This window comes from Anser cygnoides, chromosome 1 (genome assembly GCF_040182565.1).
Source record: "Anser cygnoides isolate HZ-2024a breed goose chromosome 1, Taihu_goose_T2T_genome, whole genome shotgun sequence".
NCBI classification, from domain to species: Eukaryota; Metazoa; Chordata; class Aves; order Anseriformes; family Anatidae; genus Anser; species Anser cygnoides.
The window spans coordinates 75683997-76131277 of record NC_089873.1 but is presented as its reverse complement, the minus strand read 5'-3'; the positions used below and the strand labels follow the sequence as shown (position 1 = coordinate 76131277).

General features: G+C 38.9%; 7 protein-coding genes and 1 long non-coding RNA gene across 25 annotated transcripts; 2 read left to right on the top strand and 6 right to left on the bottom strand.

Moving 5' to 3' along the window:
- Positions 1-8911: 8911 nt before the first annotated feature.
- On the bottom strand, positions 8912-42326 carry ARFGAP3 (ADP ribosylation factor GTPase activating protein 3). Of its 2 annotated transcripts, none has more exons than XM_048050123.2 (16): positions 42159-42326; positions 38376-38494; positions 35515-35587; positions 32540-32671; positions 31089-31172; positions 28977-29052; positions 28510-28569; positions 26624-26670; positions 25125-25270; positions 21563-21688; positions 20822-20998; positions 16921-17058; positions 15619-15742; positions 14458-14548; positions 10650-10771; positions 8912-10008 (listed from the first exon to the last, which is right to left on the bottom strand). In XM_048050123.2, the coding sequence occupies exons 1-16, from the start codon at positions 42225-42227 to the stop codon at positions 9991-9993; spliced, it is 1602 nt and encodes a 533-aa protein (XP_047906080.1). In that variant the 5' UTR covers positions 42228-42326; the 3' UTR covers positions 8912-9990. The 2 variants fall into 2 exon arrangements, with proteins under 2 accessions (XP_047906080.1, XP_047906081.1); XM_048050124.2 differs by having other exon boundaries at positions 20822-20947; positions 42159-42324.
- Positions 42327-49025: 6699 nt separating this feature from the next.
- Positions 49026-107392, bottom strand: PACSIN2 (protein kinase C and casein kinase substrate in neurons 2). 6 transcript variants are annotated; one of them, XM_066990334.1, is made up of 12 exons: positions 107237-107361; positions 83492-83561; positions 78457-78567; positions 65285-65441; positions 64292-64527; positions 63472-63627; positions 62230-62405; positions 59321-59441; positions 57120-57244; positions 56357-56473; positions 55210-55406; positions 49026-50824 (listed from the first exon to the last, which is right to left on the bottom strand). In XM_066990334.1, exons 3-12 carry the CDS (start codon positions 78514-78516, stop codon positions 50712-50714), a joined length of 1458 nt encoding a protein of 485 aa, XP_066846435.1. In that variant the 5' UTR covers positions 78517-78567; positions 83492-83561; positions 107237-107361; the 3' UTR covers positions 49026-50711. The 6 variants fall into 6 exon arrangements, with proteins under 6 accessions (XP_066846435.1, XP_047906086.1, XP_047906088.1 ...); XM_048050129.2 differs by lacking the exon at positions 83492-83561 and having other exon boundaries at positions 107237-107392; XM_048050131.2 differs by lacking the exon at positions 83492-83561 and having other exon boundaries at positions 56357-56470; positions 107237-107392.
- A 6681-nt stretch (positions 107393-114073) lies between these two features.
- On the bottom strand, positions 114074-131962 carry TTLL1 (TTL family tubulin polyglutamylase complex subunit L1). Of its 3 annotated transcripts, none has more exons than XM_013184596.3 (10): positions 131842-131962; positions 129064-129196; positions 127063-127271; positions 124841-125021; positions 123655-123789; positions 123391-123499; positions 119942-120085; positions 118121-118207; positions 116837-117000; positions 114074-115329 (listed from the first exon to the last, which is right to left on the bottom strand). In XM_013184596.3, exons 2-10 carry the CDS (start codon positions 129174-129176, stop codon positions 115200-115202), a joined length of 1272 nt encoding a protein of 423 aa, XP_013040050.1. In that variant the 5' UTR covers positions 129177-129196; positions 131842-131962; the 3' UTR covers positions 114074-115199. The 3 variants fall into 3 exon arrangements, with proteins under 3 accessions (XP_013040050.1, XP_013040051.1, XP_066846439.1); XM_013184597.3 differs by lacking the exon at positions 131842-131962 and adding an exon at positions 131690-131820; XM_066990338.1 differs by lacking the exon at positions 123655-123789.
- A 17189-nt stretch (positions 131963-149151) lies between these two features.
- MCAT (malonyl-CoA-acyl carrier protein transacylase) lies at positions 149152-151984 on the bottom strand. Its single transcript, XM_048050148.2, has 4 exons — positions 151348-151984; positions 151162-151249; positions 150140-150357; positions 149152-149849 (listed from the first exon to the last, which is right to left on the bottom strand). The coding sequence occupies exons 1-4, from the start codon at positions 151786-151788 to the stop codon at positions 149427-149429; spliced, it is 1170 nt and encodes a 389-aa protein (XP_047906105.1). The 5' UTR covers positions 151789-151984; the 3' UTR covers positions 149152-149426.
- Positions 151858-164344, top strand: TSPO (translocator protein). Its single transcript, XM_013184722.3, has 4 exons — positions 151858-151991; positions 159305-159505; positions 162584-162722; positions 163600-164344. The coding sequence occupies exons 2-4, from the start codon at positions 159318-159320 to the stop codon at positions 163771-163773; spliced, it is 501 nt and encodes a 166-aa protein (XP_013040176.1). The 5' UTR covers positions 151858-151991; positions 159305-159317; the 3' UTR covers positions 163774-164344.
- A 2075-nt stretch (positions 164345-166419) lies between these two features.
- Positions 166420-192200, bottom strand: TTLL12 (tubulin tyrosine ligase like 12). Of its 2 annotated transcripts, XM_048050146.2 has the most exons (15): positions 191957-192128; positions 189073-189178; positions 186056-186231; positions 184041-184239; positions 182977-183136; positions 182188-182321; positions 178751-178827; positions 174075-174191; positions 173772-173966; positions 172061-172172; positions 171084-171235; positions 170915-170996; positions 170411-170479; positions 168445-168583; positions 166420-166941 (listed from the first exon to the last, which is right to left on the bottom strand). In XM_048050146.2, the coding sequence occupies exons 2-15, from the start codon at positions 189076-189078 to the stop codon at positions 166790-166792; spliced, it is 1770 nt and encodes a 589-aa protein (XP_047906103.1). In that variant the 5' UTR covers positions 189079-189178; positions 191957-192128; the 3' UTR covers positions 166420-166789. The 2 variants fall into 2 exon arrangements, with proteins under 2 accessions (XP_047906103.1, XP_047906102.2); XM_048050145.2 differs by lacking the exon at positions 189073-189178 and having other exon boundaries at positions 191957-192200.
- A 6408-nt stretch (positions 192201-198608) lies between these two features.
- On the bottom strand, positions 198609-443793 carry SCUBE1 (signal peptide, CUB domain and EGF like domain containing 1). 9 transcript variants are annotated; one of them, XM_048050144.2, is made up of 25 exons: positions 443721-443793; positions 442499-442575; positions 439221-439357; positions 410834-410956; positions 380120-380248; positions 357956-358090; positions 304323-304448; positions 294874-294990; positions 291875-291964; positions 273656-273772; positions 253014-253136; positions 229824-229940; positions 228118-228240; positions 224752-224871; positions 223115-223207; positions 221474-221590; positions 219345-219503; positions 217990-218193; positions 216435-216596; positions 213070-213237; positions 212021-212182; positions 210362-210559; positions 207142-207294; positions 205982-206061; positions 198609-204827 (listed from the first exon to the last, which is right to left on the bottom strand). In XM_048050144.2, exons 5-25 carry the CDS (start codon positions 380148-380150, stop codon positions 204675-204677), a joined length of 2748 nt encoding a protein of 915 aa, XP_047906101.1. In that variant the 5' UTR covers positions 380151-380248; positions 410834-410956; positions 439221-439357; positions 442499-442575; positions 443721-443793; the 3' UTR covers positions 198609-204674. The 9 variants fall into 9 exon arrangements, with proteins under 9 accessions (XP_047906101.1, XP_066846430.1, XP_013040123.1 ...); XM_066990329.1 differs by lacking the exons at positions 439221-439357; positions 442499-442575; positions 443721-443793 and adding an exon at positions 427252-427299; XM_013184669.3 differs by lacking the exons at positions 439221-439357; positions 442499-442575; positions 443721-443793 and adding an exon at positions 413089-413236.
- LOC125180375 (uncharacterized) lies at positions 216967-219505 on the top strand. The gene is made up of 4 exons (XR_007158865.2): positions 216967-217062; positions 217697-217776; positions 218635-218733; positions 219326-219505. It is a non-coding gene; the product is annotated as an uncharacterized lncRNA (long non-coding RNA).
- Positions 443794-447281: the final 3488 nt, after the last annotated feature.

Genomic DNA, 447281 nt, shown 5'->3' with positions numbered 1-447281 from the left:
TTTTGGCCAACTCATGAGAAATGTGTGCAGGGCGCAGGGCTGCATCTGCAGAGGGCTCAGGGCTGTTTGCTCTGCTATGCTGTGGTTAAGTCCTGGCTCAAGGGAGGGGAGCCGGCAGGGAGGAAAGCTAGAAGCAGTCTGGGAGACAGGCTATAACACACCCTGTGCATGCAGCAAGCAAGAGGCTGGGAGGAAAAAATAATCCAAAAATAAAATTAAACAACAACAACAACACAGAGTATGCTTTTTCCATCACAAAGTGCAAATTTGATGCCAACAAAACATTTTGTGGATTTCAGGCTCTTCATGCCAAAAACAGTGGAAAATAAAAGAAAAGAATCTGAGAAAATGAAACTTCTTCCAGGCATTTTTTTTATCAGTTTTTTTTGTTTTAATTTATGTGCATTTAAGATGTCCTTCAGCTGAAAAGTCTTAGACAAGAACAGGAAGAAAAGAGAGAAAAGAAGGAGAGAAAAAAGAGAAGACAAGCATTGTTTTTCAGGCTGAGCAAAGTATTTAATTAGATCTAAAATATTTTTCTTTACTTTTTGTTTTCCCACCTGGTATTTTTTAATTGCTTTGAATCAGAGCAGAACTTTTCTCCATTTTTTCAAAGCTGACTAAAAGAGGGTATCATTTGCATGGCTCTGTATGCACTGTTCTACAACCCCCAGTGATGGCCCCATGTCTCCACGTGAGCCTGCATTCACTCATTATCATCAGCACTTACATTGCAATTCTGATGTTTCCCCAAAATAATGTTCTATTTTCCTTGAAATTTTACAGGGTTTCAGAAACCTCCTTCCTTACCTTAGTATTTCTGGTATTAAATATCTGCAAGAAAGGCTGCAGCTGGAGGTAGATGACCCGTACATGTCCTCTCACTGCCCTGGGACCTAATGCTGGGCATCTCCTGCTCCACCAGTGAAGGGAGCTGCAGCTCTTCTCGTACTCAGGGCATCTCATTGGCACTCTGAAATAAGCAGAGCTCTTTTTCTCTCCCATCAATGAGGACAGGCCGGTGTGCCCAGGGTTTGAACCAGAGCAGCCACAGTTTTTCCTGCTTTCCAAGGCTGGCTTCATATTGACTTTGTCCTTCGGGAAGTTAGAATAACAGTGCGTTAATCAAGAGCGGCACAGGAGAAGGAAAGAGGACCAAGGAAAAGCCAGGAGAATGCACAAGGACCCATCCCGCTGCTGGACTCTGGAAAAGAAGGATTAAACTATGTTTCCAGGGATGCCTGAATACATAAAGAAAAAAGCCAGCATGAGAGGAGAATGGCTGAGATGAGGCAAAAAAATATTGTAAAAAATGGCTATTGATTTCCATCAGCTCTCCACTCTCAGCTACCTTTGGCAGAACAGCCAATACCAGTTTGGCTATACAGTTTGCACATGCATTACTTAATATTTCTGCCCACTCTGTATTTTTCTCAAGCCTCTTCCATGCCCCGGGCGTGCACACCTGCTTCTGTAGAGCATTCCACAGCATGCACATCCTGTGTGTATTTGAGCTCTGCAGGCTGGGTTTGCAATCACTTCCAGAAAGCACTACTGTTGCCTACCAAAGCTGGGGGAACGTGATGCTCGGGCTGAGTCAGTCACTCGTCCTCGACCTCAGTCACTCATCCAAAAAAGCTCTCAAGCTTAATGCTGCAGCTCCATTCCTGCATAGCATTGCAGTGGTAAAGCAAAGTTTGGAAGGCACATGCCATAAAAGCAATTACCAGCAGTGTACAAAAAATATGGGCAAGGGATGTTGGGAGATTTTGTGAGATAGGGTGCAGTGAGCCGCAGGTTTGGAAGCTGTGGGATGCCCCGGCTGTACACAGGCCCATGCTCAGTCTCACCATGGCTAAAAATGGGTAAGCACCAGGCACCCCATATGATTTTATGCCTGCTACCTTGTGGAAACATCTGCTGTTCAAAGCCACACAAGCTAATGGCTGTGCAGGAAGACACTCAGCTCTCTACAATGAGAGCTTCCTGAGGTTTTATAGTGAGGCCTCTCTGAAGATGCAGCTAATTGAGCACAACAAAGAGCTGAAAACGACACTCTTGTGGGTAACTATTGGGTTCAGCCCAGAAAAGCACTTAAAAAAACAACCCAAGTCCTCCCAGTAAAGCCTTTCTTCCCCCACAACGAGGCTGCAAAAGCCCTGCTGGAGACACAGCAGTGGGGACCTCCTGCCAGGCAGAGCCGTGGCACCGGGCAACAAACACAAAGCACGGCTGTTTGTGCAGAGGCTCACACCACCAGGACACAGGGAGGGAGCTTCACTTCCAGGAGAAGACATTCCTGCTTGTGTGCCAGCACAGGCACCAGCGTCCAAGCTCCTTTCCTGACCAGAGGAGGCCCCAGCAGCACAGACATGAACAGCCCAGATGTCTACTCTTCATGCCAGCAGAGGATGTACCAGCCTCCACGAATCAGCTTAAGGACGGGAATCAGAGAGTCTCCGTGTGATATTGACACCGGTGCACTGTTGTGGTAGTCATCAGCACCTGCTCTTCTTCGAACTTCAGCAACCCCCCCAACAGAAGGGCCCTCTGAGAGACCAGGCAAGGCAGACAGCTGTTTGATCTCTGTCTCCAAGGCATTATGCCAAAAGCCCACCGGTACCTTCGGGTCCTTGAAGTACCCTCTCCTAAGGTAGTCTATGCCAAGGATGCATGGGGCCTCCAGGCCAGTCACGATGGGGTGCTTTTGCCACTCATTCCCAGTTAGGCTCACTTCGGCCTCCAATACTGTTAAACAAGATGGGTTCTGCCCCTCAGTGGCCTGATGGTGTCAGGGTACACTGTGCACCAGTGTCCACTAGAGCCTTGTACTCCTGTGGGTCTGATGTGACAGGTTAACGAACACACATGTTCCAGTAAATCCGGTCGTCTGCCTGGCTGGAGGCAGGGCCCCTCTAGTCCTGCTCACAGCATTCGTTTCTCAGTTCTTGTAAATGCAAATCAGAGGTCCTTTTATCAAGATCAGAAGTAGTAATAGTGGTGACTATTGTTTGATAGGCGCAGGCCAGATCTCAGCACAATGCAGAGCTGTGAATCCCTGTCATTACCGGGGTTGGGGCACACCTTTTTTAAACATTCTACCAGGTTTTTATAATTCCACAATTGTTCAGGGGTAAATTCCCAAGCCATCAGAGGTGACAACTGTGATATGTACCTGCCTATACTCTCACACATACCTTGGCATAACCATCCAGCCTTGGGGCCGATCTCTAGGTGGTATTCTTAAACAGTTATTTAATCTTAGACAAAACACATTCTGGAGACATAGAAATATGATCATGCAGCTTTGAAGGATATTCAAAATTCTCAACTAGCCTGGAGTAGAGGAAGATGGAAGAGTAAGGGAAGGTGAAAGAGCAGAGCAAAGTGTCCTCCCTTGTCTCCCTCCATAGATTGGCGCTCCAAAGAGAGAAGGTGAAGAGTGTAATTGTTAATAGTTTCCAAGAGATCGTTCTCAAAGTATGAAGATGACGGAAATGCTGAATACAAATGCCAGATTAGGCTCATGACTGGAAATTTTATCATATCATGAGCCAGTGTTACATTGTACAGCAAAGTGACAAAATTAAAAGCAACCTTAAACCAGGCCCCAGAGATGATAAACAGCACAGCTGGGAGCATATAGCATATATAGCAAGTAAGGGGTTACAATACGTAACTTTGAGAGCCAATAAATCAACATCACAGCCAGCAGCTATTAAACAAATATAATAAGCAAATGTGTTCTCTCTGACACTCTCTGGTCAGATCTATTCTTATCCCAAGCCTTTGTGCCCTACATTGGACACCAGAAAGGACTGTTGTGGTTTAATCCAGCAGGCAGCTAAGCACCACACAGCTGCTCACTCACTCTCCTCCAGTAGGACTGGAGAGAGAATCAGAAAAATGAAATAATAATAATAATAATAAAGCAAAACCCATGGGTTGAAATAAAGACAGTGGAACAGGGCAGAAAAGGAAAGAAGAATAAAAATAAAAACACACAAATAAGCCATGCACAACACAATTGCTCCCCACCCACTGAACAATGCACAGCCACTCCCTAAGAAAGAGCAGCCTCCCTGGCCAACTCCCCCCAGTTTTATTGCTGAGCACGATGCCTGCTGGGATGTGATGTCCCTCTGGCCAGTTGGGTCACCTATACAGGCTGTGCCCCCTGACAGCTCCTGGTGCACCCCCAGCCTCCCCGCTGGCAGGGCAGTGCGAGGAGCTGAAAAGGCCTTGGCTCTGTGTGAGCCCTGCTCTGCAGCAGTTGAAACATCCCTGTTATCATTCTCCTTCTAAATCCAAACCATGGCACCATACCAACTTTCAGTTTGATATCAGTTTTTCCCTGTTGCTATCAGGTATTAAAATCTCACTCCTCCTCAGTGGATGTTTGGTCTGAATTAAGACTCCATCTAGAAAATTCACCTACAGCTTTGCATTTCCTGTGTTTTCTGATGTTAGCATGCATCAGAGAGAGAAAAGGGTGGCATTTATTTTTACACAGCAGCCACCTTCAGGTATTGAAAACAAGTAGCTGCAAATGTGGACTGGAAAATATATGCAATACAGACAGTTATCAATAAAATACAGCCCAATTCACTTCCACACTGTCAAACCTACCACGAATTGGGCATCTCAAAACCACCCTATTAATGATTCTGGATCTCCCAGCATTACTCACATTTGTAATTGTATCAATGACGAATTATTACAGCACCAATTCGTTTTGAGATAAACAGGAAACAGGAGTCATGATGAGCACATTTTGTATTACCAGAAAGCAACACAGAAATTCATACCTATATAACAAGAAAATGGAAAAGGAGAGCAGGTGTCTTTTCAATGGCTGGCCACTCTACATTAAAAATCCAGCTCTAAATCAGTTTCTCAAAGGGATTACTATGCAGAATTGAAAGTGCTATCTCGAGCCCAAGAACTGTGAGCTTCATGGGCTGCCTATTGACAGAACCCACTGCTCAGTCACAGACTGTGTAGATTTCAGGAACAAGTACATCTGGATAACAAATTAAATCTTTCTTTAAGAAAACGCTAGCAACCTCAATTTCCTTCCCCTTTCTTAATATTCAGTAATAGGTCCTATGTCTTTTCCTGCCGTGGTCATGTTTTATCATGCAGCTGGTCTTTACAGATAGTGAAAAAGGAGCTTCTAGCAACGTTACTGTGTCAGCATCTTCCCTTTCTATGTGCACACCTTTGAGTGGAGGTAAAGTAACAGAACAACTACACGTTCACCAATATAATTTCATTCTTGTATATATAGCATTTCTGATCAAGCTGTTCCATGAGCAGGCCTCAAAGCACTGTACACCATGTTATTCTCCCTAAGGAGATAATCATTTCAGCTACAGAAACCAAGAGAATACCCCATCAACATAAATACAGATATAAATGCTGTTGTATTGACTGACTCATAAGTTGATGAACCAATTAAGAACGTGATTTACAAACTTCAGACAGCAGAATCCTCTATTCTCATACAATAGGATCCTGCAGTGTAGGATATCCACATTCCCATCACCAAACCTCCCTCCTGCTTACCCACCCCACATTGTCTGCACTTTATGGACACTCCTGTTGTATGCCTTCTTGAACCAGCCTGTCAACAACAATTATTTTCTCCACCCTTCATCAAGGAACACCATACCAATCTCCCAGCTAAGAGAAAACATCCTTGCTGTAAAAATATGGAGTTTCAGTACAAATGCTGGGGAGTAGATACCTATACTGCTAAAGATAGAGTAGCCCAGTCCAGGTGCCCACTTGTAGATACATACACAAGGACATCTGAAGTGATTAATGATACAGCACTACAAAGACCTGCACCTTTTGGTGTTGCAGATTGCAAACAGGCAAGGTAAGACTTCTCAAATAGCAACAGATATAAGTAGGTAACTGTTTTGAACTTGTTAGCTAAGGTACAGAAATAGCTACTTTCAAGATCTCATAAGAGCTCTTAGAGCCAACCAAAGAGAACTGGAAGGTAAGACTAACCACACAAAATCCAAAGCTACAAATCTAAAGAAGTGCTGTAGAGCTTGAGTATGGAGCAGCAAGCAAAGCTGAAGGTGGAGAGAATTTCCAAGTACTGATCCTTTCCTTCTTTTCTCTCTAAAAAAGGTGGGGCTACTGAAGACTCTTAAGAGTCTCACAGAGTAGATGCAGAACTATTCTTGCACGGTTTGCAAAGAGGACACAAACAACACAAGGCTTTCTCAGGACTATACTTCTCTATTTTCACATCTTGGTACAACAACAATGCTTACTGTGTAAATGGAATATCTCTCAGAAATCAAAGTCTAAAATGAACCATGAGATCATATTGCTTCATGTGGGAATTGCTTACATTGCTAGATTCCTTTTGAAGGTTTTTAAAAAAGAGACTTTGAGCGAATTAAAAATGAAAGCGTCAAAATTGGAAGTAATGTACTCTGACCATTGTAGCTGACCTTGTAAGAAGGCAAAGGCAGTGCTGCTGTTTGTCTTTGAAGCTGTGAGCAGGTCTGTAAGACACTGGTTTGGCCATAACTGATCAAAGAGAATCCAGTCTCACATACATGAGTTACATATGCAAAACAAGCTATTTTGTGTAGAAGTCCTCAAAAATGGAATCAGGCACATAACCTTTTTTATATGGTCTACAGCTTCAGCCTTGATTTACAATGACAAGTAGACTTTGACTCAAGAGCAGGACAGGAGCAACATTAAAATGTATGCAGCTAAAGTAATATTTACAAACTCCTATGCTATGGAGTCACTCAGGCGACTCTTACACTACAAAATCTTTCTAAAATAAAAAGCTGAAATCAGCATGCAAGTGGCTCTGGTATTGCCACTCCCAAAGGAGCAAATTGATGCTAAGCAGACCTGAATGACAAAATTGAGTATTTCTCATTTTGCAAAGAGAAGCGAGAGAAACAGATGGTAACAAGATTCCCCTTCACTGTTTACTCATGGAAGGACAGTACATATCTGCATCAAACAGTACAGGTCTTTGCACTGAGTTGTTGCTGGCTCTGGTGTTCTAACAACTACCTTTAAACATTTTTCTAACCCTTGCAGTTTAATATACAGAAATAAACTCTCTGAAATGTCAAGTATTAAATAATCACCTTTCCCCTCCCCTTATATGCAGAGAGATATTCTTGCAGGAGAAGAGGGAAGTTTAATGATTCAGACTCGCTGCTGCTGTCATTCAGTTCCAGCTTTGAAAAGCAAGATGTGCAATGGTGTTAAGAGAGGATTAAGGGAAGAGCAACTGAAACAAAATGCAGCTGATTAGCAATGCCAACTTCCACTTGTGGGAAAACCAGACCCAATATATAGTTTTATCATCTGTTCTAAAATCTGCGACACTTGTAGCAGCATCACCCCCTACCCCCAATCTCAGGCTGACAAGAGGTTGGAGTCTGGGCTGCAGTCCCGCAGAAATGAGTCTGGGGGTTCTGGTCAACAGCGCTGGCAGCCAGGAGGGCCAGCTATGTCCTGGGGTGCATCAGGCATGGCATTGCTAGTCAGTCAAGGGAAGTGACTGTCCTGCTCTGTTCTGCGCTGGTGAGGCCTTACCTCGAATACTGTGCGCCGTTTGGGACATCAGAGTTTAAGGAGGACACGAACTGTTAGAGAGCATCCAAAGGAGGGCTACAAAGATAGAGAAGGGTCTAGAGGGGAAGACATGTGAGAAGCAGCTGAGGACACCTGGTTTGTTCAACGCAGAGAAGACTGAGGGGGAAACCTCATGGTGGCCTGTAGCTTCCTCACGACAGGGGACGGTCAGGCTGGGTGTTAGGAAAAGGTTCTGCACCCAGAGGTGCCCAGGCACTGGGACAGGCTCTCCGGGGCAGTGGTCACAGCACTGAGCCTCCTGGGGTTCAAGAAGCATTTGGACAACACTCTCAGACATAGGGTCTGTTTTTGGGTGGTCCCGTGTGGAGCCAGGAGATTGACTCCATGACCCTTGTTGGTCTCTTCCAACTCAGGATATATTACGATTCTATGAAAAGCCACAAGAGAAAGTTACCAGAAGTGAGAGTTAGATATAAGAAGCAGAAAAAAAGAAATACAGCTATACTATGTGAACTGTATTTCCACATAGTATTTCAATACAGTAGCTTGCTTTTCTATCCCAGTCTTAGTGCTTTGATTTCTAAACCGCGATAGCAATTTAATAAGAAAGTGTCCTGGTTCCAGTTAGGACAGAGTTAAGTAGCTCATAGTAGCTGGTAGGGTGCTATGTTTTGGATTAGGATGAGAAGAGCGCTGATAACATGCTGATGTTTTAATTGTTGCAGAGCAGTGTTTACACCAGGCCAAGGACTTTTCGGCTTCTTGCTCTGTCCTGCCAGCGAGCAGGCTGGGGGTGCAGCAGGAGCTGGGAGGGGACAGACCCAGGACAGCTGACCCAAACTGGCCAAAGGGGTATTCCATACCATCTGACGTCATGCTAAACAATATATAGGGGTGGCTGGCCAGGGTGGGGGGGCCGGCTGCTCGGGGATAGGCTGGGCATCGGTCAGCGGGTGGTGAGCAATTGCATTGTGCATCACTTGTTTTCTTACACATTATTATTGTTAATACTATTACCATTATCACTATTATTATTATTATTGTTATTATTATTTTCCTGTCTTAATAAACTGTCTTTATCTCAACTCACAGGCTTCACTTTCCCGTTTCTCTCCCCCATCCCAGAGAGGGAGGGGGGAGGGTGAGCGAACGGCTGTGTGGTGTTTAGCTGCCAGCCGGGTTAAACCACAACAGAAAGATACTTTCACTAATTGAAATTAAAGGCTAATTTTACCAGATCATTGTATAGACAGAATACAGACGGCAGTATTTAGAAAGCTGGAGACTGGCATCTGCACATATAAATTTAATTAAAAAATCGGTTTATATCAATTGTTTTTATTAGATATCAGCAGTTTACAAATTTGAATTAAGAAATAAAGTTACAGAACAGAATTAGCTTGAGCTCATTCTTGGTTGTGAGGATTTTTCTTTAAGGTCTAACTATTTTTATACAAGATGTCATCAACAAAAATTCTAGACTGTCTAAAACACAGCCCCACTAGATTTTCTCATTCAATACTTCATAATTTATCAAAAAAACTAAGATTGTTCTAAACATTTTAACAAGTATTTTACTAACTACTCTATATTAGGCCCTTTATATATTTTCTTTTTTTTTTTCAATTTGTACACAATACAGATTATTTTTTAAAGCACTTAAGGATTCTATATTGCATTTTTTTTTATAACTTTCAAAAATAGGAATAAATAGATTGTTCCCAAGACAAGATGAAATCTATTATTCAATATACCAGGTATCTTCTCTCCTTTATACTTCACATTAAGCATAACATTTTCTAGTAGGAATATTGTTTTGAAACACTAAGTCCCCATCATTTTAATGCACATCAATTTACGACTGCAAGAGCTTCTTCCTCCTGAAAAGCACAGGTTTAATTTAATTCTGTTTTGCTACAGTCCACTAAATACCATCTCAGCATACGCCTAATCTAAATTTTCTCCGCATTTCATAAGACAGTCAGAAGACAAGTTATGTTTGGCAACTAAGGATGCAACTGCACAGAGGTTTCTATTACAAAGTCTCATTTTCAAAGCACACGTTCATCCTTCTTTCTCTTCCCTGCCTCACAGCCAAAAACAGTAATAAAAGACAGATCCCAACATCTAACGTTAAGGTCACTAAGAGAAATACAAAACTGTAACAGGGAGAAAAAAAAAAGCATATTCAATGTAACAAGTTTCTACAAGATTTCTGCTCTGTAAAGATCAAATAGCAGTAAAAAGAGGCTGAGACAGAAAGCTCCACAACAAATATGCTGGAACAATTGAAAACATCAACAGTCTTAAGGCAACCTTCATTCAAATCAGCAGTGTGATTACTTGTGTATCCAAAACGAAATTCTTCTTTAGTGTACTTAATTGATATACAAGATGTTATGAGCCATATCGATCCTAGAAAAGCAAAATCAAACAAAAACAGGCATGAGTATTTTTTCCATTGAAATAAATTAGTTTACATTTGTACAATAAATAGTAGCTTAATTATTATAAATAGTAGCTTAATTATTAAAGTCTTTACAAAAATTGACCATAGTTTCAAAGAACTGGAACTTACAGCTCAACTGTGGGATAATTAGCCTCACTTTCAAACATACAAGAACTCCCACTTCCCTCATATGGGAAATGCAAACTGGAGGCAAGCTTTACACTATTTAGAACAGGATGTATTAATTGTGTGCACAAACATGGATCTAAGGTATTACTGTCAAATCAGTTCAAGAACCAATACAAGAGCTAGGAACTATAACAATAAGATGAGAGCAAGTAACTTCCCATGATAGAATTTCTGTTTGGATTCTAAGAAAAAAACTTTGTAAGGAAAAAACAAAAAGTCATTCTAAGAAAGGTGAGCTATCAGCTGCAGATTTACTTTTAAAAAGATAAAGATCTACTGTCTATCAAAAAAGGTCTATAAAACTCAAAACCAAATTCATTCTTTTCCTGCCAGTGAATCATTAGGAAGATCTATGACACTAAATCCCTATAAAAATAATTTAACTGATGTGTAATAAATCATATTATTTTTTACCAACCTGTATAGATGTCATGACTCCATTAGCAAGTACAGAAAGCTTTCCAGCCACTGATTTTACTCCTTGTTTAAACTGGGCTATATCAGGAGCTGAAGGCAAGACATTTGTAATATTGTAGCTTCCTAAAGGAAGAATACACATGAAGACAAAAAGAAAACTTTCTGTAAAAATCAGTCTCTTTTTTTCTCCCATGAAGATAATCACTATAAAAACAGTAGGCCTAAATCTCACATTTCTTAAATCCATTTTGCTTTTAATTTTTTTTATTTGCTCATATTTCTACCCACCCTGTCATTTTCTACACTTTGTATTCCCAGCTGAGCAAATTATGTTCGGATAATAGATGATTTACCCTGCATTTTCAACCTGCTGCAATGACATTTGTCTTGTATCTTCAACAGCTGTTCTTATGTTGCAATTTAAAGATGAATGCGTTTCACTGGTAGCTGAAGTAATGAACCCTATTTGTGTGCATATGGTCATTTGCTTGCTGTACATACACACATATTTTGCATTACTACATCAAAGGCTTGGAAAATTCCATAGAATTATAGTCAAGGTCATTTACATAGCAAGATTAAGACTCCAAAACAAAGCTGGCAATTCACCCTTCCTTAAAACAATGTAGGTTTTTGGCCAGTGAGTTATTACCTCTACTGCTATTATAAGAAGTACAGGCCCAAAAATAACAGATAGCAAAGGTGTTTCAAAACTAACTGCATTGTAAGTATTAACATGCTAACAATTACGATCAACCACTCATTAGCGAAAAGAATTACTGGCATGCCTGAATACTGCAAACTATTTGGAAATAAGCTAAATGCCTGATATTGTAAAGGACACGAATGGCAGTGAAAGAGTACTGCAGAACTATTATCTTGGAAATAAATGAAGTTCCTGATAGGAAGCATACCAAAGCAGAACATTTTCAAAACAGAGACTGCAATCTGTAGCCCTAATTTAGGCATGCAGTCAACTGGTAGTCATGATCAGTCAGAACACTTGTTGTAAAGTCAAACAGAACAGTCAGAATCAGTCACTTCTTCTTGTAAATGACACAGTTATCAAACTGCACACAAGCTCATCCAACCACAGACACTGCACTCTTTTGAACTGTAACTCCTTTTGACTGCATTACTATATACTGGCTGCCTTTTTTCTTTTTTCCCTTTTCTTTTTCCCTCCAAGGGAGACCTGCAGCTCCACTTTTCATTGCAATTTAAGATACTTAAGTTAATAGCAGGCTGAAACAGACATTACTGTGGCTAGAGTGATTTGAGTAAACTAAATGGCTGCTTCATAGTGAAAGACGCACTGTTGTCAGTAAGCTTCCCACCCCATTCTCTAAAGCAGCTAGTAGGATGGGCACACTTGCCCGTAGATTTTTTTCAAAATTATTATTCAAAGCCTCATTATTAAGGAGATATCCCTATTTCTGAATTGTAATTTTGACTTTTTTATGATCTGTTCCATTTAACAAATGCTTCAGCATTTTTGTAATTAAAGTACAAATAATAGAAATAATAATAATAATAAAACAGATATAAGTAAGCTGAGTAAAGCTCTACTCTTTTCTCAACCAAATGAATGTTCTCCTGTTTCTGGTTTTGTACAGTTATCTGGAAAACTTCTTGTAAATTATACAGGAAAACAACTTTTCTTGCGATTTCCTTCAAAATCAGCATCTAGAAGTTAGCTATCTGACATGCCATCTTTCATAAGTAATAAATCCAAAAGAAATCCAAAGTAAAGGCTTTTTCTTGCAGTTTTCTCATTTTGGTAAATAGATCCTACAGCGTTCTGTATAAGGGCAGATACCCTGAAACTGTTCCAATGTAAAATCTCATGAAAACAACTTTAGTTTCAAAGGACATTTTATACTGGCAAGGACTCCAGAATTGCAGCAGCATATTTGTTGCCAACCACTGGTCTCCTGATTATGTTCATTTTATGGAACTGATGATGGCCTTGGCATTAATTCGACACCAGACAAGCTATCAGTGCAGTAAAATTTCTCAAAGAATGGTCATCATAAAAAAATAGAGGGGTTGTAACAGGAAAAACATGTAGGAAAGGCAAATCCTATAGCCTGAATAGAATGTGAACTTAAAACACAAGAACTTGTAATTCCTGGTGTATTATTTCCTGGCTATCATTTCAGACAAGTAACAGCCCAGGAAATTTACTCAGTTTGGTCTTTGTAATATTCCTTCAAATTTACTGTTGGACTATGTAACATGGTTGCCAGTCACAGTAACTTACCTTGAAACGTAGGAAAATATTTTTAATTCCTTTATATATCTCTGTATTCCACAGGCCCTAAGAGACTTTCCAGGTGGTCAGTAATGAAGAATTGTGTGCACAAATTAAGCTTTATATAAGTACTCTTATTCAGAATACGGTCAGAAGTTTATCATGTGCACATAGAAAGGCACAGTCACATATATACATATATACACACGTATGTACAACATATATATACATATATGCTACAGAAGCCTCAAATTCCACATTCTGAGTAAGAATATTTACAGCCTATTTTGAAATGACACAATATAGTTGAAATTCTAGTTGAGTTTAACCTGCTAAAAAAAATATATCTAAAACACTAACACAATTTGCCCCACATTTAAGTTGTATTTATATTATATTATATTTATATCCCAGTCCATTATTAACTACCATGTAAAAACCCCACATAGACTACACAATTTGTAAGGAAAATATAATTAATTCCATATAAAATAATGTATATGTAAAAAATAAAAAGGAAGTACTGCTGTCTAATATTTAGACATATAGTATTGAAAATATTATAGTTTACAAATTCAGAAAGAAACAACATTTTTTTCCCCTACACCTTTTTTTAAGCGCAGGTATGACACCATGCTGCAAACATTCTTTCAACTAGATTAAAAAAATTGCTGCAATTTCTGCTTTGTTTCCTCCTCTCCCTTTTTTTTTTTTTTTTGGAATGGTGGTGGTTTTTTTTAAATTTTAAATTGACAAAAACCCAGCTTAAATAACTGGTAACAGGAGTTACTTCTCTACTAGCAAATGTTTTTTAATCAATACTTGCTTTCAGGGGATTGAAACTGAACAGTCACATTTTTTTTTCCTCTACTTTTTTCCACAGATGCTACATATTGATTGCTTTTCCAGCCTATTTATGTAATTACGCACAGAGTTTTTGAGTTCTTCTATAATTCTTTTTCTACATTTCTTCACCAGTTACAGAACAAAACCCAACTGATCAGCTCAATAAAACGTTCTAGTACTTCTTACCCTTTTTATTTAATGTTATTGCACTATCCAGAAAAGGTGTTAGAAAGCAAACACGAGATTTTTTTAACAGCCTAAGGCACCACTACCTTTCGGTCAGTCTAATTAGTACTACTTCCTAACTTGATGATCTGTACTCTCCAGTATAAGGTATTCCAACAAATCTCTTGAACTGACAAACAAGTCACAAATTTTCCTTAATAATTTGGCAAAACCAGTGTTTGAAGCAGATATCCTGATGAACGGGTATGCCATGCAACAGATTATATGGGAAGTTCAAGCCCACTAACATTTCAATAAAGATCCTCTTAGATTCAATACAATTATTGCAGCTACTTTTACACAAATGTACATACACGTATGTTCCTTATGGTAACTTATTAAGACTACCTGATAGTGAATTTAGGTGTTATCTTACAGAAATGTTATGTTACAGAAACAGATAGCTTTTTGATACTGTGACTAGAAGCAGAGTACTGGAGTGTATCCCACAGCACGCTAGAGAGTTTCTCTGTTAAATATGTACCTGCTGGTTGTTTTTTCTGATCTTCAAACAAGTCAGCTGAACTTATAGAGGAACTTCCAGAAAGTTTTTCCAGGCGGACCCTAGCTTCATACTAGAAAAGAATTGAGAAGAAAAAAGTATTGTAATGATATGTTTCGATCTTTTGAGTTTATGTCAGATAATTAACAATGAGATTATAGATTCAGTTTTAAAATACACAAATCCATCTGAAGTTGACCATTCTGAAAGCTGTTCCCATTAGTTTTCATGTAACTTATGCAGCATGAGCTTGTCCTCTCAACTCATTTTTGAATGCATCAAAGGGTGTGGCATTTACCATTGCAACACTGAGAGGCCCATTCACTATTAGCTCTCCTAAAACCGGTCGTTGATGACTATGCAGAGGATAATACACAATTCAACCATTAAAAACAACAACAAAAAATGTGAAATAGTGGCTAGGTAGGGTTAGGGAAAACCACACCAGTTTAGCATCATGTTAACTTTTCTAATCACATGATGCTTTTATGTAAACTCTTTGCAAGTTCTTAGTTCTTGGGAATGATGATAAAATTATTATTATTATTATTATTTACATCACTGCTTATACTGTGAATTTTTCATTGAAAATAGAATTTTAAGTGATCCCTTGCATTCAAAATTCTAAATAATATTTATGTCTTTTTTATTTCTAGGCTGATCCAACTACATGCCATTTGCTGAACAATTTGTGCTTAATTTGTCTTACAGTAGTAATGATGTTTCCACTTACATACACAGGGGACAGCTACTTCTATCAATAGTTTGTTTGCATCAGTTTAGTTATTTAGAATGGAAAAAGTAAGCCTTCGTCCAACATCAGACTGTTTCTTTCAAAAAACAAAGACTACTCAATCATAACCTACCACCTCTATCAGAGAAGAATGATGTTGGAGGTAAGGTTCTACTAGCAGCCTTAACTAGCAACCCCTTGAAAGGACATAGTGAACTATCAGTTATTGCAGACTGGTACATTTCCATCAAACAAACATGCAGATGGACAAAATTCTACAAACTTAAAATTTTTACAGATTTTAAGTATTTATTGGCTACTACTTTATACAATACCATGCTCTAGAGCCAAAGAATAGAGCCAAAGAATATTTTCCCATTCACAAATATTTATCATTGCTTTCTACTTACATCAGCACGATCTTGCCTTCCGAAATACATGTCTGATGAAATTGCTTTTACATTGCCGAATTTTTTTTGTGCCTCATCTGTGCTTAAAGATGGCTCATATTCAGGCTTACGACGAGATGCAGGCCTAAGAAAAAAATAACCCACATTAGCAATGTAACATTTATATCACAACAATGCAAAAAATCAAGAAAGAAGTACTATCATCTTCGTTTTGTGAAGCCTTTGTGATTTTTTTGGAAGTTGAAATTAAATCAGTATGAACACAGGACAAAGAAATTCAGATAATTAATCTGATATGGAGCGAATAAAATTTCAGTGACAGTTTTACAAGACGATGAACATACCGTATTTGAAATTCGTTAATCCTGTATCTTTATTTTTAGAGTTCATTTAAAAAGCAAGCCAAAATTATATCAACAAGAATAGAATATTCCTACAAAACCTCAAAAAAACACCCAAAGCACAATTCATATTTAAACCTAACAGTACAAAATGTTCAGCATCCTTTGAAGTATCATTTCCTTCTACCTCAACAAACATGCATATTCAACTATTTATTTATTTATTTTTTAACAAATATGCTCAAATAAAGAAGTAATAGCACTACGGACTTCAACACCAATTTTCTGCTGTATGTATTACTGGTCAAATCTTTAGAAAACAATAGATGATGCTTGTAGTAAAAATTTGTACTGAAGTGTACAGGTAAATGAAGAATACCCTTTTAAATAAGAAGCAAATAAGCCAGGGAAGTACACAAAACCCCATATTCTTACACCCTTCCAGCTCATTACGAAAATAAAAACACAGTTGTCACTAGAAGAAATACATTCATCTTTTATCATCACAAGTAGACCTGCTGTTTGCATGCATACTCAATATCCTAATCTTGAGAGCTGAGTACCCTACAGTTTCATTCATTTGGTAACTGGGTTCTACTTAGTTCATCAGACAACAAACAAAGCAAGTAAAGCAAGCAAATTCTCAAAGCAGTACAAGTATTTGAGGCTCTCTCCATATCTTTTATCTACTATCTCTTTTGCTGAAAAAACTTTGGAAATTGCCTCTAGTAGATTCGCTGCACAGCAATAAGCAAAACAGACAGTGATTAAATGTAAGAAACTAAACAGGAAAGTCAGCTTACAAAAAAAAATCAGCTAGGAAGTAAGTTTCTTGCCTGCTGATCAAAGCTATGACCAAATTCTAACTCTAGTCTGAAAAAAAATCCCACTACTCTGACCAGGACTCAAATTCTATTAACATCCTTTCTGTACAAAAATCAGTTAGCTTTTCTTGGCATACCTGTCTGAAAATCCTGTACTTTTTGAAGTTAACATTGCATCAACGTCTCTACTATTATCTTCTTTCTTCCAAAAAGAATCTGAATTGTCATCCCATTTAGAGAAAGTGCTGCTTTTCAAATCTGAAGAATCATAGTACCTAAAATAAAAGAAGAAAAAAAAATTGAAGGAACTCTAATCTATATTTAACCAACTGGAAAGTTCAACCTTTCTTCAGGCTGGATATGGTCATGAATATGCAGTGGACTGCCCAAAAGGTCTTGTCCCATCAAAGACAGCACGGCAAAGTTCTCATTACTTTGAAGTATTACATCTTCTTCAGTGTCAGGCAAAGCACTGGGAAAAACATTGTCAAGATAGTTGCTTGATTTAAGAGCAACCCTGAAAAAAACTTCATGATAGTCCCTGTGAGCAAGGTTTTCACATTATGACAACTCTAGAAGCCAGTCTGCTCATATAGGCTTAGTGCTCTTGACATTTCACACTAAGGTATCAGCTATGAAAAAAGCCACCACAATTTTCATTTGCTATCTCCTGCCACTGTACATGTAAAGACAGAGATGTGGAAAGAACTTCTGCAAAAAGAGTCTCTCCCCTTCTTTCCCAACAGACAAAGTGGAGTACATTTAGTGCTTTGAACAAAGGAGACTCACTGCAATGCAATCTTCATTTCACAATCTCACCACTCCACAGAGTGGACGTTACCTGCAATAGGTTCTTGAAGGGATTTTTTTCCGCTAAGAGAGGCTCTTTATGCTCTCCACCTTTTGGATACAGGTGGAAAATCTGAAGGAACAGTCACAGATATAAGTTGATACTAAGTCACTACACCAATTAAACCTTCTCCTGCTCCTGTGAGCTTAGGTTGTTTTCATTGCAACATGACGTGTAAAATAAACAAAAGGAAGGCAGAAACTCCCAGACTAAAGTGGTACAGCATCAGAAAGTAGTTCTGTCTTCCAAAGCGCTTCACTCAGCTGACAATCTCACTTATAACAGCTTAGAAATATGGCAAGGTGCTATATGCTTTCTTACAACCAGGGTCATTTTCTTCTGCCCGACTGCTCAGCTTGTCCTATGTTCCTTTGGTAGCATAGTGTAGAAGCATAGTATAAAGACCTGCGAGGAAGCCATTATGTAGCAAGGCTGTTATTCTTGCCTACCAACAAGCAACAGCAATCTTCAGGAGTTCCATATGGATGCATGATTACAAACAAGGGGTGAGATGGGGTAGGACGTGAAGCAATCTAATCTCACAATGACCATCAAAACCACAGGATGGAGAAGGGGCTACAAGACCTGATTTGAATAAAATGGCTTATGTTCTCCATCTCTCCTTTTCAGATTTTCCTAAATTTACAAAAGACTTCTTCAGTATTCAAGGAGGGGAAAAAAAAAAGCAGCATGTAATAAAAAATAAAATGTTACATTGTTATATTAATAAACTTTTTTTTTTTTTTTAAATGTAGCACACAAAAAAAAAAGGAAACAGCCTCAAGTTACATCAAGGGAGGTTTAGATTGGACAACAGGAAGGATTTCTTCACAGGAAGGGTGATCAAGCATTGGAATGGGCTACCCAGGGAAGTGGCAGAATCGCCATCCCTGTGGACATGGCAGTAAGAGACATTCAGTGATGGGACTTGTCAGGTGAATCTGATGGTTGCACTTGATGATCTTGAAAGTCTTTTCCAACCTAAATGATTCTGATTCTATATATTTAAACATTTAGACGTTTACAGATATGTATCAGCACTCTAACATCCTGCATGATTATTTGCTTTTTGGTATATACTAAGATGATACTAAAGTGACTTTGCCTCTATTTCAAAGTTACAGCTTGGAAGAAAAGACAATAACCACCTTATAAACCTTACCAAGTCCAACAATATGACTTTATACTTTCTTTAAAGATAATGGAAGTGTGCATGAAGTCCAATTAGATACTAACGCTGCTACAACTAGAAGAGCAAGAGTCAGGAACAGCTAGGTCAATTTATCTTCTAATTATTGATCTGAAATGCATTAAAAAAAACTTTCATAGTTCATAATTTGTCTGCTAGTAGACTTATAAATAATTTGAGAGCAGTAGCAGTTCTCTTCAAGGTACAAATAGGGAAACACTGAGATGATACATGTTCTATTTTAGAAGTCTGCTGCTAGTTTACTTGGTATATTTGCAATTCTGTCACTAGTGACTACACAACAAAGTAATGACATAAAAGCCTCCATGTTTCTATTTGCCTATCTACAAGTAATTAGGTACAATTTTCCATGTTTCCTTGGCAGCAATCCAATAAAATGCAATTTACAAAAGCACCACCTGTTTCTATCAGTCCAGAAACAGCTGTTTCATCCCAATTAATGCCTGCAGGCACTCTTCTGTCTCCTTCCCATCATCAGTATTTCATAATTTGCATTGCATTTGTGCTCTGACAGAAAAAATTTGCCTAAGTTTTTGCTTAAATTTTATATTTACAGACAAAGTCTACAAAATAAGACTGCAGACATCTACACAATTCATCTAACATATTAAGATTTATGCTTTTGTATTTGGCATCTGTCTAGGTAATAGAATGATGCAGACAGCAGTAAATCTAGCATCAGACTGATATTTGTTTAATTTTAAACTCAACATTGAAGACACATCAAAGTCCCACAAAAGAAACAAAAAAGAACAGAAGTCATTCTGTCAAAAAATTCAGTAGATTCCTTGATATGGCCAATGAAAGCTTATATACCAACACAAACATAGTACAGTACTGAACAGTGAATAAGACAAAACACATAAATAGCAAATAATTCAGACTATTTTCTCAGAAAAAGCGTCTCCTTTTCCTCACATTGAATGGGAGAGATGCCATCCAGAGGGATCTTGATGGGTTTGAGAGGTATGCCCATACAAACCTCATGAAGTTCAATGAGGACAAGTGCAAGGACCTGCACCTGGGTCAGGGCAATCCCAAACATGAATACAGACTGGATGATGAGTGGATAGAGAGCAGCCCTACAGAGAAGGACTTAGGGATATTGGTAGATGAAAAACTGAATGAGCCAGCAATGTGAGCTTGCAGCTCTGAAAGCTGACCCTACCCTGGGCTGCATCAAAAGAAATGTAGCTATCACGTCGAGGGAGGTGATTCTCTCACTTTCCTCTGCTCTCTCAGACCCCATCTAGAAGTACTGTAATCAGCTCTGGGGGCCCCAACATAAGAAAGACATAGACCTGTTAGAGAGGGTCCAGAGGAAGGCCACAACTATCATCAGAGGGACTGCTGCACCTCTCCTACGAAGACAGGCTAAGAAAGTTGGGGTTATTTAGCCCAGAGACCTTATAGCAGCCTTCCAGTATTTAAAGTGGGCCAACAGGAAAGATGTGGAGGGACTCTTTATCAGGCAGTGTTCTGACAGGACAAGAGGTAATAGTTTTAAACTAAAGGAGAGTAGATTTAGATTAGATATTGAGAAGAAATTCTTCACTCAGAAGGTGGTGAAGCACTGGAGCAGGTTGCCCAGAGAAGCTGTGGATGCCCCATCCTTGGAGGTGTTCAAGGCCAGGCTGGATGGGGCTTTGAGCAACCTGGTGTGCTGGGTGGTGCCCCTGCCCATGGCAGCGAGGTTGGAACCAGATGGTCTTTAAGGTCTACTCCAACCCAAGCCATTTTATGATTCTGTGATTCTAAATACATTCATGTCATTGACATAACTATAGAATAACGTCATCTTTCCTGATTTCACAACTTCACAACTTTTCTGATTCAGATGTAACCTGAAAATATAATATGTATGTAGACCTGTGGAATTGCCTTCTGTTTTTATCCTGCTTCAAATATATTGCATAGATTTGAATACATAACTTGCATATACTTCTGTCCCACACAAAACAAAAAGCCAATACATTACCTTGAACTAGGCGAAGAGAAATAAGAGTCTTCTACCTCATCAGTGTACTTTTTCTTCGGTTTTGCAATTGTTGGTGTTTCCTGTTCTATTGTCTGCATATCTGAGATGACTGAGTGAGAAATACCACTGGGGACAGGAAGAAAATTAAGTATGTAAAGAGATGACAAAGTCCACACCCTAAAAAAATAAACAAAATGAAAGGCCTAACCTAGTTTCTGAACCCTGCTGACAATGCCAAAGCTCTTACAGTGTTTTAAAAGCTTTTTTTTTTCTTTTTTTTTTTTAAATACAAACACCTAAGAAAGAGCGGAATTTTAAACAAAAGAAAAAGCCCTCGAAAGCTCAGCTATAGCTCTCTGAAGTAGTGACAAGATTTCTGAATACACAGACTATTTCCAACAACAGTTAAACAGTCATGTGATTTTTCAGCTTGTAGTAGATAAGCTACACTTAGTCTGTACTGTTCATTAAAAACATTCCAGCTACCTTTTTCATAGTCAGCTAACAGAAGAAAAAAATCTACATGTATCTGCAATCTAAGTTAGCACCCGTCTGGCAGGTTAAAACTTAAATCCATCAGAAGCAGTCCTGTCCTTTTCCCTAACAAATACTAGATTCTTTGATGATTAAATTTCCATAACCCTTCACACTTCAGTATATTTTTTCAATTCCCAATCAAAATCAAGAATATCTGCATAAAACCAAAGAGCATCCTTAAATAGTTTATAGAACTTCACATACCTTCTGTTGCTGCCAAATCCCATGCCAAGCCTCTCTAATTCATTTTTCTTTCTACCAGATAGATTTAACTTTTCTTCTTTTGTTTTAATATCAAGATCGCTGTAGGCCAATCGTAAAGATGACACACTAGAACAAAACATATCGGTAGAAAATAAGTAGTATGCAACGTAACAATGTATTTTGTTTTCTATGTTTACTGAAAATATTCATTATTAATAGGATCACATTGTTTGTTTTTACTTGTTTTGTTTTCATTTTTCAAAATAAAACATTGCACTATTACAGTTCAAGACACGGTTTTGCATCGCCATTAAGTCAACCTAAAAGTTTTGTATTTTTTCCCCCCACTGTCATAGTTGTATGTGCTACAAAATGATTACCAAAATTACCCAGTTCTGATATATTATAATACTGTGTCATCCATAACACAATACTAGTGATGTGTTCCCCTAATGCATTCCTTGGCCCTGCTACATCTCCACCCCTACTCTTAACGGTTTTATCATGTGTTACATATACTTGAGTGACCTTCACTAGGAGTAGACTATGCTTTCTTTTAATCGATGCTGCTCCCCTCTGTCCCAGAAAAAGCGTCTCAGAAGAGGGGAAGAGAATCTTTGCACATACAAAATCAAATATTTGATTTGACAATCTGTATTACAAAACCTTTGAAGCATTCACAACTTACTATTCTCTGCACAGCTAGCAACACATTCTGTCACCTGAAACATCCTCCTAATTCAACTATAGTAAATGCTCAGAGATACCATACGCCTTCCTATACCTCAATCTTAATTATTATTTTCCAGCAGTACCAATGTAGGAGACACAGAGATTTTTAATCCTGATTACAGAACTGTAGAAACACTGCTTAAAATTTAATTTGGTAGGTTAAAAGGGATACAAATAGTAATTTTAATGAGGAATATGGCAATATTTAATTCACAGACTATGGCTGGCATAAAGTGCAAATTAACATTATTAGAATCAAGGTAAATAAGATTTAGATGCTGCTTGTACACCTCATGCTCTTCAGTAGATGGGAAGTACCTAAGACTGAAAACAAGACATTTCCCTTGTAACTTTCCATCCATTTTGTACAGAAGCAGGAACGAAAATTAAAAGTTTTGGACCAAAGAGTATTTTCTTCTAGTGTGTGTCCTAACCATTTGATTGCTGAGACAGGCTTCTCCTGGCTTGCTCTTCTTCTGGCCCCATCCATACTTAACTTTAAACAAGAGTACAAGATGCCCCTACCAAAGTTCACACCCTGCTGGTTAGTGCACTCTCCTGCAAGGCAGGGGTGTGTTGCTGAGCCAGTTAGGACAAGAAGGGCACAGCATTTGGTCATCTTCCTTAACAGATAGGGAGGTAGGTACCATCCTCCTGTAAGGAGTGGGACATTGCTCCTCCACTGAAGAGGCGTTTCAAATAGGAGAGTGATCTCAATCATGTGATGATTGGATATCCTCTAATTGGTGTGTTTAGAGGGACCTAGAACTTGGGTCCAGAACCAAAAATTCATTGTCTTACGTTCAGATGCTTAAAATAAAAGTCAGTCATCCACTGAATGGTTTTTGAAATAAATTTTAAAAAATCAGAAAAATATATCTTCAAACCACAGAATATGTCCAGAGAAGTTTTTAATCAATTATTACAGTTTAAGACCAACTCTTACAGAGAAAGTTGAAAATGTTTTCTAAAGTTCAGCTTAAAGCTGCAACTGCAGGAAATCTACCCAGCACTTTAAGTAAAATGATTAGCAGCCTGTTTTATGAAATCTATTTTATGAATATCAAAAATCTCTTACCTCTTCAGATTAAAAAAAATCATCAGTATCTCTATTTGTTTTAAAGTAACCCCAGTAATCTATTCTTTTGTCAGTGCACAGCAAAAAATCAAGAAACTGTGTACCAATTATAAAATTACATTTCAAGTCTCAGGACTCTCTCTCCTTCTAAAAAGCAAGCACAAAAACGCATAATTTCCATTTCATCCATGTAACAAAGTCGCACTGAATTAATTTATTTTTTCTCATTACTCTAGCTTTTAAAATTAAAACCGCCACAAAAATTAGTTGGAGGCAAAAGCAATTTTTAAAGTATTCATCCTTTTTTAAATTTTGATATATGCTGCCATCTCCAGTTAAAAATCCAATAAATTAATCTCCAGAGAAGTAGAGTAAGCTTGCCTTCAGTGGGATCAGATCCATAAACTGAAGTGCATGTGCATTCCTCATGTTTGCAGACATTTTTGGAGGGTCCTGGCCACTGCAGAAAGGTTGCAGTGGACCTATACTAAAAATTGCCTTGAACCTATACAGATTATGTACTGACAAATGTTTCTGAAAAAAAAAAAAACAAAATTACTAATGTGAATTTCTTCTAAACTGAGTATCTTTGAAGATAATATCATTAATGAAAAATCATAACTCATGAACGATACTTTTTTTTTTTTTTTTTTAATTTAGCAGCATGTTCAGGTTTGGCAATCAGTGAGAAATGCAACTTCCATGGTAAAAGTACTTCGAAAAATTACCAATCTCTGCAATTAATACTTCTGATGCACACAAAACATCCGCAAAACATCTGCAGAGGACACGTAACGTGAGCAAAAGTAGCATGGAGGAGATTACAGGCATAAAGCTTGGTACCATGAGTTCCAAGTGATCCTGTAATTCTATAATTACATTTAAATTCAGAAATTTCTTTAATAGGTTATAAAAAATATGCATGTTAGCACTTAAGAGAGGATGTTAAAATTTACAACAGTAAAAGCGTACATAACCAACTCTTTAACGATCTAATTTTGATGACAACTATGATAATGTTAGAAACCAAAAACACGTAGCAGAGAAGTGTAATGGTGAGAACAAAGAACCATACCCTGACTATTTATTGAGAATGGACTAACAGATTTGAGGACACCAACAAAAACACTCAGAGGGTGAAAGCGGCTCCAGTATAAAAGAGTTGAAACTTAAGCAGGCATTTCTAGTCATACTTAAACTACCACCTGCTTTCAGCAGTGAAACTCGTACCCAACGTATATGAATAAAACTGAGTACCTGCATGTTTCCTAAGCTCTTAGAGAGACTGGTTAAGTTGTATTCAGGTCACGTCACCAAAACAAAATGAACTAGGTAACTAGCACTGGGTAAAGAAAAGTTCAAGAAGAAAAACCTTCTGTGGTATTAATCTTAGCATATTTTATCATTTATGTTACATTATTCATATGTATCAGTGGAATGCCTCCTTATTTTCTGCTTTAAACAAAAATAACATTAAGGTTATTTTTAAAGACAGGATTGGGTTATTTCTACAGTAAAAGAGCAACTGTCAAAACATATACCTAATGTGTGTGGGGGAGGGGGAAATAGAGCGATTACTTTTGGCCCACCTCATCCACATTTGGGGATTTTTAATAAGCAAGATTATTAAGCAAGAACTGAAGTTTTATTTGCATGAACTAGTCTAAGGTAACATTTAAAATGTTGACAATTACTTCATTAACATGAAATTAGGCATCATGGTTTACTGTTGTACATACAATTTATACTTACAGTGGCTCTTCCTTCTCAGTTTTCTTACTGCTATGAAGATCCTGTTGTTCCTTCATTTTATCTACAGCTTGTGCTTGTTTTTCAATCTCATTAAAGCTTTGACTGCTGACTTTTTGTGCCCCCAAACCGCCTTTTTTGGCACCAAGCTTGATTTATTAAAAAACAAAAAATAGAAGTCCCAACATTATAACTGAGACGATCACCTCAAATGATTTAAGAGTCAACTTTGAAAGCAATAGCAAACGCTATATACTGTTAGGGAGTATACAGCACAACTTTAATAATTATTATGTTGTATAGTAATATAATCAAATTTGTTGCAATTGAACCATTTGTTTCTCATTCACTTAAATCACAATTTATACTTAGAAGTGGCAACAAATTTTATATATTAGTTCTTATTTTTTATATTAGTTCTCACCGGCCAGTGCTAGTGTCTTATCTTACTATTAAGGATTGATTTATTCATATTTTTAATAAATGTGTACATAAGTATTTAATGATTTAAGGTAGTACAGCAATATACAAGTTTTGTACATCCGTGTATGCAAAACTCAAACACACAATGATTAGCTTTTGCATGTGACAAAGCACAGTGAACATTTTTAGATAAATATGTCATCTGAGAGGTTACAGTTTTGCGCTGGTTCTTTTAAAACAGTTCTACTTCTAGCTCATTACTTCAATACAGGAAAACAAATTCTTTCATTCTGATTATTGATTACTTAAAAAACCCTACTGAATTCTACAAATATGAATTGACACAATGATGGAGATTCAGATGTGGCAAAGCCCTCAAACTGCTGTTCTCAGTCTCCCATGCATTTAATTTGTCATCTGCAACACTGCAGCAATATGAATTTTCACAATATTTTTATCTTAACCTGTTAGCACTTTAATGGCTTCATGTAAGAGCTCTGGCCTACGCACACAGAGTTGTACAGTTTTAGTCTCTGACACTAGTTCACAAACTGTACATGCACCTGTGAACCCAGTTATGTTCTTACTGTAAAGGAACATATCTGCGTAAGCCGTTTAGAATAAATATGAAATTCCTCTTGCATATTAGGGCCCTCTAGTGGGATCAAGGAATAATACTGTTCAATCTAAACAAATCTGCTATTCATGTCAGGACAGCACCCAAAAAAATGAAGCTCAGATATACATGTGGAAGTCTAGACAGTTCAGTGAGCTGCATACATGTAAACACACTTAGAATTTATCTGAGGTCAGAAAACAACCAATTAATCTTAAGTACTCTACTACAGAGTAATAGCAATTTATTAGACAAAAATTCATCTTAACAATAACCCATTTTGAAACAGATCATTGGCTGTTTGATATAGAACAGATTTTCTATTGCATTTTATTTTCATCGATTGTTACTGATACATGTACTGTTTAGTATTAACATACACAATACATTTCCAAATTGCAATCTACATATTTCCAGAGATCTGTAATACAGAGAAAAATATGCATTAACTATATAGACTTACCCCCTTCTTAACTTGATTTGACTTCTTTTTTATGAAGGTGGTGTTCTCTGCAATGATTAAACGTACGTTACTTGACATACAATTTCATTAATTTCAGAATTGCAAAAGTTAATTTCCATAATTTCAGCCTCAAAACAGTTTTTCTATTTTTTTTTCTAATGCCTTAAGTATTACATTTTCTACATGAAGAGATTTAAAAACTAAACTGAGTTACATAGAACAGAGCGGTGAATATCACTAAGAAAAGGTAGGAAAAAGACTCTGAGGGTAAGGTACCTCTTGCCAGTTCTTAATAGGAATAAAATTATGGCTCAGTTTCTAGTTGTGGATACCAACTAGTACACAGACTTGACATTATAAATCAGACTAGAGGTCCACTTGATCCCATACCGCTTCCAGGATAAATTGTTTTCTGGATAGAAAGGTACTGGCTATGTTTAAAACAAGCAATGATACAGATAAAACATACCTGTATCATCATAAACATACAAAGTGTGAAAGTTCCAGCCTTAATGCTTTGTATTAAATATTGAAACACAGTAAATGAACCTACGTTCTGCTCATCACGAAATCTGACGGAACTCCGAAACTTGGTATTCTTAATGAGACCTTAGTAGACCTAACGACAGGAAAAATATAGTGTGCCTTATTGACAGCTACGTTGAGCCAAGGTATAAAACTCCCAGAATCAAAAGTTTTCAATTACTGACTCCTCCAAAATGCTTGTACATAAATGAAAACTGATTTGAGCTGAAATTTAGTTGGAAACAGGCTGAACAAGCATATACAGAACAGAGATTCCTCATGTAAGATAGAACTTTTGATGTCCAAAACAAACAAAAAAAGCACTAGTTTTATGAGAACATGTGTCATAGATACAATTGAGAAAACCAGGAAAGCACATGTGGGTAACTCTTTTCAATCCACTTGCCTCCATCTCATAAAAAAAACAAACAAAACAGCGAATAAAAAGAAAAAACAGTGATGAAGCAATATGACACTCTCCTCACTGTTAAATAAATTAAGATTCCGGACACTTAAGATTTTGTATTACAAATACAAGATTTGTAAACTAAATTTTTATGTTTAGTTTTCTGAAAAGGAAGCAAAATCTGCCTAAATAGAAATAGGGACCTAACGTGTTTGCTTAGCATAAATAGCAGGCCATTCATCACAGAATGGTTTAGGTTGGAAGGGACCTTAAAGATCACCTAGTTCCAACCCCTCTGCCATGGGCAGGGACACCTCCCACCAGACCAGGTTGACAAAAGGCTCCATCCAGCCTGGCCTCGAACAGCTCCAGAGATGGGGCATCCACAGCTTCTCTGAGCAACCTGTTCCAGTGCCTCACCACCCTCATGGTAAAGAATTTCTTCCAATATCTAATGTAAATCTCCCCCCTTTTAGTTTAAAACCATTCCATGTTGCCCTACCATTATCCGACCAAGTAAAAAGTTGCTCTCCGTCTTTTTTATAAGCCCTCTTTAAGTATTGAAAAGCTGCAATGAATAATCACAGCAGAATCACCCAGAATAATCACAGCACAACGCTCTATTCCACCCTGTGTGTAGATGCACAACTTCAAGCAGCATAACGGAAGGTGTAAAGCATTACTGGTCACCTATATTAAGTCTGATATCTATAGCATTTAAATTCATCAAGTCAGCTAGGACAAGATTGATAAAACCAGAAAGCAATTAACTAAAACTGATGGATACTGTTTATGAAAAGAAGTTGTAACACAAATTAAGATGTTTGAAAGTAACTCATGCACACTGCTATTAAACTAAGAATTTCACATCTCTTCCCAGTCACACATTCTTAGTAAGTATGAATATAAAAGTACACTATACTGGCTGCTATCATCTTCTGCTTATGCTCATTACCTAATGCAGCTTTTGGTGATGTACTAAGGCAATCAACACTTGGTCCATGTTCTGGTCCACCTGAAAGCATGATGAGTAACAAGGTTAAGAATATCAGAAGACTCATTTGAATGTTTAACATATCAAAACACAACTCACTGTCCTCAGGATACTGTTTGATATAGATACCATAACGTGCTATTTCTGTCACAGCTTTTCCAGTTACTAACAGAGCAGCATGCACCCAAAGATTCATCTGAAATCTTCTGAATCAGATTTTAATTTGGATTCCTATTAAACATTATTAAAGGAATATGTTGTCCCACACAGTCTAGCATAAATCTTCTAGAAACTCCTTCTTCCCCCAAATACTTAAGTTATTAGCATGATAAGGTTATTTAATTATTAAAGTAAAGTAAAGTAAAGAGAGTCTAAACGAAGAGACTATCAAAAAATGCAGCTTATTGTTAACAAAGAATCAGTCATACCTTCATAGCATTCTGGAACATTTTCTGAAGCTTTCTGCCGTAGAGAAACTGGCTCTGATAGTACCCATTCAGTATTCTTTGCATTGAAAAAAAAAACCACAAAAACACAAAGATCAAAAGTGCACACAAGATAGAATACATCAAATAAATATGAGCACTGTAATCAAAGATAACTAATTAGCTAAAATTGGATTCCTATGACTAGAGCTTCTATGTTTAAAACCTGTTACAGGAAATGTCTACCTTTATTAAAACGTATTGCTTAGCACCTGTATTCGTCTCTCAGAAATAACCCTCAAACACATCCTCCTCACCAGGCAAGTCTATGACCTGCTCACAATAACACCCACTTAGTATTAGCTTTTCCACCTATGCTGTGCCACTGCCAGTCCACACTTCTCTTCCTTAGAATCTCAATATCATAAATTCCCAATACTTCTCTCTCAAAACCATACCCAAAGAATCTCTTGCCCTGAAGCACACAGGCTGCTTGTCTCTGATCCCCTACTTTTGCAGCTATCAAAAAATTCTGCTTTGAAGATTTACATTATCTTATTGATAAATTTTCTCAAGGGGTTTTGTAACAAGTTCCTACTTCTCGTACTTCAGCCTAAATTTACAACACTTCTCTGCTTAACTCTTTCTCTCTAGCTTACTGCAGTTTATGCTTTTCCTACTCACTTTCAAGTATTCTTCCATATTGCCTTTTGCAAACAGAAATACTCTATAATGAAATTATATAATAATAATGAATTATATATAATATATATATATTTATATACAATTCATAGATGTAAACAATCTTCTGATGAAAATACTAGACTACAACTCACAAAAACTAATTTATTTTTGTCTTTGCAACAAGCATTTCTGAGTAATATAGCATTCTTCCCAAACTGTAAAACATAAATATTCTTTCCCTGGTTCAAAGATGTCAAAATTTATTTTTATAAGACATTCAAATATTGACCATAGTAGAAGTTCCTAAAATAAAACAAACAGATAAAAGACTGAAATTTCCTTTAAAATACGTTTTTGAAACATTACAAAAACAACAAAAAAGTTATATTTTAAAATGTCACAATTGAATAACTACAGGAGGGGGGAGTTTTTTCCTTTAAATTACAGCTTTTCCCATTCTTAAGCACCCTAGATATATTAGAAAGTCAATTAAAAACCTGCTCTTTTTACTGTGTTCCTTACCAGGGTGCAGATATGAACTCACATACGTTTTTATTACTGATTATGATATACATGGATCACCACAACATTATGGCTGGGGAATGAATGCAATGAATGTTTACAAAGTGCTGAAGAATATTCACAAGGCCTAATATGATATGCCAAGTTCTTTGCATTCTTCTCTATCCCAAAATATGCCTCATGATGATACTTAGTTATAGGTATTCACTGATTGCAACCATACTAGAAAACAATCATGTCAGAACACTTAATATTGTTGAAATATTTAGGAATACTAGGCATAGCAGTAGCTTAATTATTCCAAGTTTAAGATCACAACTACTGAAGTTGTTTTTAATGGTATTTTTTAATCTAAGACATAAGAGTCTCTGAAACACTGTTCTCTGAAATAAACACAGCATCTATCACTATAAGGCACTGAGAATGCAGAGCAGAGGTGAGATCAAATAAATGAAAACCAGTGGTAGCAACAGCTTTCAGAAAGTTATTTTAACTTTTTCAAAGAGGATGGAGGAATTCTGGAGGAAGAAAAAAAGCAACTGCTTAGCAAATATTATTTTTTACCATTAAACTTTATTCATCAAAAAAACAGTTATTACATATGAAGTTTAGATCAGGGCACTCCCAAGACAGGAATCATGAGCCGAAGTGGAATTGTACACCTAAGAAAAACACAGCTTCATTTCACATTTAGCTACAATTTGGGTCATTCTAAATTATCATCTTAGAAAGTGGTTCACATCCAGGAAGAATTTTGAGACCCACAGAAGGAAAAGCAGATAAACATTAACTCACTGACCTATCCTTTCTCTGTTAGATTTTCTTAGAGAGTTTAAAATTAATCACAGAGCACACAGCTCTCCTAAGAAGCTAGAAATCAAACAAGAATTAAATACAGGCAATCTATACCTTAGGAGAAACATGGGATGCAAAAAAGTCTTCCTCTTTGTGCTGCGGTGACACAGGTGGCATTCCACATCCATCTGTCCACAGCTAAAAGTATTTTGAGAGAGGTAGAAAGAAAAGAAGGAAGAGAGGGAGATTATTAATATTACAGGACAATTGCATGAATGCATCCTAAAAAAATGCACTTATCTTAAAACTGTTTTTTTTTTTTCCCAAGTTAAAAATATATTGATTTTCTTTTTCTAAGTATTTTTTCCTTACAAATTTATTTGAGCTTTAATACATGACATTCCTTTTTAGATTCAATGTCTGGTTATGTCTTCCCTCACATTACCCATTTTCTTCCTAACAAAATACTCAGTATAAGCTCTGCTGCAGTAATATTGTCAACATTTAATATCACTAGAGCTTTACTTGAACTTGTTTTACATCTAAAGCTGTCTAGTAAGTCAAAAGAAATATTCTCTCAAGTTAGTGATGAGAACCATATTAACTATAATATCTGCCATACAAAATTACAATTAATTACATTTCATAATATTTGATGAACAGATTAGAAGAAAGAAATGCAAGACATTTTAATTAATTTATTTAAAATTCTCACTATTTGATCAACTTCAAATGAATTAGTCATGGACTTAAACACACTGAATTAAACTATCAAAACATTCATTCTGCATATACAGAAGAGAGCCATTGTCAAACTTACTTAACACCTCAGCAGACCTAAATAACGTGTACTTTGCTAACAACTTCTTCCTGTCAGCAACCTAACTTCAAAGCTTTGACAGCACGCCTGCACTGCATCAGCGTTTTTAACAGAACAGGACATATATATGTTCAGGACATATATATATATATATATATAAGTTGCTAATTTTTCAAATATATTTTTGGTAGAAAAAAAGGAAAAAAAACATTTATCTGTTCAAATCAAAACCCACTTAAATCTCAACTATTTTGCAGTTAACTCTATTGGCACTTTTACATTTTCACATGCTGCACTTCTCAGTAATAATTCAGTTATAGAAAAGCAAAAATAAATACAATATATAATTCACGGAGAAGTGCTGGTGTTTTTGTTATACAGTAGCACAAACACAATTTTTCAGCACGCTTGAGAAACAAAGTAGTTTCCTTTTTGAAGAATACCTGAAGTTTCTGCCTAGGATTCCTGTAAGTTATTGAAAATGCTGCAAATGGTGTTTTGAGTAACCCAAAAGTGATCCCAAAATATGACGTTCAGCTCTACCCTCAATATTTTTTTTCAAAAAACAACAAAAAAGTTGCAAATAGTTTACTCCACAGCTTGTAACCTCACTGCAACATGTACCAGTACCTCCAACAGGCAGATAATCTTTCACATTATTAATTAGAAACTTAAAATGGCTCTGGATTGTAAAGAATAGAAAGTTTTTGAGAAATCTAAATTACGTAAGACACACATTACTCACATCAGTACCATGCTTTCTTGTTGCTTGTGTTGCAAGAGATTTAATCTTCTCTTTGTAAAGCTGAGCAGCACGACTGTTATACTTTGCATTGGTATCACTTGTTGTGCATCCATGTTGATGGAAAAAAGCAGACTATGAAGAACACAAGATGCAATGAGAAACACATTTAAAAACTAATGCAACTTAACATAAAAATATATCGCAATGCAGCAAAATACTCTCCTCCTGTATCTAAATATTTTAAATTATGAAGTCTGTGTAAATTTCCAAAATAAGAAGAAAACTCCCTTATGGCAACATATGTACACATAAAACAACATCAATAAATTAAAAAAATAGATTAGTGGTATGTTTTAAAAGCACATAGAGATACAAGCTTCCAACCATATACAAAGATTCCTAGTTTTGAATCTAACAAGGCAAGGAAGAGTTAGCTAACTGCCAACACCTGTGCTTCAAAGGACATTTCTGATATTCTAAAAGGTATCACTTGCTTTCATCTCAAGCTTGCTAGAAGGAACAATGTATGCTCAATAGCATCAAAATGGCTATATAAAAATGGTCTTCTTTAAAGTGTGTATCCACATATATATGTACTTATATATAAATATATATATTCACACACACACACTTTATATGTCTATTCACATACAAATAAAAACTTTGTTTGAAAGATTAAGAAATGGAAAAGCTGGGCATTTTTTTAGTACCTAGAATTAACTAGCAAATGATGTCATATGTTCTTGCACAGAAGAACTTAATATATTACAGTAAAACATAGTAAACAAGTTTCTGATAGGGTCAGCAAATCCTGACAACTGAAACTATAATCTCAAATGTAAATCTAATATACAAGTACCGGACTTCATATAAAAGTTAAGCCACAATACATTTCTGTGATTGCAACAAAAACGGTTATAAACATCACAAGTGTCAAAAGGACTGTGTATATTTGCATTTAGGTGTGTATATACATACATATATATATATATATCTATACATACACCTATGGAGTTGACATTCAGAGCTTTTCTTTGTAAACCCTAATTCCAATAATTGTAGGAGTTTATTCTGAAAACAAAAGAAACTCAGATCACCAAATTTTCTAGCAATCTCATACACAGCTATAAAGCTCATAACTGATTCAAGATTCAGTATCACCAGGAAATTACAGAATAGAAATACTAAATGTTAGTCTGAGAGTATTTCTAAGCAGTAGTTGGTAAAAATAGAATTCAGCATGTTATTGGAACAAAAAGGAAATTGTTTTTTCATGCAATTAGAGGGAAGATTTTTTACTTTCACTTTTTAAATGTTGAGGCAGTTTACTAAAATGGTCTTTAAAGTTTCAGCCATTTATCCTGCTAGGTAATCCAAAAGAGGTCATTATGAATTTCAGGTGTATGAGATGTGGGTATATTAGACCTATTGGTACAATGCATGATAGGAAACAGTGACATCCAAGCAGAAAGACAAAAATCCATTAAATTAAATAATAAATGTTTTCTGTTAATCTTCTGTGAATATGCTTTCTGAAATTATCTGAAGTACTTTTCAAAACTTGCGATCCCTTCCTTCCAATTGCCTTAAAATCTCTAGCTAAAAAAGGAAAGTATTTTTCATGCAGAATCTCCCCCTTCTGATTAGTTAAAACTATGATCTTTATCTGTTAGGAGGCGTAAGAGAAACGTGATGAGTAAATTCATATAACTGCAGTATACAGAAAGATACAACTTAGAAAGGATAGGCAGAAAAAATAGGGTAAAAACACCACTTTATTTCTGAAGTTACACAACTGCTCAGATCTGCAAACCAGAGACAGTGACACGCTGAATGCCTAATTCAAAGAAGATGGTTTGACTGGAAAATGCAGAATGGGAAGATTAATAATAATGATCCTCACTCAATTCATTCTTTGTATGGAAATATTTAAAATATTCTAATACTGAAATATTTATAAATATTTAAAATATTAAATTCAGAGATAGTAAGATTTAGGAGAATATTACAATGACAAGACTCAAGCAAAGCAGATTAAGAAAGCTCATAATTGTAAATGGAATGAAAGTTTGGTTGAGAGGGAACACAAATAAGCTCAAGACTTAAAGTTTCTTAAACAATGTTTACGGACTAAACACAAATGAAGAAAGATAAGGGGTAAGTTTCCAGGGAACTGGAAGAAAAGTAGAAGTGTCTTATGAAAGTTACATGTTTCGACACTGAGTAGTTCAGCTTAGGGAAGCAATCTCAACTACCAGTGGTTGATCTTTGAAAAAAATATGAGAAAAGAGGCAAGATTCCAGAGGAGTTGACTGAAGAAAGTATCATCTTTTTAAAAAGAAATTGAGGACAATACAGCAGTCAACATAAAACCTTAGTTTAAAAAATATATATTATGAAACAAGCTTATCTGTAAGTATATAAAAGAATTAAATCAAAAGTAACAGATTATATCAACTGGCCAAAACAAAAACACTGCTATTTCCTCTCTCTGACAGTGTAGCATGTCTTATCTTGACTTCAACTGTACCTAAGGCCTAAGTCATATCTTGACTTCAGCAGTGACATGACCTTTGGCAAGACATTTTCATAAACCACATACAGAAATATGGTCACAGGAAAACACTTGTTAACTAGGTTTAGAAGCAGATGGAAAGCCATCTTTCATCAGTTATCAATGTTTTGCTGTTAAATTAGATGCATTTTCAAGGAATCTGGTCTAGTCTTTTCAGTGATTTTTAATGACTTCTAAGGGAAAAAAAAAAATACTTTTGCAGATTATACCAGCATGGAAAAGTTGCAAGAAGCATGGAAAGTGAAATCAGCACTCAAAAGAATTCTTAAAAACAAGAAAAAGGAGAGAAACAGACTGGAAAAACAAAAATATTCTAAAAGATGAGAGCCGCTAAGGAAAGACAATAGCTTCCAAACCTAACAAGCTTCAATGTGCAAGGCAAACACTCAAGAGTACATACAGCATTTGCATTTCCTCCAACTTGCATGCATCTCAGTTGAAACCAAGACCAATTGGAATCCAGTTCTGTAGATCTGAAGAGAAAGAAACATTTTTAATGTTACTTTCACAGACATTTAAAATCTACCTCGTTTGTGTAAAGAGTTTCTTTCCCAAATTATCTGGGGGTGGTGGAGGGAGCATTGAGTATGAGGAGAATTCTAACAGTCATAATACTGTGATCATCAGGAATGCATTCCTGAAAGACCCCTCGTAACATTCTTTTATACGGTGACAAAGCAACAGAGGAAAAATACAGATTTTAGTTGATGGAAAACAGCTGCTTTTATGTGCAGTCCGTTCTTAGATGCATTGCTTTCACACACTTCAAATAGTTATATATTTGAAATGGAAGGTTCTATTTAATAGGCCAAAAACACCTATAGGATATAAATTGGGTTACTCATCTGAAATATGAGAAGCTCACTAAAACTGCACCAACTGACTGAGCCTATCCAAGTGCTGCCACCAAAGGGGAGTATAGTCCTTTACACAAAACCTCTCACTTCCTACCCCAGTACTGACACCGTGGTGGCAACATAATGAACTACTTCAGGAAGCAAAGTTGGCAAAAAAAAAAAAAATTTAGGTCTCCAAACTGGCTTGCTAGGCTGTCAGATTATCATTATGATCAACATACTGTAGCACTGCTGAAGATAATAAAGCGGTACTTGCCTCAGTCTTGACTGGAAAAATGATAAAATGCTTCAACATGCTTACTCACTTCTTTGTTTTCATCACAGACTCACAGAATGGTTTGGGTTGGAAGGGACTTTACACATCACCCAGTTCCAACCCCCCTGCCATGGGCAGGGACACCTCCCACCAGACGAGGTTGCCCAAAGCCCCATCCAGCCTGGCCCTGAATACCTCCTGGGATGGGGCATCCACAGCTTCTCTGGGCAGCCTGTGCCAGTGCCTCACCACCCTCTGAGTGAAGAATTTCTTCCTAATAACTAAGCTAAATCTACCCTCTTTCAGTTTAAAGCCATTACTCCTTGTCCTATCACTACACTCCCTAACAACTTGCTCTCCAGCTTTCCCATAGGTCCCCTTTAGGCACTGGAAGGCTGCTATAAGGTCTCCCCAGAGCCTTCTCTTCTCGAGGCTGAACATCCCCAACTCCCTTGACCCATCTTCACAGGAGAGGTGCTCCAGCCCTTGAATCATCCTTGTTGCCCTTCTCTGGGCTCGCTCCAACAGGTCCATGTCCTTCTTGTGCTGGGGCCCCAGAGCTGAATGCAGTGCTCCAGGTGGGGTCTCATGAGAGCAGGGAGCGACAATCACCTCCCTCACCCTCCTGGCCATGCTCCTTTTGATGCAGCCCAGGATATGGGTGGCTTTTTGGGCTGCAAGAGCACATTGCTGGCTCACGTTAAGCTTCTCATCAACCAACACCCCCAGGTCCTTCTCCTCAGGGCTGCTCTCAATCCATTCTCCGCCCAGCCTGTATCTGTGCTGGGGATTGCCCCAACAGAGGTGCAGGACCTCATGCTTGGCCTTGTTGAACTTCACGAGGTGCGCACAGGCCTACCTCTCAGGCCTGCCCAGGTCCCCCTGGATGGCATCCCTTCCCTCCAAGCCTGTTGACCGCACCATGCAGCTTGGTGTCATCAGCAGACCCGCCAAGGGTACCCTCAATCCCACTCTCCATGTCACCAACAAAAATGTTAAACGGCACTGGTCCCAATACTTACCCCCTGAGGAACGCCACTCATCACCGACCTCTGCTTGGACAGTGAGCTGTTGACTACAACTCTCTGAGTGCAACCATCCAATGCCTTACCCACCGTGTGGGCCCATTCATCAAATCCATGTCTTTTCAATTCAGAGACAAGGATATCATGGGGGACAGCGTCAAATGCTTTGCACAAGCCCAGGCAGATGATGTCAGTTATTCTTCCCCTATCCAATGCTGTAACTCCACCAGAGAAGGCCACCACATTTGTCAGGCGCAATTGGCCCTTAGTGAAGCTGTGTTGGCTGTCACCAATCACCTCCTTGTTTTCCATGTGCCTTTGCATAGTTTCCAGGAGGATCTGCTCCATGATCTTGCCAGGCACAGAGATGAGACTGACTGGCCTGCAGTTCCCTGGGTCTTCCTTTTTTCCCCTTTTTAAAAACATGGGTTGTATTTCCCTTCTTCCAGTTCACTGGACTGCCACAACTTCTCAAATACGATGGATTGTGGCTTACCAACTACATCCGTCAATTCCCTCAGGACCCATGGACGTATCTCAGCAAGTCCCATGGACTTGTGCACCTTCAGCTTCCTCAGCTGGTCTTGAACCTGATCTTCTTCTACAACGGGTGGCTCTTCATTATCCCAGTCCCTGCCTTTGCCTTCTGGGGCCTGGGCTATGTGGTTGGAGCCCTTGCCAGAGAAGACTGAGGCCAAAAAGTCATCGAGAACCTCTGCCTTCTCTATATCCTGGGTGACCAGGTCTCCTGTTTCCTTCTGGAGAGGGCCCACAATTCTGTTAGTCTTCCTTGTATCACTGACCTACCTATAGAAGCTATCTATAGAAGCCATCATCTTCAATGTACAAATAAATCTGCCAACAAATATGCGCTACTAACAAACACTAGAAGCAGGTAATGGGAATGGGCGCAAGGTACAAATTCTACCGAACCCTACGTATTTACCTCATTCCCAAGTAGCTATCAGATAAATCAAAGCTTTTACAAACATTAAAAATTTTTCAATCAGAAATTAAGAAAAGAATGAGTCTTCCTCTCTGAACAGCCATCTGAACAAAATAAAAAACATCAGAAGTTGAAAAAAATACCATTTTTAATGTAAAAAATATACAAACTACTTACCGAATGAAACTCAAGTGAACACCAAGGGATCGATGGGTCCCCGAACAATCAATACAAAGAAAAACTCCATATGTTATGCTTGCCCAGCTAGGATTTTTTGATCCGCAGTCAAAACATACCTTTAAGAAAATAAAAATCATTAATGTGGCTTATGCGTAACCATTTGTTATTACAGGTCATTCGAACATCCTTGTAGTGATCAGAACTTAATGAATTCATCCTTATAGCATGGATTTCATCCTTCCCGCTCGGATTACACGACAACTTCACATAACCCTAATTTTATAAAGAGTAGTTGCACAATCTGCCCAAACTCATACGCCTTCACCCAAACTAGACAGGACAACATAAACTCCTAGTTTCAGTCCATAATCAGTTTACACATGGATCACAGGTTGAGAAACAGTAGGGCAGAGAACCCACATCAATCTAGTTCAAGTACACATTTAACACAGTACTTCCAACACTACTGATATACAAAAGCTTTTAAGAAATGTTTTCACTTCCTTGACAGGCTGGGAAGAAAAAACAAACAAACAAAAACACTAAGAAGTCTCCATGCTAGAAACTACACTGATATAACTAGAGATTTTTGTCTTATTTGCGACTGGTCAAAGGTAACCTTCATCTGAGCAGCCACTGTCTTCCTTTCCAACCGCTGTATGCTGATGCAGGAAAAGAAAGCATATCAGGAGTAATAATCGAGAATTGTCTACACACCTAATCAAACAAGCCCTGAGTTTACATTCAAGTCAGCTAACCTATCACCAACCAAATTAATTTCAAGTAGATGCCCAAGAGCAGTTTGAGGCTAAACTCCTAGCTTTACTGTGGGTCTGTGTATCTTACACAGCGCGCATTTATCAGGCACAAGTTCACCATCAGATTCAACACCGGCTCATCCTCAATATGAATTTTAAGTCTGGGCTTCAGTTAGGCCAATAACCTGCAACACACATGGAAAGCATGGAGGTCACAGTTTCTGCATGTGTAAGTCCACTCTTTCTATGGAGGCTTAACAGAGCACTACTGGAAGGAAAGGAGTCTGGAAAGCATGTATGTATCCCACTACTGTATGTGCAAAACCAGGGTCATTCACTGACATGCAGCAGAAAGAAGAAATAAGAGAAAATCCACACAGAATGAGGGACAGAAGGAAGGACTGGAGAGAGTCCCTGAAGTAAGCACAGGTAGGAGAATTATACGCAGGGAGTTAGGGAAAAAGAATGAGTAACTCTTCATGTATGCCATATCACAAGAAAACATACAGCCTTAAGTAGTCAGAATTCATCCGCTTTTCCTCAATTCCCTCCATTCTTTGAACTAATTCCAATAAATCAATAAATAAATTACCTCATCTTCACTTTAAATTGGCTGTTTTCAAACAGTTTCTTACTAGGCTAAAAGCAGTATGAAGACAACAAAATAAGACAAGATTCTGTTGGAGATCAAAGCCAAGACAACAGCCTTGGTCCTGCTTCTAACACAGGAGAGAAGAGCAGACTTAGAGCTGTAAATTTCATTGAAATTCCTCAGAGCAGAAATGGGAAAAGAGAATCTTAAGCATTACCAGGTGGTTAAAAAATTCCATGGTTAAAAAGGTTCTGTTATTAACATCCCTTTCCTGGAACAAATGTAAGGGCTTCTTAATTTCAGCCTCTTGAAAGTTAATTGCATCACCTTGGAAGCTAGCTGCCACAAAGCAGCATATGTGACGCAAGTCAGAAAGACAACTAATTTTCTTGTGAAAGTAACATAAGAACTGTCATTTCCATCATGTTATGCGACAGAATTAGGAACATTTTATCAAGTTACCTTACTGAAACAAATGAGTATAAGTCAACTTACACTCATGTTGCTTGGCTTCCTCAATTTTAGAGTGCTTTCCACCACATAAATTGTAACAAGAAATGAAAACAAAATTAAAAGGGATTTCAGAGCCTACCTATGAAATTATTTCCATTTTAAATATGGAGACTGTGTTTATTGGATTGAGTAAGGTACAACTAAGATATTAAAGTCGTTATAAAAACTAATTTGAAGGATACACTGAAATAATCTATTGCTTTTTAACTACACTTGTATTATTTTTGCTCATTTAGTGTTCAAGCATTTCAGGACGGTCTAGATTCAGGAACAGTCACTTTGGAGAAAAAAAAGAGTAAAAGTTGCAATCGAGATTTTTTACCAGAATAAACACAAAGACTTGGGTCCACAGCAAGACGCCATTAAAACAAACAGGATTCATCTTGTATGAGAGGCTGAAGTTAACAGATCCTTTATGCCTGTTGGTAAATAAGTTCATAGTACACGTTGTTGGATATAGCAACAGAGTAATATACAGCCTCTGGAAATGCTAGCTTTGACACTTCCAAAGAGCTGGAGGGGCTCAGCAATCACCTGTCACTGAGGTCAGGGTTACAAAGGCACTTTTAACCTGGCACGCAGTGTTGCTGCTGCCACGGGTAGCTCCACATCTCCACGTTCACTATCCCTGTTGTGCAAGACCAGCACACAGCCGCCTGAATGCTGGACCCGCTACTACTCAGGTGGCGGTTTTGCGACTGGTCAAAGGTAACCTTCATCTGAGCAGCCACTGTCTTCCTTTCCAACCGCTGTATGCTGATGCAGGAAAAGAAAGCATATCAGGAGTAATAATCAGGCTTGTTGATCCTACTGGAAACCAACGCTTTGACTCAGAGCAAAGGTAGGTCCAACTCACATCACGGCCACATCATCAGCAATACCAGTGTAAGGGAGGGAACAGAAGCACTTGCCAACAGAAGGAAACTGGACTGGAAGCTGGACTGGAAGCATTGTAAACTTAAAATGACTTGAGCAAGATGTACTATAGTATATTCTGCTGGGGGGGGGAACATGACCACAGCACCTCCCAACAGACACACAAACCCCACAATTCACACTGTAATAACAAAACTGCAGAACTAATAAACCACCACCACAGCAAACACTTGGTTTTCAGACAGTTCAGATCCTTGATTTGGGTCTCCAAGCAGAGACACAAATGCTATCATCAACAAGAGAAGAGAGAGAACCAGAGAGCAGGAACCAAAAACTACCTGTTTCAGAGGAACAGATCTGTGCAAACTAAAAGAGTCTATACACTACAGTCTCAGGGTGCAAGTTATCAGAACTAGTAAGCTTTACAAACGTTTAAACAATACTGGGTAGCTTAAGGACTACGAATGTCTTTCATGTGCACAAAATACATCCAATTTAATAATTGTAACGTGTTCATTAAACGTTGTCAGGCAGTCCTGTCTTACATAATACACAAAGACATGAGAACTCCAAAAAGCTGTTTCTCATGCTAATCAAAGGAAACCAGAGGACGAATTACAGGTACGCTATTTTCAAGACAATTATTCAAACGTCCGTTTAAACACGCTACAATCCACACATTAAACTGCACGTTTATTTAAATGAAATCGTTTTCCCTAGGCTCACATGCACTGGGAGCTACCACCAAGCACCTAGCGCAGCACAGAGGTGCATATATATTATATATATGTAGGTGTGTGTGTCGGGGCTCGGTGAGACGAGGAGCAGGCCTCCGCGGCCACAGAAAGCCCCAGCCGCCCCGCCGGGACCGGCTGGCGGACCGCGGAGCTCCGCCGGGGTCCCGGGGCTCTCCGCCCGCCCCGTCCTGTCCCGCCCGGTCCCTGCCCCGCCCTCGGGCAGTGCGACGTGTCACCGCCACGGCGGAGCCCGGCCGCCACCTCCCCCCGGCTCCCCGGCGCCCCGTCCTCCCGCCGCCCTCACCTTGTTGGTGGGGACGGAGCGGAGCCGCTTGAAGATGGCGACGATGTCCTGCTTGCTGGGCTCGCACATGGCGGCAGGCGAGGCGGGAGGGCCGCCACGGAGGAACCGCCGCCGCTGCCGCCCACTCCGCCGCCGGCCGCCCCGCTCCGCCCCGCAGGGCGGGACCGGGGGGAGCCGCCTGCCTGCGGCCGCCGGCGTGGCGAGAGGAGGCGGCGGTTGCCGTGGGTACAGGAGGAGTGGCCGGGCTCCCTGAGATGGCGGGCACGGGGGCCGCGGGGCGGTGCCTGAGGGGCCTCAGCGTCTCGGGGCAAAAGATAAATTAAACGTGGAAGGACAACAGCTGTGCTGGTGGTTGGTTTGGGAAAAAGTGGCGTAGTGCCACCACAAAAGTGGTGATAACGTGCCTACTTGGATAACATGCTTTATCCAACGAGTAGGTTTCAAGCACTCTGTAAAAATTTCTTGTGAAACCATCGTTCCCTCTCAGCATTAGCACTGAAGTACGTGACCAGGGACAAGGAGGGGGCTTGTGGCAGAGCTTGGCCCCTCAGCACTCCTACTTGTCAGAGAGCACGGGGGTCTCAAGGTGTTACACCCTCATCTCCCCAACTCTTCTGAGGTATGATTGGCCATGTAGGGAACAACCAGAGTTAGGACAAATTTCCTATAATTCTTAGATTTTCTTTCAGCTTGGAGGGTGCTCTGGAGAGTGGCTGCTCTAGCATTCTGCTAACAGCAGCACCATAGATTATCTAGGGCCCAAAATAGCCACGTTCAAGGCCTTCCATGACAATCTAACTTCAGCACCTTGTTTCACTCTCTTCCATAGCAGCCCCCCGTTCTTACCTGTCAATGAGGAAATAATCCAGGGTGATGAAACCTATTACCATCAGGGTTGTGGCCGTGCTGCACAAAACATCCACCCAATGCATGTTGCTGCAAGCCACCAGCAGTCTTGGGGTAGGCATAGGTTTGGGGATCACTGCTGAAACACCTACTGCCTGCTGTCCCCTGCACCAGGCCCTCAGCACTGCGAATCAGAGGCACATGAACCAATAGTGCTTTTGGTAATCAGTACAAGTCAGTCACTTGTTATCCTGACAGGCAGCTGAACACACGAACATTTCACTCATTTTTGAGGTATTGACAATTCCTGCAGCAGGCCAGCAGCCTCCACTCCAGATCAACTTTGTTCAGTCTGACGCTATGTCACAGGTAGTGGGATTGATTATATTATAGGATAGCAGTCCAAAAATCCATCTGTATGCATATAGCCAAATAACACTGGGACTAGACTTAAAATATCTGAGCCTGTATAGGCATAATTCCATACCAGCAAACGTAATCATACCCCTTGGCAGTCACCTGGGATCAGGAGTGCCTAACAAGAGATACGTCTTCGCTCTGCAAGTGAAGTTCACATTTCAGGAAGACATTGCCTGTGAGTCATAGGAGCCCTAAGCACACTCCTGTCCGGAGACGCTTACCAAATCCTATCTGACTGCATGAGGACTGCCATCCTGGCCTACAGCCACAGGCCTCACAGGGAGAAAGAGTTGCCAAGAAATTTCCATACAGGAGAAAGAGTCCATTACTTCAGCTTTATCAGTACTATACTTTAGCTTTGTAAGTACTATTTAAAAAAAAAAAAAAAGCAGGAGAGGTATGATCTTGTCATTATCAAGAACAATTAACATCAGAAAAACAAGGCAATCCTGACAGTTGATCTGTCTGGCACAATCCCAGAAAAGGACTTACTGTCCTGTCCTCTCCTTAGCTGCGCTACTGCCCCCCCAAGCAATGGCACACATAGGCAGCTAGCTCCTGCCACTACAGCAGCCCTGGTAAATCAACATGCAACTTGGGAAGCGCAAATAACACTGTGGGGTGCTGGTTCTTTCACTGGCCTCCTATTTCAGGAAATGGCATGTCTCTGCCCTTGAGTCAGGATGTAAAAACTAACTCTGCTAGTTATTCAGAGCCACTTTGAACAGAGAACACACAAATCTCCATCCATGAAGTAAAAATGTACCTGTCCTTGACAGTGCTCAGAAACGCTCTACTGTTTGTTTCTCACACTGTGCCTCTATCCTAAGGCCACACTTCGCAATTCAGCTACATGGATGTGCAGGCTAGACAGACTCCTGTTGCAAACTGCAAGCTCAGCTGATTGCTAGGATATGAGTTCTAGACCAAATGCATGAAAAACATTTAGCACATACTTAAGAACCTGGGGGAGGTAAGCACATCCTGGAAGCAGCCCTAAGAGCAGCCTCAAGGTTGTGGGAGAAAGGTGATATACAATGAATGTAGGTAACAGTAAAAGGAAGGGCTGAGCCGTTCATCTCTGCCAGAGAAAAGGCAGTGCTCATAATTCACTGGCTGCTCTCGCATGTTGAGTGAATTAAAAACAAACAAACACAAACTACTTTTCAAGGGTGCCTGTAGATTGGGCACTGAGTGTCCTCTACTTTGGTGAGCAGCTGTTAGGTGCAATGCAGGTCCTTAACCAGAACCAGCAGTAGACCAGCACTGTGAGCAAAACTGACTCCCCCCATCAGACACTGCTTACATCCTCAACCCTCAACTAATTTTCATCTTCACTGTTGTGGTTTAACACTGCTAGACAGCTAAGCACCACCCAGCCACTTGATCACTCCCCATCCCCAGCAGGACGGGAGAAGAGAATTGGAAGGGCAAAAGCTAGAAAACTAGTGGGTTGAGATAGACAGTTTACCAAAAAAAAAAAAAAGAAAAGTAATACAAAAAAACACAATTGCTCACCACCAGCCGATGCCCAGCCAGTCCCCATGCAACAGCAGGCCTGGTGAATAGCCCCCAGCTTTTATTGCTGAGCATGATGCCATATGGTAAAGGTTGTGCCTTTGGTCAGTTTGGGTCAGCTGTTCTGCCTGCGCCCCCCTCCCAGCTTCTTGTGCACCCCTAGCCTCCTCACTGGCAGTGCAGTGAGAGAAACAGAAAAGACCTTGGTAAGCACTGTGTAAGCGCTGCTCAGCAACAACTGAAACAGTGTGTTATCAACACTATTTTCATCACAAATCCAAAACATAGAACCATACGAGCTACTATGAAGAAAATTAACGCCATCCCTGCCAAAAAACACATTAACAAAAAATGTCTAAGACCATAAGTCTAAGCACATATTCCTTCTCTGACCCCATTACCCACAGTAAGTTGCACTGTCACTCTTTCTCCTTGAGAAAGAATGCTGATTTGTTCAAAATAATTTGGAAATACCCTCCATACCCTATGCCCCCTTGCCTGTGCTTTGCATCCTTTGAAAAATTTGGTCACACTTAGCAAAATTTGTCACTGCTCACATACACTGTGCATAATGGTAACATGCTGCTTCATGCCAACTACAGCTCTAGAAATTTTAGGCTACCCTCTCCCCTGCAAATATCCTCAAACATACGACATAGTCCCAGACATGTATCTCTCCAGTACAGACAATCCATCCAGAAAATCTCCTCTCTGGAGTAGAGAGAGCAAGCATCCAAATGCCTACTTCCACAATATGGAACTGAAGCTTAGGAATGTTGAACTACATTAAAAACCAGTTGAAACCAGTTCAGCATATCAATAATACACTTTTATTTAGTACTAATGCATTGTTTGTACTGATAACAAGAAACATAATCAGTTCACCACACAGGCAAGGTTTCTTGAGAGTAGTCCTTCAACTGCATTGCCCAGTACAAAACCAAAAAGTTACAATACTGAAACTTACAGACAAGCCTGCTGCATAGTCAATATTCACTTTTGCTTAGGTAAACCTGTTTGTATCAGCAATGCAAGAGACTTGCAAAGTTGCATGTAGAAGCAGCATCCCACTGCAAAACCCACCTACGTTTTCCACGTGATAGTGTTTAATCTATGGCAGTGCAATCAATTTTGTGTGCTCTGCTTAGGATTTCTAGAAATATCTATATCACAATACACAACTACTTCACAATTAATATGGTTGCTGGTTGCTCACCTTGTGGGATTAAAGACTTCATGAGTCATGCAGAAAGATGACCTAGCTAAGGTAACAGATGACTTGGATTTTCAAAAAATTTTTGCTAGTAAAAAAAATTGAATAAACTGCCATGAAATAAGGAAATGATCATTTAATAAAATAGTTACTGACAACCAAAATAAACAGTAGGGGTTTACCAGTGTGTCCTCCAAAGGGATTCAGGCTTGGACAGGTAGATTTGAATATTCATCTGTGAAAAAGGTGAACAGAAAGGTGGTAGTTGTTTGATATTGAGCTACTTACATTTACAAAAGTGAAGAACGGCAAAAAGACCTTGTACATTACTAACTAGATAATAAAGCAGCAAGTTTCAAAGTCAAATGCAAAATAAAAATACAGTCTGCACTTCTCTAATGGGGTCATAATTAGCTGCTACTACTAAAAGCATTACTGATCGTCTTTGTGGAACTAATTACAAGACCTCTTTTCTGTTCTGCATCATTTACATCTGTATGAACAATAGTTTGGTGTTCAGTTGTTGCCAATGCAGTAAATTGAGTGTTCAAAATGAGGAGGAAAGAATTTAGTTTCTTACATCATAGACCAAAGATACAGATTGTTGACAGCTGAAAGAAGCATCACTATCACTATGTATTGTCTTGTTTCTACACGCTTCCCAAGGCACCCACTACATGCCACTGGCACCGACCTCATCTAACCTTCTACAGTCAGTCTTCTCTACAGAGAAGAGGTTACACCTTCTGAAATGTAAACAGGTGCTCAGTAAAACTTCAGGTGTACATAGGTGCTATTTCCTGAATGGAAGGTTCAAGAACCCTCTAAAGTACTTTTGAAACTTTTTGTTAGAGGATTAATGTCATATCACACAGGAATCTGAATTTCTAAAAGGAAAAAGGAGGTAAAGCAGGCTGAAAAAATCACACATACGTATCATCAGCAAATAAACTGCTAGATGTCAAACACAATGAATCTTTCCTAGGCTCTGAAATTGCTCATCTCATTTTAGTTCAAACAAAATTAAGAAGTAAAACTATTCCTGTTAATCTGGGATATTTTGTATCCTCACATTTCAGGAGCAGGATCTGCAGCTTTCTCTAAACTGACCACTAGGTATGATTTCATCCACAATTAGCAAGCTCCCTGATGTTCTGAGGTGAATGAATAACTTTCTGCCAAACCAGAAAGGTTGGAAAAAGTTGGTTTCAAAAATGATTATGTAACCTTAGAGTTATTTAAAAAAAAAATAACAGACAACTCTAGGAGAACAGGAGGTATTGCTGCTGGGCATCCACCCTTCAGTATACCATTCTCCCCCTTTTCTCCTTTGCTTTACAATAGTCTACAGCTATTTTAAGATGACCCAGATCATCAGATTAGGTCAAAGCTATCTCATCTATCTACAGTGGTTTCCAATTAGAAGACTCAGCATTTCTACCTATCTCCAATTGTGAAGCCTGCTTTAATTCTTAGCTTTTCAAATGCTATGAACAAAGACATAATTGGAAGAAATATTAGAACAAAAAATATCAGCTCAGACATGGCAAAAAACAGTTTTAGTACATCAGACCAACTTTACAGACATCTCTACAAGATAATAGCAATGGATTGGTTTGTTCAATTGACAAGGTAAGGGCGACATGATTACGCAGAGTATAGCTCTGCTTTTAGAATCTTGCATATGTATACAGATTTTTATCTTTTATTTTTATATTGTAGCTTACAAGTAAATTAAGAGGCAGCCTGAGGACAAAAGAGCTCATAATTTTGGTGTCAAGCTTTAAAAGCTTCAGAAATAACAAATTAAGAGGAATTTTAACGTTGCTTTGGACTATGCATAAGGAGCTGCTTATCTCTACACCTTCACTAATAAAATACCCTCCTATTTTTTATTCTATGTTTTAAATAAAAGGCTCTCTTGCTATGCCTTCTTAACTAGACAAATTAGGGGGAATGAAGCACATGTTCTGTGAGGAGAGGCTGAGGAAACAGGACTTGTTCAGCCTGGACAAGAGATGACTTCGGGGGTCCTAACAGCAGCTTTCCTCCACCTACTTGGAGGCTATGAAGACAATAGAGACAGGCACCATTCAAGCACAGAAGAACAAGAAACAATGGTCGCACTGCAATAGGACAGGTTCTAACTGCAGAGAAAGGTGTGTGTGTGTGTGCGTGTGTGTGTGTGTAGACAACACAATAAGGATAATTAAGCACTGTAACAGTTCGAACAGTGAACTTAAGGAATCAGTCCTTGGAAGTTTTCCAGACCAGCTCAAAGGCCTGAATGCAACCCGGTCTGAATGCAGAGCTGACTGTGCTTTAAATTAGACTCTGGACTAGGGACCTCCTGTGGTCCCTTCCTCTTCAATTCTATGGTTACTTCACTAAATCTGACAACCACCAGTAGTACTTCATTTAGATTAAAAGATACAGTATTGATGTGGGGGACTAAATAAAAGTTGTGGCTAGCCATTACAAGAACCACTATGTTATTCACTACCAGTCAGCAAAAAATCCACAGAGAATGCAGAAAAGATTCATGTATTATTTTTTTAAAAAGCTCAGCTGCTCACCCAAGCTATACCAGACTTGACTATACCAGGGAAAGCACCATCACAGTAGATTTCACATAACCACAAAAGACATGAATCTCCTCTTCTTCCATAAGCATTTTGCTGCAGTGTCTTCTTGCAAAGAGCCCCTGTGCACTGCACCTCCTCTTGTTAACAGCACAACACTATTGACTGCATACTCTTCTTTATGATTCTTTTAGACAATGCATATTTTGTCATCTTGAACTGCAATGAAATGCATTATTTACTTCATAAGAGTATTTTCACATACTACAAAAGATTAAGAAGAATGCATTCTGTGTATTTAAGAGATTAACAGATTTTATTGTTTTCTAAAATATATTACAATACGGAGACCCAAAGCAATAATTCCTGACAAATTCAGTAACCATCTTGTGGATGAACAATTATGTTGGTAAGTTTTCCTTGACAGACACATACATACATGCACTTTCTAAGCTTGCACATTTTGATTCATTGAAAACGTTGACTAAATATACCTATAAGCTCAAAAAGCAAAGTTCAAAACTACCAACAGTGTTTTATAGTTACCCCAAAATAGATTTGTTAGTTTAATTACAGTGTAGCTTCCTAAAGTAGCATATCTACTCACCTGATAATTGATTTTTTTAAACACAAATCTGCTGTAATTTACAACCCAGTTTTAAATGTCACAAATGCTATACTATTTGACAAGATTACAGATGACCGAGTTGTAACTGCAAACAAATGTTTTTTACAGTGTTCTGCTACAATAATCCATGTAAGGACTAATGCTAGTTTATATTTTGACCCACAAATTTATCCACAAATACAGATTTTGAGTATGTTAGTGTATTTACTGTACTTCCGAAAATATAAATCACAGAATACTTAGTCTATAGTACAGTAATGAACGTGGCAGGAAAGCAGATTTAAATATACCTATAATTTAAACTCTTAAAACAGTCTAAATCTTATCCACATCGAAAGACTTGATAACTAATAGCCATGCTCTTTATATTTTGGAATATCAAATTATATATACATATACACAACAGATAGCCTCTTAATAAAAGCATTATAGTCTATTTTACAATCTTTGTTCAAAAAAATTAGTTTTCACAGATTTAACATTTCAAATTACCCAAAAATCATTAGCAGTTAAAAGGAGTTTTTTTTTCCCCTGCAAACGTGCTGGAAATAGCTAGTATTCTGGGGCTTATGTATGATTTATCTTTTCATTTATAGAGTGCTATTTAAAATCTAGATGGAAAACTCATTTAAGTGTCAAACCACGTAAACAACATTCATAACAGAATCCCAACCCATGACACCTGCTACAAATAACCTTCTGTAACAGATAATTATTAAATACAATATTTGTTTTACAGCTTCAAGCCACACTGACAAAGATTACTACAACATGGAAAGAGTTTTCATTCAGTTAACTGGTGACTAAATCTATGTCATAATTTAAGTATTATTTGATCAAGCATACAAAAAAGGTGCTTAACTACATAGCATTTAAATAAAAAAATACTGCATCTTTCAGACATTGCTAAGAACAAATAGAAAATTAACTATAACAACCTTAAAAATTCAAGTTGCAAATTACTGAAGGTCACTTAAAATAACCGATTAAACAAAAGTCAGCATAAGCCACATACCTCGGGTAGGATGAGGCACAAGCATAGAAAATGCAAAAAAGTTTAAGAGTCACAATAACAGAACATGTGGGAAGAGAAAGCTTAAGTAGTATTTTTCCTATCACTATTTTTCCACCTAACCCCTTTCCACTGCATTGTGCACAAATTCTGAAAACATCATCAAAATAGTTCTAACTCGTCTTTAAATCGCTATGATTTCAATATCAAGCTGTCTCTCCTTTCCATTAAAATATATACACTCTATACATCATTCAGCTTCCTCTCACTTTAAATATATACTGTACAGGCCTTCAGAGCTTTTGTAATACTTCTATATTAACTTTGTCATTTGTCACTGGATTGGTTCTACATAGTTTGCTGGGTATAAACCAACTTGTCCATTATCCAGACGTCCTTTGCACCAACCCTGTTCATCTTCGTTCTCCATTTTAGTTAATTCATCCCCTGCAAAAAGAAGGAGGACTGTTAACAAATCTGTAACCTTCTAAGTAACACCAACAGAAAGATAAGATGACAATTATCTAAAGTGTCCACTTTTCTTCCCCTGCTCACCTAAGGTACCAGCAGAAAACCTCTCTTCTCTGCTCTTCATGCTTTTGATATTAATACCACCCACAGATTTACATATAGGATGAAAGGCCCCCAGTTTCAAGAAAACAGGGGGAAGGGAGATACTTTGAAACTAAAACATTACACTAATACAATTTCAAGAATAGCATTTCAAACACAATAAAAGAATACAACTTTTTTCAACTTATATACGGTGTTATTGCACTACAAGATCCAAGGTTCCCTTATATCTAAAGGTGTGAACAGTCAAAGATAGTTGTGGATAGTAAAATTACCTCTAAGCAAAAAGAATAATCTTACACTGATGACTCAACAAAACGTCAGCACAAGTGAAATGTTTCATTAGGCTTACTGTCAATATATACTAGTGTAAGAGTTGGTGGAACATAAGGAGTAAGAGATGTTACAAAAGAAGTGTACTTACATTAAGAAGTGGCAGTAAAATTCTCTTAAACTATAACTGAAGCTTTTCAGTACACCACTACTATGCTGTGATGCTGGAAGATTTAAAAGAAACTAACACCTTACTCTTTGCAACATCTCTCCTCATCTTTTTAAGAGATAAATATTGGGATAGAACTTCTTTTACTGCTCTAGCTTTATATTGCTGGAAGATGATGTAGAGTTCTAGCTCAAAAAAAGGTAACTCAGTTTGATTCCTAACTTAAACAGCAAGAGCTAACACTGATTATTCATCCAGACATTTATGAACTATAAACGTAACCTCTTTTTGACCACCATGCATGTCCAATCTTCTACATTCTCACTCAGGAAATACTTATATATTAAAATGTCTGTAGACTCCAAGATCCTATCTATAAACAAATGAAGGTCCACCATGAAAAAAAAAAAAGGCCACACCACCTAAGAATTATTTCCCCACAGGCAACTTATTTGTGTCTAATTATTTCTCTGCATACAACATATCTGTGTTTCATCTTAGTAAGCAAAAGGAAATATATGCTGATGATATTAACCAGTCCCTAATGGCTATAAATACATAAAGTACTACGGAAGTCTTAGGCTAGTTTTTGTTCAAAATAATCCTAAGGAATATATATATATATTATTTTTTTTGTTAGAAATGGACGAACTTCATATATCTTCTATAGTTGCCCTGTTAGTTATAAAAGGTTAAAGCTTCATTTCCTCTAGTTTGCAGATCTACCAGATAACAAATAAAAGAATGCTATGAACAAATATTTAGCATTGTAGACTGTACTGTAGTTGGCTTATGGAGACATTTTACATTTTTTTCACTATTTCTAGCCATGCAGAATGAGAGAGTGTACAATTCCAAACTTCCTTGCCACTTCTATTAAGTGTATTTTAAAATGAAAACAATGCCTAATCAAATCCATGCCACATTGGCAGTAAGCATCCATGCAATTGCACTTGTATTGCGATGACAAGTTGCACTTGTACAACTAGGACTTGGAAATTTAGTGAACTTGGAGGTCTGTTGAAACACTGCCACTTTTGACAATTACCTGCACAACAGAGTTACAACAAAGTCTTTACAAATACAATAAAAATAGTGTGTACGCTATCATGTTTTGATAACGTTGCATGGTTTATATTTGCTGTAGCTATTTATTCTCAATCATGGCAGAGAGCTAGACATACACTAGACAGTTATGTCCCATGCAGTTATGCAACTGTAAAGGCTCTCGAAGTATGGATAGTAATTTCAGCTATTTGGAAGCCTACCACAGCTGTTTGCCAAGGAAAAAAATGTATGCAGTAATCCACTAATAAAAAGGTTAGTGTCAAACCTTGAAAAAAATATATTTGAGGGATGCCACACAGTGCATATGCGCTACAGCATGTGCCTAGAAGCGATCATAAAGGCTGTGTAGGCAAATTTCTTGAATACTCAAGGAAATCCGATTGGAAAATATCCACATACATTTAAATAGATCTGCAAAATGAATTAATCCTCTCCTGACAGCTGCTCAGGAGTCTAGGCATAGTCCACACAGGAACAAAGGAATAGATTACATTTTAAAGTGGCTCCTGCCTGACAGCGTGGGTGTTTTTTACTTAGTTTATTGTACGTTCAGTGTCTACATAGTCACACTAATACTTATGTGTAAAAACTATGTAAGTTTGCCTATAGTCATTCTGTAATTCACCTTCTGTAAGGGGACTCACAGCCTAGCATGATCCCTTTCTTCTGATTGATGTAGTCATATACTTTGGTGTTATAAAGTACTTTAATGTTCTTCCTTCAAAGGTATTAAGCTATTTCTAAGTTAAGCCTACAAACACCTCTTACAGTTCACATATGCTGTACTTTATTTGTACAGACATCCCCCCCCCCCCCCATTGAGAACCACATGGTTTAAGTGGTTTAATACAAGTCACGCAGCTGGTATGGAATGTCTAACTTTGTATTTAACCATTACATCTGTGTGTACAAACATTGCCTAGTTCTGCCATGGAAAGGCTCATTACTGTAAGCCTTTGGAATGCCAGATTGACTTTACAGACACAATACATATATTTCAAGATTAGCTTATTTCCATCCCCTACTGAGAAAAAATAAGCAGTTGAAGTCTACAGAATGAAGAATAATTTTAGCTTCTGTGTATTCCAGAGAAAGCTCCAGATGTTTTGTTACTACGGTCCTTCTGTCAGGGTATAACTTAAAGTTGAAGGTCAAACCAACCCATTCCTCCTCTTTGGAAGTCCACATATTACTTATCTATGAAAAAAGAAAAGCCATAAGTAGAGAGTTTCATTATTAAAAGAGGAGGGAAGACTGAAAGGACAGAGTACCACCAGGGCTCTGGGGTTTTATGGGATGATTTGTTTTTATAAACAATCTCCATTTGTATTCAGTTTTGAGCAACACCTTTCTCCATAAGCAAAATGAAAGTTTAACAGTTCATTGATCACATTAATTGACTACATCATTGACTTGTTTACTATACTAACTTTCAGCTGCAACATCTATCTAAGACCCATTGCAGATGGTACAGAGTAGCATAATTCTTATGAATGCTGAAGGGGAAGTGGAACAAAAAGTTTTCTCAGACCTTTCAACACTTGAATCCGGTTTGTCCTCTACAAATACGTCAGTCATTACATGAGAAAAAAAGTAAGCAACAAGCAAAGGAGAAGAGACGTGATTGATTAGATTGCCTCTCTCATTTTCACAAACCAAAGTTCTGTTTTTGTTAATCTACTCATGCAATCTTATTCTGACTTCCTGTTTAGCAAACTTTTAATGTGCAGTTCTAGACAGGACAGTACTGCCTGTTACGAGGTCAGAAGGTATAGATTTCACCTTCCACCACTAGAGGGTACTGCCTTCGGGTTGGACAGACTGAAAAACTTGAAGTTTCCTATTTCTGTGCTCAGAAAGATGCTCAGGCACTCGCTCGGCACACAACTTCTGGAAGAACTAGCCCATACAAACTGGAGGCAGCAGCATCCACGGCATGCAACCACCACAACCTTTTGCCAACTTTGTATTGTGGAAACACACATGTGGAAACTTGTGTGTCTCTCGTTGCACAAGACTTGTCACTTGTATGCCTCTATTCTTTCTCTCAACTGCAGCAAGGAGGTAAAATGCAAAGAAAGGAACAGACTTTAAAGCTCAAGGGAAACAAAACGTCACCCCAAGAAAGGAGATGTCTAAGTCAGTGTCTCTAACGTAATGCAAGATGACAAAACTGGATAAATGCAGTAGAGCTACCATGCTTAGGTACACCAGAGGGAGTGAAAGGAAAAAATTCTGTCCATGACTAAGTTTTCAACTAAGACAAACAAACAAAAAATACATCAGCAATGTTGGAAATTGGAGGCCAAAAAGGGAGTACTTCCAGTTGATTAGATATTATTTATTGTTTTAAGATTTGGTGCTGTAATCTTTTCTTTTAAAAAAAGAATTTTGGGGCCAGCATCTGTGCACAGCTAAAAGCAACAGCTGCTACTATCACCAACTAAGAAAAGAAGGAGGTGAGATTACCAGTTCTGCAGCTCACCATTTTGTTTAACACCAAGACAGTAGGAAGGGAGTATACCAAACAGATATACCAATACCTTCCAAACAGATTAGAATTCAGTACTTCCAAATACGGGGTACCAAGAAGCGCTATCAGGAAGAGTGGGAGTTAGATAGGATCCTGTAAGTGGAGTTGTACATTCAGAGAGACAAGTGACTTCAGAAAATAAATGCTGAAGAGAAAAGCTCCTTATTTGTCCCATTTCTTCTTTTGAAATGCTTTAAGCGAATGATGCACACTTACCAGCTTTAAAGCTGAGTTCATCTTGCTCTTGGCCCTCATAGTCATAGAGGGCACGCACTCTCACTTCCATTGCGGGAGAAGTATCTTCATCAAATGGATTGGTGTCTCCATTTGCATCAGTGGAAGAGAAAGGATTGTTGGACTCTTCATCGGACCAATCTGTGGGGTAGCTTTGGTTTTTTTCATAGCTGCTAACACTAAAAACAATTTTTAAATCACTTTTTCTGCCCTTGATTAGGAGATTAGAAATACCCCAAGATATCAGTTCCCCTAGTTAAGCTTAAACTTCTCTATAAAGCCCTGTTTTGAAACTTTATTTCTATCTTATCTACCTTTAGCTGGCAATGCCTTAATCAGAAAAATAAGAAGTAAAGCCACATTCTTACAATACATTTTAAAAGTTAAAAAAAGGGAAAAAGGAAAAAAGTGAAGGACAACTTTCCCATAAACTCCAAGAACTTCTCTAACAAGAAACTTGTAGAATCCACGGGGTTATTTATTCTAGAAAAGTAAAAGCTGTTCAGATATTAGATGAGAACAATTAGGTATTTAAATTGCTTTGTAGAATCTCCCATACCTCTATGGACCCCTACAGTAGCTTTTAACTTTTTGTATGTTGCAATCACCAATATAAAAGCTTCATTATAGAGCAACAATTTGATTGTTTAAAAAGTGTTTGATGTTGAGCATGCACATGCCATTTAAGACAGTGATACAATATCCCCAGGTAGGCATACTGAAGCAACAGGCAGCTGTTTGAGAAAGTCCTAAACAAAAAGAAAGCAATCATAAAAGCAGACTTGTTCAGCAAGAGAACACAGCAGTAAAGCTCCAGAAAGCAAAGTACTTTCATTAGAAAAACCCATCAACTTCAACATTTTATAGGACTGGTAAAGGAAGGAAAAAAGCAACAGTAGGTCTGTTAGGAACTGCCAATAACCACAGTAGTTTAAAACCAAAGAAGATCAAGGCAACAGATGTGGCATCTGTTAGGAAAAACAAGTTAAGTTACAGTGTTGCGCTTACACAACCTCTTAAAAGGACTTCATGCACCAACTAGCATAGTGTTACAGAAACCAAAAATTGAAAACCCTGGATAGAGAAAGTGCAAGTGTGAAAACAATTAAAAAAACAACATTTCACCAACTTTTTGATCTTATTGTCCTCCTTTTCACTGACAGTACTCGCAGTATCTTCTTCATCTTCAAAGGGATTGTAACTTGATTGTACTGACTGCACTGTGTTACTCTGGACACTAAGACTGCTAATTTGGAAAAGAAAGAGCATTATGGTGACCCTATCTGTTTAAGAGTAAACACACTGTCACTGGTGTCCCACTAAGTAGTTTCTTAGCAGACCCCTTCTCCAGCCAAAAAACAAAGAACAAAAAAACCACCATCCATCAAGTGTAGTGAAAGATCCAAGAAAGTTCTGGAAGTCTCACATATGATACATTCCTCCAGAACTGTTGTGGACCACGATTTCTTTTTCTTACTGCCTGCAATAAAAGGCAGTGCTATTTTTCTATCCAGTTTCATTACTTTCTGAGGAAGCTGATGTTAACAGTTATGTATTAATGACATCCAGAATTGTGAAGCGACTACACATTTTTTAGACTAAGATTTCAAAGTAAAATGTCATTTCTAGAGATGGGAAAATAGCAACAGACTAACTCCCAGATTAACTACAGAGTTCAGTTACTCATGTAATTTGGTTTCTTATAATTCACAGTGGAAAGAGAAATGTAAAATAGAGAATAATTCCCAAAATATTTTGTGAGCTGCAGAAAGCTGTTTTAAAAATGCTCACAGGTGAGTAATGTTTAGTTTTACACTGGCTTTTTGATCCTGTGTAGCTTGTTATCTTAAACAGTCCTTTCTGTTTAGTTTTTTTAGGCATGAAAAAAATACCTGCTATGTTTGTTAGGCTGGGAAACTTGATCTCCTGTTTGATTAATACCAGTCAGAGTCACTCCATCAGAAGCCTTCTTCTTTTCTCTTCTACTGAGAGTGCGATTCAGATCTGCAGACCACTCCTAACAATGTATGCAAAAAGTGATTGAGAAACTTAATTGAACAAGTAATTATCATATTTAATTTTTCAGACTGAGTTATGGAACATACATTAATACATACGGCTGTACAAATAGTTATTGTAAGGATAAGTCACTCTAAATGTTTCTATAATAGTTCTCATCCATCCTAGCAATGCTAGGATACCTGTGCTACTCACAAATACCAGAGTGACCTGTACTTCCCTGCTTAGCATTCTGAACACCTTGAAAAGACTTAAAACACCAGACATCTGACATACAACTGGAGAAGTCTACGGAATTGGTCAGTGCAGCTCTTTCAAAGTGGTACCAAGAGCATTTACTGTTTCAAATAATGCCAAGACATCTGGCTTTAAAAGTTAAACCTCACATTTAATTTTAAAAAGTATTACAATCTACTTTACGTCACAGGTTTACTTCTCAAGAAGCGCTCCAGGACTGACCTATGAAGGAGCTTATTTTTAAAGTCATTGCATATAACTTCTCTTGTCCCTGAAATGTGAACAAATACTTAAGGTACTGCACTCTAGATCTAGTAAATTTATTGTCCTTAAAAGCCATCCAAAAAAAGTCAAGGCTCAAATCAACACAACTGTTGACAAAATTTGTGATGTCATTTGTTAAGCATCCTCTCCTTGATGTTCTGAAACATTCACAAGTTTCAAAAGGCAAATGGACAGGCATGATGAGATCTGAACACAACTTATACCTTTCAAGTCAAACTAGGCTGCATACCAACATAAAACAGGCACCAGAGAACTAACTGGACACAAATAAACATCCTACACTTAGACATGTTTCATATTCAGAAGGCTTAATAAGTTTCAAAAAAGTGTCAGGAGATATTTGCAATGCAAAAAATAACCTGTGAAATATTAAGAAAAAATAAAGATTTTGCGAGATGCTGTTACTGGTTTATACATGTAGCATGGTCAGTCTTAAGTGATTTCTGACCAACTTTTCAAAGGCACCTTATTATTTTAACCTCATACAAATATGTATTGGATTTCTGAGTCACCACAATTTAAAGATTACTGACCTAAGTATATTTGCAGTTTATAACGCAATTTCATATTTGATCATGACTTTGTTTTACTTACTTCATCCTTGTAGCATGTAAATGAAAAAACACTTTATTAGAAAAATAGTAACAACAGAATTTCATGTGCTAATTACAATGTTTGTGAAAAAGCATGGTATTTCCCCACACAGAAGTAACTGTAGTTCAGTGCTTCAGCCAAAGAAATTCTTCAGTACTGGTATGAGTTTTCTTCCCCAAACCTTCAAATCTGAAGTTATTCAATGTTTAAAAGTGATATTTTCCATTACATTAAAAAGGGAATACTTTATACTCCATAATTGAGGTTTCCACTCCATTAACTTAATGCCCAGAAATTATTTCAATTAACCCCGTGATTCTGGTCAGAAATTCATTCCAATTCCAGCCTCTCAATACTCCACTAGTATGATCTGCACTGATACGTTTTGATACTTGTTTCTCCTAAGTTGAGTTAGCAAAACATTCCTCAAAAGCTTTATTTCTTCTGCAAATGGTATTCAGCAATAAAATAACTAACTGGTGCAAGGTGGAACTTTTTTTTTTTTTAATAATGGCATTGGAAAAAATAGTTAAAGGCTTCAAAGTTTTCAGAACTGAAGTATTTAAACTATTTCAATAGTCTTTGCTGCCTACTTGACCATTAAGTGATAACAAGAAAATTCAAAATTGAAGTGTGACAGTATGAAGGGAGAATCACATATACAGATGTCAGAGGTACAGCAACTAAAACATGGATTACTAATGACTTCAGCTTCCAAAAAAAAAAATCTGTTTTTCACCCTTTTCACTTTAAACAGGTATTGTACAATCACCTCCAAAAGTGGAGGCTGTGAGGACTCCAACGGAAATAAAGAAAAGAAAAATTGTTAGGGCTTGTAAAAACAACAAAATTCACTGCTGTAAATCTGAATCTAAGAGTTTCACCAGAAAGGAGTGTGACAAAAAGCAAGGACATGAAAACCAGACATAAGTCTGGGCTTTCATTTCTCTGATCTTACCTCAAACTGAGGCCAATTCATTGACATCCCTGGACCTTGATTAGCTCTAAACCACCGCAAGTCTTCAACAGCATCTGCCGTTTTGATGTTCTGTTCCAGTTCACGGTAGATATTTTTGTAACTGCAACACAAATTTGTCTTCAAATTTAGTACACCATTTAGAAACACAGTGAATCCTCTAACCATATAAAATAAAAAAAAGTTCAAAGTTCACAATAGTATTGAAAAAAATTACAGCAAGACATTTTAAAAGCTCTGTAGGACAAGCTATTAACTGCCTGTAAAAAAGGAACAGTCTAACAAGTAAACTTGCTGAAAGTTCACTGAAAGAAAATCCTTATTTGCAAGATTTAAGTATTACTACTGTTTTGTAAAGCAACTTAATTAGCTGTCAGTAAGATTTAAGTAGGAATGTATCGAAACATCAAATGTCAATCTTGAAGTTTCTTGAATTTAAAGGCTTGTCTACAGAACAGTAGAAACTGTTTTTGTGCTACATTTACATTCTGTGAAACTCAGTTCTTAATTCAATTAGAATTATGATTCATTATGAAAATAAAAGTATCAAACCTGAAGCAGAGTTAAATGCGTTTTAATAATGCATAAGAAAGCGTCTATTTTTTATACCTGCTAACGGCTTTTACTGTTTTAGGTACTCTGATTTTAATTATATTATTTACTTAAAATATCAAACACTATAAAAAAGAACCTTGCTACTTTTACCCATCTTTTAGTCTAATTGTTCTTTGTTAAATTGAATTCTTGTAACTATAAATTATTTATAGAATAGAAGCCACATTACAGATACAATTTTGATACTAAACCATGCATGTGATATATTTGCTCTACAGGCTATGACTACATATACAACTCCCCTCCCCCTTTTTATTTATTTATTTTTTTTGAAACAAAAGGACCAATATGGTGCAATATGGAACCCACACAGTATAAAGAGGTCTTAACACAACATCTACAATGCTTAAATGTGACACAAAATTAGCAGTCTATCCTCAAGCTAGAGGGAATTTATGGAAATCCTTCCAGGTCAAGTCACACAAAATCTAGACTTAGAATTCATTAGTGCTACATTGTCAATAAGTCAAAATTTCTTAATGTATTACCAAACTTGTAAATTTCTATGTTTTGACTGCTTTAACATGTATGCAGTATCTTTGACTACAATGGAGCTTCTCTGAATGTATTTAAGCAATGGAGAGACTTGCATTTTGAGAAAGGGAATTAATTTGTTTGAATGACTCGCTAGCCATCAGTTAACCCAAATCAACAACTAACTGGACATCTACAGTCACAGAAAACAGGACAGGACTACTTTCTGGGCTGTGTTGTTCAGCTTTATTAGTCTGTCCTAAAGTTAGAACACAAACCTCCTTCTAGGAGTTTATTCTACACTGTTTATCTCTTTATATGCAAAGAGAACCAAGATAGCGAAATAAACAGTTATGGTTGCTTTGTCTCTAGTTTTATCCTAATAGTTCCTTTCCTTGTTTTCACCTTACTAACTTACCGTAAGACACCACACCCAAATCTCCCAAGTACCTTAAAAGGAAAACCACTGCCTGTCCACTTGCTCACCTTCTGTAGTTTTCCCCACCCTGCCTTTTTAAGTTAACCACTTCTCATTTATTTCTGATCTGTAGTTTGTTTCAATCCAATTAAACTGAATTCAAATGGATGACAATCCTAACTATCTTCTCTCAGAGGAGAAAAAGAAACTGCCTTCAACAGTAAGAACTTTGAAGCAAACCAAAATGATGATAATGCTAAAATAAGTGATCTTGCCCTTACCTATTGCTAGCTATATATATTCTTGCCCCTATATCACCCCTTTCTTTGTGCCAGCGCTAACATTTGTGGGGCTGCATACCAAGTCAACTTAAAACACTGATCAGAATATCATTCAGAACAAACCAGATTCTTTCTACCCTAGGTTACCTTGACCAGCTCATTAATTCCCATTGGATGGACTACTATATCAGTTCTGTCACCACCAGAAGACAGAGTAGAAATGAGCAGCTAGCCAAGAGTACACTTTTTTCCTTTTAAATTAAGTGCCAACTTAGACTACACATGAAAAATTGCTATTACAAGTGGGATGTAAATTCCACTACTGTTGCAACATTTGCTGCAAGTACTCCAGCAGCTTACCTCTCAAATGCAAGACAACACAAAATCATTATAACTGCTGTCTTGCTGACAGATAAGTATTTTTGTATCAGAGTGGCCTGTAATAGTTGATGACATGCTACATGGTCTGACAAAATAAACTTCATGTGCTCTGGTTTGAGTACCGTAGCAGAAGTTTAGATCTCTTGGAATTCAGGGAGGAAGGTCCAGGCAGAAAATAAAGTACAAGGCATGCTTTACACATACTACGGTATAAAAAGCTGACTTTGAAATTAAGTTCAGTGATGGTCAGCCAATGGATCTTTAACACTTCTACAAGTTAAGGTAATTCCTGTATTACTTTAGACTGAGCTCTAGCATTTTAACAGTAGATGTGTTTACATTAGGAAACTCATGCTGTCTTACACTAATAAAATCTAGTTCGTTCTCCAATACACATTCAAGACATAACACAACAAAACTCTCCTTTCCCAACCTTTGATCCATTTTTTTTAAGCTCTGAATCCTTTCCAATTGGCACACATTTGATTATGAAAATACATCAAGGATGAGGACTTACCAGTTCATCTAATAAAGTTAAATAAGACTAGCAAATGCTAGGGATACATGCAAGTCTGATCGTGGACAAAACAAAGAAGGTCCACTTACACTACAAGCGAATTGAAGCAATAAAAGTAAAAACAATTCAGGTTTTAAACTTATCTACTTGATGTATGGAATATTTTTTGCTCATTAGTGTTAATTTTAAGGTCTTACAGTTTTACCTTGCAATATTAGACAAGTCAAGATGTTTTTGAACTTCCAGTAACACTTCTCGAAAGAAACGTAAGCGTTTTTCCTCAAACTGCTGACACTGTTCAAATACCTGCTCCATGTTTTCCATATACTGAGGTGTCACACTATCTAATTCTTTAAGTGATTTTTCATACTTTTCTTTTGTCTGGGGAGGGAGGGAAAGAGGGAAAAAAGAGATTAATTAGCAATATTTTTTATTACCATCCTACAAGACTCAATACAGTAACGGACAAGGCTTAGACTAGAAGATCCCAAACTGCGTTCTCTTTTTATAACTACAATCTGTGTTGGATCCCAATGAGAGTTATCTAACGAAATTACAAAACAATTACAATAGAGTCCTAGGCCTCCTCTCTGGCTTTTCAAAAGAAACCATGACAAATGTTAATGTAACATGAAAGATAAAAAACAAAGGAGGTACAGAGTAAAACAGAGTAAGCAATTTTTCAAGTTACAGGTATTATTTAAAGATCTCCAAACAAATTCAGAATGTTAGCATTTCCCCTTCAGCAATTTACATAGTATACTGAGAGGTATGAAGAGAATACTGTTGTATACATCCCTGTGAACATAAAATCACATATCCTGTGAGCTCTATTAAACTGAACTTCAAACTTTACACTAATTCACAGCAACAGTCCAGAAACATGAATTAAAAGATCCCACCCAACATAACATCAGCCTTCCAGATCACAGAGCAGCATCTCAAACGGAAAAGTTTTTTTTGAAAAAGTCAAGAGTCACATAGGACAAAGCTCTAGGCAGAAGCCTGCTAGAGAGATAAGCCAAACTGGGCAATGGAAAAGCATTCCCACAAGTGTATTTACTTTTATTTAAATGGATTATATCAGCTTACTTTCTTCAAAAAAAAACTATCCTGCAGTCAAGACCAACAACAATTTCAGGTGTCATCAAGCTATAAGCATCTATCTTCACAGCCTCTCAAATGAAATAACTCAATCCTCACTAGTAAATAAGTAGAATAACACAGTGAAAATCCAGGAGTTATACTTCCTTCCCTACTCAAAGTACTTATGTGAAACAGAGGTAATGTATTATCCATTCTTTACAGAAGAACTTATCAATGGCACATGGGAGAAAACTCTTAAATATTGGTATAGGATCATAACTGAAAGTGTGCTGCACTGTGGTTCACTGCACATTCAGGAGAAAAAAAGCTTAGATATGCACAAGCTATAGATTAAATATACCTTTAGTACATCTTGTTTGCTTCTCTCCACTTTGTCTTGTAATTTCTTAAGTTGTTCAGGATTTAGTGCTGGATCAGCTTTGCTATTTGTCTCTCTGGATATAGCCAGTTTCTCCTCTTTACAGGCCGCATGGTATGCTTTCTTTGCAGCTTCCACCTAAAAAGAAGATTTTAATCTCTGCATCTGGAACACTTTATAAAACAATAATCATGTTGCAATGAAGAAAGTGGGAGGTTTTGTTTCAGGATGTTTTTTCGTTTTCGGGAAACTTTTCATTTAGGCCAAAGAATGAACACTACACAAGAATCAATAGAAGGAAACTGTAGTACTTAGCAATCAACATTCTTTCACCATACAAGAAATGTCACTCATACAACCTTAGAGAAGTGAAGAAATACTCAAGAAAAGGTTTACAAAAAGTCCCAAATAGAACTTTTTTCCTCATGCCCATGTACTCCTGCGCTCCCCTTCTTCTAGAAACCTGTTATTCAAGAATAATGTTGTTGCATGACAAGGAGAAAACCCACATTTTTCCCTTGCTCATTTCTTCGAGCAATTTGCAACTTCTCAATGCACATGATCAGATATTGTTAAAATTATAACTTAAATTCCACTTTTTCCAGATTTTCACTGAAGTCACCAAGATTAGATTAAGAGAGACCAAAAGAAAATATTTATTTTCAGAAGAGGACAGAAAACAAGAGATCTTTTTGAGAAAGGAGGGTCCAGCAGAGAGAACAGGGAGCTTACTCCCTTATTAAGATTTGAGACGTTAATATATTGTAACACAGGATATCTAATACATAATCTACTGCTGTACCTCTTTCAGCTTTTTTGCCCAGGGTTTCTGAGCTTTCCTAAATCCATCTTCTGCTTCTTTGGTTTCCTTAAATCCTCCCATCATTTGCTTATGAAAGGCTTCCTTCTGCCAGTTCTTGATTTTTTCAAAGTCTTCATTCATCAGTGAACCTTTTACTTCTAGATGTAGTTCACTCACTTTTTCAGCTTCTGACATAAAAGCACACCAAGCCCTTTCTACTGTTCCATACTGTGGGCCTAAACACAACAGAAAGTGTCATTCTCAGTAACCATCACCCACATGGAACTTATATTCCCAAGAAACTACCTGGAGCTATTGACTTATATTCACTACAAAACAGTAATTCCTAGATATTGATGTAAATCTAGAAAAGGGAATAGTTCAGACAAAATTATATTAGATTATATTAGAATATTACAAGTTTTTACTTCAGAATAAATAATATTCATTTAGCCTGGCCTGCATCTCCCTATACCATGATTCTCAGTATTACACCTATTAGCTCCTCTTTGAACTGCCTTCAATTTCTCAACATACTTTTTGAAGCATGGATAACCAGAAAAAGACAAACTAATTCAGAATAATTAAAATGGTATCAGATTAGCCTTCCATTAAAACAACACTTATCTCTTCTATTACTTTCTCCCAACAACAACTTATTATGCAGACAACTTTTCAGAGTTCTCTACCATTATTTACCTAGGAACAGCTACTACTTTAAAAACAAATCTATTCGGATATCTCAACACTGGAAGCAAGATTCATCTGCTTCAGTAAGAAATAAGCAAACCAGAAAAGGAGCAGGGTTTGTCTTTTTGTTGTTGTTTTGTTTTTAATCCAGAAAAGCTTAATCTTGGAAAGATTCATTTGTTATGCTACTGAGCCTTTTGAAAAGGCTCCATTAGAGGCTACAAATTTCTACTTTGCACTTACCAAAACATTCAGAAACTTTTTTCATTTAAGATTTCAGAATTCAAAATTAGAATGTATTACCTTTTTCCACAAGCTGTTTCCATCTTTTTGCCCATTCTGTAAGTTGTTGAGCATAGCCCTTCTCTATTCGTGCCCGTTCATGAATACAATTCATGAGATCATTGCAAAGTCTGTGACCATCATCAATTCGTTTTACTGTGCGCTTGTAATTTCCAACCTATAAAGAGACAAACATTTAGCAATTCCTGCTTGAAACATCTGAAAGCAAGATAGATCTCTGATTAACACACATACTGTTACCTACAAGTAAGATAATCTAACAGGAATTCATCAATTACAGCATACAGTACTTTCAATTAATCTTAAAACCTAACTGCTTTGGATAAGATACTGAAGACAACTGAAGTTGAAAAATAATCTGCCCAGAAGATGCTGGAAGCCCCTTGCAAGAACACCACAAAAGCCACAAGTTATCCTGAAAAAAAAAAAAAATTACTAAAAGTGAAAGCTAGCTATTTAGTGGACAGTTTAGTCAGCAATGCAACAATGGCATTACAAAAGAAGCTACACGTTATTAGTTCTGCAATGTGATTATGGGTAGTTGTTACAATAGTCATTAAGCAATTGTTCTGCATTATTATTGCTTGGCAGTGTTTTAGATAATCAAGATACTTAAATACATTATTTCCCTCTTCTATGCTTATTGCTGAATATCTAATAACTTAATTTTATATTCTGCTTAATTAATTTTAAAAGATTAATAAAACTGTAGAGACATGCAATGGAGTATCATAAAATCTTTATCAAACATTCGAGCTTTTGTTTTCCAATAATGTAGTACTGAAAAACACATCCACTGTGTTTTATATGTGCATATATACACTATGCTGCATATACAGGAGAGATCAGATGTGCCCTGCGTTACAGCTGTGCTTCAGTGCCAACGAGCTAGGTAGCAAGTAGTTCTAAATTCTACAGTAGGCTTCTATGTGGTCTCAATGCTGATAGCAGTGACTTGGAGTTCCCAGACCTACCATTAACAAGAAACTTTTAGAGAGAAAGCACATAGGTGTTCAATGTACAAGCAAAGACATATGGATATGGAGGAAAATGTACAATATATAATGAACATTCATTATATAAATGAACACCCATTCATTCGTATGTATACCAACAAGATATCCTCAATCTAGGTTATAGGAAAAAAAGCCCGACACTGAGGACAAGGTAATATTTCCACTGATTTCAAGGTCATTCAGGTTGGCTTTTGTAAACATTAAACAAGACATAAAAACCTCAGGTAACAATTTGCACAGCCTATTAAATATTACAGTCAATTTCTTATCAGCCCTAACCACCAGACTGAAAAAATATAGATTAGCAGTCAGGTAGTAGGTCAACCATTCAAATACTTAAAGTGTATTTGTCGTTTTCACATTCGAATCACATCCTATTCGCATCTTAAATACAGGAACACATCCAACTTTCAGGTTCACATTTATGAATAATTTTGTCAGCAGATGTACATGCAAGCCATCCACTTCAGAAAAGCTCCTTGAAGTACACAGGAGAAAATTCTAATATTCTTAAAAGAAGAAAAACTATATTAAATGCTGGAAAAATGAGTGGGGCTTTATCAGTGACTATGCCAATAAATGCAGACATACTTTAGGACACAAATATATTGTCAAGATTCCTTGTCAGAGCTGCAAAAAAAAAAAAATCCCAAAGCAATCAACCACAGGACAACAATTCCTTTAGACACTGGCCTCAAAGCATTAATTCAGGCATTTTTTGGACTACAACCATTTCAATAGACCAAAAAAACTTTGGTAGCATCTAAGGAAAGTGTTAGTTAGCAGTCATTGATTTGTCTTAATCTTGTCAAAAAGTACCCTCTCCTTTTGGGGATGGGAGAGGGAGAAGGGAGCAGGAGGGGGAAGACTTTAAATTGTAATACAATTGAAGACAACAAGCTACCAGCATCACAAAGAAGCTGGTATCAAAATCATCAGACAGTGTCCAAACACATTTCATCTATTAACAAGAATGTATGAAAAGTAACCTCTTATTTTCAGGGGAAACAGCAACTGAGAAATAAGTAGTTTCAGACTAATACCATACACTAACAAATATCGTATACATGTGTAATCAAAGCATTTGGAAACTTAACTACTCAAATACTACTTTCTATAGTGTTTGTGATAGGAGGGACAAACCATTCATCTGCTTAAAATGACTCCAGATGTAGGTTGACAACCAAGCAGACTTAAAACAGGTTACACTAATTTGGCAGAACTACTGAAAGCCTTATAGTAGCATTAATTTGTGTCTTGTTACATGCCCAGGGATTTATGTCTCTAGCAGGAACATTCCTTGTCATAAATTTTCACTTCTAAATTAGCATTTTAAATGCTGCTGCTGCTGGCTGCTCCATGGTATTTTTAATGTTTTCATTTTGAGTTGTCTGAGCAAATTCTAACCACATGGTAATATACAACAGTTGCCAAATTTCAGGCAGTATGCAGAGAAATGAATTCAGTTTACCTATCACAGTCCACTCACTACTCAGCCTTTTGTCGCATAAGGCCACTTTGAAAAAGCTGCATGCAGACCAGAGATGCTTCACCCACACCACCACTTCACCTGAGGAGGACTGAAGGAACTAGCACCACAGTTTAAAACAAGGCCTACGATAATAGAGAATAATCTTGTACTTCAAAGAAGGCCTTCTATATTAATATTTTCAAACCAAACCCCAAATGTTCAAACTACTACTTCATAAATCACGTTAAGGCATCCTATTCAAATTCCATGCCCCATGAGGATAGCTAGTTTTGGAAACACAACATTTTTCTGTAAATTGTCTCATGACACAGAATGTAAGTTATATACTTGGCATTTCACATTTTTAAAACCTAGTGATTTATTAATATTTAAAACATATGAAGCATCAGCTAATCTCCCTAGTTTATTCCCTCCCTCTTTAGAGAAATATTTACAAGGCAAAACTTGCTTCTCAGACCCTGATTCCTAGTCACTAAATAAGTTTTCATTGACTTTAAACCAACGTCCTCAAGCAGGCATTTAAAAACTGTTATTTAACATATTAAAATTTTGGTTCTCTCTCTTTCATAAATTCAGTTAGCTACCAGTTTCCCCTTTTCCACTACAAATAATACTCCAAGCTTTGCTACTAATAAAATTCAGGTGATTCTATTTTGTGCCCCATGTCATCTCTTACAGACGCTGCAAATGCCTTCAGATCTTCATTCTGCTTAGGTAGAAAATATTCCTTCTCACTGTGATATTTCCTCTCAGATACGATCACAGCACTCAAAGTCATCTCAAATCTTGTCTCAAAGCTAAGATTTTGAGAATCTGCCACAGCCAGAGAAAGAACACGCAGTGATCAGACATTTAGCATCGTACAGCTAGCAGTGCAGTCACCTTTCCTTTGTGACCACCCAGGTACTAATGTAGCCAACCACTGGTACCGATATGATAAATGGGGGAATATTTAAGAGCTTACAGCCTCAGTATTTTACAATTTCACAGCACTCATGACTCTCCCTCTGTGTTAAATTATTAGGCACCTTTACCACAACTAATAGACTTTGTGGTGTTGTATGTGGTGTTGTTTTTATTTTTAAAGCATATTCATAGACCAGGATAAAATTGCACCACGAGTTAAACACACTTAGTAGGTTTTTATGGTACACTGAATGAAAAATAAAGGTATTTTAATTTGTCAGCAACACAGAAAGTGGCAAACATTCAGCTATTGCTAAATTCCAGTCAATTAATTCCAGCATATTATAGTAATTGCTATAACCACTACTATAGGAGTTTCAAATGCCTGAAGTAAGATTTGATGTTAGCTCTTCTTCCAGACTTGCCTAGCTTATCCATAACTAGTCAGCCTTTATAAACTGGAACCATTTGAAAGAAAATAAATTTCCTTATCTCTGAAGTCACCATAGCATATAGTAAGTTGTTTTGTTTTTGTGTTTGTTTTGTGTTTGGTTGGTGTTGATGGTTGGTTGGTTTTACTAGCAAAAATTCAGAGGCAAGAAATGCATGATAACGAGCTTTGAAGGCTTAGTCAAACCCACACCTACCAATGGTCAGTATGGGGACACACTATTTCCAACATTCCTATCAACCATGAGTATAAATCAGGAAGTTTTCAAACATTTCAACCACTATTAACTTTTATAATACTCAATGCCATAACATATATTCTCCCTCAAAATGAGCACACAAAACAGAGATTAAAGGCACATTTTGAAACCCTGTACAAGATTGTCATGTCTGCTTTGAACCTCTGTGTGGATTCAAAATGGTTTTTGCACATAAACAGAATGATCTTGGTGCATAATTAGCACATACATAGCTTGAGTACCTACATAAGCTCTATCTTTGTGTATGTAAGTTTTGAAAGTTTACCAATGTAAATTCATCACTGGATGCAAGAAAAAAAATCTGAGGAAGCTCTTAAGCTCTTTAAGATCTTAAAGGCTACTGACTTTAGACATCTGTGAGCTTAAGAGCTCACAGTATCAGTAAGCAAATAGCTGGCAATATAAATGGAAAACATTGTAACTCCATGCTAGAAGGAAAAAAATTGCATATAGAAGATATGACAGCAATCTACTGTTATAGAGTTCAAGTGTTTTTAAAACAGAAGTGTCTCCTACAGTAGAAGTGTTCAGTAACAAGTAACTGAAATCCCTCAACATCAAAACATCTTTTTAACATTCCAGAGAAGTTAGTTTTTTTTGTTTTTTGTTTTTTTTTTTTTTTTGGGGGGGGGGGGGGGGGGGGGGGCAGGGCTCCTCCCTCTTAAATTCTCCTGTGCATCTAGCATGTGCACCCCCTCCAGAAATAATTCACATAGAGCTGGCTGACAGCAGTAGACACAAAGCAGAAACATCAGGAACACCCAAACCGACTAGACCAAGACCATCTCAGCAGGCTGTTTATAATGCAATTTGTCAGAGGGATCAGCTGTCTGCTACAGTGTTTGGGGTTTTTTTCTTCCTTTTTTTTTTTTTTTTTTTTGGAGGACAGGAGAGGAGGAGACACCAATAAGAATGCACATGGTGGCCAAATTTGACCCACCCATACTATATGGGGGACCAACTTCTCCTTTCTGAAACAATGGAAAGTCTTTCCTTGCTAGTGGCTATCTCGAAACAAACAAACATACACTTCAGACTGCTATGGAAGTGATGTACTTAGCACCTCAAAATGCACACCAGGTCCTGTCCTCCAAGGGAATTCACCATAGGCCTGAGTTTCTAAAGCTCATGCCAGACACTCTTTCAGCAGTTGTTTAGAATGCCCGTTTTTGTCTAGATTAGTACATGTTTTCACAGCACAGATAAACAACCCTGCAATAAATGGAGAGGTCTTCCATACTGTTGATGCTAGCAGAAAATAAGAATAAGGACTCGTACCTTGGGTATAGGTGGCACTGTCAACGAAGAACCTGTGTATCACTAAAAATAATGATTTCTACAGGCTGTAGCTGTACTTTTAGATGCCTTACCTTGCAAGATATGCATACACTTCTACTTTGATCTCTAGAAATGCTTATTCATCACTTTTCTAACCTTCATGGGTATTTAAGTGAATAATAGCATTGGTCTCAACTTGCTGAAAGCATTCTTCTTTTAATATGACCACAACAGTGATAAGAAGGCATAAGGCTGGGGCTTGATTAACAAAACGCATCATAAAATTAGCATTCCATTTATGACAACAAATTCTTTCATGTAGATTGTAATGCTGCTTGAGTAGAACAAGACCAATAGGGTTGTCTGTTTCTTGTGTCTTACTAAAACAACTTAGCATGTTGGAACATGCTAGTTTTTTTCTCACAATATATTGATTGGATGCAAGGAAGTGGTATAAATGATTATGACAAACTGAGATGTACTTATAACAGCCAGGCAAATGCTGAGAGTCCATATGACAGGTGGAAAAAAATCTAAAGGGTTTCAAACTGAACGCTGGGTTCCAAATTCCCCACTTTCCCTTGGAAAAGTTGCTGCCATCAGCAGTAAGCTTTAATTTACTGCCATCAGCAGTAACCTTTAACTATCCAAAGCATGCTACCCTTTAAGCTAAGTAATACAGATGAAGGAATTTCTTCTTGAAGCGTATCAACAAGATTCCTCTGTGTTAAAATTTCTGTACCCAGAGCACCATGAGTTCAGCCAAATACATCAAGGTACGCTGAAACTTGTCAGAAAGAATGAAAATGAGGTTTCCATTTCTTAAGTAATACCAGGCATTACTAGAACTGGAACTTTGATGAAATCATTCTGTGGCAAATACCTCTCAATTATCTCTCAGAGTATCTTTTCCTTATTATTTTGCAATTCCTTGCTCTCTAAGCAAGCTTACGTGCAAGTATGTACAAAATTCTGCCTCCTAAAATACTTTTATTTGTTGAACACTTGGAAGAATTAGGCGGGGGGGTTGGGAGGGTGGGGGGTCCTTTTCAATAGACCAGATCCTTCTCCTGCCAGGAGACAAAAACCCAGGCTGAAAGTTTAGCTAAGCAATAAAAGTTTCCTCAATTTAATTGTGAAAGCTGCTATTTCTAATTCATTATACAGAAAGGTATTTCTGAAAGCCTATTTTTTTCAGTTATACCATCTGTTCTTATAATGCAAAAATTAAAGAAACCAAACACTTAGATCCAGAAAACTGATTAAGAACAAAAAGTGTTTTATTTCCTAAAGACTACATGGCATGAAATTTCTGTCAAAGGCAATGCCAAAAACCATGAAAGCGGTTTACCAACATTTCAATAAGCATAATTCTTATCAGCTCAACAGAATATCAACATTCAATAAATGAAAGTGGTTGAGTTTCCAAGATACACAACAAGCAAAAACATGGCTTTCACAGTAAGTTCTTACGGTATATCCTACACCTTGCCACCTCACTTTTTCCTATGTGTCTTTCAAGAAAAAGATGCGTTTTGCAGCACACTCCAAAGGTAAATAAATTTGAGCTATTTTGGAGTATGAGGGAACAAAGATCCCCATGTCTGTCTCTTCTGTGCCATGGCCAGGTTTAAATACATGCGCTGCTTCCAGCTGTGGCAGTAAAACACAGCAGGGTGACTTAAACTGCAGGCTAAGTCTTCAAAAACAAATGAAAAAAACTGTCATGTCGAACAGCTTAAAAATTTATTTCTGGTAAAATAGGGTGCACATGACAAGTCCGCATTAATGATACAACTTCCAAAAGGATTAAGAACTCGGTAATCCTTGTTATGAAGCATGAAGTACTGAGGCTACCGTTCCAGAGACACTGCATCTTTTCTAATCAAGTCAGAAAAAAAGCATTGACCAGAGCAGTTTATTTAACCAGCTGGAGAAAAACTAAGACTGGAATTCAAAGCTGCAATTTTCAGAAATAAAATAACCGACTTGGAAGGTATCAAAAAACATGTTTATTCTCTCAAACTACACTGACTTTAAATTCATCACACGTAGAACACATGAAGGTCAAGATTTGCTACCATGTCAGTCCTTCCTGTTAATAGCTTAGTATTACTAAGTATTACTAATAGTATTACTAATCATTACTACAAAATGATTTATCACATTATTTATAATTAAAGCACTCTTTTTCACAGTTAGTTCAAAGTCTCTTAAGTGTATCCATAAAAGCACCATCTCTGCAGAATGCCAGGGATGTCATATCACACATTTTCAATCCTTCACATAGTTACATGGACATTTAGGTACAACTACTATGTGCTTTCAGCTACACATATAGCATTTTATGACAACCTGCTGTGCAACAAGAAAAACATTGTTTTCTGCTTTAAGAAAAACTAAAACACCATCAGTGGTGATATTTCAAGCACTAACCAACTATAAAACTTTAATCGCCTCCTTCATGTTTCAAAAAAATCCCTCAGATACCACTTAGTTTCAACACATGGACATTTCAAACCTTTAGTCCCTTTGCAAAAATAATTACAAAGCCTTTACATCCGTAATAAGAACACAACCATCTTTTAAAAATAAATATATCAGCATTTGTAGCCAAAACCAAACTTGTCAGACTTAGACTCTTAGGACAAAGTCTTAAGTTTAACAGCATAAAGCAGAGGAATAGGCAAATAATGCTTTCCTGCATAATTCAATACTCAAAACTCCAGAAACCATGAAAATTATCCACATACACGCTTTTTTCCTAAACTGCCAAAAGCTTACTATGAGGAAGAACTTATCTTTCCTCTTTGAAAAAATTGCCTACTTGTTCTAGTCAATAGAGCTATTCTTCCGGGGGAGAAGGCAATGGCCCAACTGAAGTGCATCTACACTAATGCACGCAGCATGGGTAACAAACAAGAGGAGCTGGAAGCCATTATGCAGCAGGCTAGCTATGACTTGGTTGCCATCACGGAAACATGGTGGGACCACTCTCATGACTGGAGTGCTCCAATGTCTGGCTATAGGCTCTTCAGAAGGGACAAGCAGCACAGAAGGGGTAGTGGTGTGGCTCTCCATATTAGAGTGTTTTGGTGTTGTGGAACTTGAGGCTAGGAATGATAAGGTTGAGTCCCTGTGGGTTAGGATCAGCGGGAAGGCCAACAAGGCAAGCATCCTGGTGGGGGTCTGTTATAGACCGCCAAACCAGGATGAGGAGTTCCACAGGCAGCTGGCAGAAGTTGCGAAATCATCAGCGCTTGTTCTCATGGGGGACTTCAACTTCCCAGACGTATCCTGGAAGCACAACACAGCCCAGAGAAAGCAGTCTAGGAGGTTTCAGGAGAGCGCGGAAGATAGCTTCCTGACACAGCTGGTTAGAGAGCCTACCAGGGGAGGTGCCTCGCTAGATCTTCTGTTCACAAACAGTGACGGACTGGTGGGAGATGTGGTGGTCGGGAGCTGTCTTGGGCAGTGGGACCACGAAATGGTAGAGTTCTCTATTCTTGGCGAAGTCAGGAAGGGGACCAGTAAAACCGCTGTCTTGGACTTCCGGAGGGCTGACTTTGAGCTGTTCAGGACACTGGTTGGCAGAGTCCCTTGGGAGGTGGTTCTGAAGGGCAGAGGAGTCCAGGAAGGCTGGGCACTCTTCAAGAAGGAAATCTTAAGGGCTCAGGAGCTGTCTGTCCCCACGTGCCCAAAGACAAGCCGGCACGAAGAAGACTGGCCTGGCTGAACAGAGAGTTGTGGCTCGAGCTTAGGAGAAAAAAGAGGGTTTATAATCTTTGGAAAAGATGGCGCGCCACTCAGGAGGACTATAAGGATGCTGCGAGGCTGTGCAGGGACAAAATTAGAAAGGCCAAAGCTCATCTGGAGCTCAATCTGGCTACTGCCGTTAAAGATAACAAAAAGTGTTTTTACAAATACATCAACACAAAAAGGAGGACTAAGGAGAATCTCCATCCTTTACTGGATGCAGGGGAAAAATTAGTGATGAGAGATGAGGAAAAGGCTGAGGTACTTAATGCCTTCTTTGCCTCAGTCTTTAGTGGCAAGACCAGTTGTTCTCTGGATACCCAGTACCCTGAGCTGGTGGAAGGGGATGGGGAGCAGAATGTGGCCCTCACTATCCACGAGGAAATGGTTGGCAACCTGCTACAGCACTTAGATGTATGCAAGTCGATGGGGACAGATGGGATCCACGCAAGGGTACTGAGAGAACTGGCAGAGGAGCTGGCCAAGCCGCTTTCCATCATTTATCAGCAGTCCTGGCTCTCAGGGGATGTCCCAGTCGACTGGCAGCTAGCAAACGTGACACCCATCTACAAGAAGGGCCGGAAGGTATACCCGGGGAACTATAGGCCTGTTAGTTTGACCTCAGTACCAGGGAAGCTCATGGAGCAGATTGTCTTGAGTATCACTGCAGAGCACTTGCAGGGCAACCAGGCAATCAGGCCCAGTCAGCATGGGTTTATGAAAGGCAGGTCCTGCTTGACGAACCTGATCTCCTTCTATGACAAAGTGACACGCTTAGTGGATGAGGGAAAGGCTGTGGATGTGGTCTACCTTGATTTCAGTAAGGCTTTTGACACTGTTTCCCGCAACGTTCTCCTCAAGTAACTGCCTGCTCATGGCTTGGACTGGCGTACGCTTCGTTGGGTTAAAAACTGGCTGGATAGCCAAGTTCAAAGAGTTGTGGTGAATGGAGTTAAATCCAGTTGGAGGCCGGTCACTAGTGGAGTCCCCCAGGGCTCAGTACTAGGGCCAGTCCTCTTTAATATCTTTTTCGATGACTGGACGAGGGGATAGAGTGTACCCTCAGTCAGTTTGCAGATGACACCAAGTTAGGTGCGTGTGTCAATCTGCTCGAGGGTAGGAAGGCTCTGCAGGAGGATCTGGATAGGCTGGACCGATGGGCTGTGGTCAACTGCATGAAGTTCAACAAGGCCAAGTGCCAGGTCCAGCACCTGGGGCACAACAACCCCAAGCAGAGCTACAGGCTGGGAGATGAGTGGTTGGAAAGCTGCCTGGCAGAGAAGACCTGGGAGTACTGGTTGATAATCGGCTGAATATGAGCCAGCAGTGTGCTCAGGTGGCCAAGAAGGCCAACAGCATCCTGGCTTGTATAAGAAGCAGTGTGGCCAGCAGGTCTAGGGAGGTGATTGTCCCCCTGTTCTCGGCTCTGGTGAGGCCGCACCTCAAGTACTGTGTTCAGTTTTGGGCACCTCGCTACAAGAAGGACATCGAGGTGCTCAAGCGAGTCCAGAGAAGGGCAACGAAGCTGGTGAGGGGTCTGGAGAACAAGTCTTATGAGGAGTGGCTGAGGGAGCTGGGGTTGTTCAGTCTGGAGAAGAGGAGGCTCAGGGGCAACCTTATCGCTCTCTACAGGTACCTTAAAGGAGGCTGTAGGGAGGTGGGGGTTGGTCTGTTCTCCCACATGCCTGGTGACAGGACAAGGGGGAATGGGCTAAAGTTGCACCAGGGGAGGTTTAGGTTGGATATTAGGAGGAACTTCTTTACTGAAAGGGTTGTTAGGCATCGGAATGGGCTGCCCAGGGAAGTGGTTGAGTCACCATCCCTGGAGGTCTTTAAGAGACATTTAGATGTTGAACTTAATGATATGGTTTAGTGGAGGACTTGTTAGTGTTCGGTCAGAGGTTGGACTAGGGGATCTTGGAGGTCTCTTCCAACCTAGACGATTCTGTGATTCTGTAATATTTGTTAGCTCTCAGAACATACTACTTTTTCAGCCTGATGCACTCAATTTCAGAAAAAAGTTAACTATTCAATCTGACTTTTTTTCCTCTTGACCATTTTAAATAACATAACCTTTGCAGTTATATTAAAAAAGAGGAAGAACAGAGCAATGAATTAATCATAAAGGAAAGAAACCAATTGCAATACTGAAGTTTAACTCTTTCTTATCTAAGGATATGCCAAGAAATACTCATGCATTACACATTAACCTATTGAAATTGCTTACAAAACAGACTGCAGTTGTGACCTTTTAGAAGGAATAAATAGAAGAGACCAAAGTAATATATTTAGTGTTTATGATATAAAATAAGCACTAATAGCATTAACATAAATAATGCTCTTAACCTATCTGTAGTAATTTTCAAATACATTTAAGCTATGCTTTGTAGAGGTCCTAACTTAGGCTAATTGCTATTTCTAAGCATCTATATTCCTTTAATATTAAAGATTCAAGATCACTTCTGACCAAGACATCATATTACTTCACAGAATTCCCATTCATTCATCTTCTGTGCTTTGAGACCTGGTTATTTAACGGAACACAACAGTTTTGTATGAAATAGCAAGTCAGAAGTTACGTTCTCCTGGCAACTACAGGATAGCCAACTCACAACAACCAAAAAAGTCCAGTATTCTTTTTTCCTGAGCACCTCCATATCTTTCTTTGAAATATTTCTACCAAGGAAGCTGGCCCAAAAGGTTTCCTCAGCATGAAATCACAAAGACACAGACTAATTCAGGTTAGATGGAACCTCTGGAGATCACTTAGTCCAACCCTCTGCTCAAAGCACATCTGATAGATCAGGTAGCTCAGGACTACATCCAGTTGAGTTTTGGACACCTCTAAATAGAGATCCCACACCCTCTCTGCAGTCATACTACAGAGTACCCCTACAACAAAAGGATTTATGAGACTTAGAATCCAGTAAGTTTGAAACCACCTTTTTAGAAAGAGAGCAAATAGTCATTTTTAACATAACAGTAAATAAGTCTCCCAATAAATGATGGTTGTCTACTCAAAAAAAGAAACTTCACTGGCATTACATGGGCCTTTTAGATGTTGTATTGAGAAATAATGGGAAATTTGCATCAAAATGCAATACACACCCTCCCCCCTCCCATACCAACACAGGTTGTAGGTGGTTTAGAAAAGCTTTAATTTAAAAGTAAACATGATAATGTTAGGTTGGTTTCCACAACCTGTCTGACTTCGCTATCTCCAGTAACAGAACTGTTCAGACATTTTTCCCCCCAGCCATTTCTATGTTTGCTATAAATAAACTCAGAAGAGCTCCCAGTCACATAATAGAAATTTGCCCCACTAAATATGGGTCACCTAGACTGCATTCTGACCTTCAATTAGGTTGGTATTGGCTGTGTCAAACACTTGTTTGTTGCAATTAACTTTTGATAAATGCTTTATGAAGTTTGTCCTCTTTTTATTAACCTTAATCAAGCTACCATAACATCTGAAAGTCTTCTTCAGACTTGGGCCGCACAAATTAATGTGATCTTGCAATGTGCTTTGTATTATCCTTCTGCATGAACGCTCTTACACTGAGATAAATATAATTTCTCTCAAATAAGTTTATTATTGCACAGACAAATAGCAGATACAGTAAACTCACACAGTAGCTTTAATTTCAAGCTATGTACACTTACAATAGCCTTTTACCAGTTACTTTAGATTTAGCATTGTTCATTCAATTCCACTGGAAATTTTAAAAACTTTCGACCCACCCCTCTTCAGGGATAAAAACATGACAAAGGTTCAATTCCAAATTGCACATCCTACCAAAACAGATGATCAAGTCTGTGCCGGTTAAAAAGCCTTGACAGAACTGGGACAAAATCTAAAACATCACTTTTACCCTGAAGGCTATTTCTGCAGATCACAGTAACTACTGACATCTTATATTTCAGTTCTCTTCACAATTTATAATGTGCACAAAAAATCTGTAATAAGAGTAAAGATATAAAATCAAAATACTGTGAATAAGGTACTCAGATTACCTCCCAAAAGCTATCACTAGAAACCTCTACTCCGACGGAATCATCGTATGAGCCAGACATTTCTATGTACGGTGAGCTTCCAAGTATTCAGAGCTCAAACACCTTCAGAATCTGTAAGATAAAAAATATTTATGAGCATTATTAATGAAAAACAGGTATCAAATAGAAGAGAAATTAAGTACCATCTTTAAATTCTTGGATATCTAGGGGTGCAAAATAAAAACAAGAGGTAAGCACAGAGGGTATGTAAATAAGTGAATTTTGCAACAGAATATTTTTCTACAGCACAAATATCATGATAGAGCCAAGAATTGTGTTGTCCAGAAACTGTTCAATCCAGCTATCAAATATCACCGAACTCTTAAATTTATGATTTTCTACCATTTTTCTTTTTTTTTTTTTAAAAAAGTTTGAACAGCACGATCTTTACTTGTTATGCATTCTACTTCAAAGTATTTTGTAAGAGACAATCAGCTGACCTTTACTATCCGTACAATAACCTTCACTGCTTGCAATTCCTTTTTCACTGGAAATCTACATTATGTGATGAAACTCATTGGAAATATTTAAGACCAAGAACAATTGCAGATTTAAAAATAAACCTTTTCAGAAGAAAGAAATGTAATTTCTATAAGAATCTTAAATTCAAATCATTTACTTGAAAGCTAAAGGCACCCACAAAAGCAGACAGCTTCCTCTCTCAGCAACAATGTAAAGCAAAAAGTTACAGGAATACCTTTGGAGCTGCTCAATTCAAATTGCAGGAGATAAAGCCAGCCTCCTTCCCAAAAGGCTTAGTACATACAATAACCTTACAGACCCAGTTATTTTGCCCAGTCACCTGTGACTAGACCTCTTACTGGGCTAGTTAACTAACTGAGCTGCTTGTATTTTCTAGCCAACACTCCCCTATGGATTTTAAAGCAGAGAATTGATTCTAAATGACGGTACAATGCATATTTCTTCTATTCCAAGTGTACTAAGAAGTTATGGGTCCCATGGCTGAAAGTCTCCTTGAAGGTGACAATTACTTTCCCCATAAGTTGAAACTTCCACACCTAGTTTTATTGCTTTTTATTTATTTGTGACATATCATATGATTTCATTGATTTTATTGTTTGTTTTGCTGAAAGTAAATAAGTCCAAATGCTGACCTTTAATAAAGTAATTTCTTTAACAGTTACAGTGTTCTCACTTACATATACACACCTTTATGGAAGAAAAACATCATCTATCCTCATGGAAGGGGCTGACTGTTTATAGAGCACTGTGTATAAAAACCTATTTTCACCATAAGCTAACATTTAAGATAAGCATCATAAACAGTACTGAGGCAAAAATTCGGACACTTACATCCACAAAAGCAGTTTGCAGAGTGGAGGCCAAGAGGTAGGGGAGGAAGGAAACAGCTCCCTCCCACAACACACACATGCAAAATCCCTGCCTTATCTCTACTGATACTTGAACAAGTTCTGCTTGGAGTTCTCCCGTCAAGCTTGCCTACAACTACAGCTAGAGCTACCTGTGAATAAATGAAATCAATCCCCATCCCCTCCCCCTTTCTGGAATAAATAGACTACAAGGTGAAGCTCCCTCCTTCTTTTGCCCTGTGAATTTTGCAAAAATGCCACCTCAAAAGTGCCTACAAACCTGGCCTAGCTTGCAGTCTTAGTAATTAAGACATGCTGCTGGGAGAAACAGAACTGAAAACCTTCCGGGCTGAGAAGGGAAGGTAACACTGAATTCGCATTTCTTGGATACTCCAAAAATGTCTGTGTCAGAAGGGTATTTGTACCCCACTCACTTCTTACAGAAGCTAGCTACTGAAACACGCAGCTCTTTGGACGGTTGCATCACAAACAGGGCAGAGAACTGCTCCGGCTGAAGAGACGAGCAGCTTCTACTGAACAGTTTTTCATTTAATTCACTTCCATAATCTAATTCCTGAAGGCTTAAATAGCCCTAACACTGAACACAGAACTGAGGAGTAACAATTGACGTCCCTATTCTAGATTTTATTTTGAAAAGCTGGCCAAAAATACAGGAAGGGTTCCACAAGGCAAGGCAACCTGCAAGTGACAGCAGCTGTTCTATTAAAAACACCCCATTTTCTCCATAAGTAGTCATCTGGCCACAAACTGAAAATACTCACTTACAATTCCTTACAATAAACAGTCATTACAGTTAAAATATAGAAGCAATAAGGTTTTCTGTGCCTATGGAAGGAAGATGATATATTGACACAACATAGTTTTACAAGATAGTGTAACAATCTTCACATTACTCTGTTGCTAATTACCAAGGCTTTCCCATATGTGCTTGTATGGAACCAAGAGGGAACAGGTGCATTAAAACACTATTTTTTATTATCAGTTTCTTAGCAGCCTACATGCAATTGGAACATATTCTTTGAGGTAAATGTCATCCCTTGCAATTCTTACAGTAAAGAAAGCAAAGATTATGTGTATGAATTTCTGTTTTCCAATAACCTTTCCCAGGTAGCTGTAAGCAACACGAGAAGGGTACAAGAGTGATATAAATTTGCAAGTAGTTGGATAAACTCAAAAGAATAGTTTGACATTAAACAGCTTTTTCCAAGAGATTGTTTGCTTTAAAGTTTTCACAAAAATAAGACTATGCAGAGGTACCTTTAAGCATAACTCCTGATATTTTTTATCTGATCAAAGGGAGACAGAATTTGAAGACAACTTGCTAGATCAATAATCATTGCTAGCTATTTTCGCAGCCATTTGTCTCCTCTTGCTGTCTTCTCATTAAGGCAGCACAAACGCTCATGTTACTCTGAAAGCAGCAGTGAACGAAGCAGACGTGGCCTAGGAATGCTATGCAGAATGCGAGGGAACAAGGTTCCAAAAGGTTCTCAGGCAGGTTATGGCTGTTTTTCTATAGCTGTCACAGGAAGATCTTTAAACCAAAGTGTTTGCCACCATTTGAGAGAGATCAGGCAGACAGTTGTAGACTTCAGTGTCTCAGAAAAAGAAACCTTCATGCCAGAAGTACAAACACAAAGACAAGTTTCAACGAATAAAGACCCCCCCCCAGAAAAAAAAAAAATTATATATATATATATATATATATATTTCCCCCTCCAGCTACAGAAAAAGACAAGAGTAAAAGTATCCTGAAGTAACAATACAGTGTCAGCTTACCTTTAATAAAACAGCCTAGGCTATACTGGCACTGGAAGTTTAATATGGAAAGCTACACAGAAAAATTCGAAAAGCTGAAACAGAGGAACAGTTTCTTAAATGAAGGAACAGGTTGTGGGGATTTTTTATTTTTTATTTTGAAATTTTATTCCTCCTAAACTGAAGCTACATAACACACAAGCTATTCTTTTTCCATAGAAGCATGAAAATAATCAGCACTCAGGAAATTCCGATATATTTAAGGTTTTCATATGCCAAATACTAGGCTGTGAGAAAGTATGAGCAAGCGTATTTAGGGAAATATTATGAAGTCATAGCAACAACTGGCACAGAAAAACACTATTTATACAGCACTACTTAAAAATAAACTGAATACTGAGATATAACATCAAGCTCTATGAGTCATGCTACTCTTATGCAATAGAATTATTATGGCAGCCAGTTCTTTAGCACATTTTTTGTTAGGGTTTGGTTCTCCCATCCTTCAAACATATCTGCAGGGTTTTCACAATTAAAGGTAGTTACTTTTTATAGTTAAATGGAAGACTCTGGAAATCAAGGTTTAAGCCTTGGAACAACTAAGGCTGACAGTATAAAATCCAGGCAATTCAGATCAGTAAGATCAAAGAGACGGCTTCTGCACAGATCCTCCACACACATCTTACATGAAGTTGGGGGTTCTTTGGTCAGCGAGGTCGTAAGCAGAAGAGCTAGTAACTCCCTGAGATAGCAGGGTGCACACACCCAGTTCCTGTATTCCCACAACCATTTGGCTTCAAGCAGTCCAACCTTTGTCTTCCTCCATGGCTCCAGGCCCTCTCTGGGAGTACCCAGGCTGCCTTTTTCTTGTCCCTCAACTACTCCCTGCGCAAATGGCAGCCCAGTGCTCTGATGGTTCTGCCAACCGCCACACTGACTGGCCAGCCAGCTCAGCAAATGAAAGGGGCCGTTACAGAGCCCATAATAACATTTTCTTGAGCAGGTACATCAGTTTGTGTCACACCCACCCAGCTCCCTGCTGTCCTGAGGCAGGTAAGAAATGTGCATCTTCATCTCTGCTTCTCTTTAACGTGTGCCTGAAGTGATAAATTGATTTAAAAATGATGGAAGGAGTAGCATGGCAGGCTGGCTGCCAGTTAGAGAAGGCAAAGGTGCCAAGTCTCACTTTCCTCAGAAAGCAGATTAAAGGCCTTCACTGAATAGAAACAAGCTCCCAATCGTGCTCTGTGCCTGCTCCTCAACATGCTTTTGGCCAACACAGATCTTTTAGCTTTCATACTTGTCAGGATATTTTCTTTCCTTGTGCCAAAGAATTTAGGAATTTCCATTAATAAACAAGTTCTCAATACATTACTAATCATGAGGTCCAAAGGTCTTAAGCAAGCTTTTACCTGTGTCACCACAGACACAAACAACCAAACATGAAGCAGCATGGAGAAGGTCTTACCAGCTCATAGCCCTTGCTGTCTTTTGTCATAAAAAGGCCCAGCACACATTGGGTAAGAGAATTTATATAGGCTAAAAATAAACCATGAAATGCAATGCAAAAGAGTAACTGGATAATAAATAGTAAATACTACAATAGCTACAGAAATGGTACAGGCAAGCAAGGCTTGTATTTCTCAACTTAGTGATTTTTGAACAATATTTTTAAAATCGGGACACATCAATCTTGCACACAAGGAAACTGACCAATAAACAAATGAGCCTCCTCTTTAGGGAACATTCTAGCAGAACTATACACTAAAGTCCTTGAATTTCTTCTCTACTGCTAGTGCCCTCCAACGTGAAAAGATATGCTATAAATATCCTGAAGGATAAGACTCATGAGAATTTTAGAAAATATTAATAATAGGTGAGCAGACCTTCAGAAACTGCACAGAGCATCTGGATATGCTGCTTCTGCGCTCAAGATGTTGGCTGAGATGTTGTTACCTGGAAAACAAATTACAAAACTCAAAAATGGTTGCTTCACTCACATTAAAAATACTTTTTTTTTACTCCTTTTCTTCAAGGTGTCAGGTGGTAGAGATTAACACATCACACAACTTGCAAAAACCCATGCAACAAACGCAGACTTAAGATGTTACAATAATCCAGTTGATTCCAAAGCTTCTTTTAAGGTGTTTTTCAACAGAAAGATGGAAAAAATACATAAAGGCATTCTTCAGCTCATCTCCGAGACCCCCAAAACAGATGAATTTTTCATGATCTCTTAGTGTGAATCATGTAGGGCTGTTTGTTGAAACGTAAGATTTTAATGTTCAGAACCCCTCAGAAGATGTCTATTTTGATTAGAAACCTCACTGCAATTCAAAAGGATTTAAAAAAAATAAGGTCTCAGTGCTGCTTACTGAAACCTACAGAAAGACAGACAAGATTTTGAGTCCGATACTCCAACACGAAGGATGTTTGCAGATAAAACAGTATTTCAGGTACTTGAAACCTGAAGGCAACACCCCAGCCTTGTCCTGCAAACCTGATCAACATTTCCCAAAATGTATAATCCAGATAACAGGCTGGAGACAACACTTTTCATGCCTCATTTCAAGAGCTTAACCATTTCCAGAATGGAAGGAACTATCACAAGTTCTCAGTGCCCACACAGCAATGATTCTCCCTCCAGTTATTGTCTCACCTGTGATAGGCTGCTTTAAAGCAAGGCAATCGCTGTCTAGTCCAGGTGACAAATTAGTCCACAACCAAGAAAGCTTCAGAGTCAGAGGATGACGGGATCATTTAGCAGGGTCAGCTATGAGATCGGACCAGATTGCTCAGAGCTTTAAACAGTTGCATCTTGAAAACTGGTGAGGACAGAGACTGCATGAGCACTCCACCCACTTTACCTTGGTGTTTAACTGTCTTGGTGAGATGGAAGAAAAATTAATAGTATTTAGGAAACCAAACAGTCTCTTCAACTACTTATATTGTCCCTGTGTTTTCTTTAAGGACTCCTCAGAAGCGAGCTCAAAGACCAGCCTCTAGAAGGGAAAAGCACCTGTTCACATTCCCCTTTAAACTTCTTTTTGGATGCATAGGGTGGCTTGTCACTCTGGATCTGACTCAGCAGCATTCCAAGTCTGATGACTAGGGAGTGAAACACGAATATGGACGTAACTCAACTTGGATTAGCTGCTCATAAGAACTTTCAGCTATGGTACTTTTCCTTATTACTCAGTGAAATCTGAGGGTTGTTCCATACAGAATAGCAAGAAAACAGAACTTCATTGTACAGAAACAAACGTCCCATGCTTGAAGTGCTAAACCATCATGATTTTCTACCACATGTAGCTACCACAGATATGCTTTACAAAAACTCTATCTTGTATTTCATGGTTAAATAAAGCAATTTAGACATTCCTTCCTCTTTTATTCTATCCAAACACAATTTGTTCTATGAGAGCTCCTGATTTCTTTGGGGTTGCAATTTGTGGATGGTTTACACCGACAGAAAAAGATAGTTTTTTAGAAAAACTATAAACTTATATAACAAAACCTGTTCGAATCACAGCTACCAACATTGAGAAGTCCATAAATGAGTAAGACAAGTTAACTACGGAGGGGGTGGGGTTGGTTTATGCATTCAAGTGACATGAAGGAGTTTTAACACCTGGATGCATCAAACCAAGGTTGTTCACTACTACTCTGTGCTGTGAACTCTTCTAATTGCAATCAGTAGATGCAAGTGCATGTTATTAATAGTAGTTAGGCCTCAGACTTTTGAACCTAGAGTCTCAAGTCAACAACTTTGGGTTAATTCTTATTCTCCCATCTATAAAATCAGGAGAATAGCACCCTCTTTCATTTTAAAGAAAATTCCTTAGTTTCCTCCAAAAAGCAACTACAGCACAAATACCAGAGAAGAGTCTGTAAAAGGAAATTGAATTACTACTTCCAGTGGAATTCAGACTGTATGTACGTACATCAGCAGAGCCAGATACTAATTGAGTTTTTGAAAGATGACAGCAACCTGTTTGGTGAATCCCATATCCTAAGCACTGAGGCGAGGAATCTAAGAAACGCCCACCAGCATGATCAGTACTGTGCACACTCCCCTATGACTGTGAGCAGTATTTATTCTTTTCATTTCTAGCTTGAATAACCAAGTATTTTCCACCTAGACATTCATTCTCCAGTTATCAAGAAAGATTAACCAGTACAGAAGCTACTAGCTTGTGGTAGTCATTCACAACTTCAACTAAGAGTAACAAGGGATTCCTTACATGTCTGCACTGCATCTAAGAGGTGGGACCCAGCTGGGGACTGCTGGTGTGACCCCATGCAGGAGAAAGACAGGCACCTCTTGAGCAGCCACAGGCAGTCCCAAAACCATGGCCAGCCATCCCCTGCTGCCACAGAAGAACTGTGAAGGAAAGTGACAGAAAAAGTAGGAGGAGAGGCATCCATCTGCAGCCAAAGCAGAGGGAGGCAGAAGAAAGGTGCTTCAGCAGGTAGGTGGCTACTGCTGGGTTCCCCACTGCCCTGGCCCCAGCCAGGGATCAGACGCTGCTGTTAAATCTAATTAAGTAAGAAATAAAACTGAAAGAAAAAAAATTAAACTGCAAGGAGTCAAGAATTTGCTTCAAGACAACTTCCTCACTGCTGTATGTATTCACCAATATCCACATTCGTTAAATGCTACATTTTTAACATGCAACAAAAACCAGCTGAAAGTAGCATTAGCTCACTGCCTTAATAGCCAAGCAATGTACAAATATTTGGTTCATTTCTAGCACACATCAGAAGATCACTAAAGCAGTCAGAATTGCCTTGATACTTAAAACATCTTGAAACAAAATCCAGCTATGCTCATAGGACTATCTCACTTTAGACTCTCCAGGCACATCCAACCCTGTGTGACTGATATTTTATGATGTATACATTTTACAATGTATAATTTAAGGAAGAACAGCTATTTTGGTCATTATATTTTATTAAGAACAGTTTGAATATTTCCTTAAATAAATTAAGCTTAGACTTACTGTTTAAATGTGATCATCTTTGAATAACACACAGAGTGCAGAAGCATGTCTCTGAAGTGCAAGACAACAGCCCAAACACCGCCACACATCTTCAGCCGCTCCAGTAGGTTTCATACATGTATAATAATACTATCTCACTCAAGCACTCTTGAGAACATAGGCCCAAGTTATGAGCCGCTGTTTCTGTCTGTTTTTCTGTTCAAAGACAATACAATTGAACCCTTCAAGCCTCTCTGGGAATACTCTCTTGTAATCACATGCCTTTACTGCAGACATGAGCAATGGCAGTGTGATGCAGTTGTCTGAGAACTAGCAATCAACCCCTTAATTTGCTATCGGACACGTCAGTTTTGTTTGTTTTCATAATCAACACCTATTCATCATTACCAACTCCTACATGCTGCCAGCATATCCTCCCTCTGCATTTTTACAACTAGCCAGGATGACTTACGCAGCAAAATAAGTGACCAGGAAAAAATGTAATTTTTTCCTCTTGACCTGACAAGCTATCCTGTGCAGGGGGGATTATTTTCATTGTGCGTTTTTTCCTTCAACTGATAAAGTTATTAACCACCTTCAGAGATTTCACAGAGGTTACCAATTTTAATTGAAACAAACTATGAGTGCAGGAAGTCATTAACACTGCAAAACTCCAAGCTTTAACTGGCACAGCTATACTGGCCAAGGACATAAAGTTGATAAACAGCTGTGCAGGGATTTCTAGAAGATTTGGATTTACTTAAAAACTTAACATATTTCTATCATACTTATTTGCTTAGCTGTAAATGTAACAGATGATGAAGTAACCAGAATAAACCATGCTAGGGAAAAAATAAATAAATCTCCAGTTCTGCAGAGACAAACCGCACCTGCATTTACAATGCTCTGGTCAAAGCTGGATACTGCTGTTAAAACGCTCCTACCGTATGCCAACCATTAGGACCTACTGCATGCCAATACTGAAAGTTTTTACTTTGGAACCCAAGCACCAAGCTGCACAGAATTCATCCCTATGTTTTAGTGTTAAAATACCCAGGGCTGATGAAAGATTTGTTTACTATGCTGCCATTGTATTTGATCAAGAATTTTTTTTTTTTTTTTAAATGGACACTACTACAAAACATTAAGTCTGAAAGAGGTGGGATTAAGCAGTTCTCTAATGCAGGAGCACTGTTAAATTTAGTTACAAATTTTAAATGATGGAAAGGTTAACTATACCAAGGATCATACATGCTATTTTATAGCCTTCAGAAATGGAAACTAACATTTTTGAACCTAACAGCATTAAGCTCAAACAACACTAATACGAAAAGAAACGTAAACAAATCCTAATCCCTACTACATCATGAAGAGAAATAAGCATGATAACATGAGAATATTGTATTCCAATCTCCTCAAATATTCTTCTGAATAAAGAAATCTCAGGATCTCCCAAAACAAGAAACATAATTAGAAAAGAAAAAGACTGCCTACAAGATCTGAAGTCTTTCCAAAAATCTTTCCTGTCCTTTAGAATCTACTGCAAAATCTAAATCCCTCTTACATATTCAGACATCCTTTAAAACAAGAACTGTTGAAGAGCGTTTGACCTTTCACAGACTTGAACGTTACTGCATGAACTGCAATACAGTGTTAGAAAATGACATATACAACAAAATTATGACAAGTGTGTAAATGCAGTTGCCACAGATCCTGTCAAAAGCATACGAACAGGTAACACAAAATGAAGGTTATATGAAATACATTGTTCCCAGTGCTTTCAAAAACTTCAGATATTCATCTAAGATAAAGTCAAAAGCAAATTAGTCAAAGTTTAACTTGCCTAATATCTGGGTTTTGGAACTATAACATTGAAGCAAAGCAACTCCAGTTTCTAGTGTTTATTTATTTAGTGTCAATATTTATACCAAGGGGAAAAAAAACACTAAGAGCATCATTACCACTGTTAAGAACTCAGAAGCATGTCTGCTAAAAAGCCTTTGAAGTATACCTTTTAGAAAACATACCCTGAAGTTTGCAAAGGATATAGGTACTATTTTTTAAAGTATTTTTTCAGCTATTTCATTTAATCCCACTGGAGGATGAAAATGCATCATCTTATTATAGTCATTGTATATTAATCAGTAACTGTTGAAGGGAGACAACCATTCCCCAAAATCTCTCCCCAAGTTTTCAGACTGATTTCTATACTGACTGTTCCTAAAAACAGGAAAGGAAGTACTGTTAAATAATAGATTTTTGAATACAAGTACTGTAATTGAGCTAAATGTTTTTAAAAGAGCGTCTCAGGTGATTGTTTCAGAATGACTGAGGTGAACATTTTGTTACACTGGTTTTCACACAAACTGACTAATCCTGGCTTTAATCAGTATTTAATTTTCAAACAAACTTTGGAGGTGTGCTACTCTGACATGTACTGAGTACCATCTGCAGATTCTTTAGCTAATGAGGGGAAAAAAACAGTAAAAAAATACAATAAAAAGCATCCTTGAATAGTGTCCTTCACTGACATTAAATACAGAAGCTAACCATAACACATTAAAAAAAATCATGCTCCCATTTCTGTTGAGATACACAGAAGAGAAGCAACATAAGAGAGCAATTTAACAGCAGATTTTTTGGTCACAAAGCACTTGCATTTTAGGTTTTAAACCCTGCAACACTGACTTTTGATAGAAAAAAATCCCATTCTAAATAGATACTCTAAATAGATATATTAATGCTTTCTTAATGACAGAAAAAAAGCACAATAAAATTGGCTTTCAGTAAATTTTGCCAGGAAACCACCTGAAGAACTCATAACAGTATAACATTTTAAATAATTTGAAAGATTAAATACTGTATCTATTGTAAACTAAATCAGAAGTTATTATTATTTAACCTGAGTGATTAACACATTAAACTGCAGGAAAAAACTCTGTTTGAACAGAAGTCTGCACCTTTTTCTAATGTTCACTTTTGCAGTTTCCGTGACATGACCCACTAACTAACATGCCCTGCCAAGGTCTCCAAAAATGAAATAAACCTTTGTATTTGACACCCTGTTTGTATAACTGAAAATGAGAAAAATATGCCTTTAGGTATGTTTCCAAGAAGCAAGAAGGGGGCAGAAGACCACATCCCTTCACCTTGCAAATTACACTTGGAAAACACTGGTAGTTTGCAAGAAATCTTTAAAGTGGCCATACACTTAAATAATAACCCTTTAGCTAGTGGAACTAGATGGCTAGTACATCCCTTGTAATGAAAACTGATTTCAACAAAGTCTTTGTGGAAGTATTTACAACCCACATACTTAATACTTAGTTGATTCTACCACACAAAAAACAAGTTTAACTAAAATTTGACAGTGGTGCAAAAAGGATAGTGCAGAGAAACTGAAAAAGAGGCTTGCAGTGATGCATTCTCCAATAGAGAAAATGTGAAACAGTGGTTACAGCTGTACTGACAAAGTAGCTGCAGAGAAAAGTGACATATACAACCGCTCTAAAATGGCATACAATTAAGAAGCAAAACAGAGTATTAGGAAGCGCTGCCTCAGATATCAAAGCTTTACATCTTTTATCTAAAGATAAAAAGGTGCCATGGTGCTCATCTGACCACACAAGTACCACAAAACATGTACACTGCTGTACTTAAATAGAAAATCCCACAGGAGTATATAAAAGTAACACAATAATCACTGCTAGAAGGATATTTGTGTTTTAGACACTGAGAACCATCGTTTCAGCCATGATCAAACAAACCCTCTCATATTTGACAAATGTTAGTCTTTACCAAAGAATCACATTCATTTGGCCAAAAATACTTTCGTTTCTTCTATTGAGCAGCACAGTAAATATTTGGTAGGAAAAAAACCAACTGTTAAATTGGCAAGCAAAATACTTACCTTAAAAGCCGTGTCTTAATTCACTTGCATTTTTCCAAATATGGAGCTCAGCAGCACAACTGCACAGGGAGCTGCAATACCTGCACAGCTTTGCCTGACCTCCACTTCCACAAACAATTCTCTCAGAGCACATTTCATCATTTCCTGCTGGCTGCTGAAAACCTTGTCGCTCAAGCTAAGGTCATTTTTTTCACACTGCAGCACTCAAACCAACGCAGGGTTTTCACTCACATGTTTCCGATGTTTACGTACTGCAGTGAAGATGAATATTCATTCCTATAATCTCCAGAATAGACCACTACTAGGCCATATTACAGGAAGGTATTTTTAATCATACAACTGCGTTAAGTGGAAAACAGTTTTTAAATACATCAGTGAAACATGTAGGCATATTTTGCAGATGCATTGCTTAGGAAGCAGCTGTGTTGTTTCTGTGTTCCATAGTCAAAAGCTGTATTTTTCCATCTCCAGAAATATGGGACTGTAATACTAATTAATGAAATACTGACACATATTGAATAGAGGCAAGTCTAAATCCTGGGATTAAGGTCAAATATGCTACTCTTCCTGAATCTGAAGGTTATGTTAAGTAAAGCAGCTACTATTCTTTACATCAAGAGAAATCCAACTCGTAGACCTCGTTTGAACCAAATTCAGCCCTAAGACTAACAGATGTGCCCCTCCAAAGAGAAGAAAACAGAAACTGTAAATAAGTGCATTAACAACATGTCAGCATACTGTACCTTCTGTTAGTCTTACAGAGACATGATTGTGCTTGGCAGAACCTAGTAAGACTGATTGGGGCAGGGGAAGCTAGTTGCACTGGTGGACATAGATGAACGTGCACTTTTCACGTAGTTGTTAACTCTGCTGTCTCTCTTTTTCTTTTTTTTTTTTTTTGAGATGTAAATAAATCAAGTAAAAGCAAGACAACTGGAAAACAAAAAGTAATGCTTTTCTTGCCACGGAGAAAGTAATAGAGAAAGCAAAACCCATAACAGGCCTTTCTACAGTCTCAGAAGGACACTACTGAAGATGGAAGAGGAGAAAAGACTCCAAAACCTAGTCATATATCTCAGTTTCTCAGACATCAATGCACTCATACTTAACACACTGTACAGGCATCACATGTCCACACAAAACTCTTTGTGGCCTTTTGGGATTATGATTCTCTATTAGACAAAATAGCTTATTAGGACAGCTACTTAACACATGTACAGTGATAGAAATATCCTATAACATCAGTAATCTTTTGCTAGTATAGCTCATGGTGGTTCCTTGAACAAAAGGTACAGAACTATACCTTAGGACCCTTTCTGCTAATGCAGAAATAAAATAACCATCCGCATAACTGCTGACTTAGTTCAGAGCTGTAAAACAGCTCTAAATGGTAGCTTCAATTATTAGCAATGTTTCTGCAACCATTATCCTCTCAGTGCTATAGTCCTGCTGACAGAAGGCAGGACAAATTACCATACGATACTCCTCAATTCTCAAGATATGCTCAAGGCTAGTTTAATATTTTCCCCCATTCTAGCAATGTAAAAACTGCTAATGAAGATAGCCCTACAACCTGAAAGCAACATTCTCAGCTGTGATCACTGTGAGAAACTTTATAGATCACATCACCAGTGTCACATCATTTCTGGAACTGAAACAGAAATTACAGACCTCTGCAGAATGCAATTCGTAAGTGTAGGTGTAAAACAAGCACAGGCATACACAGCTCTGACTATCCTTCTTTCCAGCAAATTAAATAACCAATTATTCCTTAAGGAACAACAAAAGACCTGTTCATGTATTTCAGAGTCAATCATTTACTGTAACAGTACAAGTGAACATGTGACCATGTTTCATATTTCATATTAAATAAGATTAATTCTGATTTTAAAGCAAACTGAATCTGGCTTCTCAAGAACAGTCAGGGTCATCTACCTGTTTGTTTGCATTAAGGTGGAAAAGAAGGTTGCTTGCTACTTAGTTTCATTAACATGGCCACTGAAAAGAGAAACACTTGAATTCTGTTTAACCAGATTTTAGGCTCAGTGAATCTGAGGTAAACTTTAGCCAGGACTCCCACGTTCCTAAGCAATTTAATTTTCTGATCCTCAAAGAGTAATTACTGCAACAAGTACAGGAGACCTTTACTTATCCCACTTGGTAATCCACACAACATGGGATTGCTGACCTAGTACAATTAAATAACCTTTACAAACACTTTATTTTATTTTATTTTTTAATAAATATAATACAAACTTGCTCGTTTATGTAAGCAACATTAAAGCGTTACTATGTACTAAACCCACAGGTCTAAGCTACCTGGAAGTATCACTCTGAAGGTCACAGATCTCATTTTATAGCCTTGTGCACATAATTTGACAAGATAAATACACACAGAACTAAATTTGCTTCTAGTTTTTGGGTTTTATTTCTGTTTACGTCACATACAGTATACAAACCAATTTTTAACACTGAGGCAATTGAAAATCTAAAGTTTTTGGCGTACAAAACAAGACGATGCATTAAAACAGGCAGACGAGCTCAAGGTTAGGCAAACAAGAAGCTGGAAGTTTTTCTTCAGTTCTAAGCATTTTACTAATCTCATTAGGAGTTTAGAAAAAAGTAGCCAGCTAGCCCTACAATTTCCAGAGATCTAGATACACTTTAGCTATCCTTTAATAGCTCTCAAACACACAAGTCATTCAAATGTAGAACCTCCAAACACAAAAATGTGCACAAACACACACTTAATTTACTCAACTAATCCCAGACTAGTTTTTTCTATGCTTCTCCCCCTTTTCAGAGGGAGGAAAGCTTTTTATGCCATTTTAAAGTAATGCTCGACTGATGTACAAGTAGGTCAGCCAGCTACCCCATAATCCAAATTGGAATGAGATTCAAGGAAATTAGGACAAGAGGTCCCATTAACTACCGTTCTTGCACTTGCCATTACCATTGTGATTTTTAATTTAAAAAGACTGTGTCATCACTATGTAGCATTTAAACAGCAGCCTTTAACCTGCATCTTGTTAACAACTAAAAGACAGAAAGATGAGATTTAAACAATGGAAAGTTGAATCTAGTGCTGTCACAATGTTAACATCTGAAAAAATAAGCATTGAAAATTAAAATACATAAGGCTACTTACACACATGTGAACTATATATATGGTCAAGATCCAAAGTTTTGTAGCAAATTATCAGTAAAAACATGTGATATACAACTTTATTCGTTCTTCACATACACTGCTAATTAACTTCAGCATTTTTAATGGTTCTACAACATTTCTCAAAACCAGAAACAATTGCTACCAAAGACAGAATTACATTTTTCTATGATGTAGTGTAACATGAACTAATCATGACACAGAAGGCTAGTATCGTAGAGTACAATTATTCTGGAATTAAAATATCAAATTTGTGCACACTCAAACAGAAATGCTTAAGACAGATTTTTAAAATTTACCTTGTACATAAGCCACGTGTATATATGGTCTATACACACACACAGCCAGGAATGGAAAATAATTCTCCTCTGTACTATGGAGTCTTTATGCCATTAGCCTAAGGCTATGTTTAACACCATGGGAATTCCCTGTAATCTTATAGAAGTGCTCCCAGGGCCCACCTCCAATGTAAGGTTTCACCGGCTAGACAGCAATCCTGTACTTATGAGTTCAGCTGGAATATCTGAGCAGTTCACATGCCATACCTCCCTGTGAAGCACCAAGTTTGTCTTCCAAAACCTGGATACACTGCCCTGGAGCAGCACCTCACTCGGTCCCCGCGGGGAGGCAGGGGCAGTGACCCCAGGGAGCTGCTCGCCACATTACAGAGGTGGGGGCTCTCTGGCCCATGTCGGACGGACACCTCACCCCACGTTCTGGAATAGCTTGTGGTTACTGAAATGAGTCACCTGTCTAAATATGATTACCATTGCAGAGTCTTATCTGCTCACGCATCGTCAGTTCAGAGTTTGAGCAGAATCAAAAAAAAAAGACTGAATGGTTCAGCAGCTGAAACAGCTGCAAGTTGAAAGCTTCAGTTATGCAGAAGTGTCTTGAAGTTACCATTGAAAATAAGATTTCTATTTGAACAAGTATTCCTCAAGAAGAAAACCAAACCATGTGCTTAGTCAATGACTAACATATCCCACCTTTAACTGTCTTTACCACATGGTAGAAGGAAGAATAAAAGAAGTTGATATTAATTTAAAACGTTGCAGAAAAAGGCTTTGACAAATAAAAACAGTGAAGAACATGATAAAAAATTGATATGCAAGACACATGACACAGGATTCATGAGTAACATACCATGGTGATCATTTTTGTAATCACACTCTTCAACGTCATGGGTCAAATGAACATTTCAGTCAAAAACATTGGGAAACTTACGTACTGGCATTTTCCAGTTCTGATTCTGAAGGCTTAGAGCCTTAATGCAACTGTCCAATATAAGTAGTGTTTAAAATGTAGTAACCCTGCATCTAAAAAATAGCCTAGAAACTCATTTCCTATATCTGCACACCATTTGTCAATTTTGATTACTTCAAAAGACAATGGTTTTAGTGAAGGGGCAGGCGTTCTTAGTACTTCTCTATGGTTCCTACTGCGCATCAGAGACAAGCCATCATCTGCCCAGACAGCAAAACATACCAAATCCAGAAGGTTTTTGAGTGATGGAAGCCCAGTTAGACCCACAAAGCTCAATGTCAGCACTGGAAATAAACAACACAGATGGTAACTCTCACTCATTCCTCGCGAGCTTTCTTGGGAAAGCCATAAGTTGCTCTAACCCACTAACAGTAAGTGCAGCTATCACCTTGGTAACATTTGCTGAAGAGTCATCATCGCAAATAACCTTCACGCAATTGAGCTAGCCCTCAGTCCACTACTGCTTTAAAGAGTGATCAACTCTCCTAGCTCCTAAACCTTAAGCTCTCAAAACAACAAAGCAATATATTTAATATAGCTTGGGGGATGTATAGTGATTTACTGAAGTTATTTCAGAACATGCAAAGATGTCTTTTAGACATATGTATTGTTCAAAAAAGAACACTAAAAAAATGAAAGAAATCGTCTTTTTTTTTTTCGTGCAACGAAGTCTTATGAACATCTGGTACCACTATCTGAAGGGTCCATAACACACTCCTATAACAACATTTCTTTTATAGCAAGGTGAGTGTCCTCACAGCAGAACCAACAACACTAATAGATTTGTTTAACTTGAAGTTCAGGTTATACCAAAATCATTTGCATAAGTTTCCATATCCGAAAGATAAACTGACAGCTACTTCATGGAAGCAAAACGTCTGTATATTTGATGCATCAAAGACAAAAAAAGAAAAAAAACAGTATTACACTTAAAGATGGAAGTTTTAACACACAAAAATCATCGTCAGTGAAAAACATGCTATACTCAAAAGATTAATCACTTTGCTGTTCCCAGTCAGTTCCATTTTGTTTGCTTTTTTAACTTCCACACACACACTTATAACCCTTTCCCCCCCGCCCTTACGCTACAGAAGAAGACTACACGGTTGAATCTTGTAGCCACAGCCATTGCCTAACCTTTTAACTAGGAATTCTAATACCTGAAGAAAAGTGTCACAATAACAAAACATTTTTCTGGTACAACAGAGAAATTAAAGCTATATCTGATTCATGTAATGATACAGGTCTTCCATTATACATAGACTGCAAATAGACATGTACCTAATAGCTTGAAAGAAAGCTCATTGGGTACATAAACACTCAACAAAATAAACTTTGTCCCAGGCCTGTTACACCCTGGTATAAACATCTATTTCTTATTACATTAATATCCTTTTTTGTAACATCCATTGGCACAAGGTATGTTCTTTTTCCTACCCTCCTCCTCACTATTTGCATTTTCTCTCATTATTCTCACACAGTTATTAAATACTCAATTACCCGATTACATGATTGAAGTTGCTCTGAAAGCATAGAAAGTCCAGCATTACTATTCACAACACAAATCACAAGAACATGAAAAAAGTCAGCAAATAATGCCTGACTACAGTCTTAAAAAAATCTCTAAACCAGAATATTTTAGTCCTGCATTTCTATCACCAGCACCTAAAGCTCCTTTCAAAGGAAGGCAACTATTCTCCCAGAATTGTTTGTGTTTGTTCTTATTTTTACACAAATTAAAGAATTCTAATGGCATCAAGCCAGTCTAATTCAGTTAGACATTTGGTTAGAATAGAGGATCCACACAGAGTTCAGTTTTGAGAACTTTTTGTAAAAGAACCTACAATACTTGACACAAAGCTCTTGGAAAGGACTTTAAGCTCCTAATGAAATCAAAAGTAAATTGAATTTTACTCCTTCCTGTAGCCAGTTATTTAAAAATGACACCATTGAGAAACAACATTAATTCAAGTAGAAACTCTGACAGTCCAGTAGTACAGATACAAAGAAAAAAACGCAAAAAGTTTTTTCCAAAGGACCTTTGAATTTCTGCAGCAAGTTCTTTCTTCTGAGCCACTGAATAACAATGCCTAGTACAGACTAGAGCAACTTCAAACTGCAACAGGTAGTGCTATCTGATACCAAAAGAGTTCCTAAGGGTTTTTCTAAGTTTTCTTCTTTTTTTATTTATTTTTGTATTAGTATATATGAACTGTATGTCCACAGCATTTAAAAAAGAAGTTTCTAAAGCCAGTCTTCTCAATCTGTACAACCTTCTGAATGCATTTATTGTCAAGTCGCAGCTTGGACTAAATACTACTAACAAAATTACCAAAATAGTAACACTAACCCCAGCTAGTAAAAGTAACTCCACTTGGTTCCAGCTGACATATATGAACCAAAATACACTACCACTGTCCATTTTCTAGTGTCTGGGAAAGGTAAAAGTAAATAGATGCTAGCACTAAGTAACACAAGTAGGATAGATAGAAAGGAAAACAAGTCATATTGATAACCCTGATATAAAGAAATCAGAACACACTGTTATAGAAGGGGTTCTTTTGAGCCAGAATTTTTTCATGTAGCTCAAGTCCAATGACATGCAAGTACAAATCCAACACTTTCGTCTATAACACAGGGGCATTAAAAGCTTATCCAAATTCTGAAGACTTCTAAAATCATCCTTTACAGTCCTCTAATTAGGCTATTTCAATGACACAGTATTGCAAGGTATTACTCAATTTCAGGATCTGGATGCAATTTATTACCCAAATTCATTCAGCTTAACACAGATAACCAGTAACTCTAAGTCAGGTTTTTAGATTGTAGGCAAAATTACAATTCCAACAACCAGTTGTGAAGTGGATTTTTAAGTAGGTAAGTTTTTGTTTGCTTCAATATTTAAGTTTCAGTATGGTAGCTCTAGACAAAAAGTTCAGCTATACATAGACATGTATGCCAAATCACTACTTGTATTCATCTTTGTTTCGGCAGGGACAGAGTCAATTTTGTTTGTAGAGGCTCACACAATGCCATGTTTTGGATCTGTGATGAAAACATAACAGGGGGATGTTTCAGCTGCTGCAGAGCAGGGCTCACACAGAGCCAAGGCCTTTCCAGCTCCTCATGCTACCCTGCCAGCGGGGAGGCTGGGGATGCACCAGGAGCTGGCAGGGGGCACAGCCAGCACAGGTGTCCCAGCTGGCCAGAGGGACATCACACTCAGCAATAAAACTGGTATAAAGAAGGAATAAGGAGGGGGGACATTCAGGGTGATGGTGCTTGTCTTCCCCAGGGACCGCTCTGCATGCTGAGCCGTGCTCTCCTGGAGGGGGCTGAACTCCTGCCTGCCCGTGGGAAGCAGTGACCGAATTCCTTGCTTTGCTTTACCCAGTGAGCCTCTCTATCCCAGCCCCTGAGTTCTCGTACTTTCACCTCTCCAATTCTCTCCCCATCCCACATGGGGAGAGCGAGCAAGAGGCTGTCAGGCTGAGCTGCCAGCAGAGGCTAAACCACAGTCTTTCATCCAATTTGATGATTTTTTAGAAAGTTGGCCATCTGGGAAACAAGATTTAAAAATGTCTTTTTAAGCTTGCATAGTTAAATTCTCAGCATCTCTCAGTATACGGAGCTATATAAAGCTGCTTAGTACTTGGAATTCGGTGATGGTGAAAGATGCAGAAGACATGACTTTCATCCCTTCCTCCTAAAGCAAATACTATGCCCAGACTGAGATTTTTCACAGTAAGCCCAATTTAAACATGCATGCCGACTCTGATATAAATGCCTAGGTGCAATATATTATATTTTTCACACTCCAAATATTTTCATGAGCCAGCATAGGTGCGTAACTAAAGAAAATAGCTAAAACTCAATTCGTTCTGGACAGCAGACCCCAGGCATAAAGAACAATGCAGAGATTCCTAGAGGACTGTAGTTAAAATAAATTTAGACACACATTCTTTCATTTAATACATGAAAGAACAGGACAAGCAGCAGCTAACCCTCAATGGGTATGGGGTAGTGCTCCCTTTTCAGAAATTTTACACTACTAGCAAGTGATGGAAACGACTTTGATGCTACTTATATTTGAAAAACGTAATCAATGCCTCATTCACTTTTTTTTTCCAAAAATAGACTGCCAGGAGTCCACATCAACTGCTGCATCTATCAATAAAATAAAGTTAAAATAAACACAGCACATGCACAAACCTGTGACAGCCATCACAACAAAGCAATTTAGCAATAGCTGTTTTATGTTCCTTATTTCTCCCCATTTGAAGGACTAAACACTGCTCAAGTCCAATTGCTACTGCATTATAAACAGTGCTTCAAAAAGGTGTTATACAAAGTCTTTCTGAAAATGTATTACATAACTTTGTTCTCTAACTGTTCACTATAATAAAGATTCAAATGTCCACGTGATCCATTATTTTCTAGAAAAATTCAAAACAGTTTTAGAGAAGCATGTTTGTAAGATTTTCAGCTTTAAAGAGCTAATCTGTACAACAGCTCTTCATGGTATTTTTCCTACCATATAAAATGCATGCCAGTGAGTATTCTAGCCAAAGTAGATACTTTACACATCCTTGAAAGTTAATAATTTCATAGAAACTTTATAAACTTCACAGCTGAACTAGTAACATCATTTCCCTCAGACTTAATGAGATTAATCTTAAAGGATATGACACCAGTACAGCATTAATGAATTAAAAAAAATGTATTTATCCATATGTATGAACTGGAAAATAAACACTGCAAAAGCAAGAAACACAAAATGTGCACAATGAAAATACCTTTAGATGTATTTAAGGGCATCAGACCTGCTTGACTCTTTCCATACTTCCTTGCCATCCAAGCAAGGTATCTTGGAAATGGCATAAGATCGGTTAAAATTACCACAAAACTAGGAATTCTGTTCAATTAGCAGACATTACACGCTAAATTTAGCACAGTTTGTCCATGCTTACACAAAGGAAAGTGTTTCTATAATACCTACTAACATGTAGAAGCAAAGAGACTTCCTATTCTGCCTCTTTTGCAGGAAAGGGGAGAAGGGCAGAAAAGGATAAAAGTATCAAAGATACCCAGTTGCAGTTTTCGTTTCTCTGCAAGGGAAGGTAGAAAAAGCCACTGAACTGGATCTTTAGAGAAACTGAGACTACTTCACGTCTTATTAGACTGATCAAAGTCTAAAGTAAAGAAGCTATAGGTTGCCTTGCAGTGTGAAATAAATCCAGAATTAAGTGTATGTTTGTTTTAAATATTCACATGTATCAATTACTACTGTTTTGCATGGATCAGATGCATCAGAACTGCTAATGACTTGACACCCATTAGAGCTGCACACCACAGATTTTACTCCCAATACCCACATGACACATAGGAGCCATGTGATACCCTGATCTAAACGAAGTGCTAAAACTCCAGTCATTCAATACAGACTAGATCCATGTATTGTTCTCCAATACAGGTATAACACAAGCAAAGCTGAAGCAGCTGCTTATACACTACTTTATCCAAAGGATTTCTTGGCCAAATTCAAAACAATTTTAAGATTCACCTACAGGTCCTTTAAATTTAAGGGACATTGACTGTCCCTTAATTTCCCCAGATGTGTGTTCAGAAACATAAATAACAGACTTGGTCCTACCTCAATGAACTGAGAAGACTTGTGATAGCTGCTGAATAAACTTTCACCTTTCCCAGTGTAGAGCACAACTAAACAAAGGAAAACAAGGTGTCCTACAATACTGCCCACTCTGCTTTCTTGGCAAGGTGTTCTGTGCTAGCCAGTCTGGGCACTTGCTTCAAAAAAAAACATCAGGTGGAACAGCACTTTGCTGAGAATAGCTAAGAAAGCAGATGGGGCAGTGTCACAGAACAAAACAAGAGGATCCAATGAATCTTACTCAATTATTTTTTGAGGGAAAAAAAAAAAAAACAAACAACAGCAGAGTCTACAATAGGGTAGAGAATCAGGTTTTCCAGCCTAGGAGATAAAAGGCCTGGCATGGGTTTTGTGTATAACTAGATTTTCCCTATAAATAAAAGAAAAAAAAATAAATATTGAGTTGGAATTTGGGAATACAATCTAGAAAGCTATTTCTCCAAACCTAGTTTATCAATGAAGTGTTAGCAGATGAGTTTAAATCTTCTGCTTGAATTTCCAAAAACTATTTAGCATTTACTTTTTTGGTAATTACAGCATTTGATTACTTAAGAATGTGTGTCAGTGCTACACACTACAAGCATTTAAGCTGCTTACAACCAAGTATTTTAAAAGTCAAAAAGTAAAAACTTTTAGCTCCTTTATAGTTAGTTTATAGTTAGAACTTGTTTGAGTTTGAAAAGGATTTCAATTCCATCTTCTTGTCCTTACACATGAAAAAAATCACAGAATGGTAAGGGTTGGAAGGAACCTTTGGAGGTTATCTGGTCCAACCCCCTGCTCAAGCAGGGCCACCTAGAGCAGGTATCCTAGAACAATATTCGAAGCAAACTTTCAAGAAAAAGACAAAGCAAGTTAACCTTTAAGTTTATAAATTCAAGACCATTTGAAACTTATTCAACCATGCATCTAAAATTGGTTAAAAAAAAAATCGAGAAACATAAGTGTAAATGAATCTTCAATTCCCTTAACTATAGTTTAAGGGTATAGTCTCTTGGTAACAGTTTTCAATCTCAGTCAGCTGTATTTCAGCAGCTCGCATAGCACAGCTTCAGCTGCTAGGATGAGTAACGCTCACATTTATATAGACTCCTTTTATATTTTATTACATCCTGGCCATCTTTGCCATACATGAAATTATATAAACATTTATGCAGACACTTGTTTATACCCAACATTCACGTTACCACTTAACTTTATAGAAGTTATTCACGGGGATGCTTATCTCAGCCCTAGCCTGACCACTTTGTTATATTATAAAATTTGTTCTGCCAACAAAGACTGATCTGGTCTTCTCACACGTCCACAGCCACACTTCCTGACCCATCCCCATGTCATCAATTCCATTCAGGAAGCCAGGTGTGAGGCTTTACCCAGCTGAAAACTCCTCTGTCCAAAATAAAAAGTTTCTTGCTGGACTAGGGAACCAACTCGGGTCCAACTCGTACCAAAGCAGCAGGCAGCAAGAACAGCTGCCCCCAGGGAAAGAAGATGATTTCCCATTTTCGTAGCAGTACAGGCTGTCCCTGGTTTTAAAGTCAGTTGGGTTGTCAGTGAGTAGAAGTGGCAACAAGTATCCGAGCTAATTTAACAAGTTATAAAACGTTACACTAAGAGGAATAAGCAAACACACATTCAACACAGGAAATAAAAAGTACTCCAGTAAGTCTGAGACCCTGAAAGGCAAAAAGATATTTTCACTGTTCATAGGAGTGGCAGGCAGACAAGCAATTAAGAAAAAAGTTACATTTTTGCATTTGGGAACACAACTCAAGCCTAATTATCACCGAAGCCCAGTCACATAAGTCACAGGCCTGAAAAGTGAATAAACAATTCTAATGTAGCGACAGAGGATGGAGTGGTCACAAATTGAGCAGCAACACTTGTGCAAAAATACTCCCTAAGTATGGGAAGGATTAACATCTCTAACGAACACTGCCACTCCACAACCACCCTGCAATGCCCTCCAGGAGCTCCTATGGTGGACGGCACTAACTGGTACCTATGAAGTGCGTGTGGAAGAGAATGCTGCACTACCCCAGGCTCATTTCGTCCCCCCAGCATATGTCCAGTGCTTCATTTTCTCAACCCTAAAACCTGCATGGAATCCTACACACACACCTGGTGACAGCGCCCCACCTCAGAGCACGCTGCATCCAGCGCAAGGGAACTCCACACAGACTTGGTCTCAGAAGAGAGACAATGATAGGACTCACGGAGACTGCTTGCACACCAGGCCCGAGCTGACTTGGTCTCCAATCTCAACTGAGAAGACTCAGATTTGGCACAGAAGATCACAGGAACACCACGTTCATCCAGTTTTAGTATTAGTAAACAACCCACTACTTTATAATCAGAAACTAAGAGCTCGCAAGTACATCACAACCATATGATATATAAATCACAACAGGCATGAGATGTTTAGGATGTACTTGTGAGCTCCTCTTCAGAGGAGTTCACGGTATCACTTAAAAACTGTGCAGCACCTAATCCCAGGGCATCTCTTATTTTGCATGTATAAGCGTGCCAAAAGATGACATAAAACCCAGCCTTTTAAGTTTCAACAAAACTGATTGAAACAAGTATTTAATAATATAACATGACAGACTACTCTCACCCTCTCCATTTTTGCTGTTTTATTGTAGCCAGCTTTATTAGTCACTTGTCTAGAGCACATGATATAAGGCAAAGAATCTTAAGATTTTTGGTCTGTAGGATGCCTTAGAATTCTTATAGTTCTACACAAGTAGGAAGGGGTTAATAACATGCACAGGCCCCAGAACAAACACTGCAATATACAGGTTTCCAACACTGACAAAATATTTACAGTATGTTGTGTAAGCCAGGACAGTTTTAAAATATTTGCATATTCTAAAAAGTTGAACCAAACCACATCACTAAGGCTTTAAGTCATTTTCTTTTTGCTTTTGAGCTAATTACTGTGCCATGCTACTCACAATATCCCTGCTTAGCTAGATCCCTATTTGCTAACTGGGGCTGGGTACCTTCTCAAATATTGACACATCCTGTCCACCAAACCTCACAGGACTGGCAGCACACACCCGCTCAAGCAGACCCACTCACTCCAAGGAGCACACAACCATGCAGACTTTAGACCAACACCCTCAGAGAAATGTTGACTGTCCTCTTGCCCCAAGCAACATACCATGCCAGAAGAGCAGATAAAGGAATGACATTCAAGTCTAGCGACAAACTGGATTATGACCACAGACTGGCAACCAACCCTGGGAAACAACAGCCTTCTTGATGTTGAATTCAAGTTGTTCTTCCCCAGCTCAGTGAGCCAGCGAGCCAGGTAACATTCACAGGAATACATCACAACAGAACAACAGACTCAGAGCACTTAGCTCTGTTTATCTCAGTACAATTACATCACATATTTCCTGCTTTATTCCTTTTCATGCCCCAAGAAAAATTCATCAATACATTAAATCAAGCCAAAAATCAATAACTAGGTCTAGCTGAAATGGAAAAAAAATACTTTTTGAAGCTCTCTGGATTAAAACAGAATTTGAATTAAATAGTACATTAGAAAAAAAAAAAGTTGTTCAACTCACAAACTAGTCCTCAGTTCAAGCATTAGTCTCTTAATTTCAGGTCTCAGGCAATAAGTAATCATTAATTTATCTTAGAACATCTTTAAAAAGCAGAGATTCCAAGAAACAACAAAAAGACAACTCCAATGTATCAGTTTGTATGCATGTCGAAACATACCTATTAGGGAGAAAGAAGTTCAAATCTGCGTCTACCATTCTCCTGGCTTACTGTCAAAGGAGATGCGCTTTTCAAGACCTGCATCTCCCACAATGAGAAAAGCACGCACTGCCTCAGAAGCATAAATTTACCGTGTTTAAGATAATTTGTATTACTCATACAGATTCACAGAAGCACAGACGATTCTTGACTAGCAGCACCACTAAGCATTTTATCCTTTGCCATTGCTGTCACAAACACTGAACTCTCACCTTCTGCCTCCACAGGCTACCAACATAAGTCACAGTAACCTTTACAATCTTTTTAATCACAAGCAGGGAAGCACAGAATTGACATAAGGACTTCCTTAAGACAGCAGCTCACTCAGCTCCAGAGGAACCCATACACTGGATGACAGCATGAGAACTAAACTCATGTCTAATGCCAAACTGCCCAAATATTGCATCTGATAAAAATAATGGGTTCATAATACCGATTTTTCAGACCAACATTTAATTGCCCCGATGCAACAGAATTAAGAAGACATGTACTGGTTAGAAAAAGATCATATAGGTATTTTCTGAAATTAGTATTTACAAACATTCATAGATCAAAATGTTGTCCAGAATATCACTGCAGTCAGAAAGCCATGTTAGTATAATGGTAGTTTAAATACTACAGGAATAAAACAAATGGAAAAATGCAATTAAATATACACTACAAAGTAAAATAAAGATTTTGCTACGCAGTTGACTTGTGCAATATGGAAACTGTGTCATAAACCAGTAAGAGATAAAAAAAAAAGTTAAAGAATACTTAAGATCATCCACAGAGATGCATACAGCCAACATCAAGCCTAGCAACTATAAATGCCATCTAATTGCTCAGCTCAGCATTAACTACTTTATCCCCTTGCAGCATACCCTTTTCAAAGGGAGGAAAAAAACATTCAGGAAAAAAAAACACACCAGCATTCCTAAACAATTTTGTCTGTCAATCATTAATAAACTACTTCATCACTACCTACAACTGTGCTATGTATCTTTCTTTTAACTCTGATGTTGCGTGGTATGCAGCTTAATCCCCGGGGGCAGTTTTAATGTTTATTCTAGCATGGCACTGCGCAGCATGTAGACCGTGAGGCAAAGAAACTAACTCTAGAACTGTAAACTACGCAACCAGGGGAGTCTGGAGCACTGGAAAACTGAACTGCCATGCTAAGGTTAATGCTGCAGAGGACAATGTAGCACCTGCACTCCTCTCCTGCTTATTGTACCTGAGCTACAATATGGCAGGAGCAGAGATCTCCAAAACGATGCTGTATTGAACTAATTAGACATGTCCCAAGTGCTAATACATGCTAGTGTTTAAGCTGATTCAGTCATAATTGGCAGAATATAACTACTATCTTTGAAGGTAAATTGCAGTTTGACAATAAATAATTTCATACAGGTATGAAACAAGAAGCATTAGTGCTTGGCGCTAATAACCATAATAGTTAAAAAGTACAACTAAGAAGTTTTACCTGCCTGAAAGAGTCAGCAAATTGCTTAAGTTACCTTTTACCTTTAAGCAAAAAGTGTTTTTATGTTTTTTTTCCACCAACAGAAAACAATGAAGCAATGTTTTTACATTGGTCTCATCACGAACGTAAGAGAATGATCTTTTTGTTGCCCTAAGAATGGAAACTCGCTCACTTAATGTGGTCTTCACTGTGACTATTGTAACAATGCACTGCTAATGTTTTTATCTTTTCAAAGTAGTGAAAGTGTTTTGTGTTTAGAGAAGGGCTGAAAAAAATCTAGAAACCAAATAAGCAGAAGGGGAAAAAGTGCCCCCTGTAGTAAGAGGCATAATTACTCTCACTGCATATAAGAAATGTTCAGGTAGCCTGTTGTGAGGATACAGAGTACAACAGAGGAAACGAGAGTCCAGCGCATCCTAAAGCTCATTTTTGTATCCCAGTTTGGCTTGTGGAGAAGTGATCAAATTTACTGAAACAAGTACAGGGGACGTGAGAAATAGCATATTTGTTTTAAACTATAGTAACTAACATTTTTGATAAAGAATGGCTGCCAAGAAAACTGAATAACTAAGACCACATGATTACATTTGACTTTCAAACATTGAGTTTACGAAGGACAGCAAATGTCACTTGCACCTTCCTGCCTCCCTTACTGTGAGGGCAAAAAGACGAAGGCTCAGAAGACTTCAGCTATGAACTTCTGAGTCACTCCAAGCAGAAACAGACAAGCAGCTGGGAAAGATGGACACAGTGTGCCACACAGACACCGTGGGTACCCAGCCTGTCTCTGACCAGGTAGCCTCGGTGTACATAAAGAGGCTTCTCTCTATCGCACAGATGTTTTGCTCTGGGAGAAGATGAGGTTCCTGCCACAAGCCAGAAAAAGGAAAGTCAAGAGGGAAGATGTGAACAGCAAGACCAAGAAGCCCGACCTATCTAGGTCGCTACAGGGACTCAGGAGGCTGCGAGCAGTTTCTAACCTCACTTTACCTCCCCCCCAATAGACATCCTTACCGGCCATCATCTCGGCCACGGGGATTTCAAACCCGAGAGCGGGAAGGAAATAAAAAATGACCCTCCCTCCTCGCCCCACTCCCAGAGCAGCCAGCTCCCCCCCCAGCACAGAGCCTGCCCGGCCCGTGGCGTCATCCCCGGCCCTGCCCTTCCACCCCCAGGCGCCAAGCAAGGAGAGCTTCGCGTTCCCCGCACGGCCTTCACCCCGCCGCCGCCGCCGCCGCCGCCGCCGCCGCCGCCACCCCGACCCCGCAGCGGGAGCCTAGCCCCTCACCCCCACTACCACCCCGGCCGCCATTTCGCAGCCCCTCCCCGCACGGCTCCGCTGGGGGCTGCGTACCCCAACCCCCGTCTGCTGGAGCCCAGGGCGGTGCCGCCCTCACCTGGAACGCCGGGAGCCACCCGTGCCCGGTGCCCAGCGGCGCTGAGGTGAGGACGGAGGAGGGACGGACGGACGGAGGGAGAGGGGCGCAGGCAATGAGCACGGTCCCTGCGCTCCAGCCGCCCCGCCCCGCCATTGGGCGAGACCATGCACGGATCCCGCCCCGCCATCGCCCATTGGCTCGAAGCGGCTGCCAATTAACGCCGTTTCCTCGGTGGCGGCTGGGGCTGAAGAGAGCGGGGGGGGGGGGGGGGAAGCCCCAACGACTGGCGGTGCAGTTAGCGCCCCAACGGCCGGCTGCGCCGTGAAGTATGCGGGGCTGGGGCTGTAGCTCCTTGGAGATACCGTCGGTACTCCAGCCCTTGCCTGTCTTTTAGGGGTGTTATAGATGGAGTGTTTCAGGTTCCAGGCGACAGCTGTCGCGGTAACCTTGGCTCGTCCCTTCAGCTCTGCCCCGGCCGCTTTTAGGATTTCCCTCCCTTCTGCCCTTCTCCCTGCTCCGGCCCCAGTGCTGTCCCGGAGGGCGGCCCGCTCCGGGGATCGTTGGGAAGGGCTGCACAAGGCGGTCCTCAGCGCACTTTCCTCTTGGCCACGTTCCTTATGCAAGCCTGCGTATAATCAGCGCAGACGCCAAGTCTTCCTGTGCTCCTTCACGAAATGCGTGACTCATTAACTCAAGGAGTTTTAAGTTCACAGTGAATTTAGATTAGCCCAGAAGGACAAGGAGACCACAGCACGGGGGTAAATTTTACCTTCTGAAGAAAGGTCCTCAACAACTTCATTTGAATTAATTGCAGTTAACAATACTGGGAAATTTGGTCAGGGGTAAGCTTTCAAAGATTTACCATGATTTCCCCCCTTCCCAAGCTCTTTTTATTCTCTCTCCTATGTTGAAAGTTACGATTTTAGGTTTAAGGTGAGGAATCTCAACATTCAGATTCTTCTCTCATTTCTGGCCAGAGATGAATGCTTTTCCACACAGTCTCTCTCGTTAAACATATCAAGCTTCGAATAAACCAGCTCTCTTCGCACAAGCATACAAGTGATATATACAATCATAAATACCCCTCTTTCTGTATGGAGACGACTCAAGCTCCTGTTTTGCCTAAAGCACTGCCAAAGCTGGAATGCCTCCCTGCCAGAACAGTTAGACTTTCTTCAGCCTCAGCATCAGAGCAGTCATTCATCTATTCGTATTGTCAAATAATGCTCAAACTTGTTCAACGATTTAAGAGAACAGGAATTCAGAGCAAGTCAGTTCTTTCTCTGGCAGAACTAAGTTCACGGTGTGATAAAAGGCAATTCCACTTGTCAGAGGACAGAAGTTCAACCTGGAACTGGTGATAGACAGACAAAAAAAAAAAAGTGGTCTACAAAGAGTTGATTGAATACCACCTTGTACCCCAAAATGGTTTTGCTGTGCAAATCCAGTCCCAATCACATACATGCTGCCACCTGTGAAAATCAGGGCTCATGCTCTTATTTTAGGACAGTGTGGGGCCAATGACTAAATGGTCCAAGAGATGTATATTTGGACACTGATTCTGGCTACAAAAAGCCTTTCAAATATGAGGAAACAGTTCCTTATTCTTAAAATCAACTGATTGTATGCATGGATGTTCCTAGGCCCCTGTACTGCTTAGATGTTTTATTTATACATTAATGTATATATATAGATATAGCAAACTTAGCCTCATGTAACAGCTCAAAGGCAATAGAGTTGTTTTAGGAGTCCTCTTCACATGGGATTTGCACTGGTTCTGCCTCCCTAGGGAATGGAGGATGAACAGAAGTGAATAATTTATACAACATTTTTGTACTAAAAACTGGATTCAGACTTTAGCACAACTAGAGAAATAACAATTTGTTTGAATAATATTCACCACAAGACAATTTACGTGAACATTTTAATTTAATAGTTGTAGGTTCCTTGAGGCACCACTTTAGGGAACATTACTTCCAAGCAGCTGAATATTCTCTTCTGGGTACAAGACATAAAAGTTATAGAAAGGTATAAAGTTTCCTATACTTCTTACACCTTTAGATGAAAAATGGCTTAGACACTTCTGGAAGCAAGTAAGACAGTAACAACAAGCAGAATTTTAAAATGCATTTTTAATTGAAAAATTTTTTACCCCCTTTCCAAGTGTATGATTTGAAACAACTACAAAACAACATTATTACAGTTGTCCTAGCCTACATTTTGCATCAATGCTATTGATCTTCCTGTAAATTACCTATGTGAAAGCAGAATTTGTCTGCACATGCTGCTGCTTAATTTGACTTCATTACTTATGAACTGTTATGTCAACTGTATGAAGTTCAACAAGGCCAAGTGCCGGGTCCTGCACCTGGGGCGCAACAACCCCAAGCAGAGCTACAGGCTGGGAGATGAGTGGCTGGAAAGCTGCCTGGCAGAGAAGGACCTGGGAGTATTGGTTGATAGTCGGCTGAATATGAGCCAGCAGTGTGCCCAGGTGGCCAAGAAGGCCAACAGCATCCTGGCCTGTATAAGAAGCAGTGTGGCCAGCAGGTCTAGGGAAGTGATTGTGCCCCTGTACTCGGCTCTGGTGAGGCCGCACCTTGAGTACTGTGTTCAGTTTTGGGCCCCTTGCTACAGGAAGGACATGGACGTGCTCGAGCGAGTCCAGAGAAGGGCGACCAAGCTGGTGAGGGGTCTGGAGAACAAGTCTTACGAGGAGCGGCTGAGGGAGCTGGGCTTGTTCAGCCTGGAAAAGAGGAGGCTCAGGGGCGACCTTATCGCTCTCTACAGTTACCTTAAAGGAGGCTGTAAAGAGGTGGGGGTTGGTCTGTTCTCCTACGTGCCTGGTGACAGGACGAGGGGGAATGGGCGAAAGTTGCGACAGGGGAGTTTTAGGTTGGATGTTAGGAAGTACTTCTTTACCGAAAGGGTTATTAAGCATTGGAACGGGCTGCCCAGGGAGGTGGTAGAGTCACCATCACTGGAGGTCTTTAAAAGACGTTTAGATGTAGAGCTTAGCGATATGGTTTAGTGGAGTACTTAGTGTTAGGTCGAAGGTTGGACTCGATGATCTTGAGGTCTCTTCCAACCTAGAAATCTGTAATACTGTGATACTTATGGTAATACAGTTTAATGCATGTAGATATACAGGCTTGAGGTCACATGCACCACATACAAACATACATGCACTGAAAAAACTGCTTGGGGAAATATACCTCAGTGGTTGGTAAACTACTATTTTTTCAATTTATAAAATTGAAATTATCTTTATGAATATTCAAGCATTACATTTTTCTTGTACTGAATTAAAAGAGATTAGTGGTCTAATTATATCTACCACCAGTCATGCAACCTGCCAGCATGATGACACTTATGATGCCATAAATAACTTAGAGCTATCATGAATCACACTTTAAAATGACATTGTTCATCTTGATTTTAGCATTTTGAGATTTATTTTTTTTTTTTTGTAAATATTAAAATTCAGTTGTTCTCTGGGCATTTTCAGTTCTACTTAAAATGTGACATCCTGGGAAAGATTATCTCAATCTTTTTTCTTAGAAGAAAGGCTAACAGTTTATATAGGCCCATTGATGGGCATTTCATTTTGACTGTAATGGACAAGTCAAGAAGTTTCTAGAAAAAAAAATCCTCCCTCATTTTAGGCAAATATCCTACGGTTGTTTTTATTTTTAACGCAATCTATTTTTAAACATGCTTCTTGTGTCCTTTGCTGTCCTCAGAAATTTCATGTGTCCTTTTAAGTACCAACATTTTATCTTGGCTTCACTCAGTGCAAATTTTGTTGCTATTTCTTGGCTCTTGCAGTAGCATTTTATCATTCTCTTCTGAATACTTATCTCTAGATAAAAAAATCCTAAGTGTTACATATTTAGTTGTAAACCTAAGTTTAAACCCTAAACAACATTTTGACTACAAATGCACTACGATTAGTGATTACATATGCTAATCAATGACATGGAAATTCAGAATGTTTAATTCCACTCACATCAGTTAATTTTACTATTTAACTGGCCAGCTTTCAAATAATTTTTTTCCAGAATACACTTTCATTTGAAATAGTCTTTATGTCCTTATTTTTCAAATTAATGTTATTAATCAGTGTTTTGTAGTGTCCTTACTTCTCTATTGCACAACAATTGTCTATCTCAGATGTGAATGGTATGCTTTTAAGTAGGTACAAAATTTGAGAATAATTAAAGCATAGAGGACTGTCTGCCAATGGTAAGGATATCTTTATGTCATCAAAACAATTGGAAACGTTCTGGCTATGGACTGCTTCAAGTATGGCAAGTTTCTTGAAGCTTGCCTAAGCTTTGATGGCAAATTAAAAATTAAAAAAAATTTTTTGGAAGTCCAGCTCAAACAACTTCCTACTCCTCCATAAAGACAATGTCTTTGCAAGATACCCATTTATGTTCCTATTTCCTCTAAATAATCAAATGTTTTAGCAAAATTATGACTAGTCAGCTTTTCTTAGCTATACACACTTCTTTTCTGCAAAGAATCCAGGAATAAAGATTTTGTTTGTTGTTGTTAAGGAGCCCTTCAGGTTAAGGTTAGAATGGCTAGCTAAGGACAGGGGTGTTATGTTACATTGCAACACGCACCCACCAGATGCGATGGAGTTCTTCCTACTGAACTGAAGGATTGAGTGAGTAATTTTAATAAAGCAGACACAAAATGTGAGTTACCTCCTGGTTATAGTTCCACATATGTAAAATGAACAATAACTATTTTGGAAACAGCCTTATTTTATAACAACAGAATAAAGCTCCTTCCTTTTCAACAGAAAAACGTGCTCTGCCTGACATGTTCTCCTGCTGAAGTGCAGCACTATGTCTCTTCTGTGAAATGTCTATTGTTTTGCTAAGTTTAGAGCAGGAAGTGAATCAGGGGATGGGGACATTTTAGGCAGAAGTTCTATTGTAAAGCCAACAGCAACAAAGTAGCTTTAGGGATAATACTGTTTCTTCTATTCTAATTAGGTTCCTAAAGCCATATAAAGAAGCTATTCTGTGGGAATCTTATTAATGACTTTCATGTCAAAGAATTAATAGGGAGAAAGGTTAGTGCCCAGGAAGCAAGCCCCTCTATTCAACTCTAGCAATAAGCTTCTTCTACACTGATGTCATTATAACAATTCCTGTAGCTGTTTAGTGCTCGTCTATTTAATTCTTTGTACAATACTGTCGTTATGCCAGTGATCACTTGAGCATATGAAGAGCAAGACTGAGAAGCACATTTATTTTAGCTCTTCCTGGCAAGTTATTACATTAGGCAAAGTCATAACTTTTGAGGACTTCTATTTCTAATTTTTTTTGCTCCCATGAAATCCCAAGCAGTTTCTTTATCTTACAGTCAGATGCACTTAGAGGAAGATTGGCCTAGGGCCAAGGCTAGTTACTCAGATCCATGACCTTGTCTACTAGCAGTCACTCAGATTTAAGCCCATTTAAGCTCTCTCAATCAGAGGTCAAACAGCCTTTAATCTTTTGGAGAATTAGGCTCCAGCAAAAAGAGCCACCTTACCTCTGAATGAGAGCATCCACACAAGGTTGAACATCTTGTCATACACGTTAACATCACACCTTTAATTACCCTCAACTCCTACAGTATAAACACATGCCAGAATGGTTTAAACATCTCACTAATCACCTCAGCTCCAACTGATAGTGGAGCATGCCCCAGGCTGTTATCAGTTTACCCACCACATTGTACCATTATTTGTGTCCTACTACAATAGCAGATTTAGCTAAGGAACGCTGGAGTGAAAGTTTAAAATTTTAACCCTGGACATGAAATAAGTTTTCGTTTCCAGCCCTTCCTCCTCCTCACCAGCTTTTCACCTGTACATGGCCTTGAAAGGTAAAAACAAACATCTCACAGACTGATGTTCACATACTGCCCTCCTCCCCCAGAACTATTAGCTAGGGCTGCTTTTGTTTCCTTCTCCCCTCCGCCCCATTGCAGAGCCTGCAGACAAGTCATTTCATGCACAGAGAAAACTTTTTCAGCTACCACGGGCCACGGCCCTTTCCTTAGTCAAATTCAGGCAAAGCATTGTATTTTTCAACGGGGGTTCCCAGTTTTGATTTTCACAAGAACATTTCATGTATCTATATCAGGCTTCAAGTTCTTCATAGAAAAGGAAAACTTCCTGCTTGCTTACAGTTATTTTTTGCTTGTTACTGATAAAGGCAATCTGAATCACCTAGGATTTCATGTCATTTCACTTTCATTCCATAAAACTCTCTTTGTATAGCTATTTTTTGTATGCATTAGAAGTGATAACATAGCTAAGCTTTCAAACTTCAACCTCTGCAAAAAGCTTATTGGAAAAGGAAACGAGGAGAAAGTCTGATATACCTGATCACTAGTCCATTGTTTTTAAAAAGAAAGTGGAGTGAGATCAGGAAGAGAGGGTCACCATAACTAACTGCAGTCTCTGATTTCTTGCTCTTTAAAGAGCACTGTATTATTGAATCCATGTTTGTGTCAGCAAGATAAGTTATTAATAATACACTTATGGGAGAGGTTAAGTTTAATTTGCATGCACTTAAGTGGCCTGCCACATAGAAAGGTGAAAAGCACTTAGCCTGCTCTGGCAAGCAGAAATGGAGTATCGCTGCACTAGTGGTATCCAGATTAGAGTGTATTATGGTTGCATGGATACTTGCAACTTCAAGACTCCTTTGTCTCTCTCTCCGTAATCCTCCACTATCCAAAAAAAAAAGGGGGGGGGGAGGAGATGATCAGAGCTGCGCATCCATACATATATGAATAACAGCCAAACAGCTGGTAGAAATGCAAGTGGAAAACAAGAGCCACTGACAGACTCAACTAGTTTATTTATATACTACAATGTTAGAAGGCTGAAATACCTATTTTTAACTTTTGCTCTATATATTTTGGTAGCTAATTATCACAGATTTTGATACAAGAGCTACTAGAAATAGCTTATCATATTCAACAATATTTTTGTTATAGTACATACAAAATATACAAAAATATCCAGATATTCTACTTACATGCATAAATACATGAAGAGACTCTGGTGCAAATAGAGATATATAGCCAGTCTCAAGCACTGAGATTTATTACAGTATGTAATTGTTCTGTCTGATTTTCCAAAGATACATTATCTTGCAATAAAAGTGAACAGCTAGTCAAATAATGCATCAATTTACCATATTAAATATTTCCTTTGTACATGAAACTTTTACCGTTAAAGAGATATCAGCTCAAAACATTCTAAGGGAAAACAAAAACAAAATGATCAAAAAACCCTCAGCATATAAAGATTTACTTTTCAAGTTCTTAAGACTGTTTGTAAATCATTGACTCCATGCACTACTATTTTCTCTCATTACTTTTTTTTTCCTTACTAGCAAGAAGCCATCAACCATCATTCTGGCAATACTTATCCTCACCACTACCACCCGTTCACAGAATCCGTATCTCATTTATTACATAGATGTAGAGATAGGCTACTATTGAAAATAAATTATATTCAGAGCAACAAGTATCTTCTTTCAGAACATATTTTGAGTTGTCATCTTTATAAAGAAACCTTTTAATCATTGCTGAGAGTGTATTGGTTTCTTCAAAGTCTGAATATATATGCTTCTAAAAGTTCAGAATTCGTTGTTTTTCAGAGAACTACTATAAGCACATGCACAAATATCCTTGCATGAAATTAGTTTTTTATATATATGCATACATTTTTTATATATATATATATGCACATGCATGTGTATAATTATTATAATTGGCAAGTCAGCACATGTATAGTACAGTTCCTGGTTTTAGAGTATATTTCATTTCTTTTCAAAAGCCGTATTGTCCTCCTTTAATACTTCCCACATACAACATACCAAAATAGAGAAATTGGTTAATGATAATCGCCTTTTTGTTCATGATGTTGTCCTACCACCAGTGTGGTTGGGTTTTTTAATCATTATTTCCAGGTGGTCAATATAGGCTTTCCCGAATCTCTTGCACGACCTCCTTTTGTTCCAGTGGATTGCCCAGAACGACTTCGCAAGTCACGATCAGGACCATCACTTTGCGCCATCTCTTCATCATATCTAAAAATAAGACAATGTGTTCAGTACCTTGTCCCACTATTCACTACACAAACAACAAGTCTTCCATATTCTGTTTTGCTTAATATTTAGCACTGGCATTTAATACAAGCTGTTTTATGCACATGTTTACATGCACATAGTTTGCGATACAGCTATTATTCAAGGAAATTTACCACCACATGATTTTAAAATACAGATCAACCAAAACATCTTCAGCTACTTTTTGTAAGCAACAAATTGTTTGGCAGCTTTAGTTAAACTCCTGAGTTTGTGAAATTTCACAAGCGTGAAATGTTCTTCTGTATTTCTCCTCAATATTGCTACTGCAGACCTGTGGTTGAGCAACAACATCTGATTGCTGGCCATTTAATGAAGTCTTAAGTTATTGCTTCAAACAGAGGGATGCTAACTGCAATTTCAGAAAACTCCAATGTTGCATCAGTGAGCAAGTAGGGAAAGAATGAGCTGAACAAACTGTTTAAATTAAATGCATTTGATGACATGTATTTTGTAACACTTAACCACAGTGACAAGTAGTTCTTTAAATATCTAACCACATTATAGTCTCAGATAACTTCAGTATACACTTACCTTTCAGTTGTTATGGAAATTTTAAGCAGGAATTGGCTATGGACGTATAATTATCAAAAGATAATACTACAATATTTTGTAGATCAGTCGTAGAACAGGCATAATATATGTTTAGTTACATTGTTGTATAGGTATTTGTAGCTACCACATATAAAACATTAACTGAAATTTAAATCGTAATTCAGCTGACACTTACATATATAACTGATTTTACTAACATATCAAAAGAGTGTAAAACTGGTATGAACTATTGGATCAACTGTGTACATACCACATTCCTGACATCCTAAACAATTGTAATATAAATAGACTTGAGAACCTATGTGAACATTCTTTCAATAAACATGAGAAATTGTCATCAACATGGTATTCAAGTGTTCCTCTGCATCCTAGATAAATTCTTCAGACACTCCAACATAAAGATGTCCATCTCCTTGATTTCTCCCTTTGTAATACAGATTGGGGAATTTTAAAAATACCTGGCAATACATTATTATTATTACATCCATGAATGACAAGAATTAAGTGGCATCATTTCTATGAACTGAGAGGTAATAGCTATTTGATACAAATTTTATCTATTTAACTACAATCTGTATGTTACACTCAAGAAAATTAAACTCTACGTATGTAGAAGACAAACGCTCTCTTGCTTCTATCCCTCAAATTCAGCTTCTGGAAGCTCACTACACCCAGCGGTTTATTAGACAATTTAAGTTCCCTCTGGAGATAAAGGATGTACTCCCACCTCCAAAGCTGCTAATGCAGCCCTAAAAAATGAAGTGCTATCTTTCTGTCCATTTTTCCCATATGAATGAATTAAGTTTACTTTTTTTAATGTGCAGTGTAGACCACAGAGATAAAGTGGAGCAACTGAAAAACATTTGCATTTATATAGAACATTGATAAAACTTACAAGACTTCATAATTGCCAAGAACCTCTTTTGGTGGAGATTTATTCCATTTACAGTCTGGAATTTCCCCATTTGGCACAGCAATGTTAAGTGTGTCATTAATAAGATTGTACTTCAAGATGCGATCATTAGCCGTACTGGAAGTAAGAGAAGGGGAAGCATTAACCTACAAAAAAAAAGGCAGCATCAATTTTTTGAGTAGTACAGTTCTCTAAACAGCACTTGTGATGACTACACATACTATTTGGGAAATGAAGAATCAGCGTCTCTAAGCACATCTTTCTGTTCCTCAGATGTTGAATGGAATCCCCCGTTGGGCTTTTTTTTTTTTTAACTTAAAAAAAAAAACAACACTACGTGTCTGCAGTGCCAGAAGGCCTTGAAGATTTTTCCTGAGACTAAGTTCACCAGGTTTCAGAAAAACAGATTTTTGTTTAGTTTTCTAAGCTTCCATGGATACCAAAACCATAAATTTCAGTGCCTGGTTCACTCCAACAGTTGCTACATACAGGAATCTGTAGGCTTATTCTAGTTAAACAGCTTTTATTTATGTTCTTAATCCAAGTTCTCCCCTGTTAAATTGTGAGCTGGAGAAACACATATGCTCCCTCTCTATTCAGAGCACTAAATTGGATTTTTTTTTTTTTTTTAGCTAAGGCTAAAAGTGGGGTTAATTTTAACATATCTCTTGTGTTCCACGTTTATTACAAAGAAGTGGTATCAGAACAACAAACAGCTTTGCTCTTTCAGTAGGATTAAGGAAGAGGGCTAGATAAAATTTTTGTTGAACACACAGATCCAAAGTTAATACACTAAAGAGAAATTTATGTGAAAAAAGAAGCTTTCCAAATATCCCAATTATCCTGTATATGCCTCCCCTTTCTTTCCTCCTAACCTGCAACATTAATGACATGACAGCGCTCAAGACTTGGTAAGCTCAATGTTATGCTGCATCGGGCCAATGTCAATTTTCCAGCTACTGATACATTAACTAAGAGGGCTGCTAATATTCAGACTGCCTCTGAAGTCTAATTGTGTGGATGCTCCGGATTTGGAAGACAAAACAGAAAGCCACAAACACACAAAAAAAACAAACAGAAAAAAAGCACACAGTAGCTTGGTCATCACATGGTCTATTTTACTTTCTGACATTTTGCCTAATCCACTTACCTAAAGAACAGAAAGACAAAGCTTAAAAAGAGAAAACCAAGTAGATTCCTCTGTAGTCTTCTACTCTGTGATATAAAATTAGTAAGAAGTTATTTCCATATTTTGTGTAACTTTACCTCAATTAGCCATGGTTTAAGCTTGTCATCAATGATAATGTCATATCCATAGCATTCAAAGCAGTGTTTATCATTATTCATTACAGGCTAAAAAAAAAAGACAAAAATGTATTAAGAACAACCAATTTGTAAGTAACCTGATTATGCACTTGATTTGCTATAAGTGACAGGACTGGATTACAAATCTTCTACAACATAAGCTAATGTAACTCTAACATAAGCTACTAATAAGTTCAGGATTCTCCCCACACTCAACTCCAAAGTACACATTTCAATATTAATGATTGCATTAATGCCAAGGACTGTTACATTAGTTTTCCATCATGCTTCCAGCTTTAAAATAAGCGTTCTCCCATTTTTCAAAAGCAGTAAGAATATCTAAAACCTAAATATATCTGGAGAAATTGGGAAGTTTTCAAGTTTACGTAACATAGCTTCACATAAACATAAATTCTTTAAACTTCAGAGATGGAAGACTTATTCAAAGACATTTCTTTTACTGCAGAAAAGTAAGGTCAAACAATTACCAGATATTTTTAAAAACTATTATTAGCTCAAGCCATCTACGATCTTGAAAGCTAAGAGAGACAAAGGATCATGTTGTACATAGATACACATCCTCCACTCAATTTTCCAGCATCTGCAAAGGATTTTCAGTATGCACGCCAAGACTTTTATACAAATCTCATCAGATCTTTTAAAGAAACCTTTGTAACAGGTTAGAAACATGATTTCCTCTCCTACATTAATAATGAAAGCTTTTCATTTCTTCAGAGAATGAAAGAGGGGTAAGAGGAAAGAGCATCTCTTATTACATCTGTCATTCTCAGACACAAAGAAGTACTGAAGCTGACCAAAACATTTCATCCTCTATATTCTAAACACTTTTCTTCTCCTAAGGTTCTGCAAACATTTAGATCAAATACCTTTTCTTCTCACATCTGTTTTCAAATATGATTGGATAGCAGACGCTGAGGTGAGCCCCACTTCCCCACCTCCCACTGATTCTAGCTTCATGACCTTGTCCCTCTTTCTTGTGCTGATTCTGGCATTCATCTGATCCTTCAGTGAGGTCATTCAGCTTATAACACTGGCAGAATACCAACCCATCAATAAAATAGTAATTTTTCAGTTGGACAAGTGAGATGATTCAACTCCCAATGGTGCCAGGACCAGCCCAAAAAAGATGATGAGACCATGCACTTGAGAACAGGACAGCCCTTCTTGGCAGCAATAAGCTCTTCAGTTACCCCAGTTGCCCCATGGAGCAGTACCTGCTCTCTAATGTAATCATGGACTATTACCCAAACACTCAAAGGTCACTCAAGCAGAGGACTATCATATTTAAATCAAAAAAAGTAAGTGTATAACAGTTCATGATAACTATGTGACTAGTATATAGAAGAGCTGAAAGTAAGTTACGTAAGTCTGCTAAACTAATATCCTTACATTTTGATTGATAAATTGTCCTCCACAGCTATTTTTTCTTTGACATATTTGTTATTGCTGAAATGACATCATGAGCCTTGGCAGAGCTTAATACTATTCACAAGGGCACTATCAAGTCATATTAAATAGTTCAGAGAGACCTGAAGGAGAGAGATTCATTCAGCTCTTCAATATGCACACACAGCTCGCCCACCCACCCAAGATTCAAATTCACCCAGCTCAAACAAATCAACAGATCACAGAATTGCAGGAATCAGCATCAACACTGTCACTCAAATAGCAGGAAACAGATTTCAAGGATTTTTTGGTGGCAAGCTCACTTGCATGGTTATGAAAAGTCTACACTAGCAGCATTCCCAGAACAGTACTCACCGCAACGGCTTTCAGGGACTGCACAATTATCCAGTGAATTTCATCAAATAATTTGTTCGTCACTTCCTTTCCACGGGTGCTTTCTAGATACAGGCGTAAGTTACTCACTGTCCACTTGCCTCCATGGATATGATTGTAATCATCCTGAAGAGTTGCACGGTTAATTTAGTCTAAGATTTTGAAGTTGTTCAGCAGTTTTGTTTCATCCACACAAAAAGTCCACTTATACTTGCATACAAATGTTGTTTTAAAAACAAACTCAAATTGCTTTTACTCTATTTTACAGCTTTATGCAGACTTCATCTTTAAACTGCCCTCTACATAAACAACCATTTTTATTATAGCCATATGTTTACATCGCACTTCACAAATCAAGTAATAAAGCTGGACTTAAAAGAAAAAAAGTACTTCAACAGTTTAATAGCAAAATCTAAGTTTCGACTGGGAAATCTAAGTTTTGAAGTGTGACAAGAGAAGACTGAACCTTTTTCCTCCTCTGGAGAAATAGTTAATAATAGCTAAATTTCACTAAAGTTAGCAGTTCTAAAATGTAGCACTTATCTGGGTTTACTCATTTAAAATATGACTTGTCTGTTTCCTCAAAAGACAAGCATGGTATATTCTTAATGGTACTACTGACAACAGCTGCATTAATGAAGACAGTGAAATAACACCTGAATTACTCTCAAACAATTTTTCAGGTAATTCAGTACTTTGCTATAGAAAACACATTAAGTGCTGCTGAAATAGAACAAGGGAAAAAAGGAGGTTGCTATATTTTTGTCTTTTCAGAGGCTATCAATGTCCTGCAAGATATTCTCGCTAAACGGAAGGACCAAAGCAAACTGATGGTGTTCTTACTGATGGAAAGATATTTTCAGTCCTCAAATAGCTCTCAGGACAAGGACTTTATCCCTTTTTAAAGATTTTCCTCTGAGCGTTTATAAGAACAATTGTATGCCTGCTAAATTATAAAACACTGAATGCCTAGAGTAGAAAAAAGTTCTTATAGGAATGAAACCTTTCATCTTGTAAAAAAAGGTCAGAGAAACCTCTATCTATTTTTAGTTTTTTGTTTGTTTGGTTGGTGTTTTGTTTTGTTTTCCTCCTCTCCTCTACAGCTTCCCCCATAGTAAATTTGAAAGACTATACAAATAAAGATCTGAAACATGGTTCTCAGGACTTGCATGGAAAAAATGTCTTAAGACCACAGATTCCAGAAAGGGGACAGAGATCAAAGTTTCAACCCACTTTGCATTTCAGAATAAATACTCAAATCAAAATAGAATCATTGAATGGTTTGGATCAGAAAATAGATTGCAACTGTATAGAGCTTTGCACTGTCACAACTATTTAATTAAAAATATCAGAACAAAGCAGAATATTGCAGGCTACATGGACGATTGCTAACAGAAAATTGAATAGAAGAATTACTGTTGGTTTTTTTTGCATTACATATGCAGTGAATAATGATTTAGAATTATATTTTCTGGCACAAATATTACAATGTGTATACTTAATTACCCTCCTTCCCTTTACATTACTTTTTCTCTCTCCCTGATATTGAATTATAAGCTTTTCAATTTAGTGATATTTTCCCATGAGCTTGTAGGATACAAATAAAGTAAAACTCCAGGGTTCACGTAGGGTTTAGAGTAGAGATGAAAAGCTAGAAACTAAGAGCCTTTCCAGACCTCATCATAATTTTGATAAATCACTTGACAGTTCAAATTAGGTGGTTCTTCTAAAATTGTACAGCTTAGTTGCCTCTGAAGTTGCAGACATGTTTAAAACAGAAGGAAAGATGGGACAGACAGTGGCTAAACTTTTCTCACCTCTTTCTGGAAGACTCAACAGGTATTAATGGTTCAACATTTCTAAAAAAAATAAATCTTTCAAATGCTCCAGTAATGACTGTACATTTTTATGCTGATACTTCTATACCCATTTCTGTTGTCCTTTCTTCTTTCAAGATGACCTCACTACTTATTTTCACTTCTACTTTTATTTGGGAGAAATACTGAAGTTCTTGGGAGAAATACTTTAGTTGGTGTAGATGAAAGGGTGCATAATAATGGGATAGGCAACATATCCCATGCCTCATCTCTTCTCTGTTACTGGCAACAGCACCATGATTTATGCTCTTACATTGTACGGGAACTGTTTTACCGCAACTCAGTGTGCCCTGTCAGATCATAAGATCTCTGAAGCACTTCACAAATCAGCATCTGAGCAAGAAAACGTTTGCAGTGCTAAAAGTGTTACATTTTGACACTTACTCTAGCTAATAATTACCACCATAGGTGACATTTACAATTCACACCTTTGTTACAGGAATATCCGGATAAAAACAGTTCTGTTATGCTGCTATAACAGTTACAAGCTATAGCTATATGTAGGTTATAGCTATAACTCCTAACAGTTCTGCTATAACTTACAAAGCAGTAAGACACAAGGCACATTTTTCTTGTGCATGAGCGTGCATATACATATATGTACATATTTTCAATGCTCTTAAAAAAATAAACCCCACAAAATTGGGAAGTAAAACAATGGAGTTTTAATCCCTGCTACAGAGGCACGTTTTACAAATCACAGACATCTGCTAAAAATGCAGAAGGGACAGCCATTATCAAGTGAATTCCCTGAAGGAACAAGTTTTGGGCAGTGATACTGCATGTCCACCCGTTTGTTTCACCCCTAACCCACTAGCCTTTCCTTTCACTGGTGAATTTTAGCCTATTTTGACAGAGGGAAATGCTGTCAAAGCTATCAGGCTTCCACATATTTTATGAGCATCAATGGCAAATTACAGGACGGAACTGTTCTTCAGGCAGAACTCCATCATTGTGCATTCAAGAGGAAGCCACCAGCTGGCCAGGCAGCAAACAGTTATCACTAAACTCACAACTGCATGTTCCCTTTTTCACCAAAGAAAGCTGTGGGGGGGGAGGAGGGGGACGACACCACGACGACGACACATAGGAAGAAGGTGGAAGGCACTGTGGTAAATAAGTGCTGAAAACCGGAAAGCTGAATTAACTGGATAGGTGAGAAAGAGGGAAGGGGAGATCAGGAAGGAGATATTCAAGTGCCATTATAAAATACAAATCCACAGGAACCAGGCTTCATTAATTCCACTGCTCATAGACTGAATTGCTAAGTGAGCATATTAGCATTTAAATGACAGGAGACTTGGAAAGAAATTGCTTTCAACTACTGCAAGTCAACACTGAAGATATCACAGTCTATTACAGAGCTTGCAACTCATTACCTTGCATATATTTTATCTACAGTCTTTTAAAAATTATTTATTTAAAGATCAAGTAAGTAATTTAATTGCAAGCTGATGAAAAAATGACAAAAAGCCTTTTTATTCCAAACTTTTGCGACAATTCAAGAAAACCAGTCTTCCTATGAAAAAGCACCTAAGAACACAGTACACTTACCCCATGTTTCTGAATGGCAACATTTGTAAGATGTACAAACATGTTATCCAATTCACTTGTACTTGGTGTATATTTTACTGTGCAAAACCGGCAAAATCCAAGTTTATACCTTAAATGCAAAAAGTCATTAAAGTTTAAACCCCAGTAGGAAGTAAGTAAAAGATCATCTCAGGACACCATGTACATGTTAAACTTCTTTGTGCAACAATGGCAACGTTATTTTGACTACATTAAACATTAATATACAAACACATACGATCTTACATGTAACATCTCAGAGGGCGATAGGTAGATACTAAAACATACAGACGAAGGTCAAATTTCTTTCCTCCAATTAGTAATGGATTGTTGATATATAGAGAAATCACATAAGCTTCTTTGGAAGACTGAGATACAAACCTGTAAGACATCAGTAAGGTTTCAGAATGTGACAACTGTAAACGTTATAACAGGATAGATCTTTTTCTTCTTTAGAAGCAGCCTGTGATTTTGAATTGACTGAAATCTTGTATCTTATTGGCAATGCAATGTTTTAAGTTATACTGGTTAATAAAACATGCTTGGCATCCATCATTACGTACCAAAGAAAAAAAAGTTAATACAAAACACATGGCTGAGATTTCCAATTAAATTCAGTTTTGAAGTTAACAGAGTAGCTAACTGAGCCACTCAGAATGCAGTTCTACAAACCAGCCTTTTCCTTTGAGAGCATTTACAGCTAATCAGAGTTCAGAAAAGCAAAGAGTACATATTACATTACCTTTGTTAGTCAAAGCCTTGTATTCCTAGAATGTTTGTATTTATGCATAGCTTGCAATTGCAAAGCTAGCTTTCAAACTGTGACATTCTTCAGATTCCAAGGTAAATAGAAAAAAATACTCAAGGGAGGTTTAGCCAGTCAATTTATAACCGAAAAAAATAGCATTAGTTGTGTGATCAAAACTTTTATTAGTCAGAGGAAAACACAGATTGCTAAACTGTTAGATCCATTTGGAAGTAGGTCACCAATGTAAGGTGTATTACTTTGTGCTCCAAACAGATCACGTCTTTATTTCCCAAAAGCACATTCCTCCTTTGTATTAGTTTAAGAAGTGAATTGATACATATTAAATACAAACTGCTCAGGGAAAGATTTTTTTCCTCACTTCCTGTTATTTAACACTATGGAGCAGAGCAATTTGTTTTTGCAAGTTATTCGTCCAACACTAAAAGCATTTTTTATAGAGAATAGTTATTCAAAAATTTTTTTATACCTCCTCGCACCAAAATAAATCTTACTAAGACTTGTTTGAAGGAGGAAGCCAGATAATTGAGATGAAATGCAAAACTATATAATGACAAAGCAATAGTAATGAAATACTTTTCCCTGTGCATCGGACAACTAGCATGTTCATGTGGTTCACCTGATTATACAAAGTACAACAAAGGGTTTAGTCTTTAAAGCACTTACGAAGATGTTTTGCTATCTCGAGACCATTTTTTAATTTGAGAGAGTTTATTGATTAGAAATATTCCTTTTCCTTGAGCTTTACCACAAGGTTTCATAATCCAAGTGCTGGAGGGATTTTTTCTGAATTCTTCAACAAAGAGATTATAATCGGCAGGAAGCATAAAAGTAACAGGAACAAAATCTGAGTTAAGAGAAAAAAAAAAGGTTCACGATTAAGGACGCTGTATCTAAGAAGACTATTCATGAATATAGGGTAAAAAATAATTTCTTGGTTCTCAATTTTTCCAATCTGGCATGATCCACCTTCAATAAAACTCATGTTGCTTTTTAATCTCATTTAGTTCATAGTTTTTACTTAAAGAATTGCTAAATATTGCATGCTGCTAATTTCAGATTAGCAGACTTTAATTCATATGGATTATTTTTCTTCTGTTTAAATGATGTGCAATTAGAGTATTAGACACCATTCCAACTTAACTTATATTAGCAAAATTTCTCGATTTCATATGCTAGCTTTTATCATTCTTCAAATCTCTGTATATGCAAAAATCCTAATGTTGATGTTTCCTCTTTGGATGTGGTATTTTTTGTTTCTGTGTAACTTCCATTAGTCATTCTTTGCTCCCATACCCAGTATTACCATGCTCGCGGAAATCTAAAGAAAAATATTTCTTGCTTTTCGCTATCAGATTATTCTCAGTTTCATCCATAAAGCAATGCTTCTTTCTTACACAGATGAACAGTGCTTTTTTTCCACTTGCCCCAGATGTAAATCAGTTCAATGTCTCCATCTCTATTTCACTCCAATGCTTTCCGACCTCTGTAACAACTTTGCTCTCCTTACTCCCAACTTACTCCTACTCCTACTTTGTTTGTTTGTTTTGAAGGGGTAGTGGCTTTTTTCCTTTGGTTGGTTGTGGTTTTATTTGTTTTTTTGCAGGGGGGTGCGATGGTGGTGGATTTTTTGTTTGTTTTTGCTTGTTCTTACTTGTTTTTAAACTTCATTTTCTAGCAGTCATTACCAGTTCTCCAACTTCCCCTAAATTTCTCCTCTGAAGAGTTTATCCATTCAATTCTGTCTGGAACCTTTCTACAAAAGATTATTTTAGTTTTTGCTCCAGTATAGGATTTCCAGATAATGTTTTTTCACTTTTGATTTAAAGAAACTCCAGCCCTTTCTGATATGAAGTTTTAGGGCCCTTCAGTTCCACCACTGATCTTATAGCAAAATACCTTAATGCCACAATACTTCCCTCTTTAAAATAGGGATAGATACATATGCAAATCTATTTCTGTATATCCTTACATTTAGGAATAATAATTTCATGATTCTTCCTTATGCTTATAAATAATCATTTCATGATCATTTCCATTCAGCCCATGTTGCTTCAGCTAATGCTGCACTGGTAAGTTCAGTCTTCATTAAGAACCTTACTGCTTACCAAACCAAGCTTAAACACAACTTTCACACATAGTAACTGGATTTGTTCTCTTCCCTGAACAGTGCTATGTACTAGTAAGAACACAGTGGAGGAAACACCCAGTGTGACAGAAACAGAAATGTTCAATCTTTTAGTCCTGTCTTGTGTCTAATTTCAGCAAAGTTCTTGAATAGGTTACATGACCTCTACTTCTCTCGATTTGTGAAATATTAGCCCTTATCCTTCAAAACAAGGTTTGTGAAAAGCTTTGAAAATACAGAATTTCATATTAAATGTTTGCAACTACTGTTTTTAATCACTTTCCCTACTCTTGTGTTTCCTTATGCTCTAATGGCAGGTTTGTGGGAAGGGAAAAGGAGGAAAAGACAGGGAAAGAAGGCTGTTATGTTTGCAGAACAGAGTAATTTTAGGATAGAGTACACTTTATTCTATTTAACTGACTGTTAGTGACAGAGCATCTGCAGATAGTCATTTTAGCATTGGAACACTTCAGAAATTCAGAAAATTGAGCTGTGCTGCAACTAGATTACTTTTACGTGATGATCCAAACACATCAATTTTAGGTCTCCAAAAGCAACCTGGTAAAAATAGGCAGCTTTGGTTGCACATACTTCTTGCAAGCAGCAGTTTTTCTTACTGAATTCATTGCACAAAACTAGCAACTTGTAAATTAGAATAATTTGTACATTAACGTGCTGTTCTGTTACTGTTTCAAGTTACAATGCCAACAGGTCACTGACCACACAGAAAACAAGATTAAAGCTGATAAGAACCACATACCCAAATAAATATATTTTCCATTTTCATCCTTTTCTGCAAGAGGACTTCCTTCTTTCTCAAGTTCTCTCCTATATCGCTTGATATTTTTTACCATCAAATCCTTTCTGGTCAGCTCATAGTGGTTGGGGAAATGATTGACAATTTGGTCATCAGAAAGACGGTAACCAGTTTCCACACTGAAAACATTTCTGATCGTTTGTACGCTCATCCTGAAGGCAAAGACAGATACCAAATTACTTTTCTCAAGAAACACAACCCAGGAGGACAAAGTTGTAACAGTGTTACCTTTACTTCATCTTCTCCCTCTCACTGTTTTCTCCCCCTTTCACACTCCTCTTTCATTGCTCTATGTAGTAAAATACTTTGCTGCAGTGACAATACAACATACTGAACCCCTGTTAGCAAGACCAAATGAAATCCTGCCAGAGGTTGTCTCAGTCCGTCTGCTACTCAAATTTGGGCAGATGGTGAGGCAAGTAAAATGACAGCTTGGACCTAGTGGACTCTGGCTTGTTGATGACAGACAGGTCAAATCCCAGCAGGGCCTACAAATGACTGATATGCACCCAAATACTACAGAGGCATCTTTCTAAATCTATTGGTTTGCTCTCTGGAAGCTCAGGTTTCCTCTTAAAAAAAAAAAAAAGCCACAAAAACAACCTCATACTGACCACCTTGCTATCTGAATTCCAAAGTACTTCAAGTACATGAACAGTGAATCACAGATCTTGCTAAAAACATCCATAAATGCCAGAGCAGAGAGCTGCGGTGACCAAGTCATCAAATCAGTTATCTACTTCATTTTTCACAAAAGATAAGAGCAGAGCCACAAATACAAAGTTTTTTTTTTCTTTTGTACTAAAGGTGTCACACTGGAAATTTAAGATTATTTCCTGAATGCATCAATCTGCTGTTATCATTTCAGGAAGAAAACAAAACAAGTAACAACAGTTTGCATGAGTGTCCTGTTCCCCTACTCCTCCCTCCAGCTGCATTCCAAAAGCACAAGCTGATTACTACATTCCTACTCATTTAAATAAGTGGTTAGCAAAAGGTACATTCAGCAGTATAAAGTGCCATTCTGTCATATTTGAAAGGGACGATATAAATGGCTTGGCTTACCTGAAGAGGTACTGTTTCTACCATTTAATAAATTACTGCATCATAGCACAGCACTGCAGTCTTGTATTAGACAAACTCCATTACCTTGATTTAATTTCATATTCACCTTTCAGCATTGAAATGTTGAAAAATTAGTTTGCATATAACTTTTTACTATGAGGAGAAGTCGAGTGCAGTTCTCAAGGCCTTTACTACAAGAGCTTGCACTCTGGTAACAGGGCAAACCTCTGCTACACTGATAAAAGAATGTTGTATCATATATTAGAACCATGTACTCCTTGATCATTTTGCTTACATCAGGTTGTCAAAAAAATTTAGGTAAAGGTCCATTCAAAAATTCCAACTGGGCCACAAAAACCCTCCTACAGTAGAGTATACAGTAAGCAGACTTTTTTCCCAAGAAATTTGAATAAAATCAGATATCACATTTCAAAACGAAACAAAAAGACACCCCACTGGCTACAGCCTTTGCCCTGGTGTTTTTACAAATGGTATCCTCAGAAGCGATTGTCATCTTACTAGGTTAGTGGCTTTCCAATGCCTGACAAAACCTTTATGAAACTGGAAAGACATACAAGGTCATTAGCATGGGAAAGGATCCATGCGGATAGGACCTCCTGTCTCGAGGAAACCTAATGACTTTAGCAGGCCTACACAGCTAGAGGAGAAATCTACTAATACAAATCTCAACAAAGGATCAGCAATAGCATAAGAAATTACAGGAGCAATGAAACAATGTTATGCTCTTAGGAACACTTCAGTAAGTTAATGTGTGCATCTTTTATTTTTAAATATGCATTTTGTTATATTACTAATGGTATTAACAGAAGACATTAAAATACTTCACAAATTTAGAAATTGCTATTTTAACGTACTTACCAATAAAAATTCCAGTCTTCATTTTCTGCCACCTGAATCCAGCCTCTTTTTTCAAAGTTGTTTATTAATACAGATTTTTCTATGTCAGTTACCCACTTTACTTTTCCTGCCATTATCCCACAGCAGGATCAACCTGTTAGCAAAGAACAGTGTAAAGGTGTGAAATGGATAACAAAAGGAGAGAAAAAAAAAACAGGACAGTCAAAGGGGAAGAGAAGTGGCACCTAGAGAGCGCTTTAACTTCAGAAAGATGGGAGAAGTAAATCAATGTTAAAAAACAATGAAAAGAATGTCCTAAGTTCAGACTGAGAGCCCACATTTGTCAACTGGACAACTACAAACCAGAACAAGTCTAGTTACAAGGATTTTCCATGCTCTCCAGCCAATTCACTTTTTATGAATGGGTGCATAGCTCACATCTCTCCTTAAACACACTAACGACAGAAATCACTATCATATGTTTACTGGGTGCTGTTTATGGAAAAAAAAAAAAGCATAGAGCACAGACTGTTTATTACTTCTAACCAAGACTTATATGCAATTACATTTTTAATTTTGTTTTGAAGCGAGACAGTTCACATGGATCACTTCACTCACCAACTGCAAACTAAATAGAAGTCTCCAAAAAAAAAACCCTTACACTCTCAAGGAACAGCATGCTGTAATGTAAGGAGAAGAACCAAAGTAACATTACTAACTTTTTATTGTCTTCGCTGTATTTCATGTAGCTGTGATTTTGCCTTCTGCTCTAGCTGCTGGGGCACAATAAGCTGGTATCAATAAACCCTTGAAAGCAGACTTTCCCAGACCTAAGGTTATTAAAACAGTTCTCACAAGCTGCATTTCAACTCATGACGTCTAGGTGTCACTTTCTATACTAGATCTCTCTCACTTGTCCACATCGGCCTTTCCCCTCCCTTAGGATCTCAAGACCTGTTGGAAGGGACCTCAAGAGGTCCCCAGTGCAGACTCCTGCTCCAAGAAGGGTTAGGCATAAGGTCTGACCAGGCTGCTCTCAGTTTTATCCAAGCACATTTGGAAAACCTCCAAAGACAAAAGCAGCACAGCAGCTCTAGGCATCCTGTCTCACCACTCAACTGCCCTCATGGGGAAAAGATTTTTCCAGATTCAGCCTGAACCTCCCTTGTTTCAGCTTGTGCTTGTTGTTTCCCATCTTCCCGCCCTTCAGCACCCCAAACAGCTTGGCTATGCCTTCTGGAAAACCTCCTTACAGGTACAGGAAGGTTGCAATTACATGACCACAAAAGTCACCTCTTCTCCAGGCCAAAGGAACACAGTTCTCCCATCTCCTCAACAAAGGACAAGCACTTCAGCCCCCGTGGCAATCCTCTACTGAACTTGCTTGTTTATACGCATCTGCCTTATGCTGGGGGCTCAAGTTATTTTTGTCCATCCTCATATATATATATAGTACTACAGCCTTGCCCTTTCTCTTTGAAAAAAATAAAAAAATAAAAAAAGCCAGGTCTAAAAGATGTAAATAAATGTATAACAAATGCACTGAAGGTGTGAGGACAAGCCAAACATCCACAATTTCTACTTCTCCAAAGGACAAGCTGAAGCTTTTCTGACAGCACTATCATGAGAAAATGATAATACTAATGTCAGGGGAAGACAGCTCTCATAAGCAATTTCAATTGTTGTGTACATTCCACAAATGAGTTTTAAAATTGCAGCCTAGTGAATTTTCATAGCTATCTTACCCAGAAATCCACTACAGAAGAGTACTGATTCAGCAGAAAATCTGAGCCCAAGGCACATTCTTTGGCACGTGCCTCTCCCAAGAACAAAAGCTGCCATGCAAGGAAGGGGGATAGAGCAGAGGTATGCATGCACATAACACCATCTACTGCTCCCTCCACTTATAATTTTCCACCGAAAAAATCAAACTCAAAAATGCAGTAATTACACGAGTAGAGATGAGTAATCAAGGTAATCGAGATGATTTTTGCAACTAAAACAACCCAATAGGTCTTCAGCTACCACAACTGGATGCGGAGACGCGTTCCGCTTCAGTCTCCCTCCACCTAAGAGCCTTAGCTCACGATGCAGCGCTCCCACTATTTCTTTCCTAGTCTATTTAAATTGACATATTCCACAAGGCAGATGTTTACTATTAGGCTTTGGTTTTGAAGCATTTTAGGCCCACTTATTTTTCATTCACATTGGTAAAACAAGCTGAAATCAAGCCTAAATAAACAGTTGGAAAGAGCACATGCAGACTTGCAGCCTTCTTTGTGTGCTTATACAACACATAGTTCTACAAGGTGATGACTTTTCGCTGGGCCTTTTAGACACTACCAAAACAAAAATAAATGAAGCAAAAGGGTTCATTTACTTGAGCTGAAGTACATCTGAATCACAGTCAGTGACTCACTAGTACCACACACCATCTTGTTGTGGTTTTAAAAGCTCAGGAATTAGTCAGCATGGGATAGAATCCTCCTTTCAAAAGGAAATGCGTTAAATGCTACAAAAGCCTTAATTAAGCACACTGTAAAAATGTGAACGAGCCTTAAAACCTGCATGCCACGTCTCTAAGCCACCCCATTAGATCTACCCTCCAGGAGCGGGCGCACAAGGAGACCCTGGGCTAGGCACTCGCCTCACGGGAAGGGCCACGACAGCTCGATATATCGCGATAGCGCCGGCGGGAAGGAAGCTGGACGCCTCCCCCAGTGGCAGCAGCCCCCGGGCCGTGCGGGATAGGGCGGGCTGGGGCAGGAGATGGGGCGCACAGCGCTACCCCGCTCTCACCTGCAGCAGAGAGCAGCCCCTCAATCGCCGCGGCCACGTCCGCGCCCACCACCATTGACCCGCCCCACCCCTTCCGGCGTCGTTCCCTAAGAAACAGGACGCGCGGCGGCAGGACTTCCGGGGGGCCATGGCCGCACTGGTGGGGGGTGCAGTTGCTAGGGAGACGCGCCGAGGCCCCGCCCCCGCGAGCGCCCGGCGCCGCGCAGCGTAAAGGAGCGGACGCCATTTTGTCGGCCCAGCGCAGCGCGGCCTTCGTGGGCTTCAAGGAGGGGGAGGGTCTGCCCCCGCATCGCCTCACAGCGGGGTCCCGGAGCCCGCTCAGCGCTTGCCCCATTCATCCGTGGTTTTGGGAGCTACCATAAAGTCCTTGGGGTTGTAGTTGCCCTGTCTTCTGTTCAGGGAAAAGGTCCTTGATAGACATCTGATTACCAAGTAGATGGCGATTTTCAGAGTCGTTGCCTGACAAAACGTGCCTAGGAATTCCCGGAATGCCTAGAGAGCTTTCACCGGTGCAAAAGCTCAAGTCTCTGTGATTTAACGTATCACATGTTGATCACCATACAGCTATAGGATTTTTTTTTCTGTTGTTGCTATTCTGAAGGAGTGTGTGAATGTTTCCCTGAAATGACCAAAAACTGTACTTCACAGTTAAAACTGTGTGAGAGAAATAATACCTAAAAATTTACAGCATTAGTGCCTGTGTGGAGAAGCCTGATTTACGCATACACAACTCCTTCCAAGATGAGAGATGATGTTAAGACACTTGACATACATCAGAGTTACTGTGGTTGATACGATCAATACAGAACAATAGGGTGTTTCATAATGGACTGAAGATTGAAGGGTCTCTGAGGGAAAAATAAAGGTGAAATAAATTATTCATTCTACAAGACGCTATTTATTAAAAAATAGATCCATCAGGTAGTAGTTGAAGTAAGCAGTTTGCAATGTGTTGACATAAAACAAACAACTGATACAAATCTATATTCCCTGAGAGCCCTAGTTCCCCAAATAATCTGAGTATAATAAATATGCTTTATGATTTACCATATCATCCTATGGTGATAGACCCAGTTGCAAGGTTGCAACTACAAAAATCAGTTAAACCTAATAATTAACATAACAGGAACAAACTTAGGTATTCCCTAGTTTAACTACAAAAACAGCTACAAAAGACCACATATCTTCCTTCAGTCATACACAATGGAAGTTTCCTGACATCACAACACCTCTGGTAACGGGCCAGAGCATGGAACAGCCTCAACAGCTGCCTTTTAACCCAAAAGGTGTATCTTCTGGGACAACTGCTAGTAAGAAAGTAAACCTGGACCTTTTGCTTTACTATCAATGCTTTTTTGTCCCAGCATCCATCATGCCTCAGGGAAAAGCTGAAAAAGTACTGCTTTTTAAATTCATTAAATAATTCATTAAGGACAGAAACAGTTGTTGTTTTGTTTTGTTTCATTTTATGGGAGAGTCTTTCAGCTTAACTCAGCAGTCCTTAATCAAAGTTACAGTTTCATGGAATAAAGATCTGTTGTTTTGCTGTCTCTGAAAATTACATCAACAGCATTACATCACAGCTGAGAGCTAATAATAGATGCTCTAGTTTTTAATATTAATGCATCTCCATTTTGTAACATTCTTGTTCCAACAAGGGAAGTTGGTGAGAATTTGAAAACAGCTTAATAATGCTTACTATTATTGTATCAGGAAATGCTGCGCAGCATCAGCGTGCTATCTTTGTGGCAGAGATCACTCCTACAATGACATTTGTGTGTTTTATTTTAAGCATGAGTCAACTCATGCAAGAGTACCTTCATGTTCAAAATTAAGCCTGGGTGTGTGAAGGGAACCATTACTGATTTGAAAATGAATACAAAACTGAAATAAAAAATTGAAAGTAAATAAAGAATTGAAATGTCAAAAATACCAAAAGGGACAAAGTCTTGGCAAGAAGTGATATTACCGAGGTTAATTTCCCTTTTATTATATTGTACTTTCGAGGCAATTCTCATCCAGCATATTGCATGCATAAGTGTACACACAGTCCTCGCAACACAGTCCTCGGCATGAGTTTGAAGATAAGGACTGTCATGTTCATTTCACAGATGGGTAACCCTGATGTGTGGAGCTTGGAAGATGATGGAAGAACATCCAACTCACAAGAAGGATTATAGTACATAGTGCAAGAAAAAGTGGTCTGCGTAAATATTATAAATATATATATACACACACACAAGCACTTCTCTATGTTTGAAAACTGAATCGTGAAAGTCTGCAGACACCCACACTTCAGGCAGAGTGCGGCATCTGTGCCACTGCTCTGCTTCTCATGTTGTTTACCTTCACCAACAGAGAGGTGAAATCATAGTATAAATAGAGAGCAAAGTCCACTGCCGGGCATTACCCGGTAAAGTCTCCTGTTTGACATGACAATAAAGCGTGGAGCAATAGGGGTTTTCTGGTTCTTTAAAGCTCTCCAAAGCAAACCTTGCTCTCTAGTGATGGCTGATCCCGATTGAATCACTCACCGTGCTGTTATCAACAGCACAGAAGGAAAACACTCAAAGTCCCGTGACCTCACTAAACCTTTTGAGCAAGAGGTCAGGCTTCAGCGGGCATCCCTCCAACCCGTTAGCCCCTGCCTGGGTTCGCTGCGGAGCGGGCGGGGATGCCGCGTACACCGGATGCCTCTGCCTAGCGGTGCCCCTCGGGGGACAGCCCGCTACCCCCCCCGTCCAACAGCCAGCCCCGCCACATTTCCCAATTCACGAAGGGGCCCTTGGGCACCGGACCGCGCCACTCGGGCGCCTCCGCCGGTGCGAGCAGCCCTCTCAGCCCTCCACTGCACGGCGGGGCCCCCAACGCCCCGTGCCGGCGGCGGGCCGGGGCGGGGCGGCGGGCGGACAATGGGGGCAGGCCGCGGGCCGGGGCCGGGCCCCACTTCCCCGACGCCTGCGTGTGGCCGCGGGGCGGCGGCGGCGGCTTCTTAGTGCCGGGGGAAGCCGAGCCGAGGTGAGCGGTGGCGGCGGGGGGAGATCGGAGAGGGAGGCGAGGGGCCGGCCGGGAAGGCCGACCTGTGAGGCGATGCTGCGGTAGCGGCGCGCCCGGTTCCCGGCGCCTGCCTCCCCTGCGGAGACGCGGAGACGGGTGCGCGTCGTTTCGCTCCTAGCGGAGCAGGAAGCGAACCCTCGCAACAAGCCCGAAACGGACGGCTCGAGGTAAGCGGTTCGGAGCTGCCCCGGTCCTGGCCCCGGGCGGGAGGACCGCGGGCAGCAAGAGCCCACGAGCACGGAGCGAAGACAGCGAGCCTGAGCCAGCGCCGGTGGGTGCCAAGGGCCCGGTCCCCGGGCGGGGCCGGTCCCGAAGGCGGGGGATCTGCTGCGGCGACCCCCGGGCAGCAGGATGCCCCTTTCGCCCTCGGGTTTGTGTGTTTGGTGGGATTAATAAAACGCCTGGTAATTGTAACGTGTGGAAACCACCAGAATATTGTAGGTGGAGTGGGATTTTAAGTCAGAGCAACTTTGTTACCGCCAGCGCTTCACCAGTATGGGAAGCTTAAGTAAAACTGAGAACGACATGGTGTTTTAATTCTTTATACTGATGTGTGGGACAACAACAAAAAAAGGCAGCATAAACAGCGACTTAAATTTTACTTCTTAGACTTTCAATTACCTTGTACTTCCACATCAACCCTTCCCTTCACCTTTCTGATCTGACAGCAGTAAGCAGGATCTCAGAGACACCTGTAGGAGGAGACCGCCAAAAGTCACGGAAGATGCAATCCTTTCTTACCACGAGTCCAGTAGCGTGCCCTGTTGCACAGGACAGGATGCAGGTGTGAGGTGGCAATGCATGACACCGTACGTGCCATGCTGCGCAGTGCTAAGGGGGACCAGGTGAGGGAAAACAGCAGCCCACACTACCCCAATGCTGCTAGGTTTTTTAAGAATATGAAATATCATGTTTAAATTAACAATATTATTTGAGAAACTGAAGCTAAACATCTGCCTAAGTATTTTTACAGATTATGGCCTTGGTGATGAGCATCCTGTAAATCTGAATTTAATATCAAGGCATGAATTCCGCAATCTGCTTGCTGAGGATGCCACCAGGCTTGCTGCAGATACTCCACTGTTCGCATGGATGGCAGAACAAGGCCTTTCAAGTACTTTTTTTTTTTTTTCAATATGAGCAATGTGTGAAATTTTTTGACTACCAGTAACAACTTTTCTACCTGCATCACTTTTGTAGTTTTCAAAAATAAAAAACTACAAAGTTTTGAAGTTTTTAAATGTGAGCAAAGAAATATTTTCCATAGCTTAACAGCCCATACATATATGACAGAACTATTTACATTTTCACACTTACCTTTTACAAATTGGCCATGTAAATCAAGTAGCAATTTTAAACAAAATCTTTTTATGTTATAAAACAGTCTTGACCTTTTTCTGAGACTGAGAAGTGCAAAGGGCAGAAGATGTTTTGAAAAGGATATGTAAATGTTAGATTAAGTCAGAAAGCTTCTGCTCTAAAACTTAACTCTTTGTGAACAAGTAGGATGAAGAAGACATCCCTGAGATGCTGGCCGCTGCCATGAAACTAAAATCTGAGTGTGGCAGATTTTTTTTAAGAAATGATTAATTTCAGTTTAGTATTAATATCTTTCTCTTCAATGTCCTCAGTTCTTCCCATAAGACTTTTATTTTTTTTTAATAAAAGCAGAACTTACTCATTTCCTTCAGAATTTAGAAGCTGTTGAAGTACACCGGTGAGCACTGAAGGACTCAATAGATACTTTAAGGAAAATGACACTTTGTAGGTTTATCAAATCATAGCTTTTACTGTGGACGTAACTGTATTATCTAATTTCTAAGGCAGAAACCTTTTGTTGCTTTCTGCGGTTGCATAATAAATGTCCCAGTAGGGACTGGTGCTCTCAGAGTGCTCTAAATGACAATATGCAAGTTCTGATGATGCATAAAAATCTGACAAAAGGCAATGAAAGACTTGAGACAGACATTCTTTAAGTCTTGACTCAGAATTTCACTCATGATACCTTTAACAGTCTCAGCAGACTGAAATAGAAAAATACCTGTGCAAGCTTTATATTTCAAAAGGCTTCCTCCATTTAAAGTCTATTATATCCTTTTATTTCACTCCTGAGGTTACAAGATTTGCTTAAGGAATACATTTTCTTTTGTTTCTAAATATAATCAAACACTTTCTTATCCTGTTTTGAGGTGAGAGAGCCTGTGTTAAACTCCCAGTGAAGGCATGTTCTGATAACAAGAACGTAGATGAAATAAAATGTAGAAGTACAGTGTGTATTTCTTATATTTGCAGAAGTATGGCTTTAATAGCTGTTTGAGGCAATATTAAGACATGTTTATGTGTAAACAGTATCCAAGGTCATTGGCATTAAGCTGGTTGAGAACACAGTACAAGACAAAGAGTGAATTTATCTCTGCTCCTTGGTCTGACACCGATTTAAGAGTAAATCCAGCAACCTAACCCAGAAAAAAATGAATAACAATTACTTAACCTTTCCTCTTTCCTTAAAAGAAGCTGAAGATGCCGATGGGTGCCTCGCAGTGCTTGGCCACGAATGGCTGTGGTTGAGGAGGAAAGCCTGCTGAAGCCTGGGTATCCCAATGAGGGGAGAGAGAGGCAGTGGTGGTGCTGGTGTCTGTGGGTCCTGCTGTGCCTACATACGGTCAGTGGCTGATGGCTTCTGGCTAGCAAGGGAAGAAAAGTCAACAGCTGAGGCCAGCAGCTCCTTCAGCCACTGCTGCTGCTTCTGGCAGAGGTCATAGGAAACATAAAAGAGAACAAACCAGAAAACCACTCTGGGCTTTAAAGCATATATTCCTCCTCGCTATTTCCCCCTAAGTGGCTGATATTTCAGTTTCTTGGTAATGTTAACTAGTTCTTCAACTTCAGTCATCTTATCAAAGACTTGTCCTTGTAAAATGGAATAGAGATTTGTGTTTGCAACAGTCTGGATGATGTCATGTTTTTAAAGAGTTGGCTATGGATTGAAAGGCATATATGCAAACAACCAAGCCTCTATTTGTTCTTCATTTAAATTTAGTTTGCATAGGCAGCTGGTAGAATCTGAAACAGTTTGAGATATGCTTTGATACCTCAGGGATAAGGGACAAGAGTCTTATCTGGCAATCTTTCTTTATGTAGGTAGGTTTGGGAATTTTGAGTTTGAATGCTGGAATTAGATCATCGACAGCAATTTTCTAATTTCACAACCATCTTTAAAATATACTAAATCACATACTTTAGTTCTAATTAGTTTTATCAGTCGTCTGCATAAAGCATGCATAAGATGTAAACAGCACATATTATAGATATGTGATAAAATACATTAATATGTAAATTATCATTGATGAATTCAGTGCATTATACTGAGAGGTTATTGTGTCTACCTTCTTAAAAATTATTGCCACAGCAAATCTAATCAAACTTAATACAAGAAAATCTCAGGACCTTTATAGTTTTCCCCAACTCACCTGCCAGTATACACCGTTTAGCAATGTTTTCGTTTTTGAAGAAGATTTTCTGTTCCCTTTTGCTAGGTTAAAAAAGAGACACAACTGGAAAAAAAATGACTAGGCAAAGTAAAGATAGAGTCAAGCATCTTTGGTAGAAAGAGGATTTTAATTATTTAATCATAACTGTGTTCATAAAAAGTCATAATTTCCATCATATACATAAGCATAGGCATTTAGAGAGCTTTTTAAATTTGGACCTATTCACCAAAACAGTAAGTATGCATTTAACTTTAAATACATTATTCATTCTGCTGAAGGCATTTCACCATTTTAAAACTACGCTTTTAGTTTGCTCAGTCAAAGCCTTACAAAAAAGAACGAGCTTTTTGATCTGCTAGCTAGGTTGGAGATACTTGCTGGTGCTAGTATGGGATCCTGCTATGCCTCTCAGACACGTTGTGAGGATTAGGTTATGGTCACTTGCTATCTAAGTTATTAACACAAACTTGGAACCTCTTGGTTTCTGTAAACCAAATTCAGTTTGCCCATTCTTTGTGTGTAAGCGAGAAAAAGAAGGAAAGAATGAGACAGATGGTGGAAGATCGATACATCCCGCTTTGGAGGATCAGAATTGGCTGTAACACATGATATACACTCTTCTTGCCCAGCTCTGTATGGATCTAGACTTGAGAAACAAACTGGGTCCACATTAATGCAGCTTTCACATGTACGCCTATGTATACCTGTGCATCTAGATTTAAAAAAGATGACAAAAATTAGCAAATGGCCTCAGTTTGGCCCCTAGCTGCCAGAAAGGCCATCACTAAGCTTTGCTTTGCAATTAAATGAGCTACATCTCACACACCTTCAGGGGAATAGCCCTCTGATGAGTGCCTTTGCCCCAGCGCTGCCAGTTCTACCCAGTGCACAACAAATACCCTCTTCCTTAGCTCTCCCTGACTTGAATGTGGAGACAAATCGGTGGGTGAAAACAGCAGGGCAGGCTGCAGCTGAATCCTTGGCAGCAGGACTCAGCAGCTACAGCAGTTTCTTTTTTAGCCTGTGGGAGGAAGGTATTATCATAACAGGTGTGAGGAAGCATATGTTGTGCTTTGGGCTTTTGTCGTGGTATTGTATGGTTTGTTTACATTTCTGATTTCTGTAGTGCACTGACTTATTATAGGTCTCTTTCAGAACTCAATTTTCATCTCCTACAGATGTAGACATTTCCATTGTGTGGCCCTGCAAATGTGAAACTAGCATCTATTCTAGAAATGGAAAAAAATAGAAAATACCTTTTTTTAGAGATTTTTTCACAGTGCACGGTTGTGAAGTCTAAGAATAGTTGGTATAAACATGCAATAATAGACAGTTGAGTTTTTATGCTGTTTTTAAATACATTTGGTTTGGAGGTCCCAAACCAGGAGCTGCCCCAGATAATGCAGATCATGCTGCAATAGTGCTTATGTTGCATCAGCCTTGCCCAAAAAATAGGGAGGGATGCAGCTGGTAACCCACTGGTCTAGTTGTTCCCCTGGGAAATGGAAGGGCCAGCTCAGGTACTAGCACCAGGGAATATGTTTTGTGTTTTTTTTCAAGTGTGACAGCTTCACTGTGTTGTACATACAGAGCCTTGGCACCTCATTCAGAGCTACAAAGTCCTCCAGGTGACTGGGTTTCTGGAAATCGGATATGGTGCTGGAAAAGTTGGAAGTCCCTATGGACATAACCCTTTTCCTGATCTTTGCTTGGACTGAGGAGAGGGGCATACAACAACACGTAAAGGAAGTGTTTAAAACAAGATAATAGTAAACTATAATCTGTATGATATATGCTAATATCTACTGAACATAAAGTAATCCTTAGAATTTTCTCCCCAGTCACATTAAGTGTCACTAAGCAGCGTCTTTGCTTTTGTAGAACTGAGTTGGTACTTGGTACTAACTAACTTTTCATTTAGTTAGTACGAAGTTTCTGCTAGTTCATGGAAGTGCATTTACTTATGTAGTAATATATATACCGTAATTGATGATAAGTGCTTTATGGAAAATGTAATAATGTCTTCTAAATATTGAAAGAAGATCAGGAGTTTCTCAGTGCACAAAGGCCCCAATCTTGTCCCAGACATAAATCTTGAAGAAAGAGTTTATGGGATTGCATTAAGATGGCAAACAAATCCACTATGAGCAGCTTTACCGCAGACACCTTTTACTTGGTTTAGCTCCATCTCTCAGAATACTTTACATAGGTTTTATTCTGCAGCATGCGCTTAAAAGGACAAAAGAATCCAGTCTGGGGGAAATCGCATTCATTGTTTTCCAAGATCGGTAGCAAAAAGAATCAGCTCAGTAATGATGTAGCTGGGGAGTAGAGAGATAAAGCAGCAGGCCAAAGCCATGCCAGATAAAACCAATGCACATCCAGAGGACTGTCATCACAGTCAATCATCAGGCACCGTAAAGGCAGAACAGAGCCTCCCTCCGCAATGCTGCAGAAGCAAACATCCCTGGGGCAGGAGGAGCGCTGGCTGCCTGAGGGTGTGTGTGTAGTTTTAAATAGCCCTGGTGCACAGCTCTGATGTCATTGGGCTTGATAAGTCAAATAAAAACATTTGCAAAAGCTACAGAAATATTAGCTCTGCTCTGAGATCTGCTGTGGGTTAACTCAGTCTCTTTGGTGCTTTAAGGAAAGACTTATCAAGGTATTGGAAATACTAGAGATGCACAACTTGGGCTGAAACCCTGGGAGTTTTGTCATTTATTTTGCTAGAACAGGCCCATGTCTTTTGATGTGCCTATGTGCTAGATCCTGGCTAGTGGTTTTGAATCACTTTCTGATCAGCTGGAGCAATGCAATGGTAGGAGGTCATTGCCAACAGCTTAGGAAAGCATCTCATACTAAGTGAAACTACTGGGAAGCTATACTTAGCTATGCTAGCTATGTTTATCTAGATTTTCCAATTTCTAGGCTGTTTTGACCCATTGTGAGGAGGCTACACGTTTGAATCGCTGTACATCTGTTGGTTCACTGAAACTTTCCTTTGACGCTCTCAAAATAGTTCTTACCTCCGCAATGCTCGCGTTCTGACTGCAGACCCAAAAGGGGCGAACGCGTACTCTGAACCACATCCATCTAAAATGAGAAGACCTTGCGCTACCAGACGCCGAGGGACTGACTCTGGTCTTGTTGCAGAGTATGATGTCCCAGACACGGAGAAGCTCCAGGCACTTTGTTCTTTCCAGCTACCCTGATGGAGAGCCAGAAGATGAAATATATGGCAACCTCCTGGCAGCGCCAGATACTGCAGAGCAAATGGAGTTTAATATCAGGTATCATGCTGCAAGAATGCTCCTTCTGTCCTCCGCGCCTGGGTACAACCCCCACTCTGACCTTCATGAAGACTCCTGGCTAAGCCATGGAATCATGGATGCTATTGAAAGTGTAGTAGATGCAAGTATAGATAACCTGTAGTGCTTAGCACCAATTGTATGAGATAATGCTGCATTAAATGTCTACAACTTTTTATGCTGTCCAGGGACACAGATGTGGCTCTTCATTAGAAGCCCACCTGTTATAACAAGCAGCTGAAGAGGCCATTTTTATACAATTCTCCAGGCACCTCTCACAACAACCAATAGTGCAGTGCTTTTTCTTTTCTTCTTTTTTTTTTTAATCCCGTGCATACATTTTTTCCAGTTCAGCAGTCAGGGGCTGTCTTTCCCATCTGTGAAAATTCCTTTCTGTTGTTGTTGTTGTTGTTTGACTGACCAAACCAACCCTGAGGTTTTTTAAGTCAATCGCTAGAATAAGGCTTTTGAGTCCACTTACTGTGCAGCAGATCCCATAAACAGATCTCAGCAGAAATACAAGTTAAAATAAAAACATATAGTCATAATTATTTTTATACAAAAAAAAGCATGCACATCTAAAAGAAACTAAATTTTATTGGAGATTTTCATCAGTATAGTGTAAACAGTTCGGGGACCCACCAAAATTCCTTAGCTTTTGTGTTTGACAGCGGTCATAGCTCAGGGACTTGTGTGCCCCAGGATCTTGAACAGCCATTGTGCTTTGGCCAGTTCTACTCTAGCATCACCCATTAGCTGGAGAACTGGACTGCATCGTGGAGATCACTGGATTAATTTTGTTGGACAAAAAAAAATGATCAGATATGTAATGTGAGACATTTTGAGTCATCTGAAGTGAAGGCTTTCAATATTTCAACTTTGTGGAAAAAAATTCTAGGACCGGAATACTGTTGTATTATATGAAGGAATTAGGTACCATGGCTTTTCAAAAGTGTCAAATAGGCAGGTTTTTATGAAAACATCACAGCACTTAAGCCTATAAATATGGACTTAAGGTGCCTGATCAATAAACCTATAAATAATAAAAAAGCCCTAACATTTAGCTTTTACATGCCAAGCTTAGTCCATCCATTAGGGAAATAATTGTACCTGACAGTTGCAGAGTGCTTTTTAAAGAAGCAAGGTTGCAGTATTTTCCTCTAATGTGGATATCCTGAATGCCTTCCAGCTCAGCTGTCCAGGTTGGCCATCAGCTGGCACTAATTGGGGACGAATTTAACAGAGCATACAGCAGGAAGATTGAAGAAAGGCTGCTTCACCTGGCACATGGGTGAGTTACCTTACTGACACCATCTGTTTTTGGCTACTTTTAAAAATCATGTTAGATAGAAAAATAATAACATTTCTGCACCCAAAGTAAAAAATAAAAATTATATATTTATATATATATATATGTGTGTATCACTACTACTGTTGCTTCATACAGAACCCAAGAAAGAAACCAGATACTGGATCTTATTTTACGGGGAAGATTTTTATAATGAAAATTGTTTCCACAGACTATAACCATTTACAGTCAAAAGACTTAAACAGTTTCTAGGTATTTAAAATTCCACAACAGCACTGTAGTTTTTCTAGGTTAGACCATGTCTTTAAGCACAACTGAATGAGGAGAGGTCTGCAGCCTAGCAAGTGCGATGCTTTAGGGATTAACATGTTACTGCATGTTAAACAACCCATCGAGGCACACTCAATAAAACGTGGCTCAACTTGTTTGCACTGCCTTTTATCTGCTGAGAGCTGACAGGGCTGTCATCTATAGTTAAAGACCACAGATTAACTGCAGAAATGCAGTAATTAGCATAGTAATGTCCTAGTCTGAAAGGAGAGTCGACTACTGCAGATTTCAAGAGAATACGAGCCGATTACACCTATGTTCCTGAACGCAGTATATAGCCACACTCGGGCAGCCTCAGTCAGCTCAGATTCAGGCTGCACAGGGCCTCTGGGTCAGCCAGGCACACCTGCACTGGACCCTGATTCCTCAGGGACCAACAGCTCTTACTGGGGTTTGCTGCTCTTAGCTGGAAATAAGAGCAAAGGCACATGGCTGACAGTCAGGAGATCTGCTGCATGCTTCCTCATGTCAAGGTAGTAACCAGTTAATTCTAAAATCACATCTGTTTAGCTTTTAAAGCCCGACTGAGTTACCAGATTTTCCTCCTAAATATTTAAAGAAATGCACATGCATTGATTACTCTGTAGACTTTAAAGAAGGAACATATTGGAGTTGAGTGAGGCTTTGTTTTACAGTTTTCTACACTTGGCATTTAGTTTGCCAATTTTTAGAATAAAATTTCTATCCCCATGTTTTGTTTTCTGTTTTTGTCTGTTGTGGTTTCTTGTTTAATCATCAGGGTTGCTATCAGTGTTTTCCAGACATGGAATATTATTAAAAGTGTTACAAGAAGATTTGGAAATATTTCGAACAATAACTGGACAAAGAGGATCGCTGGTTATGGAAGCTGGGTATGAGCTCTCCCTCTTCTCCACCTTTCTGTTACAGCAACACCTCACTCCCATCTAAGTGTCACCAAGTAAAGCCTGATAGGTGACTCTAGGTTCAGGTTTTTTCCTTAGTTTGTTGGTACCCCTCACCAAAACCAAAACGTCTTGTTCATAGACTGAGTGCGCCGAGTGTCTCCGAACACTCACGTGCTAAGCTGCCACTGAAATCACTGGGGCTCTATGCAAACAGGAGTCTCCCCACCATAAAAAAACTGTGAGGCTATATTCTAGATGAGATAGGGTGGGTAGGCTGTTATAATCAGTGTTGTACCTTACATTTTGGAGGAGAGACGAGGACTCTGTGGAGTTTGGAAAGGACAGACACAGGAGTGGATGGGTAAGACTCACCTCTGCGGCTTGTTCCTGCAGAGGCGCAGGGCGATGTTCTCAGTTTGGCACTAATCTTGCCTGCAGGCAGTCATCCTCACTTTTCTGCACCAGCTTTTCGCTTCTTGTCATTTCTAATGGCCTCCCCTTTCTTCCCGCAGATTTGTCGGCTTCCTTTCAGGTGCCTCTGCCAGAAGCTGGTGCCCGCAGCCTTGCTTGTTGTTGCATTTTGGTGGGCCATAAGTTATGGACTGCAGAATTAACACAGAGAATTACAATAGGAGGTCATTGCTGGACTCTGACCAATATAATTAACACCCAGGTGGTGGCAGCTGGTTTGTTTTTCAAATTTACACTGATAAAAATCTCTTTTATATTTAAAACCTAGGCTAGTGCTGGGTCACTGCTGTTTCATACTCTTTTTTAAAAGAAAATGTTTAAAATAATGAGGTTGTTGCTGGATAACTGCCTGACTTGCTAGTTTTGAAGTGTGAGGCCAGGTGATCAGAAAGTCTGTTTCTGTCCTTTTTTGTTTGTTTTAATGCAATACAAAATGTCTATTTCATATAAAGGAGTTTCTTGAAAATATTCTGTCAGTGGGGAAGACAGAAGGCATGCTGGTCATCCTTTAAATGTTAACACTGTAAAAGCAATAGCAAAGATTAAAACCATGATACTTTTCTAAAATTAAATTGTTGCTTTAAATGTTTTGCAGTGTTATCTACTTTGTTTCCTAGGACTGTGCTATTACACATTAATAATTTCATCTTGTACAGATTATCTAATACTAAAGGGCAGGCCTCGCTTTACCTTTACTTAGTAAAATAAGCATATGGAACTAGTTTATTGGAAAAAAGAGTTGTTCAGATGAGCTAGCAATCATGTTGGTTGGACTGGCACTCAAGGGCCACCCAATCCAATCCATTACTTCTGCAGAACTTATCAAAAATTGACTACAGATTTTTACATTCTTCTGCCTCTTTATGAAGTAAAATTCTGAGTTGCCCAGAAAAAACAGAATTTGAGAAACTTTTTTTTTTTGATGACTCAGCTTTTTGGAAGTCATGTGGTTACGGGGAAATAACTGAGTAGAGGAAGCTTGTAAAATGGCGGTGGGATAGGTGTCACCTCCACCCTCTCTGGGCAGCAGCCAGGACACGCTGCCTTCTTGCCTCTCAAGAGCATGCCCCAGCCATGCCGAATGATCCTGCCTACCTGTGTGTGTGCATCCTCCCTGAGTGCTGCTGCTTAAGCTGCTTTTCACTGCACAGGACCACAGACAGAAAATGAAAGTGCATCTCTGTGGTTTGGGTATTCCCCTCATAAGAGGGGATACCTGCTTCCTTTCTCATCAAGTGAATACCACTGCTAGGGCACTTTTGAAACAGGAAAATACAGTATTTAATGGTGCAGTAATTTAAGCACTCGCCTGAGAGGCTGGAGTTTCAAATTCGAGACCCAGCTTTTAATTTGAGACAATGAATTTACAGCACTCTTCTTCCTGTAGGTAAATGCCCAATTCAGAGGGTTGAGGGATGTGTTTCCTCTCCTTTGTGGATGGTACCAAATCCAATTAAGCGCCTAGCCTTCCACCTCAAACCACTCTTCTGGAGAAAAAAAAAAAGAAGAGAAGGGGAGAGAGAGAGAGAAAAGAAGGTTGAAGTAGAATATTTTGTCCAAACATTTTATGTTAAAAGATTTTGAAATATCTTCAACTTACTAGAAATGCAGAGGAAAAAAAAAGTAACTAGAGGATGATGGCTGCAGTATACCCTTCAACATGCAAGCAGCAGCACGTAAACTGGAGTCTCTCCAAAAATACGTCACCTTTCTTTCACAATGCTCTGGACTCAACCTGCCATTCAGGAGCAGGCACGTAAGGTACTTTGCTAGAAAAGCATGTGTGGTACATTTGGAACCATGGTGTTACCCAGGCCAGAAGCTGGCAAACGGAATTGCCCATATAACCAAAAAAAGAGACCAAAACATCACCAGTGAGTTGGTTGTTCTGTTTAACTCCATACTAGTGACATGATAGAATATATTTTTAAGTCATTTAGTAAGGTGTAAAAACTCCCATCAAAAAAGTCTAATAAACCAACTATGTGAGTGTAACAAACGTATCCATTGCAAATAATTTGATTCTTCCTGGCTGAATCATTTTAACAATACAAAATAATTTCATGTATGTCTAGATAAATAATCTTTACGCCCAGGAGAGCAGCTATATATAGGAGACTGCCACACTGCCTATTCCACATGAAAGCTGTAGGGGAGAGGGCTGTAGTTTTTCACTCTCAAGGACTGCAATAAATAACACTTTGAATCCTAGGGAAAGTTCAGCATCTGGCATGTATGGAATAAAACACAGTACCGGGGAGCATGAACTGTAACTACATCAACACCACACATGAAACACAACACAAACAGAACCTGCAGCAGGCATCAACACCAGCTGGGACACTGCAGTGAGCAGTAATGGCCAGGTTCCTGCTCACATGTAACTAGGACTCTTTGCTCAATGCCACGGCTCTGCACTGTGACTCAGGAGACCTGAATTATATATATATATGTGTATATATATTAATGCACACTTCCTCATGTGACAGAGTTTACAGCACTTGATTTTTTTTTCCACATCCTGTTTCTTCTTGTTCCTAGGTGCAGGAACTGCACTGACTTTTCACATCATAAAACTTTCAGTTTCCTAAAGCAGAAGGCATAGATGAGCACACACATAAAAGAAATGCAGGTAACAGTAATAAGACCTTGGATCCTTAATTGCCCTGCATGCCATTCTCCACCTAGCCGCAGACAAGTTTTACCACATGTGAGACACCCTCCCGTTCCTTTATAGCCATGCACAGCACGATGTTGTGTCACCAGGCGCTACATTAAAGCGAGCCCTGAATGCTCTTGACATCAAGGCATAAAGCTGTCTGCCATACTTCTCAGCTTATATAAACTAACATCAACACAAGGGTATGATGCTGCTGTTTGTGCAGATGCCAGGTGCACAGGGGTAAAGCAAAGAACTGCAAGTGGTAGTGATGGCTGCTTCTCACCCAAATTAAACAGGGCCAACAAGAGTGGCATGCTCTTAGGGTCCTGTTGTCACTTCAGTATTCTGCATCTGTTGAAGGTGCAAAGGTTATCTAACAGTCTGTGCTGCATTTGCAAACTGAGATTTCTATTATGTTTTTTCCCAAAGAGATTTTATTCCATGCAAAGCATACAGTAAAGTGAAATAATATAGTAATATATTAATTATATATATATATGTATACACACACATATACACACACTCACACAAATATGTACGGTAAGAACAGTATAAATAGAAGACAAGTCTTCAAAATTACCCCCAAAATGTTAAATAATTAAAAATCGGAAAACCATAAAGCACTATAATAAAAACAAAATTAGTGTCACCAGCATGCCATTCTCAGTTCTAACTACTATACAAGCTGGTTTCAAAGTCGCTAACATTACTTTTGGTTTTACAAGATGTAGTCAGAAACTTCCAACACAGCTCATAATTCAATGTCTAAGAATGTTAATGTCATTTAGTTGGAATACTCTAACCACCTGGTGATAAATTTGTTATGCTTCACTTACTAATTAGCACATTCCTGTTAACGTAAGAGACTTCATCAAAATCTTTTTTTTTTTTTTAACAGTCAGCCCAACATTTAACTGGTAGCCTGTAGTAGTCATATATGATTTAAGTAATGTATACTTTACTTTTTCTGTATATCTGCTAAAAGCTATTAAAATACCAAAAGCATGAAGAAAAGGGTAAAGTTCAGCTGAGGCTTCTGCTCAGCCATGCATGCACAATCTAGCCTCTACTTGCTTGTCTGTACCCGATCCCCTAACAAACACTGTTCTCTGATTTTATTCTTAAACCATGAAGCACCCCTTAGAGACAAAGTGCAAACAGAGCACGAATAAACTTTCTGTGTAACAGCAACTTTCTGTGCTTCACCAGCCAGGAAGCTCCTTCCAGGACACTCTGCTCTCCACTGCATCTCCTGCTTCTGGGAGATGCCAGAGCTGGCAGAACGCAGTCGGGGGTACAGAGAGAAGTGACACCAGCATCCAAATTCCCCTGACTGAGTGCTGCTGCAGGGCTCGCCTTCAACAAAGTTGCCCTCCCAAGGATCTCAGCAGGACATTTCCAGCACCCCTGGTTTCTGCTTTGTCAAGAAAAGCCATTCAAAGCTCAAGCCTATGCAATCGCAGGGTTGGTCAGGGTTCCAGAACTCCTGCACCTCTTGGGAGGCTGGGAATTCTGTTAAGTTTATTAATTTGGGGAAACATTCATTCTATATGAGGTATTTTAGCACAACCGATGTGGCATTGAACAACTGGAAGGAAAATTACTTCCTTCTACATGTGGACCTGCAGGCCAACTAACATGCACCCCATAGCATCCCAAATACAAACCCTTGGCAACCCGGCAAACAACCCAGCTCTGCCCGGAACCCAGGCCAAGGACCCCTGGAATGGGCAGTGACAGCTACCGACTGCAACTTGAATGCACGCACACACACAAATTAAAAAAAAAAAAAAAAAGGAAAAAAAGAGAGGGGAAGTTGCTTGCAGGATTAAGGCCAAACAGAACACTATTTGGCATGTTTATTGGCAGTTTTGCAGTCCCAACACAGGTGGAAAAGCAACTTTGCAAGCTGCTCTCTTGTTCCACATCCAAGGCACACAGGGAAGGCCAATGTTCACTGCAGTGACAAGCATGCTGCTCTTCTCATTGTGAGAAGCAACCAATGCTTAAGACTTCCTCTTTTAGGAGCATGAAGTTATTTTTAAATAACGCAGAAACAACAAGTTGCATGGATTTTTCTCAAAAATCTGTTTATGTCTCCATTACTTCCTCATCTTTTGAAACATCTACATGGCTATATTGCCTCCAGGCCTTTAGGTTACACTTTTTGAGAATTGCTCCTAGCTGCTTCCCAGGCCCCACTTCGTACGTGTAAGGAAATTCTGTTCCTTGCTTTCTTTCATAAACAGAATGCATGGTCTGTTCCCACAACACAGGTGAAACAATCTGCTTTACTAGCAGCTTCTGAATGTGTTTTGAGTGCATATACTTTTTGCTATCAACATTGGAATAGACACAGATCAGGGGTTTTTGAATCTCAATGCATTTTAGGACTTCAGCCAATGGCTCTACTGCTGGTTCCATAAGTCGTGTGTGAAAAGCACCACTGACCGGAAGCATTTTCGTACGTGTAAAATAATATTTTCGGGCATTCTCCTGCAAAAACTTCAAAGCCTACAAAAGAGAGACAGAAGTGAGTCTCACATGATAAAACTTTACTTGCTCACCCCACAAACCCCACAAGAACAATCTCACTAGACTTGGCATGACAAAACAACTCCTTTCCCTACCCAACAACTGAGCACACACTAGAAAACAAACAAACATCACAAAGCAACTACTTTTGTTTGGACAAACTCTTGCCACACAGGTTAACCTCCACATAGAAGCGGAAAGGAGAAGTTTTAAATACTGAAATGTTAAATTCAACCAAATGTTAAATTCAACTTAATCTGTAGCAATACCTGCAAGTGTCCCGCAATGACTCTGCTGTCTGGAAACAAATAGTTTGAAATTTCACATACGGGGTTTTCTATACCCAGCGATTCACAGTGCCTTCGAGCTTCCAAGCAGGCAAACTTGTAATTTGCCTCCGGCCGGCCAATCACTGACAGCATCCCACTGGGGACAGCCTCCGACGCCTTCTGCATAGCTTCAGCACGTACCTTCACTGCATACAGCGCTAGGGAGAGAGAAGGTAGAGCCAGGTAAACATGGCTTTGGCTGACACTGCGGTGTCACATCATGCACAAGCGGCGGCTGCTCGTTCCCGTTAAACGCTGATGCTTTCAGCGTAACGCTAGGTGAATTAAAGTGAATCATAGAATCATAAGATTGGAAAAGCCCTCCAAGATCATCTGGTCCAACCATCCCCCTACCACCAATGTCACCCACTAAACCACATCCCTAAGCACCAGGTCCAACCTTTCCTTGAACACCTCCAGGGTCAGTGACTCTACCACAGAATCACCCAGGTTGGAAGAGAACTCCAACATCACCTAGTCCAAACTCTGACCTAACACTAACAAGTCCTCCACTACACCATAACACTAAACGCTACATCTAAACGTCTTTTAAAGACCTCCAGGGTTGGTGACTCAACCACTTCCCTCGGCAGCCCATTCCAATGCCTAACAACCCTTTCAGTAAATAAATTCTTCCTAATATCCAACCTAAACCTCCCTTGGCTCAACTTTTTGCAACCACCTCCCTGGGCAACCCACTCCAATGCCTGACTACTCTTTCTGAGAAGAAATGTCTCCTAATTTCCAAACTAAACCTCCCGATGCAACTTGAGGCCATTCCCTCTAGTCCTATCACTAGTTATCTGCGAGAGGAAGCTGACTCCCAGCTTCCCACAACCTCCTTTCAGTTGTAGAGAGAATGGTGTAAGCAGAAAGTAAACTTTAACAAAAAAGAGCCGGGTGGAGGGCGATGACAGAAGGGGGGGTGTCCTACAAGCGGCTTCATAGCGTTTCCCCAGCACCTTCCGCGAAGTCCATGGCTCCGGCGAACACAAGTGCAGCGAACTCCCCGACGCTGTACCCGGCGGCGGCCACGCAGCTCTCCAGCACCTGCGGGGGGAGAGGGGACACGGGCAGCCGCTGGGGGGAGTGCCGGGGGCGCCATTTCGCGGCGCCAGGCCCAGGGCAGGCCCCGGCGCGGCCCTCACGTCAGGCTGCCGGTGGTTGAGCTTCTCCACGGCAGCCAGGGAGGCGACGAAAACGGCGGGCTGGCAGTGCCGGGTGCGGTCCAGCTCTGCCCGCGGCCCCTCCAGGCAGAGCGAGAGCAGGTCGTAGCCCAGCACCTTCTCGGCCAGGCGGTACATATCCCGCACGCCGGGGTACCGCAGCAGCCCGCGGCCCATCCCCACGAAATGGCTGCCCTGCCCGGGAAAGAGCAGCACCGTGCCCTCCCGGGGGGGCCGCCGCTCCCGCCTCGCCGCCGCCGCCTCCTCTCCCGGCGCCCCGTCCCGCTCCGAGCTCCTCAGCAGGTCGCTCAGCCTCGCCGCCCGCTCCCCACCGCCGGCCAGGGAGCTGCCCGCCCGTCGTGAGGCACGGCGGAAGCCGCCGCAGCCACCCAGCCGCCATGGCGCCGCGGCCCAGCTGCTCATGGACGCCGCCCGGCCGCCTCTCCCCGCGTTGCCACGGGAACCGGGCGGCCCCCGGCCGGCCTCCTCCTCCTCCTCCGCCGGCCCGAGCCGAGCCGAGCCGAGCCGCCCTCGGTCCCTCCTCGGGGCGGGCCCCGCCGGTGGGAGGCGCAGGGGTGGCCGCCTGCCGGTACAGGAGGCAGCGGCGGGAGCGGAGCGGAGCGGAGGTAACGGCCGGGTCCGCCGGGGGGCGACCGCGGGGCCCTCGGCGCTGAGGCGAGGCCGGGGGCAGTGGGGCCAGAGTCGGGGGGATCAAGGCGAGACCCCGAGGAGAGAGCGGGCTGGGAGCCCGCTGTTTGACACGGAAAATGCTGCTACTGCCTTTTGTCCCCCAAAAAGGAGCTGAGGAGGAGGAGGCTGTTGTTCTTTTTCTTTCTTCTTTTTTTCTTTCTTCATCTTCTTTTTTTTTTTTTTTCTTCTTCTGTTTTTTTCTTTGTGAGTTTTCCCGTTGTCCGCTCGGTGAATATCACTTCAGAGTGCTGTTGGACGGCAGGTGTCCTCTTGCGGTGCCTCTCTGCTTCTTAACCAGACACATACGTATCTTCAGGGCTGCGAGAAAGGACTTGGGTTTTTCAATTTCCAAGCAATTCTTATAAAATGGAGCAAAATGCACCGTACTGACTTGAGCACTGAACAGCGAGAATATTTTTTTTTTAAAATGAAAGTAGCCATGCAAAAGTTGCAGTTGTGCAATGACTTTGCATAGCTTAAGGTTATGAAAGAGTAGCAAGCAGTGAGTCTGACATCACTAAACAGTTTAACAAAGTAGATTGTATTAGTTTAGCAGGGCAGATGGGAAATGGATCAGAACTGCAAGACATTGTGCTGACTTTTTATTCAGGACGATTCAAAAGGATTACGGTGGGCAGATTTTGCTTGCTTTTCTAATCTGTATCCTACATTTCTCTGTTAGATAGTTTCCTCTGTTTTTGTCAACTTCCAGGTAAAATACCTGGAAAAAAACCCTGAGTTTCTCAACAGTTAGCTGAACCGCACAGGCAGGAATGCACGACTACATCCTGCTCCAGTCTGCCTCTGCCTGTAACATAAGCAGCGGTGATACTTCATGCTCAACCAAGAGCAGGCACCCGGGCGGCAAGTTATTAGACTGGCTAGTCTGCGGTTACACCTCAGTGAAAGCTCTCAGGGTAACCAACTGTTGCTCTCATTGCGTTCAAGCTGCACTGCAGAGCTTTGAGGCACTGTTTCTGGCAGCTGCCCTACGAGCTCCGGAAGCCAGAGGTGCCCCTTTTGCACGAGGCCAGGGTTGCAGCTCATCCTACGTGGGCCCACTATGCCCTGGGAAGGTTCACAGTTGTGACCTTCACATCTGGGGGTTCAGAGGCAATGCCTGGGGCAAAGTATGGGTCCTGTAAAACACTGCGGCAGCCCAAGCCTGAGCCCACCTCCGCGGCACTGCTTCCTTTTTGGTTTGCCAGAAAGGGCGCAGACTGCTTGCAAAGCACGCTTACCAGTGTTGGTGGATCATGAACATCTGCTGCTATTAAAGCATCCCTCATGTGGCACTTCTGCGTCATTTTACTGTGTTTAAGGAATTCCTGGCAAGCTGGCCTGGGCATCACTTAAACAAGAACTACCCAAGGGAAACTAAATTTTTTTACAGCATATACACACGGATGACAGTTTCAAAGTGGGTAGACTAACAAGAAGAATCTGCAGCAGGAGGTTAGGTAGCTAGCTGTTTGAAAGGAAAGTAGTTTTTGTCTTTCAAATACAATGCGTGCAGAGAATATTATACAAATTTACAGAGGAAAAGTTAGAAGACATTGAGCAGTATGCAGCAAATTGTCACCTGGGAAGATGGTATTCTAGCATAAGTTTCTGTTCACAGTATGTGGATCTGGTCACTTCAGTAAATCATAAATCTGCCATCCCAAAAGAAGCGTAACCTGGGTGGTAAGATTTGTTTTGTTTCTAAACCTGATACCTATATTACTCACATTGTATCCTTAAATAAATACAATCAGTTTTTTAATTTATAAATACATATTATAAACATACACTTGTTAGGCATTTATATTGTATTTATATTCTGTAATATATATTGTTTTATATTCTGTTTATACAATTGACTGTAGAAGTCCCTTATTTCTGAAAAACATACCTGATACTGTTCTAGCTATTACTCAAGATCAACAAAGATAAGACTGCTTTTTCTGTGGTAGCCATGTTCTGCATCACAGACTGCGACAACACTTTACTTTTAGTGTCACAGTTTCCCAGGAATTAAAGCAACAACAGATCTCAAAGGTTTATCATAAATTAAACATGCACCTTTAATTCTTCAGATAGCTATGTAAGGAAAAGCTTTACTCCACTTAAGATTTGCATGCTGCCTCTCAGCCCTGGGTAGGAACATATCTGCCCTCAAAATGAGACACTATGGAGGATGGGAGGGTGAGTATATATCTTAGGGGATCCCCTGTCTCCCTTCATCCTCCCCCCGTACTTTTGCAGCTTTGTCAATCCATCTCAAAACACCCAGGACCAGAAACTCCAGAGCTGCATCGGGGATTTAGCCTTGTTGAGAATTTTCCTTAGTGTTTTTAAATGCAATAGCTGTGATTTAAGCCGTGTGTGATTGGGTAGCCAGCATTAAGTTGCACAAGAAGGGGATTAGTCAGAAGTTTGCCATAACAGGGATATAAAAAATGCCTTGGAGGTAGCTGGCCTTTCCCTCTTTCTCCTGTTCTCTCTGGCAGCGCCCAGGCTTGAGGAGGGGAAGGGACCCATCTGACTTTCAGAGACCTGTTCCCTAGCCCAGCAGAGCCTTTGGAAGCTAAGAAGTGTTCTAGTTCTTTTTTCACCAGCCTCCTCTGCCACGATGCATCTTCTGTCCCCCCTTCCACACCCTGTCCTTTCTCCCTGGGCAGCCCCTTTTCCAGATAAAAGAGAGGAGGACACAGAAAGCTTCAGTTTTACTTTCTGCATGTTAACACCAACACAGAGAAATAACCTGCAAAAAGATAGAAGCCCATTAGGCAGCAAGCTGCAATATTTTTTTCCCTCCTCCTTTTTACCTGGTACTTTACTTAGCTGGAACTATCTTTTGGCAAGTCAGCTGTTTTGAATATCTAGAAAAAAATGTTTTAACATTTGTAAAACAAACTGTCCCGCTGCAGTCAGACTAGGGCTAAATCGAAAATGGGTGGGATTATGAAGAAAATGTTGGAGGGCAGAAATAAGGGGCAGAAACAGAAGTAAGCAAGTTCAGTGTGTGGGGAGTGAAGATTTCCAGCTGTGGTGGTTTAGCAGCAGAGTTAAAATTACCTGCTGGTCACACTGCAGTTACCAATCACAGACACCCAGGTTTCTTCAGTATGAAAATCAGGGTGTGAGAGTATTGTGCAACCTGATCTCACCCTGAAGTGGGGTTGGGATATCACTGGGAAAATAGTAATTGTTTGTAGGTTGTAATGCAGATGCAGCCAGAGGGGCTGTGCTGACAAGTCTGTGCCATGCAAGTTATCACTGAGTAACTTCAGGTGTTTACATGTGCTTAAAAGTCAGGACATGCCCCAAACAAAACATATCAGTGAAGGAAAATTGTTTACCTTAAAGTCTGGATATTTCCAAATGTAGTCCCTGCATATTTGTAAGCCTAGAAAACAAATGGTTGAAGGATCCCATCAGATCCTTTCTGCTCTGTATAGTCATCCCCTTCCCTGCCACCCCAGCTGATGTACAGTAACTGTGAGCTTTCCTTGGTCCCCTGATACATTTCTGCAAGCATTGAATGGCTACACTGTGATTCCAAATAAGCTATTCTAGTTGTAACAATAATATAGTATTATTAACTAAAAACAAACCAAAACTTAGTTGCCTCATCATAGTTGACTGTAAAAACTGAGAAGGTTTTCAGTCCTAAATCTATGAGAATCAGGCTTAATTCCAATGAAGCTGAGTAGAACAGTACATTAAAAGAAAGTCATGGCTGGTAATCCTTTACAAACTCTTTGACTACATTACTTTCACAAATTTTCTGAGCTTTCCATAAAGGTGGCACAGATCTCATGCTGCATAGCTACCTGCACAAACACTACAGCACTGACTGAGTGGCAACATGGACCCAGGCTGGGGCTGCCAAACTGCATGTGGTGAAAGGTCAAAACAGAAACTTTATTTGCACAAGCTTTTCTGAGACCAGATTGTGTCACTCAGGACCCCTCACCTTTTCCACTTTCCTCCTCTCTTTGTCACCCAACATTGGGATTTCATACACAGCACCTTCCCTTATGTTCATCTTTCATTGCTGAATGATCTTTTGCCATTTCAGTTGCTTTGCTTGTCTGTTAAGCTTCATCCATTGAGTCTCCACTGTATCCCTTCCTTTTACTTCCTCTCACTAAAGACCTGCTGCAAGTAGCCAGAGAAAGATGGACACAGCTTCTAACAAAGTGAACAAGTTGAACAAGTGTGGCTCCCCTATTGCTTTTTATTGGAAATTGATACTAGTATTTAACTTCTGGGGAATTAAAGACAGGAACTCCCACTGCTGTTGGACAGCTGTGGTCTACTGGAGTGACCCTGCAACTGTGCTGCATGGCTTTGTTCTTCTTTCTGCTAGGTACTATACAGGAGAGAGCATTTTGCAATGCTTAGGAAGTCTTGAGAAATGCTACTAGAAAACATACCATACAAAGCAGTAGTAACAGTAGTCAAAATAATAGGACACCAACACTGAATTCAAGTCAGTATGTTTAATTTCTTCACTTTTGTCTGTTCCCTTTTCCTGTTCATGCACAGCTTGATTTTTCCCTTTCTCTGCTTTGTGCCTTTACCACTTGTTTGCCTACCTGACTTTCTTCCTCATGTCACTTATTTTAGCATTCTTCCTCCGACATGTACAGGGACAGACTTGCAGCTGCGTCATTTATTTACTGACTGCAGCAGAGAATTATTTTTCCAATTTGATAGCATTTAGCACTTTTGGCTAGCAGAACGCTTTCAGACTTCTTTCCTTGGGGAGAAGCTGACAGAAAGAACAACACCTGACAAAGTCCAGTTGCCTAATACCTGCAGGAAACTACCCTGATATTTTTATGTCTAAATAAAGCATAAAACCGTTGGGGTCCTTGCTTATCACTTTAAAAAAAAAAAGTGCTAGCATTTGATAGCCATGCTGGAGCTGCACCAATGACCAGCACTGTACCATGTGTGTACAGAAGTAAGGCCTGGTGTTCTCTTCACATAAAAGCAACAGAATAAGAATTGGTGAGCTCTGAGCAGCTTTCTACTTCAGACAGTAATTCACAAAGGTTAAGTCAGAAGGCAACCAGAGGGAACCGCTGTGTTTGGAGCTCTTGTTCCCATTACACCTTGTTGCTCCTGCACAAAGCAATTCCCTTTTATCCCAAAGGCAGAGCCTTTGATGCTGTCAGTCTTGGCAACAAATAGCATGCTCTGCAGCTCCTGCAGGAAAATAACCATACAGATCTAGGTGTGAGAGAATGCATTAATTCCTTTGCTCCACTTAAGGCACTCCCAGTAAAACAGCAGGAAGAATACACGAGGCAGAAAGTACAGCAGCAATGACTGCAGCAATGAGCTATGCAGAGCTTTTCCTCCCTTCCTTGCTGTCCATCCTCCACCCAAGACCTAACTGATGCAGTTCCAGCAGGCTAGCACATCATTCTCCCTCTTCCATTCTCCCTGGTCTTAGTTCTGTATTTTTCTCTACAGTTTGTCTTTCACCACTTCATGCTTTTGTTCTGTTTTTGACAGCCTTACTGTTTTGGCTGCTGTCTTTTTTCACGCGCTCCCACTCACTGCCCTCCTACACTCTCCCCTGAGGCCATCCTCAGAGCACAGTAACCTATGTGCCCTTTCTTGTTTACTCCTTATAAATTTGCTAATTCTGCATGCTTTACCAGTCCCTCTACGCTGTTCTGCCTTCAAAAATTGTTTGCTCCTATCACCAGAAATTTTCTCGATCCTTCTTGGCCTGGTCTGTGGTCCCAGCTACTGAAGTCTCCTCATTAAATCTGTGTAACCAGATGGGGAGACCCCTGAGTAAAGCAACAAAAAAGGGAGCAATCTTGCTGTCTGAGTTCCTACCTGTTCCCCAAATAAAAATCCAGGGTATCAGCAGCCCTGTGACAATGTAACATCATGTGTGCAACATTGTAATAGTTTAAGCACACCTGTTACAAGTGGGATTTCCGCTTTCCCACCTTGTCTCCCCATCCCATTAGACACAACTGTAGCAATAAAAACTTTTAAATGTAGGCCAGGACAACTGCTGAGTCAACAGGACACTTTCCTTTGACGTGCCTCTGAAATGCTGGTGGCTCTAACACTTTCTGTCCCAGGGTTTCCAGAGCTGCCCTTTCCCTGTTGCTTCCCTAGCCTCTTGCCATCTTAGGATCCCTTCCTGCTGTCTGTCCCTGCTGCCTAACAGATTAACAGTAATTGGGTGTATTTGACCACTGTACATTTGAAAAATGATGTGCTTTGGTTCTGCCCCTTTTATAATCCTCTCATCTATTTGCATTTCAACTAGCTAAACACAGATCTTTTGTAGCAATTGACTTCTTGCCAGACAACTTGTGATGAAGCTTTTCCCTGCCTACTTCCTTACTCTTTCTGTTGCTGCCTGTACTCCAACTAAAGCAGCTCAGCCTGCCGGAACAAGGCCTTGCTTCATGTTACTTCTGTAGGCAAATTTAATCCAGTATACTTTATGGTCTTTAGCAGCTGAGATGGCTGCAACTGATTGCCTGTGTTTTGAAGAAGCCCCATTTAGCCACTAAGATCTCCATCCTTGTTCAGCAAAACATCATTTAAGTGCTTGTTTTCTCCTTGTCCTCCCTAGTGCATGTTTTCTGAGCAGCTTCTCAAGTGTCTGCTACTTACCACACCCATCTTACTAGCCCCTGAGCATCCTCAGCACCCTTAGAGGCTAAAAATGTAACAGTGTATAAAATTATTTTGCTTGAGCACAGGCAAGCACACACTTTATCCACTTCATTACTTTTGACTGCACCATTCCAGTAAGTGAATGAACTTTGTGGTAAATACAAAAATAAAAGTTTCTTTGGGCATTTTTTTCCAAGCGTACTTAATATGATATCAAACTGCATTATTCTTCTGGCATAATTATTCTCACCCATGAATGAGTATGTAGGTAAAATTCAGCAGTCTTATATTCAGCAGTCTTACTGCACAAAGTTAAGGGGGAAGCAAAGGCTCAAGAAAACTTAACCAACCAACCAACAGAAAAAACACCAAAAAACACCAGAATGTGAATGATAGATTCCCATATGCAGGTGAGTATTGTCCAGTGAAGCTGATAAAAGATCCATTTATTTCAGCTGCACTCTTTCTGAGTGACAAGGCAAGGCTGTGGATCAGATCCTACATGTGTATATTTTTTAAAATCTACTTAATAAAAATTGAATAGTTTCACAGTTTCATTTTAAGGTTGCTCTGCTAATCAACTTGTTTGGGTTTGTTTCAGATTCACTGTCTCAATGGAACTGGTACCAGCCTGGGCCCCCGCAGTGGGCTTCACACTCTTGCCCCATGCAGGAGGATTTTTAGGAAGCACAATAACCAAAAAGGAAATCCCGGTGTGGTATGAATCTCTGCAGAAGCCATCCTGGCATCCACCTAACTGGGTGTTTGCTCCTATTTGGGGAACTCTCTATACATCTATGGGGTATGTTTTTCACGTTGTATCAACACACTTAGCTGATCTTCAAGTTATTTTTTTTTTATATAATGCTAGACCAGAAAACTATTATTGTATTGCTCTAGCTGTATGTTTGTAAGAAACTGTGTCAAGCTGCCTGTGTAACAGGTAAGAACATGTTTGGGGAGTTGTGTGTGGGTTTGATAGGATATTTTGTACACAGAAGTATCCACTTCAAAAGCAGGAGTTTGAAAAGCTGTCATTAATTTGCTTTCCTTATTCATTCTGAGGGGAAGACCTGCCAAGCTGGCAGCAATAGAGTGAGGAAGCTCTAGGATTTCTTCTAAGCATGTCCTTCAGTAGCTTCAGGAACATGGAAAAAAGATAGAACTGTTCTAACAGAGCTCAATTAAAAGAAAAAAATCAAAACTAACATACATGTCTTTTCAAATAAAACTGGCAGGCTGTTAAACTATAGATGTCTGAAACCCTCTGCTGCCTCTTTATTTAACTAGTTTAAAATACTTGACAGCACAGCAGTTACTGTCAAATGAACAGGAAAGTATGAGGCCAAATACCATTCCCACAGGTACTGTAAATGTTTAATACTACTATATTTTGGCAGCTGTTACTTTTAATAAGATGTAGCAAAAATATTTATAGAAGTAGATTGTCTCAGGAGATTGTTTGGGCAGCTTTGTCACTTCTCACAGACTGCTCCAGAAGCTGTCCACCCAACAAAGCATGGTTTTATGTTAAGTCTGCTCAAGAGCTTCGGCAGAGGCTGGTGCAGCCAGCAAACAGTAAGTGATGCTTTGTGTTCCTTCTGCACTTGTTCATCAAGAACTAGCTATGATCCAAGACTCAGCATTTTTTTCTTCCTAGCTATCAAATATGCATTATTGTTAAACCCACAGTATTAATTTTTAGGTTACAATATGCCTTTTATAGTTTACCTCTCTCATCCATCATGTCAATGAATTTTAAGTGATTTCTATCTTGTACATAGCACTGGCTTAACTATACGAAGTTTCAAAGAAACCAAATCTTTTCCAATATTATGTGGCATTTAAGACAACCTGCAGGATAACTAAAACACCTGTTGCAAAACACAGCAATGATCCAGTGTCTGAAAATGTACCTGAATGTTAAATTGGCAGTCTTACAGAGGTTTGTTTTGTTTTTTTAATTGCTCTTTTCTCTTGTATATTCAGAGAGTTAATATTTGAATCAGAACATTACTGTCCTGGGGATAAAATAGAAACAAGAAAAAACTCACTTTCCCATGAAGTGCCTTCTTCAAGTTGACTGCACAGTTCATAAGCCTGTTTCCTGATTTCTCATCACTAAATCTGCACACCAAATTAAATCTTTTAAAAATCCTGATTGTGACAGTTTATCAGCTTACTTTGAAAATACCAGAAGCAGTATATTCTGAGATTGATGGTCTCGGTTGTGTACTATACATCTAACTCAGTGAAAAGGCATATTTATTGTCAGGCATTTTTTTCTGTAATCTGTCCTGCACACATATTCCTTGGAACAATCAAGACTCCTAGTTCCTTTAGTTATTTCTTGCTTTTAATATATTCAAGAGATTCTAACTAAAAGCAAGATTTAATAAGCTTCCATGCTTTTCTTTGATGTTTAGTTCCCAAATAAATTTGTGCACAATGACCTTTGCCTTTAGTGAAAGTTAGATGTATCAACAACTCTTAAGTCTACACTGTAGCTCTGTTAAGTCACTTAGAAACTGACTTGGGTCCTGATGCCTTTTACAAAGAGAAACCGTTAAGTTTCTCATCCTTCTCTCCCAAAAAGAATATATATTTTTAAATATTCTCTGTAGTCAAACTGCCAGGATACCAGAGTTGCATTGTTTAGTTTTTATGAAAGAAGTGGTCAAGAAGCAAGCTGGGGTCACCAACTTGGTCAGACCCAAAATATCCTTATTATATGACCTACATATGAACACTCCTACAAGTGTTTGTCTGCTCCTTAAGGAAATAATGCTTAAGAGTTGGTATCCATCTTTGCTCCACTACCAGTAGAAATACATATGATCCCCCTGCTGTCCAGTGAAGTGCACAGTCCAGTTCACATGCCTACCAGACTCCTACCAAGATAGACTCTGTATTCAGTTTTTAATTCTGAAACAAGAGTATAATTTGAGGTGTTGGCATTTTGTCCATGGGACTCTTGTCTCTTGGAATGGTTCTGCAGTCATGTGTATTGAAATGTCTAATGAAAAAGTCAAATGAGCAAAAAAAAGAGTCTTGGATGATGCGTACTCCTTTTTCTAATCTGTCGCCTTCCATGCAAAACTAAATTTCACATTGGCCAGTCTCACAAATCTCAAGAATTCTTGTCTTTAGCAGCTTACACTGTGGGATCTTTCCAGTGAACTGCTTTTCAGTAGCATTAAGATGGCTTGTTCAAAATCTTGAGAACATTTTTGGAAGACCTTTCAATAGGTGGGGTCCCACAGAGAGGGAGGGTGCTAGATGCTCCTTGCAGTTCTTTCAACAGAAGTCCTAAAATCTTTGTTCTTCCCATCTTTGTACCTCTCTGCCCCTCACCATCCCTTCTGAAACATGACTGTAGGGTTCATTCTTTGCTCAAACACCATCCACCACCCATGCTTGTATTCCTCATTTTGTCCATTCCCACCTCAATTCCTACTTCTCCTATATTCATCTATTTAAAAAAAGCTTTCTTTTAAACTACAATATTTTTAAAACAACATCTCCCAGTATTGATTTTTTTTCCTCCTATTCAGAGACTTACCTTTTATCTTCGAGTCTTAGACTTGCTTCCATTTCAACACAGCATTCTCTTTTAAGACTGAAATGCAGTAGGTCATCTGCTCCTCCATACCTAGAAATGAGAACTCTGGCAGAACAGGGGAATTTTTCCTCCCTCCATCTTGCTGTCTGCAACAGATGATCAAACCTGTGCAGTCATTTATTCTGTCAAGTAGTGCCTGGGTATCTACTTTTCCAAATTAATTTAATTTCTGACACTGAAGTAATTTGATTTGATTAAGAATATGTGGTTGCTTTCTAACTGGTGTATTGAATTACCCCTTACATTTGCTTTTTTCAGATACAGCTCTTACCTGGTATGGAAGGAATTGGGAGGCTTCAATGAAAAGTCAGTGGTTCCTCTGGGCCTGTATGCAGGGCAGCTGGCATTAAACTGGGCGTGGACTCCGATATTTTTTAGAGCTCACAAAATGGGATGGGTAAGTGGAGAAGTAAGCCTCTTCAGTATACAATTCTGCAGTCACTTGCAATGTGCTAAAACTCAAGTTGTTATAATTTTGTCTCCCTGAAACTGAACCTGATTTGTGTAATCAGTATAGAATACAGCTTGCAGAAGTTTTTCTTTATGCATGCTAACAGCCACCTGTGAGAATTTATGTATCTACAGCACCCGTAAATGTTTAGATTTCACATAGCTCTTTCTGCCACCCTTTGACAAGAGCATTCTGTGACTTGAAAATGTAAACATTTATGCCTTAGTAAAATTCCTAGCTATCTCTTTGGCAAACAGCAGTGATAAGAAGTTTATCATTACTCATGTAATCAGCATCCGTTTTAGATCAGACTAATTTTCTGCTGTCTGAAGAGGAACAGCTTGCCTCAAAAATAATTTGTAGTTTTTATTATTTGCCTGGTTTCCTAAATAAACAAGCAACGTTATAATAGCAGAACACTTTGCAACCCATCATTAATTTGATCTTATGACATCTCTTTTGGGAAGCATTTATAACAGAAAAGCACTGGGTGAGCTTACTTGCTCAAAGTCACACCGGGCTTCTACTCAATGTTGCACTTCCTGCTACCAAAAAAGAAAAATAAATAAAAAAAATAGGGTATATATAGGTGAGAAGGATTTTTATCTGCTCCCAGCTGCTGTGCCCTTTCTTCTGACTGTTACGAGTCAGTTCACCACATAATTCAGAAGAAATCTTTTTTGCTAGCTAGTTTCTGAGAAGAAATAAACCACAGAGGCATACACCAAGTGTCAGAGCTAGCTGGGAAGAGCCATATATCTCGACTATCTAGTCAAGAAAATGCAAAAGTAAAACAACATTAACCACCTTCCTGGTGTTTCAGGGGCTCGTGACTCTCCTGCTCACAACTGGTACGGCAACAGCTACAACTGCTTCCTGGTATAACATCAACAAAACAGCGGCTTATTTGATGGTTCCTTATTTAGCTTGGCTAACCATGGCTTCTGCACTCAATTTCCGTATCTGGAAAGACAATTGTGACAAGAAATCTGAATAAACAGCTTTTAGCCAAAAATATTTTTTCCTTAAGAATTTTCTAAAGAAAATTATGACTTTTTTTTTTTAGCTAAACTACTTACACCATTACTATTTGCTAATTACAGTTTGATAACAGCAGTCCTTGTTTGAAACAAATGTGTCTTAGCTGGGTAAAGTCACACAGGAGTTTTATAGTAAATTATATGATAGTGCTGACTGAAAGGTACTAGTTTTCAATATCGTATTACATTTTATAAGACAGCAGCATTTTAACTGTTACCAGAAATAAGCACAAATTGCAACCTCACTACATTCAGATGAAGAAATCCAGCTGCATATAAATACAGCTTCCAGAAAGCTGTTCCAAACAGTTGCAGCCATAATTGTGGCCTAAGTCTTTCATGTGTACCACTATAGAGTGCTTTAGTGTTGTGAAGTGTCTCACTACAGCTGCCAGATATTACAGTCCTGTAATCATTGTACTCGGCAAGTATTTGAGACCAAATCTTTTTCACAATTTGTGCCTTGACACTTTGGAGCATTGTACAGTCTAGGTGTCAGCTAAATGTATTAAACTACATGTAAACTTACTTTGTTCCTCTGTTTTTATTGTTTCTGAACAAAAAAATACCGAAGGCAACAGGATGCTGTAGCCCCAAAGATGGCCCCTTCCTTTCTTCCAAACATTGTAATGGGCAAACAAAACAGCAAATTCAAAGCACCTGAATTTGAAACCAAGAGCACTCAAATATTCAGCAGCTCTCTGCACACACCTCTGGCATCACCAGCAGCACCGGCCTAAAAGCACCAACGTACTCCATGTGGACTCCTCAAGTGTCCAGCCAGTTCACCATTAGACCTTCAAGGTGAAACGGGCAGCCAGGTCACAAGTGGGTTTGCTGCTCTGTAAGGCGCTACACACACAAGCACTGAAGGTACTACTACTTGCAACCTCTCATTTTAGCTTCTTGGAAATGCAAACAAGGGTTTCTCCTCTTCAGTGTTATGGTAGCTGACACAGTAAGATCTGGAATGCTTAGTTCAACCAGTTGCTTCCTACAAGGCAAAGAATGTTTTATCTAAAGCAGAACAGATTATTTTTGCCCACAGCTTGTGGCCCAACTGCACAAATCTCAATAGTTTTCGTAGGTCATTCTTTTGGTTTGATAAGCATGCTGTTACTTTCCCCTTTGTGATGAGGGAAACCTTCCCCTCCACTGTAGATCCACAGTCACTTTGTTACTTGTTCTCAAGTACTTTGAAGGCAGAAAGTGCCTTTTGCTTTCCTACAAGTCACAAATACATCTGCTGAGCAGCACTGCATGTCCCCTTAGATCCAGTCTCAAGCACCTGTTTCTATATTCTATGCCACAGCCAAACTATCATATGCATTGAAAGTAGTCACACCATCTATGATAAAGAAACAAATGTGATTAAACACTCCACCTAAGTCAGGAGTTCAAAGAAGTTCTAACTGGTGAACTGCAGACTTTGATATGGCTGTCAGCACCAACTGTGTCTGACTGATGCAGCTCTTCTTTCTGCCCCACCTATGAAGTGACTATCTTTGCAAGACAGATGGTTTATTTCTCTAGTCTGTTCCAGTCAGTAAAAAGAAGTAGCTTTCTGAAGAAGAGCACCCTGAAATAGCCTAAGAAATCTTTCCCTTCCTGATCACAAGGGATAGTGCATTTGATAGCAAAACTTGAAGTAAGGTTTCGAACACTTGTACAATTTTATAATTGTACTTTGCGCTCAGATTCCAACGGCTGCAGCTAGCTAAGAATATACTACCCACATAACTTGTACTTCATGGTGGACAGAACACCTTTTGCAACTTGTCCATACATAAAGCAACATAATACAGCCTAAAATTGCTAATTTCAGCTAGTTACCCTGATCTAAAGGAGGAAGAGAGGTCAGGAATGATTAATTTGAAATTGACACCTCACTCCCAAACATCTGTCTTAGGGTCTTAACTTGAAAATCCAAAGACTGCTTGGTCCTCTAGCAGTTTCTTGGATCCATTTCCTTTCCTCAGGCTTTTTTTTTTGTTGCTGCTCTAGACACAACATCCCTCTCACTTCCTGCCTTCATCCCTTCTCACAAGTCTAGTTTTTCTTTAAGGGGCAGGCTGACAATCATGCAATACAGGGTTCCTAATTTTTTTTATATATTTTTTTTAAAATCAAGAATGGGAAGAGCCATCAAATATTCCATCTCATTACCTTGTTAGTCCACTTCACTGAAATACCATATTATTCTCCCACGAGAAAGTATCATCCTTCTGTCCTTAGGTAAAATATTTCAAGTAAATTAGTCTATCCCACTCTTTAAAGATACTTCAGCTTTGTTTAGCAAGACAGAAATGAGATGCCTAACAGTTAACAGATTTGTCTCACTTCATAGGATTTACATTCATATCAAAAAACTCAGAACTAACAGTCTATTAACTTCATGCACAGATTTCAGCAGGTGTTCACCAGCTTCATCACCTTCAACTGATTCCCCCCTCCTTCAATCACGCTTCACATATTTGATTTTCCCTGAATTTCCCACATGCAACTTTAAAATAACTTGTTTCACCTCAGTCTGTGGACATAAACATTTTAGATCTTTGTATAAGAGAGGAGTGGCTAGGGAAGATATGCAAACTCCAACATGATTCAGTAAATTATAATTTTAATGTTGACACAGAGAACTTATGCAATGTTTCCCAGCAAGCAAACAAGAGATTAGGCTACCTGAGAAACAAGTCAATTGCTCCAGTTAAAGTCCTATTTTGAGGTCTCCCATATTCAATAAACAAGATATTTGGTCAACACAAGCTGGTGATTTATAGGATTAAGCAAGACAAGGAAAATGCAGACAAAATAATCATTGGTACAGTAAACAGTATATGCATATTCTTCTGATACGACATTTTCTCCTGGGTTACTAATACAGGAAAACAATTGCATCAACAGCTCAGAGAACTGAAATTTAAATATTGCTGTTAAGCATATCTGTGAAGGAAAGAGTCAAGTCTCTTGCGGCTAGACAATACGTGTCACATGGCAGTTTTTTGTTTCATCCAGAAATAGGGTGCTGAAGACATCATTAAAAAAGGTAGGGTGGTATTTGCAGGCTCTATCACAGTCAGGATTAAAGTTCACCTCCAGGATCTGAGGCTGCATAATTCTCTTGCCTGTGAAGGGGAACAAAAACACTGCCTTTTAATACAAGCTATAAAGAGTTCCTGAATCATCACCTGTTGTTAAGAAAGAGATTACAGAAAATGGCTAGAAAAAAGCATCTTTTATGACACAAAATGTCAGGGCCTTTTGTTTCAGTGGGCTTGGGCTTTTTGTTTTGCTTTTATTTGTTTTTGTAAGAAGAAAAGTCTGTTACACCATGGTTATCCAGAGGACAGTTACTCAATGGATTCTGCAATCACTGTGCTAATCCAATGCCTCACTTAGGATGAATATGCAGCAATGTAATGGAATCTCTTCACAGTCCTGTTGCTTTACCCTCCAGCCACCCCCCACCTGCCTCGTCATCTCAGCTCCTAGGAGGAAAGCAGGAAGTTTAATTTTCTCTTACAACTTAATCAGTGCAGTTCAGAGTTGGGAATCAAATACATTCTGTGCAAAGAGAAACAAAGAATTTTACTTCCTGTCTGGTGCTGAAATCATAAGTGGGGGTACAACCTTCTGCTGTGTAGGTAAGCCATGCTTTGCTCTGCACAGCAGCAACCTGTCCATCTGTCCGCAGGCTGCTAACAGCATCACTGCTGTGACTTCGCCACCCATGCCCCCAACTTCCAAAGGCTATGGCCCTACACAACTCGTGTTCAGACATGGCCGTAATGTGAGGTTGGTCCGTAGAAGGACCACAGTCCCTTTCCCAGAATTAGTGATACTGTTAGGTTCTTTGCCTTTCCCATTTAAGAGGGCTCTTGGACAAGTAACCATTCAATTGAGAGAGCATTCAACATGGATTGAGCAGACCCAAATTCAAGCCCTTGCTCCACCTGATCTGAACAGGAAAGACTCTTCTCTGCCTGTGTCCTGGAAATTCAGTTCTCTTTAATCATCCCTGGCAGTCAATTTTGTGTTCACAGAATCACAGAATATCCCAAGTTGGAAGGGACCAACAAGGATCATGGAGTCCAACTCCTGGCTCCACGGGACCAACCCAAAACCAGACCCTATGTCTGAGAGCGTTGTCCAAACACTTCTTGAACTACAGCAAGCTCAGGGCTGTGACCACTACCCTGGGGAGCCTGTTCCAGTGCTGACCACCCTCTTGGTGAAGACAGGAAGAGGTCTCTAAGGATTTGATACAGAGACCTATTTCAGGCATTCTCCCGTAATAAATGGAAAAGAAAACTTGTCACTGTCAGAGGGACTAGACTGCAGTACAGCTACATTCAAGCAAAAACAAACCCAGAGAATGGAAGTAGCAGGGACACAAGGGAGGTATGGATTCAGCAAACACATTTAGCAACTTCCCCATTATCACAGTTAACCAGCACAGCAGCTTCTAACACCATAAACCTGCAGCTCCAGATATGCTTTCATGTCGGTGAGAGGCACAGAGCACACAGCTCACAATGCTTAAAAAAGTCAGAATTCAGACAGAGGAAACAAATTTCTGACAAGGTTCACAAATAAGAATTCAACATTCAAAGAAATGAACTTCTCACCATCTCTGCTTGTGTCCCATTTAAGCATTAAGTCAATGGCATATATTGCTCTTGATGATGGATAATCACAGATGCCAAGAGGTGCAGGTTTAGCTGAAGCAACTTCGAACAACTCAGCAAATGCCTTAAAAATATTTGCCTAACGACAGAAAAAGGTCTCAGAATGAGAAGCAAAGTTCCATAAAGGTAATAAAAACTTTTAATTACACTAGCCAACAGACAAAAATCTACACAGCATTGACTTCAGAACATACATTTAGACAAAGACCAACGCAACGGAAGTACGAAGAACCTGGCAGACATCTATGACCTTTTTCTGGGATAAAATAAGTAAGACAGAAATCCTAATAACAGTGCGTTTAGTATTAGAATTAACCTCCTTTTCAGGCATTATGTACACTATTACACTTTTATGTAGATGAAGGCAGAGAGAGAAGCCAGGAGAGTTCTATAAACACCAGCAGTACAGTTCTGAAATTATTTTTTTCTTGCCTGTTAATTTGTATTCTAGCTTAGTTTTGTTCTGCAAAGAAAAGTCTTCTACCCACTTACACCTGCATCTAGAAACAGTGTTGTGTGTATACACACTCACACTGTGTACACCGCACTGGTATTTCCAGAAACCATCAGCCAATGTGGAAATGCAATAAAACAAGAACATACAGGCATGATTTTTAGCATGGAGTCTATACTGCAGTGAATCATTCATTCTGCAGATGGATAGAGTAATAGAATGGCTCGGGTTGGAAGCGACCTTAAAGACCATCTGGTTCCAACACCCCTGCCATGGGCAAGGACACCTCCCACCAGACCAGGTTGCCCAAAGCCCCATCCAGCCTGGCCTTGAACACCTCCTGGGATGGGGCATCCATAGCTTCTCTGGGCAACCTGTTCCAGTGCCTCACCACCCTCTGAGTAAAGAATTTTCTCCTAACCTCTAATCTAAAATCTCCCCAATAATACTTCATGTTCTGCACAAAGCACTCCTTTGGGTAGCCTGCAGCATCTTTTTCTTTGATCTCCCTCTTTCACTCCTAGCAGTCTCTTCCAGGCTACTTCAAACCTAACACTGCAAAACCTGTCATAATTTGAGTATCTTTAGTTGGATACGAGGTTCTAGGTAAAACCAATGTAAATTATTTTTATGCAAATCAACCCACAGGTAGGTAATTTATTCACTTCTGTGAATAATTTTTTTGTGAATAAATTATTCACTGTGCACTGCACAGCAAGTTAATGTGAAAATTTACAGGGAGATCTTTAGATCTGCAGCTCTGCTTAGGATAGGTAGGCCAAAACCCATGATGTCATTTAACTGATTTAGGAGATTAATTTTGTACTTGTCTTGACAGCCCCTTATGTCATGAAGCTCTTTGGAACAAAGGAAGCAAGAGCCTGAATACTTCATGGTTTCAACTCTTCAGATTCAGAGTTAATAACCTGCTGAAACAGAAGGTACTAAAAGCTTTGAAAACTTTACCAGAGTCACAATAAGCAACAGCTGTTAATTGCAACACACTTCATACTCTGTATGCAAAAAGAAAGGGAATTCCAATACTAAATCTTCACAACCATGGGTAAGGAAGGGAATTCCAATACTAAAATCTTCACAACCATGGGTTTAGATAATCGGCATCCTTCTTCAAAAGGCATTAAACTCACAAGAAAAAAGATCCTGCTCCCAGAATCCTGGTCTTAAACAGGACTGGCTTTATTACTAAGTCCAGTACACAGAATTCTCGTAATGTGACTATGAAATAAAATTCAAGTGCTAACAATAGACTAATTCAGACTGAAACATCTTAAGTTAAAAAATGTTTCTAAAGTAAAGGTTAACATTTGCTGTCCTTTGTGAAGCTGGTTGACTACATTTTGTAAGGGAAAAACTAACTTTTCGAAAAGCTAATTTACTAAATAAAAAAGGATTCACAAATGTTTACACAACAAAGATGAATTGCTGACTTACTTGTACTGTTGTCCATGGATATTCAGGATACTGTTTTTCAAACATAGGAATAAATTCTTCACAATGTACCTAAAACAGTTTAGCAACATTATATATTGCTTTGGTTGGGAATGAATGACTGAGCGATCAGATAACACAAAGATAAAAAAAATATATATTTTTTTTTGCCATTCATACAAGCTCAGGTAGAGAACTAGGGAATTTTACAGTTCCTAAAACCCTTCCATGTTCTAGTGTCTCTATATAAAAGATTATACTAAAGCCTTTTACTGATCTCTATCAACATGGGTTATATTCAAGGATGTAGGTTTGTATTATCTACCATAGATTATTAGGGGTCCAGAGGGTAAAAAAACACCTAGGAAAATACTTGATTAGGATAGTTCCAACACTGACTGCTTGCTTAAGTGGATGTGAAATAGGGTATTTGGGAATAGCCACAGAAGTAGGCACTGGAAGGTTTTCTAACAACAAAAAGCAGAATGTTTTGGACTGTTTGCTTACCTGCTTTAATGTTACACCAGGCGCATAATTCATGACTGTGAAATGCTTCTCATAGTCATCCAGGTCATCAAGGGAAAACGCCCTAAGGAATAAAACAGTTCTTTAGTTTCCAAGGTATCAGATTTAATTTTAAGTCCCTTCAGTCTAACAAGGTGAAGAATTTAATTACCGATTTGAAAAGCGCAGCCAAAATACATCATAGATATATAGCTTGAGTGGTTTTATGGACCGCAGCAATACAACATAACGGATGTCAAATTTAACCATCCCCACCTCTTCTCGGTGAAACAAGACTGGATTTTCAATATATTTGCACACTACCTACAAGAAACCAAAAACACACAGTAAATATAATTCAGCTGAAGTGTCCCTGGATCGTGAGGACTGAAGATATCCTTATATACATTTCAGTTTCTTTAGAAGCATGCATGAATATGTTATGTTGTTGTGCAAATAAGTTTGTTTTAATCAAAACTCTGGAACCAGGATGGGGAAGCTGGAAGGCCAGAATATACTTGTTTCTAAGGAAAAAGTCACAAAAATAATTGTATTTGTAATATTGGTGACCTTATTGTTTTGAAATAGAAGCATGACACACTTCATGCACTTCTTTATTCCAGAAAATACATGCAGTCTGCACTTCACCAGAAATAAAGCTTCGGTGACAGTCTGACATTATGACCACATATTGCAGAATCCCTAGACAAATAACAGAGTTTTTTATATTGTTGGCAAAGAGTGCTTTATGCTGTCAAGCAGAGCTGTGGATCAACAATAGTGATCAACAGGGGACAGAAGCAATCATGTTCCAAAATTCATGACCAATGCTAACTATAGTTAATGTGTGTTCAGTTTAGTCTGAGGATTAGCATTAAAGCAGTAACACGCTGAAACATCCATTACTGTCAGGGCATATTTTAAAGAAGAAAACACCAGCTTCTTTCGGGCAAATGGAAGTGTCTTCATCACTGCAACAAGAGACACTGATTTGAGTAATTAATTCTGAATTGATTCATGTAGTATACCTATAGCCAACATAACAATTTTGAAGAAAATAGATTTCTTTCCTTGTATTCTTCAACCACCTCCTGTAACAGTTTTTTCAGCTATCCCCTTTAAATCTTAATCAAAGACATGATCTCTAACCTTTGGGCTGCTTTCCCTATGCCTGATGATATTGTTAAGGCTGTTGGTGATGTGGGTGTCCAGGCTTCTGGCCAAGTTCCATGGTTTGCATATCCAGTGATTGTCTTCTCCTCTGTGAGAGACAGAAAGACAAAGCCAATAAGCATCCACCTCATTTATCTGTCTCAACACCCACTTGAACTGATCTATGTACTCTTCTGTCTAAATACTTCATGAATCTGTGCACTACAGTGCAAGATCTAAGGACTTTTGACTGACAGCTAGGAGCAGTGGTCTTAGGCGAAGCAGAGAAAAGGTAGTGGTAGCTTTCACTGATCTTTTCAGTTAGGGACTAGCATCTTCTCACTGCTGATTTTCTTCTGTGAGATTTTCTGATATTCTTCCAAAGAGAACACCTCATCAACAGGACAGCATCACCATGATGACACAGAGGTCATGGTACAGACATCACTCTGCCAAGAGTCTGACTGCTCTGGCACATATTCATGCAAGTTTAAGTTGATTCCCTAATAGCACCTCCAAATAATTCACATTAAATGACATCACAACTCTCCCCTTCGGGAAGAAGTCAGAAAATATCTCAGCAATTCATATTGCAAAAAAAACCAAGAACGTACCATCATCATCTCACTTTTGAGTACCCAGTCACCTCAAGGGGGCAGTATTTCTTGAAATACCCTCAAGAACAACGGGTAATACGCTGGTCTTTATTTGATGCATCTTTTTGAGTAAGGGCAGGGTGACATGTGATGTCTTTCTTTCCTCAGTTAATAAATGAAAGCATCCCAAGAAACTGCTTGGGCTTTATGATAAACAGCACAAACTGAGCTGAAGTTAGCAGTGCTAACTTAAGACAGGAAGTTTCACACAAAACACTATCTCCTCCTTCCTTCTCCCTTAAGTATACATACTGCATTCGTGCTCAATCCTTGATATTAAAAAGGTATTTAAAACAACACAGACTAAGGACACATGGAAGGAACGCACTCTCCTGGTTATGCTAGTCAAGAACAGAATCCACAGACCAAAGAATGGCCAAATTCCTGGCAGCTAACACTGTAAACAAGAGCCACCAAGGAAGCAACTTTTCAGTCAGAACACTTCATGACAGGCATTAGACCTCCTGACAGGCTTAAGAAATTATTCCACTAGCAGTACCAAATACTCTCTCTTAATAAGAGAATCTTAGCTTCCCTATTAAGACTCGAAGGGAGCTGCAGCAGCAGAAAGAACACGAGTTCAAAATTCTAAAGCTCCACAACTTCTTTATGCTAATACTAAAACTCATTTTTACTTTCACATCCATACATAACCGAACTACTTTAACCCTAAACATTTTTCACTTCAGTGCAAGAACAACTGGTACTGGTTCCCTGGAGAAAAAAAAACAAAACAAAACAAATATTTGTTGCAAATACATTCTGATCCTTTGGATATCTAAGACTTGACTTTTCAAAAAAGAAACAGCTACAAATCTGCTGTTAAAACCATGACAAAGGTTTTTGTTTCAGAAATGCATTGCTTACCTACTCTTACAGTAAGTAACTAAAAAGTTCCCACTTTCCACATAAAATTTACTTGACCATAAATGCAACAAGAGCAAACTCTCGGTGGTGCAACAGTTTGCAAACCTTAGTATGTACGATACTGGTCTTTGGGGAAAGCAGGATCAAGAAAGCAAAAAATGTAAGGAAGCAGAAACATGAACCACCTTCTCTCACGTTGCTGAAAGTAACAGATGAACTGCGGCAATTCTGTCTGGAGATTAAAAGTACGAGGCAACCATCTTGGCCCATCTGGTCCTCCAGCTCGTCTAGATATGGATGCCAGGCAGTCTTTGACAGTCAGGAGGCTCTCACACGGGAACTGATTCAGCATTACTTCAGGTCTTTCCTCACTCAGCTTCCTACAAAACAGAAGTTTTGGGGGAGAGGGGAAGGGCCAGGAAGGCCTTTGGGAACACTTTTTTTTATAGCAACAAAACAATTTGTATTATCAGGGAAACAATTGCAACCTGTAATCCTTGAAGTGTGAGAAATTGTAGAGGATGTCTGCTTCTCTCTCGTTGTCTGTGAACACAAAGCGGGGATGTGTCAGGCTGTTGAGGACTTGCTGAATGTCTGTGAAAACCCTAGAAGAGGCATATGAAGTTTAATTTCTGAAACTGAACAGATTGCAAAGTTTTTTTTTTTAAGCTTGGCTTCCTACAAGAGTGATGCGTTACCAACACATTATCTGTGAGAATCTCTCAACCCACAGAAAAAAAATTAAAAGTGGGAAAGATTAGAAAAAGGTGTTTTGAGACAAAAATTTCAACAAGTTTAGGTCTTACAACTTTCATGAAAACAGCAACTGAGACTAGCGACTAAGTCTCTGATAGAGAACCACTATTTTTTTTCTTGAGGAACCACTATATTCTTCCTCCTCTCCAGACCTGTTCTTATCAGATGTGTAACTTTCCTTTCCACTTCTACTACTAACTGATTGGAAGATATGTTCCCCTGAGAAAGATCTCTCTGGAATAATGAGCTGCTGAAATAGCCCAGTCATAGGGCAAAACATTCTTCAAAAAACAGTATGTAAGATGCTTTGTTTATTCCCACAAATGTTTTGCATAACTCCATGTGTGACATATTATATCGGTTATACTATTTACACTGGAGTCTAAAATTAAGAGAAATACATTCACTGCAAATGAGGAGAGTCAGCCCTGGCATCCTCGTTGAAAGAAATCGTCTTTCTTTCCCTACTACTGCAACTGAGTGAAGTTAGTAACTTCATATAGCCCTACCAGCATTTCTTTCTGCAATATTTGGCTTCTCCTTCTAGATCAGCACAGCTGAGGAAAGTACAACGCCAAATTTGATAAAGGACCCAGCACATGTTCCACCAAATTCATCTCATATGCATGCTAAACAAATATCTACTGGTTTGGAGCAACTTTTAGTCCTTGCTGAAGCAAATGGGATTCAAAGCAGTGACCTGAAGGTAAAAGGCCTTACAATGCTGTAACAAAGTCTTGTAGAATCCCATATCCTCAACAAATACAGCAATACATACAGCTGGTCTAGTGGAAGGTGTCCCTGCCCACAACAGGTAGGTTGGAGTTAGACGACCTTTAAGGTTCCTTCCAACCCAAACCATTCTATAATTCCATGAAAAAAAAAAAGTAGAATTTAAGTTGCTCATACAGTCCCAGATCAGTCCCTAGTAAGCACACCCTACAATACACAATATCCTCCCACAATAACACCAGCCCCCTGTAGCTAGATCTAAATGTAGCTTATAGCTCTTAGTGGCAAGGGGATCATCAGACCTACATTCATACAGACCTATTCTGCTTGTTAGAATCACTGGAAAACTGGGACCAGCATTAGTTTATTTTTCTTTCCTGTGATTAAGCCCATTGAGTATAATATGGAAATATTTTGTCAACATATTACACTTTTTTGGTGGTAGAGTGCTGGAATGCTTGTCCTCAGGACTCACTTCAGGAAGTGACTCAGGAAGTCACTTCTGCTCCAGGCTGTGTGAGCAGCGTCTGGTCTCTAGCTGAGGAAAGCGGACTAGAAGTAACTCAACCAAGTAGTTTGCTTTTCAGAGTGAGTATACCAATGTGCCTGGGTAAAGCTTGCATATATGATGGTATATATTTGGAGTAGAACCATGGCTAGGGTTGGACTGAGGCTGTACAGTCATTTGGTTAGTTATGTGCAAAAACAGTCCAGCTATAGTTGCCTTCCCCAGGAAGAAAATGAAACAGTCGTTCAGAATTAGTGGTACTTTGAAGCTATGAAGAGGCTCAGGTAAGACTCCTTTGCATGAGCTACCACCAGAGATCTTCAGATGCACTAACAGGTAAAGTTTTGGTTTTTTGTTTTTTTTTTAAATATATATATTGAAATTATTGAAAGAAAGTCAGTAGGGAATCTTTCATTCTCTCCAGTTGCAGCTACAGAAAACACCTTTGAAACCTCTGGTTCATTAGTCAATGGCTCTTGCAACGAATTTCCAAGTAGGTCAAAAATAAGGCTGAACCAAACATAGCCTAAGGCATTAAAACTGATTAATCATTGGTTAAGACCAAACAAAAACAACCTCCATAGCAAAACCCTTCACTCAAGTCATAAAGAGGTGATGGTATGAAAAATATAGTGCTGTAACAAAGGCCTAAGGACAAGGCATTTGGCCTTTGACAGCACAAAATGAAGCCTGGAAAATCAGGCAGCATCTGGATAACTCCAATAAATCTGTATTGAACATCACTCCGTGGGTATCATTTAATCAGTCAGGTGTTTTTTTTGAGGAGGGGATTTTTTATTTTTTAGTCATTGTTTTCTTCCTCCCTCTGCATTGTTCTTATTCCACATTTCCAAATACATAATTTAGTAACAAATTCCCATTGCTGGCTAGGCATGAACAGCTACTCTTCTCAGCAGAAAGAGCATGATGTTCAGCTGAGAGGTAGATCACCTTGTCTTGCACATCCAAAAATACACTTCCTTCCAGTGTTAGTTCACTTAAATGTTTACACCACACAAGTACAAGTAGCGACCTGCATTCAGTCACTCTGAACAGCATGCTCTTTAGAAATTCTTGTAATCTTTTTCTTCCTGGTTAACTATCGAGAGCAAAGAACATCTTAAATAAATTGTTACCTCTCTTTCAAAAATTTCTCACTATAACAATGAGCTACTTTTACAGACACACAGAAGATTGTGGTATATTCAATAATACATAGTTACTAACCACTATTAAAAAGACTTAAAATAGCTTATAGCTATACACAGTACTTCAGAAGTACTACTCACATTAGCAATAAAGTCTGCTTTCTTCATCTTGAATTCTTGCAAAGAAATTCATATGCCAGAGTTATAGTATCTTAAGACTTGCTTACAGAGCATACAAAAATGCAGCAAGAGACAAAAGATATAGGGTAGCTCAATCTACCTCCACTAAGAGCAAGAAGGCCACCAAAATAAGTTATTTGAGGTACGCATTATAGCTGCTTGTTGAGGTTAAGATTAGAGGGTCATTCCACTCAAAGTTTTTAAATCACTCCATACATTCTACATACAATACTATTAACATAAAAGTCTTGAGACAGTCAAAGGCTCTGGAAGGCAGAAGACTTATTTTCAAGACTTAAGCTCTCACACAAACACCATATAAAATGAATGCATTTCTCTGTCAACACCTATCACTGAGTGATAAAAGATTCCTTTAGGGACTCGAGTACATTAGTATTAATGCATAATTTGAGAAAAATATGGGCTATATACATCTACTGAGCTTCTTATGTCCCCATCTGCCTGTCCGTGGTGACACCCTCAAAAACTTTAGTTCTCTGAATGCAGTGCAGGACTGCAACTCCTGCTAGAACATCTGGACTCTGACATACTACCCTGCTCCTGGAGGATGTTTAGTAGATGAAATTCAAAAAAACACAAGAAGGACCTCCTATGGAGGTCCTCCTTGGCCTATGGAGGCTAAGCTGCTCTTTTTTTCTCCTCTTCAGACAGGAGCTGGGTAACGAAGAGGAAAGGAAGGTATTAGTGCATGGACAAGCTGTTGACAACATTTCTCAGAAACAGAGTAGGAGGGATCTGGCATGTGTTTCCCTCCCTGCCTCCCTGGTGTTAATGTTTAACATCATACAAGATACAAGAGAAAGAGGTAGCAGTGAAAAGCTGACACTTCTCAGCAACCCCACTGTTTTTCTCTATCTTTATTAGAATGTATGCCTGGGTCTCCATTATCTGAAATAGAGGTAAGCAATCTGGATGAAAAAATAGCTTCTTATCCTCAAGTCTGGTAGTCAGATCTCAATTGCATAATGAAACCGAGACTATCACTGAGCAAGGTAAGAAATGCCTCTCAACCTTACAGGACCAAATTTTCAGTAGTACATCTCAAGTAAAAGTTAATCTAGTAAGTAACAAACCCCTTAAACACATGAAGCTGGGGTGTAAGTATATCTGCCAGCCATGTTTTAACCTACTTTTATCCCTTATGCAAAAATTCTGCAAGCAAGGACTTGGATCCCAGTGTCAGACAGCAATACCATGGAGCAAAATACACAGCACATACTATGTAATATATGTTTTTCTAGAATAAAACCAGTAATAATGCAGTCTAGTCATGCAGCGCCACTGGTTTTGCTCACAGCCCTTTGAAATTCTTTATCCGTACAATGTTCTTCCAGCTTTCTTCTGAAGTAATTTCATACCATACACTACTACAGCACATATACAATTTTAAGCATAACAGGCTTTGACATGGTTCTCCTGTTCAGCAATCTCATCAGAAGAGGCGTGGAATTAGTCTGTTATATTAACACAAAGAAAAGCACCTGCACCACAGTCACATGCTATACTGCAGCAGAGAAGTCTTTAGTCTCTTATATACTTTAGTTATACTTCTTAGTGAAAACAAACATTAAAAGAAAACATTTTGCAACTTTTATTTTGCCCAGAAGGTGGCACTTTAATAAAAATTAGTTGTTTTTTCCAGAAATTCTGTAAGTGACAATCCATTTACCCCAAAGAATCTGACAAGAACTCATAAATCAGAATGGTAAGTGGGTACTTGCCTCTGTTGCTCAAAGCTAGAAAAGGCTGATCTACTTGAGTACACTGCAGTTATTATACTTAACCTTGGCAAGAAAGCATTTTGTTTGCAGATACGTACTTGAAAACTTTGTCTTTGTCATAAACTGGTGGGTTTATTGCTATAGGCAGTTTCTCCTTGTTTTCTGCTAAAATAGCCTAAAAAAAAAGTTAATATGAGTTACAATAAGTGGGCAGTCTTGGATCAAATGTCACAATAATCAGCAACTTTGAACAGCAACTTAAATCAAAATGAATTTTAAAGTGTGCATAATCAGGTTTATAGAAGTGATTGAAAAACAATTAACACAATCTTTAAAGAAAAACTACAGCTAAAATATTCAACACGATTAAGTGTTACAAAACTTAAAAACTTGTAAAACTTAAGTGTTACAAAACTTACAAAACTTTAAGGATAATTTTCTGTAATTGCTTATCCTCACATAAATATTAAAATACACATGTACACGTGCATTTGTAGCCACAGTAGAAATTACAGTCCACTACATGTCTTGCTTAGTCTACTGCCTGGTTCAAGAGAACTCCACCAAAGCTGCATTTTCAAAAGAGTATTATGTTGTATAATGCCCAGAAAAAAGCCAGTACAAGAACAGAGGTAGAAAGGAATCAGAGTAAGAGGCTATTGGTAAAGAAGGAACAAGAGGTATGGCTTTAAGACCAGGGCTTATCAACACTATCCAAGCACCATGAGAAACTTCTGCTTTTAAGCATTAAACAAGACACCAAACCACACAGTCACACACACTAAAAGAAAGTTACTGTATGTCCAAGGGAATGGAAGGAAGACTGACCATTTAGTTATGTTTTATTATGGATAACTGAAAAAAAGCACAGAAGGCTGGAAGTTCTGCTCCTGTAAAACTGAACAGAAGGCTTTTTGCAATCTTCAAGAGTAAGCATGCACCTCACTCCACTTTTTACAACTCTGATGAAAAAGCACACATTTGAACCACTGCTACTATCCTGACACATGAAGTAGCTTACAAGAACTCTGGGATGGGACAAATGCAACGGAAGAAACCTGAGTAGCTGCTGTTCTGCAACAGCTCCCTGAGTTCTGGCTGCCACAGGCTGACCATGCAAGCTGCAGTGCTGAAGCGTCTGTCCAGCCACAGACATTCCGCTCTATCTTTAAGGCTGTTACAGAGAATATAATCCTATTTAATGGGAAAGCATAAATAAAAGCAAATCCTGATCAGAGATCTTCTAAAAATAGACTGGACAGTACAAATACATAATAACTCCTGGAGTCACCTAAGATAAGGAAAGAAGCCTGTACTTTTAAGAGAAGACTAAAATTTTCAGAGCAGTAGAGGATTCATTAACATCTATCCTGAAATTCAAATTCAGGGAGCCACGGCAGAACAACAAATACCCTGGTCTCCCAAGAGGTATTTCTTCCATTCCAGACACTTTGTGAGAAACTGCCTCCTCTGACTCTGCTTTCTGCAATCGTTGCCCAATCACACTACCCATAGTACCATTTAAGTCACAGACTCTGTGGTCTGTGTTGAAGAACAGAATTAGGTAAAAGGACAAAAAACAGGTGAAACTTAATCTGCAATATTGCTATAACAACTCTGATTCTTCTATAAAGATTGAATTTTTTTTTTTTTTGGCACTAGATCATCTTTAAAGGTCCATTCCAACCCAAACCATTCTATGAGTCTATGATTCTATCTAAAGAAAAATGAGAACCAGGAAAGTAGCACCCCCGTTTTAAAACACAACACCACAGATAATTTAACAAGTAATTATTTGTACACAGGAGTGAAGCATTCCCAGTTGCAAAAACTGTACAGAGGTAGCAACAAATGTCATTGTGAAACAGTATGACTTACAAAAAGATTTTTCACACAACTACGTTTCCTTGCAAAATTGCTGTCTCACATACTAACACTGTAAACAAGTCTCTGACATAGTCCGCAAGTTTTTGTGCATATAGCTCTGCTTATGTGAAGACAAGACAGCTAGGAGTGTGTGCCAAGTTATTCTTCACTGGTCTGTCGCCAGCTTAAGACTTTAATCTACAGCTGAAAATTCTAGAGTAAAAGAGCTCTGTTGTATGGTTCTAGCATAAATACTTTATTGTCATCTCAATAGCTGAGTGGCAGAGACACAAAAAGAGACAAAAGGATGCTCTGAAAAGATGCTTTCAAGGTGGGGTGGGAAAGGAAGATATTTGGCTCATCTGCCACACATAGCTCTTTAGCCTGCACTGATCATCCCAAAACAGAATTAAAACACACGCAAAAGAGTGCCTTATCTGAGATACAGGCACTCTTCCTAAGAGAACATCTGCATGGCCAGAACTATGCGAGCATTGTTCCTCATCTGTAAATACAAAGTATTTACATCTATCCTGCTTCCAAAAAGTGCAAAATCCCAACCAACTAATCTGACATGGGTTACAAAACAGCCTAGCTTTTCTGAGTGTATACCTTTACTTGACAGAAGCAGCTTAACTTCATTTTTGCCTAGTTAATAACAAACTGGATCCAGCATTTTCTGCCCATCCTCCATGAAAAGCAGCAAGCAGTTGGTATAGGGCACAGATCCATCTTTGAACACTGTTAGCAGCCAGTACAGCATCCTTATATGGATCAGGAACCACACTTCTGCCGTCTTAAAAAAGAATCTCATGCAAGCTTGGTTCATGAAAAGGAGATTCCAAGCAACATTTATTTCATATTCTTAAAATATCACAAACCCTTAGTAGAAAGGTAGAAAGGAGAGCTCAAAACAGATTAGATCAGTACTTTATAAAAGGTGCATCAAATTTCTTACAAGTACATGGAGAAGATTGTTTATATTAGCCTTGAATGTATACTTTTTACTTGACAGTGCACAGGTGTAACTACAAGGCTTTATACCAAAAGTCATCAAAATCTCACATTTACATGAATGATTCACAATGTAAACCCGTCTCTTTCTCAGTATCCAAAGAGCAAAATGAGTCAGTAACTGTAGCTGGTACATGTCTGACAGCGGAAAGTGGGGTCATGACCAGCAGTAACACTGCTGTATAGTTGCTATGTACCACAGAACAGCATGCTGCATACTCCGTATACATTAAGTAATATATGTTTTTGCTACTCTAATATTTAGTGATTCTAAACCACATTCAGTGAATAATCAGGCTGAAAAGTATAACCACTCCTAGCATACCAAAATGAATCTTCCTGTAATTCAAGACTGACCAGAAGTGCTATAACAACAGAGCCAGTGAGCAAGCCTATTAGGCAATGCCTTGCACTGTGCTTACATTAAAAATACTAGGGAATAATGCAGTAACATTTATAAGCCATTTGATTTGCTTCAGTTTTGAAAATTACATATTATATACAAGATACTTCTTGTCTCACTATGCTTTGATTTTTTTAGTTAGTACATAAGTTCTGAATTAATCTTTAAGCCTAAAAAGAAACAGAACTCTTGAAAGCTTTTTAGACACTGTCTCTTTAAAGATATAAAAGATGAGATTTATTAAACTCATACCTGGTAATGCTCATCCGATGGCTCTGGGGTAAAACAGTTGACATCCAATACCCCAGCAGACACCCATGGTAACAAAACACACTTCCTGATCAAGTGATCTCTTTCCCCATAAGCATAATCACGAGTCACTTCCTCTGCAGCAAAACAAGGAGTCTTTTAGGAGTAGCCTTCTATTCTCCACTTAAAATCCTCCTCATACCTCAACACACATATGACGGCTGAACAGTTAGTAATACCACAAATTTTGTAATTATATCTAATTTTGCATTTAAAGAACTATATTAAAAGGGCATTACCTGGGATACAAAAATTAATCCCAAATTAGCTGACTTATGACAGTTTAATCACACAGCTGAACATAATCACACCCTCTACATGATGGGGGCATAAGGTGGCCTACAACTAAGGATAGAGGCACAAAGTTGATTTGACATTTCTCCACTTGAGAAATGTGCTTGACTGACTCAGAGATACAAACACAAAGAAGTTGTCTTAAACTTTTGGATGCCTGAAGCAGTAGTTTCACTAAGGCAGTGATGCAAGATTTAAGTGCTCTGTCAATAAAACATGAACGTTATTTGATGGATAAAGGACTGCTAGGAGGTAGACATCACATAAATTATGGTGCTGGAAATATCAGATAGAACTTTGAAATTTGATAGCTTCAGAAATATGCATTTTAGTCTTGAAGTACCTATTGTGCTGTGAAGTGCTCGATTATTTATAAGAATATTGCGTAACTTCTGTTGTGGGCATTAAAAAACAGACTCAACAGACACACATGCTTACCGCCAGTTTCAAGATCTCTCAAGGGCCAGAGAACAGTGTAAGCGATTTGTTGAGGCATATAGAATAGTGGTGCTGTTGCAAAGCTAGGCTGATCTGAATGCTGAATGCGCGATCCAAATTCATCCATAACATACCAGACAGGTACCTTCTCCTCTGCAGTCTGAACAATTAAATAGAGTGAGACATTCTGCACGTAGCAATTGCTAGAAAAGCAAAGCACTGCAAGACAGAGAGCACTGGCAGTACTCTCTACACCATTTCTCTGTTTCCTACTCTACTCAAGATCGTGAGCAGGTGCTAAGTACAGAGTAACATTCTCATCTCTGCAAGTCTGAGACTAAGCCAGTCTAGAATCCAGGCACTGTGAAAGCTTGGCAAGCCTGTTCCCAACTCAATGGCACAGTACCATCCTCCTCCTTATGCCAGCATATCTATTGCTTACCAGATCAACTTCCCCTGTATCAAACAAATCATTTCAGGGAGTTAAAGCAGCAGAATACTGTTTGTTTTCTCACAGGGATAGTTTTCCTTCAGTTTCTATTAGAAGGAGTTTGCTACAAGGAGGAGTTTGAAGTCCACAGCTGTAGCAATGAAAGAGAGCAGAGCTGCCCCACGCTACAACAGCTAGCTGTGAGACTGGAGGTTGCATCAAAACATTCCTACCTGCAACACTTATGATAAAACCCAGAATGAATGAATAAGCCTTAAATTGATCATTAACACTACAGTCAACCTTTTACAGATACAGACATGGAGGCATGGGGATTAGACTTAAGCTGTTCAAAGAGTTCAGTGCCAGAAAGGGAAGCAGAAGTCACGTTCAACTATAGGTTGAATTGTCTTCCAGGAAAGTGTGGTAACACAGATAATTTCACCTGACCCATAAGCCACTCATGACAATATGGGAAACAAAGACACAGGGTAGAAAGACTGAGATGTACTGCTCAAATCTGCTTTTTAAATAATAAAAAGAAAAGCTACCACAACAATTCCCTAGACCAGAATGTCTTCACTCACAATTACTCAGAGCTTTTTAGCATCCCAACTAGGCTTTAGAGACTCACCCCTTGAGAAAGTTGGTAGGTCTGATTGTATTTCCACATTTCCTGCAACACTTGCTCAATACTGCCCTCATCTGGGATCTCTCCATGAAAGTCGATGCGCATGAGATTTGCCATTCTGTGAAGTAAACCAGGTACGTGAAGCAGCTGCTGGCGGGCGTGTTCAACACGGTATGTCCAAGCATGGTCGATGAGGAAAATGCTTAAAGACAATTTTGGTAGCATTACAACAGTATATTTTTATACGCAAATGGCCATTTTTTTTTCTGTGAAGAGCTACAGGTCCTTATAGACAGTTTGATAACTAAGTATTCTCTTAGTCCCAAAGTAACTCCCCGAGTACACAGCGTGACATTACAGGTTAAGAACAACTTGCTTTTGTTCTAGAAAGTTTATTGTACATTAGTTAGCAATTCTATGAAAATGAGGAGCAAACACGGAACAGGGTGCTCAGTTTGTTAGCCCAGTTCCTCTTACTATCCTGGAATACAAGACTTACTCTTTTTGACCATTATTAATTCCACTGCATCAACCTGATATTCTTGCCTGAAGAAGGTAAATACAATGTTTTGCGAAAGTATTCAAAGACCTTGCTAGCCATGAACTCTTTAAAATTATGTGGAATGGTGTGATCATTAGAAGCCTATATAGTAGACTAGTCCAAAAATAATACAGTTTTAAGGTCTTTGATTGTTTCTTTTTGGCTTTTTTCCCCCCTAGAAAAAAAGCATTGTTTAAAAGAATTACCAGCTAAATCAAAACCATACGTAACTGGCATGCCTCTCCGTGACAAGTTTATTCCTTGTGTAACCTGGATGATTTTTACAGCAAAAGCCTACTCATTTAAACAGAAGGTTCTCCACATGTTGGTTATATCCTCTTACTGAATCACATCAGAGAAAAATCTGAATTCTACTTGCTAAACCCCCTCCCCAATTTTCAGTAAGTTAAAAACATGCCAACTATCATGTATGCTGAGTATCCTTGAACAGTTCTTGTATCTCAGATTCCAGATAAAGAAGAAACTTCCTTTAATGCTAAGGTTGTGCTCCCTGGAAATTTATTTCGTCTCGGTTAGCAAACAGACATGTCTGAATGCTGCAAGGAAGCCCACAAGTATCATATGAGCTCTTTTGAATTTTATAATCTACATGTGTTCTCAGATTTAGAAAGGCAAAGACTTCAGTTAAAGCAGGCATGTAAAGGCAGATGCCTATGCTCTAAGTTGTTTTTTTTTTTTTATTCATCAAGGCTAAATTTAGGTAAACATACAAAGTCTAAAACTCCCAAACCTAGAAAGTATGAAAAGTCTGGCAATTTTTTTTAAAAAACAGCTGAACATAATTATGTTTAGACCTCCAGCAGAGTTTAGACTTCATTATTTATGTATGACAAATAATCTCCTCTACGTTTGAAATTAAATGAGTGTTACAATATCTTTTTTCTTTTTATTAATCTTATGCGACTTTTCTAATTTTACAGATGCATGCTAATGTCATATTCATGACAGATAAGCTGATTCTGAAGAAAACCAACTGTAACTTGATACATTCAATTAAGTATGTATGCATGCATATCATGCAATCACACCATCATACTTGAATTATATTTTAGCCAACTGAAGGAAATTTAATAGGCCATGCATCATTACTGAAGTTACTCAGTATAACCTTAGCTTGAGATTTGTGGAGGATACAGTTATTTCTTCAGTGTTCTTCCAAGGACACACATGCAGATACAAAGTTTCTACAGAACTCATTAAGGTAGCCTTTACTCTATTTTCTCTGTTATATTAAACTGATTTATAAGCATCTTCCTGCATAATTTAAAGAGGAAACAATTCATAATTTAACACTAAATTATGAGAGGTACTCTTTACAAGATGGCAGCTTGTTTCAGGAAAGTTAAATAATCTCCCTGCTATGAAGCCTATGTTTCATAGTTTAAAAAAAAAAAAAAAGACTTCCAAATGTTCAGGGTTTAAGACCACTCAAAGACCGAAGACCATCACTACTCACCTATCAGGATTGGAGGCTTGAAGCCCATTCTCATTTGTTACAATAACTTTGAAACAAGGCTCATTTCCAGGATTTGGTTTCTTTTTCAATTCTTCTTCCATGTCTTCATCACCCTCTTCTTCCTCATCTACCTCTTCTACTTGCATTATCCCAAAGTAGTCACCAGCATCAAACACCTGAGATTGAAAATGCAGAGTGTCAAACACTTAGCTGAGGCACTACCATGAAATGCACAATGCAGTACTGAAAGGCACTTGTAGACAAATTTGGCCTGTAACCTGTCATTTATTGCATTCTTAACAGATAGATGGACTACAGCATTCATTCTTGCACATTTTAATAGAGTAATGGAGTTAGTTGTTCGGGAAGTTTCTCTGCTTAAATGACAGTAAGCTTTGTTGGTTTCTTTAGCATCAACAGATCTATTGATGATTGTCCATAACTTTAACCCCTCAGACTTTTTAGAAAATGAGAACTGAGTATTTTTGTTAAACTTAGCTAAAATAAGCAATTTAATTCCTGCAAAAATAGTTTCATATTATGGCATGTAATGCCCAACAAAGCCAGGAGTTACCCAGGCTCCAGAACCACACTGAGTATATTAGGACCCCTGAAAAAGAAAAAGGTTTTACCAATCAAGTTCTAAACCAGTTATGACATGTTACCGTGTTTCCTCCACTTCTTTCCGTACTCAGGGAACTGCATATGCTCACTCACCTCTGGATGAGTTGGAAGACTCTTTATACTGCTGCAAGTTAAAGTCTATACAGTTACCTCCACTGATATGCTAAAAAGGGGTTTGCATTCTTTGCCACTTTAGATGTAATAACTTGATTAAAAACCTACGTAAAATGAGTAGGCCACTACACAAGCTTCTTTTCTGCCACAAATCTTGCCAAATGGTGGGATTGTATACCTTTTGCAGAACCAAGATGCTACTTACAACTTTTCTGAATTCGAAAAAGACATGTAATTTTAAGAACAAAACAGGTATAAAGTCTCAGAAGCCTTTTCAAATCCTTTTAAAGGGAGTTATTTTGCTAAGTCAGTTGCACTACATAACCAACCAGGCAGGAGCAGACAAATCATTAGGCCTTTTACACATAATTTTTAAAGAGGCATCAGACCTCCTAATAGCACATTCTCCATGTAACCTCATTAGAAGGTAACTGGGAAGGTGAAAGACCTAGAAGCATAACCTCTAGAGGTACTGGTTTAACATGTCAAGCCTGGGTAAGTCCCTGATGCATCGTTATTTCAAGTCATTACTTCTAGACATTGACAACTTATTAGCTGGAAAATCCCAGAGGTAGCAACAAGCTTTTATTTCTTTCTTTCAAGAGTGTTCCTCCAAGATGATAAACTCTGCTAAACCACAGTAGGATGGTGAGGAATTCAACCCTATGTTTGTAAAGCAAAGCCACTTCGACAAAGCAGATAGCTGCCCAAGGAGAGCAGCAAGGAAATGACACCTACTTCAGACTTCAGGTTACAGCACCCAAGCTGAAGAAGTTCCTGCAACTTGTGAGGATCAGGGGCTGGTATTTTCCTTTGGCATGAGGGGTGGAAAAAGATGCCAACAATGCATCGGCTAACTCCAAACGTACTTATTTTTTTTGAGTAAATAAAATTATTTTGCAAACATCCTTACTGGAGACTAAAAATACAACTATTAAAAAATTAATAGCTAACTGAGCATCACCCACTTCAAAAAGCATCAAACTAGCTACCAATTCTAATTTACTCCTAGCTTTCCAGTTTTCTAGAAAAGGTTATTACTCAATAGCAAGCAATATTATGACCTTTTGCTGTTACAACAGCAGCCACCGACATTTCTTGAAGTCCCTGCTCGATTGCCTGTATGACTCCCAGGCACTCCAAGCTGATTTAACCGCAGGCAGGTCTCAGCAACATGTGGCGTTCTTCCGTGGGTGGCTGCCAGCAGTGCTCATGGTTTATGTCCATCAGGTTGGCTCCCGCATGGGCCAGCCTCCAGAGCCAGCTCTCTGCATGAGCACTAATCCCAGACCACAGCAGGCAGCCAAAGAGCGCAGCAGAGCACAGACATGCCACTCCCCCCGCCAAGTGATTCTTTGCTGCTCCTGCTGCTATATCAAGAGCTTTCCCCACGGAGCTCGTTAGCCAGCAGGAGAAACAGCAGCTAGATGACTAGCATTGGTAGGAAATTAAAACCACAAGTGCAATTCACTGGAGTCTACTTGACACCTGCTACACAGTGGGCCTGTATGCTTCTTGCTCACAAGGTTTTGTCACTAGACTCTTGGCAGTGCACGGACATGGGGCCAGCCTGCTGCTGGCTCCCAGAGTAGCCTCTACCCATCTACCAAGCACCCACAGTGAATGCTAATAACAAGGAAGTTGTTGGCTGCATGTTTCATGAAATACCAACTAAGCGCTTGGGAACTAAGAGACTCCAGACCCTCTGAGCCAATGTCTTCATCTCTCCCTCCAACATTGCATCAGTTTCATTTAGCAAAAGTGTAGTAGCTTATCAGTAATTTCCACTTTTAATACCTTTTCAGCAGAATTATGCTAAAAAAATAAGTCAATCCTGTCATTCTGCCAACTCAGCAGCTCTCTTAAGGGAATCTTAAACTGCTCAAGACAAAGATCAGCTGTGTGAGGTCCCACCACTGATTTGAAAAGCATGACCTTTTGCTTGAAGCAGAACAGGGAGAACTCACACAAAGTACTCTACCAGAGTAAGTAATATTTCTACAAGACAAGAGCAAAGGGGTAGCAACACATTTTGGTGGCACAACTATTTGCAAGCAAGACATACTTGGGCAAAATCCCTGCCTCTTCCTATTCAGGTGCAGTTCCAACCTAACAAACCTAGTGAACCAGAAAACGTGAAACAAAGCAGGCACGTCATGATGACAATTAGAAAGCACAGGCATCTTCAGCAAATTCCTTTCAGGCACACTGCAAACTGCTGCAAAGGCCATGGTAGCCTGTGAGCAACAGCACGTTTAGTAGCACAATCAATTACAAACCTTCATTTCAAACTTGGACAAAACTCTAAGGAGTCCTTTGACAGTAACTTCTCAAGGCCACAAAAAGCTTGCTGCAATGCACAGGAGCCTTCCACTTCACATACAACTTGAAGAGAAAAGGAAGAGATCACATATAAAATTAGATGCAGACACAGTGTTTCCCAGACTTATGCAGGCCACAGAAGCATGTATTGCTAACCAAAATACATGAGATTTCTTCAGTAAAATAGAAAACAATCACTATATTGGAAATAGAATTTTAGTGTAAGTTGTTACACTTGCAAGTTTTCAAGTTTTTGCCATAAACCCAGAAAAGTTTGCTTCCCAGAGGCACTGCATGTTAATACAAAACAAAGAAATAAATAAAAGCAGGTTTCTTGCTCTAGCAGACACACTATGTTTTGGATGAGCAGTTTAATTTGCAGTTACACAATGCTCTCAGATGGAAACCTGCTCCACCAGATGAGGGAAAAATGAAAAAACCCTCCACTTCTCTTGCAGGCATTAGCATACAGCTAGGAAGGAGGGTGCTGTATGTCAAAGCACACGTGTGTTGGAAAACAGCTGCCTGGGTTCTGGAGGTATGTAAGATAATATTATCTGTGTTATGGATGCAAGTTTTCCAAGTTCTGTGCTAGTTTTAATCTTTGCAACAGGTTAAGACAGATGAAGAATTCCTCCCACCTTCACATGTGAAGCAAGGGAGCTCATACTATGCTTCACATTTCACTGATTTCTTTTCCCCAGTTATTCTTCACCTAAAGCCCCAAAACATTTTAATCCTTTCCCTTCACCTCCTCTGCTGTCTTTACTGCTGCTGCTCCAGTCATAACATACCACAACTCTTTATCTACCTCCTCAAGAGCTCATCCCAGTCTACTGCATTCCTCAATGCAATTTTCCCAGGATGTCCCAGTATTCTCCATATCCTTTTTTCCTCTCTTCTGGATAAAATACAGAAGCTGCAATAGTAGAGACACATGCCATTATCAGCCTGATTTATCTTCCTAAGCACACTGAAATCATTACACTTTTCTCCACATGTGCCAGGGCACTTAGTACAAAAGAGCATGCTCAGCTACAGCTGCAAGCAAAATGAAACTGATGGAGCATTCTGCTACCCTAGGGCATGTGCTTTCTCCACCCCACCTTTCTCTGTCCTAGCCCCTATGAAAGCATCAGAGCTATGGTTTTCCTCATTCTACTCTCTTCCCCCTCTAAATTCCATGGCCCCCCAACAACGTGCATGGATTTTGGCCACAAACCTTAAGCCTGCGCTGCATCACAGCACAATCAATGATCCAGTTTGTCAACTACCTCTAGCTTTCTAATACTGGCATATGGCAGCGCAAAAGCCTGCAATTTTGTGTTTCTTTACTGGTTTTATACTGCCTTCACCTTCATCCTGTTCCGGCATGTCGCTTTTCTTACCCTCCTATTTAAATAGGGCAATGCATACTCCCTGCTCCGAGTCACTTGTACACATCCTTGCTGAGAGAGGTATAATATTACAGGAAGTTTGTGACTGAGTACATGCTTGAGTTGATGTAACTTATTTTTTTTTTTTATTTTCTCTGTGAGACACACATATCCCTCTTAATTGCGGTACCAGACAAGCAACAGTCAGAAAGCACCAGGAACGTACTCAAATCTTCCTGACTGAGTGTGCTGTAAGTATCACATCTTTCTATGCATCCCTCCCATCCCAGCTTTAAAGTTGAGATGGGGAAGAAAAGCATCCAAGTAATGATAAGTTAGTCTACTTGTACAAGTGAATTAACCCACAGCCTCTTCTCCTTGCCCACTGTCCTGCACTTTGTGTCCAAACTTCTCACCCCATCCCACCTGTTTCTCTACTGCTGGTGGTGCCCTCCTGCATCCCACACTGTTCTCCCCATACCCTGAAGTTCTCATCGGTGCTTTTTCTTCCTCTGGGACTGCAAGATCACCTCACTCTTATTTCCCTCTCTAGGCATACTCCTCTAGACTCCCCACAGCTCTCCCACTTCTCCAGATAACAAACAGGGGGAAAATGAACTCTCTGTGCTGGTGTACGGAGCCCCTTTACTTCACAAACTCCTCCTGGCACCAGCTTCAGCTGAAACAGACCAGCCCTTGCAAAGTGATGGTGTGCATGTGCCTGAGTAGGACTACAGCAGGAGGGAGTCTTCCTCAATAGAGGTTCGCAGATTTACACTGATGCATCTTCGAGTGGTGACAAGGGCTGACAGATTCCCCAAAATTTATCCTGACAAAAAGCCATGCTGCACAGCTGCTCCACAATGCTGTGTGACACAACCCTCATGCTGCTGGGGGTGGTTTAACCCCAGCCAAAACCTTCTCCCTGCTGTCCCTGCTCGCCAAAAGGGCTGGGTGGCTTTGACCCGGACCAGGAACACGCAGAGCAGAGCGAACACACGAAAGAAGCAGCCAGCCACGGTGGCTCCCAGGACACAACCCTCTGCCCACCTCCACCTACAGCGGGTAACTCGCGCGTGTGCGGGGCGTGCTGGACAAGCCAACTCCACGCAGGGGCGTGCGACTGAAAACACCGGCGTGAAAGCGAAGAGAGATAGGAAAATTAGTGAAAAACCAACCAACCAGGGCACAAGGCAACTCAAACCATAACACACCGACAACGCCCAGCCTTAAACACGGCCACGGCGGCTTCCATCGCAGGCTTGGTGCAAGCCGCCCCCAGCGCCGCGGGCAGGCGCTAAGATGGGCGCCGCCGCGCGGGGAGCACAGCGCGGCGGTCCTCCCGGCCCCACTACGGCGGCCGCCGCCTCTACTCCCTCGGCCGGGCCGCTTCCCGAAGGGCAAGGCCAGAAGGGAGGGAGGCGGCGGCGGCTGCTCTGGCTCTCCCCCGAGACCCCCGACCCACCTCGCCGCGCAGCTTGCGGCGCAGGCTCTCCCAGTAGCGCGCCGGGACGCAGGAGGCGCGGAGCGCGGCGCCGTGCAGCGCCACGAAGGCTGCTAGGTCTTCCCCACCGTCCCCCGACATGGCCGGCTCCTGCTGCTCCTGCTGCCACCCCGAGCCGCTGCCTCCGCCCTCCCCACCGCCCATCGGGACACGCCGGGGGCTGACCGAGAAGGAGGGAGGGAGGCGGCGGGGCGGGGCTCGCCGTGCCACGGGGCGGCCGTTAGAAACGGTTGGGGAAAGCTGTTGGGGTTTAGGGCTGAGGGGTGTACACGGGGAGCAGGAGGCACCGTGTACGGCGCTGAACGAGTTCATTTTTAAACTTTTATGTTTTTTTTTGGGGGGGGGGGGGTGTGACAAGTGGATTTTCACTAATGCGGCCCTCTCACAGGAAAAGAGGGAGGTGGCTTGCCCTGTTGGGTTGTTTGGAAGAAGTTTCTGAGAAAATCTTCCCACCCCCCCCCCCCCCCCCCCCTCGGATTTAACAGGGAATAGCCACCACCTCTTTGACTTGAGTCTCCCAGGGCTGTGCTGGTAGCTTGGGCCTGTGCTCAGGTGTGGCTGCAAAGCTGCAGAAGCAAGGCATCGATACTTGTGGCCACTCTGTGCACAGGCTGGCGGTGCTGGGTCACGCTGTGCCTGCTGCTCTGGCTAGCCAAGAGCTGCTGCTGAGAACGCCTGCATTGTCTACTTGCTGGGCTGTCTGCTTCAGGACTGTGCAAGTGGCTTTTCCTGCCAGCCCACCCTCAAACTGAGTCAGGGTCTGATTTCAGCACTGCTCCTGCTGGCAGCACTGGGACGGGTGCCCTACAGCCCTGCAAATGAAAGGCAGGAGCTAGAAGTAGGAATGTAGGGCCAGGAGCTGGTCAGGAAAGACCCAGATTCATGGGGATCAATCATAAGAGAATGAACGTCAACAGCACATTGAAGAAATTCCTCTTTGCCCATCTTGTGTAGCTGGACTGATGTTCTTTGTCAAATAACTACCCAGCACAGCAGTCCCTCTCTCTACATGATGAAAGAGCTATCAGGAGGCAGGTCTGTATGTTAGAGTTGTGACAGCTTGGTCAGGCACAGACGGTATAAAGAGATGAAAATTGATGCCTGCATACTGTAACGATACACCACCATTCTGCAGCTGAGGATCTAGCAAAATACCCAGGTTGGATATCTGAATAGTAAATGCAGGCAAATCTTCCTCTTTGCCTGAGATGGTCTGCCCCACTGTGTGCTGTGTTCCCATGCTTTCACAGCACAAAGCTTTTACTAGGATGTCACTAGGAACACCTACCTGATTAAACAACAGAAGTTTGAAAAGTAGCTGTATTCCTGCCATGCTTCTCTAAGTTTGTGGATATTTTTGCTAATATTTTGGTTTGGAGAAAAAAAAAAAGTCTGTGGTGGTGATCTTGGACTGATACTATAAAATGTGGGAACTAGATCACTTACCAGTCCTCACGTGGATCTTGCTTACTACAAAAGCTCCCAAAGCCACCCTTCCCTCACCTCTAGTTCCACTGTACACTCAGTACAGGTTGGCAGTACAGGATGGCATATTATGTATGCACACACTGTCATACAGTTCTACAGAGCCTACATCATGTATGCCAAGTTACAAGATTTCTTTTTTTTGCATAGCTTTTGCTCAGTACACCAAATGTTATCTCAAGCAGTGAATGTTTACTACTGCCATGTGACTTTATAAAAATGAGAAAGTTCCCAGAAAATAAAATCATTTTTATAGTTAAGTCAACCTTTTTTAAAAATTACCTGAAAAACAGTCTTTTTCCCTAAACAAACCAAGTAAGAAAAGTAGGATGTATTTTCATTTCTTTGTTCAGTAGAGCCACACTGAATATGCCCTGTCCAGAGGCGAGGGAATGTGATCCTGCTTCAACCTGAGATTTACATAATTCTTGTTTTCGCCAAGTGTGGGCAGGTGCTTTCTCACTGATTGTTTGCATTTCCATCTCACTTTGGGTAGGAGTTCTGGCTGCTGGCCAGCTGTCTGTGGTTCCAGGCTGTTCGGGTGAGTTTGCAGATCTGGGGAAAGGCTAAAAACATTGCTGATGAAATCCAAGTAGTAACAAAACACAGTCAGAAGCACTGGGATTAAGAGCAGGTAAGACCCTGAGATGCAGAAGCAGTGGTAAGTGGGCTATTTCATGACTTTATCTAATGAGGTCTTGTTTGACTGCTTCACTCAGCGGCCCACCCCACTTTTTTGCTGGTTTTCCACAACAGGCATATCTCCTGGAGCAGGAATCAGTGTTCGGCACTCTCCCCTTTCACATCACACCACCTCAGCTGCTGGGCTGCACGGTGAGACTTTTGGGAGCAAGCATTCCTACTCCATAGCAAGGATCACCTGTGATCTGTGATACCAGGGTAGTAGTCCAGAGATACTGCTGGCAGCCCCTCGTTGTGAAAGTAGGCATTTCTTGGTAGTGTCTGTTAAGAAAAAGTTACCTCCAAATATTATTCTGATTGTTTTCTTAGGAATAATGACTAATTTGTGGTGCCTGAACAGCCTTCACTCAGGCAAGGTGCTTGTTGAATTGAATGGGTGCTTTATATGGGTATTTCCGGGGGGGGGGGGGGAGGCTGACCTTACTTGTGTTACCCCAGTGTGAAATAAGAGGATCTAGCCTTCCAGCGCTGTCTGTTGGGGGCCAACCCAAGCAGCCATTGTGCCTTTTGGTCACAGCAGTCCTGATGACTTACCCACCACTACCTCATTTAGTTCCTGCCCTGTAGCAGCCAAGAATTAGTCATGAGTTAGCATATGTGAAGCAGCATTTGCCCCCCAGCAAATATAACTAGAGTCTTGTAAGGTTTTGTGTCTGTCAGTTTCCATTTTTTATGAATATTTATATGAATATTTTGAATATTTTTATGAATATATATATTATATATATTCATATATATACACATATATATACATATATATACATATATATACATATATATATTATATATATATTTTATGAATATTTATATCATTATGAATATGATCCTGAAAGGCTGATATGCTTTCCCTACTTTCTTTTCCTGTTGTTTTAGGTTAGAACAACTATGCATCTTTGACACAGTGTCACGGAAACCTTTTTCAGAAGGTGAGGATATAAGGGATGGAGGGGACCCTCAAAATAAAAAAAAAAAGGATGTGAGAAAACATTACTGGTGCATTTTACAATAAATGCCTTAATATGTTATCAGTGAAACCATTTGCTTTCAGATAAACAACTTTCTCAACAGTAAAACTAGAACTTTTAGGACGGAAAGCTGAGATGGGAATTAGATGAGAGGAACATAATTTGCTGAAAACACTCTATCACAGCTGTGTATCTGAACCTAAAACCTCATACATGCTGTATAATGACACTAACCTTATTATTCTACATCAAGATAACAGTGATTTGATTACTAGTAACTTTTGCCTACCTGCTTTTGTGGAGGCATATATTTTTGGGAAGGTACTGCATCTCTCTAACTGCAAGAATCCCCAGAACAGCACTGACAGTGTTTTGTGCTCGTGTGGCAACAAACCTGTGTGGGGGCAGTGACAGCAATCAGTTGTGAAGCTGCGAGCAGGACTTTGTGGTGAGCAACATAAGGCTTAGACAACAGTGGGGTCATCAGCTCAGAGCTTCAAACTGTAGTGATGCCCTGCTATGTAGCTGCACACAAATGCTGCATGTACAGCTGCAGAACAGGCTTCTGCAAATACTATGGCTATACTATGGCTATAAGCTGAACAACTGAGAGAAGGAGGAGGAAAGAAAAAGAAAGCAGCCAGGATTTGATTAGATGCATAACACCCATCTGTAACCTGGAATCTGTCAAGGGTCCTATACAAAACTTGTTTTCTGTACCCTGGCTACTGCAGGTCTCTTCTGCATGACAGTGGGGCTGCACTGTCCTGTTGTGTGCCTAGGCAGGAACTGAAGTGATTAGGGAAACCTACAATTTGATCTTGGGGCAGGTGTGCCGATGTGGGTGTGGAATCTGGAAAAAGCCCCAGAGAACAAGAGCCATGGAGGGCAGCTTGCAGGCAGATGTGGTTTTTTGGGTTAGACCCAGTTTCTGGCCACTACAGAGATCTGACAAAAGATGAATATCTCAAAGGTAGTAAGTAGAACAAATTGTCTGGCACAAACAATACTTTATTTCTTTGTGTCCCTCATGAAAAAAGTGGCTACTGCATTTAAATAATGCACTGACATAACGTGCACTGGCAAGTGTAGGTGTTTTAATTTCACAGATGCTCTCTCACTGCTCAAGCAGTGCTGTGGTGGAGGGAGGCTGCCCTCATACAGCAGGTGCAATATGAAAAAAATGCTTGCTGGGCAGCTCCAAGGATCTGTACCTCACATCACACCTGTGAGCAATATGACTTGCTGCCCTTAGTCCTGATACATGCTGCTGCACATCCGCAGCCAGGACTGCAGTTTGTCTCAAGCTTCTTGGACGTCTTCAGAAAGGCAGGTCCCTGCTCTTCTTATTTCTGTGTCTTGAGGCACACGTTGCATGTCATTTAACACATTACTTTTATAAAAGTATGACCATTATGTTTGGAATAGCGTTGTATACAGAGTGCAAGTGAGCTGGAGGTAAGCCAGCTGGATCGCGTGTTACTCTGCATGTAAAGTGTTAGTGGAGTGCAGCGTGTCTCACACCATGCATCAGCAGGCACGCAGTGGAGGTGGCAGTTGGTATGTGTGTCACCTTTGTGCTGGAGTGGTACGGGATGCTGAGGGGCTAGGTGCCCATGTTCATCGCCTTGGGCAGTGCTGAGGCTCTCCAGAGCTACTCAGCGAGGGATCTCCTCAAAAGATCATTAAAAAGTTGTGTGCAATAATAATGCCAACTCCTAAGTAAATAACACATGGCATAAAAAGCTAGATGGGCATTTATGGTGCTTTCTCTGGATTTATGCTTTAGCATAGAACCATTTTGCAGCAAAACCTAGAGCAAGAGCATCTATGCTTGTGTTGCCTGCCTAGTAATGACAGAAGAGAATTTGTTAGGGTTCTAGGCAGCAACAGTAAGATGTGCTTACAGGCAGGAGAAAGTAGACTGCAGCCCATGTTGTCTTCACGTGCTATAGGAGTTCAGGCATGGCTACACAAAATGGACAAAGAAAATGCACTCTGACAGGGGAGTATCTCGTAAAAATGCACAGGGAATGATAATGATGTCTTCTTTGCAGCATGCAAAGAGGCAGAGACTAAGAAATCACTTATCATTCAACATGTTGCCAGTTATTATGATTGTACAGGACAGACACCCTCTGTGACATCAGGAATTGGTCATGGTTGATGGCTGAATAAAGAAGAAAGTAAATCTCTGACAAGTCTGCCTTCACTTACCTGCTGGGTCACTCAGGAGTGCTGTTCATCAGGCCAAGTGTTAAAATGATGTTTTGTGAGCTTGTTGGGAAGTCATGGCGAGATCTGGATTTTGCATAACTGCGATTCTTACCAGGCAATATTATTTCAGTAAACTAGAATCTTGTACTCAAATGCATATTGTCATGACTGCTGAGGTTTCAGTGGCTGATGTAGTTGTACACAGCTACTTCATTACCAGAAATTAATTTGTCTTGCAACGACCTTTAGGAACTTTTGATTTCAGCTCTTCTGTCCTCAATAGGAGCTGACTTCTCTTATTACTCCTTCAGAGCTCTGAAGCCACAAAGACAGCTGAGCACTATCTGATGTTCTCCATCATGAGGCACTGTCTGTAGTCTGATAAAAACGATGATGTATCTTCTTGGAGTGTAATTAAGATAACTACCAATATAACCTAAATGGATTGCTATTAGCTCGAAAAGGCGGTAATTGATTTTTTGCAACCAGTCAGAATGTAGCTCTCTCTCTTTTTATGCCTTCCAAAGCTGTCATAGTGACACCAATAGTCATCAGTCATACTGATAGAATTTATATCACGTACAACATATATAAAATCAGCAGAGCGTATTATCATACAATAAATGCTTTCTGTTAATGAGATAAACCACTTACAGAAGAGTATCAGTGGAATACCATGCTTCTGTGCCAGGTCTTCTAACTGTTCCCCAATAGGTGGCTGCTGTACTGCTTGTTCACTCTGCAGACTGCATTAATCTCTTAACAAGCACTCCTGAGTGACAAACCTCACCTTTTGTCAATTGCCTTAATAGCAATTAATTCAATTGACAAGTAACAATTAAATAGCAATTAAGTCAATTGACAATTGCTTTTTGTCTGATCTAGCACACCTTAATGACATTTTGCACTTCTTGCACTGCAAAAGATTATTTAAATAATCTTAATTGAGTTACTGATGTCACTACAGAGACTCTTACTTTCCACTTTTTCTATTTTTTTTTGCTTTGCACAACTCTCCTTGAAGTCTGCTTGGAAGGAACTCATTGTTCTAGCACTCATGTGCTCCAGTTGTTTGATAAAAAAGAAAAAGCTCTCTGTTGCATAAAGATACAAATTAGACTGAAATACATAAACATTATCAAAAACTTGATTTCTCTTCTGATTCCTGTTTATATTACACTGGTGTGTGGTACGTATACCTTGTATACCTTTTACATATACATGAATAAAATGGCAGGTGAAGATACCTATTCCCATTTAATGTTTATTATGAAAGTGATTGTAACAAATTTTTTATTACATGCTTCATTTTGAGCTTTGACATACAAAACAAAGCTATTAATATACAGAGGCAAAAGGAAATGTATTTTCTTATAAGGTACATTTACAACAACATTTTCTACTATGAATCTGACAGTAGTGTTAAAATATTGGTAAAGCTTAGATCACTGTATTTTAGTTTCTAAGTATCAAATTTTGTACAGTTATTCACTGTCTTTACTCTAAACTACCACGGTACACTTCATACGGGAATAGCTGTTTGTACATAATTTACATTGATAATAAAGCTTAGAAGTCCCAGCAGCATCTACAAGGGCTTAGTTCAAAATGTCACTCATGACCAGTGATTTAGACATAGCAAATTGGTACAGAAATCATTATTACGCATCCAGGTATTTTTCCTCAAAATCTAGTCTACCAGAAATTCCTGCTTAATACATGATGGATGCGATCATAGTGAGCTTAATGTAGGTAAAAATCCCATAGATCTCACTGACAATTTTGCCTAAAAAATGCTCATGATCTCCTCCAGTATGTTATTTTATCACTTCCACTGCTACCTATGAGCACAGAGATACCATACCTTTCCTTGTCTTTATGCTATATTTGGTGATAATCGTTTGAATTCCCTTTTATTTCTGAATTTTGTGTTGTTTCTTACCCTAGTAAGAACTAGCACTAACTTTAAAATACATATTCTTTATATGATGTGAAAATGGTAAGCACTTCAGAATGACACTTGATAGTCAGTTCTGTGAAAATTAGCAGGTTAAGTTGCCCCAGAAAATTCTTTCTATTATGCCAGTGAGACTGCAGAAATAAGAAGAGCAGTAGTCTGGAAGGATGTATCTGTCTACTGACCACATGCCAGTGCACTATAAGTACCTTTTAAATCATCTGTTAAGTATCTGCTGCTGTCAATGCAAATTAGCGGCCTTTCTAAGGTATAAAACATAGAAAACAATATTTACAAAATAATTTTAATTAAAAAAGTAATAAAAACAAACTAAAAAAGATATTTTCACAATCATTAAAATAAAGTTTAATTAAGCAAAGCCACTTCTTTTCCTAGATATTTAGAAATTCAGCTAAAGTTGAATTGCAGTTGTTTGTAGATCTTTAAACTTATCTCACCTTTCTGAATACAGATGGTTTAAATTATTACATCTAAAGGTACTTCTGTACATTTTACTCTTGTATATTACATATTACTTTTATAGATTAAAAGTTTAGTGATGAAACAGAATAAATAAATGAAATAACAAACTGGAATTGTATATATTCAGATACTTTGATAACTATTTTTTTTTTTACTTTAAGAGTTTATTTCCCACTTCGTTTCTATTCAGATGAAAAGTGTTAGAATAAAACACAAGACTTCTCTCTGAATTCAAGTCTGATACCAAGGAATAAGTTTATATTACCTTACAGAGATTTATTTCCCTTCTTCCATAAATTCTTAAGGGAGACATTTTTTTTTTCTTCATTGCAAGTGCTTACAACAGTCTCTCATACTAGAAAACTATTTTATTAACGTCTTAAAGTATTGAGAGTCTATAGAACCTCTCCAGTTACTACCATTCCTGTCAAAGAGTGGTTTTAAAATATAGAAAAAAATGCAACTACTTGGAATCATGACACAGGTACACATAACAGCATGTTGCTCATTCCCATCATGCAGAAAAGGGGAAACCCAGACTCCTGAGGTGGCTGAGGAATTTGCCACTGAATTCAGTTATGGAAGATTTCACTGCAACTTCATTTTTTTAAGAGCACTCAAAGGTATTTAGAGTCCAGACACGGGTGCTGCCACAGACCAGAATCATACCACTGCTTCTGCTCTTGAAGATTAGAACATGTTATCTACAAGATTAAAACTGGGTTGTTTGTACATAAGACTGATCTGAGAAATTTGAAATTGTTGGACACTTACAAAGGGGAACGGGGTGAGGTTTGACTTTCTTCTTTGAATGTTTAATGCACATAAGCATGTTTTTGTTCATGGGGCATCATCTGTTCATTCTGCATATAGACAGAGGTCTACAGATGAGCTGTTCTCTTTAAAAAACATCTGACAAATCAAAATGCAGACTGAGAGCTCTGCAACCAAACCTATCTTTACTTACATTGGTCTAAAACAACATTAAGGTAAAATTAGCTTACTAGAGTAAGCTTACATAAAGCTAACGTGAGGCTGATGTATAGGAAGGATTGGTCTAAATCTTCAGTATGTCTAACACACTGTGATTTCACTTTATTGTATGGGGGAGGCACAATAAGGAAATAATTTTCTTTTGAAAAGTCAGTCATCAGGTAAAAATCTAATACATGATGGAAATCTAATACACGATGGAATACATTCCAGAAGGCATGGCAGGAAAATGGGCTGAAAGAAGACTTCAATGGCTTTAAACCCAGTTTCAGGGACCTAAATCTTCAGGCAGTATAAATCTTACTGTTGCAGGCAAGATGTAGGCAGCAATCTCCTACTGAGCACAGAATCCCAGTGCTCCCTGTACTCAAGTGACACACACAAGCGCCTTGCTTACAGCAATCACTAACAAGCACTTTCACGGCATGACTTAGGACTTGATTAGCGACATCTGACTGTTGCAATCTCCTGGATTGCAGCAGGTGTGCAGGCTGTTATTTGGTGGCACATGAGAATGTTTAGGGATGATTCACCACCACCTTGCTAAAAATAAGTGCAGTATTTAAAGCAGGAGGAGAGATTTAAAATGTTAAGTGCTACAGGTGCAGCTTTTAAGGATATAGGCATTTGCAAATTGAAAATAAAAAGCTTGGCTTGTTTGTGATGTGGAATTGGGTGATCACCAATGGACACCCCTTCAGCCTTCCCAGAGTAATACAAATGTGTTGTTGAACCTATCCTGGACACAATGTGAAATTCTGCAACAACAGATAGAGGGAGGTATTTATTGAATATGCTTAAATGCACTATTTCACATCCAGGGTAAAAGCCAAAAATTTCTGCCATATGTCAATTCATTTCATGAAGCTAGTTTTCTTAAAGAAGGCAGTATTTCACCTTGTATGTTTTCTGATTTCTAAATTTATCTAAATCTTTTCCATAGAAAATGACATTCCTTGTTGTTATGCTGTTATAATATAGTAACAATATGCTCTCTAACTTCTTACGGTAAAAACACCCTATGCTATGTTAACAAATGAAGAGCTCAGCTCACCTTCTCTTTGGTGAATACCAATTTCTGTAACTCTAAATCTAGTATGAAAAATCCTTATATCCTTCTGAAACTGTTAAGATATTCTTGGATAAGGTTTGTCAAACCATTTTTTACTTTCAGAGCTCATGTAAAAATTATGTGCTGTCATAAAAATCAGCTGAAATTGGTTCAGAAGATCCTATATACCACTTGCCATTATTTTTTTCATGAGAAATTTGCATATTCAGTGGCATTTCTATGCTAAGCTGCATGCAGTGGCTTGTGAAACTCCTATGTATTCAGAAGCATTTAACTGTATAATTTTGAAGACTAAATTAATTCTTTCACTGTTCTCAGCAACACAAATTCTGCATTTGCTACAGAAGTCACTGAGTGCTCTGTCCTGACTGTGGAGTCCATGCCCTCATGTGGCTCCAGGGAGCATGGGCTAACACACACATCTGAAGTTGTCTGTCAGAATGAATTACACAAAACATTGTTTTTGTCTAATGTGGTTGTAATTGAGGATGAGTTGTACCAGAACAAAACAAGGCTAGTTCTTTCTATATTCACCTCTCACAGCTGTACCGAGGTCCCAGTAACAGTGGCCACAACCAGGACAAGCCTGTGTTGTAGTTGCTATGTGGCACTGGACTTCTCATGCAGCTAAGAACATGGAAAACGTTACAGTGCTGCCAGTGGTTTATGGACCTTTCAGGGCAGTTACTTTCAGCCCTGATCTAAAGAGAAAGCTTAACAGCCTTTAAAACATAATTTGTATGGAGCTGTTACGTTTGGAAGCAAGGGTTAATACATAAATATATAGAGATTAAAGGCAAAGCTCTTCGAAGACTGCAGATCCACAAGTGAAAAAACTGAGTTGCTAGACTAAGTTGAAACCATTTAGGCACAGAAAAGGAAAAAAAAATCTTCTTCAACAGAAAAGGAAAGAAGGCAAGCAAAAATACAAGATGGCCAAGTAGAAAAAATCAACAAAATATTTAAGGTATCTTAGAAATGGCATATTCAACCAGTTGTAGCCAACAGAAAACAACTTTGTAAACTTAAACAGCACTTGCTCGAAGACAAAAGTTAACCATAACAACACTTAATGTATGTCTTTGAGAGAATCCAAGGGTAATTTAAATGACAGGGTAGAGATAAAAAAAACCACAACAGTTATAATAGTCTTTTTCTGAAAGGATGTTGGCATGATAGTTAATTTATGCATGTCATAAACTTGTAGGATCAGAAAAGAAAATGATACAAAAGAGGAAGGGACTTGAAAATAAAGAGGCTACTCTCCCACTGAAATTAGCCTCTGTGTCAGGAAACAGGAGGAAACAGGATTTATCATCGTCTTAGCCCCCAGGCACCTGTCACTCTGTGAGGAAGGCCTGACCACAAGGCTAATGCTATCTTGCAGACTGTACAGTCCGCATGTTTGCCGAGGACTGTGGCTGCAAATTTGTGATAAAAGGGAGCGCTGGGTCTCTGATGCCTGCAGGGCCTGACCTCCAACTCATCTAACTGGGGTTCAAAACTTCGTCCCCTCACTGCCCCCTTGGAGCTTGGGCCCACGGCAGAGGTATGTTCCAGCATTTCTGAGCTGGCAGATCTGACAACATTTCCTCCTTAGTAAGCTCCTCGCAAGTATGCTGTCCTCAGGGGTAACTCTGCTCGTCTGGGTGTGAGGGGTGCCCAAGAAAGAGGTAATAACTGACCCTTTACTGCACAGCAGTTGCATCTAAACAGATGTTAATTTTCTTGGAATAATACATTAAAAGAGAATGCCCCAAAGTAAACCATTATCCTGTGTTATAAAACTCTAAAAGGCTTCAGTTTGGTGTTAACAGAAGTGACAAGCACTTGGAGAAGTCATTTAATCGTCTAAGCAAAGTTACAGATAGATACGAGTAAATAGTGTGTGTGGGAGTAAAGATTTAAGCATGAATAATATTTACAGTAACTAAAGATAACATTATTAATGTACCCACAAATAGAAGTATATATTTATATATTTATATATTGTACTTAATTAGATGCTCTATTAAGGGAAAGAAAAACAGAACGCTACTTTTGTTGCTGTTGTTCATTTCTCATCTATCCTATTTTAACTGCCTCCAAAGGGACCAACTGTTGTATAGAATTCATTAGCTCAATCCATTTCAACGCTATTGCAGACAGCTGGAAAACCTCTGAAAAAGTCTAGAAGAGTACAGACAAAAACGTTAGGATATGGGACTCAATCGTACTTAATTCATAAAACAAAATTAAACATGTTTCTTTTTTTTTTTCTTTTTTTCTTCCCTTTTGATTTCTACTTGGACAGAGGTTCCACTAAGCCACAAATGAGAAATAATGAAATTTAGATTGTTTTGTTTTCTTCTAAAGATTCAAATATAAACTTCAAGTACAATTCAAAATCCAAGTATTATTTATACTACATACTCCTTTCTACAACAGAACTTACCGGCAGGTAGTTTAATCAGATTTGAATGGATGCCTTATTTGCTTTGCAGAAAATTACTTTTGAATGAAAAATAAAAAACTAGAAAGAATATTTTCTACATAATGTAGTTTTGAATGGAAAGTGAAGATACACTAGTGCAGACACAAATTTTATCTTCAACTTAGATGCACTCAGGGATCCACATTTTTTTTTGTAGTAAAAATTCCATTTAGAACATTGGCTTTTAATGATTATAAAACATTGTAGGTATTCTTCAATATACAACTGAAAATAAAGACTGCAAAAAAGAGCCTTCAAATTACCAAATGTTTCTACTACGGAGGAGAGACAATATTCAACAAGAATGCAAAATAACCCCAAACTGAATACCACTATTTGTACGGTCGTAGAAATCTGGAAACTTTTGATCGCAGTAGCTTTATAAATGATCTTGGAAACATCTCTTTTGACTCTTGTGCTGTGTACTTGAAATAGTTTTGTGGATGTGCCAGTACATCGAAGAGAGCTTTAATCAGCTTCTTGTCCTACGAGACAGCATATATATTAGATAAAAATACTGTTTGGATTTTTTTTCTGCACATCTTTTAAATTTAATGAACAACAATCTTTTTTTTTTTTCTTTCTGCAAAACTTGACTCTGGGTAAAGCAATATAAGGAAACTACTTAATGTTGTGTGGAATTTTACACTGATGAATCTGTCTACTGTGCCTTTTTTTTTTTTTTCCAGTTAGTGTTCCTGGAAGGTACGGAATTGAGCAGGTAGCAGCTGGGTTAACCACAAACCAGCTGTAGAAGATTGGCATTAGTACTACAAGCTACCTCTGGCTGCCCTTCCGGCCTCTTTAATGCTGTTGCTCAGGGCCTTCCCTCTATGAGGGTAAGAGAAAGCTGGTCTCCAGCAACATTTATCTCTTTGAAGACCTTCTCCTGCACTTTGGTAAAACGTTGATTCAGAGAATCAGCTGAGCCTCTCAGCACAGGAGTTGAAACCTGAGTGACCTCAAAACTCTAGTCAGTGAGTATTTGCAGGGTTGGAGCAGGGATGGCCAGGAGAGCTGGCTGTTAATCAGCTCCTCTCCTTCTAAACTACACATTTAGCAGGCTGAATTTGGCCTTCTGTTTCTTCCTTTTTTTTAAAAAAAAAAAGTTTTCGTTAACTAGTTGTTATAGGTGGCAGCCCAGCAGCCTTTCCCCACAATTCTCTCCAATTTGTTGCTTATATTTTTTGAAAATCATTTCATGGACAGCCTGCAATGCTACATTATGGCTGTACCTTGTGAAGGCAGGACAAAAGTTTAGGTAGATACATTTTTTAATGCACAGGAAATTCTAACTTAATGACTCATTTAAACGAATTTTAGACTGAGGCTGAAGAAGACTCTTCAAATAATAGGTTTTTTATTCTTGTTTGAGTAATTATTCTAACATACAATCATGTTAGCATATGTTTCATTTAGATCTTGATTCAGCAGAGGATGTAGATGAGCTCATCCCAGCTGAACTACTGATATTGTTACTACAAATACCAGCATAAACCTCAGAAGAGAGAGAATTTCATTTGGGGTCACATGTAGGCTTTAAATATTATGATCCTACCAGGGTAGTGAGAGCTATCTTGGGAAAGTATTTAGTAAAATGAATCCTTGGCTAGCCTCAACTAAAGCAGAATTTTTGTACCTTTAGAATTTCTTGATGATTTTCTGATGCATATAATCGTCCATCTCGAACAATATCTTCTATTAGTTGTTGGTAATCCTCTGAAAAATAAAGATCAGTGAGAGACTGTTTGTGACATCCTTTGGGAGGATAATAGCCAGACAAACACTGATTAACTAGACTTTCTCTTCAATGCAGAGCTGAGAAATTTAGTATCAAGTTCTTTATTCGGTGTCTCTCATCCTGCTGTAGTCCTACCTCACATTAGTCCTCACATTAAAATTTAAAATTCTGTACTGCTTTCGAACAGTAAGCTTGAATTACCTATATAAATATTAACTTACCCCAGAAAACTTCTCCCTCCAGATAATAATGCTTTATTATCTGTATTTTACAGATGAAGAAACAGCGTCACGTATAGAAAGTAACTGTCAAAGATTACTCATGAAGTCAGGGACACAGTAAGGAACTGTCCCTGTTTTCTGCCCTGAGAACAGCTCTCATTTTAATTCTTGAATCAATTCTAATCACCAGCTTAGTGCAGATTTTCCTACCATTCACAAAATTGCTTTGGTGTTTGGAAAAGAGATGGGCTAACAGCTGCCAGAGGTATCACAGAAAAGTCTTAGTTTTGTTAAAACAGAATCATCCCAGAGTACAAAATATACAGTTTATTGTATATTTCTATATGAGAAGCAAGATTGTTTTAAAACATGTTGGATTTATGAATCCTTAGTGAAAGGATCCTTTTGCATCATTGTTTTTCTCTGTTGGACTTGTGATTTTATTAATTTATACTTTTCATGATTTTGTGGGTTACCAGTAGGGCTTGATGAAGGGGCTTCCTGAAATGCACAGAAATTCAGAGTATTCTTGTTATGCATATACTAAATGACCATTTAAAGGGAGTCTCTTTGAACTCAGTGGGAGAAGGATGAAGTTTATAAAGAATTCTGTGTAACTTGCCATCTGTCCTTCAAATATTAGGAAAATCACAAGTGTAAAATTAGGTATTATTTAAACCAGTTGTAAAGAGTTTGAAAGTAATGCACTGAAAACCTAAGTTACATTGATTTTTTTTGTCATTTTTCGCTCCCTGTGATCAATGTAAGAGAGATTCTAAAGGACAATTTTCTGCAATTCAGATACAACAGAAAGATGGAAAACAATCCCACTCTCACCATCGTAAGTGACATAAGGGACTTGAAATCCTTTGCCACTGTTTCCTTCATTTGACTTGAACTGAATCCATAGCTTCCTTGATCTTGAAGTAAATGCAATAGGTCTCTCATAAGTCTGACATGTTTCATATGTAGTAATTGAAGTAGGAGAAGCTAGGAAAGATTAAATAAATAAATGTTCTCTATAAAATAACTTTTTTCACCCTTCCTGATCTTGATGTCAAAAATGTCAAATTGAAAAAACACTTTTTGGTTTACATATTCCCAAGAGCAGAAGTGTTTGTGATAGAAGGCACATACTTTTTGTCTGTCTATGAGAGGAAGGAGGTTTTTCCACAAAGGTAATGGAAATCCTTCCCCTCTGTCCCAAGACAAGATGCTTACGTAGACAGCAAGGTGCACCAGACTGTTTTTGATATTTGCAAAATTACTATCAATATTACTCATTCTGTGTACTGTTGGCCCCAGACAGACCAGAACAAGTCAGCTGCACCCCAGGCAGATGTGGTGACCAGCTCCTAACACTTCCAGTATGGGGAGTTAACCTGATAGTAACAAGCAATTACCGCCTGCAGAAGAATTAACGCGCCTATGCCCAGGCCTGTGTCGTGCTGCATGTGCAGCGTGGCCTTTGGGCCTGTACTGTGCTGCACAAACCCCATAGCTGCAGGATCACCTCAGCCAGCGCCTGGTAATAAGAGGAGCCTGCATGCAGCTCCGACTGGGCACTTGTGACAATGCCCCCTGCCTGTCCTTACCTTTATCTAGCAGTGCAGCAACAAGTTTTCATGAGAACATTGCTTTTGTTTGACAGTGGAAATTATGATAGAGTTGTTTCCTTGTAAGAAAATCCCATAATAGCTTGAATAGCCGAAAGGGGAAAATCTCTTCTGCACACAGGGTCTGCCCGGCATGCTGCGTGTGGATCAGAGGTCCACATGATGCTACACTGCCTACGGTTGCCACCATCTAAAGATTATCTATACTATTCTCTCTTTATAGTGCTAGTTCTAATTAATAGCATTTTAAGTAATATCTTACAGAGACTAAGTGCCTTTATCATAATGGACAAACACCTCCCGCTGCAAGACACCTGTCTGTAAATCTGCAAAGAAAATATCATTTATCTATACTGAAATAAAGCTGACAGTTTGGGAACCAGAAAGACCCTCATTTACTCATACTATAAGTAACAGATGGAGGGTGCAGGATGTCTTCAAATCATTACAAGTGTACCAGTATGCCCCTCTAAGCTGAAATGAATTACAAGCAAAAGAAAAAAATAGCTTCTTACCCAGTTCAGAAAGAAAATCCCACTCCATAGCCACAGGATAATTAGGGAAAATAACAAGCCTAACCTAAAACCTGAACTTGCTAAGGCTGACAACTTTCACCAATATTAGCAAAAAGAGACCTTTTCAACTGAATGGAATTTGGATAAGATCTTGGATGAATTCTGGAGTAAAGATTATACTAAACTGAGGTTAAACTTCACTATTTATCAAGAAGTCTTAAGGATGTAACTATTACAATGTCCAAAGACAAACAGTCTTTGCCAGACAGAAGATGGAAATTCTATTTTTCTTAAAGATTTGTAGAAATTTTGGAAGTGTTATTTCTGTCCAGGTACAGAAAAATACCAATATCCAACCAACTTATCCCATAAACACTACATCTACCTATAGTATTGCCCTGCAACATACCTGTACAGTGAGTGTTTTTAATGAGTTCCAGACTAGCGTGAATTAATTTTTAAAAGTTATTTCTTACTATACAAAAGAGGCAGAGTTAAGGTGATATAGCAAGGCTAACAGCTGAATAAACTCCACAACCCTGCTCACTTTTCATTCGTTTTGCCCATGTAACTTGGGCTGAACACATCCACAGCAGGCTGGAGGACTGTGCTCATGGCTTTTACCTGACCTGTGCAAACAGTTCCACAGAGCTGGAGCCTGCCTCAGCCCATTCTGCCTGTGTGTGTGTAGGTGATGTGACTGGGTGGTGAGTGGGCTAGAGAGAGCCCTACTTTAACATAACCATACAGGGGAGAACATGCTATATTATACATACATAATATTGTGGTTGAGTCCATTCTTACAGTGCAAGTAAGTGGATCCAAGTGTAGCTCTGGAACTGCAATCAGTTTTTCAACAGTAACATTAGCAGCTGATCTTCCATGAGCTGTGATAAATATTTGTAAGGGCTACTTTAACAATGCTAAACATCCAGTGATCACAAATCACAGCTCTGAAAAGCTCTGAAAAACTCTCATTTTCTAGCATTGATATTGTGGCACTGTTATTGGTTCTCAAGTGAAAGCCAAACTTTTCACTCATCTGCCTTGCTTTAGACACTGTTGGAACTACAATTCAGGATTAGAAGAACAACTAATTTGTTCTGCTACAATGTTTTGCTTTTTAAAAACTGCTCTAGACAGAAGTAATTTCCTCCCATCTGTAGTAAGCAGGTTTCTCTTTGTACTAATCTGATATATAGAGCTCTCAACACAAGCTCTCAAGGAGAAAAAAAGTCATGAAAATTGTTTTAGCAAGTGAAATATGCTGTTTTATCAAGTAAAATGTGCTGTTTTAAACAAAACTCCGTATAAACAATTGCCTTTCAGGTTTGGTGCATCTTGGAGATTTAACAGTAGATCACCAAAAGCTGGATGCCTGCACTGGACTTCAGGAGAAATGCATCTCAATAGCGTCTTAACTTCAGAAGTAGTTGAATTAGCTTTGTAATCAAAGACAGAACACAATATCCACTCCACATAGAAGTGGGAAAACTTTGTATTTCTTGAAGGTGTCAGGTGTACCAAACCTATGTCACTACACAGACACAGCAATAACTGCAGCATATATATATACTCGCAAAGGATAACTAAGAGCATAATTTGTATAGATGATGGGAAATTTATCTTCTAATATAACACAGCACAGCTGTGTTGACTTCAAGAGTGGTGGTGATTTATCCCACATGATAATTGGGCCAGAGAGAAGCCCATTAATTGCTTTGTGATTCAGCCAAGACACTTGAATAATTAATACCACCGTGTTAACTGTTATTAGTACAGCATTCTGTTTTAACATGCTATGCCAGTTCATTCAACAGTCCTTTCAGAAACACTGGAAAGATGAAGCCAGTTATCCCTTCAAGACAAACTTTCCACTCATCTGTTTACAATAAATATTAACATAGCCCATATCTGGCAACTTACCACTTTTTCTCATTACTAAAACATCACCACATTCATCTTCAATTGGAAGAAATATCTCAGGTACTACGATGAGTATTCTTCTCTTTGGGGGTGGATTTATATTCCAAATGCATTCAACATTAGCTGGGTAGTCTCCAGGATAGTTGGGTGATTCAATATAGCCAGTATAATCACCAAGTTCTCCTCCGCAGTGCTGGTCTGTGCAGAAACATAAATCAATATTTGCATTAACCGATTAGCTAATTTGAGGTGTTTTTCCAAATCTGTCAAGAGCAAGTCTAAACTCCTCCCAGTGGCTTTAGAAATGGATACATTCTTCAGCTGCCTCTTTGTGTTTAGCGTAGAAAGCCTTTAACGGAATGCTCAATCTGCAGGACTGCTTCAACTGATTCACAAAACCTTAACCTCCAGTGTGTAAAACGATTTAACTCTTCACTTAGACTGCTTTGACATTTGATTAAGAAGCCAATGCAGGTAAGTAAACATTATCCCATTGTGGAGGTACAGTTGTTACGACTGAGACCATGCTGACATGCAGGTTTTCTGGCTGAACTTCACATGCTTTTTAACCTGATTTAGCTGAATGAGCATGAAGATTCTAATAGGTAACCTTGATTACAGATTTACCTTGCTTTATTTTAGATTAAACCAGTTACTAAAGAATCCCATTTGGCAGATCAGTTTTGCATTCTGAGCTTTCAAAATTCCTATTGAATTTGCCACAGAAGTGTGATTCACCAAGTTACTTAAGCTTGACCTCTCCAGACCTACACATCTACATAAAACTAAATAAATGTTTAAATATTTTGCTTACTCCAAGCCTCAAAAATTCTGCAATGTCAGAAGCTGGCTTGAAAACAGAAAATATCTAAGCCAGCAAAGTGACTGTGGATGTGTTTGCTTTTCTGGAAATTATCAAATTTCTTCAAATTTCTTCTTATTATCTAATTTTTTATCAAATTACATTAGAAGTGACAAAGAGCTTCATAGGTATACAGCACATAATCCAAATAAAAACTTACGGTAGCCTTGCATATGAATATTTAATTTAGGTGACATTACCTAATTATCATATTGAGCTTCTCTTAAATTAGCATGGTAGGCATGAAAATAAAATGCTTGCCTAGAAGAATCAGTCATTCACAAAAGATCAAATAAAATTGCACTGGAAACCTTGGAGATACTTAAAATGATAATTGAAGATAGAAGGCTGAGTACTGCAAAAAAGCCTAAGAGAAGATTTCACTGTCATGAGCGATTATCTGGCATTTACAAAAGTATGCATGACTGTATCTCCTATTATTTTATAATGATTAGTAGCAGTTACTCTGATAGAAGACATTGTGCTCTACAGAGTCACAGAGGAATACACATAACTGCAAAACTTATGGGACCTGGGAATCTGAAAGTTCAATAGTTATAACTCACAGAGGGCACTCTACAAAATTATATTAATGCTAAAACAATTATATGTGTCAAGTGATACGTTTCCAGGTTTTGTTCTCATTGCTTTCACAATTTTTACTGTTCCAAATGGCAGTAGGTGTATGCTCTCTGAGAAATATAAAATTGGAGTCCAGACTGACAGATGGAACCTTCAAGCTGCTGTTCAGATCCACAGAAATGCGTCACCTCACAACTAATACATATGCAACTTACTTTTGCAGTGTGTAACGTTAGTGGAGCCATCAAAATCTGTACTTGTATTCCCAGGGCAGGTGATGCAGTAATTTTGGCCAAACTCGGGCTGGTATGTTCCTACAGGGCATCGGATACATCTGTGTGTTGTGGAGTTGTAGTAGTGTCCAGGAGAACAATGAACTGCAAGGTATGAGATATATTATTTTCAGAAAGTAACAATCTTCAGTGCAGAGACAGCTTCCTTCTACCCTGGATATACTGCATGATCCCATACTGAAATATACTTACTAGGCCATAAAAGGCAAAAAAGACATCAGCTCACTCTATTTACAATTACAAAGGACCTTCTAACTAGAATCCTGTTCTGAAGACTACAGCTAAATCCTCATGAACTAGTAACACATGCTACATATGTCTCTCACTGTATTTAATACAGTGGTTTCTAATGAGTATATAACAAATGGAAGCTGATACATATTGCCTCAATGACAAAAATGTCTTTCACAATAGTAAGAGAGAAGTTTCCATTATGTATGTTTGCCAAGATCAGCATGTAATTCAAGTAACTAAGCCAGAGGACATTTATGCAGATTCCTTCTTCACTATTTGCACTGGAGGCCGTCATCATTGGGCACACATGTTGCACACTTACAGTTTGTGCCCAGCCTATTAGTAAAGAACTCTCAACTTCATATAATTTCTGTAGTGTTTAGTTTTTCTAATTTGGTAAATAAAAATAGGCAACATGTGAAGACCAAAGCATTCTCTGATGCAAGTTGATTTCTTGCCATGCAGTGATGCTGATTTACTTTCCAGTTGCAGTGCTGATGCAATATGTGCCTGTGGTAAATTCCAAAGAATACCATAAAGCCTGCTCAGTCTCCACAATCTCAGGAGATCATGCCTAAATTTACAGATTTCCTGAGCATTTAATTTAATCACACAGAGTGTTGCTACATGCAGTGACTATGTTTGTTTTGGAGACTTTCAAAGTCCCTTCATACAGAAACTTAGAAACAAAAGGGCAAGCAGCAGGAAAATGAATCATAGAAAGATTTGAAATTCACCTTTGGTTTCACAGTCTTGAAAGGAAGCAGCACCTTCATACTTGGTCACAAGCCCTCCACCACAAGGAAAGCAGAGGGTTCTTCCTGGTTCAGGCTGATATGTACCAAGAGGACATATTCTACAAGGTTTAAAACCATCTGAAGAATAGTGTCCAGGAGAACACTGGCCTAGAAATTGAAAATGATCATCTGTATCAGTGAGACTACTTTTCTGCACAAGGTATAAATACAGCTCATAGTTAGCAATGCTTTCTTTTCCCTAAAAATGTACCATCAAGACAGCTGCAGATCAAATTTTAATCTTACCTACTGAGTTTGTATTGCTCCTGTAATTGCTTCCTAAAAACAGGGCCAGGAAATAGAACTATTCTCTTAATAAACTCTTTGCTGTTTTTTTTCTTCTTTTTTTCTTTTCTTGTTGTTGTTGTTGTTTGTTTTATTATTATTATTTACTTATTGACAAGGGCTCTATTGAGATGTTGTTATAATACTTCGCACTTTCACAGACTCTCTCATCTGAGATTTCAAAGTGCTCTGTAGGAAAAAAATGAATCTTTGCATCATATCTATGAACCAAGTCATTGTTTTTTATATCTCTATTTTATAGATATGGAAATAGTACATCATGGCATTTGCCAAACTGGATGGGAACACTCTGGAAACTTGTCTGTGAGAATAGCTGACACCAGCAGCTTTTTAGTTAGCTGTGAAAACTAGTGTTTGTCAGAAGCTCTTCTGCCAGAAAATGGCAATTTATGAAAAGCAAGGCACTTTGTGGACGAGTCTACTGACAGCTACAAGGTAGTTTCAAAACTTGCTCTCCGGGCAATTTCTGATAGGCGTTTGTTTGGCTTGGTTCTTGCTAGCTTGAGTAGTTTACTCCTTGACAACATACGTGAGAATCAGGATGTCAAGTTTTTCAAGATGATGGCATTAGTACATATCTTTACACCACCCCAGCCTAGGAGATTAGCACATTGAGATGTGTTAGGTGTTCCCTGAGGTTGCCTAATGATGATACTTTGTAATTTAACTTCCCTAAAAACTGAACAGTGGACAGAAACAACTGACTTGAAAACCAGAAGGTTTTGAGAGCCCTGGGTGGGATTGGGGTCTCTTACCAACCCTGACACTGGGAAATGTTGAGGACCTCCAGTATCTTGGGTAATCAGTGCTCAGGATGAACAAGAACTCCTGAGCAAAAAAAGAGTTCAAGTTCTGTCCCTACAAAAGTCAAACTTATGTTCAATGGTGGGACCAGGATCTCTGGGATTTAGTTTCACTCCCATCCCAGCTGGCTTGGAATATGACTGTACAAGTTGGCTACTGACACAGACCTCTGAGACATGTTATAATATTGCTAATTTGAAGGCAATTCTGCTATTGTTTTTGTAGCAAAACCGATCGACCTGGTCTAGTCCAAGTGGTCACTGGACTTTCACATGAAGACAGTTAATGAAGAATGGATATGGATCTGGATTTTAGTGACTTCAGTGTGAAAATTAAGAACTTGTGAAATGTGGTTTACAGACATCCTTTTAAAGAGAAGGTGTTTAATACTGCTAAAATACCTGCTGCTTTCAGCACTAATATGTCTCAGTCCTTACCTGGAAATGTATAAAGAAATGAGCTAAGTTGTTTCCTTCATGCCTTTTGTATTGAAATTGCCTACAAAATGTATCTGATTTGTTTTCCCTGAAAAATGACCCAAATGAACAGCTTCCTAATTGAGTTTTGCGCTTCTATCTACCCAGATCACATGTAACTTAGGTATCAAACCATCTTTTTCACTTGCAGCTACAACAGGGTTCTATTACAGCCACTTAAAGTCTCTTAAATGCTTGTATGTGCTTCACCTGTACAGAAGAGGATTTCAGTCATAGCCTATTTGTTACTACAAAGGCTTTACTGCTCCAGAAGAGACAAGAAAACACTATTAATTACAGGTGGTGAAGTTTCTAACAATGTTCATCAAAACAAATTGTTTCATTACATATACTGAAACATTTTATACTGTTATTGATAAAATCTTTAACAGGGAGGTTCACGAAGTCCAAAGGATATCCTCTTGCAACTTTCAGAGAAAGAGAAAATGGGACAGTTGATCAGAGAAAAAGACTTATGATCTGACAACAAATATTTTGGGACAAATCCACTCTGGAAAAATAACCAGAAAGCTTTCTTTTTGTTGTGCAGAACAAAAATTTAAATGCAAGCCTCGCCAATTGTGACACAAAACGGTCTTTTCCTGCCAGTCATTGTGCTGCTCTGGTCAGTATACTATATCAAACATTTCTAAACTCAGACTGTATTTTGTTAATCTATTCTTGTTGGATTTTGGCTAAGTAAAGTCAACATAATTAAGATGCATGGGCATTTCAAGGTTTTTCCAGTGATAGTTCCTTCATGCAGGGTATCAGGAAAATCTACCATATGTTTGGCTTGAGACACTAGAGTTATTTTTTATTTAGTGGATGGGGAAAATGGCTGTTTCTCAAGTGTCATTCATTGTGTGTTCACTCTAGATATCCTTGAAACAAGTATTAATGTAAATTACATGAATGACTTTTAAAGTTAGAACTTGCAAAGCAGATAGGAAGATTTCTTTCAAAGTCAAATAATATATCTGCTATAAACTAGATTCTGCTCATCTGTAGTGAAATAAGGTAGAGAAAATAATTAACAGGGATGTGTTCAAAACTTTATATTGATCAAGTTACAGTAGCAGCATTAACAAGCTGAATATCACAGCTCCTTTCTGAAACCAGGGATTATCATTATTATAATCTAATCTATATATCATGAAGTTGAGTCAGAGATGCTACGTCACTTGCCAAGAGCTACATTGAATTTATGCAGCATTGAACCTTGTAGTCATTAGCTTTGAGCCAAGGTACAGATCCTTGCAGCACAACTATCTCAAAATTATGATTGCTGCTGATTAGACTGGGTAAACTACATCCCATGCAAAACATTAAATCAGCAGGTTCATTAAACTCACCAATACCAGCCCAAAGTAATCTATCCCTCTAGCTCACACTATACCTGACGAGTCCTTACAAGTCGAGGTATGTCTGTCCAAATTCCATACCTGACTTGAAGCAAGGCGGTTTGCTTGGCTTGTTCATTTCCATACCATAACTCACATTGTGGCAGCAGGTCCCATCTTCGTGTTGGCAATGCCAGCATGTCAGCAGATGGAACAAGCCAAAACATTTTGTGTATTGCTTGTAAGAGCACAGAGATATCTTCTGTTACCTTTACAAGACAGAAATGTGGAAGGCCTTCTTCTCCCTTCTTTTAGCCTCCATGCCTCACAGGTTGTGTGGCAACGTCTAATCCTTTTATAACCAAATTAAACTTGCCTCCACATTCTGACACATTCCGGGCGCCCGCTACTCCCTGTCCATCGTTACTTGGGCAAGGCTCACAGGTAAGTTGACCTTCTGTGTCTTGGTATGTTCCTGGTGAGCAAGGAACGCACTGATTATGTTCTCCGCTATAAAAGGTGCCCGTGCTGCAGGTAACTGAGAAAAGAAAAGGGGAATCTGCATAAGGACTTGAATTTTGATCACATCATTTGCCTTTATTCCAAACATTTAGAGAAGATGAGTCTCTTTGGCCCCAGTATTATTAGTGGCACTTTTGCACATGTTAGGCAGGATCCTCACCTGATGTAAACAGGCTGATCTAGGATCTGTGGTCTAGCTCAATTTATATCAGTGCAAGGTCCTTCTTCTATTGCTTAAGCTATCAAATGAAGTTGTACTATGCTGAAGCGCTATCAGACATATGTTGTTAATAAAACTGATGCAGTCTGAAAATAGTATACTGCAGTTAAATTAAGACAGAGTTTTATAATGTATGGGAAATGATGTGAATTTTTTGTTTATACTAGGTATATTTATGCATTGGTTTTATGGAAGAAGACAACAGAAAAATCCATCTCCTGTCATCAGTTCCAGAGATTTCTCTGAGGGCACTGTATCCCATGTAATATTTTCTTTCTTGACACTCAAATAGCCCAATTAGTAGGCATTATATATATATATGTATATATGAATCCACATACTCTTCTTACGGCAACAGGACACATAATTGCATTAAATGTTTTTCTCTGCTTGATATAGGTAATGAAAATGTATGGGTTTGTAGACACTAACACCAACAGTCTTTCAATAACAGCTTCTAAGTTCCAGCATGATGAAAATAGCCTCTGAAACAATTCATTAGAGGTCCCTATCAGATCTGCATTTAACTCCTTTTTGCTTGTAAATGACTTGGTGCCTGAAAGCAGCTGGAAAAACAGATATGCTGATTTTGAAAATATGATTCTAAGCAATTAAAAAGCTCGTGCTGCTGGGAACTACCATTAATAGTTTTGTGTTAGCACCTTGGCTCTAAAGCCTGGTAACCTGGGGAAAAGCTTAAAGAAATTAGGTATTTTACATAAAGTTAAAACAGATTTTTATAGATTTTTTTTTAATTGGACTTCTTGAGTGTTAAACATAAATATATCCATGGGTCATACATTATTTCGTGATGATGAGAGAGACAATACCAAACTAAATACACAGCATCTAGGCAAACACCATTTTATAGTTTTACAGAACTGTATTTTCATTAGGTGCTGGGAGCAAGTGGGAAATAATTACCAACAGTGCCTTGTGGCAGGCCTTGACATATATCAACTAACAGTGTAGGAAGGTATGTATGTACATACTTATTTTGTTTTCCTGCAATCATTTAACAAATTCTCTTCTGATACCTTAAGAACCTCAATGGTCCATGGACATACACCAAGTAGTATTAATTTAAATCATCTGTTATCTCAGATTTCCCGCCTGACTCACTAGGAACAAGTTAATTTGGGGTTGCTTGGTTTTTGGGGTATGGCTGAACAGAGCTGTTGGGACTTACCGCATTTTCCATCCTGCAGCACTTGCCCTGTACTGCAAGCTTCGTGCCCTTCAGTAGCTTTAGCTGGCTTCTGAGCCACTTCATATTCTGTCCCAGAAAACTGAATGTAAAATTGCTGTTTATTAATAGATTTCCTCAATGTTTTGATTGCAGTTTGCAGCTTCTGCTCCATCCTTTTCCGAACACAGTCAATGTTACAGGTGTCTAGATGGGAAATGATAAGAAAACTAGAAGCAATTGAGATTCATGCTTAAAAAGAGGTGCTTAACAAAAACCTTAGCCTACATTGTACCATGACACCTCTGTTTGCTTCACTGTCTTCTCCATATAAACTGTAGAAGCAGCTCACTGTATTTAAAATCAGGCCTTTTACAGGGCATATCAAGTAGTACACCGTGATCTATCAAACTGAGCTTCTTGGCCTGTAAGTGTACACTGAGTGCTGATCTTCTCTCCATCATTAAGAAATTTGGTTATACTGAGTGCACAAAGGAGAGGAGAGGGCTACAGAAGACACCAGTCTAGCCAGCAGAATCAAGCTGGCACTGTGCGGCAACGCCGCACTCTGCTGTACTGAGCAGCAGTGACTGGTGCTTTGTGCACTGCTATAGGAATGGTGCATTTCCCACTGTCTTGTATTTCCAGATATGTGTTCCATCTGACGTCACTATTATTTCTGAATTTTCTCAGCCAACGCTTTACTCAGTTGATTAGGAATTCTCGCCGCTTCCCTGACCACAATATGTAAGTGACGCAAAGAAGGGTACTTTCTGGCATGGTAACTTTGAACCACTTGGCTAGCAAGATACCCCTCAGAGGTTAAGAAACCTGCCTTTGAGGACTGACATGTTTATAGAATTCAACCCACATTTTCTTTGGCTGGATTTTATGGCATAATGTTTCACCTCATGAATAACTTGAAGCAATTCTTTTTCTTCCTGAAGTTTGTTATGAAAACATGAATTTACCAAATGTGTGATAAAAATGTTTTATTCCCAACAACTTACATTTTGGAGGATATTTTTAGTGTCAGTGTTACAAAACTTCTAGTTAATCTTTACGTTCTCTGTGCATCAATTAACACTTCTGCTGCCTGAAGAAATCACACTAAATTAAAATACAAGACTTAACTCTAGGCTTTGAGGGAATTTTGCTGCAATCTTTGTTCCTTTATTCTGTAATTTCATACCTGACTCCTTTCAATTAAATCTTGGAAACTGAGTTTGGAAAAGCTGTTGAATGAGGCTTGTATTAAAAGTTTGGAAGGCAGCTTGATGAAGTAGCGTCAAAAAGATGCTAACACGCAGAGGAACTGAATTATGGTTTCTCTCCTTAGACAGAGATCTTTCACAAACCTGAGACTTCTTCCGACTTCATCTCCACTTCAAACTCTGCAGTGATATGGGACACTTCTTTTGACGGTGACTTGCGGCCCCGGCGCTTTTTCTTGGAGGAATCACACTTGAGATTCACAAAGGTCACATGGCAGTTGTCTGTACAAGGGAATTGACCTCCTTTGTGTGAGAGAAGCAACACAGAAATCAAGTAGCAAAGTAGCAAGTGACAGTCTAATAAGCGGTATCTCAGCTGGATTATCATGAATGCAGCGACAGGTTTCATAACATTTCACATGCAGTTAGACACCTTTTCTGTGCAATTTTTGGTTTGCTCATTTTGCTGGTGACTGCAGGAGGCAAAAGTACAGTGTGGTGGTGCTCAGCTGCGTAGTGGTAACTTTAATTTTGTCTTTTTTCTGTGCAAGGATTAGGAAGTTCTTTACAGAGAGTAGTTAAAATCAGCTATATACAGTCACTGTATGCTTAAACCAAGCAAGAGAGTCAGTTTTCATACATTCATGAGAGCAGCAGGCCTGAGACTAATCCATAGCAAGCATGGGCTTCAAGAAACTATTGTTACGTCTTTTTCAGCAATGAAAATCACCAGATATCAAAAGACTTGAAAACCCTTTGATTAGGAGGTTTTGAAAATATATTGGAAGGTTTGAACAGAATGATAAGTCACAAGCAAGAGGAACTTAATGCATTCTTCAGTTATGTGTTACAGACAAGAACAAAGGCCACAGTCCATTGGGACACAATCATGTAAGGATCCTTTCCCTATATAAATAAGTTAATGTGAAAAACATCCTTTTTTGATAAGTGATGAAAATTCCAACTCAGGGAGAAATTTCTAGCCCCAAGCCACCAGAAGGATTGCATTTTGAGTGTGCATATTTATGGTATAATCTGTTAGACCCAGAAGTTCAGGCATGTAACAGATACACAGCAAAGAGAGCAAAGGACAAGGAAATGCATCCGAGAAGTATATTCCTATGGTGACTGTATGGACAAAAAAAGATAATTTATGACTTTAAAAATGAGTCCAATAGCCACATCTTATTAGAAGACAATACATAAGGACAAGGTAAGCATCTTAACAAGTGAGACTTGCTTTAAGCAAATACTTGGAAAATTAGGAAACTAGAAAGATAAATGTTTAGACTGCATGATAAAATACATGTCTAAATTTTAAAAATAAAATCTTTAAGCCATTAACATTTTTTGGCTACCTATTTTTACTCTTTTCTGTTCAACATTCATATAACTTCTCACTAGCAAAAGTGATATGACAGATTCACAACAGAGAATGTGTCACCAATAGACGTTTTCTGTAAGCTGCTAAGCTCTTCTAAGCAACAACATGAACTGTTTCAGTTACACCAATGTTGTGTATTAAAATCCAGAAAATTCCAAGTTAATATTAAATTTAAATGAACTTCAAATATTTTAACTGCTGTGGAAATGTACAGCAAAAATACCAAGACCTTCTTTAATTGCTTAATTTCTTCTATTATATATCAAAATAAATGTCATGATGATCTGTCAAAAATGTATCAGTTTTATAATCCTGTTTAACTTTAAAAGTGAAGTTAAAAACTAGTAATAATAAAGATTTAAAAATAAATTTTCAAACAGCACAACTACTCACTCCAGTATCACGAGTGGTCTAAGGATGTGTAACGTCAGATTTTGATTATAACTTTGATGCATAGGAGTTGTCTTGCTTCTGCAATGAGATACTAATCCAGAACAAAGCAAATAATAGCTTTCACTAGTGTATATTTTCTTTTATAAACCTAACTTGGAAAAAATAAACTGAAAACATTTCATGTAACTTTGCATTGGTCATAATTTTCTGTCTCAAGATTTTTCTTTTTCATTTTTACCAATGTCTGAAAAAGAATCAGCTTAATTCCAAATTTGTGTAATTTTGGATGAAGAGTTTTCAAAGCAACTGGTGACATTTCAGCACTGCCAGATCCAAACTCATGGCACTGTTCAGCTAAAGTGTGAAACTTGACTTGATCTTAAATTCAGAAAGCATTACTTTTTTCTGTCTGCAGTATGAAAACAAATTACATGAACAAGCAAACAAGCAAGCAAAAAATTAGAATGCTGCTTATGTGCTGGAAGAAACAACATACCTAAAACAGCTTGCTTCCCAGTATCTTTTGTTTTTTCTTTGCTGCGAGGCCGTAAGTGGCACTTTGCATCTTTAATTTTAAAACGAGCTTTCTGCTTGATTGGAGGGGCTAAGGAATCTGTTGATGTAAAATAAAAAAGCTATTGTTTGTGATGCAGATGAAACAAAATCTGAAACTTATTTTTGAAAACAGACTCAAAAGTCTTCTTGCAACACAGAAAACAGGCAGCCCAAGAGATACACACCTTGTCCAAAAGGATCCATTTCCTTAAGGTTATTTTTTTCCCATAAACACTTACTCCTGAGCCCATAAAGATCAATGCATTTGCTAGTATTGCATATACTCTGCCCATACTCTTCCCCTCCAGCAAACCTGCATATCTTGGTGGAATTTGGCTGAATTTGTCTCTTATTATGAGAAAAGTTAACTGTTACTGTTTTTTCCTGGCTCTAACTGTGACGTCCTATGCTACTTGGCTGTAGTTCTGCTCTTGCTAATGGTAGCCAGTAATAAGAATGATAGTGAAGTTATGCTGTTGACAACTGAAAACCATCCAAAGGAAATGTCTCTATTTGACTGTGGTCTATGGCTTGCTAGGTTTATTCTTCAGCTTTAGATCCAAGCCAGTCATGACTTTAAAGGCTCCAAGCACACGCTGTTTAGAAAATGCAGCTGCTGGCTGACCTTCTCACAAATGCTGTGGTGGAAAAGGCTAGGCATGACCTGTCACCTGCCTGCTGCTGTGGGCTGCTCGCTGCAGTCAGAGCAAGCGGAGGACGGTTGCAGGTTAAGTGCCATAGTGCGGGTCTCTCCTTCCCTGGGAGGTAACCTGCCCCTGTGGCACAGGCAGACAGATCTGCTGCTGTGTTAACTCACTTCACAGCATCGTAATTCCTAATACATTCCGAATATATAAGAAATACACGGTTACAGAACAGGCAAATTGCAGAGAAGCATAGCAGGTAATGACACAAAGTGGGCTGACACTTCTCTCTGATGGATACTACTTCATCTGCTTCTAAGTTTGCCAGACTTCAATCATTTGAGCTGAATCTTTTTATTTATTATTTTACTTTATTTTATGCTGGTTATCAGTTTTAAGACCAATTTTGAAATGTCTCTGCAAAATAATGCAGCTATTTCCATGAACAAGATGAATGAAACAAAATGTGCTCATAAAATTCCCGTACCCTTTTTATCAGGAATGCCAAGAGCCTCTGTGCTCCCAAGCAAGGTCTTTGCAGCTGAGGACTGACCCCACTGCAGTCTGCTGCTGCTGTACTAGTGCTGGCCCCCTTAAATCAATTCCAAGTCTGTGAAGAGCTGACATTTTGATGTGCTTATTATTGCCTTGCTGGACTATGGAAAGTAAATTACACTAGATGCTCGTCTTCACTGAGTATAAATCAAACCTCCACTGCTACTATATTGACCTACCAACACGATGTGGCACTAGAGGGCAACTAAGCACTCTCCAGCCCTAGAAGAGAGGCTGTGAAAAAGCAAGCGCGTGTAGGTTGAAACACAGGCTACCTTAAGTCTGGCCTTGTGTAACTTCAGAGCTGTGCATCTTGCAGCTCAGGGAACTTCCGTTGCCTTTCCTCTAGAGGCCATGGCCCAGGTGAGCAGGAGACCACATACCTGCACAGCTGGGAAGGGTGGCATTGCGTTTCTGTTGAGCCTTGCCTTGCTGGACAGGAACACCACAGCTCAGCGTGTAGCTGTTCTCCGAATCTGCAAGGCACAACACAGAGTCAACACGCATGGCAACAGCCTCACAAAACACCTGCTCCGCTTGTCACTCCCACCACTAATACACTGCACTTGAGCAAACTTTTTAATACTGCTAAACGAAGAGACATTTAAAGTGCTGAACTGGCTGAAATAGCTTGCCAAAGCCTACTGCTTCAATGTTGACTACAAATTTTGTTTCTTCCAACCCTGAAACTTTACATTTCATGAACAGTTTGGCATGCGGTTAGCTGTAAATTAAATAATTCCATGGTGCACAAGTAGGAAATATTTTACTGTGTTTGTCTGTGGTAGAGTCCTTGTGCTTTGATCATTTCTGTAATTTAAAAAGTAAACCATGTACTTTAGTAATAACGTTAGCTTCAGACCAAGAGAACTTATTGGCAGAAACAAAAATAACATACTTAGAACCATAAAAGGGTTTATATACTGCACAGATAAAACTGTGTATTGATGCATATAAATTAGATAAATGCATGGGTAATCTCTGCTAAATTGAAAATAAAGTGTGAACAGCTCTACAGCATATAATGCCAGGACTAACATGAAAAGTAGAGACACTCTTGTGGAAAATAACCCTGTGTCAGGATGAGAACATCCATAAAAAAGTAATCTCAACCCCTAGCTCCCCTGCCCTGCAAAACTGTATAGATGAAAATTACCTGTTGCAAATGATAAAGAAAAGAGGAGGGGAAAAAAAAAAAAAAAAAAAAGGATGCCTGAGTTTCTATAACACTCAGCTGAACTACTGCCAAAAAATTTATTAAAACCCAGCAACTGAAACAACTGAAGTGAGAGAGGGTTTTTCCATACAATTTCCAGAGACAGATTTAGTTATACTCATTTTGTATGAGACCGTAAGACAGATTTTAAGCGGTTGCTAGGCCATCCATTGCTCCACGGTGTCCCCAGATGAACTGATGGCATTTTTATACTGCTGTGGCATGAGAGCTGGGGCTGCCACAGCATTAAATTGCTTAGTGTCCCAGTGCTCCTCTCCTGCCCCTGCCTCATGCTGTGCTCTGTCAGAGGAACCATTCACTTAATGATTTGTTTCTGCTCCTGCTCAGTCACATGATTGCAGGTTATTTCAGGACATGATGCAGAGTCCACCTTTTTAAGAAGATGCCTGGATAGGCTCAGGGGTCTCTATTTACAGTGAATAACATGATATCTAAAATTAGCAGGGAAATCAACTGTTCAGTTTTTCCTCCACTTTTGACTGAGCGATTTATTTTTTTTTCTTTTGCACCACGTTGGTTACGGTAGTTACATCTCAGTTTTTGGGGGGAATTTCATTCTTTTTTTCTTCAAATGACACCTTAAACAACTAAGGGCCAAACCTCTAATGTAACAGGCAGTCAGCTCTTGTATTTAATGTTTGGCCCAAATTTAATTTATAATGATATTTTGCTCAATTACAGTTGTTCATACCAAAAACTGAATGCACGAATCATGAATATATTAGCATAGAAAAATCATCAAGTCACATCCTAGACTTAGAAGGACAAATACTCTGTACAAACCTGGAACAAAAAGAGTATTGGATGGGCATGACAGGAAGCAGCTCTCTATTCCTCCTGTTTTACTACACACTAGCTGAGCCTTGGGATCAGGTTTGGCATTCGGGAGACATTTAACCATCTCTGAGGAGAAAAAAAAAAAAAAAGGAAGAAAAATCAAATACTGTACAACCCAGAACCTCAAACATCCACTTGTTTATAACAGTGCGGAAAGGTAGAAGTGGCAACAAAGCAAAATCACAGGTCCAGGCATTTCTGAAATAAGCACATAACAGAGAGAAGTATGTGGATCTTGTGCTTGGACTTAGAAATGAAACTCCTTCACATTTTTAGGCCTAAACACTGGATCCAATCTTTTCTTCCAATCCTCCATTTTGGGACTCCAGATCTGTTCTGTGAAATGCAGGTGTGTCTAATTATGAGCATGATGCTGCATGCACAGTGTGATCACAGAAGCAATAGGTCCAGAAGTCCTGTCCCCCCTTTTTTGAGGCAGAGCTCTCTGGTTCAGCAGGCCCACTACAACATAAATGGGAGTCACCCTCACAAAGGTCTATATATTCATATGACCAGTAAAAGCATTTTCTATTTCTCACTCCAGCTCTCACAGACTTACATCTCAGTTCTATGCTTAAACTTCTAAAAGTAGAAAACTTCCCAGCCAAGCCGGGGTGAGGCAGTACATGCTGGGACTGGGGGTATATGGTGCCACCAGTCCTTTCAGCCACTGCTGAAATGCCCTGAGCTATGCTAGGAAGGACACTGTGACATGCACATAAGTGTCAGCTATTTCTCATCAGCACCCACCACACAACGCACATTGCAGCTCATACAATGGAAATGTCCAGCTTCTCCTCATGGCTTCATGGCAGGTTGAAGACAGAATATCCTGTAGGTCTACTCACACTGCTCTCTTTATCTGGGTGAATGACAGTTTTTATTTTAGTCGAATTTACATACAATTGTTGAGCTGTTGGACCGGTCTCTGTGCTTCCCCCTGAAGGTGACGATATGCCACTGATAATTATAATACTGCATCTATTTTAATTCAACATCTTCTGGGACTCAGATATTCTTTAAACACATATTTTTCCCTAGAAATTAGATGCATTCTCAGCTACAGCCAGTAGGTGCCATGTCTATCTGCAACTCAGATAGAGGCAGCCTCACTGCTTGCTTCTTTCCTCCAGTCATTTCCTCCAGAACTCTGCACTGAGGCTGACTGAGGTTCTGGGCACTTCTTCAAGCAGATACTTCATGCTGCGTGAGCTGGCTGAATCTCAGGCAGGTGTCTGCAGAACAGTTCTTGTTTCAGCCCCATAAAAAAATTTGTTCAGGTACGTATGCTTTTCCTCTGGCTGTTATTTGATACTTCATCCAGTCATGCTCACCTTGCAAGTTGGACTTGGCTACCTCCTGTTTAGCTCCTGACTGGCCTTGCTGCTGCACCTGCTATTTTTCCTACCCCTCATCTCACCACTGAACCACAGCAAGGTAGGGGGTATCAGAGCTGCAGCATCTGAGTCCCATAGGATGCAGTCAGACTGGTTTGGGTTGGCCAGGGCTTGGGAAAAGCCCAGTAAAGCTGGGATGAAAAAGGCCAGTTCAAATGTGGTAGCTGACATAAGCCTTGCCTGGTTTGGCATGAGTGCAGAGGAAGGGTTCCAGCAGCTGCCATTTGGATTGTGTGCCTGGCCTCACTGCTGGTTAAATACAAATAAATGCAAGTCCCTTAAACACACCTGATGTTCACATCTGAAATATGGGAATAATCATCCTCCACTTACCTCCCTCCTAAGGCCTTTTTTGTTGCTTTGGTGATGTTTATAAATAAATTATTTCTTTGGACTGAAGAGACAACACAAGTGCAAAGTGTCATTCCTGAGCTTGAAAGGATTTTGTTACTGCAAATGTAGAATGCAGCAGGGAGATGACACTCATTTTAAGCCTCATTAAAGTCATCAAATAAAACAGTGTGTATTTATGGAGAAAGATATTCTATTTTGTGTCTCTAACAGAGTATTACAAATAATGAAGAGAAATATACAATTAGGAAAATATTTTCAATACAGTCTGTTATTATGGGAACAGCATTCTTAATAGAGGGGGAGTATAACATAAAACTTCAGTGGTCTAACTGTATACCAGACTTCAGAAAACATTAGTCCCTGCTATTAGTTTAGAAACCCCTTTCCAGAGGACTAACCAGTACTTTGCAAGGGAGATGCAGTAGATAGCTTAAAACCAAACCAAACCAAAACCAAAGAGTTAACCATTTTTTATTCCTATTGTACTTAGTTTGCTATGTAACAGTGAAGGTAATATATCTGAAGTGAGGAAGATGAAGTTCTTAATGGTGCTTAAGAAAAAAAGTCAGTGGCAAAGGCTGAAAGCCAACTCAAGACCTTCCAGTTATAAAGTGCTTTCCATAGTGCTGTATCCATGTAAGTGGAAAAAATGCCACAATCACCTGATCATGTAAGAGCCTGGCACAGTGCCCTCTACTCCAGAATACAGTGCTTTCCCTTGGTCTATCAGGAGATTCCCTTAAGTAAGGCCTTTCCCTTATTTTTGTGTCTTGCTCCATTAGGTATTAGACATCAGTTCCAAATGTATCCACAATAAGTTATTCATGGTTTAAAAAAAAAAAAAGTAACAACTTTAATTTGCCTAGGAAAGACCTAAGGTATATAATTCCCACTAAAAATATGAAAACAGAATTATAATCTCATAGAAAATATTTCTAACAGGTGTAGCCATGTCCAAGATTTGCCATGTATCAAATTGTGCTTCCAGAATTAAAAATAATCTACTTATAAGATAAACAAGAACAATGATTGGAACAGATATTTGGATTTGCCACAAAGTAAGTGGCATTAGCAGTACGTGCCATCATTTTAGTGGACTTGGGATTTGTACTTATTGCAATTAATACTTCTTATACAGTTACTGTCAGTACTTTATAATAAGCAGGATACCTTTGGAAAGAACTTGAAAAATTGGGGTATGGTGCTGTGAATATAGATGTTAGCTTGAATTAATATTAAATTTAATTTCTCCTATTTTTAAACAGTTAAATATTTTGGGTATTCTAAATGATTCTTAAAAAGTTGAGCTACATTTAAGGTCACAGAGTTGGATGTCAAGAAAAGGAGAAAATTATAAGATAGGTAAACTAATAATGTAGGAAGACTTAGATTTGTGGGCACAGAATCATAAAATCAAAAAAAAAACCAACACTTAAAATCCAGCGTATTTCCCATTCTACAGTCCATCTACAGCAATCCTCAGACAAAGCCCCAGGCTTCTCCACTCTCCTGGAGAAATAGAGCATCACTGCAGTCACCTCTGAGTCAGTAACTTACTTACCAACGCAGTCTTTTTTATTCCAGTGCAGTTTCTTTCCAGGTGGACAGACACACTCATAGCTCCCCATCGTATTCACACATCCATAGTCACAGCTGCCATTGCTGATGCTGCATTCATCGATATCTGAAAAGGTAATTAAAACTGAGAACAATATCAATAATATGTGCCCAGTATCCCTGTATATACTGTACACTGGAATATTATGTACATAAGAATATCTGTACCTACTATATCTTCTACATTTACACCTATATAAATGTGTGCAATACAGGCAATAATCTTGTCAAACAATTTAGTGCACACTGCACGTATTTGTCCTCAGAAACACACATAACTCCTATTCCTATAAGGATTTATGCATCTGATACAATTTACTTGTCAGGACTAGTTACACTGAAATTCTTGGAAGTACTGACAGGATACAAAACATACTTGAAAGTCTCTGCAACATCTGGACAATAACCATTCCATTATATGAAAAATGTAAAAGGTATAAACATCTGTGAGATTCAATCACTTTTACATATCAGGGAGATAAATTTTCCATAGTCATTCACAGAGTTTGCTTTTAGAAATGATTCAGCTGAAGGAAATGATAATATTTGATAGGAACCTAGGAGCTGAAAGGTAGTTGTTTATTCAGTCTTCTACTCCTCAAACAAAAAAATGAAAGCTGAAAGCTTCCAAGAAGGCCAAGCAGCTACCAGATACGTATCACTGATATTTCACATAGAATCTTTCAACTTTAGATACATTAGAAAAGTATTTGGTCAATATGAGGTATAACCTTTTTAGCGTATTCAATCAGAATTTATATGTGCCAGCATGTCTGATCTCTCTTCTCCTCTTCCCCCCTCACCAGAAGGGATGTTTATCATGCTCACCAGTTGTGCTGTCATGTACTTACCCCTGGATCACACTCAGGTGCATCTTGAGCAGTAGATGGCAGAGGCCAAAATGGTGATATGATACCAGCAAACCATCAATTTGCTATTCTAGACTCTTTAGTTTACTAAAAAAGCCATAATCTAAAAGCCCCTGTTATGGACTATAGCCCTGTTTTAGGCACTGTGCTAACCTCAACAACACGTGGTTTCTGCACTTTAAACATACCTACTCATCTGCTTGCTAAAACAGTAGCATTACTTCAGTAGACTTCTACAAGGCACATAGGTTGTGCCATTTAACGTATGCTTAAGTGAGCTGGAATGACAACGTCAACATGAAATACGCTGAATTGCTCAAACTCTACCTTAATGATAGGCCTCAAAATTTAACTGTCAAAGAAAAATTGTCACTGAACATGTTTCTAAGGGAGGTCTGTCCACAACGGCTGACAAGCTGAGTGTCTACCTGCCTTTCCAAATCACACCTGAGCCCCAGCTTGAACTCCAACTGCTGTGTACCTGGCCCTGTGTAAATCCACACACCCTGCTGGAACAGAGCTGGAGATCAAACCAATTCCCTCCAGGCCCCAGGTTTGGAGTCTAGTGACCCAGTCCAACGCCAGAGCATGAGGTACAGGTAGAAAGTGGGGCCAATGAGGGACTGGGGTCAAGTGCACACCTAGGTCCTGCACCAATTAACATATGCAGGCCTAGCCCTATTAGCCATGTCTTCCTCTGGAATCTGTGGAAGAATAGCTGCTCAGTAAACAGTTCAGAAAGCAAACAAGTAAACAGATGAGAAAAATTCAGTTTCCAAACCTCCACAGTGTGTCAGCCCGTACAAAGTGTAGCCTTTATGGCAGAGACATTCAAAGCTTCCAGGGTAGTTGATGCAGGTGTGATCACAGGTCCTTTCAAAGGAACACTCATCTATATCTGAATTCACAGAAAAAGCATTAAGAAGTTAGAATTCATTTGTACTGAATAGCTGCAATTTCACATCCAGCTGCAACATCTTGTTCATGATAAGCTAGCAGATCTCTTCCCAGGTAAAATCTGAATAAAACACCAGTTTCATTCCTCTAGTGCCTAATGAAGGAAGGACTTGCAGGTACACAAAGCAAGGTAATAAAAGACAAAACATCAAAACTGTACTATAGATATTCACCATTAGGTGGCAACATTTAACTTCTGATCATATTTTCCCAGAAGGACTAGGGGGTTATTTAGGTTTTTTGGGGTTGTTGGTGTTAGTGGCACGATGGAAAAAAAGCTTTGAGTTGAATCACATCTCATTCCCTCTTTTCACTTCCTGCATAACCACCAAGTTGAATAGTTTTCACTCAAAATGGAATAGCATGAGTTTAACACTTGCACAAGAGCAAATGAGAAGAATGTCCTAATACAGAGAGCTGCCATGGTCTGTGGTATGTTTGACCTCAGCTCCAAGAACCAGCACTTGACCAATGTGGGTGCTCAGCTCCTCTGTTGCTGAGGGAAAGCAGAGGAGCAGCTACCACCTTGCAGGCACATGTTCTTGTTAATAGTCTACATGGGTGAGAAGAAGTGCCTGCCAATCCCTCCAGTGAATACTACTAACTTCACTGAGCAGTTGACCACTGCTCCGACATCTTACACACCAGGACAACGATTTGCTGACTACTGAACAGTTACCATTCCCCTCACATCTTACTCACCAGGACAGGGAGCTGCTCAGACTTCTGCTCTGCCTACATAAGACTACAAGGGGCACTACTTGCACAGATACAAGGGGCATAAGCAGAATATTACCTGAGAATAAACTATGGTTAGGAACAGATGGACTGCACCTAAGAGATAGGGAATCAGTCACAGAGTGGTGTGCACTGGAAGGGACCCTAAAGACCACCTGGTTCCAACCCCCCTGCCATGGGCAGGGATACCTCCCACCGGACCAGGTTGCTCAAAGCCCCATCCAGCCTGGCCCTGAACACCTCCAAAGTGCACATTCTACCTAAGTCAAGAGAATTTGACCTCTTCCCCTTCAAAAAGTAAGGCATTTCTAATTATTGGTGCTCACTAATGTGAAACCCTTATTTACATAGTCTCTTCCATCCAGCACCCCAGGAAGAAAGCAATTAACAGCACATTATTTCAAAGACAGTACAAAGGTTTTGCTGAGCAGGGCAATATAAAGGTTTATTTGACAGCACTCATCACAGAACGGACTTGCTGAAAGCCATTACATTAAAGGTACTTCAAATAGCAATGTGTGCAAAATAACAGCACTCGACTGAATTTTATCCTTAAACAATTGGTTTTCGTAAATCCTCTTCAATGATCAATTTTTCTGTTAGAGGGACAGATAAATTTATACAATGGCATAGAGATGTAACTTCAGAAAAAAACAAACAACAAAAACATAGAATGGAATGGTGTTTTCTTAATAGCTTGCACACTTTTTGGAGTTGCTCATAAACACAACCTGAGCAACACCATTACTATATATAAACTCAGACTTTCACATTGTGCATGTTTAGAAAGGCATGTGTGCTTGAAAAAATGTGGGAAATCACATATACTTTAGGGTACCCATTTCCTATATCCAGGTATTATTTATATAGTTTTGATCTTTAATTAAACATTCTGGATCCCATCTTGCTATTATAAATGCAAATACTTAACTTCAAGACCTAAAAAATTAAGCTTTTATGTATGTATACATAAAACCAAAGTCTTTGTGAGAGTTTATATAAAAATTTACAATGTTGTAAACAGATATATTTAATATGAGCCACAATTCTGAGTGTTTCAAAACATGCACAGAAAGAGAATTCACGACACAGAAAACAAGTGCTCAAATGCATACTAAAATGAAATACATATAATGAACAAAAAATCTATGCTATCTGGTCCTATGTATGCGTATCAATCACTTGTTATGATTAAGTACCAAAAAAAGACAATTGAGATTTTCTATTTTTTGCACCTATTCATTTTTAATGCATTTTCCTATATATTTTAAAATATCACTATTTGAGTTGTGAAAGTAATTTCTTTTTAAGGTTTTCGTTATGGTCTTGGAAATATGAAGCTTTTGAATATACATAGATGGCAAACTTTCATTTTTCTCTAAATAAATACGCAATGCAAAATCATTTGGGAATGAACACTGCAGTTACAGTTTTAAAGTTTTTTTAATGCTTAAGAAGCCACATCATACATCATGGTTTCGTTCACGTGCAACCTTGTTCAGTATATGGTATTGCAGGAAATTCACAAAAGCAGCTCATTTCCTGGCCTGACTTAGCATGGAAGGCACTATTTACAAAAATAATTTCATATTTCTCAATAGTGACCTTATCTTGTACTATTTTATTCAACTGAGTTTACGTGCTGCTTCCACACATGCTGCTTTGTCCTGTAATGCATTATGGCTTAGACCTTTACAGGTTTTTCTTCACATTAACAAGGACATGTACCCCACCTTGCCTGTAGAAACAACAGTCTGTCTAATAAGACCAGTCATCTGCTTGCCAAGCAACAGGCACTCAAGATGGACAAATTCATTTCTATTGCATGAATTATTGCATGAAATATCAGCTACTCATAAACTTAATATTGCTTACACTGACTAGCAAAGATGCTGAAACAAACACTTTTATTATAATACAAAGACCACTATAAAAAGCATTTTTTAGCCATTTAAATCCCTCATCCCACCTCCAGCTGCTGTTCTCATAAATTCAACCTCTGCTGAATTCAGCCTCTTGCTTTGGCTGATTGCATGTGGAAAGCCTCCGCACAGACATTTCCTTGCTCAACAACAAGCCCTTTGCTCCCCTCTGCTCCATGCCTGTTGAGGGTAGGGCTAGGCACTGCCCAAGGGATCAAGTTTTCCACAGCACCGTATCTGAAGAATCACCAGTCCCCTGAGGAATTCAGCACTGGTCATAGAAAAGGGAAAAATATGCACAACATGCTCTTCACTAAAAGAAAGCCGTGGTGTGATACTGGATGCTGAAATCCTCTTGCCTTTTTTTTTTTTTTTTTTTCCTTCTAAACTCCAAAAGCTGTGTTCTGGGTGCTGTGATCCCCCATCTCCCAGAAACGGTGAAGTTGGCCCTCATGTCTTTGTAGTGTTTCACAATACTTCTCCATATTTACTCTGAAAAGATGCGTTTATTTCCCACTACCCTCATGATACAGGTATATCTCATAAGAGAATGAAGAGCAGGGAATTACTCCACTTTTCCACACTCACAGACTTGGGTTTCAAATTGTGCATACCACACAACTGGGAAAGAACGTAGGTATCTAATCTTCGTCTTCTCTCTATAAGCACAACTACACAATCTGCTAGCGTTATCTACTGAAGAGAAACCCAAAAATACAAAAGCAGGGATGTGTCAGGTTACAGCTAAAGCACTGAAAATAAACAAATTGTCTTTTGGTTTTGTGGTCAAACTCACCACAAACATGTGCACATGCTCATACAAACAGAATTTTTTGTATTGGGTCACTCACTCTGAACTTTTCGGTTTGAGGGAGGTGCTCCATTTAAATTACATTTTTGAATCATTTTATCATGAGGAGTCAAAAAGTTTTGTTTTTGAGGAACTGCAGTGGAAAAAACCCTTGAAGTCTCTAGTCTATTTTTAGTTGAATATGGCATGAATTCAAGAATAGCCTAAGCTGTCTCAGAACCTTTCAGATTTGCTAGCACTAATCTTATTTTGCTAATCTGATATCTAGCACATTCTTTTTACTTTCACTTGGTCAATAATTCTTTATCACATTCACCACTATAATCAGTAGATGTGGTTGTGTCATTTCAGCGTATTAAGAGACATCTTCACAGTTTAACTGTTTGAGGCTTATGGGAACTATAGAGCTAAATTAATCTCTGATAGTACAGGACGAGTTTCCTGCCAGAGGTAGTTTTTCTGCTGGTAGCATAAAAATTCTAAGGTGAAGAACTCCCCAGTTCACAGCAGATGGGTCTGTGTAAGTGCCAGTTTCAGGGACCAGACCAGATGACCTCCAGAGGTCCCTTCCAACCTCCACCATTCTGTGATCCATGTGCACACCAGATGCCCCAGAGCTCCCTAAAGGCACTCTGTTTATGGTGTCCAGTGTTGCTGACAGCTCTCCTTCCAGTCAATGTTTCCATGACATTGAGGCATCATCTCAGCCTGAATGTAGTCCAGAATCACTTCTATCAATCCACATTCTCATCTCCAAGGAGACAGATTCAAATTGAAGAGATTGTTCAATGGTTTAATAAAAGAGCAGGATTTTCTGTATTTTCGAGGGAAACAACTGTTGCCAATGGTGGTCAGGCTTTATAATATTTGCTGGGCTCTGTTCCTATTATTTTAAGTCAGCACTTTGGATTTTCTTGTTAGTTCAACCATTTTTTTTTTAAGTTCATGCTTTCACGCATTAAACAATCTCTTAATGATCTTTCTTGTTCTTGAATATAATGTTTGTAAGTGGGTGTCAGATTGTCAGTACTGGCAAGTAAAGTCTTCCATTTTTCTCCAGAAGGAGAGCTACCACAGAGCTAATTTCTTAAAGGTTTCCTCACACAGTTATGTCTCAGTGGTGACCTGAAGGAGCAGGGAGAAAACAGCTCTTTTTCCATGCTCACTCAGTCCCTGCCCTTTCCACTGATGCTGCCAGAAGACTCCCAATTACAGTAGCATTAATTGTTCTGGTGGTTCGTGCGATGCGGACGCTGACTCATTTGTGGATGTAGAGTGCAGGGCACCAAGAAGCCATCACACAGTAATGATTTTTGCTAAATCTGAAGCTGAGCTGAATTCTTACCAGCAGCTCTGAAGTGAAAGGCTTCTTTCTGTACTCCAATTCCTAAAATGCAGTGCCCTATATTCTTGATTGCCATTGCTTTTTTCCTCTACAATAAATTTCAGAGGAATTAAAAGAAATCAATGATGAGAAAATTTAAGTGCAATGCAGGGCATTTCAAAAAGCATTAGCACTGCAAGCAAACAGCTCAATGCTAAATATTTAAAAGCAAGGCTGATAAAGAATAGTGGATTTGGAGATGCTTTGAGGACTGCAAACCAATGTAGAATCTGTTATGATTTCCAGTCAGAATACACACATGCAAAATTCACCTTGCACATAGTACATAGGTGATCTTGTGTTGTGGTTATAGAACTGAACAATTCAGTGCTCAGCTTGGCCAACCACATGTTAAAAATTTATTGCAAAAATATATCCCTCCTCCCCCCTTTTTTCTTCCTTAATGTTATTAGTATTAACAAATAAAATGACAAGTGATTAAATTGGTTAGTGTAACCTAATGGCCATCAGGACAGTTTTTCTCAGAGACATGCATTAAACAAATAGGTTAATTTATGAAACTGGGAGTCTCCTTCCAAAATACAGGCCACGTGATACTTGAATAAGAGTTTGGTCTTATTGTTTGACATATTTTTCATGAGGTCTGAAAATAGACATGGTAAAGGAGGTCACTATTATTTGATGGTACTATTTATACCATAGAGAACAATACAGGAGGGGCTCTGAGACAATCAATAAAATCTGTGGGTGCAGACCGGATCAGTTCTGGGCACTGTAAACAAAGAACCCATCTTATATTTGATTTGCCTCTGTAAGGCAAGACATGGAATATACGCTAGATCATGGCATATATACAAAATATATAGATTAAATTTAAATGTGCTGTATTAAATAGAAATAGAATAGAATGACTTTTTGCACAGAAATATAAAGTAAAATAAAAATAAATATCCATTTCTTCCATCAATTCCTTTATCACTGAAAGTGACTCCTGACACCCTGAATGCTGATAGATGACCTCAGCCAAAAAAGGTCATAATATCACATTAATAATTTGAGGTGCTATCATAGTCATTACTTCATACGCTCCCAATCCTTCTCCCAGTTAAGTATACCTTCATTATTGCAGCAAAAACTTATATATATTTCAATGCTGCTCAGGATGCTGTGAAGAATATACGCAGCAAGGAATCTGTGGCTTTCTGATTCATGTGCCAGTAGTGTTCGGCCCCTTGCTGGTAGTGATGGCCCAGGTGTCCCACTGGGACACACAAAGCAACCGATCAGTACAGAGGGGTTATCTCCCAGTGCGGCACCACAGTGGGAGTCATTCTCCCTGTGCAAGAGTCTGCAACACATAGCTTTGTTTCGGCCTTCTCACACACCCTCGGTTTGCGTTTAAGCCCCAGCCAAATGCAGACTCATTGTGGAGTACCCCACTCAACTGATCACGCACACAAAGCAAACCCAAGGCTAGGCAGAATGTTTCTGCTCACAGTCCTCAGCTTCCAAGTCACTGGCTCCTCTAAGAAACAGCGCTTCTCCTTTTTCTCATTCATTAAGCACACATACATAGAAACTCTAAAAAACTGTTAGATGATGTTTTTAAAATAAACACTAATGCTTTTTTATATGTATTTTTGACTGAAAGTGATTTTCTGTCTTACCCCCCCACCTCCATCCTCCAGTTTCTGCAGGGAATTCATACCACCCATGTAACGTTGTTCACCTTACAGCCCAGCCAGAGTGGTTTCCAACAATATTTGACAGACACCAGGGAAACCATGTATCTTAATCTGAGTGGTTGCTGGACCATAGGGAGCCATGATTCAAACTATGCTCTCCAACAAATGCTGGTTTAAATTCATTATTGGGAAAGGTATTATTTTGCTACAGCAGCCACAAGAGGGGTTTCCACCACAGCTCGTTTTCTGATCCACAGTGACTTACTCCTATTCACTGTTAGTAAAAATACATCCTCCATCTGAGAACATAACTCTCCAATACACATACAGCACCAACTAGAAGGAACGGCTTATAGCTAACTTCTTACATTTCATGGTTACAAAAATAAAACGAATGAAGAGGAAACATAGAAAGACCTAGTAATATGCAAAACTTCTACTTCATTGCTTTCTCACTGAGTGCTTCTGAAGCAGGCTAACAAATAGGGAAAAAAACACCAAACCAACCTATAACCCCAAACCCTTAAAAGTAATTGAAAAACCACACCTATTTAGGCTTCCCACAACAATACTGACTTGCAATCAAATCAACTTGCTGCTGAGACTTAATAACATACTAATGACCTGCAGAAAAACAGATCTGGCCTTAATTGTTATATTTTTAATGTGAATGTAAGTATCTAAGTAGCCCAGTCACATCTTGTGTTTCAGAAATATAAGTAGGAAATCGTCCATTATGACTAACATTGACTTGGACCAGAGCATTTATTTATTTAAGAATTTTATTGCTCACAGTTGTGATTAGTGAAGACCAAATGTAACATGCTAATCAGGGAACGAAAGACTTCTGAAGGAAATTGATTCTGCTTGCAAGGAAATGTGCTTTTTATTACAGATGATTTGTTCTTAGAATGCGAAGTGGTAGTAAAACAAATAAATCTATATAAAATGTAAAAGAAACTTGCAAAATATACTAGAGACAGATGCAATAAATGATTAGAAACCTGTGACTTATTATGTAAGCATCCCATAGAGGAGACAGGGCAAGGATTTACAAAATGAAACTATTTTTATATCAGGGATAGGCACACGGAAGCAGTGAGTGCCAAATTTTGCAGAATTTTTGCTTCCTACCCGCTCTAATAAAGATAGGACCACTGCTCCATGCATTATTTAAACATGCTGCCTTGGTTCAGTTCACAAACAAAAATTTGCCCATAGCAAATTAGAGTTAATCTAGTTTTCCTAGTCTAAATAAAGCATTTAGTTGTACCCTTGATTTCACTAGTAGCAAATAGCATGTCTCTAATCTCTAGCAATAGATTTAGGCAGCAATGCTACAAGTAGGTCCATGTCTTTGTCCACATGGGAGCCGTGAAATTGATAAGGACCTGCAGTGACACCAGGGTCACGCAGATGTGCCTCCAATCATGTTCCCACTGGAGGACTTTGGGCTCAAGTTAGCTTCTGCTCTCCAACTCACAGAAGATACTTGCTGCCCCAGAGGGCAACACTTTCTAGGACAGCAGTAGATTAACACTGACTTCACTAATTAGAGTCATTCCTCTGGGTTCACCATCCTGAGGGAGCTGCTTTCTTGCACGCTACCTGGTAGCCCAAGCTTCTGTGACAGCAGTAGGGTCTCCACGGACCTTGAGCCTGCCAGCCCATCCAGGCTGGCTTAGCAAGAAGGCAGCGCTCTGCTGAGCAGCCAAATGCCCTGGAAGATGCAACTAGGCCACGGTTTCCTTTTAAGTCAGTGTGGTATGCAATGCCTAGAGTGTGAGGCCCATCCTTTCCAGTCCATAGCTGCAGTAAGGACCGCTAGTATTAGCTGCAGTAAGGACCGCTGGTATTATCATCTACATAGTTCTACCTCACTGCCTCAGTATCTTTTTATGTCTGTATATCCTGTTTATCCAGTATATTGAGATCCTGGAAACAGCTTGTCTTCACCTCCCTGTCAGGCTATCTGTACCCATAATAACTTCAATAACCTGTTATCTCTGTTCTTGAGGCTGTCAAACTGCTGATCATCACTCTTAAGAAAGGCTGTGTCTTTCTCTGTCTTTGTAGAGTACTAAATGCAGAATTACCACTCTATAGCTCTGGTGCAAATGCAATTTAGGGAGCCACAGTTGTCTCTACTGTTTATCATTCTGGTCTGATGACTTCAGATACTCATATTGTGCTCTAAGAAATATCTGGACATCACTGATTTCTTCTTTCTGTGTGTACTCACACTTCTGCTACATGTCCAAGGCTTGTCTTCTAAGTCCTACCACTGTGGACAGAAACTGGACATTTATTTTGATAGAATGAGTTTATTTAATACTAGCAAGATGACCATGCTCATTTAGCCTGACCTCCTGCACTTAAGCAGCATCTAGCACTTTGCTTGGTAACCTCCAAAAGCATCCCTCTTCCTGAACAGATGGTCTAGATGTTTTCCTGGAGTAAATTCCTAGTGCCCTCCATCAGTTTATTTTTTAGAGTTCAAATTAGTGCAATCGTTTTTAATTGCTAAATCTGGTAAAGGCTGAATAATTTCTCTTATAAGAGTGTAGTGCATACCTGATCCTCCCAGGAATCAGCAAGTACCTCTTGATGTATTTCTTGTAGTATCTTGTTGGGTCTGAGGTTACACACAAGAAAGCAAAACTCAACTAAGTAGTTCCCTTGGGCTGGCTGGCTGCCTCTGTTAATTCATATCACCAGAGCAGTGAAGTTCAGAAGACGGTAATCATTCAATGGCCCCTTCAGTGATTAGGGGAACTGCAGTAGTCAGATCTTTCTTTGATGCTATGCACCAAGGGGACAACTCTTAACCCAGCAAACTCATCATCATCATTAACATCAGAGCAGTTCCCACTGTTTACCCAGAAGTTACAGCAAAGGGAACTGCAGTTGGAAAGAACAAGACAGTACAATTGGGAGAGTCTTTAAAGGCAAGTAGCAGCTTGTTTTCTTTATCTTTGCTATCAGACCTATTATAAGTACCCAGTTGCACTTTCTGGAAACCGCTTTGCTATCTCTGGGGGTTGAAAGCAGAAGGAAAGAAGGTTAAACACTGAGACTTGGCAATAAAATTGTAGGTCTAAACTGTTTACTCGCTCTCCAGAGTAAATACAATCCTTTCTTTAGGAATTCTTCCAAGGGAGTTTTATGTGATCTCACGTACCAACAAATTAATTTTCCCTTCTCTTCTCCATTTCTTTCAAAAATTCCCTTTTTAATTTTCATCCACACACAGTCCACAAGCTCCTTCTCTTCCACAAGCTTCCTTCAGGGCTTTCTCAGAATCTGCAGAAATGGGGCTGCAAAATGACATCTTAGTGCTGTAAATATCTATTCCCTATGTGTTCCCCTTAATGCATGTGCTAAGTCAACTGACCACCATACATTCCTCTTCCTGTCAGCACTGCAGAGCCAATTCTGCTCCCAGTCAATATGGTTTTGTTCTGCCTCATGCATCAGCCACAGACCCATTTGCTTGCTTTTGGATCACCAGAAGGTTTGCCTTAGGAGCTGGAAAGATTTATAGTTTTGGATGGAAACTGCAGAATTTGGCAATTTCAGCCAGGCAAAACTTGGCAGCTAACTTTGGGGTCTTTGGGGGTATCTTTGAATAAAGATGGTGGGATTTGGCCCAAGGGTTTTTACATTTCTGTAATGAAATACATCATCATCACCATCATCATTATTATTACATTATTATTTCTCTGCTGTTTGGCAAAGTAAAAAGTTTTCCACATTTTTTCCCTGCAGCACTATGAAAGACCCCACTACATTCTTTTTTTTTGGTAAGAAGCAGCAAACTGAAAACAGAATAATGGTAGAGGACTACCCGATAATTTCCCTTTCTAGAAGACAATCATTTCTTCCAATATTTTCAACACAAAGGTACTTGCTAAATCTTGGCACTGCAAGAGGAGCTGGAGAATGGTGCTGCCCATGGGACTGCTGAGGAGAAAAAGGAACGTGGCCTCAGTATTGCTAAGCCAAGCCTCTTCCTTCACTTCTCTTCCTCTTCAGCTGAGCTGAACTGGTCAGCAATTCTGAATTTGACCAGCTGTCATAACTGATAGAGGAATGAGAAACCAGATGCTGGGTACTGAGGCTCTCTGAGTAGAAGGCAGCAGTACATTTCATATCTAATGAGAAATGTTTGTTTCTTATATGCAGACTATTCACCTTGTCACTTACATCAGGTAACACATCCTCAGTTCTCCTTAGCCCGATATTTCCCAGTGCCTCTCACCATATTTCAACCAACACTGCCATGGCTTCTCCCTCAATCTGTGAAATCACTTGACAGATAACCTTAGTCAATGTAGTGTGTAATTTACTGACCTGCTTTACCAGATGTCTGAGCTTCTGGAGCTGGGGAGAGGCCAGAGACCTGCGCTGCAGCTGAGGCTGGTCACCTCCTGGGAGCATGCACTGCAAGGCGCCTATACATCTGTGACACGTTCCATATATCCTGTCTGTACAGACACCCTCTAGACACCCTCAGACTGAGTACTCGTGTACTCCAAGAGAAGAAACTTGAGGGATCCCCATCCGCTCTTGGGCAGGGAAAGGGGGCAGAGAGGGCAGAAGAGCCCTCATCTAGTGGAGTCTCCGAGGAGGGTTTGCAGAGAAACTTACCAATCACCAGAGACAGGTTTGGAGATAATTTAAAATAAAGAAGTTTAAAAGAAGAAATATTATTTTTGCACGTGAGAAAGTTTTCTGGGTCTCCTATGGAATAGGAAGAAAACATACTAATAACTAGACACAATGGCATAAAATTAGTAAGACTGCCAAGGTCACAGACATGAAGGGAGGTGTTCTAAAAAGGCATTTGGAAAGGAAGATTTCAAATATGGTTTTCACTGTCAAGCTCATTGCACTTAGTCTCACCATGAGCTCATGGCAGTTGCTTTCATCCTACTTTGTGTTTATTGTTATCCTTGTAACAATTTTTAAAAGGACTTCTAAAGAATTTTTTAAAGATTATAAAATGCACTATAGGGATCTGAATCCGAGTAGTGCACAGCTATCTGCTAAATACAACAAAAGATAATAATATCCGCAATGCACAAGTACCTTCAACAATATTGTTCATTTTTAGAACCTATTACTTTTAAAATCAATAGGAAATGAGTGGAACTAAGCACTTTGCTATTTTTTTCCCCTAAGAGCTACAAAATCTACACACTATTGGATCTGGAAGGGCTGAAACTGCTTGATGAAAGGCCATGTACAAGAGCAAAGAAAGAGTAAGTACATTTGGAACCTTTAGGTGATGGCAAATCAGAGAAAGGTTAACAAAGCTATGATAAATGAGCCTGAGTTAAAACCACACCTCTGAATGCTTAGGTTGGAGAATGCAAGTGCAACTACACTCAGTGACACTTGTGATCAGTCTAATCTGTTACGCATGCTAGCACCAACAAAGTTGTAGCACTGTGGGCATCAGAATGTGTAGTTCTCTCATGACAGCTCTTCTCAGTGCCCTGCATGAGCATTTCAACAATCACACCTGCATTGTTAATATGAAAAGAATATGCACATGCTAACAAATGCATTGTTCTGCATTTGGGGGCCACCACCGCCAACACATATCTGACATTGCCTTTATTAGCTTCATGGCCCCAACACATTATGAACAGAGAGTCTTTGAGACAAGATTTTGAAACACAGCCTTATCTATGGTAACAAAATAAAGATCCTCTCGAGTCAAGTTGCTTGTATAGGTTGTAGAGGTATTTCTACATGTGACAGTTGGACACAAATCCTTAGTGGAAACATAAAGGCCTCCAAGCCTTGAGGGCTGTTGGAGGGCTGAATCTGCTGAGATAGAAGGTGAAAGAGGGAGAAATGTAGAGACAAGAAGGCAAAAGACTAAGCTTTTGTGTGATGAGCTTAATATTGGCAACTGAAATAGTGTCAACGCTAGATGGCCTGTAGATTTCCCAGACAGAACCCTTGCTCTTGGGTCTATGTTTACCTGTCTGAGCTCTTTCCCACCCTGCAGCTCCTCTCCATTACATGAGGGCTTTGTTGTGCTCAGGCTCCTCTGTTAACCTGAGGAACCCAGTAGGAGGCAATTGGCTTTAGCTCCTATTATGTTTATCCTCTTACCATTGTTTTGCTAGGACAATCTAAAATGCAATTAAAGTCACTACTTTCCCAACATTTTTTTAAGAAAACAAAGTACTTTCATCAGATCATTGCCAAGATTTTATAAACAAACGTATTCTTTTCCAAAATCAATCATTTTCCAAGGCAAAGGCAAGTTGAGTTATCTACTGCTATTACAGCAATAAACTGTGCTACAGCATCAAGTGTTTGGGGTAGGAAAAGCCATATATCAACTGCAGAAATGCATTAAAAGAAACTTCAGGCAGGTTTATTTGTTTTCCTACAAATATAAACATATTTAGTTGTCTGCACTCTGCTCAAGCCACTATTTACACAGCAACTCTGTAAGAGCAACTTAACAGCCTGATGAGACAAACAAAAAAGGCTTTACCCTCTGTGTATCAAGTGAGGAATATTCCCTCTATCTTGCAATACATTTGTTTTTTAGACATATTTCTGGAAAGAAAGAACTTCTCTTTGCCAAGCTGTCTCCATCACCACTGAGTAGTAGCTGCTAGTGAGATTTCTTGAAGGAATAAGGGGCTGCTCTGGGTCAAAATCTGCTTTAGTGTTATTTGATGGTGCTGAAAGAGCAAGTACAACAACACTGTTTCAGCTTTCAACTGAAAAATCAAATGCTGCACTTCACCTCCTGTCATTCTGATTGTGCATCCCTAGCTTACTTCAAGCTCCCAATGAAGTCAGTGGCCACTTAATACAAACAATAATTGCTGTTCTCTGGCTCTGCTTCAATGGCTTGTTTAAAAAGTAATTAGAAACCTTGTCCTGAGGTCCAGAACTAGCACAAGTCACCTCCTTCTTTGCAAGCACTCAATCTGAGGATCAGATCAAGGTGTGAGGAGGGCATATGGAAGCAGAGAGGTGAAAATGCTTGCCACTGTAAGGCAATGAGAAAAGCAGAAGAGGCCATGAAAATAGACAGCCTCTTGTCTCTGCCACATGCTTGCTGATTGTTTGCCTGCAACTCATGGTCTGCCACAGGCTCCAAGAGTTGTGGCTTGTGCCCGCAGAAAAGTGTACCCTCCATTGGGCTCTTCATGTGTGCTCTGCTCCACGCCACTACTTCCACCCAGGAAGGCCGGCCTCCAGGGAGTCCAGGAATGGCAGGTATCACTCCAAAAACATGAACAGAAGCTTTTTGCAAATATGAATCAAAAAAAACTCCACCCAACAATAACCCAGGAAATACTCCTCCATCTCTTTGCCTCTTAATATTTGGGCTTAAATTTTTGTTTTTATCTCACCTGTCCTAACGCAGGGCTCATCAGAAAATTATCAGCACAAGTAGTAACAGTTCATAACATGGCTTCTGGAAGAAAATCACACTCCTTTGCTTAAATGAGTTAGGATCTTAAGGGATTTTATTCTCATTAGAAAAAAGTACACAAAATTGAGCACTTTTAAAAGGCCCAGAAGGGTAGAAACAAGCACAGGAAGATGGAGCTCCTCTGAACATTTGGGATAGGATTGCCATTTTCCTGCAATTTTGTACAGCACTTAGTGTAAAGGATTCCTGCCCTTAAGGTTATTAAATGAGTGAGAGCTGTAACATGGCATTATCTCAAGGTGCACCACTGCAATAGTGGAGAGTATATATACATAGAGTCTCTCTCTGGTTCTCTTCAAAAACCATTCCTATTGAATTACAGCTTTCACCACTATTTATCAACAGATTATTGTTTGTGGAACAATGCTACTTTCCTGCTCAAACTATTCCAAGGCTGACTCATATCCTGGTAATTCATTAATACATAATATGATTTTAATCCAGTAAAATCATTTCTGCACTATGCATGTACTAAATCCTACAGCATCAAATGAAAAATATATCTCAAATTCTCCTTCTAAACATTAACGGAACGTTTTGCTTGGCTTCCCACGCACAACATCACTTGGGGGGGGGGGGTCAGACAGAGCTGTAGAAAGCAATTTTATAGCAATATGCGTTACAGAGCTTAACACGGGAATACAAGAGCTGCAATACTGAATGAGACCTGAGGTCAAACTAATCTAGTATCTTACTTCCAACAGTAGCCCGTGTCAGAAGCTTCATGGGAAAACAGAGGTGGAATAACCTGCCCCAGCTGCCCTCCCCACATTAGGTCTCATCCCATTAGAAATTGATTTAAAGCTTAGATTATGAGGTTTAATATTCCTTCCAAGCAGCAGCCACCAAACAAAATTTACTTTTAACTCATGATAAATCTGTATGTGCTGAAGAGAGGAGAACTGGAGGTGGGGGGGGAATGTATTTGTTTTCACCTTTCAGCAGACATAATTGCTACAACCAACATGGGAGATACTATCACTTGGCAAACAAACTTGTACTGGCTAGAACTGTTCATAATTTATGCCTGAGGTATTTATTGTCTCTGCGTATGATCTTGCAGCCCTTTTTTTCTCACAGAGGCAGACTGTACCACTATTCACAATCTCACTGACACCAAGAGTAAGCACCATGTATAACAGAAAGGTTTTGAGATGTATTCCTTTTATTGACAATGTAACATGTTGCTTCCCAGCAGCGTATTTTTTAACCTGATGCCAGAAGCAATATGGTGCCTGTCATAAGCAAGATATTTTTGCAAGCCTCAGTGACACACAGTGCCTTACAGAAAATCTGCATAGGGAACGTACATGATCAGTGACAGGGAAATCATCTCAAATTTTCTTTCTGTGAGACACACTGATTTCCACAAGCAGCTCCCAGGATCGCCTCCAGCACTCCAGACTCTTCCTGGTTCTCGACCTACCTCAGCAGCTGAACCAGCACAGTTGTTTGTACGCCACATGTGCATAGAACCAAACATATTGGGCCAGACACAGCTGGATTGGCTGCAAATCAGTCCAAATCAAGAAAATGTATTTTGTATCTTACAGCATGGCTATCTTATGTTGGTGAGGGGACAAGTGCATCAAGGCAAAACCACTCTCCTTCATGTGTATCACACAAATGAGTGTTGATACACAAATGGCTTGTGTCCCTTCATCCCTTTCTCTCATTAGTCAACCCTGCACTGGCACTGACTCACCCTGTTCAAGTGGTTTAATGCAATGAGGACCAGCAGATTCCTTTAGTGTGACTGCAATGTGAGTACAGAAGTCTGCCAAGTACAGTAGCCTTCTTACTTATGTAAGCGAGAGCAAAATGAAGCCCTGGATATTTTCTCTGTCTGCTGAAAACCTACAGCTTACAGCACATGCAAACTCAGGCAAATGTCAGTGAGGGGACTTGTAAGCCTGCTAGCTCCTCATCCCCATTGCTGCCTTCTCTTGCAGGGACACAGAGAGCAGCACCCTTAAGGCTTGCTAATGCTCTGCACTGGCTGCAGTCCAGTCCTGAACCATGAGTGTGACATCCTGAGAGAGAGGTTTGCGTGGGTTAAGGTAAAAATGTATTATAAATATTAAGAAAAAAAAAAAACACTAAGAAATAATATTTCTGCTACTATCCCCTTTATGTCTCTTGCCTGGCTGTGAAGCTGTGACAGAGCAGTACTTTAGTGCCATTCCAAAAGAAGGGACAGGCTAAATAATGCTCCTGTTATTGTACATTTGCTTCTTTTGTTTCTTTAGTGGGGAAGAAAAGGAAAGAAAAGCGTGGAACAACAACAAAACTTTTTAACAGTTTTCACTGGTAAGTCAGCCAAACTGTGATGCTGATCCATTGAATATGAGGGATCAGGGTTTCAACCAGTGTCTTTTAAACTAACTTGCTTGAAACATAAGTTCTAGCACCAATACAGATTAGCTGAAAGATTTCATCATGTGTGCAATTACAGCATGGTGCAGCTGTATCCATCTGCAATCTCCCACAGCTCACTGTCTCTGGGACTACACTAGGATAGATATACTCAGCTATTCATCTGAGCTACTTAGAGCAAGAAGAGTTATAGGAGCAGCAGTAAGGTAAAAAGAAATTTTGTCTCGGCTTGGAGAGTCATGGCATAAAATTCCCCTTTCCTGGTACAAGGAATTTCTTCAGGCTTTTAAAACTGGGGCACAGGACATGGGATTCTCCCTGTCTTCCATTTTCACGGTGCAGTGAGAGAGAGAGGGACAGATGCTCCAGCCCTGATCTCTATCCATGCATTCAGTTAAGTAACTTAAGATTGGTGGCTGTATAAATCAATGCAAGGGCTGTATCCTCATCCTGAGACCTCCATCAGATTATGTGACCGGGACAAGGTCAACTGCTTTACTGGGTTACATGATCAAATGTGGGTGGCAGGTCACTGTCATGTAACCTAGTGAAGAAAACCATCTCTGGTCCCTTTTTATTTTTTAATTTGGTCCCTCTATATTCAAGATGCTTGGTGATTCAGTGCTGCTGGTATGGATGCACTGATTTACTTGAGTTTAAACTGGTTCTGTACAGCCATATTTATTATCAATGCTTCCATACAGAAGAGTATAGAGAGATCTTTGTAGTTAATCTTTGTGGGCTTCTTTAGGCCAAAAATAATTCCCACAAACACTTTCTATCTGTCATTCCCTGTATGATTAATCTCTCATTTCATAAGCATTTTCAAAATGGAGATATCATGTGAGAGATTGCCCTTGGAAGGCTAATAGTGCATATTTTGCACAAGTAAGTGAAAAGATGGATGTTATTAGGGGGGATTAGATATCCAATTAATATGGCAATGTTTCAAGATCAGGCCTGTGTGATCCTTGGATCATAGACAGTTACTGTATTTTTCAAGGTGCTATTTTCTTTCTCTTGTTCTGAAATGCAAGAAGGTATCTCTTGACAATTATCCATTGGTAGCTCTATGTGAAGCATCCTTCTACTAACATATCACTCATAGGGTCAACTAGGATTAATCACTTCAAATTCTCTGGAAAGAAAACCTACTTGGCAATAAAAAAGGGTCTCTCATTTAACAGCATTATTTTAGGACTGCATGGATTATGGTTCTGTGGTGTACGGGTTAACAAAGCAGCCCTAAGACTGGGTTCAAATCTTATTTAAAGCCTGCTCATAGACAACCTGAGGGGAAAAAAAAAACACAAACAGAACAACAACAACAACAAAACAGAAAAAAACAAAAACACCAGTTGGGCAATGTTTGAAGTATTTCACAGGTCAGCATTGTGATATGCTGGCAGTTACTAAGGAAACTGCCTTAATATCTGCTCACAGCATACCTGGCTCTAGCCATCTCTTTCAGTTTCTCCACTCCATGAGTGTCAAGTTTTGAGGAACACTTGTCTGGAAGTGAAGCTGAGGAGACAGGAAGGTGGGATACAGTATGGCGCATAAGAAACACATTGCTTTAAAAGAAAGAAAGACAAGTCCAAATACATGAACATGATAGTGGATATGCTCACATCTTTCTCTTTTTTTGTGAAGGAAAAAAAAAAGCACACAAACAAACAACAAAACACATCAGCTATACTTGGGCTTTTACTGGATAGTTTTGTAGTGTTATAAAACCCCAAACCTCTAGCAAAATGTGCCCACAGAAAATTACTAGAAGGAAAATTCAATATGTCATGAAGCTAGTGAGCCAAATTTTGTTTTGGATTTCCTGTTGAATAAACTGACATCTCTGAACTTCCTTTAGACAGACAACAGTACTACCAATAGCAGACTATGAGGCACTCTATTCCAACACCTAGTTATAAAATAGTCATTGCATTCATTTCAAATCTGGTAGGAAAACAGTAAAGAATAATCAACAATCAAACAGGAAATATGTCAAAGCGAATAAAAAATGCCATCAACTACTGATTGTGAACACATAGCTTTAAAGAAGCTCTAGAAATGCCAGAGAGCCTGTGCAGGTATTCCACATGCCAGAGGGGTACTTCTGCCTGGTGGACAATCATCTCCTTTTACAGTGGCTGTATCGATTGAAATGGTTGGTGAAATGGCTACTTGGACAGGTTTCATTATGGCTGAACACCGTGTCTGTGAGATCTAGCAATCATCAAGCCCCACTTAAGCCTGCTTTTGAGGCTGTAAGTGGACTAGAATGATGCAAATGCCTTGAATTGCCTCCTGCAGAAGGTTAAATTCCTCAGCATACAAGGATTTGGCTCTATTTTGGGCAGAGTTAGAGAGGGGCAGAGGAGCAGAGTGTAGATTTAGCAGTCCGAAGTATTGCATGTTGTTCACTGCATGATCCCACTAAAAGCACTATTTTTTTTTTCTGAATGGAGAGTTACGACAAATGGACTCCCTGGAGAGTTATGACAAATGTGCATGCTGTCTCTCCTTGTCTTCCTTTGCAAAAGGCAATTCCTACAGCAGGAAGAGAAAATTATTTATGATAGAATTTCACACATTTTTCTGGGTGCTTAATGAAGCTTGAACTTAAGTGGAGCAGAGAGAGTGCTTATTGTTGAATTTTTTTCAAGATCACTGCACAATAAACAGAAACTGAATAAGCAATTAAGTTAACTGGCTTTAAAACTCATATTGGCTGAGGATTAAGGTAATTACGTCTGCACTTATACACATTCAGCTTTAAGCAGTCTTGCTCGATGTTATGTTGCTGATGTCATTCTAAAACTAATCTGAATTCTTGTCCTGCTGTTAATTACTGCAAAGGTTACAAATATAACCTCTTCTTGCTATAAATATAGCTATTAAATGCTCAAAGGAGACGCGGGCCTCTTTTTGCAAGGTTTATACAAACAGATCCAATGGTTTCTTTCCGTACCAATGAGTTTTAAATTCTTTAGGCTTAAGGGATCTTTTAAAATAATACACAATAGATGGGTTTGGCATTGTCAAACAGTGATTTCAGCGCCAAAGGTGAAAAAAAACCAACACTATTTTTAAGTTTGCATGAAAAGAGAGACTCTGGGAAAGTCGTATTAGTCTCCACAATATTGCTGGCAAGGCAATGTGGATTCTTCACCTTCTGGGTTACAAATAAGTTTCCTTTTAAATGGTTGGAATGCAGGGGAGGGGAAAGGAAGAGAAACCCCCTACATTCTCCTTGTCTAACAAGGAGGCCCAGCGTGAGAACCACTCCCTAGCAGAAGTAATCTGTGATTGACAATAGTTTTCTTTGCAACCAGGGCTAAAAATGGTTTAGCTGTAAACAGGCAAATGCAGAACATTTTAATGCACTTTACAAATGCAAAGCCTGCTTATACAAGCCCTCTACATGCAGGGTGGCTAGCCAGTGGCTCCAACTGATCAGCAAGCTTCAGAGTTACTGAAAAATTATGAATTTTCGTAGCAGGGTATAAACACAAATACAAGAGTTTTTGTTGTTGTTGTTTTTCCTTTTTCTTGTAATGAAGGAAGAGGGCAGATTCACAAAAACTTGAGAAAAAATTCTCTGCACTGTCTAGGCATTCCTATGTGTGATCTTAGGCAAGCTACTATATTGGACTTCACCCTTCCGGCTTGAAAAACTCAGAGAGAAATACTTTCCTCTTCACAAAGATAATGAATGTGTGTAAGACACTTGGTACAATGGGGCGGGAGCTATGCAAACAGCCTGAACAAAGTCTGAGACTTTTGATACAATTTCTCTACAATCCTAAAGTTGGCTCTTTCTCTCTACAATGGGTCTACATAGGTCTACAATGAAAAGACATCAAGGAAATGAGGTGAGATGGGACAACCTGAGTTTCACAGGGAATATGGAAAGAACCTTTTTATTGAAGCATGTAAAGTTGCCTTGTGCTGAAGTTAACATTCACATAAATAAAGTTATGCAGCAACAGCTTATTTGTATTTTTCAACAGTTTGAAAAATGTTGCTAACATAAACTGTATCTCTGTGGCTTTTTCTTTACAGGTTCTTTCTTGTGAACCAGACACACACACTTATCCAGGGATTCTGCAGGTCTTAAAAGGGCACGCTTACCGACTGCTTCCATGGGTATTTTGTTTAATGTTGGCAGAATCTGTTCCTTGATGTGAGTGATGGACTCATTCGGAGATGAACTCCCTATACACCAGCGAGGCCATCTGAACTAAATAGGACTTAACCCCAAACAACATACACTTCCAAGGTCCTAAATAAGTATTTGCTAAACACGTTGATTTATAACTTAAAGAAATCTTCAGTTGTAAAATGAAAACCAGAGGAGAAAGGTAATGTTACAGCAAAATCACAAGTCCTAAAAACTCTCTTATGAATCAAAATAACAGATATAACACAAATAACAGCATCTTCTATAAAGACAGATTAAACTTCTCTAATTCACTCACTGAAAAGGCTAATATACTTAAAATAAATTTCTCTGAATCTCTCAGTAATGGTCAGTGTTGACTGGCTATTACCAGAAAAAATATTTCTTATTTTACCGGAAAAAAACATGGATGATTTATATGCCAGCAGTGTCACTTAACCCCCAACCACATTTTCCCGTCAGACCTGACATTAGTATCAACAGTTCCACGAACTACATCCCCTTTGCAGGGGAAGCAACAAAGTATAAGTGACTAGTACACCAGATTTCTTGATCTATATCCACTTTTCCTTTTTCTTTGTTAGCAGGCCTTCTGTTTGCCTAAGTCAACAATTATCATCTCAAGCACCAGACAGGAACAGAATTATCACAGTGATCCCTCCACAAAGCTGGCATCATACCATAGTTGCTATAATCAGTCTCTGGGGCCCAAATACTTCAGACTTCAAACAGGAAATAACTTTGTCCTCCCCATTTCACACTATGAAAGACCAGCATTTCTGGGACCAGCATTTCTGGGACCAGCATTTCCGCGACCAAAGCAATTCTCCAGAGCAAGAATTCTCTGGGTTTGCACTAATCAGACTGTTAGAGCAGCAGATAAGCTACAGTTAACATATCAGTCAAAGTATCATGTACAGGCAGACAGAGTGCCTGCCCTTGTTCATTGACAATGGCAAAAGTAGGATGGCCAGGTCATGTTTGTATTTCCAAACCAACAATTCTTGTCTGATCGCATGAGGGTGAGAAGATCAGCTATGGCTTCATTCATTGCATGGTATGTACTGTCATCAGCAACTAATTCATTCAGCAGCCCAGGCACATGAAGAAACAAAACACAGATGTTTACAGAACTGCTTCTAGATACTCATCATCACAAGAAATAACTGATTATTTACAGGCAGATTTCAAAGTCTGTTACCAAGACTTTGAACAATGAACACATAATTTTTTTATCTGCTCTTGCCTAACAAGAATGCAGGTCTCAACTTTCTTTATGAGTTTTTCCCTGGTGTAATTACAATGACTTCAGTGTCAAGACCTGTGGCTGATACCGCAGTGAGAAACTGTCATGATACAAGAAATTCAAGAACCAGAAACTATTCCAAACTATCTCTAGATGCATCATGAAGGGAATATTTTTTTTTAACGTTTTGTTCCTATTTTTAGCAGGTGTATTGGAACCTGACAACTTATCCTTGACTGACATGACCCAACAATATTTTTTTCTGTCTAATCATAGAACTAATGGTTCTGGTCTGAGCTTTTCCCATCCTGTCCCAGCATGAAACCAACCTTGCACTGACTCCTCAGTGGCTAACCACACACTCAGGGTGGAGTAGACTTCTCAGATAATAGAAGTACCAATGAGAATGGAAAATCTTTTGAACGTCGTATGTATCTCCAGACATTTGTTTTTCCTTTGTTGATGAACAAAGAAGCTCTAAAATACTAATGCTGTTCTGGACTTCATAACTTTTACGTGTGCAAAGCCCATGCAGATAATTAATAAAAAGGCAATTCCTGCAGAAAAAAAATCCTTGAATACTTCTTTCCTTTTCTCTATTTAAAGTGTAATTTCTCCAAATGTATATGGGTTGTTGTACTGAAATGGGAAGTACTTATGCACTTAATTGGTCATAGAATATATAATTTTATATGACTTAGGTAACAAATCATGACAAACAAAAAACTTGACATAAATCATACTTCATCTGAATTCTCACAAAAGTCCTGCTCCATAAGCAGATTCTATCAGGCAAAGGTGAGCTCATATATTACACTCTTTTTTTCAGTTTAACTGTTGCAAATGCTCTATTCCAGTAAATTACTCCAAATTAATCCAGTGTAAATATGGTAAACCTCTGTCCCATAAAGATCACAGCAAATTAAAGGATTTGAACATAAGACTCTGCCTGTGCTTATTACACTACACCACGGGGATTTTCCTGCTTCAGGACACTGGCATTCCTACTACTAAAAACAACGAAACAAGACATTTCCGGAAATATTCTAAACCAATCTCAGATTATCAAAATCTGGCAGGTTTTTTCTAATTTTACCTCCTATGACAGTATGATTAAAATCTGTAATACAAATAACTTAATTCTCGCTCCCCTGCCCCCCCCCCCCAAAAAATCAGTTGAAATTAACAAATTAACATCCTCATTTTGCAAAGAGTGAAATAAGTGAAGATTTACCTTGACAGGTCCGTTCATCTGTGAGCAGTTTATAGCCTTTCTGGCAGCTGCATTCAAAGCTGCCAACCGTGTTTCGGCAGAAATGGTCACAGCCACCATTGTTTACCAAGCATTCATCAATATCTGCAAGGAATGAATGGGCAAAAATTTAGTTCATGGCTGTAATTAGAGTATTTCAGGGCAGGAATATAGGACTTTACTCAGATCCCCAAGGAGGCTGCAGTCCCCACTAGGAAACAGGTTTGTCAAATGTATCCCTTCCCAAACCTTTGTGGAAAAGCTTACAAAACAGCTATGAATGAATTGTTCTGGAGACAGAAGTATTTCTCTCCGCAGTTCAACCAACAGATGACCAAGTCAAGGCACTTCGATGTTAAAAAAAAAAATTTAGGGAAGTTTCTTTGTAGATGCAGTGATGTGCCTAACACTAGACTTCAGACTGTGTAAGATGTGAATCCCTCACCTTACATAGGAACTATCAAAACCTAACAACACCTGAAAAAATGAAATAACAGCAAACAAACACAAAGCAAAACATATTTGATTTGAATTATCACAAAATACTTCCATTATCGCTACATAAAGAAATGCAGAGGTACATTTGCTCACATTTAGGATTATGTGCTAGTTTGTCCGCTATGAGCACAGTGCCACTGAATAACCATTTTCACACCTCTAACCTTTCTGATTTGATGTTTTTGCAGAGCAACACTAAGTGCATGTGAGATGTTGTCTCTTGAGTTGTTCTCAAGGCATAGCATCTATTGCCTTTATTTGAAAGCCATGTATATGTATGAAGGACAGGATCAATGGCTCTTACTTTAAAAAGTGATCATGAAGATAAAGACCTCTGTTCTGAATTTCAGACTCGTGACTCTACTTCCTCCACCCTATAACTACTCCCAAAGGTTTGGAAAATCTGGAATGACCAGTCCCTTTTCCATTCTATAAAAAGTTGTGCAATAGGTATATAATAGGTCATAGAACCTCATCTGAAATACAGAGCACCTTTCCTTCCTCCCCCAGTTATAAAACCATGGATCCACATTTTCTGAAAAAGAAAAAAAAACCAAGCCTGCTAGTTTTCAGGAGAAGAATACTGCCAAAAATATAGGTCTTTTTAGGGATAAATACAGAGAAGAAGAAATATGTCATAGAGCCCTGGCTGCACACGTCTGAAAGAGAAAATGAGATCTTTGAGAAAAATGAGTGGAGAGTGATCTTCCCTTCTGAAAATTCTCTTACTATACAAGCTCGGAAACTTTGAGGTAACAGCTGGCCATTTAAAAAGGAAATGTTGCAAAACACAAAGTTAGGAACTAATACGTGGAGATGGAAATTTATCAAAGATGCATGATGCTGGTGAATGGAGCATTTAAAATAACTTGACTTTAGGATGACTTTGAGAGTCATTCACTCATTTTTGAATACATATGATTACAGATATGGGAGTGTTGTATGGTTTTTACCACATTCCTGCACATGAAATACAACCAGCAGCAAAATATGTCTGCAAGAGCAGTGAGGAAGTAAATCTAGAATTTCTAATAGCTGCGAAGCAATTTCAGCCTGCTTTTCTAAATGGTGCTTTGTTGCATGGACATTGACAGAAATATGTTCAGGAGGGTGTCCAACTCAAATGAGCAAGGGCAGCATACATCATTATAAAGGTTTGTTCGTGAGCTGAATTTTTGGAAAAGAGAAAGGAAAGCTGCTCTGAGACCCTCTGAACTAATACTGCTACTTATTGCTTTTGTGTCTGGTTCTGCAGAGGAGTGGCTTTTGCATTCAATCTTATTAAAAGCATGAGGGTAAAATGGTAGGTAGCAGCTATAGTAGTGCCACACCCTGAGTGCTTTGCACAAATGTAGCTGCAATCTATGTGTCTCAGGTAACAGAGTTCTCAAACTGAGCTGATGGCTGGAGTCTTGTTTGTTGTCTGTGGTCCTCAAGTTTTGGTGACTGAAATAGAGTAGCCAACAAGGATAAACTTAGGCTCTCAACCTGATAAATCTGGTGAAGATTACACTGTTGGCTGCTTTGCATAATACCATGAGACTGGAGGCAGCAACACATTCGGTTTCAGCTGTGATTACAAGCACAGGTCCAGATCAGCAGTGAAATGTAAGATTTGTTGGCACAATTCCCACAGGCTGACATTTCCAATCTCGTGAGTGCTGCCTCCTAACTTTAGGATGTGGGGACTGTGGTACAGGTTTTATGATAGATCACCACAACTCTTCCATCCTTTTTCACAGCACAGGTGTACCGAACTATAGTTCAGCTTGCTATGACAAAACTTTTGGACAAATGGAATTGTGAGTTAAAATTACTAATATATTAAATATCACAAACACATAGAGTAGTCATCCATCATGAAGAAGGTCTCTCTTACCCATGATAAGAATAACATGACCTCTGGGCTACTCTGCTGTTGAGACTGCTTGAAGCAGAAATTACTTGCAGACTGTCAAACACCATTCTGAAGGACTGATGTTTTAAATGACAGCCCCTGGATTTCACATGTTAAATTACAAATTCCAGTCTCGCTAACTTTCTTTTTGGGGTCCCTGAAGTCCATAATGGACAAAAATGAAACCTCCCTGGCTCAGAGGATAGATTTAAAGCTGTTAATTGTTGTAATTCCACTAACAATACAGCATATCAGTTTTACACCAGCAATTCCTTGGAATAATCCTGAGCCAGGGTCTGGGTTAAACCTGGGAGAGTCCACAGGAAAAGAAAGTATTTATTCATTTCTTCTAGCTGGAAGACATGACGTGACCTTCTGAAACCAGGACCATCAAAACAGAATAGGGGTCAAAACCGTTAGCTGCAAAAACATTCTAAATAACACAAACAGCACCAGTGTCTCTGCTTTCACTGTATTTCTTTCCATGGCCATAGCAAGAATGACAAGGCATGTAAAATTATTTCACTCTATGGAGAGCGGTGTGTTGCTGCATTTCACTTGAAAGAGAGCAGTATCCAACCATATCGTGTCTAACTGGTTCATAGAAATTGCAACAGTCTATATTCCCATTATTTTTCTTTCCATAGCTATAAATAATTTGTGTTATGAGCCATGTGAAAATAAATGATTCCACTGTGTGAGAAGGTGAGGCTCCATTTATCTTTAAACTGTCTGGTACCCAACTTTGTCAAGTGCCTTTTGTGAACTTCACAGAGTATACTTCTGTGACATGTCTGCCTACCACACAGGGAAAGAAACACAGTGGAAACCCATCATGGTATCTACCAGCTTTGAAATTACTTAGTCAAATCTCCTCGTACTATTATTGGGACTGTCTGTAGAAGAGTCATAAAGTTGGTGTCTTCAATTATAGCTCTGAAGTGGCTCCTTTTCAATTGATGATACAGGTTGCATAAAAATGCCTCAAGCTTTCCACAGTGCTCTGTTCCTCGGTATCCCTAGGAATGCAAAAGTATATACAGAGCTGTATTTCTCTGCAGAGGATGTTTCTCTGCAGGCAAAATGCCCTGACAGTCAGTGCTCAGACAATGTGCTGGTCATTTCAGACTAGGAGGCCTGATGGACTTTCAGTGCATTAGCAATGAAATCCAAAACGATTTCTCTTAATGCAGTAAGTCTATGCTGTTAAATGATACCTCTCTCACACAAGCTACTGACGTACAAGCACCAACTGATGTTCCCTGCACAGATGGGACACATGCAGAAACAGAAAACAGAGACCAGTGACAAACCACAGAATCATTAAAATTTACTCACATAGACACAATTTGATTAGAGGTAACTGACATTCCATTATTTTTGTTTTCATGTCATTGTGAAGAATAATGGGAAAGACTGTTCCTGTTCCACTTGTACCTTTTTAAGCTCTGCTCATTGTGATTCGTGTTTAGAAGGAGCTAGTTTTGATCAGGGTATGTGTGCATGTACGTGTGTATATGCATATAAACTCGCAAAGGTTTGCCTTGCAGCACGCAAGTCAGAGAACAAATTAAAAAGTAGGGATTTTAAGCAACTTAGAATTTAACTTTCCACATAAGCTGCTTAAATGCAACTGAAAGGGTAATCAGTATGCAATCTTCACTTAGCTCTTGAACAATGATGGATATAGAGATTTCCAAAGCCTCATCACAGGCGGAAGTTAGACTTCTCCTTTCAATGGCTGGACAAATATTTGAACTGATTGTGTCAGCCTAATCCTTTGCAGTATAAAAATGCTACCTAGCTTCAGGAAAATAATAAATAAATAAATAAAAATAATATACTCCAAGATCAACCTAAAATTATTACAGAAACTTCACACCCTTCTAGTTTTTACTAATGACAGCATGCTAAGATTAACAATACTATTATCAACATACAGTGGACATCAATAGACATGTTTTCTGCAAAGTGGGAAGTCTGACAACTCTTCTTAGCTTCTTATTCTTACACATGACATTTTCCTTTGCTTTTTTTTCTTTCTTTTTCTCATGCTTCTAAAAATCACTACTGTTCCCTAACCATTATAACTACTGTTGTCTTGTTGACACAGGTATTAGTTTCGTGATTCATGCAGACCACAGAGTACTTTATAAAACAGGCCACAAAACTCTTTAACCTTGTCAGAGGTGGGGAAATAGAGGCACAGAAAAACAAATTTACTCTTCCACACTTGAATTCTATCCCCATGCACAATCCAACTGGCTATCTTGCTTAGACAGCGTGTCAAACAGTATAAGCTTGCACAAAGCACATGTTGCTCTACATTACCACCAATGCTCAGATTGCAATTATTTTAATAGTTTCTCTCTCTCTCTCTCTTTTTTTTTTTCTCTCAATATAACATGAAATATATTAAGGAATTTGGAATTAACATAAACATAACCTATTAGGCTACACTTGCAATGTACTAAGTAACATTTCCTATTGTATGTATGTCAGGGATATTTTATTAAGGATATTCCATATCCTCAGACATACTGGATTCGGTGACACTGTAAGAAAGCCTAAATCTAAATGCTGTCTGGTAGATTACAGAGAGTTAGTTCTAGTTTTACAATGGGTTTATCTAGCAGTTTTGGCAAGTTGTAGCACCTCTCTACTTTACTCCATCTGTGTAACAGGGTATTGGTAATTATCACTTGATCTTTTCAGGACCAATACTTTAAAATGGATTAATTTAAGTGAAGAAAGCATTTTGAATCAAAGTAGTTTATAGTAAAAAAAAAGGTAGTTAAATTACAGTTGTTCTTCCTTTGTGGGCTAGGCTTTTGAGTGATTTGTTCTGGAAGATTTTGTGAATATGTGCAAAACTGTACAGGCATACTCCACTTTAAGAAGTACATGTGCTGCTCCACCACTCTACCTGTGACTGTGCTCTCCAAACATAGCTCATTGCCTCTAACACACTTTGCATGTTTCAGAGAGGAATAATTCTATTTATGCAGTATCTTCTATTTGAGGCTTTCAAAGCACAAGATCTTAACATCTTTATTACATTGAAGCTACAAAACACTTCTGCAGCAGAGATAAATTTAATTATTTCTCCCTTAACAAAGGTGAAACTGAGGCAGGTAGGGTAGTGTGTGATTTTCCTGCATCAGATAGCTATAAAATGAAATAAGGCATATATTACAGCACTTCTAATTTGAATTCTGCACTTCAGTGACATCCTCATTTTCCCTCCCACAGTGCTAATTAACTGTAATGTATGATAATCATTACTGAACTGAAGCTCCACTAGGTAGCAAATGAAGGTTATCTGTTTAATTAGCTTTATGGCTAGGTTGTGGGGCAAGGAATTTTCCTAATTAACAGAACTAAAACTAGACCGGGCAAACAGGAATGAGTGTAATTAAAATTTGATCTCCCTCATCCTGAAAACACACTGCCCACAAAATAGAGAACTTTGTGTAAATGCTCATAGAGCATGGGAGGGTTGGTGCAGGTTTCAACACATTTCCCTCATGTCACTTTCTCTATTTTCACCTGTTATCTTTGCAATTTCACGAAGAAACTTGTCTTCCAACACAGATGGTAATCTGTCACATATGGATTTAGGTGTCAGGTATTCTCCTCCAGGACATATCCACTCTGACATTATCCACCAACCAATCAATAAAAGAGTCTGCTAGGCTGCCAAGAGATCAATCACCTTGTAAAATAAACATTATGTCCCATTATTTTCTTATTACAGTTAATTAGATTTATAAAACACAAAAAGCTTCGAAAGCAAAAAACTTAGAAATGCTGTCAGAACAGTTTAGACCCTGATTTTTCATTTGTGAAAGGGAAGGGATTTACTAAATCTAATACGAAAAGAAAGGATTTCTATCTAAAATTTTGCTGAACACTGAATTCTTTTTTAAACTTAAAAACATGTTAGTGCAATGCTACCAACCCAAACAGTGCAAGCTGTCTTAAGACTGTGATGCCAGAATGTGAAAGGGACTGGAGAAATCAAGAGATAAGGGTGCTCCAGTTAACACAGTCTAGGCTGAGCTAAATGCAAAAACTACCAAAAAAAGAAGAAAAAAAGAAAATCAATAGAGATCGCAGAAAATACAGTTAGTTTTCCTCCTACTGTAAGATTTTATTAATCAAAGTGTTTTCTACAATACACTGGAGAGGGAGAAATAAGTATGCAATTAGGACTCCTGTCTGTACCTGGGGACAACAAATAATGTCTGTCTGTTACAAAGCATCTGGAAAGTTAAGTACATTAGACTCTGTGAAACTCAGATGGCAATAACGACAGTTTAAGTATATGCAGACTTGGAGGGTGCGGTTAAAATGGTGGTACAGAATTGTGCAAATATATTGGGCTGACTACTTTTCTACCTTTATTATTCATATAGCCACTATTACCATAATAATTCTATATTTAATGCTTATCTGCTATATGTAGGAAGAGCTGAGACAGAGAAGAACTATACAAGTTGCTGAAGGTTACAATCAATGACTACAGTAAAGGAGTTAATTCAGTGTCTCCTAAAGTATATTAAAAAAAAAGAAGTAGAAAATACAAAACTGTCTGAGCTAACACACTTGAGCAACTTCTCTGTACTCTGTCTCACTAAAAAACAGTGCCTTGCTCTAACAGTACTTAATTTCTCCATGTAATCTCAATGAAGAGCACAGGGGCAAGTGAGAAAGCTGGGCAAAGATACAAGAATCTCCGGACTTAGCATATTAACTCAATTTACCTTAACTGTTAGTTATTTTAATTTTTCCCCTTGGAATTGTTGTTTGCTCAGGAAGCTGCATGTTTATTTTCAAGAACCTCAACTTGCATCTAAAAATTGCTGTACTTGTGTTTGATTTAATTAAATACAATTAAAAAATGAAATTGGTATTGGGTAAGGACAGTTGAAGACATTGGTGCGCTTTCTAAAATCCCATTGAAATTGTGTTGGCTTTACGATGATAAAGGTACTCTTGCTGAAAAAGACAGCTGAATACTATTAACCCATGATAACTCAAATCCGTTATTGGTGATAATGAATCAAAGAAAATTGGCTGGTGACCAAACATTAACCCTCCAAAACTTTGGAAGACATTTCTTCACCCAACCAAGGATCAGTTCTGTACCAGGGAAGACAAATACTTTACTGAGAGCAGGATCTGGCCATATAAAAAACAAGCTGTTATTTATGATGAAAAAAAAAAAGAATAAAAAAAAGTACTGTAAGTTTTGAATGTTGGTAGCTATGATTATGTGAGCAGTCAACCCCCAAATTACAGAAAGCACAGTACATTTTTACGTAATAAACTGTGGTTGCTCATCCTCAGGGACCTTTATATTGTTGAATAAATGCAAGGTCTTTTCAACAACTGAAATGCAAAATATGACCCTCCCAAGCATTAATTTAAAGGATTTGGCATTTTCAAAGGGGAGGTTCACAAAGACAAATAACAACTGCAAGTTTCCAGGGAACAGGGATATTGCCTACTCATGAAAAAACCCTAAGTTAGTATACATGAATTTATTTTGTGAGGATAGATGGAACCCTTGGGAAGGAATGAAACTGAATGAGTTACGTGGCAGCTGACCCAAGTCTGCAATTTTTTAATGGAAGATAATCTGTTATATTGTATTTGTCTGTCATGAATGAGTCTACACCAGACAAATGAATTGAATGTCTTAAACCTAAAAAAAGGCAATCCCCCAAAAAGGGAAGGAGCAGTGGAAGTTTCACACAGTCTGGATTAGATAAAGTTACAGCAACAGTTAGAAGGCAGATGTTATTCACAGCTCTATTTCTATTTCTCAGATTCTGTTCTCTACCAATTCTTTTTTTTTTTTAATTGCCTTCCATCCTGTTTTCTTCTTTCTGAAAAATTTCACCCGTGTTGGTATTTAAAATTTTAATTTCCTCTCATTTTTTAAATCCCATGGGTTTATCACTTCATTTTTCCTCACTGTGACCTGGAACTTCACATCTCTCTTAGAAAATCTGGATCAGATTATGTCTACATATCTAAAATTAATTGTTCTGGTGCTCACTCAAAATATATACCCATCAGTCAATGTCCAGTCCTCACTTTTCTGATTCCTTCCTTCTCTAGGCTTCTTATCACTTGCAGCCACCTACCACCAAATATTTTCTATGCTTTCTCCCTGCAAAATGCTGCACATTTCCTCTTGGTGACAAGCATCTCTTTCTCTCTCCAACATCTTCTCTACCACATTATGGTCTCACCACCACCTCTGCCCACCTTTCTCCTCTCTCTGTGCCTCCTTCTCTCCCTTGGTCAGATGGTCTATCATCCAATCACATGCCATATTTGCCTTTGCAATGACAACAGTCAAATCTCTGTTTTCTTTAGAAAAGTGGGGAAAAAAGCAGAATCCAGTCACCCCTCAGTCTTTTCAAAGTCTTGAAACAGTTGTTTCCAGGGCAGCAGTGCTGGGACAGATAACTACAGCCCCTTCTTTGGGCATGACATAGAGCTCTGCGCTGAGAAGCTGCAGCTGCCTGCCAGATGCTGTTATCATTTTTCTCACATTAGGTTGATCCTATTTGTTCTTTGTCTTGAGACTGGTTAACATTGGTATAATCACATAAAATGAGTGTGGCCTCAATAATAAGGCTATTGCAGCCAGGCTTTCCTGTTTGCTTCTTTAATCCACATTTCGGTAGATACTTTGAAACTGTTTTTGTAGCTACCTTGGGAGCTTGTGCTCTAGTCTGATTTTCTTGTCATCGCTATCTTTTCTAAAACAAGCAGCTTTTTTGATAAACTGAACTTGACCACTGCTCTTCCACCAGTTTTCCCTCTCTGAATTCTGAGTTTTACGAGTTTTCTCAGATACAGATTATCTTGCAGCTTGTTCAAGTCCTACCAAAACAACAAAAATAATTTCAAAACTGCCTCTGTTGTTTAGTATTCCTTTCTGTCTTTAATCTTCCTTTTGTCTCCTCTATGTAACAAATTTCGAAAATTTCCTTTGCTTCTTCTTCCTTCACCAACTACAAGTCTACCCGTTATCTCTGCAGTGTAGCCAATGTATACAGTTGATTCATATTTCAAGGAATCCTGTGTAGAAGCATTTACTGGGTTGCACTCTGACATGGTCTTCTCTCCTTTCCCAAAGATGTCACAAAGTATGCATTTTCAGAAATTCTCACCAGTACTCAAACAGTCAACAGGATTGCTGTTTTCATGACTAAAGTCTTAATTTTCCTCTAGTTTTATGTTGCTTTTTCTTTACTTTTTTCTTAAGTAGCTGCATCCATTTTTTCACAGTCCTAAATCACCAATTAGCTGCCTTTGATTGCCTCTTTGGCACAAACACCTCTATTTTCTTAATAATAAGGGTTTTGTCAGCAGTGGATTAGGAAAGGGAAAAGACAGGGAGATCCTTTGTTGTTGCTGCAACATCTACCCAGAAAATCTGGAAAATCTGTCCATTTCTACATATCAAAAAGCAGTTTGAGATTCACACAGTCCATGCTGCCTTTGCCAAGAAGCTATTTGCTTGCTTCCTGAAAATGACATGTGAACTTGTCCTTTAACTATGCAGAAGCACTGTAAAATTGTCAGAACTTGTTTGCCAGAAGACATTTTATAGAAAATTCAGCCATTTTTAATTGCACATTTAATTGCACTTTTAATTTGTGCAACATAGAGCTATACAGAAGATGACTATTTTTGTTCCTCCTAAAAGCACAAGTCTAGTTACTGGAGAACCTTCATTTCCATTACCATCTTTCTTCACATCGTTCTCATGTTCATGAATTTATTTAGGTGCTGACTTCTCACACAAGGCAAATATGTTCCTCTGACCATTCACCCCTCTGCATCATACAGTTTACGTATGCAAAGATATAAGAGGTTTTTGCATTAGATTTTTTTTTTGTTTTTAGAATAAAAGATGGGCCTTAACCACAAGATTTGTATTTGACTTCAATCCCTTTCAACTCCTGCAAGCTACAAAGTTGGTGAGACCTTGGGTTTGCTTCAACAGTAAATAAATTCATTGTTATAAATTCAACTACAGCTCTTTCTCGTTCCCTTGTGTTCAGCATGGAGAGGCCAAAGTTATTTTTTGTTTTGATTCATGGTTGTAGTGGCATGTGATCATATCTGACCTCTTCTGTTTTCTGATAGCTTTTTACTTACATGTATGGAGAAGCAAACTTAAATGGCATTTATATTTGAACATGCACTTATTTCTCGTTACAAACACTGGGAGGGTAAGTTGCTATAGCTTGAAAGCAGAATCATGTAAGGGCTCTGATGGAAGTAGAGTTGCTATATAATGAATTATGAAAACTAGATCATGATTTGACTACTCAGAAGTTTACTCTAGGTTTAAGTTGATGAGAAGCAGGGAGAAAGCTATCACGGAGAAAGAAGGACTCAAAATAAACCACTTCAGTAAACACTTAAGGGCTGTTAATAGACAACACATACTCAGCTTGCGGACTGGCTTTGGAAAACAGGATAGGGCCTGGTGTTGATAAAAATCAAGGATGTCTGATTCCTGTGGAGTAGGAAGTTCTTCTGAGGGAGTGACACAGCAGGTAGAAGGAAACCAAAGAGGGACTAGAATTTTGTGCTGCATCGACTACCATGTGTGAAGGGAGAACATGGGCCTGTTTGCACCACTGTAATAACATCTACTCTTTCCTTATATTTTGTTTCTATTGTTGAGATTAAGAAGAGTCTCTTTATTACTCACTGGTCAGAGTCTGAACGGAAGTGGAATCGCTAACCCAATTCAGATGGATTTTCAAGGCAAGAAAGGTGGATATCCTATAGGTTGGGATTAGGCTATTTGCATGTGCTTATGAGCATGTTATTGCAATAGGATCAGCGTTCAGAGCATGCCAGCTGTTCCGTGTTATTTCCCAATGCACAAATTTTTAAGGAGGTACCTTAGCTATATAATGTAAGACTTCAAATCCCATTAGGAATGACCAAGGCTGATATGCTTATGTTACCTCAGGGTCATCAGTTCTGACCATATTCTAAAAAAATGGGAAATTGTGTGATTCCCGAGAGAAGTAAAAGGCATGAGGTACAAAATCAAAGTCAGTGCTCACTGAGAGCTGATGCACAGAAGAAAGGACAGAGGTTCTAGCTTGGTATCCATGTCAGGAACAAAATGGGCCTTGGGGATCAAAGGAAGAATGGCAGAAGGTGTAATCTATACAAAGACCTGAAAATAACAACCTCTGCTTTAAAAATGAACTAGTAATTTTTGATTACTTTTTTTTTTGAGGTTCTGGACTTGAAATCCCACAAAGATCCAACCTGCTGAAATGTCTGAGAATCTTCCCCTAAAACAACCGAATTTTATCTAGCTGATCACCTAAAAACCTTTTTTTTTCACTAGCCACTCCGAGGAACCATGGTTAAAATGCTCCATTTGCTCAGGTCAGCCTCTTCAGAGGGTCAAAACACTCACTGTATCTCAATCTGTTTCCATTTGCAAAATTTTGCATTTTTTTCTAGTGGAGATACCACAGCAGTAAATTAAATACTACTGAGAGCAATCCTGTTTTTCCCTTAGTTAACTTTTCACAGGCTTTGAGGAACATGCATATGATTGCTCTGTGATAGAGCAATCCAACCCAGATAGCTTTATGTATGTGCAGCAAGCAAATAAAAGCTATTTATTAGCTTAAATGAAAACCTGCTCTCACTAGTCATCACTGTACCCTGACTCAGTAAGGCAAAAGGACCATTTTCCAAATACTACTTCCAAACCAAACTATGAATATAAGGCACCATATCAGCAGAACGTTAGCAAAATTTAATGTGCTGTACACCAAATTAGGCTGGCATCAAGTAGCAATGGTATAAACCAATACTAAAATCATGAGTACAACTGCTCTATTAACTACATAAATTATCTTAAAGAAGCACCACTGAAGTAAAGGCCATTTCAGGTTCTGCTATTATCAAGGGAAATGAATCAGAAGAAAAGGTAATAAAACAAACAGGTCTGTGCCCTTTCTGGCTTTGCCAGAGATCCTGTTTAAAAAACTCACTGCTGCTGTAATCTTGTGGTTGACATTTATGCTGACATTTGCTGGTGCCACAGCATTCTGACTGCAATGGAGATGATGACTGCCAGCAGCTTACTTCATTTCAGTTTATTCTTTAACGCCATTTGTATATATGGTTTTTCTCTTTTTCGAGAGGGATCACTGGAAAATGCTAACAGCCCATTATGGCTAATGGCTCAAATACTTATGTTTTGCAAAAGCAGTATGTGTCCAATGGGGAAGAAGCTAAACAGATGTGTGAAAAAACGTGATTCACCATCATGCTGCTAGAGAAAGGTGAGCTGGAAAAAAGCTGTTTTTTATGTCTCAGGACCTGCTATGGGTGCTAATACATCTATTGACACTAACACCAGTAGTCCTTTCATTGTGTGGACTATCTGCGGACAGATATCGCACTAAAGAACAGTGCTAATGGGGGACGCACAGAAAGTATTCTAACAATGTCAAGTGGTAGTAGTCCAGGAAGCTACGAGCAGTTTTGCTTCTATAAGTAACCTCTTGAAGTTTCAACTCTTGAGGAGACCATTCAAAATCATTTTAATTTAAAATGCTAACATACCTGAATGTATTCAACAGGGAGGACAAGAACAGCTACGCAGCATGATATCTTAGCGAATCCAATGTAATTCTTAATCTTGGATTAGGTGTTTAACCACCTTGGCTCAATATGTTCATGTAGCTATAACATGACTACTAAAGGCAAAATCAGTAGGAAATATTGCAGAGACAGCAGAGAGAAAGGTTACGCACAGATTCCTACCCACTTCATGATGAATTGAAGTGACAATGGTTCCTTCTAGACAGCATTAATGGATATGAGTCATCTTCTTGGTTTACTATGATCAATCTTTTTTTTTTTTCTTTCCCTTCTTCCCTCTGAAGAGGAAGTGGAAGTTCCTTCATACTTATCAGACCTGCAGCTAGCGTACTCGCAAATGCATATGAGACTGGGGTTCAAATCCTATGTTTCCTGCAGTGAAAGGCAGATTTCCATGCTATCTTCCTCCAAGTAACTGTTCCAGTCATAGATGAGCAGAAAACAACCTTTCACAAGCTTTCTGACTTATTAGGCATGGGAATGCCTGCCAGAGCAAGTGAACCAAGAAAAGAAGACCAATTTTCCATTGTAATTCAGATTTGAGCTTAGGGTAACTGGAATTTGACTGAGTATGCACCTCAGACACTGGCAGAAATTCAGGCACTATAGAATTTTTGCAGGTGAAAGTTTAGGTCCTTTGGGAATTTACATTGCTTGAAGCTATGCAGAAGGCAAGTAACTAAATTATGTGGCTGTGCACCTTCAAATGGAAGTTATACACTTCAGCAGAAAACTCAGGGGTAGCTTTCAGCATGCTGTTTTAGTGCTGTCTTCTCTAATGCTGCTTATGCATTTATGAAAAAGTCAAGCTTTTTTAAAATGATGGCCTCACTTAAACAGAAGTCTATGAATTTTCTGTGGGAATCAAACCCAAGGAAAACTTTTTGTATTTTTGTATTAAGAAAGAAAACTAGAACAATGCCCAAACAAAGAAAAAAATTAATTCACATGTATTTATTTGTGCCTGTCTTGCATATGTCTTTTAGGTGAGACAAATTTTAGTTCAGAAGACCTGCTCCAAACCTATGTACTTGATTCTAAAGGCACTGAGTCACCTACTTGATGTGAAAAGTATGGTTGTACGTGCCACTTTACTTACATCTGCCTTGCTGTAAATTTGATTGATGCATGTATTTCACGAGTTATCTTGCACAGGGATATATTTTACTGTCAAACTTTTACTGGCATGCAAAAAGAATGCTGAGTCAGGCATATATACAAAACAAAATGTTAGTTCATCATAGATAATTACTCCTACTGCAAAAAGTTCCCCAGTTAAGCAATCTGTGAAAAAATATACTACTCTGATTATCAAATCAATCACAGTCAAACAAAGATGGAATCATAACTCAAGTGAGCCAATAGTTGATGTAACCAACTAACAACTGCATCTTACTAATGGTAAACAATACAAGTAACTTACAACTCCGTCTGGTGTTCCTTTCTAAAAAAAACGCGGGAACATTTTCAGTTTCATATGAATTGATCAGGATTGAAAAGATGTAATTTTAAAAGCTTTAGTCAATTTAACCCAATTTAGAGAAAAAAAACTAAAACAAATTTTAAGTAATTTCGACTAATGGAATGATGGAGGAAATCATAACTGTTCGCAGACATTTTATAGCCAGGAAATGAAGCCAAATTGGCCAACTAAACTGTTCATTGTGAGCTTTTAACTTTGTGTTAGTGTGTTCTGAATGAAAAGAGAGGAAAGCCTTCAACATCTGAGTCAGATTCTCGTACCAAACTGATGTAAGCATTAATTTTACGCATTTAATTTAATGAAAACTTTCAGTTCATAATTAACAAAACACAACGTAGTTTGCTTCATTGAAATTCATTCCGTAACAAAACCTTTCCTCACAGAAACAATTCCATTTTCAAAATTTAATCCACTTCTGGGTTTTCACTTTTTTTAATCAAAAAATAATTTAAAATGCATTCTCCTGACATAATAGGCTGCAATTAAGAATGATAAAAATGTGAAATTGCTATATCAATCTAATAAAGCCAATATAAAATTTCCCTTCTATTTCAATAAACTTTGATTAGGTCATTTGACTGAAATAGTTCAGTAGTCATTATGCTCCTGGTTTTCACTTATAGATTGCTTAATGATAAGGGAAGTTACAGAGTTGAGTTAGTGGATAAACCAGTCAATGATAAGGCATTTCTGATGCTCCCACTGCAGCAGAGTCAAGTATTTAAGCACGTAAGTGACACATTTCTCTGCTGCATCTGAATGCAAAAGGATGGGGGTCTGTTTCAAGGAAGTAGAGAGCACACCACATTGCTGGGTAACCATGACAATGAGACAGCAGGAAGAAGAAATGTTTGCCTAAACAGCATCCAGTCACATAACCCCAGCATAACACTGCCTAGTTAAACAATATGCCAGAGGGCTAAGAAGGGCTTACTTAGTATAGAACAGTAAATAAAATGCCCCATCCTTAGGTGTAGATGTGCAGGGACCTTTCTGTCTCCTAAATACACGTCTGTAAGATCACCTGGGCTTGGCAAAGTTCTGTTTGTGTGCATGAATTAATACTGTTGTATTTAGCAACATTATCAATGTAACATCGCAGTGCTACCAAAATCTAGCACATTTTGGCCCAGCTGAGGACCTACCTCCCCAAAACGCCACTGTGAAGCCTGCCTGTGAAAGTGAAGCAAACTAGCAAGTTAGCTAATCAAAATAATACACATCTTGCTACTATTGCAAAAAAATCTATGGGCCACTGCAAAGTTAGATGCTTTACAGAAAAGCCACGTTTGAGATGTGGCTTTTGCTCCATACATCTAGAAATCCAGTTATGCTTTTATTCTCCTGCTTTAGAATTACATTCACTCTGCCATTTGAGTCTAGGAATTTGGAGAGTACTGCACCCTGCACAGTCAGACTGTCTTTGTGTACAGTGCTCAGAGGCTGCATTACTCTGGGGCACTGGAGTGCCTCAGGGGGCACAGTTTCTTTGTCAAATCCCTGAGGCAGAGATGGCTGATGGCCACACTTCTACATTTTACACCTTGCCAGAAGCCTGTGGTCCTTCCCCTTGCCCTAATTGCTTCTTAGAGCCCACAAAACAACCCCTCCCCCCCCCCTTTTTTTTTTTGTTCGATACAGTTTGGCAGCTGGATTTAAACAGTTCAGAAAATAAACTAGTCTGACTTCAGTCCTCTTGAACCCCACAAGTTTTTCTCAAATGAATCTCCCATTTTATCAGCTACATAGATTCTATTTAATATAATTAAAATGTTAAAGTGATGAGTCTTCTCACTGCGAGCAAATTATGGCTGAATGCATGAAATGGGTACTCAGCAGGAAAGATGCACAGGAACCAACAAGCGAGGGAGCTAGGGACTGGAGAACTCTGACACACACAAGACAGGGAAAACTGAAAAGTGGATAGGAAACAATGAGCAATAAGCATCCTGGGCCACTATGTCTTTTAATCTTCTGTCTCCCTTTCTGTCTGTCTTAGCTGACTTCTGTGGGATGACTTGGTAGGCATCTAAGGAAACGAACTACACACTGTTTTGGCATGCATAGCACAATAATCAACAGCATAAAATCAACTCAGTATCAAGCTGGGATCACCAAATTACAATGGCAGGAGAAATTAAATAACATTAATTAGAAGGAGGATATAGAATTCTTTCTGTCTGGGACATGCCTCTTCTTAGTTGACAATGGTCTGCATCGTTTGGCTTACTAACAGACAAGGCTAACACCTGATAGGAAAGCTGAAGGGAAAAAAGGATCATTTTATATTCTGCACCAACCCAGCTGAGAAAAGGCTTTGGTTTGAAACTAAATAAAGAAGAACAGTAAAATGTTAATGAATCTGTGTCCCAGTCACCATTCATATAACTGAAGGTCCCTCTACCTAGACCACAGACAGCACTTTTGCTCATATTTCAACATGAGATCACATAAGTAGTAATGTGTAAGGGAGAAAGAATCAGAGATAAAAAAAGATTTTTCAAGCTCCTCTCTCCAGCTCCCGGAAACCAAAATAATCTTCTTCTACAGCAGTCCTCCTATTGGCTGTGCCGCTACCTGTATGTATGCCATGGTAAGACTTTATTCACAATGATTTTTCATCTATTTTATTGACATTTGATATAGACCAGACTGCACTCTGCATTAACTAAGGGAGCCTGATTCTTTGAGGTCCACTAAACTCCCATTTCCCACCAAGCCAGTGAAAGAGGTTGATGCACAAAGCCACTGAAGATAGGTCCCTTGCATTACTTGGAACTTGCTTTCCTGCAGCCTCCATTCTCTGATATATTGGGAAAGAGACAGGAGAAATACCAGCACTTCAGTCCCAACTCAGTTTTGTACTCTGTGGTTTGAATCCCAGCTTTTATGAAAAAACTATAGAATTTGAATTATGGTATAGCAAAGAAAGTGTGGAACAATTAGTTACGTTTAAAGAATTACAAACTCTTTCCTGGGAATTTTTTTTTTTTGTATGAAAACTTGTCTTTTTTCTACACTAAACTGTTAACGAACTTCCAAACTACTAAACAGAAACAAACAAGCAAACAAAACCTGTGTACATTTTGAACAGCAAACTCTTTTTCCCATTACATGAGCCGACTGGGAATTTTTGTTATTTTAAAAATATGCATATTTATTTCATGAATGTAAAAAAAAAATGTTCTTTAATATATCTGATTCCCTGATTAAAAAAAAAAAAAAAAGGAAGCAAAGCGGCAGCAGATTTCCATAAAATACCAGTATCGTAAAAACACACTATTGAGGCAATCACCTGCTAGTGAGCTAAAACTACAGATTAATAAATTGCATAATGCCCCCCTTGGAGTACTCAACAGTTCAGACGTTTCTCTGAGTCTTATTTAAGCCTCTTCAATCTCAGCAAATACATAATTTCAAAGAGTAGCTGTACTAAGTTAAATGCCATAGGAAGGGAGATGCCAAAACGGACTAAAAAATCATAGACTTCCCAATAAAAACATTATTTTTGGTCGACATTATTTGCTAAATTCAACCTAAACATATTAATCATTTTGCTCAACCCCCAGTTGCATTTTTTGGTTAATACATTAACTATCCCTCCAATTTCTCTCAGCTTTTCTTACACGTCTTGCCTCTCTGTTTTCCTTTAATAGATAACCTCCCATATTTAAAAATATGACCTTTCTTAATATCATGCTTCTATGAAAAACCTCCCTTGGAGATGCTGCCACATTTGATAGGCTTTGAAATTCTGTGCATGAAAGACAGGATGTGATAACTCTATGATACTTGAAGATGCTTTAATGGGCACTCAATAGGCAATCCATTACTCTTACCACACAGATATAATTGTTACAGAGAGATGGAATAATGAACTATATACAAGAAAGAGTAGTGCAGTCAAATCAAGAGGAACAAAAAGAAAAAAAAGTCAAAATCAAAAACTTGGGAAGATCACTCTTTTGTTTCCTACAAAATTCACGGGAAAAAATGTGTGAACACTGAACTTCCCCACCCCAGCCTTTTCTGGGCTCTACCTATAAGCCAGAGGAGCAGAGAAGGCATCAATTTTACTCTGCCAGAATGCTCACTGTTGTACTCAGAAGATGTAAATCTCGTAGAGCAGTCCTGACTAAGGGTTGTCTGCATAATCTACAGAAGCAGCTTCAGTGGTCAGTTTAAGAGCATGATTCTTCACAGATTTAAATGGGAAGTTACTTTGGCTTCAGGGAAGTAGAATCTAGCTCAGAAATCTCACAGTGTAATACATGACAAAAATATTATTAATTTCAGTTAAATTAAATGAAAAACATACATTTTACTATTTTATGATGACAAGTATTTCCTAAAATGTCAATAAAGGTTAAAAAGAAATGAGCTGGTTGGTTTGTTCAACCGTATGAGGGAATTTCAATTTGGTATTTATTTTAAGTAAAAACGTATCTGCAACATCATAAAAATACAGATTCTGTTTCTCATATTTTCTTCTCATAAAAAAGGGAGAATGAAGACAAATGTGAAAGAGCTTAAAGCTATGGTATTTGGTTTGAGGATCAGTTGAACATTTCATTTTGTCTGTAGCACTAATTATAGATTTGATTATTATATAAATATTGTTTTGTGTTAGTTCTACGGCCAGACTTCTAAATTTAGAATTCCCTTTTTTTTTTTTTTTCATGATGTAGTTTCAATAATAAACATTATGATCAAGCCTAGGTGTATGTTACAGCATTAAAATGCCTCCTTTTTTGGCACTCGGTGGAATCACTGTTACTGCTCAGCTATGGCTTAGCTAGTCTGCGTGTAAAAATGATTTATTTTTATGTGGCTTGAGCTAAAACGACTGAGTTTTAATGTGTGCTCACTCTTAACTATTAAAATTGTGTGCAATGGCAGTTTAAATGTTTTATTTTCAAATAAACAAGCAAATGGACTGTTATTTCTATAAATACTAACAGAATCATGCCCAAGCACTGGGAGTTTTTAGCCTGGAGCAAAAGGAAACCACACATTTTCTGTTTATTTTTTGGGGGTTTTACTATTTTAAGTAACATCAAGGCCTGAACTGGAGATATTCTGACATTTCTGGTTACTTAGAAGAAAAAAACTCCCAGTAGTTTCTTAGCAAGTTAGGTCAGTTTATGCTAAGTCACTGAGTGACAAAAAAGTATTCTCCATGACAACAATATATGCAATGTCCTTCTGGATGTCCATCACCAAGTCTCTTCCAATGGAGCTCAAAAAAAAAAATAAGAAGAAAATGGGAAAATATTTGATGGAGGGCCCGGTCCTGCAAGCATATATGCAAAACTACTTACATGCACAGTGCCATCAAGTATCATTCTGCAGGGATATTTGAGAACTGTCCCTGTCTCCTTAACTGAGAACAGATGTTGAAAGTGGTATCAGATGCTCTTTGCTGTTCTCCCTCCCTGTATCCTCAGCATGAAGGATAAAATGACAAGGTTCTTATGATGTCTTTGAAACAGTAAAAGCTGAGCATCAGTTGCAAGGTTTAGATCTAATAAATGTTGCTTTGGTTTTCCTTTATAACTAGCTCCTTTTAATGTTTTGAAGGAGCAGAAATGGACAATTATTTGGTTTTGTTGTTTTGAGTAATACCTGTGGAGCTTTTGCTCAGCCTCATTTAGTGATAAACGATTATCTGCAGGTGACAAAGTATTGGTTGAGTTTTTAAATTAAATTTTGAATAGACAAATTCAGACAGCATTACATGACTGATTTTTTACAAGGGTATCAGACTATCCTTTGAAACTGTATGTTTTTGCAGCCCAGAGTTGTTCCTCTAAATCTCTGGTCAGTTGAAAACAGTGCAATCTCATTTCTTTGCAGCAATAAAACCCTCTAATAAATAGAGAGAAAAATGATTGAAATAAGTAAATACAACAAAATTAGGGATGCTGAAAGCTAATGAACTCAATTGCAATCACTATGAGAGTAATAGCCTTAACTTAAAAGTATTGATTAAATATCCGAATATTTACATCTTGTACTGGAACTGCTGAAGGCAAATGATGCATTGCAAAGCAAACAGAAGCTGACCTTTGCACGTTTTCCCATCAGGCTGCAGCGTAAATCCAACTGGGCAACTGCATCGTACCCCTGTTGCGGTATCCTTGCAAGTCCGATCACAGCCTCCATTATTGACAGCACATGTTTCTGCAGAATGAAAGAGAAAGAGACAGAGAGGAGGGGGGAGAAAGGGAGTGTAATGAAATGTTCTGGGGGAGGGGAGAGGCACCAACTCTTTGGGACAATTTTACAACATTATGAAAGCAATCTAAGTTTAAGCAAGCCAATTCAAGCAAGCTGTCAAGGTCATCAGGGCCCATGTACTTGTTTTGACTGGTAAATCACTTCCACAAATCATGATTACTTTCTCCCACAAAACTGGTGTTTTTATTTATTATATTTAGTTAGTGCTTTTGAACTGTCTTAGACAATAGGATGGGTTATTACATATGAAACAAGTTTAAAAAGAAAAAAAGTGATTGCCTTTAAAAGCAGAACCAAACAGTCAGTCTGTTTCATATCAGTCAATGTCTAGCCAAGGCTTTTTAAGGTTCATTTTTTTAAAATGATGTTGCAGGCAGAATGAACTTTAAAAAGCAGTAGAAAGCAAAGCACAGTGCTAGACTTGGAACCGAGAATATAAAATCCTTAGTTAAGAAAGAGTTAATGGAAAATGAACTACATATATCACTTTGACAAGAATCTACATGCCCAATCTGTTCTTACTGAACTACAAGCAAAAGGCATCTGGGTTTTGTCCACTTAAAGCTTTTTGCAAATTGAAAGGAGTTTGGAGTGGGTGGGAGGGCATAATTGAGGTCACTGAACCCATTCCAAGCTGTGTCATTGAAATTTCCCAGTGCTTGTAGTATGTAGAAGGGTGGCTGGGCAAACACAGGCAAAAGAAAGCTGCAGTACTTCTTAGCTTTTACAACGGTGGGCAACGACTATTAAGTACCACTACATTAAAAAAAAAATCTTCAACTTCATTACAAAAAAAGCAAAAACCTCTTCCTTAATGCCATTATTTTCTGTTACTTGTGTGTGCACATGCGCCCACCTTACACATACATACACATGCATACCCACACACACATTCATAAAATAGATAAAAGGCAAGTGAAATGATTAACTTTGCTTTGATCCAGAGAATAGAGTGGATGCGAGGATGCCAATTTAGCATGTCAGTTTGAACTGTGTATTTATCTGAAAAGTATTTACTTCAGAGAGCAAGTCCTTTTAATAGTATCTTTTTCAGTTGCTCTGGCTTAATTAAATTAAAATAGCCTCCCTGCTCCCCCCAAGATTGCCATTATTCTACTCAGCTCACCTCATTTTGGCTTTCCCTGAAGAGGCTTTGTCATTACTTACTCAGATTTACAGACTCTTACTGCTGAATATTCACAGTCTGTGTCACAATTGTACTCTGTAGACAGGGTCTGAAAATACGCTATAGGATATGCTAATGGAGAATTGCCTTAGAACAGTATGCTGATCAAAAATTATTTACACAGAACAGAAAATGTTTTACTTTTAAACCAACTGGTACTATAGGATTTTTACTTTAAAGTAGCCTCTGCTAATGCCTTCAGTGTGAACTTAGGCTGGTCCTTTGGAAGGACTTCACTGCTTCAAAGTAAGAAAAAAATATATCTGTTTCTTTATTCTTTTGAACTGGTACAGACCTCTACATCAGTTTTGGAATAAGTTGCTGGCATCTATAAACAAACTGAAAGCAAGTGGTAGGGGCACACATGCATTAACAGCATGGGACAAAACTTTGCTGTCCATATACATTTACCTATGCTGTACTAGATATATCTATATCATATGTGCTACATAATAACATCATATAGAAAAAGCAATAAGTATACGAACGAATTTGCATTAAGCTACTAGCAAGTACAGCTAACAAAATGATTGACTTTTTTAGTGAAAGCTTTCTAAAAATGGAGCTGAACCTGCAACTCCTTATTTTCAGGCGGAGTTCTTGCTTACCTGTCTAATCCAACAAAATTAAAAGGCCATTTTGCATGAGTACAGAACATTTATGTAAGACTTGCAGAACACGAACCTAACTGCTTAAGTTCTCATTTTCATTTACTATCCTGGGAATCTTAGATGCTGACACTACTTTTTGGAGAATTCCTTGGTAAATTACAATGCTGTCATCTCCATTTGTATGTGAATGTGTGTGTCCTCGTACACCAACATATCAAATTATTTTACATTCCAGAGAAGGGAAAAGGTTTCAGGTCATTTAATTTATTTATTTTTTTTTTAACTTGGGTACAAGTTAATGATAGGATGACTTGCCAAGAGTAAAAAGTTAAGATTAAAAAACAGGAAAAAGTGTTGAAGATGTACGTTTGGCATGGCACTGCAAAGAGCAGTAAATTTTATGTTCGCAGATTAACTTTGGCATATGAAGAGTCTTTTATTGCAGTTCATCACCAAGATATGTACATAAGCAGTAATATTTCTGCTTTCTGGATGACATCCAGTGAAAATGAATAGACACAACAATTTTTTTTTCCCATGGCATGGATGACTGGATCTATAGGGTAAGGGTCATTCAGTGAACAAGAGTTATTTCTATGTATAAATAGAGGGAATCAAGCCAGCTTTTCTTATTTTCACAGAGATTTAGTAAAACAAACCAAAAAGGATAAATACCCTTCAACTTTCCTGGTGACTCTGACTTTAATACATGACAAACTCTAACAGAATGAAGACCCAAGTGAGTGAGAGGACATCTGACAGTACCTCTAACATTCTGGATAATCAGAGAGATGTATTGACGAAATTCCTTACACTTAAGGTCATGAGAAAAAAATGGTAAAAGAAAGCTAATATGAATAGCAGAATGTGGGAAAGAGGTATTACAAGCTACATCAAATAGAATTGCTGAGGCCTATATACAACATAAACTGAAGCATGTCATCACTGGTGTTTCTGTTAGAAATTACTTCAACCCATTCTTCTCACCACTGTCAAACTTCAGTATATATTTGAAATGCAAATACAAATTTTAGGTCTCAAATAAAGAGCAGAAACAAATGACTTATTTCCAAGCTATCATGCTGGAGATGCTACACCTATACGGAAGGGAAAGAACAAATGTTCAAAATTTGGATCAAGTCTTCATGATCATATTGATCCTACAGGCTATTTTCCACAGTTTTTGTCTCTGTGAAAGATAACCTCACCATATTTAATACTCTTTTTTCTTTTTTTTTTTTGTTTTTCAGATTATTTTGGCATGTTTCTGATGTTTTTTGTTCTGATGCAGGAGCAGAAAATCACTCGAAGACAATGTAGTGTTGGGTAACTGATATTTCAGTTCCTTCTGAATTATGGTAAAGCTCATCATTCATAACTAGACTTCACTAGAGTTTAAAATCCTACTTATATCCTCACTTACAGCCCTGCTTATATTCTTATCAAATTCCCACCAGAAAACTTAGACAGAAACAGAGATCTAAAGAAGAGGACATCTATTTATACAAGGCAGTGTGGGACAGCTTATATTGTGTTTTTCCACTGTAAGCTCCTAATTCTGGAACAGTCTCTCATGTAACTGCTCCCTGGATTGATAAGAAGTAACCAAAATCATTACCACCATGATTTAAAAAAATCTACATTTTACTAAATTAAAATATTTATTGATTCAGCTATAGTTCATTGCACTATGGGATATGTGCTGTTTCTAAGCATCCTATTAAACTAAATATCCTATTAAAAAGTACATGCTTGAGCTGTCAGTCTTTCAGCACTGGATCAGAAGTGTTTACTAAGTTACAAGGTGAAGTTACGTGAGTATTCAGTCCTGTAATCACTCCAGTGTCTGTAAGGATTTAGCAGTGAAAGATGAATTCTCCAGGTTCTAGTTCTGCATCTTTTTGAACTAAATTGGCCACAGGGACTGGTCACTTCCTTTAAAATAAGCTGACATCATCGGACAGGACTTATTTGGTGTTGAACACTATTAAATGCCTGAAACACAAAACACATTTATCATGGTTTGGGAACATTTCTACAAAAATAAATTTCATCTTTTTTATTAAATATGTAAAAGATAAAATGTAAGCCTCTATCCAAATCTGTTTTTTGGAAATGGTCAATTATTTCATAAAGCCATTCAAAAAGTGCCTCCAATTTTTGTAGTTGCATTTTACCTCTACGATCAAAAGAACATGATGTGATTTCAAAGGCATTACTGAAAATCAGGCAAATCTTGGAATTGTTATTATTTACTTTGGCAGCTTGGGTCAATTTCATCTAAAATCTAAAACAAGTTTTAGGAACTGAGATATGATGCAAACCAAAACAAACTTACATAGGTCTATGTGACCAGAAGGGATACATCTGAAGATTATAAAGTAATATATGTCTTAGTGAGGTCACTGTCTATAATCTTTGATAAGTAATGAGTTAGGTTCCTGATGACAGGAAGAGGCAAACATCAAGAAGGGCAATGGGGAGGCTCTGGGCAACTACAGGCCAATCAGCCAGACATAATAAAACCATGCTGGAAGCCATTTCCAAGAACATGAAAGACCAGATGATTTGAGAACAGCCAGCACTGGCTTACTAAGGGCTAATCATGCCTGATTAACATGATCACCTTCTAAAATGACACGATCTGCTCTGTCCATAAGGGGATGGCTGTGGATGTTGTTCACCTTAAATTTCGCAAGTGCTTTGGCATTATTTTCCATAGTATCCTTATAACCACAGTGATCAGAATGATTATGCACTGGATAAGTGGATAATATGTCAGGTAGAAAATTAGCTGGATCACAGGGCTCAAATGATTGAATCAGTGGTACAAAGTCCAACTGGCAGTGTGTCATGAGAATTATCCCTCAGCTAGTGATATTAGGGCCAATATGTCTGTACTAACAATGTGGACATTGGGATGGAGTGCACTTTCTGAAAATTTGGGGATGATACCAAATTGGGTGACTAAGGACTAAGGTTGCTATTCAGAGGGGCCTTAGCAAGTTGGGAAAATGGACTGAAATGAACATCATGAACTTCAGTGAAGGCAAATAAAAATCCTGCATCTGGGTTGGAATAATTCCATACAACAGAAAAAGCTGAGCATTTACTGGCTAGAAAGCAGTTTTGTAGAAAAAAATGGAGTCTTGGCTGAATGGGATTCAGCTTTGTTTCCTCGTGGCAAAGAAGATAATCCACATCCTGGCCTGCATTAATACCAGTACAACCGGAAGATCAAGAGAAGTGATCTACTTGGCACTTGGAGTAACAACATCTGGAGTGCTTTGTCCAGTTCTGGGTGCTGCAGTGCAGGAAAGGCATGGACATACTGGAACAGATTCAGTGGAGGTCTGCCAAGACCATTTTTAGGAGGTTGGAGCACATGACAGGAAGAGGCTGAGAGAGCTGTTCAGCCTTAACAGCCTTCTGAGCCTGAATACTCAGAAGAGATCTTATTTCTGTCTACAGCTATGGGGCAGTGTATAGAAGGTGGAATCAGACCTTTCTTGGAGGTGCGCAGTAGAAGGACAAGAGGCAACACATGTAATTTGGAATTCCAACTTGATTCAAGGAAAAAATTGTTCACTATGACAGTGGTCAAACACTGGAACAGGTGCTCAGGGAGGCTCTGAAATCTGTATCCTTGGAGATGTTCAAAACTCAACTGGATGTGGCTCTAAGCAACCTGGTATACTTGGCCTTTGAGCAGCAGGTCAGATTAGATGATCTCCAGAGGTCCCTTCCAACTTACGTGAGCCTATGATTCACCTATTCAACAGAGACTAAAGAAGCTGAGTTTCACTTTTACTTCACATTATTTATTTCTGATAAAGAATATTGGAGGGGTAGAAGGAGAAGGACCATGAACACAGAAAGGAGTATGTCAAATTCATGTCTACTCAATATCCTATTCAAGCATTTCTTTGGAATCTGATATGTTCATATTTCTGATAGGTAATGCTCATGTTCTGAAAGTTGGAGCATGGAATTAGAGACCTAAACTTCTTCCCTAGTCTCCCATAAGCTGCTATGTTATCCTTGGCAAATTATTTGTGCTGGAGCTCACAAGAAATTTTGTGTTATACTAGTCTCTTCATGTAAAACGGGCAGTATTTCCTACACTCATAAGATCTTTTGAAATTCATTAGCACACATGATCTTGAAACATTAAATACCATTGCTTTTATTACCACAAACAGTACAGAAATTGCTACCAGTAGTACAGAAATTAAAAGTGAGCCCTGGCACTCCCAAGTCTTAATTTACTTTTTGCCCTGATAGTATATATTCCTCTTTAAATGTAACTTTTTACAGGGATAAGAGAATTTCATCTTTTCAATACACTCTGAAATTCATTTAGATTAGCATAATATGCAGCAGGATTCATATAAGAAAGCTTCATCTAACAGATGAAGGTGTTTCTGCTTTGTCCTAACCAAGGTCAGTTATTTTGCATTAGCACTAATTATGTTCTACATAAAAAATTAATCCTACACTCTGGAATGTGTGTATACACCTGCAGATATATGCAAAACTCCCCTTTCCCAGTCTCAGTCAACCTGTCAAAGCATTTAGCATACTGTTCAGTGTGATAAAAATTTGCTTAAGACAATATAAAACTTTCAAATGATTCTCTTACAGAATAAAAACGTTTAAAAAACTAAAAATGCTGTACTTGGCTATAAGAAATGAAGTGAAGAAGTAACAAAGGAATTGATCATGTTTTTTAAGAAGACCTAAAAATTCACATGGTACACAAGTGTTAGGCAGGTAAGAAGGTAACTGATGAATTTAAAATTTTATGAAGAGCTAAGGTCTCTATTAGCACTGAAAAGGTGTAATCCTGCTTGTCCCACAAGAAGGTTGAGCAGTCACAAAGAGCCCTCAGAAAAAGATGTTGAATATAACTTGGGTTTACAGTATTACTGTTCAAAAGCACAAGTGCTATTCTGCAGCCAATGCACCACTGTGTGGGCTACCAAGACACCAGTCAGTGTAGCGTATTTCTGCTGTGTAGACCAGTGCAGGTCTACATAGTATTCTAAAAAAGAAAAAAGACAGATGAATGCTGTGTGGATCTCAGCGTGGAGGATGATGATTGTAATTGCATGTTATTACCAGAGTGTATAAAAAGTGTAAAAACATTGCACTAGTAATCATTGTCAGTTCCCTTTTTTTCATCAATATGCAGCTCTATCTCAAAGGCACCGCAAGGCATGAAAGGAAGACCAAGCCATCTAGCAACAAGATGTTTCCTTTGGAGATATCGAGAAGTGGTTCTCTGATCTTTTCAGTTACCCAGCATGGCAGCCTGCAGTCAGCAGGATCCAGAAGCCCTATGCGTTATCATTCTCTTGATCACAAAACAATGACTGGAAAGAGCAGGGAACAACTGTAAATCAAAGAGCTGTTCTCAATAACGTGTGTATGAACATGCAAAGAAGACTTAACAGAAGACCAAAAGTAGCCAGCAGTAGTGAAAACAACAGAAATCATACATAGGGTCAAGTGAAAATGGAGAGAGAAGCCACTCAAGTCATAACCTACATCCAATGAAATCTTGCAACAGCTGCTGTCTTGATCCATCTTTCTCTTTGGAAAAGCACAAGAGAGGGGACAGTTAACAGTACATCCTTCCACAGAAGAAGTTGTTCTTGGAAGAAATGAAAAAATTCTGTATAGCTAATGATTTCTATTTTCTATTTTCTATCCTAAATCATATTCTATGATTTTGACTGACCTTCTCTCTTCAGACTTTGTGCAGACAAAAAGGATATATGCAGCAATGTGTAGGCAGTAAAAGATTAGGATTGGTCATATCTGCTGGTTTATGTCATCAAACTAAAGATGGTGAAATCCATATACTACAAAAGGTGCAGCACTGTCCTGGTTTCAGCTGGGAGAGAGTTAATTTTCTTCAGAGTGGTTGGTATGGTACTGTGTCTTGGACTTAGGATGAAAATAGTTTTGGTAACACTGATGTTTTAGTTGTTGAGCAGCCTGGCTTCTGCGTTGCCACTGAGTAAGCTGAAGGGGATGGTAAGAAGCTGGGAGGGGACACAACCAGGACAGCTGACCCATACTGACCAAGGAAATATTCCATACGTATGGTAATACGACACCATGCTGAACAACAAAACTGTGGGGAGTTGGCTAGGGGGAGGCTACTGTTGCTGAGTGACTGGCTGGGTACTGGTCAGCATATGGTGAGCAATTGTGTTGTGCATCACTTGTTTTTTAAATTTTTTTTCTTCTTCTTCTTCACTTTCTTATTAAACTGTCCTTATCTCAATCCGCAAGTTCTCACGCTTTTACCTTTTTCAGTTGTCTCTCTCATCCCACTGTGGAGGAGTGAGAGAATGGCTATGTGGTGCTTAGCTGCCTGACAGGTTAAACCACAACAAGCATGTACCCTTTTTTCTCACTGATTAGTAATTAGTAACTGATTTGAAGATAATTGCTACTGGAAACATGGAGAGGCAGGTTTGTGCTGATTCTCAAATTTAAAGGCCACTGAGGTGCTTAATGCTGCCTAAAGACACAAATCTGGGCAATGTCTGACTTTAAGACAGAAGGGAGAAGAAGAGATAGCAGTCCCTCAAAACAAAGATTTGTTTCTAAGTTTGCCAAATTTCTGTAAACTGTTAAGAAGTTTGCCAAATTTCTGTAAACTGTTAAGACTGAAAGGGTAAGAGGTAAGTACGGCTGAAAGGAGGACCTGAGGGACGTGTTTTCCCTACCTAGTTCCTATGACTGGCCAAACAATAATACTGCCAATAGTGCAAGTTAAAGCAATCTAGCAGTTCATTGCCCTTCATTTGGAATTCACTTGCAGAAGCTTAAAGTTCACTGGGTCAGCAGAAATCTTAATCTGTGAAGTAATGACGCCTGGCAAGTGGAGTGGCAAAAAGGGTTAACCTACTGGCAATCTCTGTTCCTCAGCAGATGTGCCATAGCTAAAGCTGTTGTAAACTGCTTCTGTGTTTGAGCCAAGAGATAACATGCTTACCTATCCTAAAACACATAAAAAGGTGTTGAGAAGGCCTAATCTTAAAGCATTATTTGTCATCATCTGTAATGATTCTTTGCATCTGGATTCTTAGCATTCTGGAGCCCTCATAAGGATTAACATCAGGACCCAACTGTGCCAGCTGCTATTAAGTTAAGGTTAAGAAACAGTTATCAAAGGAAACAGTACGATTGTAAGGTATTAGAGCAGTTCTATAGGAGAGACAGATCCTGCCCAGCTGAGTGGAACTGGCTCCCTCACTTTCAACAACACTAAATTCATTCAGTTTAACACACACACAAAAAAGTACCTGAAATCAAATCGTGCCATAACTTTTAGCTACAAGGTGTCACCTTCTCTCACACCCAAAAAAGCCTGTGCTGACATCTTGTTTTTTCACTTCAAGTTGATATCACAGCACAATCTCTAACAACCACAGCTCTCTGTGAATTCCACATATATTAGATTTTCGCATAGTACACTCCTCCACTTAACATTTACATTATGTAGAGGAATCTTATGGAAACAGTTTTACCACTAGTGTCATCACTGGTGTATGCAGGTGAGTTGCATGACCAAACCTAACAAAGATATCTAACTGGGTAAAATAACACTCAAAATCCCACTCAAATTATGACCAAAAGAATTATTTAAGCCTGAAACTTGGAAGACACTAAAGCTTAACTTGGGAAAGGTAATTTTGGAGGGAAAAGTTCTGTCGATTATACAGTTGAGCTTGCTTTTAAATAAGAGATAATAGGCAGTATGGGTAACAAGGCAATGCGACAGAGGACACGTGTCAAGACTGTTGCTGCCATCCATAAAAAGAATTTTACTGCAAATGGCAGTGTATGCAGCATACAGCATAAGATCAGGGTAGAAGGAAAGATCCTAAGAACAACAAGCACGAGGAGAAAATTAAACACACAACTAAAATAATCAAATTTTCAGTTAAGTCAGAACGATGTTATTCTCATGCAAATTATGCTCTGTGATGCTGAAAGGATAGAGACAGAGCATTCAGAAGAGTATAATGAAAGAAAAAAATAGCTGTGAACAGAAAGAAGGAGAAAGTGAAAGAGCTTCATATTCAGGGAATGAAAAACGTGAGACAGAAAGGGTAACTTGCAGGATGTGGAATTCTTCACTCCGTTATGCTTGTCTCCTCATTTCCTTGCAATTTCATGACTGGTAGAATTTTATTTGCATGAAAATAGGATGAGAATTCTGCACTGCCACATAAGGAATGTATGAAGAAATGACTAGGTGAATCTTGCAGTGAATCACTAATCCTGCAGTCCTCATTTCACAGTTTCAGGTTCATCTTCAGGGGAACAGTACACATTTAGGGAATGTCACTTGATAGATTGGATCAGGTGTTTTATAAACACTGGATGAGTCCATTCTGGTCACTTATAAATAGCACTATTAGTTTTGCTTTGTTGGTTTTTTTTCTAAATAGGGAAGATGCATTTAAGAAATACTGAAATACTCCAAACATCGCTAGGGAGCATTATCTCTTGACCTTGGACAGATCCTTTCATTTAAAATGGAAAAGCGAAACAATGGAAGGTATTGGTAGGAATTCTGGATAAGGTCAGAGACTTATCATCAGCAAAGAAATGAAGAAAAGGGATTTTTACAGGAAATAGCACACCATTCACAAACTCAATGAATAAAAGTGACGAAAACACAAGATGAAAATATCTGCCCTTGGGAGAGAGAGAATGAATAACCTCAGGGATTCCTTCCCCTATTTTCTGTGATTTCATATAGCAAAGTAGAACTGATAGAAAGAGCTAAAGCGGGGTCTTGGTTTCACTGTTAGTAACTGAGTTAGAGATTCCCCTGGCAATATGCTTGTTAAGAACACATTTTAAATGCTTTGTTGATTAAAGAACAAAAAGGTTGGGATGTATACAGAGCAGCACGTTTGGCTTTCTGACAGCAGATTTCTGACAGTGAGCATTTTAAAATCAGATAAATACCATTCAGAGAAATGAAGACGTATTTTAAGTTATTTGAAAGACTCCTAGGAGGCAGCACAACAGAGCTAAGAACTGAAGTAAATGCTGAAAAGGTGCTTCTGGCAGAAAGTGATACCTGGTAGGCTGTAACTATGATAGAAGTTAATTGCTTTGGAAGAACATTTGAAAATAAACATTAGCTTGTCCATCTCCCTGCTCTTTGAGACAGAAAAGCAATACTAGGCTCATCTGCAAAATATCATTCCATTTTGAAAGAGAATCAAAGATCAATACTACAGAATCCATTTTTATTTCACACTGGAACGAAACAACCTAAGCCTTTTGGAAAATTTCTAACGAAAAAGCATACCTCATAACACTTTATTCTGATGGCATGGTATTTAGGTTATTACATGGCATGTTAGAAACCCTGGTTCCATTTTCTATCAGTTAATGTTTACTGCAGCTGAAGAATCCTAAGCCCTTATCAGGCTATATTGGTTACCAATATGGACCCAAAAAGTAGAACACCTTCGTGAGCTAATAATGAGGTAGTCTGAATTTACAGCCCAATGTATCCCTTGATCATGGGTGGTAAATCACCATGAAAAGGGCTTCAGTATCATCTTTTTCACAGCCCAAACAAGTGTTCAAAACAGACTACTACGTTCAGTTTGTTTCCCTATTTCTGAAGACCATTCCAGGCAAAAGGAATTTGAAAACCATAGTCTTCCCACAAAATTTTCTTTCAAGAAGAGGAAAGGCTTTTGCCAGAAAACTTCTATCATATGGAAGAAATTTTTTAGGTGAAGAATGCACGGCTTCAGTAAGTTCTACAGTTCCACAATATTCCTTCCTGAGCTGCAAAGAAACTAAATTTGGCTCTACTAGAGAGTTCTGAAATCCAGAAAATGGTGGATTTCTATATGAATTACACAACCATTGTGTGTTATACAGTAATTCAAGACAGAGATTTGACTTTGTAGAAGTTATTCACAGTGAACCATCAGAGTAGAGATCTTTGGATGACTGAAAGGGTGACCAGTGATTGTTTCCATACTGGTATGACGTTATTTTACACCTGGCAGGAGAAAATCACATTAATTATGAGGCTGTGGTAATCCTAGTTAATTTTGGTGATTCTATTTCCCTGTAGCCAAGGAAGAGCTGTATGTCTCTGCTGGAAAGAAAACAGTGATTCAGAGAGATTAAGTCCTGAATTCCTAACAAACAAAACACCAGACTGGAGGCAACAGCTTGGATAAGGTAAGCATAACAGACTAGAAAGTCTGCAAGAACAGTTATTCTATGATTCCTACAAAGCTTAAGCCATAATGCCTCCTGTCCTGGTTTCAGCTAGGATAGAGTTAATTTTCCTCCTAGTAGCTAGTAGAGTTTTGGATTTAGGATGAGAATAATGTTGATAACACACTGATGTTTTAATTGTTGCAGAACAGTGTTTACATTAAGCCAATGACTTTTCAGCTTCTCGCTCTGTCCTGCCAGTGGGCAGGCTGGGGGTGCAGCAGGAGCTGGGAGGGGACAGACCCAGGACAGCTGACCCAAACTGGCCAAAGGGGTATTCCATACCATCTGATGTCATGCTGAACAATATATATATATAGGGGTGGCTGGCCGAGGGGGGAGGCCGGCTGCTTGGGGATAGGCTGGGCATTGGTCAGTGGGTGGTGAGCAATTGCGTTGTACATCACTTGTTTTGTATACATTATTATTAGTAGTACTATTATCATTATTATTATTATTTTCTTTTCCTTTTTGTCCTAATAAACTGTCTCTATCTCAACCCACAGGCTTCATTTTCCTGATTCTCTCCCCCACCCCAGAGAGGGAGGGGGGAGGGTGAGCGAACGGCTGTGTGGTGCTTAGCTGCCGGACGGGTTAAACCACTACACTCCTTAATGTTCTACCAAGCTTATACTCTTCAGCATATAAGACTATAACCCTCAGAATCGCAATGTGCCATAGGGAGAGGCAGAAGTAAAAAGAAGACAGCATACCAGAGAAAGTAGAAAGTTTGTATGTTATTCACATGCACGGTCATAGAAGGCATATATCCTTGCAAGTTAAGACCTGAGATTTTTTAGCCTTAACACCAACATAGTGCCATAGCACCAGTTCTTGTCAGCTCTGGAATCCCAAGAATTTCCAGTTGGACTAAGAGAAAGAAGAGGAGAAGGGTGGCTTACCATATGAATGTGCATATGGCAACATGTCTCAAGTAAGTGACCTTCATTTCTCCTCACATGATTATCAAGATGACATTTACACACTAGGTGTCTGCCCTCTGGGGCCTTCTTGAGGCCTTCTTGAGTCCCTGACTTATTTAAGCTTCCTGAAGGAGAATCTTGTTTCATCAGAAATGAGGAATGTAGAAGACCGCTCTGCTAAGAGCTGCATAGGACCTAGAAGCCTCTGAAGGAAAACTGCAGAAACAGAGATGGTGCTTCAGATGGTCTTTCTGTTAAGGTCAGGCACAAAATCAATGAGGTACCTTGAACTCCTGGAGGATGTTCAGCTCACATCTGATGGTTCTACCCCTGCTCATTAACAACATGGCCTGACACCCACAGTGTGTATACATCTGATACCTACAGTGATAATCTGGGGTGGAAATAAGTATAACTAGGTACTGTTCTGCCATGGAGGCAATCAGGTGAGGGAAGAGTGCTCCTCAGGCACCTGCTCCTAAACAAAACAAAGTCAAATCATGCTTGGTGCCCAGGGTAAATAGGGTAGCTTTATTCTTATATAACTGTGGTTTAGGAAAAAATAAACTCAAGATATAAAGCCGGGTACCACTTTAGGGTTCAAATGGGTAAACCTAACCTAAGAAGGATCAGCTATAAATTTATATCTCCCTGACTGACATACTTGAAGTAATAAATACAGGTTGCCCAGAGAAGCTGTGGATGCCCCATCCCTGGAAACGCTTCAAGGCCAGGTTGGATGTGGACTTGGGCAACCTGACCAAAGACCTGCCTGTAAGTCACTCTCAGGAAATCAGGGATGGAATGTAATACAGGTACATGTAATGTACAGCCTGAAAAAGCTGGTCCTTGTTGGTGTGTATTACCAAATCACTTAAAGTGCTTCCTACATAGCAGAAGCAATCTAGGCAGAGGTAAACTTCAGCAAAAACAAAGTCCAGGACATAGCCAATGTACTTCACTGCTTATACAAGCACTTCAGCTGACAGTAAAATGGTTTGTAAGGGCCTCAGGAACCAGTTTAGAATCATAGAATCAAGAATCATAGAATCATCTTCAAGGGAAGGAAAGAGAATTACATTCCTGCATCTGAGGCAGGCTGCCAATAGCCTTACTGAAGATCCAAGAAGCCAGTGCCCAATGGCAAAACCTTTAGAAGCCCTGACTTACGATGAGATGAGCACATCTTGTGAAAGAGTGAATTTCAGTGCCCAGTTTGGGTGTTATGAAGGTGTTTGTAGTGATGGTATTACTACCATTTGTACCATTATTCTGGCCTTAAACATGCAAGGGAAATTACTGCACTTCTTTAAGTTCAAGGCAGGATCAATGCAATCAGTGCCCCTTGTTCTTTGATATAATAAAAGGAACTTTGTATAACTGTCTTCTTGAGATAAGAAACCAACCTTATACCTTCTAGAATCAGAGGAAGAACATTTTACTGCCAAAGTGGGATCTTACAACAATGACCTCTGGAAAGAATGGAAAAGGTATACAGAAGGTGAAGGACAGAAATGCAGAGAGCCTTTGCAGTGGTTCTGAAGTTACATGGGTTCAAGCCCAAATCAACCTGATCCGCTTGAGTAGTAGAGAGTGCAGGCAGGGAGGTGAAATATGGTGAGAAATGGGTCAGGCCCACCTCTTCAAAAGTTCTGACCATATGGGAAAATAAGATAATAAGATATTAGAAATACCCTACTGGACAGAAGTTGGATCATACCATGATGGTGTTGCTAAAGCAACTTGAGGATTTATACCGTCTAGTAAGGTCTGCGATGATGACAATGCAGCAAGTGACTGTATTTTTAAAGATAATTAAAACAATCAAACAAACAAACATAAAATTTCTTGCTTCTAAGAGTTGATGTAGACTTCCCAAAGAGCAAAGTATTACCTTTAATTAGGATATGAGGACTTCTTGAGACTTAAGACCAAACAGTGGCTCATTGTCCGTAATTCTGGCAGACAGCAGAAGTCCATCTGGAATACAATTAAAGGTGCACTCGTTTTCCCTCTAAAATGGCAACTGAAGTGGAAGTGAAGGAAATGTAAATAAGCTGTATGAAGAGCAATATGGCACAACATTTCACTGACAGGAGAAAATTCATTCAGTGACATCTCTTTAATGAGAGCACTCTTTACTCTAAACCCAAGTGGTTTGCTAAGAACAGGGGAGGTAAAAGAAAAGACGGAAGCCCGCAGTATTTCTCAATGTTATGAAAGAAATTGGATAAAAATTTCTAAGAATCACTGGATGGCTCTAAAGGAAAGTCTCTTGCAGATCATCTGAGAAGACCAGTTTCTTGTCTGCCTCACAAGACCTAAAAAAAAATACATCAGGCAGGAAGGAAGGGGGTGTATATATCTAGTTTTCTCTATTTAAGATTTAGCTGCAGGTCACAGAACCACACCATGACTAGGACACAGACCCTTCTAAGAGTCAGTCTGAGATACTGAAGCAGCCACTCTTCCTGTAGGAAATTAGTGGCACTGGCACTCATATCTGACAGCAGTCCCGTTCTCCCAAAGTAATCTAACTCAAGACTATTCTTAGCCTGTGCTGATATTAAGTGTTATGAAGATCACAGTCATTTTAATAATACAGCAAATGACAGAGGACTATTATAGATCATCTCAGGGCTTGCAATAGAAGGCATCTTTCATCAGATTACTAAAATTACATAGTCATCAACTTTTCCTACTTTTCCAAGACTGCCTGCAGCAGGGTCAAAAATCGCAGTCCATTTACAAGAGCTGGTAAGGTTTTCTGAGGAACTTTCTAGTGCTTTCTAAAACAACTGTTTAGAAAGCACACGAAGAAATATGGAATTTTATGGAAATGCACTACACTTTTAAAATGTAATAAAATTCTATAAAAAAATCAGTTATGGATTTTATGAGTATCATAACATAGAGTAGAAATAAACAATCAGATAAGTCCCTAAATAGTAAGCTACCCACTCAGGTCTCAGTTCCTAATTAAATTTCTGTACAACCCTAGTTAATGTTCTTCTAAGGAATCAGTTGTTCAAACAGGGGCTGTCCATAAACTTGTCAGCTCTTGGCCGATACCTGCTGATACAGGAGGTACTGAAGAGTTATACAATGTGTTTTGCAAACTGATTTTTTAACCATCTCCCTAAACCTACTTCTAGAGTCTATGTTTGTCTTGGAACTTGCAGGCCTAGTGTAACTAAGAAGCTTATTGTTCATAATATCTTTTTAATTCTGTGCCTGAACTCTTGTAAGCACTGTGAACTTACTCTCAGGTTGGTTAATTGCTTCTATCAGAGGGCAAAGTAGCAAAGCAGTACACTACGCTGCTCAGTCCCTCTAAACCACATTTTAAATACTGTTAGTGCTGGGTAATCTCACTTTGTAGATAGACCTTGAGTACTGGATTTTCCAATGATATATAGGTCCTTTCCATGATTTTTTACTGACTTCCTGTAAGACGATGGATCTCACTGGAATTACAACTAGAAGTGTTACTATCACCTTTAGAAAGCAAGATGAGCTGCCTCATAGCTTTTGTCAGCTTAAATCAGTTTAAACAGGGCATCATTAAACAACAAATTTATATGGGTCACTTGCTAGATCTGTGAACGAATTGCAAATTAACAAGCATAGATATTCTAAAAATAAAGGAACATATGCACAGGTGTTCACAAGAGGGAAAATATTTTACTTCAATATTATCATCTAATACAATTTCAGACTTAACAACACCCTGTGATTTCTAACATAGGGTCTGTCTGCTGTCCTACGATTAAGTGGATGATTTAGCATGGGTGACAAGATATGAAGTGGTATGAAAATTGTGCAAGTGTTGTCACCTACTGCAACTATTAGCCCAACAATTAACTCAAACTGAGACTTCTGGTCTTCCAGAGGTGGTTCTTCTAGGTAGGTGAAGATGTTTACAGCCAGAGCTGAGCCTGCCAAGAGCTAGCAGGGCAGAGTGTGTGATGGGCTTACTGCTTTTAGGAAAGGAAACAACAACAAGAAGGGAACAGAGCAGAATCTCATCATGCCAGAATCTCTTCTGTGAGTGAAGAACCCCTATCTTGTAAATGGTTCATTGGGTATATCTCATCAATGCTTGCTTTGCTTAAACACTAATATAAATATTGTATGGGGTGTGTAGGGCATCGGAATGGAAAATACAGAGTAATAAACCACTTGGAAGCCTCCAAACTGCTGGCTTCATTCAGCAGTCTATGCTACCCTGTGCCCTTTGTCACATGAAAAGAATCTGGTAGAGATCCAGCCACTACCCTGTCAAGTTATCAAAAGGTCGTTCTCACTAATGGCCATAAAAGTAACATAAAAAGACCAGCACAAAGGTAAGCAATGGGTTAACTGAGGAACTAAAGAATTATCTTCATTGTCCAATGCACTTCCTCATCTCTTCCACTCTCAGGCTCCAACAATACAGAGAAACAAGCCATGCTTTAGTCTTGAAAGAAGAACGTAAGGAAGCTCACTAGTCACTAGGGAAAAAATCTTTCAGCGATTACTAACATAGCTACACAAAGGAAATAAATCAATTTCCAGTCATAATATTTACATTTTTATCAACAGTAGGCAAATTCAGTCGTTCATTTAACACCACATACGTAATAGAACATTGTTTTATATCATCATCATCATCCACTTTTAAGTCAAAAGGCAAGTCTGCAGCATGAGATTTTTTAGGAATCTTAGAGCAACACATACACACACACACAATTCACATGTAAGAAGTAGCTTGCATAAGGTAAGTAAGGTTAATGGCAAAAGCTTCTTTCTATGCAGAAGAAATTGGACATTAATGCTTCAGCCTTAGGAAAAAAAAGTTTAAAAATGAGAAATGAAGTTGTACAACAGATGAGAACTTAACAAAATCGGTGACCTTTCAACTCAGATAAAGTCAGCTAAAAAAAAACACAAACCAAACCAAAACCAAAAGGACCAAATGAGACCAAAAGAGAACCTCCCCCCACACGCACATACAGACAAAAGTGAGAGCACAACAAAGGAAGTGGAAGAAAAGTGTTACCCATAAGTAGCCGCCGTTTCACCCGCTTGTCCACATCAGCTACTGACGTGGCATTGTACTCAGAACTCTCAATTGCAGCCTCATCCTTCTCTAAAACACAAGTAAGGGACAAACATGGAGCAGTTGGTTAATCACAAGCCCAATTTTCCGCTGCCTAAGACAGTTTCTTGGCATGGCACAGCCAAAGCCAAGAAGCAAGGCATGAAAGCACTAAATCCCCGTTAGAGAGTTAATTCCCTTAAAGACCCCGGGAAAAAATTAAAGGGAGTTTTGGGAAAGGAGGATGAAAGAGGGGGAGGAGGAAGAATGGTCAACTACAAAGTAATTAACCAGATACATGAAGGTTAATTACTACTGGAGAATAAGACAGCTAACATGAGTGCCCCAGAGAGTTGTTAATGATGGAAATTAAAATTCAAGGATGCTAGTTAAACAACCTATTAAAGACAAACTTTAAAGTGATTCAGGCTAGTGGTGGCATCATGATCTGAAATTGGCAGGTGGAAGACCAAGACAGACAGAGAAAGCAAGAAGAGTCCGGTGATGGATGGGCATGGATGCACCATAGTCTTGTACACATTGACACATCATGAAGAGGAACCAAACAACAGCATGCACATTGAACAAAAACAACAACAAAAATAAACAAACAACAAACCAAACAAACACAAAAAAGATCAATTTGGGCAGTGCTGGTTGCCTGCTTGTCTATGAAACACTACTAGCTAAACATTCAATGCTAGAAAGGATGTTGCAAGAACAGGGTTTAGTAATTTTATAAGCATGCAGTAAGCAAGATGATGTCAGCAAAGGTCATTGTACAAGGTAGTCTCTGATATCCTATATGTAAGAGTTTCAGACAGCATAATGAGGACTTAGTTTGGTTATGCTTCATTAGAAATACACAGAAACAGTCACAAGTGTGGGAAGAGATGATCAGTAAGTGAAATAAAAATAAAGATTTCTCATACAGGAGAGCAATGGAGAAGCAGCAGCTTGGTAAATAAAATGATTTATACAGAAAAGGAATTGCTTTATTAGCAAAACAAAAACCAAAATGCAAGTGGGGACTTTCACATGCAGCAAACATAAAAAATAAAATAAAAGGATAAGTTAAGCAAACAAAGACAAAATATGTTAGACAAAGGGTCAAAAAGTATTTATATGGCATTGCAGAAGTTTGCATTCTTGCAGTGATGCCTGGAATCTACACACCACTGAAGACAGCAAACATTGGAATCACTGAAGTGAGGAGGAGGAGGAGGCTGGCAGGTTTTGTTTGTGGCAACACTACATAGTTGGGTAGTAACAAGAGTTGTTTTGTTTTGTTTTTAACAAGTTCTAGATGGGATCAGGCTGCAATGGAGGCTTTTGTTTGAGCTTCTTTTTTTTATTATTTATTTATTTTACTCTGTAAATAATTAATGAACGTCAGTTATCAGACAAGACAGGCAATCAGGAACCATCACCAGAAAGCAGGAATAAAAATGTAAAAAAAAAAAAAAAAATAAAGAAGTATTCTAAGAGAAAGAACTACTTAGTGGGAAGAAAATCAGCACAGGCAGTAATATGTGACTTACATCACAAGACCAAGGAATGTAACATGAAGTTATATGTATTACGTTACAAAAATGGAAAAAAAAAAGTAAAAAACAGGTGCAGTCTATACAGCTTTTAAAATCATTTTTACATGCTGGATAATATAAAACATTGATCTGAGGATATTAGTGAATGCTAAGAAACAGAAGATCAATAATCCATTCAATATAATATGCTCTCAAGGCCCTCACTCTTGCAAATTCTCTGCATCTGGAACTGCCACAGGCTTCAGGGAGGGTTATTTAAACAGAGGGACTGTAAGACTGAGTCCTCTGTTAATCAAAAAGTACTAGCTGAGAGATCCCATAAGCTGAGACACAAGTTGTGTACAATACAGCAAGGCAAAGACCAGTGCTGAACCTTGTTCAGCTCTGCCTCTGCCCATACAACTCTTACCCTGCTACACAATTTGTGCAATCAAATCCATCAGAAGCAAATGAAGTCCTGTGCAGCCTCTGAGTTTTATGCCATGGATCTGATCAAGAGACCACTGAAGATAACTGACAGATTTCCATGGATTTTAGATCAAGTGCTTTGTCTTGCAGTAATGACAAAGGAGACAAAAGATGATAAATGTGTCCATTTTTTTTTAACCTCAGGAAATTACTAGGAATTCATAAGAACTTGAAATTAAACAAACAAAAAACTCAACAAGACCACAATACTAATGAAAGCCATTATGGATTTTAGGCTCTAGCCTGTAAGAATCTTTGAATTCTAACTTACATTGTGCAAAAATATCCCTTTTTATTTAAAAAAATTGGGGGGTTGGAAAGAAACGGTGTTAAGCAAATAACATATTTTATAATCATAAATGTTTGCATAACATCTCCCAAGATGCTTTGTCTCTTGAATGGCTTTCCTACTGGTAATCTTAGTGAAAGCATATTCGCTACAAGTGCTGTAATTTTTAGAATCATAAAAAATACATCAGGGAAGAAAGCACATCACGATGTTTCATTTTCCACAGTAACAGCTTAGAAAAACAGGACCATTTTCCTCACCTTACTTACACAAGGAAGGCTGACTCATGAAAGTGAACAGAAGAGCTGAACTTTCATACTAATTATGTAATGAAACTTTCATACATAATTATGAAAGTTCTACACCTGTTCATTAAAAAAATTTAGAGTAATGAAAAGAAAAGTTAAAGAAGAGTAACAAAGGGATACTTCATTAACAAACATTTTGACAAAACACACACAAATGCTTCTCTCTATACATAGCGTGACCTTTGCTGTTATGGCCAGGAACTGCTGTTACACACTTCTGTCAGCAATGATGCTAAACTCCTGGGAGATACAAACACACACACGTGCACGCACACACACACACACGTATGTGCACATATGTATTTTACGAGGAATATGAAATAAAATGCGCTGCAGAGAAGTACTTACCAATGCAGGTTCGGCCATCTGAATGTAGGGCATACTTCTGATGACAACCACACACAGGACCAGTATCAGTGTCATCACAGGTGTGTTGGCAGCCTCCATTCCCATAGTTACAGGTTACTAGTTAAGCCCCAAATGAATGTGTATATATGTATATATAAATAAAATGACAATGAAACCAATTAGTCTGGAGAGCCTTTCAGAATACAGAAGAGCAGTAACAAACCGATACATAAGGCAACATAACATTCGTATTTGCAGTTATTTGCATTCTTTATTCTTTCTGAGCCACATTGTCTTAGCCATGCTCCTGCCTCATGCCTTACTTTTTCAATCCATGCAGTGAAGAAAAGGAAAGAAAGAAAAAAGAAGCATGTGCTACTTTTCCACCAGTCTATTTTTATTAGTAATTTTAGCATGAGTGGTCTGCCAATTTCATCTCTTCCTAACAGCTATATGCTTTTACGTACCTATCTGTGATGTATGTGGCAGAAAGAAATGAGCAGTCTGCTAATACAAAGTCTATAAACAGCCTTTCTCTTTTCATTCTTCTTTACTTTCTATGTAGAGGAAGCAGAGACCAAAGAACAGAACCACATAAGACTTGAAATCTACTGTTTCAAGTAGTGGTCCTCCTAGAGTAGAAGAACGTTTAAAAATAAAGCAGGATTTTTTTTTCTTCTCTGAGACAAAAAATACAATGTTGATATGGCCCCACAGTGTACCGGCCTCTACTAGGGAGGAAGCATTGGAAAGGTTGCTTTTACTTACAAGCATACAGTGAAAAATCGCTTTTAGCAGTTAAAATGTTCTCTGTTAAAAAAAATACTAAATATACATTAAAGCAAACATTTTTCCTGACAGATACAGTTTTGAAGTTTACAAGAATTAATAGATTGATTTTTTTTGTCACTTGATGGATTTAATTTCTGACAAGCTAGTTTTTAAATACCAACCTGGTATACAATGGCTCTAATTTGCCCCCGTTCTGTTTGATCTTTTGCAGTCCCATAGCTTGATGCTGAACAAACCAGTTCTGAATTCAGTTTATTGTCTTTATATACAGATAATTTGGACTAGACTCTTTATGGATATATTTTTATTACCAGATACAGGGGAAATTCAATGTACGATTATTCAGTTATATCATACTTAGAAATTTCAGAGGACTTAGATATTTTGATATGTTAGAGTAATTTAAATACTGACTGCTATTAATCAGAATGAACTTCCTCACGTTGGCCTTCAGCAGAAATTTTCTCCTAGATAAGAGAGTTTATACAAGAGCCAGGGTAGCAAATTGCAATATACCGTAAAACTAAGATAATAGTTAACAGGATTTTAAAATTGGGGATCTAAATCTAAACTGTGATTCCACTTAATCCAACATAGCTGAACTCATAATTTCCCAGTGACCTCAGTAACTCTGCTTTAACACTAGCTTCTTAAAATGGAGTAGACTAGAATTTCTAGTAATAGTATCAGTAACTGAAATATCTCACATCTGCTGTGAGTGTCCCTGTGCCAAATAGTCATGCCACTCTCAGTAACCACTGAAGTATTTTGCATAAAATGGAACAATTCTAGCAAAAGAAATTGAGGGAGACCACCTCACCATATCCAGTAGAATTCCCATTAAATCTCCCGACAACACAGGAACCTCTAGTTTACGTGAACAGTCCCTGAAGTCTGGTAAAGGTCACAACAGAAATTGTCCCTCTCCTAAGTGAGTGTAGACCAGAGGCTACTCTGGGTGCAAGCATTCTTGGTTCTTGACATTGTACAACCTGAACAAAATCCCTGTGATGTTGAGAGATAATGAGAGAATAATCTCTTGGTGTAGTAAAAACAATCCCTAAGAAGATGGCCTGCCTGGATTCCTGCCTCTCCTTCCATGAATACTGGTATTTTAGCCAACTGAAAAGAATGGCGGTGAGAAAGATGGACAGCAGCTTGATTCATTTTTTTTTACTGGAGCCTGACAGCACACTAGGCTGCAAAATGGGAATTGTGGGTCCAGTCCCACCAGACAGAGGAGAGAATTAATTCAAATCATGACAATCCTATGCTTTCAGAGAATTACATTAAAAAAGCCCTCCAAGCAGCAACCACCCTCAGGAATTTCTTCTCTTTCTCCTGTTTTATAACTAACCGTTGATTTATTTTTCTGAAAAAATACCTAAAGCAAACCATTCTACTTTGCATCAAATAGAAGCAACATTTTTTTTCAATACACAGTAACAAATAAGCTTTTATTTTTGATGCAAAACAAAAACTTAAAATTTTATGTCGATTCTTAATTCTTAAACTCCCACTTTCTCAATGCAGTCATGTTGAAAATCATTTTCCTGCTCAACACTATGCCTGTCCTCATTCACTTCTTTTTCTCCACTCTCTGATTTGCAATTATTTTTGGTGTGTCATTTTCTTGTGACTCCCTCTCTATATCACATGATGTGCAGAACAGTAACACTTTTTTGTTAATCTGGGGGTAGATGTAATACTGTTTTACAGCCTAACTGAAAGGTACAGGGACAGAGAATGTTTGAATCAGGTGGCTGCAGGCTGACTGCAAATGTAAGCTGTTCCTCTGGCTGGCTGTGTCTGGGATGTGATCAACCAGGGGCTGTAAGTGGTACAGAAGGCAGCCGCTTGCAATATTCACGGTAAAGGGTGCACACTGGCAGAGCTAATCCAGGGCAAGGTAATTTTCATTTATCTATGTTCCCCTCATTCTCAACCCTGCATGCCTCTTGGACTACTTGGAGATTCATTCAATGTTTCCATTCCTGTCGGACTGCAGTGCCATCACAAATTAACTTAAAGGTGCTGTTTATGCCAGATATTTAAATACATATATAACCAACAGTATTTTTATTAACTATTTTAAAGTGCAATCAGCAACAACGTGTACACTTCAGACAACTTGACAGCAATGCAGTCAAAAAACTAAAAACCTCCACTCAAGTCTAAAAACCTCCACTGGAAGAGATGAAAGTATCTTAACACAGTTGCTCTGATCCACATAACATAATGGACTTTTCCTTACTACATTTGTCTGATGCTGTTTATAGTACATCCTGCAGAATCACACACTTGTTTTATAGTTTCCTTGTATACTGAAGTTAGAGGAATACTGGTTCCTGCTCTACCCAATCAATGAACGTACAATTTAGGTCAGTTCCTTTTACTGTCTCTTACAAATATTTGTAAATCATGAAAAATACTTAAGAGCAAAGGGACATCCAGATTGACTCCATTTTTATCAGAAAGCATTAAAGCAAATTCATGAGAAAAAAGTGTTCTTTTAAAAATTATTTCTTACAAATTTGGACTCTACAGCTATGCAACAGATTATGTGTGTGTTCATTAAGTTTGTGGCATTGAAGAGGCAAACGAAAAAGGACAAAATGGTAAATTCTGACAGACACGGATTATCTTCAAACACTATAAATCAAGTTAAAAGGATGGAAAATACTTGGTAATGGTTTGTTTTGTTTTACCAAAAGAGAATATACACGTATCTGTTAGAATTCAGATACGCTGATCCCCACATTGCAGATTTAAAATCTGAATAACACCACTGCTTTTGACACTGCATCAGCATTCACATATATCTTAAGTGCAATCAAGATGCTGGACTTGTTCTCTTAGTATTTATGGCATGGTAATTAAAATATGTGATACAGATCGAGAGAGTTTTCTGAATATCTTATAGGCCAAATCTCGACATGGCTTTTCCATTTGTGGGGAAGCACTCTGTACATTTGGCTTAGAGAAGAGGAGGCTGAGGGGAGGCCTCATGGTGGCCCGCATCTTCCTCATGAGGGGAGCGGAGGGGCAGGTACTGAGCTCTGCTCTCTGTGGACAGTGACAGAACCCATGGGAATGACATGGAGCTGGGACAGGGGAGGATTGCGCTGAGTTTTAGGGAAAGGTTCTGCACCCAGAGGGCGGTCAGGCACTGGGACAGGCTTCCCAGGGCAGTGGTCACGGCATCGAGCCTGCCAGAGTTCACGAAGTGTTTGGACAATGTCTCAGACATGTCTCAGACATGGGGCCTGGTTTTGGGTTGGCCCTGTGTGGAGCCAGGAGTTGGACTTGATGATCATTGTGGGTCCCTTCCAACCCAGGATATTCTATGACTCTATGTTTCTATGAAAACTAGCACCAGATAGAGAAGGCTTTGCTCACGTCTGCTACTAACATGAGCAGAAACAACATATAAGCCCTTCAGAGACACACACCATTTATAAGAGATGGCTAACGCTGGTGGCCAAGTTACTGGTCTGTTCTCCCAACATTCTTTCTACTGTGAATGAAGAGCTATAGGGCATCCTGAGACAAAGCCAAGATACCAGTACTTCAGACTGCATTCAAACAAGATTTATTCTTTTCATCGACTATCATGCTCGGGCTCCTGAACTGGCCAGCCACCCTTCAGGGACTGCAGGCAGGTTGCATGGCATGATCTCCCAAACTATCCACCTGCCTCTGCGTAACAGCAGCATTTACTGTTTGGTTGAGCTGTGCTAAGCACTCCTGAGCTTTGCATTTGGGCCAGTGCTTACATCCATGGACTAGTCTTGAAATGACACTTTGATGATGAAAGACAATAAATTACTGTTTGGACGACAAATGCTATATTAAAGAAAAAAAGGAATTGTGATGCACATATTCCACTAAATAAAGGTATTGTCTACCTTCCATGTTAAAACACCTGGAAAACTGAAAATACTGGAATTCAACCCCACTCTACAGCCTAGATTCTAGAATTGAATTTCCAGTGCTTCTCTGAACTTTGGTATCATTCTTTTTCTGGTCTCTTCCATCTCTTCCATCTGTCATGCCCATGATAAGGAACATTTGGAAAATATATGGCCAAATATTGAATCTAGTATTTAGTACCAACTAGCCCCCAAAATTCACTAAGACAATGATCTCATCTTGTATATGTGTAGATATATACCATGGCTCAGATGTCACAAAATTTGCAGCAAATTTTGTTTTTTTGCAATAGACTACATGAAAACATGGCTTTCCCTGATAGATCAAACCAGTGTATTGCAATTCCAGATAAACTAAAACTTGCAGTGTTTTTTAACTAAACTAGCCATTGAATATATAATTAATATATAATTTATATAAATACACGGACATCTCTATCTATGCGATAAAGCTATGAATGCAACACTGTTTGCACTACTTATTCGAGTATGGCCTTACATTTTTAACATTCTGAAGATCTGTGTACTGACAGCAAATAGCTGAAACTGTCAGCAGAAGCTGAAAAGCTGCCACTAGGCCTAGGTGGGAGGGCATTTTATTGCAAACATACTAGACAGGATTTTTGGAATTACTTAGCACTAGCCCTCCTGTTCACTTATTATAGGAGGGGGTAGGTAGAAATAGCTTTAGTTAGGTTTATCTAGTATTCTTCATTAAAAGACTCAGCTTTCACTTGATTATAACTCTGTCAGCATTATTTCTTTTAGGTTACGACTTGCATGAATGTGTATCTGCTTTAGGTTTCTTCATACTTCCTCAAGTTCCAGCAAAACTGATCCAGGTAACTAATAAAAAAATGCCTTGTTTTGTCCATATTTGGGGAAAAAAAATCTTCTCTTTATCAAAAAAACTATGCTATCATGATGCATAGGCGTTAGGATACGGATTTAGATAGTAGAGGTCATTTCCAATGTTTTTCCACTGTAATCTGGAACCAAATTCACCATGCCTAAGTCTCATCTTTATGCTGCCAGCGAGTACCCATGAAAATCACTGACAAAGCATATTCTTCTTCTAATGGCTTGTGAGCACAGAAGATGGTAGTTTACTACTGTTTTGGATCTAAAGGATGTAGCTTTGCTGAGAAATTATGTATGGTTCTGCCTGGTGCATTTCTAGACGCCCTTCTGACATCACTTCCAGCCTCAATGCTTCTGTATTTTCCCAGTAGCAACTGAGAAACTGCATGTTTAAAATTTACATTAAGAAAACACTAAGGTTGCAATATTAAGCATTCAAAAGCTAAAAAATACCAGACTTCTGGTGCACAGACATTGTATCATGATAACCATCCTTAATGACAAATGCAGACAACATTTCTGTCTTTTCAGTGCACAGGTGGGAAAGTCAGGTCTGTGGAAACAGCTGGAGAATCCTTGCCTCACTGCCAAGAGGGGATGGTCTTTTGATACAGTGAATACAGCCCTATAAAACTCTCAATTTCTGCCCTTGTAATGGAAATCCTACTTAGGGCTTGGCAAGCCACGTGGATCTCATCTATTACGGGTTTCTAGTATAATAATTATTTCTCCATGGCATTTGAGACAACAATGGGAGCCATTGGGAGCTTGGCTTTGACCATACTAAGTGCTATAAATGCAGAACAGGGTTCTGGGTTGTCTTGGTTTCAGCTAGGATAGAGTTAATTTTCCTCCTAGTAGCTAGTAGGGTGCTATGTTTTGGATTTAGGATGAGAATAATGTTGATAACACACTGATGTTTTAATTGTTGCAGAACAGTGTTTACATTAAGCCAATGACTTTTCAGCTTCTCGCTCTGTCCTGCCAGTGGGCAGGCTGGGGGTGCAGCAGGAGCTGGGAGGGGACAGACCCAGGACAGCTGACCCAAACTGGCCAAAGGGGTATTCCATACCATCTGATGTCATGCTGAACAATATATATATATAGGGGTGGCTGGCCGGGGGAGGGAGGCCGGCTGCTTGGGGATAGGCTGGGCATTGGTCAGTGGGTGGTAAGCAATTGCATTGTGCATCACTTGTTTTGTATACATTATTATTAGTAGTACTATTATCATTATTATTATTATTTTCTTTTCCTTTCTGTCCTAATAAACTGTCTCTATCTCAACCCACAGGCTTCATTTTCCTGATTCTCTCCCCCATCCCAGAGAGGGAGGGGGGAGGGTGAGCGAACGGCTGTGTGGTGCTTAGCTGCCGGACGGGTTAAACCACAACATGGGTGTTTCATGTTAATCACCTATCACTACTAAATGACTTTGACATTAACATCTTTACATCATTTTCCCATTTGTAAGATAGGCAACACAGTACTTTTTAACTTGACAAGAATGTTCTGAAAGTACATTAACAATGCCTATGGAGCACTCTTATTACTGTAATGAGCATCATGGGAAAATCCATGAGGAAACTTAAAATCTTATGTTCAGAATAGATTTTAAACACTGTGCAGCAAGCAAAGCATGACAATGAGTTATGAAGGAGAGGAAACTATTGAACGAAAGCCTATTTAATGAGCACTGACCATGACATACACTGAATGAAGCAGGACACCAATAGTGATTGCCTTATTAGTATGGAATGATATGACCATATGACGTGTGATCATGTAATTAGGATGTAATGACACAGTCATGTAATGCATGCATAAAACGCTGGGAGCCTTCCCTCCATTTTTTATGCTAATTTCTTTTAACATTTTTTTTAAACTGAGAAACATATGCCACATTAGTAGTGGACTTGGGCCAATTCTGAAAATTTCTCTCAGTATTCTGATTCAGTGGCAAACTGACTGATAAAAATTCACCTATTGACACATTGGTTATCTGTCACCTCCTCACATAAAAAACAAACAAACAAACATGGAAGAAAGCTCTGGCAAACCCTGAAAGGCACAGTTTCATGGAAGGACCATTATAAACCAGAATACTTGAGAGGGACAGACAGTATATCAGACACTACCAGTCTGTATCCCTGTACACCAGGGGTATAGACCCAGTCCAGGCTGCCAAGGGGCAAGTGTCTCCTCTTCAGCTCTTCATCATAGCTGTATGCAATAATTGCAAAGTTTCAGCTCAGGATTTAAGTGAATTCCACTGAAATGCTTAGCTGTAAAAAGGGTTTTGTTTTTTTTTAATGTTAAGATTTTGTTTCAGTACTAAACCTTTATAAATAGTCTTCTGTAATCTCACAATTGTTGTCCCCAGCTATCTGGCTACAATTTTAGGTATCTTTGCATATGGAAGGGCTAGTAGTACAACTATTTTAAACAATACTCTGGAACATATTTGCAGAATATGCTGTGATTTTAGGGGTTGGTGTATTCTGCAGCAAGATCTGTGGCCTTGAAAAACTCCGTGTTCCTACATAGAGGCCTGGCAGCAAAAGTTCCTTATAAATCAAACTAACATTTGAACACCACAGGGCAATGAATAAATTCAAGTATTTTACTCTATTAAACTTTGAGGCATTTAGAAATATCTTTCTAGAAGAGGCCCTAATTCTCCTGTCACCATCTCACTATGAAAAAGGATAATGTAATTCTTAAGGAATGTACAAATTCGTGGAAACAAATAATAAACAGTATAAATAAACATCCCCTCCAACTTAACCAATGTGGCTGATCTTGCACTGCAATTAACAGCATGCAATGTTTGCTTCTAATAAACACTGGGAAAGAAAATGACCACAGAGGCATTTTTTTCTCTATGTTTTTTGCCATTGGCCTTGTGTAGCCTCGCAAGCATTGAGGAGCAATCAGGCTGTACAGTATCCTGTGGGACTTCTTGATGACATTCAAAGGTGATTCTTTTGAATTCATACTTAGGAACAAGTATTATCTAAGCATGTTTAAACAGTGGAGATCTCAGGTAGAAAAAAGCTGGAGTGGAAGAAAGGGTAGCACAAAAATACTGGTCCTATGCAAAGTACAAAATGTGTTTTATATCGTTTTATTGCACTTTTTTTTTTGTCTCTCACAAAGCTACCAGCTAGGAAAGGAAGCTATTGGAGTCAGATCTAACACTCACTGAAGCCATAAGAAAGACTCCCATGCACTTCAGAAGCTTTCAGATGAAGAAGTTATAGAGGGTCAATTATTTTAACCTATACAGAACAATTCTAGCTTCCAATTTTGTGGGCTGATGAACATCTTCAGTATCTCAGCTTCTAGAATACATCACTAATAGTACATACGATACATCTGAGTAATATCAATAAAAGTAGCCTGTATGCAGTGGAATCAGCAGTAGAGCAAACATTCCTATCCTATAAAAAAGAGGAATTAACATTGATAGTTTAATGGCTGTAACAGATTTATCATTAAATCTATTAGTAGATTTATCAATGCATCCATCATTGTGGACCTCCAAAAGCTAGAATCCTCTATGCTTTTGTTTGTTTGTTTTGCTTTACAAGGAAAATCTAGATTAAAATGATCTATCACTTTCTGCATTCACAGGAAGATACAAAAGTTGATAACATTTTGCTAACAGGCTCACTGCCAAAATTCTGTTGTTTGATCCCTCTTATCCAAACCCAAGTAAACCTTTGACAGAAAAAACACATTACTAAAATTACAAGTCACCTTTGGCCAAAACAAAGTTGATTTCTTGACTTCTGGAAAACAACAACAATGAAGAAAATACGACATTTGTGGGCATTTGAAATTTAATCTTTATCTACCTACATTTGCAGTCCTTCTGGTTTTTGGCAAGTTCAAAGCCAGGCCTACATTCACAGGCAACCCCACCTTTGGGTGTCTCCCGGCAGATGTGTGCACACCCATGATCTTTGTTCATACAGTTCATACCCTCTGTAAAAGAAAGAAAGAAGAATAGAAAATATTAGTACTGAAATAAAATTGCAAAATGATTATCATCAATTATAAGCATCCTGTCCTTCATTGTCATTGTAATTTTAATTTTGCATCTGGACCATGTTCCACAAGGCAAAAAAATGCAGCTGAAAAGGCATATACAATCAACAAAACAGTGTAATGAAGGTCAAAATAACCAATCCTATGATCAACTGCAGCTCTATTTCACACTTTACATGTTACAGTAATGTATATTTTGAGCATGGATTCACAAAGGGGAAGTCAAGCTTAACCAGCCTGATAAACTTATGCAATGAAATGACTTGTTTGGTAGATGAGGGGGGAGTGGCTGATATTGTCTACCTGGGCTTAGAAATGTAGAACCATAGAATATCCTGGGTTGGAAGGGACCCGACAAGGATCATCGAGTCCAACTCCTGGCTCTACACAGGACCAACCCAAAAACCAGACCCTATGTCTGATAGCATTGTCCAAACACTTCTTGAACTCTGGCAGGCTCAGTGCCATGACACTAACTTTTCACACTTATAAAATTTCAGAATCTATTTTCCAAATTCAAATATAAGTATTTGAAAAATGAAAAGATAATGGAAAATGCATGTAGGATTGGCTGTATTTGTTTATATCTTTATAAAAATTCTCATTTCAAAAGGAAAAGACAGACATGAGAAATTTGGCAGTATACTGAGGCTAGTGGTATATACCTTCCTTGGGGCATACACAGTGAGCATTGCTATAGAATATAGCATGTTTTTCTGCATGTAGAAACCCATTACTTTTGATCTCCCTATTGAATCTCCATATTCTAATTTTTCATGAAAATATAATGGATTAAAAGGATAGTTCAGGATACTCCAGGAAGTTGTCTGTGCCACTGGTGATTATCAGAGTTCAATAACTAAGCTCACAGCTCAAAATCTGTGTTTCGGATGATGCATCCACCGAAGATTATATCTAAGCATTTTTGGTTGGATTTCTTTGCTCTTTGCTATACACGTCAGTTATCTCTGTCATCCACCATAAGTGCAGGCAATCTCCAACAAACCTACTACTCCTTTTCTCTTTGACTACATTAATTTCTTAATCATCTTAAGTCCAATTTTAGCTTTCTAAACTATAGAAGTGATTTAGATATTTAATGTGCCGGATGTTCTTAGAGGCTTTCATTACCACGTTAACTCAAATCCCACATATTCACAGAAATCTTGAACTCAGTCCTTGTGGGTCAGCATCTAGCATTCCTAGTGTGAAGGAAGGCTAGCTAAATTTGCATTACAAAGCCTTCCCAGACTTTCCGTTGGGTTTCTGACCTGGAAAGGAGAGATAAATTCTCTCAGAGTACACTGCCCGAGATTTCACAGTGTAATTCAGCTTACTACCATGAAAACAACATGTATTCCACAAAACGCTGGTGAATGCAGCATCACTGTAGACTCAGCAGATCATCTGTCACTTTGTACCATGGCTACTTCTACCTATTAAAGGCCAATTTCACAAAACAACTCCAATGGAAAATGTTCAAGCTAAACTGACAGTGATGATGTATTATAAATAAATGCGTTTTTCAAGGCTGTCGCAAGGTTTTTGCTTCCAAAGGTGGAAACAATCTCTGTGCTCCCTTTTCATTCTTAAAGAACTCACATGAACACATCTGCCACCTCCGGCATCTACATGCACAGCCTTTGTGTTTAGGCTGGTCTCACAATATCAAATCAAATACTTCAAACCTAGTACTGAGATTTTATGACAAACTTTTATGACAAACTCAGTATACAGAATAGTTTTTAATCAAACACAAATGAAAGGATTAGCATGTAAAACAGTTACTAATAAACTTTGTGTACAAAATTTGAAGAAGGAAATGTTCCAGAAAGTCAGATTGGCTCAGGTTGACAGAAGCTAACAGCTTCAGAAGTTATTTGCACTGCCTGACTTTACTTCAGAAAGGTTTATATTAGCAGAACAATGAAAAACACATCACCAGTAAGACTGGGTAGGTTAGATCTCCCCTATAAAAAAATCAGAATCTTAAAACTCAACATATGAAAATCAACTTCATAAACAAATTATTTCTCTCTAAGCTGTGTTAGCATGGATGAGTATAAAAACTTGTCAAAGCACAAAATTCTCTGCAAACTGTAGCCTGCACAAGAGATGCTATTGAAGATACAATACACACCATAATATACTATACTATACGCATGATACTGTACTATGCCATCCCATACATAAAAGTGAGGTATGAATGTTTTATATGGATGAACAGATATTAGAAACCTGGTAACAGCCTTTTTGAAAGTTTTGAGGCATTTTATAATCTCTTTCTCTCCACTGCTACCAACAAAGGATTTCAGACACAATGTATTTGACAAACTACATTCCTGCATACTACGCTATGTTCAGAAAAGGATCTGGGACAGATACCACATGCCCAATTGAGTCACACTGCTGAGGCAATGAGAAGAGAGGAAATAGATAGATGAAAGAAGATATTTAATGGCCCAGAAGTGTAATGAAGCAAGTGATTTTCAGTGTTTACTTACAGATACTGAATATCTGCCATTGTTAAAATCACTTGGGAAGCGAGAAATTGTACACTGCTAATAATATTGGGAAAAGCTACGATTAGAATTATTACATCTTGAAACTAAAGTGAAAGGCAAAGCAGGTTTTTATTCTAGTATTTGTGTGTATGACAAAATATTTCGGTTATTTTCTTACTCATTTCAGTTATTGTATTCATCAGGTAGTTGGAGCTGTACAAAAACTATTTCAGTTTAGCTGGAGAACACCATTAAAATCTCCTAAACCTGAGAATCATTATTTCAGAAAATTGAAGTTTTTATGGCAAAACATAACACCATTATTTTTTAGAGCAAGAACTCATCCGCAATGAAGCTTCTCATTTATATTTTAGTATTTTTCAAATCCCTAAGAACTAAATTAAAAAGAAATTCTGAACAAAATTTTGATTAGAACTTAAAAAACATTTATATGAAAATGCAGCAAGGAAATATTTTGGCTTGTTTAAAAAATATTGTCCTAAACAAATTCATGCTAATTTGCAAATAGTTTTAATTGTTCCAAATTTTAGATTTTCAGCAAATGCAGCATTTGGCCAGATGCCTTCTGCATCAATCTACATACACAAATGATTTATGAATCATTGTTGAGACATAAGATTTACCCTTTTTTGAAGAGCTGGCCCTTCAACCAATACTGAATCTTTTATGACATTGCATATAAATCAAACTAAAAAAAATAAAAATATGCTACTTTCCAAATGCTAGTTTATTTGCTATACAAATGCATGCAAGTGGGAGAGAAAAATGCTCCTAGAATTACTTTGCTAGATATTCCCTTTAGCAAGATATGGTCTAAAATGTCCAATTTAGTACAAATACATAAACACCTCTCATATTTTCCTATACTGGAACTGGGTAGATTGCACTGCTAGTAGTAGAACAGCTGGTCTCTTGACAGTACTTCATTGTGCTATCACAGAAGTAGTAAAATATCTGAGTTATCATTTCCCCTCACTATCACCTCCTGAGAAACAAAGTTTTGCCTTATTTTAGTTCATCTTCAGTAGCTACCTAATGTTCCCATACTTTTTACCTAGAGAGCCAAGCGTGTGAATAAAAGCATGGAAAAAGCATCTCAGTGCCTGCCTCAGTGTTCAGCATCCCTTGGCCTCACAAAAAAGGGCAACTGAAACAGGAGGTGGGGAACATGTGTCCAGACCCACTGGCACTGTCATATGCAGGGAGACAGGAAGCTCCTCTCCTGGGTGATGGGCAGTGCACAGCTACAGCAAAAATGCTGTGTTCCCTCTGGGGGAAAGTGGAACAATCAAGGAGGTCAAACAGCTTGATTTGTAGAGATGTGTGGAAAACTAGTCATTCAAGTAAAAAACATCATCGAGTAACTGAGTGGGATTCTATTTTTCATTTAAATGTGTTTGAAGCTTTTCTCTTCATCATCTTAAGCCCCAAGTCAGCAAAGAGACCCAAGCCCCAAGAGGATCACCCTGTGCGTCATGTTACTCCTTCCTAGAGCTGCCAAACAGGTCCAAAAAAGGGAGGGGAAATACCTATGGAATTATCCTGGCTCTTTTCCAAGACAGTACAGGATTATGTCTAGAGCACTTTTACCCCAGTATTTTGCACAGCCTGGACCAAGGAACAGACAATGGATCTTTCACCCTATCCTTAACCAAAATGTATTTGCAAAACTCTATCTTCTACTACACAGCTTTCATAGAATCATGAAATCACAGAATGGTTTGGGTTAGAAGGGACCTCAAAGACCACCTGGTTCCAACCCCCCTGCACACAAAGCCACATCTAACCTGACCTTGAACACTTCCACATATAGGGCATCCACAGTTTCTCTGGGCAGCCTGTTCCAGTGCCTCACCACATCCAGAGTAAAGAATTTCTTCCAAATATCTAAGATAAATCTACCATCTTTTAGTTTAAAGCCATTACTCCTTGTCCTATCACTACACTCCCAGACAAAGAGTCCCTCCCTCTCCAGCTTTCTTGTATCCTTTTAGGTACTAGAAGGCTGCAATGAGGTTTCTCTTCTCCAGGATGAACAACCTCAACTCTTTCAGCCTTTCTTCACAGACAGGCTTCTTTCAAGCCCTCTGATCATCCTCGTGGCCCTCCTCTGGACTTGTTCTAATATACTCATGTCCTTCTTGTGCTGGGAACTCCAGAGCTGAACACAGTGCTCCAGGTGGGGTCTCAGGAGGGCAGAGTAGAGGGGTAGAATCCCCTCCCTCGACCTGCTGGCCACACTGCTTTTGATGCAGCCCAGGATACGGTTGGCTTTCTGGGCTGCAAGTGCACATTGCTGGCTCATGTTGAGGTTCTCATCAACCAACACCCCCAGGTCCTTCTCCTCAGGGCTGCTCTCAGTGCATTTTCTGCCCAACCTTTATTTGTGCTTGGGACTGCCCTGATGCAGGTACAGAAATTGGCCTTGTTGAAATTCATGAGGTTTGCACAGGCCCAGCCCTGATCCCTCTGTCATCAGCTCTGCCATCCCTCTGGATGGCATCCCTTCTCTCCATCTTTGTGGTCCCCTCTCTCTCTCACTTCTGTTATTTTTGCACTAGTCTGTGTACAGCAGCTTCTAGAACTTGAGTGATTATAGATGAACTGAAAAAACATAGTTCCCAAATCAAGGGAAAGACTAAATGTTGAGAAAAGTCAGAACACCAAAAAATCTTTACTTGTCCTTGATACTATAATGTTTGAAGTTGAAAGGCTCTAGATTTTTCATGTTAATTGTTAATTAAAGCAATATCTTAATTTCATATACTGCTACTCAAGGTCATCTTTAGAGCCTAGCACAAAAACAGGTATGTGTTCTCTTTGGCAGTGCTGGCAGACAGTAAAACGAAGACTTTTCAAACAGAGTTATAAACATTCTCAGTAGATTCACCTCACAAAAGACAGCAAAACAGAATCCAATAGAAAATACACTATAAACAGGAAGAGAAATGCTACTTAAGAAAGAAGAACACTAATCTAATTGAACTAAAACCTCTCTTAGCATTTTAGATATGACTTGAAAAGCTCGCCTACTGCTTTCATGTTTTTTCTTCTGACTTTCAGTTACAAAAGATTGTTCATGGGAGAGTGGCAGACATTGTTATGTGACCTGCAATCCACAGTCATTTTGTTCCTGGCCTAGGAGAGATTTGGGTGTGAGTCTACTACATTAATACACTCTGCCATCTATTTATAACAAATCTCTTAATAGTACTGTTCTGCAAAACGTTCAGTCTGATACAATGACCTCTCCATTGTATTATGCTCTAAAAATGTTTTCAGCTCAGTGGCTCTGAAAGTGCTTGAATCAGGCTCACTGTGACAACTAATATGCTGATCAGCCTTTATTTTTCATTAACACTGCCTGTTCTCATCTTAATTAAGATATCTAGCCATTATTTTACTCTGTGGTTCATCATATATGCTCATATGACCTTCTCTGTTGTCACAATTTCACTTACTCTGTGTTTGCTTTGTTGCTGTTTTTTATGTTTTCCAATCAACCATGCTAATTCCAAACACAATCTGAAAATGAATACTTTGAATTGTGCCAATGATATAATACAGTACCACCTTTGAGGGTTATTGTCAGAGTATACATGGTCGAATGTGGTTAAAAAGTACAAGAAATCTAGAACTTAATCCATACAAATACACTGGCATACACATTAACATGTGCAGCATTGATACTCAATCCCCAAAACTACGTAATTGGAATCTCTTTTTTTGTGTGTGGGTATGTTAATTTTAGTACTAGGTACACATAAGAATAATTTATTACAGTTGCACCCTCATTTAATTAAAAAATGGATCTTATAAAAAGTCATTAAAAAGTTGTAGAAATTATTTACATAATTCATACATCATACATAATCTGTATGATTGTGTTCAATAGCTTCTAGAAAAGTTAAAAGACATTAAATATATTTATATGCTAGTCACTGAATTTCTGGACTCAGATAAGCCACACTGTTTTATTATTTATTGTTTTACATACTTTTTATGAACATGCTCTGCATGCAAAGTAAAGCAAAAATCTTTTTAACACAAACAATAAGAAATTGTTGTGGTCAGCTTCTTTCCATTAATCTTCATTATAGTGGATAATTACTTTTGCTTAGGCAGGGGATACATGTGGTGCTATGAAACTGCTACTAGTGATACTCATGAATTTCAGGTATAAATTAGAGAACTGCTCTTTGAATGACAGGATTCAATTGTAACAGAATCAGTTGTTGCAGTTCAACTGTATCAGTATGCATTATATATCACAGCAAAATAAAGTAATACATAGTATATTGTAATGATAATATAGTAAGAACCAGAATGTAACATGAACTGTAATCTTTTTAGATCAGCTGATTGTCACTTATAGTCATTCCCTCCATAACCACTGCCAGAAAGAGGGGAATACACCTTCAGCACCAGAGAAATGAAAGAATACAAGATACAAACATTCTCACTTTAGTTGTTTACTAAATTATTGAAATAGTGTAATTTTTTGTTGTTGTTGTTGCTGTTGTTTGCTTTCTTTCTAAAAAATCATGTGAGCAATGACAGCACTGCTACAATAAAACACACTGGGGAATGACCAAGAAACATAGAAGACTGACTCTCAGAGTTTCAGAGAGAAACTCTCAGAGTTTCAGAGAGAAACTCTCAGAGTTTCTGGTTTACTGTGTTCGGAATGGAGGCCAAAAAAAACACAGTAAGTTTCTGATGGAGACACGAACACGATGTTAGTGAAAGTGCAAGACAGATGTTTCAAGCCAAATGTTACTTCTGTGTGTAAATTTTGGTCATAAGTGCCGAAAGATGGTTGAATATCCAAAATAAGCATACAGTTAACTTTCCCACTGGCTTGTGGAAAGCAGATCCCCATCTATACCCTAATACACAAAGTATTCCTGCTTTGGCCTTTTAACTCAAGCATCTTGCTTGCTTCAGAGCAATGAAAATCAACATTTGGCTAACCACCCCAGGTACAGGCAACAAATGCATATGGTCTGATCTTGGTTCCATTAAAACCAAAGGATTGTTTTCCAGCAGCCTGGACCTGACCTTCACCTTCATGCTGCACACTTCCATCAAACCTTCTGGACATTTCTGGCTCACTAATAAGGACCTTGTTCTGGGAAGTGAAGAACATCTGGTGAGCTTGGCTACCCAGTGAGAGCTTGAGATGCTCTCATCTCAAAAAATAATACATCCTTACCTGAGGATAGGAAAAAACAAAACAAAACAAAAACAAACATACACAAACAAAACAACAAAAAGAAAACATACCAAGATTTTCTCTCTTTAGCAAGAAAAAAAAAAGGACAAAATAAATTTATCAGGGCAGCTACCCTTCCTCAGACGATGATAATGTCATGGGTAAAAAGCATCCATCTAGGAACAGACCACTGGAGGTAAGTGGGAAACATTGTATCAGGTATGTCAGAAATATAAAAACCTATTTCATGGTCTAATATTTTTCATTTTCTTAAGTGGATGAATGCAGGACTTTCTGCTTTCATTTGTGGAATAGGTTGCTTCTTCCTACCTAAAGCTTTAGGAAAATACCACTTTTAGTGACCACTATCTCACCTCTGCAGGGGTTGAAAAGAAAACTAAACAAATATAGCAGGCAAACTGACACAAGGAAACAGAATTTTACCCTATTAAGTAGGTTGGCTAGATAAATTCTGGACATCATACAAGAAAACAGCTGCTACTATATAATACAAAATAAACAAGTTCAAGTTTGTTTAGCAATTGCATGTGTTTTCAGTTTGGATATAAAACATGCTTAGGGACACCATCTTCAGCAGACAGACTTGCAGTCTGATCTCTGACAAAATACTCTGAGTGTCAGCCGGAAAAACTGCATCTGTCATCCAGCCCTGAAGAGAAGTTTTGTCTGACGATTTAAAAATAGGCATGTGTCAGAAATACAACTTCATTCTGTCAGTAGTATACAGATAGATTTGTAATTCTGCAAAGGTACTGTAATTTCAGATAAGGAATAGAAAGATTAAACGAATGATGGGAGTGAACAAACCAAGTTTAATTTAGCAGAAAAATCATGCAAGTAGAGAAAGATAATAGATTTAAAAATTTCCAAAAAATGACAGCAATTCCAATGGGACTAAGAGAGAATGAGAATGACAGGCTGAAATCCAACCCAGGTTGGTTGAGACTGACTATTGTGATTGCGTGACGGCTTTTTGGTGGATCACATGAAGGGATTTTGGCAAACTCAGTCTTTCCCACATTGTAGATCTACAAACGCTAGTGCTCACTGTAGAGACCCTTTCCAACGGCCTTTGTGGGGAGGCTGAGTACAGTTACCTTCTCCCACATAGAATAGGGTTTATTTCAAAGATAATTCAGCAAGATAGCACAGGGAACTTGAGCTGCTGCTGTTCTGGCAAAATCTGGCAAAATACCTACTTGGAGGAGAGGAGAGGAGAGGAGAGGAGAGGAGAGGAGAGGAGAGGAGAGGAGAGGAGAGGAGAGGAGAGGAGAGGAGAGGAGAGGAGAGGAGAGGAGAGGAGAGGAGAGGAGAGGAGAGGAGAGGAGAGGAGAGGAGAGGAGAGGAGAGGAGAGGAGAGGAGAGGAGAGGAGGGGAGGGGAGGGGAGGGGAGGGGAGGGGAGGGGAGGGGAGGGGAGGGGAGAGGGGAGGGGAGGGGAGGGGAGGGGAGGGGAGGGGAGGGGAGTCAACACTACTACAATCTGCTTTTAATTTTTCTTCATCTTTGAATAAGAATTCCTTAAGGACCAAAGCAAAGCAGAAGAAAAGGCTGGTTTTTGAGGAGATACTGCCACACAAAGCCCTCTGGCAGATGAAGGTAACCCTGAATGCAGGCAAGGCTATGCAGGAGGCATAGCTGAGGAATGCTCTTTCTCTGTTTGAGTCTTCACCACGGCTGTTGTATTTCTTGGTGCCTTGGTGGGAGCTACTAAACCACAAATGGCTCTCATGTCCCACCCCTCAGAGACGTGGTGCTACAGCAGAGCTAGCAAATGACAGCATCATTAAGGCTTAAATACCCTCAGATGGGTAGGAGTTTGGTAACCACAAAAAAGGCCCAAGTTGTCTCAAAAATTAGAAACTCCCACGTTATTTTTGAAAATACTAGTCTTTGGGCCTTATAGCATACTGAAGATATGAAAACCTGGCTCATTGATTTCTATATGGTCTCTCTAAGTAGAAAAAATTCTATTTATAACATGGGAAGGTTGTAGAGCATTAGAACAGATAATGGCAAGACAGGTATTTTTTTCCTCCCTGTTCACAGGAAAACTCAGTTTTTCAACAAAAATACTCCACCTAATACTCACCATGTGAAACTTATCTAAAAGATGTTGTGAAGCTTTTAGTTTTCCAATAAAATGACTTACAATAGTCCCTGGAAGCAGATAATTTCCACAAATATAAATAAATCATTTAATTAAAAATACAGCTCTTCATTAGTGTTTCATGAGGAGATTTTGAACAAGGACTGATTAAAGTTTAAACAACTATTATCATCTATGTAAAGATAAGGTAAGAAATGGGATGATAGGAATAATAAAATGAAGTCTAAAATCCTCTGTGTTTTTTTTTTTTCCTTCTGAAATCTTCACAGTTGACATGAGACAACCTTGGTTTCCAGAAAGAAATCATTCTAATAAAATATTTCAAAAATAAAGATTTCAAGGGCACTTTTTCAAAACACATAGCATGTACTCAAATAGACAGACTAGCAGCAAATATTTCAACAACACTTCACTTTGCAGGAACTTCTTCACATCTGAAACTCTTCCTAGGGAAATTTAATAACTTCTTGCAACATCATGTAATAAAATATACAATGAATATGTGCTTAATCAGCACACTTGAAGGCAATATAGGGCACTTACCAAGTTTAATTTGAAACTCTGCTATTTAAGGAAGCTGTGAAGTAAATAATCCTCTCAAAGCAGAAGGATGAAACAGATTCTCATTCTTTATTCCTTTTAAACTTTAACTAAGATGCTTTTTTCCCCATGGAACCAGCTCATGACGAATGCCCCAGCTGTATGTAAGGTTTAGGTTAAAAATCCTAACTGGAAAAACGATCTCAGCCATTCTTATTCTGCACTGGGAATGTACTCACAACTCTCAAATTCTTTTTCATGGAAGAAGCCATCTCCTGTGCTCTTGGCCTTACAGGTACTACCTTTCTGAGGCATGATACATCCCCATACCAGACAGCATTTTCTGAAGACATTCCAAAGAAACCTAATATTAATTCTGCTATTTTAGTAAGATTATTTATTACCATGAACACAACATTTAAAGACACTTGTAAGTGTTTTGTGTTGATGGCTGGAAAAAAGCTGGATACATGCAATTATTTTTTACTATTTTTACATCACTAGAAAATACACTGTAGAACTAGTTAGCAAAATGATACATGATACTATATATAACTACATAAAATATTTTACTTATGCTACTATATATACCAGTATAAATATACTATTTTATATGTATTATGAACATTATACACATAATTACATATAACACTATACACACATATGCACATACACAATCTATTTAAACCTACAAATGTGTTGTGCAAAAAATGAAGACTGTCCACTTCTCTACAGGCAAATATAGAGAACAGACCAAACGATTATCTGTCATCAGGCCTATCATTTTTTTTAGGGTATGACCAAGATTCAAAGCTCAACCTGCTATTGATTTTGGTTCTTACAAAATGAAACGCTGACCACGATGACAAGAAATTCATAGACTTGTGCGCATGCCGAAAGGCTCACGTAGCACAAAGGCGGTCATATTTCTCGAAGATAAGGGATAAAGCTACTGAGTTAGCCTCCTGTTAAGTTTTTTGTAGATCAGTTCAGCTCTAGAAAGCCAAATGTGAAACAACATCCATATGTAGCTGTGCTATAGTCCCCAGAACTTCACAGTACCATCAACATTTTGACAGTAGAAAAACCCAATAGTCTTAGCTGTTCTCAAACAACCAAATAGCTGATGTCCACCACTATGGTGACTTTCAGAAAAAAGGGTCATTCACAGCTTATATACAATGCAGAACTTTAATTTTAACAGTGTTTTTGGAGCTATTCTTTATAGATGCAAACTTCAAGGTTTGTACAGCCCACTTCCACAAACCATCAGTGTTCAGGAAACAGTTTCTTTCTTGGAAAAGTCAAACTGGAAGGTGTATATCAGGTTGCCATATATAGCACCACAGAGTACAGAATGGATTTCAAAACTGTTTCCAATTTCAATGCATTCCCCCTTTTTTTTTCAATAAAAACATACATATATATATATATATCACTGATGAGTGTCAAAGAAATAAAGTAATCTAAGTCAGAACTGTAGCAGAAGCAAGAAATAATAAAATTATACTATGTCTCAGAAATGCTATTGCTTCTGCAATTTTACACTAGCAAGACTGTCAATACCTGGGGACAATGGAACACTGAATATGAAAGGCAAAATATATGTTTGCAAACTGCCTTGTAGATGGACAATTAGATTTCCTACCAAAATGTTTCAAAATGTGAATAGTGGCTGGAGTAAAAGCTTAGCAATCTAGAGTACTGTCATAACTGGATTAATATTTAATCAGAGTGTTTGTCTCTTCTCCATTCATCTCTATCTCTTGATTATTTAGTGGGTCTGGTGCTAGAGCTCATAAATTTCAAAATTCTTTCAATTTTTTTTTCTCTTAATGATCAAAGAAATGTTTATGTATCCTTCCCATACTGTGTCTTTTTAAACCATTGGCTTTTTCAAGGTGTTTTTTTTTTTTTTTAAACACCATTATGTGATGTGCACAGAGAGGTAAATGATGTCAGAATCCTTTCTGCTCCAAACCAGTCTGTAAATCTTCAGAAAAGCAAAGTTCATGTGTGCATTTAAAAGGGGCACAATCTGTTTGTGCTTAAAAGAAAGTCCCCCTTTTTTTGTGTGTGCAGAATAACAATGCCAGAATGTGTTATTCCAAAGAACTGTTGCCATGGCGATGTCATCAATAACATCATTTTCTGCATCCTTGTCTTTTAAACACATAGGGAACGCAACAAGCATTGGTAAATGTTAAAAAAGAACAATTACCTTTTCTCTCTCAACAGCAGAGGAAGCCTTTTTTCACCTCATCAATAGAAAATTATGTAAAAAGGAATAATAAAGACTGTTACAAGAAGCACCAAGAAGCCTATTAGTGACAAAGGCCTTTTTTTTTTTCCTTTCCATGAATAATTACAGCTCTTCAAGAAGAAATCAGCCCAGACTAAGGACCCTTTGCAAGCTTTAGATGGTAAAACAAACATTTGACTATACAAGGATTTCCCTTTCATGTACCTTTCCACGGAAAAACAACTAGAATCCAGAGTGAAATGGAAGAGAGAAAACCCAAAGGAACATCTGCTGCAATTAAATCCAAAGAACCCTACACATTCACCTAAAAAACCTAAAAACCTAAAAATCAAAAGCAACTATATTAGTGACAGAATCAAGCCAGCAGGTTAAAGTTGGCTGTAGTGGGAAAATTTGACTCTTTAAGTAGTATAATAACAGGAAGCTATCCCAATTTTGAACCAATGGGGAGAAAAGCATTTCAACAGCAGATGTGTTACCAAACACTTGTAAAACACTGTTAAGTTTAAAACCTCAATGTCTAAAGCAAAACAGTAGATACACTTACTATATGGAGTCAATTCATAAGTAATGGAAACTTTACCAAAGCAAGATATGACTGCAGAATCATGTAAAATGTAATTAAGAAACCCTTCTGAAACATTACACTTTTTTTTTTTGTCCTGACTTTGATGGGCAATGTACAAACTGGAGCTCTGAATGTGCTCCTTGGTGTTTTCTACACAAAGTGAAGGTCAACATATTGTGCGATGGCTTGTTTGTATCTTTTGGGCCTTTCTCTGTATGCCTGTAGTAGGACATAGTTATGAGGATGACATTGGGAAAATCTACTGCTTCCCTCTCCTTGACTCTAGGCAATAAAGGGAACATAAATGAAGGACAATTGTGAAGGAAAAGAAGAAAGAAGTCACAGCTTTTAAAGGTAGCTGGAGCACATGAGTTGGAAATGAGAGTAGGGGTTGGTAACTTCAGACGCAGATGTCCTACAGGGTTAGATCAAAGGGCTGTTAGGGCTAATGGCAGCAAAGATACATAGCACAAAACTGTAATCAGATTTAAATCAGTAAAATTAATTTATTAAGATGATAAAATTCCAAACTCTTGAACTGACTGAGAATGATCTATGAGTAAGAGATATCAACTTAACCATAAAGCTGTATTTATGACAGAAAGTCTCAGCTAGTTAGGAAAAGGGACACTGCATTCATTTTCTGAACATGTTATTATCTTACATTGTCCTTTGACTTTTTACTACTTTAGTCTCTCTATCTCTAAAGCGAGAAATAATGCTTGCTTGTTTTGGATAGGTCCTTGAGCTCTCCACTTGTTACTGTGGAAATCCAAAAAGTATTGTGAGCCAGTACAGATGAACAACGTATGGAGATAGTGGGAACCAATACTTTTCATTTCTGTTTTAGTGCCTCTGCAATGTTTCGAAGTACTCACACTATTCAATATAGTTTAAGTGCCAACACTGACTGGCTTCTGTTTCATGGAGAAAAAGCTTCTGTCTTCTGTCTAGGTTTCAACACATTTAAGAAAAGTTTAGAAAGATCTGTTGAAAGGTTTTAATAGGGCAGCTAATGGGCTAACTCAGCTTATCTGAGGGGCTACTTACCACACTACCCAGAAAACAAAAATTAGTAAATTCTCTTTCTCAGCATCCAAACATTAGCATTTAAGTCCTAGGAATAAAAGACAAATTATTCAAAGAAAATATTATGATTTTCTTCCTTTCCAGTTTGTCTGAGACTTGGAAAGAAAATGTCTGCTTTTCTAATTTGCTAACTGGACTCAATAGGTTGAAAGCTGAACTGCAATTCCCAGGTTACCAATCCCTCAGATCAACACTCCTGCACGATTGTCAACACAACAAAACAATGTTTCTGATGAATTGGTGGAGAGTCCCTTGAAATCCTTTGAGATACTTTAAAGGCCATTGGAAGTTTATATGCTTAATTTATGGAGTAAGTATTAAAAGCATACATGTGTTTTGTTAAGCAACAGTTTCTTAACTCTGTTGAACTCTGTGACTAGAAGGACACTAGTAATTTTAATTGCTTATCATTCCTCTCAGAATGCCTAAGGGTCACCTCAGTGTGAACACCTCCTTGCACAGATCTTTGAGAAAATCTTTAATTCTTATTTTGAAGAGAGAAAAAAAGATTCTGAAATATTTAAAAATAAATGCCATTGCTTACAACAGTATTCTCTTTTACCAGTAATTAAAAAAAATAAATTAAATTCACTAAAACAATCAGATATCAATTAAATTGTTCTCTTTATCGGTCCAGTGAGTCCTCAGATGGAACTTCCTCCATTTGATCATATAAAACTGTAACATTTGGCAGTGGAAAAGCAAAAGGAATGTCAACTCCCTTTAAACTCCAATGTGCTAACATATTTGAAATACAAATGGTGCTTGAGAAAAGAGAACAATCTTTCCATTTTAGGGATGCTTGCAGAATGAAAACCTGTAGATGAATCCAGGAGTGTGCCTTTGTGGCTATTTAGATTAAATAAGACTTCTACTGTGGCAAATGGCATACTATCCCTACAAAACAAATTACACCATGCCACATCATAATTACAAATTTAATTGTTTTAACGGCCTCTGCAACAATGCATCCTCCTCTACAACATCACCATTTCTCCTCGAATGGGAGTGTTTCCCCTATTCTTAGGTGACAAGACTATTTTTCAAAAGTTTTTAAAGATAGCATTGAAAAGCTTTAGTGGCATATTTCTGGCTACATCCTGCACAACAGAAACTAGGAAGTATGTCTTACAGCTCTGCTTTTGTCACCACGTAGGTAACAGTAGACTTTTTGCAATGTATCTTTGCTAACATACTTGTCAGATCCTGAGAGAAAAACGAAAGCTGTTGAGTGCATGTGCATATGGTGAAAGCACGAGATGGGTCTTATGGAAGAGGCAAAATAAGGGAAGGAAGTCTCTTGTGGAAGAGACTAAAAAATGGGATGGAAAACTGTTTTCAGTGAATTCCTGGAAGTGATCTAGTGTGGATATTGAATGGAGAAAGTGGTGTGCTGAACAGACAGGTAACTTAAATTCCTGGGACCAGAATAACAGGGAAAAACAAAACAAAACAAAAAAAAACACATGAAAAAGTGGGATAATGGAGAAATGAATGGAAATGATGGTAGACTGCAGGAGTCAATGAATACAGCCTTTAGGGTTATCTGAAAAAGGCGTGTATCACTCATTTTTTTTCCAAGTTCCTCAGTGACTATATTACAGTCACTTGCATACCACTGAAGATCTTGGCTTGAGAATATATGTGTTTTTCAGCATTTTTAACAGAGTTTTGTAAGAAGGCTTGGTTTCATCTACTACAGTCTTCCACCACAACTCTTTGTAACCAGGCTTCTTGTGGGGTGACATCAAACCAAAGAAACATTATGAGCATTCCTCACTACCACTGGCATAAGGACCATCATTATCAATACCCAGCAAAGCATAACAGTGGAAACTCTATATGGTCAGAAGCGAAGTACCGGACAAACTCTCATTTTGTAACAAAAACAGGAGTTTCAGTCTCCAGGTGCTATGCTGGATGAGCTTAGCATTCTTGGGTGCTCATGAAATTACATTCTTTGTGTGTTAAACAATGTTTCTTGTTTCACCAAAAAAACTATAATTAGCTGGGTTAAAAACTTTAATTTGGAATAATCTGTGGACCTGGAATGTAGCTGCAGGGTGTGAGTTGTATGCGATTTTAGTAGATGCTGTATGTTGTTTCTGAGTATCACTGATGTTTTTATCTAGATTCATTGAACTATGAAGGAGACGAAGAACATACACTTTGTCCTGACTTCAACTCTGAAAAGTTCAGTTGGACGGCAATCCACATCCTTAAAAATTAGAGGGTACCACCATCTGAATTAAACCCAACATATGCAAAACAAACTCCAGCTATCTCATTTTGCCAGCCAAGGAAGAGAATACAATGCTACTTTAGGATGTGCTTGTTCACTGGATTGAAAGCACTACCCTCAGTTTTTGTCTAGAACTAGCTATGGAATGAAGAAGACAGGCCAAGTGGTGTGTGCCAGAAAGCAAAATCAGGACAACACCTCTTAAGTTCCTAAGACACAGGAAGCCCTTCTCTTTTCCCTATGCTTGCAATTCTTCTGTGAAGCTGCTTCTATGACCTTGCCTTCACAATTCAAGACATGCAGATTTATAGGTCTGGCACATCTGATAACCAGGATTTGCATTACCACAGCCTAACAACAATGAGCCTCCCAGCACTAGTGAGCCATTTTACATCAGTTATAATATTGCTGCTCTACATTGATGCCACTGAGTTTCCAACTTCAACTTCATGGCATAAGCAAAAGGACAGAGATCTTTCTCCCATTTACTGTTGTGAAAGCATATTGGCAGCCACTGTACTTTTTTTTCCCCATGATGGTAGTTGCCAGATTTCATAAGTAGTGAGAGGGTTGCTATGTTACTTTTGACCCCAACTTGTCTTCTACGTCTTCTATCTTGCATGCAAGTTTTATAAATGTCAGTGAAGAATAGTAAGGAATCAGTCTAATGATAGGTAAAACCACAGAATCTTATAAATAAATATTACTTTGTAAGAAGCTATGGACTAATGTGTTCTGCTAAGATGACATTTGTACTTACAGTTCTACAATATTATTTTTCATGAAACATTGAGTAATTGAAGACTGATAGTGTGGAAGAGTCATTGCTCTTTACATGGAATTTATGATGTTGCAAGAGATTTCAGATTCAAAAGCTACAGTATAACACATTAATCACCAGAAATCTTTTTACAAGCAAAAAGAAATCTTACTTCCTTATTAAAGGAGTAACTAGGAAGGGGTCTTCATCTGAATGGAAAAGGCAACTCTCATTGACTTGGTTGCAGTGGCCCCAAGCCATTAAGGTCAGAACAAAAAGGAAATTGTTTGGAAAATGATTTTGTGGTCATTGGTCACAAGCCATCCAAGAGGAAGTCCTTGAAGAAAGTGTATGAAAAGATTTCCAAATGAAACTGTCTTTGTGGACATAAAATTATCCATGCTTCTTCTTAAGATAATGCAAACTAAACATGTTATCTGCTTGCAGAATGATTATCGTGGCCATTGCTTCTATGTAAATGATACACTGATATAGACTATTGTCAAGCTGTATAATCATTGCTGTCACCGAAAATTATGACAGGGATTATGATAACATGGCATAGCTTATTTTATACAAAATATGAATGCTCATTCTTTTAATGCTGCCTGCTGCATAGGTACCTTTTCAAGAGAAATCACTTGTGGGCAGATCTATTATCAAGAGAAAGTATTTCATTTACTTCAATACTGACGACTTCTTTGGCTCTCTAACAACTTTTTTGCATTTTAAATTGAGGAGTTAAGTAATTTCTTACCCTCTCGGACAAGGTCAAAGACCTTAAGTGCTAAATTTTATTTTAGGAAGAGTAGGGATAAAGTAACGTGCACTCCTATGTCATGCAGCGACATGAAGAATCAGTGTTACAGGAACACTGTCAGAGAAAAGCCAAAATACAAAAACATGCCTAACTTAGCCAGACTTTACTAGCATAGTTGACATTGCTTCTTGATAATGATGCCTGTTTTCAATGTCTTCAAAAGTTTTCAATAAACTTCAGACAATAAAGAAGTTTAAACAAAGCTAAATAGCATTGTTCTCATAGTAAGACCAGTTAAGCCAGTAGTCTTAAATGCTACTTCTCACAGCAAAAATACTGCTTCCCAGAAATCTCCAAACCAACTGCATCTTATATGAACAAACAATAAACCCACATTTGAGACTGTTTAGATTATAGTAGCAACTCTGAAGAAACTAAGGGTAATGGAAGAGGGCAGGCTGTATTTTTACTATCCTCAAATAGTTTCTGTCTAAATTAGGAATCAATCTCTATTCTCCCTGTATTATTAAGGAATAAACTCCCCTAGAAGTCCAAATCCCTCCAGGACATGTGAGATTAAATGCAAGGAAACAACACAACTATCCCTCAATTCCCCCCAACCCTTCAACTCCTTGAAGAGATTGTTGGTGAACTACAACTTTTCCAAGATAATGTCAGATGAATGCTTTTTGAAAGATGATTGAATACATTCATGATGGTGGATAACAGCCAGAAGTCATGTCAGGTTTATGCCTTACACACAAAAACTGTTTTGGTATCACAGACCTTTCCAGTTCTGATCGCACAGACAGGTGAGAGACAAAACAGAAACAGTACGGTCATTTTGGAAAAAATAAGGTAAGCCACTTCTACAGGAGTAGAAAGCTGTCATGAGAACGAAGGCAGTCCATCTCCTGGTTAGACTCATAGAGTCTGTAGCAAAAAGTGTAAATGAAATCTTGATAAACCCATCTAATACTGTAAATAGAAAGAAAAAAAGACTTGGAAGTAATGAACAAATTATGAGAAAACATTACTGAACAGTCTTATGACTGAGAGACTAGAGAAAGAGTGCATGTGTCTGGCTAAGACAACAGTCTAGCACCTGATAACTATAAAACATCATTTAATTGTTCCAAAGGAATATAGTTTAACAACAACAACAAAAACTGCCCAGCACCTAGATTACTGTGTTCTACTTCACTTAAACTATGATATTACTGTCCCTTGCAAAGTATAACACTGAAGAAACCTGCTAATTCTGAGAAGGTCTGAAATACTGTAAAGGGAACAAAGACATCAAGACTACTTCTGATGAAAATTAAAAAACTGTAAGTGTAATATGCTGGCACAGTGAAACAGGCATCCTGGCCTGTATCAGAAATAGTTTGGCCAGGAGTACTGGGGAAGGGATTGTCTCCTTGTACGCGGCACTGGTGAGACCACAACTTGAATATTGTGTTCAGCTATGGGCCACTCACTACAGGAAGAATACTGAGTTCATAGAATCATAGAATCATAGAATATCCTGAGTTGGAAGGGACCCTTAAGGATCATCAAGTCCAACTCTTGATACCGCACAGGTCTACCCAAAAGTTCAGACCATGTGACTAAGTGCACAGTCCAATCTCTTCTTAAATTCAGACAGGCTCGGTGCAGTGACCACTTCCCTGGGGAGCCTGTTCCAGTGTGCAACCACCCTCTCTGTGAAGAACCCCCTCCTGATGTCGAGCCTAAATTTCCCCTGCCTCAGCTTAACCCCGTTCCCGCGGGTCCTGTCACTGGTGTTAATGGAGAAAAGGTCTCCTGCCTCTCGACACCCCCTTACGAGGAAGTTGTAGACTGTGATGAGGTCTCCCCTCAGCCTCCTCTTCTCCAGGCTGAACAGGCCCAGTGACCTCAGCCGTTCCTCGTACGTCTTCCCCTCCAGGCCTTTCACCATCTTCGTAGCCCTCCTCTGGACACTCTCCAACAGTTTCATGTCCTTTTTATACTGTGGTGCCCAGAACTGCACACAGTACTCGAGGTGAGGCTGCACCAGCGCAGAGTAGAGCGGGACAATCACCTCCCTTGACCTACTAGCGATGCCGTGCTTGATGCACCCCAGGACACGGTTGGCCCTCCTGGCCGCCAGGGCACACTGCTGGCTCATATTCAACTTGCTGTCTACCACGACCCCCAGATCCCTCTCTTCTAGGCTGCTCTCCAGCGTCTCATCGCCCAGTCTGTACGTGCAGCCAGGGTTTCCCCGTCCCAGGTGCAGGACCCGGCACTTGCTCTTATTGAACTTCATGCGGTTGGTGATCGCCCAGCTCTCCAACCTATCCAGATCCCTCTGCAAGGCCTTTCCACCCTCAATCGAGTCCACAACTCCTCCAAGTTTGGTGTCATCAGCAAACTTGCTCAAAATACCTTCTATTCCTACATCCAGATCGTTTATAAAAATATTGAAAAGTACCGGCCCTAAAATGGAGCCTTGAGGGACCCCACTGGTGACCGCCCGCCAGCCTGACGCAGCCCCATTTACCATAACCCTTTGGGCCCTGCCCGTTAGCCAATTGCTCACCCATCGTATGATGTTTTTATTTAGCTGTATGGTGGACATTTTGTCCAGTAGGATCCTATGGGAAACCGTGTCAAAAGCCTTGCTGAAGTCCAAAAAAATCACATCAGCTGGTTTCCCTTGGTCCATCATACGGGTGATCTTATCATAAAAGGAAATCAGGTTAGTTAGGCAGGACCTACCCTTCACAAACCCATGCTGGCTGGGACCAATGACTGCTTTGTCCCCCAGGTGAGCCTCAATAAGTTCGAGAACCATCTTCTCCATGATTTTACCAGGCACTGACGTGAGACTGACAGGTCTGTAATTGCTAGGGTCTTCTTTCTGACCCTTCTTGTAAATCGGCACAACATTTGCCAGCTTCCAGTCTACCGGGACCTCTCCAAATTCCCAGGATCGTTGAAAAATAATTGAGAGAGGTTCCGCGATGACGTCCGCCAGCTCTTTCAGCACCCGGGGATGAATCCCATCCGGACCCATGGACTTGTAGGGATCCAGGTGGAGTAGCAAATCCTGCACACGTTCAGGGTCGGTTGGGAGTTTGTCATCCCCACCGTCCCGGTCCTCTAGCTCAGGGCACCCTGGGTCCCGAAGCCCATCATCGGCATTGAAGACAGAGGCAAAGAAGGCGTTAAGCGTCTCTGCTTTGCCTATGCAGAGTTGCTCCAGCATGTGCAGAGAAGAGCGATGAAGATGGTGAAGGGACTAGAAAACAAGACTCATGAGAAGCCACTGAGGGAACTGGGGTTGTTCAGTCCGAAGAAAAAGAGGCTGAGGCTCATCGCTCTCTACAGCTACCTGAAAGGAAGCTGCAGTGAGGAGGGCGTTGGTCTCTTTTCTCCAGTGACAAGTGATAGGACACGAGGAAGCAGTCTCGGGTTGTGCCAGGGGAGATTTAGATTTGATATTGGGAAGAATTTCTTCACAGAAAGCGTGGTCAAGCATTGGAATAGGCTGACCAGTCAAGTGGTGGAGTCCCCATCCAGGTATTTGATAGATGTGTGGATGTGGCACTAAGGGACATGATTTAGTGATGGGATTCAGTAGGTCGGGTTGATGGTCAGACTTGATGCTCTTGAATGTTTTTTACAACCTAGATAATTCTATGCTACTATGAAAAAGTTGATTAGCAAACAACTTAGCACCTGGACCTACAAATTACAAAATACCGTAGAAGGGCTGTCAAATCTATTTCACTCAGAAAAGGCAACAACTACACTTAGAGAATCGATCAATGATTCCTTCCAAAGTACTTTCATCCTAGTATTCTCTGTCTTCCTTGCTACCAGTATTATTGGTGACCATTAATGCCACGGTTGTGCCTTGTCTTTACATTTTCAAGTCAGTATAAGCAAGTACCAAGAAATATAGGTATCGATTTCTTCTTATAGTCATTGTCTTTCACTTTGGAGATACACAGAACCTTTCTTCAGTTTTTAGTCACAGCACTTTATTATAACAACTAGGCTGTCTTTCTGAGCTGCCAGGTGCAAACAATAATAAAAGCTAGAAGTGTGGTAGTGAAGGTGTTGGGTTTGCTTGCTCAACTGGCTGTGTTGTCCACAGGAACTACAATCCAGAAGCATATGGCACTAGAGAAAACAAAGTGATTAAAACTACCTGCATGTTTAAGCAAGTGGAGGACAGGGAAAATGGATGGCATAGAACATTTTTGACCCTTCCCTCAGGACCTTCCTGTGTGGAAGTGGGCTGAACCCTTCCTTTAGGTGGCTACGAAAGGGATGCAATGGGAAACAAGAACTGAAAACTCAATAAAGAGAAAAACTTATGGATGAAAATCATGGCAAAACATAATGGTACTGCTTTACACTGAGGGAATGAGTACACATTTCTGAAGTATATTTGACTTAATGTGGTAACTGCATCAACTATGCTTTGTAAATATCGTAGTTAGGGCTTCATAATAACTATATGTCTTTGCAGCACAGCTGATAATTACTCTCAAATGGATCCCAGAGTATTTACCATGTATCTGCTTTGTGGTTTAGAAGATGAGATGGCTATATAATTCGAAGGTATTTTTCGTGGCTAAACCCTACTATTATATGGTACTGTATTTACCATGAACTATCACCAATATGATCAACACACACGTTGTTGAGCGTATTGTTTTAAGCAATAAAATTCCATATGATTGGAAACCTGAGTTAGAATGAAATACTTTTTTTTAGATGCTCAATGCACGTCTGCATTTTAAAGCAAATACCCAAGAATGCTAAATTCCCTTTTTACACATGCTTTTAAGTAATTTCACAGAAAATTTGCTAGCAAATACATATTGAGTGTATGTGAGCGTAAGAATTCACACTTAAGCTCTGATTTTCAGAAATGCATTCACCCACTCACCAGAAAGTTATTTCTTGCATGATCTGTGCATTTAATCAGAAATCTACTTCGAATATCAAGAAATTATGAACAGATGCCAACAGATACACTTCATTTGAAGAGGTATTCAGATAAATTTGTGACCTCACAGGCTGTTCTACTTGACTGAGTACAGAAGTGCAGCTCAGGAAGCCTGATCTCTTGCAATGCCTGAAGGAAATTAACTTAAACTCCCTTGCCTCTGTCTCTCTCTTCAGTCTCTTCTACCTACTTAGATGGAAAGATTTTTGCTTCAGATCTGTATTTGCTCACTGTCTGAGCATGGACATGCCAACACAGGTCCAGGAATGGACTCATCACTCTACTCATCATGGTAATATAAATCATGCAGAAATGACTTCTAACGGTGTGTACATTTTGACAGAAAAATTGGTTTTAATCAAAAGCTTATTCTTCATGAATGAAATCTCTGAGCTGTAACTACTGAGTGGTGTTTCTACAGCGAGAGTTTGTACACAAATTTACCTTAATTCCTGAAAACGAGATGTGAGCTTCAAGGTTACTGGGGAACAGTGTCAGTGTCATTCAGCCAGAAACTACTTTTTTCTATGCTCATTTTGCAGCAGTTTTAGAAGCACTTACTTAAGGCTAGGTGCCTCCAAACAATTTTTAAAAGATTTGACATCTGCTTAGTGCTGAACTTCTCCAAAAAGAGAAAAATACAAAAAGTGAAGCATAGCACATTATTCTGAGCTGGTTATACATATTCATTCTGAAGTACTCCTAGGGTTGCAGTAGCAACATAGATCCAGAGGATGCTCTTCTAGCCCAACCATTTTACACATCTCCCCATCTCCCTACCTGCACGCTTATCATCATATCATGAGAATATCAGCTATAAGAAGTCTTGCTGTCATAAAAGTATTGAATAATTTAGGTTAGAAGGCATCTTTAAGGATCATTTGGTCCAATCTCCTTCTCCAAGCAGGGCTAATGGAAGTAACATTGCATCTTGAACTGCTGGATATTGTTTTTAAAGGTCACATCACAGCAATTACAAACCATGCTAAACTTCGTGAAATAGGGTTTTAAACATTAGAAAATCAACATTGAGGATTTTTGTAATAAAATTGTCAGCTACTTTTTGTGGAACTACTGCTGAGTTCATGCTGGTGATATCCATCACTTGTACATTTGTTACCTTAACAATATGCTATTATAAACAAAATCTAACAAAAGAAAGTTATCTGCATTGAGGAGATACTGAAAGAGTATCATTTGGAGAACAATTAACACCCTTCTCTCTCATCCCACTGGAGATAACTGCCTTATCACCCTTCCTTCGCCTTCTTGCTACTGACACAATTTCCCTTAGTGCATCTCATCACACATGGAACAATTGTTAGCAGTTCGTATTTACTTTTGAACATTCTTGTTTCTATTCCAGACTTGAAAATCTTACATGCTCAAAGCTTGCCAGCCTTTCCATATATATCAAGTAAGTCAGAAGACATACTATCTCTTCTGACAATCCTTACCTTTCTTATGCCATCAGACTATCCCAGCTATGACAGCTTTACTGTTCTAATAAGACATCTGCAACACACCATGATGTCTTCCATAGTTTAGGTAAATCCTTGGTATTAAGATAATGTCAAAATTTGATGAAATTTCAATATAACTAAGTTTTGACTGTTGACACTATTTTAAATCCTCCCTGTATTTTGCTTAAAAAAGGACGGAGTGAGTCTTGACATCTGACTCCAGTCAGCTGCCATTTCTGCAAGCTAGGGCACAGCCCTTAGATGCCTGGCAATCTGCCAAAGCAGCTGTCATCAGGGGACAGCTCAAGTGCCCCTTGCTTGTGGTTAAGCTCTACTTGTAGGGTGATTAAAGTCAGAGTTAGAACAGATAAGAAAAGAAAACATATTTGCAAGTGATCATCTCATCTTATGTATTAGATCCACACGTCCTTATCCCTGATGCTGCACTGGATTCACGACCAGGAAACACGAAGAGAAATTATCCAAAAAGGAAATACTACTTTTGGGGAAAGGGGTTCTTTTCCATGTCTTACCTATTTGTGGGTTATTCATTTCCAATCCTTTTCTTTAACCTGTTCCAAACATTATGTCAAATCTATACACACCTGATGCAAAACTTCAGGCAAGTGAACATATGCTACGGAAAGAGCTTTATTCAAGGTCATCTCTATTGTTTGGGGGGGAGAGGGGGGAATAACAGTAATTATTATTTTTTCTTTTTTTTTTAAAAGACACTATTTCTCTGTGCATGTGTGGCTAGGTATTTAGCCACGTACAGAACTGGCTTACTGGGAAACTTTCTCTTTATGACCACATAAATCTTTTTCATTAAAATCAGAGTTATTTATGCCTAGGACTACCTGTGCTTGCACCAGACTTGGTTGGCCAGAAGAAAACCCTGCCAAGACCACAGACTAACCCAGTTGTCTAGGGATTCCTAGTTTGCCATAAGGAGTGGCTTAAGAAAGCAGTTTTTTGAAGTCAGGTTATGACTCCCTGTGGGTCTCCTGCTTATTTTATAAAGGAAAAAATCATGATACCTCTTTACTACATAACCGAATACCCATAGAGAAGAGGAAATGCTGTGACAAATTTACGCAAACTTATCTTGGACAATTGCAGAATCTCATACACCTTGCTCATGCTTCTACGTATCCATCAAAGAAAAAGACAACTCCCTAGATTTTGTGCTAAAGAGTATCATTCTATTAATAAAATACAATTCTAGTCACTGAAAATAGAACATTCATAAAATCCTGTGCAAATATTTGTGCTAATGAAGGCTAAGGAGTTGTCAGTCCTGAAAACTGTAGTCCTCTGTTTATCGACAGTCTAATTTCAGTGCAGGCAGCTGCAGTGGAAGCTTCCCTACCCTGGACTGCCAATGCTTTCAACCCTGACCTAAAGAGACCCTCCCTAGAAGCAAGAAATAATTCATTCTTTATGCTTGTTTGGCGCTGGATTTATTTCAAGTAAAGCTGCCAATTCCACTGAATCTGTACACAGTGGTTTTATAGTACGGTCTACAGTCAACTCGGATCTGAGACTACGTAAGTCATTTCCATACACTGTAGTAGAAATAGAGTGTTGGGAGCAAAAGGCCAGAGCTGTTATCCGCTTCAGCTGATTTTTGTGATTTGGAGGAGGTTGCAAAGAAAGGGAAAGAGTTTTGAAGCAGGCGAGTCACACCTAATAGCCTTGAAAACTGCATAATAAAAATTAAGAGTAAAGGTCAGACAGCACTGAAGAACAGTTTAGACTTCTATACACTTGTATCACCTATTCTTTTAAACACTAATATTCCCTATTCCTTTCACAAAATGAAACGCATTCTTGATGTCAGAATTCACCTGTTGTAAGCATGTTGTGTCTTACGCAACACCAGCTAGTAATAAGTAGAAATATCTCCACTGACTGAGACAGTGATTTATAAGCTTCTTTTTATTTAGACCAGCTTTCAGAAATGGGTGTCTTGGTATTTCAGGATCTTAGGTTTGCCTTCTGCTTAAAGAGTGTGATCTTCAGAAAATATGAAGCACTCTCCTCCTGAAATGTACCCATTTAATGTCATACTGTACCCAAATAGACTTAAAGGCACACCTGTCACTTCTGAAAGGCAGAAATTCACATGGTTTCCCCTCTGAAGTCTCATCCTGCCTTTTTTTTTTTTTTTTTTTAACATCTTGGCAAAACTCTGCTCAGTAAGAGACAGTGTCAAAAGGACTGCATTACACAAACAGTATTTCCATCAGTCTTCAGTAAAGTCTTTACTTTTTTCTTCACCAGGTGTGTCTAGAAACAGAAAATTTCCACTGTTCAGAAGGGTGAAGAGTTTACTTGCTTTATGACCATGTTGTCTGCTTTAGGAACATCTGCAACTCCAAAATCTCAGCCCAGATCATAGTTCTGTTTTAGGAGACTCATTCCTCCTGTACTCAGAAGTTAATGTCACTGCTGACATTTGTGAAGCACAGACTGGCTTTATGATATAACCAAAAAGGGAAAGAATCAGTGGCAGTAGAAAAAAGGAACTACTTACAAAAAATGGTTTATCTATATGATCCATATGATCAACTTATACTGCTTTTGGAAGCATGCTTATCATAACCTGCTACATTTAACTAAATTATATGATTGCAATTTGTAAAGCAAGGAAGGTAATAAAATCCTCTAGTTTAATAGCATGAATTGAAAAGCTATCTGGGAAACAAAGCAAAGTCCTCTGTGATTATGTATTTAATCCTGCTAAATTCAACATAAAGATGCACTGATATCAGTAGTGTTAGATTAATCTCTTCAGCTCTATTTATTTGCTCAGAAATAAACAGGTCAGGTGGGATTCTTAAAAAAATAAAAAAGAAAATGAAAAAATAGGAATACATATTCTTCTTTTAGATCACTGTAGTTCCTTTCTTCAGAGCTGATTAGGTGCATGACAGAGCCCTTAAGACTACCCTAGTATACAAGCTACCAGTCAGAACATGACTCCACCCATTTTCCCTACGATTTTATTTCATAGAAAGACAACTGTGCTAAATTTGACCAAAGAATCATATTGACTTAATTTCAAGAGAATTATTTTTATTAAAAAATTATGCTTCTAAAAGTTTGCAAAATTGCATCTAAAACAATAACTTTAGAAAAGGATAATTCATACTTAAGAGAACAACATCCCGAAGTGGCAACTTTAATAACCTTTTTGCATTCCTTTTCCCTCTTATTCAGACATTCTGACACAGTTAACAAGTTCTGCTACTTGTACTTTCCACCTCATATCAGTATAGAGCTGGGGCTCTGATACATATTTTGATTACCTCCTCTTGCCTCACCCCACACCTGTATCCACTTAATGTCTCAGGAAAGCAACAGAACTGGAGAGTACAGCATTGCAGAAAATGGCGCACTTATATTGAAAGAAAGAATTTAATATCAGATATGTAATGGTTAGGTAGTATAGTATGAAATAATTTCAAGGAAGAATTACTACCAAGAAAGGCAGTGCAAAGAACCAAAGCAGTATATCTGCCTTGCTCACTTTATTTAGACAAAAACCATCACTGTATCTTTTAAAGAAGGAAAGGGATAAAAAAAAAAAAGTTGTGGGATTTTATTTTTTATTGCTTTACTATTAAGTACAACAAAAATAATTGTTCTTAATAGTAAGCCACCCACAAGAAACAGAACTTCATGTTAATTTGTCTATTTGAAGGGAATGAAATACAGTTACTGATTTTTCAGTTGTACTCAACTTTTGTTTTGTACTTACTTTGAGACATATTTGATGTTTTGGCTAAACAAGTCCTGGCTTTTAACTATACAAAAACGCCTCTAAAGCTTTGTATTTTGTGTGTGGTTCCCTTACTACTTTTTCAAGCACAGATGAATACCAGATAATCTTCAAGCAGGCAAACTGCCAGTCATGGCTCTCTCACAGATACCAGCATGAATATACGCTGCTTTGGATTGACCCGTAACAAAGGTGGAATCAAAATTAGAAAAGATGTATCCACTTTTACTCATCATAATAAAGCTGGACTGGATTATACATACTATATGAGGAAAACAATAAATTCAACTACTGAAACAAAATGTCAACCAAAAAAGGTACACAATGGGCCTCACCTGCTCCAAACACATAGCATGTAGCTTGTAGCAAAACCTTACTGCACTCTGATAAACAATAAATTACTGGTTTGATATGGGTGGCAAATGATGTCACATGCAAATGAAATAACCAGCTCAATTTCATTCATGACTATATTTCCACACTGAAGATTAGCTAAGACGTTAATCATTTCAGGTCTGACTGGCTAATGGCAAAATCACATAGTATTATATGCACACCAGGTCCTCTTCCATCAGAAGCAATCTGCTCGTTGTTGCATGCTGGGTTGTTAATAAGATTGACTGTACCTGATCCAGCTCCTGGAGAGACACTCCCAAGTCTTTGTACTTAACTTGTGATTATCCTGGAAGGGTTTATTGGCTTGTGCACCATATGGTATGAATGCCCAGGGCAGCCCAAGAAGCTCATCTGAGCCTGGAGGAGCGATGAAGTAACTTCCTTGGCCCTCAGTACAACTGTCCAAGAGGGGTGCACCTCTGCACGGGCTCCAGATTGGTTTATCTGTTCCATCCTAGGGGTGCCCATGCCAAGGCCACACCAGATATATGTCACGGCACTGGAGTGAGGGGGTATTGCACAGGTCTGCAATATGATAAACGAATGGGCCAGAGTGCATATAAACTGGCAGTTCTCTTTCTCTTGCAGCCTGGGAGCAGGAGGCCACCAAACGGAGGGAGCAGGAGCCAGGATGAGGCAAAGAGGAGATGGCAGATCAGCCAAGATGCAGTAGGCTCATGGGGCTCCCTGCCAAAGAAGGCAAAATGCCTGTATGGATTCAAGGGTAAACAAGAGAAGTATACATAGGAGAGATCCACTAATGATTACAAAGCACACAAATCACAAGAGGCAAAGGAAATCCCCTGACCAACAGTCAGGTGCCAGGAAGTAACCCATGTGCCTGCCCAGATTTTTCTCTTCCCTAGATACCTATGGCCATTAATGGAGACAGGATGCTGGGCAAGATGGACCTTTATTCTGAACCAGTACACCTCTTCTTAGGCCCTAGCACGTTCCTTAGGGCCAACATGACCTTTTTTTGTATTCAAATATCAACAGATTTTTCCATTCCACGTTATTCTTGAATAATGAAGACAGTATTTTACTCATAAGGTAGATGAGCCATTTCTTAAGCAAACTTTTTAGCCTTAATTCTCCTAATGCCACTGAAATAAACTGGAAGTACCAGCTCACACATATGCGTATTTGACTCCCCTTTACTTTTACCTAACAGCTTTCTGACTGAAAACAAGACTACTGTTCTAGATCATCAAGTGTGGTAGAGTCATAATACAGAAATCAAAGCTAGGTACTTATATTGGTAAATATTGGCAAACATTTTTTTAAGAAGGCTTTCTAAGTTGCAAGTGTTTTTACTAATTTTAAACAAGTTTTTACCCTATAAATTTTGGAGTTCAATTTTATAGTATTTATTAATATTAATACTTTATTTATTAAAAATGGGTTTTATTTCAGAATTTTCAAGTTTTTGTAAAAGAACTTAGTGTGAGTTTAATTACCAGTGAGATAAATGTTGCATTTTTGCTATGAATTCTATGCATCTGTGTATTCTGCTTACACCCTTAATACTGGTGGGATAAACCTGGCTCCTTACTGCCTTAGTAGACCTATATTAGCATGTAATGGGTTTCTTTTTCACATACCTGATCTTCACAGGTCTATAAGTTACATTACAGGACTGAACTGATACCAAAATTAAAGGCAAAAGGATTTATTCACACTATTAACTTTAGGCATCTGATATCAGTATTCTTGGTGGTGTGCTGAAGATCCTTTCTGACATCCACAGAGTGCCTCAGCTCTTAAACTCCGGCGCTCTCAATCACTTAGATCTCATAGTCATTCCTATTGCTGAATTCAGCTTGAAAGCTAAAGCTTTGAAGAACCTCTTTCCCTTGAACTCATAAGGAGGATGGTTTTGTGCATCATCTGAAACCAGTCTGATTTGTTTCATTTAGGTGTAGCTGATTTTTTTTTTTGCAGTTTTGTTGGCAAAATTAAGCACAAACAGCTGTATTCAAAGTTAAATGAAAATAGTTTTTTAAACTGCAATTATTTCAGGTACTGTTCTCTTTTTTTCCCTAAAATCTAAATTAAATGAATGTGTATTTCATTTCAAAAAACTGTTCATTTATTTTTCTTTGTCTATATGTTTTCTCTGTGAGTTTGCTCATCATTCTGGATTATATAAACATGATTTTTCAACTAATGAACAAACGGTTTGTCTGTGAAACCTTGCCCGATGCTGGCAGTGAAGATGAAAGATGCAGGCAACCAGAAATCAGAAGTCAATGTTCTCTCCCTAGTGAGGCCAGCTGAATGCTGTGCTTCCCTGCCTGTAGAGTAGGGATACACATGTTTTGTCTGTTTGAATAGTAAGGGAGAGTCTCAACTTCACAGTCTCTCTCTCTGTATAGAGTGTAGAGCAGTTAACACAATAGACCCTGACTTAAAAGCTACTGTAATACAAATTAATACTTGTTTTCCAAAGGACTTCAATAATGCTAACTAAATATATATTTTTGGCCACAGTGCCATCCAAACCCAAATGCAATAATACAACAGAGATTTTTCCTCACTTGTACTGCAATTACCAGAGTGAAGTGTGTCTTTTAAGAATCTGAGTGGTATAAAAAGAAAATAGCATCATCTTGTTCAATGCCAATTCCTCTGCTGATATATTCATCACCTAAGTGATAGTTGTGTCTTTTCAAAGTGTTAAATATGCATGGCCTTTGCCACCAGAAGGCTATGTTCTTACTACATTTAAAGGTGTATAGAGCAGCCATAATTATTAAGCTTGGATAGCCAAAAGTTATGATAAATTTAAAGATTGTATATTTTTATTCAATTTACATAGTGACATTTTAGAAAGAAATTAAGAAAATCTCAAAACTGAAAAACACAAGCCTATACCCTGGATCTGAACTGTGTAAGTAGCAATTACCTTAAAATAAAATGCTGATACAGTTATTAAAATAACAAAATTTATATTTATTTTTATTACTTGTTACCATTGGTACAATTTGCATTATTATTATGCAATGGATATTTGTCATTTAACAATGCTTGTCTGACCATGCTGTCTATCCATCAGTCCCCCAACCTAGTTACTTTTGAACACACTGGGCAATCCCAACTCATTTAGCTAGAGGTATCAAAGATAACTGCATTCATACAAACTTTGTGCAAATTGGCAACCAAACAGAGAAGAGAGAACCAGACTAGTGTGGCCAGCCAGGAAAAGTTGCGACATCAGCACACGAGCTACCCACTTTCCCTAGCATACCATCAAGTCAGTCAGCACACAGGTACAAATAGGAATAATTGGCTAAAGCATAGCTGAGAACCACAGCCAGAGCATACATGGCTTCTAGTTTCAAAGGAGACTGGGGCCCCAGAAGGGGAATGGCTGGGGCCAGAGGTGGAAAGAGAAAGGCGTTATTGTGCCAGGGTGTAACCACAGTTAGGGAGAAAGCATGAGCCACACTAGCCAGAAAATGGGCTTCACTGGTTTCATTGACCATGAGACAACAGGTCCTAAACTACAAAAATACAATGAAACTTCTTCATGGATGTAACCTGAGCAGTTCTACAGAAGAAAACTTCAAACATAAAATCAATAGAGCACTTCACTATATAAGCTCCTGGATCATGCAAAACATGAAGGCAACTTCTGGAGAAAAAAAAAAGAAAAAGGATTGGGGAAAGGACTGGGGAGCAAAATTTGGTGAGGACAGGTGTTAGATAAATGATTAATTTCAAATAAAGCATTCTATTACATCTTCCTTGGAAATTCTATATCCATAAAGAAGGCAGAATTGATCTTGACTGACAAGGCTTGACTGACTAGGCTTTTGGTATTTGTCTTTCCTGCAAAGCCTGTTAGCCACTCTGCTGCTTCCAGTGGTGCAGTAGTTAAGGGTTCAAGTATCATTATAGATGCCCCGCAGAAACCAAGATAAAGGCAAAAATAATAAATTCATGACTGATGTGATACACTGCCATTTGTGTTCCTCTGAAGAAATCCTGTTCATGGCAGGCCAGTGCTCTAGAGCTGAAACCCTGAGGCTTCAAGCAGTTTCAAGTGTTGTATGAGAGCTAATGAGATCCAAATGACTCTGCAACTCTCTGTAAAATTGCCTTAGCTCCACTCTGCTGAGGCAGTTTTGCCTTGAATCCCACTATGTGAGATTGGTTTGGTTCTAGGTATCCTCCAAGGCATGTTATAAAACTCCTGGCTTTCCTTGAACTTGTAGGAGTGAGACACAGCTAGTGATTTGGCAAGATGAAGAATACTACTTAGACTATGTAGGTTTTATGTTTGTTACAACAACTATTCCACGGACCTGCAAAATTTGTTTATTCATAAATCCTCATCATATTTTGAGATTTAGAGACAAACAGTTCTTACAGTAGGTCATTTCAACAGATATTGTTCTGTTCATGCTGTCTTTTATAATAGGGCAGAGAACACTAGGGTCATCTGGGAATTTCATTTTAGTTCCCCATGATTTCAAGGATCTAAGGAACAGGCAATGGCCTGGATTTTTCTTTTCTTAGTGTGATAAATTACATTTGTGGCTTTTGGGGTTCTACTACAAGTTTTGAGTTTGTTTTACTGGCAAGCATTTTGTGGCCGGTGGTATTTAGTTGCATCTAGAAGAGATGTTCTCTGAACCTTTATGTATCTCTTGCATACTTCCCTGCAACTGACTTCAGTTGATGGCCATGATGGGCCTTTCTAGCCATATATTGATATATTCCTGTTATTTGTTGACTGAGGTTGCTCAGGCATCAATTCAATGAGGTGTCATACTACAGAAGCCACTGGAATTAAAATAAAAACAAACTACAGCCTTTGTAAGAAAAAAAAAAGTTAATGGCAACTACTACCATAGCTAAATACAGAAAAAATAGCTATTAGGCAATTTTATTTCTTTTGAAAATATATTTTCCCTTCCAAATTTTCTAATCAATCTATCAATGTAGAAATTAGTCAAGATTACACCTGTGAGGGAAAAAAAAAAAAAAAAAGAGCCACAGCTTTGATCTGAATAAAACTTTAGGTCTATGGGATTTTTATTTTACTCATTTTGAAATATCTTGCTCTCAGACCTATTAAAACACTGTTTCAAGGAATGATGTTTGATGTCTGTAAAGTGCATGAGACAGATACTTACATATTTCACTCAATATAAAAACGGCAATGATTGGCTTCACAGAGCCGTACAAATACCTTTTTAATTGAAATCTTTCCATCTCTTCTATTTTCAAGACCCCAAAGCTACCAAGCTATGAATTTCAATGAGGATTTGCAAAACAGGAGTTAATTAGTGCTTTTCTGTCAATTTTTCTCTCATCACTCACCTATGTATTCTTGTTTCTCCAGTGACATGTAACAACAATTTAATGTTATACAGAAGGAGCAACATACTTTAACAGTAGCAAGAATATGAGACATATCAGTTCAAACTAATTTTTGTATGGCTGTTTTTCAAACCCATATGGAATACAGTGCCTCCTTTTATTATGGAGATAGCAGACTTTCATTCATTTACTCAAAAAAAGTAATTTTGTACCTAAAGGAAACAAAGGCTTCAACACAGTGTTACAAAGCATAATCTGAATTTAATCCCTTGTTTTAGAATGCAGCCATGAATAGTTCCTTGTAATAGAACCAGCCCATTTTATTACTGTTGGATTTCAGCTGTCAATCTAAAAGTATCATTATGTTGTTCTTCATTCAACATTCAAAAGACGAAGAGTGAAAACCTCAAAGGTCTGATTTTTGAGGCAGGATACCAGGATCTCTGAATCACAGTCCAGACCCTTCTGACCTGTGAAATATTATCACTAACAACTGCTACCACCTTGACCAAACAACCACTCTACATAAATTCACAGAAAAATCTACCAAATGCTAAATACAAATGTTTTCAACAAAGTCAGTTACTAGTGGCCTAGCTCAATCTGGATTTCACTTGGTCATAGATGAATACAAAAAATGACTTGAATGAATTGATTTTTATCCTCTAGGATTGTGCACCGGGCAATATTGTCTCAGCTGGTGAGGGGCATAGCTAATGCAGTATAATAGTTTGATTCCTTACAGAGTGATCTATGCTTTAAGTAATTGGAAGAAATTACAGTATCACCAGCAGATCCCACACTTGTGAAGCTGCAAAATGGATCGATTCTTTTTCTACCTCTTTTTTCCTGTGTGCCTGTAGCACCAAGTAAACTAATTGAACTATACAGAAACAAGAGCATGTAATATGTAGTAACTCAGTGTCTTGCCTGCTTACTGTTTATCCTACACTTGACCATAACACTACCAGCAGCTGGCAGAAATCAGTTCTTGGATAAAAAAGTCTGACTGAAGCTGAACCTCAGCAAATGATGCAGTTGGACACAGGACAGTGTTTTCAGCAGGCTTGCAGACACTCTGCAGTCTCTTTTGGTTGAATGCTAATTGGTTGCTTTTATCCCTAGTTAAAGAATACTTTTGCATTCCTTGCCAAGTAAACCTTAACACAGCTGAGTTCACAATTAGCACCTGCTATATTTTCTGTCTAAAAAGCTGATTAGCCAATAAACCTGGCTTCAGTACTTCTGATTTTATCCTCTTTCACTGGGACCACAGCAAGTTCATAAAACCTTTAGGGTTTTCCTTTGGGAAATGCTGGTGCTACACTACGAAAAATTGCAGTGCATCAGCTGGAGTAGGCATATCAGACATCCCCTTCATTGCTGATGCTGGCTTGCCACCGGAGTGAAATCAAATCCTTGTTCCTTGCCTAAAGGACTTTAATGACTTCTACACTCGGCTTCTCATCACCTTCAAAGGAATTCAAAAATCCCTACTCTGAATAGGATCTCCCAGCTAAAAAGTTCTTCACTGAGATGAAATTCTCCTTGAGAAAGGTAAATTCTGTCTACAACGAACTTGCATCATTCCTAGAGGTGAACGGAATAAGGGTAAATGAATTACTAGATCCTGTACACATTTCTTGTGGAGAATTTGAGAATACAAAGAAACAATATGTGACAGAAATAACCACCATTGATGTGGCTTAATATTGCAATGTTTTTATATTAAAATGGTAAGGATGCAGTAGCATACACAGAATGGAATAGCATCCCAACAGACTAATGCTGCTTGAGTAATATTCTAGAAATTTAAATTCAGCTCTTGAAGTAAACTGTAGAAAGACATTATTCATTCAGATGAATACTCCCATATGAAGTCTTTAAACAAATTTCATCATGACTGATCATTTCTTGCTCAGACAAGGAGTGAGAAATGGATTAAAAGGCATGCTTCCAGCAAAGAAAAATGAGTAACTCTGAGAGGTGTCACAAGGGTAATTATTCACACTACCCCTACCCTTTCATAATATTTTTCCTTCCTTCAAATACCATCTTAACCTTACACTAAATACATTCAGAAAACAGAAGATCAAAGCAATAAAATGTTTTTCAACTTCTGATGGCAGGAAGACTTGGGAAAAGGTGGGGTAGTATCCAGCAATAAGAAAAAGAACCATGATATCGTTGGAAAGCTGACGGTATCACATAAATTGCTCCTTACTGTACACCTTTCTGTCCTCAGTTTTGACTACAACTTGCAAGTCAGTGTGACAATACTAATTTTGGTACAGAGAGAGCAGAGAAGAAAAAGAAACTGTCAGTAAAAGCCACAAGGCACCACAGGAGGGTGCTGCACACAGTCACTGTATTCATTTAGCAGGAACGCTTAAAAGCAGCATGATTTTATGCTTTCTATACAGACAAAGCAGGAATAACTCCTTTTCCTTCAGAGCACCTCAGAGTGAATCCATCTACTTGTAATCAGGGACTTGAAACAAAAGGGCAATGGTGGTGTTAGCCTGATATCCATGTTGTCTGTAATGACAATGTCAACTAGGGCCCATTGCTAACATAGTAAGGAGTAAGAATTAGCTCAACAAAGGACTGATCCAATGCAGAGAGTTTAATGACCTTATATTTTCCTGTGTTTACAATGTGTTAGAGGATAACACTTCTCTACCTCAAGACATCAGCAATTATTCTCTACACACTTAATTTCAATACATCTTCAGAAGATTCTATGATTCAACGAATGAAATTGCTGTATGAAGGGATTTACACTTTTATGAACCAGTATGTAACAATACACTGATTGTATACAAGTATAGATGTATATTACTGTGCCCAGATATGTTTTCTTTTGCACATCCCACTCGATTTTGAGTGGATAAACAAATGCACAGCACTGTATTGTATACAATACAGCTGGGTTACCACTACCTACTTTTTCCTGAGGCTGCTTACTGCAATTTAACAGAATCTGCTGGTCCCCTTCCCCTCTCAGCACATGAAAGTCAGGTTGTATTACTATATAGAAGCTGATGAAGATAACAGGGGCAGAAAATATCCCAAGAGATTTCTCCTAACTTTCCAGGATATAACTCCCTTCTATATATAAGTGAAGCTATGAGAGCTTACCACAGTAATTTGATGCATATTGGATGCTCTTGGTAACACATAAAGTGCATATAGTATTGAGACTCTGACCCTCGTATAGTTACATCTTACTGAGGTATCCTTCCTCTGTGTGTTGGTTTTCTTGCTAACTTCTTTAACATAATGCTGGCCAACAGCCACTGCACTGCCAGCTTCACTTTCTTCAGTCATAATATCTCTTTCAAGTTACCACTCCAGTTTTCTTCCCTTTACCTGTACAGTAGCTACATCTTGCAGCTTCCCTTTCTCCATAAAGCCATCTTTCCTTATTTCTCTCTATGATGGAGCTTGCACCCTTCAAGGAGTGAGTCCATCTGCTGTTCTCTCTTTGATCCTGTTTGCTTGATGTTATATCCACTTTATACAACATCATACCTAAGGCTTTTGCTTTCACCTGTCTCTGTCCCCTCTAACTTGACAAATTCCAGTTGTTTTTCAGGAAGATGGTGAAGGGAAAACAACCCCTAGCTCCTCCTTCTGTTCACTTGATTCTAGTGCTCATCACTACTGAGTATATTACTGTTTGCTTCCAGTAAAACCCAGAGCATGCTGCGTGTACGTCCCATACAGTCCATGCTTTCAAGCACCTTCATCCAGAGGTAATGCCACTACCTAGAATGACATCTGTAAAGCACCCTGAGAGAATTAAGGATGAAAGCTGCTATATTAAATGAATAGATAACTATCTCAGAAGCAATACTGTGAGAAAACAATACATACCACTGCCTTAAAATCATTGCTGGTCTACTACTCCACAAAGGGATTCCAAGTTAATGCTAGCAAACATGGGAGACAGCACCATGATGCAGGATAGAAAAAAGCCTAGCAGGTGAGGAAATAATGTCGACATGCAAGATGGGATGCACTCAGCAGTACCGCCTTATGCAAGGTGGAACTCTGGTGCTGCTGTCTCTATCCAGGCATGACTTTGCTTTGAGAAAGCCACCAAATTTAAACACCAAATATTAACTGAAACCAAAAGTGGCAATCAGGACCCAACACAGATGTGACAAAGTGGGTGGTGACTGACAACACATGCCACACAAAGCAGTGGTAGTGGAGGAGTCGAGATAGCCAGTTCTCATGGTCAATTTCTTACTAATGGTAAAGTATCAATATAGAAAAACAAATAATTTACCAAAATAAGAACTCATCTGCTTTCTAATATGTGCTATGTACAAATATTTGTTTTACCAATTGAAATTTCATTACAAAGGAGAAATTTGCCAAAGAGAAGCACAACTACTGTCCCCTGCTGCAGGCTGGAGGCACAGAACAGGCAAAGGCTTTCAGAGAAACTCCTGTCAGCCTGCCTTGAGTATCTGTTGTCACTAACACTCTTATTATTTGGCAGCAAAATTCTGTTTCTCACACTGGGACATACTGTAAGGAAAATACATTCACACACTGCCACTTTTGCAGAAGAAAAGAAAGTATGGCAACAATGGCCACCACATGGACTTTTTCTTTAGGGAATTGAACTTGCATGGGAAGAAAAGGGGATGAGAATTCAGAATATCTATCAGAAGGCAATGCAGAAATAATAACTAGTGAGAAGACGTTTTTGCACACAATTTCATAAATACAGAAAACAAGCTGCTGGTTGCCCTATATCGTATACAAATACTGGAAGTACAAACTGTCTGGAAAGAAGAAATAGAATGCTATACCCTGGTATGTGCCCTAATTCATTAACTGCTCTGTAGCTCCAATCCAGCAAAACACTTAAGCTCGTGAATAGTCCCAAGGACAAAGGCCTGAAAGCCTGACCATACATTAAAGTAAAATGCACTGTAAGCATAAGCCTCTCCCCTTGCTTTCAGGAAAAACAGACAAACAAACAAACAAGCAAAAAGCTACAAAACTCAGAGAACAAAACCAGTGCTGCCTCCCTTGAGTATACCAGGCAGGGAGTGGGGTCACAGCAACCACATTCAAGGAAAACAAGGAAAATATATGTACTAAATGCACATGTATTTGTATATACAAACTTTAAATACATATCCAGTGATGGTATTACAAACCCAGTTACTTATGAAAAACCCTTCAGAACTTTTTACTGTTGACTCTTTTATGGGAAAACAGTTTGCCATTCTGTGGAAACAGAACGTTCCTCTTTTCTCCCTGAATTTTTCTCAGAGAAGAAATGTTAATAAAATGTCTGACATACAGTAATCCTAGCACACACAAATCAAATTTCAGGCTCAAGCCAGCATGACGATAACTTTTGGTGGGGGCATGAGGGAGAGAGATGAGTGACTCATAGTCTGGAAAGCAACATTTCAGAGTCTAGGTCAGGACAAAAGTGAGAGGTGCTGGAGAATGATGGGTGTAGAATGGAGATGATAAATATATTGCCATTTTAAAAAAAGTTACCTGCTATCTAGATTTCCTCAGGCAGTGCCATTAAGGCATTCAAAAACAACTTTCCAATGAGCTGAAACAACCAGATCGTTTATTATCCAAGCACGCTTATTCCCAAGAGGACCATTTTAAAGCACAGTTATAATTTCTCCTTTTACTACTGTTGTTATTTATCTTCACCAAAGTAATCCTCTTGCTTCTCCACTCAAATGCTACAAGCAGCCCCAAACACAAACACAAAGGGGGCATCCACACACACATATTTTCCTCAAACCATCAAATTTAATCCTATTCTTGTCACAAATATTTATTTTTTTTCTGGTGATCTCAGCATCAGGTTTCATGTGGAGGGACCTGAAATAGCAGCACTATGTTATTAGCCCTTGAAGACCAAATGCTATCACCAACACAATGAATGGAACCCTAATCTACAAGCGGTACTTCAGAAATGAATGAAATGTTTATAGGGCAATAGTAGCATGAACGTGGAAGAACCTGCTTCACTAGGAAGTCTATATGCTCTGCTGGCACATGGAGGGTGAGAAACATCCGGTGTGTACATAAATCACCCTACTGTTCTCATACCATTGTTCTCTTTCTGTGCATTGAGGCTTATTTGTCATTGCAAATAGTCGCTTTAGCACAGAAGAGAGCCTGCTGGTTTTAAGATGAAAAAAAGCTCCTCAGCACCTATTTACTGCCCTGCTACAGTGCCTACCTACTTCTTACTACCATAAGTATCATTAATAGTGTTTGGGATTAGTGGACTATGTAAAATCCTTGAAAGCATATTCTTCAGTACTGAACTGCCATCAGTTTACTTACCACGTATTGGTTTCTTCCTGGCACTTTTTAATCCCCTTTCTCAAAGTTCTGTGTTGGTCCTAGAGACACTTCTGTCCTCCAGATTGGTGAAATGGTTTGCTAAAGTATTCCACGGGAAGGGAAAAATTTACAATGATGGTACAGTTATTCACATTTTTATTTACCTATGCAATGCTGTAACCCAAGGAAATAATTTGCATCATCAATCTGTTGTTGGAAGATGTTCACTGTCTCCTGAGTCCAGTTTAAGTCCTACTGAAATTGCTGAGAGTTTGTGGACTTCTGAACCAGTTTAATCAGACTTGCATCTCATCTCCACTTCAGAGAGAACACTACTTTAGCCTTCACAGATTTCATGGTCTATCAAAGCCGTGTTATTTCATCCAATTTTTCATTTATACACCTAACTGGTGTTCTGCTCTTCAGTAAGAATGAAAAGGTGAAAGGACAGGATGAACGAAGATGACGATACATTAGCAAAGCTGCACATGGAAATATACATGACATCTGCCAGAAGAATATCCAGTTAGTATCAATCCCTTGTTTGAATCAACTATGAAAACAAAGGTGAAGAAAAATCATTTGGAATCTATGAGGCATTTGTCAGAATTCTACAAGACCTTGTAACAATAAATAGAGTGCAGGAAGCATTGCTCTGCAAGGGTGAACATGCAAAAAGAGAAATCTTGATAAGCAGCTCTATTTGACTTCTGTACTTTGACAAATAGTATCATCTAAACTTTGAAAACAGATTTTCGTTTGGCCACTATTTGCAGGTTGTCAAAGTAAGCAGAAAAAAATGACTATTTTTATTCTGATATCACATCGGATTAGAAGGCAGAGGAATCTTATTTCTGCCTGTAAATAGATCATGAAAGTCCAAGGAGAGAATAAATATAGAACGGGAAACATGATGTCATTCAACACAGCCACACTTCCGACCACAATGTTGCTTTCCAGATAGCACAAGTAGTAGAGCTTAGCACAGAACTATCTCCATGAAGTGAGTCATAAGAAACACTAAAAGAAAACGAGGCCATTACAGGTGTTTTTTAAGGGAAACAAAGAAACAAAACAAACCACAAAATATATAACTAAGTGACATAAACTTTGAGTGCTTGGAAATATTTTTATGTTCTGCGTTTAAGCACTTGATAGCTAATAAGAAGCTAATTTGATGGACACTCAGAAGCAGCACCATTTATAGCTAGGTCTAAAAAGCCTCAGAGGTGGGTTAAAAACATATCCACAAGCTGCACAACAGGAAAATTCCTTTAGCCACTTTGTGTCCCTCTTGCATGAAACTGAGTGCAACACACAAAATACAGTGGGACTTTCCTGCTCTCACCAAGGCTGTATTTTTAAAGGATCTAACTATTGAGAATTACCACCGGTGTTCTTTGATTTTATTATTTTTTTTACTCTACGGCAGGGCTGTTCCGTGGAGCATTTCAGTGAGCTCCTGACAGGTAATTCTCCAGAGTAATTCAGAGTTCATTTGGCAGATAAGTGGTCAGCTTCTGAGAGGGATAGCTCAGGAATGACAGCTACTACCTCTTCATGTGAATTCTCAGAAGATTCAACAGCACAAGGTATTTTCAACTAATGCCAGCTGAAGACAAATGGTAACTTAGCCAAATGCCAAATAGTCATGCTGAGATCTCCATAGAAAGCCTTTTCAAAATAAATGTCCAGGTAAACATACTACTCAGGATTCAAAAGAGAGACACAGATAAGGCTAGGAAAGTATTGCACACCAAATCCTGGTTTAAAGCAGCTTATTACAAGCTTTTTTTTTAATGATATGTTTTTCCAGACCCCAATTAGAGCAGAGTAATTAAATGTTCATTAAGGAAGCACTTAGGACAAATTATAACTTTTCCTGGGGAGCCTAGAAGGAGTTCTAAAAGCATTTTGTCTGGGGAGATGTGGAGCAGGAACACAGAGTTTAGAGAAGAGCATACAGGGAGAAACACACAACTGTCCATAAGGGCAGGGTTAGCCAGTCTCTCCACAAGCACAGCCCGAATGCTGCCCTTTGATAGAGCTGGCCAGATTTTTTTTGTGTGTGACCTTTTCCTCAAAAGCTCCCCTAACCCGGATATATTTCACCTGTGAAAGGAAACTGGCAATTCAGAAATGCTGCTGGGAATATGCTCTTTCACCAGCCAAACCAGGCTTCATGCTTGAGCTATTTCTTGCAATAAATGCTCAGTCTACCCTCTTGGTAAGATGCTTCATGGACACTCATAATGTAATACAACAGATGAAATCTAGCTGCACTGCCTTGCATATGGAGGCAGACAAGGCTGCCTAACTACCACACTGTACAGTGCCAAGGACAACACCCTTCAGTGCTAAATGTTTCAGAGTTTTGATGTTTGTTTATTTTTCTATGAGGTTTATTATTATTATTATTCCAGAAAAAGCAGCTACTTCAGAGGACAGAATTTGGTTTAGTGGAAAAATACACCTCTTTCTAAAATAATGTTGAAAACATTTGGTTGACCTGTTCAGGTAGCTGTATTCTACCCCACTTTTCAGAACGTACACATTCCCAGTGTAACTTTGGCTGCCTTCCCAGTACAAGGGCACAGTGCAGAGTCATCAGGTATCCGGATTTTCAGTAAGAAGTTCCTTGGCACCGTCAGAAATGGTTCAATTTACAATGCTGAACCAGCAGAAAACAAACAGGTTAGAGAAGTTTGGGGGTGGGGGGGAGGAAGATGGGAGAGGATAGGATTTGCAAAGGCACTGTGCTACACTTCGATTGCCAAACATGTACATGTAACTCATCAATCACTGATTTTAAAGTGCACCAGGGATAAAAGAAGAGAATTAAATAACAGAGCAAAAGAATGGGGCTTAAGACATCTGCAACATTTTCCTAGTAGGAGCATACAGAAAAACAGATACCCAGTTTTACAAAAGGGGGTTGATGAAATCAACTTAGTATCAATAAAAAGGCACGCTCTGTCTAATGATTCCTTCACAACTTTTCTGAAAAGCTCTTGGGATTTCTGTAGGCTTTCTGTCTTTCTTCTAGGTAAATTATTTAACTTTTCTGTCTCCTATACCAATAATCTACAGCACATGGCCTAATAGTTCCTATTTCAGAGGGGATTTAGAGTCCTGAGGTAGTTTTTGTAGACTCCTTCAACATCCTCTAATTAATCAGTGATTAGAAGAGCAAATAACTAGCAGTTCACTTCCAAAGCAGACAGAACGAGGAATGCACATCATAAGAACTGTTCACATCACTGCTTCCCATCTTGGTATTTCTACCATTCCAAAACAAATGTCAATTTAAATAACCATTTGTCATTACACAAAATACTGAAATGCCAACACTGATCATGTGAACTTCTGTCAAAAATTAGCATTTGAGTAAGGAGGCTCTTAGATTTAGCTTGTCTAGTACTTTGCAGTTTGATATGGATTGAAGAGAGCAGCTATTATATTTTCTTTAGCCCATGTTACCTGTAGGGAGAAAACCTGCCAACTCTGGTAAATCACCAGCATAACACAATGCTCACAGTAGGGGATACTATTGGCTTACATTGCATGTTCTGTGATTTAATCAGCTATGAACACACAAAAGAACTTTTAAAGGAGGTGCTCCACACCAAAGAGGGACAAAAGTGATGTAGGTTTCACTCTCAGGTGAACGTTTTATGTTTGGTACAAAAGAAGAAAGATATTAGCAGCTTCTCAGCATAAGTCAGACAGAGCCTCTTGAAAATGCATAATCATCCTACACATTATGCATAAAAAGCAGGTAAACTGATTCATTGCACAAGCTCAATGCTCTTACCAGCGGTGAACATAGTTCAGAGAATATTGAACTCCAACAGCACATGATGCCTTGCTCCCTGTTATAGTCAATGCCTTTTTTCTGCATTTCTTGACTCCTGGGAGATGCAAGGAGCTGAACTCTTACAGGGTTATCATTCTGTTCACTTGTGCATGACTGGCAGGTTTGCTTTGCAGTCCCAACACTTGCCCCTTTCCACTGAAAATAACACAAGTCTTCCAATATATTGATGGGATTTGGGTAGTTTGACTATAATACAGTTTAAACAGGACAGGACTTAGCTAAATAAAAAGAAAACTAAAAGAGAGAGGATACTGAAAAGAAATTGCTTTAGTGAGCCAGGGAATTCAGGAGACAGAGAAGTATAGGTTTTGTATTGTGCTAACTCTCCCACACCTTTCGTTTCTTCTTTGATCTAGTCTCCTCCACTTCATTCCCACTTGGCTATCTGTCTGTCTTCCTCCTTCTCCTGCTGTTTAGCTGATACATCCTTGTCTCACTCCCTTCTTTTGTGGCTCTTCTTAAAACTATCTCATGGTGCTACCGCAGCGTTTCTGCTGTGAAAGCATTCACTGTGTGACTCTGTCTTTTGTCCTGTCCTCTGCCCTGTGTCTACCTTGTTTACTTAGGCTGTAATTTTTCCAAGTTTGTTCAAGCTCTAGTATGATCTGGCCCCTTTCTTGACTGGTGCTCAAGTACCAAAATAAATAAATAAAAAATCAAAGTACCATCAAGAACAGTAACAACAATTCACTACCCAAAAGCTTCTAGGATGCAAACCTTAGCAAAGCATGCAACTATTAGTCTTGAAAATATACAATGTTATTAAATGCAAGCATCTTCCTTCTCATTTCCATAAACTCCTAAATTATTTCAGAATAGCTCAGAGCAACCTCAAACACAATTACATGGAAATGAATAATTAATTGAACTCATTAAATCCACAATATACATACTATATACAGTAGGGTATAAACGAACAGGAGGTATATATGAACAGCTATTTAGCATTTATATCTTGAATTCCTACTGGTTTATAGCCAAAAACACATTGTGCTGTCAGCCTCTAGAGAGCTCCTGCTGGATTACATCTCTGAGATTTATCATGAATAGCAAAAAAGAGAAACAGTGCCCACACTATGGTCTGTGGGTGATTTCTCCACATAGTGAAAAAGAAGTAAGAGAGATACTGAGAGGTCCATAGTCACTACAGTAGGTATGAAAGATGCTGAGCATCTCTACACAGCATTCAGAATGAGACAGGAATTCATCATTGTATCCCTAATGGCATGAGAGAGATGTATCATGAGAAATTCAAAGTATTGGCGTACTTAAAACAGAGTCCACTTGTTGTGCACATTTGTGAATGCAAGTTTTTTCCAGTACATTCTGGCTTAATATTCTTCCCAGATCTTTCTCACCTGATGTTTCAGTCAACTGGATGCTAGAGGCCTTTAAAAAACACGCCAGCTCTTTTATTTAGTATAATCCTACTATATCCTGAGCAGACAATATGAACAGAATATTGGTTCTCTTCCAATGCTATTGAATGATTGAGTGTGAAAGCCCCCTTTGCATATTTTCTCTTTAATTTTTTTCTCTTTTTAATGTACTGTTTCCAGTGTGTTTTCCCATTTGTGCATACAGCTTTCCTGTCTTGTCAGCACTGCCAGTCAGTCAGGAGCTGAGCTACAGACTGTTTACCATACTTGCTGTCACACAGGTGTGGAGAGATTTTTGATCGGACTTACAAATTCCCTGCTCCTCCTGGCAAGCTAGCTGCCTGTCATGCTGCTGCAGGGTGTTTCTAACAGCTGCTCTTTCCAATACACACTTTTTTACATCTCCAGCTTATTTCTTACACAATTCTTTTCTCCCTTCAGTTTCATCCCCTCCAAACGAAAAAGCATTGGCAATGAAGCCGTGCAGAAGCAACTACCACACCATTAAACTATTTCAGATTCTGGTTCATTGAGAAGTTATCTACATGTCCTAGTTGAACATGACTGCCTAAATGATAAACTGTGCAGTTTTTATTACTGTTCAAGCACTACGTGCAACTTACACATGTGACTTGTTGGTTACGTATCAGTTAATATTTTCTAGAACATTGGGGATTTTTTTTTTTTTAAACATATGTCTGTTTGATCATGGACACTTAAATTTGGAACCTACTACAGGATAGCTTCTGCACAACACTAAGAATTCAGCCACAGATTTTGACAATATCTGGCAATCTGCTATTGCTCGTGAGAGTTGGGAGATGTTTTCCTTTGAGTTTTAACAAACTCAATCCATTGTATATGGCTAATGAGTTAGTTTACTAGCATACTCAATCTCAGCTGAAGCAAAGCAGCAGAGGGTAATGATTATTGAACAAAATCTGGTTTTCTTTCTGAATCAAACCTAATCCAAAGTCCCAGAAAATTATAAAGTGCAGTATTTTTCTTTTAGAAGGCAAGTGAGCTATAAAACTAAGGTAGGGTATGTAGAGACTTCATCATTTTGTAGAGTACAAGTATGAAATGGGTCTCAGTTCGTACTTAGGAACCCAACAGGGGCCTGCAATAAACCATACTTGGCTCTACTTGACTCTGCAGCTTGGGATATACTGAAACACTACCACAATTTCATATCCTATACCTTTTCCTCATGTATTTGTTTCCATCTGGACTGCTTTGAGGAACAGGGCTACAGCTGCTTTAGCGGAGTGAATCTGTCCTGCAGTTCAGACACAGTTACAAGGACTTCAGACAATACAGTATTGCTTACACCTCATGTTTCTTACCTATAAAAGGAAGATTGCAGCCTCAGGTTTCAGATACATTTAAAACTTTCATAAAGAGTGGCATGCCTTTGCTTCCAGTTCTATGACATCCTAAGCAGTCACCATTTAAGATGACATTTATTGAAGACCTTAAATGTGAAAAGCTAAAGAAAAAAAAAAAACAACTTCTAACAATTTTGATATTTTACTAAAAAAACCTGCTGTTGCACATTTATTTGGGTAAACTACATTTTCACATCTAATCCTAAGCTTTCACCTAATATTGTTTTTAATGATTTTATAATTATTGCTTACCCTTACAGCCGAACTTAAGACAGTTTTCACTTAAATCAGTTTTATACCAGTGTAACTTTACTAGTATTAATCGTGACAAATCACAGGTGCATAATAGGTGTAAGATCAGGCCTAAGAGAGATTATTTTCAATTTATATCAGATGTTGTCACCTGTTGAAACTTGGCTGGAGGGAAAACGAAAAGTCCTTCCATCCTAGAGCAATGGAGAAAGCAAAGGTGAGGTGTCCTTCACACTGACTGCTGGAGCAAATAAAAATTCCTGAAACCAAAGTACAGCAATTTCTGTGGACTATAGACACTTTTAAAAGCTTACACATTTCTAACAGGGAACAATGAGATTTAAAATGCTTTGTTAAGCCTTTTTTTCCTGGACGCATTCTCTATCCTACATTCTGTGAAAGATGATTGATCAAAATGCAACATATGAATGTATAAATGAATTAGGTTCTATTATGCTTCGGTCATACTGAGTGCAGTTTTAGGAAAAAGCATCCAGAATCTCTGTATGTTTGTCCAGATAAAACTTTTGCTGTGTGAAATGTTTTCTTATTATGGTATCTAAAAGCACATGAACTGGTTTCCTTAAAATATATTTAACATATTCCTCTACTTTCCAATCATATTAGGATTCCAATTTAAAAAGACAAATAGGATGATGTTCCAGTGAATGGGATGCCTGTACTCAGGGTAGCTATGGCAAGTATATTGGAAGTAATGGAGTAATTTAACTGGTTACATCACCATGAAAGGGCTTTCATAGTTGAGATGAGAAACCCCGTGCTTCATGAAGTCCAGAAGGTTGCTGGCAATACTTAATTAATTAAAGTCACCCTTCCACATTAATCTAAACATGAATAGATTATTGTGCTTCCGTAGAAAAAGCACCTTTGTCCTCTAAAGCGTGTTGCAGAAATTCTGAGTCACAATAACCTTCTTGCCCTGAGTCCCACAAGGCATCAACACCAGTGATGGGAATAAAGTCCAGAAACCCAGCCTGTAGACTTCTCCTGCACTGGCTGGGGATTGTGCTTCCTCCCAGGGAGTCCTAACACATTACTCTACTGCTATGAAATCCCACTGAACTACGAAAATAGGTAAGGAATAACAATAAGTCATGGAAAGCAGGAAAGAAAAAAAAATGAACAAAGGTGGTTTTTTTTAGTCCTCAGAACAAGAAGGAACTGGGTAGTTTGATGCCAGGTTACAGGACTCCTATGCTGCTACTGCAAAATTTTCAAGGGTTTAAACATTTTTTAAACATTTTAAACATTTAAACATTAAGTTTACAAGGTACTATATATCAGCACAAGCATGGTAATCATTTCATAAGAATACTTAGCCCATTACAAACGTAAGACAGTTTGACTTTGCATGTTTTTCTTTCCTCTGAGACTAGATTGTTGTACTTGTGCAAAAAGAGATGCTGTTCCTGAGACTTGGTTTGTAGCACAGTAATTTGCTGGATTGTGGTAGCTTGACTTTATACATCAAAATCCCTAACTCTGCTAAGAATATAAGTCTAATAGGATAAGTAATTCTTTAATTTATTTATTTTTTTAAACAGGCTTGAAAAATTACTGTGACAACCACATTAAAACAAACAAACAAAACCTTTTCTGCCATTTGACCAGACCATCACAATCTCCATACTTCTACAGTCTGGTACTACTCCACCTCTTCTTGTCTCCACTTAAAATTACCACTCCTAATTGCACCTGACTTTTTAGCTGTGCTAGGTCTGGCTGGGATGGAGTTAACTTTCCCTACAGCCGCCCATACAGTGCTGTGCTCTGCACTTGTAGCTAGATCAGCACTGGTATCACACCAGTGTTTTGTCTGTTGCTGCACAATACTGGCACCGCATCAGGACTCCCTCCAAGCCCCCAAGAGCTGGCAGGCTGGGGGTGGGCAAGTCATGGGGAGGGGACATCACCAGGGCAGCTGACCTAAACTGACCAAAGGGATATCCCATGCCATATGGTGTCACACTCAGCAATAAAAGGTGGGGAAGGGGAAGGAGGGGGGTGCTCTTGTTGTGGAAACATCTGTCCTCCCAAATAACGGCTACTCGTATTGAGGCCCTGCTTCCCAGGATATGGCCGAACATCACTCATTGATGGGAATTAGAGAGTAACTGCTTTTCTCTCTCTGTGCTTCCATATGGCTTTTCCTTTTTTTCTTCTCTTTTTTCTTTTTTTTTCCTTTTTTTTTTTTCCCCTCTCCCTTTTCCCTTTAATTAAATCATCCTTGTCTCACATCTTGAGCTCTTTGTGCTGTACTTTCTCCCCCTTGCTCTTTGAGGAGGGGGAGTGAGAGAGCGGCCGTGGTAGAACTTGTCTGCCCACCTGAGTAAAACCACCACACTAGCTGTATAAAAATACTGGCAGTGAACAATCAGCATATATAAGACCATTAATATAACTATGTTCATTCAAGGCATGAAATTTTAAACGGCAGAAGTCTTCCTGGCCACTGAACTCATGAAGCATCTGGCTTGTGAGCAAACACCTGTTGTGCTTTAGGTGACTTGCTCTCTCTAGGTGGGACAGTAATAGCTTTCTTTACAGCTTCGGCTGAGATTTCTGGCTGGAGAGGCACTTTATCACCAGGTCTCCTGAACACAACACCTTTAATAGTTGGAATACAAATGGGACATACTGTACCCTTCATCTTGCACAGTCTCAACTTCAGGGGCATTATAGGCATGTAGCTAAACTCTGTCTATTTTGGTGCTTTTAGGTCCGGTTCAGATTTTTAACTAACTTTGATATTACTAGGAGCTTAAGGATGTGCTAAACTGGGGCTTTTAGCTTATCAGCGTATTAACAAAAAACATGCTGTAATCCCCTCACCTGACTCAGTCACAACCACAGTGTATGATTCTAATCTCCACATTTATTAAACACGTTCCCTCTGGAGCTGGAGATGATACAGTAACAGCTGTTTTATTCTGGTTTCTTTTCAAGTCACAAGGAAACACAAATACGTCTCGAGTGTAATTTACAGCTTTCACACTGACTTTTGTAATTAAGATAAACAAGTTCCCCATATCTTTCACAATCCACACTCCCTCCCATTCTCACTCTCCCCCTCTGTTGTTGTGATCATTAATGTGAGTAAACTAGGCAAAGGGAAATTAAGTTTTATGCAAAAATAAATGAGGTAAGTTGTATGGGGCATAGTCTCCTCCCAAAAGATGCAGAGATTAAACATAAGAAATCAGCAGGCCTATAACAAAGATGATGAAATAGAGCAAATACTGGGAAACCAGGGTATGCCCTGGCTTTAATGTCAGCCTGGTCTCTGGTTGGTACAAAATTGATATTTCTCTGTAGATCATTAATCCTTCTTGTCCACAGGAAATAATGAGTACACTTCTAGACTGCAAGCAATGTGCCATTTGGGACACAAGGATGATATTAAAAACCCCTACCATGATGGTATAACACACCCAGCAAACCACTGAGACAAGCACAGCACATTTCTCACACTGCAGCTAACAGTCATAAAGAGGACGCCTCATATCACAAGATACTTCTCCCTTGGCTGGTTAGTGCAAAAAGGGACACGTTTCTTCCTCTGTTCAACCCCTGAGAAAATATCCACTGCCATTTCTCAAATCTGAAGCTACCGTAACACCTGAATGTGCTGATGAGCTCAAAGCACCAGCCTTGCTGAAGGCTGAGGAAGGCAAGCTTCCCCACAGCGAGGGCATTGCTTAGGCTTGGTACAGCCCCTTCCTCTCTGAACTCATCCTGACACCAAGCGCATTCTAAGCACCCTGCAGTACTTCTCCCTGGGCATTTGAAAACAGGAGAGAAAAAGTGGTAGCTAGCAAACTGAATCAACCTTGTGGTTGATTTAGATCAGCTGAGTCCTTGAAGAGACAAGAGGTTTGTGTGACTGCATATGCATTTTTCAGAGACAGAAAAGTAATCCCACTGCAATTAATGGATCTTATGCTCAAAGTCAACAAGCTTGCAGAGTGTTCTGGTGATTCAGCACCTCTGTGTTTGGATTGCAGTGCTAGATGTGTGTTATGCCTTTGTCCACTTCAGCCTTGTTTACCAACATAGGTATAGACATAATCTAGCACTAGGCACAATTCTCGCTGAATGGATTGGTGGAAGTATTTTGGTATTTTTGCATTCCCACAGTTTCTGTAGAGGCATTTACAAGTGAGACAGATGAAAGCAAGTAAACACAGATATTAAAAAAAAAAAGCCATTTACTTTCTCACCACACAATGTTTACTATTTGCAGTTCAGTCACCTCTGACAACTGAAATAGATCATTCCATCTCATTTCCTTCCTCCAGCATACCCACCCAATGTATTTGTGTGGGGGATCATGACACTGCAATTTAATGTTTGTTTTTACTGCAAATAGATACTTTATTTTTCAAAGCTCACAGAACATCTATTTGTAAAATACTTTGCAATCACTATCAGTCTATTTGGTGGTGTTCTTTTTTCCAATTCTCTAAATAATGTGAAGATATTGCTTCAAATTAAATGTCCATGTTTTACTTGACATTTTCCTTGTAAATAAGTTAACGAATATATTATTCCCATGTTTATTTATTAAGTGCATGCAGCAGTCAACATTCAAGTCCACTCCCCCAGTCCTTCCTACAAACTAGAAATCTTCTTTGCCATAAAAATTCACCTATTTTCCTCAATAAATCTATTCCTTACAAAAAACTTTTGCCTTTAGAGTCTCATTTTTTAAATTTATTTCATTAGTTTCCACCTCAGACAACTAAATTCTCCTTTATTACAACAGGGAATTTTTATAATGTTCAAATTGAAATAGTGATTGTAGCACAGCGCTCTGCAAGTGGTTTTCATTAAGCCTCCAGCTACTATTCCTTGCCCTGTTGGATATCTTTGTGTCAGTGTTACTTTATGCTGGACAGAAATGTGAACAATTTATGTTGAAAAGGATAAATAAAAACCTGTTAGACAACAACCTTTAAAATACACTGGCTGATGGAGCTTAATTGCATGTCCTTGTCATAATCAAAATACTTCAATTGCTTAAAACTTAACAGTCATGCTAAAAAGTGGACCTGTGAATATATTCTGGAGTTTCACATTTCTAAAAATCAAAATTCCTACTTGTCGTTACAATTCTGTGTAAGCATGCACACAGTGCCAGAAATACATTTACATTTTTGAAATGCTAGACTACAAAGATTTGCTTTTATGTAAACAGGGTGACTAAATTCATACTCTAAGTTCAAGTAGGATTTTCTGGTTAATTTTAGTGACTTAAAATAGCTCAGAACCATTTGTGTGGCTTGCTGAAATTTACAGCATACTTATATTGTTGATCACCAGACTCATCTTGCTACTTTGTCATTCTGTATTGCCTAAGGTAAATGAGTTTGCTAGCATATATTCCCTTTGCTGCCAGGGTCACCAGAAGTCTGAACGAACACATAAAGAGTCCACTTAATTGCAAAGATTTATAGCTATGCTGTTTTCTTTTCTCCCTTTCCACTCAAACTTGTCTTCCATGTCTGACAAGGGAGAGCTGCTTATTCTAGTCAAAATCAGCAGCAGACAAGGACCATAGTTCTGCAGGGATTCTTTATTTCTGCTGCTAATGCACAGGCAACAGAGAAGCAGTTTTCTAATCCACCCCAGACACAGTACCAAAGAAAAATGATGTGTCAGTATAGTATCAGCCATCATGTCTGCAATGAAGCAATACGTTACATGACTGGCAAAAATAAAAAAATAATAAAATAAAACAAAACAAAAAAAACACAACAACAACTTCCAGAAGCAACAAGCTATTCATTTTAAGCTGTTCATTTTGATTTAAGGTATCACCCTCTCTAAGGTAAAAGACAGGTGAACTATTATGCAATAAACAGGTGAGAAGTTTTTGAGTCTTTAAAGTCAGAAGCAGAAAGTTGCCATTTGAAAATCTCTTCTCTGCCTGTCCCAAGAGCCTGCTGTTTGACCCATGTATAATTTCTACTTCATACGGAAGCCTTATCCTTTGCTTTATTTATGGCTGTGCTACAAGTTTGGGTAGCAGAGGAATTGACCAATTCCAACCAACCAGTGAAATGATTTTTCGTAACCCTCTCAAAGCACTTTCTGCTTGAACTGATTTCTAGACACTTACCAATGGAGCGATGAATACAGGTGTGCTGGTTATCACTCAGAAAAAAGCCTTCTTTGCACTGACATTCGTAGCTGCCCATAGTATTTACACATATCTGCTGGCACCCTCCATTGTTATCCTGACACTCATCGACATCTAGGAGAGAAGGAAAAAGAAATGCAAGGTAATATAAAGATTCAGAACACAGATATGGAAGAGCAGGGAATCCATAAAAAGGCATACTGCAAATTAAGCTAATCAAAACTCCATCACGGTTAATGTAAATTAATGTAAATTAATCCATCTAATTCTTTTTCCTGCATCCCAGGTTTATAGTTAAAATAACAATAAATAAATAAATAAAAACAGCTCAGAGGAGTCCAGCAAAGTCTCCATGCATTTTGAGCTGCAAATTGATTTCCAGTCTGCAATAAATGTTCTAAACGTTAATGTTCTAGAAAGGCTGCGACCCCATCTGCCAAGTGCAATGTTGCACTCTGTCATTCCCACTCTGCTTGGAAAGACATACTTCAGGCCTACAGAATTTTTAGCAGGGGTAGCAGGCAAACACAAAGGGCATTACTAGGTAAAAAGAGTCTTTATAGAGTTCTGGTCTTGAACAGAACAGCATGTTTCAATTACTGGAGTCATAACTCCCTACTTTGTCAGTTTGTTTAATGTTGGTTAATGAAAAGAAGGCTTCTTAAATCTAAATGTTCCATGTCTCTATTGTCATTTTAATAGGCAAATATATAAAACCACAAAGGCAGCATTAGCTACTGGCTGTTTTGAGGGTCGCTGCCTACCCCACCTCCCCCCAATCACCTCCCTTTGGCATAAAAAGTTTTTACGCTGTTGCATTTGACAGAAACATGCATTTCAGCATTGGGAAAACACTGCCTCTAAAAGATGTCTGACCCATATTCAACCTTGCAACCCTCCTGTTTGCTCATAAAAGGTGTATCATACCCATTTTCTGTTTTCTGTTTGGATAAAAGCAACTTGCCACCTGAGAAATCCATGTTTTGCTTTTTTTTTTTTTATAGACACGCTGCCACCAGTTAGTTATTCCACCATATGTGCCAACATGTCAGCAAACAATTTGGTGTTATATTTTGTTTTCATTTTATTTTTGGAAAGGGAAAAAAAAACACCAAAGCTAAAACAAACAAACAAACAACAAATACAAACAAACAAAAAACAAAAAACAGATTCACAACATTGAAAACCTCAGAAGAGCTAGCACAGCTCCTTCAGAAACTAATTCCTGCAGGACCGTCCACAATACACTAAAGTAAAACCAAGCTGCTTTTGCCAGTACTCTTCCAGGCAAGGCCAGGAAGCTCAGAAAAGCTGGAGAAACTTAGCTGGTAACTAATGCAGGAACTTAACCTAGCAGCTTGCTCAACTAAGCCTGCTATTGCTGTTTGTGCTGCTCACACTTCATGTAGATGACAGAAACTCAAGCACTTTTTCACAGAGAAAGAAAGCTCTAGGGTAATTACAGCAATACCCACGGAAACCAGGCTGTCTACTCCTGTCTTGAACTGCAATGCAAGTACATTGACAGTCCTTTTCCTTTATTTTATTTTGTTTCATTTTATTTAAGCACTACTGCCTCACATTTCCTGTGTCAACATCCTCCCTGCCCACAGTTCTTAGCCTTTTCCAGATCCAAACCTATTTCATAACCCCATCAGAGCAGTTTGGGAGAGCCTAAGAAAAGGAAAAATGAAGACTTTCCTTGCCTACTGCAGTATGAAAAGGAAAGATAAATAGGACAACTCTGTGAGAACTTTCATCCGTAAATCAGCAGTCCTTGCTGCCCTATTAGTGCCAACTCAAACTCGTTCCTTTAAAACAGCATACTGCAATCTAGGCTCACCTCTCTGGAAGATTAGTTGAACACTTTCTGAAGGAAAAAGTCTCAGTTGGTAATTGTACAAACCCTAAAATTTTGCTACAAAGCATGCAGCCTTCCAAGCATTCTGTTTATAGTATCGCAAAGCAAGTTGAACAATTGCCTTCCAGCTCTGATGAATAACCTGAAACAAATGCAATGATTTTATAAACATTATTGTCTGCTCTTGATAGTAAAGGCTGGTGATTTACCACTTCTGTAAGGAGACAGCTCAATTTACCACCAACCCTCAAATCCTTACATTGGAATAAAAGTTACAATGCTTTATGAGGAATTTCTTCCAATTGTTTTCACTTACTTGCCTCGAAACGATTTTAATGTGCATTTATGAAGAGAAGCAGTTGAAGAAAGGGGACAGCTGGGATCTAGGACTACCATATGTGTATCTCCATAATACATGCCTTCCAATAAATGTTGACCTGGTGGTGCAGGATTAGCACTGTCTCTTCTTAGGCTTCAATCCTACGTTAGGATTAGGGTTTTTGGAGCACTCTATTACTCCAGTCTTAAAAGACAGTATTGCATAATATCCACCATACCAAGCAATCTATTGGCCATGGCTGCCTACAAAATATCTATTGAATTATTTACTCGGCAAACTTTCTTTCCAATAGTATCACTTTGTGGTCAGTTCATTACTAACCCCGTTTAGAGAATGGTGTAAAAAAGTCTTCTGAAGTTAGGAAAGACAACTCCATTGACTCCAATGCACTCAAGTTTTGGTAGGTTTGGCAGAAAAAATCCTTAAAAAAAAAAAAGATTTGAATTTCTTCAAAACTTAGAAATGAAAGAGCTGCCAAAGATGCTTTTTCTTTCTTTCATTGTTTGTGCAACTCCAGTTCAATGCAGCTCAAGTTGCCCAGTTGAACATGTAAACACTGGTAATGCAGCAAATGTGAGATTACATTTTGGACCAGATTTTCTAGAGATTAAGTTCCACATAAACACTAAAATAACAAGTCAGTTTTTCAATAAAGCTCCTCCGGCTCCAGTTTTGGAGGCTCTACATGTCAAACCGGGCTGTTGACTGTTTTGAAAAACTGAGGGTGGATCCTCAGCAGCTTTTACTGTCACTTTGTATGACAATTTACACCTGCTGGAGACCTGCACCCCAAGGCCTAACACTAATACAGGAAAAAAAGCCATTTCTGATGATGCAAAATCCTTTCTCTTGAACATCTGCTTTAAGCCCCACTAAAACCCATTTTTAAGTCTTTTAAAATGAGCACAAATACAAAGCTCACTTTCTTTATTTCTCCTTATAAAAAGTATGCTTTTAAGAGCAGGTATGTCTTCTTTGGCTACCTTTTGCACAAAATTCACTAACACTGGTCATCTTATTGAGGACCAGGGTTACCTCCTTGAGGACAGCAGCCCCAAGGCAAGGGGTGCAGGTCTCTCTCTTCCCTAAAACTGATATACGGAAACTCAAATCCACTTCCTAGGCTCTTTATCTGACAAAAGCTCTTCCATCCAGATTAGGCTCACCACCTGACAGTGTGCTGATTCTATCTCCACTGCTTATAGGATAGCTGAACCTCAAAATCCTACTGCTGATCCCAAAGGGGAACCTGGAGCAAGGCTTCTTCAAACACGTGTAATCTAGACTCACAAAAAGATGGAAAAAGGTTCTCACCTGAGCTGAACTCAGATTGTTATCCCACATCTGCCCCAACACCCACCCTCAAATAGAGGAGAAAATTAGTGAATATATTAAGCCATTCTCTGTAACATTCCTCACAAAGAACTGTCCTGTGATTGTGTCCACCAAAGGCAATCATTGATAATCATTGAAAGTATCTAGAAATAGATGCTCAGTTTCCACAGCCCTTAACTACTCCTTACTAACATACCTAAATAGATAAAAAGACTATCAGCACAACGGCTAGAATCACTTATACAGGGGTTAGACCAGTGTGAGAAACCTGTTTTTCCAAGGAGATTGGGACCTGAACTTCAAATTGGCTAGCCATCATCAGGGAATAAGGGAAAATCCAGCTTAGGGAGGGGCTGGGAAATAAGTATCTTTCAAATAAGAGGGAAAGATAATGGATGCACCTATACATATACATACACACATAGAGAGATACATCTATATATTAGAAGCATGATGCAAATTAATGCATACCTGAATTTGCATAAGACCTCTAGCTTTTTGGCCCACTGCCTTCACATAATCACACTTGTGTTCTGTATCTTGGTAATATGAGATCCTCTAAGAGAGCGGTAGTGTGGAACAGTATCAAAGAGTAGGAGACATTACAGATGATAAAGATGGATGTTTTATTTATTACGTAAACAAATGATTTCAGTTTCTCATTTAATTTATCTGATGAACTTTTCAAACAAGCTCCACTGGTATTTCACCTTGATCTGGCTCATAACTTCTTTCAGTATCTGCCCTAAAGAAGCTGTTCTGACCATGTGTCCTGTTTGGATACGAGGGAGAAAGGTTTGCTAAGGGTACCTGAAACCAAAACCACAAGTAGGAAGACACAAAAATGGAAATGGTATACAGAGTCAAATGACAAGAACAGTATGTTCACTGTCCAATTCCTCCCATGATCTTCTCTTCCTTCCTTCTGGCATTTTTCTGTCACGTGAGCATTCATGTAAGCCCTCAAGCCCCTCAGGAATCTGAGTCATCCTTGAAGTCTCCAAAGCATTTAGGAGTGACAGAACAATTCACTTACCATTGCATTAACATTCTTTGGAGACTTCTGAAAACAGGACTTTGACTCATGATCCAGGGAACCAATCCTGTACATTTTACTCTAAACTATTCTTTGAAACTTACTGAAGATTTTTCTAAGCAGCCTATTTTACCCATTGTGGAACACTGTGACAGAGAGATGAACTCTGACAGCATTACTGCAGACTTTTCTCAGAAGTTAGCAACTAAACACCACTAAGGATATACTGTATATGTAAAAGAAATTATCAGCAATGTCAAGCTCAGAAAATACAAATACGCAATTTTGGAATTTAAAAAATCATTCTGAATATTTCTAACCAAAAAAAAGGGTGAAAATCTCAAAAACCACATTCCTGGATTCACCATAGTAATAGTTGTTTTAATACAAAAAGAACATCTAGCCCAGCATCCTATCTTTCACATTGCCTTGTAGTGGATACTTAGGAAAGACTATACAGATGGAACAGAATCATTACTGACATGCCCTCCTGCTTCCTGTGATCATGTACCTATTAGCCTTCCCAAACCACTCGCCATGCCATTGCCACTGGTGGACCTTTCCTGTACTTATTTTTCCAGTCTCTTCTGAACCCAACATGATGGTGCAATTTAATTGAGTTAAAGACTTATTTTTGTTTCAAACATGTTGTTTCATAGTCTGAATAAACATCCCCTAATGCCATTATTGTAATATACAGTTAATATTCATTCCCTACTTGCCTTTTTCATATGTTTCTTGATCTTACCGATCCCCCTCAGCCTTGTATGGTCTACCTCGTCTATTTCAAACTACAAAGCACAGCTATACACAAATATTATTACAGAGATCATTCAAATGACTTCAGTACATCGTGTTTAAAACAAGTGCCCGTTTCTAGAAATTAATGTTAATGACAGCAACATTTGGCAAGTGTTCTTCTCACTTCTCTATTCCATTCCCCTCAAGCACCATGATTCTCTATTGGAGTGGGTGTCTTGGAAGATCTGATTTCAAGATAGCTGTGGAAGCCCAAAGAGTAAATCTGCCATGCAGGACCTGAGCAAGTGGTATCAGGTGAGATGCTGCAGGCAGGTATTCCTGCTGGAATGGTCACACAAGTAGTGACATGTCAAGGTAGGAAAGCTAATACATGGCATCAGCTGAGGGGGCTATGAGAACAGGGATCATTAATTGAAATAATTGCTAAACCATCTTTCTTACACCAACTTTATATGAGAACACAAAGGGAAATATTAGAAGAAAGAGACCACTACCTACATACACAACATTTGTGTCTCCAGGAGATTTGACATCAGACTTCAACAAGAATTTAAAAGCATGGCTCAAATTTTCTACCATTTGCACATAGTGCTAGAATTCTGCTTTTTGTTCCCTTCCTTCAGAAAGAAATGGAAAAATGTGGCGAAGGAAAAAAGAATACCAAGCCCTTGAATCCAGTACTTCACTATTGTGGTTTCAGAAATCTTCAAGGAAGCTTTCGCTGAGAAGTCCACTGTTTTTTCCAAAAAAATAAAATCCTTTTTTTTTTTTCAAAAAAAGTTTACCAGAGTTGAAATTAAAAAAAAAAAAGGTAAGAAAAAAATGCCTTTCCCTGATAAATAAAGGACATTTTACAGAAAAGAGAAACTTGAGTAAGTAATCACAAGGACACTTTTGATGATGAATACACAAACCATTCTAAAATGATCAATGAATATTGTAAAACACAAGGTTTCCCTAGAACCACTATTTTCTTACGTGCAATGGTACAACACCAAACACATGCTCATGAGCTGTCCTGGAGAACCCCACCCCTTAATGGGCTACAATCACCTATCACCTGAACACCCACAGAGTAGGTTTCTTATTTGTGTGCAGTTAACAGATACACAGAACTTGAAAAGAAATGCTCAAAATCTTTTGCCTGCAGCTGCTTTGTGAAACATGGTGGTATTCCTTAAACTTCGCACTACACACATGCTCTAAGTATGGCTGTAACAAATGCCTCTTATGGGCAATGAACCTAAGGAATTTTTTCATGTTGCTCCAACAGTTTTTGTAATAATCTACTTAATCTATTGAAACTACCACTTAAGAAAACCATAAACACAGACAAATCTGCATCTGAGGTGGAAACAGTGGTTCAGTTTTCCTGCAATACACTCGATCTGCTGCAACAGTATTTGGTTTAAGGCGTTTTGCTCTTAAATTTGAACCCTCACAATCAATGAGATTATAAAGACCCATGATTTTCTACGCGCATCTCAGTAAAATAGACTTCTTTGCTATCTGTAGCATAGGAAATACTAATTTAATATAAGACCTCATCTCTGTTGTGCGTGATGCCTGCCCATTTGCTGAGCAGAAGTAAACAGCTCCATGGACATTGTGCCAATGTTGCACTGAGTTCAAGTCTCTTGATGTCATTTGCTTGTTCCATTCCTGAACAAATGGGCACCACTGCCTGTCCTTTTAAGACACCAAAGCCATTTTCACAACTTTTAGCATTTCCAAAATAAATAAACAAAAAAGCTCCTTAATGTGACATCTTACTTGGCGCTTCTATCTTTTCATTTGGTACTCATGCCTGAATTTTAGACAGACACATAGACAGGGCAGCCACTTCACAACAGTGCCTAAACACAACAAAGTTCCTTATCAATTATTTTTAAATAAGTTTTCCATTTTTTGACATAGGGTTTTAAAATAATTTTGTATGAATTTGATCCTGCTTTTTTGCATCTACGGTGTCACTGTCTAGGGAAAGCCAGCAGCCTCCAGTTTGACATTAATGGGAGGCTTGGAGAGCCACAGCTCTGTTAGCAATAAGCTTGCAGTTCTCACTGATGTTCAGTTGAATGTAGGCCACTCGGAGTTGCAATGCTGGATTAACAATCCTCTATAAACTAGGAGAGAAGTTAGTGACATATACAAACAAACAGCAGTCCTGATGAATTGAAGGAAAAACTTGGTACAACTGAAGTAAATTATCCATTCTATCATATTGTCCCTTAGCTTGTCTTGCCTCTGGGCTTTCTCTGGAGCCTCATTAACTGCTACACACTCAACTGAAGTAGTACTCTAAATCTTTCTTCCAGGTTAACTACTGCTTATACCTACTTTCTTTTACATCTATGTAGAGACACTGCCAGGACCAGAAAAATCTGGTCTGGATTAACTCAAAAGTACTTTTTTTTTTTTTTTTGGTTTGTTTTGCTTATTTTCTCTCACACACACAAAAATGAAACATTTTCCTTTGGGTCAAACAAAGCGTGTAACTTTACATGGAAAATGAAACTATTTTCATTTCAAGTTGGTAACATCCTCAAGGTCTATATCATAAGAAGCATTTTCTTCCTGTGCGCTGGTAATAAAAGCTGCGGAAATGGCTACATTAATGAATCTTTCAGAAGCCCGAGGTGACTTCTTTGTTCTCTCTCACTAACTCTCTGGACTCTCCAGAATCAGATGAGGATTTTACCCTAAGCACTGCAGCATCCAGGAGGCTACAAAGTCATTCTCACTATCTCTATAAATAACGTTTCAAGTCCACAAAAAGTGGAAGATGATTAACAGGAGAGTCTGAAGCACAACCTTCATTACACTGAAGAGGAAACTGTATCAGGAGCTGAGAAACTTGCTTAGTCAGGCACTTATCTACTTGTTAAGCTTTCGGGGAACATGAAAATTCTGAAAATGTTCTGAAAGCACTGAAGTTGCTCCTGTAGATCACATCAAATATTTCTGAAAGGATCTCCATTGTGAAAAGAGTTTCATAAATGCAACCTGAATTTCTGAATAGTTTCAGCAGTTGCATTTTCAGTGAATGAATGCATAATTTGGCACAAAATATTTAGGCAAATTTTCGTTTATACCACCTATGAAACTGTTTCAGCATTTCCACTCTCCTACACGAGTAACACAAAAGCAGTACTTAGAAACAGTATTTTGTCTGATTTCTCTTGACAGAAATACCTGGAAGATATTCAAGATCTTACGGTAAACATTCATTTCTTTTTTATATGTGGTGGAAATACTAGTTGGTGCCAAAAAGTTTTGATGCACTGGGACCAGGGTGCTTATTCTTATATAATCAAACCCTAAACAAATTCAAATTCGCATGGCAGTCTGGCTTCCTGTCCTGTAAATGCAACTCTAAGCCTATTACTATAAATCACCAATGGGATACAGAACCCATTCTTTGCTGTCATATTAATATATATATTTTTTATTGCTTCTCTGACTGATTTCAGAAGCAGTTTCTTAGTTATGACTGCAAAAAAAAAAAAAGAAACAACTAAATAAATGAAGTTCCTCAGCTTCTTCAAAGGAAATCATTCAAGCTCCACACTTAAGTCTAAATATATCAATACATATACTCACAATTTTAAGTACAAAAACTATTTTTCAGAAGATAATGCTGAAATATTGTTCCTCTTTATTTGCTAATACATACCTGAAAAACAGAATTCTGGTACTTTAATATAACAGTCTGAGTTATCAGTAGTGGAAAACTTCTCAGCCTGTACTGGCCACAATATAAATACACTAGGAATACTTTCAAATAATCACTTTAGGGATTTTTTGATGATTCACATACACTGAAACAGAACACCTCATTTTCAAGATGCCTGTATACTTATACATAAATTATGTTGGAGAAACTGTGCGAGAGGAAAAATCTTATATAAAAACGTACTTCTTTCCCATTCAAGCTTATTTCACTAAAAGAATTAAAAAAAAATCACCTACGAGTTTTCTCTTTCTAGTACATTGTCTGATACAATAGCTAATGCAAGAAAAGAATTAGAATGGAAAACTCTATATTACATCCTACAATAAAAAATCAATTTTTTTTTCCTTAAAGAACTACACAATTTTAAATTTTCTTCATTTTTAAGGGAAAGCCAGCTTTCAAGGTCATACAACAGAACCTTGTCCTCTCTGTATAGCTCTTCTTATAAGAAGAAAAAAAGACATGAAAACATGCCCACTAACATATGAACCAAAGTATACCCAAAAGGTTCCCAAAATTCTGGATGCCCAACTCTTGCTAAGGATTGTCTGTAACACTGCCTTCTAAATAAATTCAGCAAATACATCTTTCCATTCCTTTAAACTCTTCAGTTCTTATCATAGAATCACAGAACGGTTTGGGTTGGAAGGGACCTTAAAGACCATCTGGTTCTAACACCCCTGCCATGGGCAGGAACACCTCCCACCAGACCAGGTTGCTCAAAGCCCCATCCAGCCTGGCCTTGAACACCTCCAGAGATGGGGCATCCACAGCTTCTCTGGGCAGCCTGTGCCAGTGCATCACCACCCTCAGAGCAAAGAATTTCTTCCTTATATCTAATCTAAATCTACCCTCATTCAGTTTAAAGCCTTTATCCCTTGTCCTATCACTATACCCCTTGACAGAGAGTCCCTCCCCAGGTTTCCTCTAGGAACCCTTTAGGTACTGGAAGGCTGCTAAAAGGTCTCCCCGAAGCCTTCTCTTCTCCAGGCTGAACAACCCCAACTCCCTCAGCCTTTCTTCACAGGAGAGGTGCTCTAGCCCCTTGATCATTCTCGTGGACTCCTCTGGACCTGCTCTATCAGGTCCATGTCTTTTCTAGTGCTGGGAGCCCCAGAGCTGGATGCAGTACTCCAGGTGGGGCTGCATGAGGGTGAAGATTCAACTAAGGTATAATCACTCTGCTGAGGAGGTTATACTATAGTCCAACACTTACTGCTGTAGCAACTTTCTCTTCAGTTAATATTTTCTTTTGTAAAGATGGAGTACAAAAGCTTTGCCCTGACTCTCATTTCTGTTCCTATGGCACAATAACTCATGTCTGCTCCAGTCTTAGTTAAGAAAGTACATACCAATTGTTTCCAAACATTTATTTCCATAACCTATAAGGCCCCTTAACAATAAATTTTGCTAAATCCTCCAAATTCTCTACACAATCATTCTTCTAAAGTATGTCCAATTTTAATTAATGCTTTAATTACTCACTATTACTATTATTTGTTAGTTACAGGCTTCACAAAGACAAAATACAAGTTGCTAGTTCATGTTCATTCTTGCCCCTCTTTTATCCAAAACTACTTATTGTGCTCTGATACAATTTCTCTAAGCAACGTGTACATATGGAGTATTTTGAGATGCTCAGGAAGGATCTGGACTGAAGCTAATGGAAGCAGTAAAAAACAATCCTGTCTTGTGGTCTTATCCAAACTTTCAAGTTTGCACACTGTACACTAAAGTCAAAAGGATAATGTTAAAACACAGAAATTCATGGAAATTATCAGACAGCAAAAGCAGTCACTACAGAAAGCTGAGACTCTGGAATCTGCCTAACAAGGAAGTTCACTGCCAACCTTTCAACTCATGCTCAAGTCTACTGGAAAACAATTTTGTCTAAAAAATTGTTCTAATTTGTCTGAATTTTCTAATACAGCAAGCAATTATGCAGCAGCTATTATTTTCAATGGCTAATTTCTCAACTGTTTAAATCACGCTGCTTATCATAAATCAACACTGCCAAGAATTGATTGCATTCTAGAGCACAGTATAATGACAGCGACTATATTTGGAATCAGAGACCAGAGAATTTTGCTGCTCTCTGCTTTGTCTGTGTTTGTTTGATTGTTTGTTTTGTTTTTTCTGTAATCCATATGCAATGAGCGTTTTCACTGGTTATACATAATTTCTGGGACTGACACATACATTATAGGCTGAAATCCTACACTTTCAGGTGAAGACATGGTCTCTCTTGCTTTAAGAAAGATTTACACACAACATGGATTCCAAACTTCTGGTTAATTTTAGTATATTTTATAGCATTTATCTCAAGGTATACATCAACATAGGCCATACTGGCTTAGAAATTTTTTATTTTTAGAAAGTTGAGATGAATTAACAAAAGATATGAAGCTAATACAAACAACATAAAACAGTAAAGATGCACAATCCAGAATAAAATTGTGACTTTGATGAACTAAGACACAGCCACCTACAGCAGTGTTAGATCAAAGAAGAGCATCCATACACAATTTAACTTATACATAATAACTACACACTCTAAGCAGATTATTCTTTACTTTTCTGTGTGTTCCATGCAGAGAAATCTTTACTGTGACTTATTACCTCCTCCAGGGAGTAAGTATTCAAAAAAAAAAAAAAAAAAGACTCAGATAACAAGAAGACTTGAAGAAACAAGAGACTGAGATTGATGCGGCTGTCACATAGCTCCTGGTTTCTTAATTTATTATGACAGTCTGAGAATCTTACTTCACAGTTGACAGCAACCAAGATTAATTCTACACTTTTGATTATTTCCCTATACCTAACAAAAAACTTCAGGCCTACAGTGATTTATATACTCTCTTGTTTCAGTACTTCTTAGATCGCATTGGCTTAAGAAAGCAAACATAGAGCAAATTAACATGTAAAGAAAGTTATATGTCATTTGAACACAAAAGATTAATGTCAGGTGATCAAACATCAGAGTAATTCTGAGGGGAAAATGTTCAGATACAGAATTAGAAAAAGCAGAGTTTTATAACGAAAGCAGTGTGTTCAGATCCTAGTTTCAGAGAAAGCTGGATATTGGAGGCCTTTCCATTGGTCACAATGAAAATTCCTTATTTTTATTGGATTTCCAGAGTGAACCTGGATGCATTTTCAAAATTAGTCTCCAGTTTTCAGACTTCCTAGAGCAAAAATCCTATTTTCAAAGGTGTTAGTTAACTGAATTCTATGGAACTACATCTGTGGGAAAAAAAAAGGGAGCAGTTCATCTGAGCTACAGAAAATACACACCTTATGATCTGAGGATCACACACCCAAAATGCCTATTTCTCTCTAGTGACTTCAAACTGAGTACAGATAGACGTCTTATATGCAGACGTTTACACTCCACTAACTGAACCTCAGCCCAGGACATTTAAAGTAATGGTAGTTAAATGTTTTTCAAATTTGCATTGCAAACACAGTGACAATGATTCTCATCCATCTATCACCGAATCATCAAGAGATGAGGCTGAAATTGCTCAGTTTGAAAATTTCTAGTTACCAGGTGCCATAAAACTAAATCTGATATTTACAGGGGGGAGAACATTATAACAAGTATGTTACTTATAATCCCATTTCAAAGGAGACATATAATTTATTTCTAGGACTGTGCTACCACTTACACTATCCAGACTCTCACAACATGCAGGCAACCAAATAATAGAAGTAAACATACATGTACAGAAATTGTATGTAAAAATCTAATACAGAGTTGCCTATGGAACATTTACTTCTCATCCTAGCTATTCATATTTGCTCAGCATCTACTCTTCAGTCTGCAGAACAGCAGTACATGTTATAAAGTCTGATGCATGCCCGTGTACCACAAATACTAAATACTTAAAATTGCCGTGATGAATCACAGCTGTTATCATTCATCTAACATACAGACTGATGGAAGATTTGAAAACAGTAATACAATAAAAACTAGTTCCCCAAAGAGACATATCACAAAGCAATCACAAAGACACAATCACTACCGGTCATCATTTGCAGAAGTAGAGAATACATAAAGATTTAAAACACACACACATTTCTACTGTTAAAACTTGCATTTCAACACTTTTCACTATGCCTGTAAATATATATTATACAGAGAGCCATTCCCATCTTGTGCCTGGGCCCCTCAAATTTAGAACAAATCTCTCCATTACTCAACCACTGAGCCCTGATTCGGGAGTCTGGCTTCCTTCTCTTAAGACGTAAAATAACTGCTGAGTCCTAAAGTTCTGCTCAAGAAAATCTCTCACTAGAACCACTGGAAATGAGTTTCAAGATTTAGATTAATAACTTTCTCAGAAAACAAAACAAAACAATAGAAAAACTCATGTAATTTAATAAAAATGAAGAATTATGAAGAGAAGGCTATCGGGTTTATTCAACGCTCCTCTGTCTGCCAAGGTGTTTAGGATTAGCAGCCCAGAAAATCTGTAAGAAAGTGATAATATTATCTGATTGATAATATTATCTGATTGATAATATTATCAGAGGCCCTGCTGATGTGCTGGAGCAGGACAATACTACGGCTCATCTCATAGTCTCCTGGAATTAGGAAAGAAGGGCAAGGAAAACTGGAAGACAGCCAAGAAAATGGACTACTTTTCTCAGTTTCTCTTTAAAGTATTTATGAAACTAAAACACAAAATGAAACAAAAACTTCCCAAAGTTGTTTAGTTTTATATTAAAAATGTTCATATTAAAACAAAAAAAATCTATTTGAACTGTTGGGAAACAAAGAAAAATAAACATAAGTAATAAAGCATTCATTTGGAGTTCAAGCAAGCAACACACTGCACACAGCTGTCTGGAAATGAAGAAAAATAAAGCCATATTAAAAGGAAGGCACTGGTTCCTTTAATCATACTAGTGATTATGCAATCCTTAATCAGCTATGTATCACCACTTGACATTTTGCATCTGGGAGTTTTAGAAGCGATTTCACATACACGTGCAACTTTTCTCCCACTTCATGTTGACAGGCAAATTAGGTTATAAACCCCTGTACCTGTGTACACATTCAGACAAACCCAGGGGTAGAAATACATAGATCTCAGGTTCTAACTGTTGTGTTGTTGGTTTGTTGTTGTTGCTTGTTTTTGAAAGAAAAACTGGAACATTCATTGAAAAGGTACGTTCATGAATGGTACAATGAGGTATACATACACATGCATACATACTAATGTTCGTTTTGTAATCTGAGTCAGACTGTAGGCTACTACTATCCAGTCAGGAATTAAGCTTACATGTCAGAATTGAAATCCCTTCTCTCTTAATGTAAGCCAACAGATCTTAAAGGAGCACAGCAAGACAAGAACTTGGGTCTAGATCCTAACTTCACACCTCAGAAGAAAAGAAATCATGTCATTTTAAACACGAGCCTGGTTTTCATACTGAGTTGGGATCCCAAGAACCATTTTATAACAGGCAGATGTTACTTCGAGGACATCCAGTCTGTTCCTGGTTTGTCTCTGAAGTTTCTCCTTTAGCTGCAGGCTCCTAAATGCCTTGCTGTGTTGTTGCTCTGCCCCACCTGCCAAAGCTGGTAGACTGGTACCACTCTCGGAGCAGGTTCAGGGAAAAGCACCAGGGAAAGCACTACCTCTCTTTTCCTGCAAGGAACTCCATGTGACAGTTACTTTGTCAAGAAAGGCAAAAAAACATCTGAGAACAGGCAAACAAAACACTGAAGTCCATTTTTCCAGGCTGAAAAATCAGACCTGCTGCCCAATGCACACCTTCAAGACTGGGGACATAACAAGGATTTTGCCATTGACTTTTTGGTACTGAAGTCAAGATGACACTGTGCTTGTATACCACATTGAACATTCAACTCTTGAAGAGGGCTCTGTGGAATCTATGATGAACACTAGAACTTGCAATCCTGGCTTAATTTTCATAAACATTTTCATAAATTTTCCTGGCTTTATTTTCATATATCATAATTTCACTCTGCTTCCTAGGACTCTTCTGAATCACAGACACAGGATCAGCTGCTGAAGAACCATATGCCTTTATTGGACCACCAAAATCAATTCTTGTAGTTATTTCCAGAAGTATGACATACAAGACAATTAATTGAGATATCATACTATTGGCGTCCAAATTTAGCGAATCTGTTATTTTCCTGTAAACAAGAGAAATCGAAGTTACACAGAATATTTGAAATAGGAATATATAAGCAGGGTTTCATAAAAGTAGAGATTCTATTCCTGACTATGTTGCAGACATCCTGCGTGAAGATCAGGAAGTCACTTTGCCTTAGTTCCTCATCTATAAAAAAAACTATTAAAATTATAATTCTTTTTCTTACAGGATTTTGTGAAGACAAATCTATTAGTATTTGCAAGGTGCTCACATATGTTCCCATGTCACAGAAATTAATACCATGGAAAAACCTATAAATAAAAGAAATACATCTCTAAATAAATTATGATAAAATTTTTGTCCAGTTAAGATGAGTGCAACCTGGAAGAGAGATGTGCTTTTTCAAAAAAAACAATGCAAACTCCCTGTTAAAAAGAGACAATCTGAAGGGAGAGCTGAGAAAATAAAAAACAAAAACCTCCAAAAAGCAGAGAGCTGAGCAGCACTTCATATCTATTTATATTCATATCTGATTAGGTATGCAAAGAAAATTATCACTCCATGCAATTCAATCCTTTAACCTTTTAATCCTTTAACATTTTTCACACAGATTTGGTTTGACAAACGAACAGAAAACAATGAGTTGTGACAATTTTTTTCTTTTTTCTTTTTTTTTTTTTTTAGGAAGAATTCCCCAACTACATGTACACAAAACTCTGCCTCCAGGTAAAAAAGACAGAAGAGAAGAATTTGGAGGAAGTATCACATGGTTGTCTCATATCAATGGCAATCACTTTTTGTTTTTACATATTTTTCTTTCACACTTTTTTCCCCCCATTTTTTGACAGTCTGATCAGAGATGGCTGAATTCCAGAAAGCCTCGAACGGTCGAGTATTACCTGACACGTAAGCCCTTTGGCAAGGAAATTTTGCAAAGTTAGGCTCACCGCTTTCTCACTCACATAGATATGGCACTCTCTTCTACTTTCTATTTCCAGATGCTGAATAACTTCTTACGACTTGCTCAGGTATATCAGTAACAACTGCTTTCACTAAGGTTTCTATCAAGCTTTTCCTGAATAAATCCCTAGGTTTATTAGTGTTAAGCAATGCTTCAGACCAAAACAGAATATAATACTCTCCCAGGAAGCTAATATTTTTATACAGTAGGGGAGAGATGAATCTAAGACAATAGTACTCCACACAAGAGTCCTTTAGGAGAAAGGCAAAATAATTCAATGCTTTTTCCGAATATCCAAGTGGAGCACACTACTGCAACTTTTTGAATTCTGCAACTGCAGTAACCAAACACTACTGCTCTACCTCATTCAATTCAGCAGGGCTATGAAGGCTAATCAGTAAAACTGCAATTCTTTGCAGCAACCTTTTCTGGACTTGATGACTATTTTAACTTCTTTTCCATCTTCTCTTCCATGCAAGAGAATTAAACCTTTTATTTCATTCTTTTGGCATTAGCCATCTTATCTACAACACTCATTAGTCTCATTGCTCTCTTCTGGCATCTTCCAAATGCAATGCCTCACACTGAACAGTCCTCCAACAGCTGAAGCCTAATCACTGCTTAAGGAGTAGAGGTTTTTTCCATATGACAATTCCTATCACAATAGCTTAAAAGCAAACAAAAACAAACAAAAAAAACCACCACACCCAGTAAATTTTCTCTTCTCCTCCTAAGTACATCTTAAAGCCTCTGTATTGGCAGCTAAACAAAGCTCCCTTGAAATTCTCAATGAAAAGGAAGACACATTTGCTAGCCTTCCCTATGGCATCCCCAACAATAGCATATCTACTTGTTGAAAGCTGCGTGTTGCACAACCAGTCTCAGTCTATATCTTCTAGCACGTCTGCTGTCAAGGAGCAATTCTGCTCTCTGTCTTACTGAAAGCTTCCAACAGGATATGAAGACACAGTACAAGAACGCCCAGATGCCAGAGGCCTCAATTCAATAATATACTTAGACATATGTAAAACTCCAATCTTCTTTCTTAATATTATATCAAAGAAGCTTCAAAAAAAAAAAAAGCAAATTAGGAACACCTGTAAGTGTCATGCTGAATCAGAGGAGGAAATTTATATTGAATAACTAGTTTAAAAGGCATAAGTGTTACCCATTAATTCTTTGTAGTACAGATTCAGATTTTACCAGTTAACTGAGAATAGAAACTGATTTACTACAACCAAGATGGGTAAAGTGTTCAGTAGGAATAGGAACGATGATCAGTTAAGCCATAAACTCTTCTAAAGGCAAAAGAGAATAGAAATTGATAGCCTGCCTCAATGGCTCAACACGTGAAAGACACAAAGAAGGAAAAATCGATTTATCAGTAAGATCATGGAGAAAAAATGATCAAACAGGAAAGAACATCTGGACCAGTGAGATAATTGCTTGCTAAAAAAACAGACTGGTATTTCATATGAGAGAGGAAAACATATTTCACGAGCAGTTGCAAATGAAGGATAAAGAAAACCCATTGCATGAGACCAAATATTAGTCTTGCATCCACAGAGAAGAATTAAGAGCAATTTTCAGAAAGAACTACTGCTATTCCATGTGATTATAGTGATAAAATAAATTATTTCTAGCCAGACAAGGATCTCATCATAGTTCAAATTCCCTGTGGCGTCATTTCATGTTATATTTGAGAAATTCCTCAATAAAAATGTCAAATAGAGAATGAGTCAGGTTCCCCTGAGGATGGTTTTGGACATTTTCCAGTACAAATTTTAGCCATGAAATCTTAACCAAACACCTCCTCCCAACAAATAAATAAACAAGAAATTTTGGTTCATTAGAAAGAAAGACAGAAATGTTGAAACAAGAACGCAGGAAAAAATACTTAACCTATCAGCCACAGTTGATGTAACTAGTTGTGAATATTTCAAGTTTGCTATTTATAAAGAAGATTGTAATTATCATGCTATACTGACGTTACTAGAAAGACATCCAATGAAGGTTTAAAAAGAAATGTAAACACTATCAAGAAGAGATGGCTTAAGATTTTGTACAGACTGAAGTCAAAATCCTGACACAAGTCTTCTCCATTACAATCTGTTTTCTAGAGGTTCCTAGGTGGCCTGCAGGACTATCATTGAACTATCATTAGCTCCCATCCCTAGGCCTTCTATCTTAAATCACTAGACAAAGATTTCTGGTGATCTGTGTGTGAGAAATGCAGCCCAGGTCACTGAAAGAGCAATTCAGCTGTCTGAATATATGAGTCTGACACCATTTTAGATTCCTTATATTATCCCATCTGGCCACCAGCTCACATTCCAGATCTACAGCTGTAGATCCCATGTCACATCTGCCAGCTCCAGGGTGTTTTAAATGGCACAAGATACCTATTTTTAGGCAACCAAATTGCCCCCTAAGAGTTCTTGTTGTCTGGCTCCCTGTGTGCTGACAGAGCAGACCCCAACAGTAATGTCTGCAAGATCAAAATATGGGTGAGAAGTAGGTACAGTATAGTCTGATCTTGGTTCAGTCCCAGAAAATCTACTTCCATATAAGCGTATACACATCTGTGTTGCTGTATGAGAAGTTGGTTCAATCAGGGTTTTCAAAATCAACCTAAAGCGAATCTTACAGGCTCTTATATAAATTCATATGTTATGAAATACATATAATTCTTGTATAAATGGAAATGACAATTCTATGCAAGAATACCCAATGTTAAGTACCCACTTAATCTACTTAATCTGTTTACAGACTCAATTTCAGCATGCTGATCAAACATTACATGCCATTTAGGGGTGTAATGTTTTGGGGGCATGGTTTGGGGTAGAAAGGACCTTAAAGACCACCTGGTTCCAACACCCCTGCCATGCACAGGGACATCTCCCCCCAGATCAGCTTTCTCAAAGCCCCATCCAGCCTGGCCTTGAATACTTCAGGGATGGGGCATCCACAGCTTCTCTGGGCAGCCTGTGCCAGTGCATCACCACCCTCAGAGTAAAGAATTTCTTCCCAATATCTAATTTAAATATACCCTCTTTCAATTTAAGGCTATTACTTCTTGTCCTATCACTATACCCCTTGACAAAGAGTCCCTCCCCAGGTTTCCTCTAGGTACCCTTTAGGTACTGGAAAGCTGCTGTAAGGTTTCCCCATAGCCTTCTCTTCTCCAGGCTGAACAACCCCAGCTCCCTCAGCCTTTCTTCACAGGAGAGGTGCTCCAGCTCTCTGATTATCCTCGTGGCCCTCCTCTGAACTCACTCCAACACGTCCATGTCTTTCTTGTGCTGGGGGCCCCAAAGCTGAACGCAGTGCTCCAGGTGGGGTCTCATGAGAGCAGTGCAGAGGGGAAGAATCACTTCCCTCACCCTGCTGGCCACGCTGCTTTTCATGCACCCCGGGATATGGTTGGCTTTCCAGGCTGCAAGCACGCATTACTGGCTCATGACAAGCTTTTTATCCACCAATATCCCCAAGTCCTTCTCTGTAGGGCTGCTCTCTATCCACTCATTGCCCAGACTGTATTCATGTTTGGGATTGCCTTGACTTAGGTGCAGGTGCCCTGCACTTGGCCTTGTTGAACCACATCTTGTTTGCACAGGCCACCTCCCAATCCTGTCACAGTCCCTCTGGGTGTCATCCCTTCCCTCCAGTGTATCAACCACACCTCTCAGTTTGGTGTCATCCACAAACTTGCAAAGGATGCACTCAATCACACCATCCATATTGCCGACACGTTAAATAGTACTGGTCTCTATCCAGACCCCTGAGGAACACCACTTGCCACTGGTCTCCACTTGGACATTGAGATGTTGACTGCAACTCTTTCAGGACAACCATTCAGCCAATTCCTTTTCCACCAAGTGGTCCATCCATGTCTCTCCAATTTGGAGACAAGGATGTCATGTGGGACAATGTCAAATGCTTTGCACGAGTCCATATCAAAGACCATTCATTAGTTGCGAATATTCAATTTGCATTTGAGGAACAAACTTCCCCAGTCTGGTCCCAAAATTAAAAGGCAATTGTGACCTCTTTTAGTGTCCTAAAGTTACACAGTGGGAGACAGCGAGCCCTTTGCTATCATTCCCACTCATTGTCTGTTCACTGCATCTCTTCTGGAGGCAACATGGTTCCTAACATTTTGGAAGTAATACAAAATGGCAGCTCAGAGAAACATGAATACGGGCAGACACTGATTCTGACAAACCTGTAAGATCTCTTGGCAAGCTTTGGAACAATACTTGGAACCAGAGCCACCTGTTAAACACAGTGGCTTATATTATTTTAGGCCTTTTCTGCCAAAACTGTCTGAATAGAAATCTATGAAAAGAAAATTAGAAACCTATCTCTGTAAACCTGTATATTTCACGATCAGAGAGCAACAACACAGACAGCATGGGTCCAAGATAATCCCACAGATCTCCTGAAGGGTTCATCTTTTATCAGGTACCTCCCTTTTCCTGTTCATAATTGCAAATATACATTGCCCTATTTCTGTAGGAATCACTTGGAAACAAAGTTGGTAATAGCAAGCTGTTCGAAACAACATACTTGCACATTTATTAGAATCCCAGGTAGCTGAAATATTTGATTGGGTTCTGTTCAATTAAGAGATATTCGTGAACAATAGCATAAACAGTTTTTCTTTCATTTTCAAATGAATAGCTGACTGCTCTTTGTTTAAGAAATACCACTTGCACAGTTAATCATTTGACCACCTCAGGTTGAGGCAAATAAATATATTTTAGTCTGTTCTATGATAAACGAAATTTGGAAGTTTGAGTCAAAAACCTGTCAATGGTCAGGATGTATAATCCATCTGAACAAATATACTCAGTTTGAAAATGAACCAAGTAGGAAATACATCTACTGAAAAGCTAACCAAAAACCTGCTCAGAAATTCTAGTTGTTCTATAGCTTCAGTGAGTGCAGGCTGGTGTTACTATACATTATGATTTCTCGTTCAGTACCTGATTTTTTGATTTTTCTTGCAAAGAACCCCAGCTTTACCATAGTAAAGATGTTGCGTGACACAGATGAAATATCCCTTTTCTTCACTGTATAATGGACATCAATTTGAAATGAATTTGGTACTGCATCTAACAGCGGTTGTTGCATTTATATTGGGAATATTGAGAAAGACAATATTGAGAAAGTCCTATGCACTGTGACATAACTAGAATGACTATCAAGTCAGCAGGTATGGGAAACTGGATGTAGCAGTCAAAGTTTGTTTCCAGGTAATTGGTGTGATGAAATTAAAACATAAAACACAAACTTTGTTTTCAGTATATAGGATAAAGCTCACCTATTTAAAACAGAGCAATGGACATAAATCAAAATCACAGATCCCCAAATCCTAAGACTGCCGATACAACTAAGATCCTGCTCTGAACCTGTTTTTGTAGAGTTAGTGGACTGTGCCCATTTCCTTTGTAAACATCTATTACTGATAACTATTCTTCTGCCCTGTTCTATTGTCCAAGTATTCCTTCATCACAGCTGCACTTTTAACATTCAGCATCTGTTCATACAGCATGTTCTGGAATCCTTTTACCCTAAAAAGGGGGAAAAGGGGAAGGGAAAACTTTAAACTTATGACTGGAATTACAGAACTTGGAAGATATAGGCAAAATATGTATGTGTTGTAGGGCAGATTACTTTTCTTAAAAAAGAAGTCCAAACATCCAGAACAAGCCTTGCTTAAATGAAAAAAAAAAAACAACCCTGACCTCCAGTGTTAGAGATGGACAAACTGATTAGAGTATGTTAGGATGATGAGTGCCAACTTTAATGGTCTGGTCTAGACCACACTGGAGTCAATAGAAACACTTCAACTTGTTCAGTGGGATCTGGATCAGGTCATCATCGAAAACATGTACGAGCTGACAAAATGCTGCCAGTACATCAGGCTTTCTTACCACAGTCATGAAATGAAACTTCCTTGCCAGCATTCACTACTTACCAAGACAGTTGTGGCCATCATGGGCTAACATGAACCCATCGTAGCAGGTACATCTGTAGTTGCCTGGAATGTTGATGCACTCATGGACGCAGCCTCCATTGTAGAAGTCATTTTCACACTCATCAATATCTAAAACACAAAAGGAGGATAAAGAAGTTTTTGTAAATAGAGAACCCTATGAATACAGGAAAATTCTCCAGCCAAGCATGATCTTTGAATATATGCATGCTCCTAATCATTCTATACACTTATATTGCATATTCCATCCAATAGATGGCTCAGGGAATTATGGGCAGATTATATGAGGATCATATGAGACTGAAATTCAGCAAGCTTATGCCTAGAACACTCCTTTCCAAATTAACTGTAGTATGACCACAGGAAACAATGATACGTTTTCAGAAAATTTTCAAGTGATTTTGGTATATTTTTATATTTAAAATGTACTTTTCATTTTCTGTTTAAAATAATCAAGCAGACAATGAGTTAAACCATACTATTAATACAGTGTAATAGATAAAAGTATGCCTTCTTTAACCAGAAAGTCTTCTCAGCACAAGGATGACTTGATATATTCCTGACAACACATAAAGCTGTTTTTCTGTGCAATAAATCTTGAAAGATACCATTTCTGAAATAGCTGTCACAGTCTGCTGAGCTCTGTGAAGTTGCTCTTGATAACACAGTACAGTTTTGTCCGTCTCTTTCCCTTTCCCCAAAAAGAGAAGCCCTGTTATAATTTTCTCTATTATTTCACATATGACAGTGACAACAAAATTTAAAGTTTTATTCTTAGAAAGTATGTTATTCTTAGAAAGTATGTTAGAATTACTGTTAATTATGTTTTGTACACTGGCATGCAACTGGAAAACCACCATGAATGACAAGAGATATTAATTCTATTTCAACTGCAACCAATTCTATTATGATCTTCCCTGACTCATATTAAAAAAAAAAAAAAAAAAAATCACTTCTTCACTCATTCTAGAAAGTGCAAACTTTCTTCTTTTTACAGATTGTATCTTGACTTACAGATGGGATGTCAGCATTACAATTGCTGCTGTGAATCAGTGGCGCACATCAACCAACTAAAAATACACAAATAATTACAGTCTCATAACTTGATAACTGTCAGCTCTAAATCTGTGGTGTGCTAAACCAAAGTCCCCACCTACTGTCCCTAAGTTACATAGTGCATGATATACTGATAAAGACATCTTCAGAAAATAATCTGTTGGTACATTAAAGCTATCCTGCCTGTACATTTCAAATGTGCCTTCCATTGCAGAGGTGGATGGCATACTTTGATATTAGGATCACACAGACTCTCTCTCTTTTTTTTTTTTTTAAACTTTCAAAACTATCACCAGAAAAGCTTAGCTACCTGGTATCATACTCAGAAACAATCCCAAAACAGCATGGTAGTCTGGGAAAAACAGATTCTTCTGAAAAGACAGCAGAGACTCAGTCGTTCGCTGGCACTTCAAGCATTTCTGCCCTTGGTCTGAATCTAAGGTTGTGTACCTCCTAGCACAATCCTTTGAGATGTTTGATTTGGCAGAGCAGGCCCCCTCCAACCTTCTTTGTAGGTCCTCCCCCTCAGGTCTGCCTGCCCCAGAAACCTCCCCAAACCTCAGAATAGCCTATGTCCCCGTCCACTTCCATCCAACAGCTTTGAAGCCCTCCTTCTGCAATCTCCTCAGCAGTTCAAAATGGGAATGACTAATTTAACTCTATTTGCAAAAACAGTTAGCTTTTTTTGTAACTCAGAGTTCAGCACAACAAAAATGCTGGAAAAAAGAAGGTGGAGAAAGGATCTTAATAAAAATAATACCTACTGATGAAAAGTAAACTTCCTAGTCTTTGAACCACTCATCTGTTTTGAAAAATTCCCATCTTTCACTAAGTACTTTCATCCATTAGCTTTATCAATGCCTAGTCAGCGCAGTCTGTGGGTGTGCTCTGCCTCCCAGAGCCCAGTATGACAACAAAAAGCATCATTTGTGATTTTTCCTGACAACACTAACCAGTAAATCAGTTACTGCTTATTGGGGCCATTCCGAACACAGCTGCACTACAGTAATGCAAAGTCCCACAGATGCTCTCCTGTCTTTATAGCCCAGTAAATCTGGGTACACATTTCTAGAGAATTCTAATGAGCTCTCCACTTAATAAATATTTGCACGGTTACTTAACCACTCATGAATATTGTTAAAAGCTTCCTATCATTCGAGGGCTACAAGGATAAAATCAGAGACCTACAGTAATGTCATGCTTTAAATGGGCCAAGTCAATAACTGAAAAGCACATAACAGGACTTTGGTGTCAGGTGTGTACTTTAGTATGCTCCCGGGAAAAAAGATAACTTCATTTTAAGATTTGTTCTTAACTTTCATCCAGCACCCAGTTTTGTCTGAAGAGGAAATTCAGAAGACAGTGTGATCAGTTGTTACGTTACTCAGCATCAGACTGCAATGCACTGATCAATCCACTTCCTTTTTTCAAACAATGAAGTAAGACTATCTGTTTAAGCAAGCAACAGAAGAGCCTTACAAAGGGACAAAAATCAAAGAAACAAAGCCTTTTGAATGCTTACCCTTTATATAATACTGATTTCTACAAAGCTGTACTGTGATTAGAGGCACAAGGTGCTGATGTAACACGAATACTTAAGTTCCAGAAAGGGTAATCTAGCAGATACATAAACCAGAAAAACAATGAAAGGAAAACATTTTTTTCATCTTTTTCTCTCATGAAGTTCCTGTTATGTTAATTTTTGCCAAAGGATTAGAGGATTACTTTTTGTACCCCAACAACTGTACAAAACTAGGAGTGAAGCCAAACACTCTGCCTATTTTTAAGAGACATGATGTGCGACTTCTTTTTTTTTCCCTGCTGTTTCTTCCCCCTCTGAAAACACAATTTTATTTCAGAGACATCATCTATTGGCTGAGTGGAATTGCTATCTCCAGTACTTCTAGTAAAAAACCAAGAGGATAAGACTGGTGATTTCAACACTTCAAAAAATATATATACATATTATCACAAAACCAAACCAAAGCCAAAAACCCTCAAAGTTGAAAGGTTAAACTTCTTTCAAGTTCCAACTGCACCAAGAGAAATGCAGACATAGTGCCTGCAAACAATGCAAACACTACTCTATCTTCTCATATCCTTGAAAAGGGACATTCTTTAAAGAATGCATTAATGAAAGTGTTGGACAACTGTAATTTACAGGCAGAATATTACATGTGACATGGCAGGATATGGCTTCCTCAGTTAGCCTAATACAGCAATAAAAGAATAGAAATGCATTCAAAAATACAAACACTACAGGCTTGCTCTTAATCTGTTGTAAAACTCAAAATTCCCACGGGCCAGCTATGTTTGCTTCCTTCTGTTTAGGTCATATCCTATTATTTTTTTTTCCCTGTAGTTGATAGAACTGGTTGTTAATCAGATTGTTGGCTCCAAACAGCTCTAACTCTGAAAGTTAACTTTTTCTACTAATTTAGTACCTTCAGCTATCCTTACAATTTTTTTTAGTGTTTGGTTTAATATTGTCATTCACTGTGAAGGAATTGCCATAACACAAAACCAAAACAAGCAGGTACATGCAATGTTGAATTAGCAAGGTTTACTGCAATCCAGCTCTCAGTGGGAAGCCTACGGTTGTATCTGTATTGGCCAAATATTGATTTTTGTATCTACATTGGCAAAATATAGGCAAAAAAAAGTTTTTACTCCAAGTAATTCCAGCTGTGCAGACAGGCAACTCATGGGGTAGCTGGTGAAGAAAATGCCAGAATAGGTTCCCTTAAAAAAGTATTGTAGTTTTCCCTCTAGAACGAATTCATTTTATATGGTATTACGCTGGCAGCAATTATTGAAGCTCTGGAAAAAAAACTAAATACACCAAAACGGTTAAGGCAGCATAGAGCCATTTATAATAATGATACAGTCTGCTAAGAACCTATTTATGCTTACTGCATTTAAATAAGACAGCAACTCCCAAGGCCAGAGCTGGATGTGTACAACCACATTTTCAGTTGCCAGTGAGCTAAGTTATGATCGTCCCTTTCTGGAACTGGTTTAGGAAATCTTGAAAATCCACTACTTGTTTCAAAAGTTTTAAAAGATAACACTATTGGGAGAAAAAAAAAAAAAAGGATAAAAAGAAACTTGCTTACCTGGGGGTACAACTAACTGTATAGGTTCATCTGTCTCACAAGATGAAAGAAGCTTGTATACTACAGTGTAAGTCCTTCTGGAAAGCAGAGGTGAATCTTTTTGTTACAACCTGGAACTCTCTTTCAGCAGCCCTAAGGAATGCAGCAATGTCATACAATGCTATTGTCCTCCTCCATCAACTTGCTGCTTAAAGGGTACATAAAGTACAAGCCTAATTATTATATAAGCATCCAATAACTTTTTAAAATTCTAGACAGTTATCTGAGAAAATCTTAGCATTTGATAACATAAGGAAGTGCTGTAATTTGCAATCACTGAATTTGAGTCATAGGAAGAGAATCTGAAGTTGTCTTCTTTACGTGACTTAATTCTTTTTAGTCTGGCAGAACCTGTATCCATCTTATACAGACTGACTCTTCTTTCATTATTACTGCTGAGACTCTCAGCAGCCCAGAAATTTGTTTTATTTGTGTATTCTGCAGCAAAGGGATAGCACCCTCAGAAGTCTCATGAAGTCACTGTGATTTATAAGCCTCCAGAGAAGCAGATCTGCCAGGAGCATATACAACTTGGCTAAGAAATGTTCAAAATAAAACAAGAACTGATCTCTTCTGCTTCCAGCTTTCTGGTTTCAGCACAGTATAAGACATCACTATGTAATAACTAATGTCCAAAATACAAAACAAACTATAAAACAGACTGAAGAAATGCTTGTTCCCATTTTGTCTAAACAGTTTCAGCCTGCTATCATGAAATTTGCTGTGCACTAACCATCCTTCCAAGCAGAAGGCTGCAGAGACATTATCTTAGGAAAGTACAAAATCCACCTCCAGCAAAATCCATTCCGAGTCTTCATGAAACCAGTTGCCACTCATCACATCCTCAAATGTCCAAAAATCCTTACAGCACATACAAGAAAATGTATTTGTCAGCACAGCTACAGATCATTGTGGGCAAAGCCACTGAAATCAAAGGAAACCTGTGTGTGGAGTTGACACATTTTGGATCAGTGTCACAGCTGAACTGTCAAAGATGCCTTATGGCTATTAACATGCAAGAGCAAGAACAGCTGAGCCCTGAAAGTCAATGAGCCAAATTCAGCTTTTAGTGTTGAATTTCACAGATTTCTACAGAAAATTGGGAAGTGTGCATTGTAACAACCTTTATCTTGGCATCTATCAAGGACAGCAGAACTTCAAAATAGGAGTAGGATTGGGTAAAATATGGGTTCATTTGAAAGTACTTCTAGACTACTAACGTAAGGGAAAATCTGGAGTTAATTTAGTAAACACAAATTATAATTGACTTTGAAAGAAATAATTTATGTGCTTGGACATTTTAAAATAAATAGCCAAGGGAAGCTGTCTGCCCTCATCAATTTCTTCTAAACTAAAGAGTCATGAACAAAACTAAGCATACAGGTATATTACACAGATGTGGGGTATTTCCTAAAGCAGTTGGATCTATAAAACAACTAGAAAAATAAATATTAAATTCTTTTGTAAGTGTGCAATGGACAAATCTACATATTTATTCAGTATCTAAAGAAAAAGATATTTCTGTTTTCATCTTTATCTGTTAATCTAGCTGCTTTAAACAAAACACTGCCAAGGGGCATTATGGAGACGTTAAATAACATTGTCTTTAAAGACTTGCCAAAGGAACCGTGTTTTTACCTTCATGCTCCATGAGGGGTTGCTGCTAGCCCTTGTTTCACCTACAGAAGCCAGAGCATACCACTTGCAGAATTGTGTATTATCAGTAGTTTTGCGCATATTGGCCTGTTTCTCCAGAACTGGTATGCAGCAAAGGACATTGCAAAATGCTGGAACACTTATTTCCATGTGGTAACATTTTGCACTTTTATGGCTTCTCTCTTAAAAGGCCTTAAAGAATTTTTACTGATTCATTACTGAGTTTGGTCACTGTTCCTCCCAGAACTAATGCAGCATCTTCATGAAAAAAAAAAAAAGAAAAAAAAAGTCCCATACTAGCTTCCAGTTCTTATACAATTAAGAATAAAGCTACAGTGTGAACAGAGCTTTTTTCATACGATTGGGAAAGAAGTGACTTTGTAATATCTAAAGGTGAAATGCCCTGGGGTGAAATCCCAACCCTACAAAAGTCAAGAGGCATTTTCGGCATGGGTTTTGTGGAGCCAGGATAACATTTTTTCTGGGATGTATGGTAAAGAGATGCCAGAGACAGGATCAGCAATTAAATTTCTTGTTCCCACTTACAAATTCAGAATAAGAAGCAGTGTAGCATCAACACTGTTACATTACTTCTAAGGAATCAGGCAGAAATGTAGTAACATGCCAACTGACAAGAATACGAACAAAGCCCTGGATCATAATCAGATCAACATCTGATATATTTTCATGGCTTTTGCAGTCCCCAAATCTAGTCATTAAAAAGAATAAAGCCACATTATTCCCACATGGGAATATTTATATATACTCTGTTTCTTTGGCAGATTCTACATTTAATATACTTTCAGGAGTAACACACACCCTGGATAACCTGAACTTCTTAAGGTATTTGTATTTCCCATACTGAGTTGCACTTTCCTGCCAGAAAAAAGGCTCACACAAGTTAAAGACTGTTTTGGTTAAGCGCAGCCCAAATTTGCTAGAAGTTCAGCTCTCTTTGGAAAGCATTCAACCAGAACAAGACAACTAAAATGATAAGATTTCCAAGGAGTTCAGCATCAGCAAATTTCCACATGTTCAAAAATACTTGAAGCCTTTCAGTGTTCTGCTTTTAACATTTCCAAGAGTTGACCCAGCTAGATGTTTGAAGAATCAACTGGTAAAACGTTACCAATTCCTCTCAATATGACCTGCTGATACTCTGCTTCCCTCTGTGACTTTTGTGATGGATGAATTTTGCACCATATTCCAAGTCCAAATTTTATGAAGAAAATACTGACATAACAAGAAACTGATTCATTTATTTTCTTTCTACTCCAAACAAACCCTTGACCTCCATTTCACAATGAAGTCCATTTCCAAAAACCCCTCACCACGAAAAACTTCCTAGGTCACTTTTTCTGTAAGAGAAAACAAATTCAAATTTATCATTTGTCACATCTGGAAACAAATCTGGCTCCTTCTGATATATACATATATTTTAAATACTCAAAAATGCTAACATCTTTATTCTTTAGATGTTGTGACCTTGGAAACATTATGATCTAATGAATCAAAGAAGAACACACTGCAGTTTTTATGGCTTTCAAGTTGTCATGATATTTTCAAGGCGCTTGTGCCCAAGAAAACTGTAAAATTTGATAGCCATTAGGACTACTCCGAGAGCCAAGGTGAAGGGTGAGCAGTATGGGAATGGGGTAAAACCAGAAAATACAGTCTAAGGTTTCTCAGTGGAGAAAGAAAAGAGTAGAATAGGTACAATAGGTTGTTTAGTATGAGGGTTTCTTGCAGTTTAAATCCCTCAACAGCCCTTCTACTAAGGGCACTGTCCTTCCAGTGTTTTCCATGTTAGCACATCCCTGAAAAAACAAACAAACAAAAAAAACCGCTAAATTTTACAACTTTCTTCAAAAATGTCACAAAGCTCTATTTTCCACTATTAAAACAGTAGTAAAATGAAAATGCCATGCCAACTTAATGGAGATGGTTTGCAATCTGTGGCATTGTTGGGGTGTTTTTCTGGAAGACATCTCATACAGTTTCCCAGAAAACATCAAGTACTCTGTTGCAGTTTTATTTGCTTCCTCTTATTATGGGAATGCTGAGCATAAAATTCATCATACTTTGCATCTTGTTAAAGTCCTTGTCCAAAAGAGGGGGAAAAATATGAATCCAAGCCAAATTATGCAGGGGTATGGCCAGCTGGTTAAAAAGTACATAGATTTTTGAAGTGCAAACAGCCTCAAATTTATAACTATAATGCCTAAAACATTTAGTATGCACTTGAAGAATAGATAAGATATCAAGCCATTAATCACTGTCAGTAGGGTGGGACTTTTTTATTTTCTGTTTGTTTATTATTATGTTCTTCTCTAACAATAATTATCTCCTTATTGTTAAAAGTTGTTAAAAGTCATAAAGAGTGAGGATGACCTTATGAGAGTCACATTCCCTTCTTGAGGAGGAGATGGACTAACTGCTCTGGGAAAAAAAAAAAAAAAAAAAAGGCTCACAGACACACAAGCCTTTTCTAAGGAGGCAATGGAGTATATGAACTTCTGAATTTATCAGCTGTAGAAAAATAGGTGTGTTTAGCAGTTACTGTTTTGTAAGTTTTAGTTAATGTTCTTCAAATATCATCCAGCATACAACAGGAAAATTAAAGAGTCACATCCAAAGATTCTGGTAGCTAGACACGGTCGTGTACCCAGTGCTGTAAACAGAGTTCCACTGACTCAGCTCACACTGTTAAATGGAACAAGGCAGCAGACTGAAAATCCAAACTTTCTGCAGTAGCTGCATGGTTATATTTTACATTTATTTTTGACAGTGAATGAACATCACATTCTTTATTCATTAATAAGAAATACAGTCTCTGGAGACTCCCCTTCCTTATATTTTTCTTAAATTCACCTTTCTCAGTTTTCCCATCTCTTCTCTTTCTTATGCACTTCCCTCCTTTCCCTCAAAAAATTGACTCACTCCTAGTTCAGAGTCAAAAGAAAGTTTTTAATAGCTGGGCATTTTAATACTGAAACTTTGCCTCTGGGCATCAGATTTGATATACTCTTCTAAATGAGAGCAGAGAAAAGAATCTCCCCTTTGATTCATATCTGCACTTTGGTGCAGGTATTACTGCTTCAGTGTACACATACTTTACCAAAGGAAAGTTATCACTGAAGTACAGAGGATTAAAAATTACTTAAAAAACAAAACAAAAACAAATAAACAAAAAACCCACAATACCAAACTTAATGCTGAGATTTTGCATGCACTTGGTGTCATTTGCTGGCCAGATAAATACCTTTTATGGTGGTACATATAACAATCCAGAAGCAGGAACGAAGAGGAGATCGAATAAATAACATGGAATATTCTTCATTTAGGACCGTGCAGAGTTTTTGACTGTTTAATTGATAAGTCTTCCTATTGCATTAGTAGTTTATATAGCACTTTTTGCCATGAATTACTTTTGTGGGTCTAAAGCCTTTGGACAGCTACAGTCATTTATGGAAAAAAGTTTTCTATTAAACAGAACATGAATAGAAAACTTATTATATACATTTGTACATTATGTAAATTTATACCTGAGTATTATCTCTATTTGACATTTGCCATTCTAATCAGCACAATGGGAACTGATTTGGGACCATTCAAGCTCCATTCATACTTAATATAGCATTTTACCAGATTTAAAAAAAAAAAAAGTTATCCTGCACCAGGCATCTTGAACTCTTGATTACAGTTTATTGTGGTTTCACGTTTTTCCTAACTGATATTTAAACAGATTGGCTACAAGTTCTTTGAACTGCAAGTGAGATACTCAAATAAAGATGGATACCTGCAGAGCACATAACATTTTAGAGTCTGTCTTTATTCAGTGACTGCCATGCCCGACAAGCTCAAGCAGAGAGATTTCCTGTTCACAAGCTGTTATGAATGTGAAACATGACATTTGACAGCATTTTCCCCACCACTTCTAAATCACAGCCATTTCCACCACAGTTCCCTCTTTTAATATAATGGGAAATGTTTGCTTCCACATCTAATCCTGCAAGTTCTTGGAGATCTAATGGGAGAATATTTTTGTGTGCCTTACTGCCACAACTGGTGTGCATACATCCTAACAATTACGGTTTCAGTAAATCACAGCAGGAGCTTATTCCTAGATCTTCAAATTGAAATATGCAACTAAAAACTTTGAGGAAGACGTTTAAAAGTGTTAAACTCCCTGATTCACACTGACACCACTCACTCACGTTTTTCCAACCCTTCTGCACATCTTCCTCATTTGCCAATTGTTTACCTCCAACCTTCCTTTGCATTTCATTCTTAAACTCCTGTCCATTGTCAAAAGGAAACAATCCCAAGCCTCAATTTTGAAACAAATTCTCTTATTACCAGTCAGTTAATGAACATTAACTTATTGCCCAAGAACCTTCATGTCAGAGAACAGAAGGTAGCTATTCCTCCTTGCTTATTTCATAGTATGCAGTAGATCACATTATAGTGTAAAATGGAAGACTTCTCAATACCATACAGCTCAAGCTTCATGCTTCGCTGGCAGATTAACACTACTTCAGCTTCATATTGAGACAGCTAAGGCCAAAAGAGGTTTGAGGAGCTATACTGTAGCGGTTTTCAACAGTCTTTAGGAGCTTTTTATATGTTCCAGCAGAGATACCAATCACTGTATAGCAAAGTCAAGTCTTCTGACAGCAGGGTTTCCTTTTCAAATGATTTTTTCCGTAGATGCTTTAGCAGTAGCTCTTGGGCTAGTGCAGACTCCTAGCTGAGATCTGTTCTGTCACACTGGTTAACCACTCAAGAAATACAATGTACTTTACATCATGTAGAATTTTTAGAGTGTAGGGCTTCCTGTCATCCTGTATTATTTGATCAAACTCCCTATTTCATATGGGATGTGTATCAGACATGAAATTTACCAGGCTTACAAGAGAACTTCCATGTGTATATACCATACAACTAATCTATCTATAAGCAGAGCAACTCTTATTGCACGCACCATGAAGCTGCTGTGAGAGAGTCACTGCACACACTCAAATGACCTGTTCAGGGCTGCCCTTCATTTCAACATTAGTACAAGTCCGATGGCTACTTCTAATGTGATACACAGGGGTCTCATTCGTGTCCTCTTACAATGCTGGACCTAATAGTTATGAAGCCCAACAGATTAACTCTGCATATTATTTTCTCACCTGTCCCAAATGCAGACAAATCCAAACATTTCCTCAACAGCATCCTTTATGGATAGAAGGCCTCCCAGCATTTTAGTTTGCAAAGAGCACTCTGTACAGGCTGCTACTCTAAGGCCTTCACAAGTGTGAAGACAGTAACTCTTTCCCTGTTAAAAAGTAGCTGACTGGAGGACAATTTAGATGATCAAAGCACAGATCCTTCTTTGTGTCAGTCATCATTTTTGCCACAAAAAGTTTTTCTAACGCAGAACTGTTTATCTGGACTAGGAAGGTCCACACGATAGTAAAACAGCTGTAACATAGGACACGCTGAAAACAAGAGCATGGCTCATTCATTAAACTAAATGAAACAGAAGTCCCACATACCTTGTGGTAATTTAAGACCCTAGAGTAATTTAGCAAGAGTAGTATATTAATACCTGCATGTTGACTAACTTCCAAATCAAATCATTTTATATTCCACTGTCCTTACAAGGAGATAGTACTGGGGATTTCCTATTTTCCTTCTATTTTCTATGGTACACACAGAGTGCAAGCCTGTTTAAAAACTATTTCAATGCTCTAGCCTAGATACAGATGCAAAATCTGTATATAATTTATGCTTTCAGAAGAGTGGTTTTTTTTTTTTTTGGCAAGTCCTTAAAGACGCTGAGTCCTGCAAGGAAACAAATTGAGTAAAATTTTCTGAGATGCCACTACAACCATAAGAATTGTCTTCTCTATGAGGTTATGTATTTGCTTCAAGAGGATCCTAGAGGACTAAATTGAACAGAAATTAAATAAAAGATTTATCACAGATTTTTTTGAAAAATCTGTGATACACAACGCTCAAACTCATTTTTATCTAGCACCCTTCAACTTTATGCACTTATAGAAGGTAATAATGTTACTAGGCTACAGATTTTGTTATTATCCAAGAGTTGAATACAATCAAGTCACTATTTCTTTCTGTGATGACCAGTTCAAGTTGTCACAGAACTGCGCCTCATAATCTCAACTTTCATCAAGTTAAATCTTATTAAATTTATGATAATATAAATAATACCCTAAATATGAGCACACAGCACTGTCTGAAACAGCTGTAGGAGCTATTGGAATCAGAAGTCAGTGGATTTGAGACTGTACAATCAAGAATTATTTCCAGGATGCCAGAACATTTAGAAATTTTTCTGCACAGCTCAGAATACTAGCGCACCCCCTGAGCTTTGTACTAACAATTCTATAGTCACAATATGCAAAGTGCCTGCCATGTAGCATTGCTTGGGTACAGACTAACCACTTTCCTTTTTTTTTTTTTTTTTTTCTTTATTTGGGAAGCATGGCCCTGGCCAGTAACAACAGGAAACCCTGGATGATGATGATGGTCAATGCAAAAGGATTTTATTTTCAAAAGAATATTAGAATATTACATTAATGTAATGTCTGACAGTTCTAAAATGTTATTAACAAAGGGAGTTCATCACTTATGTAGGCTGTCCTTTATGCCTAAAAAGCCAGAAGTAGATCTTGTGAGCCAGAGCTCTATTTATAACCAGAGGCAAGTAATAATAGCGAAAATTTGAAAACCTACAGTAAACAACCTTTATTTTTTTAACCTGTGGATGTGTAACAATCGTTCAGCAGAGACCCAGATATACAGACAGTGACCACCAGCATGGAACCCATCAACTCTTTCCATCATTACCCTTTACAGGCTCATTGAAACATTCCCTAGACTCACTGGCCAGTAGAGAAATAAGCGAGAGCAGGGTCTCTCTGAAAAGGAACTAAAGAAGCTACACACTCCACTTTGCCTGGGACGCAGGGGTGAAGGTTAGGCAAGGTCAGGGCAAGCTGTACAAACACATATTTCACAGTGAGGAAAATCCAGGAAAAGTGGTAAGGACGAAATTTAAAGTTCAACTGTGAAAAACACCATTGTTGACCTGTGAATCATCAAATATTTTCAGTTATAAACTGTGCTTGCATCTGATGTTTGGACAAGAAAGAAAGATAGAGCAAACAGATGCAATAACTAGCTCTGCCAAGAAATTAAATATTTTTGCTCCATTGTTCAAATATCCGTACTAGAAAGTACCCAGGGCTTCCAGTGCTGTTAAGGCTATTCAGTTTAAAAAAGAATGAAACTACAGATAAGGAAATAGTAGCATGGACATTTACTGAAAATTGAAGTCAGTTTGTATTTGTAGCCTGTAAATTTTCCTTTTGTAGCTTTATAAAATTATATTTGTTTGTTACTTTTGGGAGGTTGTTAGGTAAAAGAACCAAAGAATGACTACAACTTCTGTACAGTATTCAAACAGTACCATGCATTTGACTGACTACGTCACAGCAAATTAATTGTACTGCCTTCTTCCCCAGCAGCAGAGGTATAAAAGTGGGTAAGTTTATAAAAATATTGGTTGTGTCCTGTAAACTTATCCCAAATACTCTCATTTAGATTATTTATCATGGAAGGCCTTTTACAGCAATGCTCTTTTATTATGCACAGATAAGCAAAATTTAGCAATCTCTTGACTAAACACTTGATTAACAACCCAGTAAACAGCTGGTTTTTTTGTTTGTTTTGTTTGTTTGCTTTTCTTTTTTAAATTGGACAGCACATCCTATATAAAACTAGAGATTAGAGAAGTCACTTTTTGAAATGTTCTTGATGAATTCTCCATGCTCCTCTTTTCTCCTTCCCATCTTTCTAGATAATCCTTTTTAAAAGCTATATCTAGTGTATTTTCATAGCATTTCTAAGACATATAAACAAAAGTCCAGGAGAGAACACATTATAACATTCTTAGTTATTCATTGAAAACAGGGCACCAGGCCTAAATAGTTAACTCACCCATGAGTAATAGAGGACTTTACCCCCAGTAAAAGGCTCATAATTAAAGGGGTTTTAGGTGTTTATCAATGGCTCCTGGTTTAACAATGTAACCATTTAAAGTTAGATTAAACATCCAGATCAAACTTTTTAAAGGACCTATTTGTTTTCCACAACTGACTTAAGACTCTCCTTAATGAAGTCTCATTTTCAGAAAAGCAGGAAGGCCAGTCATTCTGAAGATATTATTTGCCAGGCTGAAAAATTAATAACTTGTTTTGTAGGGTTTGGCCATCATCATGTAGAGACAGGTGGTGTGACACTTATAGTAAATAACTGTAGGCAGGAGGCTCACAAGAGGCAAGTGTATATGACTACCTGTTCCTATGCAATTCTTTTCCAGCACACAGAGCATGGCTAAACACCTATCTACTAACTGTGTTTTGAAGAACACTTGTTGAAGGAAACATACTCATTTTCCATTTCTATTCTGAAAATGAAATTAAACACAATGATTTGGATGAAATTTCTGGCTCTAGAAGTCTCCAAATCACCAGGTGCAGATAATGGTTACATCATTCTTCCATGTTCAATTTTTTATAGTCTACCCTAAGTGTCCGCTGTTGACTGTTGTCAGAGACTTCACATCAACCCAGACAGATCCTTAGTCTAACTCTGCTTGGCCATCTTACACACTCAAGATATTGAAACATAAATACATGTAGGTATGTAGCATGGGTAATTAACTGGAGTTATTTGAACCCACTGTAAAGAGTCCTGATTTTACTTTTTCTTCTAATGGATATAAATTAACAATCTTTGTATACTCTGTCAGCACAGAACACACAACTACACAGTAAGGAAAAATTATGACGAAAGCTTAAAAGATATTCTGAAGATCTGACAACTAAGCAAAGGAAACTGACATTCAGGAAGGTCTGTCCATCTCCATAGCTGGCAAAAGTGACTTTTGTTCGAAGATACTTAAATGCACATAAATGTCTAGCAGGCTTAGTGTAAACAGCTGAATTTGCATTTAGTTTAATGCAAGCAGACAACTCACAGTTACTGGAATTAAAAGCAATGAAACTTTTTAAAGAGGTATCATCACATGGTCTAGCAGCGCTTCCTGAGTAGGATGCAGCAAGAAAAAAAATGCGTTCTAAGAAAACACAATTTGAAAACAAAACAAAACAGCTTTTTGCTAAAATGAAGTGTGGTGGCTTTTTGTTTGCTTTTGTTTTCTGTGTTTTGTTTTTTTTTTTGGTGGGAGAGAGTGGGGGAGGGGTTGGTTATACCTGTACTGGACAGGTTGGATTGCATTTTAAATTAGAGAATAAATAAAGTAAATGGGAGACTGAATTTCATAATGATTGAATGAGAATACCGCAGCTTAAAAATCACCTGTCACAGTTAAATTTAAAGTACAATTAAGTACAGAATACTTTTCAATAATTTTTAAAATTAATATAACAGATTTTTTTTTTACTGCAATTTAGGCCTCATGAAGGAGTTCAATGTAAAGCCCATAATCAACTGTGTGAACAAAAATGTTAAAGTGAATTATACAATGTATTATTAGAGACTGCAATTATATTCCTAGTACACCATCTAATTTGTGACTGACAAGCATTTAGTGAGGATAAGGAAATGCAGGAAGCTAATATTTATATTAATTCACATGTTAATTTTGTGATTTGTGACCCTAGAAAATTTTAAAAATAAATAAATAGAGGCAGCAACATGTTTTCAAATTACTACAGAAAAAGTAATCCCCACACGCACCATCCATACAATTTTACAGCCAACAGACGGAACAAAACCACATGGAGGATATATTTTTTAATTAAATGCAATACAAAGACAATAATGGTTACCCATACTCAGTCTAAACAATTATCAAAAGGGCCTCAGCTTTTAAAAATAAGTCATTTAAGAATGGCTTACTGTTTTAAGCATAGGCTGTTTCCAATTATAAAAAGAGCTTTTAATTAAGATTAGTAAAGTCTAATTCAAGCTATAATTTGGTTCCTTTAGTTAGCAAATGTCTATTAAAACTGAGCAATTAAGGCTAAATGGGTTGAAGCATTTAAAGCACTCCCCCCAGCATCAAATACTACAATAGAAAAGACCATGTCAGTGACTAATTCAGACCAGAAGACATGTATTTCCATTAGGTTTTATATTTCCTTGTTGATCATAAAGTTTGCTTAAGAATCCATTGGTAAACTAGATTTTCAGTGGAACTTAATTTTTTTATGTTTGTATACTATGTAACAAAATATAAACCACAAATTCTGCAACCTGACACATATAGTATAATATTTACTCCTGCAATGGCTTTTCTCCCTTAATTTTGTATAGTTCAGTAATAAAAATATGTACTAAGCTTCTCAGTAGCATATCTCCCCCTTTTAATAATTATTTTCATACCTGGCATAAGGGTTTTGAGCACATATGTTGTGTGTACTTCTGTCAGGTAAAGAAGAATACCAAGATTTGTACTTATGTAAGTGCCTTTTAACGCTTTCCCTCCCCACCTCCCACTTCCCATTTTCACAAGTTCTTCAAAGACTGAAACTCTTCATGCTTAGAATCATCATTGAGATCAATTTATTCCATTAAGTTTAAGCAAAAACATCTGAGCAAGCTTGAGGCCTGTAGTTGTGAATGCATGGCAGGCACCCACATATCTCCCCAACCAGCTGTGGCAGCCCCCTCATGCAGCAAGACCAAACAGCAAACCTCTCATACATTACCTGGGGTCTCCCAGACTCCCCACAGGTACATGGACCCTGTCTTAAAAGTCAAATTGCATGGCCCAGACACTAGACTATCCTTTCCATTAAGCATGAGACCTACAGAATATAGTTGGTATTAACAGGATCATTTAGGTGGCTTCACAGTTACAAACACTAGGATTTTCTGCAATGAGTGGTGACTAAGAGAACATGCTGGTCCTTTCAGAAAGGATCCCTCCAACCCTTATGTTCAGACTCATCCTAACTCAGACATTTTATCAGGTAATCCTATACAGGATAAGGATTGATGTAGTATTCCCATTGCAGAGCAGGCTACAGCAACTGCTTGTCACCTTCCTTACAGGTCACAAGACACTTGCCTTGAAAACTCTGAAAACATACTGCCATTGTCTAATCATAACATCAATATTAATGATAATGACTAAAAACTTTACATTTTTATGCAGTACAGGAATGTCTTCCAGTAAATCTGTTCTACTTGGATACAGACTAACACACAAATTTACAAGCTGGAGTTCCTCAGGATACTTAAATATATTATCTGACATAAAGAGAGAAAAAACTACAAAGTGTTATTTCTGACTTAGCACTGCTTTTTCCTGACCTTTTTAAAATACTTTTAGCCTTATGTTTCATACCCTCCAAAGAACATTATGTCAGTAAGTTATTCTAGAAAATGGATGCAATTCCTGTTGCTATCCTGAATAGATTTTTGTGTGCTCCCTATTCAGAACAAATGCTAAAGCTTTTGCTTCATGAGACCATATGTGATACGATCAACTGATTTTCCTTATACAGTTCTCACATATCATTCAAGAAGAAGAATTATAAAAATATTTCAAAACAGAAACAGTGAAAGGATGTAAAGTGCTAGAGGCAAAAAGAACTCAATTTCTATTTAGGTTTAGAAGTGACTATTAACATAAAACTTAAGTGACAACACTTTGGATTTTATCCATACCACAAAAAAAAAAGTTGTTTTTCCTCATCAACTGGAATGGCTAATCATATTATAAACAAAAATTTGAGGGGGTTGTTTTTATTAAGCCCCTGAGAGAACTGTAACTGAGAAGTTCTTCCATTCTGAAGCCATAATCTCCTTAGACGTTAAACTGTTTGTATACAGAATGAGCTGCTTCCATCTTCACGTAATGAAACAGTTTATACCTAATGAAACAGACTACACCAAAACAAACCATTTTAGTCTTCAGGTTTTCATTTCAGGAAAATAGGCTGAGGTTGTCTATTCCTGCCTTATTCTCTGGCGTGCTCTTACAGGTCAAAACAGTTACAGGTCAGAGTAATTCTGGCAGCCCTTGCTCCCTCAGTCATTGCTTGCACTCACTTCAGTCTTAACAGATGTAAATTCACTGTGCAAGGAATTCAAGCTAAGCAAAGGCCACAGGGCTCCACTTGCACAAAGCCAAGCATGGCACAACAGGCTCTGCCCTCCAGTAGCTGAATAGTTCTCATTTAGCCTCCCTAATGAAGCAGTTTCATGACTTCCGACCAGTCTGAAGCACAGGCCAAGCAAGACTGCCTTTGCCCAGTGTGCCCAATTACCCTTGAAGAAATCCTTTAGCAGTCAGAAGTAGGAGCAGTCAGCTGTTCAGAGCACATGCCTTTCTGGTGCGTAATATACCGAGGCCATTATTAAGGATCGCGTGTAGCATACCACTGCACAAGTAACAACTGGGATGGTTTAAGAGAGACTGGTGTGAGGAAGGAGGACGTGGAAAGAAGCACTCTGATAATTTTTATCTTTAGACAAGTTGGAATGAATCAGAAAAACATACGTTTCTGAATAAACTCAGAATTTGGTGCTTCATAGCTAGAGGCACATCTCAAAATCGTGTTTTTTATGTAATCATCTTCCAAGAAAGTTTAGCAAATGGAGGAAAACTGCAAAAAGAATAAAGGCACAACTATGTTCAGTAAAAGACAAGAACATCACTAGAGTATAAAGTCAGATATCAAACTCCCGCATACGTGCTGATTAAAAAAAAAAAAATATGCACTACTCACACTCTTCATCCAGCAAAATAGATATGCACTTACTTCAAGCATGTTATCACTGTAACAGGAAGACTATTTGCTTAAAAGCTTTCTATGTAGCTTCAGCTTCCAGATAATGAAAGCAGAACAAAAGCAATCCAGTAATTTTCTTCTGACAACAGCAAGAACTTGAATGCACAGCAGTTATGTCATGGAGTACTTTCAGAGATGATATGTCCAATGATATGTCCAACAAATATTTACTTCTGCAGTGGTTCCCATCCTCTGTTCTTTAAAGCACATTCTGCAGTAGACCCCTTTCCAGAACAACACCAAATCAGTATCATCAGTATCCATATTTTTTTTCAAGTAGAACGTTGATGTTCTTTGAGCATGATGCCTTATGAAACATGAGGACTGACAGTAGTTCATGCAGACTAAAGCATAGGAACCTCAGTACGCTGAGCTGAGCTCTCTCAACTTAAAATTGTTAATCTGTTAAAAAAATATTACAGGAATCAGAACTGGTCATTTAATCCATTTAATATATCAGGTTCTGTCATTAGTGGTTGTACTCTAAAACATCATCAATAGCTGTGAAATCACGATCTTGAATTTGATGTTATCTATGCGGCAGACAACACCAAACAAACTGCTCTTGTTTTAAGCACTTGGTTCAGGTCTAAAGCACCTGCTAAACAAAGGCCTTATATCAGCTCATTAAATGATCCAAAGACTTTCTTTTTTCTTTTCCTTCAACAGTGAAGGAAAAATTGTGATATTCTACAGCTCCAGAAAAAGTGCACTGCAGTAAGTAAAATAAGGTGATATCTTCAATTTAGTAAAGCACTTAAAGGGAATTAGTTTAAAGGGTAACATCTAGTTATGATTAAAGCACACACTAAAGTACTCTGATGAATTCAGGCACGTGAACAAAATAACTCTTCAAATCATAACATAAATGTATTCCTTCTGCTGAGCATCTTAAATGTGTACGAAAGCCTTGAAATTTCAAGGTAAGCTGTCAAAATCTTCAGTTTCTTATGTGCCAAGTATTTATATATGGGCTACAATTTTTCATGAAAGTTATTTGCTTCAAACCAGGTCTTCTTTCAACTGAAATTTATATACCAAAATAACAAGACCAAACCCCCAGAGGTGCTCCCCCCCTCAACCCCAAATTGATTATATGGAAAAGTCACTGCTTTAGTGCATTTAAAAAAAATCTCCCCCAATTACTTGAACAAATTTTGTGCTCTCATATTTTTGAACAACCTCCTGAAAGAAAGCAGGGAGCATTCATTAGATTTCTGGGAACAGAAAAAGCTGACAAAGATACAGAGCTAAAAACTCACCAAACAAAAAATAACAATTTAAAAATAATTTAATAATAATCATGATCAAATAAATTCACAAGCTAAATTACCTGCTGAAATTTAGATAGAAACTTTCAAAAATGTCTCTCTCTGTCAGTGTTTTTGCAGCCTTAGGCTGTAGTGTCAGAATACAATGACTCCAGGAACCAACCCAGATTAGGAAACCTACTCACCTTTTCCGCCATTTCTTTCAGTCACTATACCACAGTTTATTGCCTTTTCAGTGTAGAGCTGCTTACGGGGCCATGCTGTAATCCTTTGTTTTTTCTTCCTTTTTTTTTGGGGGGGGGGGTGGTGGTGGTGGTGGTATTTCAGTGATATTCTTCACAGTATAGCCTTGCATCAGTTGATGCTGTGTGAAAAAGCATGATCAAGCAAACAGGAACTCCCTAAATCAGTGCATTGAGAAGATTGAGAGTATTATTCCTTTTCCCAACCAACTGTACATGTAACTATCTGCTCTATTTTCCTCCATCCCAGGGCTAGCTGAAGCTAGGCAAGACTTTCCCTCTTGTTATGGCTCCCATTAATCCTGGTCTAGAACAGGGTTGGGTTAGTTCCACTAGTATAAAAGCTGTATCCATCATCCGTAATTACAATTACTGCCTCTGTCCTAATAGTATTAGAGAGGATGCTACCTGGCTCAAATGCAGAGGAGACAAAAGCCACACTAGCAGAGCTTATTTGGGCAAGGATTAGAGAAAAAGCAGAAGGTCACATTTCCCAATTCTTCTTCTGTCATTTGACCAAAGGCTCCCTAACCACCTGATGCATCAGTGTATGCATGCATTTTGATACTGTGTTGGACACACATGCTTACAGCCCCCCCCAATCAAATGAAAGCTGACAAACGGTGGCAAACCATTTGCACCGATGTCTTTCCAGTCAGCCGTCTGAGGAAAGAGCCATGAATCTGTGGGGGTGTGAACAACAGGGAAAGGGCTGAAGGACAGGTGAACTCTGAGATGGCAGTGAAGCCCAGAAAAGAAACAGAGAAAAGGAGAAAAAAGAAGAAAAAGGTAAAGAAAACTGCAAGTTGATGGGAACTAGTTTGATCTGAAGATAGAACTCAAGAGAGAGGACTCATAAGGGGTCCACAGCCAGCAGCTACCAGCTCTCCGTTCCCAGGAGTCTTGCAATAGGACACTGGCTCTCAGAATAATACTGCTCTAACTGGAATAAGCAACTGAGATAAAGGACGAGGCAGGGAAAACAGAACAATAGTTTTTTAAAAGGCAAAAATGCACTAGGGATGGACAAAAGATAGAGAAATGAGATTTGCAGGGAAGTGACAAGGTTAAGGGACAGCTAAATAACAGAATAAACAGGACAACAGAGACAAAGGCTGCAAGGGAAGAGGACTACATCACAAATAAAGGTGCAGGTAGGAGAACAAGTCAAAGTAAAGAGAAATACAGAAATTGAAGAAAACTGGGCAGTGTATGGCAGACGTTTAAAGAATGAAGACAAAAGAAGGACAGACTCACAGACTGTTACATACTGAGCTTAGTACAATCTATTTATGCTCCTTCATTTTATTATAATTTTTCTGGCAGATAACTTATACTGTATATTTGGGGAAAGGAGAAGTTCCTGTTAAATACCAAGTTTACATCACCATCGGAGGCCACCCTGGGTTCTGCAGCTCAGCAACTGCTGAGACTGATGAAATTTTATATATATTTATAAGTTCCCAGAGAACCCATAGACCATCCAGCAGACAGGGAGCTTATCAACTATTTAGAGAAGTGTCCTTGGAAAAAAACATTTTTTCCAAATCAAGAATTACATGTAATGCTTCTGAAGAATGAGACCATATTTCTATCTGCATGGTATTTGTTTATGCAAAATGCAGTGAAATTTGTATCCAAGAAGTATTTCTAAAAAAAAAAAAAAAAAGAGAGAGAGAGAGAAAGAAAAAAAAAGAAAAAAGAAGTAAACGTTCTTTTCCAAAGTGAAGATGGAAGATTTCCAAACTGGACCACCAGGGGAGCTGTTCACCGAAGTAGCATTATGGGCTCCCAGAAAGTAGCTCTGAAAGGTAGGACAGGGTAGGGCGTAAAGGTGAGAGGAGAAAATAAGAGCATGCGACTCATGGGGACTCATGGCACACTGAGCAGTTAAACAGGTCGTGTCATCACAACTAAGGGTTTTATTGGATAAACTGCTGAACTAAATCAGAAAACCAAATCAATCTGAAAGAAAAAAAAACTAAGGCTCAACCCTGGCCAAAACAAGACCCCTAATTAAAGGAAAAGAGTGGAAGAGAAAGGAAAAGTTACCATTAGCTGTTAATTCACTTAGGCTGTAATAAAATTCTGTTTTATTAAAGAATGTTCTCAAGAGTATTTTCTTGCTTGCTACTCCTTCTCCATCCCCTAAGCAACTCCACTCCATGGAGTAGTTCAGAAAACTGGCAAGCTGAGAATTAAGCATTAAATAGTACAAGATAGGGGAGGAGGGGATGAAGAAGCACAGATAGAGAAGTCCTCAGAACTGAGTTGTGGGAGATGCCTTTATCAGCCTAAACTGATGCATCAAGTTAGCCAGTCAAATGAATATGATTTACAGAGAAGAAAAAAAATGAGTTACTAGCTCGAATCAAAGAAGATGGTTTATATTCTTCCTCCCCCACTTTTTGACAACGTGTAGTGCTTCAATCTAGAAGCTGCTTTCGATGAAGTCAGCACAATGGCTCACCCAGAGTAAACTTATTATCTGTGTGATTAGAACTGGGAAGATCTGATGCTGAAATAAAGATCACCACAAAACTTGGAGGTGGCGGTTCTCTTCCTCCGGGCTTGGATGGGCTGCAGCAAGCCAACAGGCAACAAAACAGGCATTGCAGGCTGGTAGCAAGAGATCTCACCCAGGCAACACAGCCATTATGGGAGGGCGATGTGAAGTTCCACAAATGACATTAATGTTATTTTTAATGCATTGTAGCTGGAAAACTAGAGAGCAATGCAGATTCAGTACCTAATGTTCACTATAGACCTCAAGAATACTGTACAACCAGTTCAAAAGTAATTAAATCTGTGTCAAAGTCTCAATCACTAAACAGATCAGGTCATGAAATGGTTATAGAGAAAACAACAAATTAGAATAAGGATATGAACCAATGATGAAACAATATTTAGGAATAACATGCACATTTCATCTTCCTGCAGCTTTTCAGAATAGGTAAAGGGTGTAGATACATGTGCTCAAAAAATTGTTTGTTCGTCTGACAGGTACATAGCAGGATATTATTGATGGATATTATTGGTGGATTTGACCAAACCAACTTCGCAAAGCACCTTCTTATAGGCAAGAACAGTAAGACTATGGATGCAGTAATAATATTCGACCTGAAATGCATCAATATATCCAAGATCCTAGAAGATGACCTTTCCCTGAGGAAATAAATTCACCTTTCACTGCATTTAAAAGTATTATCAGTCAGGAAGAAGTCACTTAAGCTGCCCTGTTCAGTGGCAACACTGTTATTCAGCAGAGCTATACAGACAGCTCAAGCTTGAGCCCACTTGAGTAGTGTGATCACTGAGATGCTTATGTTTCAAAAATCCAAGGACAAGAAACAGTGGTTATTTACTCTCACATGACTTCACTGATAAGGAAGATCCACTTAAAAAAAGACTTGCTGAGAGTGGACTGATAGGACAACATGGGTCACTTAAAAGAAATGGGCATGACCGTTCCATTTACAGAACATCCAGAATCCCTGCACATACTTATCTCTGCAGATAGGAGGAAACTTCAGTCCAAATTACTTGACCAAGAGCTGGGAAATGAGAACCTTGAATTGTCTTGTGCTACTTCCAGAGTCAGAGGGGCTCTGTGGCAATATTTGTAATCGTCTTTGAAGAGCATGAGAAAAATATGACAGATATTTGAAAGACTAAAGTAACATTACAATCCAATGAGTGAGACCAGCTTCTTAAGAAAGATGAAATTGGTGAACAAGATTAAAATAGTAAGAATAACACTAAGTCAACCTTGGAGAAACAGTCATTATTGTTCAAATAAGAGCAATGAGGAGATAAATTTTATGTACGTATTTCCAATTGCTAAGATTTGTTTACAATTTTTAAAAAACAGATCTAACATACAGAAAGAAACATACAGAAGAAAGTTGGCCTTAGACCCACAAAATTACTGAAGATGGTGAAGAGTGGTTTATATATACCATTTCTGATTCATTGTACATGCAATGAGCTGTTCATTTTAAACTTTACTGTATTGCTGTAAACACCACGAGTAGTTTAAATTTTGGGTTAGGAACATTACTGCACCTGCAGCATGAAGATAGAATTGTGTGTGACATTCCCAAGAATCTCAAACATTCACTGAATTAAGAAAATCACTGCCCTGTGGTTTCTACTTTATTAGGATTCCTAGATCCAAAAAGGGCCTTTAGTTAACAGTTTAGAGACAATCTTTACAGTACTGCCTGCTCTTCTGTCTGCAACAACAGACTGTATCAAAGACAAAGCCAGACACCACAGAACATCAATGGAAATAACACAAAACCTAGGTATATAAATATAAGTATTTTTCCAGACACTGCACTGAGTATTTCCGTTCATTGTACACAGACAAATGTTAGGAACTATGGAAGTAATTGCAATGAACAGTGTATCAGCCCTGCATGAGGAGGAGCCTTGCTAGATCGCTCAGCTCCACATTTTCCAGAAGACTCCTTCAGCAAAGCAGCCCTTAGATGGACACAGGAATTCAGAACGGACAATTAATTACCAAACGGATGCATGCAGAATATATTGCGCTGTGGGGCATACACCTGTGAATGATGCAGGAATAGTTTCTTTTATTCTGAGACTGTATCATGCTTAAATCCAGCAAGGTCCTATCATTGGGATAATCAAAAGTAACAGCCCCCTTTGCAGATTACCATGACCATCTGCCTGTTTACCTGGAATGATTAGTTACATTAGGAAAGGGACTACAAGTATGTCAGCACACAGCAAACTTACGTAAAACTGCACAGGCCTACCCAACTAGCAACTATGCAGTATGCTGCTGATAGCGCTAATTTCCAACACAAGCAAAAAGCTGAAAATCAGCCTCTAAAGGCAGACTCTGCCAAGATGCTTGTCATGGTACATGTACATTAACCTCAGCGAGAGGGCAACATAAAGAATGTTGCTGATGTTGTTACATTCATAATGTAATAAACTTCATAATTCATGCGTTCATAATGTAATAAACTTCACAAAGGAAAAAGGCTACAGCTAAAAGATTCCATACAGTGAGTGAGCATTTCTCTTCTGTGCAGAGTTCAAGAAGCACGGCAACTGTGTGAGACCAAGTATAAGAAGAACTGAAGAGTACTTACACAAATGCTACAAAAGACAGTAGAAAGAACGTAACAAGAGGGAAATCTTACTCAGGAAGGTAAAGGTCAGAGCAGAGTTTTGCAACCCAGAAGCAACAGATCCCAGTAAACGTATCTTCAGGAAAAAATAAATAAATAAAATCACATCCCCCCAGTCATGTCCTCTATATAGAAAGAGGGTCCAACATATAAGGTATCATCTAAAAGAAAAAGAAACTACAGCTAGAGCAACCCATTGACATCACAATCACACTGATAAACAGTATGCTGAGAGGAAAAAAGTTTGAAATCGAGAATAAACATGAGACTAACTGGATATAAAAGGGGCACAGATAATCATCAACCACAAATCATAGAGTTTTTTAACCACTAATGGTATGAGGGTTTGGTATAGCCTTGTCTGAGTAGCAGGGGCAAACAACCAGTTTTCAGAGCTAAATCCCTTCATAAACTGATCAACAATAGAGCTAACTATGACAGCAAACATGTAACACTGGCATTAGGAACATGGGAGGCCCTCTTAAGGCCTAAGGAACTCCCAGACTTGGAATCTGTTTGAACTCTCTGGATTTTTCTGTTGTTTTGTTGTAATTTTCCAGTAACAACTTCAGTGAGATACCAACCTAAGTGGAGACCAAAAGTTAAAGTAGAGAAGATAAGGTCACTGCATTTGAGATATTGACTAAAGTCATGACACAGAAAATGTCCAAGGTAATAGCACGTATACCACCATCATGGAAACAAAAATCAATTTCAGTGAATAGACTTTATATGTTGAATAGAAATGGGCAATTGAAAGCTAATATTTTTTTTTTCCAAGATTGCCTGTACTGGACACACTATTCTGTCCCATGGAAACCCCAGCAAGAGAATTTGTGGTCAATGGATATTGATATGTTATATATGACACAGGGAAGTATTATCATGGCAATAGTAACCACATGGCTTGACAAAAGCATAGCAGATAGCGTTTCGCAAAAAAAAGTAAACTGAAATCTATGGAGGGAAGCAAGAAACAGGACACATGAGTGTAGTGGGTTTACGTGGCAAGGTTTTGGTAGCAGGGGGCCATAGGGTGGCTTCTGTAAGAAGAATCTAGAAGCTGCCCCATGTTTGGTAAGGGCCCCGCTGCTGACCAGAGCTGAGCCAGTAAGTGATGGTGTTTTGCGCCTCTGTGAGGGCATATTTAAGACAGGGGAAAAAAACGCTGCGCCACACAGCAGCTGGGAGAGTGAGAGGAGTGAGAAACAGCCTTGCAGGCGCCAAGGTCAGTGAGAAAGGAGGGGGAGAGGTGCTCCAGGTGCCGGAGCAGAAGTCCCCTGCAGTATATGGTGAGGACCATGGTGAAGCAGGCTGTCCCCCTGCAGCCCATGGAGTGCCACGGTGGAGCAGGGTTCCACGCTGCAGCCCGTGGAGGAGACCACGGTGGAGCAGGTGGACCTGCATCGACGGAGGCTGCGGCCTGTGGAGGACCCCCGCCAGAGCAGATTGAGGCTGGACCTGTAGCCCGTGGAGAGGAGCCCACGCAGGAGCAGGTGACCTGGCAGGAGCTGCTGCCCGTGGGGGACCCAGGTTGGAGCAGTTTGCTCCTGAGGGATGGACCCCGTGGTACGGACCCATATCTGGAGCAGTTCTTGAAGAGCTGCTGCCTGTGGGAAGCCCACGCTGGATCAGTTCATTAAGGACCGCATGCTGTGGGAGGGACCCCACAGCACAGGGGACAAGAGTGACCGAGAAGGAGCGGCGGCGAAGAAGCACTATAGACTGACCATAACCCCTGTTCCCCCATTCCCCTGCGCCGCTCGGGGGAAGGAGGTGGAAGAGGGTGGATGGGGGGGAAGGCGCTTTTGGTTTCTTTCCTTTGTTTCTTGCTTCTCTAGCTTGTTAGTAATAAGCAATAAATCTTACTGTCTCCCTATGCTGAGTCTGTTTTGCCCGTCACAATAATTACTGCACAATCTCCCTGTCCTTATCGCAACCCTTGAGCCCTTTTCATCATATTTTCTCCCCATTCCTCTTTGAGGAGGGGGAGTGAGAGCACAGTTCTGGTGGAGCTCGGCTGCCCACCTGAGTAAAACCACCACAATGAGGAAAGAGCAGCTGTCCTGTCTAGAGAAGCAACTGTGCTCTGTGGAAAGAAATTCGTCAAATGGTTCAGGCAGAGAAGGCTACACAGTAAAAATAAATAAATAAATAAATAAATAAATAAGGTAGACCTGCAAACTTAGAAGTCATCGCTAATCCAAAGAAACTCTGGAGAAGCCCAGTCCAAAGACATTCTGGGAGAAAAGCAAAGTCCTGAAACAAATTCCCTGTTAAAGGAATTTAATAGACGGTCAAGAAGTTGTTTCATTTCAGTATAATTACTGCTAAAGCTCTCTGCAAGTCCTTAAAGGAATGTTTCTTTCTTGTGCAGTTCTTCCTAACCTTTAGGTCAGAGTGGCAAAATATGCACAAAACCTTGCACAAGTGGCTAGACCCTACATTTCCAGTCACAAGAAAGGCATGCATTAGCCCAACAGTCCCACTTTTTAAATTATTCCTTTTATTTGAAGAAAAAATATAAATACACAAGAGTACACAAAAGACATATTCCCATTCTCAACATATTTGTTCAAACATGCTACATTGTTTTTATAAAACTTAAGAATCATCCAAATCATATTAGTTCCCATACTCTATCCTGTTCTCCAAAAATGGATTTTGAGTGAGTGAAAGCAATATTTAAGACTGATCTTTAAAGTAAACTAACATGCGCACCTTTCTAAATTAATTGTAGTATCTCAGTATATTCCAATAAATTTTGGTAAGCCCCCAGTTTAGATTAAATGTGATAACAGTGTCATTTCTTCGAGGTCACTGCAGCATTTAAATTGCTATTCTGCTTGTCTAGTAAAGGCTGACTGTATAGGACAGCCGGCACTATAAGGGAGTTAGTTTTGCCATAATGAATGTTCTTTAGACATGAAGCAATACAGGTAGTTTGCTACAAATGTCAGCAAGAACTTGATTAAAGATGCACATTATCTTTACAAAAGACATTTTTTTCTCATAGATAACTAATTAAAAAGCTTGTTTAGAAAAGCTCTGTTATGAAGTCCCAGAATAATTTAACAACCCAGCTTTGGTATTTGTACAATGAAAACCGTTTGACATATTTCATCTATGTTATTACAAGCACAGTCACTTTTATCTTAAAAGTGAATTTTTAAAGGCTGATTATTGGTGTTGTCTTGTGATGGAATACTGAATACCAATCCATACTGCCAGTCTGTTTATTTCTGTAGGTCTGGAGTACTTGACCTTAAGATGCAAAATAAACCCATGCTATGTGAACAGCAGGCCTGAGGCAGATCTTAGGTCTGCCACTGACTTGTGTGATCCTTCCTTCACCTCTATGGTTTTAAGAAGGACATTAACGATATTTGTCTGCCACTGAAGGCATATTACTTCAGTAGCAAATTTTCAAAGTACTGCAGGATCAAATTAAAAGGGACTATATTAAGTAATCTAAAATAAGCTTATTTCATGCTTTCCGTTTATCCCAATGTCTGATATTAATCAGAAAATTCAGATTTAAAGCTGATGAAAAATCTTTAGAACTATTACTATATTATAAAAAAAGTCATATACAACACACAGTAATACCTGGTTTAGATACCTTATATTTATTTACCTAAACACTGAACAAGTTAACATACACACAGAACATGTTGTAGACTGTCCCAGCTTACTTTACTCATCAAGCTTGTCAGACACTAAACACCATCAGACATAAGAGTTTGACATCAGCCACGGAAATTCCATGCCTCTGTATATCATTCTGCAGGGAAATCTGAATTTTACTACTTACACAACTCTCTCTATTTTTAAAATGAGCCAAGGTAAGTCAGGCAAAGAGAAATTCATTTATTAAATAAGTATGAATACCAGCCAGGTCTACTGTTAAACAGAGCTCAACAGCTGAAATACAAGTAGCTAAAGCTTAAGGAAACTGCTGATGTGGAAAACCAATACAAGAAGTACCAATTCTGAGAACACTGCAACCTCTACAGCTGTGGCCTTGAGTGCATTTTCACTGCACAGAGCTCTTTCCCTGGAAGGGATGAATAGGGGAGGAAAATACGGTGCTGAACGATTATTCTGTCTATTTGCAAGAAGGAAATTCTGGCTTCGAAATGAACAGCAGCTCAGAGATGTTAGAGCACCAAGAGATGGACAGTAGGAATTTGTCAATTTAAACCCAAGACAGAAAAAATATGACAACCACAAAAATGCTTTATGAGGGCACTTGAACAAACACTTTGGAAGTCCATGGAGAATAATATGCGGTTTCAAATTTTTGTAGACTTCAGCACAGTCATTTCTAGGTCTTTAATCTTTTTAATGTACTGGCCATATACATTTTGAAAAAAGATTTAGTCTACAGTAGAGAGACTTGGAAGAATTTATATAGCTGCTAAGTATCTACAAGTGAAAAAAATAACGTTGCCTCTTTTATTTGTAAGGCATTCTGCTGTGGTTACAATATTGCTTCCTTTCACCAGAGGATAATCTCTCTGCTGAGGTTCAATAAATGAGTTCACAAAATCTGAAATACGATTGTACACAATGCCCTATAAAAAGGGATAGCTTTTTTCCCCCTCAGTAAAATGGATGATTTAGAGACACACAGAAGCAAAACAACTTTTCAAAGTTTAAGTATCATGAAACAGTCCTTTCTAAAACAGTAAGCGTTGCACAGACTCAAAAATACATGAGCGTGACACACGTATAGTGCCAACGCCAGGTACGCTCTGGCGCCCGGTTAAGTTGTGCAAAAGAAGCACAAGAGGGCACCGGGCTCCCCCCGGGTGAGGGGAGCGAGGGGCGATGGCAAATCTCTGGGTGGCCACACAACCCTACCCGTGCCTCCGAGGGCCCCGGGGACAACCAGCGACTGAACCCGCGGCACCACCGCCATGGGCAAGACCGGGACAGCCGGGGGGCGGCTGCTCCCCACGGGTCCCCCCGGCCCCAAACCCGCTCGGTGGCTCCACGGACTTCCCCTGGCCGCTGCCCGGGGATACTCCGGAGCCGACTCAGTGGGAAAAAAATCGCACCCCGCCTTTTTTTTTTTTCTTCTCCCCTCCTTAAAGCGGGCTGGAGGACGCGATGCTTGTGACGGCGGACAATTAGCGAAAGCAGCAGGGGGATGCTTGCCAATAAACACCGAGATTTGAGGTTAAGCAGCTGTAAATCTGCAATAATCGTTTCAGGAATTCAGCTATTTACAAAAGCTTTCAAAGAGCAAACAAATAAGTAGTAGGAGGGGAGAAGAAATAGGAGAGAAGCCGAGCGGTCCTTACCTTCACATTGTTTCCCTTCGCCTTTATAGCCTGGCTTGCAGATGCATCTGTAGGATTTTGGTGTGTTTTGGCATATCGCATCTATGTGACAGTCATCTGTAGCTTCTGCGCACTCGTCAACATCTGGAATCACAGGATAAACCCCAGGGAAGACAGATAAGACAGGAGACCTGAGACACAGAAAACCTCCATGGATACCCTCCCTGCAGAAGCTCTTTGCTTGCTTGCCCTCCATGTGTCATCCTGGAAGTGAGAACACCTAAGGCTAAATGATAAACAAGCCGATGAGTTATTCTCACTAAGTCTAAGCACGGCCTTTTGCCGTCCACGAACCTAGAGGGGCTCTGTCCCACGTTTCTGCATTAAACGATCATTAAACTTACCAGAAATTAGTGGCTGTTGAATAGGTCTGGTGGTGGAGATGCACATCTCGGTTAGATAAAACAAGCGAGTATTCAAATGACCCAAAAGAGGAGAAGAAAATCCCATTTGCATGTTCTAGCAAAGAGAGCTCAATTTAGAAAGAGATACTAGTTTAAATAGACCATGCTGGCAGGGGAATGCGGGAAATGAACTATTTGAAGAGCAAAACCACATGAATCCTTTTTATTAAGAGGCAAAACGTAAATAAATGGGAAACCGTGTGAGGCTCGGTAAGTTAGAGCGGAGAAAAGCAACCTGCGTTAACATTCCCGCCCACCCCATCCCCCCGCCCACCCCTAACCCGGGAGAAAGGGGCCCGGCGCCCCCTCGGCACTGCCCGGGGATGCCTCCCGGGGGAGCCGGGCTCTGAAAGGGGGGACCCTGCCCGCTGTCCTTGCTTTCAGGGGAGGAAAGCCTTTACAAACATTTCAGTGACGGGTATTCGTTTTCTCCCCTGGCCTTAAAGAGGCTGGAGGGAGGGAAGAGGATGAGAGCAAGTCGAGATTTGGCAGTCGTGGGAATGTTAATGAAGTGAACATAGAAGGAGAGAGAGGGGAGGAAAAAAAAAAAAGGCTCGGACTAGGCGCACCAAAGTGAAAGTGGGTTTATTGTCAGCTTCAAATTCCAACGTTAATCGGTTCCGAAGTGCTTGCTCAGGCATCCCCAGCGCTGAAACACGGATCCTCCGACGTCCCCGGCAGAGAAGGGGGCGATGGGGGAGCGCATGCAGCACAGCATTGCGCCCAGAGGCACACAGTGGCACACCGCAGGGCTCCTCGCAAGAGGACTGCCTGGACTTTCTAAAGGAGAACAATTTTCCCCTCCTAAACGCAGAGCGTTGTGTTTCCTCGAGAATCGCCGGGCTGCTGCACTCTGTTCCCTCCTTTCTTGCCCGTTCGTTTCTTTGAACCACTCAGCCGGTTCGGACCTAGCTATGATTTACGTGAATTCGCTTTGGGGGTCCGAGGGTGTTGCCCAGATGAGACACAGGTCCAGTTAAGTACAAAAAGAAAAGAAGTTTTTTCTCTTTTTCCTCCAAACGCTTTGGTTCATACTTTTGACTCATTAAACCGGCACCCATCTCCCATCAAGATCAGCAGAAGTGACAGCTGGACTCTTTATAATGCCGTCAAAAATCCGAACTGCATTGAGCCATGGGGGACATTTCACAGCAACCAGAGGATGCCTGAGAGTCGGGCGTGAATGCCAATAAGTCAAATGAAAGAGCAAAACCAAATATGAGCCCCTGCTCTGCTCCACATCTCACGTTGCATTTCGGGAACTTGAAGAACTTCTACGCTCACTCCGTTCATTTTGTTGCATTTAAAGTCAGCATCTGGGCAAAAGTGGATTTCTTATACCCCTTACCCTCTGCTTTACCTTGAAGGATTTCTCCTAGCACAACTTTAGAGACTACGTACACATCTTTAAGAAATTACTCCCGGCTTACAACATTCCTAGGCAGATTTTTTTTTTCAAACATCTGAACAAAAGCTTAATATCATTACTACTATTAGACAGATCCGAGCGCGGTTGTTAAGAAACACCAGGTTAATGCGCAAACAGGGAAAACCTGAGACGACAGAGCAGCCTGCGGAGTCTCCGGGGCTCAGCACAGACTTATCTCGCAGGCACTTAGGGAACTTTTTCTCCCTAGCCTCTCCCCCGTGAGTCCCTGGGCTCTGGCAGTGCCAGACGCGATAAAACGCCTCCCCACCGCAACCTGCGGCACCCCCGGCGCCTCCAACAACGAGCAGCCACCTCCCCAACGCCTTCAGCCGGGGACGTCGGGTGGGCACAGTCCCCCCGGGACCAGGACCCCCTCCTCTTACCTGCACCCCCGCTGCCTCCCGTCAACCTGCCGGCCCAGGCGAAGGCGAGAAGCAAACAGCAGCGCCACGGAAAGCCGGCAGCGCCCATGCTACCGCTGCGAGCTCCGACCCCCGGTGCCTGCCTGCGCCGTGCGGGACGCGCTCGGGGCCGGCCGCCGGCGCTGACGCCCTGGCAGCGCCCCGCCGATTCGCCGCCGCTCCGGGGGCGGGACGGAGCCGGCCCCTCAGCCTGCCCCCTCCCCGGCCCCTCCGCCCCCCTGCCCTGCTCACCCCCGGCTTCTCCTCGGCCCTGTCACCGCTCGCCCGGGGTCACTGACGGAGCTACCAGCCGCGGCTTCGCCCCTCGCCCCGGCTCGGTCCTTCCACCCCAAAAATTTCCCCTCCGAGAGGGGCAAGGAGCGACGCCGCAGCCTTCCAGCCCCAGCATTTCCAGCAGCTGGCACGCAGCCCCCGCTAGGGCTTTGCGCCCCTGCCCATTTCAGGCTTTTGTCCCTTCCACCAGCGAACGGTTTTGCTGCTTTTGCGCCTCTTTTTTAATTCCTATCTCCCTGCCACCCGGCTGCTACATCCACTTGTCACCCAGCTAACATGTGAACCCCGCGACAGCCTGACGTGCCGCTTCTCGGCAACTCGTGCCCGATGCAGGCATGTGCTATTGCAAGTGTTGCGCAGCACCGCCAAGTGTCACAAAGCCCGAAGAGATTGGAAGGACACGTAAGAAAGTTGCCCACTCCAGCTTCTCGAGAAGTATGCACCACGATCTTTTTCCTCCATAAAACTCAATAATTAGTGCACGGCCTAAAAGCTGTTTGCTTTCTCAGTGTTTACACCTTTGGGCAATCGCCTCCCTAATCCCCTAGAAGTGGGGCGCTGGCATCAGTATTTTAATTTCGGTCCCGTATTTTTGTATTAATACCTTGAGGTGCAGTTGTGACATTCCATGTCCAAGCCTTCCCCTAGATACACAGAGCGTTTCTTCCACGTGGGTCCCCAGAGGTACATTAGAGCTCCACCTAGTGAGTTTTATGGCATGCTGTAGCTGAATCGTTCGCCCCAATCATTAGTTGTCTGATAGTGATATTTAACTCACTAACAGCAATCTTCCTTGGAAAGGCTTCTTATTTTCAAAGACTTTGTAAGTATGTGTTTTGCCTGGGTGAAAAATAAGGCCAACCCTCCTTATTAGAGTTCTTGCTTATTTTCTTTCCTCTTTAATTTTGTAATTGGCCCTGCCATTCAATTCCATGAAATCATGCTACTTAATTGAGGTAAATCGCCTGAAAAGTGTATTTTTCATGAAGGAATTCACTAGAACTGTCTAAAAATGAGCTACCTCCACTTTTTTGAGGTCACAATGTAATAAAAAGATTTGCTAGAGCAACAAAATACTCCAATTGCCTTCGTGACTTGCTGTCTAGCATGCATTAAGTGTCACATTGAGTGCATGTGTTAAGCTATTCTTACAAAGGTGACTGCAATTGTCTTCCGTCTTCCCCAATTCTGTGCATTTATTATCTGTACATCAATACCACCACCCACATAGCACTCAGGAAAGGAAGTCACCTTGATCCAAATCTATCACTGTATTCATGTGTTTCCTTGTATATTCTAAGGGTGGCATGCAATTAAAATCCAAGGATACTTCATAACATCTGTCCATTATCTAGAAAGCTTTTTCCTTTTTTTTTTTTTCCCCTTAAAAACAAAGCAAAACAACAACAACAAACCTATGTGGAAATACAGTGGAAGAGGGCCTGAACCTGATCATCACACTCAATAAGGAATACAATCTACAGTGCCAGGCTGAATATTTCCATAAGGGTCTTTTCAGCAGTTTTCCTTGCTAATGGTGACATCTTAGAAAGAGAATCCCTTTGGATTTTTACCTTTTCCACTTTAATTATGTTTCTGTTCTTGTTTATAATCATATAAACATCCTGTGTCAATTGCACAGATGTTTCTATGAAAAATTTAATATTGGAATTAATGACCAAGAAGCTTCTAGCATGGGAGCTTCAGAGTCAGTTGTTTGACCGTAAACCTTCTCTGTATAACTGTGGTGAGCAAGAGCTCCTTGAATCTAAGTGGGGGCTCCTAGCCTGGGAACTCCTACCATTGCCCTTGAGTCCTACCTGAAAACTTTTGGGCAGTCTGCAACAACAGACTTTGTGATTGTGGACTGCACAGACTTCCAATGTGTTAAAAAAAATAATTCATTAGGACCCATCTCTTTACTGTGTAGAAGGTCCCTGAACACCTGTGTACAAGAAAGTTCAATAACATTAAACATTAACATTAATTAATGTTTAATTAAACATTAAAAACATTAATAGAAGTGTCTGCTGAGCAGTAGCCTCACCTCCAAAACACTTTAAACCACAGACACGCACCATTCCAAAAAATACTTTGAGAAAACAGGAAATACTTTGAGAGGACAGCATCTGCAGAATTATTTAGTTTCCCAATTCGCTATTTAAGAACACCTGTATATTGGGACCAACAGTGCTGGACCCTCAGCACTGAGGGGGTGGGGAAGGTCCACCTGTTCAAGACATCCATAAGGAAAGTTTTGTACAAGAAGCAGAATCCATGATAAAGTTCAATGTCAGAAGGGAAGGATTCCTGTACCTTTCCCCCCCCACCCCCAGGGATGCGGAATTATATAATAGTTCATCAATACATGCATGGCTGGAGGACTGTTATTCTCCTGTTTCTACTGTAACATTACCTTCCTCCAAAACATGCCTCCTCTTCACCCATCTAGCCTTCTCCTTTCATTGCCAAGGGTGCCAGAAGAGTTAAAACTTGTACGAACACATTTTCTTAAACCTGTAAATCTTTCAACAAGGTAGATCACAATATGCCTTATTGATGACCTACAAAGTCATAAACTGTTTTTCCCTTAACTGTCTTATGAACAGTTCTCCATTTAGAAAAATGAATTAGCAGCTAGAGAGAAAAAAAAATTAAAGAGTAATGGAGTTGTTCTTTCTTGCTTAGATTGTAACCACTGAGATGGAAAAATGACATCGAAGAACTGGAACATACCTCCATCACCATAAAGAGTAGATTAGATCCTTCACTATTTATACTCACTTCATCCTGGTAGAAGACATGTTTTGCCAAGTTGAAAATTGTAACTCAAACAGGTAAATGAAGACTTGATGAATTAAAAGCTGGGTACTGTTTCATGACCTATATTACACGGGAGACTGGTTACTGCAGCCTCCCTTAAAATGAATAACGGAGACCTATAAAAGGTGCAAAAGGGATGGAACAGGACAAGGGTGTATGTACTACCTCTTAAGTGATTACACCACAGCAAGTGGAAGAAGACACGGACTTGTGTGAAATATGCAGTTAAAAAGATGCTTTTTCTGAAGTCCTGTTTGTTAACTCTGTTGCCAAAATACTAGCAGAGGTGGTGATCTGTCTTTGTTCACAAGGACACTGTAGTCTCAAAGCTGGGGAAAAAACAAGAAAACCTTGAAGAAAATAGGGAGGCCTGTAGCCTGTGTAGTCTTTCTACAGCATTCTGAATTGGGCAGAAGCATTCTGAATTGGTTTCGTTTTAGAAAGTGAGAGCATAATGGAACCAGAAGGGAAATATCAAGGCAATTTAAAAAACAACAATAAAAAAGCAACAACAAACAAACAAAAACAGACAAAAACAACCAACCAGAAAGACTAGGGAAACAGCAAAACAGCAACTGACCATTCAGATTTCTGTGCCAATAAAAGTTACAGGGAGAAAGGATGGTAAGAACACCCTCTTGTTTTTGAGCTGCACCAACTGACTGAAGTGAAGCTACAACTTATTTACCTAGAGTTTACAGAAAGATGTAGAGGATGCTAAAAAGCCAGAGTTGAATCCTGTGCTTGACTACAAAGAGGATAAAGCAAGCAGGTATCCATTGCTCTTTGTCCACCCCCTGACTTTAGACAAGTGTAAGATCAGGATTTTAATTCAATGACTCCTCCACAGAAGCCTTCAAAACAGTGACATTTTTGCTAGTACAACTTCTGACTCCTGATCTGGTATGGATTACTTATCATATTCTTTTCATTGTCAACTCAGTTATTCTCAAAGTGGATGTTACTGATTATTATGATTGCAATACAAATATATTGTATTGCTGCTGTTTTAACAGGCTACCTGCTTGAACACCAAGGTTTGCACAGTCTAAAAAGGTCAAGCAACTCAAAGAAAAGTACTCTCAGGGGTACTTTAGACCTGCACCAGTCAATTTTAATCGTAAATCCTGGATAGTCATTACTTGCTCTGACTGCACAGGACAGCAACAAGAGTTACAGTAATCCAACAGATGAGAAAGTTTTTGGGCTGTTTTAAGAGACATAAGACCTCAAACTATTTTATGATTACTCCTGTTAAAGTGATCTTAAAAAAAAATGGCTACACCGGACTCTGCTTTCTTCTTCAAAGCCCTGATTAGGGCACTCAGTCAGAGATACTTTGTTGTTCCTTTTCTGACAGATGTCCAAGATCTGCAGTCAGCTATGTGTGTGCTTTCCTGTTCTAATCAAGACCCCAAATACGTAAGGAACACTGAAGCATGTGCATATGCATCAGCAGAATGACTCTTGCATATAGACTTCTGATAGGACTGTCTCAACAAGATCAGAATCATACATTGCAAGATAAAGAGAAGAGCCTATGACCTCTACTCAGAGTCCCTTTATCCTTCAGCTTAGCTCAAAACCAGATGTGGGGAGTAGCGTGGCTCTAAGCCACATGGGCTGTCCCTTCTCTGTAAGGCACACCATGACAGCAGTTCAGAGAAAAAGCTGATTTCACTTCACAGAGGCTTCAATATTGTGAAATTTGATTTTGTTCCAATCCAGAGCCTTGCCCACCCCCAAAAACACTCCCAGAAGTCTCAAGACTTCCAGAAGCTGCATGTTTCAACTGCAACCTGACAGAGCAGTCACAGAGGTGGGTAAGTTCGCAGGACAGCTTGCCAAGTTGTGGTAGGATACTGTCAGATCCCTGCTTCATTTTTTTCAGACCTTTCCTGAACCCAGAATGATTCAGTTTAAACATTAAAAGTAGCAGCAACACTCCAGGAAAATTCTGAGGGTTCTTTAGTCAAAGTTTTTCCTGACTCCACAATCCCACAAAAAATTTAAGGCTGTTTCTCAGGTCACTTTCATGCAGATGGGAAAGGAAAATACCTGTAATGCAGCCTGCTCCTGCAATTTTCCTCCTTCCCTACCCACCTACTCTGCTATTGAGGGTTGAGTGAGATTTGTGTACTCACTAAAAATTCTGTGTTGTACAGGGAGATCCACAATACAAAAGCTACCCTCAAGTTCCTCCCTTTAACTTGCTATAATATGAAAAGGAGCCAACTGATAATTTTGTATTTTAGCATCTATTCAATGTATTGCAGGGCGAAAGAGTTCCATCAAAAACATCTGGAGGACCAAGGACCAGGTCAGGACATCAATCCCTTTACCAACCCAAGTCCTAGCTAGCTATGTAGTGGTAAGGTTATTCAGTTGGTGGAAAATTGCATACAAACTTCTTAAAAACAATATGCTTATTTTAGTGCAAGTGTATGTATGCACTTATCCTCTTGTTTAGCTGCAATCTTTACTGCATGTAATCCACATGGTGTAAGAGCCTGTCGACATATAAACTTGATCTTGAGTAGGAAGAAAGAACTGCATTGTTTGTGCTAAAGAGGAGCTCTAGATTAAGTCCTGCTTTATTGGGTAAAGTCTGGCCTATTACCAATAATAATTTTATCCTAATCAAAACCTGTGTTGATCAAATAGTCTTATTCTGAAGTAGGTGCCTACATAGAAATATAAAACACATGTAATTCTTTGTACTGTAATTAAATGTATTTTAACTCAGTTATTTAATTCATCCAACACAGCTGAGCTGCAATCAGCTTTGATCAGAAAGCCTGCATCTCCTCTGGTTTGTCTGTAGCCTAGGCCTCTTCAGCTGTGTCAGATGAATGTAAAGCACTCCAGCTGTCTCCTGTAAAGACAAGTGAGCATACCAGGGAAATGGCAGTGAAATCAAACCTATGGTCTTATGCCATGAGGACTGTGTTCACTTAATGAGAAGTGACTAGCAAAGTAGCACCACAGGACAGTCCCTCACCACTGTGTGTAAGATTGATCAAGAGAGAAGCATAGATGGAGGTTTAGAATCAGAACAAGCAAGGTCCTGTCTCCCATTGTCCTGCCATAAGCAATTCCATTGCTACCTATAGCTTTGCTCAGATGAGCTACAGAGTGTGATAGCCAACATGTTTCAGTCACTTCCCAGTAAACAGAATTGTGCTTCTTAACAGAAAATTAAATCAAGAAAAGAATGATTTTCCCTCACTGTCTTTTAAATGAGAAGGAAAAGACATGGTCTTATCTTACAAAAGGATCTTTAAAATACTTTGCTGAAGCTTCTTTAACTACTTGAGTATTATTCAACTTTTTAGAAACTATCTTATTTTACAGAAAGATAAGCTGTATTCCCCACATTTTTCATACACTTAAAATGATGATGCTGCGCACTACTGTGAGCATTAGAAAAGGCTCAAGACCCTATTATAGTCCAAAAGAATAGGCAAAGTACATAAAAATAAGTTATACCTAAGAATACAGTTGTGTGCTCAGGGTTTTGATAGATACAAATAAAACTCAGTTGTCATAGGACTATACAGCAACAGACAAAGGGCATGTTTTGAGAAGATTCATGATGTGCTCAACACACCAGATTAATCTGATGGAATGAATTTGTCTTAAAGAGCAATGATCATGCCAATCTTCCAACACAGAAGCTATCACAAAATATGCAAGCCCAAGCCCAAATCTTTGCCTTAGGATTTCTACTGCATCAAGCAAACTCTTCTCAAAAAAAAAAAAAGTCTATCCACCCATTGGTGTTGATATTTTGATATTTGCAGTTCTTCCAACCTAAGTTTGCATAGACTTAAATCAAAACAAAAGGTCACCAAATCTTCATTCCTCATACTACATTTTTCTCACATTCCAGGATAGTATTTCAGTGGCCTATTCTGAAATTGACTGCAGGTAAAATTGAAATTGCTGTCATGGAGTCCATGCTCATGGGCTGCACTCGTATAGACACCAGCCCTTTTTCCCCATACTTCTGTGAAGGGCTTAGAAGTTATCACTTATCTCAGCATAAAAGTTGACCATCCCTCTGCAAATCCCTCATGCCAAGAGCTTGCTGCTCCCCTATGGTAGAATGCTTATCTCACGTGTTTTCCCAGTAACCATCTTCAAAGGAACCAGGAGTTGGGGTAGTCTAGTAGCACACTTCATCCTTAAAATCACAGCCTGCTCTGTTACACAAATTTCTGCAGAGGCTTTTCAAATACATCATCCTATCCAAATATAAAGGGACAACTCTAGAACCATTTGAAAAACCCTATCATCATTTTCTACTAAATGAGTTCTTCTCCCTGAGGGCTCTCTGGAGGAGCCAATGCTATAGTATACTAAGCTACCGATGTGACAGCTGAAGCTCAGACCAACTCAATTCCTGACAGGCAGATGCAGGTGGTGTGAAATAGCAAATGAAAAAGATTATCAAATAGAATTAAATGCAGCACTCTCAGGAGGCCTTGATATAGAAAGGGTAAAATTCCACTCACCTTAATCCTGCATATTATCCCATTCAACTGAATGGGTATAGCTATATGAATAAAGACAGCAGGATTTGGTCTCATATGCTTACTATTCCTCTTTTTAAATTATATGAAATGCACAATATAGACCTATTAATAATGTTGCAGTTTGTTAGTATTATGCTATTTGGGACAGATTGGATTAACACAGGTATATTAAATTACAGTGAAAGCAGCTGTCAAGAAAATAGGATGGTAAGACTGGTTCATAAAGGTGTGCTCAGAAAGCTCAAGAAATCGGAAAAACTGCATACTACCACTAAATGAAAATACAAGCAGCAGAAGTTACTGACTGCTTGAGAGTCCTGATAAATTCTCATCATACTTGAACTGATCACAGTTTAATTACTTATCTAAAATATTTGGAAGACTTTCAATCAAATACCTATAGTAGAATTATAGAAAAGCAAAATCAATACTTGTTCCATCCAATTTCCAAGTGAATGTAAAGAATCCTGGGATATCAAATTAGGTGTACGTAGAGATCTACATGGGTCAAGACCAAGACAGAGACTTCAACCAGTCCTGCAGTACGCCCTACTGGCTGTGACCCATGGGGGAAAAAAGTTGTGTGGGTTTCATACTGTCTTTGTATTTCCAGAGGAGTCCTTGTACACGAGGTATTCTTAGCTGGCTAGGTGAGTCAGTGGTAGGTCTGTTGTGCACTGCTGAAACAGTTTGAAGCAAACAGGGAGCAAATACTTAACATTCAAACTTTTATTTTTGCTGTGTGCTATCAGTAAGCACGTGTAAGATTTAGAGGATGTTCAGAACCTGCTTTAAACACATTATCTCAAGTTCCTCTCTTTATTCTTAGACAAGTTAATACAAACATTTATTGAACAGGCACAGACATGATGGTATCTACCTTCTACAGCTTTCCCTGTAAGTTTTGTCTTCATATAGCATATGATAAAATGTTCAATTATGGTCTCAATCTCATCTTCTTTCTACCTCTACTTGTCCAACCCAACAACTCAGAATAATGTAGACCTTTCTATTAGCTTCATTCAGCCTCCAGCTGAGCACTCAGGTTTGCACCAAAGGGGTGAAAACCCTCACAGCTCTGAATGGCAAGATGAACAACTCCGCAGGGTGCAAACAGTAATGTCAGCCCTGTGGAAAGGTCACACTGCATATCTGAGTTCAAACTGAAACACAGTGGGTGTCCAGCAGAGCCCCCAGCTGTGTCTGTAGTGGCAGGATACCTCAGGTGGCTGGGCAATGACTGAGTGCTGCCAGCTGTGCCAGCCACAATCATCTGTCCATCACTTTGTGCTCTCATTTCTTGCTGGCCATCTCGTCAGCCTGGAACTGCATCTGCTGTTTTGGGAAGAAAGCACAATAGGGACTTTGCCTCTGGGTACCAAAGTTACGCAAATATTACTCCACCAAAGGTGCTGACAATACAACTAAAGAATAATTCCTATAGCAATCTATAGAAACTCCAGCAGGCTCTCAATGTGCAATTCTAAAAATTATTTATGAGGCCACTATGTACAGCTCTTCTGCAAGGACATTGGTAAACATTCATGAATTAGGTCGCTCCCAAAGATAAGGAAAAGAACATATAGATAGGTTAAGTGACTTTCTCAGGTTCGCATAGGAAGTTCGGAAACCCAGAAATAGAATCAGTCAAGACTTTCAAAGGGATCCCAGGTGTCTCTATTACACAACTTAGAGTGGCTTAGTGCAGTAACTGCAAGCTCTGTGCACATTTGGTATCACTTGAGAGGGTCCACATTTTGGCAGCCATTGCTACTCATGACCTTGGCAAAACTTAGTCCATATTCTTGACTCCTGCTACACAGTGTTTGGTACTGCAAAGCACAGCATGCTGTCCTACCAAGACACGGGGAAATAATTAAAGCAGTAACTTATCCTTAGCCACCCAAAAAACCTGAAGTTCCACATTCATTAAGCACTGTTTTGTTTTGTAATTTGCTCAATGGAGCTTAAATGTTATTTATGGACTAGAAATTTGGGATAAGTCCTGGGTTTTGTGGAATAGTTATGCTCCAAGAAATCCTTTCACTCAGAATAGATGATTACAACAGTTTCTATAAATATAAATTATTTTACAGACAAAGGCAGACATTACAGTTTGTTCTAGTTTTCACTGAAATTAAGCCAGCAAAGCTCTCATGCCAGTATTATAACAATAATCATGCTGATAGTATTATTCCACTTTACCAAAGCCAAAACCCAATATACTGTAAATTAGATCAAGCACCAAATAAAATTAAGCAAAAGATAAGCAATGCTAAAGGAAATGAATGGTAATAATAATAAAAAAGTGTTTACATTGCTGGTTTCAGATACAAGCTAGACATATATAAGCAATTTTATGTTTAACTGTACCTTTATTTCCCGCTGCTCCCACCTCTCTTTTTTTAATTAAAAAAAAAAAAAAGGGTTTTGCAGACAAAGATATTTCAAAAGAGCACATTTCAGTTTAAATATACTGGTTTTAGGACTGGGGAAGGAAAACAGGGCTCGTACCAATTAAAAGCTTTAAGAAGAAAGGCAAATCAATTAAAAATGCCAGAGGGCAAAGATTGCTTAGGAAGAGAAGAGACTTTGACATATTTGAGATAGCTATGTTCTACAAGGTCCATAATGGAAAACAAAATAACTTGCATTTGTAACAGCAAATATCCACAGGAAAATAAGGCATCTGATACATCACAAATAATATGAATCTATGCTTTCACAGGCTGAATAAACAAGCCACATCACTGAGTTAGTGTTTGTTGAGTACTTTGAAGATGAAAAGCAACGTATAAAGTGTGAGGTGTTATTCTTAGGACACCCAAGGCAGCCAACCTTCAAGCTCAGCTGCTGAATTATTAGTCTTATTGATGTGACATTGCATTATTTTTTGTACCACAAAACCCAGTAGCTACTCAATAGAACACATGCACCAAAAAGACAGTAAAAAAAACACCCAACAACAACAAAACACCACCACCAAACCAAGCTTCTTATTTGGGACTTTTAAAAGTAATATTCTGATTTTTGGCAGCTTGCTAGGAAAAAAGAACCAGAACTGTCATTGTTGAATGTATCTTTTGACTGTAACTATAATTTAAAAGAATTGTCTGATGTAATTTCTTCTTTTCTCACAGTGATTCCAGGCCAATTATTTATCCCCCTCCCTCCCCCCATAAGAATAGTGTTTTGAAGTCAGCCAATGAAACATGTTTTATTTAAGGACTATATTCCTAGAGCAATGGATTCTTTGGAGACCTAAAGGTTGCAGAGCACTTCATTAGTTCCACATAATGAAAGAATGGTGCAATTGAAGGAGGTCTCTAAGGGAGAATGGTGTGAAAATTAGAGACCCGTCTGCTCACTTGCAAAAAAAAAAAAAAAAAAAAGAAAGAAGAGGAAAAAGGAAAAAAAATGAGAAAAAGGAGGAAAATAATAAAAGTTGTGGATTTTCTAAATAAAGCACACCGTCTCCATTCAGTCCACTGATAAAGGGTGTCTACTCAATCCTCTTACCATTGACAATATAATAAAACCAGAGGAAATTTTTTGAAGTAGATCTGCACATTCCACATTTGGATTGAGGGGCAATGGACTGTTTAAATTGCTATTTACATTTCCAGCTGTTTTACCAGTGATTTGCCCAACTTAATAGCTCTTTAAGCTTTTAAACAAGAAAATAGCTATTCTCACGATTCAAAGAGGAAACCATGGTTATTTCAGACTGCCTCTATTGTAAAAGGCTTAGACCCCTCTGTCTTTATAGATGCCCTTCCCTTTATAGTACTTCCCTTTTCCATCTCCTCCTGCTTTCTAAATCTTCTTCCATTTTCAGTTCACTTTTTACATTATATATTTTTAGTAATATAATGAATCTTTGCTGATACTGCTGATTCAAGGAAAATGTTTGCATGCAGCCACCAAAGTTCCCAGGAGAGACTTAAGTTAGCTAGAAAATTAGATTTGCCTGTATGATCTTCCACTAGTTGTTGGGGAGTTAGCCAGTGTTAAACAAATGCTCCACAACTATTGAAAAATGTGTATTTATTCATACTCTTTCCTCTGAGGCTGTACTAAAAAAAACACAACAACAAAACACTAGAAGTGTGTACAGCCATAATGTAAACTGTATTTTCTGCTTATTTTTTCAGGCGAAGGGGAAGAGGAGGGCAAGGGGGTAGTCCACAAATAAGAATGAGACTAAGACGAAAGGTTAAAAAGGGGTGGAGGGAGGAAGGAGTTATTTCATAGTGGCTCAACAAACCACTGCAATTATTTTGTAATAATTTGCACCCATTAGTTTGTTTAACCTGGTGCTAATAAACTCTAATGTCATGAAGAAAAAGTTCAAAAACAAAAGCCTCCCCATCTTGCTTTTCCCCTGATCAAAGCTTAAATATTTTCCTTTTACTTACTCTTAAGTATCCTCTGTGTATACAGATGATTAAAACACCATTCAGATAGTGGGGAAAACTGTCAAATTCAAATTGTTTAGAAAGTGGTAGCTGCTACTCTGATCAAAATTTTCAAAACTAATACAGTTTACCAAAGAAAATTACGGTAATGCTTGGAAAAGTGTGAATTCTTTTGAAGAACTGATTGTACCCTACCGTAAAAAAATGAGAGAAAGGTATTATAACCAGCATAATGCTAAATAACTGATTTTTATTTTAAAAGGTAACACTTCATATATAACAGTCAGTATATCCTGAACTAAAATTCCCATTTTTATATACAATTTATACAGAAGTCAGTGAATGATCCCCAAACTGACATATTGGCTGCTGATAAAGCAGATGTTTGTCCTAGTTTCATGCACCAGAGCATCACTGAGGATATAACAGTTTCACTAGGCAAAACAGGACCAAGAATCAATCTGTATTTGAATTAGTGTGGTTAAATAAAATGGGCTTGTAGCTGGAATGTCTGGTCACTTCAAAAGGAAGGAAAAAAAGCTGCACACCTAAGTTACTGAGAAATGACAAAGTTCTAAAGAAAGTATGTTTAAGGGTAAATCAAGTGCCCTGTTCCCTTGCAAAGAAAAAAAGATCAAACAGCATCATAAATAAATAAAGGTCCAGTAAGGGCTAGAAGATTTTTTGGATGTTTTCTCCAGCTTTAAGTACAAGTAGCCTTCATGAACTTTGTTAGTGAAAAGTTCTACCAACTTCTAGCACTCTGCAGGAGGGTTGAAAATGAGCCATATTCAGCAGTATTTTTCTGAAAAACTCTTTACTCAGATTTTGAAAATTCCCAGGAAGCTCTGCTATTAATGCCCAAAATAAAACAGATTTCCCAGGGAAAAAAAAAAATTGTAAAAATCTAATGCAATAAATCCAGTGCTGCTTTGGAGTATTGGTGGAAAAAAACAAAACAAACAAAAAGACAGTTCTTAAAGTACATAGCAGAAGAAAACATAAAAATACTAAAAGAAAGGCTCAAAAGGAAGTTCCTGAGAGCAGGCATTTCTTGGCACTCAGTTCCAAGAAACACGATGCCTTCCCACCCTACACAAGACAGATTTTTAGTTAAACATAAAATAATCCCCTTTTCAACCTTGTTACCAACACGTAGTAGTAAGAAAGGAGAACTGCAAATCAGATTTTGTTCTGTGCCAAGGAGCTCTTGTGTGCACTTAGGTACATTAGGTATATTCCCCTAGCCTTGGTTTCAACAACTAAAAATAGCATCAGGACCCATCTTCATGGAAGTCCCTAGTAAAACTAGCAGAGAAAACTACTGCATACAAAGGGAAAAAATTAGCTTATTGTCCACAGTCTATTAATAGCCCAAAACCTGTGCAGTAGAGCAGCCACAGTAAGTCACACTTCAAGTAAAAAGTATTTGAAAGTCGAACTTTCCAGCACTGGGCATGATTAACAGCAGATGCACTCCTGTGAGCAGCTCCACTAAAATCAAAACAATTGTTTACAATAATGAAAATACATGCAATTATGGCTGCAGGATTAAGACCCATTCCAGAGTTACAGGAGCCCTGTATTAGAAAGTACACTTGTATTAAATCACTGTGACCACTTTGTGGCAGAGATAGAAGTTTTATTGCCAAAGGAGCCATAGTGAAAGGGTGACTCAACTCAAGTACTCTGCAGCATATGAACAGTTGCACACTTTATGGAGCACTCAGCTGCCACAGCCACCACATCTCAGTAATGCCTCCTGGCAAATCCCGTTAGGCTTCTTCTTGCCCCATTAAAATCACTGGAGGCTAAAAAAGCAGTAGCAAATCAATTTCACATTTCCTAAGGATCTGTTACTGCATTTATTCTTTACACCGACCTATTATTTACATGGATAAGATTCACCGTGGAGACTATTTTCTAAGAATCTGAGTAACACAGATTGGCTTTAGCAATCACAAAGTAGGAACTAACCTGCCACAAGCAAGTTGAACACGTGGATTAACACACAGTTTAGATGCCTAAAAGGCCCAGGAACCCTGGAAAAAAGCACAAGACTGCCAGATTACCTTCACCTCTGCTCTCTTCCAATTTTGCAGTCTGCCTTCTCTACTCAAAAAAAAAAAAAACACCAAAAAAAAACTCCCTGGGATGACCAACCAGGGCACAGCAGGCTCCATGTCCCACCCAGCAAGGGTGCTTTACTGCCTCTTGCAGACAGCCTGCCTGGGCATTTCCAGCTGGGTATGGAGAGGTAGGATGTGCTTGGAGCCACTCAGTTCCTCAAGCTCTGGTGAAATCTCCCTGTTGTTCCTGGGCTCCCCCACATGCAGCCCTTCTATATGAGGGCCTGAAGGTGGGGCCTGAAGGTGAGCTGGGGGGAAGGTGGCTACAGCTACACAGGCTATATCAATGCAGCAGCAGAGTTGAAGGCTAAAAGAAACTAATGGTTATCTCATCTAAATATCCCCAGCTTGGAATGACTTCTCTTGTCTTCCCCAAGTGACACTGTGAGCACACAGGTGTTCTTGCAACTCCGGAAACGGTGTTGCAAGCAGAAGAGTTTAGAAACAAAGGAGTTAGTCTAATCTTTATCACAGGCTGTTACCTTTCTGAAGCCTCTCAGGTGCTGGAAGGTTGTTTGGAGATGGGGGATTGATGGTGAGGTGCACCCACCTAGCCATGCTCTCAAGTCACAGAAGATGCTCTGAGGTCTAGGCAAATGAGCAAAACCCTTCCCCTGTGGCCTGGAGAAAGGAGCCTCAGTGTAACCCTGGGCCACTGTGAGGTTCACCAGGGAGGAATCAGTCTCCAGGCATAGCCAGTTTCCAGTGCTTCAGAGGAACTAAGCAAACACTAAACCAGAGTACATCTGGCTAATTGTATAGCGGGAGAAAAAAAATCTTTCTTGACCCCAGCTAAATCCCTGAAGCAGAGGCTTTTATTACAACCATTATCTTTATGCAAATGATGATCATGCTGGGGACTTATTCTGCCTGTTACATATGAAGGAAAGAGCTGAATGAATGATACATTCTGGACAGATTCCTTGGCCAGAAGGACCATTCATGCCAAAGCCAGTTCGAAAGAATATCTTTTAGAAAAATATCCAAACTGCCTCTTAAAATCTCCAAGTGATGTCAATCATGCTGCCCCCTTGGTCTATTGTTGCAACGTTCTGTTACCCTCACTACTAGGACGCTATTGGAAATCAATGTAAAATTTATCTAGCATGAGCTCTTCCCTGTCAGACCAGTTTCTGCAAGCCTGAAAAGCAATGATAAACTGCTTGGTTGCTTTGCTATTAACATTCCTACTGATGGCAGTTTTATAAATAGCTCTGCTAGCCGCCCTGAATTGCTCTATTTCAGGTTTCAGTGGGATTCATAAGGTCCCAGAGAAATTCTCTCTTAGATGCCAAAAGTTCTGCAAGGGAACTAGACAAAACCATGCTTTTTTTCTTGAATAATAATTAACAAACAAACAAACAAACAACAAAACAAAAAAAACAGACAGACGCAAGAAGCAAGGAAGCAAAATGAAAATGACTCTACTTTACAAGGTATGGCATAGAGCATGGCTGCAAGGCAAACTCCTTTATCCTTGCTTATGCTTCTGTCCACTCCAGCAATGTACGCTGGCCATACACAAAAAGGCTGCTTGGTCTCAATCTCCCAAAATGGACCAGAGGAAGAAGCACAAGCAGGAAGAGAAAAAAACAACTAGTTCAACAATAAATGGGATCTGAGACAGCAGGATGCTTCAGCTGTTTCATGTAGCTATCACCACAAACTCAGTATGATGGCTCTGAGTGCTAGAAAGGTACAAACCATTTATCAAATATTAATGGGCAAAACATGGGATCTTGCCAGCTGGAGATATTGAGACCAAGCATAGAAGAGGCCATCTTAGTCTATGTCTTCATGTTCCAGAAACTTCCAAGACAGTGGTGAAGAGCAGCCATCACAGTCATCTGGCATTGCAGAAAAACAGCTTCTCAGCAGCTCTGGGACGTGCTCGATCAATAGCTGGAAAATACTATTTGGTTGAACATTGAGCAGTAGCAGGTGCACCTTGTGTGCAGCTATTAAAATGCCTGTTCCCCAATCAATTCCCTTACACGGATACTCCTTGGCCTAGACATACCAGTTTTCACAAGCTTTGTCACTTAAGGCTTCGCTTGTCCGGCTCTGTCACTATTATCACACCAGTCACACTAGCATGCGTCTATCTGTGTTAGGTCAATCACTGTGTTTGCTGCAGAACATGCTTCATGTTTGTTTGGTGCAGGATGCCTGAATTCAGCTTCCCTTACTTGCTTCATATCAAACAGGTATAGTTTTGCTGTTCTCACAGTCACCCTGCTCCTGGTGCCCTGCTAGGCACGCTTCCTTTGAACTCCAACAGCCTCTTATCTAACAGAGAATTGACTGGAAACTGTTTCTGTGCCAGCTGCCTTGCTGGAGCCTGAATTATGTGTTGAAGTCAGTCTAAGTATTGTACATAAAAGCTGAAAAATACTTGAGTTCCTAAGGTCAGAAGTGCAGCAAAATTTGTGTTCCTTGACTTTAACACCCCCCAATATAACTGCTGGGAGTCCAAAATTCAAGCATATGCAGAAATTGGCTCCCCTAATTCTTTTTAGGAGGCTCACTGATGGGAACCATTAGCCAAATAAAGATGCCAGGCAAGGCTAAGACTTCAAAGACTCTTCTTGTGGATCACACAGGACAGTATCATTCTGTGTAGTTTTGCCGAGTTTCTTTTGTAGGGCACAAACTTTAGGCTCAGGAGACATGGAATGTTCACCTGCATGGACAGCTTAACTTGGCTTCAAATGCTCTATATTTTAATACACCTCCTGCCTGCATGTGAAAATGTTTCACAATCTGATTCCCAGACTATAAATTGTGACCATTTGCAAATATGTTAAAATGTTCAGAATGCTCAAAAAGATGTAAATACATAAAAAATCTCACAATTCGAGCCCTGGCATGTTGCACTATCTAGATGCTAACGTAGCCAGGACTCTGGTCCTGTGCTGGAACAAATCCTAAACTGGCTGCGTTCAAAGAACCTTGTCCTCAGAAGCCAAAATGACACAAGCAAACTATTCCACTAGCTGTGCAGAGGGAAAAAAGCATAGCCAGCCATGAGATGGAGATGCAACCTGGGGAGCTTGAGAGCCAGAAGGAACATCAGAGCCTGCACAGCACATCTGCATAGATATTGCCTGCATCCTGATACATGCGTGCCGTGATTCTTCAGAGCAGTTGGCAGGAAAATTTGCTCCCTGCCACAATCTCTCTTATCAGTCACCACAACATGTCTCCAAAATAGAACAGTTTCTCCGGGGCCTGGTATTAACATTTTGGCAGATAGTTTTTTATGCTGTTTGTGAGCACTTCTGTTCTGAGGCTGGTAAATGTATGTAGCGTACATGGCACTGAGACTGAATTTCTCATCACTACTTTGCCTAATGGTGGGAAGTTACCATATGCTATTGCTCAGCAAAGGACAACATTACATTATAGTTCCTTCATTTAAAACAATAACAACTGCCTCCTGCATAGAAAACTAATAGGCCCTGTCCCCAGATGGTGTAAATTAGCATGGCACCACTAATGTCTGATTTATAACAATTGAAGATCCAGCCTTCCCAATATACCACATGATTAAGCATGCACTTTGCTAGCCTGGAAATGTTTTGAGGGCCATGTAATTGTGCAGTAATGAACTAAACTTTTAATTAAGTTCTCATTTTGAATTAGAATCAATAAGTCAATAAATAGCCTTCACTTGATTTAGATTATAAATATGCACAGCTGAGGCTGCACTGTATGTCCTCCCCAGTTTTCAGGCTCTCCTTTCTCCTCCATATGTCAGAATCTAATGAAGGAGCTCTGAAGTATAATCCTAATATATTATTGTCACACATGGTGATAATACTGCTTGAGTTAAGAGACTGCCAGGCTTCTATTATAAATCCTGTTCTCAAGGTTTTATAGCATGTGTGTTTTAAACTGCAGTGAGCAAAGTTGTTTTTACAAGGAGCTGTCAGCCCCAGCGTGATTTTTTGTCAAAATAAAATTAAAAATTGATTTGATTGATTCAACCTGTCAAGTTTTCAGGGTTTCTGAAGCTATTTTTGCTAACCTCTGGTATAATATGCCTTAGATTTGAAAAATGCAGTTTCATAGCAAGCTTTTAAACAACACTAATTGCTGATTTTTGTTGGAAGGAGAGAAAGGGCAAATAGGTTTGTATGGTGGTAATGACTCTTATATTTTAAGACTAGACAAGACCTTTTCTGACCATCTAGTCTGACCTTTCGAATAGCTAGGTCACAGAATTTTGCCCAGTAATTAACATATCTGTCCTGGTAACTTCCAGGTTGAATTACAGCAGATCTTTAGAAAACTATCACCTCTTACCAGAGGGAATGTCACAGACAAACTGTATTATCCAGTACTTGGAATAGCAGAGTAGAAGTTGTCATTTCAGACTTCTTTTCTTCACTCTGATTTTGACTCACTGTGTGGTCTTAGGAAAGTCACTTCATTTTCTAATTTCTCCATTTTTCCATCTTCCGTGATGAGGAAAATAATATTTAAATGCCCCAGAGAGGACATGGTACGTTGTAATAAATTATTTGAGGAATGCTTTGAACTATTCCGATAAAAGATGCTATTCTGCAAAAGTACAGAAAGCTACATCTGTGTATTCAAATCTGAAAACTGATTACTTTTCAGGATGTGTTCTTTCTCTCCATTTGTGTCATGTTAACAGCTAGTGCATAACAAATCTGCTTATGTGAAGTACTGATCCTCACAGTCCGCTGTTTCAAACATTTTAGAAAGAAATGGTGTAAAAATTGTTTTGGATATTTTCACTCAGCTGGTATGATTTTTCTCTAATGGAATGAGTGGTTCTCATTATGAACAAACTTTGTCTTAGTTTCCATTGGATAAAACACCTTTCAGCAGGGCTCTCTCAGGGTCACAAAAACTGTCCCATTCTTGGCTTTCCAAAGATCTGGTAGAAAAATCATTTCTGGAGCACAAATGATACCTCTCTGAAATTAATCAGGCAGTTTGTACTCTGAACTGTCACTGCAGATAGACACTCAACAAATATAGGGTTCCACCTTTCAAAACCATGATAACAATGCTTGGCACCAGTATGAAAGATAATACAAAGCATTATGGCTTAAAAACATCCAGCATCGTTCAACTGGAATATCCAGGTCATTTTTTCAGAGTGACTTTTACTTTTAAAAATATCTACCCCAAAGACTGATCCTTGGTACTCGGGCTAGAGATGCAAATGGCCTGAACATACACTGGGTATCCTCTTGGTTCAGTCTGGCACCTTTGTGGCTTGAAGAGATTGTTATTACTTCACTGCAGCTTTCAAATTCAAAGTGTCAAAAAACAAAACAAAACAATGAAGTAGGACAGCGAAGGAAGGTAAGTTCTACAATCTATAGTAGTGCAATTTCAGTGAGTTGCTCAGCAGAGTAAAGTTAGTTAGCTCACTGAAGGACCATCACAGTGAAAACTTCAGAGATGTGTTCTGGGAACTGGGAACATCAGCTCTGTGAATCTTTGCTTCTGGCCCATGACTATTCACCAGGACATTTTCTGAGCAAGAGACCACAGCTGGGCCATAGTGACTCTAGGAGTGGTGTCTCAGTGAAGAACATGGAAGACACATGAGGAATACACTGAAGTGATCGCTGCTGCAGAGTGGTCAAGCCCTTCCACACACGGTGACTTAAAAGAGAGAAAGTGCAGAAGGAATTCTCAAAAAACAACAGTAAAACTTTAGTCTTACAGAAGTTGTAAGGTTGGAGCAAGGGAACTATGCAGCTGGTCTTAAGTTGTTTTCCGAGGCTTATACAGCCAGGTGATTTAGAAATAAAATTTCTACTGTAAAAGCCAGTGTTCTTTCTCTCCGTGTTTTCCCATCCCAGTTGAATTAGAAGTTCAACATCAGTTTGGAGTTCTCAAAGCTTTAGTAGTGCTCAAGAGAAATCTGTGTGATGGTTTGGGAGGTCTCAGGCTCTAAATCATGGTCACAAAATAGAATGATAATTCCTGAGTCTCTGAATGAATCCTAAGCTCCCAAAGTCAAAAGTCTCTGCCCTGTCTGTGTGGGATGAGCTAACAGTATAGAGAAATAGCGGATCAGATTGTAAAAGTTGCATTGACAGCCTGATACAGCTCTGCTAAGGTCAGCTTTCACCAGCTGATACTCTATTCTTTTGTCTACAAGCAACAAAAGAGAAGGAAAAAATGTCTATATTTTTACTTCAACTGGAAATTCTTTAGCAAGCACAAGAAATAGTTAGCGTTCTTAACTGCATTCATCAGCACTTCAATGCATACAGCAGTTCTGCCTGACTCCATGCAGCAGTTTTAGGAAAGGTGGAGAAACAAAGTCTAAGCCATTAATAACAATCCTGATAGTTAAATAAATAGAAGTAGTATTAAAGAGCTGTATGCCTTTCCCTGTGCAGACATAAGATGAAAGAATGTCTCTGTGAAGGAGATATTGTTGCATTCTTTTTCTGTCTGTGGCATAGAATACTTCTGGGTAGCTGGCACTGAATGAAAAATGTGATTTTTCGCACAACGGAAAATGAGGTTTTCAACAAAATGATAATTCTTGTGCGAATGATTGTTTTGCTATGATCCTTTCCTATTTTTAAACTGAAAAACCTAAACCTGATTTTTTTTTTTAAGGTAAAGCCTAAAAAAAGTGGGATTTTAATGGTATTCAGTCATTACTGTGATTCTGTGATTTGCTGGATACTGACATTCTCAATCCAGGCTGAGTGTATGTTTGCTTTTCCCCCTACATTTCTTTTGCTCTCTGTCCAACTACTGTCAAGTGTAGAGTCACAACTTCAACCACAGTTTAAGGTGCTTTTGTAAAATTCTTTGTTTGGAAAAATATCTGGAGGACAATAGATTCTTTTCTTAATAAGAAAGAAAAAATGCATAAAACTGAATAATCAAAGAGAATGGAATCAAACAGCAGGGGTACCACGAAAACTGCTATGCAGGCATTTGACACAACCCCCTGATATCTTTCCTACATTTTGTCACATCTGAATATTGCATAATCTTTACTTCACTGCTTTGAGTATTGAAATTATATGTCTGGATAAACAGATGCAAGCTTCTCTGTGCATGTTCTGACCTGGCAGGTGAGGAGCATCTTGGGTTCAGAAGCTGGGTTGACACGGTTTTGCATTCTGAGTTTATCTTGCCTCACAGCAAAACCTTCAGGGTAGTGATTATTTTGCACATGCTTGTATGAAACCCAGCATGACTGGTTTTGATTGGCCCTGCTAGCTTCAACTACACAAAAATAACAGGTAATATGTTTTTGTTCACACACGGTTTCAGTGTCTTTTACCAGTTTAAATTTGGTTGTTATAAGCAGGGACTGAAAAAGAGCAAGAAAAGGGCTTCTAAAGAATGCCTATGAGGTACTAGAACTTCTTGAGCTGGGGAAAGATTGGATTATTGCCCTAAGTTTGATTCAGGACAACGTTAAACATGGGATTAAACAGCCTACATACCATGAATTTAGCAACCACTTTGATACAATATACCAAATTCATTCCTGATTTATAGTATTTCAGTGGGGTTGTACCAAGAGGTGGATTTAATATGTTGACACTGTTCAGTGAGAAATGTACAGATGTACAACTAAACATCATGAAAGCACTTACAAGTACATTTCTCAAATTGTTTACCTTCAGTGCATTACTGGTAACCAGAAATACATTGGAACAGAGCTGGCCAGCAAAGGCTGCAACTATAGAAATACAGAGGAAGAAGAATCAAAAGCCATTTGTCTAAGTGAACAACACTGTTTTGTCATGACTATGTGCAACTATCTACAGTCTAGACCAGTTCTGAGTGTAAAAAACTACCAGAATCACCTTTCTCTATGGGGTGAAGCCCACCTTTGTCACAGGTAATTTAAAAGTGTAAATTGCCACATAATAATAATTCATTGCTAGCTCAATTCTCCTTATTCTCTGGCACAAAACAATTTGCGAACAAGGTTATACAGACAGTGGTTTTGCAATAAGACGCAGAAAAAGAAATGAATGAGAACAGCATTATACTGAAGGGTTGGACAGGTTTCCTCATCTACCTCCTGACTCGACAGCTTGCAGCTTCCTGATGTGTGCCTCATACTTCAGAGTATGCCAAGACGAAACCCCATAGAAGTTCTGACACAGAGGATGACATGGCTTTCCTGGAGCCCCCTCTTTCCCTGTATGGGCAACACAGGGTTCCTGTAAATACCAGGAAGCTGCTTTTGCTCCCACAGTCAGGAACTGCGGTTAGCCAATAGCTCCTATGCAGGCAGAACTGTGCTATCGATCACACGACATTAGTCTAGGCAGGGGAGAACTCTATTTACAGGTCACAGCTTGGCCAGCACCAATGCAGAATGGAAGACTGAATTTCACTCTTCTGAGTTATAACCATGGAGTTTATTATTGCTACTGTTATTCCACTAGCCTTCATACTGAAACCAGGGTGGAAACAGAAGACCATTCTGTGTATTACAGCCAAATGTGAATGTTAATAATACACAAAGAGATTTGCATCACAGTCAGATTTATTGCTATAACGCGTCACATCAACCAAAATGCAGAAGTCATATCCAAACAAGCTGTTGGCTACCAGCTATTGGTTTTATTCTGAGAGGAAAGAATTTATTTTCTCTTTTAACATACTCAGGCTTGTAGGTAAGTATCCCACACACCTTTGAGCTACTGCTAGTTCCCTTACAATGTAGAATAACTGCTTTTCCTCATTTAGCACTGTGCAGTGGCAGATGGCCAGAAGTAAGTGAGAACCTTCAGGGCAGCCACCTGGAACTAAGTAGAAAGAAATATGGAAGGGTAACTGGAAAGCTAACAAAACATGGTAGCACTGGCAAAATTCACTTGATATTCAACAGTATTTATTCCACTGTGACAGTGCAACCAATCTCAACAGAACTGAAAGCTCCAAAGCATTTTCTCAGTGATGTATGCAACAGGCCTCTTTACACTGTTGCAGTCAGCTTTCCACCAGCATAAACCACCCATGTAGACAAGCCCACCGTGGACATGTAGGGTGTTAAAAGCCCATCAAGCAGATTAAATCTGAGCTGGAGCAGCCAATCATTTTGATCTCCTGGCAGTGTGCAGGGCAGATGGAATGTTAATATTCTGAAATATCATACCATGCAATTTATAATAAGCAGGGGACTGATGAGAAAAATCTAGACCAATATTATGGAAAATGGGCCATTTAATAATCTGGTTTAGGCAGACTTAGAGAAATGGGTAAGAGATTCCAGACATATTTGAAGACTTTGAAGGCACCATGGAAATAATCCATTTAATTCAATAAAAGTCCAGCCTGGAATCGCCTCATTTGCAGCTTGCTTGACATTTGCTGAAAATTTTGGTGCCAGTACAATAAAATTGTTCTCTTGGTACAATTAAAACACTCAGTGACATATTATTGAATGAGATATTCAGTGTCTGACTAAACTTTTTGTCTCAAACTAGAGACATAAAATGTTTTAACATAAATTGAACATGAGAATTGAGTAGAAAAGTTTAAATGCTGGTCAGGACACCTCTACCTCTTAAGAGCATTCCAGGCTGGGTTCTTCATGCATTGTAGAAAAAGGGACCAGATGACTCCTGCTGTGTTCTACACTATTCCAAAATCACACTCGAAGAACTTCAATTCATAGGGTATTATTTTTCAGATGGACCACTATTGACATCCTGTGACACCTCTGTCCAGGATGGGAGCTTGTTAGCTATATTATAAATCACATTACCACAGAAGCAGATGGCCTATGGATACATGTCACTTTGCACTCTGCAGCTCCCTGTGCAGTGGCTGGCTGCAGGACTGAACCATAACACCATATTAAACTGTCAAACTAATATTTATGACCTTATTTGTCTTCCTAGACCAATGGGTATAACCCACTGATGGAATGCATCCTCTGACTGGACGCTGAAAGGCAGTAAAATAGGTCTTGTTCACCAACTACTACCTGTACAAATCTTAGTAACAACTAGAATGGAGTCACGATCCACAGCCAACAAAGGTCAAGAGCTTAGCATCAAAGACTAACGGGATATTCCTCTCACCTGTTCAAGCCAATGGAGACAAGTATCTTGTTAACACAGCTGTAGCTTGTCCATGACATGACACCCTGATATTTCCTTTTTTTTGGTTTGTTTTTGTTTTCTAATGCAGTCATTTCACATTAGTTTCTTAAGCCATTTGTTTATAAGTTGGCCTCTTACTTCACAAGTGAAATTGAAGCATAAATCAGTATTACCAATGAAAGTAGGGAATATACTGAGTTCAAAATCAGGGCTATATGTGTTTCAGGTAAAAGGAATACATTGAATAAAGATTAAAGAATAATTGACTGAAGGACAAAGATGACATGAAATGATACAGATCATTTTATTTGTCTAAAAGTGAAGTGCTCCTGACAGAGCAGCCTAGATGGATGGATTTGCTTTTACTCAGAAACACCACCTAATTCTTGAAATGCCAACAGAAAAAAATAATCAGGAAGTACAAAAGTGGTCTAATGTCAAACAGAAGATGTAATTTCAAGTCATGAAACAACAGATTTCAATGGAATGGCACAACCTTCATTTGGTCTGCAGATTGCACCACACAGCTACAAACAAAGCAGTCCCTAAAACTTCGTGGGTGGCAACACAAAGGAGGCATAGAGACCCTTTGGATATATTACAACATTATAGTACAACTCTGTTTATTAAGTCAATCTTTCATTCTCTGCCTTAAAATGTCTACAATTCTTTTCCCCCTTCCATTCCCCTCCATTTCAGTTGTACGAATGGATTATCTGGACAAGACTAACATAGGCCACCATGGCAGCACTGAGGCTGAACCTCAGCCCTTTCCTGGGGAGGTGAAGCAGGACACTGAATGGCTGCAGCACTTGTCCTCTACCAAGGGGCTGTAGGGCTCCTGGGAAGCACCCTTAACAAATGAAGGCTACCCACCACTGCGTTGGCTTCTAACTGCTTCCACTCAAAGAAAACAGAGGGTTTGCAGGGTGCCTTACCAAAGTCTTACAATTTCTCTTCTGTGGATTGCTTCTGTCTGTGAAAGAAGGCTGGCACAGAGCTGTGACACTACTGCTTTGTCAACAGGAAGCCATTAGAGTAAAAGACCACCCTACAGGAGCAATTGTCCCCCACTATAGGGATGACAGCGATGAGAGGGGCTGAGCAGGTCCTGAGGTACAGGAGGATTCAAACTGTTTTACCCTAAAGGGATTCCAACTCCTCAGCCACAGTCTTTCATATAGAAGAACTGTGAAGCTATGCTTTATTTGTCCTTTTTCCTTCATGCATACTCCCAGGTACTATTTGTAATTCCATTTCATAACATAAAGCATTCCACAGAGGCATCATTCACTGCCTTCCAGGATACAATGATTAAATTCGCCAACAAGGAGATTTTTATCTCACTTAGAATGTTTTTGCTGTCACACATAGCTCACAAAAGGTTTCTGCAGAGTTTTCTGTCATAATTCTCAAAGGAAGATGAAACAATTTTAAAGCAGAATTATAAACATAACACACTGGGTTATAAACACATTTGAGCATAAATTTGCTATCATAAGGAAAGGTCAAGGAAAAAAGCAAGCACTTTAGACAGATGAGCTCCTATACTCTTGATCTTTATATTGCCAATGCAAATAAAAATAATTAAAGCAGAGATGGCTGTAACTGGCAGTCTCAGATATTTGAGATCAATAGAGCAATAAAGAATGTATAATGCAACTTTGAATTAATTGCTCTACATGATGTTGCAAGAATTCACAGTCTACTGCAAGTGCAATAATTCACTTGTTAGTTGCATAGGCCCAGGATACCCTGGTCTGATCCATAGATAATACTGATATATCTGATAGAATTACAGAATGAGAAAACTCAAAAACCTACCTGGTGGTTTCTCATTCTGCCAGCACTTGACAGCTCTGTCTGCGTCAGCCTCAGCAGACCATCGAGTCCATTTGGAGTAAGGCACGGTACATTGCAGTGGATTATTTAGGGCTCAGCTGCTGAGCTGTGGCTACTTCCTGGGTTTCAGAAAAAATACAATAGCGGTAAGTGAGTGGGGGGATTTGACACTTCCAGGATGGCCAAGGCAATCACATTTTTTTAATCTCTCTCTCTTTAGTTTTTAAACCAATGGTAGGAAAATGTCTTCTGATGTTGTTTTTGGAAGTGAACAACAGTAAGTGATCTGGAACACTCCAAACAGCAAAGCCCAAAATTCATAAGTACTTGACCAGGCTTCAGATTTTTGCTGCTGAACTTAAGGCCATGCTTTCACTGCAATCCCTTTCCCTTCCACCCCCCCCCCCAAAAAAGGGATGGTCTTATACCAAATTAGTAGGTTAGAGATTGACGGAGTGGAACAGTGGGCTGGGAGTTAAAAAAAAAAATAAAATAAAAAATCCTTTGTGCCCCAGTAAGATATTCTCATCGTGATCTTTAATTAGGATTGGTGATCTCACTGAAACATTCTGGGCAGTTTTTAGTTTTCCAGGAGGTAACATATAAAAACACACTCAGTTAGCATTAGAAATGGCCTCCAGATAAGAACTGCACAAATGTTTTGTTGACTTGTCACTTCAACCAGCTCGTTCTTAGAACTATTTGTAGAGGTGCCAGTGCATGCAGAATTGGTCCTGCAGCTAGACTCTGGTTGATCATCCTGGTGATGCTGCAGTCAGAAGAGATTTTACTTCTGCACTGTGTTGTCTCAATGATACCGCAGGGAGTTCAGATAATGTGTTTTCATACCTACTTGAAATCCACCCGTCTCCTGAATAATGTGGTACACTTTGAATTAATTTGACACAATTTGAGTTACAGGTATTAAAATGCAAGGAAAATGCCTTGAACAGTTAATTAAGAGGTGTCTTTCAGCTGAATACAAATTTAGGATTAGTCTCAATCTCTGAAAGTTACCAGTATCAAACTTAAAAAAAATTAAAAATAAAAAATAAAAAATGCAGGCTAGCAGAAAGCAGCAGAGTACAGCAGTAAATCTGCAAAGCTATTAGTCTTCTAGACAGCTGTTACAAATACAGCAGAAGATACATCTACATATTTTTAAATGTAAAAAGTTCTACCTTTCATTCAGAGAAATGGCAGTGCTTTACAACTGTTAATTAAACCTCATGACACTGTTGGGAGTCAGTAAAATGCGAATGCTAGTTTTGCAGATGTGTAAATTAGCCCGTTTATCACTTAATATTTGAATGTACTTGATCAAATTCAGGGGAAGTTGAGCTGGAACCTTTGTTTCTATTGATTTCCTATGTTTAGAGGATATGATGTCTCCAGAGATTTAGAGAAGGAGCATTCCATTTAAAAAATGAAATGACTTAGAAGAATAAAGACTGTTTAGTCTTTTACCTTTTCCCAACAAAATTTCAAATAAACATTCTCCCTTTACTGTGCCTAACACTTCAGAAAAAAAAACGACATAAAAGTTTAGGAAGGAATTAAATAAGTTTCTGTTTCTCTGTTTCACTTGCCTGCTGTTTCCAAGACTCTTTTTCCTCTAAAGATAATTAGAGATAAGTATGGCTAAACTACCAACTGAGTTTCTAGCCAGTCCATTCCTAGAAGCAAGGAAGTAACACTAGTGCACAACAACATATGCCTATGATTTCCAAGGAGGGGAGAAAGGCAGATGAGAAGGAAGTAAATTCTCGATTTTTAGAGAATTTAGAAAATCTCAAGTTCATTTGCTCTGGATGACAAATTCTGCCATCAGCTGAAGTTTTCAAAAGACAAAACATGTTGAAAGAATAGACAGAATAAAATATTTTCTGTTATATAGCTTCAGTGTTGCACTCAGCAAAGGTTAATTTAAGATGTCTGTCCTCTGAAGTCAACAGACATTTCAATGGATGGCAAAAGAGCTGGTGGTGTCTCTAGTATATGGCACTTTTTAAAAGTGTTAAGGAAGGCCTGATCTTGTAATTTAGTGGGCAGGAAAGCAGCTGAAGTTAGGTGGTCCTAAGGCTTTCAGCTCTCTGCCCACTTACCATCTGTTCCAAAAATTCAGGACCCATTGCAGAATAATCATGTAACCGATCACAAAAAAATTACATGGTGCCTCCCCATTGAGTTTTATCCTACTTTGGTTGCAAAACCTTTGAGAAAGCATAGCAGATGCTGAACAGGTAATTGAAATGGACAATGAAAAGAGCTGGCAGAACTGTAGAAGCCTTAATATGATTGTCAATAACTTTACAGCTGTAAAGCCTATAAAGCCAGACATAACCAGATTTTATGTGCCAGGCAGAAAGCTGAGTCCCGTACCACCTAAAGTGATGCTTACCTCAGTTCTCTTCAGCATTAGTTAGTCAGGCTTTGGCTAGGTAAACTTATCCAACTTCCTTTGAAACATCTCATGTCCCGACAGCTGCTAGGAACAGGATATCTGACCTGATAGGTATGGCAAATCCTACTTTCCTGGAAAGGCTTCCTTTGAGCCTACTCTTTGATATTTCCTTCCCTATGGAAATAGGCAGAACTGTCAACCTCATTGGAAACTGCAATTAATCCAGAGTGAGGAACTCATTGCCATAACAAAGATACAGACAAACTTGCTTTTTCTTCTCAGCACGTCTAATATTCAAACATCCTAGCCAACCTGTAGGTTCAGCTTTGAGCTTGAAGCCAAAAATGCTCCAAAGCTGTGCTCTTGACTGTGATGCCTACTATGAAGTGCTGGACTAATATCTGACATGTATCTGGGACTTACTCACTGGAAAGATCCCAAAATGTTTTGCATGCTATATATAGGAATAACTTCATATACCACTGAAAAGTGGCTACATCTGAAGTGAAAAAGGACAGCAGAGAACGTAAACGCTGCAGCAATTTTGTGAAAAATAGATCAGTTCATTTTAAAGACAGATGAATTGCCATTTCTTGAGCCAGAATCAAAGCCTTTGAAGCCACTTATTTTACAGAAGATCTCACAAAAATCTTCAGTGATACCCTATTGTCATTTTTTGGCTCCCTGTTACTGCTGGAACACAGTGATCCTGCACAACAGCTCTTTGGATTTGTTCTTTAATCAAAATACCACTTTTTTAAATATAATTGCAAACAGCAGGAGGACTTGGCATGATGATACCACTCCAAATACAAGAGATAAGGCAGCCCAGAAGGAAAGACAAATAATAAATTACCTGGTGACAGTACTGACAGGACATCCCTGTAGTTCTGGTGCTTCAGAGTCAGTAATGCATTCCTCCTCATAGTAGCCCTGTAAAGATAATCAGTTATCCATAGGAGGAACTAAAGGCTCAGGAAGGCTCACATCCTCTACACCTTCATGGTGTTCTTCAGGCTAGACCATGGTGTCATAGCTTCATCAAAGCCTCCAGACAGAGGCTGTGGATTGGCCCCTCTCTCCCTGGGGATGCTACAGTGCAAAGCCTGGACAAGCCTCACCAGGATTTGGGGCCTCCATGGCTCAGACCTTAAGCACTCACAGGGTCATGGAATGTGGCTGACAGGGTACATTTTGGTAGGTGCACTTCTGCAGGAATCAAGTGCGTTCCAGGACATCTTCCCAAATGCTGCTAGGCTATGCCCAAGCTTTAAGGTCCTGTTTATGACTGACCACGGAGCTGTAGCTCTCCTGTGGTTCTCCCCTAACACCACACACTCCATCTCACCCTGAGGCATCCAACCCTTCCCTATAGCTCTGCATAACTGCTGGCATGGGGAACGAAGCATCTCCAAAGCAGCAAAAGCTACTCTCATGCTGGAGAAAAAAGGCAGTCGCTCACCACAGCTTTACAGCTTCAGTGGCTTTGAATTGCTATCATTTACCTCTACCCGTATTTCAGAGGGACAAGATGGCTTACAGCTTTGGTAATCAGTTCTGCAGCTTTTCACCCTCAGATTTTCTGCCATGTAGCTCAGGCTGGGGTGTGGGGGGGGCTCCAGGCGAGGCCAGCTGGGGCCATTAATGCCCATGTGCCACCTGGGCATGACCAGGCCTATTACCATTCTCAAGGCCCTGGCAAGCATTTTGGTTTAATGTTTCCTAAATAAGTGTGTTTTTATCAAAAATCTGAAAGCTTTTCACATAGATCAGTTTTGCATTGTGGTGTTGAAAAGGATATAAAGAAAATCTCTGCATGTGATAAAAATGCACTACAATATTTAAGGCTTTTACTTTCAATGGAATTTTATGAGGGACAAAAAATATAAAATATTCCTCCTTGTCTTTCTTAAGTAGCTGGGGGTTGCAAAAAGAAAATCTAGTGCTGTGTTGGATCAAAATGATGTGAGCAGAGAATCTCAGCTGAGACCACGAAGAGAGCAAGATCTTCCTTTCCTATCTCCCAAAAATGAGATTTTGACTCAGCGAATGTGTGAGAAAAAAAAAATTAGTCTTACCAGAAATGTAGAATTTGTTGCACTGGATCACTTCATTGAATTCTTCAGTGAGAAGAGTGTTTTGCAAATACATGGTGCTGCAAAAGAGTTGAGAAATCTTACTCGGAATTTCTTCTGTGAAATGAACGTCAGAGGTGGGCCGATACCTATTTTGGAACAGTATTAAAGAAATAAATGCTGCTCCTAGCAACAAGATTTCTCTTCTGTAGATAAAGCTAATAGTTATACATGATGAATTTTCTTGCATTCAAAAAAAAAAAAAGAGAGAATTTGTCATTTCTCTGAAGGACACATTTAAATTCAACTGCTTCTGATTGAAGCAAATACATAGTCTAAATCTTCCTGGCTTTTACATTCTGCTTTTATTTTATTTAAAGCATCTCTCTTCTGGTTTCTAGCAAACTGCTCTAAGAATGCAGGCAGTCCAGAAAAGTTAAATGTACTTGTATTTGGTGAAGATGTGGGTTTTTAAATGTCCTTCTATATTTGCATTTTTTTTCCAAAACCTAGCTTCTGGGATCCTTTGAGTATGCAAAAGTCTGAACTTCCATTTAGAAGAAAGCAAAAAGAAGCAAGTTTTTATCCTTGTTGTTGCAGAGAAACACCTTGAAAATATGAATTATAAAGTCTTATAAGCCAGACGACAAACAAAAAGAACCTTACATTTATTTTCTTTAAAGTGTCATGATATTTAAGACAATCATGTAAATTGAAAGGGAGACGTGTTTGTTCCATGATCTTTCAATACCTGGTTTGGAAATGCTGGGCTTTATAGCATTATTATTTCCTATTTTATAGGCAATCCTATTTATTTTAGAGTAACTATTTTATATTTATAGTATCGAGACACAAAATTCCAAGTTTCAGCAGACTAGAATGCTTTCTTCTCCTGGGGTGATAAATCCTCCCAGATATTGGAAATATTGACAAAACTTTAATTATACTGTCTCAGTGAGACACCATGATTTTTAGTTTCTAATTAAATGCATATTTCTTTCAAAATTGGCTCTTATGTAACTTGTAAATCATTTTGGTGGCAGCTCAGTGGGAAATAAGGGGAATGTTGACCTTGGCAATCTTTGTCTTGGCAAGAAAAAAAAGAATTTTCAGCTGAACGTAAAATTCATAAAATCTGTTGTCCAAACAATATATATACACTGGGTAAAAGAGTTCTTTAAAAGAAAAAGGGGAAAAAGAGGGGGGGGGGAGAAAAAAGGGGGGGAAGAAAAAAAAGCACCAAAGTTTGAAGCAAATTAACAGGTATTCTGCTGCCTCCCTGTGGAGACTGGGATGCCTTCATCTGGAATTTCTGAAACCAGAATCAAGTGCATTTTTAGATCAAGGCAATTTGCGAGAGTATTTCTAATTACCTGTTTGGTTAACAAATAGAAACATCGCACTACAGCAATACAGATGAAGGCTGAAGGATGTCAAAATACTTGCTAGTCAGCCCACAAGAGGAAGTGCTGTGGGGGTACAGACTGGTACAGGTGGCTGCACGACCCATGAGCTCAGTATCTGTTGCTGCATTGGGGCTACGGCTGCAGTCTGAGTGACCATGGCAGTGCTGTGGCATCCCACCCTCCCCCTAACCTACATATCCTCACTACTTTTAAACTCAGCTTAAGAAGAAAAAATGTTCAGCTTTCTACAGGTTTAGCCCCAAACTTGCTCACTAGAGGGTTAGTGTGGGTACAAGGGAAACAGTATACTGGTGGCAGTGCTGACTTGGGTTCAAACTGCTATGAAAACCTATCTTTTTGGGTCTCCCTCATCCCTGTGGGACACAGAAATGTGCCTTTCTATTCTGTGCCACTCCCAAGGAAAGGCTTTGTAGACAAATAACTCTGACCCTTTGTTGAGGGTGGAAGACAACTCCCATTTTATGGAGAAAAAAAAAAAAAGAAAAAAAAAGAAAGAAAAAAAAGAAAAAAGAAGTCTGCTACAGATGGAGGTTTCTGGAGCAGAACTCTTTTGTGGGGAGTGAAGTGTGATATTGCCCTGGAGTGACCGCAGCCGAGGAAGGGGAAGACAGGGTACCAGCTGCACTTCCTGGCTAGCACTAGAGGAGATATGAGCCACTGTTGACTCAGCAAGCAGCGCTTGCCAGAATAAGGTCATGTCAGCAGGTCAGCATTGCCCTGACTGTCCTTCTTTAGTACTGGAAGAACTGATCAGATCTTTGTCATTTCTTGTCTTGTATGTCTATGTCCTGATTTTCTTCAGCAACTGTCATTCCTGACACTGTGTGACCCAGATGCAACAAAGACTTCACTGGCATTTCTGTTGGGGAAAAAAGTAGATGCAATGATCAGATTCCACCTCATCTGAACCACTTAAGTGAGCCAAACTGCACTCTGAAGATGCACTGCACCTTACTTACGAATTGAATTACCCTCAGGAGGGATCTTCCTCTACTGATTATAAAGGAAGTTCAGGAAAGCTTCTTGATTTATGTGCCTGGAATTATAGGGGATTAATAGCAACTTGATATGCAAGGAGCAGGGCAGCAGCCTGCTGACTCACGAAATGTATCCAGGACAGCATACCACTGACTAGATTAGCTTTTCTGTGAAGCCTTCCCATGAACTGCAGCACAATCAGCCCACAGAGTGCAGGTCAAATGGAGACCAATACAATTTGTTCGCTGTCAAGTGGACAGTCTGTTGCCCAGCTCCAGGCCAGAGACGGCAACGGACTGTGAGATCACTGCCTCACACTCAAGTCTTCCAACAGATCTCAATGAAGCCACTATAACTGGAGAAGACCCTAATGCATGTTTTGCAAACAGTTAGTGAAATATTAATAGGTATTCCTACCAATACCTTCCCATAGAAATTTTCTGCTGTATCTTCCTCATATGGCTTTAAATATATATGAGTGTATGCTCTGGTCCACGGAGCAATAATGCAGGGCATGACAACACCCAGTCTGGAAACTCTTTAACGAGTTCACCAGGCAGAATCAGGAAACCATGAACATAACTGAGTGTTGAGCTGCACCCTTCCCTGCTACACAGAAGGAAAAGCAGCAAAGTGAAAGTTATTTAGAACTTAAAAGTCAACTAAGTTCTCTAGCAATTACCCAGGAAAGCTTATACTTCCATTGATGGATGACACAGATGAGTGGGAGACATGCTTTATCCTAGGTAATAACAGGAAATATAGAAAAGGTTCCAGCAGGAAAGGAAAATTCTGAGACTCAGTTCTCTACTGTAATGGAGAAGGTTGGGGTTTGAGAAGCTCAGGAAGAGACTGGATCCTTTAGGATGGTGAAACCAGGACTCTTTGTAAATTAAGATTTCTTAGAGAACTGTGAGCTACGTAATAGCAACGTGGCAGAAGTTTTCTGCCATAACTTCCTCATATGACTTTAAACATATAACGGCATGCTCTGGTCTATAGATTAGAAACACAGAGCATGACATCACCCAGCTTGGAAAGTGATTAAGGAGATATCAGAGCAATCCACCTGCAGAAAAAGCTTCACCTTCAAATATTTAACAATCTATAGTTTTATTAGTGTTGCAGCAGACTGAAAAATTATCAACTCTAAAAATAT

Coding starts and splice junctions, on each gene's coding strand:
- TTLL1 (XM_013184596.3), bottom strand. CDS start 129,176: ATGGCAGGAAAAGTAAAGTGGGTAACTGACATAGAAAAATCTGTATTA. Junction 125,022..127,062: donor TGGAAAATATATTTATTTGG/GTATGTGGTTCT, acceptor CTCTTAACTCAG/ATTTTGTTCCTGTTACTTTT. Junction 123,790..124,840: donor CGAGATAGCAAAACATCTTC/GTAAGTGCTTTA, acceptor GATGTCTTACAG/GTTTGTATCTCAGTCTTCCA.
- SCUBE1 (XM_048050138.2), bottom strand. CDS start 411,328: ATGCAAATGGGATTTTCTTCTCCTCTTTTGGGTCATTTGAATACTCGC. Junction 304,449..357,955: donor CTGTATTCATCGCTCCATTG/GTAAGTGTCTAG, acceptor TTTCTTTTACAG/AGGGTATGAACTGTATGAAC. Junction 219,504..221,473: donor TGGGAAGCAAGCTGTTTTAG/GTATGTTGTTTC, acceptor TCTCACACAAAG/GAGGTCAATTCCCTTGTACA.
- PACSIN2 (XM_048050129.2), bottom strand. CDS start 78,516: ATGTCTGGCTCATACGATGATTCCGTCGGAGTAGAGGTTTCTAGTGAT. Junction 64,528..65,284: donor GAAACAGCTTGTGGAAAAAG/GTAATACATTCT, acceptor TGTTGTGTTTAG/GCCCACAGTATGGAACAGTA. Junction 59,442..62,229: donor GACTTGTCTAATATTGCAAG/GTAAAACTGTAA, acceptor TTTGTGTTGCAG/TTACAAAAATATCTACCGTG.
- ARFGAP3 (XM_048050123.2), bottom strand. CDS start 42,227: ATGTGCGAGCCCAGCAAGCAGGACATCGTCGCCATCTTCAAGCGGCTC. Junction 28,570..28,976: donor TGTTCCAGAATGCTATGAAG/GTATGACTGATT, acceptor TCATGCTTTCAG/GTGGACCAGAACATGGACCA. Junction 15,743..16,920: donor AGTACAGGATTTTCAGACAG/GTATGCCAAGAA, acceptor TTTTTTTCTTAG/GCCTGCATCTCGTCGTAAGC.
- TSPO (XM_013184722.3), top strand. CDS start 159,318: ATGGAACTGGTACCAGCCTGGGCCCCCGCAGTGGGCTTCACACTCTTG. Junction 159,506..162,583: donor ACTCTCTATACATCTATGGG/GTATGTTTTTCA, acceptor TGCTTTTTTCAG/ATACAGCTCTTACCTGGTAT. Junction 162,723..163,599: donor GAGCTCACAAAATGGGATGG/GTAAGTGGAGAA, acceptor CTGGTGTTTCAG/GGGCTCGTGACTCTCCTGCT.
- TTLL12 (XM_048050145.2), bottom strand. CDS start 192,139: ATGGGCGGTGGGGAGGGCGGAGGCAGCGGCTCGGGGTGGCAGCAGGAG. Junction 174,192..178,750: donor GACAAAGACAAAGTTTTCAA/GTACGTATCTGC, acceptor TGCCTCTTCTAG/GGTTTTCACAGACATTCAGC. Junction 171,236..172,060: donor ATAGGGAAAGCAGCCCAAAG/GTTAGAGATCAT, acceptor GGTTTCTTGTAG/GTAGTGTGCAAATATATTGA.
- MCAT (XM_048050148.2), bottom strand. CDS start 151,788: ATGAGCAGCTGGGCCGCGGCGCCATGGCGGCTGGGTGGCTGCGGCGGC. Junction 151,250..151,347: donor TCAACCACCGGCAGCCTGAC/GTGAGGGCCGCG, acceptor CTCCCCCCGCAG/GTGCTGGAGAGCTGCGTGGC. Junction 150,358..151,161: donor AGCCATGGACTTCGCGGAAG/GTGCTGGGGAAA, acceptor CTCTCTCCCTAG/CGCTGTATGCAGTGAAGGTA.